This window comes from Microcebus murinus, chromosome 9 (assembly GCF_040939455.1).
Source record: "Microcebus murinus isolate Inina chromosome 9, M.murinus_Inina_mat1.0, whole genome shotgun sequence".
In the NCBI taxonomy this organism is placed as follows: domain Eukaryota; kingdom Metazoa; phylum Chordata; class Mammalia; order Primates; family Cheirogaleidae; genus Microcebus; species Microcebus murinus.
In genome coordinates, this window is record NC_134112.1 from 90,468,401 (window position 1) to 90,913,194 (window position 444,794).

At 41.3% G+C, this 444,794-nt stretch overlaps 5 protein-coding genes, 1 long non-coding RNA gene, 1 other non-coding gene and 1 pseudogene across 17 annotated transcripts; 5 read left to right on the top strand and 3 right to left on the bottom strand.

Annotated features, from left to right (window-relative positions):
- Positions 1-20,579: 20,579 nt before the first annotated feature.
- On the bottom strand, positions 20,580-42,357 carry MKRN1 (makorin ring finger protein 1). Of its 2 annotated transcripts, none has more exons than XM_012768006.2 (8): positions 42,006-42,357; positions 32,378-32,506; positions 26,494-26,723; positions 25,783-26,009; positions 22,926-23,140; positions 22,075-22,185; positions 21,381-21,519; positions 20,580-21,015 (listed from the first exon to the last, which is right to left on the bottom strand). In XM_012768006.2, exons 1-8 carry the CDS (start codon positions 42,188-42,190, stop codon positions 20,803-20,805), a joined length of 1,449 nt encoding a protein of 482 aa, XP_012623460.1. In that variant the 5' UTR covers positions 42,191-42,357; the 3' UTR covers positions 20,580-20,802. The 2 variants fall into 2 exon arrangements, with proteins under 2 accessions (XP_012623460.1, XP_075862776.1); XM_076006661.1 differs by having other exon boundaries at positions 32,378-32,529; positions 42,006-42,072.
- LOC105873237 (uncharacterized) lies at positions 30,702-50,133 on the top strand. Of its 3 annotated transcripts, none has more exons than XR_012921039.1 (3): positions 30,702-30,780; positions 43,843-44,004; positions 49,779-50,133. It is a non-coding gene; the product is annotated as an uncharacterized LOC105873237 (long non-coding RNA). The 3 variants fall into 3 exon arrangements; XR_012921038.1 differs by lacking the exon at positions 30,702-30,780 and adding an exon at positions 41,495-41,635; XR_001154944.3 differs by lacking the exons at positions 30,702-30,780; positions 43,843-44,004 and adding an exon at positions 41,495-41,635.
- A 22,297-nt stretch (positions 50,134-72,430) lies between these two features.
- On the bottom strand, positions 72,431-180,015 carry DENND2A (DENN domain containing 2A). 3 transcript variants are annotated; one of them, XM_012768017.2, is made up of 20 exons: positions 179,715-180,015; positions 148,013-148,114; positions 143,964-145,100; positions 132,992-133,119; positions 130,051-130,172; positions 120,697-120,894; positions 110,970-111,063; positions 109,916-109,966; positions 108,635-108,822; positions 103,130-103,239; positions 102,050-102,119; positions 100,148-100,225; positions 97,907-98,047; positions 96,326-96,474; positions 82,557-82,734; positions 80,432-80,473; positions 79,086-79,203; positions 77,970-78,215; positions 75,584-75,670; positions 72,431-74,403 (listed from the first exon to the last, which is right to left on the bottom strand). In XM_012768017.2, exons 2-20 carry the CDS (start codon positions 148,084-148,086, stop codon positions 74,372-74,374), a joined length of 3,243 nt encoding a protein of 1,080 aa, XP_012623471.2. In that variant the 5' UTR covers positions 148,087-148,114; positions 179,715-180,015; the 3' UTR covers positions 72,431-74,371. The 3 variants fall into 3 exon arrangements, with proteins under 3 accessions (XP_012623471.2, XP_012623469.2, XP_075862777.1); XM_012768015.3 differs by having other exon boundaries at positions 120,697-120,897; positions 179,715-180,012; XM_076006662.1 differs by lacking the exon at positions 179,715-180,015 and having other exon boundaries at positions 120,697-120,897; positions 148,013-149,264.
- A 10,716-nt stretch (positions 180,016-190,731) lies between these two features.
- On the top strand, positions 190,732-204,918 carry ADCK2 (aarF domain containing kinase 2). 3 transcript variants are annotated; one of them, XM_012768018.3, is made up of 8 exons: positions 190,757-191,986; positions 192,370-192,516; positions 196,500-196,628; positions 198,138-198,233; positions 199,221-199,472; positions 200,454-200,582; positions 201,297-201,350; positions 204,506-204,918. In XM_012768018.3, the coding sequence occupies exons 1-8, from the start codon at positions 191,081-191,083 to the stop codon at positions 204,644-204,646; spliced, it is 1,854 nt and encodes a 617-aa protein (XP_012623472.1). In that variant the 5' UTR covers positions 190,757-191,080; the 3' UTR covers positions 204,647-204,918. The 3 variants fall into 3 exon arrangements, with proteins under 3 accessions (XP_075862781.1, XP_012623473.1, XP_012623472.1); XM_076006666.1 differs by lacking the exon at positions 198,138-198,233 and having other exon boundaries at positions 190,732-191,986; XM_012768019.2 differs by lacking the exon at positions 192,370-192,516 and having other exon boundaries at positions 190,740-191,986.
- Positions 204,919-205,060: 142 nt separating this feature from the next.
- Positions 205,061-207,817, top strand: LOC105873242 (large ribosomal subunit protein eL13 pseudogene; annotated as a pseudogene).
- Positions 207,818-210,538: 2,721 nt separating this feature from the next.
- On the top strand, positions 210,539-219,009 carry NDUFB2 (NADH:ubiquinone oxidoreductase subunit B2). Its single transcript, XM_012768021.3, has 4 exons — positions 210,539-210,712; positions 215,086-215,230; positions 216,730-216,823; positions 218,928-219,009. Exons 1-3 carry the CDS (start codon positions 210,615-210,617, stop codon positions 216,802-216,804), a joined length of 318 nt encoding a protein of 105 aa, XP_012623475.1. The 5' UTR covers positions 210,539-210,614; the 3' UTR covers positions 216,805-216,823; positions 218,928-219,009.
- A 252-nt stretch (positions 219,010-219,261) lies between these two features.
- On the bottom strand, positions 219,262-405,200 carry BRAF (B-Raf proto-oncogene, serine/threonine kinase). Of its 4 annotated transcripts, XM_076006665.1 has the most exons (20): positions 405,032-405,200; positions 338,035-338,136; positions 333,431-333,694; positions 302,182-302,285; positions 301,256-301,358; positions 294,372-294,520; positions 293,305-293,424; positions 287,623-287,782; positions 284,045-284,081; positions 282,542-282,661; positions 279,890-280,026; positions 278,864-278,981; positions 276,289-276,373; positions 275,221-275,397; positions 256,763-256,809; positions 255,830-255,948; positions 251,711-251,842; positions 242,336-242,470; positions 237,081-237,234; positions 219,262-232,211 (listed from the first exon to the last, which is right to left on the bottom strand). In XM_076006665.1, exons 1-20 carry the CDS (start codon positions 405,158-405,160, stop codon positions 232,189-232,191), a joined length of 2,415 nt encoding a protein of 804 aa, XP_075862780.1. In that variant the 5' UTR covers positions 405,161-405,200; the 3' UTR covers positions 219,262-232,188. The 4 variants fall into 4 exon arrangements, with proteins under 4 accessions (XP_075862780.1, XP_012623476.1, XP_012623478.1 ...); XM_012768022.3 differs by lacking the exon at positions 282,542-282,661 and having other exon boundaries at positions 405,032-405,198; XM_012768024.3 differs by lacking the exons at positions 237,081-237,234; positions 282,542-282,661 and having other exon boundaries at positions 405,032-405,199.
- On the top strand, positions 290,306-290,424 carry LOC142872962 (5S ribosomal RNA). Its single transcript, XR_012921068.1, has one exon. It is a non-coding gene; the product is annotated as a 5S ribosomal RNA (ribosomal RNA).
- Positions 405,201-444,794: the final 39,594 nt, after the last annotated feature.

Below are 444,794 nucleotides of genomic sequence, written 5' to 3' on the forward strand. Positions count from 1 at the left end.
GCTTTGAAAGTATAAAAAGCAAGACAAAGTCAATATGGAATTACAGTCTTCATAATAATTCAGCAGATATTGGGGAAGGGGCTAGAACTGAACCTCAGTCTCAACACTTCATTTGGTATTTAAGGCTTTACCCCTGGGAAAGGTTGGCAAAGGGGTGCATTTCCCCCATGGCCTGCTAGTCCCTTGAGAATAAAATCCTTCTCTATTTATTCCATGTCTTGGCACAAATACTCTTTGACGGCACAAAGGAATTCTTGAAGGCCGGGCGAGGTGGCTCAGGCCTGTAATCCTAGCTCTCTGGGAGGCCTAGGCGGGCGGATCCTTTGAGCTTGGGAGTTCGAAACCAACCTGAGCAAGAGCGAGACCCCATCTCTACTATAAATAGAAAGAAATTAATTGGCCAACTAATATATATAGAAAAAATTAGCCGGGCATGGTGGCGCATGCCTGTAGTCCCAGCTACTCGGGAGGCTGAGGCAGAAGGATCGCTTGAGCCAGGAGTTTGAGGTTGCTGTGAGCCAGGCTGACGCTACGGCACTCACTCTAGCCTGGGCAACAAAGTGAGACTCTGTCTCAAAAAGAAAAAAAAAAAAAGGAATTCTTGAAAAACTTTTCTCACCTGAAAATGCCTATGTCAAAGCATTGTCTTCACAAGAGATGATGGCAAAAGACTTCCTGTCTTTCCATGGAGCAGGCCGCACTGAACCACCTGTGTCCAGCCTTGAAGAGTAGTCCAGCCTTGAGGCTGGTCCCTGCCCCTCAGCCTGCCAAGGTCTCTCCCACCGTAACTTCACACTTACGGTGTGAAGTTCTCAGTGGTGTCTCTTCAGAAGGAAGGTCCGAGAAGTCTTTCCTGCCCCTATTCCAAGCTCTGTGCCCTTCAGACTCCCGAAAGGATCTTTCACGGCTACCAGCACTTTCTGACGAACACCATTTCTAGAATGGTTTCCTAACAGGTTCTAAGATGAAACCACAAGTGGCTACTGCAGCACACTTGCCAGGCCACTGGACCAGAGGAACATGGGACTGACGGGTGAGGCCTCGGAATGCCGGGCTAGGGGTTCCACCATCTCACTCTGACTTTGCTGTGGGTGTGTAATCCTAAGTCTCCGGGGGAAGCGGGCTCTATTGTGAACCTTGGGACAGTGAAAAGAGTGAGGGGACAGCTGCCAGCTCAGCACCTGACTGCCCATCTCAGGCCGACTAAGGCTTAGATAGAGTTTGGGGTGGAGAGCCAGGGTTTTCTGAAAACAGCATTTTCACAGCCAAACCCTCTGACGCTTCTTGACAAATCCATTGACCAAGATGTGATCTTGAAAAACTCCCTCTGTCGAGGCTCCTGCCTTGTGTTATTTAAATATTCCCCCATTGCTCCTGGAACAGTGTTCAAGACTTTCTCTGTTCCTCAATTTGGTTTCTTCTGACCCACTGCGAACTAGCTTCCTTTTTCCTCTAAAATTCTTCTCAACAAAATCTCCAACCTCTCCCGCTAAATCCCATGGTTGCTTCCTGGTCCTTATTTTCCTTCTCTCCAGACGGCATTGGGTGGCTCTGACCCATTCTTCCATCTTAATTTGACCCTTGACTTACCTAACGCTCAGGCTGTCCTCCTGCCTTCCGGCCCCTCCACCCCTGTCTCCTGGGTGCCCCTCACCCTGTGCCTGTCCTGTAGCTGCTCTCGGTCCCCACCACCTTCCCCAGGGGCTCTCACAAACACTCCGGCAGCCTCTGTGACCCTCTGGGCGCTGAGGACTCCCACATCCCCACCACAGCCTAGTTCTCTCCCGTCAGCTCCAGGGTCCCACGGCCACTATGCCGCCCGGGCAGTGTCCACACTCGGCCCTTCCCTCAAAGCTGCTCACCCTTCCTGGCTCCAGACTTCACTATGACACTGTCCACTCTGTGGTCTAAGCTAAAAACCTCAGTGTCTACCTCTGTCCCTACCTCCTCGGCACCTTTTGCATCTGAGCAGTGGCAGAGTCTTTTCGGTTCTAACTGGACAGCTCTCAAACCCACCCGCGGCTGCGGCCTTAGCTCTGCCACCAGCATCTCTAGGCTGGATTTGTGCCACAGTCGCCTGACCAGAGGTCTTGCTCCTGCCAGTGAATTTTCCACCCAGCAGACAGAGCACTCCAAACAAAGGAGGCTGATCACATGGCTCCCCTGATTAAGACCCTTCTGCGGCTCTCCAGGGTCCTAAGGACCCACTCCAGGCTCCTCAGCGTAATGTCTGCCTTCTCCTCTCTCCTTCCTCCTCTCTCCCTCCTACCCAGCGGTCTCCCAATGTCCCTGCTTACCTGCTCTCTTTCCTAACAGGCCTTTGAGAGTGCCCTGGCCCCGAGTCTCCACCTGGCTGACTCTAGCTCACTGCTGGGACTTGCCCAGAATATTCTGACTTCCAGAAATCTCCCCAGCCCCCTAGGCTGGGGCAGGGCTTCTGACAGTGTGCTCCCAGCCACCCAGGGCTCATGAATAAATGGAAGACGGAAAGAAGAATCCAGTTTTTTCAAAGGCCACATGAATAAGCCCTATTAAAGAGCCTTTTTTGGGGGACGAGGTGGCTCGTGCCTGTAATCCTAGCATTTTGGGAAGCTGAGGGGGAGGATTGCTTGAGCTCAGAAGTTCAAGGGCAGGAGGTTGAGACCAGCCTGAGCAACAGCAAGACCCTATCTGTACAAAAAATAAATAAATTTGGGCCAGGCATGGTGGTTCATGGCTGTAATCCTAGCACTCTGGGAGGTTGAGGCAGGGGGATCACTTGAGCTTAGGAATTGGAGACTAGCCTGAGCAAGAGCAAGACCCGTTCTCTACTCAAAAAGAAAAATAGGTGGTGTGTGTGTGCGCGTGCATATGTGGATGGTGGGGAACTTCAACGTTCCCCAGCTCCTCAGTGCTTTCTGCTGCTGTGGGCTACGTGGCTTCCCAAAGCCTCTGCCCTACCTGACTGTATTCTAGAGCTCTAGTGGGACCTGAAAAACTAATATTTTTCTCCTAATTTTTATAATGAAAAATTTCAAACCGAGAAGTTGAAATAATAGAACACTTAATATCTACATTCCCATCACCCACATACCTAGATTCAAAATTTGTTACAATTTCCCCATATTTGATATATAGTAGATACCATACTTCAGCCCTCCAAAAGTTTAGCATGTATTTCCTAAGAATAAGAATATTCTCCTGGCCAGGTGTGGTGGCTCACGCCTGTAATCCTAGCACTCTGGGAGGCCGAGGCGGGAGGGCGGGAGGATCGTTTGAGCTAAGGAGTTTGAGACCAGCCTGAGCAAGAGCGAGACCCCGTCTCTACTATAAATAGAAATAATTAATTGGCCAACTAAAAACATATAGAAAAAATAAGCCAGGCATGGTGGCGCACGCCTGTAGTTCCAGCTCCTCGGGAGGAGGATCACCTGAGCCCAGGAGTCTGAGGTTGCTGTGAGCTAGGCGGATGCCACTCTAGCCCCGGCAACAGAGTGAGAACTCTGTCTCAAAAATAAATAAATAAATTCAAATAAAAAGAAGGAAATGCTGTCTTTGGTGGCAACATGGACGAACCTAGAAGATACTATGCTGAGTGAAATAAGCCAGGCACAAAAACAATACCACATGGTCTCACTTGTATGTGGAATCTAAAAATGTCAAACACATAGAAGCAGAGAGTCAAAAGGGGGTTACCCCAGGGCAGGGAGGGAGGGAGGGAAGATGTTGAACAAAGGGTACAAAGTTTCATTCATGCAAGAGAAATAAGTTTTTGATATCTCTTGCTTAGCAGTGGTGGCTAAAGTTAATAATAATAATGTATATTTCAAAGTAGCTAAGAGTCAATTTCAAATGTCTCACCATAAAAATAAGTGAGAGGATGGATATGTTAATCAGTTTTTTTTAATCATTTCAAATTGCATACATATTTTAAAACAACACATTATACCCCATAAACATACACAATTATGATTTGTTGATTAAAAATAATATTAATAAAAATAAATATAAGCATGCAGTCAAGTTTTTTCACATAACATTTAGCCCTCATGTTCCTCTAATCTCCTCACTTTTTTTTCTCATGACATTGTCTGTTTGAACATAAAAGGCATTACCTTTTTTTTTTGAGACAGAGTCTCACTTTCTCAGGTTAGAGTGAGTGCCGTGGCATCAGCCTAGCTCACAGCAACCTCAATCTCCTGGGCTCAAGCAATCCTCCTGCCTCAGCCTCCCAAGTAGCTGGGACTACAGGCATGCGCCACCATGCCCAGCTAATTTTTTGTATATATATTTTTAGTTGGTCAATTAATTTCTTTCTATTTTTTTTGGTAGAGACAGGGTCTCTCTCAGGCTGGTTTCGAACTCCTGACCTTGAGCAATCCGTCCGTCTCTTGGCCTCCCAGAGTGCTAGGATTACAGTTGTGAGCCACCGCACCCAGCCTTTATTTAATTTTAATTTTATTGCCAGGGATTCAATCCAGGGCCTTGTGCAAGCATTGTCTTTTAGAACTCTGAATTTGTCTGTTTCTTCAAAGTTAACTTCTACCCTCTGTATCCCCAGTCTCAGGGAAGTGAGTCTAAAGGCTTGATGGCCGGGCGAGGTGGCTCACACCTGTAATCCTAGCACTCTGGGAGGCTGAGGCGGGCGGATTGCTCAAGGTCAGGAGTTCAAAACCAACCTGAGCAAGAGTGAGACCCCGTCTCTACTATAAATAGAAAGAAATTAATTGGCCAACTGATATATATAGAAAAAATTAGCCGGGCATGGTGGCGCATGCCTGTAGTCCCAGCTACTCGGGAGGCTGAGGCAGGAGGATTGCTTGAGCCCAGGAGTTTGAGGTTGCTGTGAGCGAGGCTAACGCCATGGCACTCACTCTAGCCTGGGCAACAGAGTGAGACTCTGTCTCAAAAAAAAAAAAAAAAGAAAAAAAAGAAAGGCTTGATGGATCAGTTCAGGGTTTAACATTCTGGGCAGGACCACGCCCTGGGGGAGCTGGTCATCTCTTCTCTGAGAGGCTCTTGGCTTGATCGAGTGTTGAAAGTGAAGACTAAAGATCTGTCCGTGAACAAGCTTATTTCCTCCCTAGCAATGAGATGTACTCTTTGGGCAGATACTTTGGCACCATGCAAATACCCACATTTCCCTTACTGGCTTTGGCACCCGCTGATGACATCTGTCTGAGTCAGTTTCATCAGGGGTTATAAAATGGTGCTTTGCAAATTCTAGTATTTTTTCTACATTTATTAACAGTCACTCTCCTATAAAGAAGCGATTTCCCTCATCAACAGGGACTGAACTACAGAGGCACGGCTGTAATATTTGCGTGCCTACTCGATGTAAAGCTCTCTTTTCATTTTCAAAGCTGTCACTTGAGATAGTTGCTATCCTCCACATTTTACAGGCAGAGAAATTAAGGTTAAATAAGTTACTCAAGGTAGCATGTTCAATAAGTGACAGGAGACTTTTGGCTGCAGTATTATACAAATTAGGTAACCTGAAATCCTCTTACGATAAATACCTGAAAACACTGGATAAAATATTTATAAATGATTGTAAATTCATAGTCAAACTCACAAGAGAGTAAAGACAATCTCTAGGGGCTAAAAATGAAGAGGTAAGTAAAAACTAAAATCACAAGTGCTTTACTTACTCACTGTCTTGAGGCAGGGGGAGGAGGATTTGCCATCTAGGAAACTGGGGCTTTGAGGCTTGTTGCCCACGTAGGGATGGAAGAGGAAGCTTCCACCTCTCTGAGGCAGACAGTTAAAACTGAGACCCCCCCCACGCCCCCCCCCACACACGAAGAACTCTAGATTACGTAACAATCTCAGAGAGACAAAAATGTATATTTAAAACGATTACACACTTCAAAAGAGGAGCACAAAAACTGGAGGAAAGAGTATAGCCCTAATGACTCACGCCAATTTTCCTTCATTTCTCTGCACATCAATCTCAACCAACACTCTGCAAATCTCATCAACTCCTGGGATTATGCACTCTGGGGGATTATCTGGAATTGCAATCGTACTACAAAACAGGTTACACATGGTGAGAACAAGGTCACCTGAATACCATCAACTTGTAATCAACCCGCCTGGGCTTCTGTTGAAATTGTAGTGCTACACTTGAAAGGGACCCATAAAATTTACCGACTGGAGTGGTCCCCCTGGCTTAGCGCCTACAAGGCTCTTGTCTGCTATTAAAGTGGGCTGGCTTTTGCAAAGCTCAGCACAGACTCAGCCCACGCTGGGAACTACCTCGGCCAGGCTTTGCTCTGTACATGTGGTTCCAGGCGGGCTGCGTATTAATTGAATTCTGGCATTTTTCTCATATCCCCCAAGTTGCGTAGTTGCTAACAAGTGAGTTATATGAAATTAAGTTCCAAAAGGGACATTTTGGGAAGAATGAAAAGATTATAAAACATGTCAATATTTTGCCTTGTCTGTCGATGTCAAATGCATTTCCTTCTGTGAGGAAATTTTTCAGTTAATATTTCATTGTTCATAAATTGTTTATGAATCTCTTCCCTACTCTAGTACTGATTAGATCTATTAGTAGTAATAATTACTATGATAGTGATAATAGTGGCAAACACATGTAGCAATGACTATGTGCCCGGCACCACAGCAAGCACTTTATTTATACCAGCTCAATGAATCCTGTCAAGTATCTTTTGAAGTAGGTACTACTTATAATTCCTATTTTTAAAAGCAGGATATGAAACACAGAGAGATTAAGGTCACACAGCTAGTAAATATAGCAGAGCCAGGATTCAAACCCAAGCAATCTGGTTCCAGAACCGGTTTTTTTTCTTTTTTTGAGACAGAGTCTGGCTCTGTTGGCCGGGCTAGAGTGCTGTGGCGTCAGCCTAGCTCACAGCAACCTCATAGTCCTGGGCTCAAGCGATCCTCCTGCCTCAGCCCCCTGAGTAGCTGGGACTACAGGCATGCGCCACCATGCCCGGCTAATTTTATATATATATATTTTTAGTTGTTCAGATAGGGGTCTTGCTCTTGCTGAGGCTGGTCTGGAACTCTTGACCTTGAGCGATCCTCCAGCCTTGGCCTCCCGGAGTGCTAGGATTACAGGCGTGAGCCACCTCACCCCGCCCAGAACCCGCTTTTAACAATTATGCTATCCTCCCTCTCAGAGAATGTGCGGTGTTAGATTTGAATTCAGTCATGTCAATCTCCCTTCATCCTCTACACCACAGACACATAGAGAAGGAGGGAGGGTGGGAGAGAAACGTAGCCTTTCCAAGGTACACTCTCACATATACAATTCCGTGTCCTCCAAAGTAAGTTGTGCAGCTTTCTTGGTAAAGGAAGCTGGAGGTGGAGGAGGAGGCAGTAGGGGGAGAAGGGGCAGATGGGCGGGTGGATTAGGCTAGACGCATCTGACTGCAGGGGAACCACAGTGCCAGGCCCAGCCTGAGTACGCTTCCTCTTGGATAAGGAAGAAACTCCAGTCACTCATGTGCAAGCTTACACAGGTGAGCCGGGAGAATCAGCCTGGGCTCTGCCATTCTGGTACAAGGGTTACAGGTGTGAGCCACTGCGCTGGAGCCTGGGCACCGTGGCTCTCGCCTATAATCCCAGCACTTTGGAAGGTCGAGGCGGGAGGATTGCTTGAGGCAAAACCCCGTCTCTACAAAAAGTTGCTAAAAAAAAAAAAAATTAACCAGGTGTGGTGGTGCGTGCCTGTAGTCCCAGCTACTGGAGAGGCTGAGGCAGGAGGATGGCTTAGGGCAGACAGCAGCAGAGCAAACACATATCAGGGCTGGCTGCAGGGGATCTGCTAACATTCAGGTCATTGAGAAGAGGTTCTGGGGATTCATATCATCAAAGGCAATAATAATAGTATCTGCTTCAATTTTTCATTTTCAAAGATATGGATATGGGAGCTGTTCAAGAGCCATGATTAGTTACTGAGGGAACATGTGCAAATGCTCACAAGATTCACTTAGATGGATTTACTTCAACAGAAATACAGCTAGCTGCTAAGGTGGTTTGGACATCATACAGTTTCTTTTTTCTTAACCATACATTTGTACTCAAAAATACTCAAATTGTTTAATTTGTACTCAAAAATAATTGCCAACTACTGGAATCACCAGGAATACTGAAGTTAATACAAGTTGATAAGAAGCACAATAATTGGTGATAATTCTGTAGAATCATCCAAAGATTGCTCTTCACCTGATATATAAGTTGTATTCACTCATCAAAATTCTTATACAGTGTATCAAGATGTTTCTAGAACATGAAAGACCAATATTTAAAAGAGATGAAATAGTAGGCCGGGCGCAGTGGCTCACGCCTGTAATCCTAGCACTCTGGGAGGCCGAGGCGGGCAGATTGCTCAAGGTCAGGAGTTAGAAACCAGTCTGAGCAAGAGCAAGACCTCATCTCTACTATAAATAGAAAGAAATTAATTGGCCAACTAATATATATAGAAAAAATTAGCCAGGCATGGTGGCGCACGCCTCTAGTCCCAGCTACTCGGGAGGCTGAGGCAGGAGGATTGCTTGAGCCCAGGAGTTTGAGGTTGCTGTGAGCTAGGCTGACGCCACGGCACTCACTCTAGCTTAGGCAACAAAGTGAGACTCTGTCTCAAACAAAAAAACTAAAAAATAAAATAAATAAATAAAAGAGATGACATAGTAATAACTGTATTCAATTAGTTTTTCACGTATTAGGATTAAAAATTATCTATACGTATGTGTTACTTAGAAAGCTGGTTGCAAATAGCAGCCTGAAACCTTCTCATCTAATTTAGAAGCAAAATTTCAATTATAAAAATAAATGTGTAACATTTGGAAACCCTCTGAACCAGTTCTTTTTTTGAAGCAGAGAATCTAGGTATTTGCAGTACCAGAGCAGGTGTTTGTGTTGCAGTTGCCTCCCTAGATATTATTGTCCATTGCTTTCCAAACGCAAACATGAGTCATTTTAAAATTCAAGCAATGTTGTAACATAAATTAAAAATAACCTAAACAGCATCATCTTAAATGGAAAAAAGTCAATATATCTTAATATCAATTAAAAATTGCACTCTTGGTAATAGTTGCACAGCATCATGAATATAATTAATGCCACCAAATCGTACATTTTAAAATGGTCAAAATGGTAAATTCCGTTATATATATGTTTTACAATTTTCAAAAATTAATAATGCACCAAAAAGCACTGAATTATACACTTCAAGTGGGTGAATGGTATGGCATGAATTCTCTCAATAAAGCTGTTAAAAATGTGTTTTTAAATGAGCCTAAAAGAGCCTATGGAGAAAAAAAATGCATTTTAAATAAATCTTATAATCTTTAATAATTTGTAAGCCGAAAGTATTTCTTTTTATCTTTAACCATTATACACCATGCCAAAAAGTTATTTTTTAAACCCTAAGGGAGTTAACAGATTATATATTACTCAGAAACTGACATCTTTTCCTCCAGCTCGGTGAGTAAGCGTGGCAGTACCGATCCATCTTTTTCTTGGGCCGGGTCCAGGCATGGTGTCACAGGCATTGCAAGAACCAGCTGCACCCACAGTCTCGCTCCGCAGGCGTGTCCCTGAAGCCAAGATTCGCCGTTTTTTACCTGGGGTAGAAGAAGGCAAAAGTGGATGAGTTCCCTCTGGGCAGCCACACGGGGTCAGATGAATATGAACAGCTCTCCCCTGAAGTCCTGGAGGCTGCCGGCATTTGTGGAAACAAGGACATGATAAAACGCTGTGGAAAAAGCGGCTTTTATATCCGAGTGCGGCTCCACCCCTTCCATGTAATCCGTAATACACCAACAAGGTGTCATCCTGCGCTGGGGCCACAGGCCCCGGACCGGTACCCGTGTTGCCTTTGGAAAGCCCCAGGGCCCCCTGGCCAGGGGCACAGGGCCCAGTCCCCATGTCAGTCCACACAACACGGCGCATGGGATCCAGGTCCTACACAAGGCCAAGTTCAAGTTCCCAGACTGCCAAGCAGTTCCACACCTCAAAGAAGTGGAGCTTTACCCAATTAAATGCAGATGAATTTGCAGGGCAAAGTGATTCACACCTGTAAACCCAGCACTCTGGGAGGCCCAGGTGGGAGGATCGCTCGAGGTCAGGAGTTCGAGACCAGCCTGAGCAAGAGTGAGACCCCCCCCCCCAGTCTCTACCAAAAATAGAAAGAAATTAGCTGGACAACTAAAAATATATAGAAAAAATTAGCTGGTCATGGTGGTGCATGCCTGTAGTCCCAGCTACTCTGGAGGCTGAGGCAGGAGGATCGCTTGAGCCCAGGAGTTTGAGGTTGCTGTGAGCTAGGCTGACGCCACTGCACTCTAGCCAGGGCTTCAGAGCTAGACTGTCTCAACAACAAAAAATGTGGATGAATTTGAAGACATTCTGGCTGAGAAGTGGCTCATCCCAGATGGCTGTGGTGCTTCCACTATGCTGCCCCCTAATTCTAGCCCAACAATAAATCCTACTTCCTGGCAAAAAACCCCCCAACCAACCAAACAAAAAAACCAGAAAAGGATTTATTTGGGAATATTAGCTTTAGAAAAGCTGTTCCTTTCCCCCAATGTAAAATTTTTTAGAATTTTTTCCTTTTTTTTTTTTTTTTTTTTGAGACAGATTCTTGCTTTGTTGCCCAGGCTAGAGTAAGTGCCGTGGCGACAGCCTAGATCCTCCTGCCTCAGCCCCCTGAGTAGCTGGAACTATAGACACGCGCCACTATGCCCAGCTAATTTTTTCTATATATTTTTAGTTGTCCAATTAATTTCTTTCTATTTTTAGTAGACATGAGGTCTCGCTCTTTCTCAGGCTGGTTTCAAACTCCTGACCACCTTGAGAGATCCTCCGCCTCAGTCTACCAGAGTGCTAAGATTACAGACGTGAGCCACTGCGCCCAGCCGAGAAAATTTTTCAATTACAGCAAATTACAGAAAATCTTGGCTGGGCGCAGCGAGTCATGCCAATAATCCCAGCATTTGGGGAGGCCGAGGCAGGAGGATCACTTGGGCCCAGGAGTTCAAGACCAGCCTGGGCAACAAAGAGAGACTCCATCTCTTAAAAAGTTAAGAATATTAAAATCACCTGGGATTCCACGTTAAGGGACTCTCTCATGCTGCTTTTGTACAAATTCTTTTTCTATAAACATTTAGGCATGCACAGGGATATAGCTACTACTGCCTCAGGGGGTTTAAGTCCTGCCCCTGCCATTTACAATACGAACCTGGCAAGTCATTTCCATACTAGGGGGACTTAGTGCTCTCAATTGGAAAAAAAGGAGTCTAGACTAGAGAATGTTTCTCCACCCCAGCTGTGCATTGATGGGCCACAGTAGTTTGCTAAACGTACAGATTCCTAGGCCCTAGCCCTGGAGATAAGTCAATTTGTATCTTTTTACAAGTCTCTTCACAAGCACAATTCTCAAAAGCCAATCCACAGACTGACTTTTGGGAATCTTTACCCTAGAACTGACCTGTTTTATTTATTTTTGAGATAAAGTCTCACTCTGTTGCCAAGGATAGAGTGCCATGGCGTCAGCCTAGCTCACAGCAACCTCAAACTCCTGGGCTCAAGTGATCCTCCTGCCTCAGCCTCCCAAGTAGCTGGGACTACAAGTGCACATACTGCCCGGCTAATTTTTCTATTTTTAGTCAAGATGGGGTCTCATTCTTGCCCAGGCTGGTCTCAAACTCCTGAGCTCCAGCTATCCTCCCACGTCGACCTCCCAGAGTGCTAGGATTATAGGCATGAACCACCAGGACTGGCCAAGGCCGATGGATCTTATGCTGGCCCTGTAGACAGCAAAAAGGCCCCAAGGATTTTGAGGAAGGGAATTATATGATGCCATCAATAGAAATACACAATATCATGCAGCGGGTATATACATATATAATGAGTGAGATGTGCACCATCTGAGGGATGGTCATGCTGGAGACTCAGACTTGTGGGGGGGAAGGGGGGAAATGGGCATTTATTGAAACCTTAAAATCTGTACCCCCATAATATGCCGAAATAAAAAAAAAATACATAATATCAAGGGAGTTGGGCCAAATCTAAGGAAAGGGCAGCTTCCAGGTGCAGAAACTGAGGATGAGGTGAGAACTAGGCAACCCAGAGGTGTCCAGCAAGCAGTGAGATACTGGACCAGCTCTGGATAGAAGGCCAGGACTGAGAAAAGGTGAAGTCAAGAGGCTATGTATTACCATTATCATTTTGGTGAAAACATCACAGGATGCAGCTATTTGTGCTTTTTTTTTTTCTTAAATAATTTAAAGAGGTTTATTCCCAATCACATTTGAGGACCATGAACTGAAGTCACGCCCAAGAAGCCTTGAGCAAGTGGACTCTGTGCTTTTTTTTTTTCCTTGAGAAAAAGTCTCACTCTGTTGCCCTGAGTAGAGTGCCATGGCATCAGCCCAGCTCACAGCAACCTCAAACTCCTGGGCTCAAGTGATCCTCCTGCTTCAGCCTCCAGAGTAGCTGGGATTACAGGTAAACACAATGCCTGGCTAATTTTTTTATTTTTAGTTGAGATAGGGTCTTACTCTTGCCCAGGCTGGTCTCAAACTCCTCACCTCAAGCGCTCCTCCCACTTTGGCCTCCCAGAGTGCTAGGATTACAGACATGAGCCATTGCACCCTGTCTTAAATTGTGTATTTTAAAAGGGTAAATTTTGTTTATTCACTTATTTACTTATTTTTTTGAGACAGAGTCTCACTCTGTTGCCCGGGCTAGAGTGCCGTGGCATCAGCCTAGCTCACTGCAACCTCAAACTCCTGGGCTTAAGCGATCCTACTGCCTCAGCCTCCCGAGTAGCTGGGACTACAGGGATACGCCACCATGCCCGGCTAATTTTTTCTCTATATATTTTTAGTTGTCCAGCTAATTTCTATTTCTTTCTTTTCTTTTCTTTTCTATTTTTAGTAGAGACGGGGTCTCGGCTCTTGCTCAGACTGGTCTTGAACTCCTGAGCTTAAACAATTCACCCGCCTCAGCCTCCCAGAGTGCTAGGATTACAGGCATGAGCCACGGCGCCCAGCCAATTTTAGAGCATATCAATTGTATCTCAATAAAAAATAGAAATAATGGCATGAGAAGTGGGTCAAGATTAAGAATTTGCTTGTAGATGGTCTTTAGGATGTGATGAAAGGAGGCCTTGGGAGAGAGGGCAAGAATGGGGATGAGGGGGGCATATCTATGACCCCCACAGTATGCACAGGGGTAAAGCGATTAAGGGGCCAGGATCAACAGCAAAAAGGTGGCACTGCTGGAAATGGGGGGCCTATCAGATGCTGCAACTCACTGAGCAGCATGACCCAGAGAAGTAGTCTGGCACTGTTAGAATGTAAACACCAGAAAGGGCAGGGATCTCCTTTTTATTCTCCTATATTCCAAGCGCCTAAAAAAGCAGGGACTCAGTATTTGATGAATGAATTCAGGGTAAAGGTTAGAAGTACAAGTATATTTAACTGGACCCTTCCTGCTAAGAACATTATTGGTAAGGTGGGAAAATTTTATGTATTAATTTTTTAAAGTAAATTTTATTGCATAAGGTATACACATCACATTATAGGATACATATTACTAGTAAAAAGGTTACTATAGTGGAGCAAATTGTCATATCCATCATCTCACAGTTACCCTTTTTTTGTTTTTTTGCAAGAGCAGCTAAAATCTACTCATTTGGCATGAATTAAACAGGACAATTTTATTACCTATAGTTCTCATGTTGTACATTAGATCTTTAGGCTATATATTCATTTATCAATGTTAAATTCTGATAGCTGTATTATGGTTACACAGGATAAATAACTGAAGTACTTAGGGATAAACTGTCATATCTACAAATACTCTCAAATGGATGGGGCTGGCAGTGCAAGAGATATCTAGAGATGTGTTAAAGAACAAATGTGCCAAAATTTCAACAAATGGTGAATCTAGATGAAGAGGAATGAGTGTTCAATATACCATTCTTACAGCCTTCTGTAAGTCTGAAATTTTTTAAATAAAAGGGGAAAAAGGTATGTATACTTATACATATTAGGTTGGGCTACATAATATTGATATTAAATTCTTTGAGCTACAAGAATGGAACAAGCATCTGGGCCAAACATAAACTCCAAGTCAAATGCTTTTGAAATTACACGGCTCCTCTCAAACCCAACCACTTTCAACACCCATCATACACTCGCTGGGCACTTAATAGTTTAGCTACTTTCAAGTTGCACACGTGATGGTATATTGATCACTAACTTGTTAGATTACTGAACACTAGGAATAGTGTAAAATGGAGTTCATAGTTCTTTTTTTTTTTTTTTGAGACAGAGTCTCACTTTGTTGCCCAAGCTAGAGTGCCGTGGTGTCAGCCTAGCTCACAGCAACCTCAATCTCCTGGGCTCAAGCAATCCTACTGCCTCAGCCTCCCAAGTAGCTGGGACTACAGGCATGCGCCACCATGCCCCGCTAATTTTTTCTATATATATTAGTTGGCCAATTAATTTCTTTCTATTTATAGTGGAGACGAGGTCTTGCTCTTGCTCAGGCTGGTTTCAAACTCCTGACCTCGAGCAATCTGCCCGCCTCGGCCTCCAGGCGCGAGCCACACACCAGGCCTTGTAGTTAACAGTATCCTTGATATACCCCTTTACTTAATATAGTCTGCACTTCCAAATGCTCATATTCAGCTGGAAATTACTACAAACCATTGTATCAAAATTCCACTGAATGTATTATGTTTGGCCTGTGGGATTTGCTCTTTACAGATTTTGGACTATGGAACCAAGTTTAAAAAGGAAATTCTGTTCTACTCCCACTGCTTCACTTGACCAGCCTTAAAGAAAAAAAAAAAACAGGAAACTTACAAAACCAACCAATCAACCAACCAAACCAAGCACTGTGGATGATTTCCAAGTGGTAGGGAGAGGCTAACAGCAACCTCCTACCTAGAGTGTTTGACTTCAGTCTACTTTTCATGCTATCTATCCAAGCACAAGGCCATGGACTTGCTAGATTGACATCATCTGAGAGATTGTTAAAATAGTGTCTGGTGCCCATTCCAGATGTACAAAATCGAATCTGCATTTTAACAAGAACCCCCCCTTCTCATACCACTTATTTGATATTAAAGTTTGAGAAGCACTGCTCTTAAGAGCGTGGTTGCAACTGCAGCAAGTCAAGGTCAGTTGGGAGTGTTGAATTTAGTAAAGTACTAAAATTTAGAAAGAATGTCTTTGATATATTAGGGCAATCCAAAATTATCCCTATAAATGTTACTGACACTGTTCATGATGGTACTGACTTATACTGAAATACTTTTCTAAAGAAAAAAAGTTATAGCTAATACAGGAAATTAGGCATGACCTAATCAAGTGTCATTAATGGTGGTATCCAGAAAAAGGTGTTCTGCATTTATTTGCCTGCCTCAGGGCTGACACATGAGATCATCTGTACGAAGGACATCCTTTCTCCCCTTCAGATCTCACTTCAAATGAGCTTTCCATGGCCAGAAACGAGCCCAGGCCCCACCTTTGAAAGCTCTCATTTTACTCTACACCCTTATAGTAATTATCAGTTTACAATCATCAAAAATAATCATAAATATCTATAACTTCACGAAGAAAAGACCACAACTATTGTATTAGGATGTTTCATAGTAGGCTATGATGGCAACAAACACAAAACAAAACAAAAAAACCTCTTAAATCTTAATTTACCTCTTACTTAAGAACAATCTAATTTCGGGGGTGACTCTGCTGGCTTTGGGTTTAAAAAAATAATAAAAATAAAAAAAAATAAAACAAATAATTTCGGGGGTGAGGAAGGGAGCCCTCCCCTAACCATGACTCAGGGATCCAGGATCTTCCCATCTTGTAACATGGGCAACACATGGCTTCTGACACCTCCATGGCACACAAAGAGAACAAAGGAAGCAATAGGCATATGATGGGAGTTAGTTAGCCACATGGTGCCAACTTAACTGCAAAGAGGTCTAGACAATGGAAGGGACCACGTGGGTTGGTTTGATGAGCGCTGTTTCTGCCACCTCTGTCCCACTCACAGCATCTCTAGCACAACGCTCACATGTGCAGGGACTCAAATATCTGTAAAATAAATGGGTACTTTCATTTTATTAAAAAAGTCATATTTCAACAGTTTAAACATAGAAGGCAAGGATGGGGAAAGAAAGCAAGTTAGTGCACTTGCATCTATTTAAGTAGAAACAATAAGTAGCCCTTCTTTAGGAGGCAAACATCATCAGAAATGAGGCCTTCTTTAAGGTTACATTTTAGACTATGCTCACTGTTGGCAAAGACAGTAGTAGTAGATATAAATCTACAAGTCAACGCCCTAAGTATGTAGTTTTTGCTTAAAAGCACCATCATTTGAACCTAAAAATACTTGTATTTGTTCAGGTACTATGTGGTATTTTAACAAGAGCCCTAGTTATTTCTGGTGAAGATCTGGAAAGTGTATTGTACTATCAGCAATCTATCTCTTCCTGTCATTCAACATAAACATGTGTTGTCTTGTTAAAAGGATTTACAACAGACTGGGCACAGTGGCTCACGCCTGTAATCCCAGCACTCTGGGAGGCCGAGGCAGGCGGATTGCTCGAGGTCAGTTCAAAACCAGCTTGAGCAAGAGCGAGACCCCATCTCTACTATAAATAGAAAGAAATTAATTGGCCAACTAATATATATAGAAAAAATTAGCCAGGCATGGTTGCGCATGCCTGTAGTCCCAGCTACTCGGGAGGCTAAGACAGCAGGATTGCTTGAGCCAAGGAGTTTGAGGTTGCTGTGAGCTAGGCTGACGCCATGGCACTCAGTCTAGCCTGGGCAACAAAGCGAGACTCCGTCTCAAAGAAAAAAACAAAAAAAAGAAAAAGAAAAAGAAATTAATTAGCCAACTAATATATATAGAAAAAATTAGCTGGGCATGGTGGCGCATGCCTGTAGTCCCAGCTACTCGGGAGGCTGAGGCAGAAGGATTGCTTGAGTCCAGGAGTTTGAGGTTGCTGTGAGCTAGGCTGACACCACAGCACTCTCTCTAACCTGGGCAACAAAGCTAGACTGTCTCAAAGTAAATAAACAAAGTATATATATATATATATATATATATATAAACTAGTTGGGCGTGGTGACAGGTGCCTGTGGTCCCACCAGGAAGGGGAGGCAGGTTAACTTGAGCCCAGGAATTCAAGGGTACAGTGAGCTATAATCATGCCACTGCACTCCAGCCTGGGAGATAGAGCAAGACCCTGTCTCTTTAAGAAAAAAAAATTATATATATATACACACACACCTATTTCCATTGGTAATATTTATAATTAAAGGGAAAACAAAAGAGTAGTTTTTAACAATGCTTTTCCTACTAACAATACCTATCTATGTCAATGTTAAGCTGTAAAATAAACCTTATTTATGTTTGCTCATCAACATTTACTTCATGTTACAATTTACTTTTTACTCCTTGAATGGGGTAACTAAAAGATTAAAGGGATTGAATGCTTTACATATTAAAAGAGTCTTTAGTTTTCCTTACAAAATGATAATTGTTCTCTAAACAGATGATTTGACAAAACAGTCAGTGACCCCGACCCCGTCCACATCCCAGGTCGGCTGAGTGTTTATCTCACGGTGAACCAGGCTGGTAGGACAGCTGCCTTCTCAAAGCTTACTGATCGCCATGGAAAGTGAGGGAAATGAAGTAACTCGTGTGCTGGTTCTTAAACCTTCATCCGGAAATGACACGCATGCCCTTCACATTTCACCAGCCTGAGAAAGTCCGGTGGGCCTTGCGACTGAACCATGCACCGAGAAAGCAAAGATGCGGCAATCTGGTCAACAGTGCTAACAACTATGATACTAAACACCTTTATCACCGTCATGCCTCATCCCTCCCCCAACCTTTGACAGTATTCATTTCACTTTTTCTTCAAACTTTAAAAAGAAAAGTGGCAGGAAAGAGGTTGAAATCATAGTTTTGTGCAAATGAGAAAATGAGAAGTTTCACCCATCAAAGTTTGTGCCAACTTGTTTTGCAACTGACAACCACATTTGAGTAAAGGGAACTAGCTCTCAAAGCAGCCAGTGACGGCAGTAATGTGAATTATCGATTACTTGCGCTAATGCACAAGCTTCCGCGGTCTTTCCAAAGATACAAAGGAGCTGCTCCAAACATAAACCCACCTAAACGCCGACGTGACCTATTAGCATCACTTGGACTACCTTGCCCATAACCACTGCCCTATCACAGACTCGGATAGACCAACAGGACAGCTGCTGAGGAGCTGCTTTCTACTTTCCAGGGGCTTTGAGTCTCTCTCCTTCATATCCAACAGTCCCATCTCTCCTCTGAGCCCTCCCGCAGTAGCAGCTGAGGGTGGACTTTTCACTCTTCTGGAAGGGAGCCGCAGGAACATAAGCTTACAGAAAGACTACTCAGTGGATCTACAGCTGTCGCCATGACTAAAGTACACATTTATACACGATTCCTAGATGTAGAAACACTTTCCATAGCATAAATTCATAATATTTAAACTAAGAAAATTATTTTTACAAATTAAGTACAGCAAAAGGGTCACATGAAGATATTTTTTTTTTTGAGACAGAGTCTCACTTTGTTGCCCAGGCTAGAGTGAGTGCCGTGGCGTCAGCCTAGCTCACAGCAACCTCAAACTCCTGGGCTCAAGCGATCCTGCTGCCTCAGCCTCCCGAATAGCTGGGACTACAGGCATGCGCCACCATGCCCGGCTAATTTTTTTTTCTATATATATTAGTTGGCCTATTAGTTGGCCAATTAATTTCTTTGTATTTATAGTAGAGACGGGCTCTCGCTCTTGCTCAGGCTGGTTTCGAACTCCTGACCTCGAGCAATCCGCCCGCCTCGGCCTCCCAGAGTGCTAGGATTACAGGTGTGAGCCACCACGCCCGGCCACGAGAAGATATTCTATGTGAACAGCAGAATGACTCTCAAACATAAAAAAAATTTGTAAAATAATTACGAACAGAAACATCCTTTCAAAATACGCTTCTGCTGTGGCCTACATCTGCCTGTTATTGGAGGGCAGAGAGGAGGTTTAACCCACAAGAGCATAGAGCCTTCTGCCTAGGTAAGTCAGTCTTGCCTAGGGAGAAGAGTTCGATGATCCAGGGTGGTCAAGTTCCCCCTTTCTCTAACACTTCTCAGCAGTCTAGATGTGGTGCAAAAGGTGTCACTTCTCTCAACGAAACTATACCCACAGAAATTTGACTGAGGAACCCATCAAAGAGTCAATGAAAGAAACATATTATTTTTTGACATGTGCACATTTCGTAACAGCTCATCACACAAAACAGAAAGCCAACTTTTTTTTTAAATTGTTTTATTTGGGAAAAGTGCTTCTTACAAAAGGGCAGCTGCAAAATACAGAGACCTCTGCAACAATTATTTGTTTTTCTCTTAAAGTGAAAGAATGGGTGGGATCCAAGGAATCAAAGCAGTGGATGGACAAACCAGGAGCATCTCCAAGTTATTTTTCAGGAAAAAGAGCAACAAAATGCAAAGGTAAAATTTCTGATCAAGGAATTCTAACTGAACTTTAGCTTGTCTTATCGCCCCTCCCCCTTTAGTGGAAAGTGTGACTGATTACGGCAAACCAATTATTCCACTACAATAAATACCTTAGAACATAGTTTTCAATCACATCTGTCAACCTGCAAAGCTCAGGGGTGGAATGAAGCAAATACCCACCAAAACAAACACTAAAACCCGACAATAAGACTCTTCAAATGAGGACAAAGGTTTTTCAAAAAGTGCCTGGATTGGAAAGGCTAAATCGTAGAACATTAAATACAACTGTGTGTCCAAGAGCCAGTTTGTGTTAATATATGGGATAACCAGATAGTTTTAACCTCTATGGCTAACCCCAATTTCTCTATGTATATAGACAGACAGAGCTAGCACTGCTATATTTACAACTACCAATATACTGCTTTGTCCTTTAAGATCTATTTGCCACACAGGCTGAAATCACTAAACCAAGTTTTTTCTACTAAGGCTAAGAATACTGCATCTATGCAGGGAGAAGCTTATCTCACTCTCTCACACACACACTCTCCCACACTCACATCAAATCTACCAGCCCTTGGGAGTCCACTTCCAACTCTGCATTGATTTTGTGACCCTATATTTTTTATATGTATTCTTTTTCAATTTCCCTATCATGCAAAACACAGTAGAAATCTCAACACATTCACACCTGGTTCTGGTTACCCAGTAGTATTTACTTATGTGCAATTAAACAAGAGATCAAAACCACAGAACAAGTGTACACGGTGGGGATTCCAGCATAGGGAACAGGTATAAAAACACAGATGTGCAGATTTCACCGGAAACCCCAAGGAGCCACCTCCTAGTCTGTAGCAGAAGGCTACTTGCCAGCTCAGGTCCCTTCACCCAACACTCCTATTCTTAGACCCCAAAGCAGGGCCAGTGCTTTTTTGAACCTGGGGGGGCGGTCCTCAAAATGAGTGTGGAAAAGTCCATAAACACAATCTGGTTGAAAACAGATGACGCAACAAACCTACACTAACTGTCTGACAGTTAAACTCGTGTTACAAAAAAACTAACTTTAAGATTTATTTTTGTAACTTTTTTAAACAGAGAAAACAACACACTCCTTGGGGAAAGGTGAGGGATTGAGAAGACAGGCCCTGGGTAAAAACTATTACGACAGCACCTGGAGTTGATAGGCCTGCCTAGGAAAGAAACACAGGCACTGCCACACCAGCACAGGGGACAGCTACTGTCTGAGGCTCGGCAGACCAGTTCCCAGGCCACGCAAGGTTGCTATAGATCCAAGTCATAAAAATCTTCCAGCTCATCATGAAACAAGTCCCACTCATCTTCAGAGTCTGTCAGTTCGTCGTCCCCACCTGCAGCCAAAAGCATAAGCAACATCTCTCCCAGCTCAAAGGTGACAACTTCTTCTTCGTCGTTGTCAAAGGGACTGCTGTTCTCTCTTTCCTCAATGAGCTCCCAGAAGTGGTTCCTTCGTTGGGCCTGTAAGAAACAAGGCCATGATAGGGGTGGCACTGCCGAGCAGTATTCTTCTATTCTGTTGTTTACAAGGCAAATCATCCAGCACACCAGAGGGCATGACGAACCAGACTTCTTATTTAGGGTTTCCATCTTACCAATTCCTCCCCTCTAAGTACTCCATGTAAACAGTTTAGGCTAGAGCTTTAAGTACTATTTTTTCTTCCTTTCCTATCCCTCCCAGTTTTCTGAGGTTTGTTTCCTCCTGTAATATTCTAGTCTCACTCCCAGACCTGAATGTTAATCTTCTCCTTCCCCTACACTAGTATGTGCAGGACTCAACTGATATCTTGGTATTTCCCCTCCTTTAAAAAAACAGTGAGAGTTACCCGGTATCTGCTTGATGTTCCCACTTTCTGTCTCTGTGGCTCCTCTCTACGGCCATCAGGGTACGCATGCTTGTAAAAACAGTTCCCTCCAAATGGGCAGCTCCCACGTCCTTCATCAAAATACCTGCACGCCTTGTTGCTGGAAAGGAAAATATCGCAACCCTTACTCACAGTGGATTTCAGGTCTGTATTTGACTATCATCCAGGGTTTCTTTAAACAGGTAGGGATAGAATCAGTATGTCTGTTTACAGCCCTCCCCAAAGTGTGTTCTTATAAGCATGTGTGTGCCGATGCATGAAACACTAGAAACAGTCACTCTGTTCAAGTCCATGCTGTTTAACAGCTTCTTGTATAACAGATGCCGTAGAGAGAAAACCTTCTAGAAAGCCAACACACAAAAATTAACACAGGACAACTATAACATGGATTAAGAATAAGGTAGAACTCCATTCATAGGGCTTTAGCTATGAGCAGGACACACTTCATTATAACACAGTCCCTTGGCATGCATCCCAAAGACTGTGTTATAGCAAGAGACATATTGGGTAAGTGTTATCAGGGGTGACGAACTGTACTGGGAAGTAAAAGAAGGGTAGGAAGGAGGTAGGAGTGTATAATGCAGCACTGTTCTTTTCAAAGGGAGCCCAAGCTATGTTGGGCTCTTGGCTTGCGAAAAGGCTGCAGTGCTCATACCTCATTGCCTCCTTGTATTTCTGAATGAGTTTCTGCTTCTCTTCTTTCTCCTCCACCCAGTACTCACTTGGAATGACAAAGTTAGATGTGATCCGGCATTCTGGGCAGGACCTGGGAAACAATGAACAGGCTGCAATGCACATTCCCTTTACAGGCCCACTCTTCAAGGACACACCCTGGTGTGTTACCTCCAGACTTAGCTGAAAGGCACGTGGGCATTTCCTGAAAGGGTTCCACACACTGTCACACAATTGCCCATTTCTTTTGAGGCAAGACAAGCTCCTTTATAAATCCCACTCAATGGCTAGCCAGTTCATTTTATAAAAAAATAACTTAGGTCAAGAACAAGAACAAAAACAAAAGACATTTCACACAGACTCCTTTTTCTTTCATTTAAATAAATTTATTTCTCGTAACTTTGCTCTGTTTAGATTATGTAGTTTTGTTCAGTTATGAGAACAATCTTTAAAGGATGGTGGATTATTGGCTAGCTTAATGGATGGAATAGGAAAGTGGAAATGTAGAATTTCAGGAAACATACATTCAGAGCTAGATAAGTTTGTTCACTGGGCCTAAACTGGCTAATAATCCATTAAACACAATCTCCTCAGAAAAAGCACAAAGATTCTACTAACTGAAACACTGGGCTTCCTCATTCAAATATAAAAGTAGATAGACCAACTAAACTAGAAGCTAGCTGAAGTACAAACAAGAAATCCCAATTAGAATACCCCAGTTTCAAGATAAAATGCATGCATTTAAATGCAGTCCAGCTGGTTCAAAGTTGGCACAAATTATTAAATTCTTCCCCAAAATAGAAAGCACAAACGAAGATTGGGGAGGAGTCTCACTTTATGATCTTGCTCTCAAATTGCTTTGCGCTCCTCCACTTGCGAATACACTTGAGGCAGTAGGTGTGGTTGCAGTTGGAGAGGATCCCGAAGCGGCGCTCGCTGGGGTTGGCTTTCTCATAGACCACCTCCATGCAGATCCCGCACACCATGTCCTTGCTGCGCTGCACAGCAAATGAGAGCTCCATGTCCTTCTCATGGGCCTCAATGCAAGACTAGAGAAAGTGGAGAGAAGTGTAATCAGGTCACTTGAATCCGGAAAGGCTTAAGCTTATTAATGACTTGTGTTCAGAGAATCAAATAGTCAATTAAAAAACAATGCTCCCAATCTGACAGCAAAATAAGCTTTGTTCACAAGTGAACACAGATGCAGTGACATGGGACTTTACAATACGGTAAAAACCAAACTACAAGGACTCCACTTCAGGAACTGAAAAATGACCCAATGTTCTCGGCCCTAAACCTACAGCTCAACTCCTGCTATTACCCACATTAAAGAGTTTTTCATACTAAGTTTGTTGTATTGCTGGTTTCTAGATGCAGAATGTAATTAGGATTAAGGCACTAATTTAAAAGCTGTCAAAAAAAAAAACACCATTTATTATGTGACAGGGACATTCTTTTCATGTCTTTTTTTCCTAATAACAGCTTTAGAGATATAATTTACATACCATACAATTTACCCATTTAAAGTATACAATTAGGTAACTTTTAGTATTTTCAGTTCCACAATCAATACTGATTACCACAATAAATATTAGAATATTTTCATTATCCCAAAAAAGAAACCCCATACTCCTTAGTCTCTCATTTCCCCCCTAAAATCCCAAAGCTAGGCAACCAATAGTGGATTTGCCAATTCTTGATATTTCATGTAAATACGTGGCCTTTTGGGACTGCATTTGTTCACTTAGCATGTTTGCAAGGTTATCCATGATATCATATGCTTTTTTATCCTATTAAAAACATGATTATAAGAAATACAAAAACATAGAAAATCAATAGGAAGATCACCCATAATCCCACATAATCCCTTATTTTAGTGTCTTTCCTTCAGAGGTAGGCACTGCTATCCCTAATATATAGAAAGATTCACAGGGATTTAACTTGCCTAAGTTCACACTAGTATGCCGTGAGGGTAGGATTCAAACTATGTCTATCTTACACCATGTTTCACCTCCCACAACCAAATTAATTTTATTAAAAGATAGAAATGGGCCGGGCGTTGTGGCTCACGCCTGTAATCCTAGCTCTTGGGAGGCCGAGGCGGGCGGATTGCTCAAGGTCAGGAGTTCAAAACCAGCCTGAGCAAGAGCGAGACCCCGTCTCTACTATAAATAGAAAGAAATTAATTGGCCAACTGATATATATATAAAAAATTAGCCGGGCATGGTGGCGCATGCCTGTAGTCCCAGCTACCCGGGAGGCTGAGGCAGAAGGATCACTCGAGCCCAGGAGTTTGAGGTTGCTGTGAGCTAGGCTGACGCCATGGCACTCACTCTAGCCTGGGCAACAAAGCGAGACTCTGTCTCAAAAAAAAAAAAAAAAAAAAAAAAGATAGAAATGATGATTAGAAGCAAAACTTGCTCCAATACATAGAAGGTTTATAATATAATGTCTTCAACAAAAAATTCATGCTGCAAGTGAGCTTAAAACTATAGTCTGAAACATGGGGACTGTAAAATGGTGCAGCCACAAGTTTTGCAATTGCTCAAAATGTTAAGAAGCGTTAGCATATGGCCGGGCGTGGTGGATCATGCCTGTAATCCTAGCACTCTGGGAGGGCTGAGGCGGGCAGAGGCAGATTGCTCGAGGTCAGGAGTTCGAAACCAGCCTGAGCAAGAGTGAGACCCTGTCTCTACTATAAATAGAAAGAAATTAATTGGCCAACTAAAAATATATATAGAAAAAAAATTAGCCGGGCATGGTGGCGCATGCCTGTAGTCCCAGCTACTCGGGAGGCTGAGGCAGGATTGCTTGAGCCCAGGAGTTTGAGGTTGCTGTGAGCTAGGCTGATGCTACAGCACTCACTCTAGCCTGTGCAACAAAGCGAGACTCTGTCTCAAAAAAAAAAAAAAAAAAGTTAGCATATGACCCAGCAATTTCACTCTTACATATATACCCAGAGAACTGAAAACATTATCTTCTCATAAAAACTTATACACAAATGTTTATAGCAGCATGATCCATAATAGCCAAAAAGTGGAAATGACCTAAGTGTCCAGCAATTCATGAATGGAAAAACATATGTGGTCTGGCCATGGAATAGAATATTATGCAGCCATAGAAAGGAATGATGTACTACTGCTACATGCTACAACATGGAGAGCCTAGAAAACATGCTCAGTGAAAGAAGGCTGTCACAAAGAATCACATATTATGACTCCTTTATATGAAGTATCCAGAATAAGCAAATCCACAGAGACTGAAAGTAGATTGGTTGTTGCCAGGAGCTAGAGGAAGGGTAAAATGAAGAGTGACTGCTAACGGGTATGGGATAATGTGGGAATGATGAAATGTCCTAAAATTCTAAGTGTTAACGGTTACACAAAAAACCAACAAAATGGGCATTTTAAAAGAGTAAACTGTACAAATTGTGAATCTCAGAAAAGATGTTATTTAACCAAAAACAGAAGATAAAAAAGAGGGGAAAAAAATTTAAACCCCATAATCTAAAGTTCTGGACGTATCACTTCTTGATAAAGTATTCACGAAGCCCAGGTAAGAAATCTTCCCTACTCTCTGCTGAAAACCATTCAATTCACCAAATGTTTCTCTAAAATGAATCAACAATATTGTGAAAGGACAAATTTCGTTTCTCACACCTAATAACATATACATCTCCCTAAAGACTTACTTTTATATGTTGGGATCTCTGGGCAGCATCCATTGGATGTAGGACCTGCAGCCCACACATATCACATGAATCTCCGTGGAGATACACACAGTTCTCCCCATATCGGCACTCTCCCACTGCAGCATAGGGGCAAAGCTGCTTCTTTGTTTCCACAGCGGTTTGCTCTTTCTCTGATTCTTCCTTGGTCACTGAGCCCTGCAGGGGTGCGTCAGTGCAGGAAGGGGCAGCTGAAAATGTTTAAGAGGGTGGTAAAGGTCCAAATGGATAAGGCAAATATATGAACTATAAGGTAACTGAGAACCTAACTGAAAAGAAAAAAATAAAAAGAACTTCAATTAAACTCCAGAACAATATATTGAACTAATTTCTTCACTCTTGCAAGAAATGGATTTTTTTCTAATGCTGATATTTCCAAGATTAGGCTTGTTAAAAAAAAAGAAAAAAAAAAGCTTCTTTATATTTTTCTTGGGTAATTGTAATTTAATTTTTAAAAGTACTGACTAAAGAAGAGAGGTTTCAGTCTTTCAAAACATTCTGAATTCATTACTATTGGGATTCAAAAAGTTTCTTTCACACCATCTGTAAATCTTAGGTAATCCAATTTAAAGTACCGTATTAAGATTAGGCTACAAATGAAGCAGGAAGGTTGTGAAACAGCTAATTGATGAACTGCTGTCTAGCCCTCTAACTTTTATTCTTCAGAATACTTACTACGGCCACAGTAGGGCTGTCCAGGAACAAACTCGATCGCATTCACCCAGTCCTCTGAACCTGCTCCTACAGTTGCAAGGTTTGAATTTCTTGACTCGGCTTCGCCTGTATCCATTTCAGCAAGTGGCCCGACTGCTGAAGGGAGACTTGGGGAAGCAGCAGGAGATGATTTTGTAGTTAGGTCTGTAGCAGTTGCTTCTTCCTGTTTCAATGGCTTGCTATGGTCATATCTAAACAAAAGTTGAAAATAAGCAGTCACTGCCTAATATCATATATTCCCTGATACTTTCCTTGGACCCTGTGTTCAAACTTTAATGTGTATATGAATCACCTGGGAAATTGTTAAACAGGTAGATACCTAATTTGTAAGTCTGGAGTGAAGCCCCCATATGATGCCAGACCAGGGAGTTCAGCAAATTTTAGAGGGTCAAATACATAAATATTTTAGGCTTTGCAGGTCATACAGTCAACTACCCAGCTCTGGAATTTAGTGCGAAAGCAGTCACAGGCATTATTTAAATGAATGTGTGACCAAGTTCCAATAAAACTCTTCCCCTCCTAACAAAAACAGCCCTTGGCCAGATTTGGCCTGCATGTCATCTATGTCTGCTGTAGACATTTATTACTGTTCAAATTCCACTCTAATCATGGTAACTCTGTTAAAGAGACCATGTAGCCAAAACTGACTGACTGACTAATGAAACCAAGGTTGACACTCAAGCAGACATTGTAACAAGTAGACATTCGGAACATTTTACCAACACATAAATTAAAATGCCAATATTTAAGAGGTAGAGACAGCATTTACAAACCACACAATACGTATTATCTCTTTCTAAACCCATTTATTCAATAATTCCTTTCTTTAGCAAATTTTTGCCTTAAAGATTCTCACCTTCCTTTTCGTTGTTTGTTGCTTTTTTTTTTGAGACAGAGTCTCCCTCAGTTCCCTGGGCTATAATGCTGTGGTGTCAGCCTGGCTCACAGCAACCTCAAACTCCTGAGCTCAAGTGATCCTCCTGCCTCTGCCTCCCAAGTAGCTGGGACTACAGGCATGCACCACCATGCCCGGCTAATTTTTTTCTACATATTTTTAGTTGTCCAGCTAATTTCTTTCTATTCCTTTTTAGTAGAGATGGGGTCTCGCTCTTGCTCAGGCTGGTTTCTAACTCCTGACCTCGAGCAATCCACCCGCCTCGGCCTCCCAGAGTGCTAGGATTACAGGTGTGAGACACCACGCCCCAGCCCTAGCAGTTCTTTCTTTTTTTATTTTTATTTTTCTTATTTTTTTTTCAAGTTCAGTCCACACTCAGCAGTTCTTTCAATAGACCAGTACTATCCATAGGTTATGTATGTTACAGGTGTCTATGCTTACATCTAAAAATGAAGCAGGCAGGTCGCTGGCTCAAGCCTTTAATCCTAGCACTTTGGGAGGCAGAGGCGGGTGGATTGTTTGAGCTCAGAAGTTAGGGACCAGCCTCAGCAAGAGCAATCAGGAGTTAGGGACCAGCCTCAGCAAGAGCAAGACCCCATCTCTACTAAAAAGAAATAGAAAGAAATTAGCTGGACAACTAAAAATATGTAGAAAAAAATTAAGCCGGGCATGGTGGCACATGCCTGTAGTCCCAGCTACTCGGGAGGCTGAGGCAGCAGGATCGCTTGAGCCCAGGAGTTTGAGGTTGCTGTGAGCTAGGCTGATGCCACGGCGCTCACTCTAGCTTGGGCAACAAACCAAGACTCTGTCTCAAAAAAAGTAAAAAAATAAATAAAATAAAAAGCTGTCCTTTAGCTTAGGGTAAACATTTGCTGAGCTGGCCTTTATTTAATCATATTACCTCAAACTGTGTTAATATTCCTACACTTAAGTATTAGTTAACCTACCTTGCAGTACACAAGTAATGTGAGAATCCTGCTTTCGGCTACAAAAACCCAAAGCATGCTGTTCTGTAAAGTGGAAGCAGGTAAGTTCAAGGGTGAGAAGGAACTCTCTTGATTATGTTCTTTTTCTTTCTTTCTTTCTTTTCTATCTAGCTGTCTAACTATCTGTCTATTTATTTATTTAGACAGAGTCTTACTCTGTTGCCCAGACTAGAGTACAGTGGCATCAGCCAAGCTCACAGCAACCTCAAACTCCTGGGCTCAAGCAATCCTTCTGCCTCAGCTTCCCAAGTAGCTGGGACTACAGGCATGCGCCACCATGCCCGGCTAATTTTTTTCTACATAGTTTTAGTTGTCCAATTAATTTCTTTCTATTTTTAGTTAGATGGGGTCTCGCTCTTTCTCAGGCTGGTTTCAAACTCCTGACCCTTGAACAACCCTCCCGCCTTCAGCCGCCCTGATTATGCTCTTTCACTTGTATCATCTCACTTCATCCAAGTGCAGTGAGGAAGTATTCTCAGTATCCTCTCATCATTTTAGAGAAATTAAGGGGCAGTTACAGGTTGAATGTGATTCTAAAGTTGCTCTGTACAATGCAGCAGCCTCTGGCCCCATCTAGTTACTTAATATTTAAAACTCAGTTTCTCAGTCCTTGCTGTAGCCATATTTTCAAGTGTTCAAATGCTACACTGTAGCTCATAGCTACTATATTAGACAGCAAGATAAAGGTCATTGCCATTATTACGCCAAGTTCTATTGGAATGCCCTATTTTGAAGTTTCTATTAGAGCCATAAGGATCCTTAGAAGTCTAGACCCAAAGCCTTACTTTTCAGATTAAGTAACTTCCCAGTTTGAAAGAGAATCTCAAAAATGTTAATTACTTTCACAGCCTTTAAATTAGAAAAGAAGTTGGATTTTAGAATTAAGACAGGTTTGAATTAAAAATACCAGCCCCTAGGCCCGGAGTGGTGACTGCGTGGTGACTCCGCCTGTAATCCCGGCGCTCTGGGAGGTCCAGGCAGGAAGATTGTTCAAGGTCAGGAGTTTGAGACCAACCTGAGCAAGAGCCAGACCCTGTCTCTACTAAAAATAGAAAGAAATTGATTGGCCAACCAAAATATATAGAAAAACTTTGGCCGGGCCCAGTGGCTCACCCCTGTAATCCTAGCACTCTGAGAGGCAGAGGCAAGCAGATTGTTCAAGGTCCGGAGTTCAAAACCAGCCTGAGCAAGAGCGAGATCCCGTCTCTACCATAAATAGAAAGGAATTAATTGGCCAACTAATATATATATAAAATTAGCTGGCATAGTGGTGCATGCCTGTAGTCCCAGCTACTTGGGAGGCTGAGGCAGCAGGATTGCCTGAGCCCAGGAGTTTGAGGTTGCTATGAGCTAGGCTGACACCATGGCACTCTAGCCCAGGCAACACAGTAAGACTCTGTCTCCAAAAAAAAAACCAGAAAATACTGCAATGAAAAAATTGGCAGAGGGCCGGGCGTGGTGGCTCACGCCTGTAATCCTAGCACTTTGGGAGGACGAGGCGGGCGGATTGCTCAAGGTCAGGAGTTCAAAACCAGCCTGAGCGAGACCCCGTCTCTACCAAAAATAGAAATAAATTAATTGACCAACTAAAATATATATATATATATACAAAAAATTAGCCGGGCATGGTGGTGCATGCCTGTAGTCCCAGCTACTCAGGAGGCTGAGGCAGTAGGATTGCTGAGCCCCGGAGATTAAGGTTGCTGTGAGCCAGGCTGACGCCACGGCACTCACTCTTGCCTGGGCAACAAAGTGAGACTCTGTCTCAAAAAAAAAAAATTAAATTAAATTAAAATAAAATAAAATATTGGCAGACAGCAAAATAATGATCTGACTACTAAACTCAGGTATCAGGGATCCACCTCTGAGCTCCTAGTCACCTGAAAAAGATCTTCCCCCCCTCTATCCTGACTGGATTACCTAATATAGAGATGGTCTTAACATTAATATACCACCCATCCATCAATAATTTCCTATTCTTTTTAACTCTAAGCATTTAAACCTAATAGTTGACACACTTTTTTTCCTGATAACAACACTATAATTGGCTAAGACACTGCCAAAAAGTCTTACCTAGGGCAATGGTTTAAAACATGTCCAAAGCCCTTTGACAAGCCTCCCTGCAAAAGGTGGAACCTAATTCCTGTCCTCGTGAATGTGGGCTGGGCTTAGCGGCTTAGTCCAGCACTAGTGAAGTGACAGCATGTGACTACTGAGACTAGGTCATAAAAGGCATTGTGTGACTCCTCCTTGCCTTCTCTCTGGATTCCCTTGCTGTGGGGAAACCTAGGTGCCTAGCTGTAAGAACACTCAAGAAGCCCTATGGATAGGCCACATGGTGAGACTAAGGTCTCCTGCCACAGCCAAGTGAGTGAGCCCTCCTTTTTTTTTTAAGACCAGTCAAGTGCAGTAGTGAAAGAGGGGAAAGAGTGAGCCCTCCTAAAAACAATCCTCCAGCCCCCATCAAGTCTTCAGATGACTGACCCTGGCTCAAATCCTGACAGACATCTCATGAGTCTGAGCTGGAACCACACAGCTAACCCACTCACAGATTCTAGACCCCCAGGACTATGTGATAGATAATAAATGTTCCTTGGGTTTTTTGTTTTGGTTTGCCTTTTAGTGACAGGGTCTCACTGTTGCCCAGGCTTCAGTGCAGTAGTGCAATCGTAGCTCACTGTAACCTCAAACTCTAGGCTTAAGCAATCCTCCTGCCTCAGCTTCCCAAAGTTCTGAGATTACAGAGATGTGAGCAACTGTGCTCACCCTATTCTGTTTTAAACTGCTAAATTTGGGGGTAATTTGTTTAACATCCATAGATAATCAATATACCTAAAGATTTTCTGAAATGAGAAAATAAAAGGCTCTACCCAGTTTTCAAACAGTACCTAAACCCACTACTGCTGAATTGCAATTTAACAGGATTATGGTACCAATTCAATGAATAGTACTACAGCTTACTTAATAGCTAATCCTTTTTGGTTCTCTAACATTCTGAGATAGACACTAGAAGCATTCTTGAAGCATTATTCCTAGATCTTGGTTGCCCTTGGGCCTTATTAGTTTTGTAGGCTCAGGGGCATCACATTCCAAATGCCTAAGATCCCTTTCTCTATATATAATTCTTACTAGCAGAGAATGACTAAAACCGGTCTAATTGGGTCAAATATGTACTTTGCTCTTGGTTTTGAAAAGGAAATGCTACATATAAACATACCTTCACCATACTCTTAACTCCTAAGTTTGCAGAAATTGCTCCTCAGAAATCAAATAAATTTAGGAATTACATAAATCTCTAAGCAAGGCCAGGCGCGGTGGCTCACGCCTGTAATCCTAGCACTCTGGGAGGCCAAGGCGGGCGGATTGCTCGAGGTCAGGAGTTCGAAACCAGCCTGAGCAAGAGCAAGACCCCGTTCTCTACTATAAATAGAAAGAAATTAATTGGCCAACTAATATATATACATAAAAACTTAGCCGGGCATGGTGGCGCATGCCTATAGATAGTCCCAGCTACTCAGGAGGGTGAGGCAGGAGGATCGCTTGAGCCCAGGAGTTTGAGGTTGCTGTGAGTTAGGCTGACGCCACAGCACTCACTCTAGCCTGGGCAACAAAGCGAGACTCTGTCTCAAAAAAAAACCAACCAAACAAACAAAAAAAAAAACCTCTAAGCAAACACATTTCTGTCAATGTACTAATATTCCCAAGGAGTACTTATTTTTACTTTTTAAATTTTTTTATAGAGATGCGGGTCTCATTATGTTGACCAGGCTAGTCTTGAACCTCTGTCCTCAATCCTCCTGCCTTGTCCTCCCAAAGTGCTGGGATTACAAAACAGGAGTACTTTTCAAAGCATTAATTAGTTCTAATCTGTTATGTCTAAAGCTATCAGAATTATGTATTTTGCTCTCATCTTTTTCTCCCAACCTGCCCCCTCAACAAAATGAATTCATAAACAAATTCTTACCTGCAGCGGTCTCCATAAACACAGTATCCTCGCTGAAAATACTTGCACGCTACACCATATGGACTGTCAGAGAGGTCATGCGAGTATCGACAGTTAGCTCCTTCTTTACAAACCCCGTGCATAAAATACCTATGATACAAAGGACCACAACACTAGATTAAAAAAAAAAAAAAAAAGATTACACCCAGTCCTCTAAGAATTCATAACTAATATATTCTCCCAATACATAAACACAAAAATAACACAAAGAAAGTTGAACTAGGCTGGATGATCATAAAATGATCCACCTGGGTACTACAAGAAGGCTGCCCATAGACCCAAGTACCAATCTCGGATTTTAAACATTCATCTTGTTATTAGTTAAGTTTGATCACTGGCCTCAGTTTACACTCTCAGAGGTAGCTTCTTATTTTCCACTAACTTTGGCCATGATAGCAACTCTATTTGTAAAAACAATAATCCAAGATAAAGAAGCAAGTAACCACAGACTAGAAAACGTCACGTCCACAAGAAACCATTTTAATTCTTTCAAAGCCACATGAAAACAAACAAAATTGGCTACAAAAGACAAAGGAAAAGACCTCTGCCAGCTGCCTTAAAGGAATACATGTGTTGTTTCCAAAAGCCAGGTATGGGAATATAACTCAGTAATTTCTATTTATCTTTTCCCTTTTTTGAGACAGAAACTCGCTCTGCTGCCTGGGCTAGAGTGCCATGGCATCAGCCTAGCTCACAGCAACCTCAAACTCCTAAGCTTAGGCGATCCTCCTGCCTCAGCCTCCAGAGTAGCTGGGATTACAGGCACGTGCCACCACATACTGGTTACAGGAGTTCAAAACCAGCCTAAGAAAGAGCAAGACCCCGTCTCTACTAAAAATAGAAAGCAATTAGCTGGACAACTCAAAATATATAGAAAAAATTAGCCAGGCTAAAATTATGGTGGCTCATGCCTGTAGTTCCAGCTACTTGGGAGGCTGAGGCAGAAGGATTGCTTGAGCAGAGGAGTTTGAGGTTGCTGTGAGCTAGGCTGATGCCACGGCACTGTAGCCTGGGCAACAGAGTGAGACTCTGTCTAAAAAAAAAAAAAAAAGAAAGAAAGAAAGAAAAAGAAAAGAAAAGAAAGAAAATAGACTTACAAGAAGCTTTGAAGAAGGCTGTCCTCCAGATTGAAATTTGAAAGGCTCTACTGAGAGATTACCTGCAAATGAACCTTCTATGGGACAGTATAATATGAAAAGAAAAAACATTAACATCTTGGTAGGAACAGTTACAATTACCAAGACCCTAAATACCCTAGGGTTGCAGTCCATAACAAAAAACATAGTAGGAAGTCAAATTATAGGTATAATTAAGTTCATTTCAACTGTTATTAGGCTTAACTTTATCTAAGTCAGTTTTGAACTTTTGCTCAACTGCAGTGCTTGCTTATTAATACTTTCTACAAGCTTTAAAGATAGTTGAGGCCGGGTGCGGTGGCTCACGCCTGTAATCCTAGCTCTCTGGGAGGCCGAGGCGGGCGGATTGCTAGAGGTCAGGAGTTCGAAACCAGCCTGAGCAAGAGCGAGACCCCGTCTCTACTATAAAATAGAAAGAAATTAATTGGCCAACTAATATATATACAAAAAATTAGCCGGGCATGGTGGCGCATGCCTGTAGTCCCAGCTACTCGGGAGGCTGAGGCAGGAGGATTGCTTGAGCCAGGAGTTTGAGGTTGCTATGAGCTAGGCTGACGCCATGGCACTCACTCTAGCCTGGGCAACAAAGCAAGACTCTGTCTCAAAAAAAAAAAAAAAGATAGGTGAGCACTACATAACCCCAACTTTTCTATTGCTTATGAAAAGAATCTTTTTTTTAGACACAGTTTGGCTTTGAAAAATAAGTCTGCTAAAATTGTACCAATAGATAATTTCTGGCTACAAAAATAAATGAACAGAGTAGAAGATTTTTTAAAAAACACAACTAAGTTAATGATACATTGTAATCACCACTATCATAAAACATGCTTCAAAGTATCTTCAAAGTATAAAAGTTGAGAGATACTAGGTTATTCATTTGAAGCAGCGTCAGGCAACTGTTTGAATACAGTTGACTGCTGATGTAACTGCAGTGGAACACTCTTTATTCTCTCAACATTCCACATACAAAAGACAAAGGTGTACCTTCAATATTGCTTTGGGTTCGATTTGAAGTCAGAAATAGAGATACTGATACAGTTTAGTTTAGTTTGTTTATTTATTGAGACAGTCTCACTGTGTTGCCAGGGCTAGAGTACCGTGGTGTCAGCCTAGCTCACAGCAACCTCAAACTCCTGGGCTCAAGTGATCCTTCTGCCTCAGCCTCCCCAGTAGCTGGGACTACAGGCATGCGCCACCATGCCTGGCTAATTTTTTCTATACATATATATACGTTAGTTGGCCAATTAATTTCTTTCCACTTTTTTTTTTTTTTTAGTAGAGACGAGGTCTTGCTCAGGCTGGTCTTGAACTCCTGAGCTCAAGCGATCCTCCCACCTCCACCTCCTAGAGTGCTAGAATTATAGGCACGAGCCACTGCACCAGACCTTAAGGCTTTCTTAAATTGTATTTTGCATGCTTTCATTCATTCCATTGCTGCACAGTTTATGATACTATTAATTATGTGAAAGTATGCCTTCCACTATCACTACATTGATAAGCTGCCGACCTTGTTTCCTCAACTAGCTACTTCAAAGTGCTTAACCTCCAATACCTGCACTTCTATAAAATTCAGCATGTCACTCTTTCTTAGCACTTTTCTAGACTCACACCACTATTACTTTGTGACATCCCTGATCAGTGAAAACTGTTCCCTAGAATCTAAAATGACAGAGTGAACAGCCTATTAGCACTTTTTAGCAGAGAATATAGTATGTGACCAAGTTAGTTCTAATTGGCTGAGAGCATAGGATAGTGCTCTACTTCTTACATGTTTTTATATTAAAATATTTGGGGGGAACCCAGGATTATAATGAATCAATGCCATACAAAGCAGCACTAAACAGGGTCTGCACTTCAAACTTTACAAATAAGGAAAATGGAGATTAAACTACTCAAATAGGGTCAAATTCCCAAAGATGAATGGATCAAGTTTGTAACCCAAGGCATCCTAATCAATATTCATCAAAAGGAGTTCCTACTATCTGTCTACCCTGTGCAGTAGGTAGTAGAGATTTGATGTTTGAGTAAACCAGACATGGTGCCTCCTTTCACAGAACTTGAATATTTAGTGGAAGAGACAGGACAGCAAGTCAAATAATCCCACTAATAGGCATAAAAATATACAACTAGGCTGGGCACGGTGGCTCATGTATTCCGGGAGGCCGAGGTGGGAGAATCACTCAAGATCAGGAGTTCAAAACCAGCCTGAGCAAGAGTGAGACCCTGTCCCTACCATAAATAGAAAGAAATTAATTGGCCAGTCCTTCATTTTGTTAGTTTTGCTGAGGAAAAGAAAAAAAAATATTTAAAATAAGTAAAAAATTTTTTAAAAAATTGGCCAACTAAGATATATATAGAAAAATAATTAGCCGGGCATGGTGGCACATGCCTATAGTCCCAGCTACTCGGGAGGCTGAGGCAGGAGAATCACTTGAGTCCAAGAGTTTGAGGTTGCTGTGAGTTGGCTGATGCCACGGCACTCTAGCCCGGGCAACCAAGTGAGACTCTGTCTCAAGATATATACACACACACACACACACACACACACACACACACACTGACTAAGAAAAGTTAAATTTTGCCATGAAAAGGGAGAGATGACTTGACCAGGTAGCTTAAGGAAGTCTTCACCAACTAAGTGATGTTTACTCTAAAAGTGGGTAGTTGAATAAGTTCCTGTTAACTTATAATAAAAAGGAAAAGAACATTCTAGGAAGACGGTCAGCATATACAAAGGCCCAATAGTAGGAGAGAGGTACAATCACTACAAGGAACTGAAAGAAAGCTAACAGAGAGTGTGAAGAGAACAAAAGTAAAGTTGGGGGAAAATGAGGCCGGACAGTTAGGGAACAGATTCTTCAGGGCTTTGTACCTTAAAGGAGTTAAGAAACCACTGAAGGATCTAAAACAGGGAAATGTCAAAATCAGGTATAAAGTTTAACACTATATAAAGCTGTCCTCCAGAAGACCTGCCTTGGCTAACTGATTATTATTATGCTCAAGTCTAGGCACTTCACTTGATCACAGGTTTCAAAAGCCAAAAATGAATGCAGCCACCATAAGAGTCGATACAATCAGGCTGTATTAGTAGCAGCAGATTGTTGAGTAGTAATAAAAAGCACAAAGGTTTCACTTTCCAAATCCTATTATGAAAAAAATAAATAAATAAAAAATAAAAAGCACAAAGGTTTAGAGTTAGGAAGACTTTAAATTCCAGCTTAATAAAATCTTCAGTAAACTATTGAATCTTAACTTTCAACACCCTCTTACATTTCAGAACTTAAAACCACCCAGTACATGTGAAGTAACTGGCATATTGGTTTAGTGTCTCCACTGGTGCTCTTGTTCATTCTCAAGCCCTTCCTCCACATCTCTCCTTTGCTCTGCCAGACCCTATCTAAATACATTTGCTTCTGACAATGCAGTTTAAGAGGTACACATGAACAAATCATTAAGGAAGAGTAAGGCCCAGCCTGAGCAATAGTAAGACCCCATCTCTACTAAAAATAGAAAGGAATTAGCTGGCCAACTAAAAATATATAGAAAAAATTAGCTGGGCACGGTGGCACATGCCTGTAGTCCCAGCTACTTGGGAGGCTGAGGCAGAAGGATTGCTTGAGCCCAGAAGTTTGAGGTTGCTCTGAGCTAGCTGATGCCTTGGTACTCTAGCCCTGGCAACAGAGACTCTGTCTCAAAGAAAAAAGAAAGAGTAAGGCAACCAAGAGGGCAGGAGAGCTAGCTAGACATCATAGCATAAAGATTCCAAGTTTACAAGCAAGCCATCCTTAAACCATTGTAGTTTAGCCAGAAAGACAAAGGAATAACCTTTTCCAGCACTATTTTGACAAACTGAATATATGTGGGAAGCTGGCTCAACATAAGGACTGAGAAACAAATGACCCAGCAACAAAATAAGTTCCAGAACTAACATCATCGAAGGAATTCAAGCAGACACTTAATCACCCAATACAGCAACTGCAGAATCAACCGAAACACTAGAATACAAGCCCTAATTAGATACTGCCAAATACCAAGCATTATTTTACATGGTTGTTTGTTTGGTATGTTTGGTTTTCTAGTTTGTTTTACTTGCCTTGCCTCTCTGTGATACAAACACTGTTGGTTTACCCAGAATTATAAACAGTCCTCACAATAAAATCCCTTTTTGCCAATCCATATCTGTACAAGTCTGAGAGTATGACATATCAGTAGGACTTATAACAGATAACAGAAAGAGGAAAAAAGAAAATCCATTTTCAGGAATTTCTCCCTAAAATAAAAATCAGTAAAAATAAGTATTTGCTTTGCTTTTAAATGCTACCACCAAAAAACACCATCCAAATTCACCTTGAGGCCACTGACCAACCTGAACTTACCTTCAGTGATAGGCTAGCCAACACTGTCCAGTAATACAATTTACTAGACTCTCCCTAGTGCTGTACTTCTTGGAAACCTAATCGTGGTCAGCAAGACACAGAACAAAAACCAAAATAAGTAGTCTGTGAATGTACAAGAGACCCGAACGCCTCCCTCATGCTATTGCTAGGCATCATAACAATCTCTCTCGGGATTTCTAGAAACTATAGAATATTAACTGTGACCTTTAATCACTTCATTTGCTGTGACATTTCTTACTTTGATATTTAATTTTAAATCAGTGTGGGTACTCTTGTTTCTCAAACTAGACTGTAAATTCCTGGTGGGTATAGAAATCACCTCCATTTCCCACCAAAAAAATCACCTCCATTTTTTTATAGAAATCACCTCCATTTCCCTGTATCTGTCAGGGCAAATTTTAAAAAAAACAAAGCAGGCTGGGCGTGGTGGCTCACGCCTGTAATCCTAGCACTCTGGGAGGCCAAGGCGGGCGGATTGCTCAGAGGCCAGGAGTTCGAAACCAGCCTGAGCAAGAGCGAGACCCCGTCTCTACTATAAATAGAAAGAAATTAATTGGTCAACTAATATATATAGAAAAAATTAGCCGGGCGCGGTGGCTCACGCCTGTAATCCTAGCACTTTGGGAGGCCGAGGCGGGCGGATCACTCAAGGTCAGGAGTTCGAAACCAGCCTGAGCGAGACCCCGCCTCTACCAAAAATAGAAAGAAATTAATTGACCAACTAAAAATATATATACAAAAAATTAGCCGGGCATGGTGGCGCATGCCTATAGTCCCAGCTACTCGGGAGGCTGAGACAGGAGGATCGCTTGAGCCCAGGAGATTGAGGTTGCTGTGAGCTAGGCTGACGCCACAGCACTCACTCTAGCCTGGGCAACAAAGCGAGACTCTGTCTCAAAAAAAACAAAACAAAACAAAACAAAACCAAACCAAAACACTCTAGTCTGGGCAACAGAGACCTTCTATCAAAAAAACAAACAAAAAAATAAAATGAAAATAAAAATCTAGGGTTTGGAAGCAATAAATTTCACCATTGACATCACAACACTTAGATTAATATTATAGATTTCCTTTATTTTAAAGGCATATTAGTGCTGACTTTGGCAGCACATATGCTAAAATTGCCCCAAAAGAAAGATTAGCATGGCCCCTGGATGCAAATTCATGAAATGTTCCATATTTTAAAATAAAAATAAAGCATATTAATCACTTTCTGAATTCATGAATATCCCTTCTGTGCCTGGGGAAAAAATAATCACTTTCTGAAAATAAACTTTTTTCAAAATATCAAAATGTTTGATTTTTGTATTAATATATTATTTCAACTTGCAGAACACTCATCTGTCATTGTAGAAGCACTCTAATAAAGCAGGATCTAAATGTGAAATTACAATTTGCAAATTACAACTTTTCATTAAATATTAACTGTTATAACATCACACACTCAAGGAAACTAGAAGTGGCAATGAGCATTTCTAGTTCATAGTATTCCTCCACTAAAAGATATAAAAAGCAACCTGGTGGTGGCAGCATAATACAGTTTCTTAGGAAAGGTTTTTTTTTTTTGTTTTTTTTTTAGACAGAGCCTCACTCTGCTGCGGGGGCTAGGGCTAGAATGCCTTAGGGTTAGCCTAGCTCACAGCAACCACATAGTCCTGGGCTCAAGCAATCCTGCCTCAGCCTCCCAAGTAGCTGGGACTGCAGGCATGTACCACCATGCCCCGCTAATTTTTTCCATATATTTTTAGGTGGCCAATTAATTTCTTTCTAATTTTAGTAGAGACGGAGGTCTTGCTCTTACTCAGGCTGGTTTCAAACTCCTGACCTTCAGCAATCCTCCCACCTTGACCTCCCAGAGTGCTAGGATTACAGGCATAAGCCACCGCACCCGCCTTTTTTTTTTTTTTTTTTTGGAGACAGTCTCCTTCTGTTGCCTGGGCCACCATGCCATGGCATCAGCCTAGCTCACAGCAACCTCAAACGCCTGAGCTCAAGCTATCCTCCTGCCTCAGCCTCTGGAGTAGCTTAGTTAGGACTACAAACACCACCATGCCCGGCTAATTTTTTCTATTTTTAGTAGAAAATGGTCTCACTCTTGGCTCAGGCTGGTCTGGAACTCCTGAGCTCGCCTCGGCCTCCCAGAGACCCAGGATTACAGGCGTGAGCCACCTATCCTGACCAGTAAATTTCTTAAATACATAAATCTATTGGTTCATGGGCAAAGAATTCCCACTGGTCCAGGAAACATCTAGAATATTTCACTAACTCAAATATACTAAAGGAAGGCAAAGAAGAATATTAACCTGGCAAACAGTTTAGATTCTTATGATACAGGGGAGGAACTAGAAAAAGGAGAAACAGGGAAAAGTACCTAACAGAGGGGAAAGTACAGTGTTGAAAGTGACAATGAATTCTATGCAGAAATGTAAAGTTGTGGTTAATTTACCAATACAATAGGATAGGGAGATGAAAAATCAGGTTGGTGATGGGTACTCAAGGCAATTCTGTATTTAGGTTGGAGATAGTGGGCAAAAATCAAGACATCTTATGTAATTCTTAACTCACATTTTGAAGGAAGACTATTTTTATTATATGGAGGCAGAGTGGCTGCAGGGTGAACAGCTAGAAAGCTCAGTAATAAAAAGATACTACTAGTTTTTAATTTTAAAAGATAACAACTAGTACATATAAATCAACTATAGCATTGTAGAGAAAAGAGAAATAAATAGAAATTCAAATAACTGGTTCTATGAACAGGAACTTAAAATTTTTCATTCCTTGGGAATATTGCACTTGATTCCATTCTTAGCATCTACCGATGAATAAGGCAAGTTACCTGAAACTGCCTTTATCCTTTCTGATTCCCATTATTGAAAATGATTAAGCTTACCCTTCATATCTTAAATATATAATAAAGATGGAGAAAGCATCAATCTCGCCACTAATATCACATCAAAGACTGGGAATGCTTCCATCTCACCTTTATTACTACGACAGTCAGTTCTGTATATTAGGAGTATGTTTACGTTTTAACATATGCACCTAAATTATCCCACCCAGTTGAAAACCCACATTAAATAGGATTTTTTTTCAACCGATATAAAAAAAACTTACAGCCCCTACTGGTCACTGTTTAAAAATCGGAGTATAACAAACACAATTAAACGCCTTCTTATGAGCACAGCTCGGTAATTCTTTACATGCGTACACGTCCGTATAAACGCCATCTCTTATTTTTCTGATATTTTCGTCTCCTACAAAACCGAAACCCAATCTGTCATTGGAAAGGGACGAGCTCTTTCACTCCCTTGAGAAGTAAGATGCGAGAATTTCAAAAGAGGAACACAGTGCTGGGGGAGGGTAATAATGGCAGCTCATAAAAATCCAGGGCGGAGGAGACGACCCCAGGCCCCCGATCGCTCGGTTCTAAGACAAAGCTCAGCACCGCCAACCTCCACAAACATACAAAGAAAAAATACAAAAGCTTTTTCTCACGGTTGGGCGGGGGGCGGGGGCGGAGAGACGTGAAAAGACGTTACGAACGATGACACGCAGGGAGGAGGCCCGGGTGGCCCGGCCGGCTCGCTGGGGACCTCGGCAGGGTCTCCTAGGCCCGGAGAGGGTCGTTGGGAGAGCGGCTCAAAGCAACAACCTCCCGCCCCGTTTCCAAAGCTCCGGAGCTGGAGGTAGGGGCTGGGGGCATCCACCGACGCACACCCCCCTGCAGCCGGGAGGAGCCATCCTACCTAGCCCGAAAGGCGCACGCAGCCGAGTGCAGCAGGGGCAAGGAGGGAGGTGGCGGTGCAGCCCGGGAGGACGCCCCGGCGATCGCGCGCTGCCGGGCCTCCGCGGACCGCGCTAAGGCCTCTGCGGCCCGGAGGGGGTTGACGCAGTGACCAGCGAGACGCGGCGCAGCGGCTGCCGCGGTCGCGAACCCGGGTCCCGCTCCGTCCGCACCTGCTCCCCGCCGGCCGGCGGCCCTCCTTCCTCCCGCCGCCGCCCGCTCGGCCCGCGGCCCCTTCCCCTCGGCCGGCGCTCAGCCACGCAACGTCCTACCTGCAGGTGACCTGTTTAGTCCAGCCGGCGCCGCTGCCGTCGCTGCCGCCGCCCCCTACTCCCGCCCCCGGGGACGGGGCGGCGACTGTGGGGAGAGGGGTGGGGGAGGCCGCTGCCACCGCCGCCGCTGCCGCTTCTGCTCCTGATGTTGTGGCTGTTGTTCCGGGAGCCGCAGCCTCCGCCATTACTGTTTATCCCACACAGCAATGGCCCCGGAACTTCCGGGATCACATAGTTCCGGTCGGGCAGCGGAGAGGAGAAGGCGGCGAGGCGAGGCAAGGAGACGGAGGCGCCCGCTCGGTCCCCAGCAGCCCCGCGCCGCGTCTCCGTGCGCTCTGGCTACTAGAGCTGCGGGCCCGGAACGTGCGCGCCCGCGGCCCGCCCCCCGCGCCGCTGATTGGTGGAGGAGACGTCTCCACCGGGGAGGGGGCGGGGCTACACGCGACTCTGGACAGGTGTGCTGCGACGCTCCAAATGCAAGCCAGGAAAGTCTATATTGATAGCCTTACTACCCCATAGTGGCCCGTGTAGTGGAATGGTGGGGATTGGAGATCTGGGTTCGAAATATCTGGGTTTGAATCCGGGCTTTCCCAAGTATGAACTTGGGGTAGATACCTGTTCTCTCTCAGCTTCAGTTTCCTCCTCTCCCTAATGAGGATGTTAGTAGGCCCTGCTTCGTAGGGTTGCTGTGAGGATTATATGATATGCGCGGACATCACAGGGCTTGGTGCCTGGTAAACATTAAACACTTAATAAATGTTATCTCTTATTCCTGGTATCAGCAGTGTGACCTTTGCTAAGTATTTTAACCTCTCTAAGCTCAAGAGAATAACAACACTGTGGCTAAGAAAAGGTTCTGGAATCCACTTGTCCCCATTTTCTCCTGGCTTCTCTCCTAGCTATTGGTGTGCCTACTTTCTCCTGGAAAAAATAATAATAATTTAAAATACACCGGTGTGTGGCCCACGGCTGTAATCCTAGCACTCTGGGAGGCCCAGGAGGGAGGGTCACTTGAGGTCAGGAGTTCAAGACCAGCGTGGTTGTTTCTGGCTTATTTCATTTAGCATAATGTCCTCCAGGTTCATGCCAAATGGAAGATCTTTTTTTAAGGCTGAATAATATGAAATATACTAGCTTCGAGGATTATTTCTAAAGATATGAAATTAAAGCATATTTATTACAATTATATTTCCCATTAATGCTCATTGTCCACTCAGATACTGCATATTAAATCCTCAGCTTCCATAGGCAGTTTTCCATAAGGCCTTATATGCTTCATTTCTATAGTCTCTCTACTTTGAGAAAGTGAAAATCAGTCTACTGATAATCAGACCGTGATGTACCTGACATACAAACAAGGACAGTGTCAGAGCCAACAGAAATCTGTGCTTCTCCCAAGGCCACACCATAGCAAAATGATTAACGATCTCCTGAAAGAAAACCAAAATAGTCTGGGCACGGTGGCTCACGCCTGTAACCCTAGCTCCCTGGGAGGCCCAGGTGGGCAGATCGTTTGAGTTCAGGAGTTCAAAACCAGCCTGAGCAAGAGCGAGACCCCATCTCTACTATAAATAGAAAGAAATTAATTGACCAACTAAAAATATATATACAAAAAATTAGCCGGGCATGGTGGCGCATGCCTGTAGTCCCAGCTACTCAGGAGGCTGAGGCGGGAGGATTGCTTGAGCCCAGGAGTTTGAGGTTGCTGTGAGCTAGGCTGACGCCATGGCACTCACTCTAGCCTGGGCAACAAAGTGAGACTGTGTCTCAAAAAAAAAAAAAAAAAAAAAACCCAAAATATTTCACTTCAAAATGTACTTCTTTGACATATTTCCAGAAGGCTATTCAGAAGAGCTAGAAACACAATAATACCGGAAATGATGTCTTTGGTGCAGGAAATTTGCATCTGTGGAGAATCTGCATTGATGCCGTCAGCCTTTCCACGAGGCCCTCGCCATTCGGATCTAAGAAAGATAAACAGAGCCTGGCATCTTTAGAGGTGTGAAAGAAACATTTACCATCTATTCTCTCTGAGGGCTGCTGCCTGGGAGGTTTCATTCACATAAGAAAACCACCCTTGATAGCCAAGCCTTCTCTTCACCCCCTTCCCATAACCTGTCTTGCCACCTCCTCTATTCTCCCTTCTAGCTTCTTTCCTGGAACTCTGATCTCAGAATGACCCAAACACACTAGTAACCCTGTCACAGGGCCTTTACATGAGCCATTGCCACTGACGACCACCCTCATTGCCCAAGGATGGGGCTTGGCTAGCTCCTCCAAACTTTTGCTCAAATCTCAGTTGCACAACAAGAAATTCCCAAATCTCATTTCTCCTGTCAATGCCTTTTTAAACATTGCAAACTATCTCACCCTCCACCCTTAATCCCCTGAAGGAGTACAGAAAAATTCACCCAAAAATATGACTCCCTGGTATAAAATGTATTTTGAATTGAAAGCCAGTAGAGATAACAAGCCTTGGAAACTGCTTTCTTTCCTCTATTTCCAGGAAGACCCCTGGGATACACGCAGGAGAACAATTGTCCTTCCCTCCCCTCCCTGTTATCTCATTATCCAGTTTTAGGAATGAGGATCAAGAATGCAACCAGACCCGGCCCAACCCTTTTTCAAAATAATGCCTGTCTTTCAGGTTAATTTAATTTCCAAAGAGAATCATTTACAAGTCAGTCTCTTTCCCGCATCCATTCATTTTGCCAAGTTTATATTCTTTCTGCCCAGTAACCATTTAGTGTCCCTGAACTGAATTACCTATATTCCCCACCTCCCCCCAACCCCAGGAAGATGTGTAAGTATTTGGGATATTGGGCAATCACTCTGTGACTCTACCCTTGTGTGTGGTAACAATAAACTTTGTATACTGTTCTTCTTATTAACCTGCTTGATCATGAGTTGATTTTTCAGCAAAACTTCTGATGGCAGAGGGGAAGTTTTCCCTTAACCTCCACACCCACTATGCTGCTCTACTTTTTCTTTATTCCATAGCATTTGCCTTTTAACTTACTATAAAATCGACTTATTTCTTATCTATCTTATATCTATCCATTATCTGTTATCTATCTATCTTATTTGTCTATCTTTCCTAGCTAGAATATAAGCTCTAGGAAGACAAGAATCTTGGCCTGTTTTTATTCAGATGTATTTCAAATGCCTAGAACAACGTCTAGTATATTAACAGATGTTCAATAATATTTGGGTAAATGACAGAATTCTTTGATATTATAAAAATTAGTCATACTATGCCTTGACCCACCATCCATACCAAATACGAATAATGATGTTTTGTATTATAAGGAAACAAAATAAACTAAACAAAAAGCCAGGTCTGTTTCAGTTTGCTGGGATAAAAATTCAGCAAAAGAACAATTCATCCCATTTTTTCGTTCACGAAATATTTATGGAGGGACCCTGCTGTACCAGCAATATACACACAGCCAGCTTTTTAATTGTAGGTGGAGTAATGGCGTGTTGTAATGTGAGGGCATCTAGAACTTTCTCAGATTGCTAATGACTCCGGGGATGCCAGAGTCCAGAGGGGGCTACCTGTACTCTGGGGAGGACCCTCATTGGAGCAAAAGAGCTTTGCCTTATCTACTGCCACTGACTGGGGGAAGGCCAATGAGGAGTGCAGGCAACTTTACCCCAAAATATGGCTCACTGAGATAGTATTTTGAATTAAAGGTCCTTAGAGACCACCTAAGACTGAAAGAGACTTTCCCCCTAACTACAAAAAGACCTGACAGAGCCACCAAAGAGAACAATTGGTTTTCCTTGCCCTCCCTGTTATCTCATCTTCCATTGCAGAAAAGAAGACCAAGAACTGGGCCCAGCCAGTGACTCCTGCCTGTCTGTAATCCTAGCCCTCTGGGAGGCCCAGGTGGGAGGATCCCTTGAGCTCAGGAGTTTCAGACCAGCCTGAGCAAGAAGGAGACCCTGTCTCTACTAAAAATAGAAAAAAGCAGCCTGGCGAGGTGGCTCAGGCCTGTAATCCTAGCACTCTGGGAGGCTAAGGCCAGAGGATCACTTGAACCCAGGAGTTTGAGGTTGCTGTGAGCTAGGCTGATGCCATGGCACTCTAGTCAGGGCAACAGAGTAAGACTCTGTCTCAAAGAAAAAAAAAAAAAAAAAGCTATAGAAGTTTCTGGGCCCCAGTAGGATACTAGGTAATCACTCTGTGGTTCCCACCCCCGCTCCTGTCCCATGCACCCTGATACATTTTTATACCTTTTCTCCCTGCCTTTGGTTGGTTGATTTTTCAGAGAATCTCCTAGGGTAAAAAGGAAGTTTCCCCTTGGCCTCCACACCAGTTTAAGAATACTTGATAAAAGCAGGGCGTGGTGGCTCACGCCTGTAATCCTAGCACTCTGGGAGGCTGAGGCGGGCGGATTGCTCGAGGTCAGGGCGGATTGCTCGAGGTCAGGAGTTCGAAACCAGCCTGAGCAAGAGTGAGACCCCGTCTCTACTATAAATAGAAACAAATTAATTGGCCAACTAATATATATATATATAATTAGCTGGGCATGGTGGCGCATACCTGTAGTCCCAGCTACTCGGGAGGCTGAGGCAGCAGGATTGCTTGAGCCCAGGAGATTGAGGTTGCTGTGAGCTAGGCTGACGCCAAGGCACTCACTCTAGCCTGGTCAACAAGCGAGACTCTGTCTCAAAAAAAAAAAAAAAAAAGAATACTTGATAAAGACCAGAGAAGGAGAGAAAGGCGGGCTAACAAGAGGAGATGGTGGGTGTCTCCTTCACATTTTTGTGTGAAGACATTGTCGTTTCCTTAGTGTGCTGACCATATTTATTAAAACAAAAATGTTGCATGGCTTTACAAGGAGTGTGTAGTAGAACTAGGAGGAGAACAGAAAACTTAAATCAGGACTGTGCAGAAAATCTGGGCTATATAGGAGACACAGGGAAATTTGGAGGCCTGAACACGGTAGCTGTGTGTCCCTGGGCAAGCTACCTCCTCAGTTCCTGAAACTGCCCTTATAAAATTAATAAAGGGCCACAAGGTGGGAACTGTGGTTGGGGAATACATATACAACCAGCCATCGTTCCCTAGCTTGCTTTCCTATAATTGCCTACTACTCAGGAGTCACATAGCTGATGGCCATAAAGATTCTCAGCTCTCTCCATTGTTTCCATAGATAACATCACCCTTGTGAAACCTAAGGCTAGTTTGTGAGATATCTTCCAGGCCCTGCATTCCAGTGGAACGGCTGACCCACCCAGGACCCTCCCCTAAGCCCAGGAACTGACTCAACTGGTATTGCGACCCCCATCCAAGAAGTGACTCAGCAAAGAAGACAATTTCTATACCCTTATCCTTCTGCCTTGAACTCAGCCAATTATTAGCAGACCCAACTGCCTAGAACTTTGCCTGCCAGCTACCTTTAAAAACCCTTTCTTCCCAATTCTCCAGGAGACAGATTTGACAACTTCCTCCTCTTTCCTTGCACGGTGCCTGCCATATTAAATTCTTTGTCTGCTATTGATAGGAAAACCCACATCTATTACTTGGCACGTTAGCCACCTGAGACCCCCACCCCTCAAGGAAGACCCTCATCAACATAATACTAACCTATTACCTGGCCCATCAACTAACCTATTACCTGGTGGCATTAGCCACAAGAGACCCCACCCCTCCGGACCACCCCAACTTAATAAAAGTGTGAAAAATCGGGTAGATGGGACTCAGAATTTGGTGGTAAGACCCCTCTGAGCTTGCCCGCCAGCAAATAAACTTTAATTCTCTGAGGTCAGGAGTTGGAGACCAGCCTGAGCAAGAGTGAGACCCTCCTCTCTAGAAAAAAATTGGCCGGGAGCAGTGGCTAACGCCTGTAATCATAGCAATCTGGAAGGCCAAGGTGGGCAGATTGCTCAAGGTCAGGAGTTCAAAACCAGCCTGAGCAAGAGTGAGACCACGTCTCTACTAAAAATAGAAAGAAATTAATTGACCAACTAAAAATATATATACAAAAAACTAGCCAGGCATGGTGGCGCATGCCTGTAGTCCCAGCTACTTGGGAGGCTGAGGCAGCAGGATTGCTTGAGCCCAGGAGATTGAGGTTGCTGTGAGCTAGGCTGATGCCATGGCACTCTAGCCTGGGCAACAGAGCGAGACTCTGTCTCAAAAAAAAAAAAGAGAACTGGGATCTGAGCTCCCAAAGAGCAGGGGCAGATCCCTGCCCCTCTGCCTGCAGGGCAGCCTTCGACTTGCCCACCCTGCCTCTGCCTGGACCCTCGGCACTGGCTTCCCACACAGGAACCAGCAGAAGCTGCAGATGCCTCTCCTGCTCTCCCCCAGCACACCCAAGCTCGAGTCCAACACCTTTACTTCTTTTTTTCTTTGAGACAGAGTCTTACTCTGTTGCCTGGGCTAGAGTGCCGTGGAGTGCCATGGCATCAGCCTAGCTCACAGCAACCTCAAACTCTTGGGCTCAAGGGATCCTCCTGCCTCAGCCTCCCGAGTAGCTGAGACTACAGGCGTGAGCCAACATCTTTACTTCTGACATCTCTCAGATCTGCCCACTTCTCTTCGTCTCCACCACCATCACCCTAAGCCAAGACACCGTCATTTTGTGCTGGGGCTAGTACAGCATCCCCTTAATCATTCTGTCGGTGCCCACTGTCTCTTTCCAGTCCACTCTCTGCATTGTAGCCAGTGATTTGTTAAGTCTGAAGATACTTATGTCATTCTCCTGCTTAAAATTTTTCATAGTTTCAGATTGTTTTTAAAATTAAAATTAAAAGCCTTGGCTGGTCCGAAGGTAGTGAGTTATCTCACGTGATTGTTCACAGTCAGTTACAGATTGAACTCCTTGTTCTACTACTTTCCCCCCTCCTCACTACTGCACTTGACTAGTCTTAAAGATAAAAAAATTAAAAAAAAATTGAAAGCCTTACAAAGTTTGGCCCCAAAATTCCTATGTTGAAGTCCTAACCTCTGGTACCTCAGAATATGACTATATTTGGACTTAGGGTCTTTAAAGAGGTCATTAAATTAAAATGAGAGCCGGGCGAGGTGGCTCACTCCTGTAATCCTAGCTCTCTGGGAGGCTGAGGCGGGCGGATTGCTCGAGGTCAGGAGTTCGAAACCAGCCTGAGCAAGAGCGAGACCCCCGTCTCTATTATAAATACAAAGAAATTAATTGGCCAACTAATATATATAGAAAAAATTAGCCGGGCATGGTGGCACATGCCTGTAGTCCCAGCTACTTGGCAAGGCTGAGGCAGGAGGATCGCTTGAGCCCAAGAGTTTGAGGTTGCTGTGAGCTAGGCTGACGCCATGGCACTCACTCTAGCCTCTAGCCTGGGCAACAAAGCGAGACTCTGTCTCAAAAAAAAAAAAAAAAAAATTAAAATGAGGTCATTAGGGTGGGCCCTAATTGAACATGGCTGATGTCCTTGGAAAAGGAGGAGATTAGGGCACAGACGCCCACCATAGGGAAGACCCACAGGGAAAAGACAGTCATCTGCCCACCAAGGAGAGAGGCATCAGGAGAAACTAACCCTGCCAACACCTTGACCTTTGACTTCTATCCTCCAGAATCTTGTGAAAATTAATTTCTGTTGTTTCAGCCACCCGCTGGTCTGTGGTACTTTGTTATGGCAGTGCTGATAAACTAACACAGACCCCTACTCACCCCTCCAACTCTATGGCTCTATAAAGTTCCCTTTTTGAAGTTTCTAGAAGTTTCTTGGCCTGCTCCCTCCCACCATCCCCAACCTTTTCTCCCTTGCCTGTTCCCACTACAGAAGCCAAATACCAGCTTTCCCGGACTCCCTCGCAGCAGAGGATGGCCCTGTGATCAGCCCTGGCCCCTGAGCAGTGAGGACTGCAGGAGGCTTCTGGGAAGATCTCTCTTTCCTGGATAAGAGACGGGCTCCCACTTGGTCCTCTCTCTGCTTCCTGCCTTTGAAAATCCTCTGTTGTCTGCAGCTGGGCCACTAAGAAGACACACCTGAGAACAAGAAGTGCCGCATGGATGATCGCAGAGCAGAGAATAGGAGGCGGCCTCCTTGATGACAACGTGGAACAGTCAAGCGGTGCCAGCAGCCACCGCTTCCGTACTTTTTTCCATGTGGAGAAAATAAATTGCAATTGGTTTAAGTCACCAGCAGTCAGATTTTCTTGGAGCCAAAAACATCTCTCACCAATGTATGACTCAATGCTTTGCACATGTTGTTCCCTCTTTCTGAGATGTTGTCCCCTCCCCTTCCAACCTTCAGACCTCAGCCCAAGTGCCACTTTCTTGAGGAAGCATTCTCTGAGCCGACCAAATCTAACTTCCTCTGACCCACCCTTATGCTCAAGTTCCATGCCCTTCCTAACACCTACCATGATTGTGTTGGGGGTTTAGAAAAATGATACCCCTGGCTGGGCATAGTGGCTTATACCTATAATCCTAGCACTCCGGAAGACTGAGATGGGAGGATGGCTTGAGACCAGGAGTTTAACACCAATCTGAGTAATATAGTAAGACTCCCTTCTATACAGAAAGAAAGAAAGAGAGAAAGAGAGAAAGAGAGAAAGAAAGAAAGAAAGAAAGAAAGAAAGAAAGAAAGAAAGAAAGAAAGAAAGAAAGAAAAGATAGCCCCAAATATGGCACTTTAAAAAGCTGAACTAAAGAAAACAGCCTCAAAGTCTCTCTGACCTTCTCCCCCAGTCCCAGTGTCTCTCAGTCCTGTCTCTCCCAGCAGGAGGCTGTTCTCTGAAGTTATCTACCTAGAAACCAATTGCCTTTGATCCCCTCCCTGAAATGTTATTAACCAGAGAAGATTAAAACTCCTATTGTAGAGGAAGAGACTAAAAATTAAACACCACACCTAGCGCCCAGATGGACCTTGTCCCAAACTATTGTCTGTTCTCTGGTCCCATTCCCAAAGAGAATTGTCCACTGACCATTTTCTGAGCATTGAGCCAGTCATCTCCTGCCCAAATTTCTTACTACCTCTCAAAATGGCCACATTTCCCTCATCTCCCCTTTACTCTGTCTAGCTACATTTGTTTGTGTGTGATTATTTGAAGGATTCTCTTCTCCCACAATTATTGAAAGCAGGGACCATATCTATATTTGTTCACTGTTGCACCTCCAGTAGAGACTACACTCATCTTTGTAGAATGGATGAATGAATGAATGAATGAATGTCAAGAAGGCCCAATCCAAGGCAGGCATTCATTCAGACTTGAATAGTGTCTGGCATATCATTGCAATTCAACAAATACATGTTTTTTGGTTTTTTTTTTTTTTTTTTGAGACACAGTTTCACTGTGTTGCTCAGGCTAGAGTGCCGTGGCGTCAGCCTAACTCACAGCAACCTCAAACTCCTGGGTTTAAGTGATCTTCCTGCCTTAGCCTCCCAAGTGGCAGGGAATACAGGCATGTGCCACCATGCCCAGCTAATTTTATCTATATATTTTTAGTTGGACAATTAATTGCTTTCTATTTTTAGTAGAGATGGGGTCTTGCTGTTGCTCAGGCTGGTTTTGAACTCCTGACCTTGAGTGATCCACCTGCCTCGGCCTTCCAGAGTGCTAGGATTACAGGTGTGAGCCACCGCGCCTGGCTAACAATTACATGTTTAATAAGTAAATGGATTATGGGGGCATACAAGAATGAGAAGAAATGGCCTTAAGGAGCTAATGGCCTTAAGGACCTGACCTTAAGGAGCTTGGAACCTACTAGGGGGAACCAATTGAAAAGCAGAGTGTTTTATTGGGGAATGTGCGGTGGCAGAGAAATATGCAGGGTGCCACTGGAGCTGAAGAAGCTGCACTTAGCCTGTAAGCCTAGCACTCTGGGAGACTGAGGTGGGTGGATTATTTGAGTTCAGGAGTTTGAGACCAGCCTGAGCAAGAGCAAGACCCCATCTCTACTAAAAAATAGAAAGAAATTAATTGGCCAACTAAAAATATACACAGGCCAGGCGCGGTGGCTCACGCCTGTAATCCTAGCGCTCTGGGAAACCGAGGCAGGCGGATTGCTCGAGGTCAGGAGTTGGAAACAAGCCTGAGCGAGACCTCATCTGTACTATAAATAGAAAGAAATTAATTGACCAACTAAAAATATATATACAAAAAATTAGCCGGGCATGGTGGCACATGCCTGCAGTCCCAGCTACTCAGGAGGCTGAGGCAGCAGGATTGCTTGAGCCCAGGAGATTGAGGTTGCTGTGAGCTAGGCTGATGCCATGGCACTCACTCTAGCCTGGGCAACAAAGTGAGACTCTGTCTCAAAAAAATAAAAATAAAAATATATAGAAAAACTTAGCAGGGCATGGTGGCGCATGCCTATAGTCCCAGCTACTGTGGAGGCTGAGGCAGTAGAATCACTTGAGCCCAGGACTTTGAGGTTGCTGTGAGCTAGGCTGATACTACTGCACTCTAGCCAGGCAACAGAGTGAGACCCTGTCTCAAAAAAAAAGAAAGAAGCTGCACTTAACCAGGCCTGGTGGAGAGTGAGGGTAGCAGGGAAATGCAGTCAGGAGCTGTCAGGGAGTTGGAGCTGGCCACGTGCACCCTTGCCTGGGATTGCAGGGCGCACGTGCACTGCTGAGGAGCAGACTGGGGGGGGAGGGAGAAGGAAAGCTGGAAGCAGCTCATCCGAGCATCAAGGCCCAGGTGACAAGGCGCAGCTTGCAGCCAGCTGGTGGCTGGACTTGGTCCTGCAGGCCGTGGGGCACCCCTGGGCAGTTTCAGGCAGGGGACTGGCATGGTCAGATGACATGCTAGCTGTGGAAGAAAGGCAGCTCCGAGTCCTGCAGGTGCCAGCTTTGCCGTTGTTATCTACCCTTCTAACTGGGATGCTTCCAAGTCCTACCCTAGGTTTCTACACGCAAGCTGTTCTGAAAAACAAATCAACCCTGCTAACTGAGCAAGGAAACAGGTCCTAACTGTTTATCAGAGACTTCGGCGCCTGCCTCGCAGTACCTCTGTGCCACGCCATGTGCTGGGCGTCTGTAAAGTCCACGTGTGGATCTCCATGGCCTCCAGTTTCCCCACACCCTCCTCTCACTGGCCTTTCCGTATTTCTGACCCCAGATACCCTCTCTAGAGTTTATGTCCAGGCCCTTTCAGCCCCATAACCATTCCACCTCCATCCACTGCTCCTACATTCCTTCCTCAGAGGACAGCCTACACCTCCTCCTCGCAACTGTCAATCTAGTTTTAGGAAGAGTCTCAGGGACAATCTTTTCATGGGTGCAGATCCCCACATCCCCCAAGGAAATGTCATTTGTCATAAAATCTTTTTTTTTTTTTTGTTAGGCAGGGTCTTGCTTTGTAGTGCTTGGTAGAGTGCAGTGGAGTCATCATAGCTCACTGCAGCCTCCAATTCCTGGGCTCAAGTGATCCTCCTGCCTCAGCCTCCTGAGTATTTGGGACTACAGGCGTGTGCCACCATGCTCAGCTAATTTTTCTATGTTTTTTTGTAGAGACAGGGTCTCACTTTTGCTCAAGCTGAGCAAAACTCCTGACCTCAAGCAGTCCTCCCACCTCAGCCTCCCAAAGTGCTAGGATTGTCCCGACCCGCAGGACCTTCTGTTACTCGTGGGGGCGAGGGGGACCGTGCCTGAAAGAGATGAGCGAGAGAAAGAAACGAGACCAAGCGAATGATTGTCAAGGTCTACTTTACTTGGATTTTTAGTAGGTTTTATATACAGAAAACAAGGAAGTAGAAACAGAAAAATAGAATGGGGGAATAATGAGGCTTTCCTGTGGGCTGATCAGCCCCAATCAGCATCCCAATGGCACCGGAAGCTCTTTGTGATGGATCTCTCAACCCCAACCTGGCAGGGGGTTGGGAACAATTGCAGGTGGCATGCCCTGGAGCAAGCATGGCATGGAATGCATTCTTCTTGGAACTACAGCTGGGGAGCTGGGTGCTATTTTCCAGGACGAGGAGGCCCGTGCATAGGGCAAGTCGTTGGAATATGAAGGGTCTTAGTCTCCAACATCTCCCCCTATCTTTATTAATATGAGGGAGATTTACACAGGTTGGTGGAGAGCCTGTCTTAGGCTACGCGATGGGCTTCCGCGACCAGCACCCCAAATATAAGATCGATCTGGCGATCGAAATGTCGGTGAGGCCTCTGTCTTAGGCTATGTAGGTGGCATCCAGCTCCGGCACTTCTGATTATGAAGTGTGCCTCCGGGCATGGACCTACAATATTCCCGTCATGGAGTTACCTCACAGCTGGTGGGGTGTGCACCTGGTACACGGCATCGCGATAATCCCGTCATGGGCGTCTCCACAGCTTTTGGAACCAACTGTGTTCCATGTCTGAGGCAAGGTCTGAGAAATTTAGACCTTCAGTGGGTGTGTTGGGAGACTCTTCATGGAGGTCTTCTCTGGAGCCTCTTTGTTCTAGCCGTTGGTAAAACACGGAGACCGATTTTTGTGTGGCTGCATCTACCTGTGACTTGACAAAGTTGGTTAGTTTTTTGAATGCCCAAGGCCCAAAAGTGAGAAGCAACAAGAAACCTATAAACGGCCCTAAGACACTGGGAAGCAATGTGGATAGCCAGGGGGATGTGGAAAACCAATTTTGATACCATGCCTCACTTTGTTCCCTCTGTTTCTTTCTATTTTCAAGGCTTTGTCTAACTCTCTCAATGCTATCTTCTACCAGGCCTGTTTTGTCTGCGTAGAAGCAGCATTCTTCTTTGAGTGCTGCGCACAAACCTCCCTCTTGGAGGAACACTAAATCTAAGCCTCTTCTATTTTGTAACACTACCTCAGAGAGTGAAGCGAGGGACTCCTTAAGATATTTTAGACCTTGCTGTAGCTCTCGGAGGTCATTATCGATGGCTACAGAGAGCTGTAGGTATTGTTGATTGGAGGTGACTAGAGAGGCTATGCCTGTTCCAGCCCCTGTGGCACCAAGGCCTAGAACAACTGCGAGTGTTATGGCCGTGATGGGCTCTCTTTTTTCCTGGGGCATTGTGGTGCCTCGCTCCCAAAACTGAAGTAACTCATTAGCAGGATGTACAGTGAGTCTGGGAAAGAGCATGACTAACACACAATACTCTCTATGCTCAAGAAACGTTGCAGAGACTACATACGGGGTAAGGCCAGAAGAACAAGCAAAATAAGAGGTGTTAGGTGCCTGAATATACTGAAAAGTGGAGTTGACAGTAATTGACTGATTGCATATTTTCTCTAAGGGTGCAGGAGGGAGCATCCTTGGGCTAAGAAGGCAAAGACCTAGGCCTGTGACTTGGCTGAGCGTCAGGCCATCATGGGTCTCTAGACCCCATCTGAGTCTGCTGGTGTCATTAGTAAATAATGGCTCACCAAAAGTAGTGACGCCTTCATAGAAGGGAGGCCGGGGGGAGTAGCATACCCAACACTCCTGATATTCTGAATTATTGGCCTCTCGGATGGTCCTGACAGAGGCGTTGACTAAGGAGAGAATTAGTTCTGCCGAGGAAGGGGGCCCCTCGGGCAGGGTAGGTTGGTATAGGGAGGTGCTGAGCGGAGGAGGGGACACAGTTGGGGAGGAGGGTAGGTCCCTGGAGGGACCGTGAGGTCGAGGTGGGTGAAGGTTGTTATTAGGGCCTAATGCGACTGTAGGACCTCTGGGGAGGCTTTTAATTAACTTGATTTTAAATGTGAGACCAATATCTCTCCCAGATATGTAAAGTCTGAGCCCCCATTCAAATCCCCTGGACTGGTCCCAAGAAGCCTTTTTTCCAGCTTCAGTGAATGAAATTAACAGGGGGTTGCACCACTGGTTGCTACACTCTTTTTTAAAGGGGACCGGACCGCTGTTGAGGTGGTATGGGGAAGGGGATTTTCTTTTAACTGTTATATAGTCCCAGGAGGAGGAGGGGCTCCAGTAGGTATCGCCCGTAGTCTCACAGCCCCAGGAGGCACAAAAGAAGTCAGGGGCATAGCCACATGCTTCAGCAAGAGAACGGTCTCGATGAGCCCCAGGGCAAACATATATAGGGGCCATGGTTAGATAGGTTCTTCGAACCCCAGAGCTACAGCCTGGCCGAGAACTGGTGTCTGGTTCTCCCGTGTTAATGGGTTTTACCTGTGGTGCAAAATGTGAGGGCGTGCCCCAATAGTCATGGGCTCCAAGGGCCAACACGCATAGGTCAATTTCTAGTGGATCCCATGGCGTAGTGGCAGAGAGGTGCGAGGAGGAATTGGCAACGTCTCCTGCCTCATTAACTATTTGCCATGTATAGTTGTAGACCTGGTGGATGTTGGCTGCGGCGGTGTTCTTGACCGTGACCAGAACTAGGCACAGGAGGATCAGCGTCTTCTCTTGGGGAGTCATTGTATTTCTGGAAGAGAACAGAATTAAGAATTCTTCTCAGGGGATTCCCTGGGTGGGTTATATAACTTAATTACTCTCTCTGGTAGCCATCTGGCATTTCCTGCCTGGGTATCGTAGATGCAGGCATGTCCTTTTCCCCATATGAGGACAGGGTCAGGCCCCAGCCATTTGCCTGTAAGCGGCTCCTTCCATAAGGCCTGTGCATAAGTATCTGTGGTGGATGGGTGCCAAAGGCGGTCGGCAGCTGTTTTGCCGGCAGTGTCAAAGGTGAGAAAGTTTAAAATGAACAGGGCATGATTAAGCAGGGTTTTGGAATTACCTGTCAAAGGGTACAAAATTCCTCCTCTCGATTGTAGTTTGGAGAGTGTATTTTTTAACGTCTGATGAGCTCTCTCTACAATACCTTGGCCCTGAGGGTTATATGGAATGCCTGTAACATGTTTAATACCTAACTGAGCACAAAAACTTTTGAAATTGGTGCTGACGTATTCCGGGCCATTGTCAGTCTTAATAACTTTAGGCTGAGGGAGGGAGGTGAGACAGGCTATAATATGGTTGATAACGTGGCGGGTGGCCTCGCCTGTTTGTAGGGAAGCAAAGATAAATTCACTGCAAGTATCTATAGAGACATGTACATATTTAAGCTTTCCGAAAGGGGGGTAATGAGTGACATCCATCTGCCAGAGCTCCCCAGGGATCAGGCCGCGAGGGTTGACTCCTAGGTGTGGCTCAGGGAGAAGGGTAAAACAAGCCCTGCGTTGGCGGACGATTTCTCTGGCCTGTTCTCTAGTAATGGAGAATTTAAGCCTGAGGGTATGGGCATTGAGATGGTGTAAATCATGAGCCTGGCGTGCAGCGCAGACAGGATCAACAGTGATAGTGTGAACAGCGCCTGCAACACGAGTCGCCTGATCAACAAGATTATTTCCAGCTACTAGAGGCCCAGGAAGGCCAGTGTGGGCGCGAATATGGCCTATAAAAAAGGGCGCGGAACGGGAGTGAATGAGTCCTTGTAGTTGCTGGAACATTTGAGTGGTATTGTTGGAGGGCCGAATATGAGGCACAGTTTCCAAAGCGGCAACAGCATGAACAACATAAGAACTATCAGTATACAAGTTAAATGGTGACTGATCTACGTATTTGAAGACTGCGACTAAGGCTGCTAACTCAACGAGTTGAGCAGAGGAGAATCTGGTGGGAAAACTGTGGACCTGGCCATTAATGCTATAGGCCGCGGTGCCTGAGGAGGATCCATCGGTAAAAACTAAGACGGCTCCTGGAATGGGGGAGACTCTTGTTTTTTTGGGAAATATTACAGGTGTCCGATAGAGGAACTGAATTAGTTTATCAGGGGGGTAATGATTATCTAGTTTGCCCTGGAAAGACGTACAGTTAACCGCCCAATCATCATCATTTTGTATTAGCCACCGAATTTGAGAAGCATTATAAGGAAGTATTATGATATCTGGATCCTTTCCAAAGAGCTTAAGGGAGTTTTCTCGCCCCAGGCGAATAATCTTAGCTACTAAGTAAGGGTAGGTGGGAAGGACTTTAGGGGAGGAAGCCGATAGGTGAACCCAAAAAAGAGGCTTGCCCTGCCAAAAGAGTCCCGTGGGCGAAAAGGGGGTGGGGAGGACAAGTCTTTGGAAAGCTGGGCAAACTCTTTTTGAAGTTGTAAAACATCCTTTAATTGCGTAACCCTTTGACTTAAGTCTTCTTTGGTACGCAAAAGTAAGGGCATTGTAAGGGGAGGCATTAATGAAGGTGCGCAAATTTGGGGCGCGTAAGGAGGAGGCCATTCGGGATTGTGATATCGGGCCGCTTCCTCTCTGAGGGTTGCCTCTTCTGCGGGGTCGAGGGACTCTCGGAGGGGTTGTTTTTTGAACACCGGGTAATTAAATGCATGAGGGGCTGTACCCTCGGGCAAGGGAGGATAGAGGGTCTTGGTGTCTGGCCTACTAATCGGGGGCTCCTCTCTAGATGTTTGGAGCTCAACTGAGGGGTCCTGAGGGGGCATATTAATACAAACTGAGGGGCAAGGAGAAGGACATGTTGGTCTCTTGAAATTATTAGGAGAAGCCGGCCCTTCGGCCGTCTTTAAAGACATTCTCGAAGCGGACCGCGACACGGGTCGGAGGCAGAATTCTGCTACTGAGAGCAGCTGCTTTTTGTTGGGGTCTGAATCTGCCCCTTCAACAATATCTCTGATTAGTCCCCAGTACGAAAAAACAGATACAGGGACGGCATCTGGGCCCTGACTTAGAAGTAAATCGTTTAAATCTCTACCTACTTTTTGCCATTTCTGTGGGTGAATCTCAGGTCCACCAATAATAAACCAAGGACAAGCACGATCAATGAACACAAAAAACTTTACTAGATCCTTTTTCTTAACTCTAATTCCTCTCTCTCTGAGTGAGGCCTTAAGATCCTTAATAAAAACGGCCTCTTTAGACAATGAATGGCCCATCTCGATGGGGTGACAATGTAAAAATTTACTCACCAGACCGTTGACTCTGTGAGCGGCAGAACGAGGGTCTCTGTAGGGTTTCCTTCGGCCGAAGAGCACTCCGTGGCGTCACCCGACAAAGGTCCGTACCTCGAGCCCCACGTTGGGCGCCACTTGTCCCGACCCGCAGGACCTTCTGTTACTCGCGGGGGCGAGGGGGACCGTGCCTGAAAGAGATGAGCGAGAGAAAGAAACGAGACCAAGCGAATGATTGTCAAGGTCTACTTTACTTGGATTTTTAGTAGGTTTTATATACAGAAAACAAGGAAGTAGAAACAGAAAAATAGAATGGGGGAATAATGAGGCTTTCCTGTGGGCTGATCAGCCCCAATCAGCATCCCAATGGCACCGGAAGCTCTTTGTGATGGATCTCTCAACCCCAACCTGGCAGGGGGTTGGGAACAATTGCAGGTGGCATGCCCTGGAGCAAGCATGGCATGGAATGCATTCTTCTTGGAACTACAGCTGGGGAGCTGGGTGCTATTTTCCAGGACGAGGAGGCCCGTGCATAGGGCAAGTCGTTGGAATATGAAGGGTCTTAGTCTCCAACAAGGATTACAGGCGTGAGCCACCCCATGCCTGGCCCCTGTTATAAAGTCTTTCTTGGTCATGACATCCTCCCCTGGGTAAGTGAGAGGCTGCAGGCTTTAAATATAAAACAGGCAGGTTAGATCTGATAAGAATCTGGCATTGGGATCCAACACTGCATCTCAAATGTGAAAAATGCATGGTGTGACCCCATTGTCCATAGACATATGATTCAATAAACAAAATGGAGCACCTAGATATAGCAGAATGAATGCTATCCAGCCTTAAAACAGAATGAAATTCTGACACATGGGCCAATATGGATGAACCTTGAAGACATGGTGCTAAGTGAAATGGGCCAGACACAAAAGGATACATACGGTATGATTCCACACACCTGAGATGAATAGAATAGATAGAGACAGAAAGTAGAATGGTGGGTGACACAGGGCCAGGGGGGAGGAATGAGGAGCTGTTGTTCAATGGGTACAGAGTTTCAGTTTGGGAAGATGAAAGAGTTCTGGAGATGGACGGTGGAGATGGCTGCACAACAATGAATGTGCTTAATGCCACAGACCTGTACACTTAAAAATGGTTAAATGGTAAATTTCATATTGCATATATTTTACCACCATTTTTTTTTAAGTATGATGTATGGCAAAATGTTCCCTTCAATGATGGGCAGGAGGATCACTTGAGCCAGGAGTTCAAGGCTGCAGTGAGCTATAATGGCACTGCTGCACTCTAGCCTGGACGACAGAGCTAGACCCAGTCTTTAAAAAAAAAAAAAAATTTAAGATAGAATTACCATACGATCCAGCAATCTACTTCTGGGTGTATATCAAAAAGAATTAGCGGGCGGATCGCTCAAGATCAGGAGTTCGAAACCAGCCTGAGCAAGAGTGAGACCCCCCCCATCTCTACTATATAAATAGAAAGAAATTAATTGGCCAACTAATATATATAGAAAAAATTAGCCAGGCATGGTGGCGCATGCCTGTAGTCCCAGCTACTCGGGAGGCTGAGGCAGCAGGATCGCTTGAGCCCAGGAGTTTGAGGTTGTTGTGAGCTAGGCTGACGCCACAGCACTCACTCTAGCCTGGGCAACAAAGTGAGACTCTGTCTCAAAAAAAAAAAAAAAAAAAGAATTAAAAGCAAGGTCTCAAAGAGATGTATACACCCATGTTCATAGCAGCCTTATTCACAGTAGCTAAAAGGTGAAAGTGCCCACCCATGGATGTTTAAACACAGTATGGTATATACATACCATGGAATATTGTTCAGCCTTCAAAAGGGAGGGAATTCTGACATATGCTCTAACATGGATGAATCTTATGACATTATGCTAAATTAAATAAGCCAGACACAAGAAGACAAATACTACTACCACTTATAGGAGGTACCTAGAGTCATCACATTCATGCAGACAGAAAATATAATAGAATGGTGGGTACCAGAGACTGGGAGTGAGGGAATGGGGAGTTCTTGTTTAATGGGAACAGAGTTTCAGTTTTGTAAGATGAAAACAGTTTGGAGACTGGTTGCCCGACTATGTGAATGTACAACAATGCTGAACTCTATGCTTAAACATGGTCAACACGGTAAATTTTCTTATGTGTATCCTAACTCAATTAAATATTTGACAAATACATAAACGGCTCTAAAGAGCATTTGGAATCCACACAGCACACATGGCTGGGTGCCTGTTCCGTGCACAGGAGCCGGGGCGCTGGCAGGCAGGCAGGCAGATCTCCTTGCGGACAGAAGGCCTAGGAGCCCACAGTGCAGCCAGATGCCAAATAAAGAGGCCTGGAGCTATAAATAGCTCTTAAGACAAGCTGAGACATGCCCTGACTGTAAGGTCAGTTCAGCTGTTAGCAGCCTGGGAGCCGCAGGGGCAGAACTCCGGGTCTGCTCTGTCCCCCCGCAGCCCCTGTCTCGCAAAGCGCTCCATCTCCTCCCCGTCTCTGGAGTCCACCCAAGGGCACCATCAGCTGAAGGCCCTGGGATCTGCCCCTGGACCCGGCCGCAAGCTCACCCTTCCTGGGCCAGGCCTCAGGTGCTCCAGGAGTCCGGGTAGGCCGGAGCTGGGGGGGAACGGTTCTCCTGTTTACAGACGGGGAAACAGAAGGTTGGGAGGAAAGGAGTGATGTTCCAAGTTCTGCAGTAACCAGGAGGTAGGGCTGGAGCAGGCCACCCAGGTGTCACTCTCTCCCGTACCCCGTGGTGCCCCGGCCTCCAAGGGCCCAGTGAAGAACCTGGAAGAACCTGCGGTGGTGGCTGAAGTAATTCTCCTCCCCTCCCCCAGGTGAGGCCAAGACAGTATCAGTTTGCCAATGAGATGCCAACTAGCTGGGCTTGGTCCATAATATGAAGGGAAAAGAATTACTTTCTCTGACCGTTGTGCACAGTTTATTTTTTATTTTATTTTTTTGAGACAGAGTCTCACTTTTTGCCTGGGCTAGAATGCCGTGGCATCAGCCTAGCTCACAGCAACCTCAAACTCCTGGGCTCAAGCAATCCTTCTGCCTCAGCCTCCCGAGTAGCTGGGACTACAGGCATGTGCCACCATGCCCAGCTAATTTTTTTCTATATGTTTTTAGTTGGCCAATTAATTTCTTTATATTTTTAGTAGAGACGGGGTCTCGCTTAGTCTGGTTTTGAACTCCTGACCTTGAGCGATCCACCTGTCTCAGCCTCCCAGAGTACTAGGATTACAGGTGTGAGCCACCACACCCGGCCAATGTGCACAGTCTAAACTGAAGGGGATTAGGATGTGTCTCCCCCAAGATATATGACTTTGGCGTAAGGATTATTTTGAGCTGAGGGCAAGTGAGGATTCTCTGCCCCTCTCTTTATCTAAGATAGGGCAGAAATTTCCCTGTGAAGGTGGCCCCCTCTCATACCAGGAAGAGGAGAGCAACTCTTATCATCAAAGACAGAGCTGGCACCAGAGTGAGTGTGCATAAACAAACTCACTGAAATCACCCTTGTTTTCCATTAGTTTCCCCCATACTCCTAGTCACTGTTCCACACAATTAATCATTTCTTGAAGCCCAGACCCCCTTTCTTCTGTTGAAATGGTATATAAGCCCCTAAGACTAAGAGGGCTTCTTTGAGTTTTGCTTCTTTTCTATGAACTCTTGTGCATGTAAATAGTAATAAAAAATGTATGCCTTTTCTCCTGTTGATCTGTCTTTTGGTCATTTAATTTGTAGGCCCCTGGGCACTGGATTTAAGAGGGTAGGGTGGCACAGTGGCTCACACCTGTCATCCCTGCACTTTGGGAGGCTGAGGTGGGTTGATCCCGTGAGCCAGTGAGTTTGAGACCAGCCTGAATCACATAGGGAGACCTATATGTTTTTTTATAATTCCTGTCCCTTAAGTATTAATAATTACTTGACCTTTTGCGTTGTTTCCCAGAAATGATGAGTTTTCTGCAAGAAAAAGGAGTAGAGATTCTCAAGTTCCTGGGGCAGACTTCCAGACGCCAGCACTCACCACCCCCCTTGACCTACCCCAAGGCATGTGGCCCCTCTTTAAAAAGCCCAGGATCTCCTTTATTTATTTATTTATTTATTTATTTATTTATTTATTTATTTATTTATTTATTTTTGAGACAGAGTCTTATTCTGTTGCCCAGGCTAGAATGAGTGCCGTGGCGTCAGCCTAGCTCACAGCAACCTCAAGCTCCTGGGCTCAAGAGATCCTCCTCCCTCAGCCTCCCTAGTAGCTGGGACTACAGGCATGTGCCACCATGCCTGGCTAATTTTTTGTATATATATTTTTAGTTGGTCAATTAATTTATTTCTATTTTTAGTAGAGATGGGGGGGGGTCTCTCTCAGGCTGGTTTTGAACTCCTGACCTTGAGCAGTCTGCCTGCCTCGGCCTCCCAGAGTGCTAGCATTACAGGCGTCAGCCACTGCGCCTGGCCAGGATCTCCTTTAGAGACACAGGTTTGAGGCAGCTTCTCCTGTCCTCCCCTCAAGACATCTGCCCTGTTAAAAATTCCTTTCTTCCCTGGCAAGCCTTGTTGTGTCAATAATTGGATCTTTGTGTGACAAACAACTAGACCTAGACCAAAAACCCCCTGCAGTTTAGATAACACCCTGTGTGCCCCTCTTGTCACACATACTCCCCTGATGCCAAGAAAGCCTCTGCCCTGAATTTTGTGTTAACCTTTGCTTTGGCATCCTTTATGTTGTTACTACCTGCATGTAGATTCCTAAACAATACATTGCTAGGTTTGCCTGTTTCAAATTTTTACTTAAATGGAATCATACCTATATCCTTCTGTTTCTTGCTTCTTTAGCGGAATATTCTGTTTGTGAGATTGGTCTACATTGGCACATGCAGCTATAGTTCATCCAATTTCAGTGTTGTACAGTATCCCATTGTACGGCATAACTGTAAAAATGCGCCTTTCTTACGCATTTTACTGTTGGTGAATATTTCATTACTTTTAGCTTTGGGCTATTACAAATAATGCTGCAATGATTACTCCTGTGTAAGTCTTTTAGTGCACATATGTATGCATTTTGTCGGGTAGATACTTAGGATTGGAATTACTGGGTCATACGTTACATGTACGTTCAACTTTACTTGGTAATGCTGGTTTTCAGAAGTGGCTATCATATTTCACTCCTATCACCTGTTGCTCCACATTCTTGCACTTTAAACTGCATGTCCAAAAGAAAGTGCGTGTGCTCAAGCTCATCTTACTCCAGGTCATCTCGCAAGCTGTGGCCCACATCAGTTAAAAAGAGATGAGATCTTTTTGGGAGATGAAATATTCTGGAACTAAATAGCAGTGATAGTTGCACAGTTTTGTGATTATACTAAAGACCACCAAATTGTACACTTTAAAAATGTGAATTTATGGTATTTGAATTGAATTATATCTCAAGTTTTTTAATTGTCTGACTTTAATTTTTTTTTTCTTTTGAGCTGGGTAGAGTGCAGTGGCGTCATCATAGCTCACTGCAACCTAGAACCCCCAGGATTCAAACCCATGCAGTCTCTGGATTCCACATTTTTTTGGAGGGGGGGGTGGTTAGGGTGAGGGTGAGTGTTCAGAATCCATGATTTTTATTTGTTTATTTATTCTTTTTTAAATATTTTTTTGAGACAGAGTCTTGCTTTGTTGCCGAGGCTAGAGTGAGTGCCGTGGCGTCAGCCTACCTCACAGCAACCTCAAATTCCTGGGCTCAAGCAATCCTCCTGCTTCAGCCTCCCGAGTAGCTGGGACTGCAGGCATGCCCTGCTAATTTTTTCTATATATATTAGTTGGCCAATTAATTTCTTTCTATTTATAGTAGCGATGGGGGTCTCACTGTTGCTTAGGCTGGTCTCGAACTCCTGACCTCGAGCAATCCGCCAGCCTCGGCCTCCCAGAGTGCTAGGATTACAGGCGTGAGCCCCTGCGCCCGGCCAGAACCCATGATTTTTAACCATTGACATACTTTGTTGGATACTTGCAATTAACTTGTGTGCATGAGGTCAGAGACCAATTTTATTCTTTTTCCGTATGGAAAACCATTTTTTCCAGTACCAGATGATATGTGGATTGAAGGATACTTTGAAACAGCTTGCAACAATCACCATTCTTTCAATATTTTAAAAAAAGAGAGAGAGAGACTAAACATGTGCTTCCTCCTGGAGCGTCTCTGTCCTGTCTTGGGGAGCCCTGGAGCTGCAGGTCTCTGAACACAGTAGGAAGCATCTCTCTCCTGTTCCAGGTCCTGACCTGGGCTTTCCCATACAGCACAAAAGCATCCAAAGGGTTCTTCCCAAGCCACACCAGGGTTAGTATTGGTCTGAGTCGGGGGGGAGGGGGGGGGAAATGTGGCAAAAGCACTCCTGCTTTCTCATTCCTCTTGGAGAAGAACGAGGCTGCTGGGAGGTCCTGGTGTCCCTTGCAGAGGGCATCGTCCCCTGTCGGAGACTGGAAGAAGCCCCGGGTGGCTGTGGGTGTCCCTTGCAGAGGGCATCGTCCCCTGTCGGAGACTGGAAGAAGCCCCGGGTGGCTGTGGGGGAGCCGGTTGAAGAGGGGTAGTGGGCGTGGGCCCGCAGAGTGTTTGAGCCCTTTCCCATTTCCTAGGCTGGAAGCAGTGGCAAGATGCAGGGGAAAGTTTGCAGTCTGGATGTGTGTCTTGCAGGAGAGGATTGTGTGTCTTGCAGGAGAGGATTAGTGGGGGAGACGCCGTGGGCAGCTGTGTGTACAGAGCGCGCAGAGCCGCACCAGTAGGGGGTGGAGGGGCCTTTGGGAGGATGCTGTCAGCTCTTGCAGTTAAAATATGCTGTTCCAACTTGCAGGGTTCTTAACAATTATGAGCGAGTTGTGGGAGCTAAAAATCAAATTCTAAGCCCTCTGATAACTGATCGGGCCCCTCTTGGCCAGGGGAGCCCCAGAAACACCTTGAAATTGAGTTCCTGGCCATGCTGGGATGGGAGAGATAGAGCTCAAGTATATGCATGTGTACGATTTCCCTTTTCATAAATATTCAAGACCCTTCCTATAGCTTGTTGAATATGTATATTTCACCACCCACCTCACTCAGGATAAACCTTTGTTTTTCTTGTCTGTCCTTTGAGGCATGTGTGCCTGGCTTCTGGCCCAGCCTCTGCCCGTAGGAATGGCCGCCCCGCAGGCTGCTACCCTGTACAGGAACTAAAGCTCTCCATTTACAACGTATAACCTGGCCAGTTCTGTTTAGTTAACAGTCGTAGATGTACATTGGCAGTAATTAGGTTACCAGCTGAGGTAGGAGCCCAATCTGCACAGGCCTCAGCATCAACCACCAAGATCTGGGGCTTCCTCTCTCTGGTGCTGGGTGTGGCCCTGCTCTTGCTTCTGCAGCTTGTTTGGGCCCTTAGGCAGCCCAGCCTGGGCTCATTCCGAGTACCAAGCCTTACTAACCTTTGTTTGCCCCCCAGTGGCTGGTCTCCTCTTTTATTATCATTTGTTTGTTTGTTTGTCTCTGGCTTTGTTGCCCAGGCTGAGTGCAGTGTTGCAATCATAGCTCACTGCAGCCTGCAACTCCTGGCCTCAGGTGATCCTCCTGCCTCAGCCTCCCGAGTAGCTAGGACTACAGGCCTGCACCACACCTGGCTAATTTTGCAAATTTTTGGTAGAGATAGGGTCTTGCTATGTTGTCTAGGCTGGTCTGAAGTGATTCTCCTGCCTTGGCCTCCCAAAGTGCTAGGATTACAGGCATGAACCAGCGTGCCCTGGCTCATCTTTTGTTTCTTAATCGAGACATAATTCACATACCATAAAAATCACCCTTTGAAAGCCTGTGGGGTTTTTAGTGTGAATATGACTTTGTCGCACAACCATTACCACTATCTAATTCCAGAACATTCTCACCACTCAAGAACAGTCTCTCTTTAACCAGTATGGCCTGTACCTGGGGCTTGTCCTGGATTGGAGGATCAGGGGCTTGGGAGCACCCAGTTCTTTGCGGAACTCAGTTTGAAGTGAAAAGGTTTAATGTTCTGTTCCAGCAGGTGTGAACAGCTCTTGGCAGAAGAAAAAGCCGAGCGGCACACGGAGAGTGGGAGAGTCAGCTTTATTTCGCTGGCGGGCTCAGAGAGGCATACCTACCACCAAACTCTGAGCGCCCCTTTTTCATTTTCTTTTAGTTTTATAACTTTTGGGGGGTTACAGTTAGCCAGTGGCAAGTTTTCACAAAAGTTACTTCATTTACATAGTAGTCAGCCAATCAGAAGTATGTCCCAAACGTTACTTCATTACACCGTAGTCAGCCAATCAGAAGTATGACCCCAAATCACCTCATCAGCTGTATTAGTAGCTGCTCAATTTAGGAGCAAGATAAGCAAAACTTGCGGGTTTTGGTGGAATGCCCTGACAATCCAAGGTCAACTTCAGGCATTGGGTGGGGCAGCCCTTGAGGCCCCAGCGGCTCTGGGCTCAGTCCATGCAGGGGCAGGGTAGTTGTCTGGTGGCTGGACCCTGACTGTGGCTGGCCAGGAGACTGGTGTGGTCACCTGCTGCCCAGAGCCTCACCGGAGGGCCCATTCATGCCTGGGCATGGGCTGGTGAGAGAGCAAAGGGTGGGTCCACATGAATCTGGAGTTCTCGACCAGAAAAACCACCCAGCCCACATTCCGCCCACGGGACTAAGGAAATTAGCTCTGTTGTGGGAGGGCCACCTATTGTAAGGTTGGTGGCAGGACTCAACTGTATGCTCTCTTAGGACTACGCTGGGGGCAAGGAGAGCAGTGTGGGAAGAGGAGAACAAGAGGGGCAGGTGGAGTCCAGGGCTGCTCAGCCACGCCACTGTGCGCTCTCTGGCCTGCTCTGGGGAAGCTGGCACCAGGCCTCTGTTAATTGTAGTGACAAAGGTAGAGGTTAGCAGCTGAGCCCCACCCAGGTGCCAGGTGAGGACGGGGTGTGGGCACTGGGCAAGCCTTCGAGTGAAGTTAAGTAGCCTTAACAGGTGCCAGCAGTTACATGCCCAACTGCCTTTTGCTTTCCCTACTAACCTTTGCTCAGGCCAGGAGTCTGCCCTTCCTCCTCTGCCCGTCTCAGTCCCAGCTAAGAACTCTCCTCTGCTCACAATGGCTCCCAGGAAGTCTGAGCGCAGCCCAAGCCTGGAGCCCTAGAGCCTGTAGCCCCAACCTGCCCTGCTGTCACAGCAAGTGTTACAGTGGTGGTCCCCAGGACAAACCAAGTAGCACACGGAGAGTGAGAAAATCAAAGTTTATTTTGCCAGCGGGCTCAAAGGAGCCTTGCCACCAAATTCTGAGCACCGTCTGCCCAATTTTTCCCACTGTTATTAAGTTGCGGTGGGGTATCAAGTGTAGGTTAGTTGATGTGCCAGGTAATAGGTTAATCTTTTTTTTTTTTTTGAGACAGAGTCTCGCTTTGTTGCCCAGGCTAGAGTGAGTGCCATGGCGTCAGCCTAGCTCACAGCAACCTCACACTCCTGGGCTCAAGCAATCCTGCTGCCTCAGCCTCCCAAGCAGCTGGGACTACAGGCATGTGCCACCATGCCCGGCTAATTTTTTCTATATACATTAGTTGGTCAATTAATTTCTTTCTATTTATAGTAGAGACGGATCTCACTCTTGCTCTGGCTGGTTTCGAACTCCTGACCTTGACCAATCCGCCTGCCTCGGCCTCCCAGAGTGCTAGGATTACTGGCTGGAGCCACTCTCCTAGCCTGGGCCTAGGTTAATCTTATGTTGATGCGCCAGACAATAGATTTAGTGTTATGCTGATGCCAGGCAATAGACTAGTTGATGGGCCAGGAAACGGGTTAGTATCATGCGGATGTGGGTTTTCCATGAGTGGAGGGGGGGGGTCTCTGGTGCCTGAGGTGCCAAGTAATAGATGGGGGTTTCCCTTATCACCGCCCCCGCTGAGCCCACCCCCACCGCTGGCTCAGCTCCTCTTGGGTGTTGAGGCCTGCCCTGTACAGCCTTGGCTTTGCTTTTTAAGTTTATTCGAAAGGTATCTAGAGCAATAGCGCTTTAAAGAAAACAAAACAAAACAATTCACCAGGTTTTATCTGCTTAAAAGAGTGTGGCCCCTCAACTGCTTATACCTGTTTCATCCATGTATTTATTTAGTTAGTTTTAGAGACAGGGTCTCAGTCTGTCTTGCCAACTCAGGACACGGGGAAGCAGGGGGTGGGGGTGGGGGTTGGGGGTTGGGGGGGGTTAAGACTTGTTTCTAAGACAAAGCTCTAAAATTACTGTCAGTGAAACTTAAAAGACAATTTGCATATAAGGGAGGTGATTGGTCACCTGAAAAGTGAGGAGAGAGAGAGATCTTGTAAATGTTTGAAGACATTTGGGGAACTCCCAGCCAATCAGGTTTCTTGGGCCTCAGCCCCAGAGAGGCCAAGGTGGACCTCAGGGATCTGTATTACTTTTTATTTTTGAGACAGAGTCTCGCTTTGTTGCCCAGACTAGAGTGAGTGCCGTGGTGTCAGCCTAGCTCACAGCAACCTCAATCTCCTGGGCTCAAGCGATCCTACTGCTTCAGCCTCAGGCGTGAGCCACCAGCCGGCTGGGATCTGCATTTCAAACTAGTGTCCCAGATGAATCTGATGCAGGTGGCCAGTCACCCTTAAGGAACACTGGGTCCTCCCCTAGAAATATGGCCAGAAGGTGAGGGATACAGGTAAGAAAGTTGGAATCTGTCTGAAGAAAGGTAGGGAGCATAGGAAGGGGGTGCCCCATGTGCACTGCTGGTGAGAATACAAAATCGTGCAGCCACTGTGGGAAACAGTTGATGGTTTCTCAAAAATTTACGTGTAGAAATTACCATATGACTCAGCAGTTTCACTCCTAGGTATATACCCAAAGAAACTGAAAATAGGTAGTCAAAATGAATATATGTACTTGCAGGTTTATAGCAGCCCTAGTCACAATGGTCAAAAGGTGGAAACAACCTGAATGTCCATCCACAACATGGATGAACCTTGAAAACGTTATACTAAATGGAAGAAGCCAAACACAAATGGTGACATATTGTGATTCCATTTACATAAAATGTCCAGAATAGGGAAATCCATAGAGATAGCAAGTGGACTGGTGGTTGCCAGGGCTGGGGGGAGGAGGGTATAGGAGTAACTGCTTGATGGATATGTGTTTCCTTTTTTTTTTTTTTTTTTTTTTTTGAGACAGAGTTTCCCTTTGTTGCCCAGGCTAGAGTGAGTGCCATGGCGTCAGCCTAGCTCACAGCAACCTCAAACTCCTGGGCTCAAGCAATCCTGCTGCCTCAGCCTCCCGAGTAGCTGGGACTACAGGCATGTGCCACCATGCCTGGCTAATTTTTTGTATATATATTAGTTGGCCAATTAATTTATTTTCTATTTATAGTAGAGATGAGGTCTTGCTCTTGCTCAGGCTGGTTTCGAACTCCTGACCTCGAGCAATCCGCCCGCCTCGGCCTCCCAGAGTGCTAGGATTACAGGAGTGAGCCACCGCGCCTGGCCGATATGTGTTTCCTTAGGGTAATGAAAATGTTTTAGAACTTGAGAGTGGTGGTGATTGTACAACACTGTGAATATACCCCTAAACTGTTCTTTTAAACATGATTAATTTTATGTTATGAGAATTTCCACTAGAAGAAGGGAAAAAAAGAAACAGTGGAGGGTGCCAAGGGTCAAGGAGTTGGCAGGATTATGTGGCACTGCCTAGAGGAAGCAGACATAGATCTGGAGGGCAGAGGAACGAACACACCCTCTCGTAAAACTGGGAAGGAGTGCCCGATGTCCCCACCCCTCCTGGGGAATTGCTCCTCTTACTCTGGGACCCCTTTGTTCCGATTTCCTACTCACTGAGCAGCCTAGGGATTGTTACTGAGATCACCCGGGGACGGAAATGGCTGTGACTTTGGCTTTGTGATGCATACAGGTCTCCACTGAGCCCGCAGCCTGCGGTAGAGAGTACCACTTACAGTATTGTCCGAGAATTGTTGATTTGTTCAGCAAATATTTAAGTGCCGCCTCTGTGCTGGTTTTAGGTTCTGGGAATTGAGCATTTCAATGCGATGCCCTCAGGAGACTTACCTTCCGGTGATTTGCAAGCCGGATGAAGTCAGCATAGTGAAGGTCAAATAGAATTGCCCAATAAATGGCAGCCATTATATCACTATTCTCACTCCGAGCGATAAGACATTTTTGTGACATTTCTGAGAATTCATTCTTCCTCTGTCTCCTCCCTCGGATTAGCTGCCTGTACCTCTTACCCAGTTGTACCCGCTCCCACTCCTGTCGTCAAAACTGCAAGGGGGTCTCGGCCTAGGTCCACTTACAAAGATGCAATTATTACTAAAAAAAAAAAAAAAAAAAAACAAAGATGCAATTATTGAGACAAGGATTGCCAAGGAAGAAAGGAATTTTTTTTTTTTTTTTTTTTGAGACAGAGTCTCACTTTGTTGCCTAGGCTAGAGTGAGTGCCGTGGCGTCAGCCTAGCTCACAGCAACCTCAGACTCCTGGGCTCAAGCGATCCTTCTGTCTCAGCCTCCCAAGTAGCTGGGACTACAGGCATGCGCCACCATGCCCGGCTAATTTTTTCTATATATATTAGTTGGCCAATTAGTTTCTTTCTATTTATAGTAGAGACGGGGTCTCGCTCTTGCTCAGGCTGGTTTTGAACTCCCGACCTCGAGCAATCCGCCCGCCTCGGCCTCCCAGAGAGCTAGGATTACAGGCGTGAGCCACCGCGCCCGGCCAGAAAGGAATTTTTAATAGTAAGATTTCTAGGCCTGGCAAGGTGGCTCACGCCTGTAATCCTAGCACTCTGGGAGGCTGAGGCAGGAGGATAGCTCAAGGTCAGGAGTTTGAGACCAGCCTGAGCAAGACCCCGTCTCTACTAAAAAAATAGAAAGAAATTAGCTGGACAACTAAAATTAGCCGGGCATGGTAGCCCATGCCTGTAGTCCCAGCTACTCAGGAGGCTGAGGCGGGAGGATGACTTGAGCCCAGGAGTTTGAGGTTGCTGTGAGCTAGACTGACGCCATGGCTCTCTATCCTGGGCAACAGAGACTCTGTCTCAAAAAAAAAAAGAGAGAGGGGTGAGGAGAATTACATAATTGTTTTGGGATAATTATCCTTGGCTACGGGGATAGAGAACAAGGTTGGTGCCAGTCCAAGGTTGGACAGGCAGTTGCTATGCAGATGTCCTCACAAAGTATTTTTTTGTGTAAGGCTGCAATGGCCTTTGTGCAAGTTTGTGGCTTCTGCAGAGTCTTTGCGATAGTTCTTGTTATTGGGCATTTGTGCGTGAGATCCCTCCCTTCATGGCCTTTAACTAAACATGTGACTCCATCTTGATTCCGGCAACTTTCATGCAGTCATCTGTGAATGTTCACCAGGCTGTAGACTCACGCTCTGTGTGTTTATTTTTCTGTATGTATTTTACGTCAAGCAAAAATGAAAATGAAGATGGGGCGAGTTTGCTTAGACATTTGTACAAAGATGCTTTTTTCAATACTCTTTTATGATATTAAAAATTAGAAACAGCCTGCAAACATACACAGTAAAAGATTGGTCAGGTACCTTTTAGTATACCCATAAAACAGAATATTATACAATCATTAGGAGTGTTGAAAAGATGTATATTTATTCACTTAGAGGTATTAAGTAAACAACATAATGTGAAATAAGTTAGGAAAGAAAGTATATTCCAAAATATTAAAAGTGATCATTTCTGGGCAATATAAAAATATGCAGAATATTAATAAAGTTTGCTAATCGGAGGAGCTTGTTAGATACACATTCCTGAGCCCCTACACTCAGAGACTCATTCAGCGTCCCCCTAAGCCCCAGCCACACACATCTATCCAGGCTAATTTCTATGAATAGTGTGGTCCCTACCATTCTAGGGGGCCTTTGAGAATCAGATATAGAGTAAGGCTCCTCTTTCCTGAAAAGTAAATGGACACACCAAATCTCAGATGCAATTCGGGAGTGGTTCACAACTCCAGCCAAGCGGTAGTTACCCCTAATGCAGAAGAAGTCTGTTCCTTCTCCTTTTCCTCTTGTTCCCATTTTTCCTCAGAAGACCCCTTTGCTCCCAACTCCCTAAAGGCTGAGACCCTCTGCCAGGCAGCACAGGCCCCTTGGCGGTCGCCAGGTCACTGCACAGCCCTTTTGTGTCTCTGTCACGGCCACGGACGGCGTCCAGAGGGCCTGTACGGTGGCGTCTGCAGGCAGGGGGCTGCCGGGGTGGCCCTGAGGCTGTCTCTGAGGACTTGCCTGTGCTGTGCACAGGACTCCTCCCTTCTCCGCGCTGCGGGCCACCCCTCAGGTGGTCCTGAGGTGTGGCCTTCTCCTGCGCCCTCCCTGCTTCTGGTGCAGAGGATGCCAGCTGCTTCTCTGGCTGCAGGAGTCTGATGAAGCTGCCCCAGCGTGTTGACCCTCCCTGGCACTGAGCCTGCACAGGCACTATTTCGCGTGCGCGGGCCCGGGTTCCTGGAGCGAGATGAGAATACTTCACATAGTGTACATGGCAACGGGGCCAAAGTGCTGGCCTATGTGTTGTGAGGTGGGCCTGGGCAGTGTCAGAAACTTTAGGACCCCAAGAACCTCTTTAACAGATCTAAGGAGACTTTTTCTTTTTGTGTGTACACCTCTAAAAGCCATGGACTTAGGCAACGGACGGTTCCATGGCTTCTTTTTATTTATTTATTTATTTTGAGACAGGGTCTCACTGTCTCCCGAGTGCAGTAGAGTGGTCACAGCTCACTGCAGCCTTGAACTTGGGAACTGCTCCAGTGACCCTCCCACCTCAGCCTCCTGAGTAGCTGGGACCACAGGCGCAGGCCAAGCCTGGCTCAGCTCTGGCTTGTAAGAGGGAAAAGGCACTGGAGAAGAGTCAGGTCCACTGGGGAAGAGAGCAGTCCGTGGCCTCAGCCACCAGGTGGCATCACTGACCATTCTGGAAGAGCAGCTGGTCCGTCCGGGAAGCCACATCCCCTAATGCTCCCCTTGCTCCCTGGCCTCTGCCCCAGGGGAAGGGCCCATCTGTCCACCAAGGGGATCGCTCTGGACCTGGGGCACCGGCATCTGCATGTGTCCCCAGGTTTCCCAGCCTCCCTCCCGGCTCACGTCCCACGCCTGTCCCCAGTCCTGCCCAGAGGAGAGCCTCGTTCTGATCCTGGCTCCAGAGCCGAGCCGCCGGACAGGATGAACAGGACAGAGCAGTGCAGGGGAGATTTTTCCTAGCCCTGGCATAATAAAAAGAAAACCCAAACGCTTTTCTTATTTTTAATATCTAAGATTAAAAAAACCCCAATCCCCAAACCTAAACAATCCGTGTGCGTGTCGGCGCAGGCCTGCTCTCAGGCTCCCTTTCCATGGCGTCCGCTGGGCGGCTCTCAGGCCCCGGTCCGGGGAGAGCTCGGCGGTGGCAGGAAACGTCCTGGTCGCTCACCCAGCACTGGGACAGCCAGGGACCCAGCCTTTCAGAAAGGCCACCAGGAACTGTTTTTAAAGCATGTGGTCGCACTAGGAGGAAGTTGTCCCTTGAGGCTGAGCTGAGGGTTATTTCTTGTGGAGAAACTTCATTTTATTGCCTACAAAAAAGAAAATGAGAGATTTCTCTGGGCAGACAAAGAAGGGTGAGTTAAATCTTGCTCTTTTCACCCCAGATGTGGTGTGGGTAACTTGGCCCCACATGCCACCCCCGGGAGTCTCATCCCTTGCTCTGGAGAAGTTGAGGGGGCTCGTCCTTTCCCGAGTAGCCCCCCTCAGGGCTCCACAGGGCTCTTCCTCAGACTTGAGGGAGTTTGGAAGGAAGAGTGTCAGAGCTGTGGAGGGCTGGTGCCTGCTGTGGTAATAAAGGAAGCACTGAACGTGGCACATCCCGAAGGAGCCAGGTGAGGAGAAAGGTCCTCCTCCAAGAAGCTCTCCCAGCATGCACCAGGCACGGACTGGCGCCTGCTGGCCCCGGTGTGGGTCCCTTGGGCCTCCTCTTTTGCTGTCTTCTTCATCCTCTCTTTTCTTTTTTTTTTTTTTGAGACAGAGTCTCGCTTTGTTGCCCAGGCTAGAGTGAGTGCCGTGGCGTCAGCCTAGCTCACAGCAACCTCAAACTCCTGGGCTCGAGTGATCCTTCTGCCTCAGCCTCCCGGGTAGCTGGGACTACAGGCATGCGCCACCATGCCCGGCTAATTTTATATATATATATCAGTTGGCCAATTAATTTCTTTCTATTTATAGTAGAGACGGGGTCTCGCTCTTGCTCAGGCTGGTTTTGAACTCCTGACCTTGAGCAATCCGCCCGCCTCGGCCTCCCAAGAGCTAGGATTATAGGCGTGAGCCACAGCGCCCGGCCCATCCTCCCTTTTCTAGTACTAGCCTTTTTACTCACAAAACCGCAGTCCTTATAATCCTTCCACCTCTCTTTGCCAGGGGCATCTGCAGGCGGGGCACGTCTTTACTGCCGGACACGCCTGTCTGGCTCCAGCCAAGCTCCCGACATGCAGTTCCCCAGGGGATTTGAGAGTGGAGGAGAGGATGGAGAAAGAAGACAGCTCTGGGGCCCCGGAAAGGGGCGGGGGGAGTTGTTTCCTTGTTTCCACTTTGGGGTCAGATTAGAACAGGAGGTTAAAATGCCAGTTTCGCCTGCCCGGTGCAGGCTGCAGAGCTGTGTCATGGAGGGCCCTGGCTCCAGTGGAGGGAACTGGCCAAGATGCCACCGCAGACAGTTGGGAGGAACAAGGGCTGGTGATGGGGACAGAGACCTCTGGGCCTTACCTAGTCCCTTCAGGAACTTATTGACACCGCTGTGCTCTCCACTGGGGAGTGTTTCCAGATACTCTTGGGCTCGGACCTCAAATAGACCTGTCGGCAAGAGAGATCCCAGCCATTTCAGTTCCTGGTTTTTGCACTTCTAAACACACCTATTTCCTAACCACCACAGAAAAGAGACCTTGCTTCTGAGACGAAGCTGCTCCTATAAACATGCTGTGAATCATCAGGTTTGTAAGAGTTTTTATTACTCTTATAATTGCCCAACCTTGTGCAATAACTGTCTTTGGAAAGCTATAAAGCCACCTTATACATTACATCCTATTTTTATTCAAAAAACACCTTCTAAGCTTCTACACTGTGCCAGGCATGTGGTTTTATTTATTTTTATTTTTATTTTTTTGAGACAGAGTCTCACTTTATTGCCCAGGCTAGAGTGAGTGCCGTGGCGTCAGCCTAGCTCACAGCAACCTCAAAGTCTGGGGCTCAAGCAATCCTTCTGCCTCAGCCTCCTGAGTAGCTGGGACTACAGGCGTGCTCCACCATGCCCGGCTAATTTTTTTATATATATATATTAGTTGGCCAATTAATTTCTTTCTATTTATAGTAGAGACGGGGTCTCGCTCTTGCTCAGGCTGGTTTTGAACTCCTGACCTCGAGCAATCCGCCTGCCTAGGCCTCCCAGAGTGCTAGGATTACAGGCGTGAGCCACAGCGCCCGGCCAGGCATGTGGTTTTAAAGATGAACCTGGCTGCCATAGCAGTGGCTCACGCCTGTAACCCTATCACTTGGGAGGCTGAGGTGGGGGGATAGCTTGAGGCTAGAAGTTTAAGACCAGCCTGAACAACATGGGAAGACCCCATCTCTGCAAAAAACAAAAAAATTAGCTGGGTGTGGCGATGCTCAGGTGACAGAGTAAGAGCCTGTGTCAAAAACAAAAACAAAAAAAACAGAAAAGATGAATCAGGTGGTCCTGGACCTCAGGAGTTGTGGTAGTCCCATTTCCTTACATCCTCCCATAAGAGGACTATGGACAAATGGCTTGGTTTCCTGGGAGCCCACCTGTGAAGTGAGGACGCTGGACAAGCCACCTCACAAGCCCCTCCACCTCTCACCCCTGGGGTCTGAGCTTTAGGCACTGTCTTTGCTTCTGACTGATCTTCCATGTAGAGGGTTCCTCGCAGATTATTAGTTTTTTTAGAGATAGGGTCTTACTCTATCACCCAGGCTGGAGTGCAGTGGCAATCATAGCTCACTGTGGCCCTGAACTCCTGGGCTCAAGTGATCCTCCTGCCTCAGATTCCTTGAGTGCCAGGATTTTTTTTTTTTTTTGAGACAGAGTCTCACTTTGTTGCCCAGGCTACAGTGAGTGCCGTGGTGTCAGCCTAGCCCACAGCAACCTCAAACTCCTGGGCTCAAGCAATCCTTCTGCCTCAGCCTCCCAAGTAGCTGGGACTACAGGCATGCACCACCATGCCCGGTTAATTTTTTGTATATATATATATATTAGTTGGCCAATTAATCTCTCTCTATTTATAGTAGAGACGGGGTCTCACTCAGGCTGATTTCAAACTCCTGACCTCCGCCCGCTTCGGCCTCCCAGAGTGCTAGGACTACAGGCGTGAGCCACTGCGCCCGGCCGAGTGCCAGGATTATAGGTGTGAGCCAACTGTGTCCAGCCTCCTACCCAGGTTTAAGTCCCATCTGTAGCTGCCTTTGCCAACATTCTAGATTCTGGATTCCCAAAAGGGCTTAAGATGATGTAAGAAAGAGACGAATGATTTCTCTCATTTCTTACTCCTCTCCCTTATCCACCCCTATTAATATGATGGAACCCAGGCAGGCAGGGACAGGGAGAGGTAGACAAGAACTCAGAGACCAGTGAAGGAGGGGTGAGAATGGGTGGTCTGCAGCGGTGCAATGAAGTGCAAGCTCCGTGGTCCTGCTATCCCCTCCACACCAGGCCAGCTGGGGCAGGTGCTCACATAGGCGGAGGGTGCTGGACCATTCTCTCCTCCTACTTTTCCCGGCCCCAGCCCACCCCTGCCCTCTCCTTCCACTCCCTGGGGAGAGGGGGCCACCCCAAGGAAAAGAAGCACTAACAGAGAGAGGAGGGGGAGGGTGTTCTTGGGAGTTTTGTCAAGTTGGAAAGAAGGGAATAGAAGGAGCCATTGCCAGACACAGGACTGTGGTTCTGGGAGAGCCCAGCAGAGGGACACAGAGGCAGGGGAGGGGCTGTGGCACAGCCACAAGCTCTCGGGGACAGGGGTGGGGGTGGGACTGCATACTGCTCCCGTCCTGCCTTAGCCCTGAGACCTTTCTCCCAGCTCCTCAGCGTCTGGAGTCTGGGCATCTCCAGCCGGCTCGGCCCAACATGGAAGACGCCCCTAACCCTTGGCATCCTGATGGCGCAGCTCCCGCTCCTGGATGAAGCCCCGAAACATCTGGGTCTCCATGAAGACCTCCAGGAAGCGGCGGAGGCTCTTGGAGGAGACAGCTTTGCGGAAGGCCTCTCGCTGCAGGGTCCTCTCCTCGCGCTCGCCCGACGTCAGGAACAAGGAGTAGTGGCCCACGGTCTCCACGAAGAAGCGGACAAAGGCTTCAGACACCACCTCGTTCAAGGGGCTGGACTCGGGGCCTGGGCAAGGGGGAGAAAGGCCAGGTGGGGTGAGGGCAGCGGGCTGGGCCAGAGTCCCTGAGACAAGGAATCAAAGTACAGTAACTGCCAGTTCCCTTGACAGGAACTGCAATTGTCCCACAAAAAGGTTACCCTAAATTTTATTTTTTACCTTTTTTTTTTTTTAGACAGAGTCTCACTTTGTTGCCTAGGCTAGAGTGAGTGCCATGGCGTCAGCCTAGCTCACAGCAACCTCATTCTCCTCAGCTCAAGTGATCCTACTGCCTCAGCCTCCCAAATAGGTGGGACTACAGGTATGTGCCACCATGCCCGGCTAATTTTTTATATATATATATATATATTAGTTGGCCAATTAATTTCTTTCTATTTATAGTAGAGACGAGGTCTCGTTCTTGCTCAGGCTGGTTTTGAACTCCTGACCTCGAGTAATCTGCCTGCCTCGGCCTCCCAGAGTGCTAGGATTACAGGCATGAGCCACCATGCCTGGCCTATTTTTACTTTTTTTATTAAACATTTTTTTCATTAAAAAAAATTTTTTTTTGGCCACAAGAAAATTCAGGAGAAAACCTAAGTTATTAAGTCATTTCTTCCCCTCTTTTTCCCCCACAGCCATCAGTCAGGGGTGATAGATCTTTCCCTACTTTACAAGATATTTTAGGGCCTAAATGGGAGAGGTAGGAGAGTTTTTCCCACAATTCATTGTTAGGGTAAAGTCCCCACGAGGAGGCTGAGCTCCCAGGTTCTCTCCTTGTGTCTCCCTTGACCATTTTCCCGATTAGCACAGGGTTGAGAGGAAGGGAAGCCACTGTCCACTTGATCCCTGACCCTAATGGTGGAAGGGGAGGGTCTGGGACGTGGCCCAGCACTCACTGTGCTTGCAGTCAGGGGACCCTTCCTCCTGGTCACAAGCCAGGTCGTTCCTCTGTTCCAGAATGTGTTCCAGCGCTACCTGCAGCTTGCGGGGCAGGATGGAATCCTCGTCTTCCATCTGTAAAGCAGAGGCAGCAGGTGGGCCATCGCCCAGTGCTGCTGGGGACGGTGGCTGCGTCCTGGCCGGCAGGACACACTGGGTACGACGCACGGCAGGCCTGGCTCAGTTCTCAGTTTCGTGGAAGGAACACAACTTAGAGCCAGAGGGCTGAGCGTTGAATCTTGATTCCACTTTTTACAAGCTGTGTGAGCCTCAGTTGCCCCATTTGTAAAAGCTCCCAATCAATATCTACCTTCTTGTGAAGATTAAATGCAATACAATTACTTCTTGAAATGCTTGGCACTAATGGGGCTACTCAGTAGATGTTTTCACTGCCCCCACCCTGTAGGGTGGCTAGTGCTAACCAGGGGGCCTGGCCAGGGCAGGGGACTGGCGTGATCCAAGGCTGGCTTTATGATCTGGGCCTTAGAGCAGGCGCATCTTGGGGAAGGGCCTACCCTGTAGGCCTTTGGAAAGCGGAAGAAATGATACAAAACAGCGTTAACGCTGCTGAACTTTCCAGCTATGTGGCAACTCCCAAGTTTAGAAGCAATCCATCGGAATGCCCAGAAAACCTTTCTGTAATTATTCTTTGCAAGATCTGATAGGAGTTAGACCTCTCTGGCAAATGATAAAAAAAGAAAACACATGTGTATTAGTTTCTCTGCTAATGAAAGTAATTTATGATCAGTATAGAAAACACATGAAAGTATTAAAACAATTTAAAGGCACGCCTAATCTGTTTTCTTGTCAGCCTACCTCCCCAAAACAACCAGCTTTGATGTTTTGGTGGGTTTTCTTTTCAATCTCTTTAAGATGCACATATATATATATATTTCTTTCTCCTTTTCTCTTCTTAAAATAAGATCAGCAAAATAATGTATACAATTTGATTTCCTGACTTAATATTATATCACGAACTTTGTCATCAAATATCCTTTAAAAGCATGTTGAAAAAGACAAGCGCTCATAGTCATAAGCTGTACAAAGATTCTTGTTCTAATTGTTAGTTAGGGACCATTTTATGTCAGAACATGTGGAAATCACTCTTTGCCACGGCCCTTCCTCTTTGCCCCCTGCCTCTGTCTTGTCCTCCATCCAGCCCTGGCTTGGGGACACATGGCTCAACCAGCCTGTTTTGCAAGGCCAGGCCTAGCAGGAGCCTTTCCAGAACTGCACAGCTGAGCCCAGGACAAGGAAGAGGGAAGGAGGGAGGGAGCAGAGGGTTGGAACTGTCTTCACTCACCTGTCTGAGGAAGCGACTGTTGACCAGGTCGACCACAAGGACCTACAAGATGAGAGGAAAAGGGACTATTGTTGTCACCAGGGCTTCTAGGATACAGATGGACTCTTGGCTTTCCTCCTTCTTGGTACCAGAGAGGCAGCTGGGGTGGGGGTGAGGGGCACTGGTGCTTCCTGACATTGCCACCATAGTAGCCACAGATGGTGAAGGGCGTGGGGGGAGGAGCTTTCCTGCGCTGCATGCTCTCAACAATGAAGCCCTGAAGCCGCAGGCTGGGCTCCCTGCCCTGCTCAGACTGGCTAAGGCAGAGCTTCTGAGAATGTTTTTCGGAGAGTGGGTTACTCAGGTGGGCAAAAGACGCCAGAGGCCCCCCTTGTTCCCACCCTATGTCTTCTCCTTCCTCTTTCCCCAAGCTGCCCACTTAACCTTGCCACTTCTCTCCAAGGCACAGGAGAAGAGTCAGGCTGCAGGCCGTGGCTTTCACCAGTTAAGGCCTTCAGGAAAAGGGACCTTCCTTCCTGCCCCAGAGTGGGGCTGAGACCCAGGGCCAGGACCAGGGCGGGCAAGTGAGGTGTCTGGGGTGTAAAATTGAAGGAGACACTGCTCAGACCTCAGCCAAGGCCATTGGCTATGACAGAGAAAGAGCCAGGGGCCTGGCTGGCCACCACAAGAACAGCTGTTAATGGGGGCTCTACCATATCCCAGAGTCCACCCAGGAGCCGAGGGAGGGTTTTCCTTCCTTCTGGCTCACACCCTCTGGGGCTGAGCGGAGCCATCTGCAGGAGCACAGGCACCCAGACGTTCCTCACCGCCCACAAGACCTGAGGCTGGGTTCAATATTGAATGGGGTGTTAGGACTCTCTGGGAAGTTAGAGGAGTAGCACCTAGAGACCCCGGAGAACTGCAGGACAGACAAACAGACATTCCTTCCAGTGCTTCAGGGCCCAAGTGGGACAATTTAGTCCCCTAAGGCTCCTTCTCTGACTGCTGGAAGTGGCCAGTACATGGGGCATTAACTGTTTAGAAGAAGGGGCTAGGCCAGGCACGGTGGCTCACGGCTGTAATCCTAGCATTCTGGGAGGCTGAGGTGGGTGGATCGCTCAAGGTCAGGAGTTCAAAACCAGCCTGAGCAACAGTGAGATCCTATCTCTACTAAAAATAGAAAGAACTTAGTCAGACAAAAAAAAAAAAAAAAAAAAATATATATATATATATAAAATTATCCGGGCATGGTGGCGCATGCCTGTAGTCCCAGCTACTTGGGAGGCTGAGGCAGGAGGATCACTTGAGCCCAGGAGTTTGAGGTTGCTGTGAGCTAGGCTGATGCCGCGGCACTCACTCTAGCCTGGGCAACAAAGTGAGATTCTGTCTCCAAAAAAAAAAAAGAAGGGGCTAGCAGCAAATAACTCCGGAAATGCCAGGTAAGACTTTCTCCACTTGGATGCTAAACTGAAAACCCAGAATTTGATAAGTAAAACATTTTAAGCTGGGTGCAATGGCTCGTGTGTGCAATCCCAGTACTTTGGGAGGCCCAGGGGGGAGGATGGCTTGAGGCCAAGAGTTTGGGACCAGCCTGGCCAACACAGAGAGACCTCATCTCTACAAAAAATAAGAAAAATTAGCAAGGCATGGTGGCGCATGCCTGCAGTCCTAGCTAATCTGGAGGCTGAGGCAGCAGGATCCCTTGAACACAGGAGGTCTGAGGATGCTGTGGGCTGTGATTGTGCTACTGCACTTTAACCTGGGGGACAGAGTGAGACCCTATCTCAAAACAAAAACATTTTGGTGTTTTTTTTAAGTGGTATGAAAAAGGACAGAGGACCGACTGGAGGAGCAGGGAGGTTGTGGGCAGGGAGGGACAGAAGAGAGGGCTATTTTTGACATCTGGCTAAGTTGTCCATTGCTGCCCTTCTCCATGGGCACTCATAGCAGGCATTGCATTTGGAAGAAAAACAGTGTTTGCAGTCACACAGGGTCGATAGAGGCAGACTCTGGGTAGGACCTGTGTCACACAAAGTCCCGGTGGCCCCTGCTCCCCTGACATCACGTGCTTGTGGGACCTTGGTCAGCCCCTCCCCTTGGCTCTCTGCACCCCCAGGAAGGGGGACGGGGACAGCTGGGAGCTCACCTCTTCCAGCGGCAGCTCCCTGAGCAGCGGCAGCGAGCTGGAGAGCAGCCCGATGAGGAAGGGGGTGGGCGAGCACACGATGTCAATCATGGCAGGCGGCAGCACCGGGATGTAGGTGTGCTGCCAGGTGAAGGGGTAGATGAGCGCCACTGTCGCGTGGCAGCACTTGGACAGGGTGCTGCAGCCAGGGAGAGAACAGGGAGAGGAGGTGGCTCAGTGAGGGTAGAGCACAGGGCCTTCTGAGGCTCCGGGGGTGGGCGGCTGCCATAGGAGAAGGTGCCAAGAAGAGAAGTGTCTGGACTCTTCCCAAAGGCAAGTAGGTTAGGAAAGGCGTCACACGTGGATCAGGCTGAACACGAGGCACTCAGAGTCTATGCGAGAGGCTCTGAGACACAGCTGCGGACGCTCATTCAGTGCCCTGCATAATTTTTCAATTGTGCTTTCACATATGAACTACTCTCGTGTAAGGTTTTGATTAAATCATCCATTTCCACCCTCTTCCCAAACAAAATAAAAACGCAAAAACGATTGAAGCCTATTTTCTCATGGATGCTCATGCTCTTACTGAAGGTGCTCTATATTTAATACCATAGCTCGAAAGCAAACTTTGTTCTGTTTCAAGCATTCTCTGAACCAAGCATGAATACGTGGATTTGACCTGGGAAAAGGAGAATAACTCTGCTGGTATCTACATGGCAGAAGTCAGCTCCAAATTAGTCCATTTTGTAAAAGTGAAACTATAATATATATTGTCCCTCCCCCAGAATGCTGGTCAAAGGATGATATGCTAGATGACTGAGGGCTAACCCTTTTAGGCCCCAAAACTTAAAAAAATAATAACATTGGGAGAAATACTGGGAGTCTCTTTTCAAGAATAACAGTCATAATGCAGCCTTTTATTGGCAAGCACTAAGCACTGTGATCTCTCCTTAGTGCTCTGTGCAGTGCCTGGATCCCTGCCCCGTCTTTTGACTGAATGAGTGGATTATGCAGGGTTTATCAGTTTGATTATCAGTTCTATTACGCCACAAGACTGTGGTGAATGGCAGAGGTGAGTGACAGCTGATTTTCTGTCTTCTTCCTCGCAATCATTTCTTATGCTGGTGAGCCTGCTATAGCAGCTTTTCTCTCTTCTCACTCTAATATGCTATTCCTAAAATGAGATGGCATTAGAAACCTTAGATGCTTGTTAGAAGTGTTTGTAATGTAAGAATAAAATAAAAGCGAGGGGCTGGGAGCGGTGGTTCAAGCCAGTAATCCCAGCACTTCAGGAGAACGAGATGGGTGGATCCCTTGAGGCCAGGAGTTCAAGACGAGCCTGGGCAACATAGTGAGACCCTGTCTCTACAAAAAATTTAAAAATAATAAAATAAAATTTAAAAAAGTGAGGGCCCAATGGCTTCTCTTTTTTTAAATATACATTAATATGTAAAGACCTTAGATCCCAGTGGGTTCTGCCATGACTATACTATGTCCTCTTCAGGGCAGGGGCCCTGTAACCAGCATTGCATTTGTTAGGAAGCCTTCTGAATGTCTGCCCATGTTCTCGGCTGTGCTCTGCTTAGATCGAGTTGCGGGGAAGCTGAGTTCTGGAGAGAGGAATGTTCCTTTACTGACACCCGTGATGTCAGGCCCCTATAATCTCACTGTCATGAAACTTTCCTGAGCTCATTAAACAAAATTTATTAGCTCTGGCTTACTTGAGGGGAAAAGAGGTAAATTAAAAGATATTGGCTGGCTGGGTGCAGTGGCTCACGCCTGTAATCCTAGCACTCTGGGAAGCCAAGGCAGGCGGTCGCTCAAGGTCAGGAGTTCGAAACCAGCCTGAGCAAGACCCCGTCTCTACCAAAAATAGAAAGAAATTAATTGGCCAACTAATATGTATAGAAAAAATTAGCCGGGCATGGCGGTGCATGCCTGTAGTCCCAGCTACTCGGGAGGCAGCAGGATTGCTTGAGCCCAGGAGATTGAGGTTGCTGTGAGCTAGGCTGATGCCACGGCACTCACTCTAGCCCGGGCAACAAAGCAAGACTCTGTCTCAAAAAATAAAATAAAATAAAATAAAAATTAAAAGATTTTGGCTAACAAGTGAAATAAGCCAGAGAGAAAAAGACAAATATTGCATGATTCCACTTATATGAAAGGTACCCGGAACTAAGCAAATTCATGGAAACCAGAAGTAGGATAGAAATTACCAAGGGTCAAGGGTGGAGAAGCTGGGAAGTTATTGCCTGCTAGCTACAGAGTTTCAGTTTGGGATTATGAAAAGGTTCTGGAATGGATAATGGTGATGGTTGCAAACACTGTGAACGTACTTAATGCCACTAGACTGTGCACTTGAAAATGGTTAAAATGTTATGTTACATTGTATACACTGTTACATTAGTATATTTATTATACAAATTTTATGTTATGTATATTTTACTACAATAAAAAAAGCAAAAACAAAACAAAACACCTAGCTTCCAGATGAGTTCCTCCTGAATCTAACACCCCATGAAACATCTTTAACCCTTTGCACTCGGATGTCGAGTGTGGATAATGTCGAGTGGATAATGAGAAAAAAGCAAGTGAGTGCAAAGGATTAAAATATATATTAGCTAATAGGGGAGGAAGTTCAAGAGATCTACCATACAACATGGTGATTATAGTTAATAACAATGTATTGTACTCTTGAAAATTGCTGAATGCCAGGCAGGGTGGCTCATGCCTATCATCCCAGCTACTCCAGAGACTGAGCTGGGAAGATCACTTGAGGCCAGGAGTTTGAGACTAGCCTAGGTCAGCAAGAGCTTATCTCAAAAAAAAAAAGAATTTGGTGGGAGTAGATTTTGTGTTCTCACCACAAAAAATGATAAGCATGTAAGGTAAGGCATATGTTAATTAGCTTAATCTAGCCATTCCACAAAGCATACTATTTCAAAACATCATGTTGTACATGATAAATATTAATACATACAATTTTTTAACTTTTTTTTTGTTTTTTGAGTGTGGACTTGCTATTGCCCAGACTGGTCTCCAACTCCTGAGCTCAAGTGATCCTCCTGCCTCAGCCTCCCCAGTAGCTGGGACTACAGGTATGAGCTACTGTGCCAGGCTTTTATATATAATTTTTATTTGATGATTACAAATAAATAAATTAAATGTACATATATATGTACACATTAGCCCTCTTTTCCACCCCTCCCCATTTAGGGGTCCCTGCACTAATAAAGACACTATTGAACTTGTTCGTTTATTGGCATAAGTCTCCTAACTTTCCTATTCTTCATCTTTGCAAATAATCATTCTCCCAACGCTTGCTAGAGTCATGAAATACCTCTCAGTAGCACAGCATCCACATAGCGCACTATTTGGCATTTGTCTTTTCTTTCAAATGATCATTCCAAAAATGCTACCCCCAGATTTCATTCTTATCACTACATTATCTTCTTTATTAGCTGAGCAAGACATTGAATTTGGAAGACACTAAGGAGACTGAATAATTAAGTTAGGGCTTATATTAAGGAGAGAAACATCACTAATTCAGCCAGAGCTTGGGGTGAAGTGACCTCTATGTCTTCCAAAGGCTCTAGATCTATATCTTCACTCAAAGCAGAGCAACTTTTCCTAAGGCACCACTTTCTCTCAGATATTCAAGAATGTTAATACTTCTAAGTGAATTCCTTACAATTTGTGTTTAATTTCCTTCATCTACAGACCACTGGATATATTGAATTCACTTTGTTATAATGTTTTGTTTGTTTGTTTCAGGACTAACTTATGTTCATATGGGGCCAGTCTACAAAGTTGGTCTGCTTATGTAGCATGGTAATGAAATCAGGGCTCAGAAAACTAGAACATTAACAGACAAACAAGGATAGCTGTAACTAGAGCAGGTTTTTCAGACTATAGTTTGCAGCCCATTAGTGGGTCCTGAAATCATGTTAGTGGGTTGTGATCAGCCTGAAAAGCAACTAGAATAGAAAATAAGTGTGCTGCTTTCCAGTTGTAAATATCTGTGTGCATGTGTGTGGAGTGTGCCAAGGGTCTGAATGTGAGCTCCAATAAAAAAAGTCTGAGCCAATTATTTGGACCAGAGAACTGGGAGGTGGAGAAGGTGGAGGGGTCATGGCCAAATTGGGATTTTGATGTTTCATGTTTTACTGGGATGTTGATTTCATTTCCAAGTGACTTGAGGGAGTCCCTTAAAAGAGACATTAAGAAGATCCCTGGGCTGGGCGCGGTGGCTCATGCCTATAATCCTGGCACTCTGGGAGGCCGAGGCGGGAGGATTGCTCGAGGTCAGGAGTTCGAAACCAGCCTGAGCAAGAGTGAGACCCCGTCTCTACTATAAATACAAAGAAATTAATTGGCCAACTGATATATATATAAAATTAGCCGGGCATGGTGGCACATGCCTGTAGTCCCAGCTACTCGGGAGGCTGAGGCAGTAGGATCGCTTGAGCCCAGGAGTTTGAGGTTGCTGTGAGCTAGACTGACGCCACGGCACTCACTCTAGCCTGGACAACAAAGCGAGACTCTGTCTCAAAAAAAAAAAAAAAAAAAAAAAAAGAAGATCCCTGATTGAAGCCTTCTGTCTGAAACCTGCCTCTTTTTATAGCACATTTGTTAAAGTTCCTAAATATGACTTGGAGAAAGAAGAGGCTCATGAGAAGATCCACAGTCTACTTTACCAGTCTTTGAAATGCTCACTTTTGTCAGTCCACTAAAGGAGAAGAGAAATGTAGTATCTGTGTTTAAGATTCATTTTACAATTCAGAGTTGTGGTTTAAGCACTTTTGACTCCAGGGAAGTTGTAGAATCACAGAAGTTTAATCCTGGAAGAGATCTTGGGGATTGAGTTCACTTTCTTTTGAATTTTATAGCTAAAGAAAGTGAGGCTACGCTCAGTTAAAGTAACCTGAGCTCTGGGTTGGCGAGAAGGGTCCTGGCCCCTGGAGGAGGCGGGAGGGCTACAGAGAGGGACGGAGGCACCAAGAGGCACAGTGAGGACAGCCTATGTGTTCTGTGCAGCCATTGCAATAGGAAAAGAAATCTGTTTAACTTTCTTCTCCCAACTCAAAGAAAAGGCCATCTAGAAGGAAGCAAAATGGGCTACTCTGTTCTCTCTGCTGCTAGATCCCTCTGTGACTCCTAGTTGGAGCCCTGTGCTGCCTGCAGTGACAGAGGACCCTGGGGGCTGGGATACCCCGAGGACCGGGTTCAGCTGCAGTGAGTGTGGATCACCTGGATGAGAAGGTGGTTGGAGCCAGGTCAGGAAGGGTGACGGGTAATCCTGGTGCTAGATGCAGAGGATGGGTGGATAAATGTGGCAGAAAGCAAGCTAAAGTTCACTCAGTGAACTGGATGTACTGTGCTAAAGCACAACTGTATTCAGGCTTGGGGGGCAAATGATGGCAACTCGGCTGGGTAACTGGGTAACCCTCTTTGGCCATGCAGTCTGTGCTGCCACTGTTGACTATGCCTTGCAACAAGTGTTGTTTTTAATAATCTGATCCCGCTGTTGCAGCTGGAACCAAACGATCCCACACCTGGTTTTCATGAACAGCTCGTTAGCTGGAGCCCATGGAGCACAGGGTGCCCAGAACAATCTGGCAACAGCAGGCAGTTATTTAAGGGGTGTCCCATTCCTCTTGCTCTCTAGCCCACATCAATATTCTAAAAACAATTCTGCCTGCGAAACACAAAAGGAAAGGCCAAGTTCTGCAAATAATACTGTTAGTGGCAGCTCTTCCTCCACAATAAGTGGTAGAGGAGAAAAGAAAGGATTACTTTGAGTGGAGCTTATGTGTTTTTCTCAGTCGCCGCTGCAAGTGCTAAGGAAATTTTATTCCCTGACTTGTGAAGGCCAGGGGAGCCCTCTTGGGGGTGGGCACAGCTAGGACTGGTGGTCCCTTAGGAATAGGCAGTGGGTCTGGGCATGCTAAGGAAAACTCTCAGAGTTTTTGAAGGAAGTCCCAGGAAGCTGGCTGGCATTACAGTGGGGGTGGAGGAGGGAAAGGCCAGCTCCCACAGCTGCGATCAATTGTACAGAAGTGGGGCAGGGAAGAGAAGGCCCCAGTGGGAGGTAGGTGGGTCACAGGTGAGAAGGGTCAGGTCCCGGAATGTTTCGCTATTAGGTGGTGGTTCCTGAGGGTTGGAGTATTATTCTGGAACGTTAGGAGACACTCATGAATGCTTGAGTTCTCCTGGAGAACATGCTTCAGTTCTGGTTGCTACCAAGCCTCTCTGCCATCCTTGGGATTCCTGTGCTCAGCAGGCTTCTGACTACCTGTGAACTAGTAAGAATCTAGCACAGGCCGGGCGCGGTGGCTCACGCCTGTAATCCTAGCACTCTGGGAGGCCCAGGCGGGCGGATTGCTTGAGGTCAGGAGTTAGAAACCAGCCTGAGCAAGAGCGAGACCCCGTCTCTGCTATAAATAGAAAGAAATTAATTGGCCAACTAATATATATAGAAAAAATCAGCTGAGCATGGTGGCGCATGGCTGTAGTCCAGCTACTCGGGAGGCTGAGGCAGCAGGATTGCTTGAGGCCAGAAGTTTGAGGTTGCTGTGAGCTAGGCTGATGCCACGGCACTCACTCTAGCCTGGGCAACAAAGTGAGACTCTGTCCCCAAAAAAAAAAACCCTAGCACAGAGCTGCCTCTGGGATGTGACTAGAGAAGTAAACGATGAGTTCCCCTAATTAGACAAACACCTCGGGAATTGGAAAGATGATTCAATCAATATCCTTTAGCATGCCAAGCAAAGTACCTGTCCTACTGGAGCATCACTCCCAGGAACATGAGTGAAAGGTAAACTCAGGTCTGGCCTGGGGCCTAGTGGAACCTACTGGGAGCTGGGTGTCACCATGCAGCAGCTGCCATGTTTCCATCACTGTCCTTGCAACCCTGAAGTAATCTGCCACAGAGTTAAAAAGAACATAGGCTAGGCCTTGAGAAAACTAGTTCAGGCCAGGTGTGGTGGCTCATGCCTGTAATCCCAGCACTTTGAGAGGCTGAGGCAGAAGAACTGCTTGAGCCCAGGCCTTCAAGGCTGCAGTGAGCTATTATGACACCACTGTACTTCAGCATGGGCAACAGAGTGAGATCCTGTCTCAAAAAAAAAAACAAAAAAACATTGATATGGGCCTTTTTTTTTTTTTTTAAAGAAAACTAGTTCTGTTACTTCCTGTGTGATTTGTGTGATGTCAGGTAAAGCCCTTAACTTTTTTTTTTTTTTTTTTGAGACAGAGTCTCGCTTTGTTGCCCAGGCTAGAGTGAGTGCCATGGCGTCAGCCTAGCTCACAGCAACCTCAAACTCCTGGGCTCAAGCGATCCTGCTGCCTCAGCCTCCCGAGTAGCTGGGATTACAGGCATGCGCCACCATACCCGGCTCATTTTTTCTATATATGTTAGTTGGCCAATTAATTTCTTTCTATTTATAGTAAAGACGGGGTCTCGCTCTTGCTCAGGCTGGTTTCAAACTCCTGACCTCGAGCAATCCTACCCGCCTTGGCCTCCCAGAGTGCTAGGATTACGGGCGTGAGCCACCTCGCCTGGCTGCCCTTAACTTCTTGAGGCCTCAGATTCTTTGCCTCTGAAATAAGTAAAGTAGACCAGATAATAATCTCTAATGTCCCTTTAGCTTTAATATCTGCAAACTACAAATCTAAAAGACAGAGCAAAGTCCAGGAATTGGAAACAGGAGCTTCCTGTGGAGGCCATAAAAAGAACCACTGGAAGGTAATTCTAGGTCCCCTCAGCAGACACAGGACAGAAGAATGATGGTGACATCTCACTCTGAGAAGCTAATAGAGGAATGTGTCTGAGCGGTTTAGAGTTGTAGCACTTAAGGCCAAGAGGGGAGAGTTCATAGAGGCCAAGCCAGCACAGGTTGGGGGGCTCTGACCCCAAGAGAAGAACTGGGATAAGCTTCCAGTCCCAGAATACAATAGCGATGGGTTTAGATTAGGAGACAGCAGTGTTTGTGGCTATGCTGGCTTCTAAAGATACCAAAATGGTATCTTCTTGGTGTTCACATGTGAAAATAGGTGGTTAATACTTAATGTGCAATCAGATTGTACTATTATACTATCAAAATTGTATTTTTCATGGGACTTTTCTGTATTAATCTCTGAGACTGCCAACCACCCTGAGGACTAGCCAGACCTCTGAATTATTAATAGTATTTTGGATGCTAGGGCAGCAAGGTGGCAGCTTCTGACATTCCAGGTGTGTAGGCCTTGGGCAAACTCTTCTCCTCAGAGAGGGCAAGCTCACAACCCAACCTTCTTCTGAGATGGTGAATGTTGGTGGGTGCAACCAGTTCTAGAGAGGATATGGGACTCTCATTTAAGCCAATGGAAATCGATAAAAAAATGAACCAAAAGGGCCAGGCATGGTGGCTCACACCTGTAATCCTAGCACTCTGGGAGGTCAAGGCAGGAGGATCGCTCAAGATCAGGAGTTTGAAACCAGCCTGAGCAAGAGCGAGACCCCATCTCTACTAAAAATAGAAAGAAATTAATTGGCCAACTAAAAATATATATAAAAAAAGTTAGCCAGGCATGGTGGCGGGCGCATGCCTGTAGTCCCAGCTACTCTGGAGGCTGAGGCAGGAGGATCCCCTAAGCCCAGGAGTTTGAGGTTGCTGTGAGCTAGGCTGACGCCATGGCACTCTAGCCCAGGCAACAAAGTGAGACTCTGTCTCAAAAAAGAAAACAACCAAAGGAAAAAACAAAAGGATGAAAATGCACAACTACATATGATCTTATTTGTGAGTTACCCATATGTCAAAGGCAAGGTTTGTCCAGTGTTTGTCAAGATTTGACCACTTACTCCTCCTCATCATTTGGTTTATGGTTCAATGCACTACAAAATGATAAAAAGTAAATTTCTTTTTCTTTTTCTTTTTTTTTAAGACAGAGTCTCACTCTGTTGCTCAGGCTGGAGTGCTGCGGCGTCAGCTCAACTCACAGCAACCTCAAACTCCTGGGCTCAAGCTATTCTCCTGCCTCAGCCTTCCAAGTACCTGGGACTACAGGCACATGCCACCATGCCTGGCTAATTTTTTCTATATATTTTTAGTTGGCCAATTAATTTCTTTCTAGTTTTTAGTAGAGACGGGGTCTTGCTCTCGCTCAGGCTGGTTTCAGCCTGATCTTGAGCGATCCTCCTGTCTTGGCCTCCCAGAGTGCTAAGATTACAGGCGTGAGCCACCGCACTCGGCCAAAAGTAAATTTCTTGAATATTAAAACCCTTGTCTCATCTAAAACTTTTGTACAGACTTGTTTAATGTGCAGCTCTGACTTTATTATTCACCATGGTCTATAGGTTTAGCTAAAACTTTTGGGAATTGAAGTGAGTAAACTAAAAAACAAAATGTTTATCATGGGGAAAATGAATCAAGGGTATAGAGAAATATTTATCCGGGTTGTTATGACAACAGAACAAGCCATCACAACAACATTCTTTTCTTTTCCATCTGTCAAACTTTGGCTTGACAGAGCCCTTAGGAACACTCAATGTCCATCCCGAAGATGAAACGGAGGAAAAATGTTATTCTAAATTGGATAGATTTTTGGCTCAACTTAAAACCCTCTTCTAACTCATACAATATTTGCCATGACTCCCTGCCGTTTCCGCTTGCCGTGGGGAGACTCGAGCAGTGAGGAGTAAACAGATGGTGTTTGTGGGGGAGAGGGCTGGGGGTGGTGTTGACAGACCCCGAGCAGGCAAATGTCCCCTCTGGGATGTCATGGGGCAGCTCACTGCCTTTGTGGCATGTCCTGTTCTCATGCCCTGTTCTGTGGTCTCACTCAGAGTGGGGCTCCTGATGGGAAGTGCGGGAGTAAGGAGGCGCTCTCCCCCTCTCGCTGCTCGGGGCCAGGAGTCGGTGCTTGTGCAGCGTGGGAGGGCACCGGCTGAGACGTGTGCTGAAGGCCTTCCACACAGACGTTTCTTGGTCAGACAACTTGCAGCCGGCCATTGGTCCCTAACCTCTTGTTGGTCATGGCCAGGCCAAGGAACCCTTCAACTTCATCAAGGTGGATACAGATCCTTCCCCCTGGACCATGCAGGAATTTCAGGGAATTTCATGGAGCACAGTCCCAGGAGCCTGGAGCACTCTGGCCCATGGAGCCAGGGAATTTCTGAGCTGGGAGAGACTTTAGGGGTCACCCAGTCCCACCTACCTCACTTGGACCCCTGCTGGGAGGCCCAAGGGAGGGAAGGAGGCCCCTGAGGAGAAAGGCAGACTTCTCAGTGACAGTTGTGACCTGACTGCTGAGCACAGAGGGGTTCCCGCGGGCCTGTTCTAGAGACTCTCCTTGCACCGCTCTGTAGACAGGGCCCCAGACGCCATGGCCCGGCTCGTCTCCGCTGTCTTCTCTGGACTCGGGCAGCTCTCCTACTACCTGCTTCCTTGAGCACAGTGACTGGAGCTCTGCCTGCGGTTCAGTTTCCTGGTAACAGGTGCTCTGTGACAGGGCTAGGGGCATGAAAGGACCAGGTCAGACTCCCGGGTGGAGCCTGGCCCAGAGGCTCCACGCCCATTGCTGCTGTTCTTCTCCCAGGTTTGCCCACTCTTCGTTTTCATCTCTTTTCGTGTCTCAGAACTCTTCGGGACTTTATGCATTTATTTTTCCATCTCTTCCGGTCTGCGTGGAACTGGTGCAGGGTGGAAAGAAAATATATCGGGCAAGAAAGAGAGTACGCTGAGCCATTTGTAACAGGAAAAGCGGGGGCTGCCTTCAGGGAAAATGAGGTTGGGAACCCCAGAAAGTCAGAGCCATAAGGGGTCTAAGCTCAGACCACCCCTGTGTCTCAGAAATAAGGAGACCCAGGGCCAACGGCTGAGGGCGTCCAGGAGCCCTCCCCACTCTAGGAAGCCCTCTGTGTGATGACACAGGGACATGCACGTCTGAAAGCCATCAAGGGTCTAAAACCTCAGTGAAAGGTATTTCTCTCTCTCTCTCTCTCTCTCTCTCTCTCTCTCTCACACACACACACACACACACACACACACACACACAATATGACCACCATTGCCTGGCTCTGGCCCCAGCTCTGAGGAGGGCACCAAAATTAAATCCCGCATGTTCCAGCTGTCTCCTCCTCCCCTACACAAACCCCGTCCCCACAGCGCCTGACATCTGGCAGCTGATGCAAGAGCAAACCCCTGGTGGGCACCGTGCGCCCGCGGCGAGAGCTGCCTGCCGCAGCCACAGCTGGCGTCTGACCCTATCACGGCGTGCGCGGTTTGAAAAGACTAAATTAAATCTCTGAGGGCAGAACGCCAGGCACCATGGAAGGTGGGGTGAGGAGAGAAATTCCAAAGTCCCTCCTCTCAGACCGTGCCAGTGACTTCTCTCCTCCTTCCAGGGCCCCCACAGCAGGGCAGGGATGGCGCTGGGAACCGGCCAGGCCCAGGGAACAGGGCAGGGGTCATGCCCGGCTGCTGGGACCCACTCATTTTCCTTTGTCTCTCATGACACCAGCTCTACAGGAGGGGCCGGCCCAGCGCCCAACCTGTCAACCTGGAAATCTGTCCAGGGGAAGGGCAGAGGTGGCCAAGTCCTCGCCCAGAGAGCTCAGCAGTGAGCATCTCTAGGTGTCTCCCTGCCTGCGCTGCCCCTCAAGGATGTGTTTGTCTTTGACAAGGCTCTGTCCCCATCTTTTCATTCACAGTTCTTTGAAACATCATTGCTACTTTCTGTTCTCCTCCCTGGTGGAAGCCTGGGCCCCGTTCCTCTCCGACCGTGCCTGTCTCTCAGGCTGGGCCTATCCTAGACTAACGTCTTCGCCCCAGACGCAAGCTCCCCAGGGAATGTTGGTGCCCACCTCCACTCCTGGTGGGCACTTGGTTTACTCCTTTACTTCCACTTCTAGTCCAGGCCTTTCTTAAATCCATTGCTCCCCCCTCCTCCAAATCTAAGCCTGAGAATTCTACCACTAGGGGACAGAGGGAGTAGGGGTTCCAGAGGATAAAGACAGAGACTATAATGCTGATGAAATCTGATCCTGGTGCCTGAAGGGTTATTACTCATCCTGAGCTTCCAGGGCCCCAACCTTGAGAACTCCCAGTCTGAATTCCCCAGTGCCGGGGGAGCTTGGAAAGCTGCCCAGTGCCTAGCACCAGCTGCAGCATAAAGACAGGGCCTGCTTCCTGAGCTGACAAAGTGCACAGGGAGTACAATAACCACGGCATTTAAAAGTGAATAGCTAACTATAAACCAGGGTGGGAGCAGGCTGGGAAAGGCCAAATGGCTGCTGTCCAAAGAGGAGCATCATGAAGGTGACCAGCTGCGCAGGGGGGTGGCAGGAGGAGAGGGCTGGACGGCTACTTCCCACCACGCCTCCTGGTGAATCTCACGTTGATGCATTGTGTCCTTTCCATTCTTCTACTCCTTTTTTTCTTTTTCCTTTTGTTTTCCACAGTTCAGTCATATTTCCTCTCCAAACCACAGTGTTTCAGGGTTTTTTTGTTTTTGGCATTGCATCTTTCCAGATGGACTTCTCAGGTGGCCTCATCGGCTTGTCCGGGTTGGCTGGCCCCACATCTCAGCCCTCCCTGGAGCTGCAGCCGCCCTCACGCTTCTGTGCCCTCAGTTCCAAAGCAAAAAAGGCTCGGATTCGGTATTTTGAAATGATGAAAATGCAAGGAATTCTTTTTTTAGAAGTTCACAATTACCCAAATCCCTAACTGCGTTTCCTTCTATGATCTTCTTTGATTTGTGATGTGGCCTTTGCAAGTCACTAAGTGTGTTCACTGGGACGTGGGTGGCATCCTACTGGGCAGTGAGCATGTGTGTGGTTAGGTGGGATTTACTTTCCCAGTGAGGGAAGGGGTGCCTTTAGGACAAGCCTGTGCTCTTGAGAACGACCCCTGCAGCCTTCCCTGACCTGGCCTCTGTCCCCTTCTGCCAGCTTCTCTCCCCCCTCCACCTTCCTCTCTCTGCTCTAGCTGTGTGAACTGTGGCAGTTTCTTTTTTTTTTTTTGAGACAGAGTCTCGCTTTGTTGTCCAGGCTGGAGTGAGTGCCATGGCGTCAGCCTAGCTCACAGCAACCTCAAACTCCTGGGCTCAAGCAATCCTGCTGCCTCAGCCTCCCAAGTAGCTGGGACTACAGGCATGTGCCACCATGCCCGGCTAATTTTTTCTATATATATTAGTTGGCCAATTAATTTCTTTCTATTTATAGTAGAGACGGGGTCTCGCTCTTGCTCAGGCTGGTTTTGAACTCCTGACCTCGAGCAATCCACCCGCCTCAGCCTCCCAGAGTGCTAGGATTACAGGCGTGAGCCACCGCGCCCGGCTAACTGTGGCAGTTTCTGAAGGTGACGTGCTCAGCCTTCATCGCCTCACTGCTGCAGAGCTGGCTCCTGTTGCCTGGAATGTGCTTACCTCTTGCTCTGAGTCTTGGCACTCAGAACTCATCATCCTTCAGTTTCCAGAACTTACTGCCTCCCCCTGCCTTTGCAACATGGTCCTGTACAGTCTGCTTACTCCTCCGTTCTCCCCACTGCACTGAGAACATTTCAGCACAGGTCTGCATCTTTAATCTGTTTCCTGCCACACAGTAGCGTGCCTGGCACACAGCAGGGTGCGTGGAAAGCAGGCCAAATCCCGGGGAACTAGTGCGCGGCAGAGCAGCCTCACCAACCCCGTCTAGCCGCTCCCACCGGAGCCGGTCCTCAATCCCAGGCAATCACTGGCTCTACAGCCCCTAGGGAGTCCAAGACTGACTGTCGTGCAAACCCTTCAGCAGAAGCAGCCAAGGCGGGTACCTGAGCTTGTCTGCAATGAAGATGACCCTCCTTTCCAGAAGCAGGGATGCAAAAACACAGATCAGGTGGCGGACGCTGAGAGAGGAGAAGAGAGACTCAAAGTCCACGTGTTCGAGCCGGGAGTCCAGCGGGCGGCACAGTTCAATCACCTGCCAGGGAACAGGGGCAGCTGTGAGGGAGGGGCCTGGCCAGGGGCTCTGAGATCCTCAGCAGGGGTGACCCACTGGCAGGGGAAAAGGGAAGGAAAAAGGGAAAACATAGGAATTGGGGAAAACAAAGATCCCAGGAGACTGGGGAAGGGAAGCAAGTGTCTCGCAGTTAGCTACCACACTGAGGACAGTTCCGATGGAGGTGAGGAGAGAGGACGGCAGAACAGTGGCCCTTGGCCCAGAATGGCCAAGAGGCTGTCCCTGGCAACAGCATATCTGGACCCCTCATGAAGAGTTCTACGACTGATGAAAACAGTCCTGTCCCTTCAAGTCCCAGTGGCAGCATCTGTGTCTCACGAGGGACTATGACGTGCTGAAGCAAAATCACAGGCTCGTGCAGAAGGGCCAGCAGACCTGAGCAGCACTTCTGAGACTCACCCCGCTGGGAAGGCGTTTCTTAGTGAACCCCACCCCCACTCCAGCCGCTTTCCTAGATACTGTGTCTTTTCAGCTCTGATGCTCCCTGTGTGTACCTTCTTACACTGTACATGCAGAAATGTTCCTGAATTCCTCTCGCGCTGGTACTTCTGTGCACGTTTTTCTCTTTAAACAGCTGCCTCCTTCACAGTGAGCAGAGGCTAAATTCAGTCTCAGTGCAGCACCTGCACCATGCTGTCCCCACAGGGTCTTCCTCACTGCTAAGCTCCCCGCTACGCCCCCTGGCCAAGCCATCTGCGTCTGGCATGGCACAGCTTTGGGTTCCTTGGCAACAGGGAGACCGTTGCTCTCGGTGCTGGGACACTGTGTTGTTCCAGAGTGTCCCAGACCCATCCTCATCCCCCCTCTGTCTCCAGAGGAGCCCTCGCTTGCTCAGGGCCTCCAGAACCGGGGACTCAGGGCTGAATGGATCTGTCTTATGAAGTCCACTCTGCCGTGTAAAGGGAGAAGGAAGGATAAAAACAAACTCCTTCAGTGAACCCCAACCCAGCCAAGGGCGGGACATGCTTCAAAGTCTAAGATGAATGAAAAGCAGTACCTGAGCTCGTTGTCCCTGAAAAGAACCTGTTTTACATTATAAAGTTATAGAGGTGATACAGACCAAAATGTAAATAGGTTCAAGTAAAATTTGTGAATGACAATGGGCTACCAAGAGAAGCTAAGGATGTGCAGTGAATGTCCCTAACCTGAGGCTAATATCAGGCAAAGAAACACCTGCACGGCCGCAGCACGATTCTTGGGCCTGCTCTCTGGGGCAGAAGCCTGGGCTGGCTGGACTGGGCTGAGGGTGGGACTTAGGATGAGTGATCTGGGACAACCAAGGAGTGGCCAGAAGCCATCACTGAATTACACAGCACTGAAAGCCAGCCCCTGCCTGGGGACTTGGCTGTCTAGGCCATCCCTCCTGAGGAGGCAGAAGAATCTGGCAGCTTACCTCAGTTCCTGAACCCGGCAAGAAGTTCTTGACAAGGATGGTTTTGCCCAGGGCAGGGAAAGGGGCTTCCATGACACTCCTCATGAGGGGCTGCACCAGGGCAGGAGAGATGCCTCGTCTTTTTTCTACCTCATCCAAGATCTGCAAGGGTCAGAAAGGCAGCTCAGCTATCCTGAAGTCAGGGCACAAGGCATAGCTCGTTCTAGAGGAAGTGGGCCTGCCAGGGATTCAAGAATTACAGGGAAGCCCTGCAGTCCTCCTCAGGCCAAAGCTTACATTACAGGCTCTCTGGCCTTATACATTATTGACCTCAACTCTTCTCCTCTTTGTGTGGCCACTCCTTTTGCCACATGACTTTGCAGTTCCCTCCACTAAAGGGTAAAGTATAGTTCCTCAGGTCTTTGACTTTGGGTTTGGTCCTGTGACTTAACTGGGCTAAGACATGCATTGTCATTGGGAGCAATATGGCCCCAAAGGGGTGAAAAGACCTAGATATTATAATGGTTTGCAGTCCTCTAACGGGCTGTGGTACCTAAACAGATATATGTTTATCTGTGGAATTAAAATTTCACTGGGGTAGGGGAGGGTAGCCTTCAGGAAAATGAAAATCAAAACTGAGATACCACTTCACACCCCTTACAATGACTCTAATACAAAGACAAAACAGCAAGTGTTGGCAAAGAAGTGAGGACACTGGAACTCTCATACACTGCAGGTAGGAATGTAGATTTTTGTTTAGAAATGCTTTAAGGCAGTGCATCTGATCCAGCAACACCATTACCAGGCAACTACCCAAAGGAAAAAAGACATTTGCACTATCATGTTTATAACACCACAATTCACAACTGCAAAGATGGGGAAACAACCCAAGTGACCATTAATACACGAATGGATTACTAAAATATGGTGTATGTATACCATAGAGTTCTACTCAGCTACAAAAAACAATGGTGATCTAGCACCTCTTGTATTATCTTGGACAGTGCTGGAGCCCATTCTACTAAGGGAAAGTACCACAAGAATGGAAAAACAAGCACCACATGTACTAATCATCAGATTGGTATTAACTGATCAACACATATGTGCACATTTAGTGATAACATTCATGGGGTGTTGGGCAGGCAGGAGGAGGGAGGAGGGGATGGGTATATTCACACCTAATGGGTGTGGTGAATCTGGGGGATGGACACGCCTGAAGCTCTGACTGGGGTGGGGCAAAGGCAACATATGTAACCTAAACATTTATACCCCCATAATATGCTGAAATAAATAAATAACAACAAATAAATAAAGTGACTATTCATTTGTATGGAGAAAAAAAGAAAGGAAGTGCATCCACAGACAGTAGGTGTAGGGACTTTAGTTCTCCACGAGAAAGATCAGACTGAAATATATACTGTACAAGGATTTAAAATAAACTTATGAATTACTCAGATCTGATAAATACAGGAAATGAACATTGGATTATATCTACTTTTGAAATCAGCATCATATAGGATATGATTCTGGATATGTACCAATCCAGAATGCTGGGGTGGATGGCAATTTGTATGTCTTGACATATTGGCTCATTTTCCAAAAAAGAGAATCCAATTATATTCATATTTTGATAAACTCAGAACATTATTAAAATAATACATTTCACACACACAACAGATATACATACACATCAGATATACACACAGATACACACATATACATCCATCATAGTGGCTTTTTTCGAGCAAAAGCTTATATGACAAAAGACAATGTTTAGAAGAAGGAAAGTGAAACACCTGGAACGTTCTAAGAGGATCCTCCACCCCACCCTCCCTCCCTCAACTACAATGATCTGCCCCCATATCCCCCTCACACTCACTTTCTAGGCCCAGCCCTTCATCAGCTCTTATTTCCTGAACCAATGATGAGAGAACAGAGGAAGAGGTGAGGAGAGGAGTGAAGAAACGGGAAGGAAGACAGGTAGAAGGCAGGCCTGGTGGCACGTGACTGTAGTCCAGCTACTCGGGAGGCTGAGGCAGGAGGATCACTTGAGCCCAGGAGTTGGAGGCTGCAGTGGGCTAGGATCATGCCACTGCACTCCAGCCTGGCCTACGGAGCGAGACCTCACCTCTAAAACAAACAAACAAACAAACAAACAAAAATAGGTAGAGAATAAGACTCTAAAAGTCCTGGAAGACTGGAGGTATTCCCTGGGCCCTCCTCTCTTTCCCTCCCTCCTTTCTCTGAGGTCCAGGTTCTCACCTTTGAGAAGAGGCTGAAGCATCCCAGGCGGCTCACAATGCAGTAAACTTCAGGAAGACGCTTCCCTTTGCCTCCAGGCTTTTTGGAGAGAAACAGAAGGAAATTATGAGTGTGTTACAACCTTAAGGAAGGAAAGAACCCAAATGTTTCTGAGAGCCTGTCATGTACCAGATGTTTCCACATATTGTAGCTTTTGAAAACTTGAGGAGGGAAGTAGTCATCAATAATTCCTTTTATGGCTGGGAGGCATTGCAGGTCATGTGGTATATCAGTTTTTATTCTCCCGAGGGGCCCAAATCAAGGGTATTGTACACAGTAGGTGCTCAATTTGGCCTATAGAACTATAAAGTAAGGAGGATTAACTTGTTTCCCCAAATCACCGTAGTTCCTCCAAAGGAGTTACTTTGAGACTATATGCTTATTATACTGGTAATTCCAAAACATGAAATCATTTCCAAAGATCTTTCTGAAAGCTGACTTTTAAGCTGATTTTCAAACCAAAAGGAAAATCAGTCTCATTACTTTAATTCTAAAGTAATCTGAGGCCGGGCGCTGTGGCTCACGCCTGTAATCCTAGCTCTTGGGAGGCCGAGGCGGGCGGATTGCTCAAGGTCAGGAGTTCAAAACCAGCCTGAGCAAGAGCGAGACCCCGTCTCTACTATAAATAGAAAGAAATCAATTGGCCAACTGATATATATATATAAAAAATTAGCCGGGCATGGTGGCACATGCCTGTAGTCCCAGCTACTCGGGAGGCTGAGGCAGAAGGATCACTGGAGCCCAGGAGTTTGAGGTTGCTGTGAGCTAGGCTGACGCCACGGCACTCACTCTAGCCTGGGCAACAAAGCGAGACTCTGTCTCAAAAAAAAAAAAAAAAAAAGACAAAAAAAAAAAGACTAAAGTAATCTGATCAACAAATACTAACCCATTTAACTTTTTCAATAATCCATGTTTTTTGTTTATTAATTCAGCAAATATTTCTTGAACACCTACTATGTGTCATGCATTATACTGGACTCCAAAGTTTTTCAATTTATTTCTGAGACCCGACTATACTCTCAGAGGGAAAAGATCCACTAAAAGAATGGGCCTCAAAATGATAAGTCCTAAAATGTTTTCATATGATCATTTCATTGGAATAAGTTTCTGACTTTTAAAGGGGACAGCTTTGAAAGGGACATTCTTGAATTATTTGAGTCTTTTCTCCTTAGCAACCAGTCTGGATATTTTCTCTAAGTGATAGGGATCTGTTTAGCATGTTTTTTTTTTTTTTGAGACAGAGTCTCGCTTTGTTGTTCAGGCTAGAGAGTGAGTGCTGTGGCGTCAGCCTAGCTCACAGCAACCTCAAACTCCTGGGCTCGAGCGATCCTTCTGCCTCAGCCTCCCGAGTAGCTGGGACTACAGGCATGAGCCACCATGCCCGGCTAATTTTTTCTATATATATCAGTTGGCCAATTAATTTCTTTCTATTTATAGTAGAGACGGGGTCTCGCTCTTGCTCAGGCTGGGTTTGAACTCCTGACCTTGAGCAATCTGCCCGCCTCGGCCTCCCAAGACCTAGGATTACAGGCGTGAGCCACTGAGCCCAGCCTTAGCATGTTTTATTAGAAAGAATATTTGGCTTAAGGAAAGAAAGGTCCTTCCTTTCTTTAATAAAATTTGGCAGAAAAAACAATGGAGAAAATATTTCTTTTTGACAGAAACAGACATTATTCCCACCTACTGGTAAGACTCAGGTAAGCCCCCAAATCTTTCTCCATGTCTCTAACTGCACTGATTAACCTGCCCCTGCTCCTGTTCCTCCTCCCGTGCCACATGGTGGAATCTCAATCACAAAGGACCAGGAAGGCCGACCTGGCTGTGTTCGGGGCTCTTGCCCGCTGGCAAGCAGGATGTACTCACCAGCAGTCTTCGGCAATAACCGAACCTTCTGCTCCCGTCTTCTCCGGTCAAGACAAATGAGAATGTTTCACTGGTTGGGAAAACAAAAAGGCATTACAAAGCAAAACAAAAGCCACATCGCCACTCGTGCAGTGAGGTGTAGCGAGCAACCAGGGACACGCCGGAGGAGGCTGTCCAAAGGGCTGTCCTGCTTGTCCACCTCTGTGCTGAGACACAACGCTTGTCACCTATAGCTTCAGAGTAAATGTCAGGGAGGCAGAGACCTAAACTGTCACTGTGTCCTGAGAGGAAACGAGGTACTCTTTTTCCACACTGAGCTCTCACATACTTCTGTCACCCAAGCCATCCCCATGTACAAAACACAACTGTCACTCACTCTTGTGGCTGAAGAGATGGAAGAGGGCTGGTGTCACCCTCAGTGAGCACGGGCGTGAGTGTGAGCGTGAGGTGGCACCTGCTGATATGGGGTGTGACTCTGTGAGGTGCAGCTGAAGAGTGGGCAGTTCTGTGGAACTGTGTCTGGTGCAGCTCTCTTGGGGACGTTTGTCCAGAGTAACTTTGAGGTCTGGATGGTCCTTAAAGACTGCTGGGCCAACCTCAGGGAACACCGTGTCCCTCACACACTTGGGATACACAGCCTACTGAGTTTGCTCAAATGCTGAAACATCTGATAATAAAAAGACTGGTATCTAACAACGTTGGCTGAAGCAAAAAAGTAAACGTATCCCAATCCAAGTAGCAGCTAGATAGGCTACTAAAGGGAAGTTTCAGGAGCACTGGGTGAGGATGGGTGACAAGCAACGTTTCCCTGACTTTGCTCAGGCCAAGAATTACCTTCATGGAGGCTCATGAGACAAACACATCCCCAGGCTGAGTGGGAGGCCTGAGAAATCTGCATGCTTAGCAAGGTGATTCACATTTTCAGGGAACCTTTAAAGCACCACCGGGGGAAATCTCCAGGCCAGGGCCCATTAGGACTGCTTAACAGGAGGCCTGACTCATGGCATCTGCTGTGTCTGACCCCGTCTCGAAGTCCCACTCTAGTCTCTGGGGGTGGGAAGGGGAGATGCCAGCTCATACCTGGTAAACTGCTGGACAGGAGTCCAATCCTTGGCATCGGGGAAACAGAACTGGGGAATAGCCTTTAGCTGGTCCTCAGCCTCTCTCAGGAACTTGAAAGACCTTTCCAACTGCAGGGAAAAAGTGAGAGAAGGTTCGAGAATAAACTCTGGCATGGGAGAGTGAAGCAGATGATGGCAAGGACCACATCTCCCACCTTTCTGCAGCTGTGACTGCCACCTCACCCTCCTCCCTTGGGAAGGTTTGCAGCTCAGTCTGCTGGGGCCTCTTCCCTCAGGGCACTTCCAACTATAGTCTTATGGGAAAAGTTAGGAGAAAAAAACAGTATGCTCTAGAGAAAGGTCCTCTGTGTTCAGCATTCTGGAATATAAGTGTTGTAACCAATAAGGAAACACTGCCCTTGCAATCCCTTCCAAATGGGAGGCTCCCAAATCTATAAGGCAGAGCCTCCAATCAGGTTTCCAATCTCTGCGCCCAGGCAAAGCTGCCCCTTCTCAATCCAGGCAGAGAATGTCAGAACACTCGGCATGAATACATACAGCAAGATTATATCATTCTGTGAAATTCAACTAATTTTGGAGAGTCACTAAGTGATAGAACCAGAAGGAAGCGAGACACCATCTAGTCTGACATTCTTATTTCAGAGATAAGGAAATAAGCTCTGAAATATTAAGTGATTTCTCCAGTGTTACAGCTAGAAATAAAAAATGATCTTAATCTTTCTTTCTCTCTCTCTCTCTCTTTTTTTTTTGTGACAGACAGAGTCTCACTCTGTTGTCTGGGCTAGAATGCCATGCCATCAGCCTAGCTCACAGCAACCTCAAATTCCTGGCCTCAAGCAATCCTCCTGCCTCAGCCTTCCCAGGAGTTGGGACTACAGGTGTATGCCACCATGCCCAGCTAATCTTTTCCATTTTTAGTAGAAATAGGGTCTCACTCTCGCTCAGGCTGGTCTTAAACTCCTTTTCAAAAAAAATTTTTTTTCTTTTTCTTCTTTACTCTTAAAATATTTAATTTACTTCTTCTTTTTTTCCTAAATGTAAGAACATGTTCTGTAATAGGTCTTAAACTCCCGAGCTCAAGCAATCCTCCTGCCTTGGCCTCTCAGAGTGCTAGGATTATAGGCATGAGCCACCACACCTGGACTCTCTTTGTCTGTTATTATATCCCATCCTGGATAGTATCTGACATATCATAAACTGGATGAATATTATCTTGTTAAAGAACAGGATGAATTAATAAAATCTGATTTAGAGGTTGTATTTAAAGTCATAAGTTTGCTTATTTTGTATATGAACAGAAATCTGTGCTTTTATTTATTTATTTAGTTTAGAGAGACAGGGTCTCTGTTGCCCAGACTGCAGTGCAGTGATATGATCATAGTTCACTGCAACCTCTAACTCCTGGCCTTAAGTGATCCTCCTGCCACAGTCTCTAGAATAGCTGAGTGTATAAGCATGTGCCATCACACCGGCTAATTTTTCTTTTTGTAGAAACAAGGTCTTGCTATGTTGCCTAGGCTGATCTGGAACTCTTGGCCTCAATCGATAATCCCACCTCAGCTTCCCAAATGCTTGGATTATAGGTATAAACCACTACAGCTGGCTTAATTGTTCTTCTTTAGAATAGTCACTCTTTCTTTTCTATATTACAGTTCTCTCTTCTGTTCATGACAATTGGTCCAGGAACAAACAGTCTTTGAACTGATAATTAAAAGCTCAGACCGTTCCCAAAGCAATAGTTTTTGACTACTCTTGGGTAGTCTTGCAGAGAAGCAAACACTACCTGGGTGTAATTAGAGGAAGAGGTCATTAATCACCACAGGGTGAAGGATCACAAATTATAAGGAACACAAAAGGAAGAACAAGGACATTTCCCCATAGGGGAGACAGCATTCAGGACTGAAGGGCAGATACTGGAGAAGTGAGTTCCAGCCCTTTTCAACACAGCCCAGTCACCACTTGCATGTACCCACCCCCAGATCACAAGTATGACATACACGAGTGTAGGTACATGTGCCTACACACACTGTCACATGTGAGCTATCAGTGCATATGCACACAGGTTCATGTATGTGCAGGCGCACAGTTATAGGAAGCTGCACATAGAAATCTCCCACAAATAAAACCAACACACATGGCTGGAAAATAGCTTAGTCTCCTTGAATTGTCATGCAGATAAATGTGTGATACCAAACATTTTAATGGAACATTAGCATGAAGATATGGGCTGTAAACCTTGATTAAGGTGACTATATAGGAGTGAGGGATAAAACTCATGAGAAAAAGTTTAAAAAGAGGAGAGAAGAGAGAAGAAAAGGTCCTTCTGATAGAGGGAGTGAAGGCAAGGAGATATAAAATAAGTCAGGTGTGGTGGCATGCACCTGAAGTCCCAGCTACTCAGGAGGGTAAAGTGGGATCACTTGAGCCCAGGAATTGAAGCTGCAGTGAGGTATGATCACATCACTGCACCTGAGTCTGGGCTACGGCGCAAGATCCTATCTCTTAAAAAGAAAAAAAAAAGGCCGGGCATGGTGGCTCACGCCTGTAATCCTAGCACTCTGGGAGGCCGAGGTGGGTGGATCGCGTGAGCTCAGGAGTTCAAGAGTCAGCCTGAGCAAGAATGAGACCCCGTTTTTACTAAAAATATAAAGAAATTAGCTGGACAACTAAAAATATATAGAAAAAATTAGCTGGGCATGGTGGTGTGTGCCTGTAGTCCCAGCTACTCGGGAGGCTGAGGCAGGAGGATCGCTTGAGCCCAGGAGTTTGAGGTTGTTGTGAGCTAGGCTGATGCCATGGCACGCTAGCCCAGGTAACAGAGTGAGACTCTGTCTTGGAAAAAATAAAAGAAAAAAAGATATAAAATAGCCTGACATGCAAACATGTATGTATAAGGATGATCACCATTTCATTAAAAAGGAAAAAAGAATATATAATGAAACACTGGCAGCAAGATACATTCCCAACAGAAGGGGGTTGGTTAAATAGATAGATTAGGAAATACCCACATGTTGGAGCATCATGTAACTTGAAAAATGTTGTTTTAGAATTTTTATTATTTTTATAAATAATGGTAGGTTTACAGAACAGTAAATGAAACATGAGACAAAAATCATACAATGTATGATCCCAGTTTTGTAAGAAAATTATACTGTGAGAAAAGACTGCAAGAAAACAAAACAAAATGTTGACAGTGATGATCTCTGTAGTGAGATTATAGGTGATTTTTTCCTCATACATTTCTGGATTAGTCTCCTTTTTGACAGTGACCATGCAATTTTCCACCTAAAAAATCGATTTAATGTGAGTGTCTAAGGGTCTAGGCTGGAAACTATAAACATTCAATAGCAATTAACTCATGAGCTAACGCCTTTAATCCTGGAACACTGATTTCTTTTCTTTTTTTTTTTTTTTTGAGACAGAGTCTCGCTTGTTGACCAGGCTAGAGTGAGTGCCGTGGCGTCAGCCTAGGTCACAGCAACCTCAAACTCCTGGGCTCGAGTGATCCTTCTGCCTCAGCCTCCCGAGTAGCTGGGACTACAGGCATGTGCCACCATGCCCGGCTAATTTTTTTTTTTTTTTTACACTAGTGATTTGGCCTGGAGAATTTTATATATATATTAGTTGGCCAATTAATTTCTTTCTCTTTATAGTAGAGACGGGGTTTTGCTCAGGCTGGTTTCGAACTCCTGACCTCGAACAATCCGCCCGCCTCAGACTCCCAGAGTGCTAGGATTACAGGCGTGAGCCACCACGCTCGGCTTTTTTTTTTTTTTTTTTTGAGACAGAGTCTCACTCCGTTGCCCGGGCTGGAGTGCCGTGGCGCCAGCCTAGCTCACAGCAACCTCAAAGTCCTGGGCTCAAACAATCCTTCTGCCTCAGCCTCCTGAGTAGCTGGGACTACAGGCCTGTGCCACCATGCCCGGCTAATTTTTTCTATATGATTGATTGACTGATTGATTGAGACAGAATCTTTGTTGCCCAGGCTAGAGTGAGTGCCATGGCGTCAGCCTAGCTCACAGCAACTTCAAACTCCTGGGCTCAAGCAATCCTACTGCCTCAGCCTCCTGACTAGCTGGGACTACAGGCATGTGCCACCATGCCCGGCTAATTTTTTCTATATATATTAGTTGGCCAAATAATTTCTTTCTATTTATAGTAGAGATGGGGTCTTGCTCTTGCTTAGGCTGGTTTCAAACTCCTGACCTTGAGCTATTCGGTGCCTCAGCCTCCCAGAGTGCTAGGATTACAGGCGTGGTCAACTAATTAAGTATTGCCAAGTGAACAGTACTCTGCTAGGCCCCAGAGGCAATGAACAGGACAACAGGACAGTTGTCTTGGGCCTCTGTGTGTGGTTCTTCCTAGGTTGTGAGTCAGTACGAGCATAGCCATCGGCCTCTATTATCCGTGAGGCAGTCACCCCACATCTGGGCATACCCATGGCAGTGGGGTTTTCAAGGGATCATTCCTTAGAGGTAGGGCAGCTAGAGAAAGGTGAGTACCAGTTTGGAGGGCTAGTGCCTATGGTTTACTTCAATCTAAATGATTGTTGTCCTAAACTCCAAGGACAGGACTTTGTTGCGATGGACCACAGTGGGCAGGATGGAAGGCTGGCTGGGAAAGAAGGGGAGGCAGGGGGACAGCCAGGATCTGGGCCTTGGTAGATGCTGGGATTATGCTGGGGTGGCGGCAGCAAAGGGAGGCCCTGAGTGGACCTGGACATAAGGCCCCGCCCACCTTTCTTCCCTCTTCTGAGGCACTGGGTTTGTGTGGAGGTCACCAAATTCTACCTTATGAGTCTCTGCATGTTTTTTTTTTTTTTGCTATACTTAATCTCAGGAAACAGATTTTGTTCATCCTTGTAATTCCCTGGGGCCAAGGGGAAAATCGTTTGACTGTAATATATTCTTAGTAAATTCTGGTTGAACTGAATTAGAATATGGTGGAAACTCTCTAATACTGATGTCAAAGCCTAAAACTAATTTATATATTATTGGCCGTGTCATTTTAGGCTTTATTAAGTGCCATTTTACTTTAGGTGCATAATTTAACATATCCACATAACGATGAACCATCACCTAACAGGACCCTCCTGCACACACACACACACACACAGCACACAGGCAGGTGTTTAGCGCGGACACATATGTGATGCTACTCAGGGAGAGTTGTGAGGCTTGAGGGGAAAGAGGCTTCTAGGACAAGCTGGGAAGAGATGTGACTCGCCGGATAAGGAGACATGGGGAAGACAAAGAGGATGGTGTGGTTAGCACAGTGACCACAGGAAGTGAGAAAAGATATCTGCCCCCACACTTTGAGTCCCTGACTCTCTCCTCCCTGAGACCTCCCAAACGCTCCAGCAGCAGCAGTTGTTTCATTTGAAATACCCTAATTAGGACCTGTTTTCAACCTTCTAGACCCTAGGTGTTCCTCAGACTCTCCCACCTGCCGGAACCCATGAGTCCCAGCAAGGTTAGGGCTAGAATACTGCAGGAGCCTGTACCTTCAGCGGGAACTGCTGGGTGAGTTCCGGCACGTAGGCAGCCCCGGCCTGCTTCTTGTGCAAAGACACGACCACAAAGTACTCGAAGAGCTGCCTCTCCTGGTACTCGATGAGTTCACGGTCAAGGGACAGGTACCGAGGCGCCTGCTTCAGGCGGGACTTCACATTGACCAGGCGCTGGCTGTGAGCTGGAGAGAGAGAGAGAGAGAGAGAGAGAGAGAGAGAGAGAGAGACCAAGAGGCTGCAATGACTCACTGGCCAACGTGGAACTGCACACAGAGTTGCAACAGGTTACATAATGCCCAGCTCAAGTACTTTTTTCTAAACCCAAAACATGTTCCTACATCTAACAAATCAGTAGAAAACTCTTTATTATTTGGAATTCTTGCCAAATTTCTGGGAGGAGTAACATTTGATAGGCTTGCGGGCCATCAGGGTTCAGGAAGCTGGCACTGTGGGGACTCTGCTTGGCCATGGTCTTGCTGTTGGGCCTCTGGGCAGAGGCTCAAGGAGCCATTGACTCCATCTGCCCGATGGGGGGGGGGCACTGGCTCCTCCCCTTACTAAGTTCCCTCATCGTTCAATTTGTGTCATGTGACAGAATCCAGGGCATGCAGCTTTTGGAGCTAGGAGCTTTGCAGACATTCCATGTGACTCACTCAAGGACTCTGCCCACGCCCTCTCCTGCCATGAACTCTGTAATGGACATGGATGCACTTCGTTCTCGAGGTGGGCCAGGGAACAGCTGGGTGTAAGGGGTGAGCATGGCAGGTTCACTGAGCAAATAGGCTCCTGTCGCCTCACTCAGCTACTCAGGACTTGCTATCTTTGGCTTCTCTCTCGGGTCTGAGAATTCTCGGAAAACTCACTAACACCTAGACCTAGATCAATGATTTTAGACCCACAGGGACCAATTATTTCAACAACTTCATCCGAACAGATAAGGAACTAGAGGTCCTGGATCTTAAGTGATTTCCTCCAAATTGGGGCATGAACCCCTGGTGTCTGGAGGCCTGGGCATGTAGCATCGTGCCTCAGGAGTAGGGGCTGCTACAGTTATTACAGCCACCCTGGCTCTCTGGAACTGAGTGGGGGGCGTAGTGACTACACAGTTTCAGTCTGGTCATGCTCATGACCTGCCCCTGACCACCCTGTGGGCCCCCCCATCCTCTCAGACATCCACGCCTTGCCCAGCAAACTAGGGCAGGATGCTAAGTAGGGGCCATCTTTGTAGCTTTCAAGTCACCTGCCTGCGCCCGGCACAGCAACGGGTCTCCTCACCTTTCAGCTTCTCCTCCGTGTCACTGTCAGACTCACTGTTCTCATCTGTCACTAGATGAAAACAAGGAAGAAAGTTGCAAATGTGAGTTCTTCTGATGCAAGAAACGATTTCTATGTGATAGCACAAATCCAAAATTTCTAGTTCAGAAGGGATGTTTTGTTGTCTATTTCAATGTAATAGACAAATTATGACTGTCCAACTTGATGTATTTCCAAACTGATTTGGCTCTAGCTAAGATGGTACCTACACCAAATAATACAGCAAAAGATCCTGTCCAGAAAGGAGGGAGGGAGGAAGGAAGGGAAAGAAGGGAAGGAAGGGAGAAAGGGAGGAAGGGAGGGAAGGGAGGAAGGGAGGGGAGGAAGGGACGAAGGGAGGGGAGGAATGGAGGGGAGGAAGGGAGAGAGGAAGGAATGGAGGAAGGGAAGGAAGGGAGGGAGGTAGGGAGAGAGGGAAGGAAGGGAGGGAGGGAGAAAGGAAAGGAAGGGAGGGAAGGAAGGGAAGGAGAAAGGAACGGAAGGAAGGGAAGGAAGGGAGGAGGGAAGGTTGGAAGGAAGGGAAGGAAGGGAGGAAGGAAGGAAGGATTTAGCTGAGGAAACTAGCCAGGAGAGACATTGCTGGCCTTGCTCAATCTATGGAGCCAGTAATGCAGAGATGAGAAACATCTAAGTAAAGATACAAGTGTTCACGGCTGCAGGGTTTTTGTTTTTTTCACCTTTTAGTTAAACTAAAAAAAAAAAAATAAACAAAAATAAAAAAACAAACAAAAAACAAAAACAAGAACAAAAAGATCCTGTCCCCTCTGATGTGTGCTACGCAAGGAGGCCTGCTCCACAGCCACATGGGATGGAGGACAAGGAAAGGGAGGCAGAGGATCCGCACCCCGGGTGTAGCTCCTGCCCTTCCACTGGCCCGGGACAGTGAGAGACATTTACAAAGCACCAACTTGGTCTCCTCCTTGGTGAGCCAAGCGGAAATCACAAAAAGCAAATTCTAGGGAGAATCTCTTTTCAGATTCTTAGGGGAGGAGGGATGGCGGCATTGGGGTTCTACCTTTTCCTGAGTTGCTCTCCGTGGACTGGGACAGCCTCTTCACCCGTTTCTTTCCTCTCCGGGCCTCATAAATGGCATTGATTCGCAACACCAGCTGCCAGACACCAGGAGAACAGCCAGCGTTAGCAGCCCCCTCCCCACGCGCAGCTGGGCTTCCCTGGCTGCCCATTCCCTCCTGGGACGACAGAGGGCCGGGGGCCGGGGAGCGGGGGACACCTGCCACTGGCTCATGGCGGTCTTTCAGTCATTCCTTTCTGCCACAGAGGAACGTGAATGTCAAGAAAACCAAGGGAGGCTGCTGGCCTCACTGCCCTAGGGGACGTTGTCTAAATACGCCAAGCATCCGGCTGAGACATGGGAGGCGACTCCATCAGCTCATGACGTGATGGCTGCTTTCCCTCTGACACTGCGATGTCACTGTAGCTTGGGAAGGAGCTTTTGCTCCCAAAAAAAAACGAGAAAAAGGAAGAGACAGAAAAAAAAGTTCCCAGACAGGACCCCATTCGTGGGAACAGTTCCAAAGAATGTTGGAACAGCCCCGAGAGGGATGGGAACAGGGATCAGAGCAGCTCCCGAGCCCTAGCTGGGGACTGCAGGGACTGGTGTCACGCAGAGAGCACGCTGCCCTGTGTGCAGAGGGACGCGCGCTCCACACGTCTCGGACCCTCCACGTACGCACCGGGCACGCATGTGCTGCGCAAGCGCACAAACAGGCCGTGGCGAGCGACACACCCCAGGCCTCCCCCGCCACGACAGCCGGAGCCCCGGCTCCCTGCCCCTCCCGGTCTTCCGGGGCATCTCGCGCTCTGCTGCGCACGTGAAAGCAGACTTGCTTCAAAGGAAAATGTTTTTCTTGCTTAAGACCAAAAAAGTTTGGTGTTTCCTATGTGTTTGTTTTCCCTCTTCTTCCATGAAAAGCTGGTGAGTGTGGATTTATGTATTTTGCTTTGCTGGATCCCCCGGGGCTTGTGGTCAAAGCACACATATCGCACATGTGATTCAGAATCCCACACATGGAGGGACTTGAAAATTAATTGTTCTGTGTGGCTTACAAAATTATTCTTCTTACCTCACACACTGTAGCTATATAGCTCTATGTTTTTGTTTGCTTGTTTGTTTTTAGACAGGGTCTTGCTCTATCACCCTGGCTAGAGTGCACTGGTGTCATCATAGTGCACAGCAACCTCAAACTCCTGGGCTCAAGCAATCCTCGGGTCTCAGCCTCCTGTGTAGCAGGGACTACGGGTGCGTGCCACTATGCCTGGCTAATTTTTCTATGTTTAATAGAGATGGGGTCTCACTTGCTCAGCTTGGTCTCGAATGCCTGGGCTGAAATGATCCTCCTGCCTCCGTCTCCAGAGTAGCTGGGACTATAGGCACACACCATCATGCCCAGCTAATTTTTTTTTTTTTTTTTTTTGAGACAGAGTCTCGCTTTGTTGCCCGGGCTAGAGTGAGTGCCGTGGCGTCAGCCTAGCTCACAGCAACCTCAAACTCCTGGGCTCGAGTGATCCTTCTGCCTCAGCCTCCCGGGTAGCTGGGACTACAGGCATGCGCCACCATGCCCGGCTAATTTTATATATATATATCAGTTGGCCAATTAATTTGTTTCTATTTATAGTAGAGACGGGGTCTCACTCAGGCTGGTTTTGAACTCCTGACCTTGAGCAATCCGCCCGCCTCGGCCTCCCAAGAGCTAGGATTACAGGCGTGAGCCACAGCGCCCGGCCATGCCCAGCTAATTTTTAACATTTTTTGTAGAGACAGGGGTCTCACTATGTTGTCCAGGCTAGTCTAGAAGTCCTGGCCTCAAGCAAACCTCCTGCCTTGCCCTCCAAAAGTACTGGGATTATAGGCGTGAGCCACTGCACTGGGCAGAACCATCTCTTGATGGAACCCTTGGGGTCATTTCTGGATAGTGTTTCCAGAATCACTTGTTTCTTTCAAGAGTGGCAGCCTCCTGGGTTATACCTGGTTGGGAGACAAAGGGAAGTCTTCCTCTGCATAGTTGAGACAAACTAGCGATTTTTCAGGGGAGCTATGTTTGTAAGCTGGCTTGAAAAGTTTTGAATTTTTTCATGCAATGGGAAGAACAGGAGAGGGGATACGTTGTGGCAAACCAGGCAATAGGAGGGGGGAGGGTACAGGGAGGTAGGTATTTCCCATCCCCATCTCTCCTCCCCTTCATTATCAGCTCCCTAGACTGGCTCACCAGCACCTGAGCACTGCAGCACCGGCCCCACCTGGGAGAAGGGGGCTTATTATTAGGGTCTCGCTGTGGCCATCTCCTTCAGCACTCACATTTCTGAACTGGCCATTTCCACTGAGATATCAAGGCTAACCCATTTCCTGTTGAAGCAGACACTGTATAAACGGTTGCTAAAATTATTCACAATAGCCAAAAAGGTGGAAATAACCTAAGTGTTCGTCCACAGGTAAAAGTGGCATATACATACAGCCTTAAAAAGAAAATTCTGACACATGCTACAACCTATGCTAAGTGAAATAAGCCAGTCACAAAAGGAAAATACTGGTTGGGCACCGTGGCTCACGCTTGTAATCCTAGGAGGCTTGTAAAACCTGGGAGGCCGAGGTGGGCGGATCGCTCAAGGTCAGGAGTTCGGAACCAGCCTGAGCAAAAGTGAGACTTTATCTCTACTCTACTAAAAAAAAAAAAAAAAAAATAGAAAGAAATTAATTGGCCAACTAAAAATATAAATAGAAAAAATTAGCCAGGCATGGTGGCACATGCCTGTAGTCCCAGCTACTCGGGAGGCTGAGGCAGAAGGATCCCTTGAGCCCAGGAGTTTGAGGTTGCTGTGAGCTAGGCTGACCCCATGGTACAGAGCAAGCCCCGGGAACAGAGCAAGACTCTGTCTCAAAAAAAAAAAAAAAAAAAAGGAAAATACTGTATGATTCCACTTACATGTGGTACCAGAGTAATAAAACTCACAAGGACAGACAGTAGAATAGTGGTTGTCAGGGGCTGGGGGACACGGAGTTGTTCAATGGGTACAGAGTTTCTGTTCGGGGGGATGAAAAGTTGATGAATATGGATAGTGGTGACGGTTACACAACACCGTGAACATACTTAATGCCATCGAATTGTATACTTAAATATAGTTAAAAATGGTAAATTTTATGTTATGTATATTTCACCACAATTTTTAAAAAATATAAATAAATTAGTTGCTTAGTCAAAAGTTTTTGGGTGGGGAGGAGGAAATTTTTAAACCCACTCAGAATATTCCCCCAAAATATCAAAAAATAATGAGAAAGGGCCGGGTGCGGTGGCTCACACCTATAATTTTAGCACTTTGGGAGGCCGAGGTGGGAGGATTGCTCGAGGTCAGGAGTTCGAAACCAGCCTGAGCAAGAGCGAGACCCCGACTCTATTAAAAATAGAAAGAAATTAATTGACCAACTAAAAATAAATATAGAAAAAAATTAGCCGGGCATGGTGGTACATGCCTGTAGTCCCAGCTACTCAGGAGGCTGAGGCAGAAGGATTGCTTAAGCCCAGGAGTTTGAGGTTGCTGTGAGCTAGGCTGACGCCACGGCACTCTAGCCCGGGTCACAGAGTGACACTCTGTCTCAAAATAAATAAATAAAACAAAAAATAAAAATAAATACAAAAATAATGATAAAGAAGACAGTTACGGTACAGCTAACATCCTTCTACTTTTTTTTAACATAACGAACGCTAGAATGTAAGCTCCAAATGGGCAGGGACTTTCGTCAGTTTTTTTTTTTAACAGACTGACTGACTCACCCACCCTCTCTCCACTTGTGAGTTTTGTTTCCTGCCGAAACAGTACGCTGGAGTAGCGTAGGCACAGAGTAGGTGATCAACCCGTGTTTGCTGGCCGTGAATTTGTTGAATGAATACCAAGTGTCTGCTACGTTCAAGGGATTTTATTAGGAGCTGTATGGACCGAAAGGATGTACGGGGCGTGGCAGCCATCCTTAGGAGTTCACAGCCCAGCGGGGAGGACCAGGATGTGTCCAGAAGCAGCTAACATGCAAGACACTTCGCGAGTGCTCGGTGAGTGCCATAAATAATGCAACAAAGAATGTTTTTCTCACTTTGAATCGGTTTACAGAATAAGCAAAAGTTACATATACTTTGGTCAGTAAATCTTGGTCCTTTCTTATTTAAAATTTTTTTTACAGCGAGAGAAAAATTTTTAAACATGCTTTCACATAATTGTACTTTAACAGGAGATAAATTTGGATTTGGAAGTGTTCTGTACTGAAAGAAATATTGGCCCTTTTAGAAACTTTTTTTAAAGTTTCAAATGATCTCATCTCAAAGATAGTCTGTTTCAGACAGAGACATCTGATATCTAACAGGGCCTGTGGTGGCTGCTAATGAAACAATGGATTTCCCAGGAGAGAGGAGAGAGAGAATGCCACACGGCTATGTCATGAACTGCTCTGTTCCGGTTGTCCCACCAAGGAAGGCACAGGACTGCTAGGAGAACACAGAAAGGCTGTCCTTTTTCTCTCCTGCTTCCGCCTCCTCTGGGACATTCATCCCTCTTTGGGCTGAAGCAGGGAGAGATCAGGGAAGCCACCACGTTGCCAGAAGGGCCTCTCGAAGCAGGAGCAGTTTAAAGAAAACCAATGGACTATCTGATTGGTGGTAAGTAGACAACGAAGTCCTTGCTAGAGATAAACACAAAAGCAAGGGATTGGGATGGCAATTGTTTTAGAGTTCCAAAACATGGAGGTCAAAAACTTTTGACTTCAAGTAAAAGATTCAGAGCATTTTGGAAGAAAGAAACATACTACTCAAGAGTGGGGTAAACCTAGGTTAATATTAAGTAGCAAGTGATAAAACTGAGGATTGATGAGCCTGCCAACAAACTATAATCAGTCATGTATTTTAAAAGTTCCTTTGAAGAATTATGTACTTCATATTTTTTTTTTGAGAAAGATCTCGCTTTGTTGCCCAAGCTAGAGTGAGTGCCGTGGCGTCAGCCTAGCTCACAGCAATGTCAAACTCCTGGGCTCAAGCAATCCTGCTGCCTCAGCCTGCCAAGTAGCTGGGACTACAGGCATGTGCCACCATGCCTGGCTAATTTTTTCTATATATATTAGTTGGCCAATTAGTTTCTTTTCTATTTATAGTAGAGACGAGGTCTTGCTCTTGCTCAGGCTGGTTTATAACTCCTGACCTCAAGCAATCCGCCCACCTCGGCCTCCCAGAGTGCTAGGATTACAGGCGTGAGCCACCCCACCAGGCCTCAAAAGCCTGTTTGACAAAGAGCCTGTGCTCACCTGGTGGCAGCCTATTTAATTTCACCCAATAAAGCAAAAGGAAATAAACTGCTGCATTTGCAAATTAAACCCATATAAAGTAACAATAATAGTTCTACCTTCCTCTCCTCCTCTACTTTCACATACAATATGCACACTTGTTCTCTTTCTCTCAACCTCAAAAAAATTGTTTAAAAATATTAAAATAGTATCTAGGGAGAAGTGATGAGTAAAAGTGTGAGGGTGTAACATAAAGGTTAAATGCTTCTTAAGAGATCACATACTCAAATTTGGAATTGTAGCGAAGCTCTTTTAACAGCTAATTCATTTGATTATTCCTGTTTAATTTTCTAAAATTATGGTGAGGCTGTACAGATGCTAATAGCCACTTTTCATTATTCCACAGTTGTAGGTTTTTGATGTTACAAACAAGGATGAACCATGCCAGAACACGCAGAAGGTAATAAGTTAAGGGAGTGGCTCAAGACCCCACGCTTTAGAGTACTGGTGAGCAGCCATAATGACAGGGCAGGACAGAGACTCCGGAAGGTGGTCAAGAGAGACATAGGACACCCGGCGCCAGTGCTGGAGACTGGGACCAACAGGTTAGAGGAAGCACATTCAGTAACGTTAAGTGATCAGTGTGCAGCTTGCACTGTGCCCTGGGCAGCGCAAGGCAAAACTAGCAGGGAACTGTGAGGGGGACTGAGGCGTGGCTCCTGCCATCAGCCCCTCCTTGCCTTCTATCAATAAGACAAAGCAAGATGTATTTTGCTAATTGCACAGACAATCCCCAGGCTGCAGGTTTTGGTCTTCTTCACGACCACCTGCCCCTAACTGCCCTTCCCCTGGCTGCATTCTGCTGGTTAAGGGGACTTGACTTCACTTGACTTGAGGCCAGGAGTTCAAGACCAGCCTGGGCAACATAGTTTTGTAGAGACCCTGTCTCTACAAAAAAAAAAAAAAAAAAATTTAGCTGGGCATCATAGTGTGCACTTGTAGTCCCAGCTACTCAGGAAGCTGAAGTGGGAGGATCACCCCAGCCCAGGAGTTTAAGCTATGAGTTTATGCCATCCGCCTGGGTGACACAGTGAGATCCCACCTCTAAAAATATTGATAAAATAAAAATAAAGAATGGTGGCTGCAGGGCTGGTGGGGTGAAATCTTGTCTCAAAACACTGATTAACCAAACTGTGCCAGGACGAACTGGCCTACGAAGATAAACCACTGTCATTCACGTCAATGGGCCACTTGGAGAAATCTCACGAAACCCACTGCGTCCCACTCCCTTATCCCCTAAAACTCATCCGCACAAAGTTTTACACAGTTTTATGGGGTTTCATGACCCACTAAAATCCATCCATGGAATTTGAGGCTGGGCGCGGTGGCTCACACCTGCAATCCTAGCACTCTGAGAGGCTGGGGCGGGCGGATTGCTCGAGGTCAGGAGTTCAAAACCAGCCTGAGCAAGGGCGAGACCCTGTTTCTACTATAAATAGAAAGAAATTAATTGGCCAACTAATATATATAGAAAAAATTAGCCGGGCATGATGGCGCATGCCTGTAGTCCCAGCTACTTAGGAGGCTGAGGCAGTAGGATTGCCTGAGCCCAGGAGTTTGAGGTTGCTGTGAGCTAGGCTGACGCCACGACACTCTAGCCCAGGCAACAGAGTGAGACTCTGTCTCAAAAAAAAAACAAAAAAAACCCTGTAATCCTAGCACTCTGGGAGGCTGAGGCGGGCGGATTGCTCGAGGTCAGGAGTTCGAAACCAGCCTGAGCAAGAGCGAGATCCCGTCTCTACTATAAATAGAAAGAAATTAATTGGCCAACTAATATATATATAAAAAATTAGCCGGGCATGGTGGCGCATGCCTGTAGTCCCAGCTACTCAGGAGGCTGAGGCAGGAGAATTGCTTGAGCCCAGGAGTTTGAGGTTGCTGTGAGCTAGGCTGACGCCACGGCACTCGCTCTAGCCTGGGCAACAAAGTGAAACTCTGTCTCAAAAAAAAAAAAAAATTAAAAAAAAAAATCCATCCATGGAATTTGAAATTAAGAATCTCTGCTCTAAAAGTTTCTATAAGAAGTTGGTACTTCCTAGCTCTTGGGAGGCCGAGGCGGGCGGATTGCTCAAGGTCAGGAGTTCAAAACCAGCCTGAGCAAGAGCGAGACCCCGTCTCTACTATAAATAGAAAGAAATTAATTGGCCAACTGATATATATATAAAAAAATTAGCCGGGCATGGTGGCGCATGCCTGTAGTCCCAGCTACCCGGGAGGCTGAGGCAGAAGGATCACTTGAGCCCAGGAGTTTGAGGTTGCTGTGAGCTAGGCTGACGCCACGGCACTCACTCTAGCCTGGGCAACAAAGCGAGACTCTGTCTCAAAAAAAAAAAAAAAAAAAGAAGCTGGTACTGAAGTTCAAGACATGCTCCCCCAAAATATGCTGCTTTGGTATATGAAGTCTATTTCTTTTTCTATTTTATTCTTGTTATACTTGTCACTGACTTGAAGCCCAAGTAATGCCATTCCTACTTTACAAACGAGAACCAGGGCACAGAGAAGTTAAATGACTCACTCAGGGTCACAAAGGTAGCCCATGGCAAGGCCACAATCTGCACTAAAGTATCCTGGAACCAGAGACTATGCCCTTAACCATGACATCAATGGTTACCTAGCTTTATTTTTAACTAAAGGCACTTGAAAAACAACTGGTACATGAAGGGTGCGCTAACCTCTCTTTTCTTCCTGAAAGCAGATGAGACTACCATATAAAAGATGCCATCCCTATACCAGAAGGGAAGAAACATTCATATCACCAGAGATGGGGAGTCCAGGCCAAGAGAAATCTGCACAAATCTTGTTAACCTAACCCTCATCTTCCTTGTTACTTCTCCATGAGTGCCACTCTTTGTCCAACCTGGTATATGAGCACTTAGGTCTAGTCGCATCTTTGGGTCTTCTATTTTTTCTTATGATGGTTTCCACATATGTGTAAATAAAATTCGTATGCATTTCTCCTGTTAATCTGTTTTGTCAGTTTAGTTAGGCCCAGCTGGAGACCCTAAGAGGGCAGAGGAGAAATTTGCCTCCCCTGTAGTACCAAATTGGGCAATGAAGAATGACCAGCACTGCAGGGCTGGGATTAAGCAAAAGGAAATTGAATCGACCACAGACAGTTAAGGAAGCATATCCGAGCACTTGGGCACCTGTTACCTTTTGGTCTGCAAAGAGCCAGATGTGTGTGTGTGTGTGTTTTTGAGACAGAGTCTCACTCTGTTGCCCAGGCTACAGTGCTGTGGCGTCGGCCTAGCTCACAACAACCTCAAACTCCTGGACTCAAGCAATTCTCCTGCCTCAGCCTCTCAAGTAGCTGGGACTACAGGCATGTGCCACCATGCCTGGCTAATATATATATATATATATATATATATATATATATATATATATATATATATAAAATATTTTTTTTAGTTTTCCAGCTAATTTCTTTCTATTTTTTTAGTAGAGATGGGGTCTCACTCTTGCTCAGGCTGGTCTGGAATTCCTGAGCTCAAACCATCCATCCGCCTCGGCCTCCCAGAGTGCTAGGATTACAGGTGTGAGCCACCACACCTGGCCAGGAGATGTTTGTTTTTTTTTTTTAATTTATATTTTAATAATTTAATTTTCATTCTTTTTTGATTTTTTTAAAAATCCACTGCTGACTGGATAGGAGATCCAGTTTTTTTTTGTTTTTTTTTGAGACAGAGTCTCGCTTTCTTGCCTAGGCTAGAGTGAGTGCCGTGGCGTCAGCCTAGCTCACAGCAACCTCAAACTCCTGGGCTCGAGTGATCCTTCTGCCTCAGCCTCCCGGGTAGCTGGGACTACAGGCATGCGCCACCATGCCCGGCTAATTTTTTATATATATATCAGTTGGCCAATTAATTTCTTTCTATTTATAGTAGAGACGGGGTCTCGCTCTTGCTCAGGCTGGTTTTGAACTCCTGACCTTGAGCAATCCGCCCGCCTCGGCCTCCCAAGAGCTAGGATTACAGGCGTGAGCCACAGCGCCCGGCCGGAGATCCAGTTTTTGACAAGGGCTGCCTCAGAGCACAGACTGGTACCTGCTTCTGGGGTGGGTGTTGATGAAGTTTCAGGTCAGAGCATGATGGATGGAGTTCTGCTTTTTGAGGCTATGAAGGAGGGGTTGTGGCCTTTTGAGGACAGGCATTGAAAACCTTGTCTGGGATCAGAAGGGTAGCTAAGGCTGGAGAGGGATGGCTAAGAGGAGGGCTACAGGAAAACAGCAATTATTAGGACAAAGGCCCAAACATTCCAGCCTGCTGGCTTCACTGTGTCCACCTGGCCTGTGACAATACAGGTAGAAGAGGGCCCAGTGATTGGCTCTCTACCTGGACTCCTCTGCGGCCTCCTTCACAGATAAGGGGAGTGCATATTTGAGCTTGAAGCTTGTGGCAAGAATTACCTTGGGTATCTTTCTCTTCTTCCTGCCATTCTGTGGGTCTCCGAGGTTAAAGAACGTGTCATCAGGGCTGCTGGGAGTGGAGGGGGGGCTGATTTTGGAAGGGGACCCGGTTCCATCCCGACTCAGCTTCCTAGTGTCCAGCAGTTTGAAGTTCCTCCTCTCTGAATTTTGCCGGAAAAAAGCAGGTTTGGACAATGACTGCTGTGAGGGGAAGGGAGAAAAGAAGAATAAATAAATACAAATGGAACTGACCGGGAGACAACTGGTGGTGCCAGTGACGAAGACCATGAAATTGAGAATTGAGTTGGTCTAAGTTCCCAGGGTACATGGAGTTTGTTTATGCTAATAAGTGCTCAATAAACACTTATCATCCAATTATGGAAAATTTGTGCGATAAAGGATGTACACCTAATCCAGTTTCTCTCTTTAGATAAGTGGGAAGTCACTTAGCTCAATCCCTAGACTTTATAGATGAAGCTTTTGGATAATCGAAGACACATGTACTAGGAGTTATATGACCTAGACCTATCTTTGACTTTCCCACTGCCTCACTGAGTGTCTCCTATACAAGGAATTTGGCTTCTCAGCCTCAGTATCTTATTTCTAAAACAAGCCTCTTTAAAGTCAAAAGGCAAATAAAAAGCTTGCTAAAAAAATTTACAACTCAACACAGGAAAGAACTTTTTTCCCTAATATATACCACAAATTAATGAGAAAAAGACTAACAACTCAAAAGATAAATAGGCAAAAGAATGGAAAATTTGTAGATAAGGAAATACAATCACGCTTAGATATATAAAAAATTCTTACCATCACAAGAGTAAAGAAAATTAAAACTCTGTTAAAGAAATGTTTTTCACTCAAAGATAGGAAAATTTGATAACTGAATCCATTGATGAAAGCGAGGGGGAAAAGTCACTTGGTTGGTAGAAATATAAACTGGTTATAGAAATAGAAATATATCTATTTTGGTTGGTAGAAATATAAACTGGCACAGTTCTAGGAGTAGTTAACAAAATACAGTGCATATACCCTTTGACTCAGGAATTCCACCTCTAGGAATTTACTCTGCTGATATAATCATATTTGTGCAGTGTTATATTATACAACAAGAGTTACATTGTGCAAAGTATATTGCACATTATGATGTGGTTTGTCATCACAAACTACTGGAGATGGACTAAATGTCCATCAGTAGAGGCTGGTCAAATAAGTTGTGATACATTCATATAGTGGAATACTATGCAACTGTAAAAAATGTATATTAAGCATAAAAAGCAAGGTATAGAATAGTTGGCATAGTATGCTGGTGTGTGTGTGTGTGTGTGTGTTTTAAGGAGCTGTTTTGCTGGCATATGCATGGAATAGTTCTAGAAAAACACATAAAAAACTAATTATTGGTTGATCTGGAGGAGAGAAATGGGGGATGGGACAAGAGGAAGCCTTTTCACTCTATACCTTTTGTACTCCTTAAATTTTGAACTGTATGAATGTATTAACTATTCATTAAAATAAGAAATATTAATAAAATAAAGTAAAAGAAGCACTTTGACTCCATGTTTACTAGCAATATTTTCAGGAGTCACATTTTATGATGCTATATAGTTGCAAAGTTTCTTTTTTAAATTAATGAATGAGGCTGGGTGCGGTGGCTTATGCCTGTAATCCTAGCACTCTGGGAGGCCGAGGCTGGAGGATAGCTCAAGGTCAGGAGTTTGAAACCAGCCTGAGGAAGAGCAAGACCCCCGTCTCTACTAAAAATAGAAAAGAAATTAATTGGCCAACTAAAAATATTTAGAAAAAATTAGCCGGGCATGGTGGCGCGTACTTGTAGTCCCAGCTACCAGGGAGGCTGAGGCAGGAGGATTGCTTGAGCCCAGGAGTTTGAGGTTGCTGTGAGCTAGGCCAATGCCACGGCACTCACTCTAGCCTAACAGAATAAGACTCTGTCTCAAAAAAATTAATTAATAAATTAATTAACTAAATGAAGTAAAGGTATATAGAGTACCTAGCAGAGTACCTGATAGTCAATAGGCTTCGACATGTTATCTCACTTTCTTCCTCTTACAGGCACATGCTGCCAAGCTGGCTAATTTTTTTTTTTTTTTTTTTTTTTTGAGACAGAGTCTCGCTTTCTTGCCTAGGCTAGAGTGAGTGCCATGGCGTCAGCCTAGCTCACAGCAACCTCAAACTCCTGGGCTCAAGCAATCCTCCTGCCTCAGCCTCCCGAGTAGCTGGGACTACAGGCACGAGCCACCATGCCCGGCTGATTTTATATTATATATATTAGTTGGCCAATTAATTTCTTTCTATTTTTATGGTAGAGACGGGGTCTCGCTCAGGCTGGTTTTGAACTCCTGACCTTGAGCAATCCGCCCGCCTCGGCCTCCCAGAGTGCTAGGATTACAGGCGTGAGCCACCGCGCCCGGCCAAGCTGGCTAATTTTTAAAACAATATATTTTGGGCCAGGCGAGGTGGCTCACTCCTGTAATCCTCGGCACTCTGGGAGGCCGAGGTGGGTGGATAGCTTGAGCTCAGGAATTCGAGACCAGCCTGAGCAAGAGCGAGACCCCGTCTCTACTAATAAAAAGAAAGAAATTAATTGGCCAACTAAAAACATATAGAAAAAATTAGCCGGGCATGGTGGCGCATGCCTGTAGTCCCAGCTACTTGGGAGGCTGAGGCAGAAGGATTGCTTGAGCCCAGGAGTTTGAGGTTGTTGTGAGCTAGGCTGATGCCATGGCACTCTAGCCCCAGCAACAGAGTGTCTCAAATATAAATAAATATATATATATTCTACAGATAGGATCTCACCATGTTACTGAGGCTGGTCTCACACTCCTGCCCTCAAGTGATCCACCTGCCTTGGCCTTCCAAAAGTACTGGGACTGCAGGCATGAACCACCATGCCTGGCCCACTCTTGCCTATTTATCTTGTAGAATTCTAATGTTTTTCTTATTATTTTGGATGAGCTCTATACAGAACAGATATTAAGCACTGGTCAGTTTTGCTGCAAGTATGCTTTTCCTGTGTGGTTTATTTGTATTTTGGTTATGTGGAATTTTTCACATAACTTTTTATAGGAAAATCTGCTAATCTTTTCCTTTGTGATGCATTTAATCTTTTTTCTTTGCCTAGTAAATCGATCTCTTTTTAGAAGTTTAATATTTATTAAATATTAAATTTAATATTTATTAAATATTAAATTCAATTCCATTTTCTTCAGGATTTCTCTTGGTGGTTTTTTTTTTTTTTGAGACAGAGTCACACTTTGTTGCCCGGGCTAGAGTAAGTGCCGTCAGCCTAGCTCACAGCAACCTAAAACTCCTGAGCTCAAGCAATCCTACTGCCTCAGCCTCCCAAGTAGCTGGGACTACAGGCGTGTGCCACCATGCCCGGCTAATTTTTTCTATATATATTAGTTGGCCAATTAATTTCTTTCTATTTATAATAGAGACAGGGTCTAGTCCTTGCTCAGGCTGGTTTCGAACTCCTAACCTTGAGCAATCCGCCCCGCCTCGGCCTCCCAGAGAGCTAGGATTACAGGCATGAGCCACTGTGCCCAGCTCTTGGTTTGTTTTGAACATACTTTATTCCTTAATACATCAGTAACTTATTTTGTACTATGTTTATCGAAATCATTTTTTCTAGGTTGGATGAGGTGGCTCACGCTTGTAATCCTAGCACTTTGGGAGGCTGAGGCGGGTGGATTGCTTGAGGTCAGGAGTTCGAGACTAGCCTGAGCAAGAGTGAAACTCCTGTTTCTGCTAAAAATAGAAAAATTAGCTGGACATGGTGGAGTGCACCTATAGTCCCCAGCTACTCAGGAGGCTGAGACAGGAGGATCATTTTAGCCCAGGATCTGAGGTTGCTGTGCACCAGGCTGATGCCACTATACTCTAGCCAGGGTGACAGAGCAAGACTCTGTCTCAAAAAAAAAAAAAAAAAAAAAAAATTGATGACATGGGGAAATATTCATGATACATAAACATTTTAAAAGCATCAAAATTGCATATAAAATATGATAATATGATAAAAAATCTTTTTCTTAATGTCTTCACACATACACACAAACACATACACATAGTGTATAAGAAAATATGAAAAAAAAATTAAAAAACCAAATTGTTAACAGTGGTTATATCTGGGTATTGGAATTACATGTAATCTGTAAAAAGATCTTTAAAACACAAATACACTGGGAGGCTGAGGCGGGCGGATTGCTTGAGGTCAGGGGTTCAAAACCAGCCTGAGCAAAATCGAGACCCCGTCTCTACTATAAATAGAAAGAAATTAATTGGCCAACTAATATATATAGAAAAAATTAGCCGGGCATGGTGGCGCATGCCTGTAGTCCCAGCTACTTGGGAGGCTGAGGCAGGAGGATTGCTTGAGCCCAGGAGCTTGAGGCTGCTGTAAGCTAGGCTGACACCACGGCACTCACTCTAGCCTGGGCAACAAAGTGAGACTCTGTTTCAAAACAAAACAAAACAAAAAAACCCCATAAATACACATATGCATGATACCAATCTGTTATAGAAAAATTAGAAAATAGAGGTGAGCATAAAGAAAAATAAAATTTCCCAATTGTGGATGAGTTTTATATTCTTCATTATACTTTTCAGCATTTAAAAAACGTTTATGATGAGAGTGTTTTATTTTCAGACAAAAGAAAGGTTATTTTAAAAAAGAACACATATCAAAAACTGTAATTCTATTTATTTAGCAGACACACATGAATAGCACTTACTATGTTGCAGGCACTAGTCTAAGTGGTTTATGAGCATTAATTTGATTAATCTCCGTAAGACCCTTGAGCGGGCTAGACTATTATTATTACTCCCATTCACCAATGAAGAAACCGAGGCATGTATTCTAAATGAGATCATTTGCCCCAGCCACACAGCTAGCAAGTGGCATAGGCAGGTTTTGCATGGAGGCTGTCAGGCCCCGGAACCTACACACTTGGCCAGACACTGCCTCCTGCAGACACAGCTAAGTGACACATGATCTGCTCGTGTGAGACTGTGGGTGGGCCATACAGGCAGCCAGAGAATGCCAGTCAGAATACATTTTCCCTTTAGGTGTCAAAACAAAAAAAAGTGTTTCTCATATTAGCCTAGATTCCCTTAACCATAAAAATTAGTTCTGCCACATTCCCTGTGCAGTTTGAGCTAAAGAAATGGGAGCAGGGGTGGGGGTGGCACACATGTAGCAAGAAAATAAAACGGTCCCTTGTCAGGAGCTTGCATTTGGCGTTCACACGCAGCGGCATCTGCCCCCAGCAGCACGTCTGCTCCTTTCTGAGAGCCTGACACTTCCCTCTATACTGGGACTAGGCATGATCTAATGAAACGAACATCCCAAAGATGGCTGAGGACATTTCCATGGCTGGGACAGGACTTTGACACAGAGGGACTGCTTCAGCAAGTTCTAGAGTCCCAGATGCAGCCCAGATGTTGCAGATGCTCAATGAATATTTGATGAGCTAAATGGAGGAAGTGGTTAAGTCTGCAGCTGTCCCCCAGAACAGGGGCACAAATCAGACACCCGGACGTGGGCAAGCAGAACAATGAACATGGACACAGCATTCTGCTGATGACCTGCAAAGGCCCCAGACAGACTGCAAGCGCCAGTGGCAATCAGACACGGGTGCCCGACAACTGCGTTTTCTTTCTTCAGGACAGCTGTATCTGGACTTCAAGTTCTTTCGGAGATTCTCACCTATTGGGCTTAGCGGCTTCAGTGGCTGAGGCTCTAGGTGTCCTCTAGCCTGGCAGGGACAGGAAGAGAGGGGTTGTTAAGCCTTTACTCTCTGGTATGAGGGAGGAGAGCCCTGCTCGGAATGCAGAGCTGCTTTGGGCAGATGTTTTTCATTGTTCCCCAGAGGTGATGCAGTTCACTCCTGCATGAAGTGGGGAGCCAGGCAGGATGTGAAGGGGGCAGACTGCGTGTGACGGATGTCTTTTTTCTTCTAAGTCAGGCTTCTCCACTATGGGAAATGAAGGATTTCCTAAACGTTGAAGATATCCATATTCCAGGGAAAGCACAAACAACACATTTCCAAGGCAAGTAGAAACTGTTTGCTAATTATTGGTCATATGGATTATTCATGATGATGCTCTTCTCCATATGAGGAGAGACACGGCAGTTAATAGGTTTGGGCAAGTGCTGTCGTAATTGGTTTGGGTCTGCAAGACCCACCCTTTGGGATAGGTCGTAACTTAGCTCTTCAGGAAGCTTCCCTTTGAGACCGTCAAGCACAGAGGGCCGGCCTCGGGTAGAGATGCCCCCACCTGCCAGCAAATGCAGGTCCCGTCGGGCTTGGACAGGAAAACGGTGGTTTTCTTAGGCCAGAAACAGACATTTAAACTGACATTTGCAACAGGGATTTGACCTTCCTTTATTTACTACAATTTCTTCAAAAACTAAGTATTTGGAACAACTATGTTAGGCCTTACGGGAGACACAATGAAACAGATAGTATACTTTCTGACCTTGAGGAATTTATAATCTAGTTGGGGAGATGCTTTTAGAATATATTATAAAACTTACATCACAATTCAAACCATCAATGTAAGAGGTGCCATAACGCAGGATACAATTTAGTGTGAAATGAAGGTAGGAATGACCTGACACAGGGTCAGCAAATCATGGCTTGTGGGCCACATCTGGTCCACCATTTGTTTTTGTACAGGCCATGAGTTAAGAATAGTTTTCACATTTTTGAATAGTTGAAAAACAAATAATGTTTCATGGCAAGTGAAAATTATATAAAATCCAAATATCAGTGTCCATTAAAAAAAGTTTTATTGGAACATAGCTGCACTCATTTGTTTACATATTGTCTATGGCTGCTTCACACCATAATGGCCATGCTGAGTGGTTACAATAGGGACCATATAGCTCGCAAAGCCTAAAATATTTACTCGCTGGTTCTTTAGAGAAAGTTTGCCAATCCAAGGCCTGTAACTTCAGAGGGCAGTTGGTAGGCTCTCGCTGGAGGGGAACATTTATATGTAGCAAGTGCAGGAGATTAGGAAACATTGTGTGCCCAGCGATCAATTATGAAGGATATTTATTGCTGGGCTAAAGAACATGAACTCAGGCCTATAGGCAATGGGTTGAAATCATTATCATGTATGTGAATATAGTTACAATGTTATCCACGTGGACATGGCACAAACTCCAGAAAGTTCAAAAGGATATTCTTTTTTTTTTTTTTTTTTTGTAAGATAAGGTCTGACTCTGTTGTCTGGGCCAGAGTGCAATGACATCATCATAGCTCACCGCAACCTCAAACTCGTGGGCTCAAGTGATCCTCCTGCTTCAGCCTTCTGAGTAGCTGGGACTGTAGGTGCATGCCACCATGCCTGGCTAATTTTTCTATTTTTTGTAGAGACAGGGTGTCACTCCTTCTCAGTCTGGTCTAGAACTTCTGACCTCAAGCAATCCTCCTGCCTCAGCCTTCTAAAGTGCTAGGATTAGGCCGGGCGCGGTGGCTCACGCCTGTAATCCTAGCTCTCTGGGAGGCCGAGGCGGGCGGATTGCTCGAGGTCGGGAGTTCGAAACCAGCCTGAGCAAGAGCGAGACCCCGTCTCTACTATAAATAGAAAGAAACTAATTGGCCAACTAATATATATAGAAAAAATTAGCCGGGCATGGTGGCTCATGCCTGTAGTCCCAGCTACTTGGGAGGCTGAGACAGAAGGATCGCTTGAGCCCAGGAGTTTGAGGTTGCTGTGAGCTAGGCCGACACCACGGCACTCACTCTAGCCTAGGCAACAAAGCGAGACTCTGTCTCAAAAAAAATAAATAAATAAAAAATAAAGTGCTAGGATTGATTACAGGTGTGAACCAGCAAACCTGGCCCAGAAGGATATTCTGTAAAAAGAAAATCTACTCTGACCTCTGAGTACTCAGACAACTCCACCCACCGAGGTCCTCAGTTATTCATTCTTAGGTATTCTTACAGAGATATTCTTGTATATATACAAACATGTGAGTTTACGTATGTATATTTTTTTCATTAAAAAACCCACAAATGGGGCTGGGCGTGGTGGCTCACGCCTATAATCCCACCACTCTGGGAGGCCGAGGCTGGAGGATTCCTCAAGGGCAGGAGTTCAAAATCAGCCTGAGCAGAGTTTGAAACCAGCCTGAGCAAGAGCGAGACCCCGTCTCTACTATAAATAGAAAGAAGGTAATTGGCCAACTAATATATATAGAAAAAATTAGCCAGGCATGGTGGCGCATTCCTGTAGTCCCAGCTACTTGGGAGGCTGAGGCAGAAGGATTGCTTGAGCCCAGGAGTTTGAGGTTGCTGTGAGCTAGGCTGACGCCATGGCACTCACTCTAGCCTGGGCAACAAAGCAAGACTCTGTCTCAAAAAAAAAAAAAAAAACCAGCCTGAGCAAAAGCAAGACCCCATCTCTACTAAAAATAGAAAGAAATTAATTGGCTAACTAAAAATATATACAAAAAACTTAGCCAGGCATGGTGGTACATGCCTGTAGTCCCAGCTACTCGGGAGGCTGAGGCAGTAGGATCGCTTGAGCCCAGGAGATTGAGGTTGTTGTGAGCTAGGCTGATGCCATGCACTCACTCTAGCCTGGGCAACAAAGTGAGACTCTGTCTCAAAAAAAATATCCCACAAATCCCACAAATACTGTTCTACACCATGCCTTTCAGTCTTATATCTTAGAGAGTTTGTTCTATGTCAGGACATTCTTCTTTTTTTTTTTTTTTTTTTTTGAGACAGAGTCTCACTTTGTTGCCCAGGCTAGAGTGAGTGCCATGGCGTCAGCCTAGCTCACAGCAACCTCAAACTCCTGGGCTCAAGCAATCCTTCTGCCTCAGCCTCCCAAGTAGCTGGGACTACAGGCATGCGCCACCATGCCCGGCTAATTTTTTCTATATATATTAGTTGGCCAATTAATTTCTTTCTATTTATAGTAGAGACGGGGTCTCGCTCTTGCTCAGGCTGGTTTCGAACTCCTGACTTCGAGCAATCTGCCCGCCTCGGCCTCCCAGAGAGCTAGGATTACAGGCGTGAGCCACCGCGCCCGGCAGGACATTCTTCTTAACAGTTGTATAGTGTGAGTATGGATGTACCACCTTTTATTTACCCAGCTTGAGGAGGTTCTGAGCAACTCAAATGGTATCTTAGGAAGCCTTGCTGAGCAGAGGGGTTCCAGGAGAACCAGAGGCAGGGAGACCGGGCAGGTAGTAGATGTACAAATGCAGGAGCCTGGCTGGGAGGGTGGCCTGGAATTTCAGTGCAAGTTGGGACTCCAGAGTGTTCAAGTCCACTGTGCCCCCTGTCCGGCCACTGCTCCCCTGGGGACTCATACCTTGGTGGGTGTGTCAGGGATTGAAGAGGTGGGAGAACCAGGAAAGGTCAAGACACACTTCTTCCCCAGGCAGCGACCATGTAACTCGATGTCCTCATAAGGGTTTTCCTTCACTGGTGGATCTATGGTCGAAGACAACAGGTCAGGAACGTGGGAATACTGTGGAAGTTTTCCTTTTCAGAACACTGAAGCTAACTTCTTGGCCTCTCCTGCATTAATCCTTGTGGGGACGTCTGTTGTTTTGCTATGTATTCACCCGCCTCTTGGCAACCGCCTCTGATTTCATATAGTTAACTCCCCATGTCCCCATTAGTAGCCATATGAGATTAACCCCATTCCCAGCTTCAGGGCTTTAGCCAGTCCGAGTATCCCAAATCCCTCCCTCAGTGATCAGTACAGGGAAGGGCTCATATCCTAAGCCTAAGGCAATCACTGCATGGTATTCCCAGACTCCAAAGGTGAACACAGGACCTAAGCTGGTCTGGTTAGGGGGGACCTCAAGATTTTTTTTTTTTTTTTTTTTTTGAGACAGAGTCTCGCTTTGCTGCCCAGGCTAGAGTGAGTGCCGTGGTGTCAGCCTAGCTCACAGCAACCTCAAACTCCTGGGCTCAAGTGATCCTCCTGCCTCAGCCTCCCGAGTAGCTGGGACTACAGGCATGGGCCACCATGCCCGGCTCATTTTTTCTATATATATTAGTTGGCCAATTAATTTCTTTGTATTTATAGTAGAGACAGGGTCTTGCTCTTGCTCAGGCTGGTTTTGAACTCCTGACCTTGAGCAATCCGCCCGCCTCGGCCTCCCAGAGTGCTAGGATTACAGGCGTGAGCCACCGCGCCCGGCCGGACCTCAAGATTTTTGCTGGGACTTGCAGGACTTGCACAGGCTCTCCTTCCCCCTGTGCAATCTGAGGAAGGTACAGATTCCAGGGAGCTGATGAAACCATTGTGGGAATCATGGGAAGCCTGCTGAGAATGGAGCTAACCTGAAAGATAAGAAACAGAAGAAGGAAGAGCCAGCTCTACTCACATGAGCCAACAAACTCCCTTTGTTGTTTCAGGTGGGTTTTCTGTTCCTTGTAACTGGAAGCATCCTGTTAGGCAGTCACTACTGAGACAAGTCCAGATCTCATACCCATTTAGGTTTGGGAAGCCTGCTGCTTCGGCAGGAACCCAGCCTGGACTCTGTAGTTCAAATAATGTATGGTTCAGTTCAGATAGCTCAGCTAAGTACATGCCCTTTCCTGAGTCTTTTATTTCCTCCCTGCATGGGTTTTTTCTGCTGTTGACGACTGAATACAGGCATGTCTGTGTATATCCACACTCCCTCTCGCCTGCACACACGTGTGGGTTTCTCTCTTTTTTTTTTGAGACAAAGTCTCACTCTGTTGCCCTGGGCTCAAGTGATCCTCCTGCCTCAGCCTCCTGAGTAGCTGGCATCACACTTGGCTAATTTTTTCTATTTTTAGTAGAGATGGGGTTGCTCAGGATGGTCTTGAACTCCTGAGCTCAAGCAATCCTCCCTCCTCAGCCTCCCAGAGTGCTGGGATTATAGGTGTGAGCCACCAAACCTGGCCAGTTTTTCCCCTTACTAGTTTGTTTCTCCCCCCACCCCGTACCCCCACCATAAGCAGACACAGCATGAGCTCACACCTGACTGAAACCATGATCTTCCCCAAAGATGTTTTTACTTTTTAAAAATTTTTGGAGACAGGATTTCACTATGTCTTCCCAGCTTGAGTGCAGTGGCATCATAGTTCACTGCAACCTCACACTCCTGGGGCAAGTGATCCTCCTGCCTCAGACTCCTGAGCAGCTGAGACTACAGCTACTTTTTTCCTATTTTTTGTACAGATGGGGTCTCACTCTAGCTCGAGCTGGTCTCGAACTCCTGACTTCAAGCGATCCTCCTGCTTTAGCCTCCCAGAGCGCTGGGATTACAGGTGAGAGCCACCGTGCCCAGCCCCCTTGGAAGTTTGTTGAACTCACCAAACAAACTCTGTGAATCTGAGTCCCACTTTGGAATCTGAAAAGATTCTTTAGAACTAGGCCAAAGTTACTTTTTTAATAACAGACACTCATTTAGTCTGTATTTTGATGCCCTGTTAGTGCCACACTCCTACAGTTACTGAAAGAGTATGATGGTCTATATATTTTCTTTCCCTACAATCCACTGAGCATCTGTTACAAACCAGGTATTTGACATACTATTCTGTCCAGTCCTTTTTTTTTTTTTGAGACAGAGTCTCACTCCATTGTCCTGGGTAGAATGCTATGGTATCATAGCTCACAGCAACCTCAAACTTCTGGACTCAAGCAATCCTCCTGCCTCAGTCTCCCGAGTAGCTGGGACTACAGGGGCATCCCATGATGCCCGGCTAAGTTTTCTAGTTTTAGTAGAGACGGGGTCTTGCTCTTGCTCTTGCTCAGGCTGGTCTCAAACTCCTAAGCCCAAGCAATCCTTCCACCTCCGCCTCCCGGAGTGCTAAGATTATAGGCATGAGCCACTGCGCCTGGACAATTCTGTCCAGTCCTTAAGCAACCCTGCAGGGTAGCTATCATCATCCTCGTTACACAGATGAGAGAACTGAAGTTCAGAGAAGTTAAGCCACTGACTCAATGTCACGCAGCTAATAAACAGCAGAGCCAAGATTCGATTCTGGATCTTGAGACTCCTGGCACCACATTTCTCGCTGTGCCACGCCAGGCTGCCACGCCACCTCCTCGGCTGCTCAGCGCCAGCCCTTCTTCCCCTCCAGCCCCATATTCTTTCCCTTATCCCGTGAGGCTCACTCTTGGGCCCCACCTACCCGCTCTGTCACTCATTTGGGCACACATTGGTCTTCCAGTACGTGGGTGACTATTTTAAGCAGCCAGCCCCATTCGCTCCCCGCCTTTCCCACGGACAGATTCAGACCCACATACAGACATTTTGGCCTCTTACCTAGAATGTCTTCATAGACGTTCTCCTCCGATAAAGTGCGTGTGAGTCCCAGCTTAGTCTGTGCGTACCAGTCCACCCTGCTGTTCTCAGAGGAAGACTGCAGTAAGTCTTCAAACTCATAGGACTTTCTGGGTTGTGCAGGATGGGAGGGAAAAACAAAGAACTTGAATCAAATTAGGCTGCTCTGAGTACAACAAAAGTACAACAAAAAAAATCCGTTTTTCTTGGAAACATTTCTATTTCTATTATTGAAATCAACTCTATTTTTTGTAAAAGGCATGAAAATCCATGAATAAGAGACGTGGCTTTTACTTGTAAGAATGTTCATGCTATTATGCTAAGTGAAAATAGTAAAGTACATATAAAAAAACACAATCCCAACTTTGTAGACATCTACATAGACAATAAAAAGAAGGAAAGGAAGTGAGATACACAGCTGTTAATCTCAAGACTGAGGATGACTTTTCTTCATTTTGAATTTTCTGGATTTTTCAAATTTTCTACAAGTTTTCTGCTTTTTTGGAGACAGAGTCTTGCTCTGCTTCCTTGGCTAGAGTGCAGTGGCATCATCATAGCTCACTGCAACCTCAAACTCCTGGTGGGTTCAAGCGATCCTCCTACCTCAGCCTCCCGAGTATCAGGGACTACAGACATGTGCCACCATGCCCAGCTAATTTTTCTATTTTTTGTAGGGACGGGGGTCTCACTCTTGCTCAGGCTGGTCTTGAACTCCTGACATCAAGCAATCCTCCTGCCTTGGCCTTCCAGAGTCCTAGGATTACAGGTGTGAGCCACTGAACCTGGCCGGAATTTTTTACAAGATTTATAAAGCACCCCTTACTTACAATCCGAGAAGCAGTGAGGGTGAGCTCAGAGAAGACCAGAGGCCTGGGCCCCTCCCTCTTCCTCTCACCTCTCAATATGAAACCCAGGCTCATACCTGTTATCCTAGCACTCTGAGAGGCGAAGGCAGGCTCATTTGAGCTCAGGAGTTTGAGACCAATCTGAGCAAGAGTGAGACCCCATCTCTACCAAAAATAGAAAAAAATCAGCCAGGCATGGTGGCACATGCCTATAGTTCCAGCTACTTGTTGAGGCTGAGGCAGAAGGATCACTTGAGCCCAGGAGTCTGAGGGTGCTGTGAGCTAGGCTGACACCATGGCACTCTAGCCCGGGCAACAAAGTGAGAGACTCTGTCTCAAAAATATGAAACCCAGAGCCAGCTGAGACACTCCACCCTCCCCATCAGAGAGCGGTTCAAATGTGGCTGGGTCTCATTCCATGGCCTGGCACACTCTATGGCTTTTTATCATAAAACAGAAGCCCATCCCCAAAGGAGGAGCTACCACTTCATGGGCCCCTTCTTCCTACCCTTGAGGTGTCTAGCTAGGACAGGCAGGACCAAGCTTCAGAGGTCTATTAGATGAGGCCTAGGGGTGGGAGGCAGGTGGGGCTGTTTTCTCAGGATGGGAATAGGCTCTGAGCCCACCCTTACATTTTCTAGTGAGGTTGCCATTGGCTCAGGCTGGAGTTATTGAGGCAGCTGACTGGGATGGAAGCATGGTCTGTGGCCCAGAGCAGAGTGACATCACTAGCCTGAAATGACCAGAACTCCTAGGTTTCCCTGATGCACTAACCAGATCAGAGCCCTCAGCATGCACACTACATACATTTGGTAGGAAAGAAGCAAACTATTCAAAGAGACCATAGCATTGTTCATTCAACAATATTTACTGAGTACTCAGTAAGTATTTTAATTGTACTAGCACATCCAAACTTCACAACAACCCTGTAAGGAATTACTATTATTATACACATTCCTTTTTTTTTGTTTTTTTTTTGAGACAGAGACTCACTTTGTCACCCAGGCTAGAGTGAGTGCCGTGGCGTCAGCCTAGCTCACAGCAACCTCAAACTCCTGGGCTCAAGCAATCCTCCTGCCTCAGCCTCCAGAGTAGCTGGGACTACAGGCATGCGCCACCATGCCCAGCTAATTTTTTCTATATATATTAGTTGGCCAACTAATAATTAATTTCTTTCTATTTATAGTAGAAATGGGGTCTCGTTCTTGCTCAGGCTGGTTTCGAACTCCTGACCTCGACCAATCCACCCATCCGCCTAGGCTTCCCAGAGTGCTAGGATTACAGGCGCCTGGCCCAGTTTGAAAGGTTTTTATAATCCTTCTGTATTTCCAAGAATAAGATGCCAATACATAAAGAGTTCAGCCATGATTTGCATTTGATTTCTGACACATAAAAGGTACCACCAGTCTAAACAGCATTAGAAAAGACCAATTTGAAAAAATTGCAAACTTCCTTAAAAAAAACTATTTAGAAGATGGTTATTCACATTATAAAATTCTTTTTTTTTTTTTTGGTGAGACAGAGTCTCGCTTTGTTGCCCAGCTAGAGTGAGTGCCATGGCGTCAGCCTAGCTCACAGCAACCTCAAACTCCTGGGCTTAAGCAATCCTCCTGCCTCAGCCTCCCAAGTAGCTGGGACTATAGGCATACGCCACCATGCCTGGCTAATTTTTTTTTATATATATATTAGTTGGCCAATTAATTTCTTTCTATTTTTTTATAGTAGAGACAGGGTCTCGCTCAGGCTGGTTATGAACTTCTGACTTTGAGCAATCCGCCCGCCTTGGCCTCCCAGAGTGCTAGGATTACAGGCGTGAGCCACCACGCCCAGCCTAAAACTCTTATTTAATTTGCAAAAGAATTCATCAAAAGGTTTCTTATAATAAATAGCAGCTCCATTTCCTGTATTAAAGTGTTGATTTTCAGGTGTCCAACACTTCCTATGCAGAAAGTCTGAAAGGCAAACTTAAATCAACACGAAGCACGGTCCATACAAGATCAAGAAGCCGGAAATCTTTAAGTGCCAGTTTCTAGAACTAGCGGGAAAATAGAATTCCAATTTCAAAGTCTGATTTATCATTGTCATGTGTTGGTAACACATGTGCAAGCAATGGCTTTAGGTAGTCAGTTTCTCCTAGACATTATTTCTATCATAGACATAAATGTCTCTAGGGACTTCAGTGCCTTCAGTGCCCTTCTGAGGTTTAGGTACATGATTAGGCGGAGAGGAGAAGAGGAGAAATATTATTACATTCATCATCCAACTGCTTAGCTAATTCTATTTTCTAAAAATATTTTTTTAACTTGAAAAAAGCTTTAGTATATTTATGTATTAACTTTGAGAGAAAGAAAATTATGAAAGGCTAATGAATGAAAACCACATCCCAACTGGCTTCTCTCTAGTTTAAACATTTCCAACATTCATTCCACATCCCGCCCGCATGTCCCGCATGTTTAATGTGTACCTTCTGCGAGTCACACTGTGCAGAAAGCTGGTGATGAAAAGAAGTCTCTGCCTTTGGGGAGCCCCCAGCCTGGGGAAGTGGTGTAACCTCCTCTCAGCCTGAGTTTACTTCTCAGGCCCTCCAATGATCATTTGATGTTTGGTACTTCTGAGTTTTAGAGATGCTAGAATGGTGTGATTGTTCCAAAGAATTATTATGACCTATGTAATATCCAAATTTCAAAACAAATGCCAAATACTGTGATTTTTAAGAGGCATTTTGAATGTTCTTCATGACTCTTCCATACTTTTGTAAATGAAATGCTAACTTAAGAGCTCGTCCCATTTAGATGATGCACAAGAATCTCAAAATTGAACTCATAATCCTATTGCCTCTCCTAACGATAACCAGCTTCTCTCCCACTGCAGGCATCCAAAGGTTTATGCCTTAAACCTGGAAGCCAGACTCCAAACCTCCCTCTCTCTTACTGCCCACATCTAACCAATTAACCCAAGTTCTACCTCCAGAGTATCCCTTGAATCCACCCACTTCTCTCAATCCCCACTGCCGTGACACCACAGGGTAACTGCAAGACCTCCCTGCTGTTCTCCCCACCCACCCACAGGTGCCCCTCCAGTCTCCATGCTGCTGCCAGAATGATCTCCTAAAAATGGAGATCTGATAATCTCACTCCCCTTCTTAAGAACTTTCAAATGCTTCCCATTGCTCTCAGGTAATAGGCCCAAATCCTCACCTTGTCTACAGGTAGGTCCAGAAGACCTCTAGGCCTCATCTCACATCCTTCCTGACCCCCCTGGCCACACCCTTGACTGCAGTTCCTGTGACATGCTAAAAGGTCTTTCCAGTGGGCACAGGGCCTTCAACTGTTTGTTGGCTCCAGTTGAACACCCGCCCCCAACACTACTCCCAGCCTAAGTGTCACTTCCTCTCAAGCTTGCCTGGTCTCCCCGACAGGCTAGACACCCCTGCTCAACATTCCCATAGCATCCTGGGCTTCCTCACAGCACTGAGTGCATATAATTACACAACTAGCTGAGCACTTCTATTACTAGTCTGTAAGTCTCACTCTATCTTGTTCACTACTACATTCTCATGTCTAACACTAAATAGGTATACATTAAATTGTTGGTTGAATAAGTGAATAAATATATATATTTTTTGAGACAAGGTCTCACTCTGTTTCCCAGGCTGGAGTGCAGTAGCGTAATCACAGCTCACTGTAGCCTCAGACTCCTGGCCCAAGCAATCCTCCCATCTTGGCCTCCCCAAAAGGTAGGATTACAAATGAATATTTTAAAAGTTAGTTGTGATGGCCACATTAACTGCTTATAATTTATTCATATTTCGGGTTAAAAAGAAAATAAAGCAGCTGCAGTTTTGAGTTAATTTTTAGTAAACTCTTTGGAATCCATTTTCCCCGGAATTATTTTCAGCGATGGTTAGAAAAGAGTGGATAGCCTGGAATGGAGCCACCAGTTAAAACACCATTCAGGCCGGGCGCGGTGGCTCACGCCTGTAATCCTAGCGCTCTGGGAGGCCGAGGCGGGCGGATTGCTCGAGATCGGGAGTTCGAAACCAGCCTGAGCGAGACCCCGTCTCTACTAAAAATAGAAAGAAATTAATTGGCCAACTAAAAGTATATATACAAAAAATTAGCCGGGCATGGTGGTGCATGCCTCCCAGCTACTTGGGAGGCTGAGGCAGGAGGATCGCTTGAGCCCAGGAGTTTGAGGTTGCTGTGAGCTAGGCTGACGCCATGGCACTCACTCTAGCCTGGGCAACAAAGTGAGACTCTGTCTCAAAAAAAAAACAAAAAAAAAAACACCATTCAGACAGGCAAGAAACCAGGGATGCCAGCTCGCCTGACTTCCCTTGTCCATCTCCAGCTGCCAGAGGCTTGTTGCCTGTCTATATCAGTGGCCATAGGCAGCTTTTCCCCGTGTCCCACCTGTGAAGGGCATTCCCACCCCCAGGGGCTAGGGCAGGGGACTAAGCAGGAGAAGGCTTCTAGTAGCTCTCAGCTTGCATCCTGTTATCGAGCATCTCCTCCGCTGAGCACGACAGCCACTCACAGTGGGTTTCTGCTTTTCTCTATCCTGGATCCAAAATAGAAATGTCAGAAGAAAAAACTATCTCTGTCCATCATTGTGCCTAAAATCCAACAATTTCCACCTTCCAATGAGAAGTAAGACACGACAACCACTCTCGTAATGGAAAACAGCAATCTTAGAAGTTCACCTCCCACCTCTCTTGTTTTCCAATGCAACTACTATTGAAATAAATGGTTTTACTAAATCAAGTTTCTCAGAAGCTTTCAGAGTAACTTTTGCCCTAAACCTCAAATTAATCAAACAATTTGCTCCTTTGAAGACTTCAAACATTCAGCTTTTGGACATGGTAATTGCCTCATGGATGTCTTGCTGACTGAGACAGGCCACAGCGAGGCTGGTGAGTTAACTCTGACTGTTAAACTGATGATAGCTGAGGGCTGTCGCCCAGCCAGAGACGGTGGGGATCCCTACCAGTCCTATAGAAGTGGAAGTCATGGAATCTACCGTAGCACAGTATGATCTGGCAGCCATATGACTGAGGTTTCATGTACCCAAGAAGTTCTGAAACCCTTACACTAACGCCCCAAGGAAAGACTAAATTTATATGATGCCAAAACAATCAGTTGAAAAGTTTAAATTTTGGTCATCAAAATTTTTTGGTTTCATAAAGATCTAAAAACTGTCACATAGGCCGGGCGCTGTGGCTCACGCCTGTAATCCTAGCTCTTGGGAGGCCGAGGCGGGCGGATTGCTCAAGGTCAGGAGTTCAAAACCAGCCTGAGCGAGACCCCGTCTCTACTATAAAAATAGAAAGAAATTAATTGGCCAACTGATATATATATAAAAAAATTAGCCGGGGATGGTGGCGCATGCCTGTAGTCCCAGCTACTTGGGAGGCTGAGGCAGAAGGATCACTCGAGCCCAGGAGTTTGAGGTTGCTGTGAGCTAGGCTGACGCCACGGCACTCACTCTAGCCTGGGCAACAAAGCGAGACTCTGTCTCAAAAAAAAAAATAAAATAAAATAAAATAAAATAAAATAAAAACTGTCACATGATCAAATCAAACTAAAATTTAAGAATCTGTATTCAAGTTAAAACATTTTCAGTACGTAGATACATGTAAATGCAGATGCTGCTTACACTTAAAAATACTAACTTTTTTTTGTTAAATGTCAGCCTTAAGGCATTCCTGCCAAAGTTATTAAACATATGCCATAAAACATACATAACCAAGTTAATGTTGCTGTAGGAACCTTATCTTTGGAATTTCCTGACATTTGAGGTTTCTCATTTTCCATTTTAGGATTGAAGACGTAAGTCCTTGCATTTAATTTCCTGGGGCTTTAGAGAAATGAAGAAGAGAGAAGACAGGGAAGAAAGAAGGAGGGAGAAAGGGAGAAGCAGAGAGGAGAGAAAAAAGAGAGAGAAGAGGAAGAGAGAAAGAAAAAAAATACATTTTCTTAAACTGAGGATCTCTGAATCTACTGGTTTCACTCTTGACAAGGTGGACTAATTGGCCTATGAAAATAAGCTGAATACATTCTCTAAAGAGCACACAGTCTGGCCGTGTAATTCTAAACCCTCATAACCTCAAAATTCTTAATCATTTCTTTCTTCAACCTTGGCTTGGCTTTCCTGTCTCAGAGAGAGCAGTAAGTCTGCCAAATTCATGGTTGAGCCTTTTTTTTTTTTCCAAGAGATAGAACCACAATAAAGAGTATACTTTACTTTTTAAGAGTAGAAAGTGAACATCTTGCCCTAATCACCTCCATTGTACTATTTTAAACAAAATGAAAAACTCAAAGCCAAAATTCTTAAAACACAGCTGATGCAACCATACTCAGACTGGCCAAGAAAAATTTCATCTTTGGATTGAAATAAGTAACTTTAGCTGGTTATAAAGAAAATGCTGGAAGACCGAAAGAGCAGATGGTAGCTAAGCGAGAGAAGATAATGGGAATAACTGTTCCCTAGGTTGACTCATCTGCCCAGTGATGACACAGGTGAAAGATTCCAGTTTCCCAGAACCAACCTGTCCCTGGGAGAGTGGGGCCTCTCTGGAGGAACAGCCCAGAATGGGCATGGAAGGGCTGCTGCTGGGAAGCATTAGAGCAGGAACAGAAAAGTCAGGAACTCTCAGGGACCTACGCTTTGGCACTGGTTTGGGAGACGATTTAGAATTGGAGATAGATTCAAACTTTCTCAGAACATAAAGAAGGAAGCCTCTGTGTTTTTCTATAGACCTTACATAACATTGATACCAAACCTGGTAAAGACAGTGCACTAAAAGCCAAGTATAGACCAGTCTCATTTATAGAATACTGATGCAAAATCTTAAAATATTAGCAAATAAAATTCAGTGGAACATTAAAACAATAATAAACCAGGAACAAATGGGAATTCATTCCAAAAATGTAAGGACGGGTTAATATTAAGATATAAATTCACTATTAATGGGTCAAAGGAGAACCATATGATTGTACAGAGTCACTGAAAAACACTTTGACAAAATCTGACAATCTAAACCTAAATTTTAAAATGCTTAGTGAAAAAAGAGATATAAATAGGCACTAACTTGATAACATAAAAACATTATCTCAAATAAGAGTGCTTATGAGTAAAACCTTAGAAGTATTACCATTAAAGTTAGGGATGCGATAAGGCTGCCCACTGCTATCAGTAGTACGATTTAACACTATTCTGAAGTCTTAGCCAGTGCAATTCGGCAAGAGAATTAAGAGGTATATGTTGGGCACAGTAGCTCATGCCTGTAATCTCAGCACTTTGGGAGGCATTTGGGAGCAGAGTGAGAACTTGTCTCTAAAAAATAAATAATAACTAACTAAAAAATAAAAAAAGAAATTTCTGTAAGCCCTACTAGATATTAAAATATATTATGAAGTTAAAATAATTTAAACAGTTTGGTACTGGAAAAGAAATAGATAGCCTGATTAATTAAACAGAATAGAGACAAAAAAAATAACAACATATATTAAGCATTTACTGTACGCCAGGCTCTATTCTAAATTTATGTTTACATAAATGAACTCATTTAATCTTCACAACAATCCTATAAGGTGGTCACTATAATCATCACCATTTTACAGATAAGTAAAATGAGGCCAACACAAATTTAGTGGCTTATCCAATGTCACATAGCTAGTAAACTTAAACTTGTTAAGTGCTCAGGTTCCAGAGCCCTCTCTAATGCTATGCTTATCACAGCATTATTTGTAAACTAGGAACAACCTTGTTTGCAAACTTTGTTCCCTGGAGGACATAATAAATTATGTTATTTGCAGCCAAAAGAATCCTACATGACAGACCATGTTGAGTGAGGAGTGACAGGATCTAATTTACATTTTTGGAAGACTCCTTAGCGGGTAAGGGGGGTATATTCTGGGGCTGGGAGGTGGATCCAAGATGACTATGGTGGTTGCGGTGGAGGAGATGTAGGCAGATTCAGGATAAAGTTTTAAAACTAGAACCAAAGGACTTGCTGGTGAATCAGATGAAGCTATGTGAGAAAGACAGGAATCAGAGATAGCTCCTAGGCTTGTGGCCTGAGCAACCAAGTGAAGGGTGATGCCATTTAGTCAGATGACAATTTTTTCAGGAAGAGCTAGTTAGTGGTGGCTTGGATTGAGAATTGGTAGTTAGTGGTGGCTTGGTTTAAGAATTTAGGTTGGACAAATTCTTGGTTTAAGAATTTAGGTTGGACATATAGAATTGGTAGTTAGTGGTGGCTTGGTTTAAGAATTTAGGTGGAACATATAGGTTGGTAGTTAGTGGTGGCTTGGTTTAAGAATTTAGGTTGGACATATAATTTAGGTTGGACATCTACACCATACTATTAGATAACCAAATGGAGATCCAAGCAGGAGATGACTATAGAAACCTGAAGCTGGCAGAGGGAGTCCAGGCTAGGGATCTAAATTTGAGAATCATAAGCATGTAACTGACATTAAAGCCATGGGACTGGATGAGATCACTTAGGGAGGAAGTGTAGACGGAGGGAGGAAGCCCTGGTCTGATCCTCGTTTGGGGAGGGGATAGGTTAGGGGTTAGAAAGAGGAGCATGCTCTGACATGCAGAAGGAGAGGAGAACAGGACTGAGAGGACCCAGAGAAGCAGGACTAGCAGGAATGTGGGTGACCTAGAAGCCAAGTGAAGGCAGTGTTTCAAGATGGAGTCAACAAGTATTCCTCAAATACCAAGAGAGGTCAAATAAGAAAAGAACAGAGAATTGGCAACTGAATTTTGAAAGATGGAGGTTGTTGGTGGCCTTGGACGAGAGCAGCTTCAGGGTAAGTGACCAAAGCTCAAGAGAGTGGGTCAACAGAAAACAGGAGGTGAAGAAGTGATGAACGTAAGTATAGACAACTGTTTTGAGTAGTTCTGCTCTCAAGCTAGTTTCTAGATTAGTAGATATCAAATCAACTAATACAATTACAGAAATGGACTAGAGATTAAGTTTCAAAGCAGAAAAGAAATTGTATTCAAAGCACAGATTTTATTTTCAATCATTAATATGCTTCATTACTAATGTGTTATTTTATTTTTATTTTTTTAGAGATGAGGGTCTTGATATGTTACCCAGGCTGGTCTTGAACTCCTGGTCTCAAGTGATCCTCCCACCTCAGCCTTCCAAGTAGCTGGGATTACAGACTCCAGCAACTATGCTCAGCTATTATGTCATTTTAATATTATAAAATATTCACAGTGCATGAATCTATATGCATAAATGAGGAAACTGAGGCTCTTCGAGAGAGTAATTTGTTCAAGATACAATGATGGCTTCTTGACCTTTTAGCTAAGATCAAGTGAAGATAGACAGTGTGGGCCCAGGCAATGTGTTTCTAGAGGCCAAGAAAAAGCATGAAAAGAGCCAGAAAGATTCAGGCACTAGTAGTTACTAGGGACTACCAGTTAGTAGATTGCCACTGTGAACATGAGTCCTTCTTTTAACTCTTGGTTACTGTCCCAATTATAGGTCCTTATCACATCTAAAGGGTGATATTTTATTTTTATTTATTTATTTATTTATTTTGGGACAGAGTCTCGCTTTGTTGCCCAGGCTAGAGTGAGTGCTGTGGCATCAGCCTAGCTCACAGCAACCTCAAACTCCTGGGCTCAAGCAATCCTCCTGCCTCTTAGCCTCCTGAGTAGCTGGGACTACAGGCATGTGCCACCATGCCCGGCTTATATTAGTTGGCCAATTAATTTCTTTCAATTTATAGTAGAGACGGGGTCTTGCTCTTACTCAGGCTGGTTTCGAACTCCTGACCTTGAGCAATTTGCCCACCTTGGCCTCCCAGAGTGCTAGGATTACAGGCGTGAGCCACCGCATCCGGCCTAAGGATGATGTTTTAAACATAAATACTTTTTTGAATACTGAGAACAAACAAAACACATGCATCAATTATCACATTTCCAGGTTAATCAACAAACTATCTTAAGCTATGAACCTGACTATAAGATCCATTGGTTTTATGAAACAAATAATTTGGCTGAGAACAGACAGTATCGATGGGGTGTAAACTTCTCAAACAGGCCTCACTGGCACCATGCACCTACAGGCCACCTGCACCTACCTGTGGTCAGCGCTGGATTTCTGTCTCCCGGTCCACGGCCTTCTGTTCACAGAGGGAGGCGGGGGAGAGGAGGGCAGGGGCGGGGGAGGCAGAGAGGGCAGGGGAGGCAGGTTTCTTTTCTCTTTCCTGAAGCTGATGCCTGGGTTCCCATCCTTGTCCCCTTCGCCGGCATGTTTGAAAGTCCTCCGGGGCTTTGGCAGGGGGTTGATGAAGGGCTTTGGGGGGGACCCCTCCGAACCCCTGTACACACTCTCAAGGCTCTGGTCCCCAGGCTTTCCGCAAGAACCTTTCCTGTCCTCAGCAGCCTCAGAGGCAGGCATCCTGCCTTCCAGGTCCAAGTGGTGGGCTCTCCGGCTGACTTCCGAGCCTCCCCCGCCTCCCAGGTTCTCAGGCAGGGTGGGCCCCTCCTCTGCCTTGTCGGGCAGGCAGTGTGGTGAATAACAAGTCCCAGGCAACTGGGGATCCAACCCTGCCGACCCATCCTTCAAAGCCTGCTCAAGTTTCTTGACTTGCTTCAGCACCGAGAGGTGATCATTCTGAAAGCGCTTGCCAACCCTTGGCTCTCGGCCCCTGCCCAAGCTAGGATCCAGCACCCTGTCCAGCTGGCTTGGGTCTTGCCTCTGCTCTGGGTCCTGTCCCCTAACTTTCACTCCTCCTTTATTCCTCTCATTTTCTCTGCTCTCTACTTCCAGCCTTGTTCCAATCTTAGCCTCTGTGGCCTGAGGTCTCACCCCATCACTACTTCTCCTCCCCACCACACAGGATGTCAGATAATCCTCTTGTCCGTCTGCTCTCCTGCCGGGTGCAGGAGTGGGTGACTCCTTCTTCCCTTCCCATTCTGATATCTTATCCTTAATGCTGAGGGACTTGTGCCGGGCTCCGACCCTGGCAGATGGGTGGGGGTTCTGAGCACCTCTGAGCTGCTTCTTCCCGGCCCTGCTGGCTTCTGCAGCTGGGTCACTGATGATCATATTTGAGCTGAACATGTCCACTCTTGACTCTAGCACGAGGTTACTGAGGCTTTCCAATGGGCTCCTTCTGAAGGGTGGCTCCTGACCAGCCTCTAGGAAAGGAATGAAGGACCCAATTGGTTGCCTTTGAGGGTCTTCCCCGGTCTTTGGATCTTCCACCTTGACCCTGAACAAGAATGACAAACACCTGGTAACACTTACTGCTCTTGGCTAGTTATAAAGATTTGCTAGGACTCAGATATAAATGTTATATGCAAGCTGCAAACCACAAACATTGAAACTACTATTTAAAAAAACCACTTTATGTTTTTCTTAGGGAGACAACATGGTGGAATGAAAGAAGCAATTGGGTTTTGGAGTACAGTAGTCTTGGGTTTAAAACTTAATTCAACCGCTGACCAGACATGCGACCTTAGGCAAATTGTTTAAGTCCTCTAAACCTCAGTTTCCTTCTCCATAAAATGGGAATAATAATAAAACATATGTAATAGGGTGGTTGTAAACACTTTTTTCTTTTATTTTATTTACATCAGTCATCAAACAGCTTCTGAGGCTGTAAACATTTAATGAGCCAGCCCACATAAAGTATCTAGTATGTCCTGAGTATACAATAAATGGTGGCTATTATTATTACTAGTTTTTTTGCCTCATGAAAATAGGAGTAATTTCATGAGGTACAAGATTAAATAGGCTGTTTCCCCTGCTTTTGTTATTCTCAGGTGGTTCACAGATGGTTCTTTGCAATGACTATTTGAAAACTAAAACAATGCCACAAGTCCTGAAGTTTCTGCTAATTCTAAGCTGGACAAATTGTCCTGGTTTAAGTGGGTAAAGCCACAATGATCAGGTGCATTTGAAATGAACCTCTTCTAGAATGACAGCCTTACTAGTGGGAACCCTCCATGAGGGCACGGATTGTTTTGTTATTTGGGCTGATTGTGGCTACTGCTGCATCCCTAGCACCTACAACAATGCCTGGCAGAGTAGGTGGTCAATAAGTATCTGTTGCATGAATGAATGTGTGAATAAATAGGTAGATTTAGATTTCACACACTGTCTAACATAGTAGCCACCAGCCACATGGGGCTATTTAAACTTAAATCTAATTAAGTTAAAGCTTTGGTTCCTCAATTGCATCAGCCACATGTCAAGAACTCAGAGTCCCCGTGTGGCTAATGGCTACTGTGTTGGATAGATGGAAATAGAAGACTATTTCCATCACTGCAGAAAGTTCTGGCCTAGAACATGTATGTGAGGACGCACGCTTCTAAATGCGATTTTAGAAGATTAGTTAGTGCCATGAAAACACTAAAGATTATTTTGAAAGAAAAACATTTTAAAGCTAGTCTAACAAGAATGAGAGTATCTGTATTTTGCAGTGCAAAACATTCCTCCACCAGTAAAGGTTATGACTGAGCACAATGACTTTAGATGTGCCAAGATTCGCAAGCATGTGTGAACCAACCTCATGGTGCACATTTTCTGATTATATAGATCTGACTGAATAGGAGTTATGAAACTCCAGTCAAGGTTCAAGGAGATGGATAATTAGCAATTTCATGCATCCTATTACTATTTAGCTTTCTATTCCAAAGACCACCAGTTGTTTACATAAAGATATCTCCCTCAGTTGAGACATTAGCACATAAATTATGCTGTTCTTGGTTGCACAGCATAAATTAGAAACTTATGAAAACGCATTTTTTTGCAAACACATTTTCCTATGTTAAATATGGTGATTAAAGCAGAAATTCTTATTTAAATAAGCAATTAAGATTCATAACAGAGTGCTTACAAAAGAGACAAAAATTTTAATTATTCCATCACCACTTGGTACATTTGTATAAATTCAGATATTAGTCAGAATCAGAATCAGAATCAGTTTGTTATTATTAATATTTTATGAAGGGTTCAAATGGCAGGAGTTATGGTGTTTGCCAGGAGCAAGATAAAGAGAGAGGACAGATACATAAAAACATGACAATCCAGGTTAGTGCATGCTTAGTGACAACTGATGATCCAGTATACATAAAAATCATTAATATCCTATATACTGTTAGGCAATATTGCCCAGTAGATACATAAGTGAGCTTTGGAGTCAGAGGGACTTGGGACTTAGATCCTGACTCCATGTTTCATCTTAAAATAAGAACCCTACCTCCCTTCTCTAGGCTGAAACTTTATGAGCACAGATACCAAATTTATCTTGTTCACTGTGCCTGATGCATAGTAAGTAGACAGTCAATAAATATTTATTCAATGAATGTATGAGTTAATATATGTAGTGTGCCCAGAGTACGGCATATGTTATAAATTTTGATATCAATAACTGGTAACTAGCGTTACTGTAATTGTCACAGTTATTGTCTAAGAGCCCAAACACCTGGAGTGACTTCACTGTCAGGGAGGCCCTGTCTGAGAACTGGAGAGGAACGAAGGATGGCTTGCTGGAAGCCCACGTTGGATTTACAAAGCTTAGGCAAGAGAGACGAGGATGCTGAAACTGTTCCAAGCCTCCAGAAGACAGAAGGCCTTCTCTACCTGGTTTGCTGCACCCAAGATTTTCTAGAGTTCCTGTTCCCAGGATTCTGTGCCCCAGAATGGGTGCTGACCTGGGAGCAGAGCTGCCAACTGCTTTGCAGAATTCGAGAGTTTCAGAGAAAAGGCTCCATCTGGGGTGGAGGAAACAACTATGCGGATGCAAATGGGAGAGCTGACCATGTGGACAGATGCAGCTGCAGAGATTTAGGGCTCAAACATAACTAAAATACCTAGACATCCCAGTTAGAAAAGTCAACCGGGACTGGAATAGTAATGGGGACAGGGCTCAAGTCACCAGGGACCATCCTCTCCCTACTCCAGGCACTAGTCAGACCTTCTCTTGATCACTTTGGTCTGAAGCCTTAAATGAGTTCAGCACAGCGAGATGATTTACAAGAGGCTCCTTAGAAGGACCTGGAAAAGAGAGCCTCCTTAGTTCAAGGAAGTGGGATTAGTGAAGAGCAGAAGGCGGCAGGGAAGGAAGGGAGACTAAGAAGCTGGGCCAGCTGCCTCATTCTCAGGGGAAAACGTTCTTACTTGTCAGCCAATTTGTAGCTCAGGTTTTCGGTCTGGCTGTGGCTGCCCTCGGCCGGCCTGTACACTGTCATCATGTCAGCACCGAGAGGAGCTCCAGGTCACCTGAGGAAACAGGGATGCACGCTCAGTGAGCCAGGACATCAAACCTCCCTCATAGAGGAGCAGATCTAGCCCCACGCCCCACACTATTCTGAATAGATTCCACCCAGGAGCAGGTGCTGGCAGGAACGCACCATTCAGAATCCCTGACCCGGGAGACAAAGGCACAGTCCCGAGGTCCACCCTGACTCAGGCCCCATGCCAATCTCTTTGTATAAACCCTTTAGCTAAGGTCACCAAAAGTCTTAAGAAAACATACAACCTTAGAAAGCAAAACATAAATTACAATACACCTCGACACTTTTTCAGGTTCTCTAAGAACCTCTGCGATGAGCCAATAGTTCCCAAAGAAGAAAACTGTTGCCCCTTTATTTGAAACAAGACCTAAACCACACATGAAAGCAGAACTATCCCCCACAGGGGAACTCCACTCTTCTGCTGGCCCTGACGGTGGCTGTAAGCCCACACTGGCCTTGCCTGCAGAGCCCCAACAGCTCTGCGCTGAGGTCATCTGTCACTAGGTCACCTGTCTGGTCTAAGGAAAACTAGGAGATGGTCACAGCAAACCAAGAAATCCCACTGAAGGGGATACCAAAGAAGGAGCCTCAGCTCAGAAGTAGCAGTTTTATAATACCCTGGGGTCCTACATCCAAATTAACTGAAGTGACTGATTAAAATTTATTCTTTCAATAGCAAGTCCCTACAGAACTCTGGGAATAACAGTGCCTCGCAACATGAGTATAAACAGCCATTGCTCAGGCAGAGGTGGCTAGGAAGATGACAGCTATCAGAGATTGCCAACAGCATGGGCCATGCAACTCTTCTGTAAAGTGTGAACACTGAACAACGGATCCCTCCTGAGACGAGCTAGCTCCTTGACTACAGTTTAAGAAGTATTGAGATGCTGGGGACTCGTTTTTCCATGGAACTTCCAGGGAATCCCTCTCCGAACTCCTTCTCAGGTTTCCAAGATTCCTACCCCCTTTCCCAGGATGGTTTACCTGCCAGGTGACGGGATGGCTGCCCAGTGTCCTAGCCTGGGCATCCTCTCCCTCCCAAGAAATCAAAGGGCTGGGACTCAAGATATGCATGGGGTGTGGTGGCTCACACCTGTAATCCTAACACTCTGGGAGGCCAAGGTGGGAGGATTGTTTGAGCTCAGGAGTTCAAGACCAGCCTGAGCAAGAGCGAGACCCCGTCTCTACTAAAAATAGAAAGAAATTAATTGGCCAACTAATATATATAGAAAAAATTAGCCAGGCATGGTGGAGCATGGCTGTAGTCCCAGCTACTTGGGAGGCTGAGGCAGAAGGATTGCTTGAGTCCAGGAGTTTGAGGTTGCCGTGAGCTAGACTGACGCCATGGCACCCTAGCGCAGGCAACAAAGTGAGACTCTGTCTCAAAAAAAAAAAAAGATATGCATGTAACTCTTGGGAACAGCGAGAAGAAGGGCACAGAGGAAGAGGAAAGGAAAGGGAGAGTGAACATGGGCAACAAATTAACAAGAGGGAGGTGGGAAACAGGAGCTGGAAAAAACAAGGAAGGGGACAGACGGTCTGCCAGGTGTGTGGGGTGGGGGGATGGAGTTGTGGCCTGCCCATGGAGCTCAGCTGTCCCCTTACCCAGCAACTCAGCACCAGACATTTTGGGGGACATCTGTGTTGTAATCAAGCCCAGTTCTTTAAAGAAGCCAGGCCCCAGGGCTCATCTATCCCATTACGTAGGAGAGTCCTGAAAGGCTTTTCAGGGACAGGAAGGAACTCATTGTCCCTCTCATAAAGCTCCCGCAAAGCTGAAAGCTTCTGGAGCCTCTCCATTTGGCTGGGCCCACAGACACTGCTCTTCTGTCCAGCATCTGGCAGAGGGCCCCATGGGAGGTCAAGGAGAGCAGCCACTCCCCACCCCCAGCCCTGCCCTCCACATAGCCCAAACCAACAATGCCCCAGCCTTGTTCCATGTGAGCAACGACTCTCTCCACCCACTCTCTCCTTTCAAGCTGACAGCCTCTTTCACTGGCACTAGGACTTGGTGCCAGGCCATGTGCTGCGTGTTCTGGGGGACTCAAAGATGAGTAAGACATGGTCTCAGCCCTCAGGACAGCACCAGGACTGCGAAAGGCTCACGCTCAGCCCCGTAATCCAGCCCCAAGGAAACTGTTTCCCTATACTTCTCGGGAAGCACAGCTTCTCCAGAAGGAACAAAGCCCACTGTGTCCAATTAATGCACAGAGATGTGAGTACGGGCTTTGAGGTCAAAGATCACAAGAAGCACCTAAACAACAGGGGACGTAAGTGAACTCGGTTCCCATCAAGCAGTAATAACTTCCAGTGCTAAAACCATGGTCTCTAGAGAAACAGCTGATGCCATGTTCTGAGAAAACGGCAAGTCCAAGTGGGCTTCAGAGCCCGGCCCTGAGGGGGTAGGATAGGACGCCACTGCACACTCAGCAGTCAGTCCACGGCATTTCTGAATTAACAGAGGTATGGGAAATGCTGCTCCTGTAAAAAACCGACCTTTCCTTTTTTGCCTGAGATGATTAAAAATCATTAATTAGGTAACAAGCCTAACCTAATCTGCTAGTTAGCAGTACTCTGACTTCATCACCATAATAAACTTCACTATCACTTTATAGGTCTGGGATGGCAAGGTGGAGCTGTTTCCCAAACTGTGGTCCGCTGGGGCTCTGTTCCAGCACCTTGGGGACCATGTTAGACACGTAGATTTCTGGGCACCTTTCTGATGCACCAAAACCAACTGTCTGAGGGTCAGTCTGGAATCAGAAAATCAAAGGCCTCAGATGATTTTTACATTACCCAAAGCTATTTCTGTATGACTAGTAACACATTTTCCCACTCAACTGCTTTCCATAAACATAGAACTTCCCATTAACCAGATAGGCTTAAGTATTACTAATAATGTTAATTAGACTAAAAATGCCATGCAAAATTTTGAAGTTAGATGATAGGTACATGAAAGTTCACATATTTTGTATGCTAAACATTTCCATAAGTTCTAAAAACTGTCTTACAAGCTGAATAAAAATATTTTAAAAATTCTAACATCTATAACTAATTACGTTTATCAATCAAGTCCATAGTTTAAGCCTGTTTTTTTTTTTTGGTTTTTTTTTTGAGACAGAGTCTCACTCTGCTGCCTGGGCTAGAGTGCTGTGGCATCAACCTAGTTCACAGCAACCTCAAACTCCTGGGCTCAAGCAATCCTTCTGCCTCAGCCTCCTGAGTAGCTGGGACTACAGGCATGCGCCACCATGCCCGGCTAATTTTTTCTATATATTTTTAGTTGCCCAATTAATTTCTTTCTATTTTTAGTAGAGACGGGGTCTTGCTCTTGCTCAGGCTGGTTTCAAACTCCTGACGTTGAGTGATCCACCTGCCTCGGCTTCCCAGAGTGCTAGGATTACAGGCGTGAGCCACCATGCCTGGCCTGGTTTTCTTCTTGCTAAAATGAATACTGTAAGATCTTTTTTCTCGACTCAGAGGTTCTCTTTGGGCATTGACATCATATTGATTGGAAGGCACAGGTGAAGAAGTTAAGATGCCGGGCAGGAGAGTCTTCCTCGGTTTTTAATTTGTTACAAACTGTTGGCGGGGCACAGTGGCTCATGCCTGTAATCCCAGCACTGTTCGGAGGCCAAGGCAGGAGGATCGCTTGAGCTCAGGAGTTCGGGACCCACCTGTGCAAGAGCGAGATCTCATCTCTACTGAAAACAGAAAAATTAGCCACTCCTGTAGTCCCAGCTACTCGGAAGGCTGAGGCAGGAGGATACCTTGAGTTCAGGAGTTTGAGGTTGCTGTGAGCTAGGCTGACGCCACTGCACTCAAGCCTGGGCAACAGAGTGAGACTCTGTCGAAAGAAAGGAAAGAAAGAAAAAAAAAGAAAAGAAAAGAAACTGTCTTAGCCAGTTGGTGCTGAGAGAACCTTTTACTTCTAATTACCTCTCTGAATTACCTTTAATTTAGAGAGAGAGAGAAAGAGAGAGAGAGGACGAGAGAAAGAAAGGAGAGATATCTCATAGTAAGAGGCTTCTGGTTAGTCTCAAAAATCTCACAGAAACCTTAATTGTTCAAGACTGACACTGCTAGATTGAAAAAAAAAAACACCACATGTATTATTTTACAATTCCTTTAAAGTTCCAGCCTTATCTCTGAATATATTATTTTTTTCCTTTTTTTAAGGGACTTGGAATACTAAAATGTCAAATCGTTAATTACAACACAAATACTTCTCAGTAAAAAGGTCAAGAATTTAAAACAGATATAAAGTGTTTTCCCACAAGTAGGAAGGAGGAAGTGAATAACCCCAGATCCTGAGAGCAGTTCTCACAGGAGGAGCCTGAGGACCCACTGTTCTAGGGGAGGGAGGAGTGAGCTGTGCTTGCAGGGAGAGGAGCCCTGGGGCCCTGGCAGCTCCTTTAGAATCCCAGCCCCCTCGAGGTCTGCTCACTCTCTTTCCTCCAACACCGTTTTGGGAATCCAGCTAAGACAGTCTGGATACACCAGCCTGGTGAAGCCAGTGCAGCCTTCGGTGCTAAGAGCCCAGTGAGGCAGCATCTTGTGGTCTGAGGCCTGGCCTTTTAGAGTGTTTCCACTGATAATAGAGCATTGCTTATAACCTCATTAATTATTCATTTATGATATTAGAAAGCCAAACAGGATGCTGTTGAGAGCCCATCAACAGTAGTAACATTCTTCCTATTAACTCTGGTAAGATACCAGCCTAGGCAACATAGTGAGACCCTGTCTCTACAGAGAATAAAAATTAAATAAATAAATAAATAAATAACCAGGCATGGTAGTACGCATCTGTAGTCCCAGCCACTGAGGAGGCTGAGGCAGGAGGATCGATTGAGCCCAGGAGTTCAAGGCTGCAGAGAGCTATGATCATGCCACCGCACTTCAGTGTGGGTGACAGAGCAAGGCTTTATCTCTAAAAGAATAATAATAACAATAACAACTCTGGCGAGGTTTTTATGGTGGCAACAGGGAAGGTGATACATGGTCCATAAAAATTTTGCTGTTAAAGTCACTTACAAAGAGAAGTTTGGATATTACTGCTTTAGAGACTGCTAGAAAAAAAATTAATCTGGAGATGTTTAAGCCACAAGAGAAAAAAATAACAGCCTGATTTTCTCAAATCTTAAAACAACAAGTGATTTAAATATAAAATGAAATGTAGAAATGTTGATCAACTGATGATAAATAAACAAAAGTGGCACATTCATAGAAGGGAATTCAGCCATACAAAGGAATAAAGTCCCATTATATGCTCCAAGATGGGTGAACCATGAAAACATACTGTGTGAAAGAAGCCAGACACAAAAGGCCACACACTGTGTGATTCCACTTATATAAAATGTCCAGAATAGGCAAATTCACAGAGACAGAAGGTAGATTAGTAGTTGCTAGGGGCTGGGGAGATGGAAGATTTGGGCCTGATGGTTAACAGGCAAAGGTTTCTTTTGAGATGACAGAAATGTTCTAAAATTACATAGTGGTGACAGCTGTAAAATACAGTGAATATGCCACAAGTCACTGAACTGTACACTTTAAAATGGTATATTTTATGCCCATTATATCTCAATAAAAATAAATTATATACATAATATATGTTCAATTAAAAATATAAGAAATCTAGGGGGAAGGGGGGCATGGGCAATATACATAACCTTAACATTTGTACCCCCATAATATGCTGAAATAAAATTTAAAAAAAAGAAAATTCAGAAATGTGTTTAATAAAGTATAGCACCAAAAAAAAAAAAAAAAAAAAAAAGAAATCTAGACAAGGGAAGAAGTGAAATGAAGAATAAAATCCACACAATTATAATTTTCCAGTATCCTTTATTGCTCTACAGTTAGTTTATTAGTTTTGAACTATAAGTAAATATGTATCATATCTACCTTGATTCAAAATGGTCATACTTGGTACACTGAATTTTAAAATACAGTTTAGCTGGCCGGGCGCGGTGGCTCACCCCTGTAATCCTAGCTCTCTGGGAGGCCGAGGCGGGCGGATCGCTCGAGGTCGGGAGTTCGAAACCAGCCTGAGCAAGAGCGAGACCCCGTCTCTACTATAAATAGAAAGAAACTAATTGGCCAACTAATATATATAGAAAAAATTAGCCGGGCATGGTGGCTCATGCCTGTAGTCCCAGCTACTCGGGAGGCTGAGACAGAAGGATCGCTTGAGCCTAGGAGTTTGAGGTTGCTGTGAGCTAGGCTGACGCCATGGCACTCACTCTAGCCTGGGCAACAAAGCAAGACTCTGTCTCAAAAAAAAAAAAAAAAAAAAAAAAAAATACAGTTTAGCTGGTGCAGTGATGCACATGCCTATAGTCACAGCCACTCAGAAGGCTGAGGTAGGAGGATAGCTTGAGGCCAGGAGTTCAAGGCGGTAGTGGGCTGTGATTGCACTTGGAAATAGCCACTGCACTCCAGCATGGGCAATATAGTAAGGCCCTTTCTTTTAAAAAAAATTTCAGATCATAAATGATTACATACTAATGAAATTAAATTTTAAATAGCTTTTGTGTAACAAATAAAGTTACAAACTGTTCAGCTTTAATGATTTGATGTCTCTTAGTTTCATCAGCTTATGAGGAGCTGGCAAAAAATAAAGAAGCCATAACAACTACAGTAGAACAAAAAGAGTTGTTTTCTCAGCTGAGCATTCTTCTTAGCAAGCATATCTAAAAGGTATTTGTTTTCAAAAACTAAGCTGGAAAAAAAAGTACACAATCTGGAACTGCAAACTAGTACAATCTCTATGGAAAGCAATAGGGAGATACCTCAAAGAACTAAAAGTAGAACTACCATTTGATCCAGTAATCCCATTACTAGGCACCCACTCAAATGAAAAAAGAAAACCTATAATAAAGACATCTGTACTCGAATGTTTATAGCAGCACAATTCACAACTGCAAAGATGTGGAAACAATCCAAATGCCCATCAATACATGAGTGAATTAATGTATGAGTGGTATATGTATGCCATGGAGTACTACTCAGCCACAAAAAACAATGGTGATCTAGCACTTCTTGTATTATCCTGGATAGAGCCGGAGCCCATTCTACTAAGTGAAGTATCAACGAATGGAAAAACAAGCACCACAGGCACTCACCATCAAATTGGTACTGATTGATCAACACTTATGTGCACATATGGAAGTAACATTCACTGGGTGTCAGGCAGGTGGGGAGGAGGGAGGGATGGGTACATTCACACTAACGTGTGTGGTAAGCACTGTCTGTGGGATGGGCATGCTTGTAGCTCTGACTTGGGCAGTGCTAAGGCAATATATGTAACCTAGACGTTTGTACCCCTGTAATATTCTGAAATTTAAAAAAAAGTATACAATCACATACGACAATTCTTGCTATGTCTAACTGCATAGTGATGCTCATTCTTGAGCCTCTTGATGCTTCACTTTCACCTTCTTTAAACAAAGAGCTTTGAAAAAAAAATTAAAATGGGCTCCTTTAGTCCTTTACACTGAAGCTATAATTTTTTGATTTGTGGTATTTTCAAAAGCAAAACCAATATTTTCACATTTGGAAGAAGATGGAGGAATCTGAAGCAAGTGAGAAGAGAAGCCAAAGGCCTTGTGCTGCCTCAGAACTACAGCTGGGGGTGGTATTTGGCAAAACTGCAGCCTGCACTCTTGGACCAAATGCTTAAACCGTGCCTGCACAAGAACACCGAACATCAAGTCCTCAGAGCATCACACAGGGTAAAAACAGAGGCAGTATCAAAAGGATGACTTTTGTGCTAAAGTCTGCCCATTTCTAAGAGTTCTGCTTTTGAGCCCAGAAGATTCTCCCATCAAAGGAGTGTTCAGGAAATGTGTTAAATAAACCAACACATACCATGTTTTTAAACACCTAATGTGTCCATCAGCAAATGACTGGCTCAACAAAATGTGGTATATCCATACAATGGGATATTATTCAGCCATAAAAAGAAATGACGGGCCGGACGCGGTGGCTCACGCCTATAATCCTAGCACTCTGGGAGGCCGAGGTGGGCGGATTGCTCAAGGTCAGGAGTTTGAAACCATCCTGGGCAAGAGTGAGACCCCGTCTCTACTATAAATAGAAAGAAATTAATTGGCCAACTTATATATATAGAAAAAATTAGCCGGGCATGGTGGCGCATGCCTGTAGTCCCAGCTACTCGGGAGGCTGAGGCAGAAGGATTGCTTGAGCCCAGGAGCTTGAGGTTGCTGTGAGCTAGGCTGATGCCATGGCACTCACTCTAGCCTGGGCAACAAAGCGAGACTCTGTCTAAAAAGAAAAATAACAAAACAAAAAAAAAGAAATGACATTTTGATACATGCTACAACATGAATGAACCTTGAAAACATTATGCTAAATGAAAGAAGCTAGTGATAAAAGATTACACCTTGTATGATTCCATTGATATGAAATGTGCAGAATAGGCCAATCTATAGAGATGGAAAGTAAATTAGTGGTTGTCAGGGGCAGAGTAAGGGGTAGGGGGGTAAGGAATTACTGATAACAGGTATGGGTCTTTTTTGGGGGGTTGGTGTGATGAAAATATTCTAAAATTAGATAGTGATGATGGTTGTATAACACAGTAAATATACTAAAAATTACTGAATTGTATGCTTTAAAAGAATAAATTTTATGGTATGTGAATTATATCTCAATAAAGCTATTTAAAAAAAAAAAAAGATTTAGCAGAGACAATTACTTAAAGCCCCACTGCAGACAAAATGAATCAGACTGCCAAGAGTGGAACCTAGGAATTTGCACTTATAAGTTCCCCAGGGAATTCGCAAGCATACTGAAGTTTAAGAATCGCTGGTCTAGAATTGAACCATTCAGTTTATTTTTATGTCACTTGCATTGTCAGCGAGCAACAGAAATACTCTGTTTTGCCCTCTCCTTTGTAGGGCAGTATTTTACTCCAGCATCTGTCTGCTCCTATTTTAAAGCATCTTGGGAATCTGATGTAGGAGTTACCAGCACAAAGTTAATTTGTTCCTCTTCAGCAAACCAGATATAGATGCTCTAAGATGTGTTCTGCAGATCTTTCCCTACCCAGGCTTGAATATCAAGGCTCCGTTGCACTCACCTTTAGAGTGTAATATTGGAGAAATTTCAAGATTTTCTATTGTTATAAATACTCAGTTACTGACAATATTTTCTTTTAACAACTTGATTAGAGGTCGGATGTGGTGCCTCACGCCTGTAATCCTAGCACTCTGGGAGGCCGAGGCAGGCAGATTGCTCAAGGTCAGGAGTTTGAAACCAGCCTGAGCAAGAGCGAGATCCCATCTCTACTATAAATAGAAAGAAATTAATTGGCCAACTAATATACATAGAAAAAATTAGCCGGGCGTGGTGGCGCATGCCTGTAGTCCCAGCTACTCGGGAGGCTGAGGCAGCAGGATTGCTTGAGCCCAGGAGTTTGAGGTTGCTGTGAGCTAGGCTGACGCCAGGGCACTCACTCTAGCCTGGGCAACAAAGTGAGACTCTGTCTCAAAAAGAAAAAAAACAACTTGATTAGTATTTGCCTGACCTACACCTGTCAGTTTGACAAATGAAGCCACTGGGAATCTGTGGCTGGAGCAGCCTTTGAATGCAGACTGGACCACACTCTGATGCCCCAGCGGCTAGAGGCAGTTAAAAATGTGCATTGTTCTCAACTTCATAAACCCAGGAAGGATTTTTTTCACATCTGCAGAACATTCTGACATATAGAGATGTATTTGGCCACCTTAGTAGGATGGAAACATATTTTTCACTTGACAATATTTGCAAATCATGTTTATTCTTTCACTCATTGGCAATGTGGAAATAATTCCATATGTTGCCTTTGGGTTCACCATTCTGTGGAGGGTAAAAACAGAAAAAGTGCAACTGAGTGGCCATCTTGCATATGAACACTAAGCTACAGCATGTAGAAGGTTTTAGCAGTGTTAATGCTTGACAACTACTAGTCTCACCTCTTGGATAAAGGATAGGATGAATTTGCCATAAATCATTAAAGCACAAGTTACAAAAGTTATGAAATACACTTACTGCTGACATACAGTGTAATAGACTGAATTCAGATAAATGTGTTTTTTTTTTTTTTTTAAATACACTTCCTTTTGTTTCTTTTGTGTATTACAAGTCACTAAAACAGGAAGGAGTCAGGTTCCAACTTATTTCAACTCCCAAATATTTAAACTTGCTCTTCTTTCTCTCTGTTCTCACCTAGGCCAGAAACTACTCCTTATTTATAAGCTCTGCAGAAATCAACATGAATGCTCCTACCATTTTTCTGAGGAGGAATTTGAGTCTCAGGGAGTTGGGTCACATGTTTTAAGTTTATATTATAACTCATAAGCAATAGAGCCAGGAATGAGTCTATGTTTCAAATCCACGTCTGGTGCTCTGTCTACAATATCACTGTAGTCTCATAATGTCTAATCTAGACTAGAACTAGACTCTAGCTCATTATTTTGAATGTCTGTTTTGCTCAGCTCTTCAAGATCAGCAACTGTTTTATATATCTGTGCCACGCCGAATTTCATAAACACTTGTTAATTAAGTGAACTAAGGAGGGGGAGTGGGTCTGTCTTTTTATAGTTCTGTGATTATATTTCTATATTTTGGGACTCTATCCTAAGAAAAAATCCTGCAGATGGAAAAATATATGCATAAATGTTCATAGCTATTCCCTATAATATTGAACAATTAAAAACAACTCAAGTTGTCCAGCAATATAATAGTAATGTAAACTTTAATATAGCTATTTGACATTATATTATAAATTAAATTATGTCTATGAAAACTGTGCTTCTACAGAAACAGAAAGTACATTAGTAGTTGTCTAGGCTGGGAGTCAGTAGGTAGCAAGAGTGGGGAGTGACTGCTAGTGGGTTCTTTCTGGGGTGATGAAAATGTTCTAAATTGATTGCGATGACAGTTGTACAACTCCACGACTATATTAAAAACCATTAAACTGCATGCTTTAAATGGGGGGTTTTATGGCATGTGAATTATATCTCCATCAAGCTGTTAGAAAAAAAGTAAAGAGTCAAGCTAAAAAAAAAGCCTATTACTAGGCCGGGCGCGGTGGCTCACGCCTGTAATCCTAGCACTCTGGGAGGCCGAGGCGGGCGGATTGCTCAAGGTCAGGAGTTCAAAACCAGCCTGAGCGAGACCCCGTCTCTACCATAAAAATAGAAAGAAATTAATTGGCCAACTAATATATATAATATAAAAATCAGCCGGGCATGGTGGCGCATGCCTGTAGTCCCAGCTACTCGGGAGGCTGAGGCAGCAGGATCGCTTGAGCCCAGGAGTTTGAGGTTGCTGTGAGCTAGGCTGACGCCACGGCACTCACTCTAGCCTAGGCAAGAAAGCGAGACTCTGTCTCAAAAAAAAAAAAAAAAAAAAAAAGCCTATTACTAAATGGAAAAAATGCTCACATTGTACAGTTAGCCAAAAGAAAGAGAATCCAAAAGCGTGTGTCCACGTGAATAAAATAATGTTTTTAAAAGGAGGCAAGGAATTTATTCATTCCTATTCAAAACTACATATAAGAAAATGATTGGAAGTAAATATAACAAAGGATTAATAGTAGTTCTCATTGTGTAAGAAACTTTGAATTTTTCCATTCTCTCAATTTATCTATATTTTCAACAACAAAAACTCTCCCAGATTTCTAAATTTCCTATAATAATCATGTATTATTATTGCTATTACAAATAAGGGGAGCTTATAAACTGCTGTTGTCTGGGTCTGCCCTGTGGAGCCCAGCAAACCCCAGAGTTGCCATGCAACTTGGACCTAGTGCAAGGCATTTGGCTCAGCTGAGTGCATCACTCTACAACTTGTTTTGCTTTGCCAAAGTAGCTCCTGAAAGGAAGGCTAAGTGATATTTTATTCTCATTACTTCCCTTGCCTTAGTGACCACCAAGATTTAGATCCTGGTCTACAGTAACCACTTCCCAGTACAGATGTTTCAAAGGGCCCAAAGAGAGATTACATAGAAACCAACAGCTAACAGGGATACAGTCGTCCCTCAGTATTCATGAAGGATTTGTTCCAGGACCCCACTTGGATACCAAAATTCATGGATGCTCGTCTTTCACTTAAAATGGCATAGTATTTCTACATAACCTGTGCACAGCCTCCCGTATACTTTAAATCATCTATAGATTACTTAAAACACTTAGTGAAATGTAAAGTCTATGTAAATAGCTATTATACTGTATTGTTTAACAAGAATGACAAGAAAAAGAAGTCTAGTCTATGCATGTTTGGTACAGACGTAACCATCCTAGGTCTAACTACATAGTACATGTTAGCAAAAATGTAACATTTTCTGGAATATTTTTTTATTAAGTTTTTCTTTATTTTTTTTAATCTTTTTTTTTTTCAGACAGAGTCTCACTCTGTTGCCCCGGCTAGAGTACTGTGGCGTTAGCCTACCTCACAGCAACCTAAAATGCCTGGGCTCAAGCGATCCTTCTGCCTCAGCCTCCCGAGTAGCTGGGACTACAGGCATGCACCACCATGCCCGGCTAATTTTTTCTCTATATTTTTAGTTGGCCAATTAATTTCTTTCTGTTTTTAGTAGAGATGGGGTCTCGCTCTTGCTCAGGCTGGTTTCAAACTCTTGACCTTGAGCAATCCTCCCACCTCGGCCTCCCAGAGTGCTAAGATTACAGGCGCAAGCCACCACGCTTGGCCTTTCCCAAATATTTTCAATCTGTAATTAGCTGAATCCTCACATGTGCAACCAACAGATGCCAAGGGCTGACCATAGTCATGTAATTCATTCTTCGACTCATAGTTGTGCCTACTTCTCATAGGGAACTGAGTGAAGCTTGGGAGAAACATAAAATAAATAGATATATTTGTCCTCCAAGAGTTTTCATTCTCATACAGGAAATAAGATGCACAAGAATGTCTCCAAGACAAAACACAATATGATAAGCAAAACAGGTGAAGGTGAGATCACTTTATGTAAAGGCTGGGCTTGAAGATTGGGTCAGATTTCCTTTGGGGTATGTGAGTGAAAGGATGTTTGCATAATCTCAGGATGACTGGCATTTTAGGAAGCACAAACCACCGAATGACTGATCACTGATTGATTCTAGTCTGAATGATCTAGTCTGTAAGGAAATGATTGATTGATTTGAAATGACTGATTGATTCTAGTCTGTAAGGAAACGCCTTACTGATTTCCAGTATTTCTTCGCAGGGGTCAGGCAACAGGTGAACCAAGGCAGAATCTGTGAACACACCTTGGTTGACTTTCTGAGCTTTTGCCAACATGATAACAGAAGCATAATGACCTTTATTTCAAGCTTACAGAACAGTTGCAAGAATAGTACCGAAAACTCAGTAAACCCTTGTACTCTTTTTTTTTTTTTTTACACAGCTAATTGGACTGAAAACCCTTGTACTCTTTACCTAAATTCACTAAGTTCTAACATTTTCTCTCTCTCAAATTATTTTAAAATGCTCTTTTGGAGGTTCAGGATAAATGAGCCTTCACTGCTCATGAATATAAAAGAAAACAGAATCTTACAAAACCAGTTTATGAAGTAAGCACACCTAGGTCCAAGAGACAACTCAATCCCCATCCTGCCCCTGACCCTCTGCTGGGACCTTCCGGGAGGACACTGAATACTTTAAAGCCAGATTACCAAGCATGCAAGAAGAGGTAGAAAAAACACTGACAAATAAAAAAAGGTGTAGGGGAGGGAGGTTGTGGGGGAAACTAGCCCTATTAGATATTAAAACATACTATAAAGCCTCTATAATTAAAACAATGTGGTACTGCCACAAGAATAAACAAACCAGTGGAACAGAATAGAAAGCTGAGACACAGACCCAAGTACACAAAGAATTTAATATATGATAAAGGTGGCATCTTAAATCACTAGGGCAAAGAAGGATTTTTAAATAAATGGTGCTGGAGTAACTGAATAGCCCAACTGAATAGTGTTCAAATAAGATCATCCTGCTGGCTGGGCACAGTGGCTCACACCTGTAATCCGAGCATTCTGGTAGGCAGGAGGATCGTTTGAGACCAGGAGTTAGAGACCAGCCTGAGCAAGAAGAAACCCAGCCTCTACTAAAAATAGAGAAAAAATTAGCTGGGCATGGTGGTGTGCACCTGTAGTCCCAGCTACTGGGGAGGCTGAGGCAGGAGGATCACTTGAGCCCAGGAGTTTGAGGTTGCAGTGAACGAGGCTAATGCTACGGCACTCTAGCCCAGGTGACAGAGCAAGACGCTGTCTCAAAAAAAAACAAAAAAACAAAAAAAAAAACACCCTGCAAATCTGGATGTGTATGCAGTTCTGGTGAACTTCTGAGAACGGCCTGGATCTCTCACAGAGCTAGAAAACCCAGAATTAGTTTAGCAGGCCAGAATCAGTTTCAAAAGGGCTGCACCCCTGAGGGGTTAATAGCAGCCCCTGAAGAATCTGACATTCTTCCATTTTCCAGATGTAATTACTGTTATTCTCATTTTGAAGGTGAAAAGATCAAGGGTCAGAGACTTGCCTACTATCCCAGTGTTTAAGTAGCAGAATTGGGAATCCAATTCATGTACTTCTACTCCAGATTCTATATTTCACCCCTTAAATCTTGTTATCTGCTCTCCCAGTACCTGTAACCAGAACCACCTGGGATTGTCACCTCTCTCAAGCCTGATGCAAGAATCTTCTACTCAATGATGTCAGACCCCCTGGGGACAATAACCTCAGAATCTGACCCAAAGCGGTCAGGCTCTTTGGGGGAGCCTGTCTTTCTTCTAAGGGCAGTAAGCAGGAAATAACTTTCATTCATAACCTTCCAGGAAGGTCAGAGTAAGAAAATTAACACTTTGTTACACTCTGTCAGGCACTGCATTAAGCACTTTACAAACATAATTAATCAAAGAAATAATGCATCTCCCGAGAGAAATGAAAATGTATGTTCTTCTACGGGAATGCTCACAGTGGCATTATTAATAACAGCCAGAAAGCAGAAACAACCCAAATGGCCATCAACTGATGAACAAACAAAATGCAGTATATCCATACAATGGAAAATTATTCAGCCATAAAAGGAATGAAGAACAGATACATGCCACAACATGGATTAACCTCAAAACCACATATTAAAGGCCACATATTATATGATTCCCTTTATATGAAATGTCCAGAATAGCCCAATCCATAGAGACAAAAAGTAGCCTAGTGGTTACTCAGGGCTAAGGAGATGGGGTGGTGGGGACTGATGGCTAAGGAGTATGGGTTTCTTTTTTTTTTTTTTTTTTTTTTTGAGACAGAGTCTCGCTTTGTTGTCCAGGCTACAGTGAGTGCCATGGCGTCAGCCTAGCTCACAGCAACCTCAAACTCCTGGGCTCCAGTGATCCTTCTGCCTCAGCCTCCCGAGTAGCTGGGACTACAGGCATGCGCCACTATGCCCGGCTAATTTTTTATATATATATCAGTTGGCCAATTAATTTCTTTCTATTTATAGTAGAGACGGGGTCTCGCTCTTGCTCAGGCTGGTTTCGAACTCCTGACCTTTGAGCAATCCGCCCGCCTCGGCCTCCCAAGAGCTAGGATTACAGGCGTGAGCCACAGCGCCCGGCCTGAGTATGGGTTTCTTTTCTGGGATGATGAAAATGTTCTAAAATTGTGGTAGTGGTTATACAGCTCCGTGAATATACAAAAACAAAAAAGCATTAAATTGACACGTTGAATGTATGAATTTTTATGGTATGTGAATTACATCTCGATAAAGCTGTTGAAAGAAACAAAGGCAAGCATGCAAACATCCACCTAGCACCTAGCACAGCGTACTGAGCACATAATAGGAAGTCAACTTCATTTTACAGATGAGGAAACTGAGGCATGTAGCTGATAAATAGTATCACTGAGATTTAAAAAGAGATGTGTGTAGCCTCAAAGACGGACTGTATTACACCACTTCTTCCTTCACAAACAACAGCTATGTAAATTTAGCGAGTGAACCTCAGGACCCGGGTTCTTAAGAGTATATTGGTTAAGGCAAATGGATACAAAATGGTTAAATAAAACACAGGTAGTAGACACAGCAGGCACACTGCGGAGCTTGCCTACCTAAGAGTCACGATTTTCTGCAAACTGCCCCTTCCCTCGTCCACGGGTCAGCAGGACACTGGCAGCCGTGAGTGAACTATGGACCCACCCTCCAGGTCACATCTGATTGGCTCCAAGGAATGCCTAACTCAAGTTGAGCCAGTCAGATTCCTTCCAGGGGAGTTGCGTCAATCTCTGTGTGACCCGGATGCAAAAACACCGGGCTTGTGGACTAAGGGCCAGAGAGCACCTGGTGGAGAAGAATGATGCCAGAAGAAAAATGGCTTTGCAAACCCCCCCCCCCCATCTATTCCACTCCTGAGGCCAGGCTGCCTTCCTGCCCAAGGGTTCCACAAGATACCCTCCTACTCTAGTTTGCTTATGCAACCGGAAGAATTACCACTAACACATAGTGCCATGTTCAATCCATATTGAATGACTTTCCCAAAGTGAAAAAGGAAGGATGTATGTGTCTCATAGCATTATGTGACCATTTTAAACATGAATCTGCATACGGCTGAAGCTGAACAAATTTCAGCCACTGAAAAAACTAAAGCCTTCATTTATTTGGCCTCCAACCTAGCACAGGAGGTTGGGTATGATCTGATCGTTCTCTACAGCAGTGGTCCCCAACCTTTTTGGCACCAGGGACCAGTTTCATGGAAGACAATTTGGGGGGTGGGAGGAAGAAGTGGGGGAATTGGGAGGATAGCATGGTTTTGGGATACTTCAAGTGCATTACATTTATTGTGCATTCCGACCTCTCTGCTAATGATAATTTGTATCTGCAGCCACTCCCCAGCGCAAGCATCACCGCCTTAGCTCCGCCTCAGATCATCAGGCATTAGATTCTCATAAGGAGCTCGAAACCTAGATCCCTCGCATGGGCAGTTCACCTTACGGTTGACGCTCCCATGAGAATCTAATGCCGCCCCTGATCTGACAGGAGGCGGACCTTATGCGGTGATGCAAGCAATGGGGAGGGGCTGTAAATACAGATGAAGCTTCCCTGGCTCGCCCACTGTCTCCCGCTGTGCAGCCAGACAAGACTGCTACCCAGTCCCCAGGCTGGGGGTTGGGGATTGCAGCTCTACACTATGGATAGCACAAGAGTAGCTTTCAAGAAGTCCCTTTCTCTCCTTAAGGAGAGTCTTCCTGTCACTACAAGTGCTAAGAACATCTGAAGTCTTAGTAAGGCTGATGTCACGAGACCTAACCTTTCTGAGGACGTAAAGAGCATACTATAAGCATTACAGCGGGAAGATATGGTGAACCCTTGCATGAAGTTAAATACGTCATGGTATCAGAAGGTGTACAATATCCCTCCTTACTTCTTTCCCAATAAAACCTCACTGAATGGCATAATACAAATCAGTTGGAACTTCCCAACTGTTAAGATCCCAGAGAGATAGAAAATGCTGTTAATGTTAACCAGAAGTGCTTCTGATATGTAACAGAGCTCTTATTTTCCACTTGAAATTATAATCATCCTTTGTGTTTCTCTGACTACAATTAAGATGCACCTTCATGGGTTTGTATCGATACTAAGATTGACTAAGGAATGAATGTGATTCTTATGTAAATGAACTCCTATAAATGTTTGTTTTATTAAAAAAGATCCAAATGTCAAAAAAAAAAAACAAAAAACCTCACTGAAAAAACTCTGGCCTTATATTGAGACGGACTCATGAGAGGTTACTGTGGGTAAATGAACAAACAAAAGCCATGTATGTCTTTTTCAGTTCTTGTTTGGATTTACAACATAGGAGAAAACAGAGCTCACATCCCCACCCCCACCCTCCAGTGGCAGGGACACATTTGAATGAAAAACATTTACAAGAGGCTGCATAGTTTGGACAACCAGAAGGAAGAGCTGAGTTGACAGGAGGAAAGGGATGACCAAATCCTCTTCCCATCCCTCTGTCTATTTTTGGGAGTCATGTGCCTTCAGGAAATGCTGAGCCCCTTCTCCCAGGACCCTGTTGGGAGTGACGACTGCACTGGCTGACCCAGCCTTCCACGTCCTCCTCCTGGCCCCAGCAGCTCTCTCCTCGTGACCCAGTGGGTCACTGGGAACATAGCCTATAAATGACAGTGCTTCTTAGAGGTTCCAGTCCAGTCCAGTCCAGAGGAAATCCAAAGAAGGCAAAACAAACAAACAAAAAAACACATAAAAACACATGATGAGTTGGAAAAGCCCCCGGCATAGAGACTATGAACATGAACACAGGCAAATGATAGGTAGGAAAGTCAGGGCTGAAAATGACAACACAGTGGCCCAGGGGTTTTGTGGCTCACCTAGCCTCATTCACCTGGCTGTATGGTGGCAGAGGCAGCAACATAACCCAGGGCTCCTGTTATCCCACTGAGGCTCAGTTACCTCCTCCGCACTCCTTTCTCCCGCCCCTGACGACTCACATTTCCATGGAGAACTGTCCCAGGAGAGCCAGCGACTGCTAGTTATGTATTCTTTAAGGGGCTTCTTTCTTTTCCATTTATTAATTTATGTCAGCTGAAGAGCCCACCTCTTCAGAAACCCAGAGAGATTTCTAGAATTAGTGTTTTGCTTTTTAGAAGGGAGAAAGGTTCTTTGTTATTATTAGGATGTTGAGAGGTTTTTTATAAAAACAACAAAAAACAAAAACATTTGCCCTATTGCGACCAGGTAACCTTTGCCATGGGCTCCTACTGAATGCTTTTTCTTCTCTTCTTTTGTAAAGAAATTAATGTAGTGTTCAGAGCTTCTGCCTAATCTGCAGCAGGGAGGAAAAGAGAGTTAGTGTTAGCAAGTTAAAGGAAATGAACTGGAGGCTGAGGGTGAGACAGAGAGAGAGAGTAGAGACAGAGAATCCAAGAGAGGGTCTGGAAAGCAAAGAAACAGGAGAGGATGTACTCAGGCAATCAGAGTCACAGAGAATGGAGACCCACCAAAAAACCCACCCAAGGCCTGGCGCGGTGGCTCACGCCTGTAATCCTAGCTCTCTGGGAGGCTGGGGCGGGCAGATTGCATGAGGTCAGGAGTTCGAAACCAGCCTGAGCAAGAGTGAGACCCCGTCTCTACTATAAATAGAAAGAAATTAATTGACCAACTAATATATACATAAAAAATTAGCCGGGCATGGTGGCGCATGCCTGTAGTCCCAGCTACTCGGGAGGCTGAGGCAGAAGGATTGCTTGAGCCCAGGAGTTTGAGGTTGCTGTGAGCTAGGCTGACGCCAGGGCACTCACTCTAGCCTGAGCAACAAAGCGAAACTCTGTCTCAAAAAAAACAACAACAAAAAAAAAACCCACCCAAGACTGAGGAGGGAGCTCTGTTATTTCACATCCAGATGCCTCTTTGTCTGATGTGGCATCCTGGATGGAGATCAATGTTTTTTGCAGCTGAAATATATATATGAAATATTATCTACAAGTGTATATCATGGACATGAGAATAGCTTGAATGTCCTATTGGAAAAATTATTCCTGGGCTTTAGTGAATTAGAATTTTCCCAACCCTGACCTTTTGTTCATACTCTCAGTTGTTATTGCCTTTAGCTTAAATCCCAACTTTTCCATTAAACCTATGCTGGCCACCCCAAACTGAAGTTCTTTACCCCTCCTCTGAATTTCTACAGCAATTATTAACTTATCTAACTAAATGTACATAACCTTGTGTTATCTCTTTTATGGTTGGTTTCAAGTGTTATTTATATATATTTTGCTCAAGGTTTCACATATTTATGTTTTGATACCTCAGATTAAACTGCAACAATGACTACATGGCTAACATTAATTTAGCACTCACTATTTGCTAGTCAAGATTCTGCACAGATTGTTTCATTTCGCTCTACAAAGATTGTTTTCACTAACCCTACTGTGGCCTCCCCTTCACAGATGTAGAAAAGGAGGCCAGAGGGATTAAGTTTTCCCAAGGCTACCTGTACCGTGGGGACGGGGAACAGGCCCTCCACTCCTGGATCCAGAGTAGGGACTCAGTAAACTGTTATGGTTTGTTTTTATTCAAAGTATGCAGCACCCGGTCCCCTCTCCCCAACAAGGCCCTGCCTGGCCAGGCTTCTCCACTTCAGAGGCAGCCCTCAGGCTGCCAGTTGGTGACTGCTTTTCCCTCTGAAGGTTTTCCTGATGTTCATTTTCACCTGACCTCATGGAACAGTAATACTGAGGAGGGGAGGAAGGGCCACCCTGTGGGATACTTCCTGGTCTCTGAGCACCTGGAGAGCCCCCAAGGCCTGTGCTCCCCTGGCTGGCTGCTCACACTACACCACTAAACAGCGCTGGAATGGAATGCACCTGAAGGTCACGTTCATTGGCTTCCTGGCACGCCATCTCTTGCTCCAGCTGTGCTACCCCAAACTCCTCACTTTCCCAGCTCCTTTCTCCCTCTTGCCTTCCTGTCCCCCTCTTCCGTTCCTCCCCCTCACACTCCTTCCCACCCTCTTTTGCTGGCTTCTTTCTGTTCTTTCTTTCCATGAGCAGAGAGTTTCCAGGCCTGGCTCCCAGCCAGCACATTTGGACAAAAGGCAGCAATCTTAGAGGGAGACGTCATCTCTCATCCCCTTCTGCGGGGCCAGCGCAAGAGAACGGGGCTGAGGCCGCTCCTGTGGCTGCTCCCAGGTTCCAGGCAAAGAGCTCACAAGATGGTGTATCATAGGAGCTAAAAGCAAAGCATTTGAAATAAGACAGAATACAGGTTCAAATTCCAGTGAATCCTGAGAGCTGTGGGACCTTGGTCAAGTTACTTTTCTAAGCCTTAGTTCTCTCCTCTGCGAAAGGGTGATAATAGTAGCACCCACTTTGAAAGACTATGGCAAGGATTAAATGAAATTGCACCTGTGAAGCATTCGGCACAGTGCAAATCCCAGAAAAAGTGCTCAACAAATGTCTTCTGTTATTTTAAAGTGAACTTAACTCTGCCGAGTAATACTAAATGAATAATAATATAATACATAAATCATTAATGTATTAATAATAATACCATGTCCTCAACTCATCTGCAAGGCTGCTTACATGGCCTCACTTGTTTGCAAGTGTGGTAAAACTCTAAAACACTCTCCAACATATAACTGCTGTTAGGATACAATCTGTAAAAGGTGGGTATGGAACCAGAAGGGGAGCTGACCCCCCTTCCCTTTCCAGAAGAAGCCGCGCACACTGACGGGTGTTAGTGCTCAGCCTCCTCAGTGACAACACCAACCATGAAAATAAGCAGGCGGTCACCCTCAGGTCCACACAGCCTGCTCGGCCTGACCTCTCTCCTCCCACTGTGTTTGCTAGCCCCATATAAGTGGAGGCCCTACTTCTGTTTGTTTCCCATCTGTGCCTGGTGTTTTGTACTCAGAAGTTGTGCAATGCCTGGAAATACGTCCATTTTTATTTAGCTGTTTTGAGATATGAGAAATGACCTTTTGCCTATGATTTTTATTTAGCTCATCTGAGCCAGCACTGATGGATTTGAAACTAATCAATAAGATTAATTAACAAGCTGTACACAGTGCTCTGTGTGAGGTGCTGTTGGGAATATACAAGTATAAAAAATAATCCCTTCCCTTCCTTTTATATATTTATATATATAATATAAATTATAATATAATATTATATAAAATATATTTATATATATAAATATAAAATATATATTTTATCTTCCCAGCAGATAAAATATATAAACTCAATTAACCAAATACCAATAGAAGATTGCGATTGTTCAAGACAAAAAAGACAACATCAGTTCAGGGAGTGCCTAATGCATGCTTAACAAAAGTCACAATGTGAGATTGGCTTATGGACTAAATTTGAGCTACAGTGGTAAATGCTATGAAACAAACAGAAACTGGAGAAATTTAGAAGAGGGCAATGAAAGCCAGAGGACTCAGGAACTGCTATAACGAGGCAGAATTTGGAGGCCCATAAAGATTTTGTTAGATTTAAGTATTGGGCAAGGGAACGTGTTCAAGGCAACATGGAGGAAAAAAGAAGGTGGGCCCTGCCCAGTAAGAAGACAGACTGGTGGGACAGGAGCACTGGGGCATGCTTGGGAAGCCAGGGAGAAGATGGAATGAGCAGACAGGCTGGACTTTGGGACATTCTGAAACACAAAAGAGGAGTGAAGGTTTGCTACCCTAGGGAAATAAGGATGACATCTAATGAAGACATGTTCTCTTTTGGAAGTGGCAGGGGGAGAGTGGTGCATTCAAGAGGAAATATACAGAGTAGGCAGTAAGAGGGAATGATCTAAGGGTCTCATGAAAGAACAACTCTGGAGGGAGCTAATGAACGTGAGCACGAATGAGCTGTGCGAGGGAGAAAGAAGCAAGGCATGGGGGTATCTTTCTGTTGCCCTTGACACTTAACTTTCCACCCAGGATCTCTGTTTCTTTGTATGGGCTTTCCAACTAGGTGATGAGGTCTGGTGGCAGTTTGACCCAGATCTTGGTCTACTGTAAGTGTTATATAAATACTTGTTGAATGAGAAGAAAAGGAATTAGTGAAGATCTCTTTTTTTTTTTTTTTTTTTTGAGACAGAGTCTCGCTTTGTTGCCTAGGCTAGAGTGAGTGCCGTGGCGTCAGCCTAGCTCACAGCAACCTCAAACTCCTGGGCTCAAGCAATCCTCCTGCCTCAGCCTCCCTAGTAGCTGGGACTACAGGCGTGCACCACCATGCCCGGCTAATTTTTTCTATATATATTAGTTGGCCAATTAATTTCCTTCTATTTATATAGTGGAGACGGGGTCTCACTCTTGCTCAGGCTGGTTTCGAACTCCTGACCTCGAGCAATCCGCCCGCCTCAGCCTCCCAGAATGCTAGGATTACAGGCGTGAGCCACCGCGCCCGGCAAGATCTCTTTTTTGAAAGACAATTAGGACAACCAAAATAGTATGGTGTCTAGGGTGAGGAGGCAGTATTCAAAATACGAGGTGTGCATGGGCACCCACCAATCAGAATGGCCTTACTGCTAACTCTGTGATGGCTGGATCCTGGGGCAGTCTACATGGTCCTGGGAATGTAGGACACCTGGGGAGCTCAGGGCAGCAAATATTTACCAACCAGAACAGAAGCATTTCAGTATTTTGACAAGTGACACAGATCAGATCTATCACTGCACCCCAATTTTACATTAACCTCAACTAGGGTTTCAAGAAGGAAGGGTCAGGTATATCAAATGCATTAGCATGACCTGACCGAGAACCATGCATGGCCGAGAACCATGAGAACAGGGAACTGGCCATGGGATTTACCATTAGTAACCTGAGATAAGGTTTCCGCAGATGGTTAGGATGGAAGCCAGATTTGTGTGGGGAAGGAACATATGCATCTGCCTCACAGGACTCTTTTGGTTGCTATGCCTGTCTCATCATCCCCAAAGGAGCATTCTCGTTCTCTTTTCCTCCAATAAATCAGCAGCCTAAACCCTGGGGTTGTGTATATACCTAGAAGCAGCCTCTTGGCCCCTTTCCCCATGCATCCCCCTCGGCTCTGTCCCAGACCAGGAATCTTGGCTGTCCTGTGTTCAAGAAAGGAGAGCCTGGGGTGAGAGGCTCTCTTGGCTCTGTCTCCGTGGTGCTGGAATCTGGAAGTCTGATTGTTTTGAGAGGCATTAAGAAGCTCTTTCCTCTCTGATGTTTTTCCACCCCATAAGATGCATCAGTCAGCTGGAGGGTAAACAGAGGGCACTGGTCCCCTTTTGATGTCCTGAGAGCTTGTCTATGTTTGTTGATTGTCACAAATACAGATGACGAAATGGACCAGATGTAAAGGATGACAGTAGCTGCAAGCTGCCAGGAAATGAGACTTCCTTGGGGTTGGATGACCACACACTTCATTCCAAATCTGAACAAATCTCACCTGCACCTCAGAGTATTAAGTAGAGAAAAGTTCTCAGAGAGCCCAGAGCATGGGGCAAGCTGCTGCAGGAAGTTCCTTTCTGTCTTCCTAGCCAACAACCCCACCAAGTCTGTGGCTGAGAGACTAGTTTCACTTTAACTGCAGTGGATGCAAGTTCTGTGTCTCAGGCTGCCCCATCATTCCTTCCAGTAACCAAACCAGAGCATATGGCTTCTCCCTGAGCCAACTTCTCCCCTGACAATGTAAAGTCAGCTGGAATCATGATTTCCTGCATGATCCCACACAAATGCCTCTGCTTGGAAATCCGGGGGAGGTTTAGCCTGTATATCCCAGGGATATGAGAAGCACAAGTAAAATTCTAGAAGTATTCTGCTTTAATGCTTTCAGTTTGCTATTAAGTAGAGAATCCCAGGGCTGTTTTTCCATGGTGAGCCAGGAGGGGCAGGGACAGTAGTGCCCATCTCCTGTGACTCACTGATGAGAACAAGTTCACATGCAACCCTGGGTTACCCACCTGGCCCCTCCCCTTCCCTGGGCCCAGACCTCAACTCTAGGGGAGCTAAGAAAGGCCATGGGGAAACAGGAGAATGATACCAAATTATCTCTGCCTCAGTCAACACACATTTGGCCCAGTGAGGAGAATGAATGAGCACATCCAACTCTCAGCCCTTACCAGCATGGCCACAAGGTACAGTCTGCAGGGACAGTGCAGGCAAGGTTTGTTGTATGTCAATTAACAATTCATTTAGTGCTTCCTTTTAACTTTTGAAACTGTCCCAGTTTGTATATATGGTTGCCTATCCATTACCCACCATAAGTTTGCAGAGAATTTAGTAATCAATCAAATTTGACCCTTATTGCACCCTCTCTTCTGAGAAGCAAGAAAGTATGAGAGAGAGAAAGAGAGCACCTGAGATTCTTTCACTGGCTTCACTCTTCTGTGTTGCTCACCCCACCCATCCAAGGTTTTAACTTATACAATACGTGGAATCGTGGTTATGTGTGATCAAGTTTATGGGAACACAAGAAACAGCAAGAGACAAAATTGTGACAACATGGATGACAATCTATAAAAAAATTCTAAGAAACTCTAATTGCCTCTATGAATGTGCCACACCATGAATTTTAATCATCATATTGACTTAAAAAGAAAATCATAATAAATTCAGGGCATATCTGATATAAGGATACTTGGATTAAGGGAGAGAGAGGTAAGAGATCTTATAATTTTTTTTAAACTGAGTATTAGAATCTCATTTTCAAAATGACCATCACTGGGTACAAATATATTCAATAAGTATTTGGCTTTGAAATCTATTTTAATCTAGCCATTCCACTTCTAGGAATTTATCTTACAGAAATATTGGAGGCCAGGTGCGGTGGCTCACCCCTGTAATCCCAGCACTCTAGGAGGCTGAGGTGGGTGGATCATTTAAGTTCAAGAGTTCAAGACCAGCCTGAGCAAGAGTGAGACCCCATCTCTACTAAAAAATAGAAAGAAATTAGCTGGACAACTAAAAGTATACATAGAAAATAGCTGGCAGGGCGTGGTGGCTCACTCCTGTAATCCTAGCACTCTGGGAGGCCAAGGTGAGAGGATCGCTCAAGGTCAGGAATTCCAAACCAGCCTGAGCAAGAGGGAGACCCCATCTCTACTAAAAATAGAAAGAAATTAATTGGCCAACTAAAAAAATATATATATAAAAAGTTAGCCGAGCATAGTGGTGCATGCCTGTAGTCCCAGCTACTCAGGAGGCTGAGGCAAGAGGATCGCTTGAGCTCAGGAGTTTGAGGTTGCTGTGAGCTAGGTTGACACCATGGCACTCTAGGCTGGGCAACAGAGTGAGACTCTGTCTCAAAAAAAAACAAAAAAAAAAAAAAGAAAGATTGGAAAAAGTGCCAGAGGGTATTTGTGGCAGCATCCTTTGCAGTAGCTAAAATTGGAAACAACCAATTGCTCATAAATCAATACTTTGTTAAACAAATTAATTCAATTCATACAAAGGCAGCTGTTAAAAGGGAGAGGGCTGTGTATGTACCACATGGAATTATTCTCATAAAATACTTTTAGATTATGCTAGAATGTTGCAGAACAATATGTAGAGCATGCGTCTATATTTGTAAAAAACAAACAAACATATTATATGCAAAGAAAAAAGATCTAGGAATGACCGCCTCTGAAGAGAGAAATAGTATGGGTAAATTTTCATTTTTCATTTAATTCTTTTTTTTTTTTTTGAGACAAGGTTTTGTTCTGTCACCTGGGCTAGAGTGCAGTGGTGTCACTTAGCTTACTGCAACCTCAAACTGGGCTCAACCTCGCCTGGACTCAGGCGATCCCCCTGCCTCAGCCTCCCGAGTAGCTGGGACTACGGGCTCTCACCACTACGTCCCTCTAGCTAACTTTTTCTAGTTTTTGTAGAGACAGGGTCTCACTGTTGCTCAAGCTGATCTTGAACTCCAGACCTCAAGCAATCCTCCGCCTAGGCTCCCCAGAGTGCTAGGATTACAGGCGTGAGCCACCACGCCCAGACCACTTTATTCTTTTTATGCGTTGCTTAAATGTTTTAGGACAAACATAACTTTCCTAGTTTACATGTAAATCAATAAATAAGTAAATATATATGAAAGCTTCAAGTAGACTTTTAAGAAAACAAAACAACAAAAAGAAATAAATTTGACACTCCGCTTGCACTGGTCTGACAAGCCCTTCAGTTACGATGAGCAGCCCAGGGAAGGGATCATGGGAAGAGCGGTCGTGGCTCCCTGCCCTGGCCTCACTCTCCAGCCCAATTCCTGCGTTCATTTCCTTCTGAAGGGGAGCCTGTAACCTCCTGGTTTCCCACCACTGAGGGAAGTTAACCTCTTCCCTAAGTTTGCTGCAAGGGTGACTCACCCCTTCCTTCCCTAAGGCCAGGGAGAAAAATGATAACTTGCTTTTCCATAGTTCAGCCAGTTAGAAAAGAGGGTCCTGGACTTATTTCTCTTTTAGCCCCTCTGGACTACAAGCCAAGAACAGACATGTCAAAGGGAAGCCAAAGACAGCTCAGCTATTCTGGGTCCCAGCTGGTAAAGGGTTTAACTTCTAGGCCAAATGAGAGAAGAGAGGATAAATTCTTGCCCACATCAGACACTCCTTTTAACAGAAGGGTAAAAGAGAGTCTGACTTTGAGCTTCCTGACATATTGAGGTCTCCTGAACATCAAATGTAGAGAACTGAGTTAATCCCTTGCCTTGGTTCCAGGCACTGGCTTGCCTCCTATAATTAATGGGGGCAGACAGGCCTGGCAATCTTCCTGCTGGGCAACCAGCTCCGGGAATTTCAAGAGAGCTCAGGGTTCAAGTGGAGGCTGTTTGGTTCCGGTGGCAGGAGAAGGATCCATGCCTGGACACACAAGGCTAATGGCTGGGGCCCAGGGCCAGGCCCGAGAGCCACAGAGGACCAGGAATGTTAGCCAAGAGGCAGCTGTGATGACAACGAGGTGCCACAGCCTGAAAGGGTCTGGACAACAAAGCCGTGAAAAAGCAGTTTCACTAGAATTTCTCCAAGAAACAGCAATCCAGGGTAGCACCAGGGAAGGAACTGCTAACCCCTTGGTCTTCAGCAAGGTGACTGCAGGAAGGAGCAGAGGAGGACTGGCAAGGACCTCGGGGGCCAAGGCAGCAAGTCCAGGAGGAGCACAGGAGACTTTCAGAACACAAACAGGGTCAGCCTTGGCCACTCAGGAGTACTGATGAAGTGTCCCATGCACCCCACCCCAGATCTTTTGGAATCTGAGGTTTCTGTTCCTACCTGTGATGAGCCCTACTGTTACAGCAGCCACTCTGAACCTTGGCTGTACCTTAAAATCATGTGGAGACCTTGAAAAATACTGATGCCCAGGGCTCACTCAGAAATTTTGATCTAATTGGCCTAGGTGGAGCCCACGCATCAGTTATTCTTAAAATCCCCTCCCCAGCATTTAAAAGAATATTGTAGGCCGGGCGCGGTGGCTCACGCCTGTAATCCTAGCACTCTGGGAGGCCGAGGCGGGCGGATTGCTCAAGGTCAGGAGTTCAAAACCAGCCTGAGCGAGACCCCGTCTCTACCATAAAAATAGAAAGAAATTAATTGGCCAACTAATATATATATATATAAAAAAATCAGCCGGGCATGGTGGCTTGTGCCTGTAGTCCCAGCTACTTGGGAGGCTGAGGCAGGAGGATCGCTTGAGCCCAGGAGTTTGAGGTTGCTGTGAGCTAGACGCCACGGCACTCACTCTAGCCTAGGCAAGAAAGCGAGACTCTGTCTCAAAAAAAAAAATAAATAAAAAAATAAAAGAATATTGTAATGTGCACCCCAAGTTAAAATGTTAAGAAATTTGATTGGGGGGGGGATAGAATCCCATACCTACTCAATGTTAATTTAAGACAGCTACAGTTGGCAAGAAATAGCTTGAAGTTGACCAGGGATGGTGGCTCACGCCTGTAATCCTAGCACTCTGGGAGGCCGAGGCAGGAGGATTGTTTGAGCTCAGGAGTTCACCAACCTGAGCAAGAGCAAGACCCTGCCTCTACTAAAAGTAGAACGAAATTAATTGGCCAACTAAAAATATATATAGAAATTCCCTCCTTGATTTTTAGTTAAAAAAAAAAATATATATATATATATAGAAAAATTAGCCAGGCATGGTGACGCATGCCTGTAGTCCCAGCTACTTGGGAGGCTGAGGCAGAAGGATTGCTTGAGCCCAGGAGTTTGAGGTTGCTGTGAGCTAGGCTGATGCCACTGCACTCTAGCCCCGGGCAACAGAGTGAGACTGTATCAAAAAAAAAAAAAGAAAAAGAAATAGCTTGAAGTTGATAGAGGACCCATTAGCAACGCATGAACATATAATAGATTTTGCAGGTTCTCTGCCTCCTGCAGAAACCAAAGGGAAGGGCTGGCTAAGAGATCTATGCCTGAGTCTGCAGGACCTCCCAGCTCTCAGCTCCCACTCCTGGTTCCTCTGTGACTTCCTTGGGTTGCAGCAAACAAGATTCCCACCCTCCCAGGCCTCTCTGGGGAGAGGATTTCTGGTCTCCTGAGCCCCACCCTTTTCCTATCTCCTTAAAAGCGGGCTCAACCTCAGCTCTACTGGCAGAAAGGCCTGGACCACCCTGGGAAGTAGACTTGCCGGTATGAATGGAATACTATAATGTCGTACCCATTCTCTCTGCCTGTTTCCCCATTGGTCAGGACTCCTGGATGCTGGCTTCCAACATAGTACCCCCTACCTGGCCCCTTCTCCAGACCAGAGTCTCAGCCCACCAACCTGCAGGCTACATTATGCTGTGCCAACGTCCCTTCATGGTTGGGCACCCTGGGTACTTTGCTCTACATTCATGGGGGTAGGTGTTGCCTCTTCCTACACTTGAGGGACCATTGTCTCCTCTATAGGATTCCCCTGGCCCTCGCTGCCTTGTGCCACAATTGCCCATACCCTGAGCTGACACCCAGCCCTCACAGAAATGCAGCACATTCCCCTAGATGTAACAGAAAGATGGTATAGGAAGATAGTCATATGGAGTTTTATCTTCCCATCTTTTGTAACACCAACAGTGAAGATGTTTTTTTCCTATGTCACTTTTTAGTCTTTACATAAAGTTCCACATAATTCCCAGTTGAGTTCACTTCCAGGAAATATTTTGTTCTGAATATTAATTTGTATGCTTTCTGTTGTCCAAAATCCAAAACTATGCAATCCAGTGTATTTTTGTTTGTCTCTGAGCTGCCAGAAAACTTAGAGCCAAATGCATTGTCCAAGTGTTGTAATCTACTAAATTCAGGCCATTCAAAATATCCATTCCTTTTGCTTGCTTTGTTTTCTCCTGAAAAACAAAGCATTTCTGTATGTACTTGGTTTAGTCTAAGTTCCCTAACTCTATGCCCAAACCAGTCACCAAGTCCTGCCTCTGGATCTCTGGAATCCTTCCAACCTCTCCTGCCTCACCCCTGCTACCATCCCACTCCTCAGTGATTCTGGCCTGGGTGCTGCAAAACCTTGGCCTCCCCTCCTCCAGACCTCACCCAACACCCAGAATGAGTTTTCTAGGACACAAACTGAGCCCAGCCCTCCTGCTTCAGTGAACTCCTTCCTTCTCACCGATCCTTCCTTCCCTGCGGCCATCTGCCCCTACAGCCCCCTGCCTCACCGCTCCCAGTGCATGAGTGCATGCACACATGCACACCCCTGCACATAGCAACCACGCTGAATTCTCCCCACCCTGCCTCTCCTCCGCCTTCTTGGTGACTTTGCACATGCTGTTCCCTCAGCCTGAAACAACCTTCCCTGCTTTGTTTTCTTGGTGCAGAGGTTTTCAAGGCTCAGCCCAAGCATCACCTACTCTGTGGCCCTTCCCTGACAGGGGGCCTCCCTGGGTTCCCCTAGCTCTGCAGCACTCAGAGCCAGACCAGACCAGACCAGGACTGGTTTTACTGCTTTGTCTGACTGCCCAGCTCGGATGGTGCGTTCCTGGACAGAAGGGAGATGTCTCACTCATCACTGTGTCCCTAATGCCTAGTACACAGAGCTGTTTAAGTGAATGAACGCATGACACAGGGAGGGTTCAAATCTTCTAGAATAAAAGCACTAGAGGCCAGCCCTTCTGCCAGCCTTTTCATTATTCTGCCTCAAAAGCAGCCTCTGTTTGCCTTTGATGACTTCTTCTAATTCAGCTTCATCCTAAACTGCCCACCCCAAAGACTTTCTACTCCACTCTTTGTGTTTGATATTTGATGATGTAAGGAGAAAAGATTTTGTTCTTTTCTTCTATGGAGTAACCACAGAGAGTGTAAGAGTTTAATATTAATAACAACATTACGGTAGAGTGCCTATTATAACTATTACTCCCAGCCAATGTCATTTGGAGCCTTTGTGAAGTCACATTCCTGAAGCGCATCTGAACACCAGCTAGAAGCCAGCCTGATCCTTCCCAGCACCAGCTGGTAAGAGCAGAGTCGCTGCACTTCCCTTGCCCCAATCATGCCCCTCGAGGGCACTGCCCAGCTTCCTGCCCCCGCCTCTCATGCAGAGTCCACCACTGAGGTCTGGCTCTACTCAGTGGTCTGGAACCAGTTCTCTGTGACCCTCCTAAACATGATCATGTCCTGTGTTGTTAAGAGACTTCCCCTGGGCTCAATCTGCTCCCATCCTTGGGGGGAAAGTGGGAGAAACAAGAGCACTGAATCATCTTTACCCTCCTGCTTTCTTTCCCAAGACTGCAAATTCCGGCCTGGCTGCTAGGCTGCCCCAGTTCTCCCCCCCAAGCCCTCCGCCACTCGCACTCACGCCCCCCGGGGACCCAGCGCAGCGCGGGGCGGGGGCTCTCCCAAGTGTCTGCAGGTTTCCGAGACCCAGGACGGCGGCTTCCCGGCGCGGCCCTGCAAGTCACCCTGAGCCCAGGAAGGACGTGTGGATGGCACTTAGCACAAGTCCCGCGGCCGCGCTGAAGCGCCCGGGCAGGACGGCGCCTTGGTGTCCCCACGTCCGCACGCGGGGACCCCGTCTCTCCTCCGCAGAGCCACTTCCCAACTCCGGGTTCAGGCAGCTGGAGCCGTTCCCTCCCTCCCCCCACGTTTCCTCCCCAACCCTCAGCTCCTCCCCAGCTCGGCCCCCGCACCCCCGGGCCCGGCCCTACCTCCCCGCGGGCGGCTCCGCGGGCTCCGGGGCGCATCTCGGGGGCGCCCGAGCGGGCGGAGACGGCGGGCGGCGCGGCGCGCGGGCGGGCGGCGGCGGGGGCCCGGGGCGCCATGGCCCGCAGCCCTCGCCCCTTTGTCGGCCGAGCCTCCCCCGGCCGCCGGCCAGCCCCGGGGTCTCTGGCGCGCGCGCTCCCGTCGGGTCCCCGCGCCCCCGGCCTCGGCGGCGCGCTTCTCTCGGCCGCCCGGCCGCCCCTCCCGCGGCCAGCCGAGCGCAGGCTCGCCGGTCTGCCCCCTTCCTCTTCCTCTCGCGGCTCGGCGACGATCTGCCGTGACGCGCGCCCCCTCCTCCCGACCCATCCCGCCCCGGCTCCAGTGAGCTAATCCGCAGCTGGCGGGCGCCCGGCCGGTTGCCACGGCAACCCCTCTCCCAGGGCCCGGCCGCCGCGAGGAGCCACGGTAAACAGGACCTTCTGCCGGACTCGCCCCCTCGCCTTTTGGGGGTTGGGGGGGAGGGGGCTTAACCCTTTCTGTGCTGAAGACCACCACGTGCCATGCTCCATTGCACCCAGGCCGGGCCTGGGTCCTGGACATAGATGCCACCGAGGCGGCGGCCACACTCCCTGCCCTGCTTTACTCCAGGCGCTGAACACACTTGAGGGACTGGGCTGATGCCTGGGACACCCCAGGCAACGAGTCCGGCATCACCCTGCCCCCACGCAGCTTGCGGTCTGGCAGGGTCATGACAGTCATAAGACAGGCGATGAGAGTGAGGAGGGCTGGGAAGGGCCAGGCAGCCACGCACCCCGAAGAAGGGCTCCCAAACCGGGCAGGGCCGAGGTGGTCAGGAAGGGCTTCCAAGAGGAGAAATGACTTCGTAGTGCCCGCTGCCCCACTCACACAGGACACGCAATTAGATGGCATGATTTAGGACTGCCACATGGAAGCCCCCTTGAAAACGCTGTGGGCTGCAGGGAAGGGAGTCGTGAATACAGGCGAGGGCATTGGAAGAAGTTCCCTGGAGCTTAGGTTGGGTGGATGTGGAGTAGATGTGGAGAGGTGGAGGGGAGGAAGGCGGTTCTGAGCCAAGGGAAGAGCCATGAGCAGAGGGAAGGAGAGGTTAGGTACTTGCGGGACAGGAGAGTGGTGGTGAATGGGGTCAGACGGGTAGGCCTGCCCTGGTTTCAAGAGGCCTTGGTAGGTTTTGGATTTAATGCTGAGGGCAATGGGGGACCATAGAACGTTCCGGAGCAGAGAAATGCCCTGATGAAAGGGAGATGGGCCTTGTGGGTGTTGGGGGCAGGCTCCAAGCCAATCTCTGTCCTGGAGGAAAGCCATTCTTCTCTTTGGCTCAGGGACCTCCAGAAGGGCTGAGCTGTGCTCCTGGGACAGTGGAGAGGCCTAAAGCTTAGGCAAGGGGAAAAAAAGAGCAGAGAGGCTCAGCCTTCCAAATCCACAGAAGAGGTGCGCACAAGAGAGAAAAAAGGTAGGAAGGAGAGTGAGAAAAATAAAGGATTACATATGATGGGAAAGTCGGATACTACTTAGTCCCTATAGACTGGGGACCTGAGATTTGAGGGACTTATTCAAAGTCACAGGAAAAAAGCTCTGTCTCTCCTTCTCAGCTGAAGGTTTCACTCATTCTAGGAGCTCTCTGAAGCTTTTCTAGGGCTCCTTGAGCTCCTGAAACTCCTTGTGGCATACTCGTTTCAACTAAGCATGGTAAACTCTAAGAATACAAACTTTTGTAAGGTGAAAGCATTTTTAAAAAGTGTAAGGTGTAAGCATTTAAATTACTGTTTTGTTTGCTGAAATATTATTCAATAAGTTTTCACTTTCTAAATAAAGATCAGAGACTTGGCTTCTTGAGGGTTAATTACTCCCAAGGCCACAGGGTATAGAAAGCAAACCAGCAAAATGCAAGGAGCACAATGGAGCTGAGAGCCCAGCTGGCTGCCTCCCCCAACCCCATGCACAAAACAGTCCAGTGGCTTCCCTGACAGTCACATCTTAGGTGACCATGACAGAGAGGAGGCTGGGGGGCCCCTTAGTGACAACTCCTAGGCCACAGGCTGCCATGCCTTCATCTCTGAGTTCGGGCATTAACTTGTTTTAGGAAAATACCCCTGCCTCAGTTCCTTGGGTCAGGAAGGATGAATGATGCTGGGGTCTGTGGTTTGCAAGTTTCTGTCCCAGCCTGCCTCTCACAGTGCCCCCCACTACCCCCCACTCCTGCTTCTCAGAGCGGGCTGCTCCCATCACTGGGCCACCCTATGGTTCTGTCACCGTGACAGGGGTCACACACATGACCCCTCTTCTCCTTTCCTGCATAGCCCTGCCTATGCTGGCTCCCTGCAGTTTTCCTGGTTCCAGAAGGCTGGGTGGCCCAGGGCAGCCCTCCAGTGTGGGTGCTGTGCACTAGGCCCTGGAAGACTCTCTCAGGGGGACCCTCTTTCCCCAGCTCCTGACACTGACTACTCTAAGCACACATTCATTCCCTGCCCTCCCTGTCTGTCCTGACTTCTCTCCATGCTGGCAAATGAGGCCTGAGGTAGGAGGTAGGGCTTGGCCTCACGTCAGGAAGGGTGGGGATGAGAGGAAGGGGACAGGGTTGATTTTTCTTTTGAGTCTTCAATGCTGTTTCTCCCACATGGAGCAGCCATGGGCCTCTGCAGAACATCTCTCCTTCCTCTCCCTCCTCTTTCTTCAGCGTCATGTTGAAGAGCACAGTCCTGGAACAGGATGGCCAAGTCCAGCTCTGGAGCAGTTTGCATCGCCTCAGAATCCCGGCATCTCCATCCGTAGGGTGGGAGTGGCAAGGGTTATAACCCCCTAATAGTGTTGTGGGATCCAATGAGACAGGCGGGCAGAGGGTTTGATCCTGTGCCTGGCCCGTGGGGAGGACGCACTGCTACCTCATTCTCTTCTTGAACTCCTCTTGCTTTTCTCTCCATGAACACAGGGTGTGCCAGGGCTGGGGAAGGGGAAGTTGGCAGCTGTTCTTCTCCCCTGTCAGAGCTGGACTTCCCCTCTGCCCAACCTCTCCTAGGTCTAGGACCTTCTGCCGGAGCCTGGCAGGCAACAAAGAACTTGCTTCAGCTCCCCTATAAGCCAAGGGAAGCCAGAAGAACTGAGGGCCGGGGCAAGGCCAGCCCCATCAGGACAGGGGGCTAACGCCTGAGAAAGAGCCTTCAGACAGCGCCCTCAAATGGCTCCATTTCTACTGAAATTCCTTTTGGATGCTAAACATTGACTGAGCATTTGTTCTGTCCCTTTGAGATCCAGCTCCCCTTCCTTCTTGGCCTCTTTGCCGGCAGGATCCCTTTTCTATCTCCTTGTCACCTGCTCGCCAGCGCATAGGTAGAAGGTATACACACAGTGGATGATGGACGAGAGGTTCGGTTATTGATTGAATATCTAGAAGGCTGGCATGGGGAGAAGAATCATTTATCTATGCTCAGGCCCGTGAGGTAGAGCAAGGAAAGAACTTACCCTAGGGCTGGGAAAAGTTAAGCCTCACCTTGACACCTCCTTGTCTGAAGCTCCCCTGTGCCCCTCCTATATGGAGACCAAATGCAGGGACTCAGAGGCCCTGGAGCCATCTTGGAGAGCAGTGGGGGCTCCCCGTGTGGAGTCTTCTGTGGGCATCCCACTCCTTTCCTCTGCCTTTGTCATTCCATCTCTGGGCTCTTCCTCAGCCCAATCTCCCCTGCCTCGAGACAGCTGGATGCCAGTTCCTGCCATTCCCACCACAACCACCCGGCTGCCTCACTCCAAGGAAACAGAACCAAGCCAGGCATCCCACCCAAACCTCAAACCCAAGCTTGGTTTGTTCTTGGTCCCAATCAGATGTAATCCAGGAGGTGTGGGATAGGAGTGGGAAGGGAGGAGGGGGAGCGGGGGCCACCCAGGAGAAGGGGTGTGCAGAGCCCAGCCTGAGGCCCAGGGCTCCTTCTTCCTCCCCTGGCTGCAAAGAGCTGATCTTAGGTGGAGATGACTCCCTCTCCTCTCTCCTTATCTCAGGATGCTCTCTCAAGCCTTCTACTACTTTTGCAGGGACGGGCAGCTGTTGGGGGCCCCTAGGGGGCGCCCTGGAGCAAACGGCTTTTGTTTTGGGGGGCAGATGTCAGGGGACCATGGAAATACCCAAGAATTTCTTTTTTTTTTTTTTGGAGACAGAGTAGTCTGGCTCTGTTGCCCAGAGCTATAGTGCCATGGCGTCATCATAGCTCACTGCAACCTCAAACTCCTGGGTTCAAGCGATCCTTCTGCATCAGCCTTCTGAGTAGCTGGGACTAGAGGAGTGCACCACCATGCCCGGCTAATTTTTTCTATATTTTTAGTTGTCCAGCTAATTTCTTACTATTTTTTAGTAGAGACGGGGGTCTCACTCTTGCTCAGGCTGGTCTCGAACTTCTGACCTCGAGCGATCCTCCCACCTCGGCCTTCCAGAGTGCTAGGATTACAGGCATGAGCCATCACGCCTGGCCCTAAAAATTTCTGAATTGGCAAATAGCATTATAACATATAATTTGGGGCTAAGAATCATTTCTGTTTTACTTCCATACCCCTAGCTTATTTTGGAGGGTCATTTTTTTTTCTACAAAGAATTACAGCATTCATAACTTTATAAGGATAAGTGAATTTATGATAAAAAACAAAGAACAAAGTCATGGACTTTCCAGGTCATGGGCCGTTAGGCAATTCTCAAATATTAAGCCCATAATGCCAAATACTCTCTATGCTTACATTCCTTTCCATTCCTTTTGGAGGATCCAGTTGAACATTAAGGACAGGAATAAGGATGCAGTGATTTGCATACTCTTCAGAGGTGTGGATTTCTGTGTGTAAGCAGCTATAGCTCTCTGTGGTCCCTGTAACCCCAGGACAGTCAGGCCAGCTCTGACCTGACTGTCTATACTCAGGACGCAAGGCTCCCATATCTTCCTTCTGAGGGTCTTCCCTGCCTATGTCCTGGCCCAGCGGGGCAGTCTCTTCAGACTCAGAGGGAAGAGAGGGGTAGGAAGCCTCATCAAAGACTTTAATCTCTTCTTTAGCTTCATGTGCTAAAAAAAAAAAAAAGAAAAGAAAGAATAAAAAAATGTTGAAAAAATTAAAAAGAAAAAAAAAGACTTTAATCTCACAAGGCTATGGGCTGGGTAACGTGCCCGTGGCCTCAATGCATGCCAGCTCACCTTTCCCTACCAAAACTCACCCCAGCCTCTCACCTTTACATGACTATACCTCACCCCATTGTCTCTCAGAGGCCACACCTTCCTTGAGGGAACCTTTTTCTGGAAGCCCTAATATCTGACCACTTCCTACATCTCCCAGATCAAATCAAATCAAAATAAAAAAGACTGGTGAAAAGGCAAGCCAGGTGATGAACGACTGACTGCCCTGGCTGGCAGTGGGACATTAGGAGAGTCAGCTCTCCTCTGTGGGGTTCCCGGGAGATGAGGCTGAAGGGCTCTCAGGCTCTCCCAGGGCCACCCTTATCAGGGAGGTGGAAAACGCACCAAGCAGCTGCCTGTTCTCATCCTCACTCTACATTTGCCTGAGTATGTGCCAGGTAGCATAAATGCTTTACAGAGATTACTTAGTAGGCAGGTTCTAATACTAGCCACTTTTACAGGTGAAGAAACAACCAGAAAGAGGTTGGTTGGCTGCCTTGCCCAAGGCCACTGTGAGTGAGTGCCAGAGCTGAGATGAGCCCAGGCACTCTGACCCCAGGACAACACCGTCACAGCTGAGCAGCTGTGACCACCAGTCAGGCTTTAGAACAGAGAAGTTACAGGGCCCAGGAGCTGCAGAGCTGCACACTGCATGGTGGGGGCATAGCATGTCACAGCTGGAAGTGGCCTCAGAGATGAACACACCCCAGTCCCCAGGCAGAAGGAGGGGAAGGGACTTGCCCTGGCCACACCTGGTTAGCACAGGTGTTGCACCTTGCTAGTGCCAATTCCACGGCACCGAGAGAAGGGTGTCTGGAGCAATCCATCTAGAAAGCTAGAAGGTGTGAACCAGAGGAGGAGAAATTCTCAGGAGGAGAAGTAATGGAGTACAATGCAACTGAGGAGTGGAAAGCAGCAAGGGAGAGGGCAGTGAGCAGCCTGACCCGGGCAGGGTGTGTCGTTACAGCAAGGCACCTCCCTTTGCTCCATCTTTCCACCAGGTGAGGATACCCTGAGAAGTTAGGAACCTGCATCCCAGAAGCAGGTTCTCACAAGAACCCAGTGATACTGGCACCTTGATCTTGGACTTTCTAGCCTCCAGAACCGTGATAAATGAATGTTTGCTGTTTATAAGCCACCCAGTTTATGGTGTTTTGTTATAGCCGCCTGAATGGACTAAGACAGGGAGTGTTTCTGGCATCGAATCGAGTAGGTAGAGGCCAGAGATGCTGCTGAACACCCTACAGTGCACAGACCGGCCTCCCCCAGCAAACACCACACACACACCAGAAAGATTTAACCTGTCCAGAATGTCAAAACCACAGAGGCTGAGAAGCCTGGAGCCAGCCAATTCCCCACCTCCACCCACTTCCCTAGGTTACTTGAATTGGTACCTGTCCTACATCGCGTTCACTGTGTAACAGTGTTCCATGGGAGATGCTAAAATCGCAGTCCTTTGGTTCATGTGAAGAGAGAAATATGGCCAGATGGGCCTCTGCATCTTTTCCCTTCCATCCTCTTCCTAGCCGGGCCTGGGAGCCCTGGGGCAGCTTTGGTTGCACTTCACAAGTGAGTAGTGCCACCTAGTGGTACTAGAGTGAACAACACCAGGAGGAACATTTCCAAGCACCTGAAACTATTAAGCATTAGCTGGCTTTCCGCTGTTGGGAAGATGCTGTGGAAATCAATGAAGACCACCCAAATGAGGAAAGACGGGCATTCTATGGCAAGGAAGTCAGCCACCATCACTTGCACTTGGCAGAGTCAGACACGAGGGGAGACTCAAATGCTGGTGGGAAAGGTTTCTATAGAAGAAAGGAAAGGTTTCAGATGGGCTGTAACTGAAAATTGTTGGCGAGGGAAGCTGGGGGCGGCATCTCGTGTGATTGGTTTGCAGAGGATGCTTAGACTAACTTGGGTTAGTCCTGAGTTGAAGTGGGGGTGAAAATCAGGGCAGCTGGCAGTCCTGATGTTCTGGGCCTATTGCTGCAGAGGTTGTGGTTTGGCTTCCTGGACTGGTTACTGCATGGGTTATGTGGGTCACAATTCTGTTGTCATATATGGTCTGGCCATTGTCCCTTTGTCTATTCAGTCTCTTTGTTCATTAATCATTCTAAATATATCCATTCCTGCTGTTACTGATCCTGAAAGGGACTGCATATAGTTACACATGTGAGGCCTGTAGTCCCAGCACTGGAGGCAGGAGGATGGCTTGAGCCCAGAAGTTAGTGGTTGCAGTGAGCTATGATCACACAACTGCACTCCAGCCTGGGCAACAGAGCAAGACCCCATCTCTAAAAAAAAAAAAACAAAAGTTACCCATGTGAGAAGTATCTGGACTGAAAGCCAACACCTGTGATTTTTTTTTTTTTTTTGAGACAGAGTCTCGCTTTGTTGCACAGGCTAGAGTGAGTGCCGTGGCGTCAGCCTAGCTCACAGCAACCTCAAACTCCTGGGCTCAAGCGATCCTTCTGCCTCAGCCTCCTGAGTAGCTGGGACTACAGGCATGCGCCACCACGCCTGGCTAATTTTATATATATATATTAGTTGGCCAATTAATTTCTTTCTATTTATAGTAGAGATGGGGTCTTGCTCTTGCTCAGGCTGGTTTTGAACTCCTGACCTTGAGCAATCCGCCCGCCTCGGCCTCCCAGAGTGCTAGGATTACAGGCTTGAGCCACCGCGCCCGACCAGCACCTGTGATTTTTAAAGGCTGCCCTTACAACTTTTGATTTAGAATTCATTTTTGATATACTTGTTTGTTTTTGCTGTCCATGGTGACTTAATATGTATGACACCACTCTGCTAATTGACATGGACCTCAGTAATCCCTCAACTTCACCTGTTTGGGAGCTGACTATAGCCCTTCACAGTGCTACATCTTCACTACCGCCACCCCATCACCACCACCCCGATCACCATCGCCACCACCCCATCACCACCACCACCACCATCATCACCACCACCCCATCACCACCACCACCACCACCACCACCATCATCACCACCACCACCACCACCACCACCACCACCATCATCACCACCCCATCACCACCACCACCACCCCATCACCACCACCATCATCACCATCACCCCATCACCACCACCACCATCACCACCACCCCATCACCACCACCACCACCACCACCACCACCACCATCATCACCACCACCATCCCATCACCACCACCACCACCACTCCATCACCACCATCATCACCACCATCCCATCACCACCACCACCACCACCCCATCACCACCATCATCACTGTAAGGTTTTTCGGCGGTGGCGAAAAGAAAAGAGACACAGAAAGAGAAAGAGTGGGGGGCCAAACCACGTGGCTTTATTATACACTCGTGGACGAGGTTCTGGGGCCCCAAGAGCGGGGGCCGCGGAAGTCGCCGCAGTTTGAAGGGGCTGAGGCCTTTTATATCCTTTGGGCCTGGCTAGGGACTTTTGGCGGGAAGAGCTGGGGATTTTAGGAGGGGCTGGAGGTGTTTGTGGAATCCAGGAGCCAAAACATTCTTATCTAGGTGGACATCTGGGTGTGGATCCTCTCAGCAGGGCCTGACAGTTTTGTCCTTGGCGGGTCTGGTCTCATGAGTCTTCTCTTTTTGATCCAGGGAAGGGAGGGGGCCCGCCACCAGCCTTACAATCACCACCACCCCATCACCACCACCACCACCCCATCATCACCACCACCCCATCACCACCACCACCACCCCAGCACCACCACCACCACCATTTCATCACACCATCACCATTACCACCACCACTATCCACAAGGTCAATGGTTTTCAAACTCTTTTCTCCAGATGAGCAGCATCAGTACCACATGGGAACTTGTTAGAGATGCAAATTCTTGGGTCCCATCCCAGACCTACAGCATCAGAAACTAGGGGTGGGGCTAGCCCTCCAGGTGATTCTGAAGGACACTAACGTTTGACGGCCACCACTCTGGATAAATTTCTAGGATGTTACAAAGCCCTTATTTTAAGTCAGACCTTCCACAGTGTATCTTCAAAATTTGTGAAAATATGCCTGTCTTTTGAAGTACTAAGAGAAACAGAACAACCCTTATCTAGATAATAAAAATGACAACATTTACTATGATTTATGGAATCATGGTGCTAAGCACATCACATACATCTGGCTTACTCCTTACAACAGCCTTGAGGGGTAGGTACAATTCTCACCTTCATTTTACAAATGGGAATGGAGGCTCAGAGAGGTTAAGAAACCTGTCCCCAAGGGCAAGGTTACAAAGAACCAGGAATTGAAGCCAGGCTTATTTAGCTCCAGAATTTGTGTTCTTAACTACTATTTAACATACTGACTCCCAGAATCATAAGTGCAAGTCCAGAGGACTCCTAGAGCCTTTAGCTGAACTTGGATACCTTTACTTGAACTTCCCCCGCCCCAGCCCATTTCGCTTAAGGAGAGACAGAAGTCTAGAGAGACTCGCCTGGGATCACTAATTAGGGGCTAGAATCCAAGGCCCCCGGTTTCAAATTAAGTCTCAGTAAGACATTTGGTGAATCAGAGACATACAAGGATATTCTACACACCGTTGGGGTCGAGTGGGTAAATCAGGAGGAAGTTAGAGAAGGAGACAGTTAATGGTTGGCCATATTTCAAACCTGTGGTGGCAACTATGACTTGGCTTGGGGAACTTCAAAGGGGTATGCATCATCCTTAGGAAATGGGGAGTGGATTGTTAGTTAACAAGGCAGGAGGAGCCATTGGCCACTCTCCCATTCCTGTCTGTAGCTGCAGCCCCAGTCCCACAGTTTGGGCTGGGGGTGGCTTCACACTTCCAGCTGTGGGAACCATGGGCACGGGACTGTCCTTGCCTCTGTTGCGCTACAGGCCCTTCTACTTGTGATGCCACAGACCCACCCTCGGCCAGACTTCCGTGGAAGTCTCTTTCCCACAAGGAGATAAAGGCTGTTGACACGCAGAGGTGGCCCTGGTGCCCCAGGCAGGCAGACCCATAAATCCCAAGGGCAGAGAAGATGGCTGAGACCAAGGCCATTGGTCCCTTCAGTGGCTGTGTGGCTGATTCCCAAGCTCCACCTCTCTCCTATTGGTCCCCAGGGCCATGTGACCTCCCTTTGGTTCTTGAAGGTTACACACACATATTCTCCAAAAGCTCACACCGAACTCCTTCCTATTATAGGGCTTTACTCCTCTGGCCCCCTGCCCCAAGGCCTTCCCTGGCCTTCCCTTCCTCTCCAGGTAGCCCCATCCTATGGGTGCCTCCTAATTTTCACTTCTCCCATGGTTTCGTGCCACACTTTGAAATTGCACATTTATGTGTTCCCTTTAGGCCCCCTCATGGCACGATTAGCCTGTAAGGCCGAATGTGTGTATCCACGTCCCTGGGGTCCAGCACTATCGCTAGCTCAATACTTGTTACCAAGACTCAACAAAGAGATCTGCGAGCACCACCCCACGCCCGCGGACCTGTGTTCAGAACCTGCCTGCAACCCAACGCTTCCAAGCTCTTTGTAACAGTGAAAGCTACGAAGAAGTCAGCGGAGAAATGGACGCGGGGCGTGGGGGGACGACACAGAGGGCGCTTTTGCGCGTTGTGTTAAGTCTATTGCTCGGCCCCGGGACCCACGCGCGGGCCGTCTGGGCGGGTGTTGGAGCCGCGTCCCCTTTAAGGGGCGGGTCCGGCGCGGCGGGCGCTCCCGGAAGACGCGGCCGCGCGCCCGGCACCTCGACCCCGGCTCCCGCCCGCGCCCGGCGGGCACCTGTCCCTTCCCCCGGCCCGCCCGGCGCCCGGCCTGCGCGGCGTCCCTCGGCGCGCGCCCGGCCACCTCGCAGTCCGCGCCGGCGGCGGGGCGCGCGGTGACCCTGCGGCCGCCGGCCCTTCCTCAGCTCGGGCGCTGCCTCACGCGGCGGCGTCCGCCCTGGCCGCGCCCGCCCCGCAGTCGGTTCGGCTCTGAGCGCCCCTCCGGCGCAGCGGGGGCGGGCGAGGAGCCGGAGGGGCCGGGCGCGGAGGCGGGCGGGCCGGCAGCGCCCGGCGGCCGGGGGGTGGCGTCGGCGGCGCTGCAGGGGCCGGGCTGGGCCTAGGCTGCACGCGGAGGTCTGGTTTCAGGGTGCGGCTCAGCGTTGCCCAAAGCGTCTGCCCGAATGGGTGCCCCTTAAGCCGAGGGCAGGCAGCCTGCGCCGCGGGGCTCTGAGGAGGATGGTGACCCCCTGGCGCTTGTCTGTCAGGCTCTGCTGGTCGCACCTAAGGAGTTTTGAACTCAGAAAGGAACTCGGCCTTCTAAGACCCTCGGGGTGCTCTCGAAATGCCAGACTCTGTTGGCTTCTGCTGGGTACTTTACCCAAACTCATCTCAGCCTATGAGGACATTGACGAGGGGGCCCCTGACAGCTTGTGCCGGCGAAGGGCCCGCTGGAGCGACCCTGCTGGAAGCGGGCCGGTGGAGAGGCTCTCTCAGGCAGGGCCGCTAGGCTGCGTCTTCCTGCATCTCCGCCTCTGGCTCCGGGCCGGCGCCCTCCTGTTGAAATTCTTCCCCCTCCTTCTCCTCTACCCCCTCACCTACCTGGCTCCCAGTGTCTCCACCCTCTGGCTCCGCCTGCTTCTGAAAGCCACTGAGACCTCAGGTCCGACGTACATCAAACTGGGCCAGTGGGCCAGCACCCGGCGAGATCTCTTTTCGGAGGCTTTCTGTGTGCAGTTCTCCAAGCTGCATGTCCAAGTGACCCCCCACCCTTGGACTCACACTGAGCACTTCCTGCAGCAGGCATTTGGGGAGGACTGGGGGAGCGTTCTCTCCTTTGAGAACCAGGAGCCTGTGGGTTCAGGCTGCGTGGCCCAAGTGTACAAAGCATATGCCAGCACCACCTTCCTGGAGGAGGACAGCATCCAGAGACTTGGCGGGGCCTCCTGTCTGCAGCCTTCCTCAGAAGCTGCGGCAGCCAGGGGGCTGAGAGAGCTCTTTGGACCCCCCGGAAGTCTTGCTGACCAGTCATTTCTAGAAAGGCTGCTCCTCCCTAAAGCTGACTTGGTTGGATCAAAGGCAGGGGTGTCTCAGGTCCCTGGCCACTGCCCCAAGCCAGATCACCTCATCCCTGTGGCAGTGAAAGTAAGTGTATTTCTAACAGATGGCTCACAACTCACCTCCCCACTGGACTTTCCCACATCAGAACCCCCCATGCAAGTCACCCCCTCATTGCCTTCCATTTATTTATATTTGCTTGACCAGTATCTGAGTGTCTGTTACGTGCAAGCTGTTTTGTTTCTTGGCTTCAGAAAGTGGTGGTACGAATAGTCTGATAGGAGGAAAAGGAGGAGGATTTGGAGTTTGCTGCGAGTTTGGTGCCCCTAGGGGTAGAGGAATGAGCATCCTCTGTCCTCCAGTGAGAAGCCACCTGGCTCCTCCGTTGATGGTGGGACCCAGCCCTGGCTGTGTAAAGTGTGTCCTCCTGTCTGATTGCTGTCTTGTCTCACTGTGGCTCTTTCTGGCAGGTGTTGCACCCTGGCCTGCTCTCTCAGGTGCATATGGACCTGCTGCTGATGAAGATTGGCAGCCGAGTCCTTGGACTTTTGCCAGGAATCAAGTGGCTTAGCTTGCCTGAGATTGTGGAGGAATTTGAGAAGCTCATGATCCAACAGGTGAATTCTCCTTCCCTCAGCTGTAAATAGCACCTAACATAGTTCTTGACATTAGCAGCTGCTTAATAAATGCTGAGTGAATGAGTGATTTCCCAGTGTGTCACGGCTAGTGTGATGTTTCAGTCAGGGTAGGTAACGCTCACTGATAAAGAACACCCAAATGTCAGTGGCTTAATGCGACAAGGTTACGGCCTTATGTCCAAGTTCCATGCAGGTGAACTGAGGGAGAGAGGGAGTTCTGCTTCATAGTTACAGGGACCCAATTTCTTCCCAAGTTTGGCACTGCCTTCTTCCACATGTGTCATCTGGGCTTAGTGTGGACTAGAGAGAAAAGATCATATAAGAGATTTTGCAGCCAGGCCTGGAAGGGATGAACATTACTTCTTTCCAGTCCATTGAGTGTTAGTCACGTGGGCCCAAGGTACCTGTGGCGGAGCCTAGGAAATGCAGTCTTCTTGTGTGCCTGATAAGAAAAAGAAATGATTCTGGTGGAACATACAGCACTTTTTCTGCCATGGTCAATGACTTAACTCCAGGGTGAGGAGAATAATTAGCAAAGTCACACTATGTTATTTTGTTTTGCTTTGTTTCCAGGGCTGAGTAGACAAGGACCTCCTCCTTGTTCACTTGGGACATTTGTATAAGTGGCCAGACTTGCTAAACATACTTTGGGGTTGGTCGAGACTCTGAGTAGGCATCTGCACTGGCTCCCTGTTGGTAGTGCAGGAATTGGCAGGTTTGCAGAAGCAATGTGCCAAGTCCTTCATTTAGATCCTCATTAAGGTTTTAAGTCCTAGGGATTCATTTAAATGTTCAGCACGTCTCTTAGTCTATTCTGGCTGCTATAATGAAATACCATAAACTGGGTAGTTTATAAACAACAGACATTTATTTCTCACAGTTCTGGAGGCTGAGAAGTCCAAGATCAAGGCATCAGAAGATTTGGTGTCTAGTGAGGGCTTGCTCCCTGGTTCATAGACAGCTGTCTTTTCACTGTGTTCTCCCATGGTGGAAGAGGGGAGGGTCTCTCTTTTTTTGTGTGTGTGTGACAGAGTCTTGCTCCGTTGCCCTGGCTAGAGTACAGTAGCATTATCATAGCTCACAGCAACCTCTAACTACAGAGTTCAAGTGATCTTCTTGCCTCAGCCTCCTGAGTACCTGGGACTGCTGGCATTCATCACCACACCTGGCTAATTTTTCTATTTTTTGTAGAGATGGGGTCTCACTCTTGCTCAGGCTGCTCTCGAACTCCTGAGCTCAAGTAATCCTCCCACTTTGCCTCCCAGAGTGCTAGGATTATAGGCAGGAGCCACCACACCCATCTTTCTCTAGGGTCTCTTTTATTAAGCCAGTAATAAGGGCTCTGCCCTAGTGACCCAATCACCTCTTTTTTTTTTTTTTTTTTGAGACTGAGTCTCACTTTGTAGCCCAGGCTAGAATGAGTGCCGTGGCGTTAGCCTAGCTCACAGCAACCTCAAACTCCTGGGCTCAAGCAATCCTCCTGCCTCAGCCTCCCAAGTAGCTGGGACTACAGGCATGTGCCACCATGCCCAGCTAATTTTTTCCATATATGTATTAGTTGGCCAATTAATTTCTATTTATAGTAGAGAACCTTGCTCTTGCTCAGGCTGGTTTTGAACTCCTGACCTCGAGCAATCCGCCCACCTCGGCCTCCCAGAGTGCTAGGATTACAGGCGTGAGCCACCGCCCGGCCCCAATCACCTCTTAAAGGCCTCACCTCCTAATGCTATCACCTTGGGGGTTAGCATTTCAATGAATTTTGGGGGGACACAAACATTTAGACCATAGCAGAAAGCTTTGCTTTATATTATGGGGTAGTAGTGTAGTTTTGACAATATAAGCAAATTAAAACGGAGAACATAGCTTCTGTTCCAACAGCCATCTTTGAATTAATTACTGTCAGTCTTAGCACCCATCTGAGCTGATGAATTAAGAAAACAAGTGAGCTTTTCCTAGTTTTAAGGAATACAACTGGCCTTCCGTACCCATGGGTTCCGCAAAAGTGGATTCAACCAACCATGGATAGAAAATGCAGTTAGGGATTGGGTGTGGTGGCTCATGCCTGTAATCCTAGCACTCTGGGAGGCTGAGACAGGAGGACTGCTTGAGGCCAGGAGTTCAAAACCAGTCTGAGCAAGAACAAGACCCTGTCTCTATAAAAAATAGAAAAAAATTAGCGGGGCATAGTAGTGAGCGCCAGTAGGCTGAGCTACTTGGGAGGCTGAAGCAGGAAGATCACTTGAACCGTGTAGTTTGAAGTTGTAGTGAGCTATGATGATGCCACTGCATTCTAGCAGGGTGATAGAGTGAGACTGTGTCTCAAAAAAAAAAAAAAAAAAAGAAAGAAAGAAAGAAAAGAAAATGCAGTTAGGCTTATGATGGTTGCATCTGTACTGAACAAGTACAGACTTGTCATTCCCTAAACTATGCAGTATAACAACAGTTTACATAGCACTTACATTGTATTATTATAAGTAATCTACAGATGACTTAAGTATACAGGAGTATATGTGTGGGTATGTACAAATGCTACACCATTTTATATCAGGGACTTGAGCCTCATGGGTTTTGGTATCTGAGGGAGGTCCTGGGGTTAGAAAGGGAGGACTGTATAGAGTGGGCAGAGGTGGCTAATATGTAAATACTTGCAAATAAGGTATGATCAGGAGTCCCCATAGGTTCCGGTGGGTTCAGCTGGGGCTCAGAAGAGGAGGGTGCACCCTTACCCTGAGGGCAAGGGCTGCCTAGGCTTGAGCTGAGTATTGAAAGGTGACTGGTGTTTGCAGTTGGAATAATGGGAAGAACACTCCAGTCAGAGGCTGTGCAGAAGGCAGAGGAGAGCAGGGGCATCAGACAGTCTGGGATGCTGGGTGAGGCTGGAGTCTTGGGTGGTGAGGAAGGGGAAGGTACCACCTGAGACGAACCTGGAGAGAGAAGCAGGGGCCAAATCCTGACCCACCTGGGTGCCATCCTAAAGGCTGTAGCCTTTCCTGTGCAGGTATGAGGGCCCCAGGCAGATGGATGGGAAGATGGGGACAGGGACCCACCTGAGGCACCTCATTTGGGGCTCAGGTGACTCAGGTGAGAGCCACGTGCCTTGGGAGCAGTGGGGGCTGCCTGGTGGAGGGGAAGCAAGAAGGTGTGATCTAGGGACTTGTAGTAACTGAGCACATGGCGCGGTGAAGGGAAAGTCCGTTCAGACGTAGAGTTTAAGAGTCTGTGGGCTCCCATGGGGTGACTGACGTGCAGATGTGGAATATGTCAGTCTGGAGACTGGCGTTGAGGTCTGGCCTGGAGATCAGGTATTGTTGCCAGCAGGCACCAGCCAGGGGACACAGTGGAAGTTACGAGCAGGGAGGGCATCGGCCTCTGGGGGCCAGGAGACCACTGCCACGGGCCAGTTAGGCGGGGAGGCCTGGAGAACCACAGCCAGCGTAAGAGAAGAGGGTTCAGGAAGAGCCGGATCAGTGGTGGCGCCAGCCCCAGATGCCCAGAGAGGTAAATGAAGAGGAAAATGGGACTGGGCCTTTGAGCTGGCAAGCAAAGGCTGTTGCCAAGTGTAGTGGTGGCAGCATGGGTGCTGGGGTGGAGGAGGTGGCTACAGTGGGGTGACCCTAAGAAAGGAGAGGGCCAGAGGCTGGGTCATGGAAGCCAAACCCCTGGGCGACAGGAAGGGGGTCCTTTGACTGGTGGGAAGTGGGTGGGTGGGCAGGGAAGGATGGCGCAGAGGCAGCGTGGCCCCAGCCCTGCCAGGGCCACCTGCTGTCTGGAGCTTCAGGAGTTCATGCGAAGGGCTTGGGCTTCAGGGGCAGCCTTTAGCCACTGAATATCTTCCATTTTCTTTGGGAAAATGGGTGGGAAAGGCAGGGTGAGTCTCCTGACTTGCTAGCTGCTTGGCATTTCCGGTGTTGCTCTCCCTGTGTCCAGACTAACCCTAAACTTTTCTCTCCGTTTCTCTGTAGGTTGACCTGCGTTATGAGGCTCGGAATCTAGAACACTTCCAGCGCAACTTCCAGAATGTGAAGGCTGTCAAATTCCCCACCCCTCTGCGTCCCTTTGTCACCAGGGATGTCTTGGTGGAGACGTATGAAGTAAGCCTGGCGGATTTACCCGCTTGTGCCTTTCGCTCACAGCTGGCCCACGGGGCTTAGTCTGGAGCGAGGATGCAATTCCTGTCTGTAACGCTGTGGGGAGGTGGGACATGTTGGCAGGAGGGGAGACAGTGCAGCAAGGCAGCTCAGAGAGATGGACGTGGCCTCAGACTTCCTAGATTTGAAAATATGCTCTACCCTCTATTAGCTTCTTTTTTAAAATTTTATTTATTTGTTTGTTTGTTTTTATGAGGCCTTTGGGAGGTATCTTATTAGCTTCTGACCTAAGAGACAGAGGCAACGGTTCCTGCCTCATAGGATTGTCCCAGCAGTAAATGACACATTGAACACAAGGCGCCAGATTTGGCACAGAGAGAGTGCTCCACAGCATTTGTGGCATTTGCTCAGCTGTACCCTAATCCAGCCTCTTTATTTTATTTATTGATTTTTTTTGAGACAGAGTCTCACTTCTGTTGCCCGGGCTAGAGTGCCGTGGCATCAGCTTAGCTCACAGCAACCTCAAACTCCTGGGCTCAAGCGATCCTCCTGCCTCAGCCTCCCGAGTAGCTGGGACTACAGGCATGCACCACCATGCCCGGCTAATATTTTTCGTTGTCCAATTAATTTCTTTCTATTTTTAGTAGAGATGGGGTTTTGCTCTTGCTCAGGCTGGTCTCAAACTCCTGACTTTGAGTGATCCTCCCGCCTCGGCCTCCCAGAATGCTAGGATTACAGGCGTGAGCCACCATGCCCGGCCAATTCTGTCTAATCCTTAAGCAACCTTGTCCCCTGCCCCAGCCTCCTCTTTAGAGATGGTGATATGAGATTCAGGGAAATGACAGGAACCACCAGTGTGCCTAGCTATGTGATGTTGAGCAAGTTAGTAAACTCTCCAGGCCTTGGTTCTTTTATTTGTTAGTTAGGGAAAACAAAATCTGTCTCCATGGGTTGCTTTGACAGTTAAACTAAGCCTGCGGTCCCCAACCTCTGGGCTGAGGACCAGTAGTGGCCCACAGCCTGTCAGGAGCCTGCCTGCGTCATCTGCATATTTACAGCTGCTCCCTGTCACCTGCCCCCCCTCCCCATGGAAACTGGGCCAAAAAGGTTGGGGACCGCTGAACTAAGCCATATAAAACCTTGTTTACATTTACTAGCTCCCCTTTCTTCTCTCCTTTCCACTTCCTTTCCATTTTCTTGCTTAAGGCCACAGAGCTCATGCCCGTCCCTGTTGGCTGGTTTCTGAGCAGAAGGTAGCTCTGTCAGTCCAGAGTCAGTGGGTTTCCTTTCTAATAAACCTATGGGACTTCTTGTCCTTTGAGAACTGAAAGGAAATGTAAACACATTCGCATCAGCTTGTGGCTGATGAACTGATCGGGGCTTTGGGAAGGGTGAAGCACCGGGTTCTTTCCCAGTCTGTGGGAAGGCAGCGCCGCGTGCCCCGTGGGGTGAGGAGCGGGCAGCCTGCGGCTGGCCAGGGCACAGCCATCCTCTCTCTGGCCTTCCCTGCAGGAGAGCGTGCCTGTGTCCAGTTACCAGCAGGCAGGGATTCCTGCGGACTTGAAGAAGAAGATTGCATGGCTGGGGATCAACATGCTTCTGAAGATGGTGAGCTCTGTCGGGAGCAGGATTGGCGCTCAGGCCGGCACTTGGCTGGGACCCTTCTTGGGGTTTGGGCGGTAGGGCAAGCCTAGCAGCAAGTTGCCACGGGGAGAAAGTCTGCTCTAGAGAGCGCTGAGCCTGCAAAAGTGCTCATATGTCCAGAGTGTACGTTAAGCCAGTGGTCCCCAACCTTTTTGGCACCAGGGACCAGTTTCATGGAAGACAATTTTCCCATGGACTGGTTGTGGGGGAAAATGGGGTGGTGGAGCTCTGTGGCCCAATCCCTAATGGTCCACGGCCCAGGGGTTGGGGACCGCAGCATTAAGCCCTTTCTTGGTGGCCCCGTGCTCTGGGTGCAATGGGAAGAGCAGTGAGCACCTCCTGCCCAGGCTACCTGTAGTTTAGACAAACAGCCAAGACGACATCATATGTTAAATGCTACTTTAGTCATTTGGTCAGCAAGTATTTGCTGAGCACCTGCCACATGCCAGGCATTGAGTAAGTGCTGGGTTTGCAGTGAAGAGCAATGCTGACGGGATGACAGTGTTCATGGAACTGCTGTTCAGTGGGAAGACAGGCACATAATCAGTGAATGGGCTGCAGGGGCGAGTTCAGGGTACCAAAGGCCCATTTAGGAGGGGCCTGTGCTAACCCAGGGGTTCATTCAGGAAGTGGCCCCCTCTCCACTGGGATGGGAAGGAGGGGTAGGTGTCACTGTGAGAGGACAGGTGGCAGGGACTTGTCCAGATAGAACGACCAAGGCTGGGGATGAGTGAAAATAATTTGTCTCTTGAAAACTTCAACTTAGCATGTCCCTGTACAAATTCTGAACTGATGACATCCAAACAATGAGCTTTATAAAATGTACACCTCTTTACCATTGTAATAGATCACTGGGAGCCTATCGTCACCCGGCACTTTTTCTGCGTGTGGCCTGGTGGTGCTGGGGCAGCGAGGGTTGACCTGGTTGTGAGCGGTGGGATCTCTTTCCAGATATTTGTGGATAACTTTGTGCACGCCGACCTCCACCCCGGGAACATCCTGGTCCAGGGCGCCGACAGTCTCTCCTTAAGCCGGGAGGCGCAGCTGCAGCAGGTGGACGTCTGCGACACGCTGGTGGTGGCCATGGTGCCTGCCCTGCGGCCGCTGCGCCTGGTGCTGCTGGACGCCGGCATCGTGGCAGAGCTGCAGGCCACCGACCTGAGGAATTTCCGCGCGGTTTTCGTGGCTGTGGTGATGGGGCAGGTCAGACCCACTGGGATCACGGCAGACGGGGGTGCATCTTTTATGCCCTGGGGGGCTGCCTTTGCCTTTACATGGGCTCCTTAATCCGGCCATTCTGGCAAACGCCCACCTTTGCCAGACTCCTGCTGGAAGCGTGTGCAGTGGGGAGGGGCCAGGAAACGAAGCCACCCCATGGGGTCTGCCGTGAGAGAGGCTGGAGCCCGACTCAGGCCCGCTCCCTGCAGCTCGTGGTTTGGGACCATGGGAAGAGATGGCTCCTTTCCAAATGCTGCTTCGTGTCGCTAGTTTCCCCTCCTCCTCTGGCAAACGCCCGGCGGGCACCGGGAACACTGGCTTCCTGGCCACAGGTAGCTGCCCCAGTGTGTGCTGTTTGCTGCGAGATGACAGGCTGGCGAGATGCAGCAGCCTGGAGAACTGCTTCTCAAGTGGGGTGAGGCACACTGGAGTCTCTGGGGTGGAGGATGTGAGTAATTTTTTAAACCTTCTCCATGGTTCTGAGGGGCTCTGTGGTTGAGAATTATTGTTCAGAGCAAAGGGAATCAGCAGAGCCTCTACTGAGTCAAGTTAAAATGCAACATCAAGGGTGACCATGGTGAGATCCTCTGGCTGGCTGGCCAAGAATTATCCAGCAGAAAAGACACTGGGGAAAAGAGAGCTGGTTTAAAAAAAAAGGGCAAAAATCAGGGGAATCCCTGTTTCCAAGGCTTCTGAGGAGGCAAACTCAACGTTGGAGCCTAAAACTAGTTTACAAGCGTGCCCTGGGCCAGGGTCAAACACTGACGTTTGCTGTGGGGGCTGAGGTGTTCCTCCATACAGTGTGGGCAAAGGAAAACGGGCACAGTCCCAAGAGGAAGAGCCAAAAGCAGGATGGTAGAAAATTAGGGTGGAAGCCACTAAGATGTGGAAGAAGTCTGGGCAGAGCTTCCAGTTTTTCTATGCTCACTTGACTCCACCAAGTCACTTTTCCTTTGCATCTTCCAGGGTCAAAGGGTGGCCGAGCTCATCTTGCATCATGCTCGGGCCAACGAGTGCAGGGATGTGGAGGGGTTCAAAGCCGAGATGGCCACGCTGGTGACTCAGGCCAGGAAGACCGCCATCACCCTGGAGAAGGTGGGCAGGTTGCTTGAGGGGCAGGGGCCTTGGAGTGTCCACTGCCCTTGCCCTTGGACAGAACAAATCCCAGGTCTAAGGGGGACCTCTCTATGGGGAGCGGTCTCAAGGGGGTGTGAGTTTTAAGGCGGATAAAGAAGCACCCCATAACTTCCAGATATGAGGAGGCCCAGTAAAGTTCCTGGCTCTTAGGAGGGGCTACTTGGCCAGGCTCTCCTGGGGTGGTTGCCATGGCAGTGACCTTCATCCAGGGTGTACCTTGTTTTCTGGCCAAGAATGGATGGAGGGAGGACTGTGGTCTTGGAGCAGACAGAGGATGTGCTCAATGCTCATGTACCTCATTTAGAACTGACACGTGTCTAAATGACTTTGTATTTTACAAACACTTCTAAGAAACATGACTGTTTTCTCCCAAGTTCATGCCCACATTAGCAGGAGTGGGTCGGAACAAGGAGTGGCCACTGACACCCTGGCACTGCTGATCTAGTGTGTCCAGATATGACTTTCTGTGGTTTTGCAGGGATGGGGTAGACGCGTCGCCAAGGTGTCAGTGCCTGAGTCTCAAGGTGGGAGTGGGGCTTGAGTGGGAGTCGTCCTTTCCAGGCTTTGTCAGATAGTCCCTTCCTGCCAGTGGTGTGTGGTGGGGTGTTGGGAGCGTGTGCGCCCTGGTTCCAGGAGGCTCATGTCTGCACTGGGCTTCATGCTGTTTTCCAGATTCATGTTTCCAGCCTCCTGTCCAGCGTGTTCAAGTTACTGATGGCTCACAAGGTGAGGGGAGTCCCTGGGGAAGGTGGAGTGGGCAGGGCGGGGCACAGGGTGGCAGGAGTTCTCTACGTTTTGAAAGCGTTTTAGTAAGGAGCCATCTGCATGAAGAAGGCTGGTTTCGTTTCCTGATGTGGGCCAGCAGGGCCTTGCCTTCCTAACGTGGCTGGTCTGTGTGTCTCTCAAGTTTATGCAGTCTAAGTGTCTGTGATACTTAGATGGAGAAACATGGATTTAAAAATATAAAAGCAGTCTAACTCAGACATTACAAGCCTTTTCCCTCCTTGGTTCATGTTAGTGATGCGTGGTATTAATGTAAGTGATACTTTGCTCTTTGCCAAGTGGGTCAAAGTCCTGTGGACAGGGCCTGCCCAGGAGGGAGGTGCCTCTTGCCCTGGTGCTTTCAGAGTCCCCAGCAGGGCTGTCCTGGCCCCTGGCTGCTCAAGTCCCTTAGAGCACAGGATGCAAAGCAGATGGATGAGGTCACATCACAATTCAGTCACTCCACTCCCTCCCCCGCAACACTGACCTGCACATGCCTCTCCAAGCCTCCAGGGTTGCCACCAGGGCTGGATGTGTCCATGACAATAGTAATAATCACAGCTGTGTGCTGAGAGTTCCCTCTGCTTGCCCCAGGTACCTAGATTAGGTATATAACATTTATTAGTATCAGATCTAATCCCCCTATCATTCCCAGAGGCAGGCACCAATGCCCAGAGGCCAAGCAGCTTGCCTGTGGCCATGTGGCCTGGGGCAGGACGGGGACCAGGCACCAGAGGCTCAGCCTACTCTGTCCTCCTGCCTCCATCCAGTGCTGTCATTTTGCACATCTGTTCCTCATACTCAGTATGGGACACAGTGGCTAAGAGGGCCTTGAAGGTTTGCAGTTGCTGCCATTAGTCACAGTTTGGAAGAGTAGACAGAGGGCCTAGGGTAGCTATTGCATTCTAAGCGCTTCACTAGATACTTAACATTTTAAAAATTTATAAATTTTTTTTTTTTTTTTTGAGACAAGAGTCTCACTTTGTTGCCCAGGCTAGAGTGAGTGCCGTGGCGTCAACCTAGCTCACAGCAACCTCTAACTCCTGGGCTCAAGCAATCCTGCTGCCTCAGCCTCCTGAGTAGCTGGGACTACAGGCATGTGCCACCATGCCCGGCTAATTTTTTCTACATATTTTTAGTTGGCCAGTTTCTTTCTATTTTTAGTAGAGACAGGGTCTTGCTCTTGCTCAGGCTGGTTTTGAACTCCTGACCTTGAGCGATCCTCCCGCCTCTGCCTCCCAGAGTGCTAGGATTACAGGCATGAGCCACTGCGCCCGGCCTAAAAATTTATAAATTTTTAATTGTGGTAAAAAAAACACACTAAAATTTATCCCCCTAACCAAGTGCAGAGCTCAACCAATGTCCACCAAATTCCCATTATTGCACAATAGATCTCTAGGACTTTCTCATCTCGTGAAACTAAAACTTTATACCCGTTGAAGAACAATTCCCCAATTCCCTCTCCACCCAGCTCCTGCTAACTACCATTCTACTTTATGTTTCCATGATTTTGACTACTCTAGATATGTCATGTAAGTGGAATCATACAGTATATTGTCCTTTTCTGATTGGCTTGTTTTACTCACTATAATGTTCTCAAGGTTCATCCACGTTGTATCCTGTGACAGGGTTTCCTTTATTTAAGACTGAAGAATATTGCATTGTTATTTACATACCACATTTTCTTCATTATTCTGTCAATGAACATTTGGGTTGCTGCTACCTCTTGGCTATGGTGAATGATGCTGCAATGAACATAGGAGTACAAATATCTCTTTAAGATCCTGCTTTCAAATTTTTGGATATTTATCCAGAAGTGAGGTTGCTGGATCATATGGTATCTTTTTAGTTTTTGATGCACCTCCGTGCCGTTTTCCCCAGCAGCCACACCATTATATATGCCACCAACTGTGCACAAGGGGGCCAGTTTCTCCATATCCTCAGCAATGTTTGTCATTTTCTGTTTTTTCCCCCTTGTGGCCATCCTAATAGTGTGAGGTGATATCTCACTGCAGTTTAGATTGCATGTCTCTACTTTTTAGTGATGTTGAGTATCTTTTCATATGCTTGCTTGCCATTTGTATATCTTCTTTGGAGAAATGTCTATTTGGCTGGCACTTAATTTTTTAATAAAGTATTTCACAATGACATAGAGTAAAAGAATCTAGTATACACTGGAGAACTCACCACTCAACTTAAGAATGAAAACACTCCCAGCAGTTTGGGAACCCCAGGTCTCCAACCTGCACAGAGCCTGGGGGCCAAGGACTCTCTGTCCACCTTCCTGTGTCCAGGCTGGAGCCCCACAAGCAGCTGGTGGGAGCCTACTGCTTTCTCCCGGGTTAAGTGGTATCCACCACATTCACGTTGTTGTGTAACAGATCTCTAAAACTTTCTCATCTTGCCCATCTGAGCCCCAGATGGGGGGCTTCCATGCCTTAACTAAGACTAAAAATACTCTTCAATTTCTAACCAAGAGTATTTCCCCACGAGTCAACCTTTCATTTCCTGACTTTTCTGTTCACTTGAAAAACAGATTCCTGATCTTCTAGGTTTAAATCCTGGCTCTATTCTTCCTCACCCAGTGGCCTTGAGTAAGTCATTTAATCACCTTGAGCTATCACTCCTTTCTCTATAGAATGGGGATAATGATAGTGCTTTTGAAGATTAATTGAACAATCTATATACATTGTTATTAATCTGGCTCTAAAGGGGAAGTTGTGCCGTTTGAGCAGTCAGCTGTGTGTAGTCTTTTAAAAAGGCTACTATAGATTTTGAAGGATGACCCTTATTTGGAGTTATAGCTTCTGTGATGTCTGTGAAAAAATATTTGATTTTTTTAAGTCATTCATTCATATACACACAGACACAAACCTAGAAAAGTGTATACTGTATCCCCAGATTTTTCCTGAATATTTCTAGTAGATGGGAGGTTAGGTGAGCAGGTGATATTGGTGGGAAAATGATGGGGTAGAGGAAAGAACGTCAAGTAGGTAGTAAAAATCCCATGGACAGGTCCAAGGGAGGCTGGCTGACAGTGGACAGTAACACAAGATTATCCAGGACATTTGTCTCTGTATCAGTTGATTTCAGGAAGGACCACTGTTTTTCTCTTCCAGGTAAAGCTTGAGAGCAACTTTGCCTCCATTATTTTTGCCATCATGGTGTTGGAGGGGCTCGGCCGCTCTCTGGACCCCAGTCTGGACATCCTGGAGGCAGCAAAGCCCTTCCTTCTTAAAGGACCAGCATCCTCTCCCTGACAGTGGCAGTGGGCTCAAGAGCTGATGGCTACTCCCAAAAGCCTCTCCTGTGGCAGCTGGAATACTTTAAAATTGGGACATGTGGTGGGCACACCACTGCTGTCACTCTGATTTGGTTTCAGGGTCTGTTTAAAAGCTTTGGGTTATTTGGTGAGTAAAGGGAGGGAATGGTCCTTCCTATTTGGTTATGGAAGCTGGGCCAGGTGCCATGGACACTCTATTTCAGGGAAAATGTTCTACAGAAGATGAATAAATTAAGTTATTTTGTTTTTCTCTCTTCTCTTTTTAACCCTTTAACTTCCTTGGTCAGGTAGGTCCTGTTGGCAGTTCTTAGACTCTGATAGGTTAGAAAAACCTGTAAAAGCCTGTTGATCCATGGTTGCAATTTTTTAAAAAAATTTATACCCTATTGGTGAAAAATTGAAAGCATACAAATATACTATTTTTCTTTTTTTTTTTTTTTGAGACAGAATCTCACTTTGTTGCCCAGGCTAGAGTGAGTGCCATGGCATCAGCCTAGCTCACAGCAACCTCAATCTCCTGGGCTCAAGGGATCCTACTGCCTCAGCCTCCTGAGTAGCTGGGACTACAGGCATGCACCACTATGCCTGGCTAATTTTTTGTATGTATATTTTTAGTTGGTCAATTAATTTCTTTCTACTTTTAGTAGAGATGGGGTCTCGCTCAGGCTGGTTTCGAACTCCTGACCTCGAGCAATCCGCCCGCCTCGGCCTCCCAGAGTGCTAGGATTACAGGCATGAGCCACCACGCCGGGCCCAAATATACTATTTATTTATAAATTTCATCTAGGTGCTACCATGACTAGCAAATCTATCCCAGCACAATATATTAATTACATATAGGACAGATTTCACTGTACTTCAGATTATCTTAACAATTTTCAATATTTTTTGCCAACCTCTTGCTAAAGTTTATTTTGAGGAAAAACAAAACTGATTCACGTGGTTGACAGACCCAGGACAGGAGCAGAACAGCGTGGCTACTTCCTTAACGTTTCCCTGGCCTGACCTTAGTGCTCAGACTGTGGTTCTCTGCGGCAGTGTCTACCCCATCTGTTTTGCGAGGGTTAATATCAACATAGAGTTAACATAACCAGTGTGTTCTCTTTGCCAAGGGCTGCACCCAGTGACACGCCCACAGTGATTGCCACCTGGCCCACTCTGCTGGGCCCACCTGCAGACCATCCTCTGAGAGCTGACCTGACATGTGGCCAGCTGACCCGGACTCGGGGGGCCTCAGGATCAGCCTGTAGAGGGGATATCAGTAAAGCTTAATTTCTTCTTTTTTTAGATAAAAAATACATTTTATCCCTGTAGCCTCATGGGTTATGTTGCTTGTCTTGGAGACCATTGCTTTAGACAGTGAATGGAAAGTCAGGATAAAGTTCCTCATTCTTGTCATTGAGGGAGCAATGGTTTAGTGGGGACAGAGAATCCTTTGGTACAGTTTTTTCCAGAGGGGTAGAGATGTTATTTTTTACTTCCCAAGTTTTGAAGGGGGCATTCTAGTCAGGCTGTGAGGGCTTGGGGTGGCTCAGGACAGGTGGGAGGGGGCACACCAGCCAGACACACTTGGGCTAAGCGCGCACTCACACTGTAGGGACAGGAGAGGCACAAACACAGAGCAGGGCCTCTCTAAGCCCTTCCTTAAAGCCCGGGGATCTATTTTTTAATTTTTATTATTTATTTATTTTTGAGACAGTCGCATTCTGTTGCCTGGGCTAGAGTGCTGTGGCATCAACCTAGCTCACAGCAACCTCAAACTCCTGGGCTCAAGCGATCCTCCTGCCTCAGCCTCCCAAGTAGCTGGGACTACAGGCATGTGCCACCATGCCTGGCTAGTGTTTTCTATATATTTTTAGTTGTCCAGCTAATTTCTTTCTATATTTTAATAGAGATGGGATCTTGCTCTTGCTCAGGCTGGTCTCAAACTCCTGAACTCAGACGACCCTCCTGCCTCGGCCTCCCAGAGTGCTAGGATTACCCAGAGTGCTAGTGAGCCACTTCGCCTGGCCAAGCCTGGGGATTTAATCAAGCCTTTTGTGGCCTGTATTATCTATTGCTGCATACAAACCACTTCAAAACCTAATGGCTTAAAACAGTATTTATTGTCTCACGGTTTCTTTGGGTCAGAAATCTGGGTGTCACCAAGCTGGGTCCTCTGGCTCAGGGTCTCTCCTGAGGCTGTGGGATCTCAAGCCTCCACCGGGGTGGGTCTGATGCCAAGCTTACTTGGGGGTTGTTGGACTGAAGGCCTCAGTTCCTCAGGAGCTGTTACAGCAGCAATAGAAAAGGAACACAGCCTTTACATTTGGCTGTTCTCCTGCAGAGCAGGGCCATGGGCAGCCATCAGACCCAGCTGGAATGGCATGATCCTGAAGCCCCATTTCCACAAGGACTGGCAGCCGTGCATGCCACATGGTTAACCAGCTGGCCTGGAAGATCCACAGGCACAAGGCCCAATAAGCAAAAGCATGCCACATCACCCCTTGCTCTGTATCTGCACCCATCCAGCCCATAGCACGTTGCCCCACGATGAAGTGTCACACCAAAGTACAAACTGATGCTTCAGCTTGGAAGAGTTAAGGGTGGCTGGCATACTCAAGAAGGTGGCCAGGACCATTGGTATTTTTGTGGATCCAAGAAGGCAGAACAAGTCCACCAAGTCCCTGCAATGTGCAGCAGCCAAAGGAGTACTACCTTCAAGCTCATTCCCTTCCCCAGGAAGCCCTTAGCCCCCAAGAAGGGAGATAGTTCTGCTGAAGAACTCAAATTGGCCACCCAGCTGACAGGACCAGTCACACCCATATGGAACGTTTAGGAGAAACCAGAGTCATTGCTAAGGAGGAGAAGAACTCCAAGGCATTCACCAGTCTTTGTGTGGCTCTTTGGCATATGGGCAAAAAGAGTCAAGGAGGCTGCAGAACAGAATGTAAAAAAGAAAAAAATAAAGCCTTGTTGGGGACTTGTAATAAATCAGCAGAAAAAGAAAGAAAAGGAACACAGACTATATAGAAGAAAAATGGCAACAGATGAACTTTGATACATACAGGTGATTTGCTGCTTTAAAAAATAAGTATCTTAAAAATGAAATTTGATTTATAAAGGCATCTTACTTGACATCCTTGGGTATAAATGGGTAAAGTGGCAGCTTGGCATTTCTCTTTTTTTTTTTTTATTTTTTTTTTCTTCTTCTTCCATAAAAGTGAGAAATGAGGCATTTCTCTTGAAGAGGATCGCAACTCAATCCCCTCTAATGGAGAAAGTCCAAGGTTCATTTCATTGTTACTAAAACTATTGGAGAAATGAGTTCCTTTCTTCTTTCTAAGACTCAAAGGGAGAGGAAAAGCAAGCAAGCCTTTCACAGTAGGGAATTTAAATCAACATGAGGTTTTGTGAACAATTTTTTCTCATTCTCTTTGTTTTCAACTTCCAGCCATGGCATAGCTTCTTGATTTGGGGTTAAATGTTGTATGTTAGGTCACTTAAGAGTCTGTCCCCACAGTTCATTAAAATGTATTTGGGAATTTGATTTGCATTTAGAAGCTGAGTGCTCAGTGCCAGGGCTTGGCATCCCTTCACTCACCCTCTGGAATAGAAACATTCAAACAGATTGGTCATCTGATAACCAAAAAGGAGGGTCATCATGTAATGTGCAAAAGGCTATAAGGGATATTTGCTCTTGGAGTTCTTAGAGTACATCTGGAACACAAATATCCTTCATTATAACAGGCAAAAATAGTTTACTGATTTGGACCATAAACTTTTTATAGTAAAAAAACAATATGTGATGCAAAACAAAGCTAAGGACCCACATATGGTGTATTTGGGCCAATATTGTCAGTACAGCAAGCATTAAAGTCAAACTTTTTTTTTTTTTCTAATTCAGTCAAAGATGAAGAGGGTGAATGAATTTGAGTTCACCTCAACCACTTTTCTACCAGGAAAGGAAGAGATAACAAAGGAATAAAAATCTCCTGAGTACATGCTGTGGGCCAGGTAGTATCTTTTTTTTTTTTTTTTTTTTTTTTTTTGAGACAGTCTCACTCTGTTGTCCCAGCTAGAGTGCCATGGCATCAGCCGGGCTCACAGCAACCTCAAACTTCTGGGCTCAAGAGATCCTTCTGCCTCAGCCTCCCAAGTAGTTGGGACTATAGGCATGTGACCATGCCTGGCTAATTTTTTCTATTTTTGGTAGAGACGGGGTCTTACGTTTGCTCAGGCTGGTCTTGAACTCCTGAGCTCAAATGATCCACCTACCTCAGCCTCCCAGAGTGCTAGGATTAACAGGCGTGAGCCACCGCACCCAGCCTCCAGGTAGTATCTTAAATGACTCACATTCAGATGAGGGGCATTGGTCTCAGATAGGTAAAGTGACTTGTCTGAATTCATAGAGCTCATAATCGGCACAGCTGAAGTTTGAACTCCAAATCGTCAGACTCCCAAGTTCTAATGATCCTTTTTATTTAAGCCGTGCTTTTCCTGTGGCCCTGGAAGCATGACCTTGCTGTTTGCTGGAAGCAAGGAAGCTGGTAATGGCAGCCATCTCCCCAGGAAGGGTGGAAAGCTCCTGTCCTTCTAGTTCATGGACTTTGTATCTTAGTGGTTTGTAGATGTCACTAGAAAGGGTAACTGGTGAATGGTAGCCAAAGGAAAGCCACCTATTGCATATCAACTGGAAAGCCAGCTTTCATCCAGAAAATAGTGGATGCTCTCCTCTAGTTTATACACCACGTAGAAGTTAGGAGGGCATGGGGCAGCTCAGCAACCATAAGCTAGACATGGACTTTACCCTCAGGAGAGAGGTTTCCTGTTACAGACAAAAGGGCACATGGTGTCCAATATTTTGGCACAGAAGGAAGGGTATCAGTCATATTCAATGCACTCAAATCCATAAATTCAGGTCTGTATCTCCTAAGTATCCTATTTTTTATACTGTGACTCCATGAAGTCTGCAGTGTAACAACATAGAACTTAAGCAGGTAGATCCATTTCAAAATGAAATCTCCAACGTGTGAGGACAGCAGGCTAAGTTTATAATTTAATCAAACCTAGGGGTTTTGAGAAAAACTATAACCCTAAGAATTTGGGGGCGGGAAAAGTCCAGAGAGACTTGGAGTCCACCCAGAATTGAAGGTAATATTAAGAGACAAAAGCCAAGCATCTAGGGCTGGCTAAGGATCAAGGCCATAGAAACACTCTTGATGCAGATTCCTTGGCCCTACCCGACTTAGTATAGGGCGCTGGGCTTCTTACGTGATTCTGATAGCACCAGTTAATCTACTGGTATTTGGGGACCAGTGGCTGCCGGTTAGTAACCAAGTTCCAGTTTGGAGAATAACAAAACAATGAGGACTTTAAGATACCATTGTGAGCCTCTTGGGGGAAGAGTACACGGACTACTTTGGGAAGGACCACTGGTTCAGCTAGTCAATACAGGAGGAGCAGGCAGAGTGGCAGGTGCAAGTAGGAAAACACCGTCTAGATCAGGCAAGGTGGGGAGGAGCATCAGACTTAGTGCTGGAGTTTCTCTGCACTGGCGTAACAAAGAAGAGGGACACCCTGAAAGAAGCGCCCCGGGCCGGGCCAGGCAGAGTCAAGGGCGGGCCCCTAAGTCGGTCCAGCCTCTCTCCCAGAGCGAGCGCGGGGCTCCGCCCAGCCGCCGCCTGAGCCCGCCCGCATGTCGCGTGTGCGGGTAGTCTCGAAACGGCCGTCAACCTGGGCGTCGCGGGCCTGCAGGCGCGGACAGCAGAGACACGAGCGCGGCCCCGGCGGCTCCGCAGTGGGGAAGTGGGGGGGCTGAACCGCTAACTTGGGACGCGGGAAGCTGGTGGCTTCTCCCCATCCGTGAGCTAGGCTACGCCGCCGACGTCACGGCGGGGCGGGGCGCGGGGAAGTGACGTCACGGCTGGAGCAGCCTGGGAACCGCTGTCGGGACGCGGGCGAGCATGTCGGCTCTGACCCGGCTGGCGCCGTCTGTTCGCGCAGGAGGTCGCCTCTTCAGAGGCTGCCGCGAGCGGATGGCTAGAGGAGGTGGAGTCCGTCAGTGAGTGTGGGCTGGGACGGGGGCTTTGCCGGCTTCCAGCGGACAGCGCCGGTCTGCGGACGCCCTCACCTTGACGCCGGGCGTCCGGAGCCGACGAGGCCCGGCGGCGACCTCCGCCCGAGGCCTGCTGGGTCCTGTAGTGCGCGCGTGCGCGCAGCCGGGCCCCGCAGGCCCCGCGGCGCGGTGGGGAGGCTGTTGGCCCGGCAGACCGGACACAATGTGTGGGGCCACCGCCGTACCGGAGGCACCCGCGCTCCGGGGAGTCACGGCGCTGTGCGGACGGGCTCAGCTGGGAGGCGAGCGCGCTTCAGGCCGAGGGGGCGGCTTGTGTGGCGCCTGTGTTGGGGCGTCTGGAGCGAGGCAGGGAGCGGCGGCGAGGGACTCGGAGGGCTTCTCGAGGGTCCTGGTGCGTGGCTGAGGAGTTTAGGACACAGACGATTGCGCTCTTTGGGAAATTTTAATCAGAGACGTCTTGTGGCCAGTTTTTAATTCTGAAAACTCACTCGGCTGCAGAATGGGGACCTCGTTTAAGGGTCCGGAGTGGAGGCTATCACCTAGTGAGCGTGCCGTGGTGGGGAGGAGAGGGGAGCCACAGCCCACGCGTGGGCAACACGGAATTCAAGAGAGGGAGCCCAAGCAGCAGACCCGAGAGCATAGGGCTGGGAAGTCAGAGGAGCTGCCAGCAGCGAATTGGTAACACAGAGAGATTCCCCAAGAGCGGGACTGAAAATGGAATAGTGGATTTTTCCAGGTGATTCTCCAGCGTTTTCCTGAACACTGAGACCATCATCCACACTTTACCAAAAGGCAGGGCGGTGTCGTGGTTCAGAGCGGGGTTCTGACCACAGAGTGGCTGGATTTAAATCCCACCTCTGCTGCACTTGCAGTCTAGCTGTGTGACCTTGGAAACGTTGCTTAATCTCTCAATGCCTCAGTTTCCTCACCCATTTTGTAGGGGTAATAACATCTCTTTCCAGGGAACTAAATGAGTTACTCTTCTCTAAAGTGTTAAAACAGTTGCTGGTGCCTAGTAAGGATCATACAAGTATTAACCATTGGTAGGCTGTTATAGGAGTGACTTGCCTGAAGTCCCAAATTAAGCTTTGGAGCTTAAGAATTAATTAAGAATTTGGAGCTGAGGCAAGTGTGGGGTGGAAGGAAGGGAAATCCTGTGTGACCTGGGCGAAGATAGTGCTGGAGAGCCACCAGCCCTTGACCCGCATGAGCAGACTGGAGAGTGCTGCTCTTCACTGAGCTATTGGCACTAACATAACACACGCTTATTTCAGTGTGTGATACTAAGTATTTATGGAGTGTATTGTATTTGCCAGGCTTCTTTCTAGGTGCTGGGGATATAGCAGAATATAAGAGAGATAATAAAGCTTACATTCTGGAGAGAAGAATCAAACTAACTAGTAGAAAAGAATGTGTTTAGGTACTGTTAAGGGGTATGAAGAGAATCCATCAGGGGATTAACAGAGTGCTTGGGGCCGGGTGGATGGGGATATTGTACCTGGGATGGTGTGGGAGTGCTCCCAGAGTTCGATTTGGACTAGGACCTGAGGGGTAAGAAGGTAGCCATGCATAGCCCAAAGGCAGAGCCTCCCAGACAGAGGAGGCAAGTGGAAAGCAGGGAGGTAGAGGGAGAGGGCAGGAAGACAGGTCAGAGAATTAAGTAGGGGCTGGATTAGGGAGGGCCCTGGAGGACTGGCAATTTTATTCTGAGAGTCTCAGGGAACCATTGCAGGCTTTAAACCAGGACAGTAATGAGGTCAGATTTATGTTTTAAAAATTTGACCTGGCCAGGGTGGTGGCTCAGGGATGTAATCCCAGCACGTTGGGGTGCTGAGGTGGAAGGATCGCTTGAGCCCAGGAGTTGGAGACCAGCTTGGGCGACATAGCAAGATGAGACCCCATCTCTACAAAAAATACAAACCACCACCAGTCGTGGTCGTGTGCGCCTGTAGTCCCAGCCACTTGGAAGGCTGAGGCTTGAGCCTCAGGAGTTCCAGGCTGCAGTGGGCTATGACTGCACCACTGCACTCCAGTCTGGGCTACAGGAGTGAGATCCTGTTTTAAAAAAAGTGACTTTCAGAGTTATGGTGCAGTTTTGTTTTTAAACTTGACTCTTAAAAATTCTAGGTTTCGGCCGGGCGCGGTGGCTCACGCCTGTAATCCTAGCTCTCTGGGAGGCCGAGGCGGGCGGATTGCTCAAGGTCAGGAGTTCAAAACCAGCCTGAGCAAGAGCGAGACCCCGTCTCTACTATAAATAGAAAGAAATTAATTGGCCAACTGATATGTATATAAAAAATTAGCCGGGCATGGTGGCGCATGCCTGTAGTCCCAGCTACTTGGGAGGCTGAGGCAGAAGGATCGCTGGAGCCCAGGAGTTTGAGGTTGCTGTGAGCCAGGCTGACGCCACGGCACTCACTCTAGCCTGGACAACAAAGCGAGACTCTGTCTCAAAAAAAAAAAAAAAAAAAAAAAAAAAAATTCTAGGTTTCTTCCCCATTCTGTTTCTTCCTTATGGGACTCACTCATAATGTCATATTTCCTTATATTTTTTGACTGCATGCTCATTTTCTCTGGAATTTTTTTGAGATCTTGCTTCTCTTAGCCTCTTGACGGTGCCACCAATCCAAGATCACTTTAAATTCTTGGTTTGGGGTTTTTGAACCACACTGGCACAACCCAGGTAGTTTGGATTTGGGTGCAAACCTACCTGTGGACTGGCTTCTGGTAACAAATTCCTGTTCCCTTCTTCATGGCAGGTTTATTTCTCATTCACCTTTCTACTGTGCAGCTGCAGCTTTATTCAGGGCTCTCATAATTAGAATCCTTATTTTGGGTGGGCCCCAGGCTGCTTTTCTGGTCCCCCATACCTCATTCAGCTGTCCAGGAAGACAAGGACTCTAGATGAATGCCAGCTTCAGTGCTTATTTTGTTGCTAGGCCTTGTTTTTACTTGGATTTTGCCCATGATAGATTCTTTCCTTTTGTTGTCCCTGGTCAGCGATGTTTATAAAAATAATAATAAAAAATTTCCTAGTTTCAATTTGGAGGGTTGTTCAGGGTATCTAGTTTGTTACAGTGTCATTAACAACCTGTTTTGGAACATAACATAATGAGGTGTTTGTTGAATCTTTGCATTCCTTAATCATAGCAATTGTTGTGTCATCTATTCCTTTTCTGTAATTGCAGTCTTTCAAATCTTTATTTAAAAAGATATTCACCTTGACCAGGCGCAGTGGCTCACACCTGTAATCAATCCTAGCACTGTGGGAGGCTGAGGTGGGCGGATTGCTCGAGGTCAGAAGTTTGAAACCAGCCTGAGCAAGAGTGAGACCTCCTCTCTACTATAAATAGAAAGAAATTAATTGGCCAACTAATATATATATATAAAATTAGCCGGGCATGGTGGCGCATGCCTGTAGTCCCAGCTACTCGGGAGGCTGAGGCAGCAGGATTACTTGAGTCCAGGAGTTTGAGGTTGCTGTGAGCTAGACTGATGCCATGGCATTCACTCTAGCCTGGGCAACAAAGTGAGACTCTGTCTCAAAAAAAAAAAAAAAAATTTACCTTGTAGTCAATGGCCTACCTACTTCGGGTCATAGTTAAAATAACATTAACTCTAGCAAGAATGAAATGTGGAGAGTTGCTGAGATGGGATTTGAACTATAATCCTAGCCTTCCTCAAATCTTATTTTAATAAGTTTTACTTATTTGATGAGCTCTTATGCCTAGATTGTTTTTTTTTTTTGTTTGTTTGTTTTTTTGAGACAGAGTCTCGCTTTGTTGCTCAGGCTAGAGTGAGTGCCATGGTGTCAGCCTAGCTCACAGCAACCTCAAACTCCTGGGCTCAAGCAATCCTCCTGCCTCAGCCTCCCGAGTAGCTGGGACTACAGGCATGCGCCACCATGCCCGGCTAATTTTTTTCTATATATTTTTAGTTGGTCAATTAATTTCTTTCTATTTTTTAGTAGGGATGGGATCTTGCTCTTGCTCAGGCTGGTCTCAAACTCCTGAGCTCAAATGATCTGCCCGCCCCGGCCTCCCATAGTGCTAGGATTACAGGCGTGAGCCACCGCGCCAGGCCAACACATTCATATTTTTGTTGCAACATAATGAATATTCACTAATTGAAAACCGTAATTAGCTAGTAATTTCAGGCCAGTTTTTGCAGTTTACATACGTTTAAAGCAAGCTTAATGAGAAACGAGTATTTTGAGGGATTGTGAATCTCTTTCTGTCTGTCTGTATTTCAATGGAGGAGATGAGAAATGTCTGCTTAGTTTTTTAGATATAACTCAAAGTTTTGGATGACTTAATACTTTGAAAATGCAGCAAGCTGCCTACCGTTTTGTTTTGTCTCAGTGCTGGCGGTGGTGTGCATATCGAGCCCCGGTATAGACAGTTTCCCGAGCTGACCAGATCCCAGGTGATCAAGGCTGAGTTCTTCAGTGCAACCATGTGGTTCTGGATTCTCTGGCGCTTTTGGCATGACTCAGATGCTGTGCTGGTAAGTGCAGGAGAATAGTTCTTGTCCTTTTTTGGGTAAGGGGGAGGGAGAATATATTAATGGCCTAGCTTATATATTTTTCTGTTTGGATATATTCCTCACCACTGTGTTGTCCATGTGTATATCCAGGAATCTTGTTTAATGAAATGTGTTATCTTCTAACCTTCTTTACATGAGGATGTACATTTAGGTGGTCCATGTCTTACGTTTTCTGGTAGGTTGCCATATTTGAAGACTAGAAACGAATTCTTTTACCTCCCCAATTAGGCATTCATCAGTGGGTTAAGTTTCAGACTTAAATTCTTTTAAATGATGAATATCATTTAGTTTATACAGAGGCCCAGGGCAGCCACGTTTGGGTGGGATGGATGTGAGTTAATTTGTCTTGAGAAAGGAAGTCAGTTATTCTATGATATTCTAACATGTTATTAGCCTCACCTAAGATGTTTTGTTTTGTTTTGTTTTTGAGACAGAGTCTCACTCTGTTGCCCAGGCTAGAGTGCCGTGGCGTCAGCCTAGTTCACAGCAACCTCAAACTCCTGGGATCCAGCAATCCTCCTGCCTCAGCCTCCCAAGTAGCTGGGACTACAGGCATGTGCCACTATGCCTGGCTAATTTTTTCTATATATTTTTAGGGGCCAATTAATTTCTTTCTATTTTTAGTAGAAATGGGGTCTCTCTTTTGCTCAGGTTGGTGTTGAACTCCTGAGCTCAAGCAGTCCTCCCGCATCGGCCTCCCAGAGTGCTAGGATTATAGGCGTGAGCCACTGCACCCGGCCGGAAGTTACACCTTTAACACATCGAAATTTGCTTGTTGATTCAGAATACTGTAAATTTTAGTAAATTTGGGTTTGTTTCTAGAATAGTAAAAAAACCTTAAGTAGTATACAAGTTTTAGAAGCATCCGGTTGCTTAATGTCCCATTTCTCTTGGAACTTTTCTGTGCCCTTGAACTTCAGAAGGAGCTACTGAGGTATCTGAATTGGCAGCACACTTACTGTTTACAATCCCACTGTGTCATTGTTGGGCAGTAGTCAAGAATATATAAAGCTGTTGGGCAGGAGGTGATGATGCAGCCAGAAAGCCCTTAGAGCATCCCCCTGAGGCTCCTGAATCTCACAGTAGTAATGACAGGAGAGTTTGAAACATTTATATTTTGCCAGGACTTCAAGACATTGCAAAGATGCGGGGTACCTTTGAAAACTGTTACCTCCACTTTCCCCTACCCTCCATCACAAATCCATATCGTTGGCTTAGGCTGATACCTCCAGATTGGGGGAGGTTTTTGAAATTCAGGCCATGGCCCATATGAACAGAGTGTAGAACAGCTGGGCCACCAAATAGTTAAAGTACATTTGTTCCTGTGGTATTTCAGGGGCTGTGTACATGGCAGTTAGCTCCATCATGTTTTTTTTCTTTCCAAAATTTCTTTTAAAATTTAATTAGTTGCAAGGAATATAGATTCTTGACTTTTTTTTCTTTTAAATGGTTGTCACTAGGGTCATTTTCCATACCCAGATCCTTCCCAGTGGACAGATGAAGAATTAGGTATCCCTCCTGATGATGAAGACTGAAAGTGTAGACTCTTTGCAAGTGAGTATACCCCAGATTTCTTTAAGTTATATTTCTCTTTTGTCATAAACATTTGTTTGGACTTCGTACCTAGGATGGTCTTAAAGAAACTGCATATTGGAACAGCATGAAGCACAATTAACCATGTCATGTATCTAATTTCTGCCTTAAGTATTTTCACATGATATGATCTGGTCTCATCTTCCTTTTCACTGTATATTTTAGAAATTTTTTTTTTTTTTTTTTCTGAGACAGAGTCTCACTTTGTTGCCCAGGCTAGAGTGAGTGCCATGGCGTCAGCCTCGCTCACAGCAACCTCAAACTCCTGGGCTCAAGCAATCCTCCTGCCTCAGCCTCCCGAGTAGCTGGGACTACAGGCGTGCTCCACCATGCCCGGCTAATTTTTTCTATATATATTAGTTGGCCAATTAATTTCTTTCTATTTTATAGTAGAGACGGGGTCTCGCTCTTGCTCAGGCTGGTTTCGAACTCCTGACCTTGAGCAATCCACCCGCCTCCGCCTCCCAGAGTGCTAGGATTACAGGCGTGAGCCACTGCGCCCGGCCTAGAAATTCTTTTTTCCTAAGTTAGTATACAATTTTAGGGTCCCATTTATCCATCTATTGATCAAAGACATATTAAGACCAATTCTATGCCAGGTATGGGAATACAGTGGTGAACAAGACAGATATGGAGCTTATAGTGTATAACTGCAAAAATACAATGTCCTACCCCCCAGTGTTTAAATGGAAAGATCCAACATAGGGGAGTATTACTATATGCAACTGTATGGAAATTAACTCTTTAAACAGTGAAGGGTTATAGCCCTTTCATTTTCCGGGACAGGAAGTCAATAATTTTTCTGTCAGAAGGAGATACTAAGAGGAATCCCTTTCTCCACAAAACTCTCAGGGGTTAACACATTCTCCTTTAACCTGGTTTTGTTTTGTTTTGTTTTGGCAGAGTCTCTGTAGCCCAGCTGGAGTACAGTAGCATAATCATAGCTCACTGCAACCTCAAACTCCTGGGCTCAAGCAATCCTCCTGCCTCAGCCTCCCGAGTAGCTGGGACTACAGGCATGCGCCACCATGCCCGGCTAATTTTTTCTATATATATTAGTTGACCAATTAATTTGTTTCTATTTATAGTAGAGACGGGGTCTCGCTCTTGCTCAGGATGGTTTCGAACTCCTGACCTTGAGCAATCCACCCGCCTCGGCCTCCCAGAGTGCTAGGATTACAGGCGTGAGCCACCGCGCCCGGCCTCCTTTTTTTATTTTTTGTCGAGATAGGGTGTACTGTGTTGTCCAGGCTGGTCTTTAGCAATTTTAATTATTAATATCTTATTGGCATGAAAATTACAGTAGTTTTGAGGTCTGTAGGGAGGAGGAGGATTGGGATACAGAGTGTCACCAAAGGGCAGGCAGTTAACCTGTTTTGTAGTTTTTTTGAGACAGAGTCTCACTTTGTTCCCCAGGCTAGAGTAAGTGCCGTGGAGTCAGCCTAGCTCACAGCAACCTCAGACTCCTGGGCTCAGACTCCTGGGCTCAAGCGATCCTTCTGTCTCAGCCTCCCAAGTAGCTGGGACTACAGGCATGCACCACCATGCCCGGCTAATTTTTTTCTATATATATTAGTTGGCCAATTAGTTTCTTTCTATTTATAGTAGAGACGGGGTCTCGCTCTTGCTCAGGCTGGTTTTGAACTCCCGACCTCGAGCAATCCGCCCGCCTCGGCCTCCCAGAGTGCTAGGATTACAGGCGTGAGCCACCGCGCCCGGCCTGTTTTGTAGTTTTTTTTTGTCGTTAGCTTTGCTTATGGACAGTCAAAAGTCTTAGTCCTTGCTTGGCTTCCTCTTCCCTTGATATTAACTTCTCTGCCAACATGAATCTCTTTCTGTGTTCACACAGATGTCCCAATAATTCCCCCACACACAAGTGTTAACATTTTGTTTCAATGCTTGGACTATAAACCCTTTGAGAGAAGGGTGGTTTTGCTTCTCTCCTTTACAAGTTTCTCATGATCAGTGCTCAATAAATGCTTGAATAATTGAATAAACAAGAATTACAGACTTGGATTAGTGAATAGAAAAGTACTTAAAGCTTTCTACTTTTGTTTTCCTGCAGGAGCCAAGTGAGAATTTCAAGAAATTATGGACTTCATGTTGTACATTAAAGTTATAAATTAAAGTGGTTTGGTCAAGAATGAGGAATGGAGTTATGATGCTTCTGATAATGCAAACCACCCTTTATGGAATTTTTATTTTTTATTTTTTATTTATTTATTTATTTTTTTGAGACAGAGTCTCACTTTGTTGCCTAGGCTAGAGTGAGTGCCATGGCGTCAGCCCAGCTCACAGCAACCTCAAACTCCTGGCTCAAGCAATCCTTCTGCCTCAGCCTTCCAAGTAGCTGGGACTACAGGCATGTGCCACCATGCCCGGCCAATTTTCTCTACATATATTAGTTGGCCAATTAATTTCTTTCCATTTATAGTAGAGACGGGGTCTCGCTCTTGCTCAGGCTGGTTTCGAACTCCTGACCTTGAGCAATCCGCCCGCCTCGGCCTCCCAGAGAGCCAGGATTACAGGCGTGAGCCACCGCGCCCGGCCGGAATTTTTTTTTTTGCTTCACCTGCTGCTCTAAATGGTTTATAGAGCCTTTCAGCTGATCCTCTTAGGTACCCTGTGATATAGGTAGTTGTTAGTTCCATTTATCAGTGAGGACATCAAGGCTTCAGGGGATGCAATTACTTGCTTAGCAGCACACACCGGTAAGCAGTAAGGCTAGGGACTCCAAAGCTCATGCTTAACCACAGTGCTGTACACCTCCTCCTTAGCTAATACCACAGGCATTCATGTGCTGACAGTTAATGCGAAAACTCTTGCCATTTATCTGCTGCAGGTGGATTCTTGCCCTAAGTATATAGAGGTTAGTGGTCAGCACAGTCTATTTATTATTGAAATAGCTCCTGTGGGCTGACCATTATGTTGAGTGACCATTGTGGAACTCTTAAATCATACTTCTAACTAGGAATTCTTAGGGCCAGAGGAATAGGAGACAGGGGTGAAACAGGATTTTTCACTTTTTCTAAAATTTATTTCAAAGTACTTTCTAACTTTGTATAGCATCACAATTATGAAAGGAGATAGGACAGACTTTTCTTCCATCCAGTTATCTTTGGTATGGAGTAGCTTGCTGACTTGTCCCAAAAGCACAACTTTTTTTTTTCCTTCCTTTTTTTTTTGAGACAAAGTCTCACTCTGTTACCCAGGCTAGAGTGCCGTGGCATCAGCCTAGCTCACAGCAACCTCAAACTCCTGGGCTCAAGCAATCCTGCTGCCTCAGTCTCCTGACTAGCTATGTTGCAAGGGGTGCTGGAGTCACTTCCCTTGGTTTTGTGTTTACTCACCTGTGTAAGGGTGAGCTGTGTCAGCTGACAAAGGGATGTCTAAGGTCTTTACTTTAAAAACCATCACCTCTCTTTGTACTTTTTAGGTTTAATTTTTGTTGTCCTACCCCCAACATTAATAAAGGGTTTTCTTGGGAAAGAAAACAATTGACAGCAGTGAACCAAGGGAGGGGAATCCCATTAGCTGTTTTCCTTAGAAATCAGAGTTGCTCGACTTGAATTAAAAGGTAACTTTTAAATAGCCTTCTTTTGTTTAAAGAATATGGAGGCCACACTGGAATCCTCTTTTTCATGCGTGGGTCATGAAGCCAATTTGAACTGATGCAGGAAATTGTTCCCAGCCTTCTCAAAGGAACTGGACTCCTTGCTGTATATAGTATGGGAAAATAATTAAGTGGAAAAAGGTCCCAAAGAGATGTTAAATACATTTGATTGTTGGCTATATATATAATAGTTAAAGGAAATAACAGCAAACACACATGTCAGGTTGTTGTGTTTCCTGGTTCTTATCTCAGTATCGAAAATGGTTACTGAGACTGAGTTGAGGGAATAAATGAGAAGGCCAAACAGATACAAGCGAGCCAAACACCAAGATTTATTAAGCATGATATGTTCCCAAGGTAAGGGTAAGGGTTCTATCTCCGTGAGTGGAGATGTCCCTGAGTTTCTAATACACACATACTTTTATATGGTAAATGAACTGCCCCTCCTTAAGATGGAGTTTCCATTTCCTGTCCTTGGATGATTGACAGGTTTTCTTACATAACTCCCTTAGTTTGTGTGCATGCGTCCTCCCAGAATCCTTCATGAGGACACCTAAAAACACGTTAATGTGCATACTCCAGTTTACCCCGTTTATGGCCTTGACCATTATCTCCACTTTGTGGTTTCTCTACCCCTTTCTGGTTGGTCGGTTTATACATCCTCTTATCCTAGACAAAAACATCTGTTCCTCTCCCTTCTTCCTTATCCCTGCCTAACACTAAGGGCTAGGCACTGTTAATACTTCACATGTGTTAATTTATCAAATCTTTATTATTTCTACTTTATAACTGAAGTTTAGCTGTGCATGGGGGGGTGATTTGCTCAACTCATGTAGCTAGTTAGTGGGAGAGCTGAGGTTTAAATCCTGGCTGGCTGGCTCTAGGTGGAGTCAGTTTTGTCTGAGTCAGCATAGCATGGTGTAAACCTTTTTGATCACAATTTACTATAAGAATTAATCTTATAAGTGACCTAGTATATAAATACGCTTGCATACATATGTATCTAATCCCAAAGTTTTATGAAATGATACTTATTGTGATGCACATTTTCAATTCTATTCTACATAAAGAATGGCCAGTTGAGAACCCCCAAACTGATTTTACTACCCATTAAAGGGTAGTAAATTTTAATTTTCAAACCTGCTGTTTGAATAACTGGCATAGTGCTTCCAGACCTCAACTTGCTGGTATGACTAGTAGCTCTACCATTTACTTGCTGTGAGTTTGGGCAAATTAATTTTGATCTGTGCCTTAATTTCCTCAGTTAAATGAATTAACACATAAAGCACATAGGACCTCACCTGGCATGAAGGAAATACTTTCTAAATGGAAGCAGTTGTTATTTCTAGACCATTGGGTCTAAGCTAAGTTTACAGTGACCCTGGAATCCCAGTATGATTTTTATAGAAAAGCCTCCATGTGGAGCTAGACTAAGCTGTACGCAGATGTTCCTGCAGATGCAGTGGCACCCCTCCCCTCTGTCAACAACAAGCCAAAGCAAAACGAACATATTTGGGATATCTTTCTTCCTGATGAGTAGCAACAAGTACATTCAAAGTAAGTTTTAGGGTGTGGCCTAGAGATGGAGAGGTGGTAAAGTATTGATGGCAATAGAGAAGATCAAGTGTCAAATTTTAGCACACACATTTGTAACTTCACTAGTTTCCTATGGAACCTTAATACCACAATAAAGTTGTGACAAGAGAGGTACTATATAAAGAATACCTGTTAAATTCATGCATCAGAAAGATACAGAAGTCATCTTAATCTACTTGGTCTGAGAACTATTTTGTAGAAGAGGTTGACCCTGTTGTCTGCTGCCACCATTTCATCAGAAGCATCTGTGGGACACCGGTGTGCAGCGTCAAGGAAATGGGAGCTGCCTGACCTGGTGTGTTGACTTGCCTCAGTAGCTGGGCTTTTGCCTTTTGTCACCTGTATCAGCAGTGGCTTACCTGATTGGTGAAGATAGCAAGGACAAGTAGAGTTTGCCTAGCACAATATCCATTTTCAGCTACAAACTTATTGTCATGGAGTCAACACCTGTTTCTATCCAAATCTCACAACCATCATGACAACAAAATTATATATATGTAAAGTATATATAAATATACATAAATAGTAGATGGAGCTTGGGATATTAAATGGAAAGGTAGGTGGTGAATTATTGATGGCAACAAAGAAGATCAAGCGTCAAATTTTAGCACACACATTTGTAACTTTACTAGTTTCCTATGGAGCCTTAATACAATTGTCTATTTAATAAAGTTACGTGACAAGAGAGGCACATATTTATTTATATATGTATATATATACAAATAAGATGCATAGTACTGATCTTGGGTCCTGGCTACATAAACCTAGTATGTTCCATAGTCAGTAACTGCTCCATAGTCAGTAACTGCTGTGAGGGACTTGAACCACATTATCTTTAAGAACTCTTAACATTTTATGAGCCTATAACTAACTGTATAACCTAGACAGTAGGTCCAATTATCACAGCCCCTGATAAAACAAAATTTCAGAAGAGCTGGTGTGGTAAGGTTCTACATAATAGAATTTGCTAATAGCTAGAGCTTCCATAATTCTGAGCTAATTTTTTTTTTTTTTTTTTTTTTTGAGACAGAGTCTCACTCTGTTGCCCAGGCTAGAGTGAGTACCATGGTGTCAGCCTAGCTCACAGCAACCTCAAACTCGTGGGCTCAAGCGATCCTATTGCCTCAGCCTCCTGAGGAGCTGGGACTAAAGGCATGTGCCACCATGCCTGTCTAATTTTTTCTATATATTCTTGGTTGGCCAATTTCTTTCTATTTATAGTAGAGATGGGGGTCTCGCTCTTGCTCAGGCTGGTTTTGAACTCCTGACCTGGAGCAATCCGCTCACCTCGGCCTCCCAGAGTGCTAGGATTACAGGTGTGAGCCACCGCGCCTGGCCTGAGCTAAATTTTAAGGAAAACATATCTTAAAAAATAAGGCCACAATTATTCTGTTATAATCATGTATGTAGGTTATTTAGAAAATCAGTTTCTGTAATGTTTGTATTATTAGAATTACGTTTTTCAGATGAGAACACTCCAGAGGAAATTCTGAAGTCTTGCTGGCCTTGAACTCCTGGGCTCAAGTGATTCTCCTGCCTCAGTTTCCCAAGTATCCACAATTAAGTCTTGACAGCATTTTATGGTTAGGGAGGGGAATGAGGGCTGTGGAAGACCAGACGTCAGATTCCTTAAACACATGCCCTCTTAAAGACTTTTGTTCTTTTATATTTTTCTCAGACATAAGATTTCCAGGTGAAGTTTTAAAACTAGTTACCTCTCTTCTGGAAACTGCCCAGTAATTTAATATATTTTCTCTGAAGATAACTCTAGGTGTTTCTCAAACTTCAGGTCATGAAATGAAGTACATGAAATCAACTGATTGAATCAACCAACATTAAAAAAATAATGACGTAGACAACATAAGTGCATAATTTCAAATATGTACGTTAGTGTGCATACTGTTACTATAGAAAATGTAAGTTGTGTCAAAAGTTGGAAAAAATACAATTCTAAGGTGAATTTCTGCAGATAAACTCTGTTTCCATTACTTAATTAGAACACACACTTCAACACCATACAGAGGCCGGGTGCTGTGGCTCACACCTGTACTCCTAGCCTCCTAGTTCGAAACCAGCCTGAGCAAGAGCGAGACCCCGTCTCTACTAAAAAAATAGAAAGAAATTAGCTGGATAACTAAAAATATATAGAAAAAAATCAGCCAGGCATGATGGTGCATGCCTGTAGTCCCAGCTACTCAGGAGGCTGAGGCAGAAGGATTGCTTGAGCCCAGGAGCCTGAGGTTGCTGTGGGCTAGGCTGATGCCAGGGCACTCTAGCCTGGGCAACAAAGTGAGAATCTGTCTCAAAAAATAAACAAACAAAAAAACACCAACATACAGAAAGCAGCCATTTGAAACTAGATACATCAGGTCACAACATCCAAAAATATTTGAGGGTCACTGACTGATACCTGACAGAAGATTGTTACCACTACATGTTGTACAGCATGTATCAGGTGCTGGCGTGAATCTTGACAACTTTAAATTCTACACACCAAGCAGTAATCAACGTTATGTATGAAACAAAATGATTATTTCTCAGTCCTTCCACTGCCTGGAAGAACTGTCAAAACTGCTGACTACTTCTGTTACTGAATGTAATAGTGCTAGAAAAATAATCTTCATGAAGACTTCTCCATGCAGTCAATCTTTATTATAGCAGTATTCGCATATTCACATCAAGTACATAGAACTTTTTGCCTTTTATATAATACAGAGTTTTTAAATAACTTTACACAGAAATAAATTTCTTCAATCTGAATTTCAGCTATCTTTTTTATTTAATTCTCCATGCTTTCTATTCAAACTGAACAATATTTTCCATTATACAAATTTACATGAGAAAAACTCCAAAGTACAAATGAAGGGACCTGAGCAGGAAAGAGAACCAAAGTATCAGGAAGTGGGTATGGGGAAGAATTAAAAAAAAAAAAAAAAAGATTCAAGCAAACATTGAGGATTAAGGGACAAGAGGGAGACATCATCCATTTGACTGAAAATAAATGTCTTTTTTTATGAATTGAAAAATAAGCTTTAAAAATAGTTACTCCATTATAATTTTTGCAAAGCAGGTATAGAGAGGTCTGTGGACAATTAAAAAGTCCCCATCTTTTCACTGGGCATACCCCAGACTCCATGAGAACCTTTTCAATGCTTGAGTGGAACTGAAGTGAACTAAACCCAAACCTTTGGCAGTAACAGAGAAGAGAGGAATGTGTATGTGAATTGCCATAAGGTTTGGAGTGGTGAAACAGGAGCCATTAATTCACTGCAGTTCAAACATGAAACATTTCCCTTTCCTCTCCCTTCCAGGAGACTTCCTCAAACCAAGGAATACATGAAAAGGCAGGATTTTCCTTTTTCTTGGTCTAAACCAAAGAGCAATCACAACTACTGAATAGAATTCAAAGAGATGCATGTTGATGAAATGATAAAATTCAATCCCCTGATCAGTTCTATGATCCTATCTTAGGAAAAACAGCAACTGCTGTGTGAGGAAAGGATCAGGTGTACAACCAACAAATGAGATTACCACAAACACATATCACTGATACAGTCCTTCAAATCAGGCGATATCATGAAGGCCAAACCGAGACTAGACCATGTGGCGTGGCCAAAGGAAACACAGAGGACTCAATGAATGCATTTTCAAGTGAAGGAAGGAAAAGGGTATAACATACACACACCCCTGTTTGTAAACTAATATAACATGAAGATAAATAAGACAAAGGTTAGCCACTTATGTTGGTAATTAACACGAATAAAAAGGCATCATATGTTTATATAGCTGGTTTTAATCAGCTATGCAACATACACAAATGTATTAGGAAGGAATGATTTTTTTAAAAAAACCCGTTCACAGCTTAGAATAAAAAGCACACTTATTGCACTCTTACATTTTATTTCAGGTAATAATAGTTTATTCCCTACCCTCACATTAATTTTTCCCTATCCCCAGACTTACTCCTACCTCACCCCATTTTGGTCTACTTTCTCTACGTCTGTGCCTACCTAGTCTGTGAGCTTTGTAGCTTATACTAGTCTGCAGTTTCCTTCTATGTAACTCATACTCCACCAAAACACACACGGTCTCAAAAAGGCTTAATGCACAAATGCAACAAATTTTCAAAACAAAACTGGGACTAAGCAACTTAATCATAACTCCCATTCCCACCCCTGTAAACAGACTCTTCCCTTGCCACCTCTCTGTGTACGCACTGTGGATGAGAACCAGTCTCATGGGTGCTGCATAATATTACTCAGCCTGCCAGGAGAAGCAGATGGTTTGCACACAGAATTCTTTTTTTTTTTTTTTTTTTTTTTTGAGACAGAGTCTCGCTTTGTTGCCCGGGCTAGAGTGAGTGCCGTGGCGTCAGCCTAGCTCACAGCAACCTCAAACTCCTGGCTCAAGCAATCCTGCTGCCTCAGCCTCCCAAGTAGCTGGGACTACAGGCATGCGCCACCATGCCCGGCTAATTTTATATATATATATTAGTTGGCCAATTAATTTCTTTCTATTTATAGTAGAGACGGGGTCTCGCTCTTGCTCAGGCTGGTTTCGAACTCCTGACCTCGAGCAATCCGCCCGCCTCAGCCTCCCAGAGTGCTAGGATTACAGGCGTGAGCCACCGCGCCCGGCTTGCACACAGAATTCTTATGATACTAACATGAACAAACATTTTAGTAGCACTTCAATCTACAAATTTCTTTTAAAAAATGCACCACGAAAAACAGATACACTGGCTTACAATGGCTGTGTCCTCATACACAACTGGTCATATCATTGTAATTTATCAAAACAGCTAAATAAAAGTAACATTTTAAAAAACTGATTTAATAATTAATAAAACTAAGTTGACATCTGAACTTGCGGATGCTGAAATAAAGGATCTACTTTAATCACTTTATTGAGGTAGGGACCAACTGTCCCTATGTGTTTTTAAAGCACTGTTACCATGATAGAAGATTTTAGGACTTCAATTTGTCCTCTTCTACCTTCAAAACACCTGATTGGAACTGTTAATTACCCTTTCCACAATTACTAAAAATTAGGACTGAATTTCAGTTTTAATGCCTTTGCCCAAGCACAAGTGAAAATGGGTTATTTGAAACAATAAAACAAAGCCTACTTTGTCTAATGTACTAATATAACAAAAATCTAACATAACACCATTTTCATTTTACCAGAGTTAGTAACATGGACCATGAATACACTGGCCACTTCCCCTTCCTCTGGCCCATCTACAAATCATTGCCTCTGCAGGCAGGCATGCTACTGTTCTCCTCTGGGGCTCAACTACCTACGGGCATCAGTAATGTATCTCAGTAAACATCTCAAAGACGCGCTGGAGACAATACATTGACTTTCTTGGGGGTGGTGAGAAATGAAACAAGATATGAGAACCATACCATGGAGTACGTCGGGTGTTACACCCACTGGCCAGGCCATAAAGGACGCCTCCAGAGACCTCCCCGGCCCCCACAGCACACCGCAGCAGGATTGCTTGTGCAGTCCAGCTTCATTTGCAAACAAGTCCTGGGAGGCAAGTTTATATTTCAATCTCTGAAAAATCAGTGTCTAGGTTGGCAGCAGTACTCTGGAAACTGATAAAATCAAATTCTGTCCTGTATTTTTAATTTCCCCTTCTAAGTTAATACATGATTGCTGCCCAGCATACAGTACTTCAACTCTAAACTACAGCGGTTTCTTGAAATTTCTGTCAAACGTTTCTGTTGTATAAAAGTTCCATGCTTTGAAGAACCTATAGGAGTAGAAAAAGTTTCTCTAGAAATGTCACTGAACTATATTTTCAACCTAGCTGCTCTATGTGATAAATATATCTGACTATACTAGGGATTATGTGCTTTAAAAAAATAATTTTGTTGACTGAAAATTTACCTGTGTGTTTTCTCATTTTTAAATGTGATTTTGGCTATAAACTTTTTAGTGCATTTATCTTTGCAGTCTAAATTGCACTCTAAAAAATATTAACACAGCTGAGTTAAACCAGAGTGGCTGCTTTCTTCACAAATCACTGATTTCTGCTAAAATTTTAGCTTTTTTTATTGCATCATGAAGGCACAGTAAGATCATTTGGCAAATTGTCAAGGTATTTTTCTAGAGTCTCACTTCAATGTATGACCTGTAAGCGATTTGCTGTTCATACTCACAGTAAACCTTCCATCTCTGGCTATGGTTTCTTATAGCCTAATGGTTGGAATCTGCTAATCTCAAGGTGCTGATATTCTAGCACTAACAATGCCAACTTGGACAAAGGAGAGAATCTTGCAAAAAGGGTAATCATTCTACCCTCTTAGCTGGGCAGTCTCTCTCTATAAATATCTGTGCATGTGACAAAGCTGTGGCTAACATTATGAAGATGTACACTGTCTTGCAAAGCCTACTGAAAATTAAAATTACATCACTGTTATTGAAGTGATACCATAACTATTTAATTTCATGCAACTGACTTAAGGTTAAGATTCTGAAACATACCCCTAAACAAATTCTGGCACCACTTCCAACAACATTCAGATACTCTGAGCTACACTGTTTTACAGTATTACTGTTTAAATGTATAATGCCCTTTAGGACAAAATGAGAGTGCTCAAATACAAGTACACAAAAACGTTAAAAATTTAAATCATCTTCATGTTCTAGAGCTCCTGACTTTTCATATTTTAAAATAAATAACTATTCATTACCTCATTCTGAGGAGGTAGTTTTTTGAAGAGGTCACCTGAACCCTGCAATGTGTTTCAAACTAAAGCTAGAGATGAGGTTTGCAAGCGGCTGGCGAGGTGGATGTACAGTGGGGACAGGTGAGATCTGAGGAGGGGCATGCAGCAGCTCGGACTCTGCCTGATGAATACAAGGGAACATGGTGTGATAAAAGAGCTGTGACTGCACCAAACTAGAAGCTAGGAAGTATTTACAAAATTTCAGGTTGACGGTGCTGAATTCTTACATTATTTCTTTATATAATGCTCTTTCTTCTCTAACACCAACATAAATATAACACATATAATTTATATGGGATTTTATCTTCTAGGATGCCCTAGTATGTCCTATCAGATCTCACATATGAACAGGGACAGATGTTCAGGAACCAGAATTTGACAGCTAGACAAGAATGTTCTTTTAAGGTGCACATAAGAACAAATGAGCACCTTAGATTTTCTTTTCACAAATCCCTTTTATAAACTACTTTTTTTGGTCAATATTATTTCAGTGGCAAAAATCTAGGCCCAAGACTCTAGTTTAATGATGAAAAAAGTCCATCAGGAATACAACATATTTAAAAACAATCTTTTATAGTTGCTCTCAAATTTTTCAGAAGGCTTCACCTCTCCCTACCAAAAATAAAATACACTACAGAAGGCACTGAAGCACTTTACAGACAAGACTGTTACAGCCATACAAGATGATCAGTGTGAAGCAGCCACATACTGTCTATACAAATTGCTCATAAAGTGCTTTTCACAAATAAGGACTTCTTCCTTATGTTTTCTTAGGAGCTCAACAAGTCTATCTGTAGTCTAAGCATCAAAAAAATAAAGCAAATAAAACTCATATGTCATTTGTAAACTAGAGAAAAAACTATCTGATGGAAAAAAGAAAGAAAAGGGAGGTTTGAGTATTTTTATTTTTAAAGATCCCTATAAAAAGCTCTCAATACCCTGAGCCTGGCTTCTGGGCACAGCTACATTTGAGATCAAGTCTGCTCCCCCTTTTCAAGTGAGATAGCAACCTATTCTAAAATGAAAGGGAAGAAAAAATCGTATCACACTGAATTTTGTTTAGAAAACTCAAATGCTAAGCTTCCTCCCTAACTATACTGGCTTCTGTCTTGGCCACGCAGCAGGACATGGAATGAACACACACCTGTTAAAGCCCAGCACTCTTCACCTAGGGAGACTTTAAGCCAATCTTGGTAAAGGGAACACAGCCATGTTTAAAAGCATCTACAGGGGGGAAATGGGCATTTATTGAAACCTTAGAATCTGCACCCCCATAATATGCCGAGAAAAAAAAAAAAAAAAAAAAAAGCATCTACAGAGACATATTTAAAAAGAAAAAATAATGAATGCTTTTCAAGACAGGCAGCATCACACCCAGAAGATGCTCTTCAAATCAGCATGCCTCATTTCTATCTTGCTCATGTAAGACTTAAAAACACATTGCTTTTCAAATGAATTTACTAGGACAAGCTTTTACAAGTCCATGAAGTTTTCACTAGGCCTTCCTCTGAATACAGATACCTTAGCAAAAATCATGTAATGGTAATGAGCTTTTAGTAGGCTGAAAGATACATAGCAGGGCCAGGAGTTACAATCTGAAAATTTAAAATAACAATTTCTAATTCCCTGATTTATGTTAGGCCCTAATTTCTTTCAGATCCTTGGCTATAGCTTGGCTGGGTTAAGTACATCTGATTTGATTTACATTCCTAAATCCTGATTCTAGACTCAGGGAAGTAATTCCATTAATTTGCCATTAATACATCCAGAGTCACTACTGTGATTTATACTACCCTTTAATAAAGGCCAAGGGAAGCTATGACTAGGTTATATTTTCCATTTGTGCAAAGATAAGAAAGATTTAGGTTCTTAATACCACGTCAGCTCTCTCTATAAAAAAAAGTGATGATAGGCTTCCCACACCTTCCCTCAGTCCAAATATTCCTAAAATTGCTCTATTTTCTGCCTGGAATTCAGCTGCCAAATTACCCAACCTTTTGAAGACCAGGCTTGGAAAAAAAGGAAGGAAGAGAATGAATGGAGATACCACCATTTTTATTTTAGGTTGCATATTCTAGATAAAAGACTAGAAAGAGGATGTAGGATGTAGTATAGGAATAAGTTGGAAGAAACAATGAGATTAATAGCAAAGATGTTAGTGTGGATCCAGCAAGTACCATTAATTTAAAAATTATAAATATTTGTCATTATGCTAGGACTTCCCATATTTAGGTAGCGAAATGGATAAAGACCTTTCTTTAAAAGGTGTTTATATAACAAAAATACAATTTTCAGGATATATAATTCTGGTGGGAAGTATTATTTTATTCCAATTAAAGCTGAAAATTATTTTCTTTTTAATAAAAATAGAACTTAGAAATTAAAACCTGTACCTTACATTTAAATTACATAAATTTCTCACATTCGTAACTGTTATTAAGCAGTTTTGTAGGCTTTTAGTTAGATGCTGCCATGGCATTTTATGCCCTGGACAAAGTAGTCACATAAGTACTTGGTGACTGGAAGAGCTTAGGAGGAAGATATAAACATTATTTTCCTGAGAATTTGCTACACTGTGGAGGAAAAAGATCCCCAAAACTTGTCTTCATTGCTGGACCCAGTGAGAAAGAAGGCAATGTGTGCCAGCAGTCTCCAGCCTGCTTGGTTAGGCAGACCCCTCAGTGAGCAAGGGAACAAAAGGCCAGAGACCCAGGAGGTCAGGAAAAAGATGCAGCATGCCCCTTCCTTCTATACCAAAATGTATCTCCTGCTCATTGCTCATCCTCCATTGAAATAAAAAGCTCCATTTTAATAAAATTTGTCAAGGACTGAACACATACCACACAGAAAGGGCAAGCTGCATTTTTGTTCCATCCCTCAGAATTAACCGGTGGTGGTTAGTGGAAAGAGCTCCACAACAAAATCCCAAAATAGGAAAGAGAACGATGCTTGGTGATTGAAATTGCCCCATCAGATGATCAGCCACATATTGATCTGGTGGTTAGAAGGGCAAAGTTGACTGGCAGACTTTCCAGAGCAAATCGCCCAAGCTGTAGCAGCAGTTTCTTTCCATCATGCCTGACCATCAAAAGGTCAGAATTCAGGGTTTCTCCTTTTTCTTCCTGGGAGTGGGCAGACTTGTATGCACTTGGTATTTGTGTTGAAGAAGAAACACTGGCAGCAGATAATTCTGGTTCCTAAAACATTCTTCCCTCTTTTGTTGGATAGGAAATTCCATTCTGTTCCACATCAGCTTATGCATTGAAAATTTTGTATCTTTAAAAAAAGATTTGAGAACAGAACTGTGTTTTGATGTTAACAAATTGTACGAACACAAGACTTAAGAAATAAGAGTAGATGCTGCCATGATGGTGTGGCTACTTGAAGGCTGCAAATTCTCCTGTAGGGGGAGGACAAGAGCTAATTTTAAAAAAGTTATCCCAACCTAGAGAAAAGCCTCATTTGAACCTCACTGAAAGGTGACTCAGTTATACACAAATCTAGCAACAGCATCATTAATTTAAAAGAAAAATGGCCAAAACCCATTAAAGGACCCAACGTATATGTAGAGTATGGTTCAGTGATACCAATTAAATATCGTCTGAAGATAATTTCCCAGATGAGTTTTATGTGCTATGGTTCTGATCAGGCTGAAAACAATTACAACAAACAAAATTTCTCAGAAACTAATCGTAAAATAGTAATGTCAATTTATAGAATACTTTCCCCCTGAATTATCAACTCATTTTCACCTATCATATTATATTATTATTATTATGCTATTAGGAAGGGAGAGGAAGAAATTTTATCATTTTGCAAAAGAAAATTAGGTCAAATGATTAGTCTACATCACACATTTGACAGAGGGAAAGAAAATCCAGCCCTTCCATTTTGTATTAATTTCACCTTTCAAACTACCAAAAAATTAAATATAGGCACATGTTACTGAACATAATTATCAGCATAAGGGATTGTTTAAACCACAAAGTCCCTTTGAGGTACCACACTCCTTTAATTACTGAATTTGGGGGCCTCAAAATTATTTTACCTCTACTATTTTGTCCACGGCCTCTACTTGTAATTAAAGGCCAGTTCCTATAATATACATGCTAGTTAATTTCTGGGGGCTGGTTAATAACTAACAACTATCAGAACTTGTCATCCGTAACATCATTTTTCAACAGCAGCTTCTGATGAGGACCCAAGCAACCGCTTATAAGGATTCACTATTTAACCTAGTAATAATCTATCCAATTTCTAATTGTTATTAATTCCAATTGGTTGCTAGATAACATTGGCATGTCCCAACAAACAACAGATTGATAATGACTGGCTGACTGAATTCTCGGATTTGTAAGCTGATAACATTAGTGACTGTCTGGGTGCCTGACATATGCTAGGCACCTCACTGAACACCTTAGACATATTTGCATCTGATCCTTATGATAACCCTCTGAGGTGGATGCTATTATATTTATTACATAGATGAGCAAGCTGGGCTTTAGAGTGGTCAAGTTACTTGCCCGGGATCATACAGCTAGAAAATGGCAGAGCCAGAATGGGAACTTAGGTGCTGGCTCCAAGACCCAGGAGCCCTTAAAGTGTCAATAATTAATAATTTATTTTCCCACTCTGAATACAACTACTAACTGTAGTAAGTCCCTTTCTGACTTTGTGATGACCTTTCAGGCAGTTTCAAAAGAATGAGAAACATTTTAGCATACATATATTAGGCTTCTTAAATTTTTTGAGAAATAGTCACAGGAGAAATAAGATATAGTAAAATAAAAAGTGCTATCGAAATGTTCAATAATTCTCAATCAAGTAAGACTATAACTGATGAAATGTTTTAGTCATGAAGTACTTGTTTCATAATATAAAAAAAAAAACCAGATAATTTCCTTAAATTGAGAGTGACCCACTAGAAAGAAAGGCCATTTAAGCTGGTGTGTTAAGAAGTTTTAGAGAGGATGATTTAAACTGTTGGTTTAGTATTTAAATGGCAAGTGTAATACCTGAAAATAAACAAACCTACAGCATTTGATTGAACCCTGTGATCCCTAAACTATTTAAAAATCAAGAAGACAAATCTTATTCCTCATGATTAACTAGTAAAACTTAAAATGTAAAACAAATTTTATAATAAGGCTTTTGCCTCCTGAAGAAGGAAGTCAACTTTAATAAAAAAAATATATAAGGGCTCAGGTTTTAGGAAAGCGGCAGTCATAAGAGAATGAATGTCCTTCTGTTGCAATTACCTAGTCTAAAAGGTAATTGGTTTTTAAAAATCACGATTTTCTTTATTTGGAGAATATATTTAAAATTCAGTATAAAAAAATCAACAAAAAAACCAGAAAGGGAAACTGACTTAATTCTACTACTTCCCACTTCTCTGGATCCATGTTATCTAAATGTGTCATCTGTCACTTATTTTTTCTTTTTTTAAAAATATATGTTTAGAGATGGGGTTTTGCTCTGTCACCCAGGCTGGAGTGCAGTGGCATGATCATAAGCTCACTGTATTCTCCAACTCCTGAGCTCAAGTGATCCTCCTGGCTTCAGCCTCCTAACTAGCTGGGGGAATGGGCGCCTGCCAACATGCCTAATTTTTAAATTTTTTGTAGAGACCGATCTCACTATGTTGCCCAGGTTGGTCTCAAACTTCTGGGCTCAGGTTGGTCTCAAACTTCTGGGCTCAAGAGATCCTCCCACCTCAGCCTCCCAAAGTGCTGAGATTAGAGGTGTGAGCCACTATGCCCAGCCGACATGTCATATTTTCTATGTTCATTCAATAACATTTCCAACTGGGCTCAATTTGGAAGGGGGAGTAGAATTACTGTGTGATCCTATGGAAGCAAGTTCTAGTATCTATGGATAGCACAATGCATTTCTGAGCAGCTCTACAGAGTTTAGCCATGCCCTCTGCCAAAGGAGACAAAGAAAGAAAGGAAAGGAGTCAAATGCAGATAGCTGGATAGCTGGGGAGTAGGCAGGACAGCATATTGAGGGGAAAACAAGTGAACAATGAAAGGAAGATAAAAATGAGGCAGGTATACTGGGAAATTATAGAAAAAGCTGTATCACTAAAATGATCCTTTGACCTTTGTGCTTCAAAATGCCCAAACTCTTTGAGCATTCGATAAAGTCAATTTTATAAAAACTTTGTCAGCTACATGCCTGCTATTTTATTTGTGAATAAATAAAACCTCATCTAACAATTACTAATAATCATATCTTTAGCATCACTGGAGGATTCAGAAATCATACATTTTGATACATTCTAATATGTTACATTCTTTTATCCCTTTCTTATTCTCATTTTTTAAATATGAGAAATATTCTTTTTCACTATCTTACCAAAATTGAAAGTAATCAATTATTTCTGAAATCACAACGGCATTACTTATCTTAAGTTCCCTAAATGAGGGGCCAAAGGTTTGCCATAATTATTACTAAGTGGTTTGCCTGTATGAAATCTAACTATTCAAATAAAGAAGATGTTTCAAAAATGTATCTGTGGTACTTAAAAACTAATTTAAAAGTCTTCCCAATTTTCTTCTTTATTGACTTCAAAGAAGAATGCAGATGCTGCCTGCTTCCTGGAAAAAGAATTGTTGCTGTATTTAAAAATCATGACAAATCCAAATTGAGTAAGTGAAGATGTAGTTAAGAGGCTGGCTTTGGTTCCCAGGCTGACTATTAAGTAGAGATGGCAGCATCTTTGTTAGGACCAAAACAATGCTGTGCTTTTACTTTTGATCTCTTTGAATTGCAGTAAGAATACACTGACTGCCACATTACAGTCATTTTGTTTTTCTTTTTTTTTTTTTTGAGACAGAGTCTCATTCTGTTGCCCAGGCTAGAGTGCCATGGCATCATCCTAGCTCACAGCAACCTTGAACTCCTGGGCTCAAGCGATCCTCCTGCCTCAGCCTCCCGAGTAGCAGGCATTACAGGCATGCGCCACCATGCCTGGCTAATTTATATATATATGTATGTGTATATTTTTAGTTGTCCAGCTATTTTCTTTCTTTTTTTAGTAAAGATAGGGTCTTGCTCTTGCTCAGGCTGGTCTCGAACTCCTGAGCTCAAACGATCCACCCTGTCTTGGCCTCCCGGAGTGCTAGGATTACAGGCGTGAGCCACCACGCTCAGCCAACAGTCATTTTCTACACAGCAGAGTGTAAGCGTTAGAGAGTGCTAATAAATACTTCACACTATAGAATACAAAACAGAGAGCAGCATTCATTCATCATAAGCAGAATCTCGCTCAGCGAAGAGTAAAAGACAGAAATTTTATGAGATACAATGATAAGGTGATTGCTAAAATATGTACCACGACAGGTAAGTAAAGTAATAACAACTTTTGAAAAATCTATTACCTGGTTGTTTAGCAACCAGAGTTATCTAATAGAGAAACAAACCTGAAAGTTCTCACAGAATTCTATAAAGTTGTTTTGTGTGTGTGTGTGTTAAGGTAGAAATGCATTTTCAAGAAAATTTGACTTCTGCACATGGAAGACATTCTTAATATATAAAGAAATATTATTTAAAATGAACTCTAATTTATAACATTTTCCCACTAAATCCCAAAGTTAAATCATTTTACTCATGCCAAATGTGCCACTCCCCTGCAATATCTTTGGTTACTCATACCCACAATTTATAAAAAGAAATTCAGTCTACTGTTTCAAGGAAATAAAGGATATCCTAATTTTCCAAGTTTTAGTAAAAAGAAACAGTTATAGAAAAAATGTTGAGAATAACAATAGGATTATACAATTCTAGTGACTTCCTAAATTAGATCTGTTCAGTTTGCCTTATCTAACTCAGGCCAACTTCCCACCTGCAAACACACACAGGAGTATTTTTCCTCTGGAGTTCCTAATGGACATGTGACAGCTAATAACAAAAGTTGCATGAGAAAACTGAAAGAGAAAACTGAAGTTTAATAATTAAAATAACCAAGTAAACAAAACAAACTTGGAACAGGAAGTAAAGCCTCTAGAAGAGGCACTGCCACTTTTAGCAATGTTTGTGTATTTCAACCCTTCAATGTTGAAAATCCAATGTTAAGTATGAATTTTAGATTGGGAAAAAACTATATCTAGTCCTTAAACACACAAGTGTTCTTTGGTTTACCTTAAAAAAAAAGAATATTCTATTCAATTTAATATATACGCAAACATAGGTTCATTTTTTCCCTTTTGTTGCTACTCTCCTGTACTTTCTTAATCATTTAATTTGTTTCAGTGGACAGGAAACGCACCATATCCCCCTGCCTGGATGGGTGTTTTTGGAGAAGCACAAGCATATAGACTAAAATCCTCTGTTTGGAAACCAGCCCGATTCAAGGAGGGTTCTGATGCACTGCGGTGAATTTTTGGCAATGAGCGGGCCAGCAGCTCAATAGAGGCGAGAATCTACAAAAACAAAAAGAAACAGAAGAAAAAAAAAAAAAAAGAAAAAGAAAAAGAAAAAACAGAAAGAATGAAAATCTGGGTGGTGTAAATCTTTGAAAGTCCCATCATACTTTACAAGAAAGCACCTGAAATCTTACACAGTTCTCAGTATTATAAATACTTAGAAAAATATTTACAAAGAAACTGATATTTTCTTAAAAAAAAAACAAAACTACCAAACTACTACAGTTTTTATCTCTATAAATTGAATGGGGAAAGCAACTCATACTTAGCTTTTGTTTACATTTTTAGATCGTTTGCCAGCCTTGAAACAGTAAATAATGAAAATTTAAAACCAATTATATAACCTATTTGTCACAGACTGCATGTCCCTTTTGGGAAGAAGATGGGAGTATAAATAAAGCACTATATGATCATCTTTAAACAGAACTATCAGCAACTCACCCTTTTTTTTAAATCTTTTTTTTAGCAACTCACCCTTTAAAGAAATTTAGCAATGGGAATGTCTTATATACACCTAATTAAAAGCAGAACCCCACTAACTCAGACTGCTAGGGGCACACATAAGAAGTGACAGGTGACAACCTAAGAGCTGAAGACAAGAGAACTGTATAAATAGCACCAATATACAAAACATCAAATTCACATATTTTAAGGTACAAAGAAACAGGTTATGTATGACCCTTGAAGGCATACAGCATGATAATGCATGTTCATAATCATGACACATGTTAAAGGGCCCAGCATAATGCCTGGCATATGGAAAGTAGTACTCAGTAAAACTTTAGTAGCCATTATTATTACTTTTTTTATTTTTTATTTTTTTTTTTTTTGAGACAGAGTCTCGCTTTGTTGCCCAGGCTAGAGTGAGTGCCGTGGCGTCAGCCTAGCTCACAGCAACCTCAAACTCCTGGGCTCGAGTGATCCTTCTGCCTCAGCCTCCCGGGTAGCTGGGACTACAGGCATGAGCCACCATGCCCGGCTAATTTTTTATATATATATCAGTTGGCCAATTAATTTCTTTCTATTGATAGTAGAGACGGGGTCTCGCTCTTGCTCAGGCTGGTTTTGAACTCCTGACCTCGAGCAATCCGCCCGCCTCGGCCTCCCAAGAGCTAGGATTACAGGCGTGAGCCACAGCGCCCGGCCTTATTATTACTTTTGTTATTGCCCTGAGCTACCAAAACTTTTAAGTTAAACTATAATCTTTATAATGATTAATATAAGAAGACAGAGAAGCAAGCAATGTTACAAATATTTTTAAATTCCAAGCATAGCATGTGATAAAAATTCAAATAATATAGAAACTTATAAAGTAAGAAGTATAAGGCTCTTGAATCCCATCCTCCAGGGGTAACCACTGTTAAGATTTTATACTTTCTTCTGGACCTTTTCTATGCACATATGAAAACAGAGACCATCACGCCACCTTTTAAAGTGGTAGCATACTACATATATTTTTTCTGCATTGTTTTCCTTTTCCCTCATCAATATCCATGCCATCTATACAGAGCTACCTTAGTCTCTGATTTTTCCTATCATAGCAAACATTCTTATACATACTTGAATACTTATGGAAGTAGGTTCTGTAGAACAGATTTTTTGGAGTATTTTAAATTTATGGATCAAGTCCTTCCAATTTACATTCCCATTGACACTTTAAAATTTACAAAGAATGTTCTTCCTCTCCTCCCATCACTGTTTCCAGCGCTAGATATGGCCAATCTGAGAGGCAAAATTAAAATGTATTTCCCTGTTGTATGACTTTGCCTTTTACTGACTGCTACTAAAATCTTTTCACCATTTCCTAAGTACATTCACCATTTGCATTTCTTTTGTGAATCATCTGTCCATATCCTTTTTGCCCATTTTCTATTGATTATCTTTCACTTTTTGATTTGTAGAAGTCCTCTGTATCCTACAAATATTTACTCTTTGTTATGTATGCTACAATTATTTTTCTCTTCATTCATCTTTCAGTGTTTTTTTTTTTTTTTTGAGACAGAGTCTCACTTTGTTGCCCAGGCTAGAGTGAGTGTCATGGCATCAGCCTAGCTCACAGCAACCTCAAATTCCTGGGCTCAAGCAATCCTGATGCCTCAGGCTCCCGAGTAGCTGGGACTATAGGCATGCGCCACCATGCCCGGCTAATTTCTTTGTATTTTTTTTTTTTTTTTTTTTTGAGACAGAGTCTCACTTTGTTGCCCAGGCTAGAGTGAGTGCCATGGCGTCAGCCTAGCTCACAGCAACCTCAAACTCCTGGGCTCAGGCGATCCTCCTGTCTCAGCCTCCCAAGTAGCTGGGACTACAGGCATGTGCCACTATGCCCGGCTAATTTTTTTGTATATATATTTTTAATTGTCCAATTAATTTCTTTCTATTTTTAGTAGAGACAGGGTCTTGCTCAGGCTGGTTTATGTATTTTTATTAGAGACGGGGTCTCGCTCTTGCTCAGGCTGGTTTTGAACTCCTGACCTTGAGCAATCCTCCCGCCTCGGCCTCACAGAGTGCTAGGATTATAGGGTGAGCCACCACGCCCGGCCATTCAGTGTTACTTTTACTATATAAAAGTTAAGAAATGTTAGTGTAGTAATATCTGCTAATCTTTTCCTTCATAACTTCTGGATTTTGTCTCTTGTCTTAGCAAAGCCTTTCCTACCTCAAGACTATAAAAATAATCTCATATTTTACAGTTGTGTTTTTTACATATAGATCTTTAGCTATTTAAAACTTATGTGCCACATTAATAGTATGGTATGAAATGATATCTTGTAATGAAAATTTAACAATAGTACATAAAAGAGGTAGCCTCACATAATCTGAAAAATTCATATATGCATTTCATTTTTGATACCATGCAATTAATGAAATGTTATATTTAGAAGTATGAAGATTTTGCTCCTTTTAATATCATTTAAAAAGTGGACCTAAGGATGTAATTTGCATTATTTATATAAATCAAACATGCCAAATAAAAAATCCTAGCACCTGGGATGTGGAAAGAGAATACTGTACAAGGTCATACTGACATGGTCAACAACACTGGCCTTTCACTGGAATAGTCTCAAACCAGAGGTTTTCTGAGTAAAAAACAAAAAAACAAAAACTCTTCCTCTAAGGAATAGTAACTGAGAATTCCAATATATAAAACATTTACCTATCCACTCAACATTTAGCCTCTCTATTCCTCTCTGACGCAACCCCAAGAGACTTGTTAAAAACATCAATTTGACTGGGTGCAGTGGCTCATGCCTGTAATCCCTGCACTATGGGAGCCCAAGGCAGGAAGACTGCTTGAGGCCAGGAGTTCAAGACCAGTCTAGGAAACATAGCAAGACCCCATCTCTAAAAATAAACAAATAAATTAGCCAGGCATGGTGGTGAGTGCCTGTAGTCCCAGCTATTTGGGAGGCTGAGATGGGAGGATCATTTAACCCCAGGAGCTCAACGCTGCAATGAGCTACGATTGCACTCAGCCTGGGCAACAGAGCAAGACCCTGTCTCTTAAATTAAAAAACAAAACAAATGAAAAAAACCCCAAACAACCCAAAGCCATAAATTTTATCTTCTTTACTTCTTCAGAAAAAAATAAAAAAATGTTTTAGATAAAAAATAAAGGATGAATGAATCTCATTCTTATAGTAGTAACTTCTAAGTAACTCAAGTAGGACTGGATAGTCAAAGGCATAAGGGTTCACAAAAAAGAACATCTTAGTAATTATGGTGGGAGAGTAACTATGGAAGTCAGAATTTCCCACTTGAAACTACTGATTTATCAAGGCATATTTATATAGTGCTATCAAGAACTTCCTAAGCTTCAGAAAACACTGCATTTATATTACAGTATCTACTATAGATAAACTATAAGCTTGTTGAGGCACTTAGTTTCAGTTCTTTGTAGGGCTTATTAACTTAAGGGCTGTTGCCTAACAACATGAAAAGATAAAAGGCAAAGAAAGTTATCAAGAATGAGAGAAAGGCTGGCTGAGCCAACAGTTGCCTTTTCTTTTTTTTTTTTTTTTTTTTGAGACAGAGTCTCACTTTGTTGCCCGGGCTAGAGTGAGTGCCGTGGCGTCAGCCTAGCTCACAGCAACCTCAAACTCCTGGGCTCGAGTGATCCTTCTGCCTCAGCCTCCCGGGTAGCTGGGACTACAGGCATGCGCCACCATGCCCGGCTAATTTTTTATATATATATATCAGTTGGCCAATTAATTTCTTTCTATTTATAGTAGAGACGGGGTCTCGCTCAGGCTGGTTTTGAACTCCTGACCTTGAGCAATCCGCCCGCCTCGGCCTCCCAAGAGCTAGGATTATAGGCGTGAGCCACAGCGCCCGGCCTTGCCTTTTCTTTTTGCCTTACGTGGAAATGCTCCTCAAAAAGACCTAGTTAAAGGGAAGCTTGGCATGTTTATTTTACCATTAAGAAGAATTAAAGCAGTGGTTCATGAAGTTTGGTCTGTGGATGTCTAAGGGGTCCACAAGGTCAAAACTATTTTCATAAATAACAATGAGATATTATTTATCCTTTTTACTGTCATTATTTTACAAGTGGAGCTTTCAGAGGTGACGTGATGTGACATATTGCAACAAAATAAGTACAAAAGCAGAGAATCCAGTTGTCTTTTTTTGCAAAAAATGTAAAATAATATAACTCTTCTCACTATTTTTTTTGTTTTGGATAATATAATTATTTTATCTAAATGTTATTTAACTTGTTAGTTTTATTATGTTTAAATAAATTCATAAATATTTTTAAAACATAGTTTTAATTTCTAACATAGCAATTATTATTTACATAAACATAAGTTCTTTGGAAGTGGTCTTCAATAATTTTTAAATGTGGAAAAGAGTTCACAGACCAATAAGTTTGAGAACTACTAGACAAATGTAAAGTCTTTCTGAATATTTTGTATTGGGACCCCAAATTTCCAGGTGAACCACTGCTTAACCTTTACAAAATCATCTTCATGTGTTTGCTTGTTTGTAGTCAGCACATGGACTCCAAACTCATGAAATACAAACTATGTGCCTAAAAAAGTGCTCATAAATCTGCCTTTGAATGTTAGTTTATTCTTTTAGGTAGAATGAAGATTTTTCTTACTTGGGGAAAGAGTGGTCTTTCATCTCTTTTCTTTTTGAGGCACTCTGCCATTAATCTCTTCATGGCTTTTGGACAGTTACTCCGTACCTTACTGAGATCTGGAGATAAGTATCCTCGTCCCACCATAAAAATTATCTGGAGAAGGAAAAAAAAGGCAAATCATAAACCTTATAGATAAGTATACTCATGATGTGTATTTTCCTATATATATATATATATATATATATATTACACGTCAATAAAAAGTTTAAATAAAACACTAGTATTTGGATTTCTATACATCATAGACTGTGAGGAGTGCACACTTACTGAGCTGGCAACTCAACCCTTAGGACCCCCAACTCAACTCAACAGGACCCTCAGGAATTGTGCAAAGATCTCCTAACTGCTCCCAGTGCTCCTGCGCTTCCAGTCCCACCTCATCCAGTCCATTTCCTACTGACAGGGCAATCTTTAGAAAGCAGAGCTGATACTGACTCTTTTTTACTTAAAAAAATAATAATAATTTATTGAGCATTTCTTGTTGTTGGACATCATGGTAAGTAAGTCCTTATGTGTAGCAGAAACCAAAAAAGTTAACCTTTTTAGCAGTCATTCTGGCATCTGCATTTTAAGCCCTTTTGTTGTCTCACTATTTGAGTCTCACTTTGTTGCCCAGGCTAGAGTGAGTGCCGTGGCATCAGCCTAGCTCACAGCAACCTCAAACTCCTAGGCTCAAGTGATCCTGATGCCTCAGCCTCCCGAGTAGCTGGGACTACAGGCATGTGCCACCATGCCCGGCTAGTTTTTTCTATATATATTAGCTGGCCAATTAATTTCTTTCTATTTATAGTAGAGACGGGGTCTCGCTCAGGTTGGTTTCGAACTCTTGCACTCAAACGATCCGCCCGCCTCGGCCTCCCAGGGAGCTAGGATTATAGGTGTGAGCCACCGCGCATGGCCTGTAGAAACTTTAATGGGGCATTTGGCCATACAAAACTGAGAACCAGAGCCTCCTCCAGAGGAGAGGAGCTAAAATCTTCTGTTTAATAAAGTAAAAAGGCTGTCTTCTCTGGGTACAGAGATTTATATTATTTTAATTTCTTAATTTTCTAAATTTTGGGTTCTTTTGAGGGTGAGCAGAGACAGATGTTCAGAATCTTGGGACTCAGGAAAGAGAGGGTCTGAGAGAGGAGGTTTTGATCTGAGAGGGAACAGGTCCAATACGGGCAGATTAGAGGCAAAGGTGGAGGAAGCCAGGAAGAGATCCCTGTTACAGGGTAGAACTGATGAATTTTGGGAACAGTCAATTTCCTTATGTTATTTCCTGTTAGGTGCTATAATGACCCTTGTTTAACGATGAACAAAAAACTTTAGTAAAGCTTTGAATGCAATATGGTCTCTATGGTACAGGTTACAATGATAAAGCTTGGGAAGATGGAATGAGATATTCTGGGGAGTATGGTTTTCTTCTGCACTGCCCGTTTCTGAAGCCATGCAATCCTAACATCATCATTTTAATGGAGTACAGCAGTCTTATTATTCTAGGAGTAACCTGGAATAATACCTTGGAGCAACAGGTGACAAGCAACAACCAAGAGAATGTAAAGCACTTCCAAGGGGGTCTTCAAAGTTGAAAGAAAGGGTCTGGACTGCCTATATTGTCTTATAGGCCAGCAATTCAGATATGTTTACTTGGCTATCAATGGAAAAAGTAGCCCTGAAAGGCCAAAGAACTTTGGGACATTTGGATTGTAGATGCCATCCAATTTAATGCTCAAAATAATTCTAGTAGGTCAGTATTTATCCCATTTTACAGATAAGGAATCCAAAGCTTCAACAAATTAGCTTGCCCAAGATAATAGAGCTATTAATATAAAAGTGACAAAGAGGATTTAGAGAGATCATTCCAATACAAATCTGCTCTTAACCACTTTTATATTACCTCTGCTCTTCCTCAACTTGCAATGCCCTCCCTAACCCTATTCTCTAGCTATCTGAAATCCAGAGGAATCAAGGCCTAACTGAAAGCTCACCATGCTTACCATACTTTTCCTTTCACACCTACAAGTATCCTCCTTCCCACCACCAGCTGTGATGATCATCTACTGCCTTGAATGGTTATTAATCTTTTTGTAATATGTATGTTATCTAAGTTCCCCAGTGAGACTATGGGTATTTGTAGAGCAGGGACTGTGACTCATATGTATTTTTTTTTCAATCTTCTTTTAAAAAAATCTATAAACAACTCTGCCTCCAGTATTTAACATAACCTTTTCTGGACACGAAAGGCTTTCAATGTTTAACAACTCATTAGGGTGAATGATAAATATTCGCTAATTGATTAGCCATGTCATATACCTGTGGTTTGCAAACCAGGGTAAAGTATCCCTGGAGTTACATGAAGATTTCACCAGAGGCATATAGATAGGGTAGTTTTAAGGGAATTAATTTCTACATCGTCAACTTACCAATATACCCCTTCAAACAACTGATTTGCTGGAGAATCGCTCAAGCGGTGATGTAAAGCTTCTCCTCCTTTCCCATCTCTCCTGCTGTAACTGTCCTGCTCCCACTTTACAAAAGGCACACCTTTTACCCATATGAAATCTTAACTATAGTAAACCACTGGGGCATCAAAGGGAGATTTCCAAATATTGGTGTCTAACTGGGCTCTAATGAATGGGTAACAAATCCCTTTGCAAGTCAGTTGGTCTCCAGTTGTTTGCTTTCAACAAAATTAGTTGATCTTGAATTCCTGGCCTCAAGTAATCCTCCCATCTCTGCCTCCCAAAGTGCTAGGATTACATGTGTGGGCCACTGTGCCTGGCCCCTCAAAATTAATTAAAATGTCAGCTGATCATTAAAAAAAATCTTAATGACAAGTTACTATGTAATTTTTGGTACATTATATGAGTTCTAATAACTGAGTGATACAGTATGTGGTAAAGAATTAACCTTGCCCAAAAAGAGGGCTGGCCTCCTTGGCTCCTGGGAGGTAATCACTAAGACCTTAAAAATGTCCTACCTGATCAGAGTGTTTGTTATCTGGAGGCCATGGGCCATGCCAGATGGTCTATGCTAACAATGTGATTTATACAGGAGGCTGTGGGGCATGTGGCATCAGCTTGACCTCTGGAGGAGCTGGAAACTTAGGTTAGCCACACAGGTGGTCAACTGTATCTATATGATTTAGCTCTAATAAAAACTCTAGACTCCAAGGCTCAAGTGTGCTTCTCTGGTTGGCAAGGGTCTATGTGTACTGTCACACATTGCTATTGGAAGAATTTAGCACTGTCTACAACTTCACTGGAAGAGGGTAACTGGAAGCTCCACACAGGAACTCTCTTGGATTCTGTCCCATTGCCATTTCTCTTGGCTAACTTTTTTTTATTTTATTTTTTTTTTTGAGACAGAGTCTCACTTTGTTGTCCAGGCTAGAGTGAGTGCCATGGCGTCAGCCTAGCTCACAGCAACCTCAAACTCCTGGGCTCAAGCGATCCTGCTGCCTCAGCCTCCCAGGTAGCTGGGACTACAGGCATGTGCCACCATGCCCGGCTAATTTTTTCTATATGTATTAGTTGGCCAATTAATTTCTTTCTATTTATAGTAGAGACGGGGTCTCGCTCTTGCTCAGGCTGGTTTTGAACTCCTGACCTCGAGCAATCCACCCGCCTTGGCCTCCCAGAGTGCTAGGATTACAGGCGAGAGCCACCGCGCCCGGCCTCTTGGCTAACTTTAATCTGTATTCTTTCATTTTAATAAACTATAATTGTGAGTATAATAGCTGTCAGGGAGTCTGGAACAGCTGTCAGTGAGTTTTCAATGAGTCCTTTTAGTGAACCTGAATGAAGATGATCTTAGACACCACTAAACTCTGCATATGGTTGTAACAAAACTCTAGCCTTTCCCATCTTCTTTTTTGAGTAAGATTTCTCAGTACTTGCCTCTAAATATAAAACAATGAAAGGATTGATACTGAGCCCTAGCTTGTTCTAGCCAAAAAGCCTCATTTATCCTCAGATACATAGATTAATTGAAGGGAAAAGAAAAGCCCCATGCCATTCATTAAGATACACATTTCCAATAAAATTTTACCTTCTATGTTTCTTTTTTTTTTTTTTTTTTTGAGACAGAGTCTCGCTTTGTTGCCCAGGCTAGAGTGAGTGCCGTGGCGTCAGCCTAGCTCACAGCAACCTCAAATTCCTGGGCTCAAGCAATCCTCTTGCCTCAGCCTCCTGAGTAGCTGGGACTACAGGCATGCGCCACCATGCCTGGCTAATTTTTTTTTCTATATGTATTAGTTGGCTAATTAATTTCTTTCTATTTATAGTAGAGACGAGGTCTTGCTCTTGCTCAGGCTGGTTTCGAACTCTTGACCTCGAGCAATCCACCCGCCTTGGCTTCCCAGAGTGCTAGGATTACAGGCGTGAGCCACCGCGCCGGGACTACCTTCTATGTTTCTATATCTCAGAACTTATCTTTTTAATTAGGTATATATCAATAATTGTAACAATAACATAATTTAGAATTTTAAAAATTGACAGGGTCCAAAGTCATAAAAAATTTTTAAAAATTCTAAATTTAAATTTATAAAACATCTTTTGTTGCAGAGATGTAACTTCGGTAATCAATAAAAGGCTTTAAAGCATAAAACTATCTTACATTAGGACAAAATTCTGTGGGGAAAACAGAATACAAGTAATTTCAAGGGAAAAAAAGGAACCCTATAAAACTTCCAAAACTTAACAAAGAGCTTTTTTTTTTTGAGACAGAGTCTCACTTTGTTGCCCAGGGTAGAGTGCCATGGCATCAGCCTAGCTCACAGCAACCTCAAACTCCTGGGCTCAAGTGATCCTGATGCCTCAGCCTCCCAAGTAGCTGGGACTTACAGGCATGTGCCACCATGCCCGGCTAGGTTTTTTTTTTTTTTTTTTTGTGTGTGTGTGTGTGTATGTGTGTGTGTATGTGTATATATATATATATATATACATATTTTTTTTTTTAGTTGTTCAATTAATTTCTATGTTTAGTAAAGACGGGGTATCACTCTTGCTCAGGCTGGTTTTGAACTCCTGACCTTGAACAATCCTCCTGCCTCCGCCTCTCAAAGTGCTAGGATTACAGGCATGAGCCACCACGCCCGGCCAGTTTTTGTAATTTTTAAACGAGTGATGGTAAATATCAAATCAGCATGGTTTTCAGGTTTTATTGGATACATTTTAAAGAGGGCTAATAGTAACCTTATTTAAAAATATTAATAGAATACACTGGAAATTACATTCTTTGCAATTATCTTTGCAAGATAAAAATATTTAGATGCCAATTTAAAAATGTATAAGGAGGTATATAGCTTTTCAAAATTCTTTTAGGAGGAATAGGAGAAAAAATTGAAGACAACCCTCATATTTTTATATGACCTACAGAATTTAGTTAGTACAAGGCACAAAGCAAGTGATCTTTAATAAACAGCTGCTGCGGTGGGTTGGGGGCTGACTAATGAAGAAACAACAAGAAGGGAAAAGGGAAAGTCTTTCCTGGATATAAATCATGGATAGAAGATTCATGTGGCACATACACTATAAGGGCAATACCTCAGTTTGAAATTCTGGGTCTTTTTATTTTCAATCTGCACTCAGCACTCCTGGCATCTCTACTTCCCCCTTCATTCACTCCTCAGCATTATTGCAGCACACGTCTGCTCGTTTTCAGTACCATCCCCAGTACTGTCTCAACAGAACTGTCACCATGCTGCAAGCAGAGCCTGTGCTTTGTTCTCTTCATCTGTGAATCCCTCTATATTCCACAGTGCTTTGTATATAGCAGGTACTGAAAACATTTTCTATTAAAATAATTTGCCTGTTGATAAGACACTGGTATGTATTTCCTGTTTCTTGAGATATTGTGCTCAGAATCCAGACACTATGCTATGAGAAAACCCAAGCAGCCTATGAAGATGTCCTTATGGAAAGGTCCATGTGGAGAACTGAGGCCCCTGACCCTTGGCCATGACTGAGCTTCTAGCTGACAGCTAGCACCAATTTGCCAGGTAGGTGAATGAGCCATGTTGGAGAAGACTGTTTTAACACAATGTCTAGCTACTCCAGTCAGTACCATGTAAAACAGATATGAACCTTCCTCATGGGAGGGCAGCCCAAACTGCAAATTCATATTAATAATTTGTTTTAAGCTACTACATTCTGGGTGGTTGGTTATGAAGCAATAATAACTGGAATACATTTATAATAACAGACATATGTTACCTATTATTTTCTTTTTAGAAGACATAGCACTTCTGCTCCAAGAAAGGAAAACCATGAGGGTATAGTCAATATATCTAGCTTAAATAAGCACATTATTAATCCCAACTTAGAGAAGCTGCAGTGAAAGAGGGAAGAAGAGGGTGATTAGAGAGGAAAATACTGGAATTATAAAGAGGGGTACAAATGACAAAGTGATTTCCCAAACTTCCAACACTAGGGTAAGTTAAGGTAAAAAGGGAATACTACTTCATGAAGTAATATAGAGATGGTCATCCTTCAAAGAGCTAAGAGATCTATTTTAGGAAAGACCTGATTTTTAGAACTAGAAGAAATTCTTCAGTCTAATTATCTTATTTTTATAATTGAAAAAAAAAAGATACATAGAGAAGTAAGGTGACCCTGTCATGAGGGTCTTGAGTCCAAGGCCTGCCATTACATTACACTGCTTTACCAGAGCCCTGCTTTTAATTTACAGTCAAAACCTGCCACCTCAGACTATGGGGTTGAGTGTAGAGGGGAATGGTATCTACACGGTATAGTAAGGAATATTTTCGGATTCTTAAACAGAAATTTAATCTGAGAGCCATGGAGATCAAAGTGTAAGAGAAAGAAAAGAAAAGATCAAATCAAGGGGATGGATGAAGCAATACCTGGGATTATTTCATTGAGGATAATCAGAGTCATCCTTTCAAAATGTGGAGTTAAAGGGAAAGTATCATTTGGCGAAAGCAGACTAAAGGGTAATGAAACAGAATAGGGGTAGTGAGAAGAGGATATCATTCTTTTACCCTTCTTCTCCATCAAATACTTAACTTCATTTCAGACTGGCAAATTCCAGAAGGATCTAACTATACTACTAGAAAGAATTAACTAGTAAAGGCCTTACCCTTCTGCTGGTCACTCACTCCTCTCATGGAGAGTAAGCCCTTGCCACATCATTTATTATACTCCCATGAAGGACAAAGCACCTAAAATGCCAAGAAGTGGATGAGTGCAGAACTCTGGGATGCTTTTATCCACATTTTGGAGATAATAATACTTGTTTCCGTATTAAATTATACTTTTATTATTGTATTAAAATAAACTTGTTCACTGACAAATGGATTTCATCAAGATTTTAGGTTCATTAAAATTTATATTAACTTGTAGTCTCTATAATAAATCAACTAAACTAAAGATCCCTAGTAATTTTTCCAGACAAATAATATGCACAGGAAAGGTGAACATGGCACAGGTTTTATGCTGTACCATCGAATTAATAAGACTGTAAAAGGCAGAGCACAGGAAGCACGCAAATTAGAGACAATTTTGCTACTCAGACTGCCATTATCAAATCAATCATCTCAGTGATCTAGATCTGACACAAGTGCAGTAAGTGCAATGCCTCACTTATGTTCTTTAGCTAATATTTCGGTCTACCCTGAATCTAAGTCTCATGTAGGCTTAAAATATCAGATAATTAAAACTGAAGTCATATGTTGTTTAACACGCAAAGCCAAAACTCAACATTCTAAAGCTATGAAGTAGTTAGAAAGTTCAACAGCAACTAAAAATTTAGTTTCATGATGAAATGGGAAGAAATGTAGCCATTTAAAAACATCCTCAAAACACAAATCAAGACCACTGCTGGGTAAGGGCCATATGGTGATTCAATAAGTATACACAAAATACATGATAACTTAGATTACTCCTCTGATATCACATGATAGCTGAAGAGAGAAAGATATAGAGATGTTACCAAAAAGACTGAGAGTTGAGCTACTGACCAAAACAAACATATCCCTTAAATGACACAACACATTTATACACAAAAACCATCATTTCATTAGGTTAGGAAGTTATGAGGAAATACATATAAAGATCACACTTTAAAAAATTTCTTTGGACTGGTGATTCTCAACTTTGGTATGTATCAGAATCACCTGGGAAACCTAAGAAATGCAGGTAGCTTGGACCCCATCCTAACGAGTCAGAATCTGCTCCAGCATCTCCATTTTTTAAAACAAATTTCCCAGGTGATTCCGATGCAAATCCCAGTATAAAGTCTAAAGATTCTTTAATTGAAGTTTATGTGGTCAACTATTGTTTTCTAATGAAGATTAACTGCCGTAATCTCTCTCTGTCCCTCTACACACATGTACACTTAAATGTTCAGGTATTATTCAAGGTACTTTTAGTAAAGACAACTCACTTTTCTTGGCCAGTTTTAAAAGCCTAAGTGAGTTTAATGTGGCTGAGATAGAAAAGGCTAAGAGCTCCATGATATTACATCGGTACCTTTTGGAAGGTAAGGGACAGAGAAAAGGAACTTAGGAAGGAAAGATGTAAAAAATTATCCTCCTACTAGAATTCTAATTATAGAAAAATCAAAACATGATGTAATATTCTTTCCATTTACCTAATTTTAAAAATTAAAAAACATGAAGAAACCTTAATAATTTTAAAAGAATTTGATATAAAGAAATCCATAACTGAGTACCTGCTCTGATAGCATAATCTGTGATAGAATAAAAGGTATAAAGTCCAGATGCTATAATAGCAGAGTCATTCATCTTATAGTGCTATGGTCAAGAAACCTGAGGTATATCCATTGCTGTATCTTTAAAAAATCAGGAATTTCACTCCAGTGTAACATTTAAGACTCCTTTTTTTTTTTTTTGAGACAGGGTCTTGCTCTGTTGCTTTGGCTAGAGTGCAGTGGCATCATCATAGCTCACTGCAACCTCAAACTCCTGGGCTCAAGGGATCCTCCTGCCTCAGTGTCCCAAGTAGCTGGGACTATAGGTGCACGCCACCACACTTGGCTAATTTTTTTAAAAATGTTTTGTAAAGAAAGAGTCTTGCTGTGTTGCCCAAGCTGGTCTTGAACTCTTGGCCTCAAATGATCCTCCTGCCTTGGCCTCCCAAAGTGCTAGAATTATAGGCATGAGCCAATGACTGATATTTTAAGGAAAGGCCATAAATAGGCTGCTATTATTGTCAAAAGTGTACAGAAGATTTCCAAAACTTGGTAACAGTAAGATCAAGAAATCTACCCTTCATGCTTACCCAGGACTCAACACTTCTTTTCTACAACTAACCAGAGCCTTTATACAAATTGTAAAATAAACCCAAAGAGATGGTAAATATTTACCTGGTCCCTGTTGTTGATATTTGAATAAGGTAACTGTCCAGTCATCAATTCATACAGAACTATCCCAAAAGCATACACATCTGACTGAAAGCTGTATGGGTTTTTATCTTGCATTCTGATTACTTCTGGTGCCTGTTAGAAAATAAAAAGAAAAATATTCTAGTTTATTCTTCAATTTAACTGAATAAAGACTGAAAAACAAACTATTAAAATTCCCAGAGCAATGCTTTTATCATTAAAAAAATCTATCTAACATGTAATTAATTATCTTATTAATGGTCAAAGATTAAGAATGAAGAAAGATGAAGAACACAAACAAACAAACCCTGCTCTATAAACTCAGAAAGAGGCAGTTTTAGCTGAGATTCCCTAATGCATTACTAAGATTTTATAATTTTATCAGCCACCCTCTTTCTATACAAAATACCATCACTGCCATTTGAATTCTTCCCATGACTTACCCTATTAGAATCACTTCCCACTTCCCAATCCTGATTCAGCAAAGAAATACTAAACTGTGGTTATAAGATGCTTGTGAGCAGCACAACTACTGTAGTAATTGTTTTAGAATTTAAGTTTTCCCATTGGTACAAATGATTTTCCTCATCTCAGGGCACCTTAGAAAATAATGGCAGAATTTCAAGAATGATAAACTCAAATCCTCTTCCATGCCATGGAATAAGCATATGATAATAAACATGCCATGCATGGATGCTTTAACAAAGGCAACAGATAGCAGGTAGATACAGAAGATGGTAAAGAATCCTTTGGCTGCTGCTTCTTGGACAATGAAACAGATTGAATCATATTTCCTACATTTTTATACACTTCCATCACTGTATTGCACAAATAGATTTATTGTTTATATGAAGTACAGTAAATGGTTGATTAAATATTAGCTTAAAAGACTTGTTCTTTCACCTTGCATCTTCTGTATTGTTTCATTTGGAAGGGATTCAAACTGCAGTATCTTAATGAAAACTTTGTGAAAATATCAATCAGATAGCAAACACAGTACTAACTGCAAAAATGGCTGAAAGACAATGGGACAAGATTCCTGGTTATTGGTCTGGGTAAGGCAGGCATCTCACAAGGAGAGGCAATAGAGGTGCTCAGCAGCAGCTGCAAATCAGAATCACTGTGCCTCTCAATGCCCAGACTACACTCCAGCCCAATAATATAATAGAATCTGGGTTGGGACCCAAACATTACTAGTCTTTAACGCTCCCCAAATGATTCTAATATCCAACTAAAGTTGAGAACCACTGATGGGAGATCCTGAAGAGAGTGAGATGATGGGGATGAAGAAGAAGGTTGTATTAATATTTACTTGCTTTTGTCATACATTTTGTTGATAATTGCTTTAAGTAAGACAGTCCAAAATAAGCCATATACAACTGTGATGTAATGAACAAGCCAGGATACTGAGAGGCTGGTTATCATAAAGATGCAATTTTCAAAGCTTGAACCAATTTTTGTGAGGGACAGAGTATAAATGAGATGAAGAACTGTCTTTTTAAAATTTAGTTTTATCTCACTGTTGTTGGTAGACAGGCTTGATAAAAAGTTGCATGTCACCTATTTATAAAAAATGCATTACTAATTCTCAATTTAGTGATCTGATTTATAAAAAATTTCACAAAGGTTTCTTTCTCCAAGATATAAATAAAACACAGTTGAGAAGTCTGTTGTAAATAATTCAGAGGACCACATAACCCTAGTTTTGACCAAACTTTTCTCTCCTAATCCATGGATGTTCCATGTTTGTTTCTGAAGGCAGTATCAACCCAAGTTTTAGTTAACAATGAAGGGTAGGTACTATTAGTTATTCTCTTGTCTTTAAAACTCACCACGGTGGAATAAAGGATACACCCATCTATGCATGTATCAACAAAAAAGTAACTAGAAGAAAATATAAAACTTTGTGTATATAATCTTCTAACTGCATAAACTAAGGTTTTTGAAAATGGACAAACCTGAAGACTTAATTGAGCCTAACTCTCTCACAATAGATAAAATGAACACACCTTTAAAACAAAAACTGTTTCTTTATAATTTTAGGTTTTGCAATTTCAGCACTTAAAATCTGTTTTCCTTCATTCTTAGGGCACACTGCCATCATTGTCACAAATGTGTGCCTTAAATGTGCCTGAGATCCAGATTACAATTATTAGCTTTTCATATATAATTATTAAAATAGTTAAACATAGATTAATGAATGAAAAAAAAATCTAGCTAACTCCAGTTACTGAATCTTAGAAATAGAAAGGGCATTAGTAATCCACTAGTCCAACCCAACATTTCAGATGGAAAGACTGAGAGGAGGTTAAGAAACTTGTAGGTTAATGGTCAAACAGGATATAGAACACAGATCTCCTAACTTTAAGCCCAATGTCCCCTCTTCCACCTTGCCACTTGGTCTAATTCCATTTATTGTCATAAGAAATCATAACTCGATATACTCCTAGGCTTATCTTGACAAACTCAGAATCCTATCTGGGACTTCCCTTCTTGGTGCTGCTACATACAGTTCAGGCAATTCAAGCAAATGTGGCTTCAGAGGCCTTGCAACTTTTCTGTTACCAGCAGGGTGTCCCAAAAGTCTTAGTGCAGATTAAGTTATTTAAAGCTTAAAACGGCACTAAGAAATTTGGGACATCCTATGTTTAGCTTAGAGCTGTGGTTTTCAAACTTTTTGGTCTCAGGACTTTCCCTCTTAAAAATTATTGAGGACCCTAAGCTTTTGTTTATGTGGATCACATCTATGGATAGTTATCATATTAAAACTTAACTGAGAAATAAAAATATTTATTAATTCATTTAAATACTATAATAATAACCAGTAGATGTTAGTACATAATCCATTTTTTTTTTTTTTTTTTTTTGAGACAGAGTCTCACTTTGTTGCCCAGGCTAGAGTGAGTGCCGTGGCGTCAGCCTGGCTCACAGCAACCTCAATCTCCGGGGCTCAGCGATCCTACTGCCTCAGCCTCCCGAGTAGCTGGGACTACAGGCATGCGCCACCATGCCCGGCTAATTTTTTTTTTTTTGTATATATATTTTTAGTTGGTCAATTAATTTATTTTCTATTTTTGGTAGAGACGGGGTCTCGCTCAGGCTGGTTTCGAACTCCTAACCTTGAGCAATCCGCCCGCCTCGGCCTCCCAAAGTGCTAGGATTATAGGCGTGAGCCACCACGCCCGGCCCCCATAATCCATTTTTAAAGAAAAATAATTATATTTTCAAAAACAAAACAAAAAAATTTAGTGTCATTCTCTTTAATGTCTGGCTTAATAGCAGCCAGCTAGAGTCTCATTTGTTCGTGCATTCACTTTGTTGTAATGTGATGTTTTGGTTGAAGGATATGAAGAAAATCTGGTCTCACAAAGGGAAGACCTGTGGACCCTCTAAAAAGGTCTGAGGGACCCTTTTAAGAACTGCTGGCTTATGGAATGGTGCCTATGACTGGCCTTTCCACAGCCTGCTGCAAATGCACATAAGTTTTTCTTCCCTACTTTTAGAACTTCTTTATTTTTTTTTCCAATGCAAAAACAGGAAGAAAGAAAAAGAAAGAGCTATCTACTATGTAAGGCAGCACAAGGCAGACTGTTAAAAATCTATGTTTTATTTTTTGGATCTTTCCTCTTCCAGCTGCCCCATAATTATAAGGTTCTTTCTAGTCTGAAGGAAGTAACTTTCCAATTTAGGTTTAAATAAGATTGTGAAACAGCCTCTCTGTTAAACAGAGTAGTTCTCTTAGCAAACCCACAACAATGGCTACAGATTACACCTGCTTTACACTGCATACCTGCTTTTTTAAACAGGGTACACAAAACATTTTGAACACAAAATATTTTAAACAGACAATTCTAAATAAATTTAAAACACTGTTTATAAAATATATATTTTTGTTTGAAACATACTGAAACTGGTTTCATAATATGCTTTTTGAAAATAAAGAGTTAAAATCTATTTATATAAAAATTAAGAACACTGATTTTTTTGAACACTGGGAACTACGAAAATACTATAGTTGAAAACTTCAGTGACTTTCTAGTAATTCAGCAGCATCTCAGGGTCCAAAAATTTAATCAATAGAGAAATAGCCTGTGTTCTTACCATCCACAAAATGGATCCAGACAACTGTTCAAACTGATGGGACCCACTCCATCGAGATTTCACTGTGGCTAGACCAAAATCACCTATTTTTACTGTGAGGTCTTCATGAAGAAATATATCTGAGGTGTAGTAAATAAAGGAAAACAATAGATCTCATTTTCCTATCAAGAGCAAGCATTATGAAGATTCTGGGTAAGAGATCTAATTTCTATAATTCTATAATATGATATTCTTTTAAAATAGTACTTTGTACTTTGTATTTCCTCTTAAATATGTTCCTCAATAAATATATTTTAAACAATAATTAGTTTTATTTAGCCTTTATGACCCGCTTTAAAGATTTTTGGGGGCTTGAAATGTACTAGGATGAGGTGAGATGCTTTCCTAAGTTTATGGGAGAAACTGAAACTTTCCCTTTAGATTTTAGCAATGTAGGCCCAGATATCCTCTTGGCACTGCTGGGCAAGCTGGAAAGGTCTTCATTGGAATGAAGATGCTGGAAGACAGGATCTTAGTCTGGGCTTAGGGAAGAAGAAAAAAAATTATGTTTTTCTCACCTCATTGTTATATAATTTAGAACCTTCAGTTATATTTCAACTACTACTGAGCAAGGTCAAAGGGCTGAAAGAGACTAGTAAATAGCTACAAAGTTAACAGTTTTGTAGTGTTGATAGAACCTACACAAACAATCAAAACAGTCCAATTAGTGTAAAGACTTTTGATAGATTTTTTCTGTAATGCTCTGTTATTCAGAAACCAAAAGCAGTCTATAGTATTTTGCTCTCCTATACTTGCATGCAAACTTCTTTATTAATTATCTTTACGGTATATTAAACTTAGCATGAAAACTGTTTTTACATAATATGAAGACAAAATGCAGAAGAAAAAGTCAGGATGCTTTCAAACTTCGCAGACAAATTTCAGGAAGGATACTATTACTCTTGAGGTCTCTGTGGATGATTGACTTGGCGTGTAAGTAACTGAAAAACAAAACATCATTTTAACCTGAGTAGGGCTAAAGGACTGTGACCTCAAAATCTATAGAACATATTTAGGGGTATAAAGACTTATTTATTTAGAATCATGATACAATCAAAAATTGTACACTGTACATTGTGATAACCCCTTTACATAATATTAAATAGACTATAAATGAATTTAAGATTACAGGAACATTTACTGTTAAGGTACAGTCAAAATCTTGTTTTCTATTAAAAGACTTTGCTTTATTTTTTACTAGTTACCAATACAAACCTTTCACTCCAGTCATGCCTATTTATCCATGTCCTTTAAATATACCTTTACATTTAATTGCATCTCTGTGTTCAATGCTCCTCTACTATACCCATCTTCCAAATTAGCTTTCATTCTATTTTCCACTATTTATACCCTTCTTTTAAGACTGAACACAAATTCTAACTCCTGAGTGAAGCTTTCCCATGATCAATTCAATGGAAAGTGATCCTTCATTTTTCAACTTATATAGCGATTATCATAACAGTTTGATTCCTGTGGCCTTTTTCTTAATGTTTCTATGTTAGCGTCCTATTTAGAATGTAAACTCAACTAGAATATAAAAGTTTGATTGATAAATTAAAACTATTTTAAAAGGTAGTGTCTTAAAATACCTTCTTAAAGCTAGTGAGGAGCAAATTTCCTCTATAATGGCCACAGTGGGTCTATTTTAAAGTCAATGAATGATAAGTTTAAATAATCTGTTATCCCTAAAAACTGCTTTAGTTGCATTCAGTGAAGGAAACAGCTGTGTCTATTTTACTTCTGTTTTTCCCAGTGCCTAGTATAGTGCCTGGCCGGCGTGGTAAGTGTTCAATACATGTCTGCTGAATCAACTACAATGGGATGCATATAAGGTCCTAGTCAAGGTTATTTTTATTCATTTAATACTGGAGAGAAGAGATTTATGTATAACACTTCTGATACCTGACAATGACCATTAGGAAGTAAGTTTTGCCTTACAATGAGGATTTAAAATCCAAATGGTATATTCAAAGTTATGTAATGTAATATCCACAATTATGTAATGAAAACTGTTAACAATGGAAGATTTGTAAATAATTGAGATTATTCACAATATCTCATCTTCATTTAAACTTCCTCATTCTCCCCAACATCTTGATTTTAAAATTATATTTAGTCAAAATTTTCATTTCAAATTACTATTTATCCAAAGTAATCCCTTATCCTCCAATTACTCTCTCATAGTATACTGTTAATTTCCTTCACAACATTTACTACAATTGAAAATTATCTTGCTGTCATGACTTTAGGCCCAGTGTTCTACATCGTACTATCACTCTTCCATTGAAAGAAAATGTGATGTCAGTCATAGGTCTCATCTGCTTAAAAAGTTCTGCAGTGACACAGAAAGGTAAAAACATGTGGAGATAAATAGGTCCCAATCGAAAGTTTTTCCAAGATGGGGAGACAATGTCTCTGTTAGAAAGAAAGGGGAATAAAGATGGTGGTGTTGATGGAGCTATGTCTTGCAATCAGTGAGACCTGGGATCTAGTGCACAGCTAAAGGTGTTGGCCTTTGAAAAGAGGTTTTCGCCTATGAGATTTTTAAAAAGACAACTAACGTAATGGGTTTCAACCATATGAAAATATGGAGACATGTTAAAATTAAAAGAAGGAAAGATAAAAGTGTTTTCTCGATGAATAGTGTCAATCCTTTCAACAAACTCAATGCAAAGAAGTTTAGCAAGAATCAAGTAGATAGAAATGTTGCTGGAGGGGTAAAGAGGGAAACTTTCTGACCAGGAATGTATTAAATAATTAATAAGACATAAATGTGAATGCTGAGCTAGTGATCTAACCAGAGTAGAAGTTGGATAGCATAAATCCATTACAAGCCAAGTTGCAATAGCTGCAACTTGAAATATACCACCTTATATTTGTGTCATCTTTTATAATTTATAATCTGCTTTCCCAATTTGTATCTCATTTACTTATTCTCTATTTCTATAACCAAAGCAGCAAAGAGTAACTGCTACCCTAAAAATTCTATATAGGTTGACACTGAAACGTAATTTCCAAAGCACCAACCAGTACCAAAATGGAAGTTGCCAAAACAACACATAACTAATTGAGGGTAGGGAACAGAACAAGAATAAATCAACTTTACTTTGCTATAAATGATACAGAAGTCTATCCATTATTTAGGATAATTAGATTGGACCTCCCTTTTACCTTTTTAAGATATTAAGGAGAACATTACAGGTTTACAAAAGTACTAGGAAAGAACAAACATCCTATCAACCAAATGAATATTACATTCTCTGGACAGGCTACTCTTAGGAGTCTCTTTCCTTGAAGAAAAAGTGTCCACCTACAGAATCACTTAATCTTTTTTTTTTTTAATTTTATTTTAATGATATTTTTAAATCATTTCCTTGGAGCACACAATGAGAATATATTTGCTGGGGAATGAAAAAGAATACAACATCAATTCAATGCACAAAACTACTCTAAAACCTAAGGATCTATTCTCACATTTTTCATTAATTCCAGGATGATAACTTTCAACATTAAACTTGGTGCTTCATCCAACTTGACTTTCCTAGAAGCACACAAACAAATTAAAATTTCTTTGGGGTTGCCAAGAAGTCTTTCAAATATGGGATACCAACCTTGGTTTCAAGTCATTTTTTGCTGCCCCAACAGAATCACTTAATCTTGAAGCTGCAAAATTATCTGGCAAAATTTGTTCTCTACTTCTTTCAAGCTCTTATCCAAGATTCAGTTTTTCAACATTCTTTTAGAGCATAATATAATGCTCCAAACTAAATACTTCAGATTTGGTCTGATTAATAACAAACTAGAGTGAGATTCTCATCTTCATCTTCCTGTGGTGGGCATAAAAAACTTATTAAATCAGACATTATTGTGATTATTATGGCAGCCATAGTCACTCTACTGACTCCTATTAAGATTATATTCACTTACAACCCTAGAATAATCCTTCTCGAACTGCTCCTATAAAACAATTTCCCTATTCTACATTTATTTGTATACTTCTCTCTTTTGGATTTGGATATGATTTTTGTATTTTGTAGACATGGCTTATAATTTCAGCTTATTAATATTTTAACGTTCACTAAAAATAGGTTTTTAAAAATCAGCATGTTAATGATGCCCTTATATAAGTTACTTCTAAATATACTTGTCATATTCAAGAGAAGACTGAGGACAGAAATCTCCTTCTGGTGTGCTATCTTCAGGTATGATCATTTATCCAGTATGACCGGTTAAATCCTGACATTCACGGTGCGTCTCTCAATCTTATCCTTATGAATACCATGAGGGCTATCATTCAAATGCCTTGCTGATATTATGGCTACACCAACTGGCTAATTTATCAGTCTAGTCTATTTGTCAAAGCCCCTAGTATCTCTCACTTAAATTTACTATTTTCTTGTTTTTTTAACTATTTCTAAAAACCACAGAATTGGCCTACTTAGACAACTGCATTCCACAATTTCACAAAAGTTCATCAGACTTCAGGCACCAACTTGAATCTTTCCTCAGACACCCTAGCCACTCATGGAGCCTACTGGATGGGCAGTCAAGACAGTGATGATACAGTGTCAAATTATAGTTTCTCTTCTACTTTGATGCCCCTCTGCTCCCTTCATAATCACAACGTGGATAGTAAACAGGATCAATGAGAATGACATCTTGCTACATATCTGTAGCCAGTAATTATTTACCACTTTAAAAATAATTAAAATCACTAATAAGTAGAGTTCATGTATTTTTTTTTTTTTTTTTGAGACAGAGTCTCTGTTGCCCTGGCTAGAATACTGTGGTGTCAGCCTAGCTCACAGCAACCTCAGACTCCTGGGCTCAAGCAATCCTTCTGCCTCAGCCTCCTGAGTAGCTGGGACTACAGGCATGTGCCACCATGCCCGGCTAATTTTTTCTATATATTTTTAGATGGCCAATTAATTTCTTTCTAATTTCAGTAGAGATGGGGTCTCGCTCTTGCTCAGGCTGGCTCGGACTCCTGAGCTCAAGCAATCCTCTGGCCTCGGCCTCCCAGAGTGCTACGATTACAAGCAGGAACCACCAAGCCAGACCCAAGTTCACATATTTTTAAGTTGTGCTCCATGGTAGCCTAAATTCCATTTTTACTCTCATTAGTTTCTTTCACTTTTTTTTTTTTTTTTTTTTGAGACAGAGTCTCGCTTTCTTGCCCAGGCTAGAGTGAGTGCCGTGGCGTCAGCCTCGCTCACAGCAACCTCAGACTCCTGGGCTCAAGCAATCCTGCTGCCTCAGCCTCCCGAGTAGCTGGGACTACAGGCACGAGCCACCATGCCCGGCTGATTTTATATTATATATATTAGTTGGCCAATTAATTTCTTTCTATTTTTATGGTAGAGACGGGGTCTCGCTCAGGCTGGTTTTGAACTCCTGACCTTGAGCAATCCGCCCGCCTCGGCCTCCCAGAGTGCTAGGATTACAGGTGTGAGCCACCGCGCCCGGCCCAGTTTCTTTCACTTTTTAAAAAATCGAATTTGCTGAGTTATAATTTATATCCAACACAAAATTCACCCATTTTAAAAGTACAGTTTAAAAAGTTTCAACAAATATATACATTTGTGTAATGACCAGCTACAATCAAGATAAAGAATACCCATCACCCCTAAAAAGTTTCCTCATACATTTTTGTAATTAATAACACTCTTTAGGTTCAGGCAACAATTGATAATGATTTTTCACTACAGATTAGTTTTGCCTGTTCTTGAAGTTCATATCAAGGAATCATACAGCTTATTTTGTTCAGCACAATAATTCTGAGATTCACATGTTTGTTGAAGGTACTGTTACAAGGTATGGATATATCACAACTTATCCATTTATTTGTTGGACATTTGGTTTGTTCCCAGTTTGTGGCAATTATGAATAGGATACCATAAACATTCATGTGCAAGTCTTTGTTGTTGACTCATGTTTTCTTTTTTTTTTTTTTTTTTTTTTGAGACAGAGTCTCACTTTGCTGCCTGGGCCAGAGTGAGTGCCATGGTTCAAGCAATCCTTCTGCCTCAGCCTCCCAAATAGCTGAGACTACAGGCGTGAGCCACCACGCCCAGCTAATTTTTTGTTTCTATTTTTTTTTAGTTGACTGGATAATTTTTTCTATTTTTAGTAGAGACGGGGGTCTCACTCTTGCTCACGCTGATCTCGAACTCCTGAACTTAATCTTCCCATCTCGGCCTCCCAGAGTGCTAGGATTATAGGCGTGAGCCACCTCGCCTGGTCTTGACTTGTTATTCTTTATTTTCAAAATTGTCTTGACTATAAATTTCCAGCCATTGCATTTCCATAAAAATTTTAGTATTAGCTTGTCAGTTTTTAAGCAAAAGCCTGTTGAGATTTTTATTGGGATTGTACTGACTCTAGAGATCAATTTGGGAAGAATTAACATTTTTTTTTTTGAGACAGTCTCACTTTGTTACCTGGGCTAGAGTGCTCTGGTGTCAGCTTAGCTCACAGCAACCTCCAGCTCCTGGGTTCACACAATCTTCCTGCCTCAGCCTCCAGAGTAGCTGGGACTATAGGCACACACCACCACACCCAGCTAACTTTTCTATTTTTAGCAAAGACGACAGGGTCTCACTCTTGCTTAGGTTGGTCTTGAACTCCTCAGCTCAAGTGATCCTCCCGCCTCAGTCTCCCAGAGTGCTAGGATTACAGGCATGAGCCACCATACCCTGCCAAAAATTAATATCTTAATGTTGAATCTTTAATATACAAAAATGATATTTCTAAGTCTTTTCTGTTTCCTAGCTGGGACTCATATGGGAGAGGGCATTAATGCCCTTTTGGAAAATGCGGTCATCATAGCTACTAAGTAGAACATTGGCCTAAAAAGAATAAATGGAAATGTATGTAAACATGGAACATTATAGTATTGATAAAATAGAAACATCCTATTCTTTTTTAAAAAGTTCACTGCAAACATTCACAAGCGCAAACATAAGATCAGAAGCATAATATTTACAAGAGTAAGGTAAGCCAATGGGGGAAAGGATAGTTTTTTCCAACAAATATTGCTAAAACAACTATAAATCCATATAGGAAAAAAAATAGATCTCAATTCTTACCTCAGACCTGACACAAAAGCTAATTTGAAGTGGACCAAAGACCTAAAACTAAAACCAAAACTGATAAAACTTCTACAAGAAAACATAGAATTACTATCATCCTTTTGTACATATATAACTTTTTAAAGTAATTTTCATAATATTTTTACCCCATTTGTCTTCATAACCTTCATCTTTCTGTGTGAGGCAGGCAAAAGGCAATCATTCCAGTTATGCAGATGGGAAAGCCAAAGCCCAGAGAACTTAAGTGACATGACCAGAGAGCCATGGTGGAAAGGTTTTGAGCACAAAGATTTGGGTTTGAATTCACTTACTAGCCATATGACCATATTATACATTATCTAATTTATAATATGAAGATAATAGTGTTTATTTATTTTTTTAGAGACATGGTCTCACTTTGTCACCAAGGCTGGGGTACAGTAGCACGGTATCTCACTGTAATCTCAAATTCCTGGGCTTATGATCTTCCCACCTCAGCCTTCAGAGTAGCTAGACTATAGGCATGCACCACACCCAGCTAATTTTTAAATTTTTTGTAGAGATGGAATCTTGCTATGTTGCCTAGGCTGATCTTGAACTGTTGGCCTCAAGTGATCCTCCAACCTCAGCCTCCCAAAGTTCTGGTATTACAGGCGTGAGCCACCACATCCAGCCAATAATGTTTATCTTGATGGGTTATTTCTTTCATTTATTTAACACATTTTAATGAAAGCCCACTCACTATGTGCTAAGCAAGAACTATGCTCAGTCCTGGAGATAAAGTAGAAAATACCTACATTTAAGGTGCTTATACTTTAGAGTGGAAGATAGAAAATAAAGTATATAGTATACCACACAGTGATAACTCTAAGAAAAAAAAAAGCAGGGGCAGGGGACAGGGAATGCTGAATTGCAAGGGGTTGTAATTTTATGCTAGGGAGGGCCTCCTTTCAAAGGACATTTTGAGTAAAGACTCCAAGGAAGTGAGGGAAAGAGTACACAGATATGGGATAAAAACACTCTGGGCAGAGGGACCAGCAAGGGCAGGGCCTTAAGGCAGGCATGTGCCTCCCATGTTCTAAGAAGCAAGAAGGTAAAGTGAAGCCAGGAACAGAGTAAGCTAGAGGGGGAAGAGTAGCAGATGAGTTGAGAGGAGTATACAAAAGTCAGGGAGTGGGGTAGGAATAGTGGTAGTGGTGACCTTGAGAAAGGCCTATTGTAAGGACTTTGGTTTTCATTCTGAGTGAAACATGGACACTAGAAGAACAGAGGAGTAACATAACCTAAGTTTTAACAGGACCATGTGGGCCACTGTGTTGAGAATAAATTGAAAGTAGGCAAGGTGGAAGCTGGGAAATAGGCAATAATCCAGGCAGAAGATAATGGTGGCTTGAATCAGGGTGATAACAGAATAAGCAATAAGAAGTTATAAGATTCTAGATATAAAAAACAAACAAAAACCAAAAACCAGAAAAGATTTAGATATACTTTAAAGATAGAGCCCAAAAAAGATGATAGATTGGTTGTATAGTGTGAAAAAAAGAGAAAGTCAAGGATCACTACAAAATGCTAGCTGTAAACAGCTGAAAGAAAAGAGTTAACCAGTTACTGAGATGAACAGAATGTAGGAAGACAGGCTTGAGGGAAAAGATCATGAGCTCAATTTTACACACATTAAATTTGAGAGGCCCCTTAGATAAACAAATGGAAATGTTGAACAGACAATTGGATATGAGAGTCTAGAGTACAGAGGAAATAAATTGGCTGGCTGGGACTAGATGCAAGGGCCACCACACCCGGCTAATTTTTTCTATATATATTTTTAGTTGGCCAATTAATTTCTTTCTATTTATATTAGAGACGGGGTCTCGCTCTTGCTCAGGCTGGTTTCAAACTCCTGACCTTGAGCCATCTTCCCACTTCACCCTCCCAAAGTGCTGGAATTACAGGCATGAGACACCATGCCTGGCCTCGTTTTTTTTTTTTTTGAGACAGAGTCTCACTCCATTGTCCAGGCTAGAGTGCTGTAGCATCAGCTTAGCTCACAGCAACCTCAAACTCCTGGGCTCAAACAATCCTCCTGCCTCAGCCTCCCAAGTAGCTGGGACTACAGGCATGTGCCACCATACCTGGCTAATTTTTCTGTATATATTTAGTTGTTCAGAAAATTTGTATCTATTTTTAGTAGAGACGGGGTCTCTCTCTTGCTCAGGCTGGTCTCGAACTTCTGAGCTCAAACAATTCACCCGCCTCGGCCTCCCAGAGTGCTAGGATTACAGGTGTGAGCCACTGTGCCCGGCCCATCATATGTTTCTGATAGGTCAAATAAACTGTGGACTGAGAATTTAACCATTGGATCTAACAACATGGAGGTCATCAATAACTATCTTATTCAGGAGATGTTTCATAGAGTGGAAGGGGCAAAAACCAGAGTGGAGTCAGGTCCTAGATAAAAATGGAGGAAAGCAACCAGAGGGTGTGTACCAACAACTCTTTTGAGAAGTTTTACTGTAGAAGGAAGAAGAGGAATGAAGTGATAGCTGAAGACGGAAGAAGGATTAAGGGAGGGTCTCCTACAACTTTTTATTACGAAAATTATAAGCATAAGGGAGGCCAAGGTGCACGGATTGCTCAAGGTCAGGAGTTCGAAACCAGCCTGAGCCAAGAGGGAGACCCCCGTCTCTACTAACAATAGAAAGAAATTAATTGGCCAACTAAAAATATACAAAGAAAAAATTAGCTGGGCATGGTAGTGCATGCCTGTAGTCCCAGCTACTCAGGAGGCTGAGGCAGGAGGATCGCTTGAGCCCAGGAGTTTGAGGTTGCTGTGAGCTAGGCTGACACCATGGCACTCTAGCCTGGGCAACAGAGTGAGACTCTGTCTCAAAAAAAAAAAAAAGAGAAGAAAATTATAAGCATATAGAAAAATTAAAATAATCAACACCTATGAACCTTCCCATCTAAATCTAACAACTATCAACATTCTGCTGAATGTGCATTATAAGAAATACATTTTAAAAAAGGAGAGAATCCAGTAGGAAAGGAAAAATTAATGATGAACAACATGGGGGATTTACTCAAAAGACATCTGTGAGTAGAAGCAAGGGGTTGGGATCTAGTGCACAAATGGAGAGGTTACCTTTTAGTCATAAGATGGGAGAAACTGGTTTGAATGCAGCTAGGTAGGTAGATGTCATGCTTCTAATTTTCTTAATGAAATGGCAAGAAAGGTCATTGGCTGACTTCTTTGAGAAGAAGTTTTAGAGGTTTAAGGATATGAGGTTTTGAGGAGGCATGACTGTTTCTAAGAGAGAGGGAGAATAAATGAACAGAGAACTCAAAATATGACTGCTATATGATCTTAAAGGCCCACTTAAGTTATTGAAGAAATAATGCTGGAGAAGCAACATGGTACAATGGTTAAGGGAACACACTCTGGAGGCAAATTGCCTGGGGAAAACTATTTGACCTTTCTATATCCTGGTTTCTTCATCTGTAAAATGGGGATAATAATAGCATCTACCACATAGGGTTACTGAGTAAATGAGGTAGTGTATATAAAGTACACAGAACAATGTCTGGCATGTAATAAGTATATATTGTCACTAAAAACATAAATACATTAATGTATGTAAAGAAACCCCACAGAACATAGTATTTTAAAAAACAGAGTGTGAGTTAATAGTAGCAGATCTGGGGTCAGAAGATAATATTTATTGACCAGTAAGTATTTTTTTTTTTTTTTAAGAGACAAGGTCTCGCTCTTGCTCAGGCTGGTCTTGAACTCCTGAGCTCAAGAGATCCTCCTGCCTCAGCCTCTCAGAGTGCTAGGATTACAGGCATGAGCTACCATGCCCAGCTCAGTAAAGATGTTTAAAATAAGAGTGAAGGCTGGGTAGTAATTCTACCACTCTGGGAGGCCGAGGCAGAAGGATCACTTGAGGTCAGGAGTTCAAGACCAGCCTGAACAAGAGTGAGACCTCTGTCTCTACTAAAAATAGAAAAATAAGCCGGGCGTCGTGGTGCATGCCTGTAGTCCCAGCTACTTGGGAGGCTGAGGCAGGAGGATCGCTTGAGCCCAGGAGTTTGAGGTTACTGTAAACTAGGCTTACACTATGGCACTCTAGCCAGGGCAACAGAGTAAGACTCTGTCTCAAAAAAATAAAATAAAAAAATAAAAAATAAAATAAGAGTGAAAAAAGGCCAATTCAGTATGATTGCATATTTAAAAAACAATAAACCACTGTGTAAAGTATTAAAAAATTCTGAAAGGATATACAATACACATCAAAATATTAATGGCAGTTATCTCTTGATGGTGGATGACTGGGACTTCTTAATTATGTTTATATTTTCTGAATTTTCTCTAATTATATATTTCCTTGTAACATGTTTTATTTTGAAATTAAGAAAATCTACAAAACAAAGGATAATGTAGAAATCACTCATTCTAACCATAATAAATCTTCTTAAAATTTTTATATATTTGCCTTCTCCTATGGTTTGAATATGGTTTGTCCCCACCAAAACTCATTTTGAGGCTTGGTCTCCAATGTAACGGTGTTGAGAGTAGTGAGACCTTTGAGAGGCATTTGGGTCATGAGGGATGCCCTCATGAATGCAGCAGTGAGTGAGTTCTATAGCAGCCAAGAGCAGGTTGTTACAAAGAGGTTGCCCTTTTTGTTTTGCCCCTTCTGCACATGCCCACTTCCTCTTCTGCTTCTCTGCCATGTTTCTATGCAGTAGGAAGGCCCTCAACAGAAGGTGAACAGATGTTGGCACCATACCCTTAGAATTCCTGGCCTATAGAACTAACTGTAAGAAATGTTTCCTTTAACCACTTTGGTACGGTGCTCACCAACCTCAAAACCTTGCCCACAGCCTGCACTCATAGTCCGCACAATAGTTTGTGCTGTGCATTGACGACAAATCTGTTTTGCTTTTGTGTGATGAGGAAAGCTTTAAAGCACTGAAAGCTTGTTTTACATTACAGGCAGCTTTACTTGTGACGTAAATTAGAATAGGTAACATATACATATATGTTTTCATTACGTTATTTTTAAATGTTCACAATTTTATTTTGATAAATGAAAAATTAGAAAAGTCAATTCAAAATTATAGACTAAAGTCGATGCTCAGCTGTGCGTGTTCATCTGTGGCTATGGACTATGGTCTATGGTCTATGCTGGGCTGTGCGCATTCATTTGTGGCTATCGACTATAGTCGACGCTCAGCTATGTGTGTTCATCTGTGGCTTATTGACTATAGTCAACACTCGTACCAAAGTGGTTAAAAATTACCTAGTCTCAAGTATTCTGTTAAAGCAACAGAAAATGGATGAAAACACCTCCTGTCTTTTTTGAAAGTTTATACTTGTAAAAAATTTATGAAAGTAAAACATAACTGTAGAGTCCTTTCTATCAAAAGAAAGAAACAATTATCAGTAGAATGTCACAGGTAAACCTAAGCCCTTCTCCTTGATAGCTGCCACCATCCTGACTTCTTTTTGCCATTCCTGGAGATGACCACTACTGAACTTGGTCTGTGCCTTCTAATCTTTATTTATATACGTGTGTGTGTGTGTACGTATACACATATACACATACCCCACTTTAACAAATGCAAATATAATATGTGTTGTGTTTTTAAAAAAAATGTAAGTGGTCTCATGTTGTGGCTTGCTTTTCTCACATGACATCATATTTTAAAGCCTCTATGTTGATACATACATAATTAATTTCTTTTATCTGCTGTATATCATTCCACTGCACACATGTGCCAATATTTTATTTATCTAGTCCTCTCCTGATGGACATATATGTTTCCAATTTTTCACTAATATATGGTTTCCTATAATACATCTCTTTCTTGTACACATTTCTTGGAACAAATACTAGTGTTTGGGGGAGTTAGAATAAGTATCTTTTTATTGTAATAGATACTTCCAAAATGCCCACAGGGTGGCTGGTTCCATCAGGAATATCCCAGTAAGCAATTCCTCTAATCTTTACAAACACATGATCTCATCAGAATTCAGGCATTTTGCCAATTCCAGTGGGTACTTTTTTGTTTTACCTTGCATTTTTCTGATTATTATCAGCATCCTCCTTTCTATTATTATTTTTACCCACCAGAAAATCATGTTCACTATAATTATTCTTTGGCCAATTAGGACTGTTTTCAATCACTAATACATGGTTCACTATCTTTTCAGCTTTAATTCATCCTTCTATTTTCCTTTCAACTGGGTTTACTTATGAGTAAAAAGGGCATGCTCTTCATTGTTTTAAAAAAGCAAATTGTAAGGATTTACCAACAAATTATTTTTTTTTTTTTTTTTTTGAGACAGAGTCTCGCTTTGTTGTCCAGGCTAGAGTGAGTGCCGTGGCGTCAGCCTAGCTCACAGCAACCTCAAACTCCTGGGCTCGAGCAATCCTTCTGCCTCAGCCTCCCGAGTAGCTGGGACTACAGGCATGAGCCACCATGCCCGGCTAATTTTTTTTTTATATATATATATCAGTTGGCCAATTAATTTCTTTCTATTTTTAGTAGAGACGGGGTCTCGCTCTTGCTCAGGCTGGTTTTGAACTCCTGACCTTGAGCAATCCGCCCGCCTCGGCCTCCCAAGAGCTAGGATTACAGGCGTGAGCCACCGCGCCCGGCCAACAAATTATTTTTAATCATCTTATTTTCAGTTATAACATTTCAGTGAGTATACAAACAGGGCACAACTTTTTCTATATGCCTCTCTGATTTAACATTAATAAATTTTCCAAGAAAGCTAAATTAAAAATCATACCATAAATATTATACTAAATTAAAAGTCCCTCAAAGAAATGGTATGATGGATTGACCATTCCTGAAATTCCTTTAGTAGCAATATTCTTAAAATACCTTGGTCCTTGGGCTGAATCAATGACTGGCAGGTAAGAAGATAGTAAAACATACTTTATGAACCCTGATTCCTCAGAATAAGTTTTTAATTATCTACCAGTAGAATAGCTCTGTTCTCTTCACATAAACCTAGGATTCAGAAATGATCTTTCACTGAAGTACAAATAAAGACAGATCCACACAGGAAAGTGTTATTATCCCCCATCTGCTCATGTACTGTAATCCAATAAAGATGACACATTTGAAAGTCTTAATGATTCAACTTTGCTAATTATTATTATTATTTTTGAGACAGAGTCTCACTTTTGTTGCCTGGGCTAGAGTGCTGTGGCGTCAGCCTAGCTCACAGCAACCTCAAACTCCTGGGCTCAAGCAATCCTGCTGCCTCAGCCTCCCAGAAGGCTGGGACTACAGGCATGTGCCACTATGCCTGGCTAATTGTTTTTTTATATATTTTTAGTTGACTGATTAATTTCTTTCTATTTTTAGTAGAAATGGAGTCTCGCTCTTGCTCAGGCTGGTCTCAAACTTCTGACCTTGAGCAATCCGCCTGCCTCAGCCTCCCAGAGGGCTAGGATTACAGGCATGAGCCACCGCGCCCGGCCAAACTTTGCTAATTATTAAAGGTCTTGTTTTATAAATGACTGCAACTCCAGCTCTTTATACAATGAGTTAGTATGCTCTTATTCTGCATATACCCTGGGACTTCAGAATGAATTTTGGTGAGTAGTCAGAAAAGATCACTTTCAACAGCATATGGAAAACATTTAGGGGGCAGAATATTCTGAAATGAGGGCTTTGGACAAGTACATTACTAAGTGGCTATTTCAACAGTCTACCAACTTTTGTCTAGCTATGGACTACATCTAGTTTATTCTGTCCTTTGTGAGATAATGGTGGTCAGAGGAGGAGAAACCAAACATGAAGAGTCAAAAGGAGGTACAATAAGATGGTAGCTGGAATGGCCAGAGAGAAGCAGTATTATCTGTGCATTTAGAGGGCTAAGTATAGATAAAGCCAGGGGACGGAAGGAAAGAGGGTTGGATGGGGAGCTAAGAAGTTGTTAATTACCCAAGCAGGCTTCTAACTGGGAAGACCTGGTGAAAGTAATTCCCAAAAAAAAAAAAAAAAAAGCCCTCAGGATGAAAGTATGGTTAGTATTCAAAACTGAACAAGCACTGGAAATAGGGAGGAAAAGTAAGGTATGTAAGGAATTCTACTTGTGTCATTTGATCCATGGGAATAGACAGGGAGAATAAAGGGAAAACCAAACAGAGGCTGAAATGGGTGACCAGAAGCCAAAAGGTAAGTTAAAATCTTTTATGAAATCATTAGCAACAGTTGGAACTGAAAGAACGTGTTCATGATCCTTAGGACCATCCTGTTTGTCCTAATATCTGATGCCAGTATATTAGAACAGATTTTGACTGTTTTCTAACAACAAAAACATAGTTCAATCCTATGTAGTGAAAATAGTTGTGCTTTAATCATTGATACTAGAGAAGAAAACAGGAAGATCCGCTTAACAAGAAGCACTCATGCAATCTGGTTATGTATTCCAATTAATTATATACATTTATGTAATTTGGTTTGTAAAACATTTATCCAGGTATCCTTTCTGAATAACTGCATAATGCAGATAAACTAATATTAAACCATATAGCATTTTGCATAATAGTTTTTAAATTTTTTTTGCTGAGGACCCCTTAAAAGAATTCTGGGAAACTATTTAACTCCTTGTATATTTTAAATTAACATTTAAAAGTTAAGTTTAAATAATTACAAAGGGTATAATTTCTAGTGTATTATAAATATCAATATTTTAACTTTTTTTTTATTCCTAGATGAATGTTCCTTAGAAAGCATCTGTTCTTTTTCAATGGATAGAAAGTCATCTTTTATCTCTCTGAGAAAATTGATAGGTTTTTTTTTTTGAGGGCTGGGGGAGGTAACATTGCACTGCATCTGTTTGTCTTGAGTGCCTTTTCCCCCTTGCGCTTTCGTTTCTCTCATTTGCATCAGATTTTCCCTCTGATATCTGGTGATCCAGAGATAATCTGTCTTACCAGACTAAGTGAGGGACTGACAAGCTGTCTGGAAGCTTTGAGCATACAGATGGGCTTGTTGGTCTTCTTTTCTTTTCTTTTTTTTTTTTAGACACAGGGTCTCCTCTGTCACCCAGAGTGGAATGCAGTGGCATGATTATAGCTCACTGCAACCTCGCACTCCTGGGCTCAAGAGATCCTCCTGCCTCAGCCTCCCGAGTAACTGGGACTATAGGTGCAATGCCACCGTATCTGGCTAAAGGGCTTGTTGTTTTGAACTGTACAGTGATCTAGGTGGAATCGCTGATGTTGCTTTCTTTGCGTCTTTCCTCTTGAGCTGGTGAGATTCCTTGAAGAAGAGTAAGGTTTGACTGCTAGCACTCTGGGAACCAAATGAAAGATAGGACTAAGAAAATCTCCATTCATCATTCAGTAAGCACATAGTCACCCAATCTCCCTGTTTTGGGTAAGGTATCCAGGTCCTAGACATAGCTTAGGATCCCCCAGTCTAGAGATACTTGTTTTTCCCTCTTTAGAGAACAAACTTCCAGTTTACTGCCAGGATAGGGATGGAGCACTTACCCAGTGAGTAAGAAAAGAGATTTAGAGAAATAATAGTTTTTCAAACAGGCCTTTTCATTTTGGTTTCTTACCCCTTTGAGATAGCTGATAGTGCCGGTTCCTGAGATTTTTGAGGGTTCTATGGTATAAATCAGGTGGGCTTTCATTTCTCCATTGCCAATTAATGATTTAGCCTTTGTGGGTCAACTAAGTGCGTTATCACTTCTCCATCTGCTTTTCAGCTTTCAAAATGTTACTGTCTCCTTCCTGTTATCTCCATCCTTATACATTCATGCTTAAAAAAAATTCCTTTATTATTGTTTTAGTGGAGTTTCAGGAGGGAGCAAAGACCTGTTGCCTTAACCTGGAACCCACATAGCCTTTTTAATAAGAGGATTTTTAATTTGCCAAAGCCTTCAGAATCTAAAGATGTATTGGTACATTTAACCAGTTGCATGTTATCATCTTATAAGAAAGAACAAAAAAGGAAAAAAGGAACTGTATCTTCTTTGGTTAATTTTAAGTTAGTATTAATGATAAAAGGTATATTCTGCTAGAGGGCTTAAAACTTAATTAGTACTTTTTTAGCTACTAAAGTCTAGGATAAACTGGAATGATCTACGTTCATAGCCAGGTATACTGATTATATAGTGAGAGTTATTGAAAAATGTTAAAGTGTTTTAGAGTAGATAGACTAAAGTTTACCCTGATAATCTGAAACTGTAAAGTGATGGAAAAATTAACCTCTTCTCTATTACCCAGACTGCAGAGCTATTCAACTTGATAGTGTCCTTCTTTACTGTCTCTTATCTTAATCAATACTAGCACTTCACTGCCTCATCATTGTTTCTAAAAATTATTTTTAATACTATTAATATTCTTTGCCAGCCCTTTTTATATCAAAACCCTTTTTCTCCTCTGTTACTCTCTTTTATTACTTCTTTCGCTATTATTCCCTTTCTTGACATTTCTGTTTTGATTGAGAAGGATTTGGCTTCTCTCTCTTCTGGAAGGTAAACCTATTGATAATATGCAGTTGTATGTAATCATTCTTTCATTTTTTCATTTAACAGATATATATTGAGTACCTATCATAGGCCAGGTCCTATTCTAGGCATTAGGCATAAAACAATGAACAAAATCAAGTCCCTGCTCTCATACAGCTTGCACTCTAATAGGGGTGACAGACAATACACAAATCAGATGGAGCTGGGTGTTATAAAGAAAAATAAGGATGGGGAGTACAGAGTGACAGGGTGGGGTGGGGAAATATTAGTTTTATAAGATAATCAGAGAATGCTTCTCCTATAAGGGGACATATCAACAGAGACATAAGGGTATCTGTGGCATGAGTATCCCAAAGAGAATACAACAAGTATAAAGGCCCCGAAGAAGCAGCATGCTTGGCCTGCTGAAGAAACAGCAAAGAGACCAGTGGTATAGGAAGAGAATAAGCTTTGTTTCTCTCTAAATGTTCACTATTTTTGCTATAGCTTACTCTCACAAGAGTTTAATATAATGTTTTAGGGTTGAAGAGATTTATATTCTAACATGTGAAAGGCTGAGATTGTTTTAGGTCTAGTGGATATGTGGGAATGTTACTGAATAAGGTCATAATTTGCTATAATAAGTATTTTGGCTGAATATAGGCTTGTAAACAATCTAAATTACAGATATACTGCCTAGTTTTGAGAAAGAAAAGATGGTACAGTGGGGAGATTTAACAACCAGATATGGTTTTGAGTTCTGACTCTACATTTACTTGCTATAAGTGATCTTGAGTCACAGCTGTGGGTGTGAGTACATGTATACCCTTTTACCCGTTTATTCTGATTTTATAATGTAAAAGTTGCATGGTGGTTACAGGGAAAGAATACTGGATTGGGAGTCAGAAATAAATCCTGAGTTAAACACCTTGCTGCCACTTATTAAATGTGTGGCCTTAGACAAGTCACTTAAAAGCCTCAGTTATTTGTAAGAAGAAAATTAAACATGTCTTTTATAACATTATAAAGATTAAATGAGATAATCTATGCACGTGAAAGTGATTTATATACTATAAAATATTAAATTAAGATCATACCTATTTTTAAACTACTCACAGAGCTTTATATTTTATTGAGTTTATAATTTTCATCTAAGTGTTTTCAAAATTTAATTTTATCCTCTGATTTACCTGTTCATTTGCACTCAAGGGTTGTACACAAAACTTATCCTTCAAAGTCAGTTCCCCATTTTAGCCTATTAGTTTTATAAAATAACTCTTTATCTTTTAAATTATATAGCAAAATTCCATAGATATGAACAACTCAACTTGAAATACTCAAAAAGGATCAGAATGCATATTTTCATTTAAACTTTATTAACTGACCATCTTGCAATAGAAAATATGGGCACACAGAGAAAATGATTTTAAAGGATAACTAATTAATAATCACTTTTCATACTTCAACAACTGTTATTGACTTTTTAGTGGGGTTTTGTTTTGCCTATCTTTATTTTCTGAACCTTTATTGCTTAGCTAAACATTGAGTACTAACCATAACTTTGCAGTCATATTTATTATCAAATACTTAATCTACATGATATATGTTTTAAAGACTGTACTAGAGAAAGATATTTGTTTTTTAGTATCATATTATTAGCCATTAGTTAGTGTCTTTACACTGTTAGACAGTAATTTAAAATGCAATCCAAAAGAATATCGGCCAAAGCCTTAAAAAAAAAATCCCCAATGGTCTTCAAAAGTAATTTACAAGAGATTTAACAGAATGTAACTTACTCCATGCCCTGTGCAGTCTGCCGTGCAATATCTATAAGTTTGATCATCTCAAATTTGGTCTCAATGATGTGGAGATGGTGATATAAGCTGGAGCCCTCACACCACTGGGTAACAATAGCTAGTTGTGGCTTTGTGGAATAGCCCATGAAGAGTAGGATATTCACATGTCGTGTTTTCCTGTAAAAATAAATGTAACAGCAAACAGTAAATATTGACAAACTTTAGCAATTTCTAAAAAAAGGAACCAAAGTGGCCTATCAGTAAGATGTCAGAAAAAGATATTAACAACAAAAAAGCAATAGAAGGATGAATTTAGAAGAAACTGGGAATTGTCTGGTATAACCTCCTACCTTATTCAGAAACACTTTTTAAAATATATCTGACAGGCAACTACAGATTGCTTAAATACCTTCAATTATGGGAAGCTTATCACTGAGTATGTGGCTAACCCCTACCTCTCTGTTTAAGTGGTTCTAATATTAGAAAGTTTTTCTTGTGTTGAGACAGAGTCATTTTCCCACAATTTCCACTACTAGCTTCCCTGTTCTACTCTCTGGAATAACCTTTTTTTTGCTCTCTGGAATAACTTTGCACCGTCTTGAACATAATAGCCTTCCCTGGACTAACTATCCTCAGTTCTATTGACTATTTTTCTCCTAAATTATAGTCTTAGAATATTCCCAATTTAGGTGGTCCTCCCCTGGACAAACTCTACTTTGTCAATTTTCCTCAAGTCCCAGGCCCAGGAATAAATACAATCTCTAAATGTGTTCTGATAACCTTAAAATTTTAAGAGTATTCTTTCCATAAGTAGAACTATTATTTTATATGATCAGAATACTATATTTCCATTAACTCAGTCTAGGATTCAGTCTTCTATCAGATGTACTATATAATATTATATACCACTTAATATGGTTAAAGATAAAATACACTCAAATATACTCTATTTCTACATATTTATCCATTTTGAGTAAATCTGTAAAGCTAACAGTGGCTACCACTGCAAAACAGGAGCTAATGAAAATAGCTTCTTTCTCTAGAAAACAGTAATTCACACAAGCTCACCTGAGTACTCCTACTTCGTTTTTGAAGGCTTGTAACTGCTGAGGTGTAGGTGCTGTCACATTCAACATTTTCACGGCCACATCACCTAAAAGGTAATTGCATTCCAATGATTTATTTATTTATTTTTAGAGGGAGGGTCTTCACTTAGTCACCCAGGCTAGACTGCAGTGGTACAATCATAGTTCACTGTCAACTTGAAGTCCTGGGCTCAAGAGATTGCCCCCCTCAGCCTCCCAAGCAGCTGAGACTACATACACGTACCACCATGCTTGGCTATTTTTAAAAATGTTTTTGTAGAGACAGTCTTGCTATGATGCCCAGGCTAGTCTTGAACTCCTGGCCTCATGTAATCCTCCCACCTTGGTCTCCCACTAATCACAGATGTGTTCACTTTATGAGATTTCAGCTACTTGTTCACTTATGAGCACTTTTATACAGGTTGAGTATCCCCTATGTGAAATGTTTGGGACTAGAGGGTTTAAATTTCAGAGTTTTTTGGATTTTAGACTATTATACATTATATTACTTAGTAGTCTAGCATCCCTAATCTGAACACCTGAAATCTTCTAATGAGCATTTCTTTTGCATGTCGTGTTTAAAAAGTTTCAGATTTTGGAGCATTTCAGATTTTAGATGTTTGAATTAAAGATATTCAACCTCTATATGTATGATATTTCAATAAAAAGTTAAATAAACTTATTGACTTTTCCTAATTATCAAAGTAATACAGTGCTCATTCTATTATCTGTACCATATGATACTGTATAACCACTTAAAACAAAATGTTTAAAAACATTTTGAAAGCATAAAAAAACTTCCCATAATCTTATCACTCAAAAATGACATTATACTGAAGATGTATATCTTAGGAGGCTTCTGTATGTATGCAATGTGAATATTTATGAATACACAGGAAAAAATAACCTAAGGAGATATATACTATACAGCCATTTAAAAAATTGTTATAGATTTTTCTGTGACTTCTACAATATGGGGTATTATTTTTTTTTTTTTTTTTGAGACAGAGTCTCACTTTGTTGTCCAGGCTAGAGTGAGTGCCGTGGCGTCAGCCTAGCTCACAGCAACCTCAAACTCCTGGGCTCAAGCGATCCTCCTGCCTCAGCCTCCCGAGTAGCTGGGACTACAGGCATGCGCCACCATGCCCGGCTAATTTTTTATATATATATCAGTTGGCCAATTAATTTCTTTCTATTTATAGTAGAGACGGGGTCTCGCTCTTGCTCAGGCTGGTTTTGAACTCCTGACCTTGAGCAATCCGCCCGCCTCGGCCTCCCAAGAGCTAGGATTACAGGCGTGAGCCACAGCGCCCGGCCAATATGGGGTATTATTACTGCCTTGTAAAATTTAATATACCAAAGACACTTTTCCATATAAATGAATGTAGCTATACTATACCATCTTAACTCCTATATAAACATATATGGAGATATCAATTTATTTGCCTAAGCCTCTATTAATGGACATATATTTATTTTCATTTTTCATTAATAGTAAATCTCTGATGAAAATACCTATTTGTTCGTTCTTGTCCAATTACTTCCTCAGAATAAAGGCCTATAAATGGAATTGTTGGCTCAATAGACACATTGCCAAACTGTCCTCAAAAAAGTTTATACCAACTTATTTTCCCACCAGCAGCACGATCACAACTCTAAATATGATCAAGTTAAGAAAATCTTTGTCTAAATGAGACACAAGTGCTTTATATTTTTTGAATTTGCAATTATTTGATAACTAGTGAGACCAAACATTTTTTATATGTTTACTGGTTATCTCTACTTCTTCCTTTGGTAAGTATACTTTTAAATATGTTTACTTGTGATTTATAATACAAATAAATTATCAGCAGAAAGACTTCTAAAAGAAAAAAAATCGCCGGGCGCTGTGGCTCACGCCTGTAATCCTAGCTCTTGGGAGGCCGAGGCGGGCGGATTGCTCAAGGTCAGGAGTTCGAAACCAGCCTGAGCAAGAGCGAGACCCCGTCTCTACTATAAATAGAAAGAAATTAATTGGCCAACTGATATATATATAAAAAATTAGCCGGGCATGGTGGCACATGCCTGTAGTCCCAGCTACCCGGGAGGCTGAGGCAGAAGGATCGCTTGAGCCCAGGAGTCTGAGGTTGCTGTGAGCTAGGCTGACGCCACGGCACTCACACTAGCCTGGGCAACAAAGCGAGACTCTGTCTCAAAAAAAAAAAAATAAAATAAAATAAAATAAATAAAATCTGAAGACATTTTTGATACTAAAAAAAAAAAAAAAAAAAAAAAAAAAAAAAAAAAAAATAAAAGAAAAAAAATCATTTTGGGGACTAGTTAACTTAGAGGATATTTCATCTTTAAAAATAATTGGCTATACTATAACAGGAGTCCTGGTTGTTGCGACCCAGTTTTTATTTCCCGTAATTTTGTTAGAAACTTTTGGAGTCTTACATCTGATCAAAGTAGCTTAACGATGCAAATAGTAAATACTCCTTTTGATTTTTTTTAAATAAAATTGTTAAACATATCCTATCATTATGACTTGTGACAAGATCACCGCATTATATACATACCATGCCACTTTCCCTTGTAGACTGTTCCAAATGATCCGGATCCAATTCTTTGTCCCACTGTAATCTGCCCATCAGGAATCTCCCAGTCATCACTTGAATCCCGTCTACCAAGTGTTTTCTTGATAAAAATAGTATAAAACGTCAAGCCAAACCAAACCAAAGAGGAAAACTTTATATTTCACACTGAGTATATTACCCTATGCCTGAGAGGTACTTAATTTATGAAGACAGTAAGATCTATTTTTAAAAAAACACTCTGGTGGAGTAACAGTTAAAAGTATGACTCTAAAAATATAAAACTTTAATATTGAAGTCGATATTAGGATGGAAATAATTGATTAAAAACAGAAATTATTTATATGGTATATACAGAATTATTAAAATCTATAAAACAGTTTTTATCATTTGGAGGACTACAAGGGACAAGTACTTTATATGTGTGACTGGTTTTGGCTCCAAATCACAAAAATTTAGATTAACATATTATGGCAACTACCCTTTTCTAGTCAGTGCTAAATTTCCTCATACATATTATCTGATTAAGTTTCTCAAAAAAAAATCTCTATACATAATTACTACAGTAAGGTAATGGACATACCTATCCAATATACACTATTGCTAAAATTATTAGATTTAATATAGATTCATTTTGCAGCAGAAAGTTAATTTTTCAAATAGGGAAGAATGTTCCTTGGTAGATATTTGAATTTTGGACTAGCCTTTAGAATGTATATGCTAATCCTGCTTTCTAAACACTAGCTTACTTTCTTTTTCCTTACTTTAGAAATAGAACGGTATTGTTACTCTTCCAAACTGCCTTTTACTAAATTATATTATAGATGAGAAAAAAATTCAGTGTTGTGGGAAAATGCTTTAAGCAAAAAGCTATCAGCTCTTAAATTTATTTGATTATGGGAATTCTGTATCATATAAGGACATGATATATCTAAAAGGTGATACATTTGGCTATGACTTATAAAAAGAAAGAACTTAGAAGTGAAAAAAAAAGATACCATACACTCTTACCATTCGATTCCTGTCTTCTGAGGATGAAGATGACTTCCTTTCCCGCTGAGGTCCAGGAGATTTCTGTAAGGCTTTCACATTAGTGAGTGAGCCGGGTAATGAGGCAGGGGGTGTGGCAGATAAACCTGTGGTGGATCCTAAATTAGTGAAAGGAAAAATGTATCCATTAAGGAACTGCAAGCATGTTAATTTATCAGGGGGCAGGAGGTGGGGGGAAATTTAGACTTATTTTTAAAATGTTCTGCATGTTCAAATACAGACCTTTTGAAAGAGCAGGCCAAAAAGGGGCCTCATTTGGTGATTAGTACTATAATTTCTTTTAGTTTCCTGGCCACTTTAATGATCTTTAAGATATCTGATGATAAAGACATAATTTGTTTACTGGTACAAAATCTAGAAGAAAAATAATTTCTCTAAAACAAGAGACAAGTACTGAAAAATACTTGCAAGTTTCTGTTTCTTTGATTTTAAAAAAAATCAAAAAGCAAAATTTAAAAGCCTAGATAACAAATAAACTTTTAATTATTTTACATTACCTCAAGAGCCAGTCAGTATAAAAAAAGATGGAAACCCTAAATCGAAATATTTTCTAATATTGGCCTTAATGTTGAAAATATCTAGCTCTTTCATATTAGCCACTAATATAAAATTAAATTACTTTAAGAATTAAATCTATATTTATGCTCTATATTTAAGAGATATTGGTCAGGGTCATTGGTTCATGGAGCCTTGTTACACTATATAAACATTATTTGTTACCAAGATAAAATTAATGTAAACAAAGCAAAGCAGGTTCTCAAGGCTTTCTGAAAAATCTCTGCCTTTATAGTGAGACCTAAGTAAGCTATGAGCCAAGTGAGCCTGAGGGTATACTCTTTTTTTTTTTTTGAAACAGAGTCTCACTTTGTTGCCCAGGCTAGAGTGAGTGCTGTGGCATCAGTCTAGCTCACAGCAACCTCCATCTCCCGGGCTCAAGCAATCTTACTGCCTCAGCTTCCCAAGTAGCTGGGACTACAGGCATGCACCACCATGCCTGGCTAATTTTTTGTATATATATTTTTAGTTGGTCAATTAATTTCTTTCTATTTTTAGTAGAGACGAGGTCTTGCTCAGGCTTGTTTTGAACTCCTGACCTTGAGCAATCCACCCGCCTCAGCCTCCCAGAATGCTAGGATTATAGGCGTGAGCCACCACGCCCAGCCGAGGGTACAGTTTTTAGAAGTAGTCTCAGTGGCAGGGTTGCATACATTTCTTATGGGTACTTTTTAAAATGCTGACTCAGTAGCAAATATCCTAAGTTCACTTACAGTATGACCTGGTTCAGACAGGTTCAGGATAATGACTTGTAAGTGGGGCCGGAGTACAGCTGCATAGGACTGACATGTCCAGGTAATATTTCACACACAGAACAAAAAGAACTCAAGAAAATGATTTTTTAAAAAATGATTACTATTCTTTGGGGGGAAAAGAGCCACTATCTTTCAAAGAACAAGAATACTAATGACACCATTTAAATGTAAAATCTGTGTGAAAATTTTATCATTACTACCTCATACTACATTGTCATGTGGAATTTCTATAATCTCATATATAATTTTCTAAAAGAAAATGGTATCCAGAATGTCTATTAACTAGAGCACAATCCATTTTCTACCTTTTATTGCTTATTTTCAACATTTAAAGCCTTAATTGCTTGACCACGCTTCACAGTTCTGATGTAAGTGCTGTGTTATATATGACTTAGCTTAATTATGTTACTCACTACTGCTTGACTTCCATCCCATTTTATGGATTTTCTGAGAATCAGCTGGACTGAGAGAGCAAGAACCTAAAACACCACTACTACATTCAGAGTAAGTAACAGATGCTAATTAGCAAGAGTCACTAAATATAACTCTTTAAAAATATTTATAGCAAGACATCTGTCTCAATTTTGAGTTAAATTTTTAAAAATCAGTTTAACCACAAATTAAAGTATGACAAGATGAAATGAGAGAATGAAACTATACTGTGAACTTTTCCCTCATATTAGGGGATAATTAAAAGTATAAATTTTCAAATTTTCTTATGTTGAAATATCCAAAACATACTATTAATCTTTTTTTTTTTTACTGCTCCCTACCTTTGACATAAGATATATACATCCTACATTATAGGGAGAAAAAAAACCCTCAAACATGCTGATATTATAGAATCTCAAAAAAAGCCAAAAATAGAATAAAATCTCATAATTGAAGTTTCCATTTACATTTTTTCTTAAAAACCACAAAAATTATTACCAAATATTAACAGTCATCAAGGTTATCACCTAAATGTGTTAAAATCAAAGGAATCCAGATTGAAGACCTCCCCCCACCGAGTTTAAGCTATCAAGACTAAGAAGTAATAATAAGATAACAAAAAACAAGATGGAAATCTCAGCTCAGAATTTTCTTGCTTTTAAAAATTTATGACAGACAGCATACAGAAAGCTTGTGGTAGTGAGTTATGTGTGAAAAGCACATTCAGAGCATTCCAGCCAGGCCAAGCAGAAATTTAGTACGAAAACTCTCACACTTACAAACACACGCTGTGAGGGTGAGGCACAAACAGCATCTGTAGTTTTATATTTAGTTTACTTTGGGTGAAAACAAGAAAGAAGAGCCCAACTACCTCTGAACACTGGGCCAGGCTCAAAATCAAACACTATTTCACTGGGGACAGAATGTAGGAGGGGACTGGGAGTCCGGGATTGGTATTTCCGAAGACAGCGCATCAGCTGGTTCAAAGGGGCTGTTAGAAGAGAAAGAGAGGGGCAGGCAAACACAGGAAGACAGACACACAGAAGAAATGAAAGAAGTCATGGGGAATAAATAAGAGAAATTGAAGCCTGCTTTACAAAATAATTCTGGACGTTCAAAAAAATCTGTTGATTTTCATGAAAACTCAATGGTTTTTTAAAAAGTGACCTAAAAAGGACAAGAAATACCACTTGATTTTAGGTACTAAGCAGGCTGTGTTTATCACTAAGTTAACTTCGTGATGCTAACATGATGGCAACATTTAAATGTTGGATGTATTGGGCAAAATTATCAAAAGCCACAGCTATTAAGACATACGAAAGTCAAACTGGCAGCAACATTAATGGGCAGGTTCATGAAATAACAAACAGGAAAAAAAAACTTGTATACTTATGTGCAATAGTCAATACTAAGTCCAGAGTATATAATGCAGGCTTATCATTATTTGGGTTACTTCGCAGGTGTACAGAAACATAACAAAAGATGGTTTATATAGTATTTACTGACTATAAAATATCTTTTAAGTCTGGGCTTAGATATTTTGAAGATAAACGGTCACAGTGAAGAGATCAACTCTAAGAAGATAAGTAGTTATTACAGGTCTTTCTTACTAGATAGAATTCAGCTGAGAAGGTAAGCGCAAAGGACCACCTGGAAGAAAACTTCAAGATAGTCTCAAATACCATCTCTTGGAAAACATATGGAGTAATTCTTACAAAAAGTATTTTCTTAAGCAATGTTGTCTTATGTGCTAGAGTGAATACTAGATGAAAAATCTGTAAGAAATATCAATTCAATTTCTCATCTGCTTATTTTATTTACTACATGAATAAGAGGGCAACTGGGCTTATCTATTATGGGCCTATTCTATAAAATGTACATTTCAAACACTTCTGGAAAATTGAAGGGAAGTGGTTGATAACATATGACAAACCAAGAAGCTGTGGCAGGCAACCCAAGGGATTCCCTCCAAGAATGATTTAGCAAAGTCAAGTTTTATTTTATTCAAAGCTCAGTCATTAAGTATCAATGGAGGCCCTCAAAATAAATTTAGCAACTCCAGCTTTGGAGATGGTTATAGAAATTCATAAAGTGGGTAATAATTAAGGATCTTTTTTGGTACAATATTTTAAAATTGCAGATAGTACATTTAAGACTTCCTTTTATGTTCTCTATATTATCTACTCATGTTATGAATTAATTAAAATTTTATTAGAAATAAATAATAAATACTAGAGAAAAACAAAAAAATGTTGGGTTTTCTCTACACATTTTTCTCTGTGTCTGTGTTTCATGAAAGAAGCAAGTATAAAGACAAGCAGCAAAGCAATTGCATTTTTCCCTGAGTTTTTTTAAAACTGAAATCACTACTTACCTCCATCACCACGAAACCCTTGGTCTCTAATCAAGTCCTACAAATAAACAGTAATGTACATTTATTCAAAGCATATAGTAAGAAAGTAATAATAACACTGAATTTTCCAATATACATTAATAGAAAAGTTAATTAAAAATAATACCTGTTTTACAATCACTTCAAAAAACAGAATATGAAATTACCCAGTGAACATGATAAAAACTAAATTTTGAAGCACTGCCAACTTAATCCTATAGTAAAAGGATTATTAGTCCTGATCAAATGTTGAAATCCATTTTAGGCCATTCAAAATCAATAGTTCCTTCAATCCTTAAAAAAGGAACCATATAAAGAACCATAAAATTGTTCACACCCTTTGATCCTGTAACACCACTTCTGGGATTTTTTCCTAAGAAAATTAATTCAGAAGAAAAAATGATATGCACAAAGATGTTCAGTGCAGCATAATCCATCATACTAAAAAATTACAAATAATTATTTCCCTATGATAGGCATTTTGACAGATTATGGTTAAAGTAAATTATGGTACATCAATTTAATGAAGTATTATGCAGTTACCAAAACAATTAGGAAGCTTGAATCATGTTTATAGTATAATAAAAAATACAAAATTAGCGTATTGGGCAGGTGGGAGGGTAGTGGGTATATACATACATAATGAGTGAGATGTGCACCATCTGGGGGATGGTCACGCTGGAAACTCAGACTTGTGGGGGGAGAGGGGAAAGGGCATCTTTTGAAACCTTAAAATTTGTACCCCCATAATATGCCGAAATAAAAAAAAAAAGAAAAAAAATTAAAGTACGCTGATTACAATCATGAAAATATGGATGCATAAGGACACGCTAGAAGGGGGAAAAAAAAATCAAAACTGCTCAAATAAAGATTCTGTTAAAATTTGTTTTTTTTTGTTTTTTTTTTGAGACAGAGTCTCGCTTTGTTGTCCAGGCTAGAGTGAGTGCCGTGGCGTCAGCCTAGCTCACAGCAACCTCAAACTCCTGGGCTCGAGTGATCCTCCTGCCTCAGCCTCCCGGGTAGCTGGGACTACAGGCATGCGCCACCATGCCCGGCTAATTTTTTCTATATATATCAGTTGGCCAATTAATTTCTTTCTATTTATAGTAGAGACGGGGTCTCGCTCTTGCTCAGGCTGGTTTTGAACTCCTGACCTTGAGCAATCCGCCCGCCTCGGCCTCCCAAGAGCTAGGATTACAGGCGTGAGCCACAGCGCCCGGCCCTAAAATTTGTTTTTATTATTAAAATACAGCTATTTTCAACACTGTTAGTAGTGGGTGAGTCTCTATGGGTATTACAATGTGGATCCTAATAGGAAAACTTGGATTAGTTTACTCAGTTTAACTTAAATATGAGGGACTGAATGGCCCTAAATGTCTCTAAAGTGCCTCTCTGCATGTGGAGCTGGGCTCAGTGTCATGTGCCTATAGTACCAGTTACTTGGGAAACTGAAGCAGGAGGATCACTTAAGCCCAGGAGTTACAGGTCAATCTGAGCAACATAGCAAGACCCCATCTCTTTTTTTAAAAATGGCAATTGGCTCTTGAAAATAGACAACTTTTGGCTTATGGGGTACAGCAAATCCCATCTGTAAATCCTTTACAGATGTATTTCTATCATGTTCAATGTATTATATAAAGCCTTCTCAATATTTTCTACATAATAATGAACAAATATATACCTGCAAATAAAGTACTAGGTGTAGCTACCAATAAATACAAAAATACTGGTGGTGCCGCTAACTTTCTGTGTTCTTGAGAGCTTATAATCTCATTGGAAGCAAGATGCACACACATGAAAATTAAATGACATAAGAATAAAAGCTTAAGAATATAATAAAAAAGATGGCAAAGTTTGTTGCTTAATTGCCAACTAAATGGTATGGGTGATAAGACTGTAAGTACTACACATAATAATTATAGTATTTGATCACTGGTGAAGCACTGGAAGAAATGGCTCTGAGTTGGGCCCTTGAGGGATAGGCATTGTAGAAAACCAAAAGGCCTTCTAGACAAGAAGGAACATCAAGAGAAAGGCTACATCCCTTTCTTTTTTGTTGCACCAGCTCTGAACTTCCCACAACTGTGGATTGACCGAATTTGGCTCTCTACTCTTAGAACTTATAGCTAATACCAACAGAAACTTACATTTTTCAATCTCAAATGTGTTCTCAAAGCTCCTTGACAATCTTTTCAATATGCCCAAAATAAAAGCTACCATTTTTGTTTCTACAAACCCTGTTCTTCCTTTGATATTTCCCATCTTAATGAATGGTACTATCTATTTATCAGAAACCTGGTCTATAAGCTAAGGATCTATAAGCCAGAAACCTGGGCATTATTCTCTACCTCTCATCTTTTCACCTCTCTCCTCTACTACTATACAGTTCAGTGGTTAAACATAGGGAAAAAAAAAAAGCCAGGTTTTAAGTCTATTTCAATAATTTATCAGCTATGTAATTTTAGGTACATTTCTTAAAATGTAACCCAATTTTCTTAACAGTAAAATAAAGATAATAATACTACTTAACCTATGAGCTTTAATGACAATGGAAGAAAATCCATGTAAAGCACTTAGCATAGTACCTGGTACACAGTAAACAGTCATAAATAATAGCCATTTTCAATGTGATTCCCAAGACTCTTACAATTAATCGATTAATTCATAGTCTCCTCCCAGTTCTCTCTTTCTTTCTCTATCTCTTTCTCTCTTGTTCAAGCCCAAGAGACCAGGAGAACAGTGGTAACAATCAGAGAAAAAAGGAAATAGTCTAAAAGAATGCTAGTTTTGAAAGTAAAAATGAAGGTTATGATTTTGGACATAATGAAACAGCCCTATCCTAGAAATATGGTTTGATTTTTTATTTCACAATCTCCTTATTCCCATATTTTCCTCTCTTACTTCTTTCTACCTTTGCACTCAGGTCTAACTAGATAGAGGTGAATCTTATTAGTTGAGGAAAACCAGTACTAGAAGGAGGGCACTTAAAATGAACCCAATAAAAACAGAGAAAAATTTCACAGTAAAAAGTGGGAAGAAAGTCTGATTTGTGATCTTGAAAAATGAAATTAAAATTTATAATTTTTTTTACATTTAATAAAATTTATAGTCCCAACTATATGCTAATTCTTAAACACAGAAAGAATCAAGTTTTTGTTGGTAATAATGCCAAAGTTATGATAGTACAAACCAAAAATCTTAAGTTCATATTTAACTTTCACAGTACAATCATTTTTAGAAAAGTTTTTAAAGGACTTCATCAATTTCCCCAACGGCTTCTATCTACCTTTGATGTTTAAACCATTTTCATCTGAAGATATAAGACTTTTACAGAGATGGTATCATAAGGAAAAAAGTCAGAATAATTCTATAATTTGGTACCAGTGAAGTATTTGATGTCATCAGAGAAGATAATGAACTTTTCTGATCTGTGATTCATAAGAAAACTATCACTTAAAGAAACTAATAAATGAAAGATGGCATTTATTTCTTATCTAAATTATAATTACAGCAGAAATAAAGACATACACTTGCTAGTACTTGTGATGCTGTATACTTACATCAATATTAACAGGTTCTATTGTATTTATATGCACATTGGGAGCTGATGAGGACCGGTCTCTTTGCCCGAATTGATTTCGATGATCTTCATCTGCTGGTCGGAAGGGCTGTGGAATTGGAATGGATTTTGAAGGAGATGGACTGGTGAGAATTTGGGGCCTGGAAAAATCAAGTCATTGGAAGATAAGATTCAGAGCAACTATATAGACATAATATATATATATATATATATATATATATATATATATATATATATATATATGGAAGATATAAAGATATACTTATTTTTATATTCTCAAAATATTTAAAATAAAACATTAAAAATCCATCAGTAATGGCTTTAAAAAGTATTAATTTAAAAAACTAGTACCTACCAACAACTAATGCTGCCAAAGCTGCTTTGCTCAAGCAGATTCTCCAGGAACTACCAATGATAAGAACACTGATTCTTATCCAGAAAACTCCATGGGAATCTACAAATAACTAGAAACTACCTGTGGTTAATCATCTAAAGAAGTTCTTATCTTTTAAAGCATACAAAAATATGTTCTAAGTAGAGACTGACTGAATAAAATCTGCCATTTTTTTAACTTTGCCATTTCTTGATATGTGAAGTTACTAAAATGAAAATTTTATTAGGAAGTTATAAATATTTTGAGAATGTATACTTCAGGACTTGAATGATGTACCTGTTGCTTTACACTAGAGTTGAATGAAAATCCTGAACAATATCTAAAGATCATTTCCAAGCCCAGAGGATGCTCCTCCTAGTGCCAGTATCTCTTATATTTTGAAGTTTTTATCATGTCCAATTATTGAAACCAGAGACACAAAATAATCATATATTAAACATTAAAGCAAATATTTTAAAAAATTGCTTTGGAATAGGAAAGTCTATGGTCTCTCACCAGCTCCAAAATGAACTTGGAACTCACAGAAACTAAAATTTTGAGGATAAACTGTAAGCACCTGTAAGGAATCTATCCCCTCAGAAAGGATATCCTAGGGACCAGGGACATTGAATATAACTTGACAGATGAGGTATGGCTATCTCACTGAACTCCATCAGGATCAATGAATGACTCAATACTAATAAACTCTCTTCACATACTGATTATCATTCCACCCCATCTTATGCAAACTCTCTAATTATATTACTATAATTAGCATTATCGAGCAGTTATTAGACATGGCCAGAAAGACAATGTTGAGGGACTAAAAAGACATTTTTTTTGTAAGAGGAGAGAGTTTGAAGAGGGATGGGAAAGAATATATTAGGAAAGGAATGGATAAAGGCTTGAAGAGCAAAGTTAGGCGAAATAGTGACAAAAAGCCTCTAACTAGAGCATGTCAGAATCTGAACCATACCACTTAACAGTTTTACTTCTTTGAGGCACATTATTAAGGATAGAGAAAGAAATTTTGACTTTATGTGTTCATATTAACCACATGAATCAATTTTGAATGGATATGCAAATAATAAAATACTATGTACTTTATTGATGACACAGACCTTTAGAAAAATTAGCACATTTCATCTGTGCCCTTTTTCTCCTTTCTGGTTATTGAAAATTTTTTAGTTTGTGACAAAGCTGTTTTTATTTTTGCTTTAGGTAGCCAAAGCAATATGTATGCCCTTTAACAAGATATTTGGAGAGCAGGTAATAGAATGTAAAAATGACATTAAGTAATATAAAAGCTTGGAAAGAGTACTATTAGAAAACCTTTTATAGGCTGATTTAAAGTCTCAAGGCAATAGTATACTTTAAGACTTAAAATTGGAAAAAGCCTGAATTAACTAGCTTTGTATAAGATAATCTCATATAATAATTGATCTGAGAGCCAGGTGCCATGGCTTATGCCTATAGTCCCAGCTACTCAGGAGGAAGGACGGCTGAAGCACAGGAATTTGAGGCTGCAGTGAACTATGATCTGTTGTATGCAGAAGTGGCAGTAAGTCATTCCTGAAACCCATTGAGTTAGGAATATGACAGAAACATGCAGTGGATAACAAATCAGAAATATGTATGCAAAAGACATTGGTCCAGAAGCAATAAAAACCTGATTTAATCTGATAAACTTCATTATCATATCTAAAGAAAAGAATGCAAATATTAGAAAATGAGGATATTTGCCTATTACACAAAATCAGAGACACTAAGTTCAGCAGTTGGTATCTAATTCTACCTGGAAGGAAGGTGTGCCTTGGTCACAAAGTCAACTTGTTTAGCTTTGAGGGCAAGTATAGCAGAGTACTTCAAGTAATCATACCCTGATGTCAATAAATATCTGAACCATACACTAATTCCATGCTTAACAAAAACAATCTTCTAATTATATTTTAGTTTTCCATAAATATCTTCTGAAAGAGGAGTAAGCGCTGGTCCACCCAACAGAAGAAGTCTAATTAATATAACAGCTATACTTCTCACTGAAAAGAATTACCTGATATTCTGATTTAATATTTTATGATTATGATTAATGTAAACCAGTATATCCCTAACTCCCATCATTTCTGAGAACAGATAAAATTGGGTTTCCATACTGGGAAATCTTTCCCTGGACCAAGGTAATTTATACCTTATAAGTATCTTGGCAGTCAGTAAACTGGCTTTCTTTTGATACCTTTACCTATTTTGCTGCAAACGTCTTTAAAGCAGTACCAAATTAAAAAGAATTTTAGTCTACGGCCACACCACCCTGAATGCGCCCGATCTCGTCTGATCTCGGAAGCTAAGCAGGGTCGGGCCTGGTTAGTACTTGGATGGGAGACCGCCTGGGAATACCGGGTGCCGTAGGCTTTAAAAAAAAAAAAAAAAAAAAAAAAAGAATTTTAGCTCTAACACCCTTCAGCAAACTACCAGTTATGGTCTCATTCTTAATCTAGAATATTTAAAAGTTTTGAAGCAAAGTGACTACTTCTTCTGTTCAGTGATATGCAAATCTTAAATGTTGACCTTTCATAAATTTTTATTCTATAGCATTTTTAAAAGTAGAAAAGGAGGTATCTATCATTTTGTATTCAAAACTGGACAATGTATAACTTCTCCAATATTTCTTGGTTACATAATCATCCTTATTTCATGACCATTATAATTATTATCAGGACTAGCAACAAAATGCAAGGAATTTTGATATTGAACAGATTGGCTTCTATCTTTACAGAGGCAACATATACACTAGTGACATAAAAGCACCAGGAAAATGATTTATAGAAATATTTAAACATCTTTCTTATCATTTGCTCAAGACTAGAATCTATTTCAGTTTAATTATGTATAAAATACTCATGGCACAGGCAAATAGTTTCTTAATTTTAAGACAGCATTCCTTCACAGGAAGGCAAAATGTCCTGGATTGTTACCATTATAAACCTTCAAAGAGGCCAAGCTAATTTCATTTTGGCATTCTGTAACTCTGCTCACAGAATTGGGGCCTGCCATGAGAAAGGCATCATGGTCTAAAGAATCTGTCAGGAGAAAATGTCATAGCCAAGAGATTAATTAAAACCAAAAAGAAACAATAAGAACATGTTTATTTGATCGTCTAAAAAACACACAACTGCATACAACTAACGATAGAGCCAGTAGGAATAAAATGATTTCACCAGAGTAGATAACTATTACAATTTGACAAAAAACATAATGGCTGCATTTTTCTAGTGTTCCAAATAGATAAATACATCCACTCCTTAATACAAATTTTTTCTGCTAAATTTTCTAACGTAGGAAACCTCCAGAAGGGTTGGCTTTGTAAAAATTATAGGTCTATTAGTGTCAATTCATTTTTTTTAGTCCCTCTAGGTAGCAGTCTAAAGAAACAGCATTATATTGTGAAGAGGGCGAGGAATTAGGTTTAAAACTGACAACAAATATTTCTGATCTTCACTAAATACCTCAGGAATATTCTAGAACAGAATGCTGGTTGGGGACTTTCTTTTTTTCTTAACCATATGCTTCCAAACATAGCATAAATAATGCTGCCTCAAATCCAATAAGGAAAGAGTCAGCAGATTTGTGTGAGAAATGTTCCAAAGCAAACTAGTATCGACTTAATTTGTCATTATCATGTCTTCTTTTTGTTTCCTTATTATGAAACTTAAGTATATGATGTCTTTGTAATGTTTTTGAAGTCATTTTTTGGCTTTATCCACCACAACTGATTAATAATACTATTAATTTTTTTATTTTACACTTTATAAATATCCATCTATTTTCCACGCTGCTACCACTCTAATTCAAGTCTTCGTTGCCTCTCAGTCTTCATTACCAACAGCATCCTAGCTTGGCTTTCTTCATCCTATACTTTTCTCTGTCACTTCATCCATATTTTACTGCTAGGTGATTTTTAATTTAAAACCATTTTCATCAGGTGAGTAATCTGCTTAAAAACCTTTAACTCTTTGTCTTTCCTCTTTAGTCAAGTCTAAAATTCCAGCCTGAATTCCTAGACTCTCCAAAATCGGGTTTTACACATAGGACTTCTCAACTTAGATAAGCCTTTCTTCACTAGCTCCTAAATCTACCATCCTCATTTCCTTTATTTATACTGTTTCTCCATCTACCCCTCCCAGCAGGCTTTTATTCCCTAGGTTCATACAGATTTTAGTAATTCTTTAAAGTCCAGTTCAAATCCCTTCCTTTTCTTTTTTTTTTTTTTTTTCTAATTTTTCCTGTAGAAGTTTTAATTAGCGACTGACACTGTGGTTTCTCCCGGGCGGCCCTGGGGTCTGGCTCGGTCTCTCGGCCCGAAGTCTGTCCAGGAAGGAAGGAAGGAAGGAAGGAAGGAAGGAAGGAAGGGAGGGAGGGAGGGAGGGAGGGAGGGAAGGAAGGAGGAAGGAAGGGAGGGAGGGAGGGAGGGGTTTTTTCTTTTTTTGAGATACAGTCTTGCTCTGTTTCCAGGCTAGGAGTGCCGTGGTGTCAGCCTAGCTGACAGCAACCCCAAACTCCTGGGCTCAAGCGATCCTCCTGCCTCAGCCTCCCAAGTAGCTGGGACTACAGGTATGCGCCACCATGCCCGGCTAATTTTTTGTATATATATATTTTAGTTGGTCAATTAATTTCTATTTATAGTCGAGTTGGAGTCTCACTCTTGCTCAGGCTGGTTTCGAACTCCCGAGGTCAAACAATCCACCCACCTGGGCCTCCCAGAGTGCCAGGATTACAGGCCTGAGCCACCGTGCCCAGCCTCAAATCCTATCTTTTTTGTTAAGTTTTTCTGAGCATTCTCTTTTTCTCATTATTCTTCCTTCTCCTGAAAACATGTAAACATTTATGTCCTCATCACATAGTTTAATATACTCCATCAAAATAGTGGATTATAATTATATACTATTTTAAATTATTTGCCATTGTCTCATATGTTAATGTTTCCATAAATGGAAGACATATACTTCTATATCTAATATTACACCTAATAAAATGATGAACACAAGGCAGGGACTCAAAAATATCTGTGGCTTGATTTTTTCATGATTGACCCTGAAACAATCTATGTCAGCCTTAAATCTCATTTATCTGTACCAAATGAATGTATATATCTATTTGTGATAAAATAAGCTATTTGGGAAAAAAAATCCTTAATTTAACAATTCAAATGTTGGAAAGGTTTAAAATAAACCAAAAGAGCCAAAAGAAAGCAGTTCAATAACATGTCATTGAAGGGCAGGAGTCAAATCATACCCAATAGAATCTGAGGGGGGTGCAGGAGGGGATGATCCAGATGTAAGGGCAGTCTCTGCTAAGGAGGCCTCTTCCTGTGGTATTGGGTGGTGTTCAAAGAACTTGGAGACAAACAGCAAACTGTGAGGTGAAACAAAACAAAACAAAACAAACCTAACTTGTGCAAAACCCAGAAGCTTCATACACCAGCATACATAGTTAATAGAAAAATTGGAGATCAAATTCCATTTTCAGAAACAATTGGTAAAATTCAACTAGTTATATTTTTGTCCAAAGGCTTATTTTAAAAAACTGTATTGTACTTTCAAAGGCAAGCTCAGAATCTAAAATAATTGCTCCATTCAGCAAATTTCTACATATTAGAGGGGGAAAAGTATGCTTCATGGGTAAGGAATTAGAAGAAAAAGTATCTATTAGATTATATCATTATAATTTACTTAACATACAGAGTTAAATTCTATTTGCTCAAATGATCAAGAAAAATAATACGACCTTAACAGTAGCAGCAGCAACAATGACACAAAAAGAGATTATAACAGACTCAGTATAATGTATTGCAAAAACTTTGGCATAAAGCAAAGAGAAATTTTAGAAATAGATAACATGGGTACAAAGATTTTATATCTTACTCATAAATAAATTGGAGGAAGGGAGTTGAACAGGAAAGAAAGAGAGAGAGAAAGAGGAAAAGAATATAAATGCAATTTACACAATAGCTGACAGAATCAGAATCCCTGATCCGTGGCCCAAAAATATAATGGTTAACTTAATTGAAACGACATTCCCTCTCCTCCCCCAAACTACCCAAAACTGATTTTGGACAGGGGACTTGATTAATTAAAAGAGAATATAAAATATAAATTAAGTGTATAGATGAACCAGCATTACACTTTGGGAGAGAAATACTGGCTATACTACACATTACTCTCTAACCACACTTAAAAAATATTCCCTATAGTAACTGTACTAGGCAGAAAACTCCTCACAGACTTTAAAATAATAGTTTCACATTAAGAAAATTTAAATTTAAAATGATAGATACAACAGAGATTTTTTTGATTACTTACTCAAGTTGGTCATAATTGACACACATCAGTGGGACCTCTGTACTACAACGCTGGTGAAATTTATAACCACATGTTTGACAGCGGAAACCCTGGAAAAGCAGCTTTCGACAAAAGTCACAAAATGCTAAGGTGAAAAAAGTTTTCCGTACCTGCAAAGTAAAAAGTAATGGATTTCAAAAACTTGCAACAAACTTTTTAGAAACCAATATATTTATTAAATAAATTAAATTAATTTTAATTTATTTTATTAAATAAATTTTTATTTATATCATGAAAATTCACATACTGTTCACATACTAAAATGAAAACAAGGCAGTTCAAGACAGTAGATAGACTACACATATTTATTTTCTACCCCAATATCCAACTTAAAAACTCAGAAGAAGATGAGAAATGAATAAAATATTGGCAACTGATTTCAAGCTTGATAACATAAGAGTAGAGATAACAAGGAGGAGGAAATAGAGGTGAAAGGAAGAAGGGTAGCAATTTAATTATCATAAAAAGAGGAGAAAGTTAAAGAATGCTGACATGTGTTGACAGAATAAGAAACAAAGATATGCTTATATTATAGTCATGCGCTGCATAACAACTTTTTGGTTATCACCGGACCGTGTATACCATGGTGGTCCCATAAAATCATAATGGAGCTGAAGAATTCCCATCTTCTAGTGACATCTTGATAATCCTGACCCTGTGTAGGCCTAGGTTAACGTGTATGTTTGTCTTAGTTTTTAGCAAAAAAGTTTAAAAAGAAAAAATTTAAAATTTTAAAAGTAGAAAGAAGCTAACAGAAAAAGGATACAAAGAACGAAAGATTTTTGTACAGCTGTACATGCTTGTGTTTTAAGCTAAATGTTACTATAAAAGGGCCAAAAAGTAAAAAAAAAAAACCCAAAACCAAAAAACTTAAAAAGTTTATCAAGTAAAAAATTTAGAGTAGGCCAGGCCCAGTGGCTCACGCCTGTAATCCTAGCACTCTGGGAGGCTGAGTCAGGAGGATAGCTCAAGGTTAGGAGTTCGAAACCAGCCTGAGCAAGAGCGAGACCATGCCATCTCTATTAAATATAGAAAGAAATTAATTGGCCAACTAAAAATATATAGAAAAACTTAGCTGGGCATGGTGGCACATGCCTGTAGTCCCAGCTACTTGAGAGGTTGAGGTAGGAGGATCGCTTGAGCCCAGAAGTTTGAGGTTTCTGTGAACTAGGCTGATGCCACGGCACTCTAGCCTGGGCAACAGAGTGAGACTCTGTCTCAAAAAAAAAAAAAATTTACAGTAAACTAAGATTAATTTATTATTGAAAAAAATTTTAATAAATTTAGTGTAGCTTTAGCTGGGTGCAGTAGCTTATGCCTATAATCCCAGAACTTTGGAAGGCTGAGGTGGGAGGATCACTTGAGGTCTCTACAAATAATTTAAAAAATCAGCCAGGCACAGTTCTACATGTCTGTAGTCCCAGCTACCCGGGAAGGTGAGGTGGGAGGATCATGAGAGCCCAGGAGTTCGAGGTTACAGTGGGCTATGATCACGCCCCTGCACTCCAGCCTGGATGACAGAGCAAGACCCTGCCCTTAAAAAAAAAAAAAAAAAAAAAAGTCAAAATAGCCTAAGTGCACAGTGTTCATAAAGTCTACCCTAGTGAGCAGTAATGTCCTAGGCTTTTATATTTAGTCACCACTCACTCACTGACTCACCCAGAGCAACTTCCAGTCCTGTAAGCTCTAACAATTTTTTATCTTTTTTTTTTTTTGAGACAGAGTCTCGCTTTCTTGCCTAGGCTAGAGTTAGTGCCATGGCATCAGCCTAGCTCACAGCAACCTCAAACTCCTGGGCTCAAGCAATCCTACTGCCTCAGCCTCCCGAGTTGCTGGGACTACAGGCACGAGCCACCATGCCCGGCTAATTTTTTATATATATATATTAGTTGGCCAATTGATTTCTTTCTATTTTTATAGTAGAGATGGGGTCTCGCTCAGGCTGGGTTTGAACTCCTGACCTTGAGCAATCCGCCCACCTTGGCCTCCCAGAGTGCTAGGATTACAAGCGTGAGCCACCGCGCCCGGCCCAATTTTTTATCTTTTATACTGTATTTTTACTGCACTTTTTCTATGTTAGATACACAAATACCTACCATTGTGTCATAATTGTCTACAGAATTCAGTATAGTAATATGTTGTACAGCCTGGTGGCCTAAGAGCAACAGGCTGTACCGTATAGCCTAGGTGTGTAGTAAGCTATACCATCTAAGTTTGTGTAAGTGTACTCCATGATGTCTGCACAGGGATGAAATTGCCTAATAACATATTTCTCAGAATGTATCCCCATCATTAGGCAATGCATGACTGTATTTAGTAATATGAAAATAATCACCAAAAGAGCTAAAAAAGGAAATCATTAAAAATTAAGTTACTTGAGCTTTCCCAAGATGAAAAAAAAATAAAAAAATAAAAAATTAACAGTGATTTCCTGTGGAGGGGCTATAAAGGGATGAGAGAGAGAATATAAATGTAATTCACAAAACAGCTGACAGAATCAGACTCCCTGATCTGTGGTCCAAAAATATAATGGTTAGCCTTGGATAAAAATGTAAAAACAATTATTTCTAAAAGATAAAACTAATATGTAATCAGACGAAAATCAGAACCACCACCCTTCCTAAACTTACTAACAAGGATAAAGAACAGCAAAATCACCTAAAAGACAGTAAGAACTGTTTTTAACAAATTATCAATTTTTTAGAGGGTTAGAATGTTCAGACCACCAAAACATGTGAACATTTCTCCATGTGAAACTAAATGGCAACATGTAAGAATTCCATGTCAAAGGCAAGTTACGTACAACGAGTCACAGAACAGAACTGAGCTAGAGAAAAACATTCCTGGCTGGGCGCGGTGGCTCACGCCTGTAATCCTAGCACTCTGGGAGGCCGAGGCGGGCGGATTGCTCAAGGTCAGGAGTTCAAAACCAGCCTGAGCGAGACCCCGTCTCTACCATAAAAATAGAAAGAAATTAATTGGCCAACTAATATATATAATATAAAAATCAGCCGGGCATGGTGGCTCGTGCCTGTAGTCCCAGCTACTCGGGAGGCTGAGGCAGGAGGATTGCTTGAGCCCAGGAGTTTGAGGTTGCTGTGAGCTAGGCTGACGCCACGGCACTCACTCTAGCCTAGGCAAGAAAGCGAGACTCTGTCTCAAAAAAAAAAAAAAAAAAAACATTCCTGCCAAAGCCAGACATTGTTTAAAATGTATTTGTTCTGTGTATATAATAAGCAGAAAACATAAGAAGGATAGATTAATACCAAAATGTTAACAATGGCTATTTTAGAGTGGTGAGAGTATGGGTGACTTCTATTTCATTCTTTGCTGTATATTCTCAATTCATCTCAGTTTTTTTTCAAGTTTTAATCACAAACAATAGGAAGAAATCTATTTTATATTATGACCTAGTATATACATATATTCATAATACTTACCTTGACTATATAAAATGCAAATCAGAACTTTCTGATCTATTCTATTACATGTAAATGCTTTTCATGATACAGTAAATAGATTTCAACAAAACTCTATTTTCAATAAACTTATTTAACAGAATAAAAAATTAAAAATATTTTATCAAGAAAATTATATCCAGACACATAATCTATTCTGGCTTTTTGAGAACATTTAAAGAGTTTTAAAAGTGGCTCTTATTTTCTTCATCTGTTTCTGAATGTATAACATGGCATGTAAAACAAGTAAATGCTTATTTCTAGCTTTGTTCCCTTTCCATTTGTCTCAGGAAATAAAAAAATAAAAACATCTTCAGTATTTTTTATGTGGCCACTATTTAACCAAACCAAGCCTCTTTATACTACTAGCAGAATCTCAGGAAATAGAGCACAACAAAATATAAACTGTTTTCCCAAGTCTCAGCATTTTTTAATCATCTGATCCGTTCTGCTAACCACTCACACCCTTATTCACCTAACAATCTGTTTAGTTTCATCAAGCCCTCAATTTGTCTTCCTTCATTAATTTACTCAATTGTAGTCTTTCTTCCTGTCATTAACTTATATTTGAAAACTATGTGTAACTGGTTATATATGTAAAGGAGAAAAAAAAAGTGAGAGACAAGGAAGGAGGAGGGAAGAGGAGAGCAAAACATGTGAGGAGGAGAAAACGTGGATATGCAGTTGAGGAAATTTTAAGCGACATATGCTTGTATCTGTAAGTATACCTTTGTCAATAAAGATAGGCACAGGACAATATAGCTTTCCTGTCACAGTTTAGGCTTAATCTGGAATTTGAGCACATCTAAATATGTATGGTATGTATGGTAAATCAGTGGGAGGCATAGGCTAGGCAATTTGCATGCATTAATTTGTAAGGTGTAGGGCTGTGGGAAGGAAGATGCTGATTGTCTATAGAAAAGGAGGAAGGGCTGGATACATGGCAAATGTTTCAAATCTCGTTTTCCCTATCCTGCCCCTCCCAGTTCCCAAAGACTCCCAGGATGTAGGCAAACACTGAAGAAACTGCTTTTATAATGGACTCTACAAAGTCAGGAGGCATAAGCAGCACTCCTTGATACACAGCAAAATCCAGGACAGACAGGAATACTTTTCCTTTTTAAACAGAACACAGGCTTTTACTCTTGCCTCTATATGGCACCCAAAACAATCATTCTAAAACACAAATCATACTTTCCCCTTTTTAAAAGTATTAAATTTTTTTTTTTTTTTTTTTTTGGAGACAGAGTCTCGCTTGTTGCCCAGGCTAGAGTGAGTGCCATGGCGTCAGCCTAGCTCACAGCAACCTCAAACTCCTGGGCTCAAGCAATCCTGTTGCCTCAGCCTCCCGAGTAGCTGGGACTACAGGCATGCGCCACCATGCCCGGCTAATTTTATATATATATTAGTTGGCCAGTTAATTTCTTTCTATTTATAGTAGAGACGGGGTCTCGCTCTTGCTCAGGCTGGTTTCGAACTCCTGACCTCGAGCAATCCACCCGCCTCAGCCTCCCAGAGTGCTAGGATTACAGGCGTGAGCCACCGCGCCCGGCTTAAATTTTTAATTATTTTAGAGAAAAGTCCAAATCTTTAACATGGCTTACAAGGATTTTCATGAGTTGGACTCCGTTTATTCTATCCATAACTCTTGCTACATGGTTAACACCCCTCTCTCCAACCTTGTATCATCATTCAGAACTTCTTTCAAAATTTCAAAGGTAACATGTTTCTTGCTGTTTCCCTCTGTCTAGAGTACTCTTTACTTACTATTTATTTCCTCATCCATCAGGTCTAAGTTTAGATATTTCTACCTTTGGGAAACCTTCCTGACTCTTCAAAGGCCATGTTAGAAGTCTCTGTACATCTACAGAACTGTATACATAAAAAACTGTACACATACACAGTAATTATGAATGCTTATGAAAATTTCTTTTTAAATTCTCTTTCTACTCTAAGGTAGTAATGATGTTACTTTTATTCATTATCATATCCCTAGGTAGGACACAGTGTTGGCAAATGGAAGGCTCTCAATAAAATTTTACTGGCAGTTCTTCAACTGTGTTGTAAAAATTCCCATCCTCTGGAATTAAATCCACTCAAAATGAAAAAATAAATAGTAATGCTAAAAAAATGAATAGTAGTGAACTTCCTAGGTCATCATTATAAAATTATTTGCTACACAGTAAATTTGATTGATATTAGGTATATCTTACATAAGTCCAAAAGATATCTTATTTACAGAAGCACAAACCTGATTTCATTATTCACCCCTAATGGACCCTGAAAGCACAAACCCCCAAGGAAATCATCTCATCAATCATTTGCTTCAAGAGCCCCGCTAGACTAATCACCAAGGCATATGGGAAAACACTTGATGCCTAAAAGGGTAGTGATAACTATCCATCTAGAAAAAAATAAACTAAGGTCAAAATACCACATATAAACAAAATTAAGAAATGTATTCCTGCCTTAGAGACCACTCTAATTCTGGCTTCTGCCTACCTAAAGATAGGTTCTCAAATTCTGGAAACTGTATCCTTATCTCTAAGGTGAAAAGGTCCCACATTCCAGGCCTCATGGTGGTGACACTTAGCTTACACTAGGTTCTAGCAAATGCAAAAATCAGACAAAGGGAGAATTCTCAAGAAGAGTTTAATACCCAGCCATTCAACCACCATTAACCTATCCTTCAGAGAGTTGGGCACAAGTGTGTCAAGATATATACAGAAAGACTGTTTAGCCCTATATGTAATAGATTTAAAAAACATGAAAATGTAAATGTCTTTTAATAGAGATAGAAAATATACTGAATTCCTATTTTATGGATAATAATGTAATCATCATAAAAATAAAGCTAGGTGTACTAACATGGAAAGATCTATGATATCCTGCTGAATTTTTCAAAAAGTTAAGAATATCATATAGCAAGACTCCAATTGTGGTTTAAGAAAGGAAAAGGAATGGGAAGTAATGAAGGGAAGGGAGAAAAAAGAGAAAGGAGAATATATTGGGCTTATGGGCACAAGCACACATTTGAATATATAGAAGAAAGAAAAAAATTTGGAAGACTGCACATTAATCTATACAAATGGCCTCTGGGAAGGTATTTTCACTTTTTTTTTTACTTGAAATACTTTCGCACAATTTTTTGTAAAAATTTTTTCTTTTAATAATGGAAATGTATTGCTTCTTTAAATTAAAAAGAAATTATAATGACTAAAATAAAACTCTTCAGTTTAAATATAAGTTTTTAAAGAACAGAACTAATTTGCAGTTTAGGTAAAATGTCAATCCCAAAATCCATATTTCTTTCATACTTCCTAAATAAAAATTTACTCATAAAAACTTGAACATTTTTGATATTTCAAAACATACAAGGATACGTACAAAGTTATGTGTTGTAAGTGGAACATTTTCCAACACTTCTACATGCAATTCTTCTCCGGTAAGCCAAGAAATATCAGTGTCCCAGCCAATTGGTTTCTTCTCTCTGAAAAATGCAGACACAAGCCTTTCTTGGTTATCATCCATAAAAATTTTTATACACCTCATGCTGAAGATATGAAAATTGGTTATTGAGGGGCTAGTAATAGTGAGGGAGGTTTGGCTCCCTAGTTTTCCATCGTTAGAAATTTAAATGGCAATAAATTAATTTTTAAGTTTACCCCAAATAAATGTATCACTCTTGGACAAACAGCAGGGTAAAGAGTTGTACTCTTTTCTTCAAGTCAGCTCCAGAAAAGACCTATAACAGCAGAAAATGGATTGTTCCTGGGGTCCAAAAAAAAAAAAAAAAAAAAAAAATCATAGGTACGGACTTATCTATCCATTCAAAGAAAAAGAGTACTCAAGGGACAACATGCCCCAGAGAGGATTTTTTTTTAAACAAGATTCAAAATTTGGGGGTCTTGGAACAATGTTAGACACTTTCTGAAAGAAAAGTAGGTCAATGTAAAATGTTAATTTTGATAACCTTTTGTTAAGCTAAGAACTTGTATTAAAAATGGGAGAGTGGGTAAGGGTCTGTTATCCAAATAAATCACACTCTAAATGGTTCAAAAATTGTAAGAATCTCAAATTCCAAATAAAGTCATTTGGTCAGAGTAACAAACACTACAGTCACCCAAAATTATCTAATTTAACTCCTCAAATGGTCTACAAGATTTCTTCAGGTTACTTAATATTATTATTTTTTTCTAAAGTTGATTTTTGATTCCCTAGGTTTAGGTAAAGATTCTAGAGAAAACCTCAAAGTTTAATGTCTGATTTTTTTTTCTTTTTAAACAAAATTTTACATCACATACAAACCATACCCATCCTGAATTCTGTAAACAGCACAGCACTCTGGGATTAGACCTCTCATCATCAGTGCTTTCTTTAGACTGTCTCGGACTGTAACTCCACACCTTGCAGGTACCTACGGTATCATAAACATATTGATAAGAGGTAAAGGGACATATTTTTTCCCACATCATTTAAAAAAAACCCTCAATAACTTACCTTTATAATATAGCACCTTTAAAATGTTATATGTGCTACTAAATTAGATACAACATAATTTCTACAGCTAACTTAATATTAAAAGGAAATTATAACTCAAATATCTATTATTTATCAACTTAAAGCAAAACTGATTTTTTGATCTTTTATTAAAATTATGAAATATTTTAAACATATAAAAAAGAACAGAAAGTAAAACAGTATACACTATAATATACCCACTAACATAATATATCCACTACTGAAAAATAACAGATGTTGATATTAAAAGCAAAATCAATTTTGATCCAACATTGTTCAAAGCTGAAAACTATGTAATTGTTCAATCACACTAATGATCCTTAAGAGAAACCTTACCAGGCTTAAATATAGCAGGAAGAAAATACTGGTCTTAATATGTATAATTGATATTTGTTGTTTAGTTGCCTAGTGCCCCTATTTCCTCTGGGAACCTGCCCTTCTCTAGAAATCCACATGGTACTAGAAAAGCTATCAATCAAGGGTTGATACTTTTCTAGCCACAGATGACATAAACTGACTAGTTAGTTTCCCATATCCCTGGCAATAGCTACTGGTCCAGGGTTAGATATTTGACCCAAACAGTGCTTGAATTCTTCCCTAAAATGATACATGGACACTGTTTCTACTGTAGTTACAGCATGCCAAGAAGATATAAATCTGGAGCCCTTGATGGCTATCTTCCTCACTACACTGAAAAAATCTGGTTACAGAATGAAGCTAACATAGGGAGAAATAGAGATGGCACTGGGAGAGGAGGGAATGGGTTAAAGGAAAGAAAGATAAGAATTTTCTGTATATTTAAAGTTATCTCTATCCCTAACCTTTTCCTTGCCTTATCCCCCGCCAAGGAAAATTCGAATAATTTGTAACTGAAGATGTGGACTAAAGTGTGGCAGTGAGTGTACAGAGAATGTCGTTTTTATTGGGGGGAGGTGTAACACAGGAGGAGGAGATGTATTAGTTTGTAACAATAATATTAAACATTCTGTTCACTTAAATCACTAAAGTGCCTTGAAAACCAAAGTTTCCAAAGAAACCAGGAATTTTTATGCTAGAGGGGAAAAATGGAGTAAAGGTAGGAGTAAGACAGTTGAATTAAGTAGTATATTGAAGGGGCAATAGTCCAGAAAGCCTAATTGGGACCATGGCTAGAAATAACAGGAAGCAGATTGTAGCAATATAATCATTAAAACTGTCCAACAAGGGAAAAATTTGTCATTGGGCAGTGGGTTTACAATTCAAGAGGAGACTGGATTGGTATGGTTGCTCCTTATTATTCATGGGGTCTGTATTTGCCAATCTGTCTACTTGCTAAGATTTATTTGTAACTCAAAAGTCAACACTGCAGCACTTTCCTGGACAAGCTTGGAGCAGTGAAAAATTTGAGTCACCTAAGTACGCATCTTTCTAGCTGAAGTTGAACAAAGTGACGCTCTGCCTTGTTTCAATTTTCACACTATAAACAAGTGTCTTGTGTACAGCCTATTTGGTGCCACATTTTTTGCACTTTTGTGCTTTTGTTGGTGATTCTGCTGTTTAAAATTGTCTCCAAGCTTAGTGCTGAAATGCTGTTTAGTGCTCTTAAATGCATGAAGGGTGAAATGGGCCTGGCAGAGTTAAGCTAGGTAAGCCTCTGTCAGGCATGAGTTATAGTCGACTCAACAATATATACTAACTAAGGTATTTTTAAACAGAAACACACAAAAAACAAGATTATGTATTAATCGACTGACAAAAATATGACCAGAGGCTAGCAGAACCTACCTACCAATTTTGAGTTGGAGAGATCTGGGGTCTGAGCAAAGAAAAAGATATGACCACAAGGTGGCAGTAGCATGCATGAGCTTTATTGGGTGATATTTTGACAGCTTTGCATACAGGGGAAGTCCCTAACAGTTTAAGACTGCAGAAGAGGGGCCACTACTCAAAACAGGAGAGCATGGGAGCTCTCAGGGAAGACTGGCATAGGAGAAGGAGCTTTTATATATAGGTGACACTGCTCAACAGCCTGGCAAGGAGTCTCTGGATCAAAGAGCTCCAAAGGGCAATAGCATCTTGGGGTCTTTATAGTCCTGGAAGTTTACCTTATTTATGGATAGCAGATGTTGACTGCAAAGCAGTTTTGTGGGGTTTGTAAAGTAGGCAGGCTCTCCGTGTCTAAAAAACTGCTTATCAGGAGTATGTTTAAAACAATTAGATATGCAAAATTTAGTTTGGTGCAAGCATACTTTTAAGCTAACAGGTCCCAGTCTGCTGTGAAGAAATAAACAGCCTAGGGGTCAATATACAAAGTCCATCTTTGGCTCATTATATAGCAATAACCCTGTATTTCCCTGAGGGGCAATGGTTCAGTATCCACTAATTCAGTGTTTGTAGCGATTTTACAGAACATAACTACTGGGAAAAATGAAAACTGGCTCTACTTTCCAAGAAATAATGAGCTGAAAGGAAAGCTCATTTTTCCCTCTACCACCTTCATCTTCTTCCTACTTAATGCCCAAATTCCCTGATTGGCGACCTAACCTTTAGTTTTAAACCCCATCCAATCTAAGCTATCCCATGTTGCCACACAAATCTTTCTAAAGAAGGAATTAACTTTTATGCATGCATGCATGCATGAAATATTTCTTTTGAGAATCTAATGAAAACCTCAGATGTTCTCTCTAAAAATTTCAAAGGGTTCATGTAACCTGAGATCCATGTATAGACTGCTGAGTCCACTGAACTTAGCATTGAACCTATCTAAAATATAATCTCACAATTCACTGGTCTGCTAAAAATTTTCCCATTATTTATAGGACAAAGTTAAAATTCCATAATGTAGCATAAAAGGCCATCAATGATATGAGACTATCTACCCCTCAGCTCTTTGGTAATTTCCCTCATGCACTCCAGTAATGCACTTCAAATAAAGCTATGCTCCCTTATGCTTTGCATATGATGACTCCAAGTTGTATGTATATTTCATCAGCAGGCAAAACTTTGGTTTTCCGCTCTATTACCAAGGCAAGTCAGTTAGTCCTTTTTCATTCCATTTTTGTAGGCTTAATTTTATTATTTGCTCTTCATGACAACACCTATACAACAGATGAAGAGACCAATGGAACAAGACAGAAAAACCAAAACAGACCTCAACACATAAAATAAATGTGAATAAGATAAAGGTAGCATCTGAAATAGGGTAAAGATGAACTTTTAATAATTGACGTTGGAACTGAAACCCTAATCTAGAAAAAAGTTTTACTGACATTTCATATCATATACCAGGATAAATTCTAAATGGATCAAAGATTTAAATGTTGAAAGGAAGGAAGGATAGCACAAACCAGAAAAGAACTAGAAGAAACATGGCAAACACCTTTATAACTAGGATGAGAAATCTGAAAGTCATAAAAGAAAAAAATGCTAAATTCAACTAAATAAAACTTAAAAACTTTTGGAGAGCAAAACAAGTCAAAAGACAAATGCAAACTGAAAAATATATTTATAATCCATTTAACAGGGATATTATCTTCCTGATACACAAAAAGCTTCTGAAAAATTGAGATCAAGAGCTGAACCCAAGAGAATAATGAACAAAGGAAAGACAGTTCACAGAAATAGAAACAAACAGAAATGGCCTTCCAACATTTGAAAAGGTGTTAATCTCACTCAGCAAAGCATACCTACTCTTGCCAAAATGTTTTTCATTGATCAGATTGGCAAAATTCCAAAATTGACAACATATTCTGTTGATGAAACTATGGGTAAACAGCCATCTCATAATTAAGACCCATGAAGCAAAATTTGAAAGTATCTATCAAAATCATAAATGTAGATTTCTTTTTGATCAAGCTTACTTCTGGGAATTTATCTTATAGATATTCCTGTAATACATTAGATTAACATATGTGCAATGTTATTCACTGCAGTATTAGAGACAACCTAAATGCCCACATTCAGAGAACTGGTTAAATAAACTATAATACATCTATACAATGAAATTGTAGTTATAAAAATGAAGATTTAAGTTATCTACCTATGAAAATGGAAAATTTCCAGAATGGTCTACATAAACATTAAATACAAAATACAGGCCATGTGTAGTGGCTCACACTAGTAATCCTAGCATTCTGGGAGGCCATGGTAGGATTGTTTGAGGCCAGGCATTGGAGATCCAGCCTAAGCAAGAGCTCAGACCCCTGTCTCTACAAAAAATAGAAAAAATTAGCCAGGTGTGGTGGCACACACCTGTGGTACCAGCTATTTGGCAGGCTGAAGCAGGGGAGGGGAATCACTTGAGCCCAGAAGTTTGAGGTTGTAGCATCACTGTACTCTAGCCTGGATGACACAGCACAACTATCTCAAAAAACAACAACAAAAAAAAGCCCCCCAAATCCAGAATTATATATATAGTATGATGTCTTATATATAAAGTGAAGAAATAAGTATATTTGTATTTTTCATAAACCCAGAAAATTCATGCATGCGTGCAAACGCACACACACAAACAGCGCCTAAAAAAGTTATCTAAAAGGTGAAGGATGGCCGGGCGCGGTGGCTCACGCCTGTAATCCTAGCTCTCTGGGAGGCCGAGGCGGGCGGATTGCTCAAGGTCAGGAGTTCGAAACCAGCCTGAGCAAGAGCGAGACCCCGTCTCTACTATAAATAGAAAGAAATTAATTGGCCAACTGATATGTATATAAAAAAAATTAGCCGGGCATGGTGGCGCATGCCTGTAGTCCCAGCTACTTGGGAGGCTGAGACAGAAGGATCGCTTGAGCCCAGGAGTTTGAGGTTGCTGTGAGCGAGGCTGACGCCACGGCACTCACTCTAGCCTGGACAACAAAGCGAGACTCTGTCTCAAAAAAAAAAAAATAAATAAAAAAAAATAAAAGGTGAAGGAAAAATTGGATGTATATAGGCAGGGTTGGAAACAAGATTTCTAGATGTAAATACCATGTAAAACAATTACCTGTTCAAAAGGAAAAAAGTTATCTAAAAGGTGAAGGGAAAATTGGATGTATATAGGCAGGGTTAGAAACAAGATTTCTAGATGTAAATGCCATGTAAAACAATTACCTGCTCAAAAAGGAAAAAAAAGGGGAGGGGGTTGTCTTATATTTTAAGGCTAGGAAGACTGAAAAAATACTTTTGAAATAAACCAGGTTTATGCCTTTCCTCCAAACTCCAAAATTAAATATCCTTGATTAAATTGTCAGAACACCAAGTTTTTCTTTTGTAAAAAAATTGTACCTTAACAAAGAGCTAGAGTCAATGGAATCATCTGAATATTTATTTACCAAAGGAAAATTTAGACCTAAATAAAATGTAACAGTCCAAACATTCACATATCAATTTTTTTCTTTTTTTAAATTTCAGCACATTATAGGGGTGCAAATGTTTAGGTTGTGTGTGTTGCCTTGCCCCCTCCAACCCCAGTCAGAGCTTCAAGCGTGTCCGTCCCCCAGATGGTGCGCATCGCACTCATTATGTATGTATATACCCATCCCTTCCTCCCCTTTCCCATCTGCCCAACACCCAATAAATGTTATTCCTATATGCCCACTTAGGTGGTGATCAATGAAACCAATTTGCTGGTGAGTACATGTGGTGCTTATTTTTCCATTCTTGGGATACTTCACTTGGTAGAATGGGTTCCAGCTCTATCCAGGAAAATACAAGAGGTGCTATATCACCATTGTTTCTTATAGCTGAATAGTACTCCATGGTATACATATACCACGTTTTATTAATCCACTCATGTACTGACGGGCACTTGGGTTGTTTCCACATCTTGGCAATTGTGAATTGTGCTCTTATAAACATTCGAGTGCAGATGTCTTTTTTGTCTTTTGTTCTTTTGGGTAGATGCCCAGTAATAGGATTGCTTGCTCAAATGGTAGACCTACTTGTATCGCTTTAAGATATCTCCATATTGCTTTCCACAGAGGTTGCACTAGTTTGCAGTCCCACCAGCAATGTAGGGCTGTTCCCTTCTCTCTGCATTCACGCCAACATTTATTGTTTTGGGACTTTTTGATAAAGGCCATTCTCACTGGAGATAAGTGATATCTCATTGTGGTTTTGATTTGCATTTCCCTGATGATTAAAGATGTTGGACATTTTTTCATATATTTCTTGGCCATTATTTTGTTTTCTTTTTAAAAGTTTCTGTTCATGTCCTTTGCCCACTTTTTGATAGCGCTGTTTTTTTGCTTGTTGATTTTCCTGAGTTCTAAATAGATTCTAGTTATCAGCCCTTTATCGGCTGTGTAGCTTGTGAAAATTTTCTCCCATTCTGTAGGTTGTCTTTTTGCTCTCATGACAGTTTCTTTGGCTGTGCAGAAGCTTTTTAATTTGATCAGGTCCCATTTATTTATGTTTGTTGTTGCTGTGATCGCCTTTGGGGTCTTCTTCATAAATTATTTGCCTAGGCCATTGTCTAGAAGAGTATTTCCAACATTTTCCTCTAGTGTTCTAATAGTTTCCACACCTTAGGTTTAACACATGTCAATTTTTAAAGGGAATTATCTTTTACCAATGGATTCATGAGGATTCATTACACTACTCTACTTTTATATCTGTTTAAAATTTTCCACAGTATAAAGTTTTCAAAAAACTTTAAGAAGTCATTCTAAAATCCAGGTGGCCATCGAAATTGTTATTAATATATGTTTAATTATTTGAGCTAGTACATTAATTTGGTAGCTTAAATTTTTTACAGTACAGACTATTATATGTTTTAAGTAAACTTCATGGTATAGATCTTATATAAACTGGCATAAAATATACATGCCAACATATAGATTTGAACACAAATGTAAATATTTAGCTTCCTAATTTTATAATTTATCTTGATGTCAAGTCCTTTTTCAGGACTGTTACAACAATTACAATATTGTTTTCAAGAAAAAATGTGATATGATTTGCTTATAACATGGTCTCATTAAAGTAAAAAGAGATGGCTATAATATTAATATAAACCCTTCATAAGGTAAAAAAACAATTTTAGAATTAATATGAATTATAATTTTAGAATTAGTATGCCACCTGGTCAGTTTGAATTTAACTGGTGACATCTTTTATAAAGGTGAAATCTTTTATTGCTAAATTGCCATCCCAATCAAATTATCTTTTTTTTTTTTTTTTTTTTTTGAGACAGAGTCTTGCTTTGTTGCCCAGGCTACAGTGAGTGCCGAGGCATCAGCCTAGCTTACAGCAACCTCAAACTCCTGGGGTCAAGCAATCCTAATATATATATATACAAAAAATTAGCCGGGCATGGTGGTGCATGCCTGTAGTCCCAGCTACTCGGGAGGCTGAGGCAGTAGGATTGCTGAGCCCCGGAGATTGAGGTTGCTGTGAGCCAGGCTGACGCCACGGCACTCACTCTAGCCTGGGCAACAAAGTGAGACTCTGTCTCAAAAAAAAAAAAAAAAAAAAAAAAAAAATTTTTTTTTACTGTGTCCTAATAAAAGTTTATTCGTGGACATTGAAATTTCAATTTCATGATTTTCACATGTCATGAAATATTATTTTTCTTCTGATCTGTTTAACGTCTTCAATCATTTTAAAAATGTAAAAATCATTCGTAGCTCATAGACCCTATAATATCAGGCAGGGGGTGGGGCAGTATTTGGCCTGTGGGCCATAGTTTACAGATCCATCTTAAGTGAAGACAACGACCAGACCAAACCTGAATTTCTTCTAAAACCAAGACTTTCAAGAGAGATTATTAATGAGAACATGCCCTATGCCAGATTCCCTGCTGAGTAGGAACAAAGTCAGGATCCTCATACAGGAGGACAATGGCCTGGGCATGGCCCCACTGCTCTGGAACTCCTGTTGCCAAGCACAGGTGAGCCTGAGCATTTCATAGACAGCATTGTTTTCACAGCAATGTTAAAAGGAAAACAAGGCATTTGTAAAAAATTGGAAGCACAAAAGGATTTTGTTTCTAAGTCTCCAACAAAACCCACCAAACACACTAAAGTCATTATCAACACACAAGGCTGTTCCTGTATTTTAGACATAAGTGGGTAAAAGCTTACCTGACATACCTAGAAGCCTCACCATCAAAGAACATTCGTTTCCAAATCAAGCAATGAACATTTCAGTCACAAACAGTACACACACCAAAATGTTTTGCTCACTATATTTTGAGACTAGTTCTACATATTGTGCTAAACATTTCCAGAAAGTTGCAAAAAGCTTATCGTTATTGATCGGTGCTTAGAATTCAGCTGACACCCTGGCTCCTCTGCAGTGTGTACACAAAGATCAAATCAAAGTAATAAATACACATTAAGTCGTCAATCATTTCCCTGTAAAATTGTAGGCCCAAGTACTCGCACATCCTGAAACAAGTCCATCTTCTGTGCCAGCACCCTCCATTGCCGAACTCCTAAAGACATTTGTTTCTGCACTCAGCGCACGTGTGGGGCTCCTGAGCACATGAAACATGGCTGGAGCTTGGAGGACCTGAAGAGTTAATTCTATTTGAGTCTCAACAACCCTATGTGGTGAGTGACTACTTTGCCGGGGTAGTACACCACTTGAAGGGATAGACGGCGGGAGCAACATGAAAATGTCCGTAATGCCGCTGCAAAAATGTCTGCCTACAGATCTCCCTTAGAAGAAGACGCATTCTGCATGAATGGCGTTGATAGTATAGCAAAACTATACAACAACTGCCACTGCTGCGCATTAACATGTTGCCTCCAATATGAAGAAAGTGCTTCAAGGTGCTTCTGCTATTATCCTGTAGTTTCTTCAGTTAAGCCAACATCCTATATGCCTTCCCTTCAACTAGATGAGGGTACAGACACCAAAAGCCTGTGCTCAGCAACACAGGAGCCCAGGAGACCATCTGTCTGCTGAACTGTGAGCTGGTTGGGACCTAAGTGTCACCACCTTTTTCTTCTTAAAGAGAGATGCCAGGGTGAGGAGGGAACAAATAAAAACTGCTTGTACTGCTTGAAGGTTGTGAGAGCTATCACAAGCTGCAAAGATCAGTAACTCCAGGCCGCCTCCCTTGGACTCTTGGTCTGTCTGTTGGGCCCAGGTGGAGGACTCTGCCACCACTGCTGCTGCAGTTTCTCCTTCTTTTCATGTAGGAGGTCATGTTGTTGAAGGTGGCCTTATAGAGACTGAAGCTGGCATCTGTGCTGGCAGAGCATCCAGCATAGCCCTGATCCCTTAAAAAATATCAGACACTTTCTTTGTCAGGGTACTGTCAAAACCAAACTGACTGGCTGCCCACAGCACTGCAGAGCACCAGCAGGGCTTTCTCACAGTACTGCAGAGTCCACAGCCCCTGGGTCTCCTCAAAAGCCTTGTCCCACACTCAGTGCTGGAAAGATAGCTGCTGTCTGTATACCAAACGCTGTCTGAGGGCAACAAGCTGTAAGATGTAGGGGAATGCAGTCACACAGAAGCACACTGCAGTTCTCCTGGCACCAGAATGCAATCCTGAATGCTGTAAACCTTTTGTGGTCCCGAGGCTCTGCTGGCTCTTGCAGACTGGCCAGGTGACAGCAGTGTAGTCAACAGCTGCTTCTACACCCCCACAGCCTCAGAGTACAGTCCCTAGAAGAGGACAAGAGCAGCTCAGGATAACCAGACACCACAAAGATGCGGCTCACAAACACTGTGTGCCTAAGGGAGGACTCCATGTTGTGCAGTGCTGCAGCCCAGCTGAACCAGATCTTCGTATCTTGGTAGACAGCGAGGACAAAATGGTCATCAGGACTCACGGTCACATCTAACAACATAGACAGTTTCCCACATTCAAGTCTGCTGCATCTGTGTAGCTCCAACACTAAAAAAGAGTAGTAGACACCTCTGGACTTGTCAGGGACCAAGACCTCTCCTCAGAGGCTATAAAGATTAGGGCTGTACATCTCACCATGGTCTAGAAAAATTTCCTCCAACTTCTCATTAAAGAAAGGGTAAAAATCTCACTCCAGGTAACAGTGAAAAATTCACAAATCCAAAATTATGACACTCAGAGATCACCACAGTTTTGTATGGAAAAGAATCAGATGTGTACTGTTCATTGGTTAAAGCAAAACAGCTGCCATACTTGGAGAATATGGATGCCAGAATTGTGCCATTCCCATAGACCAAGGGTGGCCTATCCTTCCTTCATTTTCTTGTGATTTCTTTTCTGCAGCACTGCAGTAATAGATGAAGAGGCTGTCGTCATCACTGCTCACTGTGGAGGTGGCCAGGATCCACTGCCACTCCACACTACCAATATCTGCCTGCACAACGCCAGCCCCATGGAACTAGCCACGTGCTTGCCTACTGCACCACAACCCACATATGTGCCTGTCCAGTGCCCCTTTCTGTTGGCCAAGAATATAATTTATTAAGAGTAAAGAATATCCTGGATTCCATAGCTATTTTATTAAAATTTAAGCATAGTAATTTAAATACCAACATAGCTAATGCTGTTCTCTACAGTATTCTACCTCACAAAGTGGCTAAAAGGATAAAATTAAGACTGTTTTTACAAAATGTACCACTATGCAAAAGGTATTATTATTCTTCCTATCTACAAAGAAACTGAATGTATCACCTTCTTTCATCACTTGTAGATCTTAGCTTCTGCTTTGCTGGTGTCAAAATTAGAGGAGGAGGGAGGGTCTAGCATTTACTCTAATCTAATAATGTCCCTTTACTCTCAACCTGTTCCATTAAAACTACGTACTTGTACAAGTAAGAGCTAACATTTGTGGGAGTAGTTTTTTCCCAAACTAGCTAAAACAAGAATATAACTTTTTCTTAACCCTTCCATTCCACAAACATTTCTTGCTTAATTATAGCACAACCAGGGCATGATTTTGAAGTATCTAATACTGCTCTATCTTTTCCCTTTGTTCTTCCTCCATCTTAGATACAATCAGGATTAATACCACTCAAAAGATATTTGTTTACAAATCCCATGCTATAGTAAACCCAAAGACTCATTCTTTCAATAATATAGAACATCTACTGAGTGTTAGACATTATTCTAGTCACTGAGTAAACCAAAATAAATAAGCTCCTCTCACACACAGAGCTAAAATCATCCCACAGATGCTAAAATTAATTTAGTAGTTTCAACTATCTTTTTAGACCCTGGTTCTTTTATAACTGTTGAACCAAGTATGCATACTCCATGCCATAGGAATTCCACTTTCAGGATTGTAACTTAGAAATATCCTGTCACATGTGTACACAAGAGTCCTGTACAAGGATGTTCCTATCTCAACATTGATTGTAATAACAAAAATACTGAACATAACTAGATGTCCATCAGTGGAGGAGTAGATAAACAAACTGTGGCATAGTCAGAAACTGGAATATTCAATAATAGTTTAATTGCATGAACTAGATTTATATGTATCAACATATAAATACGTATACCTTACAATTATAATTTTGAATAAAAAGGACAAGATTTTGAACATTACATACATATAGTTATCATACCACTTTAAAAATGAGAAAACAAAAATACTGGCTTATGGATAAGTACATATGTAGTAAAATATAAAAATGATTGAATGTACCCCACATTTATCATAGTGACTGCTTTTGGGGGGCTAGAATGGGATGGTAGGTGTTCAGCAGGGAAAAAGGACTGGTAGGGGAACCTAAATTTGTGTGTGTGTATGCATGTGTGTGTAATATGAAGAAAATATAACAAAATTACTGTTTGTTCATTGTAGGTGACTAAACACAGCTGTTTAATATACTGTCCTTTATACTTCCCCATATAAATATTTAAAATTTTCTAAATAAAATCTAAAACAAACTTACGAACAATCTTTTCTAAATACTAAGTGATTAATGTTGAAATACCTAAAATAGGCAATTTTCTTTACAAGACTATATACAACTTATAAGCATGGTTTCCATTTAGTGATGTAAAAGACCATGTCCTGGGGCTACCTACTATCATATTTCCTGATATTGCAATCCTTTCCTTTAGTCTGCCTTATTTTTTAAAAATAGATTTAGGGGGTACAAGTACAAATTTGTTACATGGGTACACCGTATAGTGGCGAAGGATGGTCTTTTAGTATAACCATCACCTGAATAGTGTACATTGTACCCATTAGGTAATTTCTCCTCCCTTTCTACCTTCCCTCCCTCCCTCCTGAGTCTCTACTGCCTATTTCTATGTATACACATTATTTAGCTCCTACTTGTGAGAACATATGGACTTTCTGAGTTATTTCACTTCGATAATGGCCTCCAGTTCCATCCATGTTGCTGCAAAAGACAAGATTTCATTCTCTTTATGACTGAGTACTATTCCATGGTGCGCGCACGCGCGCGCGCACACACACACACACACACACACACACACACACACACACACACACATAAACCATTTTCTTTATCCAGTCATCCATTGATGGACACTTAGGTTGGTTCCATATTTTTGCTATTGTGAATAATAGTGCTGCAATAAACACAGGAGTGCAGGTATCTTTTTGATGTAATGATTTCTCTTCTTTTGGGTACATATTCAGTAGTGGGATTGCTGGATCAAATGGTAGTTCTATTTTTAGTTGAGAAATCTCCATACTGTTTCATACTGTTTTCCATAGAGGTTGTACTAATTTACATTCCAACCAATAGTAAGTGTTCGCTTTTCTCCATATCCTCACCAACATCTGTTATATTTTGCATTTAGTCTACCTTATTTTTCCTTTCTACTTTAGATGGTAAAAATAGACTTACCTATCTTTAATATTTCCCTTTTTGGTCCCTAGAGCATTCAGTTTTATTTCTGTTCTCTCCACTTCTCTTTCTCCTATTTTGATATAGGTCCTTATGAGAACTTGAACTTTTTCCCACCTCTAGATGAAATAAGCCTGGCTACTTTTCCTTTTCTGTCCAATTTCTATTATTATTTTTTTTTTTTTTTGAGACAGAGTCTCACTTTGTTGCCCAGGCTAGAGTGAGTGCCGTGGCATCAGCCTAGCTCACAGCAACCTCAATCTCCTGGGCTCAAGCAATCCTGCTGCCTCAGCCTCCCGAGTAGCTGGGACTACAGGCATGCGCCACCATGCCCGGCTAATTTTTTTCTATATATATTAGTTGGCCAATTAATTTCTTTCTATTTATAGTAGAGATGGGGTCTCGCTCTTGCTCAGGCTGGTTTCGAACTCCTGAGCTCAAATGATCCACCCGCCTCAGCCTCCCAGAGAGCTAGGATTACAGCCGTGAGCAACTGCGCCCGGCCCAATTTCTATTATTAAAGCATTATTCAAAAGCCTTTATGATTTTTCTTGTCTCAGAAAAATGATATTATATCTATGAATGGCATGTAAAACTACTGATAAAAGCAATTTCTTTCTCCAAAAAGATATACAGAAGCCAGTAACCACATGAAAAAATGCTCGACATCACTAGCTACCAGGGAAATGAAATTAAAAACCAAAATGAGATTCCCCTTCACATCCACTAGGATGGCAATAATCAAAAAGACAAATAATAAACAAGAGTTGGTGAGGATGTGGAAAAAACAGAACCCTCATCCTGGTAAGACAGAAAAAAAAAAACATTCTGCTAGTATCTCAGGTTACTACAGGCATACATTAAAGAAAAAGGAAAACATATGCCCACATAAAAACTTGTACACAAATGTTCATAGCAGCATTGTTCATAATAGCCAAAATATTGAAACAAAAGAAATGTCCATCAAGTGATAAATGTATACATGAAATGTGATATATACATCCAATAGGATATAATTCAGCAGTAAGAGGCATGAAGGACTGATACTTAGTACAAACATGGATGAACTCTGGGAACATTATGCTAAGTAAAAGCCAGCCAGACACAAAAGAATACATATGATTCCATTTATATATGAAATGTACAGAATAGGCAATCTATGGAGATAGAAAGTACGTGAGTGGTTGCCTAGGGCTAGGAGGAATGAGAGAAATGGGAAGTGACTGCTAATGGGCACAGAGTTTCTTTTTGGGGTGATGAAAATGTTCTAAAATTGATTGTGGTACTGGTAGCATAACTCTGTGAATATACAAAAACAATTTTACACTTTAAATGGGTGAATTGTATGGTATTTCAATTATATATCAATAAATCTTTTTTTTTTTTTTTTTAAAGGAAATTCTGGGGCTGGGCACAGTGGCTCATGCCTGTAATCCTAGCACTCTGGGAGGCTGAGGCAGGAGGATCACTCAAGGTCAGGAGTTTGAAACCAGCTTGAGCAAGAGTAAGACCCCATCTCTATTAAAAATAGAAAGAAATTAATTGGACAACTAAAAATATATAGAAAAAATTAGCCAGGCCTGGTGGCGCATGCATGTAGTCCCAGCTACTCGGGAGGCTGAGGCAGAAGGTTTGCTTGAGCCTAGGAGTTTGAGGTTGCTGTGAGCTAGGCTGAGGCCATAGCACTGTAGACCAGGCAACACAGTGAGACTCTGTCTCAAAAAAAAAAAAAAAAAAAAAAAAAAAGAGGAAATTATGTCTTTTGAATTATGGGCCTAAGCAAGCACGCTTAGGACAAGCCACCTTTCAGGGTAATCAGGGCTAATACTTTCTGGTTAAGTTTTTATTGTCACATAATATATTAATACATACAGAAATACACATGAATGTATCTCAAGCCTAATATTTTTAAAATTTTCTTAGATTGGTACTACTATTAAAAATTTGCTAACATTAAATGTTACCCACAGTCTTGTGGGAAAAGCAAGCCTCATACACTGTTGAAAATCAAATATTTTCTGATATTAAGGTATTACAAAGTTTCATTTTTTTTTATTTACTTGAGACACAGTCTCGCTATGCTGCCCAGGCTGGTTTTGAACTCCTGGGCTCAAGAGATGTTCCTACCTTGGCCTCCCAAGTAGCTGGAACTACAGGCATGTGCCACTGTGCCTGGTCTACAAAGTTTTAAGTGTGCATACTCTATGACCCTACAATTATTTCTAGGTATTTACCTATAAAAATATTGCCACAGTGTTTAAGGATGTATGTATTTAAATACATACTGTAGCATTACTTTATTCTCCCATCAAGAAAGAGCTGAATAAATCAGATATAATCACTCTAAACAATAATAAAGATACTATCACTCTAAAGAACCATAAAAAACACATAGCTTGGCATGTGAAAGGGTATTAAGTATGAAGTAAAAGATTAGTCTCTTTCTGCTATCTTAAGCAATGTCCCTATTCCTCAGATAACCATAATCAATGGATTTTTATACATAATTCAAAGGTATCTCAAAGCACATAAAGTTTATTCTTTTTAATCACTGTGTATATTCCAGAGTCTAGAAAGTATTATTTAAATAGTTCTGTACTAAGGGATACTAAATACTTCTAATTTTTCAGTATTAAAAATAATGACTAAACACTCATTTTGATGTAAAACATCTCATAACATCTCTGGATTGTTTTTTTAAAATTATATTTTTGAAGTTATAAGTATATTTGTTAGAAATTTTGAAAATTAAGAAGAAATATAAATATCTTTAAAACCACTGTGAATAATTCCTGCAGCACTTAATAAGGGCGTTTTATATGTATTTTACTTGAATTTTAACAGAATAAAGAGTAACATTTACTTCAAATAAAATAGGTCAATCCCCAGAAAAGGCCTCTGGCAATAGTACTTTTGTTCTTCCACATAAATTTTAGCATCAGCTGGTCAGATGGGGAGGGGAGGATGGGACAAGACCCTTTAAGAATTTTGATAAGAACTGCACAGAATTTATAGATTAATTTGGAGAGATGTGTATATAGGAAAATCATGAAGAATAAAGTAACTTCTTATTTTTTTAAATGTCTTTGAATAACACTGTACAATTTTCTTCACAAAGGTCTTACACATATCTTTTTATCTTGTCAACATTTTTTGTTTTTTGAGACAAGTCTCTCTCTATTGTCCTGGGTAGAATGCAGTGGTGTCTTCATAGCTCACTGCACCTCAAACTCCTGGGCTCAAGTGATCCTCTCGCCTCAGCCTCCCGAGTAGCTGGGACTACAGATGTACATCATGATGCTCAACTAATTTTTCTATTTTTAGTAGAAATGGAGTCTCACTCTTGCTCAGGCTGGTCTCGAACTCCTGAGCTCAAGCAATCTTCCCACCTTCACCTCCCAGAGTACTAGGATTACAGGCCTGAGCCGCCGCGCCCTGCCTTCTTGTCAACATTTTTTTTTTTTTTTGAGACAGAGTCTCACTCTGTTGCCCGAGCTAGAGTGTTGTGGCATCAGCCTAGCTCACAGCAACCTCAAACTCCTGGGCTCAAGGGATCTTCCTGCCTCATCCTCCGAAGTAGCTGGGACTACAGGCATGTGCCACCATGCCCAGCTAATTTTTTCTATATATTTTTAGTTGGCCAATTAATTTCTTTCTATTTTTAATAGAGACAGAATCTCGCTCTTGATCAGGATGGTCTCCAACTCCTGATCTTGAAGGATCTGCCTGCCTCGGCCTCCCAGAGTGCTAGGATTACAGCATGAGCCACTGCGCCTGGCCCTTGTCAACATTTTTTTAAACGAAATCACATTAGTTCCGTCATGGAACCAATGCAGAGCAGATAGCTCACAGTATCAACAAAGTGGGAAGGATGTAGCTAATGAATACACAGTATATTGATGGTTTGAGAAGTTCCATTCTGGTGATTTTTTTTTTAATTATTTTTTTTATTTTGGCATATTATGGGGGTACAGATTTTAAGGTTTCAATAAATGCCCATTTCCCCCAATTCTGGTGATTTTAATCTTGAAAATGAGCCACATGGGTGACCTGAGACCAAGGTGGATAATGATAAGCTGAAAACTGTAGTTGAATCAAATCCATCTCAACTTATGTGTGAATTAGCAGCAAGGTTTGATGTTACTATTCCAACAACATTGGACATTTGAAACAAATCGGCAAGGTAAAGAAGCCAGATAGATGGGTTCCACATGAATTATATGAGTGTCAGCAGCGAAATCGTCTGGTAGTTTGCCTTACATTGCTGTCACAACATAGGTGAACCATTTCTATACTGTATTGTGACGTGTGATGAAAGATGGATTCTTTTTGACAATCACAAGTGTTTGGCACAATGGGTGGATAAAGATGAAGTACAGAAACACAGTCCAAAACTGAATATTCATCAGAAAAAGCTAATGGTGTCCGGTGGTCCAGTGCTGGTATTCAGTACAGCTTCATGAAATCTGCTCAATCCATTACAGTGGATGTCTGCGCAACCAATTGGACGAAATAATGAGGATTCTTGTGATTAAGCAGCCAAGATTGGTCAAGAGAGACAGGCCAATTCTCTTGCAAGACAACACTCGACCACATGTCACACAAACAATGCTGCTCAAATTATAGAAGCTGGACTTGGAAACTCCCTGTCATCCACTATATTCACCAGACCTTGCATCAACTGACTACCACTTCTTCCAAGCTTTGAACCGCTTCTTGCAAGGAAAAATATTCAATTCTCAACAAGTTGTGGAAAATATCTTTTGCAATTTCAAAGCCACTTGCTCTCCAGGCTTCTTCGTTGCTGGCATAAACAAACCACAATTAAGATGGCAAAACTGTGTTGACAGTTTAGGCACATACTTTGATTGATTATACTGCTTCTTCTTGTAGACATAATAAACTACACTTTTGATATAAAATCAGACATTTCATATTTAATTACACACCACACACACACACACCTTTGACCTCTTCTGCTGCATTAGCTAAGATATTCCATACCATGTTGAACAAAAGTGGTAGTAGCAGGTATATTTGTCTTGCTTGTTTCCAATTTTAATGAGAATACATCATTAAATGCTTCTTAGACATATTTGGTAGATATCATTTATCACCAAAGAGTTTTTTTTCTAATCACAAAAGTGTGTTGAATGCTGTCAAGTATCTTTTTCTTACTGTATCTAGAGAAGTTCATAAGGTGTTTCTCCTTTAATCTGCTAATATGAACTGCAGGGATTTTTAAAAATCATTGTGGCATTCCTGGGATAATTATTATACCTTTAAAGTATACACATTACTGTCAGTTTGGCAATATTTTACTAGATTTTTACAAGTATGTTCACAAGTGAAACTAACCTTTACTTTTCCTTTATTAAATGATGTTTGTCTGCTTTTAGAACCAAGATATATAAACTTCCTAAATGGAGTTAGGAAATGCTCTTTTACTCTTCCATGAAACAGTACAATTTGTGTGTGACTAGGATTCTACGTTTCTTCAATGTTTTGTAGAATGTGCCTATAAAATGAAGTATGAGTATGTGTAGATTTTGTAGTGTAGATTGTTTTCTTTTTATAGTGGTTATAGGCTGAATGGCATCAGAATGTTACCCCAAATATGCCACTTTTGGCATAAGGATCATTTTGATCTAAAGACAATTCAGAATCAACAGATGCAGAAAGAAGACTTCCCAGAGCTTCCTTTATCTGATTTAAAGGAAAACGTCTGAGAGATGAGGCCTGCCATAAAACCCTGCTCCTAGAACACAAAGTTTTATGGTCACATAGAACATGAAGAGATGACACTGAGAGGAATCTGCAGACAAACTTTACTAAAATAATCTTATCTTCCACTAGGTTTCCCCATATATTAATCTTCCCACAATTTATTATAGCTAGAAACCATGCCTTTTTCCTTTCTTTTCACAGTTGAACAATTTATCATTCTTTGTTGAAATGGTACATAATATCTCTCAGGCCTATCTACTTATTGGGCCTTCATTTTTTTATATGAAAACCTCACGTACATTTAAAAATATTAACATCAAATAAAACCTGTATGCCTTTTCTCATGTTAATGTTATTTGTCAGTTTAATTTCTAGGGCCCCAGACACAGAAATTAAGAGGGTAAAGGAAGAGTTCTTTGTCCTCTACAAGGCATATTTGAATTTTCTATTTCTTTTTGATTCATTCTGGAAACACACATTAATGGTCAACAAACCATCTTGTTTGTTTCCTAAATTTTTACTTAAAGTTATTCATTGTACTCAATTTAAAAACTCTATACAGTGTATGTTTCCAATGATTAGTAATGTTGAGCATCTTTTTATGTGATTATTTGCCATTTGGATATCTTCTTTAAAGAAATGTCTATTCAAGCCCATTTTAGCTGGATCGTTTTGTTGTTGCTGTTGAGTTGTAGGAGTTCTTTATATATTATGGATATTAACCACTTATCAGATATATAATTTGCAAATATTTCTCCCATTTTAGGTTGCTGTTTTACTCTGTTGATTAAATCCTATGATGCACAGAAAATTTTAACTTTCCTATAGTCCAATTTGTCCATTTTTGTGTTGTCTGTCCTTTTAGTGTCACGGCCAAGAAATCATTGCCAAATCCAATGTCATGAAGCTTTTCCCATTTTCTTCTTAAATTTTTATAGTTTTAGCTCTTATGGTTAAGTTTTTGATCCACTGAGTTAGTTTTTGTACATGGTACACGGTAAGGGTCCCAATTCCTTCTTTCGTATATGGATATTTAAGTTAGTTTTTTTACAGAGGTACAAGGTAAGGGTCCGAATTCCTTCTTTTGCATATGGATATTCCATTTTCCAACACCATTTGTTAAAGAGATTCTCCTCCCCCATGGAGTGGTCTTGTTACTCTTGTCAAAGATCATTTGACCATATACGTGAAGATTTATCTCTGGACTCTCTATTCTATTCCATGTCTGTATGCCAGTGCCACTTTGATTACTGTAGCTTTGTAATAAGTTTTGAAATCAGGAAGTGTGAGGCTTCCAACTTTGTTCATTTTTGAGACTGTTTTTGGCCATTTGGGGTCCCTTGAGATTCTTTTAGAATAGATTTCTCTATTTCTGCAGAAAAAGCTGTTGGAATTTTGAAAGGGATTTAAGTAAAACTGCCAAATTGTATTCCAAAGTGCTTGCACTATGGAATGTACATTCTCACTAGCAGTGTATGGAAATTTTAGTTCCTTCACATCCTCACCAATACTTTGTATGGCCATTTTTTAATTTTAGCCATTTGAGGAGGCATGTAATGGTATCTTATGCCTTTAATTTGCACTTCCTTAACAGTTAATGATGTTGAGCATCTTCTCATGTATTTATTTATCATCCATATATCTTCTTTGGTGAAGTGTCTGTTCAAATCTTTTGTCCATTTTTTAATTGAGTTTTATTATTGAGTTTTGAGAGTTATTTATTCATAGCCTGATCAAATATATGCTTTGCAAAGATTTTCTATCAATTTGTGGTTTCTCTTTTTATTCTCTTAAGCACTGTCTTTTGAAGAGCATAAGTTTTAAATTTTGATTAAATCCAACTTATCAATATGTTCATTACAAATTGTGCTTTTCATGTCATATTTAAATCTTTGCCAAAACCCAGGTAGCAAAGATTTTCTCCTGTGTTTTCTTCTACAAATTTTATAGTTTTAGGTTTAGTTTTTACTTTTCATTCCTTCCTTCTGTGTTCAATTTCCTTTCTAAAGTAAACTTTTTGGGGGGATAGCTCCTTCAAAGCAGAGCTGCGAAAGTTAATTCCTTGTCTGGAAAGGCCTTTATTGTACATTTGCCCATAGTTAATCTAATTAAATCCATGGCTTAGCTGAGAGGTCTATGGGCATCTCTCAGTACTTTGAGGATATTATTCCATTATCTTCAAACTTCTACAGCTGCTATAAAAAGACATTTTATGGTAATCTAATTGTAATTCTTTTGTAAATAATTTTTCCCTGAGTGCTTTTAAAATAATATTCTTTCATTTTCTTTTTTTTTTTTTTTTGTTTTTTGTTTTGTTTTTTTTTTGAGACAGAGTCTCGCTTTTTTGTCCAGGCTAGAGTGAGTGCCGTGGCGTCAGCCTAGCTCACAGCAACCTCAAACTCCTGGGCTCGAGCGATCCTCCTGCCTCAGCCTCCCGAGTAGCTGGGACTACAGGCATGCACCACCATGCCCGGCTAATTTTTTATATATATATATATATCAGTTGGCCAATTAATTTCTTTCTATTTATAGTAGAGACGGGGTCTTGCTCTTGCTCAGGCTGGTTTTGAACTCCTGACCTTGAGCAATCCGCCCGCCTCGGCCTCCCAAGAGCTAGGATTACAGGCATGAGCCACCGCGCCCAGCCTCTTTCATTTTCTTATGTGTATTACAGATTCAAATTATTTACCCAACTTATTTACCCAATTTGAGTGCTTGTGCTTCCCAAATTGTTAGATTCATGTAATTTATAAATGATATAATTGATATAAATGATATAATTTATAAATTTAGCCATCATTTCTTTGAATTTTGCTCTTACTTTATTTCTATTCTTACTTTCTCCATCTCTTTTGAAGCATGTAATGAAATTGTTCATTCCATCTTTCATACATCTTAACCTCGCTTATATTTTATATAACTTTCTTTCTTTGCTTTCCAGAGTTTACTAATTCTCCTCATCGCTGGGTTTAATCTAGTTTTATCTCATCCATTGACTTTTTAAAATAAATAAAATATTTTAATTTCTATATAGCATTTTAACACTTGCTCTGTAATTTACTATAACTAACTTGACATATTGGGATTTTATTTAAAGTGTTACCTTGCTACTTCAAGTCAATACCAATTATGTTCATTTTTTTCCCCTAATGACAACTGTTTCTTTTGAACTTTCTACTTTTCCTTTGTTCTATGTTGTTTCAATTTTTCCAACTCTATTATGAAAAATTTCAAATACACAGAAAATCTGAAGGAATGGTATAATTAGCATCCAAATCCTCTCAGATTCCAAAATTATTTTTTCATATTACTTTTTCTCTCTTTCTCCACATTTTGTTTTCTATTACACCATTTGAAAGTAAGTTCCAAAGTAATTGAGATAGAAGTGAGAAGGGTGATTAACCTTGGGGGTTAGCAGTGAATTGGACAGGCATAGGAGAGCCCTCTAAAGCACTAGGAACGTTCTACATCTTACTGTGCATTGTAGTTACATATGTAAAAAGTCATTGAGCTATACTGAGATCTGTACACTTTACTGTAAATTACATCTCAAAAAAGTGTGGGGGAAAGTTGCAGTCATTATGATACTTCGTCCCTAAATACTTAAGCATGTATTTCCTAGGAATAAGGACATTTTCCTACATAATTACATTACCATTATCACACTTAAGAAAATTAACAATTTCATAATAACTAATAGTCAGTCAGTGTTCAAAATTCCCAAGAATGCCATTTATAGTTCTTTCCCATTCCATTCCCAACCCAGGATCATACACAGCATCTGGCTGTTGTTTCTTTGGTCTTGTTAGTATAGAATAACCCCAACCTTTTTATCCTCTATGAGATCGACTTACCAAATAGTCCAGGCCTATTGTCTTACAAAAGTCCACATTCTGAATTTGTCTAATTGTTTCCTCATGGTGCTTAATTTTTTCCTTTATCCCCAGTGTTTATTATAAAACAGAAGGTCTGGAAGCTTGGCATTCAACATAATCATTCCAAGCAAGAATACTTCATAGGTGATGTCATCCACTGAGTTTTAAATTTCAAAACTACCTAGAAGTTCTATTTGGTTCCTTCTTAGGAGTCTAACGCTGCTGTTTTGAAATCTTCTAACTCACTTATAATAAACTGTTTCCTTTTGTGTTTTATAATTTTGGACCTCGAGCACATTAGGAGGGCATTATCTCTGTGAATTCCATGAGACCTAGATGGGCCAAAGGAGGATTTGCATTGCTTCTACCCAATGCCTGAATGTTATTACCATGCCAGGATCAGCTGTTATGTTGCTTGAGGGTTCATGGACAATGCAGGTAGTATAAATGTGAACCCCACATAATGATGAGAACAGGTCCATAGTTAAGAAGTCACAGGAGAAACTTTAATCTTTATTTAGGGCCTTGGCAAAGACAGTCAAGTTTCATTGTCATATTTATGTATTCTGATGAAGAGATTTCACCTTTTCACTGAAGGTAATGTCCTTCAAACATTCAGCTTTATGGGAGAATCTGAGTTCCAACTACCCTTGTGACGCTGGCCAAAGGCCCAGTCTTGTGGTCACCACAGATTGACACACATACCCCTTTGTTGCAGAGTTACAAAATGACCCTATCAGAGGCCACTACAGCAGAAGTCAGCAAATTTCTTCTGTAAAGAACTAGTTTTGTAGGCCATACAATAGTATACAACTACTCAACATTGCTGCTATAGCACAAAAGCAGCCACAGACAATATGTAAACAAATTATATCACTGATGTGTTTCAATAACACTTTATTTATGGACACTGAAATCTGAATTTCATAGGCTATGAAATATTCTTCCTTTGACTTTTTTGTCAAGCATTTGAAAATGTAAAATCCATTCTTAGTTTGTAGGCTATCCAAAAACAGGTGATGAGTGGGATTTGGCCTGAGGGCCATAGTTCAGTAATACCTCATCATAATTAGCTCACATACTTCTCTGGTTTCTCAAGTTCTTTGTTTTCACCCTCTGTAGAGTTTTCTTTCTTTCTAATGAGCTCAACTATATGTTTAAATAAAACGTATTTTAGTCAGCATTTCTGGGTGAAAGAGACATTTCTGGACATACAAGAATACCACAAAGTGAAAATCTAAAACCCAAATAAGTAATATTACAAATAATTTCCTATATCTTTCCTTTTCTCACTTAATAATGCCTCTTAGAAAAATATTCTTTTTACAGGCTACAATGTACTATGGTGTGGACATACCTTAGTTTATGTATTTATTGCCCTATTGCCAGGCATTCCTTTGTTTTTTTTGTCATTATGAGTAACAGTAGTATATCATTGTATAGATGTTCCTATATACTGATGCTCTTATTTATTTGTTTTTCTTTTTATCCGAGACAGAGTCTCACTCTGTTGCCTGGGCTAGAGTGCCATGGCGTCAGCCTAGCTCACAGCAAGCTCAAACTCCTGGGCTCAAGCGATCCTCCTGCCTCAGCCTCCCAAGTAGCTGGGACTACAGGAACGTACTACAATGCCTGGTTAATTTTTTCTATTTTTAGTTGTTTGGCTAATTTCTTTCTATTTATAGTAGAGATGGGGTCTCGCTCTTGCTCAGGCTGGTCTCGAACTCTTGAGCTCAAGCAATCCTCCTGCCTCAGTCTCCAAGAGTGTGCTAGGATTACAGGTGTGAGCCACCATGCCCAGCCTGATGCTTTTATTTTATGTACTAAATTCCCAACAGTGGAATTTCTGGCTTGGAAAACATAGTATTTGTAAATTTTGATAGATATTAAAGTGCTTTCCAATAAGCTGTGATACTTCACATTTCCACCCACAATGAAATGAGTAGTTTTCTGCTTACAGCCTTGCCATTAGTAATTTAATTTTTACCAGATAGATGAAACGATCTCATGGTTGCTTTAATTTGCATTTCTCTCACAACTGAGTGAATCTGAACAATGGTGATGTGTTTTACTGTTCATTTGAATTTAATCTTCTATTAATATCTTTTGCCAATTTTTCTATTGGGATGTCTTTTTCTTGTCAATTTTGAAGTGCTCTTTGTATACATAGGAGACTATTTACTTTTTGTATCTCAACACCAATACTGTTTCCACACTGACTATTGACTTTGCTCTTTTGAGGGGCTAAACCTAAGTTTTAAATTTTATTTTGTCAATTGCCTATCTCTTCTGGCTTTTGAGCTAATTAAGTTTTGATTAAGACAGTAACCTCAACTCCTAGATTTTACATACAGTCTACTGGATTTTTCTTGAAAGATTTACTCTTTTTTTGGTATTTAATTTCTTGATTCAATTAGAATTTATTTTTGTAACTGCTCTAAAATGTGGATCCAATTTTATTTTCTTCTAGATATGTCAGCACCAAAAATTAAATAATTTACCTTTTTCCTACTGATTGAACAATTATTTTCACATTAAATTCTCCTAAATTCTAGGATCTATTCCTAAATACCTGTTATATTCTACCGAAATAATTTTGAATCCCCAGATATCCAAAATATCTTGGTTTTCCCCCAACCTTGAATATTAGTTTGGCTAACAACTTTCATCAGCTCTTTGATGGTCTGTTCCAGTGCTTTTTAGCCCTTAGTTTGCCAATGAGAAACAGCTATCCAATTCTCATTCTTCTATAGATTACCAGTTTATCTTTCTGGAAAGGTTTAAGATTTTTCTCTAAGTTTTAATTATATAGCATATCTCCAGGTCAATCTTTGTTTTCCTTCTCCTGTTGACAAATCAGTTAGCTCTATTTATCTGAAGACTGGTATTTTCTTCAATACAGGGAGATTTTGTATTATGTCTGTGAATACTTCTTCCCTCTATTTTATTTGCTTCTAAAACATTTATTAAATAGAAGTGGTCTTTTTGGCTCTCTCCATGACTCTTTTCTCTCATATTTGCCACCTCTTTTTGTGAAACATTTTAAACATGTCCTTAGCTTTATCTTTCAAAATACTCATTACCTCCCTAGCTATCCCATTATTTAGCCTGTCTAACTTTTAAAGTCAAACAATCATACTTTTAATTTCTATAAAACAAACTCTTTATGATCCTCTGAATAACTCCATTTTCATATGAAACTGATCTGGTTTCAAGCATGCAGTACCTCCTGAAATATAGTATTTTTTTAATGTTCTAGTTGCTTTATCTTGGCTTTTCTCTGCTGCTGTTAGTGTTCCAGTCATACTTATAAATGAAAATTAGGTAGATTTGGTGTGGACTTACTCCAGTACAGTTGTATAGGTCCAGTAAACCTACTATCTAAATGGTAAGTGGTTTGGTATGTTGATAGATTGTGATATTGTAGTTTACAATAAGAAATATGTATTTTTCTTCATCTCCAGTTTCAGGCACAGAGCTCCTAAAACCAATGTAATTTCCTAAGTGATCAGGGGTGCTAGGTACATCTTAAAAAAAAAAGAGAGAGAGAGAGACAAAGTCTCACTCTGTCACCCAGGCTAAAGTATAGTGGCCTGTTCATAGCTCACTGGAACCTTGACTCTTGGACTCAAATGATCCTCCTGCCTCAGCCTCTGGAGTTGCTGGGACTATAGGTGTGCACCACCACGAATGGTTAAGTTTTAAACTTTTTGTAGAGACAGTGTCTCATTGTGTTGTTCAGGTTGGTCTTAAACTCCTGGGCTCAAGAGTCTTCCCACTTGGCTTCCCCAAATGCTGGGATTACAGGCATGAGCTCCTATGCCCGGCCAGGTACATTTTGTACTCATATTTGGTCTCTGATCCCAACACAGAGCTCCTAATCCCTTGCATTTTCTAGGTGATAGGAGCAACGTTTGTTCTAATGGGGTGACTCTTGGTGGATTCCTGGATAGCAGCTGATCACCAGAAAGACCAAGCAATGATTAGAAGCTTGGAACTTTCAGCCTCACCCACTAACCTCTGCGAAGAGGTTGAGAGAGGTGCTAGGGATTGAGCTAATAATTGATCACGCTTAAGTGACGAAGCCTCCATAAAAATCCCTAAAATACAAGGCTCAGAGAGCTTCCAGGGTACTGACCACTTGTAGCTGGAGAAGGTGGTATGCCTGCAGAATGCATGGAACCTTTGCACCCTTTCCCACATACCTTGCCCTAAGCATTTCTTCCAATTGGCTATTCATCTTTGTAACATCTTTTGCCCTATGTAAGATCCTTTAAAGCAGCGGTCCCCAACCTTTTTGGTACCAGAGGTTGGTTTCACAGAAGACAATTTTTCCACTGACTAGGGTTGGGGTGGGGAAGGCAGAGCTCAAGGGGAGGTGGAACTCTGCAGCCGGTTCCTAACAGGTCTTCCTAGCAGGTTATAGACTGATACCTGCTGTGTGACCTGGTTCTTAAGTTTCTTGGAGGACAATTTTTCCAAGGATGGGTGGGGAGGGAGGTCGAGGATGGCAGGGGAGACGCAGAGCTGGGGGCGGGGATGGGGGGTGGAAGGTGGAGCTCTGTGGCCCAATTCCTAACAGGCCAAGACTGGGGTTGGGGATCACAGCTTTAGAGTAAACAAGTTAATGTAAGTTTTTCCCAGAGTTTTTTGAGCTCTTCTAATACATGATCAAAGATGAGAAGGGGGTTGTGGGAACCCTTGATTCATAGCCAGCTGGTCAGAAGTACAGGTCACAACCTGGAACTTGAGACTGGCATCTGAAGTAGGGGGCAGTCTTGTGGGACTGGGCCCTCAACTTGAAGGGTCTTCACTATTTTCAGGTAGATAATGTCAAACTAAGTTAAATTGTGTGACAACCAGTTGATATCTACAGAGAATTGGAGAATTGCTTGGTGGGAAAAAAACACCTCTAGACATCTGGGCACAGAAGTGTGTTGTGTTGAGAGTATAGAAAGAGAAAGCAGTTTGTTTTTCTGTACTAAAGGGTACATGGGAGAGGAAAAGTCTGGTGTTCTCCAAAGAGTAGCACAGTATTCTTTTATTCCTGGGTTGATCAGTCTTTACTCGCCCTTGCCACACACTGGATTTCTCTGAGGTTCAGAGATATGTGATGTTCAGTTCTACTAATCCTTCTCATTCCAGTATTCATGCAGAGATTCTCAAAACAGAAACTTCATTTTGTTTAGAAAAAAAATTTTCAGAGCTTTTTCAAAGAATAATCACTATAAACAATTTGCTCCATATATACAGAAGAGGTACTGACAGGGTCCCCTTGTACAATTCCAGGTGGCTACATTTACATTTCTATGGAGACATGCAATGTAGAGCTATACTGGGGACTCAGCAGCCCATTATCAGAGGTTTCAAAATATCTGGCCAGCACCTTTTTTTAAAATGTATTTTTATTTTAAATTCAGAATTTCAATGATTTTACTGGGGTCTGATTCACTTTGGTTCTCCACAGTACTCACAACTAACCCACACCTTCCAAATATTCATATTTAAATTACGGGCCTTATTACTAAAGACATAAGAGTTTGTCCTGCCAGAGCAAGATCTTCAATTAATTACTCTGATGACTGCCCAAGAGGCAAATCCACTTCTTTGTAACTGCTGACAAGTTTTATGCTTCATCAGGATTTTGCTGAGAAGACTGGCTCCCTTCATATAAGAATCTAGCACCTAGAATTTTATTTGTTTTTCTATTTTGGCTTATTCATTTATCCAATCAGATTTTTTTTTTTTTTTGAGACAGAGTCTCACTTTGTTGCTCAGGCTAGAGTGAGTGCCGTGGTGTCAGCCTAGCTCACAGCAACCTCAAACTCCTGGGCTCAAGCAATCCTGCTGCCTCAGCCTCCCGAGTAGCTGGGACTACAGGCATGCACCACCATGCCCAGCTAATTTTTTTTATATGTATTAGTTGGCCAATTAATTTCTTTCTATTTATAGTAGAGATGGGATCTCACTCTTGCTCAGGCTGGTTTCGAACTCCTGACCTCGAGCAATCTGCCCGCCTCAGCCTCCCAGAGTGCTAGGATTACAGGTGTGAGCCATCGTGCCTGGCCTATCCAATCAGATATTTTCCATTTTCCAGGAATTCCTAAAAATTCCTAGTCCTCTGACAGCATCCTATCTTGTTTTATTAACTTATATTTTTTAATATATCTTTACTGTCATAGCAATAGAATTTTTAGGGAGAAAAAAATACGTAAAGGCAAGTTTTTAGTCTGCTCTCTTGGACTATAAATCTGAATCCTCTTTTTAAAAATAATCTCATTTTTGGTACTTGATTTCATTTACTGCTAGTAGGTTCCACTGTCCTGTGTTCTTGAGAGTGCAGAGGACAAAGAGATACGGATATGTATTTTGACAGAGGAGCTGTTGTGCATTACCACAATTTTACTTAGAATGTGAATTATCCTGGGTGAGACAATATATGTAAAGATCTTAGCAAAGAATTTGGAATATATTATGGCCAATACTCAAACAGTCACTGTTAATATTAACAAGAACTTAGCAAAGAAAAGGAGACAAAAAGAGGCAGTTAAGAGAGAACTTAAGAGATTCAGATGAAGGGAGAATGGCAAAACAATTATCATTGAAAGAGCTTAATACTGTAGACCCATTTATTGACTATTCATAAGACCTACTAAGTTCATAATGTGAAATTTTCCTGATATTGAATATGAAAATATTCAATACAATATAAACTGAGAGTTTAGAAGAGAATATAAACTGAGAGTATAATGGACAAGAAAAAGTCAAGTCATTTATTTAATCTAAGCCTAGCCAGGATAATTAAGGTAAGCCTAGTCAATTGTCTAGTAGTTCTTCATTTATGATCATTTTACATCTTTGATGAGTCTCAATTATCTTTATTACCTTTTACAAGGGAAATTATAAGCGTTAGTGGTAATTGTAAATGTCTCTTCCCTCCCCCCCCCCATAAACAGAAAGAGGCTAGTTAACCTTAATCATTTAGATTAGGCAAAGAAATTTGAAAGACTATCTTTAATAACCTCACACAATTACTAAGTTTAGCAGAACCTGAAAGGAGGAAGAATACTGTGATGAAAAAAAGGCAAAAGCCTGGGACTTAAGAACACATTTCCTACATCCTGCTCATGAATATAGGCAATAAAGAATTAATTTAAAATCTACTGGGGATAGCATGTTTTACCATAAATTGTTTTTAACACAGGCTGCTTCAAAGATAGAATTTCTATTCATAGATAGTTCATAAATAATTTCACCTTATATCCCCCTTTTAAGAGGGGCATCCCTGGAAAGATACTATTTAGTAATTCCTCATCTTTTTTTTTTTTTTTTTTGGAGACAGAGTCTCGCTTTGCTGTCCAGGCTAGAGTGAGTGCCGTGGCATCAGCCTAGCTCACAGCAACCTCAAACTCCTGGGCTCAAGTGATCCTACTGCCTCAGCCTCCCAAGTAGCTGGGACTACAGGCATGCACCACCATGCCCGGCTAATTTTTTTCTATATATATGTTAGTTGGCCAATTAATTTCTTTCTATTTATAGTAGAGATGGGGTCTCACTCTTGCTCAGGCTAGTTTTGAACTCCTGACCTTGAGCAATCTGCCCGCCTCGGCCTCCCAGAGTGCTAGGATTACAGGCGTGAGCCACTGCGCCCGGCCCAATTCCTCATCTTAATGTGGGAAAAATAATTTTAATTTCATTCTACCCAACAGAAGAAAGAGAAAGGGTGGGAAAAGTGAATTTGTTTTATAAATTGATTCTGCACAATGAATAATTAGAGTTCATTTTATTGCAATCAACTCTTGTCTGTTCATGGAAGAAAGGGCAAGAAAAGTATGAATGGATGTATTCCCTAACAATAAACAACATCTTATAAAGCCATATTTTCCAAGTAAGATCAAAATCTACTGGCTGATTATTGCTAACCCTATTAGTTCTCAGTCTAACCTCTAATGTAGGAATTCCTAACTTCTGGACATGTAATACCTTTATGATAACATTTGTTAAGTAAAAAAAAATTGAAATACTGAACAACAGCATTCATACTTTTAATTTCTGTTGTCTAAGAAAAAAATGAAAAACTTTGACTTCAGTTGTATTCAGAAATGAAATTTTTTTATTAATGTTAAAAGCAACCATATACATTAAAAAAGTAGTGATGCATATAGACATATTACTTATTGAGTCTACTGGCAATAATTTTTGCACTTGAGGATTATAGGCTACCCACAATAATTTTGCAGATTTCTCTGCTTTAAATGTCATTTACAAGGTACACTTTTCCAATGGTGACACTAATAAACAATAATCAAAAGTTATGTAGACAAGAGGAAAAATATCAAGCACAATGAAAATTCAACATTTGATAATAACTCAGAATGGGAATTTATTAAGGGTGAAGAATGAATCTTACCTGTCATATACTAGATAATAAACAAGCTCAAGACTGAAATTCTAACTGATTTTAAACCAGTACTCAGACATGAATGTGGTGCACTGTTTGGCAGATAGGTTAGAATGTCGAATCTGACACTAGAAGATAATTTGTTTCAGTTGAGGAACATAGACTTGGCAACAAATAACTATCTTTTCCATTCTTATTTGAGATGGATCCTTTCTATTTGCATGACCTCTAAGTATGAATAATATATTCATTTTCAACAACTGATTTTTCTGAAAGAAACAAAGAAATAGCAAAATGATGATATTAAAACGGACTCACCACTGTCCTCTGTTTGTTGGGCAGGAAGACTCTAACGATAGGTTTTTGTGGTGACTTGGGGTTGCTCCGTGACACATCTGTGGGATTTTGAAAAACTGAAAGAGATGAAGGTAGCACTGAAAGGCTAGAAGAGGAAGAAGATGTAACTGTGTCCGTTGACGCAGAGCTAGAAACAGAAAAATCAGTTCCATTCCCCAGGGATTCCAATAATTGTTGTTCTCTTTGTTGGAGGGCATCTAGCTTGCTGGTGTATTCTTCATAGGCCTATAAAAAAATGTAGACTTATATTGAATCTGGACTTTATCTTGACATTAACAAAAGGAAAAATGAAACTTCATTCTTTGATTATAATGTCTTTATAAAATAGCTAACAGAGTTTTAAGTTACAAGTTACAAAATAAGTGCTACAAATACTGTAAAGTAATACTTTCACCATTAAATTGATAAATTGTTCTAAGGCACTACACTACATTACACTGAGAAGTCTGGCCCATATGTATGTGATATCTAGATGGTCTATGAATAATAAAAAAGCATAGTATTTCTAGCTTTCTCATCAAATCATAATTTATCTCCCAAATCACATATCTAATTTAAGATAAAATACTATACTATATCAAGGATAGGTGTCCAACACACCCATTAAAAAATTGAGTTGTAAGCATATAAAGTTTCATGCCCCCCCCCCCCAGTCAACAGAAAAAGAAGTTGAAAAGGAGATGAGGTGTTAAAAAGGTTTGTCAAAAAAATGAGACTCAGGACACAGTGCAAGATATCATTATTAGCACCAAAACTTCCTGAATGTGGCTCAGATGTGTAACTGCCCTCTTCTTCTATTTTGTTTATTTCTCATATATAGCACTTACACAAATAAAAATATATCCATCTGCTTCTCCAACAGCCCAATAATAAAATCCTGAAGATAGAAAATGCCATTTTTAAATCTCTGATTCTCCTTCAAGGTCTTTGCAGTATTATAAGCTTAACAGAAAAAGAAGTTGAAAAGGAGATGGGCTTGGTAAAAATGTGTTAATTGTAATGGTTCCTATTTTGATTAATAAAGATGTGTTTGAGCCTAGTTATTAATATAATGATTTAAAATTCATGGTATGAAACCACAATTACTTTTGCACCAATCTAATATATGATTCTATTTATATGAGGTTCCTAGAGTAAACAAATTCATAGAGACAGAGAGTAGAAGGGCAGTTGCTAGGAACTGAGGGGAGAATGGAGTGGAGATTTAGTGTCTAAAGGGCACAGGATTTCAGTCTGGGATGATAAAAAGGGTCTGGAGATAGATGGTGGTAATGGTTGTACAACAATATGAATGTGCTTAATGTTACAGAACTATATATTCAAAAATAGTTAAAATGGTAAATTTTATGTTATGTATATTTTGTCACCATTAAAAGAGAAAATAAAAAGTGTTAAGGACTCTTAAATGGATTGGAAACCTGTAGAATGGTAGGACTCAGTGGGTTATCATCAGTAGACCTGGCTTTTCACTAACAGGGCCTCAAATATCAATACCTGCAGGTCTTTTCTCTTGGGTTAGTCAACTTTCCCCAGGCAAGAATTGTATTATCAGCCGGGCGCGGTGGCGCACACCTGTAATCCTAGCACTCTGGGAGGCTGAGGCGGGCAGATTGCTCGAGGTCAGGAGTTCAAAACCAGCCTGAGCAAGACCCCGTCTCTACTAAAAATAGAAAGAAATTAATTGGACAACTAAAAATATATATACAAAAAATTAGCCGGGCATGGTGGCACATGCCTGTAGTCCCAGCTACTTGGGAGGCTGAGACAGGAGGATCGCCTGAGCCCAGGAGTTTGAGGTTGCTGTGAGCTAGGCTGATGCCATGACACTCTAGCCTGGGCAACAGAGTGAGACTCTGTCTCAAAAAAAAAAAAAAAAAAAAAAGAATTCTATTATCTCTAGCCAGGGTCCTCTTCATGGTATATAAATGGTGATAAGTACAATGTTCTAACTCATTTATGTGTTTGTTGTCTATATCTCCCTACCCCCATTAAAATATAAGCTATTAATATTTAAAGGCAGAGATTTGGGGCCATTTTTAAAATTGGTATTTCCTAGGTCCTAGAACAATACAAATGCTATCAGGCACTCAGTAAATATGTTAAATGAATGAATCAACTATTTATGAAGTACTTAATACATACGTCAGGAACTCTATTTCATAATTATGAACTCAATGAATCCTTAAATTGCCACACATGATATTATTCCCATTTTACCAATGAGGCTGGGAATAAGATCAGGTATTCTGTCTGTGGAAACTAAGGTGCACTTGGGATTCACACATGGAGTCTGTGTGACTCCATGGTTCATCTTAATCATTATATTATACTGACTTCTACAGCATGTGTGTGTATATGCATGTGGTATACACATATATGCATACTACAAATTGTGTAGCACTAGTCCCTGAGAATAAGACTCTGCTTTACCACATGTTAATGATATAACCTATGAGTTATGGTCTGATGTACACTATCCTAATTATACTTAATTTGAATAGGCGATTCAATTTTGTGTGGGTAATTCTAAAAGGAACCAATCAAATAGAATATATCTAGTATAAGGTCCACTAACAATGTCACAAAAAATAGCTTAAAGGAATTGGAAATAGTTAGCCAAAATAAGAAGAGCTGTTGTGGGGGGACAGGGGTGAGAGAGAGAATGTCATGATAAATATAGAATAAGGTAGTGGTCAAGAGCATAGACTTCTGAGTTAGAGATCTGCATTCTTCCAATTACTAGCAGTCACTTCAGGTAAGTTACTTAGCCTCTTACTGTTTCTTCAGCTATAAGGAGGAGACAGCAAAAATACCCAGTATCTAGTATCTAGCTCAAAGTAATTATAAGGATTAAATTAATAAATGCACTTAACACAGTACTGGGCACAGAATAACAAGTTTGAATATTTGTTGTTGTTGTTAATGATCAGTCCTTGAATAGTAAAAAGTCTGAAGAGTGTGGGTGGAGGAGGTGGTGAATCATTGCTATAGTGAGACATGGTTACTGATGCAAATGTATTATATCTGAGCATGAGGGTAAAATTGTCCTTAAGACACAGAAATGGTTGGCAGAAAAACTGCTGGTTATAGTGTCTGATTCTGATTAACAAAATATTACCATTTTCAGTAGGACTATTTGCCTCCTTATGACTTCTTTGCTTGGTCTCCTAAGACATACAAGTAAAAGAGATAGCATGGGATATTAGGAAGTATACTAACTAGTATTCAGAGATAAGAATTCTAGTCCTAGCTTTAATACTAACTAGTAGTATGATCTAAGACAAGCCATATGAAGTAGAGGAGAAAGAAGAAAACAGTTTATTAACTGTTATTTCTGAACTTTCCAAGTTTATTTTAGAAATGCAAGGTTATTTTCTCATAAAATACTGAAGATTTAATTTGCCCTTTAAAAAGTAATTAGATTACTAAGTTAGAAATTTAGTTTAGAAGCCTCTGAATCTGTGCTTAAAAACTTCCAGCATTTAGAGCCAAATGGCAACCTGATCATTTATAATTTAGGGTTATCTCCCTGTATGACTAATGATTATAGCTGAGCCAGTTTTTATAGAGGAAAGCAGTGTAGGATAGTAGTGAACAGTGTGGACTGTGTAGAGCCTGACCACCTAGACTCCATAACAGCTTGCCGGCTTACACAAGGAAACTAATGCCAAGAAATCTTATCTGTGATTAGAATAGTACCCACTATCTCATAGGATTAAGAACAATGACTAACTCTATAAATCATGCTCAAGGCTTGGCACAAACCTCAAGACACTATTAAACAACAAAGCTAAACAATGTTGGACTACTTACAGATTATAAATTTTTCCTATAAGAAAGCAGAAACCAATATTGGGGGGGCTTAAATTAGAAAAGAGGCCAGATTGCAATGCCTCACCCCTGTAATCCTAGCACTCTGGGAGGCCGAGGCAGGCGGATTGCTCAAGGTCAGGAGTTTGAAACCAGCCTGAGCAAGAGCGAGACACTGTCTCTACTAAAAAAAAAAAAAAAAAAAAAAAAAAAAAAAAATAGAAAGAAATTAATTGGCCAACTAAAAATATATAGAAAAAATTAGCCGGGCATGGTGGCGCATGCCTGTAGCCCCAGCTACTCAGGAGGCTGAGGCAGGAGGATCGCTTGAGCCCAGGAGTTTGAAGCTGTGAGCTAGGCTGACGCCACGGCACTCACTCTAGCCTGGGCAACAAAGTGAGACTCTGCCTCAAAAAAAAAAAAAAAAGAAAAAAAAAATTAGAAAAGATATTTTACAAAATTGCCCCATTTTCCAATATGGTAACTAGTTTGCTGACCTCCAAAACAGTGTTCTCTCTCTTCTTTTTTTAATCCAAAGAAATATTTTGAAATTTGTAAATTACAAAAGTAATGTTTATTGTAACAAGTGAAACAAAACAAGATTAAGAAGTATAATAAAGGTAAAGCTAATTCTCTCTTCTTGTATCTATTCCTAATCCTATCCCCTAAAATAACCAAGATTATCAGTGCAAATGCTTTTATAAGTTCGCTTTTTCTTCCCAAAATTACTAAAGACATGATACTCAAAAGCTTACCTCCAGATATATTGATGGTGGATTATGCTCCCCACCAAATTTGTCCAACAGGGCCTCTATATGTTCTTGTGTCAACTTAATCATTTGTTTGATATTCCACACCTAAAAAATATTTTAAAACAATTTAAATAAAAGTTACTTAGGATATGAATTAGAAATATTTTAATGTACACAACTACATTATAGTAACTTTCAATGCTCCTCAAAATTGATAGCTTAAAGATCATTTAGTATAGTGGTTTTCTCTTTTATTGTATTTTTTTTTTTTTTTTTTTTGAGACAGAGTCTCACTTTGTTGCCCAGGATAGAGTGAGTGCCGTGGCATCAGCCTAGCTGACAGCAACCTCAAACTCCTGGGTTCAAGCAATCCTGCTGCCTCAGCCTCCCAAGTACCTGGGACTACAGGCATGTGCCACCATGCCTGGCTAATTTTTTCTAGATATATTAGTTGGCCAATTAATTTCTTTTTATTTATAGTAGAGACGGGGTCTCGCTCTTGCTCAGGCTGGTTTTGAACTCCTGACCTAGAGCAATCCGCCCGCCTTGGCCTCCCAGAGTGCTAGGATTACAGGCATAAGCCACCGCGCCCAGTCTTCTCTTTTATTGTTAAGCATCTTTAATTTTCTTCTGCACTAGTAATATATTCCCAACTCTAAAAGATTCAAATGATACATTAGTATTCAGAATAAACCATGAAAATCTCACTTTCCCTTCCCCATATTCCCAGGCCCCACAACAAACAATAAATGCTGTTTATGGTTTGGTAAGCATCCTTCCATGTTTCCTTTTCTCTCATGTAAAAAAAAAAATACATAGATATATAAAATATATAAATACATATATTATATAAAAATATTTTAATGCTTGCTTTTTTCACTGAATAATAAGTCTGAGAATTCTCTCCATGTCAGTACATATATATTTTACTCCTTTATAATGGCTGTATAGCATCCACTTCATAATACTATTATGACACTGCTTATTTCAAACTTCAGTGGTAACCAGGTGTTAGGTAGAAATGGATACTTTTAAAGAATCAATCCTCAGCTTCTATTTGTACTCTCCCTAAATGATCTGCTTAAGAACTTGTTCTCCTTGCCTTCTTCCCCTTTTAAAATCATGAGTTTCCACTTTATAAAAGAAAGGCAAAATTCTTATCCACCTCAAATACTAAGACGTACTGTTCTGAGATGCATAAACTCCAACCAACAGAGAATTCTGGACTTAACAGATAGATTATTAAAAGAGGGAAATCCCTTGAGAGAAACAGGGGAAAAATTAAGAGCAGGATCTTATTTTGCCAATGAAACAGATTTGTGGCAAGGCTCTAACCTTTATCCATTTATCCAACCGCCAGCCTAGAATCGAGAAGTCTAGTGGTTATAATAAAGGCACAGATTAACATGTTTTAAGACAAGCCATCAGATTTTTTTTTCTTGATAAAAAGGAGTTCAATTTGGTTTGACAGTGAGAACTGGCTTTCCAAATTACATTATATGGTAGATTCTATCTATAAACAGAAATAACTAAATGTGTAGTTTTAAGGTTTGACGAAAAAAAGTATTTAACAAAAATATAACACACACTAGAAATTATGGCCTTTAAAACTATTTAAAGTTATAATGAAAAAATGTGAGATATAAAATTTAAAATGTAGAAAGGGAAATAAATGAAGAAAAGGGTTCCAGGACCCTTGGTTTATTGAATAATTCCCTTACTAAATGACATTTAAATTATTTCATTTTTCTCAACGTCAAACAATACTTCGACATATAGTTCTGAACTGCCTGTCTGGGCAAAGGTGTAAGTTTCCATTTTGATACTGAAGTATAAGATTCTTGAATCAAAGAATATGCATATTTAAAAATATAATAAATATGCTAAATGGTCTTCCAAAAGATGAAAAATATCAAGTTATACCTCTATATGCAGGGTATGAGTTCACCCTTTTCCCCAAAATCTTATAAACATCTGGTATTATCAAATTTCTGAACTTCTGTCAAACTGAAGGGAGAAGGCAATCAAGTTTTTTTTTTGAGACAAAATCTCACTCTGTTGCCCAGGCTAGAGTGCTGTGGTGTCAGCCTAGCTCACAGCAACCTCAAATTCCTGGGCTCAGGCGATCCTCCTGCCTCAGCCTCCCGAGTAGCTAGGACTACAGGCATGCACTACCATGCCTGGTTAACTTTTTCTATATATATTTTTAGTTGGCCAATTAATTTCTTTCTATTTTTAGTAGAGACAGGGTCTCGCTCTTGCTCGGGCTGGTTTTGAACTCCTGACCTTAAGCGATCTTCCCGCCTCGCCTCGGCCTCCCAGAGTGCTAGGATTACAGGGGTGAGCCACCATGCCCGGCCTGGCAATCAAGTTTTAATTTGTATTTCCCAGGAAGTTGAGCACTTTTTATTTTTGTTGGCCGTGTGAGCTTCTGAAAAATTCCCTATATCCCTTTTATTCCAATGAGCTGTTTGTTTCTTTTTATTGATTTATAGATACTTTTTTTTCTAGACATTAATCTTTATTATTCTATGCTTATTTACAGTTTTTTATTTGTTTTTCATTTTATGTCTCTTTTGTCATATAAACTCTTGCTATTCATAAGTGCAGTCCAGAGACCAGCAGCATCAACATCTTCTGGAAGTTTGTTAGAAGAGTAGAATCTCAGGCTCCATTTCAGACCTACTGAACTTTAACAAAATGATTCATATGCACAATAAAGTTTGAGACATAATAATAGAAGTTTTAAATTTTTACTATAGTCAGATATTACAATATTTTCTTTTATGATTCCTTTGCTAATTTTTCATACCTCCAATAAAGTGTTAGATGTCTTTTCTCTAGCTACACTTTCTGCCCAGGTGATCTCAACCAATCTTGTATTTTTATATGCCAACTATGAGCCAATGAAGTTCAAACTTTAAAATCCAGCTCTGCTCTTTCCATTCAACTCCAGACTCACAAATGCCTGCCAAGTATCTCTACTAGGGTACCTTATAATAGGCATCTCAAATTTAACATGTTCAAAGACTAACTTCTGATCTCCCCCACCAACCTCACAAAACTTGTTTTTCCTATGGTCTCGTCAAATCAGAAAATGACAAACTCCATTCTTTGAGTTGCTCAAACCAAATACTTCAGCAACATTCTTGATTCTCCTTTTTCTCATATCTGATACCCAATCCATCTCCAAAGCAAAATATATGTACATATATTCATTTACCACACTGGCTAAGCCACCATCATTTCTCAGTTAATGCAACAGTCTCTGAAGTGGTCTCTTCTGTTTCATGCCCAGAATGGCACATTAGCTAGAGTAATCCTGAAGAACCATAACTGCAGATCACATGTCATTCTTTTGCTCAAAACCCTCCAATGGCTTCCCAAGTAAAAATCACCAGATCATGACCTGGCCTTCTGATATTTGTTTATCCTCATCTCTTACTGTTCTCCCCTTCACTCATTCCTCTCCAATTACACTTGGCTTAATTGAACATGCCAAGTATACTCCCATTGCAGGATATTTGCATTTACTATTACTTCCATCAGGAATGCGGTATACCCCTAATATTTCTACAAGGTTTGTTACCTTACCAAGTTCATTCATCCCTTTATTCCATTGTTACCTTATTAATGACGTATTCTCTGACCATCTCATTTAGAATGACTGCCACCCCTTTATCCCTCCAAATCTTCACAAGCACACAGAGGCAGTTTCTATACCCTTTGCTAACTTTCTTTGCTCCATAGCACACATGACCCACCACCTTACTGTATATATTTTACTTGTTTATTTTGTTATTAGCATGTGTCTTCCACACTCCCCAATAGAAAAAGGTCAAAGAGGGTATGGATTTTTGTCTTGTTTTATATATCCCCAGAGCCTAGACCAGTGCCTAGCATACAGTAAGCACTGACATATATGAATACTTTCTTTAGACCAACCCTCTATGATGAATTTACTGACCATGCAGACATAACTGCTTCATAAGTTAGAATTTGATATCTTAAAGTTGATTATATTTTCCATGTCTATGAGCTATTCTGAGATCAGAAACATGTTTTATTCAATTTTTGTCCCCTCATCACTTATCTTGGTGTCTTAGTCATAAGAGGTATTCAATTAAAGCTGAAGCTCTAAGCTGTTTTCAGAATAGGGTAAGAGGGTTAAGTAATTCTAGTTCAGCGATTCTTTCCTTTGTCCAGTAAATTCAGTACTCTGTTACCCACACCCTTTTTTCCCAAAGCTCCATAGATAAAACTCAAATTCAGTTAGCATTAAGAACTACTCCCTCAAAGGATGGGAGAAAGAAAGGAGGAAAAATGATTAGAGAAGAGAAATGAGAATGGGGGAAATGAGGAAACTGATCTGATTAGAATAAAATTTTTCTTAGTGGGGTGTAGAAAATGGTAAGATTGGTTAGGGAGAGTGGAGGCAGACCATGAGTGTCTGGAGCTCTAGTTTCTTATTTCTCTAAAGAAAAGTAATTTTATATTCAAAGAATGAAGAAGTCACAATGACCCAAATTGCAATTTTAAAAAATAAGTTTGGGAGAGAAAATTAGTTCAGATTCTCCAGAAGAGTTCAAGAAAGAACTTTAATGATTCTTATAAAATAGTGAAATATTAAAAAATAGAATACAATGAGATATTGCCAAATACCAATGAGAAAGGCTATAATAAAAATGATAATATGATATACTAATGAAAATGTAGAGCAACTGGACCACAGTGTAAAATGGGGCAGTCACTCTGGATGATTGGCAGTGTCTCATAAAACTTATCATGCAGCTACCATATGATTCAGCAATTGTACTTTTGGATGTTTATTGCAGAGAAATAAAGCGTTATGTTCACAAAAAAAAAAAAAAAAGTAGAATAAGACATTATAAAGCTAACAGTAGATACACAGTTTTGGTCTTAGAAAAAAAAGAAAAATCTTTTACAACAATCCTAAATGAGAGATGAAAAAATAAAAATGAAAACCAAAAACTTCAATAAAGTTACTAAGATTCCCTAACCTGTTTTGATTTTTTCAGTACACAACAAATTAAAACCAGGCAACCTTAGTAAATAATTGATCATTTCTGGTGACTTTACAAATGGCACAATTTCTTCTCCAGAAAAAGATTGAGAATGTTTTTAAAAACCTCGCTTAGAAGTCCATGTTAAAATATAAATGCAGACAAACTGCTATGAAAGGTATGCTATGGCACAAAAAAACTACAGCCAGCCGGGAGTGGTGGCTCACGCCTGTAATCCTAGCACTCTGGGAGGCCAAGGCGGGCGGCTTGCTCTAGGTCAGTAGTTCAAAACCAGCCTGAGCAAGAGCGAGACCCCGTCTCTACTATAAATAAAAAGAAATTAATTGGCCAACTAATATATATAGAAAAAATTAGCTGGGCATGGTGGCGCATGCCTGTAGTCCCTAGCTACTCGGGAGGCTGAGGCAGGAGGATTGCTTGAGCCCAGGAGTTTGAGGTTGCTGTGAGGTAGGCTGATACCACGGCACTCTCTAGCCTGGGCAACAAAGGGAGACTCTGTCTCAAAAAAAAACCAAAAAAAACCCTACAGCCATTAACTCCCTTCATCCCTATAAAAACGTATCAAGTCCAGATTATTATGACCAGTTTCTATCAATATTATAATTTTCTTTAAAGATTTAATAGGTGATAGTATATAAAAAAGAAAATCTTCCAAACTACTTTTATGAACCTAGCAAAACCTAGAGGCCAAAACCTGACAAATACAAAAAAACCCATAAAATAATTCTATACAATATATATTATATACACACACACACATATATATATAAAGTACAAGAATAGTCATTAATTAAAATAATCCTTAATAGGTCAAAGGAGAAAACTACAGGACTAGCCTAACAGATGTCAAAAAATAAATGAGGCCAGGAGTGGTGGCTCATACCTGTAATCCTAATACTCTGTGAGGCCGAGGCGGGAGGATCACTTGAGGTCAGGAGTTCAAGACCAGCCTGAGCAAGTGCGAGACCCCGCCTCCACTAAAAAATAGAAGGAAATTATCTGGACAACTAAAAATATATAGAAAAAATTAGCCAGGCATGGTGGTGCATGCCTGTAGTTCCAGCTACTCAGGAGGCGAGGCAGAAGGATTGCGTGAGCCCAGGAGTTTGAGGTTGCTGTGAGCTAGGCTGACACCTCAGCACTCTAGCTCAGGCAACAGAGCGATACTCTGTCTCAAAAAAAACAAACAAAAAAAAAACCCCAAAAACAAAAATAAATGAATATTACCCAAAGATATATACAAGAGAGAGAGAGAAATGGGACTAAAATTTTAAGAAAATTTTTGAAATAATCATGGCACTGAAAGCAAAGAGGCTAGGGCATCAATCATTTAGTGGGGGAAATTCTGAATATTCTTGAAAATTACAAAAAAAATCACAATCAGTTTGACAAAGAAACTACAGCTAATAAACTGCAGACCAAAATACATGGGGAAATTTCTACTCAAATAACTCTAGAAGACCTCCAAGCTTAAAGACAACGCATATAAAGAGAAAGCATGAGGAAACTATAAAAACCTGAGTTTTGAATCATAGTCATTAAAATGAAACCTTGAGTGAAGTAAACAGATTAGGAGCTATAGAGAGAATTAAAGAACTAAAAGAAGATTCTGAGAAAATTAGCCAAAAGACAGAGATAAATGGATGGAAAATAAGAAAGAAATAAAGAATAGAATTAGTTAACCTGGGAGATAAAGAGTGAATGGGGGAGATATTTGAACAGAAGATGGCCATAAACTTTCTACAACAAAAATCAAAAATACTCAGATTAGACTAGCACACTGAGTCCTAACCATGATAGATAAAACTAAATCCAAAACTATACAGATTGAAGTGAAGGAGCAGGAAAGTTCTTATGGTCAATTGGAGAGAAAAGAAAAATAAGTTACATGGCATACTTCTCAATGACAGTGAAAGAAGCAAAAAGATAATGAAATGAATTTAAGATGCAAAAAGAAAATAGCTGACAATCTAGAAAAAGGCAACTGAACCCTGAAGGAATAATATAAAAGAATGGCATGATAGGCTAAATAATGCCCCCCCCCCAAGAGGACTACACAGTATACTAAAACCCAGAACCTGTAAATGTTACTTTATATGGCAAAAGGAACTTTGCTGATGTGATTAAGTATCTTGAGATAGGGAAATTATCCAAGATTGTCTATGATGGCCCGAAATGCAATCACAAATATCTCTGTAAGAGGGAAATAAAGGGAAATTTTACGATAGAGGATTAGGCTATGTGAAAACCTAGCAGGGAGAGATGTGAAGATGCTACACTGCTGGCCTTGAAGATGGAAGTGGCCATGAGCTAAGAAATGCAAGGAATGCAGCTCTAGAAGCTAGATAAGGCAAGAGATTGGATTCTTCCCTATAGCCTCTAAACGGAGCATGGCCTTGCTGATACCTTGGCTTTGGCCCAGTAAAACCCATTTCTGAACTACAGAATTATAAGAGAATAAATTTGTGGTGTTAAAACCGACCAAGATTGTGATAATTTGTTAATGCAGTAATAGGAAGTAAACACAAATGGTGAACCTAGAGGCTAATCTAAATAAGCATAGACAATATAAAATAACAACAAAACAATGACTACAACTAATGTAGGAAAGAGCCAGCATTAAAGCATGCCAAGACCTACCTATTATTATTCTAGAACAGGGATTCAGGAATATCTTGTTGTATTCAAAACAACACAGGGGCCAACTTGAAGGGACTCCTACTGGCCAAATTTGAAAATTTTCAGCAAAAAAAGTAAGGACTATAATTAACGATAATAGAGTGCATATATTAAAAACAAGAACAGGGCCGGGCGCTGTGGCTCACGCCTGTAATCCTAGCTCTTGGGAGGCCGAGGCGGGCGGATTGCTCAAGGTCAGGAGTTCAAAACCAGCCTGAGCAAGAGCGAGACCCCGTCTCTACTATAAAATAGAAAGAAATTAATTGGCCAACTGATATATATATATAAAAAAATTAGCCGGGCATGGTGGCGCATGCCTGTAGTCCCAGCTACTCGGGAGGCTGAGGCAGGAGGATCGCTTGAGCCCAGGAGTTTGAGGTTGCTGTGAGCTAGGCTGACGCCACGGCACTCACTCTAGCCTGGACAACAAAGTGAGACTCTGTCTCAAAAAAAAAAAAAAAAAAAAAAAAAAACCAAGAACAACAAAAAAAGAGCTCCTAAGTCCCTAAAAGTAAAAAGAGGAAGGGAGCATTTGATAACACTGTAGTTGACTATTACTTTCCTTGGAAAATTGAAGATTAAATGAAAAGAACTAAAATTATACATTCATCCTGCCTTTTTAGGAAAAATTAAGAGTTATCCCCATTTGACATGGGGAAGCTCTTCTTTATAAAAGAATGCCAGCTGATATAAAATAACTGGTTCAGGAAAGGATCAAAGAATGATAAAACCATTAAGTGAAAAGCTGATGAGAGGCTGGGTGCAGTGGCTAACACCTATAATTCCAGCACTTGGAGGCTGAGGTGGGAGTACTGCTTGAGACCAGGAGTTTAAGATCAGCCTGAGCAAGACACCATCTCCATGAAAAATAGAAAAAAATTAGCCGGGCATGGTGGTGTGCATCTGTAGCCCCAGCTGTTTGGGAGGCTTAGGCAGGAGGATTGCTTGAGCCCAGGAGTTCGAGGCTGCAGTGAGCTATGACGATGCCACCATACTGTAGCCCTGGGAACACAGGGATACCCTGTCTCAAAAAAAAAAAGGTTGATGGGGAGGAACAGGATACTCACATAGTGTATTTCTCCATACATTAAAGATAAAGGGGAAAACATACCTTTACAAGGAGATATGTGGCTTAGAACCATCAACAGTGGGACAATCCAACATATACCTCTTGATGTGATGTAACACAAGTAACACATCATCCATGAAGTATACTTGCAAAACATTTAAATGAATGGATCTTAGTTTCAGGATGGAGGATAGCTTTAAGAGACATTCTTGGGACAACTGCGGAAATCTGAACATGTACTATTAATAGATATAAGATTACAGAATTGTTAATCTTCTTAGATGTAATAGTATTTTAGTTAGATGAAACAATTTCCTTTTTCTTAGAAGATGTAAATACAGCAAAATGTTAACAATCACTGAATCTTGGTAATGTAGGTAGCATTTATATGAGCGTTCATTGCACTATTATTTCCGTAGGTTTCAGTTTTTCCCCAAACTTTTAATTTCTTTTTCCTTTAATGTTAAGTAGTCTTCTTTCTCCCCAACAATGCTTTTTCTCTTAAAGACTGATTTATCTCTGATATTAGCCTATTTATATCAGTGTTCTCACTCCTATTTTCTCGGTATGTCTTTTCTCATCCTTTAACTTAACCATTGTATGTCTCTCATAAATGATGACAGATAGATTGTTTCTGTTGGCTTGTTTTGTTTTAAACTTATTTGGCGGTATTTTAATCAAAGAATTTATTTCATTTACATTTTCATAGCTGATTTATTTCTACCATTTTACTATGTGCCTTCTACTTATACTACATTTTCCTGCTTTTCAAACTTCTATTGAATTCTCAAGTTTTGGTATTCTTCCTTTTACATTTATTAAAACACAATGGCACATTCTAGGACACATATTTCACAAATACAAAAATTTTACATCTACATATTGGGCACATTCTAGGGCATAAAGCAAGTTTCACAAATATAAAAAAATGTTACACACAGGCCATATATGCAATTAATTTAGAAATCAATGACAAAGTTTGAATAGTTTTGAAAAATTCAACACTAATTCACTGTAAAAATCTTAAAATGATAGAAATAGGAATCATTTAACTTAATATAGAATATCTACAAGAAACTTGTGGGAAAATATCACAGTGAATAATCAAGAATAAAACAAGGGTGCCTGTTATAATTGCTGTGATATACAGGAGATTATAGCTAATACTATAAGATATAAAAAAAAGCATAAGAATTAGAATAGTAGTGCAAAAACTTATTTGTAGAAAGCATGTTATCTATAGAAAAACCAAAGAGAACCTATAAATCATCAGGGCTAACAACTATTAACTATAAAAATTAATGGAGGACTTTAGCAAGATTGTTGGATATAAAATCAAAGAGACAAAATTATGCAGCATTCCAATACATTAGCCAGAGCCAATTTAAAAAACATGCTTTTGAATAGCAACAGAAACTATAAAGGATCTAGAGAAAAGGTCAAACAAAAGATTTGTAAGACTTCTGTGAAGGAAACAACAAAATAATATGCAAGAACATCAAAGACTATTGAGAAGACAGAAACTCTGATGATGCTAAAGGTTAATTTCCTCCCTTCCTTTGGTAGCCTACCAGGAAGCTGGCTTAGCAGGTATGAGTTTACTTAATGCAAGAAAAGGCTGATGACAGCTACAGAACTCAGAAAGCTTCCCCTCTCTAATATGGCTATTTCGTCAACCTCAAAGCTCCTATATTACATAGAAGCACTGTACACTGATTCTACTTATATCTGCCCTAAGCATACATCTATATGGGGATAACAGACTCCAGGGGATTGTGTGAGGATCACTTGAGCCCAGGAGTTCAAGACCAGCTTGGGCAACATAGCAAGACCATCTCTATATAAAATTTAAAAACTTGGCCAGGCATTGTGGCGAATGCAGCTACTCAAGAGACTAAGGCAGGAGGATCACCTGAGCCCAGGAGTTTGAGGCTGCAATAAGCTATGATCATGCCACTGCTGTAGCCTGGGTGACAGAGCAAGAAATTTTTTTTTTTTTTTTAATTTGCCTCAATAGGAATCACAGACTTGAAAACATTCCTATCTTTTCACCTAGAAATTCCACTTCTAGGAATTTTACCAATCTCTCGAAATTAGAAAAATAAAGTAGGTCTCTGGTCCCAGTATTTATAAAGATAAAATAAATTATTCACCAGGTAGAAAAACATTAACTGATTTTTTTTAAAAGGCACTATTTTTACATACAGCAAAACGGATATAAATAAATGCCCCCCCCAAAGAAAACATATCCTACAAAAAGCCATGTTTCAAAGAACATTAAATATAGCAATTGTAGCTATGCGTAAGCATGGGGAGAGTGGTAATAAGAAAAGGGTTAGAAAAATTAGGCAAGAGACCAGGTTATGAAGGGTCCTGACGGCCATGGTAAGTAGTCTGGATTTTATTCTAAACACAGGGAAAATCTAAAATTTCAAAAGTGGGTATGTGTGACATAATCTGATTTGTATTTAATTGTTGACAGTTACCATTCCCATTTTATAGATGAGAATATTGTGGCACCAAGGTGTTAACTATCTTGCTTGAGACCACCTAGCTGGTAAATGGAGTCAGGATTTAATTCTAGACAATATAACTCCAGAGCAGTATATATTACAGTGCCTCTAAATATCACTACAGTGGAGAATGGATTATAGGGGGACAAGAGGGAATGCAGGGAAGACAGGCTGAGATACGGTTGTAGCTAAGCAAGAGATGACTACTTGGACTAAAGTGGAAACAGAGATGAAAGAAACTAGCGAATCTGGGATATATTTTAAAAGTAGAGAAAAAAGACTCACTAATGGATTAGACATAGGGGAAGAGTGAGAAAGAAAAATAAGAATCAAGGCTGACTCCAAAATTCTAGTCTGGAGCAACAGCATGGACTGTGATGCCATGGAGCAGTGAAATCAAGCAGATGTCACCAAAAGGAGAGCTGGCTATACAAAGTTCAGAATGCAGGAGGAGAGATGAGGCTGGAGACACGTTTGGGTGTCATTAGCATACCAATACGCCCAACTCCAAGGAAGTACAGGCAAAGAAGGCCCAGCCCTAGGGGACACCCATATTTACAAGACTGGTTAAGAAGAGAGACACCAAAAATGGTTGAAAAGAAACAGACACTGAGGAAAAGAAAAAGAAACAAGTAATGCTCAAAGATGATGTCTTGTTTTTCTTTTGCTCTCCCTTCTCCTACTCCAACCCACTAGAAATCCCACGGTGGGATACCAACAATGGGATCTTTAAAAAAGCCAACATTCTGAGGGAAGAGAGCTTAGGTCTCCCCAACTGATCGAGCTATGGGGGATATAGCCAACACTAGCTACTTTTTAAAAAAATGTCTTGATCTTCCTGAGATGAAGTCAAGGAAATGCATGGCAGAGTGGGCTAACTGAAGCCCCAACTTTCTAGTTGCAGGACTACAAAAAAAGGAACCCCAGGGAACCAGAATATACCAAAAAGACTGAGGAGAGAATAGAACCTGGCAAAAAAACACCCTAAAGTTGTTTGTGAACTACTGGGCTCAACCCTGAGTTGTACATGTGTGTGTCTAATCCTATTCAGCACATGAAAGACTTTAAGAATTAAACTAATAGACTACCACACAGGCCTCAGATTCAGCACTGGGAGATGCACACATGTAACCAATCAGAATAGCACTACAAAGGCTTTGAACACTAAAGCGACACTGGAAACACACCCTATCGAAGGCAGGTTGGAATTTACAGCCTAAACCTAACCAGGTTGACTACCTGCTAAAACAATAATTAAGAACATTCCACATAGAATTTAAACAAGACCCTGAGGTCCTTAACAAAATAGTAAAAAATGTCCAGGAAACAATATAAAATTACGCACCATACAAAGAACTAGAAACCCCCCCAACTTGCATGGAAAAGACAATTAAAAGACACTAATCCCCAAATGACCCAGATGTTGAAGTTTTCTGACAAAAACTTTAAAGCAGCTATAATAAAAATGTTCCAACAAGCAATTGAAAACACTCCTATAACCAATGGAAACCTAGAGAGTCTCGGCAAAGCAATAAAAGACATAAAGAAGAACCAATAGGAACATTAGAACTAAAAATACAACAAAAATTGTAAAACTCAATGGACGGACTCAATAGCTGAATGAATATGTTAAGAGGAGTCAATGAACTTGAAGATAGAGCAAAAGTATCCATTATTAACAGCATAAAGATGGAAATAAAATGAACAGAACCTCAGGTTACTATAAGACAGTAACAAAAGGTCTAACATTTGTGTCACTGAACTTCTAACATCAGAGAAGAATAAAATGCTTAAACATATCTGAAGAAATAATAGCTAAAACCTCCTCAAATCTGACAAAGACATAAAACTATATATAGATTCAAAAAGGTCAGCGAGTCACAAAATAGATATATACATAGAAATTCACATTCTCATACAACATACAGTGTTTAAAATGAAACACAAAGAAATTATCTTGAAAGCTAACAGAGGAAAACAACCCATAAACCATAGGGGAACACTACTTCAAATGACTACAGATTTCTCATCAGAAACCATGAAGGCCAGAAGGAAGTTACACATTTCAAAGTGCTGAAAGAAAAAAAAACACAAAAAACCTTGTCAACCTAGAATTCTATATGCAATGAAAATATCTTTCAGCAATGACCATAAAACAAGGATATTTTCAGATAAATGAAAACTTGCTAACAGTATAACTGTTATATTCTGTATAACAGAAAGTTTGCTAACAGTATAAGTGCTCCAAAAGAATTGCTAAAAAAAATTCTTCATGCAGAAGGGAGAGGATATCAGAAGGAAACTTGGGAGAGCAGGTTGAAGAGTAACAAAAATGGTAAATATTTAGGATAAGATAACACATTAACCCTCTCCTCTTAGTTTCCTTATTTAATAAGTTTAATAGTTAAAAGAAAAAAAACTATTGCCTAATGAGGCTTTCAATGAATGGAAATGTAATATGCAGTCAACAATATGAGAAAGAGGTGAGGGGGGGATAAGAAACCTAAATAGGTTAACATTTCCATAATCCCCTAAAGAAATAATTGATTCAAAGCAGATGGTGAAAACTTAAGCATGTATATTTTAGTCTCTAGAGCAATCAGTAAAACTATATAAAGAGAGATTTTTTTAAAGCTATAATAAATTTAAAAGGAATACAAAAAATTATTCAAATAATGCAAAAAAGGGCAGGAATAGAGAAACGGAGTACCAGAAAACAGAGGAAACAAATTACTAAACAAGCAAACCTAAATCCAAACACATCAAAATTACACTAAACATAAATGGTCTACAGACAATAAATTGAAAGACAAAGAATGTCAGAAGGGATTTTAAAAATGACCCAACTGCATGTAGTTTACAAGTAACTCACTTCAAATACAATGACGCAGCTAGGTTAAAAGTAAAAGTGTGGGAAATACATTTAATGCAAAAACTTTAGTCAAAAGAAAGCTGCCGGACAAGTGTGGTGGCTCACGCCTGTAATCCTAGCACTCTGGGAGGCTGAGGCGGGAGGATCGCTCGAGATCAAGAGGTTGAAACCAGCCTGAGCAAGAGCAAGACCCTGTCTCTACTAAAAATAGAAAGGAATTAGTCAGACAACTAAAATATATATATATATATATATATATATATGTAAAAAAAAAAAAATTAGCTGGGCATGGTGGCGCATGCCTGTCGTCGTCCCAGCTACTTGGGAGGCTGAGGCATAAGAATTGCTTGAGCCAGGACTATGTGGTTGCTGTGAGCTAGGCTGATGCCACAGCATTCTAGCCCAGGCAACAGGAGGGAGGGAGGGAGGGAGGAAAAGGAAAAGGAAAAGGAAAAGGAAAAGGGGAAAGGAAAGGGGAAAGGAAAGGGGAAAGGAAAGGGGAAAGGAAAGAGGAAAGGAAAGAGGAAAGGAAAGAGGAAAGGAAAGGAAAGGAAAGGAAAGGAAAGGAAAGGAAAGGAAAGGAAAGGAAAGGAAAGGAAAGGAAAGGAGAGGAGAGAGAAAGAGAAAGAAAGAAAAGAAAGGAAAGAAAGAAAGAGAAAAGAAAGAAAGGAAAGAAAAGAAAGAAAGAAAAGAGAGAGAGGAAGGAAGAAGGAAGGAAGGAAGGAAGGAAGGAAGGAAGGGAGGGAGGAAGGGAGGAAGGGAGGGAGGGAGGGAAGGAAGGGAAGGAAGGGAAGGAAGGGAAGGAAAGAAAAGCAAGCAAGCAAGCTGCCCTGGCTATGTTAATATCAGACCAAAAAAAGGAGGGGGAAGAAAAATGACATTAAATAATGATAAAGGTGTTAATCCACCAAGAAAACACAAATGTACAAATGTGTATGCATCTATAGAGCTTCAAAGAACATGAAGCAAAAACTCACAGAACATGAAAGAAGAAAGACAAATTCACATTTGTATTTGATGGCTTCAGTAACAACTAGTAGACAGAAAATTAGTAAGGATATAGAAAAATGAACAGCATCATCAACCAACCATATCTGATATTTACATAATACTTAATTCAACAGCAGCAGAATACGCATTCTTGTCAAATGCATATGGAACATTTGCCAAAACAGACCATATTCTGAGTCATAAAACAAACCTTCACCAGTATAGTTAATAGGAAAATCTCCAAACACTTAAAAACTAAACAAAAACACTTTCAAATAATTTGTGTCAAGGAAGTCCCAAAACTATATACAAATATTCCTCATAAACACAGATGCAAAAATCATTAACAAAATATTAGCATGTTGAATCCAGCAATTATAAAAAGTATAATACACTATGACAATAAGGTTAATCCCAAGATTGTAAGGCTAGTTTCCTATTCAACTGAATCATGACCTGAATGAAAACATAACATACTAAATTTGTGGGATGCAACTAAAGTGTGCTTACGGTGAACTTTATATCATTAAATTGATACCATTATATTGAAAAATAGTGTCAATCTACCTTAATAAATTTGAAAACCAAAATAAATCCAATGAAAGCAATACAGAAATAAAAACGCAGAAATTGACGAAATTGAAAACAGAAAAAGATAGAAATAATTGATGAAAACAAAAGCTTTTTTTGAAAACATCAATAAAATTTATAAATCTCTAGCAAGACTGACAAAGAAAAAAAGGGTATAAATTGTCAATATTAGTAATGAAAGACACTCTCCCTCCTCTCAGGTATTTAAAGGTCAATAAAAGATTAATATGAGAAACTCAACATACATAAATTCAAAATCTTAGAAAAATGAACCAATTTCTCAGAAAAGACAGAAAAACAAATCTCTCACAAGGTGAAATAGATTAGTAATCTGAATAGTCATGTAACTATAAAGGAAATTAAACCCATAGTTTAAAACCTTTTTAAAAATAAATCTCTAGATCCAAATGGTTTCAGTGGCAAATTCTACCAAATATTTAAAGAAGAAATAAGACCAATTTTGCTAAATGTCTTCCATAAAACAGAAAAGAAGGGAACACTTTCCAACTCACTTTATAAGGCCAGCATTACCCTTACACTAGACGGTACAAAAAAGGGAAACTACCCACCTATACACAAAGTCAAGAAAGAAACCACAAGAGAAATTAGAAAATACTTTCAGATAAATGAAACCAAAAACAGAACATACCAAAACTTACGGGTTACAGCAAAGTCAGGGCTCAGAGGGAAATTGATAGCTGTAAATGTCTATCCCTATCTCACACACTACATACAAAAATTAACTCAAAATGGATAAATGACATAGATATAAGTGCTAAAATGATAAAACTCTTAGAAGAAAACATAAGAGTAAATCTTAATGACCTCGAATTCAGCAATGACTTCTTACGTATGACACCAAAAGCTTGAGCAACAAAAAATAGATAAATTGGAATTCATCAAAATTAAAAACTTTTGTGCAAAGGACATTATCAAGAAAGTGAAAACAACCTACAGGATGGGAGAAAATACTTGCAAATCATGGATCTAACAAGGGTCTAGTATCCACAATATATAAAGGATCTCAAGGAGGTAGAGAGAACAGTGGGTAACAGAGACTGCGAAGGGAAAGGGTAGGAGGTTAATGAAGAGAAGTTGGTTAGGTACATACAGTTAGACAAAAGGAATGAGTTCTAGTATTCAACAGTATAGTGGGAAAAATATAGTTAACAGTTAACGTATATTTCAAAACAGCTAGACTCATCATGTTCCCAGTACAAAGAAAAGAGAAATGTTTGAGGTGATGGATATCCCAATTACCCTGATTTGATCATTACATATTATATACATGTATCAAAACATCACACACGCACCCAAAATATGTAAAACTATGATATATCAATTAAAAAAAGAGAGAACTCTTACAACTCAACAAGAACCAAAAAATAAAAAAATGGGGAGATGACTTGAACAGAGATTTCCCCCAAAGACTGACAAAATGGCCAAAAAGCACATGAAAGATGCTCAACATCATTAGTCATTAGAGATATGCACATCAAAATCACAATGAGATATTTCTTCATACCTACTAGGATGCCTATTAAAAAAGGAAGAAAGAAAGAAAATAAGTGTTTGTGAGAATGTAGAGAAATTGGAACCCTGAAACACTGCAGGTAGGACATAAAATGGTGTAGCTGCTGTGGCAAATAGTGTGGTGGTTCCTCCAAAAAGTTAAAAGTAAAATTATTATATGACCCACCAATTCTACTTGCAGATATGTATCCCAAAGAATTGAAAACAAGCACTCAATACTTATATACCAATATTCATAGCATTATTTACAATAGCCAAAAGATAGAAAGAACCCCAAAATGTTCTTCAACAGATGAATAAACAAATTGTGTTACATATTATACAAAAAAAAATTGTTCAGCCATAAAAAGAAATGTAATAGTGATACATGCTATGATATGGATAAACTTGAAAAAATTATGCTAACTGGACAAAGAGAGACCCGAAAAGTCATATACTGTATGATTTCATTTACATGAAATATCCAAAGTAGGTGTATCCACAGTAACAGAATGCAAACTAGTGGTTGTCAGGGACTAGGGGAATGGGAGAATGGAAAGTAATTGCTTAATGGGTACAGGGTTTTATTTTAGAGTAATGAAAATACTTTGAACTACACAGAAGTGGTGGCTGCACAATATTGTGAATTGTACTAATTACCACTGATTGAACTGTTCATTATAAATGGTTTATATTATTTGATTTTCATCTCAATTTTTAAAAAAAGGAATGAAGGACTAATTCACAACTACAACACATGGATAAACTTTCAAATCATTATGCTAGTGAATGATCCCACACATTAAAGGACATATATTACATGATTCCCTTTTTATGAAATGTCCAGAATAGGCAAACCCATAGACACAGGAAAATTAGTGGTTGTCAGGGGTTGGGGGGGAGAAGAAATGAGGAGGAATGAAAAGAAGGTTTCTTTTGGTGATAATGAAAATGTTCTGGAATTCATGGTGATGGCTGCACAAGCTCATAAGTGTAGTAAAATCTGCTGAATTATACACTTAAGGATGAACTTTATGCTATGTGAATTATATCACAATTAAAATAATCATAGAGGAGAAGGAAAGCTAAAGATCAGTATTTACAAAATTGATCACATATTAGGCAATACAGGAAATTTTAAAAATATAATTTCTAAACAATTCCTAAGGAAAACCCCACAATTTTGAAAGTACAATATATTTTTTTTTAAAAAAAGGTTGATAATGAAAATACTACACATCAATTCAGGATGGACCCAAAACAATACTTGAAAAAAAGCTATAACCTCCAATGCACTTAACAAGAAAAGAAAGAGGTCTGAAAAGTTGTTTGATGTATGGCTAAAACAACTACAACAAAAAGCCCTAAAGTAAAAAAAAAAAAAAAAAAAAAATTAAAGAGAAATTAAGAGAACAAACAAAAAAATAGGGCATTAAGTGAAACTAAGGATTGACTCTTCAAAGAAATTATTATAGTATCAATCAATCCTCTGAAAGTTTTACTACAGAAAACACATTAGAAATCAGAAACATAAAATGACTGCAGATAAAGATTACTTTTAAAGATATGAAAGATGGAAATTAAATCACCATCTTAATTTCCCTCAAGGTCAGCAGGTGCCTAGTAGTTTAAGTTCCCAGTAACTTACGTAAACAATTGGCACATATACTCAGTTTTATACCCAAACTCAGAATTAAATCCCCCCTTATGATCCAGGGAGTAATAAAGTATCTGTTCACATATTTACTATCATACTGACATAACAGCCAATAGATGAATAAACACATTGAAATAGTGTAACATTTAAACATTATGTCAGATGGAAAATTTCCAATAATTTTCTCTTAATACTTCATAGAAGTGGAAAAATGTTAATTTCTCTAATTCAAAATATTGAGAGAAGTGAAATGTTTGCTTTTCCTACTATTTATCTAGCCAGCATTAAAAGTTAAATTTAAAAGTTTACCTGGGTAAGAAATATCCTGGACATTATTTTTTTCCCTAAATACAAAAGAAAATACAACCAATACAATTTATATACAGACATAACTCAGAGGTATTGCAGGTTCAATTCCAGACCACAGCCAACAAAACAAAAATTGCAATAAGGTCACATAAATTATTTGATTTTCCAGTTCATAAAAAAGTTACGTTTATAGTACAGTGTACTCTATTAATCTCCAATAGCATATGTCTAAAACGATACACATACCTTCATTTAAAAATATTTTATTTCAGGCCGGGCGCTGTGGCTCACGCCTGTAATCCTAGCTCTTGGGAGGCCGAGGCGGGCGGATTGCTCAAGGTCAGGAGTTCAAAACCAGCCTGAGCAAGAGCGAGACCCCGTCTCTACTATAAATAGAAAGAAATTAATTGGCCAACTGATATATATATAAAAAAAAAAAATTAGCCGGGCATGGTGGCGCATGCCTGTAGTCCCAGCTACCCGGGAGGCTGAGGCAGAAGGATTGCCTGAGCCCAGGAGTTTGAGGTTGCTGTGAGCTAGGCTGACGCCACGGCACTCACTCTAGCCTGGGCAACAAAGCGAGACTCTGTCTCAAAAAAAAAAATAAATAAAAAATAAAAATAAAAATATTTTATTTCTTTGAAAATGCTAACAATCATCTGATCCTTCAGTGAGAAATAACCTTTTGGCTGGTGGAGGGTTTTGCCTTGATGTTGATGGCTGCTCACTGGGGTGGTGGTTGCTGAAGGCTGGGCTGGCTGTGGCAATTTCTTAAAACAAGACAACAATGAAATTTGCTATATCAATGGAGTCTTCCTTTCATGAAGGATTTCTCTGTAAGTGAATGTTGTTTGATAGCATTTGACCCAGTAGAACTTCTTTCTCATTTGGAGTCAATTCTCTCAAACCCTGCCCCTGCTTTATTAACTAACTTCATGGAATATTTTAAATCCTTTGTTGCCAATTCAACAATGTTCACAGCATCTTCACCAAGAGTAGATTCCACCTCAAGAAACTATTTTCTTTGCTCATCCATAAGACGCAACTCCTTATTTGTTCAAGTTTTATCATGTGATTAAAGCAATTCATGCACATCTTTAGGCTCCACTTTTAATTTCTAGTTCTCTCGCTGTTTCTATCTTCCACTGAAGGCTTGAACCTCTCAAAGTCATCCATGAGGATTGGAATCAACTTCTTCCAAATTCCTGTTAATGCTGTCATTCTTCCATGAATCATGTATGTTCTTAATGGCATCTATAATGCTGAATCCTTTCCAGAAGGTTTTCAGTTAACTTTGCCCAGATTCATCAGACACATTACCTATGGCAGCTATAGCCTTACAAAATACATTTCTGAAAATATTAAGACTTGAAAGTCAAAATTACACCTTGATCCATGGGCTACAGAATGAAAGTTGTCTCAGCAGGCATAAAAACAACATAAATCTCTTTGTACATCCCTGTCAGAGCTCTTGGGTAACCAGGTCCATTTTCAATGAGCAGTAATATTTTGGAAGGAATCTTTTTTTTCTGAGCAGTAGGTCTCAATAGTGGGCTTGAAATTGTTGGGGACTAAGACCCTCCACATTCCAACGACTTGTCCTGACTTGTCCTATGCACGGAAAATAGCCTAAGATGAAAATAGCACCCAACCCTCCAGCTATAGTTCCGAGAAGAATGCATTCCATGACGTGCTTGCTCCAGGGCATGCTACCTGCAATTGTTCCCAACCCTCTGCCGGGTTGAGATTGAGTGATCCATCACAAACAGCTTTCGGTGCCATTGAGATGCTGATTGGGGCTGATTAGCCCACACCCAAGCCTCATCATCCCCCCCACTCTATTTTTCTGTTTCTACTTCCTTGTTTTCTGTATATAAAACCTACTAAAAATCCAAGTAAAGTAGACCTTGACAACCATCTGCTTGGTCTCGTTTCTTTCTCTGGCCCATCTCTTTCAGGCACGGTCCCCCTCGCCCCTGCGAGTAACAGAAGGTCCCACGGGCCGGGACATGAAATATTCAGTAAACCATGCTATAAACAGAAGTGCTGTCACCTAGGCTTTGTTGTTCCATTTATAAAGCACAGGCAGAGTACATTTAGCATATCTTAAGGGACTTATGATTTTGGAATAATAATGAGCACGGGCTTCAACTTAAAGTCACCAGCTGCTTTAGCCCCTCCTAACATGACAGTCAGCCTGGTCCTTGTAAACTTGAAGCCAGACATAGGCTTCTCCTCTATAGCTATGAAAGTCCTACATGGAATCTTCATCTAATAGAAAGCTGTTTCATCAACACTGAAAATTTGTTTAGTGTAGCTTCCTTCATCTATGATCTTAGCTAGATCTTCTGGATAACTTGCTGCAGCTTCAACATCTGCATTTGTTGCTTCACCTTGCCCTTTTAGATTGTTACGGAGACAGCTTCTTTCCTTAAACCTCACAGAACCAACCTTTGCTAGCTTCCAATTTTTCTTCTCCAGCTTCAGTACCTCTCAGCCTTCATAGAATTGAAGAGAGTTGAAGCCTTGCTCTAGATTAGATTTTGGCTTAAGGGCTGGTTTGATCTTCTCTATCCAGACCACTAAAATTTTCTACATATCAGCAATTGGGCTGTTTTACTTTCTTATCATTTATGTGTTTACTGGAATAGCATTTTTCATTTCCTTCAAGAACTTTTCCTTTGCATTCATAGCCTGGCTACCTGGTTGGCACAAGAGGCCTAGCTTTTGAAATACCTTCTTCACTAAGCTTAATCATTTCTAGCTTTTGATTTCAAGTGTGAGACGTGTGACTCTTTCTTTTACCTGAACACTTAGAGGCAACTGTAAGGTTATTAATTGACCTAACTTCAATACTGTTGTGTCTCAGGAAATAGGGAGGCCCAAGGAGAGGGAGAGAGATGTAGAGAGATGGGGAAACAGCCAGTCAGTGGAGCAGTGAGAACATACCACATTTATTAAGTTCACCATCTTCCATCGGTGTGGTTTGTGGTACCCCAAAACAATTACAGTAGTAATATCAAAGATCACTGATCACCATAACAGATATAATAATGCAACAGTTTTGAATGTGAGAATTACCAAAATGTGACACAGAGACATGAAGTGAGCATATGCTGTTGGAAAAATAATACCAACAGACTTGTTGGACATAGGTTGCCACAAACTGTCACTTTGTTAAAAAAAAAAAAAACCACAAAAACAAAAAAGCTCCCCAAAAAACACTATCTGCAAAGTGCAAAAATATGAAGTTTGCCTGTACTCAATAATGGTGTCCTTTTCCTTATAAAAAGTTTATACTTTACGTTAATTGTTTACATTTATTCATTCCTTATATGTGTAAAAATTAAATATTGAGTTTCTTTGTGCTGGGTTATATGCTAGGTGTTGGGATATGGAAATGAATGATACTCTGTATTCAGGGAGCTTACAGTCTAGTGGTAGAAGCAGACCAATAAATCAAGAATTAAGAACAGTCCACTATGATTAAAGTATGCCCCACATGCAGAAGAATCACAGAAGAGGAGTGCATAATTCAAAAATACATGCAAGGGATGGAGGAAAGAAAGATTTCCTAGATACATAATGAGTGCAATGTGCACCATCTGGGGGATGGACACACTTGAAGCTCTGACTTGAGGTGGGAGAGGGGACAAGGGAAGTACACATAACATTTGTACCCCCGTAATATGCTGAAATTAAAAAAAGTAATACAAAAAAAAGTTCCTAGACAATCGAACATAAAGCAATGCCATATTCCTCCTAAAATTACCTTTAAACCCTATTGCTACATCATTGCTTTTAATTTCTCTAATACCATCTTTCAAAGTGTCTTTGAAACCTTTTATGTTGAAGAGACTAAGTCTATTTTTTAGTGTTAGCCACTTTTGCTTTTATAGAAAATATTCTGCACTTCATAATTAACCAGAGTGATAATACAATCACTGTTATATGAATTAAACAATATTTCTGTAAGAAAAAAAAAGAAAGATTTCCTAGAAAAGGAGACACTTAAACTGAATTTTAAATATTTCAGATATAAAAGACCTTTAAAAGACATGTAATTAAATCTTATTTAGACACATAAAAGACCACCTAAATAAATGGAGTTACATACCATGTACTGAGGATGGATTAGAAGACTGGGTATGGTAAAATTGTTAGTATTTCTCAAATTGATGATATATTCATTGAGGTTCAAATGCAAATCCCTATACCAGGCGTCCTCAAACTACGGCCCGCGGACCACATGCAGGTATTTTTGCCCATTTGTTTTTTTACTTCAAAATAAGATATGTACAGTGTGCATAGGAATTTGTTCATAGTTTTTTTAAAACTATAGTCTGGCTCTCCAATGGTCTGAGGGACAGTGAACTGGCCCCCTGTTTAAAAAGTTTGAGGACTCCTGCCCTATAGGTTTTTCTACAGAACTTGACAACCTGATTCAACAATTTCTATTTAAGTATAAAGGGACGAGAATAGATAAAATATTCTTAAAGAAATCTTTTGATCTTTTCATTCTTTAATTCATTATTTCAGCTAACAAATTTTTAATAGTATATGGGTAGGGACTGCTTGCCTCTGGTTATTATTACCTTGGTGAATGTGAGACCTGGCTCCTACCCAAAGCTCACTTCAAATCCACTTGTGATATGTAGGGTTTCTAAAAGAGCACTTCTAAACTACAGGTGAGTACTAGGACTACCAACAAACAAAACTTATCACTCTAATTTTATTATCTGATGTTTATATTAACATTTTTTGGTTATATTTTTCATGCAAATTTTCTTTAATTACTTTTTATTAATTTCTTTTAACAGTAGGAAGCTTAGAAGTAGATAGGTTTTGCTTAAAATAGATCTTTAATATAGTGTCATTTGGATTACAGCCTTGTTAGAAAGGGAGGAAAGAATCTATTGCTGAGTGATGTTCAAAGAGCAGTTACCTGACCTTGAGGAGAGAGAAAGGTCTGGGAAAATATTTTCTGAATAAGACCTCAAAAGCAAAGGCAACAAAAGCAAAAATAAACAAATGAGAGTATATGGAACTAAAAAGTTTCTGCACAGCAAAGGAAACAACCAACAGAGTAAAAAGACAACCTACAGAATGGGAGAAAATCTTTGTAAACTATTCATCTGACAAGAGATTAATATCCTGAAACATAAGGAACTCAAACATCTCAACAGCAAAAAAATCTGATTTTAAAAATGGGCAAATGATCTCAAAAGACATTTCTTAAAAGATGATAAACAAATGGCCAACAAATATATGACAAAATGCTCAACATCACTAATCATCAAGGAAATGCAAATCAAAACCACAGTGGGGTATCATCTTACCCAGTCAGGATGGCTATTATCAAAAGGACAAAAAATAACAAATTGCTAGTGAGGATGTGGAGAAAAGGGAATTCTTATACACATACTGTTGGAGATAAGGTAAAATAGTACAGCCACGATGGAGAGAACAGTATGGAGGTTCCTCACAAAACTACCAACAGAACTATCATATGATCCAGCAACCCGCCACTGAGCATTTATCCAAAGGAAAGGAAATCAGTATATTGAAGAGACATCTGTATCCCCATGTTTACTGCAGCACTATTCACAATAGCCAAGATATGGAATCAACCTGGGTGCCCAACAAAAGATGAATAAAGAAAATGTGGTATATATACACAGCGGAATACTATTCAGCCATAAAGAAGAATGAAACCCTGTCATTTTGCAGCAACATGGATGGAACTAGAGGACGTTATGTTAAGTGAAATAAGGTAGGAGAACAAAGTGAAACACCACATATTCTCATTGACATGTGGAAGCTAAAACAAAGTTGAACTCACAGAAGAAAAAAGTAGAACAGAGGATACTAGAGGATGGGTAGGTTAGGCTGGGAAGAGGGAGAGATTTGTTAAAGGATACAAAATTACAGCTAGATAGGTGGAATAAGTTCTAGTGTTCTATAGCACTGCTGGATGACTATGGTTAAGATAATATATAATTTAAAATAGTTAAAAGGAGGATACTGAATGTTCCCAACACAAAGGAATAATGTTTGAGATGATGGATATGCTAATTATCCCTGATCTGATCACAACACATACATAATTACGTAGCCCATAAATATATACAATTATATGTCAATTAAAAATAAGATAAAATAAGTCTTTTCTTATTTCTTATTGTGTGTTAGTGGTAACCTAGGTGGAAACCTGTTGGTTCTTCTGTATACAGAGTTTGTATCTGATTCTCATAGAACACTTATTACTTCTCAAGTCCATCAGTGTATTGTCCTGGATTTTTAATTAATACTCATTTGTACAAATAATGATTGTTCTATTTTTTCTTTTCCCATCCTTGTCTTTTTTTTCTTGTTCTAATGCATTGGCTAGGGCTTTCTTATCATATTTGATAGTTGTGACGATAATAGGCATCTTTATTTCTCCCGTCTTTAATGGGAATGCATTTATTATGTTTGGTGATTTACTATAAGCTTCTTATATTTAAGAATGAAGTTAAAGAATGTTTCTTCCATTTCTAGTTTACTGACAGTTGGGTGTTTTAAAATCATAAATATGTATTGAATTATGTTGGATTTTTACCCTACATCTATTGAGGTGATCATATTGTTTTTTTCTTTCTTTCATCTATTAATGTAAGTAACAGTAGTAGTAGACAACTTCCTAGATTTGAGTAATTCCTGTTATTGGATACAGTTTATCACAATTTGTATTCTTTTAATTCAATTGAATTTAATTCAGTTGAATTTAATTAGCTAATACAGGTTTTTACTTAGGGATTTTACATCTGTGTTTATAAGTGATATTAGTCAACAGAGCTCTTGTGCTCTTCCACCAGTTTTGGTATCAGAGTTATATTAATGCTGTTAGAAAAAGCCAATTAGCATTTTCAGGTTTTAGTATGATTTCAGACAGTTTTATATCAGACCAGAGAAAATGTTTGTTGAACGTTGGTTGAATGGACTTTAAGTAACCTCTGGGTCCATTATTTTACTTTCAACCATTCTGAGTGAGTTTTAGAAATATATCTTATATATAGCATTTGTTTGAGCTTTGGCTTTTAAGCCCAGTTCTTTTTCTTTTTATTATAATAGATGAGTTTGTCCCATTTATATTTTACTGATAAAGCAGTTCTTCCATATCTTTATAATTTTCTTTGGGGGCTTTCTGTTTGTTAAGGATTCATGTGTGTATATATTTGTTTCCCATCTAGTAATTTTTGATAGTTTATAAATCTTATTCAATTCTATTTCTACCTTTATAGATTTAATATCTGTAAGCCTCCATTTCTTGATTTGTGAATATAATCAGGATTATCTTAACCTCTTAAAGATAAGAAAATCAACATACTTACCCACCCACCCCCAGCTACCCTTTCATCTCCTCATATGAGATATAAGCTTGTCAATGAAAACTGAATGCATTTATTTTTTACTTTATCCTTAAGTCTCAAAGTTATGTATTTGAATGGACTATTCACCTTTAATTTTTTAAAAGCACGACTTCCTGATTTCTAATTCTGCTGTTTTATTCATCTTTTCATCAGCTGGATTTTGCTGTCAAGTAGTTCTGTTTTTTCCTAAGAATGGCTTCCTGAGTTTAGGATTGACATTTCTGGCCTTTATGCATGCAAAAAAGTTGGGTGACTATAAAATCCTTGGGTCACATTTGTTTCTTCTTTGAACTCTGTAGATACTTTTTCACTAACTTTTTCTCTTCTAGCCTTAAGTGTTGCTGGGGACAGAAGTTGTAAGACCAACCTGATTACTCCTCTTCTGTTCCTTAGCTACCAAGTATACTAAGTTCTTCAGGGTTAAGACTTTCTGATACATTTATTTTTTTTTCTTCTTCAGGTGCATCATTTATGTTTATGTTGGTCTTTGTCTTCCATAATTAGCATTATTTCACATTTTAAATTCTTTATTCTTTTTCATTAAATGTGGCTTTTCCCTCTTCAAGCTTATCTTCCATGTCCCTGACAACAGTGTCTACTCTACTTTCTGCTGTTTCCAACATAACCTTCATTTCTGAAATGGTCTTATTATCTTCTATTTCCTTCATGAACTCTAACTCACTTTTCATTTCCTATTTCATTTGTTCAATTTTTTTCAGAGTCATTTTTTTTTCTAAAATGCATCTGATAGTGATAGATGAGATTATCAGACAGTTCTTTCCCTGACTGACTTTTCTTGTGTTTATTTTCATCTGCCCTTTGCCTATTAATGTTTCTCTTCCCACCCCCACACCCTCTTTTAATGGTGGGGGGGGGATATGCTAAAACTTCTAAACATAGGCCTCATGCTGGATTCTTTCTCTTTATTACCCATCCTTGTCTTTGAATAGAGCACTTCCGTTTTAAGCTTGCTCTTTGCTCAAGAATGTCATGGGGAACACCAGGGAGAACGAGCCTAATCAAGCCCAAGCTTTTTTCAGACATCTTGTTTCAGAAAGCTTGCTCACCAAATCTCTCGTGTTCTCTATCCTGGGAATATATCACTCCTCTGTTTTTAACGCCTTTTCCCCCTCCTTTCCTGCCATTTTGGGCCAAACCAATCATTCAGTCAGGGTGAACAGTCCATCCAGGCAGGAGATAAGTGAGACTTATGACGAAGCTTGATTCCTGTTTGATGATTTAATATTTATTTTCATTCTGCTCAGATGCCTTAAGCCTTTTATATCATATGTTCAATGTTATTCGTACAAAGGAAATGGTTCCCACAATGAATAAAAAAAATTACTAGTTCTCTCCTTTAACAAAGTAACTGTTTTTATTTTATGTGACTTGCTCTGATGTAATATTTTGCTCCCTGGACTGAGGGGTGGAGGAGAGGGAGGTCTGTGTTCTCCTTTAAAAACAAATGTCTAAATCAGGTAAGAACTCTATAAAATGTCAAGTCAGGTTTTCTGTGATCTTGTTCTTTCCTGCCTCTCCGCCTATGTCCATCAGCAATTCTTCTGGTGTCCTAATGCTCTACCACATTATTTCATAAAGTTTATATTGTAGAATACTAATTATTCAATGTGTTCTCTCAAAGATAGTTTGCATAGTCAACAATTTTGGAAAATTATAAATGTTCCTTATTATCTAACCTGTTCAATTCCTGAGTTCAGAATGAGAGACTACTGTGTTATCTGAATGTTATTTGATTTCTATATTTCACACATTAAGAGATTCATCTAAAAAGTATCTAAATTGATTTGGTGAGCAAGAGATATCCTGTACTAGGGCTTCCCTTTGGGGTTTCATAATTAGATATTAGAATGGTAAAACTTGAGAAGAATTATAGTAAATAAATTTACCTTTGTTTAAATTACAATTTTCTAAACTTCCTTCACTATGGAACATTGCTTGTATATTATGTGTTAATATACTATGAAACATTTAGGGAAATGCTGCTGTGAAAGTAAAATTTTAAGGCTCACCTGACCACCAGCTGACTGAATGGACCCCCTCTTAGCCAAAGGAATATCCTAAAATTTAATTGTATGCCAGGAGGAAGGAGGTCAGAAGTGTCTTATGCCCCCTCCCTTCTTGGGGACTTCCTTTGTATTAACAGGCCTAAGGGTATGGAAGACAAACCTGCAGGTCCTCAATTTACACTACAAATCTATGTCTGGTGATTTATCTCCAAGAACAACTCCTTATGTTAAAACATTCCAAGCCTTTAGACAAAGCTTCATGTCTTTCACCAATTATAAGCCAAAGAATCTTTAAACCCACCTATGACCTGTCAGCCCCCACTTTGAGATGTACCACCTTTTTGGGCCAAACCAATGTATGACTACCTGTAACCCCCATCTCCTAGAAATGTATAAAAACCAAACTGTAACCCAGCCACAGCCAGTCCACTTGCCCAAGGCCTCTTGGCAATGGCTTCGGGTCATGGTCCTCAAATTTGACTCAGAATAAATCTCTTTAAAATTATTTTACAGAGTTTGGCTTTTTCCGTTTTCACTGCTTAATACCAATCAAGCTCTGTGTCAGCCAAAATCTTGTGTTTTTCAGGAGTGTATCCTATTGTTTCTGGCTCTTTGGCCTACAATGTTCTCTTCCTTCATCTGCCCCCCACGCCCCAATCTTTTTTCAGTGGTTTCTGAGGTGGTACCTGACCCACTGGGAGGCATTTGGAAATATTTTGATTATCACAATGACTGTGGGATACTGTTTGGCATTTAATGCCCACAGATCAAGGAACACAATGCACCAGAAGTCCTGCACAGCAAAGAACCACCATGCCCCAAATACCACTTATACATGCTATCTTAACTGACCTCTACTTAACCAATTCATCAGTATAACTGATGTTTTCCATTTCAGAAAATATTTACTATCAAATTAGGTATGGATCATATTTAAAGGAAGATCATTAGCCTAACATCAAAGATTGGGGAATGAATGTTCACTGTACAGTTTTAAGTTAAAATAAAATGTTTAAGACCTGTGTTTACCACTGCTCATGATTTCCCAATGTAACTCACCGTTTCAGTTAACCAACCACCAGACACAATTACATTGACTGAGGGGCTTTTTTTGCACCCACATCAGGGTTGGAATTGTGACGATTTACTAATGAAGGTGAGATTACAGTTTCTTTCAGTAGCCTTCTTATCTGGTCATCTAAACTCAGCTGAATTATTGCACAAAAGTTTTCAAACTTCCTCTTTTGGAATGGTCTTTACTTTCAAAACTTTGGCTTCCTCGTTACCATACGGGGTTTTTGTGAGTGTATTAAATCTATCAACAGTAGTTCAGACTCTCATTACTTCTTGCCTATAATTATAGCATGTTTTTAATACGATTCCTTCCTTCTAGTACCTCTTTGACTTGTTGGATAGCCTAAACATTATTGCCAGAGTAAATATCCTAAAATATAATGTCTAATCAGATCAAAAGTCATTTATAATAAAAACTGCATTAAAAGTTATATATTAAATAAACTATATACTAAATTTGATAGTGATAGATGAGATCATCAGACAATTCTTTCTCTGACTGACTTTTCTTGTGTGTATTTTCATATGCCCTTTGACTATTAATGTTTCTCTTCCCACCCCCACACCCTCTTTTAATGGTAGTGGTGGGGGATATGCTAAAACTTCTAAGCATGGGCCTCATGTTAGATTCTTTCTCTTTATTACCCATCTTGTCTTTGAATGGAGCACTTCTGTTTAAGCTTGCTTTTTGCTCAAGAATATCATGGGGAAGAACCTGCCTAATCAAGCCTAAGTATTTAGTATTTAGGCTTAGATGTGGTCTCTGCAAGAGGTGTTCATTAAACAAATTTAAAAAATACACATATACACATACACACACAAATTCTGAATTGTGATATGTGGGCCAAAAGAAAAAATATGGGGTGCCATGAGAATTTAATGAGAATCCAATATAGATTCAAAGGAGGGTGATGAGGAAAGACCCCACTGAGGAAGTAAGACATAAACTATCTGAAGAAGCTGCACTTAGTCTGGAAAAGTGTTGGGCAAAGAGTTTTCCTGGATAAAGAAATAGCATGTTTGAAGGCTCTGCTGCTGAATTTGACTGAGCTTACTGAGTAAGGGATGAAGAGAATAGTACCCCATGAGGCAAAATGCAGGCAGGAATGAGATCTTTTCAAAACTTGTCCATACTAATAAATTTTGGTCTTATTCTGAGTGAGTGGGGAGCCATTAAAGGTTTTAAGCAAGTTAAGTGATGTGACCAGGTATATGGTTTAGGGAATTCACTCTGACTAGAGAATGAATGAGAGCAGAACAATAGGGCAAAAGAAGTGGAGAAACTAGTTAGGACGCCCTTGTAAGCAGTAGTAGTTCAGAGAGAAAAATAATAATTTTAATTAGTGTAATGATAGTAAACAAGGTGTAACACATGAAGTGATTGATTATCTCATTTAAAAAAAAACTATAACAACCCTGTTAAGTATGAGCAGAACAAGATTTGGAATAAATTTAACCAAGCCCATCTAATAAATGGTAGTGTAAGGAACTGAAATAGTGAGTGTTGAAACACTGAGTGTTCATCATTCATTGGTCCTTGTCTCTAAAATAAAATCCTAACTACACTGAAGATTTTTCAGCCTACCTTTATCTCCTACTGGACTCTTATGCACCTATGCTATAGCCAAACTAAACTACTGTAATAGTTATCATGAATAAACTCTATACCTTGATGCCACTGATGATTGTTTACTGTGGCTGGAATACTCTTACCCCCACATATACTTAATCCCCATCCATCCTTTAAAATCTAGGTCAAGGCTGGGAGCGGTGGCTTATGCCTATAATCCTAGCACTCTGGGAGGCCGAGGTGGGCGGATTGCTCGAGGTCAGGAGTTTGAAACCAGCCTGAGCCATATGTGAGACCTCGTCTCTACTATAAATAGAAAGAAATTAATTGGCCAACTAATATATATATGGAAAAAATTATCCGGGCATGGTGGCACATGCCTGTAGTCCCAGCTACTTGGGAGGCTGAGGCAGTAGGATCGCTGGAGCCCAGGAGTTTGATTGAGGTTGCTGTGAGGTAGGCTGACGTCACATCACTCACTTTAGCCTGGGCAACAAAGCGAGACTCTGCCTCAAAAAAAAAAAAAAAAAGAAAATCTAGGTCAAATATGAATGAAGCCTTTTAAATTTGCCTCCAAATAAATACTGCCCATTTATCCTCTTATAATCATAGTAGTTTTATATTACTGTTATAACAGTAATATAATATTAACCATAGTAGTTTATATATAACTATGTGCCAGGTACTAGACATTATGGACATATTTGTGTATAAAAATAGGCACAGTTGCTGTGCTTGTAGAACCTATAGTCTAGAGGTCGCATAGATCTTAAACAAAATCTACACACAAATAAGTAACAATAAATTGTGATAAATGATATGAAGGAATAGTAAAGAGTGTCCGCTGGTTTCTGAGACCCTAATAGGGTCCTTGATGTCAAAACTACTTTCATAATCAGAAGAAGATATTATTTGTCTTTTCACTCATTTTCTAATGAGTATACAGTAGTAATACGACATGAGACATTGCAAGAGATTGAATTGTACAGAAGATAGAGAGTCCAGATGTCTTCTATTAAGGCAGACATTAAGCTTTTTGAGATCCTCAATACTCTGAGTATAAATTGAAGCTGAAACTAAAAAATTTGAGAACCTCTGTAATGGAGACCCGATTTAAATTGGGGGCTTAAAAGTAAAAGATATCTATGTCTCCTTTAAACTCATGTTCTTCTAAAAATTAGGAATATGGTTATCTCTGATCTCCAAAGCCTATAATTCTTTCTATATAATGGGTGTGTTGGTTGAATCAAATTTTGTTACCAAGCTCTATTGTCAATGGTCAGTCTTTCTTGGATTTGTGGTTAGAAGCCTTTATTGAAAATACCATCTTATTTCTGATTACTATAGGAGATAGAGGTGGATTCAAATTCCTCTTGGTATGAATTTAGATAAATTACTTAACCTTGCTAAATCTTACCATTACTCATTTATAAAAGAGTATATTATCTTACTGTGTTGTAATGATTTAATGAGCCAAAGTATGAAACCTGATTAAGTAAGTGGCAGGCACAAAAAAAGATAGTTATTTTCATTTTAATACACACAGCACATATATATTGGGCTTAGTACTAGTTAGTGGGTCGAGAGGTCTGAGGATAAATCAGTATATAATAATAATCACCCATTCAGGTACATATAACAGTTTATCAGGAAGGAGGAAAACCAGAATGGCCTATTGTGTGATTATTCTTTAGGAAAAGGAACTGAAACAAAATGTATGCTTAGAATAATTTAAATAAGTAACTACAGTTCATCATACATGATTTAAAGGATAGGGATAGAGTTTTCTGTGTGCTATAACAGTGCCTCACATTTACTGAATATTTGAATAATACTGAATAGCTTAGATACTTAAAAATACATTTTTAGAAGCCTTGATAAAATATATACTATAGATTAAAAGTCAAGCCCAAGATATCTTACATAGCTAACTGGAAAAGTAAGTAAAGGCAACACAGTAGAAAAACAAAATTGCCCTCTGGGGAGAATACAGGATGTCAAAGATGTAACTAAATTGTATCTAATGATATAAAACAATGTAGGGCATCTTGTGAAAGATTCTATACTGAGTGGTTAAAATGTTAACTATGTGAATGGTAGTGACCAATGAAAGAATCCTTATGATCAATCACAGTGCAGAATGTTTGCCAAGGGATGAGAGCAGATAGGTAGGAAGATCAAGTGACTTCTTTGCTTTGTACTTCATAGCAGAAAGCAACAGGAAAATTATGTTTTTCTTTTTTTTCTTTTTATTTTTTTTGAGACAGGGTCTCACTCTGTTGCCCAGGCTACAGTGCAGCAGCAGCATCATTGCTCAGTGCAATCTCAAACTTCTGGATTCAAGCAATCTTCCCACCTCAGCCTCTCAAGCAGCTGGAACTACAGGTCCCATCCTGCATGGCACCACACATTTCTTTTCTTAAATTTTTATTTCTTCTGACACTTCATGTCAGAGTCATGTGTCAGCAATAAAGTATGTTTTAATTAAGGTACATACATTGTTTTTTTAATACACTATGCTACTGAAGATTAATTAATACACGAAATATAGTATAAACATAAGTTTTACATGCACTGGGAAACCAAAAAATTCATGTGACTTGCTTTACTGCAATATGTACTTTGTTGCGGTAGTCTAGAACAGAACTCACAATATCTCTGGGGCATGCCTGGTACTCTGTGTGTTGGGCACAATGATATGCTGAGTGCTTAGATGCACTTATAATTCCAAAAGCAAATCATCCTTTTGTCATATATTTCATAAAGAGTAATAGTAATGTCATATGATGTACTGGGTATCAGGGGTACGGTAGTCCTTACTGACCTGGTGGCCACAGTCTAATAAAGGTCAATAAAAATACTGACCTATGGCCGGGCGCGGTGGCTCACGCCTGTAATCCTAGCACTCTGGGAGGCCGAGGCAGGCGGATTACTCGAGGTCAGGAGTTCGAAACCAGCCTGAGCAAGAGTGAGACCCCGTCTCTATTACAAATAAAAAGAAATTAATTGGCTAGCTAATATAAATAGAAAAAATTAGCCGGGCATGGTGGCGCATGCCTGTAGTCCCAGCTACTTGGGAGGCTGAGGCAGTAGGATTGCTTGAGCCCAGGAGTTTGAGGTTGCTGTGAGGTAGGCTGATGCCACGGCACTCACTCTAGCCTGGGCAACAAAGCTAGACTCTGTCTCAAAAAAAAAAAAAAAAAAAAAATACTGACCTATGAGAAAGTATTATCGCCATTTTACAAGTTAAAAAAAGAGGCTGAAATAAATTAAAATAATATGTCCAAGATCAAATGCAAGTCTTTTTTCTTCCACTATCATACCTTAAAGGGTTAGGAAGACTTCATGGAAAATAGAGAGGAATGGATTCCAGAGATAGGAGAGGCAGGGGAAAACTTGGGAGTTTCAAGAAAATCCAAACTGACAAAGAAATAAAATAAAGCACAGGAGCACTCAGTTTAAGTTCAGAACTCTAAAGTTATTACAGGTTTGTCTCAGCAATAGAATATAGTAAAAAGAGCAGAAGGAGATAAGACTGAAATTATCAAGAGGGTTTTGAATGCCAACTTGAAATTTTATTTAATTTGTAGGCATTGGGATGTCATTAATATTTTTGAGCAAAGGGGTGACAGGACCAGAGCTATGCTTTAAGATTTACCTGGCAATACATGCAATGAATTGAAAATGTAAGTGACTAAAAACAGGACAAAAATAATATGAGACTAATATGGTCTTGGAGAGAAATAATCAAGGTCTAAATTAGACAAATGGAAGAAGATGACAAAGACAGAAACACTGCACAGGGGAGATAAAGATTTGGGAGTTTACTGCACAGAAAAACAAGAAAATTGGCAAAACTCTGGGGGGTTAAGCATAAATTTTGGTAAGTGGAGATTATTAGAAGAAGAGCAAAAGTAATTTAAAGGGAAAGATAACTAATTCAGTTTAGGAATTCTTACTTTGTGATGTAAGACATTCAGGTAAAACGCCCAAAAGACAACTGGAAATGAAGGACTGACACTTACTAGCTCAGAGGGTAGCCGGACAGTTAAGAGTACATAGTTTTTGAAAGAACAGATTCAGCTGAATGGTAAGAAATGGAAGACTGACTTTCAAGAATACTAAGTAAGAGATGGCAATAACTGAACAAAAGGAGGAAAAAAAGCTGAAAGCAGTAGCAGAGTCAAAGGAATGTAATTTTATTTTTGGTTGGGATGATCTGGATACATTTGAAGGCAAACAGCAAGTAACCAGTGTCAAAGAAAGGTCTAAAGGGGTGTGGGTGTGTGTCTATATCTGTTTGTCAAATAGTGAGGGGGTAGGAATATGGAATACAAAGAAGAGAAAGATTATTCTACGCTGTTCCAGAAGACTAAACTATAATGATATCAGAACCTAGAGACAGAAATTAAAGGAAGGTATATTTGAACTCCATGTTAACAGATACCTTCATTAATAAAGATATTTAACAAAGGAATAAATTGTCTTACTATTGAGGATATTCAACTGAATGTTTAATTACTTGTAATGGATGCTAAAGAAGAAATTTTGTACCATGTGAGAATTAAGATTAGGTTCCGGCCGGGCGCTGTGGCTCACGCCTGTAATCCTAGCTCTTGGGAGGCCGAGGCGGGCGGATTGCTCAAGGTCAGGAGTTCAAAACCAGCCTGAGCAAGAGCGAGACCCCGTCTCTACTATAAATAGAAAGAAATTAATTGGCCAACTGATATATATATATATATATATATAAAAAATTAGCTGGGCATAGTGGCGCATGCCTGTAGTCCCAGCTACTCGGGAGGCTGAGGCAGAAGGATCACTCGAGCCCAGGAGTTTGAGGTTGCTGTGAGCTAGGCTGGCCACGGCACTCACTCTAGCCTGGACAACAAAGCGAGACTCTGTCTCAAAAAAAAAAAAAAAAAAAAAAAAAAAAGATTAGGTTCCATTTTACACTACATTCTGACCTTGCTCATACCATGTTTCCCCGAAAATAAGACCTACCCACAAAATAGGCCCTAGCGGGATTTCTAAGCATTTGCGCAATATAAGCCCTACCCCCAAAATAAGACCTAGTGATGGGCGTCGCTACACAGTGTATCTGCACAACCCATGCAATTTGTCCTGGAGCAGTAAAGAAGACGAGCAGCCCTTCTCATCTGCCCATTGTGACAGCTACTATCCCAGAGGTGACCGGAAAGGTGCAGGCAGCCCCACCAACAAGGTTGGCTCCCCTGTCAGGTCCTGGCCATCCTGTACGTGCTGCAAGCTGAAGCTTTGAAGGGAAAATAACACATTTATTAAAATAAGCCCTAGGGTGTCTTTGTGAGGAAAAATAAACATAAGACCCTGTCTTATTTTCAGGGAAACACAGTAACAATCAATAACACCTTCTTTCCTTCAATCTCTGGTAATCTCTATTCTACTTTCTGTCTTTAGAATTTGCCTATTGTAGGTACCCTAATGAAGTGGAAATCATATGACATTTGTCCTTTCATGTCTGGCTTATTTCACTTAACATGTTTTCAAGGTTCATCCATGTTTTAGCATGTATCAGAACTTTATTCCGTTTTATAGCTGAATAATATTCCACTGTATATATATACTACATTTTGTTTTATTCTTTGTTTGATGGACACTTGGGGTGTTTCTTTAGCTATTATGAATAATGTTGCATTATTATTGCATGAATTAGTATACAAATATCTGTTCAAGTCCCTGATTTCAATTATTCTGGGTATACACCTAGCAGTGGAACTGATGAGTTGTGTGATAAATCTGTTTACATTCTTGAAAAATCATCAACTGTTTTCCACAGTGTCTGCACCATTTTACATTCCCACTAGCAATGTATAAGTGTTTCCGTTTCTTCATATCCTCACCAACACTTGCTATTTTACTTTTTTTTTATTACAGCCACCCTACTAGATATTAAGTGCTAGCTCATTGTGGTTTTGACTTGCATCACTATAGTGACTAAGCAGTACAGAGTTTTTTCATTGGGGAGGAAGAAAAAGTTTGGGGTACAGATAATGGTGACAGCTATAAAACATTTTGAATGCGCATCATGCCACTGAATTGTGCACTTATGAATGATTCAAATGATATGGATTATGTCATGTACATTTTATAATTTTAAAAATCAAGAAAATTAAGTATTAAATGAGTCCTTGAGCCAACAAAAATTTACTAATCAGGATTCAATGCAGAAAAGAAAAAAATTCAGTTTAGATATTTCAATTGAAGAAGCATTTAATTCAAGGACTAAGATGCTTATAAGTCATTCAAAATATGGAAGGATTGGGAATCAGGAGTCAGCCATTGGACTAAGGAGATAAAGGATGCACTGTAAGCCAAAGGCCCAAAAGCTACTGGCACTGCTGATGCTACTGCCTCTAAATATCCATGAAGCTGGTAGTAAGCACTGGACTGCTTAGTCCAGACACCTCAACTGCTTCTAAAAACTCAGATTTCACAGTCTTGCTAGCCAGTCAAAACATTAGTAAAAAGAAAGCTTCTTTGTCTTCCAAATTGTGAGTATGCATCTAACTGACAGAACCTAAGTTGCACTGAAATGAGACAAAAGGGAATTTAGGAAGTACACTGCACTTCATCATTTTTAAGATGTTAAAGTATGAAAAATGTGAAAATTGAGATTCATTTTATAATCAATAGCATTCACAGCTAACTGGCAGTATTTTATTTTAGAGATACAAAAATAAAAATGGTGAATCATAATCAATGACATCTTAAACTTAATGGAAAAGAGTAGATTTAGCTTTCTAACCTCTCCAAATAAAAAGAGGGTAGAACATGTTCCCACATTATCTTCTAAAAGCTTTATATTTTTGCATTTCATATCCAAGCATTTAATCTACCCAGAATTTTTAACACTGTGAGGCAAATGCCTAAATTTTTCCCAGCACCATTTATTTAAAAAGGCATTCTTTTTTCACTAATTTCCAGCATGTATCTGCCATATATCAAGTAAACTATAAGCATATGGTTTCTTCTATTCTGTTTCACTGTTAAGCCATCTATCACCAGACTACTTATGATAGTGTCTTAATTACTATACTTTGGAATAAGTCTCAATAACTGATAAACTAAGTCCTCCTACCTTGTTCTTCTTTAAGAGTCTTGGCTATTATCAGCCCTTTATTAATCTTACATAAAATTTTAGAATCAACTTTTTAAGTTCTCCCAAAAAAACCCAAAACCAACAAAATGAAAAACCCTACTAATATTTTTATTGGTATTGTATTAAATATATAAATCCATATGGGGAGAATACCTATATAATACTGAGTCAATCTATCCATGAACATGATATTTTATACCAATTATTAGGTCTTCTATAATTTACTTCATTCAATAACACTCCTGAAGTCTTACATCATTTTTTAGATCTATTCCTGGGTACATCATTTTTCATGCTATTGTGAATGATACTGTTTTAGATTTTTCTTTCCTATTTGCTGTTAGCATATAGTAATATAATTGATCTTTGAATCCTCAATCTTACTAAACTCTTATTGTTTCTAACAATGTATTTGTAGATATTTTTAGATTTTCTAAATACACAACCACACAGTCTGTAAATAATGACGGTTTTATTTCTTCCTTTCTAATCCATATATATATATATATATATATTTTTTTTTTTTTTTTTTTTTTTTTTTTTTTGAGACAGAGTCTCACTTTGTTGCCCTGGCTAGAGTGAGTGCCGTGGTGTCAGCCTAGCTCACAGCAACCTCAAACTCCTGGGCTCAAGCAATCCTCCTGCCTCAGCCTGCCAAGTAGCTGGGACTACAGGCATGCACCACCATGCCCGGCTAATTTTTTGTATATATATTTTTAGTTGTCCAATTAATTTCTTTCTATTTTTAGTAGAGATGGGGTCTCGCTCAGGCTGGTTTCAAACTCCCGACCTCGAGCAATCTGCCTGCCTCGGCCTCCCAAGAGTGCTAGGATTACAGGCGTGAGCCAGCAGGCCTGGCTAATCCATAAGTTTTTTAAATTTCTTTTTCCTGCCTAAATTTCTTTTTCAAGGGCTTCAGAACTACTTTGACTAGAAGTTACAATTGATAATGTTTTAGATCTCCTAATTTCAGAGGTAAAGCTTTTAATATTTCAATATTAGTTATAAAACTTCATTTTTTAAAAAAGGTACTTTTATCAGATTAGATTTGCTTCAGGTTTTATGATGAATAAATGCTGAATTTTATCAAGTTCTGTTTGCAACTATTCAGTGAATCACCTGTTTCCTCTCTAACCTGTTAAGATGGCAATACACACATACTTTAAAAAATATTAAACTAATCTTACACTCCTAGGATAAATCCAACTTGGTCAGGATGTACTCTCTTATTTTTAGATAAACAGATATTGATACATGGATGACAGACAGACAGATGATAAATGGTCTTCTGTGTAAATTTTGCAACTATGTTCATAAATAAAAGCAGCCTGGCCGGACGCGGTGGCGCGCGCCTGTAGTCCCAGCTACTCGGGAGGCTGAGATGGGAGGATCGCTTGAGCCCAGGAGTTCTGGGCTGTAGTGCGCTATGCCGATCGGGTGTCCGCACTAAGTTCGGCATCAATATGGTGACCTCCCGGGAGCGGGGGACCACCAGGTTGCCTAAGGAGGGGTGAACCGGCCCAGGTCGGAAACGGAGCAGGTCAAAACTCCCGTGCTGATCAGTAGTGGGATCGCGCCTGTGAATAGCCACTGCACTCCAGCCTGGGCAACATAGCGAGACCCCGTCTCTAAAAAAAAAATAAAAAATAAAAAAAAAAAAAAGCAGCCTGATAATTTTCTTTTGTCATTTCTTCTCATCTGGCTTAAGAATCAAAGCTATACTAATTTTAAAGTAGTTAAAAACATTCTCTTTTGCTATTCTGTGGAGGAAAATCTACAATATTGACTTCTCCTCCTTGAATGTATGGTAAAATTACTAGTTTTCTTTGTGGGAGAGCTTGTCTATTGATTTAATTTTTTAAATTGTGGTATTACCGTTCAAGTTTACTATGTATTTCTGATTCAGTTTTGCTGTTGTCTAAGGATTTGACCATTTCTATTCATTTTCTAATTAATTGGCTGAAAGCTGTTTATAATTCCTTCTTATGATGTTTCTAAATAACTTTAGGATATGATAGGTACTGATGTCCCCCAGCCCCTTTTTTTCCCTCTTGTTCTTGCTTATTTATGTCACTCAAAATTTATCCATTTTATTCATGTTTTTAAAGAATCAATTTTGGACAATATAGCCACCAGCCGGAGGCACCTCAGGGAATGAGACCTTCCCTTTTGGTGCCCTACACCTGACTGAGGGGAACTCAGACCATGAGCTCCTTACCCGACAGCCCTCCCAGGGGCTGCTGGCACAGGGATCCCAGGAGAATCGGGCAGACCTTGAGGCTGAGAGACATAGACCCAGCTTGGGCTCCCCGTGGGTGAACTGGGACTGGCACTCCTCTCCCTGGTGGGGATATAGTTTGAACTCTGGGGCCCAGAGGTCAGACCTGCAGACCAGATCCCATGCACAGAAGTCTCGCATTGCTCAGGGCACAGAAGGGATAGCCCTGAACAGCCTACTGAGATGTGTGTGCCTTCAGGGGCAGATCAGCTTCCTAGAGGGCAACCCTCCTCCCAAAGGGAGGCCGTGCACCCAGCCCAGGTGGTGTTCATGTGCAGGGAACCTCCCAGCCGGCATCAGTCAGGGGAGGCCTGGTGGCATGTGGTCTGGCCTGCTGGAAGAGGCCCAGGAGTAGCTGCGGAGTTGGGGAGGGTAGAAAGAAGCGAGGCCCGCTCCAGACTGCAGGTCTCAGACAGCCCCACCCCACACGTAGACTTTCTGACTGAGCCTGGCCATTCCAGCCCCTCCCTGAGAGCTTTTCCTGGAAGCAGAGACAGAACGCTGACCTCTGCTAAGACATTGGTGGTGCCTGAGGGCAGGCTTACCCAACCCACCTCCACCCAGATTCTATACTAGGCCAGCCCTCACCTAGGGGGAGAAAAGGACACACCTGGAAGTCCCAGGGCCCCACTGACCACCTGAGACACTAGAGTGCCTCTCTACAGGAATAAGAACTGATAACAGGACACAAAAACAACAGCGTAGCCTGTTCCTCCAAGGAAGCACCATCTACTGACAGGGAGGACATCCTGCACACTCTTTTCACAGCACCTACTGACTCATTATACAGGGAGTGGTCAAATCTCACCCACAGACACCACCTACTGGCTCAGAAACTAAACAAGGCATGTGATTACTCAAATGAAAACCTAAAGGAAAGAAACAACAACTGATCGACATGGGAAGAAATCAGCGAAGGAACTCCGGAAATACGAAGAACCAAACGGAAAACACACCCCCAAAGAGGAACACCAGCCCGCTAGAAACGGACACCAACCCAAATCAGGCAACCAAAATGACAGACGAGAAATTTCGAATGTGCATCATAAGAAAATTCAATGTCCTGCAAGAACAACTCAATAACCAACACAAAGAAACCACAAAAAGCCTCCAGGACCCGGAACAAAAGTTCACTAAAGGAACTGACAAAATGAAGAAAAGTTTAACTAAACTCCTGGAAATGAAGAATCAATTCAGGGAACTACAAAATTCAGTGGAAACCCTCAAGAACAGGGTAGATCAAACAGAAGAAAGATTCTCAGAGATTGAAGATAACACCCTCCAATTAAGTAAATCAGTCACATAGATAGAGCAGAGAAACAAGAGAAAAGAGCAAAGCCTACAAGAGATGTGGGATTATGTGAAGAAACCTAATGTGAGCGTCTTAGGGTTACCAGAAGGGGAAGAAGACAACACTCGAGGGTTGGACAAGCTATCTGAAGATATCATAGAGGAAAATTTCTCAGGCATTGCTAAAAATCTCTATATACAAGCTCAAGAAGCTCAGAGGACCCCTGGGAGATTCAATGCAAGCAGGAAGATGTCACGTCATGCAGTCATCAGAATGACCAAAATATCAACTAAAGAGGCCCTTCTAAGAGCTGTAAGATGAAAGAAGCAAGTAACATACAAGGGAAAGCCAATTCGAATAACACCAGACTTCTCTAAAGAGACTTTACAAGCAAGGAGAGACTGGGGCCCCATTCTCACTCTTCTGAAACAAAACAATGCCCAGCCTAGAATCTTATTCCCTGCAAAACTAAGCTTCGTATATGAAGGAGAAATAAAGACATTCTCAGATAGGCAAAGTCTCAGAGAATTCACCAAGACAAGACCAGCCCTACAAGAAGTACTCAAAACAGTGTTACGCACGGAACACCATAATAAAAACTCATGAATATAAAAACAACCAAAACCCAAAGATTAAAGGCCAGATATTACAATGGCTCAAGAGAGAAATCAAAGCAACATCCAACCCAACAGAATGAACAGTAATCTACCTTACCAATCAGTTCTCTCAATAAATGTGAATGGCTTAAACTCTTCATTCAAGAGACATAGGCTAGCTGAATGGATAAGAAAACACAGGCCAAGTATATGCCGTCTTCAGGAAACAACACATCTAACCTGCAAGGATGCATATAGACTAAAAGTAAAAGGGTGGAGATCAGTATTCCAGGCAAGTGGAAGCCAAAAGAAGGCTGGCGTGGCAGTTCTAATTTCAGATGATTTAGTTTTTAAATAAACAAAAGTAGTGAAAAACAAAGACGGTCATTATGTAATGGTGAAAGGCACAGTTCAACAAGAAGAGATAACAATTTTAAATATATATGCACCCAACTTAGGTGCACCCAGATTCATAATGCAAACCTTACTGGATCTAAGCAAATAGATTAATACCAATCCATAATCACCGGAGATTTCAACACCACACTGACAGCACAAGACAGATCCTCCAAACAGAAAATTAATGAAGAAATAATGGACTTAAACAAAACTCTAGAACAACTGGGTCTGACTGACATTTACAGGTCATTCTACCCAAAATCCACTGAATATATGTTCTTCTCATCAGCTCACGGGACATTCTCTAAGATTGACCATATCCTAGGACACAAAGTAAACCTCAAGAAATTAAAAAAAATAGAAATCATACCATGTACCTTCTCAGATCACAGTGGAATAAAAGTAGACATCAACCCTAACAGAAACTCACATTTCTACACAAAAACGTGGAAATTAAACAACCTCCTACTAAATGATTACTTCATAAATAAAGAAATCAAGATGGAAATAAAAAAATTCTATGAACAAAATGACAATGGAGAGACAAGTTATCAACTCCTCTGGGACACAGCTAAAGCAATTCTGAGAGGAAAGTTTATCTCCATAAATGCCTATAACCAAAAGTCAAGAAGATCACAAATAGACAATCTAATTAAACGACTCAAAGGGCTGGATAAAGAACAGACCAACCCCAAACCCAGCAGAAGAAGTGAAATCAACAAGATCAAATCAGAACTAAATGAAATTGAAAACAGAGAAGCTATTCAGGAGATTAATAAAACAAAAAGTTGGTTCTTTGAAAAAATAAACAAAATTGACACACCATTGGCTAGGCTAATGAAAAGCAGAAAAGAGAAATCTCTAATAAGCTCCATCAGGAACAAAAAAGGAGATATCACAACTGATCCCAAGGAGATACAAGATATAATTTATGAATACTACAAAAACCTTTATGCACACAAACTGGAAATGTGGAGGAAATGGACAAATTTCTAGAAACACACAGCCTCCCTAGGCTCAACCAAGAAGAAATAGAATCCCTGAACAGACCAATATCAAGAGCTGAAATAGAAATAGCAATTAAAAAATCTCCCTAAAAAGAAAAGCCCCAGTCCAGATAGTCTCACACCCGAATTTTACCACACTTACAAAGAAGAACTGGTGCCTATCTTGCAGAAATTATTCCACAACATCGAGAAGAATGGAAACCTCCCTGACGCCTTTTATGAAGCGAATATTACTCTGATACCAAAACCAGGAAAGGATGCAACAAAAAAAGAAAACTACAGACCAATATCCCTAATGAATATAGATGCAAAAATTTTCAACAAAATCTTAGCTAACCGAATCTAGATGCTTATCAAAAAAATAATCCATCATGACCAAGTGGGCTTCATCCCAGGGATGCGGGGACGGTTCAACATACATAAATCTATAAATATAATTCACCACATAAACAGAAGCAAAAACAAAGATGTCATGATTCTTTCAATAAATGCAGAAAAAGCTTTTGACAAAATTCAGCACCCTTTCATGATACAAACACTTAATAAAATAGGCATAGAAGGGACATACCTAAAAATGATACAAGCCATATATGACAGACCCATAGCCAGCATCATACTGAATGTGGAAAAATTGAAAGCATTTCTACTTAGAACTGGAACCAGACAAGGCTGCCCACTATCTCCACTTCTATTCAACATAGTGCTGGAAGTCCTGGCTACAGCAATCAGACAGGAAAGTAGAATTAAAGGTATTCAAATTGGGACAGAAGAGATCAAACTTTCACTGTTTGCTGATGACATGATATTATATTTAGAAAACCCCAAAGATTCAACCAAGAAACTCCTGGAACTGATCAATGAATTTAATAAAGTCTCAGGATACAAAATCAATACACAGAAATCAGAGGCCTTCATATATGCCAACAACAATCTAATTGAGAACCAAATCAAAGGCTCAATTCCCTTCACAATACCAAAAAAGAAAATAAAGTACCTAGGAATATACTTAACCAAGGAGGTAAAAGACTTCTACAGGGAGAACTATGAAACACTGAGGAGGGAAATAGCAGAGGATGTAAACAGATGGAAATCCATACCATGCTCGTGGATCGGCAGACTCAACATCATTAAAATGTCTATACTACCCAAACTGATCTACAGATTCAATGCAATACCTATTAAAATCCCATCAGCATTCTTCACAGATATAGAAAAAATAATTTTACACTTCGTATGGAACCAAAGAAGACCCCGAATATCAAAACCAATTCTAGGCCACAAAAACAAAATGGGAGATATTAATATGCCAGATATCAAACTATACTACAAAGCTGTAGTAATTAAATCAATCTGGTATTGGCACAAAAATAGGAATACTGACCAGTGGAACAGATCTGAGAACCCTGATATAAAACCATCCTCATATAGCCATCTAATCTTTGACAAAGCAGACAAAAGCATACGCTGGGGAAAAGAATCCCTTTTCAATAAATGGTGCTGGGAAAACTGGATAGCCACTTGCAGAAGGCTAAAGCAGGATCCACACCCTTCACCTCTCACAAAAATCAACTCATGATGGATAACAGACTTAAACCTAAGGTATGAAACTATTAGAATTCTAGAGGAAAATGTTGGAAACACTCTCCTAGACATCGGCCTAGGCAAAGAGTTTATGAAGAAGTCCCCAAAGGCAATCACAGCAACAACAAAAATAAATAAATGGGACATGATCAAACTAAAAAGCTTCTGCACAGCCAAAGAAACAGTCATGAAAATAAACAGACAGCCTACAGAATGGGAGAACATTTTTGCATTCTACCCATCTGATAAGGGACTGATAACAAGAATATACTTAGAACTCATGAAAATCAGCAAGAAAAAAATCAAATAACCCTATTAAAAGGTGGGCAAAGGACTTGAACAGAAACTTTTCTAAAGAAGACAGAAGAATGGCCAACAAACATATGAAAAAATGCTCAACATCTCTAATCATCAGGGAAATGCAAATCAAAACCACAATGAGGTATCACTTAACTCCAGTGAGAATGGCCTTTATCAAAAAAATCTCCAAACAATACATGCTGGAGAGAGGGGAACACTCCTACACTGCTGGTGGGACTGCAAACTAGTTCAACCTCTGTGGAAAGCAATATGGAGATACCTTAAAGTGATACAAGTGAATCTACCATTTGATCCAGCAATCCTATTGCTGGGCATCTACCCAAAAGATCCAATGACACTCTACAAAAAAGACACCTGAGGGCTGGGCGTGGTGGCTCACGCCTGTAATCCTAGCTCTCTGGGAGGCCGAGGCGGGTGGATTGCTCAAGGTCAGGAGTTCGAAACTAGCCTGAATAAGAGTGAGACGCCGTCTCTACTATAAATAGAAAGAAATTAATTGGCCAACTAATATATATATAAAAAATTAGCCGGGCATGGTGGCGCATGCCTGTAGTCCCAGCTACTTGGGAGGCTGAGGCAGGAGGATTGCTTGAGCCCAGGAGTTTGAGGTTGCTGTGAGCTAGGCTGATGCCATGGCACTCACTCTAGCTTAGGCAACAAAGTGAGACCGTGTCTCAAAAAAAAAAAAAAAAAGACACCTGCACTCCAATGTTTATAGCAGCACAATTCATAATTGCAAGGCTGTGGAAACAGCCCAAGTGCCCATCAATCCAAGAGTGGATTAATAAAATGTGGTATATGTATACCATGGAGTACTATTCAGCTCTAAGAAACAACAGTGATATAGCACATCTTATATTTTCCTGGTTAGAGCTAGAACCCATACTACTAAGTGAAGTATCCCAAGAATGGAAAAACAAGCACCACATTACTCACCAGTAACTGGTATTAACTGAGCAGCACCTAAGTGGACACATAGTAGTACTACAGTAATAGGGTATTGGGCAGGTGGGAGGGGGGAGGGGGGCAGGTATATATATATATATATATATATATATATATATATATATATATATATATACACATAATGAGTGAGATGTGCACCATCTGGGAGATGGTCATGCTGGAGACTCAGACTTATGGGGGGAGGGTTGTAAAGGGCATTTATTGAAACCTTAAAATCTGTACCCCCATAATATGCCGAAATAAAAAAATAAATAAATAAATAGATAAATAAAGAATCAAGTTTGGCTTTGATGATGCATTCCATTGTAAGTCTCTCCTATTTATTATTTCTTTCCTTCTTTGAGTTTATTTTCTAGTTGTTTATCTACATTTGATTTCTGTGAAAGATGGACATTCAAGTTAAAAATTAATGTTTTTGTAGTGTGCACATTTAAGACTTTAGATTTTTCTCTGTGGACTGTTTAAGCTGCATTCTAAAACTTTTGTTTCCATTGGGAAGAGTGGTTCTTCTATATCTTAAGTCTTTTATTCTAACAGTACCTGTCTCTATTCTTTCCCTTTTCCTTCCCCTTCCTTCTCTTTCCTTTTCTATGACACTGATTTGTTAGGAGAAAAAGACTCTCTCATTTATATTACAGAAAGTCCCACTTTCTCGATTTGGTTGATTGTTTTCTCATGGTATTACTTCACTTGTTGCTGAATTTCCTATTAGGTCTAAATGTTTGATGAAACTCAGACTCAAAATTTTTTTTTCATCAAGAATCTTTCATAGGTGATCCCTGGACATTTCCTACTCTTTTGGTCAAGATGCTTCATATGTAAGGACATGAAATCTGATTATTTACTTTTAATGATCTATGATTGATTAATTTCCACAACTTGATATATCACCCAGCTCAACATTTTTCTAATTTCCATTGTGATTTCTTCTTTGATGTACAGATTATTTCAAAGTAGCTGTTCAATTTCTAAATATGAAGCTTTTAAAATTATCCTACTGATAATGATTTTTAATAAAAATGCATTATAGGGGCAGGCACAGTAGCTCATGCCTGTAATCCTAGCACTCTGGGAGGCCAAGGCGGGAGGATTGCTTGAGCTCAGGAGTTCGAGACCAGCCTGAGCAAGAGTGAGACTCCCATCTCTACTAAAAATAGAAAAAATTACCCAGTCAACTAAAAATGGAACAAAAAATTAGCCAGGTGTGGTGGCTCGCACCTATAGTCCCAGCTTCTCAGGAGTCTGAGGCAGGAGGATCGCATGAGCCCAGGAGTTTGAGGTTGCTGTGAGCTAGGCTGATGCCACGGCACTCACTCAAGCCTGGGCAACAAAGCAAGACTCTGCTCTTTTGATGTCAATCCTTTGAAATTTGTTTTATGACATAGTACAGATTCAATTTTTCTCCTCAAATAGCCTATGTGCTTGAAAATGATGTGTAGCCTACCATTGTTGGTTAGAATGGGCTCTATACAACCACTGGGTTAAACTCAGTCATTGTGTTGTTCAAATATTTTATATACTAACTTGTCTGTTTCTTATATCAATTACTGAGAGAGGTGTTTAAAAATATTCCATTAAGACTGTGGATCTGGGTCAAGTGCAGTGGCTCATGCCTATAATCCCAGCACTCTGGGAGGCGAAGATGGGAGTTCTACTTGAGGTCAGGAGGTCAAGACCAGCCTAGGCAACATAGCGAGACTATGTCTCTTAAAAAAAAAAAGAATGTAAACAATTAGCCAGGTGTAGTTGTGCATGCCTGTAGTCCTAGCCACTTGGGAGGGTAAGGTGGGAGGATCATTGGAACCAAGAAGTTCAAGATTACAGTGAGCTGTGATTGCGCCACTCCATTCTAGCCTGGGCAACACAGCAAGACCCTGTTTCTAAAAAAAGAAAAAAAGTAAGAAAGAAAAAAACAAGATTGTGGATTTGTTTATTTCTTGTAGTTTTGTTAATTTCTGCTACATACATTCTAAGGCTATATATATACATATATATATATATATATATATATATTTTTTTTTTTTAGACAGAGTCTCGCTTTATTGCCCAGGCTAGAGTGAGTGCCGTGATGTCAGCCTAGCTCACAGCAACCTCAAACTCCTGAGCTCAAGCGATCCTTCTGCCTCAGCCTCCCGAGTAGCTGTGACTACAGGCATGTGCCACCATGCCCGGCTAATTTTTTCTATATATATTAACTGGCCAATTAATTTCTTTCTATTTATAGCAGAGGATGGGGTCTTGCTCTTGCTCAGGCTGGTTTTGAACTCCTGACCTTGAGTAATCTGCCCACCTCGGTCTCCCAGAGTGCTAGGATTACAGGCGTAAGCCACTGCGCCCGGCCCAGGCTATGCTATATTAAGGTAATTAAATCTTCCCAGTGAATTATCACTTTATCATTGTGAAGGGACTCTCCTGACTATCAATAATGTTTTCTGCTTTAATGTCTGCTTTATCTGGCATTAACATAACTGTACCATATTCTCTTTGTTAGAACACACATGGCATATCTTATTGCAATGATTACTTTTGATCTTCTTTATCTTTATGTTTCAGATACATTTCTTATAAACCTAAGTGAATTTAAAAAAAAATGAACTAATAATATTTGGCTTTGAAGTGAATAATTAAACCCATTTTGTATTTAATATACCTGGTGGTATGTTTAGATTTAAAACTACCCATCTTATTCTGTGCTATTTGTCCTACTTATTCTTTCTTTTTCTTTCTTGACTTTTTTGGAATCAATTATTTTTTATTAGTCTATTGTTCCCCTCTTTTAGTTTAGAATTAAGTCTAGTTTCTACATTTTTAGAAGTTACCCTAGAAATTAAAACATGTAATTTATCAGTCAAGTCAATTAATACCTTCTACCTTTCTCCTAGACAATACACTGCATTCACTTGTCATATATTTAACATTTTAATAAAAGCCTAACTAGTATTTTAAACAATGTTTATTTCAATGCATCCACATATTTGCCACTCTCTTTGCTCTTCATTCCACCTTACATCTCAGACTTTTATCTGGACTCTTTTTGCCTAAAGTATATATTTCATAATTTCTTCCAGAAAGGGCTGATGGAGTTTGTTCAACTAAATCTTTATTTTACCTTCATCCTTGAGGGACATTTTTGCTAAGTACAGAATTCTAGATTGGCATTTATTTTCTTTGAGAATATGCATGCTTTTCTGTTGAAAAGTCTGCTATCTGTCCATGGTTGTTCCTTTGAAGAACATCTTTTTTTCATCTCTGGCTGCTTTTAAGACTTTTCTCCTTGTATTTGGGTTTATGTAGTTTTCTTGTAATTTTTCTGGGTGCAGATTTCTTTTTATTTATACTGCTAGAAATTCATTGAGCTTCTCAGATCTATCAACTGGTTTCTTATCAAATCTAGAAAATTTTCAGTCAAAAAAATCTTTTCAGGTATTAGCTCTATACCATTCTCTCTCTTCTCTCTTTCCAGAGCTCTGATTAAATATGTTAGATCTCACTCTATCTTCCATGTCTTTTAACCTCTGTTCAATATTGTCTAAAGTTTCTTCTGCCTTATCTTCTAGGTAACCAAGTCTTTCTTCAGCTAGATATAATCTGTTAAATCTTTCCCTTAGGTGTATTTGGTATAGTTTTCGTTTCTGGAATTTTTATTTGGGTTTCTTCAAATCTATTAAGTGACTTTTTATAGTCTTTTGTTCCCTGCTTGTTTTTAAGTTTATCTTCAATTCTCTAAATATAACAATTATTTAAAATCCATCTGATATCTGCAATATCTGAGAACTTTATAGATTTATTTCTGCCCTCTACTGTTTCTTGTTCACCATGCTCTATTTGGATGCATGCCTGGTTATTATTTTTTTCTTTTTAAAAACTTACTTTGAAATATATGCATATAACAAAAACTATACAAATCTTTACTGCTCAAAGAATTCTACACATATATTACTTATTATGTAATTTATCTCTCATGTAATTTTGCTCACTTTTTTTTAAACTATGCTTAGTTACTTGTAACAGTATACTTTCACTGTCCTTGAAAAATTACTGGTAGCAATTTCCTAACAATGAAGGGAGCCTTCTCCATGATGACTTGCCTTTCCTTCTTCTGCCAGGAGATGGGGAGCACTACTAGTCTGAAGCCAAAATCATGATATATGGCCTGAGGGTCTCTGGACCACCCAGACAGAACAAACCTGAGTTGCAAATCAGTATGAGCATAAAAATTGCTGTCACAACTTGAAAGACTTTTCTCAATTTACTTTTTCTTCTCTTGCTCCACTCAATCTTCCTTACAATCCCCTGGAAATGGGAGTGGGTAGACAGTTTAGTTATTTGTTACCCTTAATCTAATGAGAAGCCTTGGGGTCCCATCTAAAAATGGAGTTGTTCTTTTTGATCCTCGCTTTAGATGAGCTCTAGGCCTTGACTTCTGTCCTCTTCACCCCATGAAATCCACCACAACCAAAGCCAAATTATTATGGATTGGCAACTGTCCTTAGGGCGAAAGCTACTTTATCCTCTACTTATTTCTGCGGGTTCCTACTTTTTCCTAGAATGTGGCCTGGTAGCTCCAACTATCTTTTCAGCACTTTTATTGCTCTAAGTTTTTTAAAAATAACATTTCCAAGACTTTTAGTTGTTTTCATCAAAGAATTCATCTGAATAACCCACTCCACCAATACTGAAAACAGAAATCAATTTCTCATTTCTATAACAACTATTCCTAACACTCTCTGTACTAGCCTAAAATGAAATTCAGAGATAACCTGCCTAAGCATAATCTTAAAAGCTAATACCCTAATTGTACTATCAACAACATAAAAAAAAGCTTATAATAACATTTCAAAATATGTACACAATTACTAAAATAAACATAACGTAGGTTGTTTGTACCCATACACTATACACAGAATCACTGTGACTGTGACAAATACAACTGCAGACTGAAGAGAATATTTGAGTCACCAATACTGTGCAAGTAGCATTACCATCAATTATGTAATTGTCTAAAGAGGTGAAGAACTCCTGATAAAGTTCTGAATGAAAACTTTAACATTCCTCCCATATACGTGATAACTGAATTCCTCAAAATTATAGTCTATATAGTTACTTTCTATGCTCAGATCATTATGATCACTCCTTTTTACCTACATCATCAAAGGCCAGAAAATCATTCAATAAGTCATATGCTTATTTGGAAGAATTCTTAAAATGCACAGACTGTCCTGAACATTGTGTGATGGCTGACTTCCCTGGTTCTTTCTCGTTAAATGCTAATAGTGTCCCCTTCCCCCATCTTTGGTGCAACAAAAACACCTCCAAGGATTTCATCCTGCCGCATGCACAATATAAAGTGCATTTTTTTCAGTCTATCACTCTTTTCTACAATCCAGTCCCATCTAATTTAGCCAAATTTAGCCAAATTTTATTTCATACAATTCACTCAACCATAATCAGATTGTTTTGTTCTTTAACCAAAACTATGTATTTCCAGCTCTAATTCTTTGCAATTTCTATTTCCACTGCTGATTACGTCCTTTTTCCTTCCTTCTACCTGCCTAGGTTAAACATTAACTTTCATCAAGATCTCATTTGCCCATAATAACCTTCTATGTTTGAACTCCTACAGCATTTATTGTTCTCCATCATCCACTTTGGCACTTAAATCACATGCTGTCATGTGCATGCATTGTCAATTAAGAGCGTTGTCTTATAGAAGCCTTTTTTTGCCCTCCAAATGAAATATTAAGCATAATTCCATATATTAATTTATGAAGTAGAACTGTTTTAGTTGAACCAGAAATTGCCTCCCTACCCCCACGAACCAGGGCCTCGCCCACTTTCTTCCTTACCACCTTACCACTCCCTAGCTCTCAGACTAGTTTTCAGAAAGCACCCAATATTTCGGTCCTAAAGGGGGGAAAAAACCCTAACTTCACAGGACTGAAGAACTTAGTGCTGTAAAAATCAACATAAGACTGAAAACAAACTGAAAAGCTACGGTTAAAGACAGAAGTCTAGAGAGGATAACTATTTGAACTAAGAGTACTGAAAAAGAATTTGGTCATTTAGAGTAGCAGGAAGTACTATTGTTAAGCAATGAGAAAATAAATATGAATCACACTTTTACAGGGGCTAGAACTACATTAAGTTAGCCACTAGCTACATGAGGCTATTTTAAATTAATTAAAATTTAAAATCTAGTTCCTCAATCCTACTATGCAAATTTTGAGTGCACAATAGCCACATACATACACCTAGTGTCTACTGTATTAGACAACACAGAACATTTCCACCATCACAGAAAGTATGACTGAACAGTGCTGGGCTACAGGAAATAGACGCCAATAAAAAACTAAAATACAATATAGTGAGTAAAATAAGGTAAACTCTGGGATGCTACAAAAACACAAAGCAGAGGTAGCTAACTAGGCCTTAGAAAGAAGTTAAGAAGGGCTTCCTAAAATAAATAGTAGGTGAGCTAAGTCTGAAAGTTTTCAAGGATGGGAACAGAGGTGGAAATCTATACTTCAGGCAGTAGGAAAAGCATGAGCAGAGACAAGTCAAATTTTGAGTATTTGAAAGAAATGGAAGACAGCAATTGCTTCACTATGCAGTATAAAGTCAGAGTGCTATGATGGGGATGCTATTCTTCATAGACAAAATAATAAATATTCAATACAGAAAGAAGAAAGGAAATTTTTAAAAGGAAAAATGATCAGATCTCTCCAAATTTAGATTAAGAAGTTACCAGATCTCTCCAAATTTAGATTAAATTCATAGCATGATAATAGCAGATACTTCACAAAGAAGTAATAATTCATGTTTTATTTCCAATGATTCCATGTTTGAGTCAAAATGAGAATGACTCATATTAAGTGTTTAAATTGCCTTGACAAGTCACATTTAACTATGATCTCAGGATCTGCACCAAAGAATAAGGAAACCCACAAATGCTGTCCAGCCAACTCATAAAATAACTTAATATTATCCATCAATTTTACTATGTGTCCCTAGTCCATTCATTATCACATGCTGCTTAATAACTTTAACATATCCTCAAATCCTCACTCTCATCTGATAATCTCAAGTTTTACTTCACTGAAAAAAACCTGAAGCAACTGAAAGAGAACATGTACCAAATCCCATCTACCTCTCTAGTGGCATGTGTATTACGAACTCTGTCTTGGCCTATTTCATAAAGTACTCATGCTCCTATGGAAAGCCAATCATTCCTACTTGTACACTAAATCCCTTCCTCTCTTGCCTTTTCCAAAACATTTTCAGCAATTCTTACCTTTCTCCCCTTAAATTGCAGGTATTTTACGCTGTAATAACTCATTCCTATCATCAGATGCCCTTATTTTCTCATCATTAAAAAAATTTCTTGGCCGGGCGCAGTGGCTCACGCCTGTAATCCTAGCTCTTGGGAGGCCGAGGCGGGCGGATTGCTCAAGGTCAGGAGTTCAAAACCAGCCTGAGCAAGAGCGAGACCCTGTCTCTACTATAAATAGAAAGAAATTAATTGGCCAACTGATATATATAGAAAAAATTAGCCGGGCATGGTGGCGCATGCCTGTAGTCCCAGCTACTCGGGAGGCTGAGGCAGAAGGATCGCTTGAGCTCAGGAGTTTGAGGTTGCTGTGAGCTAGGCTGACGCCACGGCACTCACTCTAGCCTGGACAACAAAGCGAGACTCTGTCTCAAAAAAAAAAAAAAAAAAAATTTCTTGACCCCACTTTTCTCATTAGCTATGGCCCCATTTCTCAGTTCCCTTTTATAGGATAATTCCTCACTATCTTCACTTCTCCTCCTATTGTCTCTTAAAATCACTCCAGACAAAATCTCTCCTTCAGCACCTTACCTCAATGCTCTATTCCTGTGTAGATCCCAGTACTTCCACTTTGTTAACTCCAATGATAAATTCTTAGTTCTCATCTTACTTGACCTGGCAGCAGCATTTTACACAACTGACCACTCTCTCTCTATTAACAAACTTTCTTCATTTGATTTCCTACCTCACTGGTTGCTCCTTCTCAGATTCTTCCTCTTTTCTCCAACCTTTCTCCTATCTATACTCATTCCCTTTATGAGCACACATCAGTATCAGAGCTTTATGTGCCATCTAAATGCCCCAATTTATGACTGGCTGACTGCTATAATATCCAAAAGGCATAAGGATTCAAACATAACAAAGCTTATTTCTTAGTTATCTAACCATATTGGGAGAGGTTGAACAGGTTAGCAGGGTGGTCCTTATCCACACAGTCATTCAGGAACGTAGGCTGATGGACAATCTACCATTTCCACATAACACATGGCTTCCCACATACCCTAATAATCATCTCAGTTCCAGCCAGCCAAAAGACAAAAACAGGATAGAAGATATTTGTATGGGCCAGACCTACAGCTGATATACAACACTTATGCTCGTATTCCTTAGCTCAATCACATGACTATACCTAACTGCAAGCGAGAAATGGTGTCCAGCTGTGTATTCAAGAAGAAAATGAGACATGGATATGTTGAACAGTCTCTGCTACGGTGCCTCATTTCCAAACTCCTAACTCATATATCCTACTACTTATTTAACATCATAGATAGCTAACAGATATCTCAAATGTAACACACCCAAAACTGAATTCTGGATCTGTGGTCGCCGCTTCCCCCTTAACAACTCTTTTTCTTGCACACCTTACACTCAATCTATCAACAAATTCTGCTGAATCTACTTTCAAAACATTCAAAATCTGACTACTTCTCAATACTTCTGCTGCTACCAATCTGGCCTAGATAACAGCAAGAGCTTCCTCTCTGATCCCCTTGCTTCTACCTTGTCCCTTTACAGTCTATTCTCGACTCAGCAACAAAAGCATTCCTGTTAAAATATAAGTCAGATATGTCACCCACCTCTGGCTGTTCAAATCCTGAATGGCTTCCCATTTTACATAAAGCAAAAGGCCTTTGGCCATCCCTCCATCCCCTCTAGGATTTCATCTCCTACTACTTACCTCCCTACTTCAAGCTACTCCAGCAACTTTGGCCCTCTTGCTGTCTCTTGAATAAGGAAGGCACATTCCAAAGCAGAATCTTTGAACTAGTTGGTTCTTCGGTCTGAAATGCTTCTCTTCTCCCTAAAGTGATTATTCAAATGCCATCTTCTCAGGTAAGGCCTACTGTGACCTCCCTATTTTAAATTGCAACCAGCCCCCAAGCCAACTCTACACTGTTTAACTTTCATTTTTCCGTAGCACTTACCACCTTCAAACATACTTCAACACACACACACACACACACACACACACACCTCCACCAGAATGTAGCTAGATAGGGTGGAGACCTTTGTTTTGTTTTCAAATGTACTCCTAAACACTACTTCACATATAGTAGGCTCTCAAATATTTATTGTATACGTGAATATATGTGTTTTCCCATGAAATGACTCAATAAATACAAAAGTCACCAATGTAGTTTTGGATGGAGCACAAGGCAAATGGTGACCAAAGCTTTTAAAGATACCAAAACTTTTGCAAGTCATAATGCTTTATAAGCCAGAAGACAGTCTTTCTACTACTATATTAAGAAGTTTTATCTCTTTCCCATGAATTGCTCACCCAATACATATATCAACATGTTGCCACCTTAAGTTTAACTCAGTAACAGTTTAGAGATAACATTAATAAAAAGTAGTCAACATTCAAACAGTTTTACTAGGTCAATCATCAATTCTACATCAAGAACTGCCAAAAGTTTTAACAACTAGAGTCTTTGCTAAGTATGTTACTGGACATTCTTAAAAAAAAAAAACACGCGCACAAAGATTTCTGAAAGGAAAATTTTACATATACAGTATTTAACTTTTGTCTTGAAAGCCAGCAGAAAAAAAATTACACTACTATAATTCTGTGAAGGCTTTTACATATTCTTCATCTCACTTTATTTTCATACCACTCCTATGGTCTACTTAACACATTTGGGCTACTAGAAGTTCAGTGCACAGCATAACAAGTGGGGAACAGGATTAAGAGATGCCAGCAAAAAGCAAGCACTGAACTTAGTTCTCATGTATAATGAAACTTAGTTGAGATTGTATAACTTACTGTTAACATGAGAAGGCATAGGCAGGAGGAATATGAGTGGAATATTGTCAATGGTAGAGGTGATCATGTAAAAACTAGAGGGAAACAAACATTTTCAGTGACTCTAGAATAATGACATAATCTCTTCCCTATCTGAAGCTCTCTGATACTATTTCCATGGAAGTAATATAATGTATTAAAAAAAAATACTGAGTTATTTAGAAGTAATTATTAATAGGACTTTATCTTTTTACAGTAAAAAAAGTTATAAAAGCATAATTGGTATTAATAGAAAAAAAGGATATTTTTATAGTAATAAATTACCTTCATACATTACCAGAAATTATGCTAATGAGAATTCTTTAAAAATAAAGAATATCTACCTAAGCTTTAAATGAATAATTGTTTCTTTTATCCCTCAAAGCTACAGAGAGATTTCTTAGAGAGTATAAACTTTGAAACAGAGGAAAAGGGATAAGACCCAAGTATGACAATACAAAAAGTAAAATATAAGATCTAATAATCATTTATAATTTTACTGTGGCACTAGTAATCTCCTTTAATATTAAAAATACATCTATTAATATAAGCCTAAACAGAAATTTATTTTGCAAAGTAAACGCTGTAAAGTAGGAAATAGTTTAAAAATATTAGGTCCAGCTCATGCCTTGTAATCCCAGCACTTTGGCCAAGGCAGGAGGATTGCTTGAGGCCAGGAGTTCAAGACTAGCGGCGGGCAAGAGCAAGACCCCTGTCTCTACAGAAAATAGAAAAATTAGCCAGGCATGGTGGTGAACACCTGTAGTTCCAGTTATTCAGGATGCTGAGGCAGGAGGATGGCTTGAGCCAGGAAGTTAGAGGCTGCAGTGAGCTATGACTGTGCCATTGCACTCCACCCTGGGGGGAAACAGAGTGAGACCCTGTCTCAAAAAAAAAAAAAAAAAAAAAAAAAATTGGTCAATGGAGAAACAACCATAAGTGGTATATTAAACTGTTTTAAAATACTCCAAGGTAAGTGACTAATTCAAAGCATCCTAAAATTTTATTTAAGCTGTTCTAAAAATAAAGTCAAAACTTTCTGGTGTTATTAATTTAAAGGTTATGTATTTAGTGCAAGAAAAAATATAAGGCAAAAGTAAGTAGTTCTAAAATACAATTAAAGTATCTTTTACAATAAGAAGATCCACGTCTTTTTTATTTTTTAAAAATACATTAATTTTGGAATGACAGCTGAAACAATCTGCCAAGATATTATGTTTCTCTCTCCTTACAAGTGCAGTTTTAAAATCTGCAAGATGGCCAAACAAAATTGGAATGATACTCCTTGCAACATGAACAAAAGCCTGGTCACTTTCTACCTTCCCAATTCTCACATTACCCTGTACTGGTCAGGTAATTCCAGATTTATTCTCTATGAATGTATGTTTCCTGACTTTTTGTTTTTAAATTATTAAGTGAAAATCATGATGAGAAACATCATTTTATATTGTAGGGTCACTTCCCAGGCTAAGTAGTAAAAACCTATCACCAATGAAAACAAGGTGAAGGCCCTATAAGACCCACCGCAAAATATAGAAATATGACCAACGACCAACATATGTTTACCCTTAGCAAAAACATAACAATTTAATGATGCCTCTACGATTAATAAAGGTACGAATTCTGAAACATCATAGAACATGACATAGGTTTCAAAACAAAAATTCTTATAATGAATATAGAGAATAACATAGCTGGTATTGTAAACTAGCATCTTCCATAGTCTGATTGACATTTTCAAAGACTTTTTGGTGAATAAACATCTTAATAGATTCACTTTCTCCCATACATATTTTGATTACACTTCATAATTTTGCAATATGGTACAAAGGATATGACTTTCTTGTGCAACCTACTAGAGTATCTCTTTTATTTCTTAGAAGGAAATTAATTTTGGAGGATGATGGCATTTTTAGACAGGAGTCTCTATCCTTCTCATTTGCCAGCAAATTAATTTTGAATAGAACTTTTTTTTTTTAACCTGCTTTTCATGAACCTCACCACCACATAATTCAAGACAAAAGTGTATTAGCTATATACTGAAGTAAGTCTTAAGTGTTTTTTTTTTGGTAGAAAACATCTTTGGAAATCTTTAGAAAAATATGGGTCCTTTCCATTCCAAAAGTACCATAACACAAGGAATTCAAAAATCACATTTCAAAGTTCTAAAAATCCTGTGAACTGGACCTACCTAATACTATAGAGCTATGGTAATTAAGACAGTGTGGTATTTGCCTTAGACGTATAGATCAATAAAACCATAGAATCCAAAACTCACAAACATAAGCAACTGATTTCAATAAAGGTGTCAAGGTAATTCAACAGAAAAAGGTTTGGTTTTTTTTTTTTTTTTTTGAACAAATGGGAAACAAATGGTCATCCATATGTAAAAGAATGAACTTTAACCACTACCTCACAATCTATACAAAAATTAACTCCAAATGGATCATAGACCCAAATGTAAAAGCTACAATTATAAAATAGGAAAAATATAGAAAAAATGATCTTGAAATAGGCAAAAGATTTACTGCATAGGATGCAAAAAGCATAAACATAAAAGAAAAATTTGATAAACTGGACTCCATCAAAAAATAGAACTGCTCTTCAAAAGACACTTAGGAAAAGGAAAAGACTAACTACAGTCTGTGACTCAAAACATGTATTTGATATAAAGGATTTGTATCCAGCTCATATATAGCACTTTACAGCTCTATAGTAAGAAGACAAATATCAAATAAATAGCTTTAAATAGATACTTCACTAAACAAAATATATGTTTAATAATAAGCACACAGATGTCCAACATCATTAGTTATTATGAAAATGCAAATTAAAACCACAAAGAGTTACTGTCATCTACATATGGCTAAAACTAAGACTGACAAATTCAATTGCTGCCAAGGATACAAAGTAACTAGAACTCTCATTCGCTGTAGGTGGCAATGCAAAATGGTACTGCCCCATTAGAAAAGTTTGATAGTTTCCTTTACAGTTAAGCATATACTTACCGTACAACCTAACAATCCCAATTCTAGGTCCTCACTCAAAAGAAATGAAAATCAACGTCCACACAAAAACCTGACACCAAATGTTTATAGAAGTTTGATTCATAATTCCTAAAAAGTATAAAACCAACCCAAATATCCATCAAATAGTAAATGTATAAACAAACTGTGATACATCCACACAACAGAATACTATTAAGCAATAAACAGAAGCTAATTACTGATACATGCAACAACATGGATGAATCTCAAAAACATTATACTAAGTATAAGAAGCCAAATACATAAGATTACCACTGTATAATTCCATTTATATGACTTTCTAGAAAAAGCAAAACTAGAAAACAGAATAGTGTTTGCCAAGGACTAAGGCTGGAGCCTGGGACTGAATGCAAAGAACAACTAGGGAACATTTTGGAATGATAGAAACATTCTATATCTTAATTGTGGTGGTAGTTACAAAGTTTGTCAAAACTCAAACTGTACATTTAAAATGATATATTATGTGTAATTAGATCCCAATAAACCTCATTTTTTTAAAAAGCAATTATGTTCCTTGAACTGTGTATGACCAAAAAAAATTTAAAAAGCAATTATGAATTTTCTACTGATCTCTAAACCACACCTTAATTTCAGAACCTCAAATGCAATGCAGATTTATAGACCAGAAGTTAGAACACTTCTGCCCATGAACTGGCCTACCACCTGTTTTTGTATAGCCCACAAGCTAAAAATAGTTTTTATGTGTTTAAGTGGTTGAAAAAAAAAATCAAAAGATTATTTCATGACACATAAAAATGATACAAAATTCAAAGTTCAGTGTCCATAAATAAGTTTTATTAGAACACCAAGAAGCTCATTTGTTTATATACATTGTCTATTAGCTACTTTTGGGCTATCACAGTATTGCTGAGGAGTTGTGACAAGGATCATATGGCCCACAATTCCTAAAATATTTACTATCTGACTCTTTACAGAAAATGTTTGCTAATCTCTGCCTTAGATACACGTTGATATTTTCTACGCAGATTATGACACCTAGGAAGTGTCATGCCAGCAAAAACCTCTCTTCTACACATAGTAGCTCTAAAATTTTTACAGCCATAAAAACCTTTTTTCAAGGAAAACAAACACGTAAATGAAGTTTAGTTAAGGTGTAGAGGCACTAAACAGAACCTTGGGGTAACCTCTGAAGAAGGTCCTTGAAATCCCAAAACAGTATTTTTCACATTGCCTATTTCAACCAATTTGGCATCAATCTAACAAGCTGATTTTATGACTAGCATAAAAACAGAGAGTTGAATAATATAGAAAATCAGAGCACCTCATATATAGTTTTGTTTCATTCACAAATTCCTTCACCAAATATCTCAGTGCCTACGCACCAGGTATTGTAAATCCTCATTATAAATGAGGATTTAAAAAAAAGTATAAAACAGACAAAAACTATTTTATATACTAAAGCTCTGGTATAATTTGCAAACCACCATCCTGGTACATCTGTCCCAAAAGTGTTGTCAGCAACAGCAGCTACATTACAAGAATGAAAATGATGTTTCATTTGATGTTACAGAGCTTCCAGAAGATATAAAGTTAATTGAGTTCAAAGCAATTTTTATATTCTGTATCAAGGGCATTCCCAGGACCCAGAAAGGAAAGTTACTAGGCATCAATTTCCTTCTATATGCATAGTCTTGATAAGGAGCAAGAATAATAGTTTTTTTTAAGCCCAGGAGAATACGTGGAAACCAAAATAATCTCAGAGGGTAGAGGGGAGAAAAAAATAATTGCTTAATGTTAGGATGGAGGCTGTATTAAGAGTTTCTTCTGACTACCATGCTAATTAAGTATGATAGTAAATTAGGTTGGGAGCCAAAAGAAACTGAAAAATAAAAACCATCTCCCAGAACATGTCAATGCTTCCACAAAATATTTAAGGAAAGAATGAAACAAATGAGGATATATTTGTTTTTATACTAACATGAAGTGATCTATAACACGATGATTAAGAAAGCACTACTTAACCTTAAAAACAGAAAAGCTCCCAAACCCTATTTTGAATTCAGAAGTTCTGTAACTACTGCTGATCCTTACTTGACAGAATAACCAACATAGGTGAAATAGACAAAAAGAATGAGTGAAACTCAAAACGACTTCTGAGGAAGAAAAAATCTAGGAAGAGCTACCAATAAAAAAAAAAAGGCATATCTTAACGACAATTTGAGGCAGAATTATAAAGATTAGGAACATACTGGATTTCATAAAACCAGGGGATTATGACACAAAATGTTCACTAAGTACTCAACTAAGTTAATATCAAAGAAACAAAATGCACCTATGCAGTTTTGAAGGAGAAAACAAATTTATGATTGGAGAGAAAGTGAAAAGAAAGAACACTAAAGTAATCATCCCACTCTACAACATAGTAAGGTATCAGGTCTTAGAAAAATGCCAAAAAAACAATGGAGCCTACTCCTTCCCTCTCTTCCCCATCACTCATAAAACATAGGTTTCCAGATGCTCTAGCCAGATCCACTTCCTATTCATCCTAATGAGGAAATCAATATACAGAAAAACAAGAAAAGTCACACTGCTTTAGCCTGCTATCCTAACATAATTTTTGCAGCCTATTATACAAATATGTGCTCACATTTACTACATTCAAGGAGTCAAACACCCAGTCCAACATTTCTTTCTCAGCTGTTTAATGACAATCAATTCCTTTAATGGCCAGCATATACAAATAAATGATAATTTTCTAAATAGAAGGAGTGGATGCCTGAAAGGGGGAGTTCATTATGTAAAGAGAGAGAGAGAGTACAAAAAGGGAACACTAGAAATACCAAAGACAAACGGCTATTTTATAATTTTGCCCAAAATGTACCCTTGAATATATCCAGATAAGTATTAGCAATAACCAGTACTGCAAAGCACCTATCTTAGTGGGAATACTACTTTTCAGAGGTATGATGCAATCCAACCTGGCATGGTTCACAAAGATGTATTTTAATACAGTGGACCTCATTATAAAGGAGATTCTATCCCAGAATATTCCCTAGTCAATGATAATAATTACACAGCTTAACCAAGATTGACAATAAGAGATCTTGAAAACAGAACATAATAAAACTGTACTTGTAATGCAACTGTAAGAAGCTCCCATCTACAGAAACATAGCACAAGAAGAACAGTTAATAAATATTACACCCTGGTATCACACATTTTAAAATTTAAATGTATTTATTATACTGTATGGTCATATTATACCATATACTATATTAAGCATCTGGTAATAGAAAGTAACAAAGAAAATATAAATGGTCAGAAGCAAATGTTTAATACCAAAAGTATAAGCACATTCATTTGATAAATATTTAATAAGCTCCCATCACTTACCAGAATATTCTATTCTGAGCATCTACAAAGTAATACAAATACAGTCATGAAATTTGTTCACTTCCCAACACAATTTTAAAAACTAAAATCTACATCTTATGTTCAAAATATTTAACAGTAAAAAATTAGAAACATGGCTGGGCACCGGTGGCTCATCATGCCTGTAATCCTAGCACTCTGGGAGGCTGAGGTGGGAGGATTGCTCAAGGTCAGGAGTTCGAAACCAGCCTGAGCAAGAGCAAGACCCCATCTCTACTAAAAGTAGAAAAAAATTAATTGGCCAACTAAAAATATATAGAAAAAATTAGCCGGGCAGGGTGGCGCATGCCTGTATTCCCAGCTACTAGGGAGCTGAGACAGAAGGATCACTGGAGCCTAGGAGTTTGAGGTTGCTATGAGATAGGCTGATGCCACAGCACTCTAACCCAGACAACAGAGTGAGACTCTGTCTCAAAAAAAAAAAAAACTTAGAAACAACCTTATACCCCCCAAAATGATCAGTTAAATAAATCATAATATATCTAATGATACATAACAAGTTTTGCTATGTTTTTAAAAATTAAAAAACTATGTACAGTGTATTATATAAGTATAAAAAAGAACAGAATACACTAAAATTTTTATAGTAATAATATCTTAGTGGAGAGAGATTTTCTTTTTACTTTTCATACTTATATTTTTCTAATTTTCTCATAATGAACATGCTTTCTCTCTGTAATTAGAAAGTTTTTATTGCAGCTGAAATTTTCCTCTGAGAAATTTAAAAAAACACCTATATTTTCCTGTCAGGTAAGATAAATCTTTAGAATAAAATGTGTCATTACACACAAGCACAATTTTTCATTTCTTTCCATGTACTTCACAATTTTAAGAAATTCCTTTAAGTATATATAAGGAAGACCATTCAATTAAAAGACCACAGTACATTTCAGTTTTCACTGAATATCAACTTTAAATTTAAAATTATTTCCCAGAGAAATTTATTTTATCATCTGTAATATGGATATCTATATTTAAGAGATCCATTTTTTAATCATTTATCACTCCCCCACCAAATACATTTATTATTAGTTCATAAGAAAACATACAGGAAAAACTACTATTCATCACTAAGCATTAAAACCTGGGTGGAGGGGCTAGAGGGAAAGGCTTGACTTTCAACTAAATAAAATTCATTAAGAGTATCCTAGTTTCAGAAGATACCATATGCTTTCCAAATGGTGGCAATTTAACCAAATTCGCCTACCCTAGAGGTTCTCAAGCACTGGTACCTCAGGGAGTGTATCAAATACAGACGCCCATGGCCCTCGTTTTCACCTACTAAATCAGAATCTTCAGGGGGTAGAGTTCTGAACAATCTGGCCCTCTCAAATAAAATAGCAAGGTAGAGATTTTACTAAACAAAAGCCTTCTCTATAGAACTGCAAATTGTTCTAATAACTCTAAAACAAAGTTCTTAATATAAACAATGTTATAATAAGAGAATTACAATTTCATAACCTCTACCCATTAATTTATCCTTTCTACTCTGTAGCAGTCTTCAAACAAGATACAACTCAACAAAACCACAGGTGTATCACAGAGTACATAAAGCCCAGAGGCACCTGTGCCTGGTAAGACAAAGGCATATCCGATTCCTGGAGAAAACAGACAGCAGATGTGACCTCTAGTATTTATCCATTAAAAACAATGTATCCTAAAAATAAATTTCCATGTCAACAAAACAAAGCTGTTTATAAATAAGAAGGAATGTGGAGGTGTGGGGAAGACAAGAGGAAGCTTCAGAAAGTTAAGTACCAAAAGCCAGGAAACAAGGCAAAATGAATTGTAACTGGGGACAAGTTAAACAGAATAAACTAGGAAAAGAAAGAAAAGCTTTATCCTTAGATTCCAAGAAGTCTGGGAGATGTACAGATATTAGAGGAAACTGATCTGAGCAGAAATGCAAGCTGGAAAGTGATTTTTAAGAAATAAGAAAAAAATGAGGAATTTAAAATTGATCAAATGATGGTACAGAACACATTTTGGGAATATAGGTAAAGATGGTATAAAAGGGTGGAAAACCAATATTGTGAAAGAACTGAGAGTAAACAAAGCAAGTATATTGGATGAATTTCCAAACTAAGGATGATGAAGCAAGAAAAAGAGAATTGCATAGACAGAAGAAAGAATGAGACATTACGAGAATTGGGAAACAAGATGAAAGTAGTAGGTAGGAAAGAGAACTTCGAGCAAAGTCAACAGAATGAGTCGCATTAACCTAATCAATAATTGTAAAGCAGTTATCATACCATGTATTATCTTATTATTTGTAAAACACAATAAAGTATATTGTTTTATGCAATAAAATATCAAATGTCTGTAATAAAGTTTATGTAATAAAAACAAAATGTAAACAAAATAATTTGATGTGGTGTTAAGAGGCTGAATAATGTAAAAATAGGCTGAGAGAAGCACAGGCTAAAGGAAAGGAAAAAGTGAAAGGGAAAAAAAGACAAGAAGGAGGATAACACAGAAATCAATCAAACCTATAATAAACAGGTAGGAATAAAGAGGTGTGAAAGCACAGTGGAAGACTAGCTAAAAAGTGCCACTAGTGCAAGGGTGAAAAGAGCCAAGTGAAACTTGATGGAATCTTGACAGCTTCAGGGTTCAGAAAGTAAGTAGCTCCAAAGTGTCCAGAAGGATTTGTGAAGATGATAGCAACGTTAGGGAGCAGTGGAATGAAGTAGAGAGGCTCAAGAGAACTAGGGGTAAGAGAAGAGCAAAAATGGTCTTAAGTGGAAGCTGAGGTTAGAAGGCAGGCAGGTCGGACAACTGGAAAATGAGCGGGGCGGCAGATAAGAATGGGATGGGGGTTACCAGTCAACTACAGAACACTGACAAACATTAGGAATGGGGGACTAGAGACCAGAATGGAAAAGACATAGGAAACAGTGCGATTTGGAGTTGAAAAAGCAAAGGCTAAATCAAAACCATCCGCTGTGTAAAACAGGTGAAGAAAAATCCCCAAACAAGTAGAAAGGTGGAGGGGGTGGAGGGAGCAGCGGCCTGAAAAGGCGGACAGTCAGGGAGAGTAGAGAGCGAATGATGCGCCCCATCATTCCCATGCCCATGTAATAATTACATACGACAGTAACTCGGGCTGGGGTCCTCGCCCGGGTTAGTAGCCTACATCCTCCACCCGGATGCCGCCGCCACCGCCGCTGCCGCCACCCTCCCCCTGCCCCAATAACAAAAACATCTAAGAGATGCCGTGCTGGATACCTCAGCCTGTCGTGACCTTCTCGGACCAACCCTGAGTTTCGCCCCCTATTGATAGCCTCCGGCTCAACTACCGCTGCCCCGATCCCCACATCTGGGGTGGGGGCCAGGGAACCCCCCCCCCGGGCCATTGTGTGTGTTTACGTAGCTAGGTGCTACATGACGGACAGGGACACGGGGGCGATGCCCACCTCTAACCCTGCGGAGCCGACCGGAGAAGGTGGCTGAGGGCACCAGAGCCCCCTCAGCCGCCTCTTTCCCCAAAATAAACACTAGCTAGCAGAGCCCTGAGTCGGGAGGGGCGGCAGGGTGGCACCGGCACTTACCTCCTCCGGAATGGCAGGGTCCGCGGCTGAAGAGGCCGCGGCGCCGGCGCCGGCCTCGGGCTCCATGTCCCCGTTGAACAGAGTCTGGCCCTGCTCCGCGCCGCCGCCGCCGCCGCTCAGCGCCGCCATCTTATAACCGAGAGCCGGAGCCCGAGCGGCCGCTGCTGGGCGGGGAGGGGGAAGGGAGGCGGAGGGCGGGGGAAGACGGAGGCGGAGGCGCGGGGGGCACGGGGAGGGGCGGCCCGGGCGGAGCCGCGGGCGGGGGGCGCCTGGGCCACTTCAGGTACCGGCCCGCGGCCCCGGGCGCAGGCGAGCCTGAGGGGATTGGGGGAAGGACGCCAGGGAGGGGGGAAGGGGGCGGAGACGACTAGAAGTCGCCGCGGCAACGGCGTCACCCGCTGGTCACGGTCGTGACGTCACCCCGGGTGCGTGACGTAATCTAAGGAGCGCCCTCGCGCCGTTGTCAGGGGAGGGTTCATTCCCCTCCAACCGCCCGCGCGCTCATGCTTTTCCTCCGCTCCGTTTCCATGGCTCCCATTTCCTACTTTCTTCTCATCTCCTCCGTCCTCAGCCTGTTCTGTAAGGTGGGATTTACTAGAAAATCCAGGGTGGCGTTCAAGGAGAAGTCGAAATCCTAGAGGGAGGAAGGCGGGGAAGCCCATACTACTTGTTATATTCATTACAACCAACGTCTCCGTGTCACAAAAATAAGGATTGAAACAGCAAGCTTGAAACACTCAAGCAGAATTTTATAGAAATATATTTAGGAACAGCTAAATTAGCAGTGTGGTGCTTGTTTCCTTTTCATTGAAGGATTTGGCCTATTAAAGTGAGTCTAAATGGAAGTCTAAAAGCTTTTCTTCATCGTTGAGGAATAAAATGTTTTAGTGTATTTTTCGTTTTTCAGATTCATTCATTTATAAATACCAATTGAGTGAGCTTTTTCTATGCCCTTAGGCCTGAACAAGGCACATAGCATTCTAGACATTCCAAGCATCAAAACTAATCATTTTTATTTTGAAGAAAATCATTCAAAATATTTTATATACTTTGTTTCTTTCATGAAGAGAATATTCCAAGGCATTGTATGTGCAAAGTATGTATGAACACAGTTGGGAGAGGAGGGGTAAGTTCTCTTTGACAGAATGGAATTAGTTAAACCCAATTCATTATTAAAAATACATTTATCTAAAAGGAAGGAGGAATGATTGGAAAAGAAAATTTTAAGGAAGGGAGAAACATAGTAGAAGTTACTATGGGCTCCCAATGGTGTGCAGTGAATCACCAAAGTAACCTAAACATGAAGTCTTGAAAACCTTGAGTGGACTTTGCCTTTTTGTACTTCCCATGAGGGGTGAAGTCACCAGTGACCTCCTTATTGTATTTAGGATGATTCAAGAGATAGAAAGCTCTCCTACTGACTTCTGAAATGGGATGTCTGCATATTGATAGGGTCCCCATGAGCCTGGGAGCTGATGCTTACTCTCAGGGTGAGGAATTATGTGTGAGGCTGCTTGATGAATCAGAATACTAACATTCCTCTCATTGCAAGAATACAACCTATCAAATGAGCATGCTATGTTTCGTCAACTTTGCTGTACATTCTCTTCCAAGTAGGAAAGTTTCCTTGGATGAAATTTAAACAGTGGCTTGGGAAATATAGAGTAAATGAATATGATCAAAGGGATTATTGTCTTCAAGCTAAACTAATCTGAAGCACCCTTCTTTGCTATAAGGACATACTTTGAAGCCAACTGAAATAGCACCATCAACGGGTCATGGCACCCTTTCTCCTGACTTCATCAGAAACACAACTGTCAGGGTTTTCCTTAATTCTCTAACTATCCTATTTCATATTTTAATGGGGCTAATTTGCCCCTAAAAATAATTAGTATAACACTCCCTTGTAACATTGAAAGTCCTAAGAGTTGTTTTTTTCTTTTTTCTGTAGGTTCCATTTTGAATTACAGCTTTATTTATCAGCATCAATCTGTAGATCATATCTTATGATGATTTCTCCCCAGGATGACTGGTTTCATCCACTTAATATTGATTCTTGTTAGCTTCCATTTACTCAACATTACTATGACTTTGTCTTCAAATTCTGCATATATCCTATTTTATTTCCTTAGGCCATTCTAAAGTTCCACAGTATCCAGATGAAACAACAGAGAAAGCATAAACTTTGGAGTCCAAAGATAAGGATTTTAGTGTCAGCACACCACATCTTGGCTATGTAATCTCAAAGCAGGTAAACTTAAATCCCTGTTTGTTTTGCTTTGGTTTTTAATCTTAATATGAGGATGATAATAATGCCAATCCAGCCTACCTAACTATATCACTGTGAGGATCAAGCATTATAGTTTTTCCCTTTGCAAAGTAAAACATTCTCTCAGTCAAAATTCAGATAAGGCATAGCAAAGATAATTTATCTGTGCTCTATAATGTCTGGAACCTCAGCTGGAAGACTCAGTTCCTTGGGATTATGTTAATGGTTGGAAATTGGAATTCTTTAGAGGCATATTTACTGATATGGCAGCTGAGGAAGTCAGACAGAATACCTAAACATACTCTGTTCCTGGGGCCTGGGCTTCCTTCTAGCATGGTTGCCTCAAGGTAGTCAGACTTCTTATAAAGCAGCTCAGGGCTTCAAATGATAGTATTCCAGTAAGAAAGATAAACACTGTTGCATTTTATAATCTAGCCTCCAAAGTCACATGGCATCACTTCTGCTGCATTTTATTTGATACAAGTAAGTCACTAGTCTGGCTCAAATTCATGGACAGGATGTACAGATCCCACCTCTCAATGGAAGAAGTATCATAGGATTTACAGACATGTTTTTTTTTTTCCAGCATATTATGGGGATACAAATGTTTAGGTAATTGTGTTGCCTTCTCTCCCCTTCCCCCTCACACCCCACAGAGTTAGAGCCTCAAGCGTGTCCATGCCCCAGAGATTGCGCATCACACTCATTATGTATGTGTATACCCATACCTTCCTTCCCCCTTCCATCTGCCCAATGCCCGATAAATGTTATTCCTATATGTCCACTTAGGTGTTGATCAATGAAACCAATTTGCTGGTGAGTACATGTGGTGCTTGTTTTTCCATTCTTGGGATACTTCACTTAGTAGAATGGGTTCCAGCTCTATCCAGGAAAATACAAGAAGTGCTAGATCACCATTGTTTCTTATAGTTGAATAGTACTCCATGGTATACATATACCACGTTTTATTAATCTACTCATGTATTGATGGGCACTTGGGTTGTTTCCACATCTTTGCAATTGTAAATTGTACTGCTATAAACATTTGAGTACAGGTGTCTTTTTTTAATATTAAAAGTTTTATTTTAAAAACCCCCACAGAACCAATAGAAAGGGAAAGATTGAAGATGAGAAGAGAGGATGTGAGGGAGAAACAGGAACACAGAATTGTACTTTTCATTGAGGAACTCTCCCTGGTGGTCTTGTGATTTTAATTCCAATCCAGCTGTTTATGAAGAAGTTGTAACAGAGAATATCCCATGATCCCGTTCATTATGAATCCTACTGCCTCACGTGGAGACAATGATTAAAGACAGAGGGTAACAAATTCAAATACAGTTTATCTCTTCCCTCCTAGGATTCTCCCTGATCAAATCCTCAGCCTAGAACAGCAGTTCTTTTTTTTTTTTAATTTTCCAATATATTTTTTCTTTTTTTTTTTATTTCAGCGTAATATGGAGGTACAAATGTTAAGGTTACATACATTGCTCTTGCCTTCCCTCCTCCCTCGAGTCAGAGCTTCAAGCATGTCCAGATGTCTTTTTTATAGAGTGTCTTTTGTTCTTTTGGGTAGATGCCCAGTAGTGGGATTGCTGGATCAAATGGTAGATCTACTTGTATCACTTTAAGGTATCTCCATATTGCTTTCCACAGAGGTTGCACTAGTTTGTAGTCCCACCAGCAGTGTAGGACTGTGCCTATCTCTCTGCATCTACGCCAACATTTATTATTTTGGGACTTTTTGATAAAGGCCATTCTCACTGGAGATAAGTGATATTTCATTGTGGTTTTGATTTGCATTTTCCTAATGATTAGAGATGTTGAGCATTTTTTCATATGTTTGTTGGCCATTATTATGTCTTGTTTTGAAACATTTCTGTTCATGTCCTTTGTCCACTTTTTGACAGGGTTGTTTGATTTTTTTCTCACTGATTTTCCTGAGTTCTAAATAGCTTCTAGTTATCAGCCCTTTATCAGATGTGTAGCTTGCAAAAATTTTCTCCCATTCTGTAGATTGTCTGTTTGCTCTCATGACAGTTTATTTGGCTGTGCAAAAGGTTTTTAATTTGATCAGGTCCCATTTATTTATATTTGTTGTTGCTGTGATTGCCTTTGGGGTCTTCTTCATAAATTCTTTGCCTAGGCCAATGTCTAGAAGAATATTTCCAACATTTTCCTCTAGAATTCTAATAGTTTCGCACCTTATGTTTAAGTCTGTTACTCAGCATGAGTTGATTTTTGTGAGAGGTGAAAAGTATGGATCCTGTTTCAGTCTTCTACATGTGGCTATCCAGTTTTACCAGCACCATTTATTGAATGAGGATTCTTTTCCCCAGCATATGTTTTTGTCTGCTTTGTCAAAGATTAGATGGCTCTATGAGGATGATTTTATACGTGGGTTCTCCATTCTGTTCCACTGGTCAATGACCCTGTTCCTGTGCCAGTCCCAAGCTGTTTTAATTACTATAGCTTGTAGTATAGTTTGAAGTCTGGTAAATTGATACCTCCCGTTTTGTTTTTGTTGCCTAGGATTGCTTTTGCTATACAGGGTCTTCTCTGGTTCCATACAAAGTGTAAAATTATTTTTTCTATATCTGTGAAAAATGACAATGGTATTTTAATAGGGATTGCATTGACTCTGTAGATCACTTTAGGTAATATAGACTGTTTAACAATGTTGATTCTGCTGACCCACGAGCATGGTATGGTTTTCCACCTGTTTACATCCTCTGCTATTTCCCTCCTCAGTGTTTCATAGTTCTCCCTGTAGAGGTCTTTTACCTCCGTAGTTAAATATATTCCTAGGTACTTTATTTTCTTTGTTGTTATTGTGTAGGGAATTGAGTCTTTGATTTGGTTCTCAGTTTGACTGTTATTGGCATATATGAATGCCTCTGATTTGTGTGTATTGATTTTGTATCCTGAGACTTTACTGAATTCGTTTATCAATTCAAGGAGTCTTCTGGTTGAATCTTTGGCGGGTTTTCTAGGTATAATATAATATCATCAGCAAAGAGTGAAAGTTTGATCTCTTTTGCCCCCATTTGGATGCCCTTAATTCTGCTGTTTTGTCTGATTACTATAGCAAGGGTTTCCAGCACTATGTTGATAGAAGTAGAGACAGTGGGCAACGTTGCCTTATTCCAGTTCTAAGTGGGAATGCTTTCAATTTTTCCCCATTCAGTATGATGTTGGCTGTGGGTTTGTACAGACATATTTTTAAACCACCACATTTCGTGTTTAGAACAATGAAATGCCTACTCTGTAGAACTGGCTACTCACTCTCACCTTGTCTCAAAGGAATTCTATATCCAATCAAATTTTTTCCCCTTTATTACTGGGAATCACCAAGATGTATCTCAGTATGCTAATGAACAAACACTTACCTCTTTTTTCAGCTCTAAGGCCTCTGCTGCATGCGAAAAATAGATACAGGTCCTTTGCCATCTGACACAGAATAACTGTCTCCTCTTGGACACTTCTCCCAAAGCCCAGTGCTGCCATAGGCAGAGTTGAATGTGCTGAAATCCCTTCTACACAAAACAGTGATCCTGAAGCCTGTGATGAGTCAAGCCAGTTTGTGTTCTGAGCAGAAACAGAGAACACTTCCCCTTTGTGTTGTAGTGTGCCATATGAACATCAAAGCCACATTATCTTGCATTGTCAAGTCTTATAGACATTTTAGTCAACATTTTAGGTTTTGCTCACAATCCCCCTTTCCCCTAAGGCATTCATGTATTCATAGAAAGCTGGAAAACAAATCTAGGTGTGAGGCACTATGCAGAGCCATTACTCTGATTGATGGCTGAGATGCTGGTAAGAGCTTTGCTGCTATCTCTGACCCTCTCTTCCCTGGAAATGAGTTTACATCCAACTGGTATTTCTATCTTGAATCTTGCATTCTAATAGACATTGAATAGTCCCACCAATCAGCCAGACCTGCCTCGCTAAGTCTGATCCCACATTAATATGGCCAACTACCGGAAAACAAGCAGTCCCTAGGAAACTTCTACAGCTCCAACCAGCTTCAATGATGTGTAGTTGATCACAGTTTAATATTTTCTTTATGAATCAAGGCATCATTATAACCAATGCATCCTGTGTTGCATCATTATAAACAATGCATCCTGTGTTGTTTAAGAGAGGGATACTCTCAGATGCTATTTAAGTGTGCATAGAAAATAGAATCATAGAGTTATTTCAGCACAACTTCCCAATGAGAGATACTTGGAATACTTGGAATCCATTCTGTGGAATTCCAGACTCTGCCCAAATACTTTAGTGATGGGAACCTCACTAATAAGGTACATTCAACTCTATTTCTGATGTTGAATTGAAATCCTCCTCTTTATGACACCTATATTCTGATCTGAGTTTTGCCTTCTAGAGAAACACAGGATGAGTCTATTTCTCATCCTGTGTAATTGCTTTCAAGTATTTGAAGGGTGTTCTCTTTCCTTTAGTCTCAAAGCATTTTCTTTTCTGTCTGTGTGCTCTTTTCAATGTTCCTCTTAAAATAGTCCTATGAATTGAACACTGTTCCAGATTTGGTCCAACCAATAAAGAATAGAATCTCTAATTGCAATAACCTAGAAACCATACTTCAGTTAACATAATCAAAGATCATATAAGCAGCCCCACCCTGTTATTGGTACACATGAAGCTTGTGGTCAAAAAGATGTTTTATTTTGAGTAAAATGCTATTATACCAAGTCTAGATTTTTCAATCTTTTCAGCATTGTGGTCCTCTCACCTATTGTTATCTCATATTTCCCAGACTTTCTAATTTTTGCCCATGAAAGAAGACCTTGTGGTTCTAGATTCATGAAATGTATTAGCTATTATATTTCTGATATTTAACGAAGGATAGTTATAACAGAATGTTATTTTATCTTATAACATCTGCATACACTACCCTTGGTGTGTTAATAAGATAGAGTTCTTTGTGAATTTGGTATTTTTTGATGTTAACTTTTTTTAAGTTTCTTTGATTGTAAGGTGCAATAGACTAGACTATATACAGTATGTTACTTTTGGCCAAAAAACACAAGAGGAAACTATAGTTTTATATATATATAATGAGATGGTAACTGATAAGGGATGGGTAAGAACAGGGTGGAGTAGATTAGGTGGGAGTGAGACTTCTCTGATATATCATTTAACATAGTTTTAATTTATGAGACATGTAAATAAATAATAGAGTAAAATCTAAACAAATGAACTTGATTACATATCAAATTGATAACACAATTGCACAGAGAAAATGATTGATTCAAGTAGCTTTTGAATGTCATTTTCTGACTGTAGATTTACACTGTGTCAAATTAGCTAAACTGGAACTGCTTCCCAGAATTCCCTTCCATCATCTAAGACCTGTTTAAATATAACCACTCCTTAATTTCAGACCCTGGGATGTTCCAGAGCAAACTCTCTTCACTAAGGCTGTAAGAAGGGCATTTGTGAGGATGACTTTTGGAGATCCATGCTGGCTTTCTGTGAACCAAAAAGGACAAGGAGCACTGCTGCCATCTCAATAGAATCCACATTTAACTCTGTGGTGAAGGGCACTGGCTTCTCCTGCAGGATGCCCCATCATGAAAGTTGGGATCAGAGTTTGAGGTAGTGAGAGTCTGACTGTGTTGCAGTCCCTCCTCAGGGGTTCCAGCTCACAGATTTCACTTTTTGCTTGCTTCTCCCACTTTACCTCCATCCTTCCTTCCTTCCTGTCTGCCCTGAAGATTTTAGGTTCCAGGAGCAGACACAAAAACACCAGCCTCACATAATCTGGTTAACCAGTTCCACAATTGCATAAAATCAAACCACTATTATAAATTCCTTGTTATTTACATTTCCTAGTGTTTACTCAGTACTCTGAGTACTGACTGGAATATAATCTAAGGACAAAACAAAGTATAAATTAATCTTTAACTTCATTCAGAAGGTTTGTTATTGATAATGATATTGGTTTTGTAATTCTGAAACAATTTGTGTATTTATCATGGAATAGAACAAATGAACACATATATTGATGTTGGGAATCAGAGGTCTTACTGTGAGAAAAGTGAGCAACAAATAGGGAACAAGGGAAATTGGAGAATAACCCTGTGGTGTTAGATTTAAATTTGAGGCAGCAGTATGAACATAGGATTATATATGTGTACTCATACATTCTCAGCTCTGCCTACTGAAAGAGGTACCTAGGTGTAGCAATAAGTAAGTATGCCTGAAGCCTGGATCTTGATTTTGAAATGTCATTCTCCACTAAAAGTAACCAGGGCTCCTCTGAGAAATGGTTGATTCCAGATCTGGGGCAGGAAATATATAAATTGAGCTTGCATGGGATGAGTCTTGGTATACTCAAGAACAAGGACTTTATTAAATACTACTAGGTCATTTCAAAAGGAGCCATCAACAAGACTTCCACTGGTCCAAAATGGGACAATTGGAAGGTAAAAAATAAAAATGGCAGGAATAGATTAATATATATATATATATATATATATATTGTTATTGTTATTGTTGTTGTTTTTGTTTTTTTTGAGACAGAGTCTCACTCTCTTGCCTGGTCTAGAGTGCCTTGGCATCAGCCTAACTTTCAGTAATCTCAAACTCCTGGGCTCAACCGATCCTCTTGCCTCAGCCTCCTGGGTAGCACCACCATGCCCAGCTAATTTTTTCTATTTGGCTAATTTCTTTCTATTTATAGTAGAAATGGAGTCTCACTCTTGTTCAGGCTGGACTTGAACTCCTGAGCTCAAGCAATCCTCCTGCCTTGGCCTCCCAGAGTGCTAGGATTATAGGTGTGAGCCACTGCGCCCAGCCTGATTATATATTTAATTTTTAAAAATCTGTATGTCCATAGTGATGAGAGAGAGAAAAAGAGAGAGAAGGATATTGAAAGAAAGAGGTGTGAAGTAAAGCTCCTTTTAAGAGAAGAATGCTGGAGAAGGAATGACAGATTTAGAAAAATCACCATTTTGTAACCACCAATATAATAATTACTACAGTTCGGTACTATCAGTCTCATGGTTTTATAATACTGTCGTGTAGATCTCCCTTTTTTAACCTATAATATGAATTTATTGTGTGTTTTATTCACAAATTTCTAATACAAAAAAATTACATTTGAAAAAAAATTGATCTACCAGAAAAAGGATTGTACTCAATGTTCTATCAAAGTCTAAGGAATTTAAACAGCTTTTCACAAATTGTTCTTCCAAAGAAATTATGGTCAAAATATAAACAGGCAAAAACTGATATAATGAAACATAAAGTTTCTGTGGCTTTTGGACTTCAAAATGAAATATTAGATAATTTCATTAAAAAAAGTATTTGGCAAATTTTTGTGTCACATAAACAAACCTATCAGTTAAAAATCTATGAGAATGAAAATCACTGAACTATACACTTTAAAAGGGTGAATTTTTTATTATATAAATTATACATAACATAAAATTTATCATTTTAACCACTTTTAAGGTTAGAGTTCAGTGGCGTTAAGGGCGTTCACCATCACCCACCTCCAGAACTTTTTCAAAAGGGTGAATTTCATGATATGTGAATTATATACTAATAAAGATGTTATTTAAAAATCTATCAAAAGTAAAGGTGCACAAAGGAACTTTCAGGAATGATGAAGATATTTGTATCTTGATTTGGGTGATGGTTATATGGTGCATTCATTTGTCAAAACTTGTCAAAGTGAACGCTTAAAATACATGCAATTTATTGTACATAAAATAGACAATACAAACTATCAAAACTTGCAATACTTTGAAAGACATATTCTAATTTTTAAATCTTTCTATAATGAGTAATTACATTCAAATAGATCTAAAATATACATCCAATTTCTTTAATAAAGTTGGAGAACTAATGGCATAGAGATTTTTCTTTGGGTATTAAAATTTACTTTTCAAAGTTTTTTTAAATAAAAAAACATAGTCCGGGGGAATGAGGATTTATTGAAACCTTAAAATCGGTACCCCCATAATATGCTGAAATAAAAAAAAATTAAAAAGAAAGAAAAAAGAAATAGGAAAAACAAAACAAAACAAAAAAACACCATAGTCCAATTTATAAAAAGTAACATGAGTATATTTAGATATGTTTATAGTTCAATATATGAACCAAGCTGATTCCAATTGTTTCAGCAATTGTTTAACATGAAATTCCTAAATTATGTTACTGATATATATAAATTTTATAATTCACAGTTGATATTAATATTAAATCTTACCTAGCAAACAACATGCTTCCTGCCATTAGATTCTTCAGTCTTTTCTTCACCATTATGGGAGGTCCAATTTTCACTTCTGAAGAGCAATTCCTTGTGGAAGCTATACTATGTCTTCCTGTTTTGGAAACTGCATACTGACCAGCTGGAGTCTCCTGAAATTCTCCCTCATCAAGAAGTGATGATTTGATATATATGGCTAAAGTGTCAACAAGACTCTCTCCAGCAGCCATTAGGGGATTATACTGGTTGTCAGCAGGTGAACTTCCACTGCTCTTCATTTCATCAAACATTTTTGCACATTCTGAGTGTTAATCCAGGCATAAGCCTTGCTGCAGTTTCCCAGTTGATGGTTTGAGGGATTCCAGTTAATGGATAAATGATCATGTCCAACACCATTTGGTTGTTACTATTCAGGAAATTGTTGTTTTCTGAATGTCCTCAACTCATCCTTTAGAGTTTGTTGAAGGGCCAGTGTAGTATAGTAGTTAACTGTGTATACTCTGGAGCTAGACTGTCCAAGTTTGCATTCTGCTTCTACCACTTAAGGTATTATCTGTTTAAGATCAGTTAGTCTCCATGCCTCAATTTCCTCATCTCCGCGGGGCCATGGTGCCCTCTCCTCTTATTAATAATAATGAGAGAAGTATACCTTTATAATGGAGTGATGTGGCAGTCACCATGTTAACCATGCTATCAAATTTAGCATCACCAACAAGGGTACAAGTCAACATTATGTAAGTTCTCGCGCCATGCGTCATCTATCTAGTACAGGCATTTGGGCCACAAAGTGCCTAACCTGAGTGTAAACATAAGGAAATAATCAAATCCAGAATGTAGGACATTATACAAGTGACTCTAACTCTAAAAATTCAGTATCATGAGAAAAAAAGGGATAAGGAACTTTATTCTGGGTGAAAAGATATTAAAGAAATGGAAGAACCAAATGCAATGCATGAAACAACTGAATCCTGAATAAGAAAATAAACTGTAAGAGATATTTTTTAAATAATTGGGAGAATTTAAATATGGGCATGTATCAAGCAATACTTATGAATTAATGTTGATTAATTTAATTAATGTTACTATACTTTAAAAAAAAGAGAGAGATAGGGTCTCACTGTGTTTCAGGTTGCTCTCTAACTCCTAGGCTTAAGCAATCCTCCTGCCTCAGCCTCCCAAGTAGCTGGGACTACTGGTGTGTGCCATCACACCCAGCTTTAATATCCTTATTTTTGTGAGATAAATGCTGAAGTGTTTAGGGGTAAAATATCCCTGTGTTTTAAACTCACTTTAAATGATTCAGAAAAAAATGAAGGTAGAAATAAAGAAAAGATAGAATAGATGAAAATAGAATAAAGAAAAAGTAACAAATATTAATAATTGGAAGGAATCTTGAATGAAGGATGTAGTTATTATTTGTAATACTATTCTTTTTAACTTTTCAGTACATTTGAAATTTTTCAAAAGAAGTTGGAGGAAATGTTCCTTTGTCTATAAAAAAATACCCACTTATGGCTGGGCGCAGTGTCTCACGCCTGTAATCCTAGCATTCTGGGAGGCCCAGGCGGGCGGATTGCTCGAGGTCAGGAGTTTGAAACCAGCCTGAGCAAGAGCGAGACCCTGTCTCTACTATAAATAGAAAGAAATTAATTGACCAACTAATATATATATATAGAAAAAAATATTAGCAGGGCATGGTGGCGTGTAGTCCCAGCTACTTGGGAGGCTGAGCAGCAGGATTGATTGAGCCCAGGAGTTTGAGGTTGCTGTGAGCTAGGCTGATGCCACGGCACTCACTCTAGCCTGGGCAACAAAGTGAGACTGTCTCAAAAAATAAAAAATAAATTAAAAAAAAGTCCAAAACAAAAATTCCTAGGGAAAATGTCGAAAATTTGGTATGTATACAAATCAGCAGCCCCGAGAAGAGGCCACACTAGAGATGTCACATTAGGAGAAATTGAAATATTGATAGTATATAAAGTGTGGGTCTATGTCTGTATTTGCAGGTCATATACTTGAATGTGAGAAATATCCTATGGAGTCCACAAAGCAACCACTAGAACTACTAAATGAATTTATTAAGGTCCCTGGATATAAGGTCATATATAAAAATCAGTTGTATATTTACATACTATAGCAAACAACTGAAAATTTAAAAACCTCTTAATTTATAATTATAGTAGAAAGCATAAAACACTTAGAAATGAATTAGGCAAAATATATACAGAATCTCTACACTAAAAATTATAAAACATTGCTGACAAAGATTAAAGATGATCTAAATAAATGAAGAAATATACCATATTTGTGGATTGGCTGATTCAATATTATTTCAATATGATGTCCCTTTTCTCTGCTGGCAAATAGCTCTCAGACAAAAATAAAACCCTGACAGGAAAAAAGAAACTCCTCTAAAACCTCCTCATGCCCTTCTTCCCCTTGAAAAGTCACACCATTCCTGACTTCTAACCCCGTGGACTGGCCTATCTATTTATTTCTGACCTTTCTACCTATATCTATCTATTTATCACATTATGTAAATAAACCAGAGTATGTATTTTTTTGAATTTGGCTTTTGCTCAATATCATTTGTGAAATTCATCGCTATTCTTGCATGTATCTATAGTTCATTTTCATGGCTGCAGAATAGTCCATTATATGAATATAATACAAGCAATCTATTCTGAACAAAAAATCTATTCTGCTGATAATAGACTTTGGGATTGTTTCCAGTTTTTGGCTATTGGGTGGTATAGTTAACATTCTTGTGCCAGTGAACACATTTCTCTTGGGTATATACCTAGCAGTGTTAATTTTGGGGTCATAAGATTGGGTATGTTTCAACTCAGTAAATGACACCAAGTTGTTTTCTAAAATTCTTTACCAATTTACAATGCCACCACCAATGTAGAAGAGTTTTTAGTTGATGTTCTATAACCTTGCCAAGAGTTTAAAATTTTAATCATTATCATGGTGTTTTTGTTTTTTTTTTTTTTTTTTTTTTTTTTGAGACAGAGTCTCGCTTGTTGCCCAGGCTATAGTGAGTGCCGTGGCGTCAGCTTAGCTCACAGCAACCTCAAACTCCTGGGCTCAAGTAATCCTTCTGCCTCAGCCTCCCAAGTAGCTGGGACTACAGGCATGTGCCACCATGCCCGGCTAATTTTTTTTTTTATATATATATATATTAGTTGGCCAATTAATTTCTTTCTATTTATAGTAGAGACGGGGTCTCACTCTTGCTTAGGCTGGTTTCGAACTCCTGACCTCGAGCAATCCGCCCGTCTCGGCCTCCCAGAGTGCTAGGATTACAGGCGTGAGCCACCGCGCCCGGCCTATCATGGTGTTTTTAACTTTTAACTTTTCAGTAATGAGACTGAGAGCACCTTTTCATTTATTTAACACCCATTTGGATATCCTTTTTTGTGAAGTGCTTGTTCAAGTCTCTTGCCCATGTTACTTTTGTGTTGTCTGTCTCTTATTGATTTGTAGGAGCACTTTATTCTGGATACAAGCTCATTGTCAGTTATATATGTTGAAAATATCTTCTTCCATTCAGGCCTTTTCATTTTTTTTAAAGAGTCATTTGAAAAATAGAGTTTTATTTGTTTGTTTTGTTTTTTAAAAAATATAGTCACATTTATTGATCTTTCCAAATACTAATAATACTTTCATGTTATGGTCTGGGCTCTTGATTCTGTTCCAGTTTTACACTGTCTTTAAACATGATGTTTTTTTAAAAGTATCTTAGATCCCCAAGTCCACGATAAGACTGAAAAAGGTGGGGAGGGGAGGAATTTTAAAAACTTTATGTATTCCATTGAACAGGCAGGACTCTGTGAAATAGAATTGGACAAGTTGATAATGATTTTTGTGTGCAACTCTGTGAAGTGCTGGGCCCTCAGCACCTGACTGTGCATGACACATTGCAAGGTGGTTAAGAATGAGGTCTCTGGAGGCCAACTGCTCAGGTTGCATCACAGATCCACCACTCTCCAGCCTGTGACTAGCCTTGGTTTCCTCATTTGTAAAATAGGGATAATAATACTACCTACCATATGGGGTTGTTGTGAAGATGGAATGAGATTGTCCATACAAAGTTCTTAGCATAATGCCTGGAACATGGTAAGTATAAAATAAATATTAGTTATTATCAAGTTTGTTAAAGAAGTGCATCTAAAAACTTCTCCTGGCATGTTCATGCCTCAAGCATTTTGAGGCTCAAATAAGTTTAGCATTGAAAGGGCTTTATTCTTTTCTCTGATCTAGCAAATACAGAAAGAGACTGGGTTAATTAATTGGAAGGCAGACAGTGGTTTGTAGCACTTAAAAGCATTTGAAGCCTATGATTGTCATTTTCCTAATCAGAATGTTTTGTTCCACCTGATAATCTTTCCGTGTTTATTTTTCTTTTTGAGGGTACTTTGCTCCAGTACTAGTATTTGCTTTGAATCTTTTTTCTTTTCTTTTCATTTTTTTTTTTTTTTTTTTTTTTGAGACAGAGTCTCACTCTATTGCCAGGGCTAGAGTGCCATGGCATCAGCCTAGCTCACAGCAACCTCCAACTCCTGGGCTCAAGCGATCCTCCTGCCTCAGCCTCCCGAGTAGCTGGGACTACAGGCATGCACCGCCATGCCTGGCTAATTATTTCTATATATATTAGTTGGCCAATTAATTTCTTTCTATATTTATAGTAGAGACGGGGTCTCGCTCTTGCTCAGGCTGGCTTCGAACTTCTGACCTCGCCTCGGCCTCCCAGAGTGCTGGGATTACAGGCGTGAGCCACCGCGCCCGGCCTCATTTTTAAATTGTGAAATATTACCATAGCAGAGAAAAATAGACAGAATAATAAGTCACCAGGTCACCTATGACCAACATTTATCAACTGTTAACATTTTACCTATTTGCTTCAAATTTACATTTTTTTAAAAAAAAATAAAAGACATTGTTGAAGCCTCTATGTCATTACCCTCCTTCCTTCTCCAGAGGTAACTACTATCCTGAATTTCACACTTATTATTCCCATGAATTTTCAATACTTGCATTTATTGTATATAAATATCCACAAACAAGATATAGATTGACTTTGTAAGTGTTAAAATTTTATATAAATGATATCATAATGTACTTACTATAATTAAATGTAATTACATTTAATTTTTAATGAGTATGGCACTGTTTACCTATTTAGCCTTTTGTTGATAGGCATTTAATCTCCCCTCTCCCTTTTTTCTTCTAATACAAAACAGTCCTGCAATGAACATGCTTGTCTTTATCTCCTTATGCACAAGTAAATGGAATTCTTGGACTCCATAGACTGACCACATATTAAATAGCCAGGGTCCTAGGGTTTATACATGAAAGTGGAATTGTTATGCCCATCTTTAAGTAAAATAGCTTTTCCCAAGTTGCTCTCTAAAGTGGTTGCACCAATTTCCCCTTCTACCAGCAATGTATGAAAATTCTTGTTTCTCCACTTCCTTGCCAACACTGAGTATGGTCTTATCTAATGAGCATAAACAGGTATCTCACTGTTTTCATTTACATTTCCCTGATTATTGGTGTTGAACACATAAATTGACTAGATTTAAACATATCAAGTCATCATTATTGTTGTTGTGTTTCATATAATGAGTTCTAGTTGTTGTGTTTCATATAATGAGTAAGTTGTTCTAGGCTGATACAGCTACTTCGTAATGCCATTTAGGACTGGGGCTTGGCTTGCTCGCTCCTTCCTTTCTCATTTCTCTCTCTCATTTCTTTCTCTCCTTCTTTCCCCACCATTGCTAGTGTGTTGACTTTTATCCTCACCTTGTTGCACATGGTTGAGAGATAGCTGCTCTACCCCCAGCTTCAAGTCTATTTTCTAGGCTGGAAGAAAGAGGTACAGGAAACATGCATCAAGAAAGTAAAAGCTTTTCTGAATTCCCCAGTAGATTTCTACTTATGCCTCAAATTTTTGTTACATGGCCCCTTGGCATCAAGAAAGACTAGTGTTAAAGCAAATAAAAGGCCAGGCACAGTGGCTCATGCCTGTAATTCTAGCACTCCGGGAGGCTGAGGTGAGAGGATCACTTGAGCTAAGGAGATTCAGACCTAAAAAAATAGAAAAATTGGCTGGGCATGGTGGCACATGCCTATAGTCTCAGCTATTGGGAGGCACAGAGCAAGAGTTTATCTCCAAAAAAATGCAAAAAGAAGGAGGTCAATAGCCTGAGGACATCTCTGTACCTGGAATCTTTGTATAAGCAAAATTAAACTTAATGTGGAGGAAATTCTTGTAACTGACTTAAAAAACAAAACAAACAAATAAGTTAACAAAAAACTAGCTGGGTGTGATAGCATGCACCTGTAGACCCAGCTACTCAGGAGGCTGAGTCAGAAGGATTGCTTCAAATTTAGTCTGGGCAACCTAGTAAAACCTTGCCTCTAAAAACAAACAAACAAAAAACCCTAAGCCTTAGCCAATCACAACCAGCCAACCAGCCAATTGCTTATATAACTGAGGACCTCTCATTGGACCATACTCAAATAAGGCAATCTCCTAGCTGTAGCCAATCAAGTAATTTCTTTACTTCTGGGTTCAGACTATAAAAGCTCACTGCTCACAATACTGGAGTAGCACTCTCTGAACCTCTTCCAGTTTTGAGCTATGCCCAATTCATGAATTGTTCTTTGCTCTAACAAACTCTGTTAAATTTATTTTGTCTAAAGTTTTATTTTATTTTTAATACTAGAAATAGCTTTACTGCCTTTATAGTTGAGCAGGCAAGAGATAAAGGAGTTAAAGATTGAGACTGAGTCAGACCACTCCCAATTGCTATTTCACATCTTTCTGCACACTCTTCTTCCCTTAGGGAGACAACCAAAAATTCTCATCCATGGACCATGTCCAGCTTAACATCTGGGATCTCTAGTGTCATCTTCTTGAAGTGTCATCTTCTCCATCAGATATGAACTTTGGTTTCTTGTAGTCCTGCAACCCATAAGCTTGAAGACAAATGGCTAACCCCTGGGACACCTAATATACAATGGTGGGGAAGACCTAGAAAACTGCGATAAAAACTTCTGCTTAGTCAAAGGGGAGAACGGGAAATTACAGCAATTACCAATCTTGACAAATTAGCAAATCCTGCTGGACAAGGACTATATCCTACTGGACAGGAACAGGGACTCTCTGCCCTGGGAGTGAAATAAGTTCCTTGAGTAGTCAATCTGGCAGTACCAGTCTCTCAGTGCCCATTATCCCTCAGTCACATTGGGGATTATTATGCCCTTATCCACTTGCTGGTACTATTTAGGGGCCCACAGATTTCTTTAGGGTTCAATAGCCACAGGCTGTTATCAGATTTTGGTTTTCGTTTGTTTTGTGTTTTGTCTTTTAATCAATACAATTCTCTCTTAAACTTAGATTTTTGGATTATATCTTTCCAATTAATTCTACGTGCAAGTAGCCATGGCCAAGATTTTTTCTAGATAGTCTTGGAGCCTGAGAATTTTTGGCTCTTAAGCTGGCTTTAGCACTCTGCCAATCCCCAACTCCCAGAATTTAATGGCCACTGCCTTGAGGCATCCTTAGCAATAGTCAGGGTGACAACACCCTTAATCCCATTTCTTCCATTGGCATTGCTTCTTCACCTGGCAAAGAATTCTTAAAGTGAAGGTACCAGATAAAGTTCTGGGCTCCAGGGCGTCTGTGCTGCCAGGCCTGCTGCTTCACAGCTCCACTGGCCGGGATCTCAGGGGGATGTGCTAGGGCATCCGACTTTTTCAGTCTCCCCAGGCCAGGCCTACAGGGAGAGACCTTCTTAATTCTGCATTCTCCACATTCCCGTCTCTCTCTGCTTGCATTCGGACTGCCTTGAGCCTCAAGTGGCTCTTCTTTGGAGGACCTTCAGTGGAAGTGGCAAGAAACACACCTTTCCAGTGCACTCAGAGGAAAAGGCTAAGTCTTTTGGCCCAAAAGGCCTTTTGAGATCTCATTCCACTCTCCCATCACACAACCCCTGCATCACTTTTTATTATCCTCCCCTGTTTGTGTCCTTATTCTTCCATGGACACTACCAGGGCACTTCTGCTGTTCCCACTGTTCCACCAGTGCCACCCAGGTCACTGGCTGGCTCCTTCCCTCCCAGCCTTCAAGTATCTGTTTCCCTGGCCAATTATCAAGAGTTCTGACTCCTCATGTAAAATAGCAGTCCCCATCTTGGAAACTCCAGATATCTCTTACTCTGCTTATTTTTCTCCCCACTTCTTTGATTATAGATTACATATTTATCTGTTTATTATCTGTTTTCCTCACTAGCATAGAAACTCCATGAGAGCAGGAAATTAAAAAAAAAATTTTTTTAATCCAGCCCAAAATGTCAAGGGACTTTTTTCAGTTTTATTCACCACTGTATCTCAAGTTTCTAGAACAATGCCTGGTATATAGTAGTGGCAGCATATAATAGAAACTCAAATATTAACTTTTTTTTAAAAAAACACTGCATGTGCCAAAATTCTGAAATTTCCTTACTATTCACTGACAGTCAAAAGCCCTGGTAAGCATGTGGTATATATTCCAAGGTATGGCAAGTGACAATCTGCTCAAATATTTCATCACCACCTATCAAATTTCACCAGCTTTTCAGCCTTAAATACTTGATCCCTTGTTTGGTATCTTCCACTCTACTTCCTCTTAGCTAATTTCCCAATTTAGTTTCTTTTTTCTTGTAGTTTCTTTTTTTTTTTTTTTTTTTTTGAGACAGAGTCTCGCTTTCTTGCCTAGGCTAGAGTGAGTGCCGTGGCGTCAGCCTAGCTCACAGCAACCTCAAACTCCTGGGCTCAAGCGATCCTCCTGCCTCAGCCTCCCGAGTAGCTGGGACTACAGGCACAAGCCACCATGCCCGGCTGATCTTTTATATATATATATTAGTTGGCCAATTAATTTCTTTCTATTTTTATGGTAGAGACGGGGTCTCGCTCAGGCTGGTTTTGAACTCCTGACCTTGAGCAATCCGCCCGCCTCGGCCTCCCAGAGTGCTAGGATTACAGGTGTGAGCCACCGCGCCCGGCCCTTGTAGTTTCTTATTTCTGATAAAATTCATAATCAGGAATATTTTCAGCTACAAGTATTCAAAAACTTCGATGTGGCTGTTAAATAGAATATTATTTGTCTCAAGCCACAAGAAGTTTGGGGATAGGTAGGTAGCCCAGATCTGGTACAATGTATTCTCTGGGTCAAGGATTTTTCTATTGTCTGAAACAGCTTGTGTAAGAGTTTCCTTGGAGATTAGGTAACATTCTCCTATAAAACTTCCTGTGCTTGGTGTCTCCTGATGGGAAATAATTTTGTATATTTTCTTGAGTCACTTTTTGTAATATGTATTTTTTAAAAATACGTATTTTTAGGCCGGGTGTGGTAGCTCACGCCTGTAATCCTAGCACTGTGGGAGGCCAAGGAGGGAGGATTGCTTGAGCTCAGGAGTTTGAGACCAGCCTGAGCAAGAGCGAGACCCGTATCTACTATAAATAGAAAGATATTAATTGGCCAACTAATATATATAGAAAAAATTAGCCGGGCATGGTGGCGCATGCCTATAGTCCCAGCTACTCTGGAGGCTGAGACAGGAGGATCGCTTGAGTACTAGAGTTTGAGGTTGCTGTGAACTAGACTGATGCCATGGCACTCTAGCCGGGCAACAGAATGAGACTCTGTCTCAAAAAATAAAAAATAAATAAAATAAATAAAAATACATATTTTAAAATTTAAATTGTCACATATGTTAGTATGAAGATGTTACAGAATTCTCTTACGATTAAATAATTTGATCCTTTAATGTAGTTACATCTCTTTTTTCATTCCATCTTTTATCTTCATTTTCTACTTTTATCTGGAGATTATTCTCCCTTATTAGCTTTCTTTAAAGAACCAGCATTTGATTTTGTTTTTTCTTTTTTATTAATTTCTGTACTTATCTTGATTATTTTCTACCCTCTCTTTCTAGATTTATTATTTTGTTCTGTTACTTGTGTCTTGAAATAACACCTAGCAAATTTTCAATCTTTTTCTTCAATACCCCTTTAGCTAGCCCACAAGTTTTAGATATACAGTATTTTATTGTCATTCAGTTCTAAATACTTTATAATTTATACTATGCTTTCCTCTCTAAACTATGAGTTGTTTAGGAAAGCATTTTAAAGTTTTCAAAGGAGAGATTTTAAAGAACAGTCTCTTGGGTTTGGTTGATTTCTTTTCTTTCTTGCTTGCTTACTTTCTTCCTTTCTCGCTTTCTCTCTCTCTCTCTCTTTTTTTATAAGGTATTGCTGTGTCTCCCAGCCTGGACTACAATGGCATGATCATAGCTCACTGCAGCCTTGAAATCATGGGCTCCCACCTCAGCCTCATGAGTAGCTAAGACTACAGGTGTGTGCCACCAAGCCTGGCTAATTTTTCAAATTTTTGGTATAGACGGGGTCTCGCTGTGTTGCCCAGGCTAGTCTCCAACTCCTGGCCTCAAGTGATCCTCTTGCCTTGACCTCCCGAAATGCTGGGATTATAGGCCTAAGCCACCATTCCCAGATTCTTTTTGGTTGATTTCTAATTCATTTGCACGGTATTGTAAAAAATAAAATCAGATCAAGTTTAAGATTTTTTTAAAGTTTATTGTGCATACAAAAAACCAATTTGCAAACTGGGAGCCCACAAACCATTCAGTAAGAAGCCCTGCTCACAGCAGTCACAGCACAGTTTATATAGCACACTGAGAGGCTGGGCACAGTGGTTTATGCCTGGAATCCCAGTGCTTCGGGAGGCAGAAGTAGGAGGATCCATTAAGCCTTTAGTAAGTTGTGATTGCACCGCTGCACTTCAGCCTGAGTGACAGCAAGACCTTGTCTCTAAAAGAAGAAAATAAATTAAAAAGAAAAGCATATGGAGGAAGTATTTTGACCTTTTAAATGATTTTCTGTTATACATTAACATTCTTTTTAAGGCAAGCAGAGCTGTTTAAACTGATTTGTCTATAGCTGATTGGTTTAATTTCATTGAATTATGCTGACAAGGACATAAAGCTTACATTTTGTGTTTTGTTTAAAATCAGAGCTGTGTTTGGGGGAAATCAGGATGAGAAGTTTTGGCTATGTGTTTATGGGCAATTGGCCTTGGGAAACGTGTAAACTGTGGCCTTCATTTTTATTTTTCTATAACAATTTCTCTACTCCCACCCTTGCCCACTTTTGGTCATTCTCTCAGTTGAACTTAGAGTATGATTATGATCAACTATTTAGTGCTACTGTCAGTTAACACATATTTTCTTTTCTGTAGACAGCCATAGGTTGCAAACTGGAATCTCAGTGGATCCTTTGAGTGATTCTTGTTTCTGGACTTCTTGTTGTTCAGTCCTCACAGAGATCATTTGTCAAGTTAGTGGCTGCTGACAAGCATTTAAGACTCTTGAGAGAATACAATGCACTAGGGAAATTATCAATATAACTCACAAGAAGATAATACCAACAGTTTGAAAAATGCCCCCAAGCCAAGGTCCTCAAGAGCCTACATTTAATCAACTAAGCAGATCAATTGATTGTGCTTTCCCAATCTGGTAGAATACCTTAACCTGATCTTTTACATCTTTAAGATTTTTTATATTTAGAAATGTCACAAATATTCAATGAATATCTATCATTTAACTTAGTATAACTTTAAGGTATAAGTTACCAAAAAGATTTCTGAAGCTATTTCTTAAAAGTTTATTTATAAGCTTTTATTTTACTTACATCTATTGAATTCACTTATTTTTAATGATTGTATTTGGATTGCTCATGAAAATTTTATGAGATATTAGCTAGCCATCCCCTTATTTTTCTTGGTGATGAGTTTTATAACATAGAGATAACATGAATTTATTTTACTAGTAAATCTAGATATAAAAAGTTGTTTGTCTGAACTATATTTAATGCTGACTACTCTGAAGACCTGTATGATTGTTGTTTTTTTCCCAAACCAACAATATTCTTATTTACCAAAGATTATCAAGTCACATGAACTTGAAAAGCATTTGAATCAGTTTCTATTTTTCTGGAAGTTTTAGGAATACTCAACTTATTCTTTTTTTTTTTTTTTTTTTTTGAGACAGAGTCTCACTTTGTTGCCCAGGCTAGAGTGAGTGCCGTGGCATCAGCCTGGCTCACAGCAACCTCAATCTCCTGGGCTCAGCGATCCTACTGCCTCAGCCTCCCGAGTAGCTGGGACTACAGGCATGCGCCACCATGCCCGGCTAATTTTTTGTATATATATATTTTAGTTGGTCAATTAATTTCTTTCTATTTTTGGTAGAGACGGGGTCTCACTCAGGCTGGTTTCGAACTCCTGACCTTGAGTGATCCGCCCGCCTCGGCCTCCCAAAGTGCTAGGATTACAGGCGTGAGCCACCGCGCCCAGCCAACTTATTCTTTTTGAAAGCCAATTAAATGACTCTCTTTTACAAATTAATTTTGACAGTGCTAACTGAAGTTTAAAAAAATCACATGCACATAACATACATATGTATAGATAGACATAAACATGCAGATAGGTGAAAACAGAGATCTTATGGCTTTTATTCTAAAATTTTAGCCATTTACCAGATAAAATAATACAAAACTCACTGGTTTATAAAAGAACAACTGGATCCAAATTGTGTTTCTGGCAGTTAAGTTTATATGCAGAGATAGCCAAAGGGTTTTTTTTTTGTTGTTTTTTTTTTACTAATATTTGTAGAAAAGACTTAAAATTTTTCATTGCCAGTTTGCAAGTTTATGTCTAAATAGCTCTTTTTTTTCTTTCTGATGAGTCATCTCCCCAAAGTTTATACTTAAAATAGATGGCTCTCAGGTCCCAAAGAGGACAGGGTAGAAAATTTATATCTCAAAAGCACAGTGAAAAGATGCAAGTTTTCCTCAAAAAGGAGTTTGGGGGTATATTTGTTTATTAACAGAGGTCAGTCTGTGGACTCAAGCAACAGAGGAAACACCCAGAGCTGCCTGGATGTGTCCAAAGCCTATGTGGGTAGATAAAATATCCAGTCTATTTCCAATTAGTTTGTTTCCTTTTTCAGCCTTAGGCAGTTGCTTTTGGGAGACCCTGACTTTTTTGAGGGTTGAGGGGCTAATGTTCAAGTGTCTGAGCTTAGCCTATAATTTTTTTACTGGCACACTGTAGGGATTTTTAAAGAGAGATTATTTTTAAGTTATTGTGTCTTTTGGAAGCCTCTGTATACTAATTAAAGAATGCATTCCATTGCTTTTGAGAGATCCAAGATCCTCTTCTGTCGAGAGCTCCCCTAAAATGAATAATTTTGTCTAAGTTGTAGGTTCCTCAGACTGACCACAGTAATTCCAAATTATCCCTGTGAAGTTCACTCCTTTTTCCAGAAAGGCACGAGAGACTAGTCTACCAGACCAGATGAAACTCAACTTTGCCTTTCACTTCCCTCAGATGCTAAGTAAGCAATGGGGAGTCCAGCCAATGGAGCTACTGTTTTGGTACCTGGGCCATCACAGATTTCCCATTCCCCTTGTTGGATAGAAAGGTGTGACTTACCCAGAGGCTTCAATAAACAAACACAGGTATGCAAAAGAAAGTTGGAGAGCTCAAAACACAGAGACTGGAGTTTGGATCTGAGAGAGATTTATCCTAGAGTTTACTCCATGGTCTGCAAGAAAGCAGTGAGTACAATGGGCTCTGTGAGTAATAGCACCTGATTACTTGTCGACCTTGTGGCTCATTAGGGGTCTTCTTCAGATCTCACTTCTGACACCAAAAACTCAAAAATAAAATCAGATCAGGTTATAAAATGTTAACAGCGTATTAGGCACATAAAAGAACAGTTTGCAAACTGGGAAACTTCAAATGGAAAATGATAATAAGTCCTGCTTGCAGCAGTCACAGCAGTATAGTTTATAAAGCAGAAAGCATTTTCACCTTTCTCATGTTCTTACGTTAATACTCTTTTTAAGGCAAACAGAGCTGTTTAGGCTGATTGGTTTAAAGTCATTGAATTATGGTGACAATGATGTAAAGCTTACATCTTGTTTTTTTTGTGTGTGTGTGAGACAGAGTCTTCCTTTGTTGCCCAGGCTAGAGTGAGTGCTGTGGCATCAGCCTAGCTCACAGCAATCTCAAACTCCTGGGCTCAAGCAATCCTACTGCCTCAGCCTCCCAAGTAGCTGGGACTACAGGCATGCACCACCATGCCCAGCTAATTTTTTCTATATATATTAGTTGGTCAATTAATTTGTTTCTATTTATAGTAGAGATGGAGTCTCACTCTTGGTCAGGCTGGTTCGAACTCCTGACCTCGAGCAATCCGCCGCCTGCCTCGGCCTCCCAGAATGCTAGGATTACAGGCGTGAGCCACCGTGCCTGGCCTACATCTTGTGTTTTAAGATTAGTGCTAGTCTTTCAGGGAAATTAGGGTGACTTAAATTTTGGTTACATGGTTATGGGCAGTTGGCCTTGAAGTATGTCTAAACTGTGGTCTTTTCTTTTTCCTTTAACATATAAATAGAGATTGGTCTGTAAGACTTTTTTTTTTTGTAATTTCCCATGTGATCTAGTATGTGATCAATTTTTGTAAGTGTACCATTGATACAGGTTTTATATTGGGGAGGGTATTGATCTTCATTTGGTCAAGCCTGTTATTGTTCAGCATCCTATATTTTAAACTAGTTTTGTCTGCTTAATCTAGTTATCTAATAGAAGTTAAATTTTCCCACTAAAATTGTTGATTTGTCAGTTTTTCTAATAATTTCTGTTTTATATGTTTTGAAGCTAAATTTTTAGTGAAGACAAGTTCATAATGAGTGAATGTTCTTAGCAAGTTTTTCCTCTAATGGAGTATCCTTTTATATCTCCATTAAAGATTTTTAATTTAAATTTTATTATTTATAGCTTTAAAATGGATTCACCACATATCTTTATCCACTTTTTTTTTTTAGCCTTTCTTGTGCCTTTGTTTCAGGTGTTATCTCTCCTAGAAAGCATAAATGTGGATTTTGATTTTGAGTCCAATCTCAAACTTTCTATCTTTTAATAGGTATGCTTAATTCCATTTGGCTTTATTTTGGTAATCTTTACAACAGATTCATTTCTTCCAGTTATTTTGTATTTTATGCTTACAGTCATTTTTCTTTTGTTTTTGCTTGCCTTCTTTCAGATTGATAGTTTTCTACATCTTTTTTTTTTCCTCTGTTGTTTTGAGAATAACAATTATATTTTCATTCTTTTAGTTAATAAAAAAATTTTGTAAATGGTTTGTCTTTCTTTCTTTCTTTCTTTCTTTCTTTCTTTCTTTCTTTCTTTCTTTCTTTCTTTCTTTTTTTTAAGAGAGAGTCTCACTCTGTCACCCAAGCTATAGTGCTGTGTCATCAGCCTAGCTCACAGCAACCTCAAACTCCATGGCTGAAGCAATCCTTCTGTCTCAGCCTCCCGAGTAGCTGGGACTACAGGCGTGCACGACAATGCTTGGCTGAGTTTTCTTCTTCTTTTTCTTTTTTTTTTTGAGACACGGTCTCACTTTGTTGCCTAAGCTAGAGTGAGTGCCATGGCATCAGCCTAGCTCACAGCAACCTCAAACTCCTGGGCTCAAGCAATCCTCCTGCCTCAGCCTCCCAAGTAGCTGGGACTACAGGCATGCGCCACCATGCCCGGCTAATTTTTTCTATATATATTAGTTGGCCAATTAATTTCTTTCTATTTATAGTAGAGACGGGGTCTCGCTCTTGCTCAAGCTGGTTTTGGACTCCTGAACTCGAGGAATCCACCCGCCTCGGCCTCCCAGAGTGCTAGGATTACAGGCGTGAGCCACCATGCCCAGCCTGATTTTTCTATTTTTAGTAGAGCTGGGGTCTCTTGCTCAGGCTGATCTCCAACTCCTGAGCTCAAGCTATCCTCCTGCTTCAGCCTCCCAGAGTGCTAGAATTGCCAGCATGAACCCCCGTGCCCAGCCTGTCTTTCTTGTTTTTAAATTATTTTTAAATTGTGGTAAAATACACATAACTTAAAGTTTACCATTTTAACCATTTTTAAGGATACAATTCAGCATCATTAAGTACATTTGTATTGTTGTGCAAACCATCTCTAGAACTTTTTCATTTTGTAAAACTGAAAGATCCAGTAAACAACTCTCCCTTCCCTCCTCTTTCCAGCCCCTTCAACTGCCATTCTACTTTCAGTTTCTATAAATTTTACCACTTTAGTACCTCATATTATAAGTGGAATCATACAGCCTTTGTCTTTTTGTGTCTGGCTTACTCACTTAGCATAATGTCCTGAAGGATCATTTATCTATGTTGCATTTGCCAGAATCTTTTCCCTTTTTAAGGCTGAATAATATTCCATTGCATGTATATATCATATTTTGTTTATTGGGTTAATGGACACTTGGGTTGCTTCAGTACCTCCTACTGAGAATGGCTAAAACTCACAGGTCAAGATTCCAAAAGTGGCAGTAGTTAGTCTCATTTTCAAATGAAATAATGTATATGAAGGACTTATAATCTTTGATGAGCTATTTAAGGATTCATTGCTATTATTCATTTTTTCTGGAAATCAAATTCTCTATATGCAATGTCAAAGTACAGGTCAGCCAAGTTTCTAAGTGAGTAATTCACAAATTCAAAATTAGCAGAATTCAATGAAATGAGGTTTGGCAGAAACTGTCTTTATTCTACTGTATGAATATAATACCAGTCTTTTTAGGTGTTGCTGTGGAAGATTAATAGCCAGCCTTGGGCCAACTTGTCTGTGTTATCGCTGTGTTAGCACTCCTTATAAAATTTAGCTTATCTAAGGAAACCTGGATCATAGTGAGTATTTCTTCTCAGGCCTATTGTGAATCGAAGAAAGACAATGAGGCAGAATAAGCATTTATTTATTTGTATATGCCAGACTGATCTGACATCAACCATTGTGCTAAATATAATTTCTTCAGAGCTTTATAGAGTGTCAAGGTCCCTTAATAGAACACAAGATTCATGAGGCTAGGGACCATTTGTGTCTTGCCCACTGTGTCCCCAAGGCTGAGCACAGTACTAGCACAGAGTAGGTGCTCAGTGGTCCTGGGTCAAATGAATGGAGTCACTTAGTCATATGTGACAGGCCCCATGTTCCATACTGGAATATGAAGAGGTAAAGATGACATTCCTGTCTCTCCAACAGCTCAGGGTCCCTTTATGGGAAACCGACCAATGAACTGACAATCACAGAGCAATGGGAAAAGCACTTTGGTAGGGTATGTCTAAGTTGCTGTGGGAACACAGAGGAGGAGTGTGTAATCTAGTCTGAGTGAGAGCAGAGGGAATAGGGGAGCAGAGTTGCTAGCTTTAAGTGTTTAAGGACAAATTAAAATTATCCAGGTCAGGGCAGTAAAGTAGAAGAAATTGCATGTTCAAAAGGAAAGAGGCCAAAGTTTGTGTTTGTGTATCAGCACAGTCTAAGACAGAGAGTCTAAGAGGTGCCCTGGGGTGTGCATACTTGTGTTTTTGTGTGTGTGCGTGTGTGTACATGTCTCAGGCTCAAAAGGCCAACTGATGCTTATTCAGTTCCCTCCCACGGTTCTTCTAAAGATCCATGATTCTATTTCCAAATAATGCATTGGGCGGAGACAGACTGTTTTACCCCCGCCTGTTCCATTCCTTGCATCCACTCCCATCCTTTCCCCAAATCATTTGATTGTCCTTGATGCTGGTATCTACCTGGTCATGGCTTGTTTTCTTTCCTAGCCCTGTGTGGGTGTGACCTCCTCATTTGCATGTACAGCAATCCTTAGTGCAGGGACCATCTCTGAATCAGTCCCAAGACAGTCATCCCAGTCATCCCAGAACAATGAACATCTCCTTCACACTGCCAAAGGCCATTTTCCCCATACAGAATTATTTAGTCAATTGCCTTAATTTTCTATTTTTCTCTGCATTTGAAGACACAATCTAAATATTCATATTTCAATTTTCTCTTTGGGAAAAGCAGCCAAGGACACCACACTACTAAGGCAATGGAACAATGGAATACAACTGGTTTCCAATAAAACCACTATCACTAATTAGCTGTATAACTTTGGAAAAAGTGGCTTTCTTGTATGTAAAGCTACAGTTAGACTAGTACTAGGTGCTAAGATATTGTTCCACTTGAATTCTTGACAAGCAGAGAGAAACTATTTGGCCTTACAGGCAAGACAGGGGAGGCACATTATTGATATTGTTGATAATGAGCAGAAACAGTAGTAACTGCATCTCTCTCTCTCTCTCTGTCTCTCTCTCACACACACACACACACACACACACAAACACACACACACACACACACACGCTGGATGGGAACAATTCAGTTAAAGGAAATCAGCTCAACAGAAACCCAGCAGTGGGTGTAAGGTTAGCATTCTCCATAAATGTTTTGATAATTGTATACTTGTAATTAAGTTCTGCTTGAGAAAATTGGTTCTCACGGTGCAACTTGAGAACTTCCTTCATTGCTTATTCAAGCCTAAAGCTGAGCGAGCCTCTATGCCTTCCCAGTCACCAGGCCAGTCTGTCCTCCTAAGGTCCAAGGCACTATGATACCCCTGAGAAATGGTATCATCTACCTGACTTCTGACTAATATGTGGTAGACATTTGTGATATGTGTTTTTGGAAGAAAAAATTACTGCAAAATCTGTTTATATTTAGGTTATTGAAGAATATCTTCCCATCTAAAGAAGAGGTAATTACACTGTTTTTCTTCAAGGGGGTAGTTGGTTCTGCAGCTCTAGTATTGTGTGTGCGTGCATGTGTGCGTGTACCTGTCTCAAATAAAGTAACAATTCCAGTTTGGCAACCCCCTAATTGCAGGGATTGCTAAAAAGATTATTATGCATGTTATTGCAGAGTACGCAGTACCCTATAAAGTCATATGGCAGGAACTAGGGCATTTCTCAATTTACCACATTAATACTGCAATAAACCAACTCCTCTGCATAAACATCAGGCCAAGGAGGACTACCTGGAGGGTGGCTTTGTAGGGTCTTCTGAAGAATTTTCCCCTCAGGAAGATGGAGAAATCATAGTCACTTCATTAATTCTTATCCTGTTCTCTAACTTTTCTCCTTTTATTTCTTCCTTTATTTCTATTTTTTCCAATCAGAAAAGTGATACATGCTGAATATACAAATCCTTTTAAATGTATAAAAGTATAAGGAAGCAGAAATAAAATGAACTGGAATCCCATCTCCCTGTTGTAACCACTGTTAACCTTTGGAAATACTCCCTTTTATTCTTTTTTCCTATGCATTAAAAAAAATAGTTATGGCCTGCTTTTTACACTTAATATTGTAAGATAGACATTTTTTAATTTTTAAAATTATTTATAAACCACCATTTCAAATGGCTAACTGGTACTTTGTTTATGGACTTTGCCTACACAGACCGCTGTTGTTAGATGTTAAGTTAATGTCTAATTTTTCACTTACACAAAAAGTGCTTTTTGATAATCTTAATGTCAAAATATTTGTGCATATTTTTGGTTAATTCTTTAGTATATATTACTAAAACTAGAATTATAGGATCAGAACACAGAACATTTTAAAGCCTCTTTAAATACTTTGTGAAATTGTATTCAGAAAGGCTACATTCATTTTTATTCCTACCCTTAGCAGTATATGAAAGAACCCATTTCACCACTCTTTTGTCAGTTTGGCGCATTCACATTTTAATATATCTTTGCTGCATTGGTAGGTAGGCAAATTGTCATAGATTTTCAGTTTTAATTCTTGGTTATTTGATTATTAGTAAAGTTGATTATTTTATCAAGTGTTTAACATTCAATGGCATGTGATTGTCTACTCATGTACTTTGTCCATTATCCATTGAGAATTTAGAGTTGTTTTTTATTTCAATCATTTGTGTGAGTTCATTTAGTCCTTAGTCTATAATGTTTTAGTGTTTTTCTCAAATGATTGCTTAAATTTCAAATCTACATATATCTTTTTGATGCATAGAAGTTTAAATATTTTTTTTTTGAGACAGAGTCTTGTTCTGTTATGTGAGCGGCTAGAGTGCTGTGGTGTCAGCCTAGCTCACAGCAACCTCAAACTCCTGGGCTCAAGCCATCTTCCTGCCTCAGCCTTCCAGATAGCTGGGACTACAGGTGTGCACCACAATGCCTGGCTAATTTTTCCTATTTTTAGTTGTCTGGCTAACTTCTTTCTATTTTCAGTAGAGATGACATCTCTTGCTCAGGCTGGTCTCAAACTCCTGACCTCAAGCAATCCTCTCACCTTGGCCTCCCAGAGTGCTAATATTACGGGCATGAGCCACCACACCTATCCAATTTTCTTTCGTTATTTTTAACCTTAGAAAGTTATCTCCAGTCCTGAGATTTAATAAAGTTTGCCTTCTCTTTTCTTTTGTTGTGTATTGATAAACTATTTAGAATGCAACCCCCTCCCCTAAAGTCTGAGGATATACCAATTAACTCAAAGAAAGCAAAGGTTCATCAAGAAGTTAACGCAGTCCTTTGTTTAGCAACCTGTTGGATTGCAGATTTCAGTGAGAGCATTTGAAAGAAGTACTTACTACTGTGGATGAGTTGCTCATCATGAAGAGTTAGGGGTGACCTGGAGGAGGTTTCTAGAGAATCCTTTTCATGACTGGAAACATGAATTTTCACATTGAACTTGAGGCTTCATCATGTTCTCAATTCTCTTCTTTTTTTTTTTTTTCTGAGTTTCTAGAAGAAATTTGTAGCAACCGTGGATCGAAGGAATGATGACTTAAAATAGCTGTGGGTTGCAACTAGATGCATGCTTCCTCATTTTCAAAAGGGAAAGAGAGCAACTAAAGGGTTAGAGAACTAAAGAAAGCTGACTGCGAATGCCTCAGGGTCTTCTACTGTTTTTCCCTGTGATAACCAGGCGCAGGTAGCTAAATGGAAAACTCCAGTCTCAGGGTACAGAAGGTAACTGCATAGTAGTGAGAGCTAACTGAGAGGATGTTAGAGGTTCCCCCTTTGACATGAAATAAAGGATATCAAAATTACATTAAGCATGAATACAATTTGAAATTCAGTGTGGAAAAGATAGATACTTGTACTTGGTAAAATGTTATCTACACTGTGGACCTGGTTATTAATATTTTACCATTATGGAATATTTAAATATTTGTATTGGTTACCAATTTAGCAAGCATAATTATTTTTTAGTTCAAATTATATGTTCTCATAATCATTCCCACTCGAAAAATGCCAAAGTGACTGCTCTAACAGCTACTGACTAGATTTTATTCTTTAACCTATCTGAACTGCAAGCATAGTAAGTAAGAAGAACTGCTTGGTTTGTAAAGAACTGGCTTTGTAAACTCAGCTTTATAAAGTGACCACAAATTGACATGTGTCCCCCATTTGAGCACATTAGTTAAAAGTTCCTACATAACTCAGGGTTTAGTTTTGCACCTTCAAGGGACTGTGTGCTAAACAAGCTCTTGATGGCAATTTCTTCAGCTGCAATGTGGGGGCTCTGGATAAATCTCTAAGGTCCCTCTCAGTTCTAAAACCTGGATTTTTTTTAATCCTGCAATTAGGAGAAATCTAGCAAGCATAGCTTTTATTGCTCTTCTTTTTTAGCCATATGAAAACGACATTTTAGGAGAGTCATTGATAGGAAGCAGTCTACAACTTTCTACTTAATTAGGAATACTAGAAAGACAAACTAATGTTATTCCTTTAAGTAACTCAAATGGACTTGGTTATTTGTAACTTTACTGGGTTGTTTCTCTTTTTTGGATTTTCTTTTGTTTTCTTTGTTTTGTAAAAATCCTGTTACAGTCATGCACCTTGTGACATTTTGGTCAATGACTTGTGACATTTCAGTCAATTACGACTGCATAGACAACAGTGGTCTCATAAGATTATAATGGAGCTCAGAAATTTCTATCACCTAGTGAACTCATAGCCCCCATAACTTCTTAGTTCAACACGTTACCTTTTTTATGTTTAGACATGTTTAAATACACAAATACTTACCATTGTGTTACAGTTGCCCACAGTATTCAGTACAGTAACATGCTGTACATGTTTGTAGCCTAGGAGCAATAGGCAGTACCATACAGCCTGGGTGTGTAGTGGGCTATACCATCTAAGTTTTTGTGAGTACACCCAGTGATGTTTGCACAATGATAAAATTGCCTAATGACACATTTCTCAAAACATATACCTATTGTTAAGTGATGTATGACTGCATATAAGAAATATCTACCATATTTAATTAAATTCAAATATTTTAATAAAGGATTAAAACATTGCAAAGAATAAAAACATGCAAACATATTCCTGTAATAAAATTCTGACTAGGCAAATAAGTGGGCCATGACTAAGGCACTATGAACATGTGGTGGCACACAGACTAGTTACAGGAAAAGTATTAAGAAAATCAGTGTTTTAGGCCGGGCGCTGTGGCTCACGCCTGTAATCCTAGCTCTTGGGAGGCCGAGGCGGGCGGATTGCTCAAGGTCAGGAGTTCAAAACCAGCCTGAGCAAGAGCGAGACCCCGTCTCTACTATAAATAGAAAGAAATTAATTGGCCAACTGATATATATATAAAAAATTAGCCGGGCATGGTGGCGCATGCCTGTAGTCCCAGCTACCCGGGAGGCTGAGGCAGAAGGATCACTCGAGCCCAGGAGTTTGAGGTTGCTGTGAGCTAGGACGCCACGGCACTCACTCTAGCCTGGGCAACAAAGCGAGACTCTGTCTCAAAAAAAAAAAAAAAAAAAAAAAAAAAAAAGAAAATCAGTGTTTTGAGTAAAAATTAAAAAGTGACAATAAATATTATAGTCTTAATCAGGCCTCTGAAATTTATATTTAAGACAATTACTATATAGACAAAGAAATCATAATATATTAATCACCAAGCCAGTGCCATCGAACCTGGAGTCATACACAGTCACTATTTGATTCTTGTGTCTGTGCTGTTGGAAGCAAAAATCCACTTTTTTCAATTGCTGCAGCAGCACTTCTTCATTCACTATTCTTTTTTTTTTCTTAGGCAAGCATGAAAATGAAGTTTATTGAGGAGAGAAAGATAGGGTTATTGGGTAAGAGCAAGATATAGGTTTATAGAGCATGATACATACACCACAGATGATGACCAGACCCATTGCCGCAGCAAAAGGAGAGTAAAAGGAAAGGCACAAAGGGCTCATTTTCTATTCTTAAAACAATTTTTCTAAACAAATAATTCATGCTGATTATACAAAAATTAGAAAACCTAAAGAAGCAATAAGAATATATAAGTCACTTACAGTGTTATCACCAGGGAATAGGCACTATGAACTTTCTGGTATATTTCCAAGATTATATTTTTTTCTACATCATCTTTAATGCTGTATAAATTAAAATAATAATGATAATAATAGCAAACACTTGTATTGTTCTAACTATATGCCACGCATGGTTTCTAGTGCTTTACACGTATGCCTCATTTAATCATCACAGCTCACCTACGAGGAAGGTACTATATTGTCTTCATATTACACAAAAGGAAACTAAAGCCGATAGAAGGTAAGTACCAATGCCACACATGTAATAATTGGTCGAGCTGGGATTCAAATCTAGTCCTCTTGGATTTAAAATCTGGTACCACTTCTTTGTATTCCAATTCATGGTTACGGTTTATTTAACAAAGTACTCATTGTTGAGTATTTAGGTAGTTTCTAAGTTATTGTTATTATAAACAATGCTGTGATAGTCATCGTTGTTGTTAAGTTTTTGTAAATATATATCATCCTACCTTAGGCTAAATTCTGAGAAGAAAAATTGAGGATCAGGTGAATTCTAAATATTTTTTTTTTTTGCCAAACCAGACAATGCTGAATTTTTTTTAAAAATTCTAAATATTTAAAGTTCAAGCTGGGTGTGGTGGTGTGTGCCTGTAGTCCCAGCTACTCTGGAGGCAGAGGCAGGAGGATCACTAGAGCCCAGGAGTTCAAGGCTACAAGGAGCTATGATCAGGCCGCTGCACTCGAGCCTGGGTGACACAGCAAGACCCGTCTCTCTCAAAAAAAGTTAAATTAAATTTTTAAAAAAGTTCATTGTGTAATTGCCTTGTGTCAGAAAGTAAGGAAGTGCTCATAGAAAGAGGGGCATCTCCAGTCAATACTTCCAGGAACAGATCTACTTTATTCATTATTTTTAAGTTGCAAAAGTCATAAATTTTTGTAAAGAAATTCAAACAACTCTAAGCCTACTTTTTGTGTATCCAAAGATTCATCAACAAAGTAAATACATTGTAGTTAATGGCAGTAACATTTCCCGCTGTTAAATATATTAGTTACAAAGAGAGAAAGGCTGAAATGAATCAATGGTCTTGGATTGGAATTGGAGGTATTTCCTAGCTCTGTCTGCTAAAGGACTGAAAGCAATGACACCCAGTAGCAATGAACTTCCAGATCTTGGTTTCTAAGTGCTATTTTTCACTAAAAAGAGTGAAGTCTCCTTGAAGAAATGGCTGATTCCAAGGCTGGGGTTGGGAAAGTACAAGATGAGTATGGAGCATCTTTGTGTCAGAAAGTAAGGAAGTGCTCAAAAAAAGATGGAACATATCAAAAGGATATAGAAGCCAGCTCAAAGGGGTTCCCACTGGCCAAATATTGGATAATTTTTGCATCACAATAAATAATGAGAGTAAAAAATCCATGAATCCAACTGATATAGAAGGGAAGAAAGAACGAATGGATGAATAGAGAAGAGGGAAAGCTTTCCTTGAGAGTAAAATCCCTACAAATTAGTGTAGAAGGAATGATGGAATTAGAATATCACCATTTCGAAGGAAAAAGTATTAAATTAACAGTGGAGAAACTTGGTAGACATCACCTTGCCTAAGTGTTGAAAGTTTAACATCACCTGTAATGAGACATCATGTGCCTTCCAACATGAAGCATTGAGAACACAACATCACTGCCATGATGTTGCTGCTAAAAGTGGTGACCTGACTTGAATTGTGGGGAAACATCAGACAGATGCAAACTGAGGAATATTCTTCAAAATAACTGGACTATATTCATAAGAAATCTCAAGGTCATGAAAAACAAGGAAAGACTGAGCAACTGTTTCTAATTAAGGGAGACTAGAGAAACCTGACAACTGTGTTCAATTCATTATCTGGGATTTTCTTTTTCTATAAAAGTCATTATTGGGGCAATTGTTGAAACTTAAAAATGGTTTGTAGATTAGCTAACAGTATTTTATCAATATTAATTTATTGATTACACTGATTTTGGTAATTGTACCATGGTTATATAACAGAATGTCTTTGTGTTTAGAGAACACATTCTCATGCCTGTAATCCTAGCACTCTGGGAGGTTGAGGCGGGTAGATCGCTCAAGGTCAGAAGTTCAAAACCAGCCTGAGCAAGAGCAAGACACTGTCTCTACTAAAAATAGAGAGAAAGTAATTGGCCAACTAAAATATATATATAGAAAAAATTAGCCAGGCATGGTGGCACATGCCTGTAGTCCCAGCTACTTGGGAGGCTGAGGCAGGAGGATTGCTTGAGGTTGCTGTGAGCTAGGCTGACGCCACGGCACTCTAGCCTGGGCAACAGAGTGAGACTCTGTCTCAAAAAAAAAAAAATGTATTTAGGTAGAGGGAAATCATGTCTGCAATTTACCCTCAGTTTTTAAAATTTACACACACACATACACAGAGATTGCAGAGAGAGAGAGAGGGAGAGAGAGAGAAGGATAAAATACCTATCACAAATGTGATGTTAACTTTGAAGGAATCTGGGTGGGGGTTATAAAGTAATTCTTTGCACTACTTTTGCAACTTAGTGTAAATCTGAAATTTTGTTAAAAATTTAGCAAAATTCAAGCAACATAAAAATATATCTCAAGAGAAGGAAAGTGATTTCAAAGTGATTTCTTATCCTTGTTTTAATCCCTTTCCTCAGTCATTATCATAGTAAACAGATTGCTGAGTAACCTTCTAAATTTTTGCTGTGCATATACAAATATATATGTGTGTGTTTGATATGTTTCTACACTTAATTTTTAGTTGGTTCATATTAAACAATACAGCAGAATATTTTACTGCTTGATTTTTTTGTTTGTTTTAGAGACAGAGTTTCACTCTGTTGCTGGGGCTAGAGTGCAGTGATATCATCATAGTTCACTGCAACCTCAAACTCCTGAGCACAGGTGATCCACCTGACTCAGTCTCCTGAGTAGCTGGGAGTACAGGCATGCACCACCACATCTGGCTAATTTTCCTATTTTTTGTAGAAATGGGGGTCTTGCTATGTTGCTCAGATTGGTCTGGAACTCTTGGCTTCAAGTGATTCTCCGGCCTCAGCCTCCTAAAGTGCTAGGATTACAGACATGAGCCACCTCGCCCTGCCTACTGATTTTTTAAATGCTATTATTATTGATATTTTCACATGTCAGTACATATACCTCTTTTTAAAAAACCTAATATAGTTGTATAATATCCAGGATATGAATTTAGTACAACTTATTTAATAATTTTCCTACTGATGAACAAGTAGATTATTTTCTATTTTTTAAAAATAAAAAACAGGCCGGGCGCGGTGGCTCACGCCTGTAATCCTAGCACTCTGGGAGGCCGAGGTGGGAGGATCATCCGCTCAAGGTCAGGAGTTTGAAACCAGCCTGAGCAAGAGCGAGACCCCGTCTCTACTAAAATAGAAAGAAATTAATTGGCTAACTAAAATATATAGAAAAAATTAGCCGGGCATGGTGGCACATGCCTGTAGTCCCAGCTACTCAGGAGGCTGAGGCAGTAGGATCACTTGAGCCCAGGAGTTTGAGGTTGCTGTGAGCTAGGCTAACGTCACGGCACTCTAGCCAGGGCAACAGAGTGAAACTCTGACTCTAAATAAATAAATAAATAAAAATGAAAAACAAACATTTTTGTGCATTTGTATCTATTTCCATGGTATAGATATGGAATTCTGGAGTCAAAGGATATGCATATTTAACCTACTGATAAAAATTGCGAGGCCTACTTTAGAAAGCAAAAGTTCATCTAAACAGCTTCTCTTACCTACCACTGCTAGAACCCTATGTTCAAAACAAGTGTGAACAATGGCAAGACCAATTTGTGGGCCATTTGGATGAGTCTTATGGACCATGAGCTGCTTGCAGCTGTGTATTTCTGGCCAGCACAGTCAGCTGTGTGTCCTACACCTCTGTGCCTGGCTGACCAGCACAGAGCAGTGACAGTCACCCTTGTAAATTATCAGTAAACATCTTTGGCTGTGTTATCTCATGCAGGCTGCTACATAATTATAGTCTCCTAAGAGTTCATTGTTAACCTGAGGGGTTATGCCAACTCTGTTAAGTGCCCATAATTACCTGCATGTTTTCTGTTGTGTTTATTTTAAGAATACAGCTATTAATTATTGTGACACTGGACCACTACTTACCATCTACTTTATTTTCTTTTCCTTACCATTTTCTTGTCTTTTAGTCACAACCAATTTAGTAATAATATAAGAAAATATCAGAGGGATGAAGACATGAAATACTGTAAATGAATAAATATAATAATTTGTTTTACTATATCACCCACAATCCTAAAAATATCTGTTCTATCCAGGAAGCTGCTTTTCATCTGCAATGGATATGTTATGTTTTGGGAGAGGGATGTGTGTGCAAGAGAAAGGGTGCAGAAATAGTTATCCCAATGAAATGTAGGCTCAGAGATGGTTTCTGGCCAATGGAAGTATTTTTGAATTATTGCTGTAAATTAGCCTATTAAAAATATAAGAACAGTTTTTAGAGGATAGAGAATTAAAATGTGAAAATCTTCAGGCAGCATAAGATTTATCATGTGACTCTCAAACAGTGGAGGGAAAGATCAAAAGGTAGTTGTTATGTCACATTTATTGAGCCTCTGTTCTAATTCCTGGGCTAGGTACTAGAGAACATAGATGAAGAAGGCATAATTTTTGTCCTTGAGTAACTTACACTTTTGTGGGACACAAACTGTGAGCATATCATTATGATATGGAGACTGTGTAATATTGGCATATACTGGTTATAGATGTGAAATATCAAGAAGAGAATAGGGAATAATTGACTTTTAAATTTTTTTCTTCTTATTTATTTTTAATTATTATGAGTACACAATAGCTGTGTATCTTTATAGGGATAAATGTGATATTTTGGTACAGGCATACAATGTGAATTAATCAAATCAGGGTACTTGGGGTATCTATCACCCCAGGCATTTATCATTTCTTTGTGTTAGGAATATTCCAATTCTCTGTTAGTTGTTTTAAAGTATACCCTAATTCATTGTTGATTATAGTCACTTTGTTGCACTATCATATATTGTTTTTTCTATCTATCTATCTAACTATATTTTCCACCCATTAACCATCCTCACTTTATCTCTTCCTGCCCACTACCCTTCCCAGGCTCTGGTAACTGTCATTCTACCCTCTGTCTCCATGAGATCAATTGTTTTTAATATTTAGGTCCCACTATGAGTGAGAACATATGAGATTTGTCTTTCTATGCTTGGCTTATTTCACAACAACAGTTCCATCTATGTTATTGCAAATGGCAGGATTTCATTCTTTTTTGTGGCTATATAATTTTCTATTATGTATATATACCACAATTTCTCTATCCATTTATCCCTTGATGGAAACTTAGGTTCATTCCATATCTTGGCTATTGTGAATAGTGCTGCAATAAACATGGGAGTACAGATATTTCTTCGATATACTGAATATTTCCATCCCTTGGATATATACCCAGTAGTGGGATTGCTGGGTCATATGGTAGTTCTATTTTTAGTTTTTTTGAGGAACCTCCATACTGTCCTCCATAGCAGTTGCACTAATTTACATTCCCACCAACAGTGTACAAGGGTTCCTCTTTCTCCACATCCTCACCAGCCTTCATTATTGCCTGCCTTTGATAAAAGTCATTTTAACTGGTGTGAGATGATATCTCATTGTAGTTTTGATTTGCACTTCTCTGATGATTAATGATATTGAGCATTTTTTCTTATACCTGTTGGACATTTGTATGTCTTCTTTTAAGAAATGTCTATTCAGATCCTTTGCCCATTTTTCAACCAGATTATTGGATTTTTTTCCTGTTGAGTTGTTGGAGTTCCTTATATAGTCTAGTTATTAATCACTTCTCAGATGAATAGTTTGCAAATGTTTTCTCCCATTCTGTGGGTTGTCTCGTCACTTTGTTGATTGTTCCTTCACTGTGCGAAAGCTTTTTAGT

What these genes read in the sequence shown, in the direction of transcription:
- MKRN1 (XM_012768006.2), bottom strand. Translation starts at nt 42,190, where the DNA reads ATGGCGGAGGCTGCGGCTCCCGGAACAACAGCCACAACATCAGGAGCA. An exon ending in GTTTATGGAGACCGCTGCAG is followed by an intron (nt 26,724 to 32,377) that starts GTAAGAATTTGT and finishes ACTTTTGTTTAG; the next exon opens with ATATGACCATAGCAAGCCAT. An exon ending in AGAGATCCCAACATATAAAA is followed by an intron (nt 23,141 to 25,782) that starts GTAAGTCTTTAG and finishes CACTTTCTCTAG; the next exon opens with TCTTGCATTGAGGCCCATGA.
- DENND2A (XM_012768015.3), bottom strand. Translation starts at nt 148,086, where the DNA reads ATGATGACAGTGTACAGGCCGGCCGAGGGCAGCCACAGCCAGACCGAA. An exon ending in CGTCTATGAAGACATTCTAG is followed by an intron (nt 130,173 to 132,991) that starts GTAAGAGGCCAA and finishes CTTCGACCATAG; the next exon opens with ATCCACCAGTGAAGGAAAAC. An exon ending in AGAAGAGAAAGATACCCAAG is followed by an intron (nt 111,064 to 120,696) that starts GTAATTCTTGCC and finishes GGTGTCTGGCAG; the next exon opens with CTGGTGTTGCGAATCAATGC.
- ADCK2 (XM_012768018.3), top strand. Translation starts at nt 191,081, where the DNA reads ATGGTGACCCCCTGGCGCTTGTCTGTCAGGCTCTGCTGGTCGCACCTA. An exon ending in TCTTGGTGGAGACGTATGAA is followed by an intron (nt 196,629 to 198,137) that starts GTAAGCCTGGCG and finishes CCTTCCCTGCAG; the next exon opens with GAGAGCGTGCCTGTGTCCAG. An exon ending in TGGCTGTGGTGATGGGGCAG is followed by an intron (nt 199,473 to 200,453) that starts GTCAGACCCACT and finishes TGCATCTTCCAG; the next exon opens with GGTCAAAGGGTGGCCGAGCT.
- NDUFB2 (XM_012768021.3), top strand. Translation starts at nt 210,615, where the DNA reads ATGTCGGCTCTGACCCGGCTGGCGCCGTCTGTTCGCGCAGGAGGTCGC. An exon ending in AGAGGAGGTGGAGTCCGTCA is followed by an intron (nt 210,713 to 215,085) that starts GTGAGTGTGGGC and finishes GTTTTGTCTCAG; the next exon opens with TGCTGGCGGTGGTGTGCATA. An exon ending in ATGACTCAGATGCTGTGCTG is followed by an intron (nt 215,231 to 216,729) that starts GTAAGTGCAGGA and finishes GGTTGTCACTAG; the next exon opens with GGTCATTTTCCATACCCAGA.
- BRAF (XM_076006665.1), bottom strand. Translation starts at nt 405,160, where the DNA reads ATGGCGGCGCTGAGCGGCGGCGGCGGCGGCGCGGAGCAGGGCCAGACT. An exon ending in CACTTACAACACATAACTTT is followed by an intron (nt 294,521 to 301,255) that starts GTACGTATCCTT and finishes TTTACTTTGCAG; the next exon opens with GTACGGAAAACTTTTTTCAC. An exon ending in AACGAAGTAGGAGTACTCAG is followed by an intron (nt 275,398 to 276,288) that starts GTGAGCTTGTGT and finishes TTATTTTTACAG; the next exon opens with GAAAACACGACATGTGAATA.